The 576,716-nt window shown below is 40.7% G+C and overlaps 4 protein-coding genes across 15 annotated transcripts; 3 read left to right on the top strand and 1 right to left on the bottom strand.

Annotated features, from left to right (window-relative positions):
* Nucleotides 1-179,706: 179,706 nt before the first annotated feature.
* On the top strand, nucleotides 179,707-258,182 carry ddhd1b (DDHD domain containing 1b). 2 transcript variants are annotated; one of them, XM_073039849.1, is made up of 13 exons: nucleotides 179,707-180,753; nucleotides 194,962-195,135; nucleotides 205,770-205,871; nucleotides 206,899-207,027; nucleotides 209,042-209,189; nucleotides 227,679-227,791; nucleotides 229,287-229,393; nucleotides 238,766-239,025; nucleotides 241,864-241,939; nucleotides 244,438-244,587; nucleotides 246,128-246,401; nucleotides 252,787-252,975; nucleotides 257,339-258,182. In XM_073039849.1, the coding sequence occupies exons 1-13, from the start codon at nucleotides 180,237-180,239 to the stop codon at nucleotides 257,536-257,538; spliced, it is 2,439 nt and encodes an 812-aa protein (XP_072895950.1). In that variant the 5' UTR covers nucleotides 179,707-180,236; the 3' UTR covers nucleotides 257,539-258,182. The 2 variants fall into 2 exon arrangements, with proteins under 2 accessions (XP_072895950.1, XP_072895951.1); XM_073039850.1 differs by lacking the exon at nucleotides 205,770-205,871 and having other exon boundaries at nucleotides 179,708-180,753.
* Nucleotides 258,183-266,626: 8,444 nt separating this feature from the next.
* Nucleotides 266,627-427,160, top strand: fermt2 (FERM domain containing kindlin 2). Of its 6 annotated transcripts, none has more exons than XM_073039851.1 (17): nucleotides 266,627-266,987; nucleotides 267,736-267,901; nucleotides 332,586-332,819; nucleotides 344,133-344,273; nucleotides 365,332-365,364; nucleotides 365,560-365,785; nucleotides 365,885-365,987; nucleotides 366,818-366,925; nucleotides 393,311-393,445; nucleotides 396,680-396,729; nucleotides 399,050-399,174; nucleotides 402,833-402,939; nucleotides 404,506-404,727; nucleotides 417,041-417,061; nucleotides 417,594-417,718; nucleotides 421,971-422,112; nucleotides 425,606-427,160. In XM_073039851.1, exons 2-17 carry the CDS (start codon nucleotides 267,745-267,747, stop codon nucleotides 425,777-425,779), a joined length of 2,103 nt encoding a protein of 700 aa, XP_072895952.1. In that variant the 5' UTR covers nucleotides 266,627-266,987; nucleotides 267,736-267,744; the 3' UTR covers nucleotides 425,780-427,160. The 6 variants fall into 6 exon arrangements, with proteins under 6 accessions (XP_072895952.1, XP_072895957.1, XP_072895956.1 ...); XM_073039853.1 differs by lacking the exon at nucleotides 266,627-266,987 and adding an exon at nucleotides 267,221-267,484; XM_073039854.1 differs by lacking the exon at nucleotides 266,627-266,987 and adding an exon at nucleotides 267,221-267,547.
* A 35,795-nt stretch (nucleotides 427,161-462,955) lies between these two features.
* gnpnat1 (glucosamine-phosphate N-acetyltransferase 1) lies at nucleotides 462,956-522,170 on the top strand. 4 transcript variants are annotated; one of them, XM_073039861.1, is made up of 7 exons: nucleotides 495,195-495,385; nucleotides 496,601-496,679; nucleotides 506,235-506,415; nucleotides 510,735-510,797; nucleotides 512,370-512,497; nucleotides 512,946-513,007; nucleotides 518,593-522,170. In XM_073039861.1, exons 3-7 carry the CDS (start codon nucleotides 506,262-506,264, stop codon nucleotides 518,738-518,740), a joined length of 555 nt encoding a protein of 184 aa, XP_072895962.1. In that variant the 5' UTR covers nucleotides 495,195-495,385; nucleotides 496,601-496,679; nucleotides 506,235-506,261; the 3' UTR covers nucleotides 518,741-522,170. The 4 variants fall into 4 exon arrangements, with proteins under 4 accessions (XP_072895963.1, XP_072895962.1, XP_072895961.1 ...); XM_073039862.1 differs by lacking the exons at nucleotides 495,195-495,385; nucleotides 496,601-496,679 and adding an exon at nucleotides 462,956-462,975; XM_073039860.1 differs by lacking the exon at nucleotides 496,601-496,679 and having other exon boundaries at nucleotides 495,197-495,385.
* styx (serine/threonine/tyrosine interacting protein) lies at nucleotides 521,856-571,821 on the bottom strand. Of its 3 annotated transcripts, none has more exons than XR_012098230.1 (12): nucleotides 571,636-571,821; nucleotides 568,186-568,218; nucleotides 564,465-564,518; nucleotides 559,710-559,807; nucleotides 554,127-554,187; nucleotides 536,987-537,023; nucleotides 536,857-536,896; nucleotides 536,716-536,766; nucleotides 532,890-532,962; nucleotides 526,121-526,202; nucleotides 524,665-524,792; nucleotides 521,856-522,461 (listed from the first exon to the last, which is right to left on the bottom strand). XR_012098230.1 is itself a non-coding variant. In XM_073039858.1 (12 exons), the coding sequence occupies exons 1-12, from the start codon at nucleotides 571,690-571,692 to the stop codon at nucleotides 522,165-522,167; spliced, it is 720 nt and encodes a 239-aa protein (XP_072895959.1). In that variant the 5' UTR covers nucleotides 571,693-571,821; the 3' UTR covers nucleotides 521,856-522,164. The 3 variants fall into 3 exon arrangements, 2 of the variants coding, with proteins under 2 accessions (XP_072895959.1, XP_072895960.1); XM_073039858.1 differs by lacking the exon at nucleotides 524,665-524,792 and having other exon boundaries at nucleotides 521,856-522,248; nucleotides 522,412-522,461; XM_073039859.1 differs by lacking the exon at nucleotides 524,665-524,792.
* Nucleotides 571,822-576,716: the final 4,895 nt, after the last annotated feature.

Raw genomic sequence — 576,716 nt, 5'->3', positions numbered from 1 at the left:
AATTGCAGAAATCGGTTCAAAATCCTCCCTGCAGACTTGCACGTTACACTATTAACTATCCACAATATATACAGGTCAATCCACACTAAATGTCAATAACTAAACCATGAGGTATAAACTGCAAATACCATGCTATCATTTACATAACTTCTGAACAACTACTGCTTATGAGAAATTTAGTTATAAATATTTGTTCAAAATAGCTTCACTTGGATGTTTGCCCAAAATGTGTGTTTTACATGTAATTATGATCATTACAAACCCTCACAAGCAGTTTATTCTAAGCAGGCAGGGTTTTCTATTTGAAGTATGGATCTTTCTCCATGAAGTAAATGGATTTCAAACAAAACACTTTAATAGTTCAAGTTATGGTAGCTTAATATGTAAACACCCTTCTTTTTCAGGTATGTATGCTCACCCTAACTGCATTTATCTTCTAACAATGCTGCCAACTGCATTATCGAACAATAGAATCATAAAGTAATGCAGTTGTAGCCACAGGCCTGGTGGTCCACCAAGTCCACACCAATCATCAAGCACGCATTCAGAATAATCTTACATTTCATTTTCTTTGGAGATACAGCATTGAACGGGCCCTTCCAGCACAACCAGCTGCACTCCCAGCAGCCCCCCCTATTTAACACTAACCTAATCACAGAGCAATTTAAAATGACCGATCATCCTACTAGCAGGTTCATCATTGGTCAGCGGGAGGAAACTGGAACACCCACGGGGAGAATGTATGAACTCTGAACTCTAGAACAGCCCGAGCTGTAATAGCCTTACGCTAACCACTGTGCTACCGCCACACCACTGAACCATTTTAGAATTCTCGTGCTTTCGTTGGTCATCATATTTTAATACTCACATTCACATTTGGGGCAGCCGAGTAGCCTTTCACCCCACACATCTTTCAAATGTGACAGGAAATTGGAGCTCCTCCGTTTCAGGGAGAATGTGTAAGCTCTAGAGATCAGGATTGCAGCTGGGTCACTAGTGCTATGTGGCCTCCTTTCCCTGGGCTACAGCTTTCTTCAATACTATGATCATCAGGAATAAATGCAATAAGAGGCAGTGGGGATTGAAATTATTTTTTCCTACCTTTAATGGTATCATCTTTCTATATGTTCCTGACCTTCCTTTGCAAATTATGCCACAGACTGTTGGATTCACCATTGGCAAAGCTTTTGGATCAGAAAATTTAGGAAGTGGGAACATGCAATTCTACGCAATCCTGTTATAATGAAGTTGCACAAGTGTACTAAACAGATATCAAGGATGCCAGGCTCTAGTTAAAAGGAGACACCAGTGAAGCCAGGAAATAAAAGGCAATTTGACAGCAAGAATTAAAAATTATTAAATGAATGAGCAAACAGTTTAGCCACAGGTCATCCCAAAAGAATGGAAAAACTCAGAATTTGTCTTAACATGTCATGGGATAATGCGACCAATGGATTTGTAGAAGTAAATGCTGTTTAATCTGTGGATAACTTTCTGAACAAGGGAAGTATCTGTGCTGAAGGACCCGTTCCTGTGCTGTACACTCATGTTCGGTGTATCTCATCCTGTCTATACATTTCAGTTTACTAGCTTGAAAAGAAATCCCACCACAAAATAGTAAGTTGAGTGACAAAATAAACAAATGCCAATTTATTGTGGTGAATCTGATGATGGAGCAAACTAGTGTGAGTAGCACTATCAATGATATTAATGCCAAGAGTTCTACCTTAGACATTATGGAAGATGGAAATTGGTTTAGAACTGAGATTGGACCCGCTACCTAATGCTGTACATGATTGAAATAAACCATTTACTTATTTGGAAGCTTATAGTAATGCAATAATTATTTATGGAATTTGGTTAGAGAGAAGGCCAGTACCTTGCTTTCTTATCCCCCATTAAATTTACCAAATGTTCTCAAATTTCACTATCTTCCCTTTGCATAAAACTAATGGCAGGTCCAAGTTGAATTTACTTGTCATAGTTATAAATTTATAAGAGCCTCAAATTCTAGTTTTTTGGTCTCTTCCCTATGTATGATTTTAGCAATAAAATAGCACTGGAAATGATCTGATGCTACCTGCATTTTTTTTTAAAAGTCATTTTTGTTTGCCTGTTCATTACTAATATTTGGAATAATTCCTTCTCAATTCTCTTCCTAATTTCAGGTGCAAGGCAAATGGAAAAAATATAAAAAGATACAGGCTTAGAAAGGAATTCTAGCTTTGTTTCTAAAAAGATAGCATGGCAAGAAATTTTTAAAAAAGCAAGCAATTAACATAATGGAGGCAGGTACAAAATATGCACTAGAATGGAAGGTAATATTAATAAACCCGGACATGTGAAAAACATCATTCAGGCAGTGACTTTGATATAATGCGTTGCCTTCTATTGTTTTCAGCTTTCATTGTTTAAAATCTTACTTTTCAATTTTTGTGCTATCATGCTACTGTTACCCAAAGCAACTAAGCTTATTGAACCCATAAGATATTTTCCTCATGTTGTAATTGTATTTACACAAATCTACCAGGTTGCATCTCATCACATACTCTGAATTTTCATCATGACCTTAAATGAAAGTCACAATTTCACTTCTTCCCCACCTCCCCAACACCCTCACCACCATCCCCATAAGCTTTGCATTGGAAAGGTAGAGCGCCAGTGAAAACTGAGGAAGATTTGTTGTGCTAAAGAGATCAGAAGTGGTTCTGCAGGGTTTTTGTTGCTGCTTCACTCTAACTTCACTGTTGGGTTTGCAGAAACTATTCAAATGCAAGGATCTCAATGGCACCATCTGAAAGGTCAATGGGAAGATGGAATTTGGAGAAGCTAGGAATTGAAGCAATCCAAAAGAGTATTGTAATGAATTCAGATGGGTTTAACAATTATGAAATGCAAATAGCGTGATATACTTCCAGGTGCAATAAGTAGCAATATTCCACTCCTGCAGAAAGAACAAACATTGTACTGGAAATAAAAACATATGACTGAGGCTGTCTGAAGATGCCAGCAACAGGGTACTGCAGATTCGTTGTACAGACCCCTGGAGAGTTATATACTTAGTTTCACACCACTTCCCTTTATGGCATCCCCTTAACTCTGACCATTGTTCCTTATATGCATGAAAACTGGCTGAAGAACTTGATGCGCCTTAACTATGGCACTGAGCTGATCTAAAAGCCATCTGTTTCTCTTGGAGTCATAATCATACAGTAGAGTAACAGGCCCTTCAGCCTACCACTAGGTGAATGTCTATGTTCATCCCATGTGCCTACATTAGGTCCGTTTCATTTTATGCATTGCCTGTTCAACCACATATCTAAACACCCCCGATTAGAAAATAGTGATAGATAAGTACATGGACGTCTCATCTAGCAAGGACAGGTATTCATCTATTGATCAGACAATGCTTTCCACCACCAGCTATGAGTATATCAACTTTGGGAGCTAGCAATGTTTTCCACCACCGGGTAGGAGTATATCAGAAACACAAAGTCTGCGGATGCTGGAAATCCAGGGCAACACAAACAAAATGCTGGAGGAACTCAGCAGTTCAGGCAGCATCTGTGGAAGTTAATAAACTGTCACTGTTTTGGGCAGGACTCCAGCACTATGAGTTCATGGAAACAGTCACACTGCATAACCCAACGTTGTTGCTGCTGCAGGCCACTTTGCTCCTTGTTTGTTGATAATATGACAGCCCTAAGGACCTTTGTGTTGGTGCCTACTCCACCAAAGTATAGTCAATAGACACAGCCATGTGAGAAGAAAGAAAATATTTGAGATCTGAATATTTATTGACATGGCTGTTAACCAAATTGTCAGGCAGCTGCCAAGCCTTTTTATAATGCCTGGAAAACCTATGGATGTGGCATTGAGTTTAAATGCTGGTGAATTGATTGCTGGTGTAAACTGTCAGGTAAAAAATCTTAAGGTTACCTTACAAAGTCAACTCATCCTTTGACTAACTCTGAAATCAAAAGTTTGCTGTTTATACATACTACCCTTTACCCTCCGTGTGCACAGATTTGTAAAGCACTACACTACTGTGTTGTCCTATTTAACCAATTAATACTGCTAGATGACTTTCATTCTTCATGGGCTAAAATTCCTGGTCCTGTGGAACTTGCCTTTTTAATGGACCCGAGTCCACTGAAACTTTTATTATTTGCTTTAAGCTGCAGAGAGAAGCAGATTCTACCCAACACATCACGGGCACGTTCTTCCGCAGCATTGGTAGTATCTACAGGAGGGGCTGCCTCAAGAAAGCAAGATCCCCAATACCCAAGTCATGCCATCTTCATTGAGCAGAAAGTACAGGAGCCTGAAGTCCTGCATCACCGGGTTCAAGAGCAGCCATTTCCCCTCAGTTCTTGACCCAACCAGTTAATCACCAGAGTTTAGCAACACTGCTGCCAACACTTGCATTAAAATTGACTTATTTTTTGTTGTGATTGTCTTTAGAATCTTTTAAAAATTATGCTTAATTTATGCTCATGCAGGTGGCACTGGAACGTTGCAACTTGTTGCATTAATACTGTTTATGCCAGTGATGCAGCTGCAAGCAAGTTTTTCCCCAAATGTTGTGACTGACGAAATCTAATTACTGGTTGATCTGTTTGGCTGAGGAGCCAGTCCAATTACAGCAGGAATATATAACTTGCATCCAGCAACATTTCTGATGGCAGTGCTGGTGTCATTGGGGGTTCCAGGGAAAATACTTCTTTTAGCATATTTTTCAATTGGAGAATTTCACTTCTTTGTCTGGCACCGTCATCAAAGCTGGAACCACCGACAGCAACAGCAATGTGATGCATAGGAGACAGGAGGGGAAGTGTTTATTGAAAATGATCTCTCATTTAGCTCCCTAATGGTTCATTGCATGAAAGAACTTCCCAGTCTAGTGCAAAGCCATACAGCCAGAAGTTTAAGTCTTTTACGGAGATAACTGAGTTCACTCAGCAATATTCATCCATCGGCTCCTGTGTGTAACAGAGCTATACCATATGTGCAGAAGATCATATGTCCAGTTTGTGCCTGATTATCCAGTTGAACAATGTGTTTGGTCCTAACTACAATACTATCCATCATCAAAAATCTGCTGTCCCTCACTGATTCAACATGAATGAAATTGAGACACATTGGGTCAGATCCATGTTCATTTAAAATCATTCTTCAGGAGAGAAGTGGAGAAATTCGGAAAAATATAATAAAGTCCCCTTTTACCGAACACATTCCCAGCAAGTCAAAATGAAATGATAACTCTCTTAAACATATCAAAGTTAAATAACGGCATTCTGTACTTTCCACATAATTACTCTGAGCACATTAGAGTCATTGGGTCGATGCAAGTAGGCAGTTTAAATGGGTCAGCACAGACCAGATGGGCTGAAGAGCCTGTTTCTGTGCTGTACTTTTCTGACTATGACTAACACCATCCTGAACTTTCCACATAATTACTTTGAGCACATTAGTCCACATTTTCCAGGGAGTGGAACTGAAGCCAGCTGCTTGCCGCTCTTGAAGGTTGACTTTGAGGTGCAATCTTTCTCCAGGAAGCCAGTTGCCAGCTGAACAAAGTCACAGCACAGGGCCTTCACAATCAAAACTGACGGGCCTTCTTCCCCAAAGAGAGCTAACCCTACCCAATTCCTCGTCTAGGAGATTACATATATGCAAATATTGCTGATATTCATAACATTCAAAATTGCTAGCCCTGTTAGTCATAAATCACTGCTAGTTATAATAGAATAATCAGTACCCTTAAAAACAAAGAGGCAATTAACAAGACTTGTATATACTTATTAAGTCAGTTATATAAAACAGGAAATTAAGTTGGTCATGGGGCTATGCTGAAAAGAAATCCCATCCATGCTGACTTTCTGCCCATCTGCTTTCATTGGCCACTCCATCAGGTACCTCCTGCACCTAATGAAGTGGCCACGGTGTATGTTTATGGTCTTCTGCAGCTGTAGCTCATACACATCATTGTTCCATGTGTTCGGCGTTCAGAGGTGCTCGTCTACACACCACAGTTGTAACGTGTGATTATTTGAGTTACTGTTGCCTTCCTGACGGTTTGAACCAGTCTGCCCATTCTCCTCTGACCTCTCTCATTAACAAGATGGTTTCACCCACATATCTGCCACTCACTGGATTAAAAAAAAAATTCCACACCATCTTCTATATTATGCAGATATTATGCATGAAAACTCCAGGAGATCGGCAGTTTCTGTGATAGTCAAACCACCCAGCTGGCATCAACAATCATTCCATAGTCAAAGTCACTTAGATCTTATTTTATGCCAATTCTGATGTTTGGTCTGAAATAACAACTGATCATCTTGACGATCTCTGCACACTTATATCAAGTGCTGCCACTTGACTAGCTGATTGGATATTTGCATTAAGGATCAGGTGTACAGATGTACCTACTAAAGTGGCCACTGATGTGTACTAAATACCATTTGCCTGTATTAGGCATTTTTGCACATACTTTCCTTCATAGCCATTTCTTCCAACTGAAATCATTGGGCCTACTGGAAACCTACCAGGTTAACCTAGAGTTAGTTCAGGTTAGATGTGTGAGAAAACAGTCGATCTGTCGGTACTGTGCTGGACTCCGTGCAGAATCCAGTAAAGGAGTTTAGTTGCCTCATTGTTGTTGATGCTCAGGACGACTGCCTTTCTCCGCAGATTCCAGCTGGGGTAATGGCAGCAGTACCAGGCAGAACTATGGGCTTTTATTCAGAAGATCTGGGCCCATAATGCAAATAAGATGTGCAAATCTGTTTTGACTCAGTGGTCTATAATCTGCATAGTAGTTGAAGCTCTCCTTGCATGTTTAATAATGGTTTGACCCCACGACTTCAGGCATTATAGCACCCAACATAATTATTGTAATTCAATAAACTTCACCCACTGCCATAATTTCTAAATAGTAAACACTGGAACTGTATAAATCAAGAAAACCAGTAACAATAGGGTTATAACCAGTAACAACAAGGAACAATAGGGTTGAGAGAGCTATAAAACAGAACTAGTAAAATCTGCTATCCTCAACAAGAAAGTGCTTTTTCAATCATCTTGTCACAGACGTGTGTTCCACTGTTCTAATCTATTCCAAGAAGCTGTTAAGAAAGAAAATCTAATGACTTTATACTAGTGATATATTGTTACTTGGAATTGACAACAGACTGGGTTGGATATCTTGCATTTCTTATAGTTCAATCTATCACTAGAAAGGAATGAGGTTGCATTCAACATTATTTAGAACTCCATGGACAAATCCAAAATGTAGGGATCAGCTTGTTTAGAAGATTAGTTCATGAACACAAAATTCAATGTAAAAATCAGAAAAATATTGTCACTAAATACATACAATATAGCATTTCCTGAATCTCAAATACCTGTATAGTGTTTCAGGCAATTATTATACTAGCCTCGGACTAAAGCTGTGGTAAACTTGCAAGAATCACAGGATGGATGAGAAATCAATAATAGTTTGCCCATTACTTACCTTGCCAGACCCAGCGAGGATCATGAATATTTTACAACATTCCTTTAAAGGTTTAGGGTAAGAGAAGCACTGTTACAATTATGGGTTGTACGTGGTGCTTACAGACATGAGATGGTGCCTGCCTGGTGCATTAGATCTCCAAAGGGAATTCAAATCCAATAAAATTCTTCAATTATTGTTGGTAACAAAGCCAGTTGCATTGTTCAGTGTTATTATGTTTTGGTATGACAGAAATTGGAGGGCAACATGAAAATGCCAAGAAACATTTAGCTGAAGGATCCAATCTGACTGAGTTGCACAAGAATTCTGAGGAGGTTTAAGACCTTCCAGCTATTTGCATTGGTTTTGCAGCAGAATCATAAGAAATGTGAGAGAGCACTTGAGAGAAATCCCGGGGGGCTGAAAGAAGGCATGAGATTGCTCTGGCAGACAAAGTGAAGTCCCAAGGACTTGTATATATATATGCATACACAGAGCAAAAGAATAGGAGACACAAAATTGGGCCTCCTGAAGATCAATGTGGTCATCTATGCATGGAGCTGAAAGAGATGGTTGAGATCTTAGTGGTGGAAAAGTCCCTGGGCCTGGACTAGTACATAAATTGCAAGATTTTGGAAATCCAGAGTAACACACAAGGTGTGGGAGGATCTCAGCAAGTCAGACAGTATCTATGGAGAGGAATAAACAGGTGATTTTTCGGGCCAGGACCCTTCAGCAAGATATTTTAAATGCCTGTAACCATGGGTGAGGTGCTGGAGGATAGCTGATGTTGTTCTTTAGTTCAAGAAAGGCTCCAAGAATAAGCCAGAAAATTATAGGCCGGTGGCCTGATGTCTTTAATGGGTAAGTTACTGGAATGTATTATAAACTAGAGAATATATAAGTATTTGGAGAGATTGGGTCTGATTAGAGATAGTCAACATGGCTTTGTGTATAGTAGGTCTTGCCTAACCAACATTAAAGTTTTTTTGAGGAGGCTACCAGGAAGTTGATGAAAGAAAGGCAGTGGATCTTGTCTACATGGACATCAAGGCCTTTGACAAAGTCCCGCATATGAGGCTGCTCCAGAAGGTTTAGGCCCTTAGCATTCAGTATCAGACATCCCACCTCTCCTGGGAGTCTCCCGCAAATTGATGGCGCTGCCTCCCTGAAATGAGTTTCTGCAGGGTGGGGTGTCTGCAGTATGAAGTAGTAAATTGGCTGAGAGGGAGAAGACAAAGAGTAGTATTAAATGGTTGCCTCTATCTGGAAGCCTATGACCAGTGATATATCACAAGGATTGACAGGGTCTGTTGTTATTTACATAAATTATTTGGATGATAATGTTGTAATTGGATCAGCAAAATTAAGCTGGATATGGCAGGTGGAATTTTATACAGACAAGTGTGAGGTGTTGCATTTTGGGAGGACAAACCTGGGTAGGACATGCACTGTGAATGGTAGAGCACTGAAGAACAAATGGACCTGGGATTACAGATCCATAATTACTTAAAAAAGATGGAAACACAGGTACATAGGGTCATAAAGAGAGCTGTAGGCTCATTGGCCTTCATAAATCAGCGTACCGAATAGGGATGTTATGTTGAAGTTGTATAATATGTTGCAGAGGCCAAATTTGGTGTATTGTGGGAAGCTCTGGTCACCTACCTGCAGGAAAGATATCCACAAGAGTACAGGGCTGCAGGGAAAGGTTCGATAGGTTAGGACTTTATTCCTTGGGATACAAGAGAATGAGTGGAGATTTGACAGACGTATACAAATTATGAGGGGTACCAATAGGGTAAGTGCAAGCAGGCTTTTTCCACTGAGGTCGAGTGAAACTAGAACTGGAGGTCAGAGGATCAGGGTGAAATGTTGAAGGGGAACTTCTTCAATCGGAGAATGGTGCCAGTAGCAGTGGTGGATGCAGATTTGATTACAACCTTTAGGGAAGTCTGGGTGTATGTGGTTGGGAGGTGTATGGAGGGTTAATGGGACTAGCAGGAATAACAGGTTGACACAGACTAGATGGGCTAAAGGGCCTGTTTCGGTGCTGTATTGCTCCCTTACTATGATTTTTGAGGGGTACATGTAAATTCACAAACCTCAAATAATACTCCCTCTACAGGTCACTGGCCGATGAATCTTTGCAAAAAGAATTAACTTGAAAATACATTCCAAGAGAATTCTAGGCCATAATGATCTAATTTGACAAAAATGCTACATTCTTTCCTTTCATAAATGTATCCAAATTTATAAATGACCAGTGAAATTAGTTGATCCATCTGTAAGATAAATTTGCAAGTTCCACCGATCTGTTTACTTCAGAAACCTGTGGATTGCTGGTTAAATGTCAGTATTGTTTTAAAGACAATATTCAAACTTACAAATCACGAAAGTTAAATATAAAACAGTGCATATGTTATTTAATAAATTATGTACATTAAGGCAGAAAAAATGTTAAGCAAACAAAAAATACACAATTTTTAATGCAGCATAATTTGTGGAAATGTCAGTGGCTCATAATGCCAGCCAAGTCAATGGAACACCATGAATACAAGGTGAGAAGAGAAATTTGTGATGGGCTTTCCAGTGTTGGGCACCTTTGGACTTGCCTTCTGAGATTCAGTTACATAGAACTGTGCAGCACAAGATCAGACCCCTCTGGCCCACAATGTTGATTCAAACCAATTAAATTAACAATCAAAAGGCCAACTAAGCTAATCTCCTCTGCCTACACAATGTCTATATCCTTCCATTTTCTTCACATTACCAATGTATCTGCCTCTACCACTACACCGTGTGGGGGAAAAAAAATGCCCTTCACATTCCCTTTGAAATGATCCCTTCTCACCTTAAATACATCCCTTTGGTATTAGATATTTCAAACCTAGGAAAAGCATACTGTCTGTCTACTATGCTTCTCATCATCATATAAACCTCTATCAGATCACCCTCAGCCTCTGCCACTCTAGAGAAAACATCCCAAGTTTGTTCAGCCTCTTGTTGTAGCACATGCCCTCTAGTCCATGCAACATCCTGGTAAACCCCTTCTACACTCCCTCTAAAGCCTTGCTATCCTTCCCATAATGGGGCGACCATTTTGTATGCAATACTCCAGATGTGACCCAACTAGAGGTTTATATAGCTGCAACTTCCTGGCTTTTGAACTCAATGCTTGACTAAATAAGGCAAGCATATCATAAGCCTTCTTAACCACCCTATCAACCCGTGTAGCCACTTTCAGTGAACTATGAACTTGAACCCTCTGCTCATCAACACTGTTCAGGATCTTGCCCTCTTTACATTTGACCTACCAACATGCAACACTTCACATTTGGCCAGATTAAACTCCATCTGCCATTTCTCTGCCTATATCTGCAACTGATCTACATCCTGCTGTTTTTTTTTTAACTAATCATGTAAGCTATCCACAATGCCACCAATCTTCATATCATCTGCAAACTTACAAACCAACCCATCTACATTTTCATCCAGATCATTTATATACATGACAGGTAGCAGAGGCCCCAGTGCATAACACCACTGATCACAGATCTTCAGCTGGAATGTCCCTTTGACCACCACCCCCTATGGGCAAGCCAGTTCTGAATCCAAACAACCAATTCACTATGGATCCTATACATCGTAATCTTTTGAATGAGCCCAGCCCCCTTGAGGCACATTGTCAAATGTTACTAAAATCTATGTTAAACATATCCACAATTCTACCTTCAATAATCACCCTCATCATATTGTCAAGAAAACTCAGTCATGTTAGTAAGGCACAACTTATCCTGCACAAAGCTATGCTAACTCTCCCCAATTAGGCCATGGGTTTCCAAATGCTCATAAATCCTATGCCCAAGAAGTATCTCCAGTAACTTCCCCATCATTGACATGAGACTGACCAGTCTATAGTTTCCAGGATTATCCCTACTCACTACTTACCAGTCCTTTGGACATCACTTGTGGCTAGAGAGGACACAAAGATATTGGTCAAGGCATCAGCAGTCTCTTCTTTCCTCTCTCAATAACCTGGGGAATATCCCATCAAGGGACTTATCCACTTTAATCGTCTTTAAGAGTCCCAATACTCACCTCCTGATTTACTTCAAAATGTCATAGTATATTAATACTCTTAACATTGGCCTCTCCATCCTTTCCCTTGGTAAATACTGATGTAAAGTATTCATTAAGGACCTGACCCACATCTTCCACATCCAAGCAAATGTTGCCCCCTTATGCTTTGGTGGTTCTACCCTCACCCTAGTTATTATCTTGATGTATGCATAAAACACCTTGGGATTCTCTTTAATCCCACTTGATAAGGACTATTCATGGCCCCTCCTGGTTTTCCTAATTCCTTCCTTAGGTTCTTTTCAAGCCTCTTTACAATCCTCAGGGGTTATGATTCTAGCTTCCTACACTTCACATACTTTTCCATTTTCTGCTTGACTAAATTCATCACTTCCCTCAACATCTGAGATTCTTGCCAGCCCTATCATGTACTCTGTGCAGTTGGTCTTTAAAAACCTTCCACATGTCAGATGTGAACGTGCCCAAAAACAGCTGTCTCCAATTAACTCATCCTCGTTCCCACCTAATACTCCCTTAATTTGTGCTGCTCCAATTTACAATTCTTCCACAAAGGTATTTATCCTTATCTATAGCAATCTTAAAACTTAAGGAGTTGTGGTCACCGTTTGACCCCTGAAAGGTCAGTTACCTGGTCAGACTCATTACCTAATACTAGGTTCAGTACTACTCCTTCTCTTGTTGGACTATCTACATAGTGATTTAAGACATCCTCCAGGATACACTTAACAAATTCTGCCCCATTTAAACCACTTGCACTAAGAAGGTCCCAGTTTATATTAAGGAGGCTGACATTCCCTATGACATCAACCCTACTGTTTTTACACCTTTCCTTAACCTGTCTACATATCTGTTCCTCAATGTTGTTGTGTCCCAGCTGTCTAGGTGATGGACAAGTCAGAGCAGTATGATATGGAGAGCAAGTAGTTGCCATGGAGCTGATGAATCCAAAGGAACGGCAGAGACTGGTACAGTTTGGTACCAGTGGTGTCGTAGGAGGTAGCAGTTAGGGTTGAATTCAATGTAGATCGGCCTTAGGGACACCAACTTCAGATTTTTTGGTTTACTCCCAAAACGTTCCCCATGAGTGGATATAGCCACAAAGCTGCGGAGTTTTGAGATCCCTCTGGATGAGCTGCCAACAACGGCTGATGAGCCCCATCTGCCCGAAGCAACTGATTTTAAGGTGCCAGTAACCCCTCTGAGTGCAGCTGTGATACTGTCTGTCCCTGATTAGGAATGCAACTGCCCCCCACACCCCTTTACCTCCCGCTCTCTCTTTTCCTGGGGCATTGAACACCCATTCCTGACCCTCCCTCAACGAAGTCTCAGTTAATGGTTCATAGTTCCATGTACTGATCCATGCTTGAAGGTCATCTCCTTTCCCACACTACATCTAACATTAAAATATACATGCACACTTCAAACCATCCCTCCCATCATGTCTATTACTTCGCTCCTAGCTGATTTTACCGGCCTGACTGACCTTCCTCTCCACCTGTCCACTTTCTGGCCTTGACTGACATTCCTGTCCACTTTCTGACCTGGTGCTCTGGTTTCCATCCCCCTGCCAAACTAGTTTAAACCATTCTCATTAGCACTAGCAAACCTCCTGGCCAGGATATTGATTCCAGTTCAGGTTCAACCTGTTCCTCCTGTGCAGGTCACCCCTTTCCCAGAAGTGGTTCCCGTGATCTAAGCGCCTGAAACCCTGCCCACTCTCCCAGTATTTCTCAGCCACTCCTTCATCTGTACTATCATCCCATTCCTGCCCTGACTAGTATGTGGCATTGGGAGCAATCCAGAGATTTCTACCTTGAGTTCTTTTTCATATTTATAAAGGACATATTTATGATTTTTGTATAAGTGGAAAAATTGTAACTCTCCATTTTGCAATTATTTTATTAGCCTATTTGAGGTTTTCTTAGCTGAGGGGACCTTGAAACAATGTACATTTTGTGTGTTTCCCATTTGTTTTGTTTGTGGAACATTGCATTGTGCAAAATCTGTTATACCTGTGTTATTAATTTTAATGATCTTTCTCCTGAACCGAAACCCTCATCATTATCTAGATCTGCATGCATTCCTCTACAAATTTTAAGGAGTTTCATTGTCTTTTGAGTAAAGAGCTCTGCCCATCTGTGATTCCGACCTCCCAGCAGGTGGCAGCACTTGAGCTGTCTTAATATTTAAATTAACTTCAGCTGGACTCAGAAGTGTCCAGAGGATCCCAACACTAACTAAATCTAATTTGACCTGCACTTGAATACTATATAGTATTCAAATTAAAGGCATGTGTCTTCCTCTTTCAGCATAACAGACCAAGCTCCAGTGCTGGATTTACACTGCCATTTTACTGTTCTGCAGTGACACTGAAGGTGAAGGGAGTGAACATTGAATGTTTGAAGCAGAGATGTGCGTAGGGGAAGCCCATTAAGACAATCAAACCTATAAAACAATCTTTTATTGATGGCAGATTGTGTTTTAGCTGTATGTTGAACCTCCTTTCTGAAGCGCTCTCTTCAGCAACTCCCTCCTTCACTTTTATGTCTTTTGAAAAAAAATTCTTGAAACCTATTATTATTGTGGTTTCCCCCCCCCCCCCCCCCCGTTTTCCCTCCAGGGCTAGATACTTATTTCCCAGTCTATCTGCATGCATTTGATCTTACATTCTATTAAATTGTTGCATTATGTTCAGAGCTTAAAAGCAGATTATTCAGTCCACTTTTCTTCATCCAACCAAATATACATAGCCTATTCCTGTTTCATTCAGATACTTGTCGAACTTTCCCTAGGAAAGTATAAGTGCAGTTAACGTAGCTGGTCCTTTCAATTGCAAGAACCATATTCAAACCATCCTCGGGATTAAGATGTTTTGCCTGAATATCTAATTGAATTCATCAAGGACTATTTGAGTTTGAGTCTTGCCACTCATTTCTCCCATGTGTAGAAAAATCTTCTCTAAGTGTACACGTTTTACATTAAAGGCTCAATTTAATGAGTAGCATTATAGATAAATTGCAAAACTATGAAACTGTATTGATTACATAGTTGGATTTGGCCTGTGCAAAATAAGGGGAATTATTGCTAATGGAAAATTACATTGCCTGACACAACAACTTGGCCCTTGCAGCAGCAAGCATGTTATAATTTAAATTGAAATTTTTAACTGGCACTGACATCTTTCATCTAGAAAGATAGAAGAAATTTTTAGAGACTAAAAAGATAGTGAAAATCCTTTACAAGTGTTGACTGAAATACTGTGTATTTCTAGATTTTCTCAATTTTAGCTCAATAAGTAATTGCCTCCTCCATTCTTCTTCCACACAAAACAAATTGACAATCAAAATGCCTATCAGGGCTGTTATTACATCTCAATTCTGGAAACAACTTTTGGAGAAAGCACTTGAGGATAAACAACTTCAATCTTCCTTTCAGTAGCATAAATATTTTATAAATTCTTAGCGGTATCTTCAAAGGTTTTGTTTTGTGGTGGCCTGTATCTCATTTCTGGACATTTCACTTCCAGCTTCCCTTTCCTGCTCACACTTTACTACAAGATTCTTCATTTGGAAATGGAGGATTATTGTTCAAGAGAGGTGTCGAGAGAGGATGTGTCAGATAACCATCAAGTAACCATTTAGTAACCATCAAGTGGAGTTAATTTGAAAGTTCCAGACTTTACCCTCATTAATGATGAAGATTCTTCTCCCTCCTCTTAGAGGTAATCAAAGGTGACCAGTTTCCTCTCCAGACTTGTGGGTTCGAGTAACTGAGTGGACCACTGCGAGAACCACAGACATTTCCATAGCTGGAATAAGAGGTGTCGGGGAGTGGGGGGGTGGGGATGTTAAGACTGTGAGGTTCTCCCTCATGTTGCTGTTTATGCTGGGGTTCTGTTGGGATCCCTGTGTGGACTCAACAATCTCAATACCATCCTGAATGTTCCTTCTCACTTTTAGTGCAATAGGGCAGAGATTTGAAGTGGTCAGTGCAAATGTCGCTTTTTTTTTAGTGTGGGTGCAATCTTGAATCTTTTCCTCTGTGCTTCTGGTAAATATTGCTAACTTTATCAACTGTGGAAACACTCGGGACTTTTTAAGCTACTTAAAAATGCTACATGAATGTACATTTTTTCATTTTTGGTGGATTGCATCTAAAAAGAGGAGGGGAAAGTCAATGCTAAACATACAGTAATAAATGTATTAGTTATATTAGTACTCATTACAGACAACGCCTCTGAAATTTTCAGCCAGTCTCTTTCTGCATCATATCAATTTAGCTGTCTGAGAATTTAGTATTTATATTAATGTCATTAAAATGTAATACTGAAATTCTAGGGCTTGTATAACATAAAACTATGCAAATTGAGATAAAGATAAACAAACCTAAACAAAGTTAGGTTTGCTGATAACATGGACAACAATTTTTTTTAAGTGTTGCTTCCTCAGAATTTTAGTTTGCTTATGATAGAACCCTTGGAGCTGAACACAAATATAATTTCAGACTTCTGGTGTCACGTAGGAGTTTGGAGAAACAAGAAATTAACCTTTATTAAATATAATGTATTTAAGTGCATAACAGTGCTGACATTTTGTAATACTTTAACTAAGCGAAAAAAATTTATTTGCGTTCAGTGTCTGAGGCTTCTCGTTTAAGTGTCCAAAAATAATCAGCCAGCATTGATGGATTCCAGTTGCCCTGATACCATTTCTCCATGACTGCAATGTCCTGGTGAAACCTTTCACCATGCTCGTCACTGACAGCATCAGGATTTGCAGCTAAATCTAAATGGGTATGCAGAAAATAAATCTTTAGTGACATGCTGCACTTCATGGTTTTGTATGCTTGAAGCATGTTGTCAACCAGCTGCATGTAATTTGGTGCTCTGTAGTTGCCAAGAAAATCTTCTACATCCTTGAATGTCTTCCATGCTATTTTCTCCAGTCCAACTACGGTAGAAGTTCTTCGAACTGCCTGTCATTGATGACATGTTTGATTTGTGGACCAATAAAAAATGCCGTCCTTAATCTTGGCATCATTTATTCTGGGAAACATCTCTCTCAAATATTGAAATCCTACATGGAAATTTATAACCTTTCTAAAATCTGTCCTGCCATGCAGCATTCACCCTGCCTAAGCGTGCCCAGGCATGCCTGGACAAGATAGAAAACTTTTCAGCTTACTTGGTGGGCAACATTTTAATTGACTTTAATTTTGCATTGAAATAACAACCATTTGTGTTTTTTTAAAAAAAAGGTCCACGATAGGGAAATTTCATGGGAATTTTCATGATTAGCAGCTGAAAATAAATAAGATACTTCCAAAAGTATTCAGGAAACAAGATCTTTGCTGTTCAGTGTAATAGGGCAATGTGATGAGCACTGAGTCCATTTACTATTATTACCTTTGGGATATAACAGATGTGAAGTCAGCAAGTTACCATGCCACTCACTGAACTGCAGTCTCATTGCAGACATTTGCCAAGTGCAAGGAATTCAGGGAGTCAAATCAGAAGTCAGTAAAGAAGGTGGGATTGGGCAGTTAAGGGTATAGCCCATAGAAGCCATCAGCAAACTAGAGAAGTTTTCCAGCACGGACGCTGCAATTCTGCAATGTGGCCCTACAAAACTTCCTTCATAAAACTTCTAAAACTTTCAAGATCAATCTTTAAAAGGCATAACTAACAATAGATATCTACTTTTACAATATTTTGATATTTATCTTGAATAACAAGTATCTGAACTATTTTTAAATAATATGGATTATTTTAAATATTAAAATTATTTTACTGTTTTCGGAACAAAACTTTTTATAACAAGGTAATACACACCTAGGTTGGAATCCAATGTCGAAATGCTTGGCTTCAAACAATTTTCTTTTTTGTTCTCAACTTATTCAGGCTGGTTGTTAAGCTCTTGCATACATGGAAAGTGTTGAAAAAAATTATATACAAAAACGTGTGTTATAGCAATGCATGGTTAAAGCAAATGGGATATGAATCGAAGATATACACTTCATGGAAAAATCTTAAGATTATTATTTGTGTTGTATAATTTTAATTGAAGATGAAATCAAGAAAACTTTTTTGCAACGATTCATTGAGGTACTTGTATGTGAAGGCATTACTATAAAGGAATTTAATATACTAAATGGAAGAATCAAGGTAACTTTACAAAGAATCAATCTACCACCTCCATGCAGGTGTGTGAGATGCAAACCAGGTGGCTGAAAGGCTGCTTTGTCTGAAGCTGTCATAGGGAAAACTGATTAATCTAATGCCCCATCCCCACATTCTCTTTTAACCATGTTAAAGAGATCGCTTTACATCAGCAAGTCCAGAACGAGATGCCTGTGTAGTCAGCCCCGTTAATGTGTTCCAGGGTTTAAACAATTTAGGTTAAAAGTGGATAATTGGTCAAAGCAGATTTTTAAAGCACACACAGGTGCCTTTGAAATCGAGGTCAAAAGTCAAGTGCATCTTATGTCAGTACTAGTGAACCTTTCCGAAGATGATCAAGATTTTTTCCCAGAATTCCTTAGCAGCCTCCAGGGCTCTTATACTGATTGATTATGTATGTACCAAATGATAGGAAAATGATAACGCATGTGTGGACTTTCAGCAACCCAGGCATATTCCCAGCAAAGGGAAATCAAGTGTGTTGATCACTCATTTGGGAGCTAATTGATAAAACAAGTCTTGACCTTTAACTGATGTACAAACATATGATTGGGTGATGTAACTTAGGCCATTTCAGGGCTATTTTAAGAAATATAAACTCAAAGTAAAGCAATTGAAAAACCAGTTATGAGCTAGTGTTGCATCCTCTCTGAGACCCAGGACTGCCAACTCAATCCAAAATGCCACTAACAAGAGAAAATCTGCAGATGCTGGAAATCTGAGTGACACACACAAAATGCTGGAGGAACTCAGCAGGCCAGGCAGCATCTATGGAAAAAAGCACAGTTGACAGGACTTAAGAAAAAAAGCTGAGGAGTAGATTTGAAAGGTGGAGGGAGGGGAGAGAGAAGCACAAGGTGATAGGTGAAATCTGGAGGGGAAGGATGAAGCAAAGAGCTCGGAAGTTGATTGGTAAAAGGCCATGGAAGAAAGAAAAAGACAGGGGAGGAGCACCAGAAGGACTAATTAATTTCAGAAAAATTCAGTGTTGTTTATGGTACACATCCTCTCAAATTTGGCATAGTTCAGATCTCAATTGTCAATCATGTTCAGAGAGGCCAGAAGAAACAGGTGCATGCTAGTGCAGTAAGCATTGCTAGGAGTTTGAATTAAGATAAAATTGTTCATGTTTAGTAGTTTTTTCTTCCAGATATATCTCTCATTGATTTGTGTAGGCCATTCCCACTGCTGAGACAGAATTACACATAGCACATAAATATCTCATTCTATTTCATGTCACTGGTTAATCCTAGTTAATTGATATCTCAGCACTGAGAGAGGCATAGCAATATTTGATGGCATCCATATCCATTTATGCCTATTTTCCAGCAAGAGCCATTGGATAGTAATCGAGAACCAGATCTCCAGCTGTAACTCCTCTTTGTTGTTGTGATTGATTAGAGTAGCACACTGCTGTTTGCACTGAGATTAGTAACTCAAGACAAAACTATAATTAACTTTAGAATATCTCAGAAATGTTAGAAACTTAAGTAATTATCGTAATCGTCCATTTTACAAACTGTCAGTTCTGCTGCAATTCTGAATGAACTACTTCCAGTTTTATAATGGTAGTTTCATAAATGAGAAAGTTTTTCTTGTACAAATGTTCTAAAGTATGACGCATGCTATTGGTGTTGGTAATTCACATCCTTGGTAAATTCAGGACAAATAGAATTTGGAAGAAGAATTTTAACAAAATTGCGTATCTTCTTAATATTAAATTGCATATCAATAGTTAGCAGCTGGAGGTAACAGTAACTAGGGGCAGATGTCTAGTGAATTTTGCTCTGAGGATATAAAAAGATCTTGAGTGCCATTTGTAAGACAGATTTTCTTTTAGTAGACTATTACGTGCTTTGAGAATCTTAATTCTGCATGCAACAGCTAATTCTGCATTTGGATGCCTGTCTGCAGTAGGACCAGGTGACAACACTACCTGAAAAATGGTTCTAGGGCAGTAAAAACTATGCATGAAACTTTCTCTTTTATAGTGTATTTCATAATATCACGTAACCTTGAATTCAAGCTTAGCATTTCTTATTTGTGATTTAAATGGCAATGTTATTAAAGTGATACCACTTCAGGTTTGATCTTACAGAGAACCAACTTTCTCCAACATCTCTTCAACATTGTACAAGAATTTGTTTGTAATAGGACATCTTGTCCTGCCCACTGCCAAATATAACTTTGGACGCTACTCACTTTCACTCCAGAATGGATGAAAGCATTCTAAAGTTCAATGGGTGGATCCAACTTTGCTGAATTCCAGATGTGTTAAAAAAAAACAAAACAGATGTTTTTAGCCAGGTCTAACAGAGCTGAGTAATTGCCACAATGGATTTAAATTTTCTGTAAGAGTACTTCAGTTAACTGAATTATATAAACCCCTCTGAGTTCCATAAAATATAAGCATGAAAGATCTCTTTTTGTGTGTTTATCCATGAACCTTTGATATTAGTGGAGGCAAACATCTGGTGTATGCAGCCTTTGTTGGATTTGATGCTTTATAGCAGCCACAAACTAGGCTGTTGGGAAGGTCCACAAAGAGGTTTAAAGCATTAGTGCATGCAACATGTTACCACATTTACAAAGGAGCTTTTCCTTTTATAATTTACAATTAGAATGAACTTTGATTCAGCAACTAACAAGTACAATCTCTATTTAATCAAACCTCGTTTGGCATGCATTGGATAATATTGATTTCTTCTTTCTAAAGGAGCTCCATTTCTACTTAATCAGATTTTTATTGCCTTTGATTTCCATGCTGCTTTATTTTATAAATAAACTTTATTCATAATATATACTGTATACACAAGAAATAAAACAAACCAGTACTTGCTTTCTTTACATTCATCAGGTCTATATAATTGTAGTGTTAGCTCATTCTATGTTCAAGGCAACATTTCTACTGCTGTAGCTACTTTGATTCATGATTCAAATGTTTGACAGATTTTATATAGGCCTCAGCTCCTCTTTGTCTAGTAGGACCTTAGATTATAAACCTTACTAAACCTTCAAACTGACTTCCTTAGTACATAACCCTGCAGCCCGGAATATTCCAGTTGGTGGAATTCCCTTACATTACCATGCAAAGTCATTACTGGGCTTTGGCCCTCTCTTCCCCCCCATTCCTGATGAAGGGTCTCGGCCCGAAACGTTGGCTGCTCTTTTCTCACGGATGCTGTCTGACCTGCTGAGTTCTTCCAGCGTTGTGTACGTAATACAAATGTGCTGTTCTGATGTAGTTTCAAGGAAGAGCATATGTGGGTTCGCTGTTCATTTCCCTGAGCATGAGGAATGGGCCAGATGATTAACACATGGCAGTATATTTCTTGGTAGATGTTGGATGGAGAGGAGAGAATGAATAGGTTTCTGATATGGCACTGGTGTTCCTGATGGAGGAATCTAGAAGAGAATAATGTCCGGTACCCAGAGACGGGAAAGACTCAACTTTCCCTTCTATTGTTACCATCTTCGGTTCAACAACATGATGCTCCTTCTGCCCTTACATCCATCTTCTATTCCTCTTCCAGAAGAAAGGGGGTCCATGATGCTCCTTCTGGATCTTGACATTGAATAAAGATCACCCCACATTCTTCTGAATGCCACAGAAAGCATATGCAACTTCTTTGTCCACTTGCATTAAAACAGCACTGTTTTCACCAAGAGAATCTCTTTTGGACTGTCTCCAATGCTAGTATATCTTTAAAAAAGGAACCAAAGCTGTACACAGTATTCCAGGCATAGCCTTGTCTACCCCCTATACAATTGTGACAATATTTTACTCTTCTGCATTCTACTCTCTTTGTAATAAATGCTAATATGCCAGTTGACTGTCTAAGCCATTGCTGGAATGGCCTGACAACTTTTTGAGATGAACTGAGAAAAAGACAGGTAGGGTTTTGACAAAAGAAACTCACTCATTTGCAATTTCTCTCCAATCAAGTAATAATCTTCCTTTTAATTCTTCTTTGCAAATTTCATGACCTCAACTTTGCAGGGACTCCGGGTAGTTGCAGCAAACTGTATATATAATTTAGTCAAAATTGTAGGGAGTGGATTAGTAAATTTGCTGGAGACAAAAAAATGGCAGATTTGTGATAACATGGAAGCTTTTCAAAGGATTCTGCAGGATTTTAGCCAGTTGGAAATGTGAACAAAGAAATAGCAGATGAAGTTTAATCCAGACAAATGTAAGGTGTTGGACTTTGGGAGGTCAAAAGTTTAAAAAAAAAGTAGGAGGCCCTCAAATTGAAATTTTGAGAGTGTAGAATGCATGTACAGAATGTTTCTATGTTACTGTCACAATAAAAGGCAAAGTTAACAGGTTTGGGAAACATTGGCTTTCAAGGGCTATCGAGACCCTGGTTAAGAAGAAAAAGGAAGTGCATAGCAGGTGTAGCCAGCAAGGAACAAATTAGGTGTTTGAAGGGTATAAGAAATGCAAGAGAACTTAAAGAGGGAAATCAGGAAGGCTAAATGAGGGCATGAGATTAAACTAGTCTGGGCAGTAGATAGATAGATAGATACTTTATTCATCCCCATGGGGAAATTCAACATTTTTTCCAATGTCACATACACTTATTGTAGCAAAACTAATTACATACAATACTTAACTCAGTAAAAATATGATATGCATCTAAAATCACCCTCTCAAAAAGCGTTAATAATAACTTTTAAAAAGTTCTTAAGTAGTTTACTTAAATACATTGAGTCCTAACCCCGGCACTTTAACATATCTTACTCCTGGCGGTTGAATTGTAAAGCCGAATGGCATTGGGGAGTATTGATCTCTTCATCCTGTCTGAGGAGCATTGCATTGATAGCAACCTGTCGCTGAAAGAGATATTAAGAGCAAAAGGACAGCTATGGAACAAATTGAAGTCATCTTGTGGTCATCTAAGCATGGAACCAAAAAAGATTGGGGAGAGATCTTAAATGGATTTTTTGCATCAGTATTTACTCAAAAGATGGGCAATGAGTCTATAGAACTGAGGCAAAACAGCTGAGAGGTTTTGGGCAGTATACAGACCAGGAAGTGCCTGCTGTCTAGAGGCAAATTAGAGTGGATAAATCCCCAGAGCCTGACAAGGTGTTCCTTTGGACCTTGTGGGAGGCCAGTGCAGATATTGTAGGAGCCTTAGTAGGAGTATTTAAAATGTCTTTAGCCACATGTTAGGTGCCAGAGGATTGCAGGATAGCTAATGTTATTCCACTATTTAAGAAAGGCCTTTTAGAGCTTTCTTAAACAATGGAATAAGAATAAACTAGGAAATTATATACCATTGAGGCTGATGTCAATAGTGAGTAAGTTATTGGAAGGTATTCTAAGGGACTGGATATACAAGTATTTAGATAGACATGGACCGATTAGGGATGGTCAACATGACCTTGAGCATGGTAGGTAATGTCCAACCAATCTTAGAGTATCTGAGGAAGTTTTCAGGGAAGTTGGTAAAGGAAAGGCAGTGGAGGTTGTCTACATAGACCTTAGCAAAGCCTTTGACAAGTTCCCGCATGGGAGGGTGGCTAAGAAGTTTCAGTCACTTGACATTGGTTTCATTGGAGAAGCTAGAGAGTGGTTGCCTCACTGACTAAAGGCCTGTGACTAGTGGTGTACCTCAGAAATCAGTCCTGGGTCCTTCATTGCTTGTTATCCATATCAACAATCTGGATCAGTAAGTTCATGCATAACATCAAGAATGAGAGTGTAGGGGACAGCGAGGAAGTCTATCAAAGCTGCTAGTGGGATTTGGACCAGCTAGAAAAATGGGCTGGAAAAATGGCAGATGGAATTTAATGCAGGCAAGTGTGAAGTATTGCACTTTGGGAGGACAAACCAGGGTACAACTGAATGATAAATCACTGAGGAGTGTGGTGGAACAGAGGGATCTAGGAATACAGATCTATAATTCCTTGAAAGTGGCCTCACAGTAGATAGGCTAGATAGGTACACATCTGGGTTAGTTGTTCTCCAGAAAGCGACCACACATTTCAGTTATATTAATGATTACCTGTTCTGTTATTTGTTTGGCTGTAAGCAACCAGCAAAATTTCTTCAGAAGTAAGCACTTGCTCTTAAAGAGAAAGAGGCTTCTTTTGGCAGCTCTTTTGTTAAGTTACCTCATTAATCCCATGCCTAGATTCTTTCTCTGCACCATTATAGAAGGGGAGTAGCTTCTTCCCTTCTGCCACCCGATTTTTGATTGGACAAAGAACCAACTCATTTCACTACCTCACTATATGGTTTGCTCTTTATATGCTATGTACTTAATTTCTTATTTCTTATTGTAGCGTGTAGCTTTTATATTATTATGCATTGCAATGTACTGCTGCTGCAGAACAACACATTTCATGACATATGCCAGTGATATTAAACTTGATTCTGATTATATTTTCTCCTGTTCAAGTATTTATCTGCTTTACTTTTAAAAGTTACTCATGCAAACAGATTCAACAGCGTTCTGGCAGTCCTTCACAGATTATAACAGTTCACTGAGCAAAAAAAATGTTTTCCTCTTGACTCTTTTGGCAAATTGATTCCTTTGCTTAAAACCATGACTTGCGGTTGCTGACACTTTTGGCAATGAAAATTGATTCTCCATACTTTGTCAAAACTGCTTATGCTTTAAAACACTTTCATCAAATCTTGTTTTAACCTTTTGTACCTTAAGGAGTACAATCACAGTTTCTCCAGTATCTCCACATCTTTAACAACACTTCAGCAAATTTCTTCTAAGTCCTCTTGATGGCCTTGATATCCAAACTTACATGACATTTCAGTAAATGGTTTATAAATGTTTAATATAACTTTTTATGCCTATTTAATAAAATCAATAAACCCATTGGGGGTTTTTTAAACAGCCACGAGTTATTCTGCAACCTATCAAGCTTATTATAGAATACTCCCAGGTTCTTCAGTTTCTGTAACCTCTATAAAATTGCACTTTTTAATTCATATCACCTCTCCTCATTCATCCCGCCAACCAATTTGCACCTCCAATTACATATTAAGTCCTCCAGTTACTATAAAACCCATTGGGTAAAATGCAGACAGTAACAATCATACAACTACTAATGTAAGAGAGTTTCAATACAAAGAAGAATTACTTCTCACATCAAGGTGAGGGACTAGCATTGGCTTTCCAAATTTCATTTGCAATATTAACAATTGCATTGGTATCATAATTACTTCAAATTCCTCCTGCATCCAGAGAGATCTACCTCTCTGTAGTAGTTCTCATTCTAATTGGTAGTGCTTTGTATCTTTGCGATATTCATCAATTTAAGGTTTTGAGGTTCTAAATAAATTTGAATAAACATTAATTCAAATAAATAATTAAGAAACTATTTGGTTTGCAGGACCCTTCTTAGTAAGTATTGCAAAAGTAGTTTTAAGTGTATCTAAAATAAGACATTTTTGTGAAATCATGTGGATTACCATCACAAATAAATACGCCTACACTTTGATTGACTTTATTGAACCATGATGTTCTGTTATTATTCAGATACGAGTCATTTATTTATCACATGTACAGTGAAATGTTTAATTTATATTAACAACCAACCCAACCCAAGGAGGTGTAGGGGCAGCCAGCAAGTGTTGACACACATTCTAGTGCCAAGAGAGCTTGCCGACAATGTTCAGCATTGCATCAACATTGCCCAGGGCTGTAGTTTAGGAAATAATTGGTGTGGTAGGAGAAAATTCCTGCATGACCCATCTTCAGAGATGGGGAAGGAAAACTTCTAGGCTATAAATGAATAAAGTATGATTTAATGTTCCCTATCTTTTGCACCTTTTACATTGAAACATAGAAAAGCAGGAGCAGCAGTAAGTTTTCCAGCCTCTTTGCTCTGCTAGTAAGTATAATTGTGCATTGCTATGTCTAGAAATCCATCTAAATATTCTTAAATATATTCAGAAACTTGACCTCCACAGCCTTCTGTGATGAAGAATTTCACAGCTGCCCAGTCCTCTATGTGCAGAAGTACTTCCTCAGTAAATGAAAATCCAAAAAGCTGATGGTGCTAGAAATCCAAAATAAAAGCAGAAAATCCTGAAAATACTCAGGAAAAATCTGTGGATAGTGAGACAGGGTTAATATTTCTTGCCATAAACTGTGTTACTACTTCTCGTCTCAGAAGTAAATGGTTTACACGACTTTCAGAGTGTCCATCGGTCTGAGACCCTTATCCTTCCTACTTCCAGTCTGTTAAGCCCTGTAAGAACTGTGTATGTTTAATGAGATCTCCATTTGACACAAGACATAGGAGCAGAATTAGGCCACTTGGCCCATTGAGTTTGCTCTGCCATTTCATTAAGGCTGGTCTAGTTCCCTATTAATCACATTTTCCTGCCTTCTCCCCATAACCATTCACACCCTGACAAATCAAGAACTTAGCAAACTCTGATTTAAATGCACCCAGGGACCTGGCCTCCACAGCTGCCTATTTCAGAGAATTCCGCACATTCATCACCATCTGGCTAAAGAAATTCCTCCTCAGCTCTGATCTGAATGGACATCCCTCTATATTGAGGCTGTGCTAAGCTCCCCCACCAAAGGACATATCCTCTTCACATCCACTCTATTTAGGTCTTTCAACATGCAATAAGTTTCAATGAGAATCCCCCTCATTCTTCTAAATTCCAGCGAGTACAGGCACGAGCCTTTAATTGCTGCTCAAAAGAAAACCCTTTCATTCCCAGAATCATTCTTGTGAACCTCCTCCGAACACTCTCCAATGTCAGCACATCCCTTCTTAAATAAGGGGCCCAAAACTGCTCACAATACTCCAAGTGAGGCCTCACCAGTGTCTTATACAGCCTCAGCATTACTTCTATACTCTAGTCCTCCGGAAATGAATGCTAACATTGCATTCGCCTTCCTCACTATCCGTGCAACCTGCAAAATAGCTTTTAGGGAATCCTGCACAAGGACTCCAAATCCCTTTGCACCTCAGATTTGTGAATTGCGTCTCCGTTTAGAAAATAGTCTACACTTTTATTCCTTCTACTAAAGTGCATGACCATACACTTCCTGACACGGTATTCCATCTGCCACTTCTTTTCCCATTTTCCTAATCAAAGGGTCAAAGGTCAAATTTAATGTTAGAGGAATGTATACAATATAGATCCTGAAATGCTTTTTCTTCACAAACATCCACAAAACAGAGAAATGCCCCAAAGAATGAACGACAGTTAAACGTGAGAACCCTAATGTCCCCCGCAGATCCCCTCCTCCCGCACGTAAACAGCAGCAAGCATTGATCCCCCCACCAGCAGAAAAAAAGCATATCGATACTGTCACCGAGCTGCGCTAAGCAATAGCAAAGATACAGACCAACGTTATCCCAAAGTCTTCACATTTCATCTGACACTCGACAAACCACAGGTTCTCTCTCTCCTTGGCAAGGGAGAGGGAGGTGTCCCCCCATTTTCACAGCAAGCGGGAGACAAAACAACAACTCGCTGGTTTATGATGTTAAAAGTCCATTTCATCACTCTGTGTCTGAAGATCGCAAAGACCTTGAGTCTTCAGGCCCACAGCGAAAGATTTTCCGGCCTCCCCAATGACACACGAGTCTCCTGCCGTGACACCAACCCTCGATCCACCTGTCTCCAGAGCCCCAAGATCTTAGGCTTCCGAACACGATCAAGACTCTGAGGCCAAACCCTTACCATGTTGAATAACAGCCTGTCATGGAACCCCAAGAACGGGTCCCACTCCCACAAAGAACTGAAGCCTGCGTGTAATTCCAGGGCAGGGTCTTCAAAAGAACCCTGAAAGGGAAAAATAAAGATATTAAAGGTGGAAATAAGCTGTTTCTGAAGATGCAAGCAAAGGAGTCGCTGTTAGGTGCCATCATCACTCCCAAACTCTGCTTTCAATCTGTCTCAGTTCTTCTGAAGACTCTCTGCATCCTCAACACTAACTGACCCTCCACTTATCTTCATATTGTCTGCAAAACTGGCCACAAATCCATCAGTTTCATCATCCAAATCATTTACATACAATGTAAAAATAAGTAGTCCCAACACAGACCCCTGTGGAACACCACTAGCCACCTGCAGCCAATCAAAAAACGATCCTTGTATTCCCACTCTTTGGCCTCCTGTCAATCAGCCATTGATCTATCCAGGCTAGTATCTTTCCTGGAACATTCTGAGCTCTTCTCACGTTTAGCAGCCTCCTATGCAGCACTTCATGAAAGGACTTCTGAAAATCCCAAAACACAACATCCACTGATTTTCCTTTTCCTCTCTTACTTGTTATTTATTCAAAGAACTCCAACAGATTTGTCAGGTAAGATTCTCTCTCAAGGACCCAAGGCTGACTTTGGCCTACTTTATCATGTGCCTTCAAGTATAACCATATAACTATATAACAATTACAGCACGGAAACAGGCCATCTCGGCCCTTCTAGTCCGTGCTGAATACTTACTCTCACCTAGTCCCACTGGCCCGCACTCAACCCATAACCCTCCATTCCTTTTCTGTCTGTATACCTATCCAATTTTGCTTTAAATGACAATACTGAACCTGCCTCTTCCACTTCTACTGGAAGCTCATTCCACACAGCTGCCACTCTCTGAGTAAAGAAATTCCCCCTCATGTTACCCTTAAACTTTTGCCCCCTAAGTCTCAATTCATGTCCTCTTGTTTGAATCTCCCCTACTCTCAATGGAAAAAGCCTATCCACGTCAACTCTATCTATCCCCCTCATAAGTTTAAATACCTCTATCAAATCCCCCGTCAACCTTCTACACTCCAAAGAATAAAGACCTAACTTGTTCAATCTTTCCCTGTAACTTGGGTGCTGAAACCCAGGTAACATTCTAGTATATCTTCTCTGTACTCTCTCTATTTTGTTGACATCTTTCCTATAATTCAGTGACCAGAACTGTACACAATACTCCAAATTCTGCCTTACCAATGCCTTGTTCAATTTTAACATTACATCCCAACTCCTATACTCAATGCTCTGATTTATAAAGGCCATCATACCAAAAGCTTTCTTCACCACCCTAACCACATGAGATTCCACCTTCAGGGAACTATGCACCATTATTCCTAGATCACTCTGTTCTACTGCATTCTTCAATGCCCTACCATTTACCATGTATGTCCTATTTGGATTATTCCTACCAAAATGTAGCACCTCACACTTACCAGCATTAAACTCCATCTGCCATCGCTCAGCCCACTCTTCTAACTGGCATAAATCTCTCTGCAAACTTTGAAAACCTACTTCATTATCCACAACGCCACCTACCTTAGTATCATCTGCATACTTACTGATGCAATTTACCACCCCATCATCCAGATCATTAATGTATATGACAAACAACATTGGACCCAGTACAGATCCCTGAGGCACACCACTAGTCACCGGCCTCCAACCTGACAAACAGTTATCCACCACTACTCTCTGGCATCTCCCATCTAGCCACTGTTAAATCAATTTTACTACTTCAATATTAATACCTAATGATTGAACCTTCCTAACTAAGGTTCTGTGCGGAACCTTACTGAAGTCCATGTAGACAACATCCACTGCTTAAAGATTTCTATGTGATACCTCTCTCAATGAATTATAGGCATCTGTTAGTCTCGTGAGACCATGGATTTGCACCTCGGAAGGTTTTTCCAAGGCGCAGGCCTGGGCAGGGTTGTATGGGAGACTGGCAGTTGCCCAAGCTGCAAGCCTTCCCCTCTCCACGCCACCGATGTTGTCCAAGGGAAGGGCACTAGGACCCAAGCAGCTTGGCACCGGTGACGTCGCAGAGCAATGTGTGGTTAAGTGCCTTGCTCAAGGACACAAACACGCTGCCTCAGCTGAGGCTCAAACCAGTGACCTTCAGGTTACTAGTCCAATGCCTTATCCACACGTGCCAAACTAGTACTCTGAAACCACATCCTTAACAATCGATACAACATCTTCCCAACCACTGACATCAGGTTAAGTGGCTTATAATTTCCTTACTTCTGCCTCCTTGAAGAGTGGAGTGACATTTGCAATTTTCCAGTCCTCTGGAACCATGCCAGACTCTATTGATTCTTGAAAGATTATTAATAATGCCTCCACAATCTCTTCAGCTACCTCTTTTAGAACTCTGGGGTGTAGTCCATCAGGCCCAGGTAACTTATCTACCTTCAGATCTTTCAGTTTCCCAAGCACTTCTCCCTAGGAATAACACTTGCACACACTTCTGCCCCTTAACACTCACGAACTTTTGGCATACTATTGGTGTCTTCCACTGTGAAGAATGATGCAAAATACTTATTCAGTTTGTCTGCCATTTTCATATACCCAATAATTATCACTCCAGCGTCATTGTTTAGTGGTCCAATACCTACTCGCATCTCTCTTTTACTCTTTATATAAATCTGGAAAAAAAATTGGTATTATTTTTGATATTATCGACAACTTACCCTCTTATTTCATCTTCCTCTCCCCCATGGTTTTTTCAGTTGGCTTCTGTTGGATTTTTATAGCTTTCCAATCCTCTAACTTCCCACTAATCTTTGCTGTATCATATATCCTCTCCTTTGTATTTATGTTGGCTTTGACTTCCTTGTCAGCCAAGGTTGCATCATTCTGCCTTACTTCCTTTTCTTGGGATGTATCCATCCTGTGCTTTCTGAATTGCACCCAGAAAACCCAGCCATTGCTGCTCTGCTGTCATCCCTGCCAATGTTCCCTTCCAACCATCTTTGGCCAACTCCTCTCTCACGCCTATGCAATTCCCTTTTCTCCACTGTAATACTGACACATCTGAGGTTAGCTTCTCCCTCTCAAATTGTTGGGCGAATTCTATCATATTATGATCACTGTTATCTAAGAGTTCCATTACCTTAAGCTCCTTAATCATGTCAGTTCATTGCACAACACAGTCCAGAATTGATGATCCCCTAGAGGGTTCAAACACATGCTGCTCCAAAAAGTAATCTCACAGGCATTCAATAAATTCTTTCTCTTGGGATTCAGCATCGACTTGATTTTCCCGATCTATCTGCATATTGGAATTCCCATGCCTTTTTGACATGCTTTTCCTGTCTGCTGCTGTAATTTGTAGACCACATCCTGGCTACTGTTCAGAGGCCTGGATATAAATTACATCGAGGTCTTCTTACCCTTACAATTTCTTAACTCTACCCACAAGGATTCTACATTTGTGATCCTGTGTCAGCTCTTTCTAAACATTTGATTTAACTTTGTTACCAGCAGAATCACTTCTCTTCTTCTGCCTACCTGCTTGTCCTTTTGATAGATCAAGTATTCTTGAATATGAACCTCCCAACAACAATTATCTTTCAGCCATGACTCTGTGATGCCCACAATGTCATACCTGCCAATCTCTAACTGTGCTACATAATCACCCACCTTAATTCATATCCTGCATGTGATGAGAGTCCTTGACAAGGACGGCTTGGTCCCAAATGCTGGAGTACCCGGGGGCTATGATTGAGACACAATTTCAAACTGGATCGAGAATCTGAGCACAAACCAGACACTAGACAAAATCACGAGTAGGCTTACGATTGAGCACTGAATCACAATACAGGTCCTCCTTCAATGCTCGACCCTTGGCACCCAAAACATGACTGCCAATTAGCGGGACTGTCCTGACTTGTTAAAGTAGCTATGCCAGCTATCCATTCTCCGGGGAGTTAGAGCGTCTGAACCTCAGAAGCTGGTTGGATGGGTGCGTGTTGTAACAGGCCCCTTCCCCTAAGGCTGACTCCTAATGGCCCTGGCTGCTTGGAGAGATGATGATCATAGTCATGGATGAGAGCCAGATCCAAGATATCCTTGTCAGGCACCCAGAACTCCTCCGGTCCGAATCCTTCCCAGTCCATGAGGTATTGCTGAACACCTTGAACAGTACAGGAGTCCAAAATTTTTCACACAGTGAATACCTGTTCCCTATCAACAAACCTGGGTGGCAGCAGGACTGATGGTTGTGGGACTAACAGGCTGGTGTTCACAGGCTTTATCTTGCAAAGGTAGAAAGTGGGATTGATCTTGAGGGTCTTGGGGAACTGCAAGGTGCAGGCCATCAGGTTTACTTCCCTGAGAATTCTGAAGGGTCCAATGCACTTGGGCACCAATTTCCAGAACTCCACTTGGAGAGGCAAATCCTGAGTTGACAGCCAGACCTGTTTTCCAGGTTGCAAAACTGGGCCCTGTTTTTTCTTGCGGTTAGCCTTTACCTCAACCTTCCAGGTAGAAGCTAACACAATCTCCCTTGCCCTAGTCCATTTCTCCTTGCAGTGTTGGACAAGATCTTCAGCTGCCGGAACCCCAACTTCTCCCTCCTACTCAGGGAAGAGTGGCAGAGAATACCCAAATTGGCATTCAAAAGGAGACATCTCATGCACTGAATGTTGTAAAGAGATGCAGGCAACCTCTGCTAACATCAAATAGTCACTCCACTTGTTTGACCTCTCAGAGGCCAGGCATCTTAGGGTACATTCACCTGCTCAGTCTGGCTGTTGGACTGCGGTTGAAACCCAGAGGAAAGACTCACTGTTGCCGCAATCAGTTTGCAAAATCCCCTCCAGAAACGTGATGCAAATTGCAACCCACAATCTGACACAATGTCAGCTTTGTGAAACTATGGATCCTGAAGACCTGCTGCAGGACTATCTTGGCCATCTCCACTGCAGATGGAAGTCTGTCCAAGGCAATGAATTTGCAAGTCTTCAAAAAATGATCCACAGTTACCATGATAATGGTTTTCCCCTTGGAAGGAGGAAGACCCGTGAGAAAGTCCATGGAGATGTGAACCCATGGTCTTTCCAGAACAAACAGAGGGTGAAGGAGTTATTGAGGTAGGATATGGGTCTCCTTGTTCCAGGTGCATACCTTGCATGCCAGCACATATTGACGGATCTCCCTCACCATTCCAGGCCACCAATATCTTCTCTTATTGAACTTGAGGGGTATGGCAATCCCTGGGTGAGATGTCAATCTCAATGCAGGTCCCCTTCATAGAACTTGAGACCATTTGGGACTAGGAGTGAACAGCCCACCTGGAGGGCTATTCTGAGGAATCTCCCCTTGCACCTGAGCCTTGCAAACAAGTGTGTCAGTCCCCCAACAAATTGCTGCCATCACCTTCACTTGGGGCAAAATGGTGATAGGCTGCTTTTCTCATTTGGGTTTGTCTAACTGATGGGACAAGGCATCAGGCTTCTGGTTCTGAGATGCCAGTCGATCAGTTAGGACTAAATTAAAGGATTTAAAGAAAAGAGACCACCTGGCCTACCTGGAATTCAGTCTCTTGGTCTCCTGAATATAAGCCAGGTTCTTGCGGTCTGTCCATATGATAAACGGGTTCTTGGCCCCCTCAAGCCAGAGACATGAGCAGCTCTCTATTTCCAATGTTATTATTCACCTCTGCCCGCGATAGTCGGCTGGAAAAGAACACCCAATGGTGCCGTTTATTGTCCAAAGGTGTCAGTTGAGACACCTACTCTGACATCTGAGGTGTCCACTTCCCTGATAAAGGGAAGGTCTGGGTTAGGTGGGAGCTGCCACGAGCCACCAGTAGAGCTCTGCGAAAGCAGCCTCTGCCTTGGTAGTCCAAACGAAAGGGCTCGAGGAACTCTTGGTTAGTGCTGTCTGCAGAACCACCTCCGGGCCGAAATTTCTGATAAACCTTCAATAAGAGTTGGCAAATCCCAGGATGGACGATGGATGGTGATGGCTAATCTCCGACTGCCCTGTGTCTTACTAGGGTTCATCTTGAGATTGTCATTAGAGATGATGAACCCAAAAAAGAAATAGTTACATGAAATTCAGACTTCTCCAGTTCTACATAAACTCCATGATCCAGAAGCCTCTTCAGGACGTCTCTGACGTGAGAGACCTACTTCTCTGTGGACTTTGAGAAAATTATGATGTCATCCAAGTAAGATGAAGCGTACCTATGGAGAGCATCCCTGAGCACACTGTTTATAAAGGCCTGGAATCTGAGATAACCAAAGGACATCCTTCAGTTTATCTCTGAGTCCGTGGCAGTATCTCATGGCCAAGGCACTCTCTTGGGCCACAGTCTGAAATTCGGCCGCTGACCTTCCCCCTTGTTGAAACTTCATCAGGTGGTCTGAGGCTCAGCTGCCTCTGGCGGGATGATGAAACTCTTCCCTCATGGCGGCCATGAGGAAATCTTCGATCTGTGTTCCCAATGTGCGGTGGCCCAGTCAGATAATGAAGGCCATCTTTCCTCACCCCAAAGGGAACTGGGATGGCTGGAGCTCAAACGCTAACAAACATTGGTTGAGGAAACTGTGGCAAGAACCCGGGTCACCGTCAGATTTCCGCAGGTTTGGAAAATGTACTGGCTCCGGAGAGAGACCGACTGGTTCTCCCAAGCAACTCTGGCTTCCTCCTTGCAAAATCTCCAGGCTCTGTCAGGCAATATCTTCACTGTGTCTGGTCAGAATGGACGAAAGACTCTGATAGCACACTGTGTCCATACTGGCTCAATCGTACTGTGACAAGAGACAAGGATGGTTTGGACCCAAAGGCTGGAGTATCCGAGGCTAGGAACAAGACACAGCTTCAAACTGGATCAAGAATCTGAGCACGAAACAAATACTAGACAAAATCACAAGAAGGCTTACGATTGAGCACTGAGCCTTAGTTCAGGTACTACTTAAGTGCTTAATCCTTGAAGCTCAAAACATGATTGCCAATTAGTGGAACAGTCCTGAATCTTTAAAGGGGGCTGCAGCAGCTATCCATACTCCAGGGAATTAGAGCATCTAAACCTCAGAAGCTGTTTGGATGGGTGCATGTCGTAACATTGCGTGCATTCAATTTAACACTTTTAGTCCTGAATTTGTCACCCTTTTCAATTTTTCCCCCTTTTACACTGCAACCATCCCGCTGACTGCAATGTTGCCCTATCATTTGCCTGTCCTTTCTGACAGTCTTACTATACACTACCTCTGCTTGCAAACCAACATCTCTATCTTCAGCCCTATCACTCCGGTTCCCATCCCCCGGCCAAATTACTTTAACCCCTCCCCAACTGCTCCAGCATACCAGCCTGCAGGGATATTGGTCCCCTTTAGATTCAGGTGTAGCCCGTCCCTTTTGTAGTGGTCGTACCTTCCCCAGAAGAGATTGCAATGATCATAAATCCTGCACCAGATCCTCAGCCACATATTCATCTGTCATGTCATCCTTGGCACGTGGGACAAGCAGCAGTCCAGAGACGGTTACCCTGGAGGTCCTGTTTTCCAGCTTTCTACCAGCTCTCTAAATTCTCTCCATAGGACTTCCTCTCTTCTCTTAGTATTTTCATAACATGATAATTATTAACAGTTTTTTTTCCAATTTCTATTATCTACAACTACATTTTTTCAAATTGGACAACTTTATATCTCAGCTCGATGTTCAAAAATCAGACTTCTATTCCTATGCTGTACTCGTCCCAATAATTCCTTTTTCCCCTCTCTATTAATGGAAGGAAACAGTGTAATAGAGAACTCCAGGTGAGATATAAAATATCAGGCAGCATCTGTGAGAAGACAAACACTGTTAGCAATTCAAGCCTGAGGTATTTGATTTCCAGTTAAGTCTGTTTAGGCTTAACATGCCAGAATTGGATTTTGAAACTACATTTTTATGTATGAATCTCAGTCTGCCCAGCAACCTCACCTATCCAGATTATTTTGGATTATTGCATTTTGGTTGTTATTATCAACACTGTTGGGTGTTATCCATAAGCTAGGAGTACTTGGACTGGATTTCAATATCTCAGCTATTTATAATGATTGTAAACAAAATTATTAAAATACCACATTATGTGCATAATACATGAGTATATGCTTAACGCTTTAGTGAACAAGAGAATTGTTACTTTGATAATTTTGATTATTTGCTTTTGATTGTTTGATTTGGGTTTGATTTTTCCTACCTCACCTTTGTCAATTAGCACAACATAGTTTTCAAGTTGAATAAGCAGAGATCGACATTGTTCCTTTAAGCAAAAGAATAATTTTAGATTCCTATTTGCTGTAAAATTATGAAAATTTGGAGCTCTATTGTTCCTTCATAAAAACATTTTTGTAACTCATCTCAATATAAATAAAATTTCAAATGAAATTAATGTGCTTGAGTGGCAGGAAGCCATGGAGCACCACATAGCCAGCTGAAAGGCAAGTGCTCATTGCAGCTGGCCTCTCCAAATGGCCTTTATTTTAACACTGGCAATAATAAATAAATGGCTTACTGCCAGGCTTAAGTTCATAAAATCAAAGTTCAGATTTCTTTATTATAAATGATACTTTTTTAAAAGTTAGTATTGACAAAGATTGAAAGAATTTGCTATAGTACAATGGAAAGACTACTTAGAACTGCTTATAAGAAATACAAACACATTTTTCAAACAATTTACTTCCTTTGGAAATAGTAGTCCGTTTTCTTTCCCTTGTGAAACTGCATTTTGAAGCCAAAATTCCTGTACAATACAAATTAACTCCCACACATCACCAGAGGCTGTTACTAGAGTGCAAAGTTTATAATTCAAAGCAGCCAAACTTTTAAAACATAAATTCCTCTGACTGAAAGCTGAAGTGGAGAATATTTGGAGGATCCAGGATTACTAAATAAATACCTTTATTTGTATATGCAGCACATTGTACCTTGGCATTAAGCCTGACTAACTCCCAACTGAATCCTAAATCTGTTTCAGCAGAGTCAGCATTCAAAACTTTAAGTGGCAGGTTATTCTATAAACTATCCGATCTAAATAGCAAATTAACAAGTTGCATTTGGCTCTTTCTTTCCTTAAATCATTTTTATTTTGTGTTAGCCTCCACACTGATACACTTTTGTATATTCATATTTCTTGTAAGACTCTGTTGGGGGTGAACTGTTGTCTTCATGGTAATATTAATGAAGGACTTGAGTCTCATTCCAAACAGACCCATCATGTAGGATTGTGATGGATGGTCACCGTCCTAGGCCAGTAGGCCTCTCTCTCATGTTTGATAATCTCAGCTTTCTAAGCACAGCGTCTGTCACTTGTAGAGATAAAAACAGATGCAAGTAAACTTCCAACTAATAGTTTGTTTAGTTTCTGCTCGTAAATGGGAGTTCGTCTTCAGTGCTTAAATGTAAATGGAAAGCAGTTATGAAGTTGAAGCTGAAATATAGCTCTGTGGGAAGAAAGATGTAGGTAACTGCATCTTCTTTATTACTGCTCAAAGAATAATATTATACAATGGGTTGTTTACTTTGTGTTGTTTCAAACAGCCAAGCCGACTTTTAAGTTGCTTAGTTCAAGGAAGCTGCAGAACAGATGGAAGATATCTTGTAGCATATCAATAACTGATATATTTATAATAAGAAGGTTTTATGTACTCAAGGAAGTTAGTTTTACAACACTTACAGACTTAGCGGAGGTCTATGTCTTCATTTGTGTTAAAAGGATGTCTGAGGAAATATCATGTGCGTGTGAAGTCACCCAAGTGGTAGAGAAAGGGTGCAAATGTAGAGTGCAGCTCAGGCTTATTAGCAATGGGGTAAGGAACATCAAGAAAAAACCTGGAAGAAACACGGGGTGAACTAGAATCCATTCCTCTAGCTTTGGTTTCTGCAACGGATAACTTGTTCATCTGCATCACGGTTTGTCTTTTTAGTTTATAGGGATTGTACCTATGTTTTAGGAAATGGTTTGCAACTTGGAAATGTTTAAGATAGAAATCCTCTGTCAGTTTTAAAGGTTTTTTGTTAGAGTGCTGTTTGGATTTAATCAAGTACCATGGAAAATAAATGAACTAGGTTTTAAACCTCTGTAGTAGGGATAGAGAACCCACCATTTGAATAGTAGGTAATGGCAGCTAAACTCACCATGTAGAATAAACAGGGAAGGGAACTAGTCTTTGATGATTGGGTAGTCACAGTATAAATTCCCTTTAGTGAAAGTACTTGTGGCTATTTATATCATTTGAGTTTAGACCTTTGCAATCAGCAGACCAAATATGATCACAGTTGGTGCCTGACATGGTCACATTATATCAAATAATATCAATGTTATTTTAGAAAGAATTATTATTTAGCAGTAGTCCAACTCAGAGAGGTCTCAGCAAGTGCTACCGCACCCTACCTAGTACTATAAAATGGTCAACATCCTGGTTTCCAGCAGCTGTGCAGGCAAATGCTGGTCGATGTTATGAATGTGTTAACAAGATATCAGAAATAAGGGATAATACCCCGACTGCTTCTCATATTGAACATGATGAATATTTTATTCTTCAAGTCAGAGTCTGGAATGATGAAAGGTTAGAGCATAGAGTATGATGTAGATTACAGATCAAACACCACTGTAGAAATTACTGGATAGAGACCAATGCAATTTGTACAAGATATCAACAATATAGCAATAATTCATGCCTGGAGATTACAAATTGGCCTTTTTTTAGATAGAAACCAGCATCTGGGTGGAGACCACATGAAGAGCCCAGTGACCCATATCTTAATCCCAGTGCATGGGGATATTGTGTATTCCTTCCAAGCACACACAAGGTAGCGCCCACGCCAGTAAAGTTTAGAAGTACTAATGAAGCCTGGAAAACAGAGCTTGGGAACAGGCAAGAGAATTAATGAGAAGATTGACTTTAGCCAGTAAAAGACACATACAGGGACAGGTTCCTGTACAGGAAGCCACTGCAGCTTTCTCAGTACAAACTTCCAAACAAGTTTTTGAACTTTTGACTATTCAGAGTTTGCAGGCAGTATTCACCATGCATCTAGATGATTCTGGAAGAATGCCAGGAGATTAGTTGCCTTCTGGGCCAGTCATACTGCCCAACATATTTAGCAATTCTTATTAATGTTATTTCCAATAGCCCTGGTAACACCTCCACACAAGTGTGGAAATCCATATCAGATATATGTGTGAATTTATAAACAAATAAATATTACAGAGATACTATACTGTGCAGTTAAGTACCTATATATAGTTAGGGTGCCTCAGAATTTTTCAAAGTTCTATAGCAGTGTTTATGTATTTCACAGTACCGCTGCCACAAAAAAAAAACAAATTTCATGACATGTGAGTGATGATAAACCTCCTGTTGATATGGGTCTCTAATGTAGACTGAGAGTGGGAAGGGGGCAGGGAGAGGGGAATCCTGCTTGGGAAAAGGGGAAGGGAGTGAGAAGCACCAGAGAGGCATTCTGTAATGATAAGTAAAACAATAGTTTGGAATCAAATTACCTTGCCTGGTGTCTCAGGGCTGGGTGTGTCTGTACCCGTGCCACCAGGCACTCCTTCTCTGCCACCTGTCCCACACTCCTCCCACGCCATTCCCAGCACTCTTTGTTTCTGCCAGATTCATAAACTTCCTCTCCACTCCATGTTGACAAATGCAGTAGTGTGCAGAAGTCTCAGGCACCCTGGGGCAGGAGGGGTGTGTGTGTGTGTGTGTGTGTGTGTGTGTGTGTGTGTGTGTGTGTGTGTGTGTGTGTGTGTGTGTGTGTGTGTGTGTGTGTGTGTGTGTGTGTGTGTGTGTGTGTGTGTGTGTGTGTGTGTGAGAGAGAGAGAGAGAGAGACACACACACACCAAGGATTTGGACACAGTCATGGCATTTGACACATTATTCATGTAGAATTAGCCATGCAATATTGGCCTCTTTACATGTTGAGTGATTGTAAGCAATTTCTTGCAAATAGTAAACAATGTCTGGCCTATAATAGAGGAGCAGTCACAAGACCCCCCCCCCCCCCCATAGGACAAACAAAGCCAATTGCACCAATGCAGGTGTGGAAGTTAATTATATAGGCCTATTTCTGGCAGCCAAAGACCACCCACCTTATCGAAAACCTAATAGTGTACTTCTTGTGATAACTGATCTTTGTAAAGGATATACTTGATTAGTCTCTACGGCTTCTTGTAGAGAGATGGCAACTGTCACAGCACTCCAAAACTACATATTCCCATGTGTTGGCAACCCCACCTGCATACATGTAGACAAAGAGACTTCCTTCAGGGGTAAGAGCTTTGAAGCCATGTGTGAACAAACAGGAATGCAAGAGAAGTACAGCACTCTATTCCAGCCGCAATCGAGTGGCATGGCGGAGTGAAGGAATTGAGAGATTCAGGAGGCCTGCCGAAACTGGTCTACTCTGGAGGCAAAGGAGGCAACACTTGTCCCTGAAGTTCAACTGTCCATAATCAAAAGGGCCTATTGCAAAAATAAGAGCATACAAGAATGTTGTACACTATTGCTTAATGTAAAATGTCCACCTAAATACACCGCGATCACAAACTCAGGCCAACCATCACAACTCTCCTCAAAGAATTGAGAGAATTTATGGGAATTCAAGAAAAAAACAAAAGAATCTGACAAGACAATTTGGAAACCTCAAAAAGGAGCTGGATCCAAGAAAGGAAATTCCATACAAATAATTCCGACCCTAGTTTCCACGGTAGGTGGAAACCTTCTTGTGTTGTTGCCCAGGTCATTAACAATAGGACTGTGGTAATCGTGACCGGGAGGAGCAACAAGACCTCAGCATCAAATTTGCCCCAGCAGGATTGATTTACTCCCCCAGAATGAATGGAACTTTTATATTAGACCAGTACATGGATCCACCATGGAGTCCCTACACCCCAGTGGGGAGGGAGGATGAGATGTATTCAAAAGATAAAACACAGGTTTAGATCTAAACAGAAATGTATAAATTCCTGTTTACTTGATCTCATAGATGCATGGTCCAGGGATAATACATCCAAAATACATTGTTGTTTTCAGAGTAAGACAGACACAAACTCCAGGAAGCAATGTTGCCTTTACTGTATTTTATTTTTGATATTTGTGCTTATAATAATATTGTTCAGTGCTGCCTTACTTACAATTTGTTCTGTTGCAGACAAAGTCGCATTTACTACAGAAATTTCTCATCTGGCTCGGACACCCCTAAAACTTAATGACTGAGAGAATATTATTTGAGGGGACCTGTCAGTAATGATGGTTCTAATTTAACTACACCCTATCCTCGTTATATGCGTCTTCAGACTCTGAGGATTCACAGTTATGTGAGGAACCTATTTCTACCAACGTCTCCTTATACGTGTCCAAAACTCACAGTTATGCGAGGGGCACGGCTTTCCCGCCAATACAAGCCACATGCGCACGCCTCACAGTCTCACTGTTGGGACGAGAAGCACCGCTTTCCTGCCAATAAAGTCAGGTGTGCACGCCTGACAGTCTCACTCCCGCCAGTCTCGCATTGGTTTTGGCAAAGTGTGGATGTGCGATCTTGTGCTCTTAAACTTTTGTTGGTTTTACCTATGGTGCAGTAATTTTGTGCTTGAAATATTTAACTGTGCCTCCTAAGCGTCCGATGTCATGTCCTGGGCCATCAGTCGAGCGGCAGAGAACCACTTTAACACTTGAAAAAAAGTTGGAAATTATAAACAGCATGGCAGCAGTTGAAGGTAACACAGCTCTGGGACTCTACTGCCGGGAACAGAATCTTGCCTTTAAAGTTCTTTTATTGTTTGACAATGCGCCAGCCCATCCTAAGCACTGGGATAGCATTCATCCTAACAGTGAGTTTCCTGCCGCCTAACACAACATCGCTGATTCAGCCACTCGACCAAGGTGTGATCCACATTCAAGGCATATTTTTTTACGGTGAACTATCTCTCAGATGTTGCAAGCAACAGACAATTTTGAAAATCCCGGGAGGTTACCAACGGTGAGGGAATTGTGGAAGTCGGAACACTTGACACAAATGGCGATGGACATGGACCCAAGTTTAGAACAGAGTCAGCATTTCAGTCGTTCCCTATCATCAACCCTTCTCTACAAGCAAATTTATGCTGAAAAGCAAAATGCTGCCACGCAAACAACCCTCACCAATTTCTTCAAACCGGTGTCATCTCCTGCTGCCGGAAGTTCTAAGAGTTTTGTAAGTCTTGCTTCACCCCTTGCTGTGCTTGATATGATCCTGACACCACAACACCCACTCATCTCCTGGAGCAAACACACCTGCCACTGTTGGTGAGTACTGTAATCCCTAGTATGTTAACTTTCAACTTGACAGACAGACAGACAGACATACTTTATTGATCCCGAGGGAAATTGGGTTTCATTACAGTCGCACCAACCAAGAATAGTGTAGAAATATAGCAATGTAAAACCATAAATAATCAAATAATTATTTAATAATTAAATAATTAAACTTAGGCTGAATATTACCTTAAATTGATGAAATATAATACAAATTTTGCCTTGTGGTACTGCTTTTGTGTCGTATTGGTATGAAAATGTGCATAAATTACAGATAAAACATATTTAGGAAGCTCTCTGGAACGCATCTCTATTTTCTCCATTTAAATAATTATTCACATTATGCGTCGACTGCGAGGAACGTATCCCCTGCATATAAGAAGGATAGGGTGTATCACCAAATGGCCCTTATCTCTTGGTCATAGGTGATCTAATATACTGGAGCCTCTGACAAGGTGATTGTTTCTGCCCATGTGAACATTCACTCTGACGGCATTGCAGATGCAATGAACATAGGTACGTGGAAGGGCAAAGAGTCCTTTGCAGAAATGATTAATAAAATCCTAACAAAACTGAGATTCCAGCTGAGATTTTGAAGGTAAACTAATAGAGGAATCCCTTGAAATGGATCCCTCTACATTTGAAGGAAAGTATAGACGCCGTTGTGTCATTGAATAATCCCACACATGGGAACATGGCATTGAAGTTGTTTCTATAGATGTACCATGGTGAGCATTCTAACTGGCTTCATCACCATCTGGTATGAGGGGTGGGGGGGGGGGTGCTACTGCACAGGATCAAAATAAGCTGCAGAGAGTTCTAAACTTCGTCTGCTCCATCACAGGCACTAACTATCCAGGACATCTTCAAGGGGCAATGCCTCAAAAAGGCGGCGTCCATCATTAGGGACCCCCCTCCCCCCACCCGTCCTCCAGGACATGCTCTCTACTCACTGCTACCATCAGGAAGGAGGTACAGGGGCCTGAGAGCACTCACTCAACAATTCAGGAACAGCTGCTTCCCCTCTGCCATGTGGTTTCTGAATGGACAGTGAACCCATGAACACTACCTCACTACTTCTTTATTCTTTTTGCATTACTTACATAATTTAACTATTAACATACATATACACTTTCTGTAATTCACAGTTTTTTTTCTCTATTATCATGTATTGCTGCCACAAAGACAACAAATTTCACAACATATGCCGGTGATATTAAACCTGACTCTGATTCTGAGAATTTTTTAATGCAGACTTATTCAGTGGACAGGTATTTTATTGCACTTTCCCATTATGGTCAACAAGTAAATGAACTTACTTACTACAAAAGTTTTAGATGTTTCCTTTCATCCATTATTAAATGTCAAGGTAACACGACAATGTTCTGCATTTCTAAATGGTTCAGCAAAGCCCTTGACCCAGGTTGTTGCATGGGAATATAATTTGGAAAGATGCACTGAAGCAGAATGTGAGATAAAACAAAAATGTTTCCTTCCTGGTCAACTGAAACTGAAAAGTCCAAGAAACTTTTTAGAGATTTTTGTCCCATAGACTATTATACAGTATCTATCCAGATTTCCTATTTGCCTTTAATCAAACAGTCATGAATAGTTCGTGCTGTGGTGTGAATAATACCTTACCATGAAAATTAGTTCAGACTTATTGATATGCTCACAAATTAACTTATATTTCAGATAGACTTTGACTAAACAAGAAAACAACTCTATGACAAATTTTACTGTCAGTGACAAATTTTGGGATTACACCAATAACGTTGCTTCCCAAACAGACAATATTATATACACAGATAAGCCTTCAATTATTGTTGTGTATTCAATCACATGATGTTATCATAAACAGGAAGAGAGAGAAAAAAATGATACGGCTTTTCATGATTTAATAAAAATGTTAAGGGTAAAACTTTCTGTACAGCCATGCCTTGACAGTGCTCACTCTCATAATAGTCTGGATGGGATCCTTCAGTTCACTTGGAAGGTAGAAATTTCTGATGACCAAAGTTCAGAAATATTGCTATGAGGGATCACTCACTTTTTAAGGTTAGTAAAGGAAATGACAGAGTAATTTGATGATTTAACCTATGTTGCATACCTCTAGACAGAAATGCAACTCTAATTTTAAGGAGCAATTTGTGCTACATGTAACAAAGTGTGATCTAGAAGGACTTGATACTTGCCAGCAATTGCCAGAAGGAACTCAGTCAAGTTAAAAGAATATTTTTCTATATACAGTATTATGAGAGTAATTGAACTGACATAATCAGATGAGCGAGGCACCTCCTTTTACAAGATTCCTTTGCCAACTCGTACTAAACCTCTGATTGACTTAATGTTCTAGCTGAAGCTATAACAAAGATATTTCCAGCTGTTACACATTTAGCTTCCACAGCAACCAATACAGTTTCCAGGTGGATTAGCACTGCTTTAAATTGGGTTGAAAATTTTTTTTTTTTTTTTGCAGTTTTCCAATGGACAATTCCCTTACTGAACTTGTAGTGCTCTTTTGTTGAGGTGTTGAAGCCTGCAAAGATGGAAGTTTGGTGACTTCTGCTCTTTGTACAAAGGCTTCACTCCTAAGATTCTGTTAACTCTCATACTAACCCTGCACTACTCTGGGATGTCTCTCATGTTTGCTCTGCTATCACTTGCCTTGCATGCACCTTTTTGCCTATTCTTCTGGTTTGTCCTTAACCCTGAAAGAGTGGAAGACTGCCCTGATAATTTTATCCTTGTTCTTCTCCTTTTCCTGGTTCTGATCACTAACATTGCCTACTGGTATGTAGGTTTCTCGTCTCATCTTGAGGGAGATTGGAATGCATCTGTCACAAATAATTGGTCTACTAACAACCCAACAGAAAGATGAGTCATCAAACATGATTTTTCGATGACCTATTTGGATATTACACTTTTACTTTCTAACATGTATATGTGTTGCTTTAAAGATTTTATGTAGTGTACTTTGCAAATGTGTTGTCCATTGCCAATGATAGCATTATACCATCATGGTTTACACCTTTTATCTTTTAAAGCCATCTACCTTTCGAGCAGGAGCAAGTCTGAAAATGCTGGAAATCCAAAGGAACACATGCAAAATGCTGGAGGAACTCAGCAGGTCAGGCAGCATCTATGGAAAAGAGTAAACAGTCAAGGTTTTGGGTCGAAACTCTTCTTCAAAACTGGGTATGAGCATGTGATGAGATGGCAATCTAGATCATGCTCAACAAGGCCTGTATTTGGTCATCATGTGACACCATAACATATTCCCATTCTACATTTGATGATACTTGTACCTAAGTCTGGAGCCTTCTGCATTTTCAATGTCTCAATGCCAATGGTTCCAACAGAAAGATTTATCACTATATGACTTATCTCTATATAATTATTAACATTCCTTTCCTCCTCCATGCTTCATATGTTTCATATCACTTTTTTATTTGATTTGGACTGCACCATTGATAACTTCCTCCATTTCCCATGTTTTGCATTCATTTGTAATTCAATAACGTTTAAGAATTATGATGTAGAAGACATTTGTCCAATATGTAAACTGGGTTCAACTTTGGTCATGCTGTGTTCACATTTTTATTGTTGAAACTTTAGCTCTTTAATCTTAGTTGACATAAAGCAAAGGTCTATGAAAAGCCATTATTTTCTTCATTGGAAAAGAAATGTAATAGTTCTCTCATGTAAACAAATGGTATATATGGTATGTTGGTAGTGTTACACAGATTTCTACAATCCCACATGGTTAGGTAGTTGGTATCATGTTCCTCTTTTTTCAGTACTCTAAGGACTAGTCAGAATGTCTGGAATAATGACATAATTATTCCTTCTGCCAAAAACGCATTTCATGCTTGTTCCTTTATTTATCTAGAGAATAATATTTACATTAGCATAGGCAGGTTTTCAGGAATACAGTTTTTCAATGAAACTTGTTTTATTTTCTCCAGTGCATAACTTAAGAATTTCTCCAGCAGATTAGAAAATGTGCTGTAGCACAGAATAATACAAACTTTAAAGCAGTGTTCTCTGTGCCATTCTCCTGAATCAGGGGTTCCCAGCCTGGGGTCCATGAACCCCTCGGTTAATGGTAGGGGTCCATGGCACAAAAACGGTTGGGAACACCTGTCCTAAATGGTGTTCTACAGATTGGTTCGGAATCTCTACTCACTGCAAATATCAGTCAAGCCCAACATTATCCACACCACGCATTTTACCACATGGGCATCTTCCCAAAACAGTCATTAGAAGTGGAAAAAACAATTGATTTTTTTTCTCTTCCATAACACAGAAAGAACTCTAAGGACAATAATACTGCATTAGTTGTGGTCAAACTTAATTTGCAAAATTCCAGTATCAAAGCAGATACTCTCTGATGGGAACACATAACAAATTGAGTTTCTTAACCTCAAATGCCATGTGTTTTTCATTTGTGTCCAGCCAGTAGAGCATCAACATCATATTGCCTCCCATTTTAATGGTTTCAGCCACTACTACCCATGAACAATATCATGAGAGGTTGCTGCAGTTAAAGATAGATTGAATGGTTAAAGTTCACATATACCACACCATGAATGCAGCAGGCTCTTTCTATAAAAGTAATAGAAGGTTTAGGCCTTAGGACCCTCATGCCTGTTCATTCAGTAAGATCATGGCTGATCTTTTATCTTAGCGTCACAACCTCACACTGCTTAATATTCAAAGTTCAAAGTACAAAGTAAATTTATTATCAAAGTACATATATGTCACCATATAAAACCCTGAGATGCATTTTTTTGTGGGCATACTCAATGCAGGGGTGTCCAACTCATTTTAGGTCACGGGCCGGATTGAGCAAAATGCAGCTTCATGCGGGCCGGATCAGTCGGACGCGTGCGAACGCAGCTTTCGTTGCCTCCGTTTTTTTAGCCTGCTCTCATGTGTCTCAGTCTCTGCTATAACTACAAAGTGTTTCACTTTACAAATTCCGTTTCTTATGAAGAAGACTGCCGAGCAAGACTGCCGAATAAACACTAAAAACCCTGAAAACCTGGTACCTGAATAAACTCAGCATTAGCCATATCATACGCCATAGGCGCTTCGATTACTGGGGCCAGCTTTAATAGTAATTAGATATTATCTCGCGGGCCAAAGATAATACCACCGTGGGCCCGATTTGGCCCGCGGGCCTTGAGTTTGACATATATGATCTACAGAATAAAAACCATAACAGAAAGAACAGCCAACTAGGGTGTTCAACCAGTGTGCAAAAGACAACAAACTGTGCAAATACAAAAAGAAGAAATAATAATAATAAATAAATAAGCAATAAATATCGAAAACATGAGATGATGTGTCTTTGAAAGTTAGTCCATAGATTGTGGGACCATTTCAATGATGGGGCACGTGAAGTTGAGTGAAGTTATCCCATTTTGTTCAAGAGCCCGATGGTTGAGGTGGAGTAATTGTTCCTGAACCTGGTAGTCTGAGTCCTGAGGCTTCTGTACCTTCTTCCTGATGGCAGCTGTGAGAAGAAAGCATGACCTTGGTGGTGGGGGTCCCTGATATCGGATGCTGCTTTCCTGCGATGGCGCTCCATATAGATGTGCTCAATGGAGGGGAGGGCTTTACCTGTGATGGACTGGGGTGAATCCACTACTCTTTGTAGGATTTTATGTTCAAGGGCATTGGTGTTTCCAAACCAGGTTGTGATGCAACCAGTCAGTATACTCTCCACCACACGTCCATAGAAGTTTGTCAAAGTATTAGACGTCATGCTGAATCTTCGCCAACTCATATGGAAGTAGAGGCACTGCCATTAGAAGTTAGGGTGTTTACCCTCCACCCTGAGTTTAGGCTCACTGTGGCAGTGCATGAGACTATGGTTAGACATATCGATATGGGAATGGGAGGTCAAATTGAAATGGGTTGCCACCAAGAGATCCTGGCTTTAACTGCTTACTGTCACCTAATTGGTGATCGTTCCAGGTCTAATAATGTAAGTAGGACTCGTTGGAGGACAAAATCACATGAATTTAAGACCATAAGACGAAAAGGCATAGGAGCAGAATTGGGCCATTTGGCCCATCGAGTCTGCTCCGCCATTCAGTCATGGCTGATCCTTTTTTATCTCCTTTTCAACCCCAGTTCCTGGCCTTCTCTCCATAACCTTTGATACCATGTCCAATCAAGAACTTATCAAGCTCTGCCTTAAATACACCCAACGACCTGGCCTCCACAGCTGCCTGTGGTAATAAACTCCACAAATTCACCACCCTCTGGCTAAAGAAATTTCTCCACATCTCTGTTTTCAATGGACGCTCCTCTATTCTGAGGCTGTGCCCTCTAAATTTCCCCCACCATAGGAAACATCTTTTCCACATCTACCCTGTCTAGGCCTTTCAACATTTAAAAGGTTTCAATGAGATCCCCCTCATCCTTCTAAACTCCATCCTTCTAAGACCCAAAGCCATCCAACATTCCTTATATGATAACCCTTTCATTCCTGGAATCATCCTTGTGAACTGCCTCTGGACCCTCTCCAATGCCAGCATATCTTTTCTAAGATGAGGATCCTAATGCCTGCGAAAAATGCTATGGACCTATTTCTTTCCATTAATCCACTAGGTAAAGGTTTAATTTCAATTATCCAAGATAAGCTAGCAGCCTTACGACGGGCCCCTGTGGATAAAATTAAAATGGCCTGGGAGCAGGATTTAAATATCTCCTTATCCGAGGAGAGCTGGGACTCAGTTCTCAAATCGGTTAACTCAACCTCTCTTTGTGCTCGCCATTGTCTCTTACAGTTTAAGATTGTTCATAGAGCCCATATGTCTAAATCCAAACTATCTTGATTCTACCCTGGCATTAGTCCGCTCTGTGATAAATGCAAGAGGGGTGTGGCCTCTCTCATCCATATGTACTGGTTCTGTCCTAGCTTGGAGAAATTCTGGAAAGATGTCTTCACTACATTATCGGGTATTCTGAATCAGCACCTAGAACCTAACCCCTTAATTGCTCTGTTCGGTTTTTGGGGCGAGACAGATTTATGTCTGGGTCTGACCAAATGCCGAATACTATCCTTTGCCTCTCTCCTGGCGAGACGCTTGATCCTCCTGAGATGGAGAGATGTTGCCTCGCCCACTCATGCGCAATGGCTTAACGACATTATGGCCTGCTTGGACCTCGAAAAAATTCATTATTCAGTTCTCAATTCGGATTTAAAGTTCCATAAGGTCTGGGGGCCTTTTATCGAGTACTTTCATAACCTTCCTCTTGACTAGGGGTTTTTTTTCTTTTTGGTCCCTTGCTTTCAGCTCCCTTTTTTTTTCTGGTAGTAGGCATTATTATCCTCTGTTGCTAAGTGTATTCACAGTCTGGGAGTTTGACTGTCCGGACTTATACTCTCATCGTGTGGTGGTTGGTCTGGAGTTGTTGTTTTTTTCTTGTGTTGTGGGGTTTGGGGAGGACACTAAGCTCACTTGTCTTTAATTTAGGTGCTTTTTTGTTAAATTCTCTTCCTTTGTAGCATATTGTTATTGTATGCTTAACCTTGCTCTGTATTAATGCTCCTCATTGGGATTTGGGGTTTTTAATTTTGTAAAATGTTTTGAAAAACTAATAAAAAAATAAAAAAAGATGAGGATCCCAAAACTGTTCACAATACTCAAGGTGTAGCCTCACCAGAGCCTTATAAAGCTTCAGCATCACATCCTTCCTATAATGGTCTTGAACATGAACAGGCTATTGGAAATAGCTGATGGGATGGCACAATGAAATGCATGTTGTATTGCAAAGCTGACAGAAACACAGCATTCAGTAGCAATGAGATGATGATAGTCTTTCTCACTGTCCATTACACCCCCGGTCTTGATGCCAAAATCAAAACAGCTGATGCAGTTTACCACGTTATCATCCAAGGTCATCAATTCTCATGACCTTCTACAGATGCACAGTAGAGAGCATCCTAACATGCTGCATCACTGCACGGTGCAGAAAATACACTGCGGCAGACAGGAAGGTTCTACAGTGGGTAGTAAACACTGCCCAATGCAGCTTACCCATCATCAAAGGCATATATACAGAAAGATGCTGGAAAAAGGCCATGAACATCATGAAAGATCCCACACACCTTATTCAAGGACTGTTTGTCCCCACTCCCATGAGGGGGAAGGCTACATAGCATCAGTGCCAGAGATAGCAGCCTCAAAAGCAGTTACTTTCCTCAAGCAGTAAAGCACCCACTGATGCATCCCACCACTACGACTTTATCATTTTCTATCTGTCATCTTATGTACAGTTACTCCTGTACCTAGCATCACTTTATGTGCATACAATCAATCTATGTACGTAGGCTGTCTTATGTATTTATATTTATTGTGCTTTTTTTATTATTGTTTTCTTTATCTAATTGGGTATTTTTTTGTGCTGCATCGATTATTTCATTCTCCTTTACACCTGAGTACTGGAAGTTACATTAAACAATCTGGTAACATAGATGACAAACATCAATGGACCCAGCACTCATCTCTGAGGAACACTAGTCACAGGCCTCCAGTCAGAGAGACAACTACCATTCTCTGGCCACTCCTACTAAGCAAATGTTGAATCAAATTTACTACTTTATCCTTCATCACAGAGTCTTGCCATCTTCAGAAGTTTTCTGATGACTCTGCCATAGTTGGATGCATCAACAAGGGAGATGAGGCTGAGTACAGGGCTACGGTGGGAAGCTTTGTCACATGGTGCGAGTAGAATCATCGGCAGCTTAATGTGAAAAAGACTAAGGAGCTGGTGGTGGACCTGAGGAGGACTAAGGTACCGGTGAACCTTGTTTCCATCCAAGGGGTCAGTGTGGACATAGTGGAGGATTACAAACATCTGGGGATATGAATGGACAATAAACTAGACTGGTCAAAGAATACCGAGGCTGTCTACAAGAAGGGTCAGAGCCGTCTCTATTTCCTGAGGAGACTGAAGTCCTTTAACATCTGCCAGACGATGCTGAGGATGTTCTATGAGGCTGTGGCGGCCAGTGCTATCATGTTTTTCTGTTGTGTGCTGGGGCAGCAGGCTGAGGGTAGCAGACACCAACAGAATCAACAAACTCATTTGTTAAGGCCAGTGATGTTGTGGGGGTGGAACTGGACTCTCTGCCGGTGGTGTCTGAAAAGAGGATGCTGTCCAAGTTGCATGCCATCTTGGACAATGACTCCCATCCACTCCATAATGTACTGGTTAGGCACAGGAGTATGTTCAGCCAGAGACTCATTCCACCGAGATGTAACACTGAGCGTCATATGAAGTCATTCCTGCCTGTGGCCATCAAAGTTTACAACTCCTCCCTCGGAGTGTCAGACACCCTGAGCCAATTGGCTGGTCCTGGACTTATTTCCACGGCATGATTATCCTATTATTATTTAATTATTTATGGTTTTATATTGCTATATTTCTTCACTATTCTTGGTTGGTGTGGCTATAACGAAACCAGGTTCCCTCAGGATCAATAAAGTATGTCAGACTGTCTGTCTGAATGACAAACAACTGAACCTTTTGGACTAGCCACCCATGAGGTACTTTTCTAAACTTCACATGGACACAATCCATTGCCTTTCTTTCATCAACCTTCCTCGCTAGCTCATTGGAAAAACTCTGGAAGATTGGTTAGACATGATCTATCATGCACAAAGCAATGTTGACTACCCTCATAATATCCTGTCGATCTTATATATCCTGCCCCTTGAATAACTTCCAATAACTTACCCAATACTGGCATCAGACTTACTGGCCTTTAATTTCACAACTCACACTTGGAGCCTTTCTTGAACAACTGAACAATATGAGTTATCCTCTAATCCTTTGGTACCTCACTTGTGGCTAAGGACATTTTAAATACCTCTACCAGAGCCCCTGCAATTTCTGCACTACCTTCCCACAAGGTCAGGGGGACACCTTGTCAGGCCCTGGAAACTTAAACACCCTTATTTGCCTCAGGACAGCAAACACATCCTCTTCGGTAATCAGGATGCAGTTTATGACCTCAGTACTGTTTTGCCTGAGTTCTATAGACTCCATGTACATACCTTGAGTAATTACAGATGCAAAAACATCAATCCAAGATCTCCCATACCTCTATAGAACTCCTTGGGGTTCTCCTTTACCTCGTCTGCTAGAGCAATGTCATGGCTTCTTTTATGATTTCCCTCTTAAGTATTTTCTTGCATTTCTTATACTTAAGTACCTCAATTGTTTCTTGCTGCCAATATCTGTTATGCACCTCTTTAACGTAACCAGGCCTCAAAATCCCTTGAAAAGCAAGGTTCCCTAAATCTGTTAACCATGCCTTTTATTTTAACAGGAACATACAAACTCTGCGCTCTCAGGATTGCCCTTTTGAAGACTCCCAATAGACAATAGGTGCAGGAGTAGGCCATTCAGCCCTTCGAGCCAGCACTGCCATTCAATGTGATTCAATGTGACCATCCACAGTCAGTACCCCGTTCCTGCCTTCTCCCCATATCACTTGACTCCGCTATCCTTAAGAGCTCTATCTAACTCTTTCTTGAAAACATCCAGAGAATTGGCCTCCACTGCCTTCTGAGGCAGAGCATTCCATAGATCCACAACTCTCTGGGTGAAAAAGTTTTTCCTCAACTCTGTTCTAAATGGACTGCCGCTTATTCTTAAACTGTGGCCTCTGGTTCTGGACTCCCCCAACATCGGGAACAGTTTTCCTGCCTCTAGCATGTCTGCTTCCACTTACAAAGTATCTATTTGCCAGAAAACAGTTTTTCCCAATCCAAACTAAGCATGTTTTTTCTGATGCCATCGAAATTGGCCTTCCTTCAATTTAGAATTTCATCCCGAGGACCCAATCTATCCTACTCTATAATGATCTTGAACAATTTGAATTATAATCTTTAGATCTAAAGTACTCCCCTTCACACACTTCTGTCACCTGCCCTGACTTGTTCCTTCACTGGAGATCCAGTATCACCCTTTCTCTGGTTGGACATCTATATATTGATTAAGGAAACCTTCCTGAACACATTTGACAAATTCTATCCCACTGAGCCCTTGTACAGTATGGAAGTCACAGTCAATATGTGGAAAGTTAAGATCACCTACTATCACAACCTTATGTTTCTTGCAACTGCCTAATCTCTATAGAAATTTGCTCCTCTATATCCTCAGAACCAGAATCAGGTTTATTATCACCGGCATGTGACGTGAAATTTGTTAGCTTAGCAGCAGCAGTTCAATGCAATACACAATCTAGCAGAGAGAAAAATATAATAATAAATCAATCAATCAATCAATTAATTATGTATATTGAGCAGATTTTAAAACACGTGCAAAAACAGAAATACTGTATATTAAAAAAAAAGTGAGGTTGTGCCCAAAGATTCAATGTCCATTTAGGAATTGAATGGCAGAGGGGAAGAAGTTGTTCTTGAATTGCTGAGTGTGTGCCTTCAGGCTTCTGTACCTCCTACCTGATGGTAACAATGAGAAAAGGGCATGCCCTGGGTGCTGGACGTCTTTAATAATGGACACTGCCTTTCTGAGACACCGCTCCCTAAAGATGTCCTGGGTTCTTTGTAGGCTAGCATCCAAGATGGAGCTGACTAGATTTACAACCTTCTTCCGCTTCTGTGCAGTAGCCCATCCATACCAGACAGTGACGCAGCCTGTCAGAATGCTCTCCACGGTACAACCATAGAAGTTTTTGAGTGTATTTGTTGACATGCCAAATCTATTCAAACTCCTAATAAAGTATAGCTGCTGTCTTGTCGTCTTTACGACTACATCAATATGTTGGGACCAGGTTAGATCCTCAGAGATCTTGACACCCAGAAACTTGAACCTGCTCACTCTCTCCACTTCTGATCCCTCTATGAGGATTGGTATGTGTTCCTTTGTCTTACCCTTCTGGAAGTCCACAATCAGCTCTTTTGTCTTACTGGTGTTGAGTGCCAGGTTGTTGCTGTGGCACCACTCCACTAGTTGGCACATCTCACTCCTGAATACCCTCTCGTCTCCACCTGAGATTCTACCAACAATGGTTGCATCATCAGCAAACCCTGCTAACTATACGAGGATCTATAATATAATCCCTTTAACAAGGTAATCCTTTTCTTGTTCCTCTGTCACACCTCATTTGCCTCATTAGACAAATGCTCCTGTCTGCCCTGTCAGAGCACTGTTGTGACATTCTCCATGATGAGTAAAGTCATCCAAGATGGATGTCCCTCAATCATGTCCTGCTTCTCCCGCGAGCGAGTCTCACTAATGGCTGCAGTGTCATGCTGAACCATGCTCTCAGCTCATCCGTCTTTCCTACAATACTCCAATCAGTAGGTGTATGCACACAGCATTGAAATAGATGCAACTCAGAACATTATTCCCACCAAGGTCAACCTTTTGATTCCTGTCTTTGTATGCAGCTTTAACAAATTATTTCCTCACCACCTCTCCACTATCTTCCCTGGCACTCTATATCCCATTCCCCTGCAAGTCTAGCTTAAAACCCTCAAAGCAGCACTATCAAACTTTCCCACAAAAATATTGGATTTCCCTCCAGTTCATATGCAAAGTGTCCCAATTTTACAGGTTTCCCCTTCCCTGGAAGAGAGCCAATGACCCATAAATCTGAAGGCAAAGAATGGGAATAAAGGGGGCCTTTTCTGGTTGGCTGCCGATGACCAGTGATGTTCTGTAGTGGTTGGTACTGGGACCAGTCTTTTGTGTTATATGTCAGTGACTTGGATGATGGAATTGCTGTCTTTGTGGCCAAGTTTGTGATGTACCAAAGATAGGTGGGAGGGCAGGTATTGCTGAAGAAGCAGGGCATCTGCAGGAGGACTCAAATAGATTGGGAGAATGGGCAAAGTAGTGGCAGATAGAATATAGTGTATGGTGATGCACTTTGGTGGAAGGAATAAAAGCATAGGATATTTTCTGTACAGGGGAAAAATTCAAAAATCAAATGTGTATAGGGACTTGGAAGTCCTTGATCAGGATTTCCTTCAGGTTAACTTGCAGGTTGAGTCGGTAGTAAAGAAAGCAAATGCAATTTTAGCATTCATTTTGAGAGGATTAGAATATAAGAGCTGAGGCTTTAGAAGACATTGGTCAGACCAAACGTAAAGTATCATGAGCTGTTTTGGGACCCTATCTAAGAAAATATGTGCTGGCATTGGAAAGATTCCAGAGGAAGTTCATGAGAATGATTCAAAGAATGAAAGGGTTAATGTATAAGGAGCATTTGATGGCTCTGGGCTTGTACTTGCTGGTTTTTAGAACAATGAGGGTTGATCCCACTGAAGCCTATCAAATATTGAAAGGCCTACATAGAGTGAATATGATGAGGATGTTTCCTATAGTGGGTGAGTCAAGGACCAGAGGGCGCTACCTCAGAATGGAGAGATGTCCATTAGAACAGAGATGAGGAGAAATTTCTGTAGCCAGAGGATGGTGAATCTGTGGAATTCATTGCCATGAACGGCTGTCGATGCCAAGTCTTTGAGTATATTTAAAGTGGAAGTTGATATGTTCTTGATTAGTTCAGTCAGGGTGTCAAAGAGAGGGTGTTACAGAGAGAAGGCAAGGGAATGGGGTTGAGATAAATCAGCCATAATGGAATGCCAGAGAAGTCTTGATGGGCTGAATGGCTTAAATCTGCTCCTATGGCTTAAAGCCTTAGGAACTCCCTTGTTAGCCAAGGTTTCCTCATTCTCCCTTTAGAATACTTCTTTGAGATTTCTGTGGCTGTGCATTACTGTCCATACAAGGAAAAACAGAATCAACTGTACCACTGACACCTTCCTCCCTCTCTGATGCTCTAAACAAATTATATGCATGCTTCGAGGCATGCAACACCAGCCACAAAAGCTAACTCCTCCCATGTGTGCAGGCACCGCCTGTAATAGCAGAGAATTGAGAAGAACTCTGCAGAGTCAACTCCTGTAAGGCGGCCGGGCCAGCGAACATTTGAGGCCAAGTACTCAGGGAGTGTGGACACCAATTCACTAATATCTTCATAGATGTCTTCAATACTTCACTCATCCAGGTTTCTGTCCCCTCGTGCTTCAAATCAGCTACCATCGTCTCCATACAAAGAACTCTACACCTTCAGAACTAAATGACCAATTCCAGTAGCACTGACATCAATCATCAAGAAGTGCTTTGAGTGGCTGATAATGGCACATATCAAAAAATATGCTTACCAACAGACCCGCTCTACGATGCCATAGCACCTGGTCCAGACACACCGAGAAAACAAGGACACTTACTGTATGTCAGAATGCTGTTTCTGGCTTTCAGTTGGGCATTCAACACTATTGTCCCACAAACTTTGATGAACAAACTCCTACTCCTCGGTCTAAGTACACCACTGTGTAACTGGGTATTGGATTTACCAACCAACAGACTTCAGATAGTCGGGATGTACATCATCCTCATCACAGGTGCCCGCCAGGGCAATGTGCTGAGCCCATTGAGGTACTCTGCTCACACATGGCTGCATGACCAATCACCCAAATGGTCACATCATTAATTTTGCCAGTGACACAACAGTAGTGGAGCTCATAACCAACAATGACGAGACAGCATACAGAGAGCCAATCGAATAGTGCCAGGTCTGGTACCAGCCCTCGAGTTCTTCCAGTACTTTACCACTACTCTGTTACTTCCCGTCAGTCACCTTTATGTACAGCGTAGTGCCACTTAATGGATGGACATACAATCATTCTATGTATATAAGCTATCTTATGTATTTATATTTATTGTGTTTTTTATTATTAGTAGTATTATTGTGGTACTTATCTTTCGTGATTTTTTTATGTTGTATTGGATCCAGAATAACAATTATTTTGTTCTCCTTACACATTTTTTTTTACAGGAAATGATGTTAAACAATCTTGATCTATCCTGCATTTTCCAGATTGCTACCAGAAACTCCAGCCATTGCTGTTCTGCCATCATCCCTGCTAGTGTCCCCTTCCAATCAACTTTGGTCAGCTTCTCTCTCATGCCTCTGTAATTCCTTTTACTCTGATGTAATACTGATACATCTGATTTTAGCTTCTCCCTTCCAAACTGCAGGGTGAATTTGATCATATTATGTTACTGTTTCCCAAGGGTTCCTTTATCTTAAGCTCCCTAAACAAATCTGGTTCATTACACAACACCCAATCCAGAATTGCCTTTCCCTAACAGGTTCAACAGCAACAGCAAGCTGCTCTGCAAAATCATCTGATAAGCTTTCCTTTTGGGATCCAGCACCAATCTACCTGCATATTGAAATCCCCCATGACTATCACATCATTGCCCTTTCTCTACATGTCTTTTTATCTCCCATTGTAATTTGTACCCAACATTCTGCCTGCTCTTCAGAGGACCGTATACAATTTCTATCAGGTTCTTTTACATTTGCAATTTCTTAACTCAATCCACTAGGATTCAACATCTTTCTATCCCATGATATTTCTTTCTAAGGATTTTATTTTACTTTTTACCAATAGGGTCATCACACCACCTTTGCCTACCTGCCTGTCCTTTTGAAATTATGTGTATCCTTTGACGTAAATCTTCCAAATATGATCTTCTTTCAGCCATGACTAGGTGATGCCCACAACATCATACTCAGCAATCTCAAACTGCACTACAAGATCATCTACATTATTCTATATACTTGTTTATTCAAATATAACACCTTCAGTCCTGTAGTCATCACTCTTTTCAATTTGCCCCCATATTGGTCTTCAGCTCATCCCATTAACTACAATTTTGCCGTATCATCTGTCTGTCCTTCCTCACAGTCTCACTACACTCTGCATCTACTTGTGTATCAAATGCCCCATCCACAGCCCCACCCTCCCCACCGCCATATTAGTTTAAATCCTCTGCAACATGTCTAGCAAACCTGCTCATAAATATAGGACTTCCTCAAGTTCAGGTGTAACCTATCCTTCTTGTGCAGGTCATACCTTGTCCTGCAGAATCCCTATCACTTCTGCTTACCTCTTCTCATTCTGCATGACAGAAACAGACAAAGGTTACATAATCTGTTGACCATCGTACACACTAGTTTCTTAATGAATTACTGGAATTCCATTTCATTTTTCTTTTAGATATTTTCTATAGGCACTGTACACCTGCAAAACATGTATTTTGGAAATGGCACTCTGGGAATGCCTGAATCCAAGCAAACCTATTTCCTCTCTGCCTGGTGGATTCCAGCAAGAGAAAAATTAAAGTATTTATCTCCCATTCTATCAGACGTCAGTGGTCTCCCATACACAACACTGGCAGACTCTAGTTCCAGATGGAAACAGGTAGGCTCTTAATGTTCAGTGCAACCGTTTTGTGGTCCTTCCCTAAATACTGTGGTTCTTGCCCTCCTTTGTGTTAATGACTGCTATGGATGTTAGATTTGTGAGGACAGCTTTTTGAAAGGTTAAGAGTCTCAATTCTTGTCCCTCAATGACTTTGAGGTTACACAATTTCCTCCATAGGCATTGTGAAATGAGTGAGAGTCTTTCTCCCACTCCTTACCTTCTCTGTTCTAACAGTCTTTCTTGTTCCATACACGCTCTGTTCATTCTCTCAGCTATGCTGTAGAGGAAAGAGCTTGCTTACTAATGCATTGATGTTTGGAAGCAAATGCTTTGTGCAGAAGCCAGAATTCAGCAAGAAATCTTCCATCATCTGTTACTCAACTCCCCCTCTCAATTTTGAAAATTCTATTGAAAACGCAATTAACTTAATTAGAGCTGAGACCAGAAGAAATCAGCCAGCAACTAACCTGGAAGTAGTGGGTAACCTACTTTAACACTTAAAGTGGACTACCTACCGTTTGTGCCCTTTCTACGGCTGTATGCTTTTTCAGCCACAGTTAGTAGGGAGCATTAGCTGAATCATCTAAGTGGCACTGTTGTTGAAAAGTCACAACTACAAGCTGAATGACATAAGGTTCTACCCAGTTATATTTTAGGTGGGTTTTTCCAGTCTTTGCCACCTTTCCCTTTACTAATATTCAGTTCAACCCCTCCAAAAATGCATATAAAAGTATGGGTTGGCCATTTGGTACCCAGAGACCACTTAACAACAGGTTCTACTGATCTAAGCTTTTGTCTTTACCCACTGGGTACTTAATGATCATCATCTCAAAATATATGTGATATTGGCAAGGACATACTTGTTGCCTTTTTCTCACTGCCCAAGGACACTGGGCCTCCTTCTTTTAACCATTTAAGGTTCTGCATCGGCATAAAAGTGTTTTGGTTACCACCTAGAAGGCCTACAATCTTATGTTGTGTCTTTGCAGAGCACCAGGAGGCGGGAAGGTGTACGAAAGGCCACTGGAAGAAGAAAGAGCTGGGGATAATAATAATGAAGACCACAGGGCCTCGTGCCTACTGATACCACAAAGCATCACACCAGAAAGAGTCACCATGGGGAATGAGTTAATTAAATTAGAGGGGAGTTTGTTTCACAGGGTTACGTCAAGCCTGAGTGGAGTGCAGTCTGGCTTTATTCATCAAGAACTTGGTGCAGACATTCACCAGAGTGGATGCCCATAAAATACCCATTGCTCCATGAGCTTAGCAGGAGGACCACAACTTGGCCACTATAACAAGGCTCTTATGAACGTTAGTGAACTATCTAATTTGCACTATTGAATGCAAGAGATAGAGGCCTGGAGGAATCTACTTCCAAGATTAAGCTGTGTAGCTACAAGATCATAATCATAATCTCAACCATGGATTGGTTCTTTGCTGGATAATAGCGACAGACCCTCACGGTGCCTCTGGAGGCAGAGCTGGAGGCCACGCAAAATCTTTCTGCTTTTATGCGGTCTCACCTTGATCCAGCTGAGCAGCTGCTGTTCATTGAGTGGAGAAATGTCATTCAAGAGCACCTGATTTTTAATATTAGGCACAGAGATTCTACCCAAGAAGAGATGACACGTGTCAGCAGATAGCTATTTTGTACATGCAAAGAGATATTGCCTGGGAGAAGATTGCTGTTCTATGTGAACAGAAAAATATAACATGAAACTCATTTCCCTAATACAAATGCAGATGCATGCACCCCTTACTCAGTCTTTTCTTCATTATGAGCAGAATCTTGTTCAGGTTTATACAGAGTCTGGACATGAAGAAGAGTATAAATAACAGAGACCAGACACCTCCGATTCAAGGTCTATCAGCAGTTAAATTTCCAATCTGGAAATTGAAACAATTGTGGAACGTTCTGGAAGTCAGCCTGCACTGCACCATAGTCTACCCAATCTAACAAGAGAGTGGCTGGCATGCCGTTTCAGATCATTTACAGAGCACCAAATAACTTCCCAGCAGAACCATCCAAGCAGCATCCTCTCATCAACTGTCCCCAAGCAGTTGTCTGAAGTCAACCCATCTGCGTGGACTCTGAATGTGAGAAGCTTTCAAACAGCTCTAATGGAGCCATACAGCTGCACTGATGGAAAACTACAATTCTGAAATCATTATACATGGAATGCTGCCACAGGAATTCAGCACCCATCATTGAGGGCACCCACCTCCATCCTCTCTTCTCACTGCAGCCATAATGGAGGAGGTGCAGGGGCCTTAGGTCCCACACCATCAGGTTCAGTAACAGTTATTACCCTTCAGACATCAGCTGCCTGAACCTGCATGATAACTGTACTTACCTCAGCATTGAACTAATTCCACAACCTATGGACTCACTCTCAAGGACTCTACGTTTCATCTTCTCAGTACTATTTAATTAATTAATTTACTTGTTATTTGCTTCTTTTCAACTTGCAGTTTGTCTTCTTTTGCACTTTGGTTGTTCGTCAATCTTTGTGCGTGGTTCACTATTGATTCTATTGTATATCTTTATTCTACTGTGAATGCCTGCAAGAAAGCGAATCTCAGGGTAGCATAAATGTGCTTCAACAATAAATTTACTTCAAACTTTTGGACTTTGATCTTCGATATATAATAAAACTCTGATGATCTGCTACCTGACTACTCAGAAATCCCAGTTGCAAGGAATCTGGCACACAAGATGACGTTTGCTGAATTCCATTGAAACACAACAGAGCCCCAGTTCCAACACTGCCTCAGTGCTGTGTAGCCTTGAAACTCACAGGATCTGTGTAACAAAAATGGGGTTTTACTCACAATAACATCCAATTGACTAGAAGATTTGCCAGTCCGGCACCACCAAATTCCTGAGGGGGCTGCATGACTAGAGTTTTACCGTGTAATGCAAGTGAAATCAAAACATAACATGCTGGGATTACTCAGCAGGTCAGGCAGCATCTGTGGAAAAAGAGACAGTTAATATTTCAAGTTAGGTATTCATCTTAAGAAGTGTTTGCAGAATTTTCTATTTTTATTTCAGATTTTCAGTATCTGCAATTGATTTTGATTCTCTATAAATGCAGTGAAATGGAAAAGAGCATTAAGGTTTGTAAATTAATAGAAAAATGTTACGATTGCTGACCTTTGTGCTGCTTGATTTATGCTGAATGTTAGAAATGAGTCTGAACATAGTCGCACTGTTGAAATACATCCTGATTTGGGAAAACATTATCCGTCACTCTACTAATTGAGACTAGTGTGGCAGGTTTGCTGGAAATCCTGCTGCGCCTCAGCCAAATGGATTGTTGCTAGAGTGCTACACCACTGGGACATCCGATGAATGAGCACTACAGCAGCTAACATGAAAGTATTTTCCATTAGTTTAAGCATTCTGCTTGAAATTTGGAAGGTGCTTGAGCAATGTGCTGCAAGTTTAGAGCTATTAGATAGGTGTTCTGATGTCAACAAAATGTCCTTTTAAATAGATATAAACACAACAGAGTAGATCATTGTTCTGTGGGTAATCAACATAGGTCATAGTTTGCACCAAAAGCTCCAACAAAGGAGGAAATGGGTTACTCACAAACTGTGCTGTATTTAAATACATGACTGACATGTCTGTGCCAATATCCCTATCGGGATGCCTTCATCCAGAAGTGATCAAGTGATTGCAACCGCAATCTAGCGCCAGTTCATTAAATTTTTCTGCAATTTTCTTTGCAGAATCAAAGGATGCCAACGGATCAAATTTCTGGACTTGCATGCTCAAACTTAAAACTGTGCAAATATCTGTGATGACTGCCATGGCCTAAAATAGATTAGTTAAAAATGAATCAACTGCTTTTTGAATGCACCACTTGTGCTGGCAGCTCATTCCACACTCCAACGAACCTCTGAGTGAAGAAGTTTCCCCTCATGTTCTCCTTAAACTTTTCACCTTTCACCCTTAACCCATGACCTCAGTTGTAGTCCCACCCAACCTCAGTGGGAAAAGCCTGCTTGGATTTACCCTGTCTATACCCCCGATAATTTTAAAAACCTCTATCAAATCTCCTCTTAGTCTTTCACATTCTAAGGAATAACCTGGTGATTGACAGGTTATAAGCAGAGAAGTATTAGATGGACTGCATTCTCTACTCTAGAAGACCTTGGCCTTGCAGACGACCTCACATTAATTTCACATAATTACCAGCACCTGCAAGAGAAAACTCAGCACCAGTGGACAGTTTGGACTCAGAGTCAGCCAGAGTCATGAGACCATGGTAGAGTCTGCTCCTCCTGTGAAGGCATATGACATCGACTTATCCAGCAGCGGCAGATTCACCTTCCTGGGCAGCATCATTCAGCAGGATGGTGGGACCAAGGATGACCTCCAGTGCAGACTCAACAAAGCTAGAAACATCTTTAGATCAATGAGCAACATATGAGGATCAACCAAGTACAGCATCCACGCCAAGGTGAAGAAGCTGTACCAGAGCTGTGTTCTGTCCACACTCTTGTACGGGTCAGAATGCTGACGCATGACTGGTGCTGACCTTGCCAAGCTGTTGTCATTCCACACCATCAGCCTCTGGAAGATCCTCCGCATTTTCTCGCCAATATAGATCTTAAACCATGCCCTACTGCTTCAGTATCACCAGTTGCTGCCACCAGGCAGAAGATACAGGGGCCTCAGGGGCCTCAGGTTCAAGAAAAGTTACTACCCATCAACCATCAGGCTCTTGAACAAAAGGGATAACTGCACTCATTCTACTTCTGGTGTTCCTACAACCAATGGTCTCACTTTAAGGACTCTTTATCTTTCTTATTACTTTATGTTTATTAGTTATTGCTATTTATTTATATTTGTATTTGCACAGTCTGTTGTTCATTGCTCTTGTTTACAGTCACTCTTATTTTGATTTATTAAGTATACCTGCAGAAAAAGAATCGCAGGGTGATATGTGGTGACGTGTATAGATTCTGATAATAAATCTTACAATGAACTTTGAACTTTTGAGGATATGGCCACAATCATCATGAGGAAACATTGGAGATGGATTGGGCACGCAAGGAGAAGAGAGGCCAACTCTATCATCAAGACAGCACTTCATTCGGCTCCTGAAGGGCAGAGGAAATGCAGGAGACCAAAGACAGCTTGGCGCCATACAGTGGAGGCAGAAATTAGGACCTTGAACCACAGCTGGGGCACAATAGCAAAGATGGCCAAAGACAGACAGAGATGGAGGACTTCCATTGCTGCCCTAAACACCAGTGGCATAACAGGCAGTAACTGATCAAACAGAGCTCTAAAGAGTTACTAGGTAGCCAAGAAGGAGCTTAATATTGGCCTTAGGAGAGCCAGTCACTATCATGAGAAGGCCTTGACAAGTAGTATTAAAGAAAACCCAAGGCATTTGACACATATGTGAAGAATAAGAGAGTGCCTAGAGTGAGTGGAGGACTGATCAGTGACGAAAGAAGGATCATGCGTTTCAACTCGAGGGAGGTAGGGGAGATCCTTAATGAATACTTTGCTTCAGTATTCACTAGTGAGACGGACCATGACGAATGTGAGGTCTGCACAGAAAAATGTGCTGCAACATGTTGGTGTTAAGAAAGAGGATGTGCAGGAACTGTGTCCTCATTTCCCATAGAAATAGTGCAGAGGACTGAAAGGTAGCAAACTGCTGGTCAAACTATTAGGATTCTCAGAGACAGCATTTTTGAAGAATAGTCTGATTAGGGATAGGCTCTGTGAGGGGTAGGCTATGTTTCATGAGCCTGATTGAATTCTTTGAGGATGTGACAAAACATATTGATGAAAGCAGAGTGGTGGATGAGGTGCATATGGATTTTAGTGAGCTTTGACAAGGTTCCCCATGCTAGGCTTACTTAGAAAGTCAGGAAGCATGGGATCCAGGGAAACTTGGCTGTGTGGATTCAGAATTGGCTTGGCCACAGAAGGCAGTGGGTGGTTGTAGATGGGTTGCATACTTCCTGGAGATCAGTGACAAGCAGTGTTCCACAGGGATCTGTTCTGGGACCACTGCACTTCGTAATTCTTATAAATGACTTGAATGAGGAAGTAACAGAGTAAGTTTGCAAAGGATACAAAGTTTGCTGGTGTTGTAGATAGTGTAGAAGGTTGTCATAGGTTACAATGGGGCATTGATAGGATACAGAGCTGGGCTGAGAAATGGCAGATGGAGTTAAATATGGAAAGATGATTCACTTTGGAAGGTCAAATTGAAGGCAGTGTACTGGGTTAACGGTAAGATTCTTAACAGTTTGGAAGAACAGTGGGATCATGTCCATAGATCCCTAAGTTGCTTATCAACCCCAAGTTGACAAGGTGGTTAAAAAGGCATATGGTGTGATGGCCTTCATTACTCAAGGACTGAGTTCAAGAGCCACAACAAAATGATGGCAGTTCTATAAAACTCTGGTCAGGCCACGTTTGGAATATTGTGTTCAGTTCTGGTCACCTCTTTATAGGAAGGATTGTCCAGAGGCCTGAGCCTTTCTGCAGCTAACTCTCTGGGCACAGAGCTTGAAAAAAGCAACACCACAGACTTATTATAAATCAACGAGTTGTTTGTTATGTCCCCCCTCACTGTGAAATGGAGACATCCCTTTTTCATTTATTAGGGAGAGAGAGAGCCTGTGGTATGTCGAATACCGGATGAACAAGTTGCCTTTGTGGTATTACAAGTCTGTGTCTTTTTTGATGCTTTGCTGCATGTTTGAGTGCTCGGTGGAGAGCGCCGATGCTTTTTTGCTGGTGGGGGAGGGGGGCCGTTACCGTGCATGGGTATGGGAGGGGGAGCTGGGGGGGTGGTTTGGGGTTCTAATGTTTAACTGTCATTCATTCTTTGGGGCACTCTGTTTTCATGGATGTTTGTGAAGAAAAAGAATTTCGGGGTGTATATTGAATACATTTCTCTGACATTAAATGTACCTATTGAAGCTTTAGAGAGTGTGCAGATGTAATTTTTCGGTATTCCTCCTGGATTTGAGTGAGCTAGGACTTTCCTCTTCAGAGAGAAGGAAGATGGGAAGTGATAGGATAGAGGTGTACACGATGATAAGAGGCATAGTTGGAGTGAACAGCTAGCGCCTTTATCGCAGGGCAGATATGGCTAATATGAGGGGGCAAAGCTTTAAGCAGTTTGGAGGTAAACATAGGAAAGATGTCAGGATTTTACACAGTGTGGTAGGTGTGTAGAACATGCTTCCAGGGGTAGTGATAGAGGCAGATACATTGGGGACATTTAAGAGACTTAGATAAGCACATGGATGAAAGAAAAATGGAATGCTATGTGGTTAGTTTGATCTTAGAGTAGGTTAGAGGATTGTAAAATATCATGGGCCAAAGTGTCTGTACTATGCTCTACTATTCTATATTCTATGTTATGTTCAAGTTCAAAGTTCAAATGAAATCTATTTTCAATTTACATACTGAATATGTCATCATATACAACCCGGAGATTCGTTTTCTTGCGGGCATACTCAGTAAAACCAAGAACGGTAATAAAATCAGAGAAAGACCAACTCCAGCAGGGCAGACAAACAACCAATGACAACAAACTGTGCAAATACAAAGACAAAAATAAATAGTAAATATATAAGCAATAAATATTAAGCAGTCAACCAGTGAATATACTCTTCACCACACATCTATTGATGTTTGTCAAAGTTTTAGATGTCATGCCGAATCCTCACAAATTTCTAAGGAAGTCCAAGTGCTGCCATGCTTTGTTCATAATTGTACTTACGTGCTGGGCCCAGGGCAGATCCTCTGAAGTTTTAACACCTAGGAATTTAAAGTTGCTGACCCTCTCCACCTCTGTTCCCCCAATGAGGACTGGCTCATAAGCCTCCATTTTCCTCCTCCTGAAGTCAATAACCAGCTTCTTGTTTTGATGATGCTAAGTGAGAGGTTGTTGCTGCGGCACCAGTCGGGCAGATTTTCAGTCTCCTTCTTATATGCTGATTCGTCATCACCTTTGATTCAGGCGACGACAGTGATGTCATCAGCAAACTTGAATATGGCACTGGAGCTGTGTTTGGTCATACAGTCATAACTGTAAAGCAAGTAGAGAAGGGGCTGAGCACACTGCCTTGTGGTGCTCGTGTGCTGATGTAAATTCTGGAGGAGATATTGTTACCAAACTGAACTGACTGGGGTCTGCAGGTGTTGGAATTGAGTGTCCAATTGCACAAGGAGATATTGAAGCCAAGATGCTGAAGTTTATTAATTAGTTTTGAGGGGATGATGGTATTGAATGCCAAGCTGTAGATGACAAAGAGCATACTGATATATGTATCTTTGCTGTCCAGATGTTCCAGGGGTGAGTGAAGACCCAATGAAATATCATCTTCTGTAGATCTGTTGTGCCATTAGACAAATTGTAATGGATCCAAGTCAGTTCTTACTCAGGAGTTGACAAATCTCTCAAAACATTTCATTACAGTGGATGTACGTGCTACTGGATTATAGTCATGGAGGCAGTCTATTCTGCCTACACAATATCTATATCCTTCCATTTTCTGTACATTCAAGAATGTTGAGCTCTTTATTTTATTTGCCTCCACCACCACCCCAGGCATCCTCCACTCCACGTGTAAAAAAAACACTTGCCTCCCTTGTCTCCTTGAAACTTCTCCACTCTCTGCTTATTGCACGCCTTCAGGTATTAGACATTTCAGTCTTGGGAAAAGATACTAGCTATGAAATGAAATTTTTTTTGTTACACATTATGTAGTTGGAATCTGGACTGCACGGCCTGTAGATGTGGAGATGACATAGTTTTCACTATAGCCTTCTTGACGAAATTGGATGAATAATTTGCTAGGAAGTGTTTACTAGGCTATGGAGAAGGGACCAGTGAAGTGGAAATTTTAGGTTGTATGGAGCAGGAATGGATATGATGGGCCAAATGGCCTCTTATGTTTTAACCATTTTATAAAATCACTAAAGCTATTAATCGGAAATGCAAGATTTTCTCATTCCCATGATAAGAATACTGTACAGAAATCAAATATAGGTGCCACAATAGCTATGGCTAATGTAACACATTCAGTCTATGAACCACGGATCTGATCAGCAAATAGCAATTTTGTCCTTTTGGAAAACAACCTCTAGAATTTAAAGCAAATGCCCATTTTTTTCTTTGAGTACTTAGATTGCTGTGGTTGTGACAGCATCTAATGTAACATCATTATCCAAAAGAAATGAACTTCCTGACATCCCGTGGTGCTCCAGCCTATGATTAGTTGCTGCAGCATTTAAATTTAGGGGACTCACCAGTATTTTATATCATCCCTGGTGGTCTCTAAAACTACAGCTGTCAAAGGTACCAAAGTCTAGCCTTTTCACATGACAAAAAAACTCCAAAACTCTTTTACTATTTGGAAGAAGCAGTAAAAGTTTGCAGCGTGAACAATTTATTTGCCACAATACAAGACGACAATGGTATTTAGCAGTAAGTGACGAAGAACATCTTTAGCAACTCTCTACAGCCCTTTTAAAATAATTGTTATGACCTTAATGTGATTAGTACAACCATCATATGAGAAGTTGATATTAGCAGGCACTGGAACTGAACTGAGATGAAAGCAGAAAATACATTTTGGCAAGGTTCTTATATGTAAAATGGTGCACTCTAATAAAATCCATGTGTACAATACTACCGACCCAACATGGAGGAAACAGGAAGGACATATCATAAACAGTAATCTTATTGCTTACATGAAAAGTTTATGCATAAAGGAAAATTTATTTAGACATGGAATTTAATGGTTCATCGTACACAAGCTACTTACTTATCCTTCTCACTCTCTACATTTTGAAAATGCAAAGGAAGGTTAATAATGGCATTTTAATTTTGAGAAAGAAATTGAATTAACAGAGTGATAAATTTACATCATTAAAGGGAGAATGCTTTGATGACACTAAAATGGATGAATGAGTTAATTTACAGTGTACATAGTTTGGTTACCTCACTGTTTTTATTTTCAAAACACTGATTCAATTTTAAAACTGTTCTTTAAAATACTAACTAATGTTAAATATAAGTTTAAGCTTTTGAATATATTATGTACCAGTTAGCCTAGACAGCAACATTTACAGAAAACATAACTTAATTGATTCTGAAGTCTATCAGCCACTTCACTGACCTCCTAAATGACTACGGAAGTTCACAGGTCACAAATAAATATAACCAGAATCACACTGAAGTAACAAACAAGAGAAAGTCTGCAGATGCTGGAAATCCGAGCAACACACACAAAATGCTGGAAGAACTCAGCAGGTCAGGCAGCATCTATGGAAAAAAATACAATCAATGCTTCGGACCAAAACTAAAGTACTCTTTTTTCTATTGATAAACATTAATTTTCCCTTTTGTGAGAATTGCAGAGAATGAAACAGTGAATTGTTTCTTTTTATAGAATGTAAATAAATGGAATTAATTAACAACATCAATGTGTATGAAGATTGGAACTTTTTATAGTGTTACAGATTTTTTAAGTACCCTTAAAGAGCAGGTCAGTAACATAGACACATTGATGTTGAATGTCATGGGGCAAAATAATTTTTTCTGTAGTGCACAAATATAAGCACCACACTGTAATAGCTCATACAAGGATCTATTTATAATTAAGGGTCATGCCACAATTGATCCTGAAAGCTTCTGACTTCAATGAAAGCAAGTTAATGAAATGGGAAAATATCTTTACTTATGTTCTTTAACATTTAGTAGATTTGTGATAGAATGACTTACAGAATCATCATCTTAAATGAAGTAAAATTGATAAGGATCTCAGTATGGTATAGAATTCAGTGGTCCATCTTAAGCCAGCCTTCAACTTTAAAATTCTTACACTTGATTTCAAATCATCTCTCTTTCATGTCTGTAATTATCTCTAACCTATAATTCTCTAAAATACATCAACTCCTCAAATTCTGGCTTTTTGATCAACCACAAATTTAATTGCTTCATCATTGACAACAGTGCCTCTGAAGTTTCCAACCTAAAACTTTTTGCTTCTCTAAACTTTTAAGATGACAATTTGTATTTACCGGTATCACAAATCTATTCCTAATTAGAGGATCAATCTCATTACAAGAATAGATATGTTGTACAGGCAATTTTAAAAATTGCCTATATCACTAATGTATTCCCATAAGGAATTAACGTCTCATAGAATCATTCCAACCTTCACAAGCTTGTTTAATATAATTTCTCCCACTTTATCTTTCCAAATTATCACAATGTGATACAAGCAGTTTAAAATCTACATTATTATGAGAAGTCTTAAAAAACAAATCATCTACAATTCATCCTTGATATTCATTACTACTAATTGCAAGTAGTAATTAAAAGACAGTTGAATATTATTTTGAAATCTGTGGTATATATAACCAAATGATAATTTTACATACGATAAGTGTAGAGTGATATATCAAAATTGCAGACATTGGTATGTGTTAAAGTGTAAAATGGGACCAAAATGAAAAAGGGTGAATACAAGACTAAAGGTGCTGTATTTGAAAGCACACAGTATATGGAATAGGATAGACGATCTTACAGCACAGTTAGAGATTGGCAGATATGACGTTGTGGGAATCACTGAGTAATGACTGAAAGAAGATCATAGTTGGGAGCTTAACATCCAAGGATACACATTATACCAAAAGGACAGGCGGGTAAGCAGAGGGGGTAGTGTGGATATGATGGTACAAAATTAAATCAAATCCTTACAAAGATGTAATATAGGATCAGAAGATGTAGAATTCTTGCAGGGAGAGTTCAGAAACTGCAAGAGTAAAAAGATCCTGATGGGAGTTAAATACAGGCCTCTGAATAGTAGCCAGGAGATGGGCTACAAATTACAATGGGAGATAGAAAAGGCATGTAAAAAGAGCAATGTTGCAAGAGTCATGGGTGATTTCAGTTTGCAGGGATTTTGGTAAAATACCTGCATATTGAAAAATATGGTAAACCTGGTAAAATCAGGTTGGTGCTGGTATCCGAAGAGAGACGGGATTTGTAGAATGCTTACGAGATAGCTTTTCACAGCAGCTTGTGGTTTAGCCCACTAGGGGAACAGCAATTCTGAACTTAACTGTCTTTGTAATGACCCGGATTTGATTAGGAAGCTTAAGGTAAAGGAACCCTTGGGAAGCAGTGATCATAATATGATAGAATTCACCCTGCAGCTTGAGAGGAAGAAGCTAAAATCGGATGTATCAGTATCACAGTGGAGCAGTAAGAATTATAGAGGCAAGTACTATAGACCTGTGCTGATCAACTGGATGGAGTGTTCACTGAGATCCTTAACCTCTCACTTTGGCAGTCTGAGCTACCCATCTGCTTCAATTATATCCATGCTTAAGAAGGATGTGGTAACCTCCTTCAATGTATATTGTCCTGTAGTACTTACATCCATAGTGATGAAGCGCTTTGAGAGGTTGGTGATGAAACACATCACTCCTTCCTGAGAAGTGACTTGGATCTGCTGCAATTTGCCTACCAGCACCACAGGTCCACAGCAGATGCCATTTCATTGGCTCTTCACTCAACCCTGGAACGTCTGGACAACAGGATTCTCTTTATCAACTATAGCTCGACAGTCAATACTATCCACCTCTCACAACTAATCCATAAGCTTCAAGACCTTGGCCTCAATACCCTCTTGTGCAATTGGATCCTCGACTTCCTCACTTGCTGATCGCAACAACACCTCCTCCACAATCCACATCACCGTAGGTCCTTTTTCATTATACAGAGGATATGAGGATTATTGGCAAATCCGGTAGTGTTTTGTCCTTGACAGTGTAGCAGTGTGTCACCAATTTTCATTCATTTACAGGTGGTGGGCATCACCAGATAAGCCAGCATTTATTGCCCATCCCTAGTTGTCTTTGAGAACATGGTGATGAGCTACCTTCTTGAACGGCTGTGGTCCTTGACAGGTACACCTAACAGTGCTGTTAGGGAGGGAATTCTATGATTTTGACCCAGCGACAAAGAAGAAACAGCGATATGTTTCAAAGTCAGGATGATGAGCAACTTGGACGGGGATTTCCAAGTGGTGGTGTTCCCAGGTATCTGCTGTTCTCGTCCTTCTAGATGGTGGTGGTTGTGGGTCTGGAAAGTGCTGCCTTAGGAACTTTGGTGTGTTGTTGCAGTGCATTTTCTAGATAGTATACACTGCTACAACTGTTCATCGATGCTTGTGAAGGGATTGGATGCTTGAGGAGCAGATACTAATCAAGTAGACTGCCTTGTATTGGATGGTCCTTCAATTATTATTGTTCATATGGTGACTGTGCTATTAAGCAGGATGTTCCAATATTTTGAACAATAAAGCCAGGACAATTTATTTCCAAGTCAGCATGATGTGTGGCTTGGTGTTGGTGCAAAGGCAGCTATGAATTGTGGATTAGCTATGGACCTTGAATGGCAAATATAACAAGCAGCTAAAGACAGCAGGTTTCCTTCCTCTCCATCCTGATGTAGGGTCTCAATCTGAAACGTGAACTTACACATCCTGCCTCCACAGTTGCTGCTTGAGCCATTGAGTTTGTCTAACATTCTGTTTGCTGTTCTAGTCTTCCTTCCTTAAGAGACAATGAACTAATGATTTTGATGCCTGTGCAAGCTGTCCTGTACACCATGGTTAATTGTGAGTGTTTGACTCCAGGTTTTCAAATGAATTTAAGTTTCCCCCTGATGTCTAAGTGGGGTTTGAACCCTTATTTCCACAGAGTGGACTGATAGGTCACTAACATGTGGCTCTGGTAAGAAGAGAGAGGATAAGGTGGTAGCTTAAACCCCATATTCACTAGAATTCAGAAGAATGAGGGGTGACCTCATTGAAACCTATTAATGGTGAAAGGCCTTGATAGAGTGGATGTGGAGAGGATGTTTCCTATCGTGGGAGAGTCTAAGACCAGATGACACAGCCTCAGAATAGAGGGGCGTCCGTTTTGAACAGAGATGAGGAGGAATTTCTTTAGCCATAGAGTGGTGAATCTGTGGAATTTTTTGCCATAGACAGCTGTGGAGGCCAAGACTTTATGTATATTTAAGGCAGAGGATGATGGATTCTTGATTGGTCAGGGCATGAGGGGATATGGGGAGAAGGCAGGAGATTGGGGCTGAGAGGGAAATTGGATCAGCTATCATGAAATAGCAGAGCACACTTGATGGGCCAAATGGCCTAATTCTGCTCTTTACAGTCATGGTCATGACTGTAAATCTTATTTTTAACTAGCTTTTATCTTTTTCTGGGCTCCCCATGTTTTAGTATTTCAAACATAATACATTAATTTTGGCAGTTTCTATGGTCACTCCATTCATTTTCTTGCCTATTTACAAAAAATGAATGGCCACTCCCCATACTCACCATTACAGAAATAGAACATCAACACTGATCAAAGCAATCTCCATCTTGCAGACATTAATGACATAGAACTCTTTAAAGAACAACAGAGTAAAGAATAGTGAGCTGTAAACTGATCTCATACTTAAGATGCATTTTCTGTGGTAAGTGATGAAGAGCATAGAATGTACTCTAAGTGGGGGATATCAATGTCCATCAGTAGGGTGGCTTGTAAAGATCATCAGTGATCAAGCTGGCCAAAATCTGAAGGACATCACTGAAAGATTGCTTTTTTTTTGAGGTCATGCATCAACCAAAATGTAAGATAGTTCTATTTGTCCCTATCGATCTGCAAATCTTTAATGCTTCTCTCCACCTATCCTGTAGCCCGATGTTTGTACAATAGAGAAAGGGGGTATGTTTTGAACAAGTCTTTTGTGAGATAGTTCTGTCTAATGCCTTTTGATAGTTCATATTTATGTGTTCTCTGTTCAAAGAATTCCATCAAGGTGGTCTTGAGGAAAACCAGGTTAGTAATCCTTTATTAAATATGTCTCTAAGTGAGAATGAGTATTGTGCTTTAGTAAATTTCTCACAATCACCTTCAGACAAACAATTTTGTAGTTATTACGTTTAACTTTTACTGTTTATTTTACCTGTTTCTTTGTAGAGTATTTTTAAAGTTCTATCTGGGCATCATTGGCAAGTCCAGATTTTAGTGATTTAGTGTCCATCCATGATAGCTTTGAGGAAATAATGACAAGCTGCCTGCTTAAGGTCAGTGAAGTAGTTCTGGTGAAGGTAATTCAGATCATGTATTCGAGAATTTGGATCCAGAAACAATGAAGGATTCCATTATACGCTAATACCACCCGTCCCCCACCCACTCCCAGAACTCTGATTTGTTCTGGAGTTTTTCGTCCTCTGGTCCAAACATTCACCAAAATGTACCCCTACATGCTTAAGGTAAGATATCTGCTCAAGGCTGTGTGCTGCTTTGATAAGAATTTATCACATGCCCTTGTCATATGAAGAGCGTTTGATTTACTGAGCCTATATTCACTGGAATTTAGAAGGATGAGGGTTCACCTAATTGAAACTTATCGAATGGTGGAATGGTGAAAGGCCTTGATAGAGTGGATGTGGAGAGGATGTATCCTCTGGTGGCAGTGTCTAAGACCAGAGGATACAGCCTCAAAGTAGAGGGGCATCCTTTTAGAACAGAGTTGAGGAGGAATTTCTTTGCCCAGAGAGTGGTGAATCTGAGGAATTCATTGTCACAGGCAACTGTAGAGGCTAAGTCTTTACCTATATTTAAGGCAGAGGCTGATAGATTCTTGATTGGTCAGGGCATGAAGGGAGATGGGGGGGGGGGGAAGGCAGGAGATTGGGGCTGAGAGGAAAAATGTATCAGCCATGATTAAATGGCGGAACAGACTCAATGGGCCAAATGGCCCAATTCTGCTCCTATAGCTTGTTCTCCACTGGCTCTCCTATGGCAATGTATCGCCACAGCTCAGTGTGGTGAAATTGTCTTGCAGAGATGACATTGGGCAGATTGGGGTAAGTGATGCTGCCAGTCATCACTGAGATGCGGAGCTCACAGCTGCAACTAGGTATGTGTGGTGAGTATGCCTCATTGTTACGGACCAGTGTCCCTACAGAGAAATCCCTAGGCTAGGGAGAGATGTCCAAGAGAGAAGGAGATGCAGCAGCCTCTGTCAGTTCCAAACAGAATCTAAATAATCTGGCAATAGATGGAGCAGCCCTAGCTAGTCCCTAGCAAGGACTGCACCAGTGTGCCCCAGATCTTAGTGCAGAGTAGCCACATCAATTTCAAAGTTAGCCCTCAGAGAGAGCTTCTCTTCACTGAGACCTGGGCAATGCACTACAGCAGGAGAGCCAGTGGAAGGCAGGGACTCACAGCAGGTTCCAGGTAAAACAGCATGCAGCAAGGGCGGTGGTTCACTTTCATGGCCAAGATGTTTTAAATATTATAATAGAAAAGTCAAGATAATGGTTGATATTTGTCTTTCTGTCATTAATCAGTCTGCCTATTTGTTCTAGGTTAATTTTTCATTCATGTCACTGGGCGATAAAGAGAATCTGTCTAAGAGTAGTATCTGGGTCGGAAACTTCATGTGTATACCTATACAGGTGCCCCGCCCATTTCCTTTGAGTTCCCTCAACTGAAAAGGGAAGATCAGATAAACCCCATTAACTGCTTGCAATTTCTCCCTTGTTGTTTTTTTCCCACACAGCCAATACTTTACATCTAGGTGTTCCAGCCACAATCTGTCTCAGAAATGCCTAGTAGTACTGTCACTTCAAGTAATTCACCAGTGAAAAGGACCTTGGCAATTGTGAGGATGACTTAAAGCAGACTCAAACACTGAGTGCATCGAGATTAAGAAAGAGGATGCGCTGGAGCTTTTGAAAAACATTAAGTTAGATAAGCCACCGGGACTGGACGAAATGTACCCCAGACTACTGTGGGAAGCAAGGGAGGAGATTGCTGAGCCTCTGGCAATGATCTTTGCATCATCAATAGGGATGGGAGAGGTTCCAGAGGATTGGAAGGTTGCAAATGTTGTTCCCTTGCACAAGAAAGGGAGTAGAGATAACTCAGGAAATTATAGACCAGTGAGTCTACTTCAGTGGTGGGGAAGTTGTTGGAGAAGATCCTGAGAGGTGGGATTTATGAGCATTTGGAGAGATTTAATCTGATTAGGGATAGTCAGCATGGCTTTGTCAAGGGCAAATCGTGCCTTATGAACCTGATTGAATTCTTTGAGGATGTAACAAAACACATTGGTGAAGGTAGAGCAGTGGATATAGTGTATATGGATTTCAGCTAGGCATTTGACAAGGTTCCCCATGCGAGGCTGATTCGGAAAGTAATAAGGCGTGGGATCCAAGGAGACCTTGCTTTGTGGATCCAGAATTGGCTTGTTCACAAAAGGCAAAGGGTGGTTGTGGATGTTTCATGTTCTGAATGGAGGATGGTGACCAGTGGTGTTCTACAGGGATCTGTTCTGGAACCCTTCCTCTTTGTGATTTTTATAAATGTCCTGGATGAGGAAGTAGAAGGGTGGGTTAGTAAGTTTGCTAATGATACAAAAGTTGGAGATGTTGTAGATAGTTTGGATGGCTGTCAGAAGTTACAGCGAGGCATTGATAGTATACAGAACTGGGCTGAGAAGTGGCAGATGGAGTTCAACCCTGATAAGTGTGAAGTGGTTCATTTCACTAGGTCAAATTTGAAGACAGAATATAATATTAATGGTAAGATTCTTAGCAGTATGGAGGATCAGCGAGATCTTGGGGTCCGTGTCCATAGGACACTCAAAGCTGCTGCCCAGGTTGACAGTTTTGTTAATGAAGGCATATGGTGTGTTGGCCTTCATCAACCATCGATTGAGTTAATTCAAGAGCCGGTAGGTAATGCTACAGCTATATAAAACCTTGGTCAGACCCCGCTTGGAGTACTGTGTTCAGTTCTGGTCACCTCATTACAGGAAAATGTGGATGCTATAGAGAGAGCGCAGAGGAGAATTACAAGGATGTGGCCTAGATTGGAGTGCATGTTTTATGAGAATAGGTTGAGTGAATTTGGCTTTTTCTCCTTGGAGGGATGGAAGATGAGAGGTGACCTGACAGATGTGTATAAGATGATGAGAAGCTTTGCTCACGTTGATAGCCAGAAGCTTTCTTCCCAGGGTGGAAATGGCTAACATGAGGGGCATAGTTTTAAGATGCTTGGAAGTAGGTATAGGGGAGATATCAGGGATAAGTTTTTCACACAGAGAGTGGTGGGTGTGTGGAATGCACTGCCAGCGAAGGTGGCAGAGGCGGATACAATGGGATCTTTTAAGAGACTCTTAGATAGGTACATGGAGCTTAGGAAAATAGAGGGCTATTCAGTAGGGTAATTCTAGGCAGCTTCTAGAGTAGGTTACACTAGTCTATGTAGGCACAACATTGTAGGCTGAAGGGCCCGTAATATGCTGTAGATTTTCTATGTTTCCGTGTTTCTATTGTAAGGGGTTTCTTCTTCTATGTTACTGCTAAGGCTAATAAAATGGCTTCTTTGTTATGTTAAAAATAAAAATGCTTCTTTGTTAATGGTAACTGCTGAGAAAGTGCTTTCATCTCTCAGCTTGTTTGAGTTATAGTTACTGATAACGAGAATTGTATTCATTTGTTAACCAATTGGGATAGACGTTATTCTTTCTTGTGGGTCTGTGAGCTATTGTTTCGCAGGCTTTGAGGGGAAGGCGCGATGGGGATAGAGAGAGGAGACACGATGCTGTAAGCTGGGCGATGGAACGGACCCCGAGCGGGAGTCCGAGGCCCAGGGTCTTCGACGAGGAGAGGAGACAAGGACAGATTCGTGTGCAGCGTCTGGTCGACCACCGTTGTTGGTCCCAGGCGGCAGTTCGAGGAGGTCGGAGGGGATCGAATGGTGGCAAGAAGATTTTCTTAACTGAGCTCCAATGGTTGTGCACAAAGTGGCTGAACTTTGATAATTTTGGCGCCTTTTACTTTTCTGTTTATATTGTACGTCTGTTAAGTACATAGTTCCAGTAAGATCTATAAGGTGTAATCATTTAATTGCATATGGTGTACTGTCTGTTATTTGGCGTGGTGGGGGCATCACACAGCATCCACACAAGCTGATTACCCAGTTTGGTGGGGCCGAAGGCTGCTCCCCCTAGACGGAAGCGAGCTGAGCGAGCCTGGGGCGTGCCAGGGGACTGCACTATCTACTACTTATCTAAGTCCTCTACTTCAGAAATGTGACATTGAAGAAAACTGTTCTGACTTATTCCATTAGTTCAATAAATTTTAATCATCCTAGAATGGAACTCTTGTGGAATTCATGGCATCATTTGATGTTACAAATTAAATAGTTTTATGGCATTACTAAACAATTCATTATAAGTGCAACTATTGAACATATATATTGAGCCAATGCAAGTATCATGTGGCTTAAATTTTGATTTTATCATAAAAGTGGCAATGATTTATCAGGGATTGAATCTTTTTTATCTACAAACAGAGAGTTAGAAATATTTGCATATTATTCCTTAAATTGGCGATTTAATAGCATCAACGTCTGTGAAAATTTTGACTTGAGCTTTTTTTCTGAAGTTTTAGAAGCATTAATTGAAATTATTTCAATTTACATCTTTGGTGAACTGTAGCTTGCTAGTGCCTCAGTTTAGTGAAATGGCGGCAAATCTGTTCAGCAGCATCCACATCTCCTTCATCTTCTATGAACGAGAGAAGCTGGCTTCCAGCCACAAACTCCTGGTGACACATGGCCTTTAAAATCCCAGTGTCATCAGGAATTTCCCTTTTGCGAAACAGAAATTCCTGACTGTAAACAAAGCAATTGAGCAGCACAATCTGAGATGACAGTGGAAATACAAGTCTACCACAAAATTTCCAGCTGAGAATCTGGTCTTCAGCAGAATTTTTAAACCATCCCAGCATGAGATCACAACGATTAAGCAGACTTGAATTTGCTTTATTGCCATCTTTGGCTTAACCATTTTATCAGTAACATGTTTTGCTATTTTAGTCTTGCATGTGAACATCAATGGCAGTCAACTACATTATTATGTTCCACAGACTTGGATATATTAGAATAAATCTCAGTGAACTGGAATTCAAGTCCCAATTCTATTGGCCATTAAATCTTACACACATGCACTGCTGGACAAGAAATTTAAGTCAGTTCCAGGCCAAGGGTAATGTGATACCTGCACCCATCCATCTAGTCTTGTGGGAATAGAATTAGAGATCCCAATTGTAGTATATTTAACATTTCAGTAATATTGTAAATATATTGTTTGATTAAGCATTCTTTGTTTATTTACAAAATTCTTTACCAATTATATGTAAGAAGAACTTGAATTGCATACCTCATTAGGCCACCATGTTGTACATGAAGACCTCACTAAAGAAACTAAGCAACTTTCCATTAATTTTTGGAGTTAGAAAACATAACAGTGGTGACAAGGAAGTTTTAAAACAAACCCAAGACAACTACCTACCTGCTGAAGTGCAGCACAGTTTTAAGGTGCTTGGAAGTAGGTACAGAGGAGATGTCAGGGGTAAGTTTTTTTACATAGTGAGTGGTGAGTGTGTGGAGTGGGCTACCAGCAACAGTGGTGGAGGCAGATATGATAGGGTCTTTTAAGAGACTCCTGGACAGGTATATGGAGCTCAGAAAAATAGAGGGCTGTGGGTAGCCCTAGGTAATTTCTCAGGTAAGGACATGTTTGGCACAGCATTGTGGGCCGAAGGGCCTGTATTTTGCTGTAGGTTTTTCTATGTTTCTCAAGGGGAGAGAGATGCTTGAGTCATTAAAAAGAAGCACAGCACGTGTTTCTTCTGAAGGGAAAGAGATTATGAACAATGTTGATTACAGAATGCTTTATGTATCATAAGTGGAATCAAAAGAAAAGGGAGTCCATTTCAGCTTCTGTGGCTGAATTGATGAAATTTTCCAAGCACTGACAGTTCAGTGATGCACTGAGAGATCATTTAGTTTGTAGAATCTTACAAGAAAGCATTTAAAAATGACTCCTAACTGACATTTAAAAGAGAAGTTGAAATTGAAGTATCAATGAAAAGAGCAGCCAGAGATGTAATTGAGTTGCATTCAGGAATGAAAGTGAGCGTGAACAAAATTGCAACCTCTAAACATAAATCTGCCTGGCCAAACAAATTGTGTTACTATTGTGACAGTTGCTTACATACTCCAGACCAATGTAGATTTAAAGGCAATACTTGCAGAAAATTCAACAAAGTGGGACACATACAAAGAGCATTTTGGGTAGACTGTCAGTACCTCCAGTTGAACTCTGTCTTTTTGTGTGTTTCCCCTTAGCTATCAGTCTCTGGTTTTGTATCGCCATGTGCTCCTGTCCCCACTCCTGCTCTACTCCGACCCCTGTATCACTGAGTACTCCGTCTCTCATCCGTTTCTCATTATTACCTGTATTGCTGCCACCTGTGTCTCATTGTGCTCCACCTATCATCTGCCTCTCTGTTTATTGCTCAGTGTATTTCAGTCCTGTGTTTTTACCTGTTTGTTGCCAGATTGTGCCAGTGAGTTTTCCTGAGCCTTTCCAGCATTCGTATCTGTACTCTGTCCAAACATAGACTCTGCCTGTTTCCCAATTCTGGTTTTTGGATTTCTCTGGATGTTTTGATCTCTGCCTGATCTTTGATGCCAACTTTGTTTGCACCTCGGGATTTGTTACTCAATTAATATCACTGTGTGCACAGTACTGGGTCTGCAATTGGATCCCTGCTCCAGTGCCCTGACACAGACAGAAATAAATGGACTGCACAGGGAAGAGAAAATGATAAAAAGTCAAATTGCAGTTTCAAAAAGAGCATGAATCTGCATGGTGTTAATGAAAAATCTGATAATGATGAGAATGACACAGGACTGATTAGTCTTGAGATATACAATGTGAAAACCAACATCAAGCAATATGGCTTACACCAAAAGGGAGCAGCAACTAATTAAAATGGAATTGGACACTGGCTTGACTGTTTCAGCCATGCCACAAAATAAGTTTGAATGGAATTTCAAAGATAATGAACTGCAGATGTCCACTAAGAACTTACCCTGGAGAAAAGATAACTCCGGTGGGAATTACATTTGTAACAGTGAAATACATCAACCAACAAGCCACATTAAGCTTTTATGCGGTAAATACAGGAGGGCCAGGATTGGCTGAGATAACTACAACTTGTTTGGAGATCTATCCACAAATTGCATCCTACATTCCCTGCAACAACGTCAACTGAAAGCAAATTAAGAAAGGTACTGGATTTTACTACAATCAAAACAATCAAAATCAAATATATCAAGAGCAAAATAGTATTAAATGAAAATGTCACACCAAAGTTTTGCAAAGCCCATCCAATTCCTTATCACATCTGTGATAATGTAGCCAATGAACTAGATAGCATGGAGGCTGAAGAAATTCTTTCCAAGGTTGAATGGAGTCCATGGGCCATGCCTGTGGTGCCAGTAGACAAGAAAGATGGGTCTGTCAGGAGCTGTGGTGATTTTGAGGTCACCATCTACCCAGTACTGAAAGTAGATCAATAACCCCTGCAAACCATTCTGGGGGAAAAACACTTCAGCAAAGTGGACTTAGCTGAGGCCTACTTGCAGATGGAGATGGAAATGTTTCTCACCATAAACATTCACAAAGAGTGTTCTCACTGTATTAGGCTTATTTTCGGAGTAGCATCTGCACCTACACTCTCACAGAAAGCTGTGGGCCAGATGCTGTAAGGCTGCCCACGCACTCATTGTTACCTGGATCGCATCATTGTCACTGCTGAGGATGACAAGGAACATCTCCAAAATCTCAAAACAGTGTTAAAAAGAGTAGAAGATTATGGGCTCAGAGCCCAATGTGAAAAGGTGAATTCTTTAAACCAAGCATCACTTGTTGTGGTCCTTTTTAGGATTTGTCAGCTAATATAACAGGTTCCTGCTAAATCTGATTACTGTGCTCCATCATTACTCATTACTACAGATCAGGATGAAATGACAATGGACAAAACTGTGTGAGGTGGCTTTCCAAAAGGCAAAGGAAATGGTAACATCAGACACTGTACTCATATTATGATCCACATCATCTAGTTAAGCTTGCATGTGATGCCAGTGAATGCCCCATAGACTTTGAATCACATTCCCTTACCACTGCAGGGAAAAATTACGTGTACAAATTAACGGAGGCCTTGAATCTGGTTTGAAATGTAAAACTTTTCAACCAGTCCCTATATGAAAGAGAGTTTACCCTCATTACTGATAATCAACCGATGGTGTCCCTTTTCAGTCCACAGAAGGGTGTTCCATTAACAGTAGCAGCACAAATGCAGAGATGTTCTCTTTTTCTTGGAGAGTGCAATTGCAAGATCAAATTCAAGAGGATGACTAATCATGGAAGTGGTGAAAGATCGTCCCATTTACCCATGGAAAAGGAAAAACCTGAAAATTTTACAAAGAAGACACTTTCCTCTTGATGTATTCTCTCTAATGCAAAACAAAAGTCTCTCTATTATGTCAGAGGTGATCCAAAGGAAACCAGAAAAGACCCCACACCTCTCAGGTCTGCACAGAAACCCAAAGTGCTGGAATGTGCAGCAGTGTGTGCTTTTAGGCTTCTGTACCTCCCTTTCTGACAGAGAAGAGGGCATGTCCTGAGTGATGTGGGTCCTTAATAATGGAAGTTCACCTTTCTGAGGCACCGCTAGTATAGTGTGAGGACACACTACACTAACACTGACTCTGAAGCCTTCCAATGTCCTCCTTGATGGGAGTTATATACTTATTGTGATAATATAAATTTGTTAGTATAAATGGATAGCTAAAGTTCTTGGCCCATGTTCAAATCTGGCCCTGTAGTTGTAGCCATATTCCTTCCTAACACTCCTCACAACAAATTTCACTTCTCCATTCTGGTCTCGTGTGTAATTTCAGCTTCCTTCACTCCACCATTGGCAGCCATGCCTTCCTGGCCTTCCCTGCTACAGCATCCCTAAGGTTACAAAATCAGCCACGCCACCTCACCTTGATTTTTTTCCCCTGATACAACCCCTTTAAACACCCTTAAACTCTTTACAATGTTTAAAGAGCTAAATTGTTGCCTATGGAACTCCTGTGCAAATCTGGTACCATTAAACTTCTTTTATTTAATGTGGTGAACCTAAATTGTAGGCTTCCAGATACAATAGTAAGTTTATGGTTTGCATTTAAATGGATATAGGCAGATACAAATATAATTTAATTAGACATTACACATCCATGGCTATGTTAACTTACGTTTGTCATGATTGTAATGCACTGTACTGCAGCTGCAAAAAGCTCACTTTCAAGGCATAAGTACACTAGTCAATGGCAATAAACTTAAACTTGAAAGTTGAAAATCATTCTCCTTCAATATAAAGCTTGATACCGCATTGCTGTTTTGCGGCACATCCAGATTGCCCTTTCCTATCCCTGCTGTTGCCTTCTTTATGTAGGCCCCTTTTCTCTGCAGCTCCATACTGACATCTGTCATATTAAATTAGAATCAGAATCAGGTTTAATACCATTGTCAAATATCTTGAAATTTATTGTTTTGCAGCAGTAGTACATTGCAATACATAACAATAAAAACTATGAATTACAAAAGAAGTTCATAAAAGAAAATTTACTAAGTAGTGCAAAGAGAGAAGGAAAGAAAATTACTGAGGTCATGTTCATGGATGCATTGTCTCTCACTAGAACATAATAACAACTTAATACGTCATAGAAATATTTTTCATGACGACATTTACCTGTGCTAGCGGTTTCCTCCTTAACAAATAAATAAAATTATTCAGCTGTGCACAACTACCCCCACAACCTATGGACTCGCTTTCAAGGGCTCTTCATCACATGCTCTCGATATTTATTTCTGTTTATATTATATAATACTCCTACTTACTCACCTTAGGTGTGTAGCTGCCAATGCTTTGGAGACTTAAGTACTTGTCTGATTGCTTGAACATCTTGAAAATATCTAACTCCGTGACATCTTCAGGCTATGAATTCAAGACTCCAGCAACCCTTGTGCGGAAAAAAAATCCCTCTCATTCACTCGAAACTTCCTACATTCCATGCCCTCTTGCCTGTGACACAGACAAAAGATTTTTAATATCTACCCTATCTACTCATCTCATAATTTTATATACCAGCTCATCCCATCAGCCTCCTTTCCTCTCCTTACCCCATTAATCAAATCATAGCCAAAAAACTTTGGCAGTGGCTTCTCTTTTTAAACACTTCACCTTTACTTTTGCAGTTTTCCAAAGACCTATCGAAGGTCCCTTCCTTTCCTTTGCTGCTTCTTGGAAGTATCATCTGCTGATACGGAGTTCTCTTCCATTTGGGCTAATCTGTCCATTTTCAAGGATTAATTTTCTTCCATCAATCTTAAACTCTTTTGTTCATATTGATAATTAACTGATGAATTTCCATGTGTATTAAATAGTCACCTGGCTTAATTTATGTGAATTGATGCAGGGAATGGAGGGATATGGATCATGTGCAGGGGAAAAGAGATTTATTTTAACGTGGCATCACGTTGGGCATGCACATTGCGGGCCAAAGGGCATTTTCCTATGGTGTACTGGTCAATATTCTATTACAAAATTGCACCTCAAAGGGCCCTTTCTCACACAAACTATATATTCTGATATAACTGTTTTCTGCTGACAATATACCCTGTTTGATCTAGGATCTTAATCTTTTTTTTATCAAACTTCTAGAAAACAAACTCAAATCCAAATAAAGACAATTAAAAGTGAGACACACTAAATGCTGGGGAAACTCAGCAAGTCAGCAGCACCCTTGGAGGAGAATAAACAATCAATGTTTCTGGTTTAGTCCTTTCATCAGGACTGGAAAGGAAGGGGGCAGAAGACAGATAAGAAGATGAGGAGAGGGGAATGAGTACAAGCTGGCAGGAGATAGGTGAGTCCAAGTGAAGGGGGATTGTAGGTAGGTGAGCTGACCTGGTCTCGGTCCAAAATGTGCTTATTCCCCTCCATAGCAGAGCCTGACTTACTGAGTTCCTTTAGCATTTTGTGTGTATTGCTCGAGATTTCCGGCATCTGTAGAATCTCTTGTGTTTATTATATCACGTGGCAAGTTATTATATTGGGTTCCAATTTACTGATAATAAAATTAGCAATTTACTGCATTATATTAAATTTCATAAATATTGATGTGAAAATTGTCCAGAAATTTGTGACACGGAGGAAATGCCCATTGAGTTCTAAATTATTACAAGTTGCTGAATGATTTAAGCACTCCATCATTAACCTTATGAAAACACCCTTAACTTTCCACTGAGTTCCAATAAAATGTTACATTTGCATGTTATTCGCCAATTAACTCACCTTGGAAAGTGAAAACTGGTATTTAACAGTAGAAGATATCCCCTAAGAACATACTAGTGATTGCAGACAAACTTCCCAACCTGAAAATGAACTATTTGTGCCTCTGGAAGATTTGGAATGTAATGGCTGCATTTTTTACTTTTCCTTTCTGCTTCTTGTTTCTGTCTCATTATCCAAATCATTGTTTATTTCTATCTTCCACTTTATTATTTGACTCCAAATCATTATTTTATCTTCTGATGATGATTTTCTCTATCATTAAATCTCATTGAACCAAGGAGAGACACAATGCTTTATTACCCTGGTGTCCTTCCCAGCTCTCATCTTCAACAATGTGCTTCCTAAAACTACTCATTCTAACGGGAGAGGGTAAAATGTCTAAATCATGGTCTAGAGAGAGGGAGTAAATTCAGGACTGTCATACGTTTGGCCTGTCAAATATTCAATAGGTTCTGGGACAATATTTAGTAAGTATCATTGTAATTGAAAAATTAATTTAGGTGGGCCTTTTTCTGCTAATCAATCAACATTTATTTCCTCACCTCTGCCCCTCTGACCCTCAACACAGATGCCTCTCAGGTCTGTGTACTAAGCCCCCTCCTTTATTCTCTGTATACCCTTGGCTGTGTTGCCACCCTCAGCTCCAATCAGCTAATTAAATTTGCTGATGACACTACACTGATTGGCCTAATCTCAAATAATAATGAGGCAGCCTACAGAGAAGTCATCACCCTGACACAGTGGTGTCGAGGAAACAACCTTTCCCTCAATGTCACAAACAAAAGGAACTAGTTGTGGACTACAGGAGGAATGGAGATGGGATAACCCCTATTGATATCAATGGATCTGGGATTGAGAGAATGAACAGCTTTGAGTTCCTCGGCATTCACATCACTGAGGATCTCACGTGGTCTGTACATACTGGCCGTGTGGTTAAAAAAAAGACACAACAGCGCCCCTTTCACCTCAGATGGTTTAAGAAGCTTGGCATAGTCCCCCAAATCCTAAGAACTTTCTACAGGGGCACAACTGAGAGCATCCTGACTGGCTGCATCACTGCCTGGTACGGGAACTGTACCTCCCTCAGTCGCAGGACTCTGCAGAGAGTGGTGCGGACAGCCCAGCACATCTGTAGATGTGAACCTCCCACTATTCAAGTCATTTACAAAGATTTGTGTGTAAAAAGCGGCTGAAGGATCGTTGGAGACCTGAGTCACCCCAACCACAAACTGTTCCAGCTGCTACCATCCGGGAAATGGTACTGCAGCATAAAAGCCAGGACCAACAGGCTCTGGGACAGCTTCTTCCAACAGGCCATCAGACTGATTAATTCATGAGGATACAATTGTATTTCTATGTTATATTGACTGTCCTGTTGTATATACTATTTACTATAAAATACACATTGCACATTTAGATGGAGATGTAACGTAAAGATGTTTTCTCATGGATATGAAGGATGTAAGTATTAAAGTCAATTCAATTCAATTCTATATTGTCACAGATGGCTGTGGAGGCCAAGTCATTGGATATATTTAATGTGGAGGTTGATAGGTTCTTGATTAGTAAATATGTCAAAGATTATGGGAAGAAGGCAGGAGAATGGGGTTGAGGGATAACAAACAGTCATGATGGAATGACAGAGCACACTCGATGGGCCAATTGGCCTAATTCCTCTCGTATGCCTTTTGGTACCTTATTTCCATCCGACATACCGGATTTGCTATTTTCTTACAAAATGGCATTTCTGTGGTGGCAGCAGCTGAAAAACTTCTGTGTTCCAAATGGTATTCATTTAGGTCCATCTTTATTTACAGTCATAAAATACATTCTTATTCCATATAATGTTCTTCCAGTTCATTTCTTGCCAGAGTTAATTAACAGCAGTAACTGCTCCACATTTTACAACTGCATGGGAAAAACATTTCCTTTTAATCTCAAGTTTTGCTTGAGGCTTGTTAATTTTTAGACATGTATTGTAGTTCCGTGCTCACAGTCCAAGTAAAGTAACCTTCTGCAACAACATTTCCCAATCTTCTTTATCTACTTATTTTATCAAAGGGACATTCTCTACTTAATCTCTGATGAGAAACTAATTTTAAAGCAGGAAGGAAATCCAGTTAAGATTAAGTAAATCTCTGCAATTTATGTGACATCTTCTCACTTGCTTGTAGCTGTTGGTTTGCTATATGCATCATTATGAGTGCTCAGCACATCCAGCAAACTTGGGCTTCAAACTCTAATTGGCATTACAAAAAGACAATCGTTAAGAAAAATGTTTAACCTACTCATGACCAACTGTGCTCAATGAAGAATTATTCTATTTATGTTTGTTTCTGCTGCTTAGATGCTGAATTTAATTAAACTGTAAAATCTAATTATTGAAAATGACAGTTTACACTTACATTGAGTTGCAGACATGCCTCCAATACATTTCTTTATCAGAAGCTTTTTCTCCCTTTAGATTTCTTCTCCTTTGAAAGATCCAACACGTGTGACAATGAATTTACACAGGTGAATCATCTCTGGTAGCTCTTGCAAATTGCTTTCTTCATGCCTGTCTTCCACTCATCCATGTAATTCATGACTGAACCTTTTTGGCATCAATACATTTCTGGTGAGTCCATGCCAAAACCCCCAAACCCAATCTGCGGAGTGTTACTCAGAAATAAATATAGTACATAATCACAGCAAATTCAGTCTTCTGTCTGGTGAATTGGAGTTTATGTTCTTGTCTGCACTCACTGATAAATGTAATTCTTCCAAACTATACACAAATGGAATAAAATTCCAATCTTGCTTGAAAATGGTTTTGAGAGACATTGGCTTCTTTTCCAAGTAAAAGTTTTCCTGCACTTCTCATTGCCCTTGTTAGATCTTTGCACTTCTATTTATTTTCATTCCACTTTAGTTGGTCATTATTAATAGTTAAATCGCTCCAGCTAAAGAGGTAAAACCCAAATATGGTCAGGCGTCCAGCATGGTAGTGAGATCTGTTCCATTGCCTGAACCAGGATTTGATGCCATCCCAAATCCCCTTGAGAAGGTGGTGAATCTTTGCCTCACCAGGAAAAGATGTTTAGGTCCTGGGTAGTAATGAGAAAGCAAGTGTAAAACAATTGTTGCACATCCTACAGTTCCAGGGTAAAGTGGCAGGGGTCATTAAGGGATGAATGGGGAGGGATGTCTCCTTGGTAAAAGTGTTTTTGTCGAACTATGGTTTGATATGAATCCTTTGGGTTCAGTAGAACTAGACAGTCACACAAGTATGTGCCTTGTTCTTGTTCTTAGAGGTGATTAATATATTTTAATGGGGCAGGTACAATTTTTATTCTCTTTCTACTTGTTTGATCTGGCACTTATTATTTTATTTTACCTTGATACTATACTAATTAATATTAGTAGCTATAAAAGCACTGAAGTTTCACTTAATAATATTCTTCATGAATTAAAATGGATTGCAGCCAGATCTAGATGTAATAGAAGAACAGGTCTATATCTGTGTTTTTCTTAGTGCTGATTAATGTATTTAATTGGAGAACCATGCATGTGTACACAATGTAGATTTATGGAAGATTTCACAATTAATGCACAGGTTATTTCAGCCATATTACAACCACATTGTTGCCCAAAGTACAACCGTGATGTTCAGATGGGTTTTTTCAATGTCATACGGGGGCGTAGGTGTGCATTTGCCTTTGTCCAATAATTCGAAGGATACATTTTCTAATACACGTGGAAGTTTACAAACTCGGAAGGAATTTGCTATAACATTAATATGCCATATTAGACAAGTTCATAAGTTCAAATTTCCACTGCTGTTGCAACAATTGAAGAAGAAAGTGAACAATTAGGGAGAAAGTAGAAAAAGAATCAGATGGAATTTCTGCTGCTGATTATTTAGTTAACCCTGCAGAAAACACATGTAGAGAGAACAAGATCTTCCATTTGTACTCTAGTAGTTCATTGACACTCAGTGAGGGAGGAGGGGCATTTTACCCCAACCCCATCCTTCCCATGGAAAGTGAGAGATAAGGGGCTTAAAATTTTAAAAAACAGGAATCCTCACTCCAGCTGGCTTTTTATCTCACCTGACCATTATATCTGTTCCTACCTTACCCATCTCCCTGAATTTCTTACATAGATATCTGTCTGGATTCACTGCAGAATAATCAATTGGGTAAGATACCAATATCCATACTGTACCTCAGTCAGCTCAGCAATGTTCCATTTTCATTAAAAAGTCATGAAATTTAAAAGATTTTCTTTTATGATCAAGCCATATCTTGTGACAAAATCTTAGCTTTCTTTCTACTAAATCTTTGCTCATCAAACCATTGACCAAACCACAATGCCAAAGTACATGCCATCGGTTTCTTATTATGGAAAGAGCAATTTTACAGAGCTCTTGGTGGAATTTGCTGACCTACTTTTTTTTCTGATTGTATTCATTTGTTCCATATTGCTGCCAGATTTTTTTTCCCCATTCACCAGCATGAATTTGGTAGTCCATTGAAAAGTCTACTGCAGGAACTGTTCATTACTGAAGCAATGAACCATGCCCACTCATCTGCCTCACACCTTTTTCTAAGTAATATACTTGTACAGTTAACCTTTTAGTCATAGAACATAATGTGAAATTTCAAAGCAAAATAGCATAATAAAAAATATGTTGTGTTAAATCATTGTGGTATATACTTTTTAAAATCTTTCACCGGCAAAAATTTTGCGAAATGATCCACAAGTATCTTTAGAATTAACGGTGAACATGTATCTATGTTGGCATGAATATATTGTTTTGTGGACTGTCCAGAATTGGTCTAGGAGCTGAGAATCATTTTTCTTCATTTAGATAAAGAGCATCAAATAAAAACAATTCTTACTATGGAAGTCAGTCTTCAAGTGAAGCTGCAAACATAGTACAGCATTGTTTCAATGATTAAATATGTAACATTGTTCTTAAAGTAAAAAGTGATTTTGCCATAATTAAAGAAACTGTTACTCCTATGGTTATTAGCCATGAAAAATACACTACAGTTACTATTCCCATCATCTCTAACCATGTTTGTAAGTGCAAAAAACAAATGGATATTGCAATTAAAACAAAAAAAAAGTTTGAGAAAATGCCTAGGTCATCACAGCAACAAATCCTTCATTGCTTTTGTTATTCTGTACAGAATTTTTTTGTAATTTGTTGTATGTACAAAGCAGTCCTAAGCAAACTGATTGGTTCTTATTCCAGAAATGAGGGTGTACAGACTTACTTGTATCTATTTTAATTGTGGGAAAGTTCATTCACATTACTACTGATGAGGCACACTGATACGGGGCATTTTTCTGGTATCCATGTGTAGGGAGTACATGGCAGGGACTTCTGAGTAAAAAAGGTATAGCATTAAGTTAGGGAAGAAGTAAAAGGGAGAGGACTGGTTCTGGCTCCCTGAGATTTGCTATTATAATACATCATCTAAAACATTACAGACTTTTCATGTTTTACTGTGCATCAGAAATAGTATTTCAGGGTGTTTGTTACTGTGTACTTGTTTGAGAACCAGAATAAAAAAATGGTATTTTGAATTGAGCAATACTAACAGACCCAGATTAAAGTTATTTTAATTACTAGCATTTGCGAACTTATGAATGGTGTTTTGTGCTAGGAAGTGCATATATAATTAGAGGTGGCTTGCAGTGCATTCCACTATCAGAATTTAGTCTGAGTAGCAGTAAGGATATCATAAACTGCAGTAGCAAAACTCAAAGCAGTTTGTGAAATTGAACAGAGCTTTAAATTATGGCCTTAAGTTTATATCAAGTCTTCTTGAAGGCTGATACAGAAAAAAGGCATTTGTTTAAAAATTGTATTGATATAATACTTTGGGTTGAGTAGTTTCACTCATTCCTGTAAGAGGTAAAAGGATCTTCCCTTTACAGATAAGGATAAATTATACTCTAAATTTAACTGTACAATAGGTAGGCCAGCAATTTAGCATCAGTATTTCTCATATGACCTGACCCAGATACACTTGTCCATTTTCCTTTATCGATTGATTGATTTATTTATTTAGCGCTGCCACGCGGAACAGGCCCTTCTGGGCCAATGAGCTGCACTACCCAGAAACCCATTACATTACAGCAACCTGACAGATGTAACATGAGACTTTATCTACCTTTCATTTCCTTTTTACAGGCCAGGTGTATTGCTAACACAACATTAAATTGAGAGTCGAGCCGTCCACAGTGTTTTTATTATCAAGTTAGCACGCGCTCCCTTGGATGCTGATGAGGACAATGTCCTTCAGGTATATTGTGCCATTAAAGATATTTTAATTGCCAGTTAAGTCATTGAATGTGAGTAAAGTATTACATAGAACATAACTTTGTACATTACCATTGTTGGTAATATTTTGTTCAACCTTGAGTATATAATCGAGAAAGAATGTCACTTGACCACACCTGAACCATTACTTTCCCCACTTTGGTTTCAGGCTTGTTATTTCTTTGGCCTTGAGCCCTTTATTTTTCCCTCCTTCTTTCCTTTGCCCAGTCTGGGAAAGTATGTGTTGGTCCCGCTATCGTGCAGCAATCGCTTCAGTCGTACTTCAGTGCTGCCTTTGAGATAGGTGTCTCAAATTATAGCCATTTGGGTAATAGAGATTTGCACTTATGGAATTTGCAGATCATTATCCAAAAGTCATCTCTGGAATGCAATTTGCTCCAACAGAATTTATGTGAGGATAAAATTAAGTAAGTACAAATGCAAAGGAAACAACGTCAGCCTACTTTTATTTTGTCAACTTTCAAGATTGAAGTTTCTATAACTGTAATTTGTACTAGGTCAATTTTAAATTTCTAAATCTGAGATTTAAACCAAAGCTTTTGGGGATACATGGTGGATACATAGTCTGGAAATCACCCATGATCCTAGAGAATAATGGAGTCTCGATTGACTAAATCACCTCCTATTCCCGTGTCTCTAATTCCCTCAAAGAGTTTAAGTTTATATTATCCAAGCTTCCAAGATGATTTAGCAACTCAAGTTTTCATTTTATCTTAGGCAAAGGATCAGGCAACTGTAAGCCAGCTGTCCCTGATGGATTTGGCGGGGAGTGAGGGAACTACCAGGACTAAAGCTGAAGGCAGCAAATTGCGAGAGGCAGGTAAAGATGGATGCGCTAACAAAAATTTCTCACTGTTGGCGTAAATTTCGGCTTTTCCAATTCTCTTTGCAGTGTGTTGATGGTTGAAGTTTGTCTAGTGCAAGGAATTGATGATTCCAGAAAACGCAAGTTAAGAAATACTTAGAACTATTTTTAAAAACTGCATATTATCCAAATGTCTCTGTTGTAAGCACAAGTGTTTGAGCAACGACAGGGCAGAAAATCACAGGCTGTACGTCCTTTTGGAAAATGGTGGAGGCCACAAGAGCACTTTCTTGCTTGATATTCGGAAGGCTTCAAGCTACGAAGTTCCTTGATGGCTTTTCAAAGCCTGGGTCTACCTCTTCAGCATTACTTAATATTTGACCTAATGTGTCTGAAATGAAATGTGGGTTCATTTTTTTTTAGGTTAACTAGGTTCCCTTTATCTAGTTTTAGGACTTACATGAAGATCTGATTACATTTTAGGTCATATTTATGGAGAAATTGAGAAAATTTTACAGGGTTCACTAACTTTCTAGCAGCACTATGGCTTCATGTATTAATATAGCATTGTTTAAACAAGATAACTTCTAACTGTTTCTCCAGAATTTTTGAACACTTAGCTTTGGTGAAAGACTACATTTCTTTTCATGGACAGCAAACTAGCCATAGGACCATAAGATATAGGAGTAGAATTAGGTCATTCAGCCCACTGCATCTGATCCATCATTCTTTCATGGTGGATTTTTTTTCAACCTCATTGCTGCCTTCTCCCCATAACCCATCACCAATCAAGAATCAATCGATCTCTGCCTTTGTTATGAATGTACCACAGCTCTGAGGGGCCGAAGGGTGCGGGGGTAGCCCCCTCCTTTGTGAGAATCGCAAGATCCCTATTGAGTCAATTCAGGAGACACAGGAAATGAGAGAGAGACATGCAGAATCCACAAAAGGGTTAGAATGTGTCCTGGCCTCTGAAAGGCGGACACTTTGATACCGGCTATTGTCTCTTGGAGCCGGACTTGTGTATTGGATCCTGTACGATGCATCGACGCCCCAGGCAATGAACCAAGGAGGAGGTTGGTAGAGGGATTGCATCATCCCCAACCTGATTGACACCTGAGACCCTGTGAGTCAGGATAAAAAGAGGGTCTGTGGGAACAGCCCCTCAGACGCACCAGAAGACACGCTAGAAATCCTGTGACAGCGTTTAATAGCGACAGCCGGTGGGGGGCTCGTGTGCGTCCTTCCCTTGCCTGGGATTGGCGGCCTCACCACGGAAGAACGGCTTTAGCTAAAGGAGAGGCCACAAGTGAACAGCCACCCCCAACGAGACTCCAATGGATCGAACTCATAAAGGTTGGAAAACCCGCAGGGTAACTGTTCCCATTCTATTCTTATTTCTCTCTCTCTCCAACAAAGTGCAACACAGCGACAACCAAAAGACGGCAGCTTGTGGAACTGCAGTGAACTGTACATTTCCATCGGACAATTCATTATCCCCTAGACAACGATAGAGCTTATTTCTTATTGATTATTATTATACCCACACTTTTAGATTTAGTATTGACAACGTATATTATCTGTATGTTTGCATTGATATTATTTTTGTGTATCTTTATTAATAAATACTGTTAAAAATAGTACCATCAGACTTCAATGGACCTCTCTATCTTTGCTGGTAAGTGACCCAGCTACGGGGTACGTAACACCTTAAATACTTGGCCAATTACGTAACGGGGTACGTAACACCCAATTACTTGGCCTTTGCAGCCCACAGTTTTACCACCCTCATGCTGACGGAATTCTTTATTTCTGATGCTGGGCTCTCAGGTCCTATACTCTCCTGCTGTTGGAAACATTCTCTCTCTCTCTACTCTATCCAGGCCTTTCAGTATATGGCACGTTTCAATGCAATTCTACTCATCCTTCTGAACTGCACTGAGTACAGGTCCAGAGACATCAAATTCTCCTCATATATCAAGTCTTTCATTCCTGCCATCATGCCTGTGAACCTTTTCTGGACCCTTTCGTGGACCAGCTTATCTTTCCTTAAGATTCAAGGTTGTTTAATCTCTTTTCCTGTATACAAGTGTAAAGGAGAACAAAATAATTGTTACTGCAGATCTGATGCAGCACAAAAAAGCACCAAAAATAAAGAACACAATAATAATTTAAAAACATAATAAATACAGTATAAATGCATAAGATGGCTTATATACGTAGATTGATCGTACGTCCATAAAGTGTTGCTAGGCACAGGAGTGTCTGTACATAAGGTTACTGACAGGAAATAATAAAGTAGTGGTGTTTGGGAGCATGGAGGGGTGAGTTAGTCAGTAGAGGTGTCGATCAGTCTTACTATTTGGGAAAGTAACTGTTTTTGAGTCTGGTGGTCCCAGGCTGGATGCTACGTCCTGATGGAATTGGAGCAAACAGTGGGATTGGGGTGGGCGGGATCCTTCCTGACGTTATTGGCCCTTTTCCGGCACCTTTCTGTATATAGCGTATGGTGGTAGGCTGGTGCCAATGATGCGTTGGGAAGTTTTGACAACCCAGTGTAGAGGCTTCCTGCCCAACATAGTGCAGTTTCCGTACCATGCAGTGATGCAGCATGTTGGGATGCTCTCTACTGTACAACTGTAGAATGATGTGAGTATGGATGTGCCTAGTCCAGCTCTCTTCAGCCTCCTCAGGAAGTAGAGGCATTGCTGAGCTTTCCCGACCATGTAGGATGTGTTCTGGGACCATGAGAGGTTTTGTGTGATGTGCTGTCCCAAGGGTTTGACATTGCTCGTAGTTTCCACTGTTGTGCCATCGATGTGAGTGGTGTGAGTCCTCCTTAAGTTGATAACCGTCTCCCTTGTCTTGTTAGCATTGAGGAAGAGGTTACTTGCCTGGCAGCACGCCTCGAGCTCCTCCACCTCCTCTCTGTAGACTGTCTCATCGTTGTTGGTGATGAGCTCCCCCACTGTCATGAAATCGACGAACTTGACAATGTGATTCAATCACGAATAAAAGAAAATCTGCAGATGCTAGAAACCCAAGCAACACACACAAAATGCTGGAAGAACTCAGCAGGTCAGGCAGAATCTGTCTTCAATACTTCAGCTTTTGTGCAACATCTAGTTTCAGAAACATTCCTGTCCCGCATTTGCTGTTTTATCTCCATTAGGGCAGATCAGAAGTTTTCCAACAATATTTATGCATTTAGTGATTTCAAAGACTGATTGATGAATTACTTTTTCTTTACAGAGAAGGACAAAGTACCTAAAGCTATTTAATTTAGTTTTTAATTTCCTACTGTATCCTTTCCCCTTGTGCTCTCTTGCCTTCCTCTGATCTATCCTCCCAACTCTGCAACATTTTCTCTTTCTTCCTTTTATCTTATTCTCTCTCTCCTCTCCCTCCTCTCCTCCAAAATCTACTCCTTCTCCATTTTCCTTCAAATCTCCTAAATTTCCATCTCTCATTTTAGAAGCACAAATGGTGATTTAACAATTAACTCCTGCTAATGTAAGAAACGTATTTAATGTAAGACATTTGAATAAATCTAGAAGAGTTTTCATACTTCAGACTCTGAATTATATTATACACCTGAAACCACCCAATTAACAAACGGCCAAGAAACCACTGTTATAACCAGCACAGCAGAAGTAAAGACTGTGGATCATCATTTTCAGCAAGATAATAAAATGGAACAAGCACACAACAAGGAAACCCAGACAATAAAGTCTTCCATCAACTGATTTACTTCCCAGATGAGTCCTATTCATTCACAAAGCATCTTACTGCATCTCCCACTCAGCTTATGCACTACACACAGAATCCTCACCCAGCAAAATGCTTCCTTAATAGCTGCTCACAACTTAGCCCCCTCCTTTTGCAAAAAAGGAGAATACACAGACCCAAAGATATGATGGTAGAAAGAAACCACTGTGGCCCTCAAACAAATGGCAGAGAAATTAAGGGCTGTGAAAATAGGATATGGCAAATCTGGTCCCTCCTATCAGCATGCTTTCAGCTTAGATATTTTATGCTTTTATCTATCACAAATTATTATGCTGTCAGCTGTTCAAAAACCTCAGGAATAAGTCTTTTAATGTCCAACTGTTGAAGCTTGTATAGCTTATTCTTCTTCTTGTTCAGTCATCTTCCCAGAAACTCTTTTGAAGGCATTATGGAAAAGGAGATCGCCTTTAAGGAAAGAAAAGGGTATAGGCTTTACCCCCTCCAAAATACTAGGTCAAGGGTTGGCACCAAGATCAAGAGATAGCAGTTTTGAGGAGTCTGTGTCTGGTGAGAAGTACAGGTACAGGCAGCGATGGCAATGGAAGGCCAGCAGTTGGGATAAGAAACAGCACACGATGGCATCGTATGTGGTGTCACTATCTCAGAGCTCCGGTACTCCAGGCTTTGATCCTAACCCGAAACCCTGTGAGGAGATTTCACATTCTCCAGTAACTCTACGGTTTTCACCTGGATCCTCTGGTTTCCTCTCATCCTGAAGAAGTAATAGTTGTAAGGTTAACTGAGTGCAGGTTGTCCTAGGTGCAGGAGAGTCAGGGAAAGAGGTTGCAAATGGGTGTATAAGAGGTTAGCGTCAACTCAGTGGGTGAAAGTCATTCTACATCTTTGTGAAATATGGAAATGACATCTCTCAGGTGTGAAGAGTCTGACAAAAATGTGGACTTACAGAGATCTCACCATGTAAAGGAAAATGTTTGCAGTGCTGCAGTCATTATGTAAGGCATTAGGAGGTCTGAAGGTATAGAGAATCTACTTCCTGGACACGAGCAGTTCCATGACATGGTAATTTCATTCTGTTATCTAGAATGGAGTGATAGTCCTCCAAACTGTGGCCATATTCACTACAGAATGAGGGTGTGTCCTCCTCTTTCGCTGTTTTTGTTGAACCATCTTTCACACGCTCAAAGAGTCAAAGATATACTCACTCTACTTAAAGACCTGTGCGATAGTTGGTGCATCAGGTCGATAGATTGGGGCAGCACCCCTACCTAGCTGCGTGTCTATCCTCAAAGAGAGATGGGACATACCCCGTAGGGACTAGTTATAACTCCAATGTACAGATAAAAGATCTGCACAATTGAGGTGATGTTTAGGAAGCCATTATGTAACCATACAATATGGAAATATTCCCTCTTGTAGGATGCCAAATATTTGCTCCCACACCCTTCTCCCCCTCGCCATAGTACAAATGGTTGAGGTCTGATGGGCATGAGCAACTCAAATCACCGATAGCAATGTGACATGAAACTGTTAGAGGTTGTCATTTCTGGATTATCTCATTGCTGAACTCTTCAGTAGTTTGTGAAACGCTGCTCCAATGATCAAGGTCTGCACATATCATACTTACCATGGATTGCATTTCATGAATGGGGTTTCAAATCATACTTAGCAATGAGTTTTCATGGAAATAAACATTGTTCTAAGTTTCCAAAAATGTAAGTAAATTCATTCAAATGAATGCATGCTTGCTTAAAACTGGGCCAAAATTAAAATTTGGGCTATCTAAACTATCAATATTTATTTCTATTTGTTTACAATCTATCAATTGTATATTTTTCCACTTTCTGCAAACTTGTGTCAAAAACATTTTTGATATACTGTATATTAAACAAACCAACCAAGATGTAAGCAAAATCTAGATGTGGAGCATATGGACTTGGTGAAGTACTTGATTTCTTCCAAATATGAAGGACACTGCTCTCATTGAATGTGGGAAACAGCTTGCTGATTTAAAACCAGTAAGTTGTCTCTGTATCTCTGTGACTTCTCAGCACGACATCTTTCTCCATAATCCTAGAGCAGGAAGATGTGAGTACATGTGGCCACCACATTTATCTTTTTCAGTCTAAACAAGCTGCATCCTTTCACACTGATTACAATTTTGTAATTCCAGTCATTACTGAAATGTTGAAAAATAATTCTAGTCCTAAACACTAAACCACAAAATCTAGAAGGAAGCAAGACTATGCAATGTTCTGATTGGTGTACGAAACAGAGTTTGACTGAATTAATGAACCCCAGTATATGTTGCTTTCAATCACGCTATTTTGTATAGTTTACTGCATGTAAAACCAATTGTGAGTTTGTAAATATCTATGATTTTAATAAATTGAGGAACATTTTACATTTCATGGCATTGCAAGAGATGTACTGTTTATAAATGTTGGCACTGTTACTGACATTCATTTACAACAGAAATGTAAACCATGAAGCAAATGATTGCTGTAAGCGTGCCAAACCCCGGGGTTTATTTCCAGCAGTTGTTGTAGGCAACTGATAGACCACAGAACACATCATACATTAAATAACACAGAGTGATCAAATCCAACCAGGCCAAAATGAACTCTCCAACAGAAACTTAAATGGTCCTAGATAGGTTTCTTACTTTGGTGGCTCAGTGGCAAATGGATCAAACAGCATGGAGCTGAGACACAACGACAATAACGTACTTAGTTGATCTTAATCAGGCGGATGGCAACAGGGACAGATTGTTGGCCTCAGCACCTCAGTTAAAAAGGGGAAAGAAAACACCCAGATCTCCTGTATTAGACTTTTATTCAGAGATTCAAATAAGACTGAAGGAGTAGATAATGGATGTAGTCAGGTCATGTCTGCATGGCCACTTTCCGTTCTATAACTCAAAAAACTGAGTGCCTGAGCTTATACAAGTATAGTTGCATTAAGCAATGTACCAGACACTTCAGGACAACCTTGCAATTGTATTTGGATAAGAAAATGAGAAGAAGCATCTCAAGGAGAGGCAACAGAAGAATTGGAAATTTAAGGAACAAGGGAGAGACTTAAATTGTATTTGATCATGTGTTGACTAATTGAATTTTGGATTGTACTAAAATGATATGGGTTCAAAATGTTCATCATATTCAGCCACCGTTGGCTTAGAATTTATTTTGAGCTTTGTTCCATATTACATTATAAGTTTGGATGATTCAGTTGTGAGAATAGCCAGTATTTCTGATATATTCAGGCCTATTATGGAATCACTCATTCATAACAGGACAAAGAGGAATAAGTTTGATAACACCGGAAAACAGCACTGGCATCATGTTTGAAATGAAATATTGTATTTTGATTTCAATACAAGCGACACATCAGCTTCATTCTGCCTTTTATTATAATGCCGCCACCTGCAGCCAGCACTCAATGCGTTGGTGATAGTTTTCATGCTCCAGCAGTTGGCCAGGAACATGTAAATCACTACTGACTCTCATTACTTAAAGTTAATCTATGCTGTTGCACTTCTTAAAAGAGTGGTGCACGTTGACAGGGCAGTTGCTGGTAGTGAAGAACCCTGATCTTTAAACTCTGCATCGGATAGAAGAGATGGAGAGTTAGAGAAATATCTTACATTTGCTAGGATTCGCTCCAAAGGAACACACAATAAAAGGTCAATACCACGTCTTGTCTCCAATTTCAGGATGTAGTACTGGTGACTGTTGTGAGTAGCTTCAAATTCAAAATACACAACAGGCAATGCTCACCTACCATTAACCTATATTAACCAAAATCATTCCCAGCCTTCATATGGTTCATGTCTTTGTGACATAATTGGCACTGCTGCGTTCTTCACATTCACATCTCACAGGCTGGACACTTAGATTGAGAGCCAAATGACTCAGCCAGCCGGCCAAGCCTGCGGTCTGGAGTTATAGGAAGTCATCTCCAGAGCCAGAGTCCACCCATTAGCAGTGAGAGGAAGAAAAAACGGGAAATCTTGCACTTGCATAGCATCTTTCACACCCTTCCACAACACCTCAGAGATTCATGACCAACAATGTTGTTTCTCTGTGTACAGTCACTGCTGCAGTGTTAGAAATGGTCAATCAATATGCATATTGCAAGCTCCCACATATAACAACGTAATAGTGATCAGATGATCTATTTTGTGTGATGCTCCAAGAATAAATATGCAACAGCACACTCAGCTAACTTCCTAACCTCCTTCAAAATGGTGTCATAGTATTTTTTATTCTACCTTAAATGACTGATGAGCACTTGATTTAACATCTGTTGTTAAAGACATACTCCTGATAGAGCAACCCCAACAATGACACAACACCACAACTACGAACAAGATTCATGAATAAAATCAAGCCATATTGCCTCGGTACTAGATTGGATGTCAGCCTAGACTTTCATTCTGGAATATGGGGTGTGGAATATGAGGTTCTTCTCATTCTGTGGAAAAGTCCTATTAACTGAGCCACAGACAACATAAAAACAGTTCACGTTGCTTATAAACACAATAGAAATATATGTTTAGTAAATGGACCACATACACAAAAGAAAAATGTCAGAATGGTGGCTTTAAGTGTACATGGCAAAATGGCTCGATTTATTCATGAACCTTGTTTGTAGTGGCTATCCTTGTTGATTTTTAGTCGAGAGGATTCGGTGGTGGTCAGTGACAGAACGGAGATGAACGCTGGACTGTTTGTGAATGAGGAACTTTGGTTGCAATTTCTGGTCCTGCTCCCAAATTAGCTCATCATAATCAACCTTGGATGAAAGGAACTGGCTAGGCTGGTCCTTCACGTTCTCCTCTTCCTCCTCTTCTTTGCTATTCCACAGCTGCTGCTTTTCTTCAGATTCCTACTATCAATTACTTGCTGTACAATTGGTGATTCAGGCATTGAGGCAATGTCCTGTAGCATGTAACGGGCTACTGTCTCTTACACTGCTGTTCAGAGGTAAGGAATTGTGTTTCACCATGTCATATAAGTGAAATTTCAAGAACAAAATGCCCAGTGACAGAATGACTTTTATTCTATGCATGCAATGCCTTGGAGTCGGTGTTGCAGAACCAGAATCAGGTTTATTATCACCGGCACGTGACATGAAATTTGTTAACTTAGCAGCAGCAGTTCCATGCAATACATAATCTAGCAGAGAAAATAAATAAATGATTAAATAACAATAATACATAAGTAAATCAATTACAGTATACGTATATTGAATAGACCAAAAAAACGTGCAAAACAGGAATACTGTACAGTATATTTAAAAAAGTGCGGTAGTGTCCAAAGATGCAACGTCCATTTAGAAATCGGGTGGCAGAGGGGAAGAAGCTGTTCCTGAATCACTGAGTGTGTGTCCTCAGGCTTCTGTATCTCCTACCTGATGGTAACAGTGAGAAAAGGGCATGCCCTGGGTGCTGGAGGTCCTTAATAATGGACGCTGCCTTTCTGAGACACTGCTCCCTGAAGATGGTCTGGGTACTTTGTCGGCTAGTACCCAAGATGGAGCTGACTAGACCTATAACCTTCTGCAGCTTCTTTCGGTCCTGTGCAGTAGCCCCTCCATACCAGACAGTGATGCAGCCTGTCAGAATGTTCTCCATGGTACAACTATAGATGTTTTTGAGTGTATTTGTTGACATGCATAATCAATATCACTGAGCATCATGGGGAAGACTGCAATCTTGCCAAAGCCAAGTGCTATCTTGCTGGTCTGTCTCCCCTGCTGGTTTCTGACAAAAAGGAATGAAATGTACATAGCTATTGCTGAACTCCCTTGCATAAAGGTGGATGGCAGATTGTGTGATGTTGAAAACCATTGCAGTAATGGCAGATCAAAAAGGCAGTAGTAAGTTTATCATAGCATCTTGAATATAAAAGTTTTCTTTTTGCATCATTACAACAGATGGACATTTCATAAAAGCCATAATTGCTAATTTATTGTTATTTTAGCCATTGTATCTTTATCAAATGGTTTATATGTGTGACTATTTAAATATATTAAATCACCTGATCATAAACATATCTGGTTAAACATGCATTTAATGCCTATAATCTACGAATGCTATGTAAAGTAATTTTTTATTAAATTATCTACACAACATGGCTATTGCTGGCAGGACTAATTCTCAGTCCTGCCTGTAATTGGTGTTTTGAAGGTTTTAGTGATATTCTTGAACTAATGTCATATGATGGAAAATTCTTCCACGTTGCAATACAATTAGGTAAGGAGTTCCATGATTTTGCTCAACAACAATGAAAGATTGGCAATAAATTTACATTATATTTACATGTCAACATGGTAGGGAAAGTAATTGGTAATGCTTCAGTCTACCTGATGCCCTTGTCCTCTTTGCTGGTATAGTTTGAAGATTTGGAAGGTCCTGTGAGAGACCCTTGCTGTGAATTTAGCAAAAGGTGAAAATGGTAGCAGTATATAATAGAGCTAATAGAGTGGGTAGTAAGCTGTTCTGCCCTGGAACTGTCAAGCTTCCCAAGTGTTGCTGGAGTTGTTCACCTCCAAACAGGTGGAGAGCATGTCATCACATTTTTGGTGGTGGAAAAGCTTTGGAAATTTCAAAAACAGAATGCCCAGTCTCAAGTTATGTTTCAAAGGTGATTCCAGGGATGAGGTTTGTAGGGAACTTGGTGAGCACATTTTGGTGACATATCTAGAGAAGTGGTTAGAATCTCCCTTATTGAAAATGTGTGACATAAATATTACTTGTTATTGACCAGCCCATATCTGAATAGTATTTAGATCTTATGCCTACAGATTCCAATGTTTCAATCAACAGAGGAGTTCCAAAAGGAATTTCACATTGTGCAATCATCAGAAAATATCCCCATTTTTATTATTGGGATAGAGGATGAGTCATGCAGTTATTGCATTATTCAGGAAGCAGCTGAAGATGTTTCCAACAAGGACTAACACACCGATATTTTGGGGCTAAATGAACATTGTTGTTCAAAGATTGTATTTTTCAGTGACTACTGAATGTTGGCAAGTTATTTTATTACCCTGCTAATGATGGAATATTAAATTTCACCCTTGAGTGCTATATTGATAAAGAACTTTAGAATATTAAAAATAGAATGTGAGCACCTAGGACAATGGCCATCTGAGGTGTTCAATGCCAAATCACTATATGACAAGAAAACTACAAACTAAAAGGCTTATCTGTTCAGCTTGCTAACACACCAGTGGTGTCTTCAATACTTCATAGCTGACAAAGGGTATTTCTTGTTTTCTGGAAAGAAATGAAGGATGTCATAATCCTGATGTGTTTTTGATTTGCACAAGAAGAGAGTTGGACTCATGCCCAGGCACATTGGATCACTTGGGGGCCAATGAATATTAGAAAATTGAACATGTCAGAGGGCATGCATGTAAAGGAACCCATTCTGTTTTCCTTCCACTTAAATTAATGAAGTGAAAATTAAGCTGGCTCCTTTACAAATGGAACCACTGAACTGCCCAACTTCTCACTATCAATTTCACCCAACCCGTCCATTGCACATAAATCCACGAAAATCTCCACATGGAAGTGTGTAGCACTAGAATACACAAAGTTGATTTGTGTAGTCTGCAACAACCAACATTTCTTTCTGAATAACTTGCCTTTTGCAAACACAAAACAAGTGTCTTCATTTTTTCTGATTCAAGACATCAAAGTAGTTCACTGTGTGCGAAGTGCTTCAAGATGTTTCAGTAGGGTGCTGTATAAATGCAATCATAGTATCCATTGAGATAAATAGAAAATAATCTCTTATCTGTTTCAGTAAACAGCATAATGTCATGACTATGCCAACGGCACATTCCAGGCAGCAGGAGTTGCTCCCTGTGCAGTTCAAACAATCTTTTTGATGTTGGCTACACAAATTCAACAATTCTGTTTTCAATCAGTCTGTTCCTCATCTTCTTAATAATACACACAATTGAATATTATAATATTAAATCATTTTTTATCATTAGAAGCAACATTGGAATGGGATACCTTTCTAGACCAAGTTGAACAAAGCTAGCCATGCTTCTCTTTCATTAAAACACGCCACAATGTTCCAACTATTTACAGCCAAGATATGAAACAAGTGTAGTTTAATTTATATACAGTAGCCTGACTATGCAAATATGTCACTTTGTTTGATTTCACAATAAAAATATTTTAGTGGAGATATAATGTGGATACATGATGGCACTTTTTCAGAAGAATATTCAAGAGAAGATCACTGGAAATTACTTGAAATACAGGAAGTTAGGGTAATGTTTCCGCTAAGAATCCATCCTGTCTAATTTGTTTTTCAGACTGAAGCTGAAGATAGAGTTAAAAGACTGCAGACATCTGGAGAAGGATCATTACTAGTAATCGTGAGCCTCTCTGTTAATGCACCCCATGAGAAAGAAGCCAACAGCCTGCATATTTCTGCAAACTGTTCCCAGAAAGAACCAATTTCCTGACTTCCATGTGGTGTCAATAACGGAGGCATGAGATGGAGTTGTCCATATGAAATATTAAATCTACTCGCAGGACCAGAATGAGCAAATTCAGACCACCTGTGAGAAGAAGGTTTGTGGTAGGTATAGTATTTAAAACAGTGAAACACGTGCTACCTTGAATGATATGACCGAGTCAAAATCTCTTAGCTTAATCTACCAACGATTTGACTAAAGCAAAGAAACAAAAATCATTATGCTGCAAATTTCATTGTAGCTGCAAGGGGTGATATTTTGGGAACTTGGTGTGATATGCGGCCAAAGGTCTTGTTATTAATCAACAGAATGAATTTGTACTTCATTGCATTTGAATTAGATCATTCAAGATAATGCCAAAAAAAACGAAAGGAATTGTGTCTTAATGTTTTAAAAGATTGAATCAATTCATTTATTGATATTGGAACGAGTAAGCTTAACAATTGAGTGCATACAAGGCAAGATATTAGCAACAGTTCTGTCCCAAAATTATTAAAAACTACCCAAATGAGCATTTCATTAGTGTTATGATAGATGTTATCTGATTTACATATTTTGGCTTTGTTTATGTATACTGTTATGACATTTAACAGAATCAACTATCTGGACTGATGGTTAAAATGTGACATTAAATTATCTTGATATATTTATGTATGCATATAAATTTGAATATCACTAAAGTAAACAGACAACTATGACATTGCTGTTTGTGGGAACTCACTTTGCGTAGATTGGCCTCGGTATTTTCTACTGAACAATCACTACACATTGAAAGTAAAGTGTTTTGAGACATCTAGAGGTCATAGAGGGGACCATAAAAATATAAAGCTTCCTTTTTGAAATTATGTAGATAATAACTTGCATGGAAGTAGTTCCTTGTAATGTTGAGGTGCAGTTTAAGTTGCCTTACATGAGATATTACAACAGATAAGTAATCATCTTTACCAAGAGATTTTGAGAGGTTTCTTATTTTTTAGAATGTGGGTGCATGTGGAATTGAAAGTTTTTATTGTCTATCCCAAAATGACCCTGAGCAGAGTGTTATGCTAGGCCATTTCAGTGAATAATTAAGAATTAAACATGGTGCCAGGTACTGAGATATTTGTAGGCCTAAAGGCTGATTTATACTTGTGCGTATGGGCTACTCCATAGCGAGCATGCGTTGGTGCACGCCAAAACGCTAGTTGGCGGTGGGGTTTCTATGCCACTGTGTTGAGTTTCTTTTGTTACGTACCCCGTAACTGGGTCACTTACCAGCAAAGATAGAGAGGTCCATTGAAGTCTGATGGTACTAGTTTTAACAGTATTTAGTGATAAAAGTACACAAAATAAGGTCAATGCCAACATGCAGATAATATACGTCGTCAATACTAAATCTAAAAGCACGGGTATAATAATAATCAATAAGAAATAGCTCTATCGTTGTCTAGGGGATAATGTATTGTCCGATGGAAATATAAAAGTCACTCAGTTCATTCAAGCTGCAGCTTTTGGGTTGGAGAGAAAGACGGGTTTAAAACTTGCCCATTCCTTTTATGATGTCAATCCTTCGAGAGTCGTTGGGAGTTGGTTTCCCCGTTGTTAGCTAAAAACCTTTCGGCCGTGGAAAAGGGCCCACCGATTCCAGGGCAAATGGAACCGGACGCACGTGGCCTTTCCCCTGGTTTCTTGCTATTACGGGATCGCTGGCGTTTCTTCTGGTGCGTCTGAGGGGCTGTTCCCACAGACCCTCTTTTTATCCTGACTCACAGGGTCTCAGATGTCAATCAGGTTGGGGATGATGCAATCCCTCCACCAACCTCCCCCTCGTTTCATTGCCTGGGGCGTCGATGCATCGTACAGGATGCAATACACAAGTCCGTCTCCAAGAGACAATAGCCGGCATCAACGGGTCCGCCTCTCGGAGGCCAAGACACATTCCAACGACTTGTGGATTCTGCATGTCTTTCCCTCATTTCCTGGGTCTCCTGAATGGACTCAATAGTGATCTTGCGATTCTCACAAAGGAGGGGGCTACCCCGCACCCTTCAGCCCCTCCGAGCTGTGGTACATTCATAACACCCCCTTTCTTCAAAGCGTTTTCACCAGCGGTGAAAACGAAGTAGTACAGAGTCTTACAGGATTTTAGAATCTAACACAATACAAAAGCTTTTCTTTTCACTACAGAGTAATACAGTTAGATAGATAGATAGATAGATAGATACTTTATTCATCCCCATGGGGAAATTCAACTTTTTTTCCAATGTCCCATACACTTGTTGTAGCAAAACTAATTACATACAATACTTAACTCAGTAAAAAATATGATATGCATCTAAATCACTATCTCAAAAAGCATTAATAATAGCTTTTAAAAAGTTCTTAAGTCCTGGCGGTAGAATTGTAAAGCCTAATGGCATTGGGGAGTATTGACCTCTTCATCCTGTCTGAGGAGCATTGTATCGATAGTAACCTGTCGCTGAAACTGCTTCTCTGTCTCTGGATGGTGCTATGTAGAGGATGTTCAGAGTTATCCATAATTGACCGTAGCCTACTCAGCGCCCTTCGCTCAGCTACCAATGTTAAACTCTCCAGTACTTTGCCCACGACAGAGCCCGCCTTCCTTACCAGCTTATTAAGACGTGAGGCGTCCCTCTTCTTAATGCTTCCTCCCCAACACGCCACCACAAAGAAGAGGGCGCTCTCCACAACTGACCTATAGAACATCTTCAGCATCTCACTACAGACATTGAATGACGCCAACCTTCTTAGGAAGTACAGTCGACTCTGTGCCTTCCTGCACAAGGCATCTGTGTTGGCAGTCCAGTCTAGCTTCTCGTCTAACTGTACTCCCAGATACTTGTAGGTCTTAACCTGCTCCACACATTCTCCATTAATGATCACTGGCTCCATATGAGGCCTAGATCTCCTAAAGTCCACCACCATCTCCTTGGTCTTGGTGATATTGAGACGCAGGTAGTTTGAGTTGCACCATATCACAAAGTCCTGTATCAGTTTCCTATACTCCTCCTCCTGTCCATTCCTGACACACCCCACTATGGCCGTGTCATCAGCGAACTTCTGCACATGGCAGGACTCCATGTTATACATTCAATTCAGTATCTAGATGGTTACCGATTACAATTGTCACTTCCTTTAATATCTTAACATCTTGTACCCTACTAAAGTCTTGTAGCATCAGACTCCAATTGAATAACCATCTATTTTTAGGTCTTATTTTTCTTTAGCCAACAAAACTAAAGAGTTGTGATCTTAGCTTACGGGTATACTACAACAATTCATGCAAATACTAATCTTTATGTGGCTTTCAAACTCAACAGGCAGGCTTCCATGGGGGTTGTCTTTTATTATTCACAGGCTTTGTCGAAATCCCTTAAAACCGGTTTCTGCTATTTAAAAATGGCGTCCCCATTAACCCTCGCCTCTTTTTCGGTTAGTTCCCACGTGGGGAGCTTGGGTACCCTGGAAAAATAGGCTGTTGCCAGTTTCTTTCATAAGAGTTATTTTATCAACACTGCGTCCCAAACTTAGACCTTCTTCTGAATTTCCACCCAATTCTTTAATTTTACGCAAGTTGCTAGCTTTCTCTTCAGGACCCTTCAGGCTATTAGTTTTCAGTTTGAACTCTTTGTTCAAGCAGCATTTCAAATTCTGCCTTTTCACACCACACTCTGGAATAACAATAGCATGGGGGGCCCCATCATCTTCCAACTCAATCTGTAAGTGATCCGCAGGTTTTAAATTTTCTTCATTGGATTTGGGAACTACATATTTCCCATTTCCTTCAATGATAATATTCATCTCCCCACTTTTGATCTCCGCATTAACTTTTAACACACCTTCGAGCACAAACACCTGGGAACTCTCACTTCCCACTATTACCAAGGTTAACCCTTTCTTTGTTGAACCAAGTCTATCTGACCCACAAGGACTGCCTTCCTTGTCAACTGAATTAAATACCTCAGACTTGTTCTGAGCTTCATTACTAGGTTCAGTACCACGTGCATCCACATCTTGGACACACTCAAACGGGACATTTGCCTCTTCCAGGCTTTCAATACCTGTACCCAGTCCAAACTCTAAATTCCCCTGATTCTCCCAGCTACTCTCTGGGCAACTCCCTTCCGGAGTAAACTCAACCCCGTGGGCTGAAACAACCTCATCTGCCAACCCAGCAGACTTCTTCAAGGTAAGGGCACCCTTTTCATCTAGGACTGCCCTCAGTTCATTATCGGGAACACCTTTAGAATTTTCAACTTCTTCAAACAGTTCTGCCAAACCAGACAGATCATCCATGTCCAACTCTGGACCTTTTAACAGCTCTACCTGTTTCTCATCTTTATCTCCTGCCTCTAGAACTTTTCTCCTCGCTAAGGGTAGGTCTACCTCCTCTCCCTTACTGTCTTTCACTTTACTACTCTTCGTTTTACCACCCTCTAAACCCTTGTGGTACAGGGTCGGTAAAAACGTCTTGGCCAAATCGATACTGGCCAGATTTGAACTGCTCTCGTTCTCAGCTGCCTTTCTCAACATGCCGCGAGTAACCGCGCATGCGGGATAGATCTTGGACGCTAGGAGCGGGGCTGCAACGCTCACCGGCCGGCTCATCAGCGTCATTGCTGACCAAACCTTACCACCGGCTAAATCGTTACCCAAAAGGACGTCCGCGTCAGTTCTTGGGAATTCTGATCGCACCCCCATTTCAACTGGTCCAGAGACTAGCTCGCAATTCATAATGACCCTATGCAAAGGCACCATTTCCATCCCTTTGCCTATTCCTTTCACAGCTACCATTCCCGTTTTGCAACCAAAATCTAGTACCTTACTGCTGATCAATGATAGTTCAGCCCCCGTGTCTCTCCAGATCCGTACTGGAACTGGGGTACCTCCCTCCCTCACAGACACGGTTCCATTTGACATAGAAGTCTCAGACCCTTCTCGTACTCTGTCTACCCGGGGCTCTCTTGTCGATTTACTGATTACCACGGCACATCCGATAGGGACTGCTGCTTTCCCTTTTCCTGTCTCTTTCTTCCGAGCAAAGCACCTAGATGCAATATGCCCCCCCTTTCCACAATTAAAACAGGTCAAGCCCGGAAATCTCTGGCCATCTTGCCTTTCCCCCTCAATCTTACCACTAGCAGCCGGCGGGCTTTCTCGATCGTTCCCACGGTCTCTCGGGGAACTTTTATTCGAGGAAAACTTTGTCTTGTGGGTTAGGGCATATTCATCTGCGAACCTAGCAAATTCTGAGATGGACTTATTCAGCTTCTCATTCAAATACATCCGGATATCCTCCGAAACACAACCTTTAAATTCCTCAATCAGAATTAACTCCCTGAGACGCCAATAATCCTCGTCCACTATCTCTGTAGTGCACCAACGGTCCAAGAGCACACCCTTCTCATAGGCAAACTCAGTATACGTCTGATTCCACCCTTTCTTTAAATTTCTGAACTTTTGTCTATATGCTTCAGGTACTAGCTCATAACTCCGGAGAATGGCCGCCTTTACTTTGTCATAACTGTCCTCCTCTTCCTCCTCCATGGACAACGCCGTATATGCCCACTGTGCCTTCCCTTTTAACACACTTTGTAACAACGCCACCCACTGTTCTCTGGGCCACTTCTGATTCATTGCCACCTTTTCAAAAAGCAAGAAATAACTATCAACATCCGTCTCCTCGAACAGAGGTACTAACCTCAACTCCCGACTAACATTAAACTGCTCCTCTCGGTCTGACCCCTGAACTCGTTGCTCTTGCCTTAACTTCTCCATCTCCAAATCATGTTTCCTCTGTTTCTCTGCCTCTCTCTCCTTCTCGGCCCTTTCCTTCTCTTTCTCAGCCCTTTCCTTCTCCTTCTCAGCTGCTTCCAGCTGTTTTAACTGAAGTTCATGCTCTCTTTGCTTCTCAGCTCTGTCCTGCTCCCGTTTCACCTCTAACTCTTTTAGCTGGAGCGCATGCTCCCTTTCTTTCTCAGCCCGGTCCCACTCTAACTCCTTTAGCTGGAGCTCATGCTCCCTTTGTTTGTCGGCCCTTTCTTTCTCCCTCTCGGCTGCTTCCAGCTGCTTTAACTTAATTGCATGTTCCAACCTTAATTTCTCCAACTCTAACTGAGCCGTCCCACTAGCTGGTACTTTTTCAGGGATATTTTCCAATACCTCAGCTGTAAACACATTCTTCCCAATATAATACTGAGTTATTGCCCTTCGCACCTCCCGCTTTTTCATTGACAACCTCACCTCTGCGAGGTTGAACCCCTTCGCCAAATTTATCAAGTCTGATTTGGTGGCCGCCTCCAGCGCCTCCAGAGTCGGGTTTTCTATAAATTCCCCCACGTCCATCTTTGCTGGTTTCCCGTCTGGCTACCCACGTAACCAGATCCAAGTTTGGACTTACAAGCCCGATTCACTGGCCCCCCCAATTTGGTGTCAAATCCTGGGACGAGAACCCCAATTGTTACATACCCCGTAACTGGGTCACTTACCAGCAAAGATAGAGAGGTCCGTTGAAGTCTGATGTTACTAGTTTTAACAGTATTTATTGATAAAAATACACAAAATAAGGTCAATGCAAACATACAGATAATATACGTCGTCAATACTAAATCTAAAAGCGCGGGTATAATAATAATCAATAAGAAATAGCTCTATCGTTGTCTAGGGGATAATGTATTGTCCGATGGAAATATAAAAGTCACTCAGTTCATTCAAGCTGCAGCTTTTGGGTTGGAGAGAAAGACGGGTTAAAACTTGCCCATTCCTTTTATGATGTCAATCCTTCGAGAGTCGTTGGGAGTTGGTTTCCCCGTTGTTAGCTAAAAACCTTTCGGCCGTGGAAAAGGGCCCACCGATTCCAGGGCAAATGGAACCGGACGCACGTGGCCTTTCCCCTGGTTTCTTGCTATTATGGGATCGCTGGCATTTCTTCTGGTGCGTCTGAGGGGCTGTTCCCACAGACCCTCTTTTTATCCTCACTCACAGGGTCTCAGATGTCAATCAGGTTGGGATGATGCAATCCCTCCACCAACCTCCCCCTCATTTCATTGCCTGGGGCGTCGATGCATCGTGCAGGATGCAATACACAAGTCCGTCTCCAAGAGACAATAGCCGGCATCAACGGGTCCGCCTCTCGGAGGCCAAGACACATTCCAACGACTTGTGGATTCTGCATGTCTTTCTCTCATTTCCTGGGTCTCCTGAATGGACTCAATAGTGATCTTGCGATTCTCACAAAGGAGGGGGCTACCCCGCACCCTTCGGCCCCTCCGAGCTGTGATACATTCATAACACTTTTGTGAGACATGGACGAGGAAATGCATTTCAAACACTTCCGCCTGTCTGCAGGTAGATTTGACGATTTGGTCCATCTAATTCGCATCGGTGTACAGATATGGCGGAGAAGAAGCAACCGGAAACGCGATGCTACCAAGCGGACCAATCACAGTTGTTGCGGTCTGTGTTGCTGCAATGCGTGAGTTACTTTTTTGGGGAGGTGCACGTCACCTTAGTGTACACGGTACCTACGGCGTAGATGCGACGCAGAAGTATAAATCAGGCTTTACAGGATAAGGACAGAAGATATCTTTTCCTGCTGGAGTGAATTAGATGTGTTTTTATCACATTCCAGTCCATACCGGTTCCTTATATCTAAGGTTAGCTACTTCTCTTTTTAAATTCCAGATTCTTATTTAAATCTCTTAGACTGTTAATCTCTGGATCATTAGGCCAGAGTTTTGCAGCATTCTGAAATTTAATCACCAGGCCATTATAAAGAAAGACACAGGGATTAGGCCAGGGAGTTGTAATGATGGAGATTAGAAAGAGGTGATAATCAGAGGAGCTTGGAGATCTCAGAAGAGGACTTGAGGGTATACAGGGTAAGGAGAAGAGAGGCCCATGGTGGGATGGGGATTTTTCAGGCCAGGCAGTAATGCAATTCAACGGTGATCACTGAACAGGCACTGCAAAGGAAAGGGTTTAGTTGAAATGTATGCCAGATGAAAAAGGGAGGTTAGTAGGACAGCATTTAGTACGTTGGTTATAGAATTTTCCAAGCACAGAAGGAATCAAAATGATCATAAAAAGCAAATACTGAATATTCTCCTCCAATAGATAAAGTAGTAAGGGTAAAATGGTTTTGCTAAACAGTTAATTTCTTTATAAAACAAATGTTAGCCTCGACCTGCCCAACCACTGAGACGAAACAAGAGATACACTAGTTATTACGATCATGCTAAGTAATTGAAGAAAAGTAAGGTATATTGTCAAACCATAACAAAGGAGCATTTTTATTAGGGGAAAAAAACAGGTGCATTGCGACATGTTAACATTTTTATTTAACAGTGATTGTGCAACTGATGTAAAGTTGATGCACTTGACAGAAAGTTGGTGTTTTGTGGCAGCAATCCAGAAATAATGGCATTTTTGCTTTGAAGCTTCAATCAGCAGGAGTACAAACCTTGCCAAGTAAGAGGAACTAACTCTACTTGTATTAACACTTGTATTCTGTTGAAGGCTTAATGCCAAACTCTACAAAGCTAGATCAGAAACTACTACAGAGAATTCTTAGAACAATTAAATGATGAAACATAAGTGAAACTATAGCACAGGATGAATATAGAAGTAGTTTAAGCATAGTGAATTGTATATTGAGATATTGAAAACATTTCATTTGTCCTGTCTTTGTTCTACAGCTCAACATTCAATATTATCATCTGCTCAAAACTAATCAAGACCTTGGCCTCAATACTTCCTTGCGCAATTGGATCCACGATTTCCTCACTTGCAGGCCCCAGTCAGTTCAGATCGACAACACAATCCCCTCCACGTCACCATCAGCACAGGTGCAACATGAGGCTGTGTGCTTAGTCCCCTGCTCTACTCACTTTACACTTATGTCTGTGTGGCTAGGCACAGTTCCAATGCCACATTCAAATTTGCAGATGACCTCACAGTCATTGGCCAAATCAAAGGTGGTGATGAATCAGCATGTAGGAGGGATATTGAATATCTGGATGAGTGGTGCCACAACAACAACCCTTACTCAATAGCAGCAAGACCAAAGATGCTGATTATTGACTTCAGAAAGAGGATTCCAGGGGTCCATGAGCCAGTCCACATCAGCGGATCAGAGGTGGAGAGGGTCAGCAACTTTAAATTCCTCGGTGTTATTATTTCAGAGGACCTGTCCTGGGCCCAGCATGTAAGTGTAATTATGAAGAAAGCACAGCTGTGCCTTTACTTCCTTCGGAGTTTGTGAATATCCGGCATGACATCTAAAACTTTGGTAAACTTCTATAGATTTGTGGTGGAGGGTACATTGACTGGCTGTATCACAGCCTGGTATAGAAACACCAATGCCCTTGAACAGAGAAGTAATGGAGACAGCCTAGTATATCCTCACCATTGAGCACGTCTACATGGAATGTTGGCACAGGAAAGCGGCATCCATCATCAGGGACCCATACCACCCAGCTCATGCTCTCTTCTCACTGCTTCCATCAAGGAGCCTCAGGGCTCACACCACCAGGTTCAGGAACAGTTATTACCTCTCAACCATCAGGCCCTTGAAACAAAGGGGACAACTTCACTCAACTTCAGTTGTCCCATCAATGAACTGTTCTCACAACCTATGGATTCACTTTCAAGGACTCTTCATCTCATGTTCTCAATATTTATTTATTTGTTTGTTTGTTTGTTTATTATTTCTTTCTTTTTGTATTTGCAGTTTGTTGTCTTTTGAACACTGGTTGAACGCCCAAGTTGATGCGGTCTTTCACTGATTCTAATATGGTTATGATTCTATTATGATTTATTGAGTATGAACATAGAATAGTACAGCACATTACAGGCCCTTCAGCCCACAATGTTGTGCTGACCCCTCAAACCCTGCCTCCCATATAACCCCCCACCTTAAATTCCTCCATATACCTGTCTAGTAGTTTCTTAAATTTCACTAGTGTATCTGCCTCCACCGCTGACTCAGGCAGTGCATTCCACACACCAGCCACTCTGAGTAAAAAACCTTCCTCTAATATCCCCCTTGAACTTCCCACCCCTTACCTTAAAGCCATGTCCTCTTGTACTGAGCAGTGGTGCCCTGGGGAAGAGGTGCTGGCTATCCACTCTATCTATTCCTCCTAATATCTTGTACACCTCTATTATGTCTCCTCTCATCCTCCTTCTCTCCAAAGAGTAAAGCCCTAGCTCCCTTAATCTCTGATCATAATCTAAACCAGGCAGCATCCTGGTAAATCTCCTCTGTACCCTTTCCTATGCTTCCACATCCTTCCTATAGTGAGGCGACCAGAACTGTACACAGTACTCCAAGTGTGGCCTAACCAGAGTTTTATAGAGCTGCATCATTACATCGCAACTCTTAATCTCTATCCCTCGACTTATGAAAGCTAACACCCCATAAGCTTTCTTAACTACACTATCTACCTGTGAGGCAACTTTCAGGGATCTGTGGACACGTAGCCCCAGATCCCTCTGCTCCTCCACACTACCAAGTATCCTGCCATTTACTTTGTACTCTGCCTTGGAGTTTGTCCTTCCAAAGTGTATCACCTCACACTTCTGCAGGTTGAACTCCATCTGCCACTTCTCAGCCCACTTCTGCATCCTATCAATGTCTCTCTGCAATCTTCGACAATCCTCTACACTATCTACAACACCACCAACCTTTGTGTATGCCCTCAGAAAAATGAATCTCAAGGTTGTTCATGGAGATATGTATGTAATTTGATAATAAATTTACTTTGAACTTAATTATTTACTTTTCTACAAAGACAACTTGATGGCAGTTTTTTTTCTGTTTTTACTTTGGAAAATGGCTTTAAACTCACTTGGCATTGGTTAACTCAAATGATGAAGGTAGAAGAGCGGAAATATTACAGGAAACCTGGTCTCTGCCTAAATCCATCTGGGATTCTGGTTCAATGACTAAGAGATATTCACAGCAGACTCTGTTCATACTCTGCATTGATCCAGTTTGTATTCGATCTGACCAACAGAAACCTTTCTCTGACTGTCATAATCATTTTTTAAACATTAGCCCTTTGGAATTCATAATATAATTTCTGAAGAGTTGCAACTTTGCAAAAAATATTGTAAATCCACATTCCCTATTAGATTTTTGCTGAAGGTTTCTAACCAACTACAGTATATGTATGGTTTAATATATGGGGGAAGCTGTGTGCTTGTTTATAAATCTGAATTGGTTTAGCTAGAAAATCAATTCAGTCTATCATCTTTTTCACATTTATGTGCAAATGAAATGCAAGCATTTAAATTTCTAAACTATCTCAGATGGGTATTCTACTTAAGCATATATTTATCCTGGGCTGTAGTTTCACTTATGATTCATTGTTAAATCATCTGAATCAAAGATGATTTGCTTCCACTCTGGTTTTGTGGGCTCCATGGTGGTTGATGAGGCTGAAGTGGGAACTAGGGACTCTTCCACAGAGGTGCCTGAGGTGGGTGGCTTGTAGTTTATAAAGTGGTCCATTCCTTCTGCCACCTATGCAGGCTTTCTGTGTTCTCTTGATGTGTAGCCTCAAGGTTCTCGCTACCATCCTGAATGTTTCTTCTCTACTTGGAGATTCCCAAAAGTTGGTGGGAATGTTGCATTTCTTCTAGGAAACTTTGAACACATCAACAAAACTTTTCTTTTGTCTTCCTGGTAACCTCTTCCCATGACAAAGCTCAGAACAGAGTGGGGCCTAGTTATGATCTGCCCAGTGGAGCTGACTGAGTGTAACAAGAGCCTCAGCACCGGGTATATTGGCATGGAGGAGAACACTGAAGTTAGTTCCCTTGTCCTCCAGGTACATTTCCAAACTAATTAGGAATTCTGCTGGCAAGGCCAAAATTCACATCTCACCAAACAGCGTTAAGATAAATTAGTTAATCATTCAATTAATTGTGGGATTTTATGAATAAATTGACGATGGTGTTTACTTAGAAGAAGAGAAGAAATTGCTTTTCAACTCACGAGAGAGCATAGGCCATTAACTTGTTTGCTGTTGCTGTTTCTGTAGCAGGCAATTTCTTTTTTTACGAGGTCGAGTGCTCAACCCAGCACGGATGGAAAGCGTACACGAACGGGATTCGAACTCGGGACCTTCCTCCCCAAAGTCCAGCGCTGACGCCTCTAGGCCACCAGCCGGCTGGTATTTACTTAGCCTGAGATGTTATTTATCAGTTATGGAAGCTTCAAGGGGCATAGTGAAGTGATGATGGCACTAAACGGCGACTCCTTTGCTTGCATCTTCGGAAACAGCTCTATTTCTATTTTTGCTATCTCTTTTTTTCCCTTTTCAAGGTTCCTTTGAAGACCCTGACCTGGAGTTACACTCTGACTTTGGTTCTTTGCGGGAATAGGACCCATTCTCAGGGCCTCACGACCGGCCACTTTTTGATATCCCAGGGACGCAGCCTGAAAGACTTGGGCACCTTCAGGGTGCCAGATTTTCGTGGCCCTGGAGATGGGCTGATTCAACGCCAGTGCCCCTGACTGAGGCATCGCTGGAGAGCCCAGAACATCAGGAGCAGCGGGTTAGCTGCCGTGGGCTGTGTGTCCAGAGACCTGAGCCTTGGGGTCGACTCTCTGGGCACAGAGCTTGGAAAAAGTGACACAACAGACTTTCAGCGAGTTGTTTGTTATGTCTCCACTCTCACTGTGAAATGGGGACACCTTTTTCCCCTTATTAGGGAGAGAGGGAGTCTGTGGTATGTTAAATTACTGAGTGAACAAGTAGTCTTTGGGGTACTGCAAGTCTGTGTCTTTACTGATGCTTTGCTGCACGCTTGAGTGCTCGGTGGGGGACATCAGTGCTTTTTTCTGGTGGGGGGGTCACTGCCTTGCTGCAGCTTGTGCGTGGGGGGGAACTGGGGGGGGCTTTGGTGTTCTAACATTTAACTGTCATTCATTCTTTGGGGAACTCCTCTGTTTTTGTGGATGTTTATAAAGAAAAAGAGTTTCAGGATGTATATTGTATACATTTTTCTGACATTAAATGTGCCTGTTGAAGCCTGCCTATTGAATAGTGGAATATCCTGAGGTCATAAAATGTCCAGCAGGAATATCAACTCGTCCTCTCCTAAAATAAAACAGAAACATGTCTAATTATGATAAATTCAGATTACGCTTGAAATAACTGTCTGATTTATGTCTATGACCAATCACTCTTCGGATAATTTAACCATCCCTAAATGGTTAATTCATGTCTATGGAGTTTTCACCAGCCCTGGTTTGTTCACTGACTGGTGATATAAGGATCTACTGAAACATGAAATAATGAAATGTATTGATAATGCTTGGTGGTAGCCTGCATGGACAAGTCTCACACAGGAAGCTGACCCAAAAGGTTGGAGACCATGGGATACAAGATATTTTGGGAAAGTGGATTCAGAATTGGCTTGGTGATAGGACACAGGGTGATGGTGGGCAGTTGTTTCTTGTCATTGCAAGCTTGTGACTAATAGTGTGGCACAGAGATCTGTGTTGGAACTCTTACTGTTTGTAATATAGATTAATGATTTTGATATGAATGTAGAAGATTTAATTAGTAAGTGCACAGATGGCAGGAAACTTGGTAAATTGGTTTATTATTATCACATGTACTGAAGTACAATGAAAAACTTTGTTTTACATGCCATCCAAGCAGATAATTTAATTACATCAGTATATCAAGGCAGGAGAAGGGAAAAGCAATAACAGAAAATAGACGATAGTGTTACAGCGACAGAGAAAGTACGTGCAGGCAGACAATGAAACAAAGAAACATAGAAAATAGGTGCAGGAGTAGGCCATTCGGCCCTTCGAGCCTGCACCACCATTCAGTATGATCATGGCTGATCATCCAACTCAGAACCCTGTACCTGCTTTCTCTCCATACCCCCTGATCCCTTTAGCCACAAGGGCCATATCTAACTCCCTCTTAAATATAGCCAATGAACCGGCCTCAACCATTTCTTGTGGCAGAGAATTCCACAGATTCACCACTCTCTGTGTGAAGAAGTTTTTCCTCATTTTGGTCCTAAAAGGCTTCCTCTTTATCCTTAAACTGTGACCCCTCGTTCTGAATTTCCCCAACATCGGAAACAATCTTCCTGCATCTAGCCTGTCCAATCCCTTTAGAATTTTATACGTTTCAATAAGATCCCCCCTCAATCTTCTAAATTCCAGTGAGTATAAGCCTAGTCGACCCAGTCTTTCTTCATATGAAAGTCCTGCCATCCCAGGAATCAATCTGGTGAACCTTCTTTGTACTCCCTCTATGGCAAGAATGTCTTTCCTCAGATTAGGGGACCAAAACTGCACACAATACTCCAGGTGTGGTCTCACCAAGGCCTCGTACAACTGCAGTAGAACCTCCCTGCTCCTGTACTCGAATCCTCTTGCTCACCGCCTGCTGTACCTGCATGCCCACTTTCAATGACTGGTGTACAATGACACCCAGGTCTCTTGCATCTCCCCTTTTCCTAATCGGCCACCATTCAGATAATAATCTATTATCCTGTTCTTGCCACCAAAGTGGATAACATCACATTTATCCACATTAAATTACATCTGCCATGAATTTGCCCACTCACCTAACCTATCCAAGTCACCCTGCATCCTCTTAGAATCCTCCTCACAGCTAACACTGCCGCCCAGCTTCGTGTCATCCACAAACTTGGAGATGCTGCATTTAATTCCCTCGTCTAAATCATTAATATATATTGTAAACAACTGGAGTCCCAGCACTAAGCCTTCTGGTACCCCACTAGTCACTGCCTGCCATTCTGAAAAGGTCCCGTTTATTCCCACTCTTTGCTTCCTGTCTGCCAACCAATTCTCCATCCACATCAATACCATATCCCCAATACTGTGTGCTTTAAGTTTGCACACTAATCTCCTGTGTGAGACCTTGTCAAAAGCCTTTTGAAAATCTAAATATACCACATCCACTCGTATATATATATATATAGGTATATATAGGTATATATATATATATGTATATATACCCTATCCACTCTACTAGTTACATCCTCAAAAAATTTGATAAGATTCGTCAGACATGATTTTCCTTTCACAAATCCGTGCTGAGTTTGTCCGATGATTTCACCTCTTTCCAAATGTGCTGTTATCACATCTTTGATAACTGACTCCAGCATTTTCCCCACCACCGATGTCAGACTAACCGGTCTATAATTCCCCGGTTTTTCTCTCCCTCCTTTTTTGAAAAGTGGGGTTACATTAGCTACTCTCCAATCCTCAGGAACTAATCCAGAATCTAAAGAGTTTTGAAAAATTATCACTAATGCATCCACTATTTTTTGGGTTACTTCCTGAAGCACTCTGGGATGCAGACCATGTGGATGTGGGGATTTATCTGCCTTTAATCCCTTCAATTTACCTAACACCACTTACCTTCTAACATGTATTTCCCTCAGTTTCTCCATCTCACTAGACCCTCGGTCCCCTACTATTTCCAGAAGATTATTTATGCCTTCCTTAGTGAAGACAGAACCAAAGTAGTTATTCAATTGGTCTGCCATGACCTTGTTCCCTATGATCAATTCACCTGTTTCTGACTGTAAGGGACCTATATTTGTCTTAACCAATCTTTTTCTTTTTACATATCTATTAAAGCTTTAACAGTCAGTTTTTATGTTCCCTTTCTCTCATAATCTTTTTTCCCTTTCCTAATTAAGCCCTTTGTCCTTCTCTGCTGGACTCTGAATTTCCCCCAGTCCTCAGGTGTGCCGTCTTTTCTGGCTAATTTGTATGTTTCTTCTTTGGACTTGATACTATCCCTAATTTCCCTTGTCAGCCACAGGTGCACTACCTTCCCTGGTTTATTCTTTTGCCAAACTGGGATGAACAATTGTTGTAGTTCATCTTTAAATGCGATCTTTAAATGCTGGCCATTGCATATCCACCGTCAACCCTTTAAGTATCATCTACCAGTCTATCTTAGCTAATTCATGTCTCATACCTTCAAAATTACTCTTATTTAAGTCCAGAACCTTTGTTTCTGAATTAACTATGTTACTCTCCATCTTAATGAAGAATTCCACCATATTATGGTCACTCTTACCCAAGGGGCATCTCACAACAAGATTGCTAACTAACCCTTCCTCATTGCTCAATACCCAATCTAGAATGGCCTGCTCTCTAGTTGGTTCCTCGACATGTTGATTCAGAAAACCATCTCGCATATATTCCAAGAAATCCTCTTCCTCAGCACCCTTACCAATTTGGTTCACCCAATCTATATGTAGATTGAAGTCACCCATTATAACTGTTGTTCCTTTATTGCACGCATTTCTAATTTCCTGTCTAATGCCATCCCCAACCTCACTACTACTGTTAGGTGGCCTGTACACAACTCCCACCAGCGTTTTCTGCCCCTTAGTGTTATGCAGCTCTACCCATATCGATTCCACATCCTCCATGCTAATGTCCTTCCTTTCTATTGCATTAATCTCCTCTCTAACCAGCAACGCTACCCCACCTCCTTTTCTTTCCTGTCTATCCCTCCTGAATATTGAATATCCCTGGATGTTGAGCTCCCATCCTTAGTCACCCTGGAGCCATGTCTCTGTGATCCCAACTATATCATATTCATTACTAACTATCTGCACATTCAATTCATCCACCTTGTTACAAATGCTCCTCGCATTGACACACAAAGCCTTCAGGCTTGTTTTTACAACACTCTTTGCCCTTATACAATTATGCTGAAAAGTGGCCCTTTTTGATTTGCCTGCCTGCCACTTTTACTTTTCACCTTACTACCTTTTGCTTCTACCCTCATTTTACACCCCTCTGTCTCTCTGCACTTATTCCCATCCCCCTGCCACATTAGTTTAAATCCTCCTGAACAGCAGTGGCAAATGCCTTGAAGTGCAAGGTCATGAGTTTGTAAAAGAGGTTCATTCAATAGCCTTATAATAATGGGGTAAAGGGTGTCCTTGAACCTGGTTCATTTCAAAACACCATTTCAGATATTTGTATCTTCTGCCTGCTGGGAGGGGGAAGGAGAGGGAATGTCCCAGATGGATAGGGACTTTGATTACCAAGGAACATGGAGAGGTGGCTGGTTTTCATGATGTGGACAACCCTCTGCAGTTTATTTAAGCAGAGCTGTTGCCAGACCAAGACACGATGCATCAAGGTAGGATGCTTGCTATGGTGCAGGCCAATACGGTAGAGGTACTAGGGCACTTCCTTACCCATGGCATCTACGTTGTGGGACTAAGACGGGATATTGGTGATATCTACATCTAGAAACTTGAAGCTCTCAACCATTTCCACCTCAGCACCATTGATGTAAACAAGAGGATGTACACAGCTCCAGTTTCTGAAGTCAGTGGTTAGCTCTTTTGGGTTAGCTGACATCGAGGGAAAGGCTATTGTCATGACAACATGTTAGTCCGTTTATCCATATCCTTTCTGTATTGTAAATCATCATGATTTGAGATTTGTTATGAGATTTTTGAAATTGGATGTGTTGTTGACAATGAGAGGATTGGCATGGGCCACAGGATGAAACATAGATTTACTGAGTTTGGCCCATTCGTCCATTCCTAGAAAGATGCCTATCTTAGCTAATTGGATTTCCCTGCATTTGCCCCATATCCCTTTAATCCTTTCTTCTGTAACTACCTGACCAAATGTCTTTTAAACAATATAACTGTACCTACTTCTACCAGCTCCTCTGGTGGGTCATTTCATATTACCCACCCTCTGTGTGCTATGTCTGCCCCTTGGATTCCTCTCATTAGCACTGGACCATGTACGCTTTCCATCCATGCTGGGTTGAGTTCTCGACCTCATAAAAAAAGAAATTGCCTGCTACAGAAATATCAACAGCAAAAATGTTGATGGCCTATGCTCTCTCATGAGTTGAAAGGCAATTTCTTCCTCTCACCTTAAGCCAAATCTCTCTTGTCTTAGGCCTCTATCCTAGGAAAAAGACTGATACCTATCATAAGAAATAGGAGCATAGTATCATAACGATGCTTCTCAGCTTCATTCTCTGCAGGAATGACAGTTCCAGCTTATCAAATCTCTGCTTATAACTCACACACTCCAGTCCCAACAACATCATTGTGTATTTTCTCTGCACTCTTTATCTCAATAATACCTTTCTTCTCACGTGGGGTCTAGATATGTGCATAATACTCCATTCAACCTAAACAAAGTTATATACTACTGTAACGTGACGTTCCAGCTATGGCCAATGAAGGCAAGCACACCATAACCCTTATTTACCACCCTGTCCACATGTGTTGCCATGCTCAGAAAACTGTATTCTTTTACCATTAGGTCTTTCTATTGTACAAAACTCCCCAGTGCCCTGCCATTGACTGTGTATGTTGTGGTTTGGTTTAACTTCCCAAAATGCATTGGTTTACACTCATCTAAGGTAAATTCCATCCGTCATTTCTCTGCCCCGCCCCCCCCATTCCCAGTTGTTCAATATCCTGACGTAACTTGGAGCAACTCTATTTCACTTCACTATGCCATCGGTTTTTGATTCGTCTGTAAACTTACTGATCTTTCCACCTACATTCTCATCTCAACCATCTCAATGTTGCTAAGATGGGCCGTGACGCAGCAGAGTTTAATTCTGATTGTTTGGTGTGAGGTGATGCACTTCGGGAGATCTACTAAGAGTAGACTTTGCACGACGGCAGAGCCAAAGGGAATATTGATGATAAAAGGAACCTTGGTTTACAGGAGCAGGGATCCCATAAAATGGCATCATGAGTAGAAAATGGAATAAGGAAAACAAATAGGATACTAGCTTTCATTAGCCAAGCAGAGCAGAGCACAGAGGATATGGTACAACATCAGTCAGGCCACAGCAGGAGTCCTGCACACAGTTCTGGATGACAATTTATAGGAGGGCATGATTGGGTGCAGAGGAGATTCATTGGAATGGATTGTTTCAGCTTAACAAGAGATTGGTTGAGCCTGTTTTTATTCCCCTTGGAGCAGGTGGATTTGAAGGGAAATCTGACTGTGGTATGCAAAATTATAAAAGAAACAGATAATGTAGATAGTAGGAAACCTTCCCATAACAGGGACATTTAAAATTAGGTTAAGTGTAAAGAATTAGAGATATTGAGGGAATCTCAGGTGAAAAATTTTAGCCGGGGTGGAACCTGGACTGTACTGCCTGTTTCTGGATTTCAGTTCATCATTCAATACTATTGCCCCAGCAACTTTGGTTAACAAACTGCTACTCCTTGGTCTAAATCATATATGTCAAACTCAAGGCCCGCGGTGGAATTATCTTTGGCCCGCGAGATAATATCTAATTACGTAATCGAAGTGCTTATGGCGTATGATATGGCTAATGCTGAGTTTATTCAGGTACCAGGTTTTCAGGGTTTTTAGTGTTTATTCGGCAGTCTTCTTCATAAGAAACGGAATTTGTAAAGTAGTTATAGCAGAGACTGAGACCCATGAGAGCAGGCTGAAAAAACAGAGGCAACGAAAGCTGCGTTCGCACGCGTCCGACTGATCTGGCCCGCATGAAGCTGCATTTTGCTCAATCTGGCCCGTGACCTAAAATGAGTTTGACACCCCTGGTCTAAATACATCACTGTGCAACAGGGTGTTGGACTTCCTAATGAACAGACCTGAGATAGTCAGGATGCACAACCGGTTCTCCCTCCCCATCATCCTCAAACATGGATGCCCCCCAGGGCTGTGTGTGCTGAACCCACAGCTGAACAGTCTTCTCACACATGACTACACGGCCCAACATCCGAGTAATCATATTGTATAGTGCACTGATGTGAGGCATCACCAATAAAAGCCTACAGAAAAGAGGTGAAAGAGCTTGAGGCCTGCCACCAAGCAAGTAACCTCTTTCTCAATATTAACAAGACAAAGGAGATGGTTATTGACTTCGGGAGAACTCGTTCCACTCACACCTGCTTTCCATCGGTGGTACAGCTGTGGAAACCGCTGGCAGTTTCAAACTCTGGGTGTGTACATTTCACATAACCTCTCATGTTCGCAGAAAATATCCTGCACAGTCAGGAAAGCTCACCAACATCCCTGCTTCCTGAAGAGAACTGGACTATGCACATCTATACTCATGTCCTTCCACAAATGTGCAGTAGAGAGCATCCTATCAAGCTACATCACTGCATGATGTGGACAGGAAGGATCTATAAACGGGTAATCAAAACTGTCCAACGCATCGGCCTACACACCAGCAAGGACATACAGTGTATACAAAAAGGTGCCGGTAAAGGGTAACAGAATCAGGTAGTTCAACCACCTGGATCCCACTCACCTTGCTCATGGACTGTCTGTCCTACTCCCATCAGGGAGGAGGCTACGTAGAATCCACGCCAGGAGCACCAGAACAGTTAATTTCCTCAAGCAGTAAGGCTGAGCAAACCTCCTCCCACTAACCCACCCCTCCATGCCCCCAAACCACCACTACTTTATCATTTCCTGTCAGTCACCTTATGTACAGACACTCCTGTGCCTAGCGTCACTTTATGTACACACAGTCATTCTATGAATATATATGTTGGCGCGTGGCCAAGTGGTTAAGGTGTTCATCTAGTTATCTGAAGGTCGCTAGTTCGAGCCTTGGCTGAGGCTTGCGTGTGTGTCCTTGAGCAAGGCATTTAACCACATATTGCTCTGTGATGATATCGGTGGCGTGGAGAGGGGAGACTTGCAGCTTGGGCAACTGCCGGTCTTCCATAAAAAAAACCTTGCCCAGGCTTGCGCCCTGGAAACTTTCCAAGGTGCGAATCCATGGTCTAGCGAGATATATCTATATCTATATATATATATAATCTATCTCATGTATTGATATTTATTGTGATGTACTATTGTTGTTATTATCATTGCATTCTTTATCTTTTTGTGTTTTTTCGTGCTGCATCAGATCTGGAGTAACAATCATTTCATTCTGTTCTACACTTGTTACAGGAAATGATATTGGATCCTGAGTGTGTGGTGGTGGTACATACTCTCACAATATTTAAAAAGTTCTTAGACCAGCGTTAGAAATGCCAAGGCATAGATAGGTATAGACCAAATGTTGGTAAATAAAAAGGGCATAGATAGGTACTTGGTCAGCCTGAGGATGGAAGGCTAAACTCCGTACATGACTCTGATTCTGTGATAAATTTGATAGAGGGACTGTATGATATTGCATTTCCTTGCAAACTGGTACAAAGGAATCTTCCCAATTGCAGCAAGCATCTCTGCACTAAAATAAAGGTGAAAGAAAAATATACTGATGTTCCTTCTACAGAAAAAGGTGGGAAATGGGGTAGATACAGGTTAAAGCTCCCTCTCACTCTCCCATCATACACTCCCAGAAAAAATAGAAAAACTGGATCAGACACCAAATAGAGCTCCCCTTACAAAAAAAAAGAGAACTTCAGAAGAAAAACTGCTAGGGGATAAACAGCAGAAGAAATGCCCTCTTTTTATTATTAACATAAAACATATAGTAGATGGAAGTACAGCAGCTCACTCTGAATATTAAAACGGCCTCTGCTCACTGCATTAACTCTGCTTCTATACTCTTTTTTATTCATCTTTATTTCTCTCTTACCTGTCTTGCAAATGAGAGCAACCAGAATGTTTAGAATTTCTATATGTTGGCAAAATGCAGCTTAATCTAAAGTGAATTCTTCTGACTGAATAATGGTCAGTAACTGTGTGGAAAATTGACTATTTCAGATGATTAAGTGCATCTTTGGCTGGAGCCATTAGTATTCGATCTAAATAGCTGGTCAACCATATGATTTCCTGGCTCTGGGCAAGTGAGCCAGCATTGTTCCAGTTGTTTGCCTCTGGTAAGCCCACGTGGGTCAAGCAAATCTTTCTCCAGCACCATGATGACAGATGTTTGAGATCAGTTTGGGAAGCAGGTAAGTGGAGGACAAGGAGAACACAAGGCATTCACTAAAATGAAGAAATACGGCAGAAACTAGGACGAGATCTGGAATATTTTGATCCCAAAACTGCTGCAAGTTTTTAATCAGGAAAAATTACATCTATTGACAAATAACTAAGGCCATTAATTTCTAAACATCACAGAAAGTTATGAAATATTTTTCATATGAACAGAATCTATCATAGCCTCTACAATGGAAGAGGATAAAGAGATTCTGAATAGGCATAATTAATCACATATACTTCTACATTCTAGCATTCTATAACTGAGTAACTGAAGTTCCAAGTCAAATGATACATGAGCAAGTCCACTGATGAGACAGCTACAACTGGGAGGCAAGGAGTTTTGATGGATTCAAACTTATTAAATGAGGTGGATTTTGCTCAACTATAATTTAAAGCAGTACAGAGACAATTATTTCACCAAGGTTAATGGGAAAAAGTTATAGATGAATTATGCATAAGTATGCAAACTGATAGCAGATCTGGAGATAAATCACTCAGATGAGACTAATGAAAGGAGCTGCCAACTTTAAGATGATCATGGGGGAAATGGATGTAAGTCCATCACTGACGTGTACAAAATCCAAACATTGACTTTGCATTTATTTAATTCTGCCAGTAACAGTAACATGTTAAGTGCAGATATACAGTTAAATGTTTCAACAGAGTTATTGAATTTTTTTGGCAGAATCATTGGAATACCATATGCTTTCCATCCCTTTGTAAAGTATTTGGGCTCTGTCATCATCTTGTCATTGTAATAGTCCTATAAGATTGGTGGCTCACATCTGGCTAGTTCATAATGTATGTTGTCAATTTAGAAATTTCATATAATTGACGTAAAAAGATATGGGACTGCAGTGAAAGATCTACAGATAACTGAAACAAAAGTATAGAGCAATATGGGGTCGATCTAAAGTTCCAGATTTAACTTGCAATGGAACACATACTGCTGGCAGAATGTTGTTTCTGAAAGACTTTAATATTTTCCAGATTTAGAGGAAAATGCAACCAAAATGACTGCTCCACTCTGCAGGATGACGGCAAGAAAACTGTGGTAATAGCACTTGATGAAACAATTTGTCCATCACTTCCAGAGTGTAATCAGCAGTTAGGAAGTACGATTATAAGTATTGTACACTCTAAAAGGCACAAATCAATATGAAATTTATTGGAAAGACCAATAGAATAGTGAAAATCATGTTTGTCGCTAAATGTATTTTCGCTACATTTCAGTACATGCTATTTTCATTTAGGGATTAAAATAACATGGGAATATAGAAAAAAAGTTGAGAAATGTGTAGAAATGTGGAATATTTTAAACTGATCTGTAGAAAAAATTATTAACTTGCACAGATAGAACTAATTTGGTGAACTTACTACCCCATGATGCAATGTGTCGAGCAGAACAACCTAGAAGGGATCCCAACTTCATATTTCAGTTTGTTCTCAGTAAAAAATATCAGAGGGGGGTAGGTGAAGTTGTTGCTGTTGAGACAGCTAAAATTAGTTAAGTACCTACTATCATCAGTTGCTAGTCATCTTTATTTGATACTCCTCTGTTACGTTACACCACAAGGTTCATGGACCACCTTGGTAAGGCAGAAAGACACAAACCCCTTTTATCTACTTAGAACCACAAAACTTAGTTTGTTAGGGCAAAATAGCAAACATTAAAACAATTATTTAAGTGTGAGTGGGCCCTCTCACTAAAGCACACCTCCCACTCAATCTGCGGTGCAGTCTGCGACCAGCCCATCAGCGCGGCCTCGAGAATCTACTTCCAACCATTCTACTTTTGTACCCATTCCAACTATATGAAATGCTGCAGTGAGTGGTTCCATACATTAGCACCGGCTCAAACCACTGAATCATCACTTGTCGCCACACTTCATGAGTCACACCCCTGTGTTCACCTGACTTTCATGTTCTAGTGGTTGTATTCCCACAATAGTATTGAATTCTCACAGCCCCAGCTACAGTGGTAAAGGTATTTGACAAGGTTAACCCTTTACAATAGATTCCACCCTTTGAACGTTGCAGCCCCGTTACATCTGCCCCAGAGCTTTAATACATCCCTTGTGGATGTCCCACCTTATTACAACCAAAATGCAAAATTGCTAAACCTAAAAGCAAAATGTCTACAGTAGCACCCCAATGCACAATGGTAGCTTACCACCCTCCGGGTGTTCCAAAAGACTACCAACTCCTTCTCAGGGTGTAATAGCTATGGAATTGATATTCTACATTACACATCTTATCCACTGACCACTGGATGTGGTCAGCCAAATTTGTTATATTTGCTGATACATCAGGGATGTACATACAACACTCCTGACCTATTATGGCACAGGTACCCAGGATGTAATCTAATGCCATTGTATTCTGTCTGAGGCCATTAAAATGATCTGCCTATATAACAAGGCAATACCATATGGGGGAAAAGATAGCATCCATAATCAGTTGGCCACTGCGATTCCCTTTTTCTGATGTTTCGATTTGTGGGTTGGGTGGTCAACCGGATAATCAATGTGATACCCATAGGGCACAGCAAACCGGGCAGCAGCAGCAAGACCAACCCGTTGGGAGCCAAAGGTAAGCACCAGAGCCACACACCCAGAGCGTGCCAGACAATGTGGGAAACAAACATGTCTGAAAGCAGTATGTTCTCACAGTCGTAGTGCCACACTGCTTTGTACCATTAAGGTGCATAGAGGTACAAGAGCTAATCCCCGTCAGAACCAGCCCTTCATAATGAGAAACGCAATTATTCCTGGACTGCAGTAGTACATTCAATGTTGGTACATAGAAACATAGAAATCTACAGCACATTACCGGCCCTTCGGCCCACAATGTTGTGCCGACCATGTAACCTACTCTAGAAACTGCCTAGAATTTCCCTACCACATAGCCCTCTATTTTTCTAAGCTCCATTTACCGATCTGTGAGTCTCTTAAAAGACTCTATTGTCTCCACTTCTATCACCGTTGTTGGCAGTGCATTCCATGCACCCACCACTCTGTGTGAAAAACTTACCCCTGACATCCCCCTTGTACTCACAGTACCACCACACTCCTCTGGTTGGCGGAACTGGTACTCACACATAATAACTTCTCTTTTAGCTCTTCCCACTTTCTTCACACCAAGGGTGTAGCTATGGGCACTCGCATGGGCCCCAGCTATGCCTGCCTCTTCGTGGGTTATGTGGAACAGTCTATGCTCCAAATCTATACTGGTACTGCTCCCCAACTTTTCCTTCACTACATCGACGACTACATTGGTGCTGCTTCCTGCACCCATGCTGAGCTCATCAATTTCATTGACTTTGCCTCTAACTTTCACCCAGCCCTCAAATTCACTTGGTCCATCTCGGACATTTCTCTCCCCTTTCTCAATCTCTCGGTCTCCATCTCTGCAGACAGACTGTCCACTGAAATCTATAAACCCACTGGTTCTCATAACTACCTCGACTATACCTCTTCCCACCCTGCCACATGCAAAAATGCTATTCCCTATTCCCAGTTCCTCTGTCTCCACCGCATCTGCTCCCAGGATGAGGCTTTCCATTCCAGGACATCTCAAATGTGCTCTTTCTTTAAGGATTGTGGTTTCCCTTCTGCCATCATGAATGATGCCCTCACCCGCATCTCCTCCATTTCCCGTACTTCAGCCCTCACCCCAGCCTCCCGTCACCACAACAGGGACCGTGTTCCCCTTATCCTCACCTACCACCTCACCAGCCTCTGGAACCATCATATTATCCTCCAAAACTTCGGCCACCTTCAACAGGACCCCACCACTAAGCACATCTTTCCCTCTCAAGCCCTCTCCGCTTCCGTAGGGATCATTCCCACCGCGACTCCCTGGTCCACACATACCTCCCCACTGATCTCCCACCTGGCACTTATCCCTGCAAGCATAAGTGCTACACCTGTCCCTACACCTCCTCTCTTACCACCATTCAGGGCCCCAAACAGTCCTTCCAGGTGAGGCAACACTTCACTTGTGAGTCTGTTGGGGTAATCTATTGCATCCAGTACTCCTGTTGTGGCCTCCTCTACATTGGTGAGACCCGACGCTCAATTGGGGGACCGCTTCATCGAGCACCTCCGCTCCATCCACCACAACAGACAGGATCTCCGGGTTGCCACCCACTTCAACTCTGCTTCACATTCCCATTTGGATATGTCCATACATGGCCTCCTCTACTATCATGATGAGGCCAAACTCAGGTTGGAGGAGAAAAACCTCATATACTGTCTGGGTAGTCTCCAGCCCCTTGGTATGAACATTGAATTCTTCAACTTCCGATATTTCCCTCCCCCTTCCTACCCCCATCCCAGTTTCACTCTGCCTCCTCCTCCAGCTGCCTGTCACCTCCCTCATGGTTCCGCCTCCTTCTACTACCCATAGTGCTTTCCCCTTACTTTCCTTCTTCATCTTTCCAGCCTATCCCCTCCCTGCTTCCCCTCCCCCACCCCTTGATCTTTCCCCTTACTGGTTTTTCACCTGGCACCTACCAGCCTTCTCCTTCCCACCCTCCCCCCACCTCCTTTATAGCGCCCCTGCCCCCTCCCTCTTCAATCCTGACGAAGGGTCTTGGCCCAAAACGTTGACTGCTCATTTCTATGGATGCTGCCCGACCTGCTGAGTTCCTCCAGCGTGTTGTGCGTGTTACTTTATCCCGTTGTACTTACTTCTATGCACCTTAAAACTATGCCCCCTTGTGTTAACCATTCAGCCCTGGGAAAAAGCCTCTAGCTATCCACACGATCAATGCCTCTCATCATCTTATACATCTCTATCAGGTCACCTCTCATCCTCCATTGCTCCATAGAGAAAAGGCCAAGTTCACTCAACCTATCTTCATAAAACATGCTCCCCAATCCAGGCAACATCCTTGTAAATCTCCTCTCCACCCTTTCTAGAGTATCCACATCCTTCCTCTAGAGAGGTGACCAGAACTCAGGTGCTCCAAGCGGGGTCTAACTAAGGACTTGTATACCTGTAAAATTACCTCACGGCTCTTGAACTCAATCTCCCAGTTGATGAGGACTAACACACCATATGCCTTCTTAACAACACCTTCAATTTGTTGACACCTGTCAACACTGTTGGTACTTTGGTCTTCATCTGATCATATGCCAGAACATACCATTCCTAAAACAGACCTCCTGCTATAGTCCTGTCAACAGTCTTAGCGGACAAGTTCATGGTGGATTCATTCCATGTCCTGCAACTCTTGAGCTTTAATGCCATGGCACAAGTTTGGGTTGTGCACATAGAAGATGATAATAGGTATACTGTCTACCTTCCCATGTAAAGTAAAACTGGTCTTGCGACCAGGGACTCAGGAGAATGGAAAAGAAAATGTTGGCCAAATCCACTACAACATACCAATATCTCCCTTCCCTACCTCTTAATTCCTAGTCAATGGTCACTACATCTAGGACATCTGCTGTGAGGGGTGGGCCTGCTTATTCAATTGTCTAAAGTCTATTACCACTCACCAGTTTCCATTCCCCCTTCTGCACTGGCCACACGGGGTTATTATAGGGGGACAATGCCAGCAGAATAACCCCCTCCTTCAGCGTGTTTCTCCAATCTCCTTGATGCCATCTGGGATGGGGTTCTGCCTCATGTTCAGCACCTTGGTTAAGAGACAGATTGTGAGAGGCTCCCACTTGGCCAGTACTGTCACTCCAGCCACCCCAAAAAATTGTTCTGCAGGGACCTACCTTTCAGCACATTCATAGGCAAAATACAATCAGGAATGCCACGACCAGCACAGATATAGGTCCTGGTTGTTCTGATAGCCACCCTTATTGTAACTAACCAGGCTGAAATGAGCAACCCGCCAGTCCTTCTATCATCACCTGGCACCTTAACCCCTTTAGGACGGACAAGAGATGGAGTCCCACCTTTACCCTTGGAGGTCCAGCTTGTCTGTCCAATCCACTAGCACACCATGTTCTGTGAGCAAACTGGCCAGGCTGCCAAACCCATGGTTTGATGGCAGTCCTCCCACAGCACCCATTTCCCAGTTGGATAAGATCACTCCACCTTCTCTTGGAGCTCGTATCTTTAACAAGCACTCTGCTAATGGCTCTGAGTTATCGGTCCACCCTGGTACTCCGTATTCTTCACCAAGGGGGTCTTCCTTCTTACTCTACACAAAGTACACTGTAGATGCTGTGGTTAAATCAAGACGTACAAAAAAAGCTGGATGAACTCAGCAGGTTGGGCAGCATCCATTGAAGGAAGCAGTCAACTCAGGGTCCTGACAAAGGGCCTCAACCTGAAACGTTGACTGCTTCTTTCAACGAATGCTGCCGGACCTGCTGAGTTCATCCAACTTTTTTGTACGTCTTTCTTCTTACTCTTACTCCTAAACATTTTTGCAAACATATTTGCTTTCTCTCACACCTGCCAGATCCTTAGCTAACAAAGCCAAAATATTACGTTACACCAAAAGGTTCACAGAATGGCTTAGTAAGGCAGAAAGATGCAAACACCAATCATCTGCTCAGAGCTACAAACCTTTGTTTATTAGGACAGAATAGCAAACATTAAAACATTTATCTAGGTGTGCATGTACTCGTGTTACTGTAGCATACCTCCCACTTGATCCGCAGTGCTGTTCACAACCAGCCCATCACTGAGGCCTTGAAAACCTACCCTCAACCACTCTGCTTTTATACCCATTCCACTAATATGAAATGCTTCAGAAGTGGGCCAGTACATTAGCACCAACTCAAACCACCACACCATAACCAATCATCACTTGTCACCACAACTCGCAAATCCTGGCCCTGTGTTCACCTGACTTTCATGTTTTAGTGGTTGTAATCCCACAGTAGTATTGAACTCTCGTGGTGTATCACATTCTCATGGATTCACAATTCTCAAGGATTGTGAAGCTTTTAAAAACCAACAGATGGCAACTAAAAAAGTCATTGAGAAGGTAAAGATAGAATATGAAAATAAGCTAGCCAGTAATATTAAAGAAGAGAGCAAAAGTTTCTTCAGATACATAAAGTGTAAAAAAGAGGCAAGAATGGATATCGGACTTCTGGAAAATGGTGCTGGAAAGATAATAATGGGGGACAACAAAATGGCGGACAAACTGAGTAAGTATTTTGTATCAGTCTTCACTGTGGAAGACACTAGCAGTATGATGGATGTTCCAGGTGTCAGGTGGTATGAAGTGTGTGAAGTTACTATAACTAGAGAGAAGGTTCTTGAGAAACTGAAAGGTCCAAAGATAGATAAGTCACCTGGACCAGATGGTGTACACCACAGAGTTCTGAAAGAGGTAACTGAAGAGATAGTGGAGGTATTGGTAATGATTGTTCAAGAATCACTAGATTCTGGAATGGTTCCAGAAGACCGGAAAATTGTGAATGTCACTCCACTCTTCAAGAAGGGAGAGAGGCAGAAAAAAGGCCAGTTATTCTGACCTCAGTGGTTCGGAAGATGTTGGAGTCAATTATTAAGAATGAGGTTTCAGGGTAGTTGGAGGCACATGATAAAACAGCTGCAGAAGGCATAGTACCTCTAGAGAAAATCTTGCCTGACAAATCCGTTGGAATTCTTTGAAGAAATAACAAGCAGGATAGACAAAAGAGAATCAATTGTGTAGCTGGATTTTCAGAAGGCCATTGACAAGGTGCCACACATGAGGCTGCTTAACAAACTACAAGCCCATGGTATTACAGGAAAGATTCTAGCATGGCTGATTGGAAGGAGGCAAAGAGTGAGAATAAAGGGAGCCCTTTTAGGCTAGCTGCTGGTGACTAGTGGTGCTCCTCAGAGGTCTGTGTTAGGAATGATTCTTTTTATATTATATGTCAATGATTTGGATGATGTACCTGATGGCTTTTTTCCAAAGTTTGCAGACAATATGGAGATAGGTAGAGGGGCAGGTAGCTTTGAGGAAGTAGAGAGGCTACAGAAGGCCTTAGACAGATTAGAATAATGGGCAAAGAAATGGCAGATGGAATACAATGTTGGAAAGTGTATGGTCATGCACTTTAGTAGAAAAAATGAAATGAAACCCTTTAGCAGGACTCAAAGGGTTTTGGCCCAAAATGTCAACTGTACTCTTTTCCTAGATGTTGTCTGGCCCTTAAAAATCTTATTCTGAAGAAAATGATTTTAGAATCTGCATTTTAGCATTGCTTTTTAAATAGCATTTCCTTCTGGAAGATGCTACTGGGATGATTTCTGATGTCTTTTAGATACTAAGGATCCTCTGAAGAAGTTCAGACTTAGTCCCTGTGCCTTTCTCCCCTTTCCCTGGATCTTACTGGTTCTATATCTATTTATTTAATATATTTAACAGTTTAGGCCCATCTGCCTTCTTTAGGAGTGAATTCTACAAGTGCACTACTCTTTGGGTGAAGTTATTTGCCCTCATCTCATTGTCTTAGGCTGTGAATCTTTGTAGTGGACCTTTGTTCCCCATGATCAGGAAAATCTTTCTTGCATCTAGTCTGTCAAGTCTCATCAGAATTTTATAATTTTTAAGGACATATCTTCTTCTAAACTAAAGAGAATATAATACCAATCATCCCAATCTCTCATCTAAGTTTGTCAAATATTGTGAAAAGTTGTGGTGCAAGCACTGATCCCTGCAGTAGCCCAATAATCACCGTATGCTGTTTACTCATGTTCTTTATTTCCTGTCGGCCTCCCAATTCTCTGTCTTTGTCTGTATATTACCTCCAATTCTATGTACTGCACACTAATCTCTCATGTAGATCTTAACAGAAACCTTCTGAAAGTCCAAATACACTATATCCACTGGTTTCCCCAACCACTCTACTAGCTACAGCTTCAAATCATTCCTATAAACTTGTCAAAAAGTACTTCTCCTTCATAATTCCATGCTGATTTTGATGGATCCTACACTTTACCAGATACACATCATTACCATCATCATCATGTTTCGTGTTTTATGACGTGAGCGATGATCTTGACCAAGATTATTCTTGGCAAATTTTCCTACTGAAGTGGTTTGCCATTGCCTTCATCTGGGCAGTGTCTTTACAAAATGGGTGACCCCAGCCATTATCAATACTCTTCAGAGATTGTCTGGCATCAGTGGTCACATAACCAGGACTTGTGATATACACCAGGTACTCGTATGACCATCCACCACCTACTTCCATGGCTTCCAGTGACCCTGGACAGGAGACTAAGCAGGTGTTACATCTCGCCCAAGGTTGACCTAGAGGGAAGAGATGCATTACATCTCAGCTACACCTGCTATTACATCTTTAATAATGGACTCTAGAATTTTTCCATTACTGACATTTAGTTAATTGGTCTACTATTCCCCTTTACTTTCTATGTTTTAATAATTGTATTATATTAGCTGTGCTTCAAGCCATAAGAACTGATTCAAAGTCTAAAGAATGCTAACAATTTTTAGGACCATTTCCTTCAGGATTCTGGGATGTAATATTATTTTTTAAAAACTAGAGAATTTGTAGGAAGGATTAAACAGTACACATTTTTGTCCATGTGAAAAATATAATTATAATTTTTCACATGGACAAGATACAGCCTAAGAGCAGTACTAAATTAAAAAAAAATATAATGCTTTATATATAATCATAATGGAACATTATAATTCATCGGCATAAATCTGTTCTTTTGTTATGAAGAGAAAATTGTCATTGACAGTTATCATTTTTAAGTTCAATCTAGGGTTCTATTCTGGAAATATGGCTCAGACTCAGAAAGAATGCACTGTAGCCTGGTTAGCCAATGATACAAAACTAGGTCAGAAGCTAACCTGTGGTAGAATTAAAGAATTTGTAAAGGGAAAAGAAGTGGCAGATGAGGTATGAAGTGGACAAGAGTGAGGCTACCCTCTTCAAGGCAGAATAGAAAAACAGAATGTTTATAAATTGGTGAGAAACTGGTTAATATTGGTTTACAGTGTGACCTACATGGATCATAAAATGCAGCAAGCTAACACTCAGATACAATGATCAGTTGGAAAGAAAATAGTATGTGTATTAAATAAAGAATAAGATTCAAGATTCTAAATTGCTTAATGACGTTTCATGTACACAAGTGTAAAGAAGAACAAAATAATAACTTAAAAAACAGTACATAAAAATAAGACAGCTTATTTTTTTTTCACATAGATTGATTCTATAAAATGCCACAAGGCTGTACATAAGGTGACTAACAGGAAATAATTAAGTGGAGTTGGATTTAGTGGGTGAAGTGCTGATCAGCCTTATTGCTTGGGGAAAGAAACTGTTTCTGAGCCTGGTGGTCCTGGTGTAGATGCTTTGTAGCTGCTTCCCTGATGGGAGTGGAACAAACAGTCCATGAGCAGGATGGGTGAGATCCTTCATGATGTTACTGGACCTTCGCTGGCACATTCCTGTATATATATCCTTGATCACAGGTAGGCTAGTGCCGGTGATGCATTGGGCAGTTTGGACTACCCGTTACAGAGCCTTGTACAGTCGGTTTCTGGCAAAAACCCTTTGGCAGTCAGGAATAGATCTACTCCTCAGCATTTTTCCTCCAGTCCTGCCGAAGGGTTTTGGCCTGAAACGTCGTCTGTACTTTTTTTCATAGGTGCTGCCTGGCCTTCTGAGTTCCTCCATCATTTTGTGTGTGTTGCTCGGATTTCCAGCATCTGCAGATTTTCGCTTGTTCATTACCGAGCCAACACAGTGCAGTTTCTGTACCATGTCATGATGCTCTCGGCTGCACACCTGTAGAATGACGTGAGTATGGATGTGCCTAGTCCAGCTCTCTTCAGCCTCCTCAGGAAGTAGAGGCATTGGTGAGCTTTCCTGTCTGTGAAGGATGTATTCTGGGACCATGAAAGGTTGTGTTTGATGTGCACTCCCACTCCACTGCAGCACCACCAATGTAAAGCAGGTGTGAGTGGTGCGAGTTCTCCTGAAGTCAATAACCGTCTCCTTTCTCTTGTTGAAATTAAGCAAAAGGTTATTTATATGGCACCAGGCCTTGAGCTCTTCCATCTCCTCAATGTATGCTGCCTCATCGTTGATGGTGATGAGCCCCACCACTCTCATGACATCAGTGAACTTGACAATGTGATTACTTGGGTGTTTGGCCGTGCAGTCATGTGTGAACAGAGAGTACAGCAATGGGCTCAGCACACACCCTGAGGGTACCCGTGCTGAGGATGATGGGGAAGGAGGAGCATTTGCGCATCCTGACTATCTTAGATTCAAGGTCCAAAATTGCTCACAATATTCCAAATGACTCTGACCATTTCAGCCTCCCCAGAATGTAGGCATTGATAAGCTTTCTTGACTGTGAAGGATGTTGTCTGGGACCATGAGACACTGTGTATGATGGGCACAAAGGAGTTTGAAACTTCTTGCTGCTGTGACACTTATGTAAAGCGTAGTGTGAGTGGTGCAAGTTCTTCTGAAGTTGATGATCATCTCCATTGTCTTGTTGACATTAAGGAAGGGGTTGACGTCAGGTTGCGAGTTCTTCCATCTCCTCTCTATTGGCCATCTCACCAGTGTCATGTCATTGGCAAACCTGAAGACATGATTGCTTAGGTGTTTGACTGTGCAGTCACGTGTGAGCGGAGTACACAGCAACGATGGGCTCAGCACACGGCCCTGAGGGGCACCCGACTTGAGGATGATGCGGAGGGAGGAATGGTTGAAAATCCTGACAATCTGGGGTCTGTTTGTTGGGAGTCCAACACCCAGTTGCACAGTGGTATTTTCAGACAGAGGAATAGGAATTTGTTCACCAGGTCTGTGGGACAACAGCGTTGAATGCTGAAATGAAATCCAGAAACAGCAGTCTGACGTAAGTGACCTTGTTTTCCAGGTGCGTCAGGGCCAGGTGTGTGACAAATGCTGTTGTTCTGTTGATAATAAGGAAATTTTCCTACAATTGATCAGGATTTTGCCCCTATTTAGTACTACTCTAAGGATTTATTTCTGTCCAAAACTAAAATAAATATTAATTAAAATAGCAAATACATATTCTTAAGATCACCAACATGAATTTATAACATGCTTTGCAGTTGCAGCATGAGCTTTTATTTAGTGTTAAATCTAGTATAATTGAGTTTTTGCAAAGGATTACCATAACACCTACAGAAGTTGTCAGTAAATTTCCTTTCAGAAATACTGTAGGTGCATTGGCCATTGGATTGTAAATATATTAGATTGGAGGATGGCATAGATAGTACTTAACTCACTTTATTCATTCATATTTACTTAATCAGCTATCAAAGCATGAGAGAGAAATAATGCAGAGGGAATAATACTGGTGTTTCAGACTCACTACAGACTATAGAACTGATAACTGCAACCTGTTGTGAGAGCTGGCAAACTTCTGTCAATAATTAGCTAACACATGAAAGTCACTACTGTCCTCAATTGAACACAATAACATACTGTATAAAAACTAAAAAAGTACATAGGGCAAACTAGGATCAGACTTTGTTAGACTTGATAGACTATGGCCAAGAAAATGCACCAGTGCCTCTAGTTCCTCTCTAAAATAAGTTGCAAGACCATAACAAAGTAGATTGTAGGGTCAAGAGTACACCTCATCATACAAGGGGACTACTTAATAATCTTATAACAGTAGGATAGAAGCTGTCCCTGAGCTTCACTAATTATTGAACTTCACTAATTTTTGCAGGTGCACCATAGAAAGCATCTTTATCTGGATGTATCACAGCTCGGTATGACAACTGCTCTGCCCACGAACACAAGCAACTGCAGGGAGTTGCTGAAACATCTCAGCACATCACTTCGCTACCTAAAACTTAACTACCATCCTTAGCCTCTGTCTGCATTTCTTACTGTCTCAGTAAAGCAGTCAGCATAATCAAAACACCTCAACTTCCCCAGATACTTTTCCTTCTTCCCCCTTCCATCAGACAGAAGACACAAAAGCCTGAAAGATTGTGCCAGCAGGCTCAGGGACAGCTTCTATCCTACTGTTATAAGATTATTAAGTAGTCCCCTTGTATAATGAGGTGTACTCTTGACCCTACAATCTACTTTGTTATGGTCTTGCAACTTATTTTCTGAATGTACTGCATTTCTCTATAACTATAACACTTCATTCTGCATTGTGCTATTGTTTTCCCTTGTACTCGATGTATTGATGTCATGAAATGATCTGAATGGTATGCAAACAAAGTTTTTCACTGTGCCTCACTACATGTGACAATAATAACCAATTTACCAATCTACCAATTTTCTAACTTAGCTATTAAGATTATTGGTTTAAATGCATATTTGAAATTTGTGGTGGGACAAGTTTAATTTCCCATATAGTTTTATTACTTAGAAAACATTTTACCATGAAATTAATAGGTTACTGATTCCTACAGGAACACATACTTTGTGTGCACATTGGAGACAGAATTCACTGATTCCCAATCCTATTTGACAGAATGGGTATTATACTGTCCTGCTGGAAAATACTACATACATGATGTATCATTGTATCATTTGAAAGCATGTCCTTTGCTTCTATTAACATTTTACCATCCTACAAGCTAAGTAATAATTTCTATATTTACCATTTCTATTGACATCCTCCACCCTCATGCTTATTATAAGCACAGCCATATAAGATAAAAACTTATCATTATATCCTCCATCTTACACATTCTCTAATAGGTCATATACTGAAATTTTTTTCCTCCTCTGAATTCATTACACATAAATGAAACCGAAAACAGTTTGAACCGATTTTTCAATATTATGATGTTAAAAAGTAATCGACAATCTGTGCAGGATTTTTAAAAATTCTATTTAATAATATTTCATTTGTTTTAAGAGAAATATAGCTGGTTTTCACATAGTTCTAACTGACTAAATCAAAATTCAGTTTATTTGTTACTTTGATGATTATTTCTGATTGTGTCTTAAAAACATAGAAACATAGAAAACCTACAGCACAACACAAGCCCTTCAGCCCACAATGCTGTGCCAAACATGTACTTACTTTAGAAATTATCTAGGGTTACCCATAGCCCTCCATTTTTCTAAGCTCTATGTACCTCTCCAGGAATCTCTTAAAAGACCCTATCATATGCGCCTCCACCACTGTTGCCGGCAGCCCATTCCATGCACACACCAATCTCTGCTTAAAAAACTTACTCTTGACATCTCCTCCGTACCTACTTCCAAGCACCTTAAAACTGTGCCCTCTCGTGTTAGCCATTTCAGCCCTGGGAAAAAGCCTCAGACTATCCACATGATCAATGCCTCTCATCATCTTATACACCTCTATCAGTCACCCCTCATCCTCCGTCGCTCCAAGGAGAAAAGGCCGAGTTCACTCAACCTATTCTCATAAGGCATGCTCCCCAGTCCAGGCAACATCCTTGTCACCAACCTCCATGCAGAATCTGACCTGTCTACAACCACTGTGAGCAAGCCAATTCTGGATCCACAAAGACAGGTCCCCATGGATCCCATACTTCCTTACTTTCTCAATAAGCCTTGCATGGGGTACCTTATCAAATGCCTTGCTGAAATCCATATACACTACTTCTACTGCTCTACATTCATCAATGTGTTTAGTCACATCCTCCAAAACTTCAATCAGGCTCGTAAGGCACGACCTGCCTTTGACAAAGCCATGCTGACTATTCCTAATCATACTATGCCTCTCCAAATGTTTATAAATCCTGTCTCTCAGGATCTTCTCCATCAACTTACCAACCATTGAAGTAAGTCTCACTGGTCTATAATTTCCTGGGCTATCTCTACTCCCTTTCTTGAATATGGGAACAACATCTGCAACCCTCCAATCCTCTGGAACCTCTCCCATCCCCATTGATGATGCAAAAATCATTGCCAGAGGCTCAGCAATCTCCTCCCTCACCTCCCACAGTAGCCTGGGGTGCATCTCGTCTGGTCCCGGTGACTTATCCAACGATGCTTTCTTGTATGTAAAACCTATTGGCTTTCTAATTCTCTATCCAATGCAAATACCTCCTAATCCTCATCCTCCTCCTTCTACTTCTTCTTCCCATCATGCCTACTGGGGCATTGGCCACCAACAGTAGCTCGCCAGAGTCTTCTGTCCTGGGCCAGTCTTTCACATTATCTCCAGATGTGGCCCATCTTCTTGGTGTACCCTTCCACTCCCAGGGATGAGGTATTTGGGGCTTCTGTTGGTCTTTCAGTGGTACTGGGTTTATATGGGATGGTTTTGCTAGCCCATGCCCAATCCTCCTCCATTTACAGCCAGGCCTGGGACCATTCATGGCAGAGTTCAAATATTTTATGCTACTCGTAAATATTTTTAACATAAATATTGTTTCTTCAGCCTCTTGATATTACAACTGTTCTGCTCCTCCCTCCTAATAAAACCCAAATACAAAGGAGCAGATTAGGCCATTCAGTCCATCGAGTCTGCTCCACCATTCCATCATGGCTGATTTATTATCCCTCTCAACCCCATTCTCCTGCCCTCTCCCCAAAACCTTTGACGCCCCAATTAATCAAGAACTTATCAACCTTTGCTTTAACTATACCCATTGATGGCCTCCACAGCCATCTGTGGCAATGAATTCCACAGATCCACCAGCCTCTGGCTGAAGAAATTCCACCTCATCTCCGTTCTAATGGGACTTCTTTGTGTCATGAGGCTGTGTCCTCTGGTCCTAGATTCCTCCTCTCCAAGACCACTGTCTCTTGGCCTTTCGACGTTTATTTATCTGTTGACATACAGAGCAGAACAGACCCTTCCAGCCCTTTGAGCCTCGTCACCCAACAACCCATGAATTATTCCAATCCTAATCACAGGACAATTTACAATGACTACCATCCAGTACATCTTTGGACTGTGGAAGGAAACTGGAGCATCCGGAGGAAACCCATACGATCATGGGGAGAACGTACAAACAGAGGCAGGAATTGAACTCGAGTCGCCTGTGCTGTAAAGTGTTGTGGTAACCACTGCGCTACTGTGCTGCCCTATTTGATAGATTTCAATAAGCTCTCCCCTCATTCTTCTAAACTCCAGCAAGTACAGTCCCAGAGCCATCAAACGCTCCTTTCATTCTGGGATCATTTTCATGTACCTCCTTTGGAACCCTCTCCAATGCCAACACATCCTTTCTTAGAATAAAGAGCCTGGTAAAGCAGTTATGTGACTCATACCACACTTTTCTTCAAGTATGACCCTTTACAGTAAGTGTACAAAATAATGTTTGTTTTCACTTAGTAAGCAGGGGTAGGGGGTTGATGGTGATTGGGTGGTACAGGTTAGAGATCAGAACAATTCTTTGGTTGAATCTTCCTCATGTTGGCACTCACTGCAGACCAATCTATTCAGAACAGAGATGAGGAAGAATTTCTTTAGCCAGAGGGTGGTGAATCTGTGGAATTCAATGCCACAGACTGCTGTGGAGGCCGAGTCATTATTTAAAGTGGAGGTTGTAGATTCTTGGGTGTCAAAGGTCATGGAGAGAAAACAGGAGAATGGGTTGAGAGGGATAATAAATCAACCATGATGGAATAGTGGACCAGACACTTTGAGCTAAATGGCCTAATTCTACTCTTTTGTCTTATGGTCTTATTCAGAATGACAAAAACTGTGCTTGCTGCAGGCATATACTTACGACAGGAAGGAAGTCACAAAAACCTGCGTAGGATGCAGGAGGACACTATAAAGGGGAAAGTTTCAGGAACTAACTATCGTACCTGGAACTCACAGGGCAACAGTGTGAGTAATTGTGATTAGATGGGTTGCTGAACAGTGCAGCTTGGTGGGCCAGAGGGCCTGTTTTGTGCAGGATCTTTAAATAAAATAAAGTAAGTTTTAGTAGGAAGACTGTAATATACATGTGTCCTGTGTTACAGTAGATATCGGAATCCAGTACTGGGCATGTGCAGCTTTGCTTTGGCATTGAGATCACCATGACCGTTAACGTTCAGACTCCTAGCTCCTCCTGAAATACCAGTCACACATTACAATACACACAACCATCCAGCAGGCTTTGATGCATCATTTGTGAAACTTTATTAGACTATTACCCTCCCCGGGATGAAAGACAAGCAGATTCATTGCGACTGAGAGCATCACAGGCTACATGCTCCCGGCTACAAGTATGATCAATCCATTCACTCGTTGTAGAAATTCTGATAAGTAAACCAACTTCTTTTGTTTGAATTACCAAGCTGCAGAAACTTAGGGTTCCTCTTTGAGGAATTTTCATTCTTCTTACAGTATTTAGTTTCTACTCATAGAATTATAAAGAATGGATGGCCCCATTCAGCCTCATAAATTTGTGCCAACAACCAGCTGATCATTTACTCAAATCCTACATTAATCCCATCTTTTAACTCTCCCCACATCCCCATCATTTCCCCCAGTCCTACTACTCACCTATACATTGGCGTAATTAACCTACTGACCTGCATGTCTTTGGGACGTGGGAGGAAACACATGCAAACTCTATGCAGAGTGTACCTGAAGTCTGGATTAAACTGAGCTTTCTGACACTGAAAAGCATTGTCTCTTCTTGCTGTGTCAATGTGCTCTGATGCATGGTTCGTGAGAACTCTTAAAAGACCTATTCTAGAAATGAATGTAGAAATTCAGCCTGAATTCAATTAATTTTAAATTATTCTATGTTCATAAGGTTTAGTCCAGTTTTTCAATGTTAAATGTATATAGATAAATTTAGCTCATTTTTAACATTAACTGAATTCATTTATGACAGATTAGTGAGCCAAACTCACACACTGCACACTAGATTGTGCTTTACAGTTCTGACATAATTTATACAGTCAGTTAATCATGACAAAGGTTAAGAATGAATTTTCAAGTGTACTAAAGAACAGTACAAACCCTTTGGCCTACAATGTTGTGCTGACCCATTAACCCACTCTAAAATCAATCTAACCTCCCACATAGCCCTCCATTTTTCTTTCATTCATGTGCCAATTTGTTTGATTTGTTCTTTTGGAAAGGACGGAGGGAGAATAGCAGCTGAAATATGGGAAAGGGGGTCCTCTACTGGCTGCAAATTAAAATTACAGAACAAAAATGGATTTTGTATAGGATCAGACTCTGAAAATGCATGCAAAAGTACAAATTCTTGTTAAATGAAGCTATGATTATTGAAAGCATTGATATTTCCTTCCATTAATCCATTCTGTATAAAATGAAGGACCTTTTTAATTTAAATATTGATGTAATGTAGTGATATAATGCAGCAATACTAAGGGCATGCTATATAATCTAATTGAAAGAATACTATAATAACCTCAATTGACCTTACCAAATTATATGAATTATTTAGAGTGATATATATTAAGATACACACATGATGATGCAACAAAAGTTTGGTTGAATGTAATGTGCCATTGAATAGAAGCATGCAGTTCCCATCTTATCATGCAGTTCCCATCTTATCATGCAGTTCCCATCTTATCATGCTTCGTGCTTACTAGAGACAGAGGCATCGAATGGTGGATCATTTCCCTTCTTGCTCTAATGGATTACGAAGAAGAGGAGGATGAGGGCATCTGCCTGTTTATGTCAACATATTGAATAGTAAAAGGCAAGAGGCCCAAAAGATGGAAGTTTAAGAAATTAATCAGTTAGCAGTTTTATAGTTTGAAGTCCACAGAGGCTGAAGAACTCCCCAAATAAAGGTTTGCTGTAAAGGACATTGTGTGGGTATGTTCTCCATAACAGCCTACAGTCTGATTAAATTGCCTTGCATACTATGGATACCTCCATAACGCTGCCAAACGACACAGCTTATTGGTATACATCAAGTGGCTGAACAACTGGTCTAAAACTATTCAGTAGCATTTCTAGACAATTTTATGAAGGTGGAATGCCCAGGACCAACAACTGATTGCCTATTCAACAATTCCCCAACATGACATTTTTTTCTTTCCTTCAATGAATGCTCTATTCTTTAATTTGCTTGGTGAATCCTGCAGTAGAAATCTCTGTGCTATCACAGGAGGGTGCTCTTTCAACCTGGTTGATGTTAATCATTGTCTTAGGCATCTCTCTATCTTGTGTAAGAAGGAGATTATATTATAATGATTGCAATAAGAAAAAACTGAGCTGTGCAGGATGGGATAGTTTAATATAGTGTAGTATATTGAGACAAACGTATGTATAAGGAAGTAACAAATGTTAAAGAAAGAATCAGCCTGGCTTTGTCATACATTTTTACTGTAATATTAGCATTCATTTCGCAAGGACTAAAATACAAAAACAGGATATAATACTGAACAGATTTGGTGAATTGTGAACAGTTTTGGGTCCCATATCTAAGAACGGATGTGCTGGCATTGGAGAGGGCTCAGGGGAAATTCTTGAGAATGATTTTATTCAGAGATCCCACATGGAGTAGGCCCTTTTGGCCCTTTGAGCTGCAGCACCCAACAACCCCCACAGCCCCAATTTAACCCTAACCCAATCAAGGGACAATTAACAATGAGCCTATCCTGTAAATCTTTGAACTGTGGGAGGAAACCCTAGGACCCGGATAAAACCTATGCATTCCACAGGGAGGACATGTGGAGACTCCTTACCGGGATTGAACTCTGAATTCCAAAGCCCTGAGCTGTAATAGCGTTGCGCCTATCCACTACATTACCAGGGCCACAACTGCTCGCAATACTCCAGATGTCTGCTGCTTGGCAATAGTATCTGAAAACAAATGATACCTTTGCACTTGCATCCCGATGACATACAACACTACTTCACTACGATCTGACTTGACTCTTCCACTGCCTGTGGACTGCCTGTCTGATATTCATTCCTGGATTTGCAAATAACTTTTATCCCCAACAAAGTACTGGGAAGCTCAAAGCCATTGTCTTCCTTTGCATCACAAACCCCATTTCCATTCTGCCCTCATCCTTCACCTGGGCATTTGTATAAACTTACCCAGATTATTCGCAACATTAGTGTTCTTTCTAACCCCGGCAGAACCTGTAGACCACCTATCTATGCTGTCACTAAGGCCATCAATTAGTCTGTAACATAAGGCCCTGCTTCAGCTTGCATATACTGAAATTGATAAACCTGTCAATGTCACCAGTGGACTTACTATTCAATATACCTTTGCATGTTCTACCCTCCACCGATCAACAAATAATCATCTGAAGCTCTGCTCTGTCTGCCTTACTTTCTACCTTTCCATTCACCTTTGTGCTTACAGACCCATATTTAATCCTAGTTAAGGAATATCTCAATTCTAAAATTGTCAAGAAATAAACCCTAAAAACAAATTGTGGGAGAGTCCAGGAACAGAGGTCACAACCGCAGAGTAAAAGGATGTCCCTTTAGAACAGAAATTTCTAAAATTTATTTAACCATTGGGTGGTAAAACTGTGGAATTCCTTGCCAAAGATGACTGTGGGGGCCAGGTCCTTAGGGATATTTAAAGTGAATTACCGGGTTACCAGAAAGGCTGATGACGGAAAGGCAGTGGATATCCTCTGCATCGATAAGGTCTTCAAGGCCTTCGACAAGGTCCCATGTCAGAGATGTGTCATAAAGGTTCAGATGCTTGGCCCTCAGGATGAGGAAGTAAATCGCATTCAGCATTTGCTTTACGAGAGAAGCCAGAGAGTGATAATAGATGGTTGCCTCTCTGATTGGAGGCCTGTATCTAGTAGTGTGCCACAGGGATCAATGCCGGGTCCATTGTTGCTTGTCATCTATATCGATGATCTGGATGATAGAGCTGTTCCAGAGGGCTTAAGCTAATTTAGAAGGGAGATGGGAACTGGAGTGAAAGTGCTGAGGAATAGGTAGTTGGTTTTACAAACAAATGCAGTGTGTAGTGAGACAGGCTGATGAAAGGGAAAAATTGCAGTCAACAGGATGAATTGTAATGTAAAAGGCAGACAAAATCGAGAAGGATGAATACAGGACTGAATGCGTACAGAATAGGGAATAAGGTAGATGAACTTGCAGCACAGTTACAGATTGGCACGTATGACTCCGTGGGCATCACTGAACCGTGGCTGAAAGAAGATTATAGCTGAGAGCTTAACATCCAAGAATAAACATTGTATTGAAAGGACAGGTAAGTAGGCAGAGGGGTTTGTATGGCTCTGACGATAAAAATAAAAATCAAATTAGAAAGAAGTGACATAGGGTTAGAAGATATTGAATCATTGTGGGTAGAGATAATGAACTGCAAGGTTAAAAGATCCTGATGGAAGTTATACAGTATACAGATGCCAAACAGTAGTAAAGAAGTGGTCTACAAATTACAATGAAATTAGAACAGGAGATAGAAAACGCATGTTGAAAGGACAGTGTTATGATATTCATGGGGCAATTTCAATATGCAGGTAGATTGGGAAAATCATATTGGTGCTGGATCCCAAGAGGGGGATTTTTAGAATGACTGTGAGATGGCTTTAAAACGCAGCTCATGGTTGAGCCCGTTAGGGGATCAGCTATTCTGGATTGGGCATTGTATAAAATAAAACAGAATTGATTAGAGAGCTTGAGATAAAGAAACCCTTAGGGGCTAGTGATCATGGTATGATAGAATTCACCTTGGAATTTGAAAAGAAGAAGCTAAAGTCAACACAAAGTATACTGCAGATGCTGTGGTCAAATCAACACATACAAACAAGCTAGATGAACTCAGCAGGTCAGGCAGCATCCGTTGAAATGCGACCCAAAACGTTGACTGCTCATTTCAACAGATGCTGCCCGACCTGCTGAGTTCATCCAGCTTGTTTGTATGTGTTGATGAAGCTAAAGTCAGATGTGGTGGTAAGAAAATTATAGCTGGGAGCTTAATGTCCAAGAATAAACATTGCATCGAATGTGATGTGATAGGGATGTGATGTTGAGGCTCTATAAGGCACTCATGAGACCACACTTGGAGTATTGTGTGCAGTTTTGGGCTCCTTTTTTAGAAAGGATATACTGACATTGGAGAGAGTTCAGAGAATATTCAGAAGAATGATTCCAGGAGTCTGGCAGCTCTTGGGCTGTATTCCATGGAGTTCAGGAAGATGAGGGGGGATCTTATAGAAACATTCCGAATGTTAAGAGGCCTGAACAGACTAGATATGGCAAAAATATTTCCCATTGTAGGGGATTCTAGGACAAGAGGGCATGACTTCAGGATTGAAAGACGTCCATTTAGAACTGAGATGCAAAGAAATTACTTTAGTCAGAGGGTGGTAAATCTGTGGAATTTGTTGCCATGAGTGGCTACAGAGGCCAAGTCATTCGGTGTATTTAAGGCAGAGATAAATAGGTTCTTGATTAGCCAGGGCATCAAAGGGTATGGGGTGAAGGCAGGGGAGTGGTGATGACTGGAAGAATTGGATTTGCCCATGATTGAATGGTGGAGCAGACTCGATGGGCTGAATGGCCTACTTCTGCTCCTATATCTTAAGGTCTTGCTTATCAGTATTACAGTAGAGTAAAGGGAATTACAGAGGCATGAGAGAAGAGCTGGCCAAAGTTGATTGAAAGGGTGACTAATGGTGTTTCAAAGGGGTCTGTGTTGGGACTGCTTCTTTTTAAGTTATATGGCAATGACTTGGATGACAATGGCTATGTGGCCAAGTTTACAGATGATACAAAGATAGGTGGAGGGGCAGGCAGTTTTCAGGAAGTAGGGAGGTTACAGAAGGACTTAGATATATTTGGAGAATGAGCAAAGAAGTGGCAGATGGAATAGAGTGTCCAGAAGAGTTTAGTCATGCACTTTGTTAGAATAAATAAAAATATAGGCTGTTTTCTAAATAGAGAGAAAATCCTAAAGGAACAAAGGGACTTGGGAGTCCTCATGCAGGATTCCCTAAAGATGATTTTGCAGAATGAGGCTGTAGTGAGGACGGCAAATGCAATATTAGCATTCATTTCAAGAGGACTAGAATATACAAACAAGGATTTAATGTTGAGGCTTTATAAAGCACTGATGAGGCCTCATTTGGAGTATTGTGAGCAGTTTTGGGCCCCCTACCTAAGGAAGGATGTGCTGACATTGGAGGGAGTTCAAAGGACTTCTACAAGAATGATTTCAGGATTGAAAGGCTTGTCATATGAGCAGCATTTGATGGCTCTGGGCCACTTCTCACTGGAATTCAGAAAAATTCGGGGTGACCTTATTGAACCTTATTGAATGTTGAAAGGCCTCAATAGAGTGGATGCTTCCTATTGAGGGGAAATCTAACACCAGAGGACACAGCCTTAGAACAGGGGGGCATCCTTTTAGAACAGAGATGTGGAGGAATTTCTTCAGCCAGAGAGTGGTGCGTCTGTGGAATTCACTGCCACCGATGGCAGTGGAGGCCAGGTCTTTATGTATATTTAAGGCAGAGGTTGATGGATTCATGATTGGTCAGGGGATGAAGGGATAAGGGGAGAAGGCAGGAGATTGGGGCTGAGAGGAAAAATGGATGAGCAATGAGAGCAGAGTCAATGGGCCAAATAGTCTACTTCTGCTCCTATATCTTATGGTCTATTCAGTGTGCGATTGATTAAAATAAATAGCGGGTGATAATGGTTGACTGTGTAGTTCTGGTCATCACACTATAGAAAAGATGTGGTAGAGAACCCTACAAGATCACTTCAGTCCAGGGAAAAGAGTCCCAGCCTATCCACCCTCTGCTCATAACCCAAATCTGCCAGTTCCAACAATATCTTTTCTGCACCCTTGCTAGCTTGACACCAAAAATGGGGCATACTAGACAGCGAGAAAGGCTATCAAAGTTTACAACAGGATCAGGACCAGCAGGAAAAATGGGCTGAAGAATGACAGATGGAATTTAATGCAGATAAATGTGAGGTGTTGCACTTTGGGAAGACATACATGGTGAGCAATAGGGCACTGAGGAATGTGGTAGAACAGAGGAATCCGGGAATACAGATCCTGAAAAGTGGTGTCACAGGTTGTAAGGAAAGCTTTTGGCACACTGGCCTTCATATAACAAAGTATTGAATACAGGAGTTGGGATGTTATGTTGACATTGTATAAGACATTGGTGAAGCCTAAGTTGGCATATTGTGTACAGCTCTGGTCACTAACATACAGGAAAGATATCGATAAGATTGAAAGAATGCAGAGAAAATTTACAAGGATGTTGCAGGGTCTTGAGGACTTCAGTTATAAAGGTCAAATAGGTTAGGTCTTTATTCCCTCAAGCATAGGAGAATGAAGTGAGATTGATAAAGGTATATAAAATTATGAGAGGTATCGATGGGACAAATGCCATCAAGATTCTTCTACTGAGGTTTTGTGAGACTAGAACTGGAGGCCACGTGTAAAGTGTGAAAGATGATAGGTTTAAGGGGAATATGTGGGGGAACTTTTTCACTCAGAAGATGGTGAGAATGGGGAACAAGCTGCCAGTAGGAAGGGTGAATCAATAGATGTTTGGAATAGTACTTTAATGGGACGGGTATGGAGGATTATGGCCCAGATGCAGATCAAGAGGACTAGGCAGAATAATAGTTCGGTATGGACTGGATGGACTGAAGGCCCTGGTTCTGTGCTGCATTTATCTGCGTCTCTATGACTCTTTAACTCTGGAAATAAAAACTGGTGACTTTTCATCACATCGGCTCTCATAATTTATGTAATTCTCAGTTTGACCCAATGGTTTAGAGTACATTCACTGCATTTTTCACAGTGACGAGCTTTTGCATTGCCTGAACAGATTGAAATAATACTGTTCAGATGCCAAATTGGGTGTTTTTTTTCATTCCCATTCAATTAGGATAGTTCTGAGCTGTAAGGCCACATGCTGAATAACTGCAGGACAGCATCTCTTTCTGAGTCTCCCCAAGACCTGCCTGACACTATTCCAAGCTGCTCAGTATGACTAAGGGGCCAACAGAGGCAGTGGTGGGAGCAGGAACAGAAACATGCTATTAACTGGAGCAGTGAATATGGGAAGCCAGGGCAACAATGACAGGGAACGAGAGTGCGAGATGCTTTATCAGCCTGAATCCAGCTGGGAACACATCGTGCTTTGACTGAGTGCCCTGTCTGAAATGTCACAGGGACGGGCTGGTAGCTTGTTGCAACCTGTGCTCACAGGAACTGCCTTACCACCCCCAGGAATCTGGCTCATGCTTTGATGATGTTGAGTCTCTGACATTTGCAGTACTATGTTCAGCCTGAGTGCTAATTGGAAGATCTATTCTGACTTCCTCCTCAGGTCTTAACCAACACAGAAGCCTGTCTTTAACTAATTGTATGTATATCATGGCAACAGGAAATAGCTGAGAGTTCTGGATACAGCAAAGGACCATACAAAACATCCTGGCTATGTTACAAGACCTTTGTTCAAGAACTAGCCATACTTTTATACAAACTGTTCTAGTACAGTAACAACATCAGCCAAAATGGATTTTTTTCTGAACAATGTCCCGAACATAAAAGGTGTATTAAATCCAGTCCTAATCATCAACGTGATAATGGATGATATCATTGACAGTGCTAGAAAATGGCACTTACACTCCCATTACCTGCTCATCAAAACCCATTTTGGGTTTAGTCAGGCCTCAACTTATCCTTGGTCTAAATAAGTATGAGGTGAGGGGGACTACCCATATTGTCAAGGCAGTGTTTAACCAAGTGTGGCATCAAAGTTGCTCAGAGCATCAAATGTTAAACTCTCCCATGGTTTGCACAAAGGAAGATGGACGTGCTTGTTGGAGCTCAACCATTCCCACGCAGGACATCACTGTAGGGGTTCCTATGGACAGTGTCCTAGGCCCAACCATCTGCAGCTTCTTCATCCATTTTGAGATTAATATATCGGAAATTGGAATGTTCTCTGAAGATTGCATAATGTTCAGCTTCATTTGTAGCTTCACACCTGGACAGACTAAGACCAAGGCAACATTAAGGTGTGAGCTGACTCATTTCAAAGTACTAGAAAATAACCACCTCAATAGGAAAGGGAACCTTTAACATTATCATCATCAAGTCTCAGTCAATTGACCTCCTAGTAAATACCATTGAACACCAAATTACTGTAGCAGTCACATAAATATAACAGCAAATCTTAGGCTGGGCTTTCCATGATGAATAACTCACATCCTGACAGCCCAATCTCCTTATGCCAGCTACAAGGCACAGAGTCAAATGTGTGATGGAATATTGTCCACGTGCTTGATTGAGTACTCTCCAATAGCATTCAAGAAGCCCAATGCGGTCTAGAATAAAGCAATGCGCTTGATTGTCACCCCATCCTTCAGCCTAAAACTGTTCAATTCCCCTGTGTTGTGATGTGAGCAAAGTCACCAGAGAGACACTGAAGCTAGTGGATACGGAACTGCTTTATTCAACAAAAAAGAGCAACAGGCATCATACTGAGACACTCTTGGAAGAAGAGGCCCATTCAACCCAATATTACATGACATTTTAATATACTAAATATCAAAGGTAACCGCAGGACAATTCTATAGTTACCATATGTCTACAATGCTTCCTTTGAATTACATATAGTTTTCAAACATTTCCTTCTTCACACCCAACATGAATGTTAATTGTCACTGACTCTAGACCACATTCATGCATTTGCAGGCATCTGACGTCTAATTGGTCTGCACTGTGTTTTAAATTCAAATTCAATCTGAAGATTGTTTGCTGATGAAATTAATATTTGGCATATAGCCTAACTACAGAATACACCCTCAGACTGTCCACCATCAACAGACTCTGACTGAAACATGTGCCATCTGCCAAGTATACTGTAGCTATTTTGACTCTACCTTCCAAATTAGTCTTTACTTCCAAGGACAAGAGAAGCAGGTACATAAGAACACCACTTCTAAGACACACCTTCCCAGATTTGAAATAAATCATTATCCTTTACTGTAGCTGGTCCTAAATTCTGGAACTTGCAACCCAGCAGCAATGGTTAAGATGTTGGCACACCATCACCTTATCATGTACAATTAGGGATCAGCAGTAAACAATCTGGCCTTCCCACCAATGTCCACATTTTGAAAGAAGAATTTAAAAACTAAAAAAATTAATTTCCACACCATTCAATTTTTTCCCTATCTGCCTTTATTCACTTATGATGTTTGAACCGGCAGGTGAAAGCCTAACTCCTGTTGCAGACTGAACGAAGTGTCATTATCTGAACTGGGCTTGAATCCTGAGCCACAGTGTATGACCTACAGGATAGATTAAAGTTTTGTAGGAGGCTGGAACTGTTAAGATAAGAATTTTGATGTTTTTTTAAATGTTTATTTATAAATTTCATCAGATTATTCCCAAATTAAACTATTTTGCTCAAGATACACTCCAGGATTATGACATTATGCATGCAGTCTTTTTTGCTGACTGTAATTTTAATGGGTATTGAATGTCATGTGTCTGGGTTATATCAAAACCTGCCCTCTTCTACCCACCTCAGAAGAAACTAGCTTCCATCATGCTCCTTATCTCTGGGAACTTATTCTACAATCATCAAGTATGAAGTGACTAGAAAGCCACCTCTGGATTTCCCTCTCTTTCTGGAGTTTTGTGCCTTCTTCTGCAAAGATGAAAAGAAGGAAGCTGAGTAAGAAATATGACTTGTGCAGAATGGGTGGATGGAAAATATTTGATAATAGTTATTACAAAGGAGGCACATTGTGTAAAGTCCATGGTGAAGGTCAAAATTGACCAAACTATGTAAGAAAATACAAAGGAGAATTGGTTTGTGAACCATTTACTGAAGAAAACTTAAATTGTCATATTGAAAGGCTGGAATGACATGCATAGGAAGATTAGATAAATCACCTTCCTTTCTGAAAAGCTTATTAAAATATTTACAATCCAATTAAGGTGCTGAGGATTACTCTTCTGTTACTTAATCTGGCAACCTTCAGCTACGTTGCCTTATTGTTACCAACAGGCCAACATCTGCAAAGTACATATACAGTCAGCCCAAGCAGCAAGGATCACAGGTACTTTGGGCACATCTGCAGACTATTCTCAATATTTACTGCTTATTTATTTATTATTACTTTCTTTTTGTATTTACACAGTTTGTTATCTTTTGCATGCTGGTTGAAAGCTCAAGTTGGTGTGGTCTTACATCAATTCTATTTGGTTGTTATCCTATTATGGATTTATTAAGTATGCCCGCAAGAAATTGAATTCTGGGGTTGTATATGATCGCATATATGTACTTTGAAAATAAATTGATTTTGAACTATTTTCTCACGTCGAGCAGTCATAATCTATCAAATTTCATGCTTGCAATGTGCCTTGACATAGCAGACCTGAAAACAGAGTCATGTCCGCTGAATATTAACCTTAATTGCTTAAGAGATGTAAACTGCTGTTAAGCTTTCAAGATTTAGTTTCTTTTAAAGCGTTTAAATATATTTTTAAAATTCTAAAATGATGAGCCATATTTTATAAGCTTGAAAAGATAATCAGAAGTATTTTTGAATTAATATGCCACAAGAAATATGTTAAAGGCTGTCTTTTACTGAGAAAGTTTCTGACTGAAGTTCTCCTTCCTCTGTTCTCTGACTAACTTGACTTGGTTTGTTGTGAGCCAGGCATATATCTCTGAAAATGGCAAGATGGTGAAGAAGGTATTTGGTATGCTAGATCAGAGGTGGAAGCATTGATTATAAGAGTTGGGACATTATTTGCATCTGTACAAAACAGTAATGAGGCAAGACATGGAGTTTTGTTTACAGTTCAGTTACAATGTGCTAGGACCACTACTGTTTCTCATAGAGTCATACAGAAGTACAGCACAGAAACAGTCCCTTCAGCCCATCTATACACCAGTGTCTAAATAGAATAATGTGGGCTGCCTTAATGACCATCGCCCAGTAGCACTCACATCAACAGTGATGAAATGCTTTGAGATGTTGGTCATGATTAGACTGAACTCCTACCTCAGCAAGGACCTGGACCCATTGCAGTTTGCCTATCACCACAATAGGTCAACAGCAGATGCAATCTCAATGGCTCTCCACATGGCTTCAGACCAGCTAAACAACACAAACACCTACATCAGGATGCTGTTCATCGACTATAGCTCAGCATTTAATACCATCATTCCCACAATCCTGATCGAGAAGTTGCAGAACCTGGGCGTCTCTACCTCACTCTGCAATTGGATCCTCAGCTTCCTAACCAGAAGACCACAATCTGTGTGGATTGGTAATAACATATCCTCCCTGTTGTCAATCAACACTAGCGCACTTCAGGGATGTGTGTTTAGCCCACTGCTCTACTCTCTATATACACATGACTGTGTGGCTAGGCATAGCTCAAATATCATCTATAAATTTGCTGACTATACAACCATTATTGTTAGAATCTCAGGTGGTGACGAGAGGGCGTACAGGAGTGAGATATCCCAGCTGGTAGAGTGGTGTCACAGCAACAACCTGGCATTCAACGTCAGTAAGACGAAAGAGCTGACTGGGGACTTCAGGAAGGGTAAGACAAAGGAATACATACCAATCCTCAGAGAGCAATCAGAAGTGGAGAGAGTGAGCAGCTTCAGGTTCCTGGGTGTCAAGATATCTGAAGGATCTAACCTGGGCCCAACATATCAATGTAGTTATAAAGAAGGCAAGACAGCAGCTATACTTTATTAGGAGTTTTAAGAGATTTGGCATGACAACAAATACACTCAAAAACTTCTATAGTTGTACCATAGAGAGCATTCTGACAGGCTGCATCACTGTCTGGTATGGAGGGACCAAAAGAAGCTGCAGAAGGTTGTAAATCTAGTCAGCTCCATCTTGGGTACTCACCTACAGGACAGCATTAGGGAGCAGTGTCTCAGAAAGGCTGTGTCCATTATTAAGGACCTCCAGCACCCAGGGCATGCCCTTTTCTCACTGTTACCATCAGGAAGGAGGTACAGAAGCCTGAGGACACACACTCAGTGACTCAGGAACAGCTTCTTCCCCTCTGCCATCCAATTCCTAAATGGACATTGAATCTTTGGACACTACCTCACTTTTTTTTAAAAATATCCATTATTTCTGTTTTTGCACATTTTTTAATCTATTCAATATACATAATTAATTTACTTGTTTATTTATTATTCATATTAATTTTTTTTTATTTTGTCTCTCTGCTAGATTATGTATTGCATTGAACTGCAGCTGCTAAGCTAACAAATTCCATGTCACATGCCGGTGATAATAAACCTGATTCTGGTTCTAGTGAATGACAAAACCATTTGTAATGCCCTGGAATAGTATCTTTTATTGTATTACTACTGTTGTTCTATTAAGTGTTTATTTTCTGCAGCTTTCCTGTAAAACACAGTGTGTTCTTTAATTCATTTCACAGTTCAGTATTTTGGTTTCTGCTAAGATAAGGAGCCATTTGCTCAGGTTAGGAATGTTGTGTCAGCCGATCAAGTTTGGCTTGGTAACATTCTGTCCAGTGGGATGCCATGGAACATTTGAGAGAGCTGGGCGGGATCAGATTTCTGAGGGACGGTGGGTTGGTTTGGGTTTTTGTCAGTTGGCAGGGGTTGGAGAAGAAGGAGCTGTGAGGAGAACACAAGGGAGGATGCTCACAGAATCCACCCCCCCCCCCCGAAGGAGAGACCCCATTGTAAGAAGCACTTTGTGCAGATGAATGGTTCCAAAGATGAAGTGCCAATACTCCTGAGATAGCCAGTTCATTCGTAGTGGTCTTCAAGAGAAGTTCGAACTGTGGCTGGTGTTTTTAATGCAGAGCACGGGTTCAGTGCATGAGTAATCAAAACGAAGCACCCGACTACTCCAGAAATGAGCTCCAATGTTTATATGCACATTTAGACTGGCACTTAACAGTCCTGGGCTCTTTTTTCCCTAGCAACTGTTGGATAAAGTTGAAATAACTGTAAAAAATATATATATATATATACTTCCACTTTAATTTTTTGCCAGTGTAAGGTCTGTTATTTCCTGGGGAATGATAACTTTGCATGGAGCAGTATTGATAGAGCACTCACCACAATTTTCGTTCCCTCAATGGAACACTCCAACTTTCCTATTTGATTGAACCCGAATCATACCAACCCTAGACATGGGTTGCTTATTGAAGATGGCTTTCTCACCATTACCCATGCAATACTGACTCATGTGGTTGTTGGCCAGAGTTAGCTAACAAGCCTAGTTTGTTATGAGCCTCAGTAAGAGTGTTACAATTTTGGGGGCTCGTCTGGGATAAAATACTGCATGGGAATTGATTACGCAGTTTATTTGTGTGTTTGAGCCAGGGTTCTGTGGAAAATAAGGTACATCACTATTAAGGTTCTTTATTATGGATGTTGCAGAGACTAAGGTCTGCTGCAATACAACCACCAGTGACATGACTGAAGGCACGCTGCCCAATGGGATGGGGCATCTGGAGAGGCAGGGCCATGGCCTGTTCATATCTTTAGAGTTGATGGGAATGTAGCTAAGGGTGAAAATTTTAAAAGAAAAATTGGTCTCTTTTCTGTGGAGTGAGGGAAAGACTTTATCTGATGTGAAAGGTCTAATAGGTCCTTCAGGTTTTGATTTAAATTCTGAGATGGTCTTGGCTATTAAATCACTGGTCAATAAATGCCAAGTGTACCTGCAGAAGGCCAAGGTTATCGTAGGCTGAGAATGTTCTCTGGAGTCAAGCCCACACCCAAAGGGGAAGAAGAATATGAGGCTTTGTCTGAGCAGACAGCTCATTTACTGGATGAAAGGCAGTGCTCAGACAATATGAAAAAACAGAGACTGGTAGAGATTTTAATGGGTCCAGAGACTGATAAAGTGAGGTTCTTAAAGACAGAAAATCCTTTAGCCAAATCAGCTAACTATACGCAAGCTCTGGAAAATGCTTTTGGCACTACTGAAAGTTCAGCCGATCTTATGATGAAGTTTAGGCACACATTCCAGAAGGAAGGAGAAGAGCTTTCTGTCTGTCTTTTCAGGTTGGAGAAAGTACTACACTGTCTGCAAGGAATTGCTTGAGGGTGGAGTAAGTTGTGAAGGGCATGCTGTTACATGATGTGACTGCTGTAAGTATTCGAATGACCTGCAAGATGCGTCCTCCTCCATCTTTCACTGTGTTACTCAGAAGTTAAGAGTGGAGGAAAATATGATTGAGGAGCAGAATGTTTCCAAACGCTGAGTAATGTCTTCAGTGGTAGCCTCTGTTGCTAAAGTGACCCCTGATGCAACAGAGATAGAGCTTTTGGGGAATGAGTTCAAAAACCTTCGAGCTAAGCTGACTCATTGGATGTCTGCTTACCACTATTTTATGGTAAATTTTCTGGTTACGTTTCAGCTGAACATGAGATATCAGTTAAGAAACCAAACCCACGTACAGGACTTACTAAACAGAGGAATATTGTTGAGAAAGGTCTTTTGACTCGGGAGACGACCGGTATTCTTCCTTACAACTGTGGAGAAGATTGGCATTTCAAGCAAAACTGTGAGGGACAAGAAAATCTTCAAAAAGTAAGTCAGCAGTTTATCAAACAGAGAAAACCAGAAGCAAAACTACAGAGGGACCCAGTAATGGGACAGCCAAACATCCTGTAGCAAATACATCCCAATCTGTGTATCACCAGAAATACTCAAGTACAAAACACTATTCCTGAAAGCTTAGTGGGACCAAGCTCTGATGTATCCATACAGATTGTATTTATGCTACAGCCATATTTGACACAGGTTCTCAAATTACATTACTAGTGTTGGTCTGCCCAGATCCGGTCAAAAAAGGTGAAGCTTCCATTCTTGTGGGAACAAATTTGAGAAGGGTCGTGGAAGCATGCAAAGTGAGGAATGGAGAATATTTTTTGAAATCCTTGTCCATTCACTCACTGTTCAGAGCTGCTTTTGATAAGGTGCAAGTTGCTCCTAAGCAGGATGATGAGCAAGAAATATGTGGTACTAACAGTCTAAACCTGTCCTGTTACGTCCTGGAGGAGTAGCTAGAGTGACGGAGGGCACCTCTTTCTGAGAGAGGTCCTGCCGGTCAGCACCAGCAGAGGTTGAAGATGTTTGGCAGCTCCTGCTTAAACTGAAGGAAGCTGAGTTCTTTCAGGGGGCAGGAGGAACTGAATTTCCAGATTGTGCTGGTGATAGACAGTGTGAGGCATCCCCAAGTAAACCAGAAGAGTCACAAGAAGTGGCTGCAACTTAAGAAGCTGAAAATGAGATAAGGAGGTCTCCGAGAGTCAGGAAACCCCCAGATAAACTGGCATATGCTGTACGTGGTAAACAGTGTTGTGTCAATCCCTATGGTGAGATACGTTACTTCCATTTACAAATGGATTGGGGATCCTGAAATCATTAAATCAATTTAATACTGTTTTATTAATAATGGATTAACAAGTTCCAAAGGCTTACAAAGTCATGAGGTCATGACTATTTTTGGAGGAGGGAGAATGTAATGCCCTGTGAGAACCTGTTTTACTGTATTACTACTGTTGTGCTATTACCCAAGTGTCTGTTTTCTGCAGCTTTCCTGTAAAACACAGTGTGTTCTGTTAATTAAGTTTCACAGTTCAGTATTTTGGTTTCTGCTAAGATAAGGAGCCATTTGCTCAGCTCAGGAATGTTGTATCAGCCAATCAAGTTTGGCTTGGTAACATTCTGTCCAGTGGGATGCCATGGAACATTTGAGAGAGCTAGGCGGGATCAGATTTCTGAGGGACGGTGGGTTGGTTTGGGTTTTTTTCGGTTGGCAGGGGTTGGAGAAGAAGGAGCTGTGAGGAGAACACAAGGGAAGATGCTCACAGAATCCACCCCCCCCCAAGCAGAGACCCCATTGTAAGAAGCACTTTGTGCAGATGGATAGTTCCAAGGAGGAAATGCCAATACTCCTGAGTTAGCCAGTTTGTTCATAATGATCTTCGAGGGAAGTTCGAATTGTGACTGGTGTTTTTAACGCAGAGTGTGGGTTCAGCGCGTGAGTAATCAAAGTGAAGCACCTGACTACTTCAGAAATTAACTGCAATGTTTATGTGCACATTTAGGCTAGTTTAACTGTAATGGGCCCTTTTCTTGTTCTATTAATTGTTGTGAAAATTGAAATATCTATAAATATACTTCCACTTTTATTTTATTCCAGTGTAAGGAATGTTATTTCCTGGTGAGTGATAACTTTGCATGGGGCAGCATTTACACAGCATTCACCACAATATTTGTTCCCTCATTCGAACCTTCCAACTTTCCTATTCGGTTGAACCTGAATCAAAGTGACCCTAGATGTGCTTATTGAATTTGACTTTCTCACTGTTACCCATGGAATGCTGAGCCATGTGGCTGTTAGCCAGAGTAAGCTAACAAAACTAGATTGTCACGAGCATCGGTGGGAGGGTTACACATTTAAACTGCCTCCTCCCATTGACATGCACCAGGACCATAGCCTCCCCTATCCCTACCATCTGGGTACCTATCCAAGCTCCTCTGAAACATTGAAATTGAGCTTGCATGCATCACTTGCGCTGGTGACTCATTCCACACTCTCACAATCCTTGAAGAACCTCCCCCTCATGCTTTTCACCTTTCACCCCCAAACCATGACCTCTGCTTGTAGTCCCACCCAACCTCAGTGGAAAAAGTCTTCTTGCATTTACCCTATCTATATTCCTCATAACTTGGTATAACTCTGTCAAATCTCCTCTCAATCTTCTACATTCTAAAGTATACAGTCATACCCTATTCAATCTTTTGTTATAACTCAGGTCCTCCAGACCCAGCAAAACCCTTGTAAATTTTTCTCTGTACTCTTTTAGCCTTGTTTATATCTTTCCTGTAGGAGGGTGACTAAAACTGCACACAATACTCTAAATTAGACCTCACCAACATCTTATACAACCTTAACATAACATCCCATCTCTTGTATTTAATACATTGATTTATGAAGGCCAATGTGCCAGAAGCTTTCTTTACAAACTTATCTATTATGCCACCACTTTCAATGAATTATGGGCCTGTATCCTAGATCCCTTTGTTCTACTACACTCCTCAGTGTGCTACTGTTCACTGTATAAGACCTACCCTGTTGGTCCTCTCAAAGTGCAAAAATCTCGCTCTTGTCTGCATTAAATTCCATCTGCCATTTTTCAGCCCATTTTTCCAGCTGAAGCAGATCCCTCTGAAGATTGCCTTCCTCACTGTCCACTACACCCCAATCGTGGTGTCATCCACAAATTTGCTGATCCAGTTAACCACATTATCATCTGGATCATTGATATAGATGACAAACAACGAAGGACCCAGCATTGATCCCTGTGGCACACCACTAGTCATAGGCATTCAGTCAGAGAGGCAACCCTCTACTACTGCCCTCTGGCTTCTCCCACAAAGCCAATGTCTAATCCAATTTAGTACCTCATCCTGAATGCTGAGTGACTGAACCTTCTTAACCAGTCTCCCTTGCAGGACCTTGTCAAAAGCCTTACTAAAGTTGGTTAAACATGACCTACCATGCACAAAGCCATGTGAACTATATTTAATCAGTCCATGTCCATCCAAATACTTCCAAATCCAGTCCCTTAGAATACCTTCTAATATCTTTCCCACAACTGATATTAGACTCACTGGTCTATAATTTCCTGGTTTATGCTCAGCGCCTTTTTTTAAACAAGGGAACAATGTTGGCTATCCACCATTCTTCTGGTACCTTTTCTGTCGCCAATGATGTTTTAAGTATCACTGCTAGGGCCCATCAGCTTCTGCAATTGCTTCCCGTAGGGTCCATGGGAACATCTTGTCAGGCCCTGGTGATTTATCCACCTTGATTTGCCTCAAGGTAGCAAACACCACCTCCTCCGTAATCTGTATAGGGCCCATGAAGTTGATGTTGCTTTGCCTCACTTCTATCGACTCTGTGTCTGTCTCCTGAGCAAATACAGATGCAAAGAATTCATTTTCGATCTCCCCTAGCTCTTTTGGCTCCACACATGGATTACCATTCTGGTCTTCCAGAGGACCAATTTTGTCCCTTGCAATCCTTTTGCTCAGTATACCTGTAGAATCCCTTAGGATTCTCCTTCACCTTGTCTGCTAGAAGCAACTTCATGCCTTCTTTTAGCCTTTCTGATTTATTTCTTAAGTATTCTCTTGCATTGCTTGTACTCTATAAGCACCTCATTTGTTTCTACTTCCCTATACTTGCTATGCACCTCCCTTTTTCTCTTAACCAGGGCCTCAATATCTCTTGAAAACCAAGATTCCCTACCTTGTTATCTTTACCTTTTATTCTGACAGGCAATCTTTGTACTCTCAAAATTTTGTTTTTGAAGGCCTCCTACTTTCCAAGTACACCTTTGCCAGAAGATAGCCTGTTCCAATCCACAGTGCCAGATAATTTCTGATTTCCCCAATTTACAATCTCAACCTGCGGAGCAGACCTACCCTTTTGCATATTTTGAAACTAATAACATTGTGGTCACTGGATGCAAAGTGTTCTCCTACACTAACTTCTGTCACCCGCCCTGTCTCACTCCCTAATAGCAGATCCAGTATCACACTCTCTCATTGAGACTGCTATGTACTGATGAAGGAAGCTTTCCTGAGCACATTTGACAAACTCTATCCCATCTAGGCCTTTTACAGTGTGGGATTCCCAGTCAATATGTGGAAAGTTACAATCACCTACTACAGCAACCTTATGTTTCTTGCAACAGTCTGCAACCCTTTTACAAATTTGTTCCTCTAAATCTTTAGGAACTGTTGGGTGGTCTGTATGTTATAGTCCCAATACTGTGGTCATATCTTTCTCATTTCTCAGTTCTACCCATAATGCCTCACTCATCGAGTTTTCCTATCTGTCCTGATGGAATGCTGCCACGACATTTTCCCTGAGTAGTAACGCCGCCTCTCCTTCTTTAATCCCTTCTGCTCTGTCATGTCTAAAACAACGGAACCCCAGAATATTGAGCTGCCAGTCCTGTCCCTCCTGCAATCAAGTCTCACTAATGGCCACATCATAATTCCAGGTGTTGATCCATGCCCTGAACACATCCTCCTTCCTATGATACTTCTTGCATTGAAATATAGGCAGCTCAGGACGCTGCACCGAATCTTTGCAAGTGATTGAAGAAAGAATCAATCACAAAATTTATGCACTGTTCGAATGTTGAAAGGCATGGACAGAGTGGATGTGGCAAAGTTGTTTCCCATGGTGGGGGAGTCTAGTACGAGAGGACATGACTTGAGGATTGCAGGGCGCCCATTCAGAACAGAGATGTGAAAAAAAAATTTTAGCCAGAGGGTGGTGAATCTGTGGAATTTGTTGCCACGGGCGGCAGTGGAGGCCAAGTCATTGGGTTTATTTAAGGCAGAGATTGATAGGTATCTGAGTAGTCAGGGCATCAAAGGTTATGGTGGAAGGCGGGGGAATGGGACTAAAGGGGAGATTGGATCTACTCATGATGAAATGGCGGAGCAGACTCGATGGGCCGAATGGCCAACTTCTGCTCCTTTGTCTTATGGTCTATGGTCTAAGGCGGCAGAAATTGATGCCTTTAACAGCAGCTGTTATAGCTGCCGTTCAGGAATGATGGCAGCTGGCAGTTCATGGTGCATAAAGGAGCACACCAAGTTTTTTTATAAGTTTGGAAGATGCAAATTATAGGTTGTTGTAGAGTCTTTCATTGAATCAGGAAATGGTGGAATCCCTTAACAGATCAGGCAGCATCTGGAGAGAGAAATATAATTAATGTTTCATGACTGTGACCCCTAACTGTATCCCTCTGTATTTATACTTCTTGAGCATATGTATCTTTCAACTTCAATAACCATAGTATTTTGCTTTAATTCCTATTTTATCTTTTGCATACACAACATGTGGGAATATTCATGTATCAGAGTTATATATGTTCTCCCTTCTACACATTAGGCTAAATACATCAAACTGTAGGAACGTGATTGAATCCCCATATATATCACTGAAATGCAAGCAATTTTCTGCAGGCCTGAATATTGAATAAAGGCAAAAGGTTTACCAAAATTTCACATTATAGCATGGCTAGAAAGTTGTTTCAGTTTACATTTTGCTTGTCTTTCTTTCTTACGTTTGGTCAATGTGAACTGTTCAATACAAATGTACAAGACATTACATCATTTGATTTATGGTAACATTTATCCTTGTAAATAAGAGCATTGATTAGAAAAACAAATCAGACATTTTACAAATTGTCCTTAAACTTCAGGTTATGGATGGTGCAAAGTTCTAGATATAACATTCCAGGAATGAAACAATTGGTGTATAAATTTTATGGTAATTAATTAGAGGTATCTAAACCTTATTGATTGGAAAGTTAGTGGAGGTAGGGACACTATTACAAAAGTACTTAGATGAATCTTTGATGTGTCATAAGTTATAAGAGTATTAACTGAAAGTTAGAAAGTGGTAAGGTTAGGGCTTTTTATCTAATATGAGCACAACAGGGTGAATGACTTCTCACTGTGCTATAAATTTCTATGATTCTACGTAGATTGTCAGAGCCTTTGGTTATATTATGGATGAAGAGCTAGTTATGTGAAGTGATTGGAATAGTTGGAATTTTTGTCCTTTGAGCATAGGTTAAAGAAAGACATAAAAGGGACATTGAAAAATTGAACAAGCAGAGAGAAAAGATTTCTGCTGGTAAGTGGATTAGTATCCAGATGTCATAAACTTAAAATAATTGGCAAATGATCTAGAAGAACAAAGTGAATAACTGTTTACACAAGAGATGTTAACATCAAAGACAGTCTTCCGCATTGGTGGTGAAATTAGATTTGTGGTTTTTATAAAAGATAATTGGGCATATACTTTAAGAGAACTGACTTAGGGCTGGTGGGAGGGGGAGGTGAAGAACTAGGGTTCATTTATTCTGTCATGAGCAACTGAGGTTCAATGGTCAAATAGTCTTCTCTCTCCTGTATTCTATGACTCTAGTCATATTGTGCATGTGGTTTATTCATAATGCTCCTCACTAAAGTTTGTCACGTGACATTTTTATTAATTGCTGTCAAAATCAGTACTTACAAGATGCCAGGATGATGTACTAATTTTGCATTAGTATAGGGGTTCCCAACCTGGGGTGCGAAATGGAATTTCAGGGGGTTCAACAAAGAGTGGCTTGTGTCCTTGTGTGATGAATCACGAGTCATCACTCAGCCAGCTGCCAGTGTGCCTTGAGAAGTGGTAGTAACGTTTGTCCCAAGCACACTCCAGTCTCCCGCTGCCCGAGTCGAGAGAGACGTAAACTCACTCCAGTCTCCCGCTGCCCGAGTCGAGAGAGACGTAAACTCACTCCAGTCTCCCGCTGCCCGAGTCAGCATTGAGGATTCTCATCAGTGTTACCTGGGAAGTTACACTTCAGAGTTGAGGAGTCTCATCAATGTTAGCTAGAAGGTTACATCTTAGAGTTAAAAATCATCTCATAATGCCAAAATCTTTATACATCCCGAATCAACCATCGAGTAACGACTTTGCGTTAAAACCAAACCCGCAGACAGTAGGTAAATTATTCAATTATAAAATTTTTAAAAGCTGCATTTTGATAAAAAGCAGCTGAAGTCATTCATTTGTATTTGTCTCAATGCATTAAAGAAGTTTTTGAATTTTGAAGGAAGGTTTTTTTCTTGAATCGTTGATCCATTTTGAATTGTGTTAGTTGAGGAGGTATCATGGTTAGCACCGAAGACTTTGAATCATGTGATGGGAGTTCATATCTCCGGTAATAATCGGAAATAGGTGTCTAAATTCAGTAGAGAGTAGCCTAATAAGTCACGTCCCCATAGCATTTCCATCTGACGATTTATCTTGGCATAACCGCAGATAATATCGTAATACATTTGAAAGCGTATTTCTCGCAATACTTTGTTATTGGCGTGTCTGGTTGAGTAAAGCGGTCATCCCTGACTTAGTCAGATAGTTTTTCTCATATCAGCTCATATTTTTCTCTTTACCCTTAACCCTTCATTAACCCTTCATCATGTCAAAAAGAAGGAAATGGAATGATGACTATGTGTGCTTTGGTTTCACTTGCACAACAGGAAATGATGGCTTGCAAAAACCCCAGTGCATTCTGTTACGAACCCCGTAACTGGGTCACTTACCAGCAAAGATAGAGAGGTCCGTTGAAGTCTGATGATACTATTTTTAACCGTATTTATTAGTAAAAATACACAAAAATAATATCAATGCAAATATACAGATAATATACGTCGTCAATACTAAATCTAAAAGTGCGGGTATAATAATAATCAATAAGAAATAGCTCTATCATTGTCTAGGGGATAATGTATTGTCCGATGGAAATATAAAGTTCACTCAGTTCATGCAGGCTGCAGACTTTGGGGACCGCTGGGTTGCAATGGTTGGAGGGAGAGAGGGAGAGAGGGAGAGAGGGAGAGAGGGAGAGAGGGAGAGAGGGAGAGAGGGAGAGAGGGAGAGAGGGAGAGAGGGAGAGAGGGAGAGAGGGAGAGAGGGAGAGAGGGAGAGAGGGAGAGAGGGAGAGAGAGATAGATAGATTTGGGAGAAAAAAAACTTGCCAGCTTTCCTTTTATGATTTCAATCCGTCAGGAGTCCCGCTGGTGTGGCCGTTCACTTGTGGCCTCTCCTTTAGCTAAGCCGTTCTTCCGTGGTGAGCCCGCCAACCCAGGCAAGGGAGGACACACACGAGCCCCCCACCGGCTGTCGCTATTAAACGCTGTCACGGGATTTCTAGCGTTTCTCCTGGTGCGTCTAAAGGGGTTGTTCCCCAGACCCTCTTTTATCCTTACTCACGGGGTCTCAGATGTCAATCAAGTTGGGATGATGTAATCCCTCAACCAGCCCACTCTGGTCATTCCCTGAGGGCTTCAATAAATAGTACAGTACTCAATACACAATTCCGTCTCCAAGAGACAATGGCCATTATCAGTGGTTCCATTGAGGCCAGGACACACTCCAAACCCTGTGTATTCTGCATGTCTCTCTCTCATTTCCTGGGTCCCAGACCCGAATTAATAGTGATCTTGCGATTCTCAAAAAGGAGGGGGCGACTTTGTACCCTTCGGCCCCTCAGAGTTGTGGCACATTCGTAACAATTCTTTGTAGCATTGTGTTTTCCAACTCAAATCTGAAGCCATCCAAGCTTCAAGAGCACTTCAAGAACAAGCATGGTGGAGCTGATGTTGAAGGACATGATGTTGGGTCATTGAAAATCAAAAGAGCTCGTTTTGATTCACAAGGAACTCTTCCAAAATTAGGTTTTGTTTCTGTTGAAAAACCACTACTTCTTGCTTCATACCAAATGGCATATAAAGTGGCCACTTATATAAAGAAGCCCCATACAATTGCGGAAAATCTCATCAAGCCACGTGCACTGGAAATGGCAACAATCATCCTGGGCAAAGAAGTAAGAAAAAAAATTTGAACAGGCACCCCTATCAAATAATGTCATTCACAACCGTATCAGTGATTTGAGTGAAGATATTTTGGACCAGATGTCAAAATATCAGATGTCAGAGCTAGTCCTCTTAAAATCTCTATTCAGTTGAATGAGTCAACTGATGTCTCCAGTTGTAGTCAACTCATCACATTACTGAGGTATGTCAATGATGGTGCTGTGAAGGAAGATTTCCTGTTTTGTAAAGATCTGAAAACAAACACAACTGCAAAGGATATGATGCAGCTGGTGAAAGACTTATTTGCCAAACATAATTTAGATATCAAAGTCATTGGTTCTGTGTGCACTGATGCACACAGTGCACACCTGCAATGCTTGGAAATAAATCCGGCTTTTCTGCATTGATGAAAAAGGAGATTCCAGACTTGCAAGTTACCCATTGTTTTCTTCATCGGCATGCTTTGGCATCAAAAACATTGCCTCCAAATTTGAAGAAAGTCCTTGATACTTGTGTGAAGATCATCAACTGGATCAGGGGGCGTGCTTTGAACCATTGCATCTTCAAATCATTTTGTGAGGATCCAGGAAGTGAACACTCAGTTTTGCTTTTTCACATAGAAGTCCATTGGTTGTCACGAGGACAAGCTTTAACCCACTTCTTTGAACTGCGGGAAGAAATCAAAGTTTTTCTGGAGGAGCGTGAATGTGATCTGGTTGGGGCAATGGAATCACAGGAATTTCCCCAAATGCTGGCTTACTTAGCTGACATTTTCACTTGTATGAGTGACCTGAGTGTTCCTCTTCAAGAAAAAGGGATAAATATATTGAAGGCTTGTGAAAAGTTGAATGCCTTCAAAGAAAAGTTGCGTCTTTGGCGTCAAAGGATGGAAAGAGACAGTCTCTCAAATTTTCCTTCACTAGAAGAGATGGTTGATGATGCTGGATCCATAACTCCTACTGTGCATGAAGAAACTGTGGCTCATTTGGAAATGCTGTCAGAATCGTTTGATGGATATTTTGCTGCTAGAGACCTGAAGATTTCAGAAGAATGGATCATGAATCCATATTCCTACAATTTGGAGAAAATGTCAGATGATGAAAAGCTGAAGGAAGATCTTATTGATTTGCGGACAAATCGAGCTCTTGAAATGCAATTTGAAAGCAAGACTTTGAAGGAGTTTTGGTGTGCAGCACTAGATATATTCCCAAGACTTGGTGGAAAAGCACTCCGTGTCCTCATTCCATTTGCAACAACATACTTGTGTGAATCTGGATTCAGTTCTCTTTTGTCAATCAAGACAAAATCTAGGAATCGCCTGAATCCACAGGCAGACCTGCCGATCGCAGTGAGCAAGAAAGTTACACATTTTGACAAAATCATGAATGAGAAGCAGGAGCAAAGAAGTCATTGAATTTTATGTTCACAATTGGAATTGATCTTACTGTTTACAATTTTTTCTAAATAAATTAGAATCTAATTGCTCAATTTATATTTGCATTTTATGCACTGAGTTAAAAGCTTATTTTTTTAAGTTCAGTTTGTTCACCCACAGTATTGTATGTGGTTCAAAAATTAGAAATTAGATTTCATCTTCAAATGTGATATTACTTTTGTAGGGGGTGCAAACATTAATCAAACATTTCCTAGGGGTGTGGGGCATAGAAAAGGTTGGGAACCACTGCATTAGTATCTCCAGTGATTTTTTTCTGTACTGTCACTTAAGACAGATTCTATGCAAATACATAACTGCCAGGACCATCAGAAATTACTTCAGAATTGTTCTCATTTTCCTCCTGCAACGTGTGCACTATTGCTTGACAATCCACGGGGGTATAACAGATAGTGGGCTCTAAACAACTGGTAAAAATAGGACATTAGGATATAAAATTGTGGCAATATAGCAAGCCAGTTAACAGAAAGTTGTAACTGGGGTAAGGAATGGAGGGTAGTAGAAGTTTCATTCTAGTGCATAATACAGATAATTGATCAGGCTATAAAGACTTTGGGGCAGAGATTCTGATCTGCAACCCGGATAATGGGGAAATGTCAAAGAAGATGCAGCAATGTTTCTATTTGATTTAACAATTTCATACCATGTTTGAGATAGGAAAAGCAGCAATTTAAATCAGTATGTGGACTACAAATTCTATATAGATGCCCACTGGTGAACTCACTCTGAAATGCATTTCTTTGTGTTGAGGGTCCCTCAGCATGAACTTGCACATGTGTTGGCTTTACTTGTCTGCTGAGACCTTGACTGGTTTGGGACCTCATTGTCAGTTTCACTAAAATACATTGACAGCTGGTTTATCTATGGTCCCTGACTTAAAGAAACTGAATGATTGTGAAGTCCCTCACATAGCGGTCCTCTTCATCATGTGAATTGACCGACCGTATTAAGTAAAAGTCTTTAAGCACATGTAAAAAAATTCTATAAAGCAAAGATGTTTTCAAAAATAATGGAAAGTTTCCAAATACCAAAAAATACCACAAAGAGCAGTAAACAGTAAAAAAACTAAGTCAAATCAATATATGGCGTGACCAACCTTTGTCTTTAAAAGTGCATCAGTTGTCTTAGGTACACTGTCCTGTAGGTTTATAAGAAAATTGGCTGGTAGATTGTTCCAAGCATCTTGGAGAACTTGCCACAGTTCTTCAGCAGACTTTGGTTATCTCACTTGTTTCTGTCTCTCCATGAAATCCCAGACAGCCTCAATCATATTGAAATCAGGGCTCTGTGGAGGCATACCATCTGAACCCCTATAATAAATCTGGGGTTCCTAAGACTTTTGCACAGTACTACTGGTTTTAACTCAAGATTTCTTTTTTTGGGGATCCATCTCAAAGCTTTGGATTGTCTGCTGCCCTCTTACTCCTCACCCACAATGCTTAAATACCCATTCTGAGTAGATGGTAAATAGTTCCTGTCCATCATTCTAATTAGATCACCCCTCTATAAACCAATCACTGATCTGCAGATATCCTAATGAGCTTTTCTATGATGAGCAAATCAATCATCAGTGATTCACTTATGAATGGCCTTTCTCAGGTCTCATGTCTTAATTAGTGATTTCCCAAATTTATTATCAAGGCACTAATTAATTAGATTATTTTCCTTATAAGTTTTCTAGTTTCTCCCTTTCATTTGCAACAGGCTAAGAAGGCTTTAAAATATAATTTTTTTTGGCTAAAGTACACAAAAGGGGGCAATATTTGCTTAAGATGAAAGTATTTCCTTGGTTGTTTTCCCTCCACCCTCCCAGAATTTATATGATATTAAGCACTTTACCGCATTGCCTTCCCTAGAGGATCCTGCTGATGGTGTCAATAGTTTCGTGCTGCAGAAATGCTCATTTATTATGATTGGACTGACAAGGATTGAAAAAGTGAATGGTAGGAATGGAAAAAATGAGTGATGGTATCGTACTTACTCTGGTAATTGAAAATGCTGTATGTGGAGTGGGTAAGCTCTTTCTGTTCCATCTTTGGGCATCTAGAAGGAAAAGGGAAATGCCGCTTGCATGGTTTACCAAAAAAGCAGAATTCAAGGGCAAATTTCACTAACAACCCTGTGAGTATAGCATGCTAACAAGTAATGGGGGTGGGGGATATAGTAGAATGTGAACAAGGCAGTACAAAGCTATCCAACTCAATATCTAAAACTATAAGGGATGCAGATTCAGTTGCTCAAACCCTATTAATTTAATCTTGCTTTTAACTAACATCATTTTGTCTTTAATTTTATATTTGCACTCTACCCTACTATAAAGCACTTTGAACTACATCATTTGTATGAAAAGTGCTCTATCAATAAGTTATTATTATTATCATCATCATCCCCAGTTTTAATTTGAAGATCCACATTGTCTGAAGGGCATCTTTCTTTAAAGCGGTGTAGACCCTGGATTTGTTAAGTCTCTCTATCGCTGCCAAGGAACAATATATGTGATGATGGGTTTAGGCTGCCAAAGGTGTATCAAAACCAAATAATCAAAATGTAATGGATCTCAGCTCAGGAACAACTACTCAGACTTTTGCTGGAATTTAAGATAGTGATTGAAGAAACACATGGAATGGAGGCTGAGTGACTAAGAGATGCTGTGTGACCTGTCTATTGTTGATGGTAAGCAATTCAAACACTTATTAAGTATGCAAGGAAAACACCATTTCCTTTTAACTTCTAGATGTGCTTAAGAATCAGGAATACCTTTGCCACTGCATATCACCTTTTCAGAGCTAACAAGATAATTAAACCTTCCAACACCAAGTTTCCAATTTAGTTGACTGCCTTCTGCCATTGTTACTATGCTCTCTTCTTTTGTGTGATGGGACAACTTTGAGCTACACAATTCTCACTCAACCACAGTACATCTTAATATATTGCTTCCACAATTGCCCCCTTGAGCTTGGGACCACTGGGACTTTACCAATGACACATAGCTAGAAAGAAACATACTTTATTATTCTGCATCAATATTTTGTGTTGTGCACCTTCCAAACCATGACAAGCTTGTACATGCTTTCTTCATCTGATCCTCAAAAGGTAGCCTTCTACTGGCTGTCACTCCAGTGCTTGTGGTTGAGTGGAGGGAGGGAGTCATGGGAAAACTGCAGAAACTGGTGAGTAGGGTTAATTTCATCATGTGGACATGCATCATTGTGCAGCATTTTCCATTTGGAAATTCATTTATGTAGTAAGGAAGGATGAAATATGGCAAATCCCACTAAAAATTTAGCACAGGCAGCAATTTTGTCTGGACTTTTGTCACATCCAGGCTCAATTTTGTCAGTGGATTCATATCCTCTCAGCCTCAAAGCATGTAGTATGTAGGCCTCCGTTAGTCTCGATAGACCATGGATTCGCACCTTGGAAAGTTTCCAGGGCGCAAGCCTGGCCAAGGTTTTTTTTAATGGAAGACTGGCAGTTGCCCAAGCTGCAAGTCTCCCCTCTCCACACCACCGATGTTGTCCAAGGGAAGGGCATTAGGACCCATACAGCTTGGCACCAGTGTCGTCGCAGAGCAACGTGCGGTTAAATGCCTTGCCCAAGGACACACACGCAAGCCTCAGCCAAGGCTCGAACTAGCGACCTTCAGATAGCCACTTGGCTACGCGCCAAAACACTTCAAAGCATACAGAAAAGAAACAGGCTCTTTGGCTCACTGAGTCCATACCAGCCATCAAGCATTCACTTACACTAATCCCGTTTTATCCTCCCCATATTCCCATCAATTGAAACCCCTCCCAATGATTCTACCACTCACTGACGCATTGGTGGCTATTTAACTTAATGACTACCCCCAGACATTTTTGAGAAGTGAAAAGGAACAGGAGCATCCAGAGAAAATCCATGAGAGAACTTGCAAACTCCACACAGAATACACCTAGAAATTTGAAAAGGGATTAACAGAGGATTAGAGTAACTGGGTTGCTGATCATTCTGTGGGCCAGAAGTCCTGTTTCTGTGTTGTATCTCTCTATAAGCACCAGAGGGCAGTATTGAGCATGTGCTGCTGGCACTGTGAGAGTGACTCCACTAGTTCTGCCACTGTACTGTTCATCATTCAAAACTCTACTGCTCATGCCCAGTTCTGCAAGTGTTGTTCACCCGCCTGATCTGTCCCTGCTGATGAATACTGAGATACTTCTAATCATTGATATTTACCTCCCTTCCTCCCTCACAAGCATTTTCCTCAGACAGCGCTTTCCTGTGCCTTTGTTTGCATTGTGTCACCACTGGCACAGTGCCTCCAACTGCTCAATTCCAAGCTGTGGGATCCACTTGGTAAGCCCTTCTGCTGCTCCACGTCCCTCCTTTCCCTTTAAAATGCTCAAAACTCACCTCAATACTCACTTGTTCTCTGCCTCTATTTTAAAATCCTAAGCAAAAGTTAAAAACCTTCTGATTTTCTATGCTTACTGTCTGACTATGCATTTTCAATTTACTGTGCATCTGGTGCATCTTTTTTCTATATTAGAAGTGCTATCAATATAAATGCAAATTTTTAGTGGTGACTGTGTCCCCAAGAGCATGATTAAATAGAAAAAGAATAGACGGTGTATTGCAAAGCAATGATTAAGATAGCAGTAGGGGGGTGATAGAAATCACAATCCAATCTAATAATGGTGATGAGCTTGGTTTATATGGTTATTATAAACCAACAAGTTCATTGTAAGTACATTGGATTCAACTTAATTGGGACACATCAGGACCAGTACATTTTGGCCCAAATAAATGGCTGCCCCAATTAGCCAGCTTCATGGACATAGTTAAAAAGGTATAAAAAAGACAAAGTACTGTTTAACTGAGTAACAAATTATGAAATAAAGAATAAATCAGAAGACTACCAATGCTATTACAGTACTATAAAACTGTGTATTAGTTCCGAATAATTATCGAGAAAGGAATTCATCCGGTGTGTGCTGCTGTGTATGGGTGTCCAGGGAGGGGTAGCGCCTCTAGTGAAGTGGCCTGTCAAGTCTACTATGGGGCAGCTCACTCAGCTTTGGTCCCCACTGGACACTCACCTGTGGCTCCACGTAGCTGCTTGCATGTGACAGTGGCCACACCCTGGTCCACCAGGTGAGGGTAGCTAGCGGACCTCATACCCCGGTGAAATAGGGACATGCCTGTCCTAGCATGAGAAGTCAGCTCCAGTAAACTGGGCAGATGAGATCAACTGTGAGACCCAACAGCCGAGAAGGCTGTTCTGCAACGCTTTGTGGGGAGTGAAAAGCATGATAAGGCAAAGATGAAGACATAGTTATCCACTGCAACCAAGGAAGAACCCAGTTTGTGATGATTATTCATATCACCAGACCTGGACTTCCAAGGTCAAGAGGGTGGACCTATCCCAGTGCAGCAGCTTTTCCAGTTTAAAAGCTCTCCCAAACAGATTTCACTGTCATTGTCAGATACAATGGACAACAAACACGCTACCATGTTCTTTTCGGAGACTAAGTGAACAAAATTAGCACAGACATCTAGTGTAGATAATGGACTGCCTTTATACATTGCTATTAACAATTGCATCCTCCAAATTCTCATTTTCAGTATAACATTCAAGATGATTGTAGATACCTTCAAAATCTTCGTAGCTCCTAACTTGTTAAAGTGGTGAAATGGTTTTGTTTATACTCCTGGCCATTTCTGGCATTTCCAAGCCTGAGTACTTGAAACCATAGTGAGCAAAACTATTCTAAACTGTCTCACTGCTTATTTCTCACCAACTACCAGTGACAAATCATGCGTTTTGAACACAAACACATACAATTGACACTATTTAAAAACTGTTCACTCTAAGCATGGTGTAATGTCTAATAGCCACACATTTATGTGACTAACGCTAATTAGAAACTGTTCATAAATGGTCTCCAGTCCCAATTAAGCAGCAGTGTCCCAAATAAGCAGCTTTCCTGATTCACCGATGGACCAGTTAACTGAAATCCACTGTACTTAAAATTCCAAATTTCACAACAAGTGCCAGTAATATTAAACCTGATTCTGATTCTAAAATATTTATCTAAAGAAGAATAATTTTAAATATTGTAAAAATGAAATGTAATCCATTAATTGGCTATGGAATATTGGCTTGTTCTTGATTAAATAGATTACTAGTACTTGTAACTCCAAAACATTAAACTAATTAAAAGGAAAACACATGTTTGTGTTTTTACTTTCAGCGAGACATGCACACATCACATTAATTGCAATAAAAAGATGAGAGTCCCAACTGATGCTCTTTCCTTTAGCAAGTTGTGCACGTTTCACATGTTAGCATCATGCCGTATGCAACTCATACCTTTCTTGACCCGGGGTGAGGGGCAGGTCACTCTGCTCAGCAGGTGGGACCTGTGGCTGTAAAAACAATCTCAGGTTCTGGGCCCTCCTCTGTGGTGGTTGTAGGGAGTTGATTCTGAGACTGCAGGAAGTTCTTCTGACAGCTCTGAACACCTTTCTTCTCCTTCCTTTTCCATCTTCGAGTTGGTGCATCAAGGTCTTGGGAGGGTGCATTTAGTTCACTGGAGTATTCACTTGTTGATCCTACAATTGCACCCTTTACAATCTGATCCCCCCCCCCCCCCCCTTGGCCTGCTCATCCAAAACATCATCTGATGAATCCTCTGTTTTCACATCTTCATTGACTCCTTTCTTTTTGGCCTTCCATTCATCCAGCTGGGCTTTGGTCTTTGCAACTACTTTTACAAGCAGTTCCACTTGCAGTTCATGCAATAACCTTAATGCAAGCATGGTAGATTCTGGTTCTTTATACTCAGAAAAGATGAATGCTTGCAACTTTCCTGAAGCAATATGAGCAAAGCTCACTTTGGCTGGTTTGGTTGGAGCAGTTAAATGTCAAAGCAAACTGTATGCCTTTAAAGCTAATGCACTCAGCAAAGTTAGTACTTGTTTTATATTGCTATTCCATTTGCTTTAAAATACTGCTCAATTCGTTCAGTATTTAAAATCCAGTTATCTGGTGTGTAACAAGTCAATCTTCCCAATGTAGCCAGCTGTTGCTTTTTTTAAAAATGATTATTATCACCCAGTACAGGTACTCACAAAATGCTGGAGGAACTCAGCAGCCCAGGCAACATCTACAGAAAAGAGTAAACAGTCAACTTTTCAGGCTGACCCAAAATGTTCACTGTTTACTCTTTTCCATAGACGCTACCTGGGCTGCTGAGTTCCTCCAGCATTTTGTGTGTGTTGCTTTGGATTTCCAGAATCTACAGATTTTCTCTTGTACTCACTGTTCATAAACCTGTAAATTTTTATGTTTTTTGTCTTTTTTTTACCCGACTGATTCTGCACACAGTGCGCTGCATTTTTAAAATTCGAACATGTCATTGCGCTTTTTTTAAATTCGAACATCTCATAAGTAGGTTGTTGTCTTGGGTTCATTTTAAAAATATCTCGTTGCCACTGTTACGTTTTGTAACTCCAAAACATTAAACTAATTAAAAGGAAAAGATGGGAATCGGAAATGTGGTTCTAACTTTGTGTTTTTACAAATGGTACCACAGCATTAAAGCCAGGACCAACAGGCTACGGAACAGCTTCTTTTCACAAGTCATTAGACTTATAAAATCACATGTCTGTACATTGTGATGGAGTCATAACGAAAAGATTTTTACTCCCTCGCATTGTGGAACGGATGTAAAATTTAAATAAATTCAAATTCAATTTTACTTCACACAAGGCGCACATTTATGTCATGATGTATGCAATTCTCTTATCTTTTATATATAACCCATAATTAATTATTTAAACTAATAAATAATGTTTCATCAATAATATATTTAGAATATTACACAAATATTACTGCAGCATTAAATATTAAATATGCAACAGTATTCATTATTATTGATTATACATGAAGATTTTGGAAGAAGTACCCAAAAGCCATGAGTGCCTCAGGAGCTCTAACCTGCTCCATGACAAATTTAAAAGTTTTAAATATATCGGACATCTATAATGCTGAGAAGACTTCAAAAGCTCTGATGTTATCCAATAAAAGCTGCAAAACCTTATAAAGAAGGCAAGATTTTTATAAATAGATGATAGGAGAACTAGTTGGTTCAGCACACCATGAAAATTACCATTTCAAAATTATGGTGTCTTTGACTTCGAAGTAATTCTGAAGGAGATAGAGAAATCAGATTTATCAGAAACTAATAGCATGTAAGTATTAAATAAGTTCAGTAAACTTTTCTAAAGTAGGAAATTTGTTGTTATGGTATAGGATGAATCCCAGGGCTTTGAGGGAAGTGCAAGTGGAAATTGCAGGGACACTAACAATAGTTCAATCCTCTGAGTACAGGATGCTGCCAGAAGCCTGCAGTATGGTGAATATTACTTGTTTCCCCCTGAAAATACTGTTAAAAAAACTTAGAAACTGTGATCTGCAATACAACTGGAGAAAAAGTTTAATTAAGGCAAGCCAGCATAGGGTTATAATGGGTAAACTATGTTTAACCAATATAATTTTTTATGTATAACATAGTTGGTAAGCATAATGCAAACTCTCTATGTTGTACAGGAGGCCTCTAATAAGGTGCAACTTACTAGCAAAGTTGAAGAACTTGGGATAAAAGGGACATTGATGCATGGATTCAATGGAGACTCAAGAGAGACTGCAGATTCTGGAAATCTGGAACAACAAACAAAATTCTGGAAGAACTCAGTAGCATCTATGGAGGGAAATGGGCAGTCAATGTTTCAGGTCAAGACCCTTCTTCAGAACTCAATACAGTATCATCAATATAACATCGGCTAAGTAATAGATAGGAGAGGGTGGTCCTGAATGGTTAATTTTCCCAATGTGGAAGAAGGTGAAGAGCAGCATTTCCTCAGGTATCAGTGTAAAGTCTATTACTTTCTCTCACGTATATCCATAATCCAGCCATGGATATGATCTACAATTTCAAGTGCAAAGAATAGTGAAATTGCAGCAATATCCAAAGCAGTTTATAGAATAGGATGACATATCACAGATTAAGTTTAATGGAGAGAAATATGAAACATTGCAATTTGGTAGAATGAGATGTAATATAGATACAGGGGAAGACAGACCTGGGGTAAAAGACAGACAGGCAAAGTCGAGGAAGTGTTTAATAAGGCATTCACATTCTTGCACTTGATCAACAGTGCTATTGCATGTAAGTACAGGAAAGCAATGCTGAACCTTTATAAGGCCTAGCACAGCCTCAAGTGTTGTAATACATTTACTTCTAGTTGCCTCCCAAACCCTTTCATGGACTTCTCCATAGAAAGAATGAGGGAGCCCTTGGGGATAGTCCAGAGTAAATGAGTGACTACAATGACAAGGACAGATTGAAAGGCTGGGGCTGTTTTCTTTTGAGATGTGCTGCCAGGACTTAAGGAGCCAAGTTATAGGGAGAGGTTGGATAGGCTAGCATTTTCTTTTCACTTGGAGCATGAGGTGATCTTACAGATCATGAGGCACATAATAAGGAGAATGCACTCCGTCTTTTCCCCCATGGTTGGGGAATCAGTTCAAAGTAAATTTACTGTCAAAGTACATATACATCACCATATACAACCCTGAGATTCACTTTCTTGTGTGCATATCCAATAGCTCCATTATAGAGTAATAACCATAATAGAATCAATGCAAGACTAAACCAACTTGGGCAAAAAACCAACAAACTTTGCAAGTACAGAAAGAAAGAAATAATAATAAAAATTAATTAGTAAGCAATAAATATTGAGAACATGAGATGAAGAGTCATTGAAGGTTGTGGGAACATTTCAGTGATTGTGCAAGTTGAGTGAAGTTATCCCCTCTGCTGACTGAGGATAATAAATGTTCCTGAACCTAGTGGTGCGAGTTCTGAGGCTCTTGTACTTTTTTCCTGTTAGCAGCAGCAAGAAGAGAGCATGACATGGGTAGTGGGCATCCCTGATCATGGATGCTGCTCCGTTTTGCAGCATTTTATGTAGATGTGCTCAATGGTGGGGAGGGCTTTACCTGTGATGGACTGGACCGTATCCACTACTTTTGTAGGAACCTTCCATTTAAGGGTGTTGGTGTTTCCATACCAGGCTGAGATGCAGCCTGTCAATATTCTCTGAAGTACACATTTGTAGAGGATTGTCAAAGTTTTAATTGCTATGCTGAATCTTCGCAAACTCCTAAAGACATAGAGGTGCTGCCATGCTTTCCTTTTAATTGTGCTTAGGTGTTGGGTCCAGGTCAGGTCCTCCAAAATAGATCCCCCTTCCCTTCCCTCCACTTTTTTATTCTGACACCTTACAAGAGGGCATGGGTTTAAGCTGAAGGGGAAAGATTTATTAAGAACTTGAGGGCAACTCTTTTTTTAAAACACAATAGTGGTTTGTAAATGGAATGAACTTCAGGTGAAAGTTGAGACAGGTAAACTAACAAGGATAGGAAAGGCTTAGAGGAATACAGGAACAATACTGGCAAATAACCCCAGCTTAGATGGGCATCTTGGTCATCATGGACTAGCTGGGTAGAATGTTTATGTGCTGTAACTGAGGGGAAGATCTGACAGGTTGATAATGGGAGGCTGCCCCCATTGCAGAAGTCACAAGTGCAAAATAGAGAGGGGAATTAATAGTGACTTAAACAAAAACCTACAAGACATGGGTCTGTCAATTTAAGATTGTTAACCAGACAATTAACTGTCCAGTAATAATTTTTGCAGACTTTACTTATTTTCTGCACTTTACATGGAAATGTCTTGATCAACACTATCGTCAGCAGTTTTGCTGGTAACATCAGCAGTCAAAATGCCAAAACTGCAGCAACGTGCCAGACCCTTCCCAAAACTCGTTTTAACAGCATGTTGGTTCATAAAAACTGAAAGGATGCAACATAATCCCTTCGTAAGGTGCTTTTTAATAATAAGGAGAATGACCCAAAAAATTGACAGTCACAAAAGGATATAGGGTTGATGACCAAAAGCAAGTCAAGAGCAGAAGGGTAGAGGAATTTGAGAGATGCGATTTGCGCTATTGACAATGAAGACATCATTAAATTCCTGGATGTACATTAGGTATAGTTTCAGAGAGATGGGAGAGATAACATAGATAGAGGGTTTTGAAAACAGGATAGAAATTTTGAAACCTAGACGGTGGGGGAAACGGGAGCCAGCGGCTGGTTAAGTCAGCAGGAATTCTGGAGGTCCCTCTGCGCCCCAGCTCGTCCACTGCGGCTCCACTCGGGCCGGGCCGGGCCGGGATCGCAGCGGGATACCCGACGCTGGTCCGGCCGTTACCCGCAGCCACGGCCTGACGGCGAGCCTCGGGCCGTTTGTGGTCTCCAGGCACTGACGTTCGGCGCGTTGTGACGCCAGGAGCGGGTGTGCGGTGGAGCCTGAGCGGAGAAGCGGTGTCAGCCTCCGAGTGGGAGCGCAGCGCAGCGCGGCGCAGCGCACTCCTCCCACCCCGGGCCACTCGGCTCTGCCCCTCCCACCCCGGCACGCCGCCGCCGCCTTCATGACGGGCAGCGAGGTAGGCTAGGACTCAGCAGCCCAGCCTCCGCACCTCGCCTAGTGTCCGAGCAGCAGGATGGAGCCGCCTCTGCCGCCACCGCTGCACGGCGACAAGCTGCCGTCTCCGCGCATGTCGCCCGGCTCACCTCGGCCTCAGCAGCGCCGGCGCTCGGGTCGTCTCGGCCTGGAGATGTATCACTCGCTGAGCGGCGCCAACTTCGACCTGTTCACGTCCGACTCGACGGTGTCGCTGCCCTACCTGGACGGCGGGGAGGTGGACTTCAGCGAGAGCGACATCTCGGTCACCCACAAGCGCAGCCACTCGGGCAGTATCCGGCACCGCTACGACGTGGTGGGGGAGCTGGGCTCCGAGGAGGTGCGCTGGTTTTACAAGGAGGATCGCAAGACCTGGAAACCCTTCATCGGCTACGACTCGCTGCGCATCGAGCTCATGTACAGGGAATACAGCGAATTTGTCGCCAAGGCAGGCTCGCCACTTCTAGCCAGACCCGCGCTCGACACCGTGTGTGTCCGCGGCGGTCTGTATGAAGTCAACGTGATAGACAAGGAATGTTATCCCGTGTATTGGCTTCGTAAGTACCTTATGAACTCGACTTGCTTGTAACAGAAAAAAAATTGCCTGTCAAATATACAGTAATTGGTACATGGTCTCTTAAACCTGCCGATGCCGAACTCTGGAGCATTTTTTAAAAAACTGATTTAGGTCTATCTCTTTGCCTCCATGGGCGCTGCTTGGCCCGCTTAGTACGTATGGGTTTTTTTTGCTTAATTCGATAACTTGCCTGCTTGACTCTAAGGGTATCTGAATTACAAATGTAACATTTAAGACATTCAATCACAGTTGTTATAATTTCTAGAATGTGTTTCATCGAGGGTTTGGGACTAAACTCTCCAGTCAATCTTGAATCAATCTAACTCTCCCTGGATTCCATGAACCTAACATTACAGACCAGCCTGTCATACATGACTTTGTTAAAGGCCTTGCAAAAGTCCTACAATAGACAACGTCCACTGTAATACCCCTTAGGTTACCACCTCAAAAAAAATCTCTACAAGGTTTGTCAAGCATGATTTTCTACTCTCAAATCCATGCCAGCTCATTTTAATCACACTTCATCTATTCAAATAACGGTAGATATTGGAATTTTTTCTAGTAATTTCCCCACTACTGTTGTCAAGCTGACTGATCTGTAGTTCCCTTCTACTTTTCAGGAACTAGGCTTCAGGAGTCTAGGACCAGAGGACACAGCCTCAGAATAGAAAAACGCCTGTTTAGAACAGAGATGAAGAGGAATTTCTTTAGTCAGATGGTGGTGAATCTTGAATTCATTTGCTTAGATGGCTCTGGAGGCAAAATACTGGGCATATTGAAAGTGGAGGTTTATAGGTTATTGATTAGTAAGGATGCCAAAAGTTATGGGGAGGAGAAGGGAATGGGGATGAGAGGGGAAAATGAATCAGCCATGCTCGAATGGTGGATCAGACTTGATGGGCCAAATGGCCTACTTGTGCTCCTTATGGTCTTTCTTCCAGGAATCATCACCTTGTCGTGGTGGGGAGGCTTGAGAGATCCTGAGAGCAATGCTGTCTGGAGTTTAGCCATCTGGCACTTGGCTCCTGGTAGGGTTATCCATGAGAGCAAGTTCAAGGAGGAGGATTCAGATGGAGTGATCTAACCAAACCCTCAGCAGTGGAGCTGGCAGGTGATGATAAAGGAACAGTAGTTATAATGGGTGACTTCAATCTACATATAGATTGGGTGAACCAAATTGGTAAGGGTGCTGAGGAACAGGATTTCTTGGAATGTATGCGGGATGGTTTTCTGAACCAACATGTCGACGAACCAACTAGAGAGCAGGCCATTCTAGATTGGATATTGAGCAATGAGGAAGGGTTAGTTAGCAATCTTGTCATGCGAGGTCCCTTGGGTAAGAGTGACCATAATATGGTGGAATTCTTCATTAAGATGGAGAGTGACATAGTTAATTCAGAAACAAAGGTTCTGAACTTAAAGAAGGGTAACTTTGAAGGTATGAGACGTGAATTAGCTAAGATAAACTGGCAAATGATACTTAAAGGGTTGACAGTGGATATGCAATGGCAAGCATTTAAAGATTGCATGATGAACTATAGCAATTGTTCATCCCAGTTTGGCAAAAGAATAAACCAGGGAAGGCAGTGCACCCGTGGCTGACAAGGGAAATTAGGGATAGTATCAAGTCCAAAGAAGAAACATTAATTAGCAAAAAAAAGCGGCACTCCTGAGGACTGGGAGAAATTCAGAGACCGGCAGAGGAGGACAAAGGGCTTAATTAGGAAAGGGAAAAAAGATTATGAGAGAAAGCTGGCAGGGAACATAAAAACTGACTGTAAAAGCTTTTATAGATATGTGAAAAGAAGAAGATTGGTCAAGACAAGTGTAGGCCCCTTACAGTCAGAAACAGGTGAATTGATCATAGGGAACAAGGACATGGCAGACCAGTTGAATAACTACTTTGGTTCTGTCTTCACTAAGGAGGACATAAATAATCTTCCGGAAATAGTAGGGGACCGAGGGTCTAGTGAGATGGAGGAACTGAGGGAAATACATGTTAGTAGGGAAGTGGTGTTAGGTAAATTGAAGGGATTAAAGGCAGATAAATCCCCAGGGCCAGATGGTCTGCATCCCAGAGTGCTTAAGGAAGTAGCCCAAGAAATAGTGGATGCATTAGTAATAATTTTTCAAAACTCCTTCGATTCTAGATTAGTTCCTGAGGATTGGAGGGGGGCTAATGTAACCCCACTTTTTAAAAAAGGAGGGAGAGAAAAACCGGGGAATTATAGACCAGTTACTCTGACATCGGTGGTGGGGAAAATGCTAGAGTCGGTTATCAAAGATGTGATAACAGCACATTTGGAAAGAGATGAAATCATCGGACAAAGTCAGCATGGATTGTGAAAGGAAAATCATGTCTGATGAATCTTACAGAATTTTTTGAAGATGTAACTAGTAGAGTGGATAAGGGAGAGCCAGTGGATGTGGTATATTTAGATTTTCAAAAGGCTTTTGACAAGGTCCCACACAGGAGATTAGTGTGCAACCTTAAAGCATATGGTATTGGGGGTATGGTATTGATGTGGATAGAGAATTGGTTGGCAGACAGGAAGCAAAGAGTGGGAGTAAATGGGACCTTTTCAGAATGGCAGGCAGTGATTAGTGGGGTACCACAAGGCTCAGTGCTGGGACCCCAGTTGTTTACAATATATATTAATGATTTAGATGAGGGAATTAAATGCAGCATCTCCAAGTTTGCGGATGACACGAAGCTGGGCGGCGGTGTTAGCTGCGAGGAGGATGCTAAGAGGATGCAGGGTGACTTGGATAGGTTAGGTGAGTGGGCAAATTCATGGCAGATGCAATTTAATGTGGATAAATGTGAGGTTATCCACTTTGGTTGCAAGAACAGGAAAACAGATTATTATCTGAACGGTGGCTGATTAGGAAAAGGGGAGGTGCAATGAGACCTGGGTGTCATTGTACACCAGTCATTGAAGGTGGGCATGCAGGTACAGCAGGCGGTGAAAAAGGCAAATGGTATGTTGGCATTCATAGCAAGAGGATTCAAGTACAAGGCCTTGGTGAGACAGCACCTAGAGTATTGTGTGCAGTTTTGGTCTCCTAATCTGAGGAAAGACATTCTTGGCATAGAGGGAGTACAAAGAAGGTTCACCAGATTGATTCCTGGGATGGCAGGACTTTCATATGAAAAAAGACTGGATCGACTAGGCTTATACTCACTGGAATTTAGAAGATTGAGGGGGGATCTTATTGAAATGTACAAAATTCTAAAGGGATTGGACAGGCTAGATGCAGGAAGGTTGTTTCCGATGTTGGGGAAGTCCAGAACGAGGGATCACAGTTTAAGGATAAAGGGGAAGCCTTTTAGGACCGAGATGAGGAAAAACTTCTTTACACAGAGAGTGGTGAATCTGTGGAATTGGCTATATTTAAGAGGAAGTTAGATATAGCCCTTGTGGCTAAAGGGATAAGGGGGTATGGAGAGAAAGCAGGTACAGGGTTCTGAGTTGGATGATCAGCCATGATCATACTGAATGGCGGTGCAGGCTCGAAGGGCCAAATGACCTACTCCTACACCTATCTTCTATGTTTCTATGATGACACATCACAACGGCAGTGAGAGCAAAGGAAGGGATTGTAGCAGTGCAGAGTCCCCAGGTGTCTTGCATTCCATGCCACTGGACCCTGGCCCCAGTCTGTCAAGGACCAGGTGGTGGCATCCTGTGGATCAGCCTCTCCACATTAAAGTCACATCCAGATGTTCTCCATTAACGTCCCCATTACGTGGATCCCAGATCGACTTCCACAACCACCAATAAACAACCCGTCAGGAGAACATCATACTTGACTCCAGTAAACATGCTGCTGCTAGGTCTAAGTGCAATTAATTGCCATATTATAAAAGTATAACTTCTGTTTATTTTGGAAATACAAGACTGCAGATACTGAAATCTGGAGTAAAATACAAACTGCTGAGGGAACAGTCCTCCAGCAAGTTTTTTTTTGTTGTTGTTCATCTTTGGTGGAAAGGTTTGAATACTGCTGCATTGCATGCTTCAAACCGGAGGTAACAATCACCATGGAGATAGGGAAATTTTGCTTAATCTAAAGAAAAACAGAAACTTAAATAATGTGATTAAAGGTAACAAATAGATTGGTGATAGAAACCCAGTGATCAGCAGTTTTAGTTTGGTGCAGGTGATGTGCGAGGGCAGCAAACACCTACGTAGAGCACACTTCAGTGTGGTGTTTGTGCATCCTTAGAGGCTTTGTAGAAGATCTGCTGAATTTCACAGATGATTGGTGGACTTGTTAGATGTGAGAAGTCAATGAAAAGGGAACTGGGAAAAACAAACAATTTTGGTTGCAGTGTTCCATAGGCCACGGTGACAACAACTCAAGGGATTAACAAAATAATCTTGGGATCAACTTCTGACTGAGATACACGTGTCTTAATCTCAAAGGAATCTGGAGAATCTGATTGTAAACACATTAACAGTGGGAGGAGCCTGAAGGATTGCTTTGGCCGGAGATGCAATGAAGTGTAGTGAGACGAGCTAAAGAGTCAAAGTCCCTTGGATCCTGGTGCAGTCCCTTGGATTTGTGGCAGCAGTGATGGGCATTCAAAGTGAGACTATTAATTTCAATGGGTTTACAGACACTGGTTTTCAAGAGGAGTTTTATTTAATTTTTATTTTACTTTAACTCATCATTTCTTGATTAATTTCTAGTTTGAGTCACGTTTAAGTACATTTTTACAAAATGAGTGTATTTAAACTGCTTTTAGATCTAGTGATCAAAGATATTTAAAAACTGTTCAAAGGTCTCTGACAGGAGCCTTTTTGGCTTTCAACAGGCCACCAGGCATCCCGTGACCTGTTGCCTGTTCCTGAGCCAGTGCTCATCTTTCCTGCAGGATGGCCATGGCAGCCAGGTCTTGATTGGAGCCACACTACTGCAACTGGTAATTGTGGCCACATGAAAAGAAAAAGGATGGGCATGTTCAGGAAACAAGCCTATTAATTTTCCAACCAAAGGCATCAGGCTGTCTTTTCCTGCCATCTTTTTTCTGCTCGCAGTTTCTTAATCCAGTCTTTTCCTCTTTATTTATGTTTGAATGTTGCCATTATATTCCTTTCTAAGCCTATGATCAATTAATTCACTTTTGATTAAATGAGATGCACGCTTGCTTTTCCTGTTGAGTCAGATCCTAGATTAATTTTTCTTCTGTTACTATTCTATTCCAAATTTGCACCTTCAGCTGTTGCCATGCTTTTTTAAAACAGAATCTAAAGAAGAGCAAGTATAATTGGTCAAAGACACCATTATACATGTTAGTGTGAAATCTGACTTAAAATGAGTAAAATCTGACTTGTACACGGAGACTAAGATGACAAATGTGGATGGGAAGGGGGTAGTTTAATTGTGATTAAAGATTTTGTACAGCCATCCCAGATACTTAAACATTTGGGAATAAGAAGCCACTTACCATCTACAGGGGAAATTAAGATTTTGCCATTGTCAGGATGGGTGCATGTTAGAGATGTTTCAGATAGGTTGAAACATGGTAATGAAGGTGATTAAGGATGCATAAGATGTGTAAGAGATAAACGATAGAAAATAATGCTGGAAACCCATTAGTGAGAAATTGATGTGGGTGTGTATGGTTGTGGAAGCTTCTTATGGCTAACTTAAAGGAGGTAAATGCGACTGGCTGGAAATTGAGAAGTGATTGAGGATTTAAATGAAGGTTGAACCCACAATGGTTATTGAGTTGGGTCACAAAGAAATTGTTGTTGTAGGAGGATGGTTGAAATAGCAAAATAAAAACCTGAAGGAGCATCGAGAATGTAGTGGACAATCCAGTATAGTGGATTCTGTTTAATTGGGCCATCAGTTAATCAGGACAGCTGCTTATTTGGGACAATTCTTAAAGAACAAAAACTGATAGGAAAAAAATAACTGGAATTCCCTTCATTTATTTGGGATACTGTGCCACTTAATTGGGGCATGAGACCGTTGCCAAACAGTTCCTAATTCGCCTCAGACACATGCAGTTATGCAGCCATTAGACACTACACCATGCTTGGAGTGAACAGTTTCTAAATAACCTCCGTTACGTCCACTTGTGTTCAAAAAGCAGTGATTTTTGTCACCGATATTTAGAAAGAAATAAGCAGTAAGATGTGTCCCAATTAATCTGAAGAAAGTTATGGACCACTGTGAAGATAACCAAGAGAGTGTTGTATTTTTTAAAAAAGCATGTTGGCCTTGATGCAACTAGAATTTTTCTTTAATATGCTTGTTGTGTGACAATGGAGTAAATGTTTTTCAATGATTTTTACTTCCGACTTCAAAACCGTTTTTTGTTTTCATGATTTGTTAAATATTGCAAAATATGAATACATTATTTGTTAAGAATGTTAAGGCAATTAATTTTTAAACTTTTTTAAGTTCAACAAAATGGATTGCCTTCTGAGTGAAGGCACTCCATTCTGTTTTAATAGGGAATTAAACCGTTTCTTTCGTTTTGAGCCAGAGAACATGACAATTTTGAAAATGTCACTGTGAGCGTGTATCTATCCATTGTAATTTATACAAATGATTGTTTTTATCTGCCCCACAACAGCTGCACTGTGTAACTGGTTTTGCAATGTTCATTGTCCTGTATAACATTTGTTAAAATCAGTAAAGAGGTAGACAGAGTAATGCATCCATGAGATGGTGTCATGCTTCAATGATTATATTCAGCAGAAGAAATTTGCAACAGTTAAATAAATAATTGAAGCTTATGCATGGTAAAATTGTTGTCATCCAGTATACAGCTATTTAAACAGAATGACTTGCCCCAAACTGGTTTCTATAACATCGATGTACTTGCAAGTCAGATATTAATGGTGATTTATTTGGCACAGTAGATAACCTTTCAATGTCCTTAATATTTAAATTATCATCCCATTTTAAATGTAAATAAGCACAAACTGATTATCTGCTGCTATCACATTTTAGTAGATGTGCTGAAGACTCCTGGGGAAGCGCATCAGATTTTTGTTTGCTCTTTTGACTCATTAATCAATCCATCTATGCTGTGGTAATGCCTCTGATATAGTAACTGTTAGGAGTCTAACAGCACTGCATGTTGTTCAAAAGTACTTGTAATTCTGGCTGTAAATTCAGTGAGGCTTTTGGAAATTGCTGCTTTTGTTACAGCCTTATAATGCTTTCAAAATTACTTCATTCATTTTATTGTGCTGTACAAAATTGGTGTCAAGTGAAGGTTGCAATATTGGTGTCAGCTGAAAAATTCATTCAATGAGTCATTGTAAAATCACATTTCATAATTTTGCAGAGGCTCTTTTTTGATAACACAAGTTTGGTAGAAGCATTTCTTCTCTAGTTGGTGTTTTGGAGTAATTTTTCCCCTAATTGTGAATTTATACTGTATGTTTTAATTATAACTTGTTATTTATCATTTCAGGGTTTAGAGTTGTACAGCATAGAAATGGGCCTTTTAGCTCACTGTGGCAGTGTAGATCTGTTTGGCCATCTACCCTCATTCCATTTGTCCTACATCCTTCAATTCCTTGCCTAATCAAGTGTCTGACTAAATGCCTCAAACTTAGTAATTATTTCCAGTGGCAGCGTAATCCAGATACCAACTAGTCTATATGGGGGAGGGGGGAAATGTGGAAGAAGAGAAAGAAAATTATCCCTCATTCCATTTAAATCTCCTACCTCATGTTTAAAACTATTTTGCCTATTTATACCTCTCATAATCTTATACATTTTTTATCAGGTCACCCTTCAATCTCATTCACTGCAGGGAAAATAAGCATAGCCAATCCAATCCCTCTCCATCCTTATCAATCACCTTGGAACTTCCTGCAGTCACATTTTTCGTGTAGTGTGTTGACTACAACTGCACAGAAAACTCCAAGTACAGCGTAATCAGTGTGTTCGTAAAGTTACAGCTCTTTAAGTTCTATGCCCTGCTCTTTTAAGGTTAGTAATTCTTCATCACCCTCTCTCCCTGTGCAGCCAATTTTGGGCAAAAATGAACTTTGGACTCCTAGATCTCTCTGTACATCAACATGACTGAGTGGCTTGCCATTAATGACATGTGCCATACCCTTATTTGTCTTTCCAAAGTCAATCATCTTGTACTTGTTGGGATTAAATCACATCTACCAATATTCCATCCAGCTTTTCCAACTGTAAGGCTGTATCCTGCTGTTGCCTGAGACAACTTCCTTTCTATCCACAACTTCACCAATTTCTGTGTCATTCCTCCTACATTCACATCCAAGTCGTTAATGTTTGAAGTTGAAAGTCCAAGGTAAATTTATTAACAAAGTACCGTATATGTATGTCACGACATACTACCCTGAGATTCTTTTTCTTCCAGGAAATTCACAGTGAGTACATAGAAACACAATATAATCAATGAAATACCACACACAATAAGACAGGCAAACAACCAATGTGCAAAAGACAACAAACGGTGCAAATACAGAAGAAAATATAATAAATAAGCAGTAAATAGCACTTTCAGTCCTTGAAAGTGAGTCCATAGGTTGTGGGAACAGTTTAGTGAAGGGGTTAGTGAAGATATTCCCTCTGGTTCAAGAGCGTGATGGTTTAGGGGTAATAACTGTTCCTGAACTTTGTGGTGTGGGTCCAGACGCTCCTGTACCTTCATCCTGATGGTAGCAGTAAAAAGTGTATGTAGAGATCTTTGGGTGCTGCTTTCCTGCAACAGAGCTCCTTGTAAATGTGCTCAACAGTGGGAGGACTTTACCTATGATAGATCGAGCTGCATCACTACTTTTTGTAGGATCTTCCGTTCAAGGGCATTAGTGTTTCCATACCATGCGGTGATGCAACCAGTCAACATACTCTCCACTATAGAAGTTTGTCAGAGTTTTAGATGACATGCCAAATCTTCACAAACATCTAAGAAAATACAGATGCTTCTGCCCTTCTTTGTAATTGCACTTATGTAATGGACCCGGGACAGATCCTTTGAAATGATAAAAATGATTGCATCCCCCACCTCTGATCCCTGGATGAGGACTGCCTCACGGCCCTCTGATTTCCTCCTCCTCTGCTCAATAATGAGCTTTTTGATTTTGCTGACATTGTCACGGCATACTCGGCTAGATTTTCAATCTCACTCCTATATGCTGATTTATTACAACCTTTGAATCACCCTAAGACAGTGGTGTCATCAGTAAACTTAACTATGGCACTGGAGATGTTTCTAGCTTCACAGTCATAAGTATAAAGTGAGCAGAGCAGTGGGCTAAGCACGCAGCATTGGGTGCACCTGTACTGATGGTGATTGTGAAGGAGAAGTTGTTGCCAATTCAAACTGATTGGTATCTGCAAGTAAGGAAATCAAGGATCCAGTTACACAGGTTGGTACTGAGGCCTATAAGGTCTTGAAGCTTATTGATTCATTTTGAGGTGATGATGGTGTTGCATGCAGAGCTGTAGTCAATGATGAGCATCCTGATGTAGGCATCTTCACTGCTGAGGTGCTCCAAGGTTGAGGGAAGAGCTAATGAAATGGCATCCGCTGTGGACCTGCTGTAATCGTAGGCAAACGAGAGCGGATCAAACCCATTCCTCAGGCAGGAGTTGATGTGTTTCATCACTGTGGATGTAAGTGTAATTGGACGATAGTCATTGAGGCAGTTTACTACTTTCTTGGGAGCCAGTATAATTGAAACCTGCTTGAAGCAGGTGATACTTCAGACTGCTGAAGTGAGAGGTTGTAGATATCAGCGCACACTCCAGTTGATCAGCAGAAGTCTTTAATACTCGACCTGGTACCCTATCTGGACCAGATGTTTTCCATGCGTTCACCCTCCTGAAGGATGCTCTCACATCAGCCTCAGAGACTGAAATCATGGGGTACTCAGGAGCTGATGTGGGAGTTCATGAAGGTGCCTCCATGTTTTGTCGGGCAAAGCAAGCATAAAAGGCATTGAGCTCACCCAGGAATGAAAGCCTGTTGTCATGTATGTACTTCATATGAAGAGATAGCATTCAGCCTTGTCACAATATCAAACATCCTTCTCTGATTCCATGCCACTTTGCATGTGAAATGGCTTTCCAGAGGTTGAACCTTTGGACCTCTTGTATTTGATTTGGTCGCTAGACCTGAATGCCACTAATACGGCTCTCAGCAGATTACAGATCTCTTGGTTCATCCAAGGCTTCTGGTTGGGAAAGACTCTTAAGTAGTATTACAATGAGTAAAGGTACCAGCAATAATTCTTATGGTAACTACTGGTCATGGGCTTTTAATCAGAAAATCATCCTTCCACCACTACTCCCTGCTTCCTATCTCCAAGCCAACTTTCAATCCAATTAGCTAACTCACCTTGGATTTCTGACTTTAAGGCAAAAGAGAAAAACTGTACCAAATTTTCTTGTCCTGTGTTTTACTAAGCTTATGTGTGGAGAAAGCAGAATCTATTTTCACTGTCAGAACATAAAGAAAGATAAACATAATGACTAAGAAATAAGGGTGTATGAATGTTAATAATTCAAAGTCAAATTAGCATAGACAGAAATGCATATTCAAGGAAAGTTTATTTTATGAAATAAAGTCAGAAATGGCATTTTAAAAGTGTTCAAGAACAATACCTCAAGAGTACCCACACATATAAAGGTTAGTTTACACTGGTGCTGGGATTGGTAGTAATCTATATTTTTTGTTAAACTGGTATGCACATGAAAAGGCGAAGTTTAAAACCTTTTAATGGCAAGCAAATGTGCAGTTGTTACCAGTGTCTCAGTGTATTTCAGTCATATAGTCAGACAACAGGGAAGCGGCCTGTTTGGCCCATCTGTTCCATGCTGACCAAATGCGTATCCATTCTTGTCTCACTTGGCCCATATCATTTTAAACCAGTCCTATCTGTGTATCCAACCAACTGTCCTAGAAATTGTTATTGTAAGTAAAGAGGAAAGAAGGAAAATTTACTCTTAAATATCAAACTATATTGAAAGCTTTTCTATTTTAGCAAGGTATTTCTCAATAGTGGTTCATTTTGGTAGGTCATATTTGAAGATAGAATATAATATTAATGGTAAGACTCTTGGCAGTGTGGAGAATCAGTGAGATATTGTGGTCACCTCATTACAGAAAGGATGTGGATATTATAGAGAGAGTGCAGAGGAATTTACATGGATGTTGCCTGGATTGGAGAACATACCTTATGAGAATAGGTTGAGTGAACTCGGTCTTTTCTCCTTGGAGCATGAGAGGTGACTTATTAGAGGTATATAAGTTGATCAGAGGCATTGATCATGTGGATAGCCAGAGGCTTTTTCCCAGGGTTGAAATGGTTAACATGAGGAGGCATAGTTTCAGGGTGCTTGGAAGTAAGTACAAGGGGGATGTCAGGGGTAAGTTTTTCACACAGAGAGTGCACTGCCTGCGAAAGTGGTAGAGGCAGATACAATAGGGTCTTTTAAGAGTCTCTTAGAAAGGTAAATGGAGCTTAGAAAAATAGAGGGCTATGTGGTAGGGAAATTCTAGGCAGTTTCTAGAGTAGGTTACATGGTCAGCACAACATTGTGGGCCAAAGGGCCTGTAATGTGTTGTAGATTTCTGTGTTTCAATGTTTCACACATTTTTACATAAATATTCATTCATGGTTGATTAATTTGGAAATCTAGTTGCCTTCTCGCAGAACCCCTTTCAAAATGGGCTAAGGAGAAATTCTCATTTTGCTATAAATAACCAGATATTCAAAAGCAAAATGTACATTTATAAATATTTTGTTAAAATGTAAAGAAACTGGCACAAATCATAGCCATTAATTTGATGTACCTGGTAGGGCACTGAAAACCTGTGCTAACTAACTATCAGGAGTGTTCAAGGACAACTTCAACCTCTGACTGCTGCTGTCAAAGGTTCCCATCTGCTTCAAAAAGGGTCCAAGAAGAGCAGGATGAGCTGCCTCAATGACTGTTGCCTAGTTAAACTCACATCTACTGTGATGAAGTGATTCAAGAGGTTAGTCATGGCTGGAATCAACTCCTGCCTAAGCAAGGAACTGGACCCTCACAGTTTGCCTATCGCCTCAACAGGTCTACAGTGGATGCAATGTCACTGACTCTTCACTCTGCCTTGGATTACCTGGACAATAATAATCACAACATCAGGCTGCTGTTTTTTGGTCACAACTCAGTGTTCAATACCATCATACCCTCAGTACTAATCAACAAGTTCCAGAACTTAGTCCTCTGTACTTCCCTCTGTAACTGGATCCTTAACTTCCTCATCGGGAGACCACAATCAGTGCAAATCGGAAATAACATCTCTTGCTGACAGTCAACCTCAAGGATGTGTGCTTAGCTCACTGCTGTACGTTCTCTGCACCCATAACTGTGTGGCTTGCCACAGCTCAAATGCCATCTATAAATTTGCCAATAACACATCTATTGGTGGCGAAACTTCATTTGGTGACGAGGAAATGTATAGGAGTGAGATTGATCAGCTGGTTGAATGGTGTTGCAACAGCAACCTTGCCCTCAACATTAGTAAGACCGAGGATTTGATTGTGGACTTCAGAAAGGGGTGGTCAAGGGAACACACTCCAGTCCTCATCAAGAGATCAGCAGTGGAAAGGGTGAGCAGTTTCAAGTTCCTGAGTGTCAACATATCTGCTGATCTGTCCTAGGGCCAAAGTATTGATGGGATTACAAAGAAGGCATGACAGCAGCTATATTTCATTAGGAGTTTGAGGAGTCTTGGTATGTCACCAAAGACTCTTGCAAATTTCTACAGATGTAGCATAGAGAGCATTCTAATTGGTTGGATCACTGTCTGGCATGGAGGAACCTCTGCACAGGACTTGGAAAAGGCTGCAGGAAGTTGCACCCTCAGCCAGCTCCATCAAGGGTGCTAGCCTCCCCAGCATCAAAGATCTCTTCAAAAGGCAACACTACAAAAAGGCGGGGCCCGCATCAAGGACTTCCATCACCGAAGAGATGCCCTCTTTTCATTGCTGTGTCAAGGAGGAGGTACAGGGGCCTGAGGACACACACAATCAACATTTTAGAAACAGCTTGCTCCCCACCACAATTGGATTTCTGTATGGACAATGAACCCATGTACTTTTTTTTTTCTTTTTGCTGTCTTTTTACACTATTTACTTAATTCTCCTATTTGGAGCATTCACATCACATTGTCTTTTTTTGTTATGTTGCTCCCGCTGCTAATTTCTTTTCTGTCTTTGCCAGTAATATGTCATTCTTGCAGGTATTTCGTTAGCTTCAATTTGATTCCAAATCTAGTGATTGTTTTGTTTGCGTCTTTGTGATTTTTAATATTCACAATTTTTGAGTATTTTTATACTCCTTTAATGCACTTTATAATATTGTGAGTTCCTTTGCATTTCTCTGCTACTGGTATTTCTCCACCAAAATTCAAAATTCTTCTGTAAAAGACAATATGGGCATCGGTTTATTATTGTCACATGTACCAAGATACTGAATCTTACAGCGTACTGTTCATCACTAAGCATCTGAAAACTGAGTTCTGAAGCTCACTCTGTCAAATTTCCCCATGCTACAAGATCTGAAGATGACATTTTTTGCTTTGGTTGATGAAAGATAGCTCATCCACACATGGGATATATAGTTTAAAATCCTCTTGTCAGGAAAAAATGCTTTGGGAGATTATTCTTCAAAGGATTGCCAGTTTGCACTTTTATACATAGAAAAGTCATTTCTTACCCTTATATTTAAAATAATGACCTTGTCATAAGCATAGGACGAAATTTTAATGATAAATTGAAGTAATGCAGCTTTAGGCCTCTTAACTTGCTTTGGTTTGTGGAAATGTTATAAACACATTAAAATCAAAATGGAATGATTAAAACAGAAAGGTTATTTATACTGACTATTCTGCTTTTGTTTAAATATGCGGTGTAGTTTGGTTGGCTTTCCTTTTGTTTTACTTTTCCTTCCATTGTTCTTTTAGTATGAAAGATGCAGGAAATCAACAAAATGTCATTCAGATCAGGCAGCCATGTAAAGACATCTGTAATAATTTGCAGCTTGTTCCAGTACAACTAAGGAAAAAAAATGTTAAGTTATTTTTGTGGCACACAAAATTTGTATCTTGTTTTTCTTTGACTTTGTTGACCATGTTTCTATTGAAATTTTTGTTAACTATGTCTGTACTGTTTGATTTTTGTAGAACCAGATAAGATTTTAGTCATGCGTGGCCAATGGTTTATTGACGGAACCTGGCAGCCTTTGGAAGAGGAAGACAGTGATCTGATAGAAGCTGAACACCTAAAGCGTTTTAGGGGTCAACAGATCCAGGATGTATTTGAGCTGGATGTAGCTAAATCTATGGACGGTAAAGATGGTAAGACAAAGCCTATAATCCTATTTCCTGTTTCATAATCCACTCCGAAGGAAATAGAGAGAGAATTTTACATTTATGCTTGCTATTTGACTATATACAAATCATACAATCTTTATAATTTACTGTTTCTAAGTTGTTGTCCTGACCTTTGAATATTCCATGAGGTTAGACGTTTTCTGTAAAACTTTAAAAGCTACACAGGGCAACAAATGTGAATTGTAGCTTAATATAATCCACTAGCGAAATAGAATTTATTTTCTTTTTTTATGTGGCTTTATATAGCCTGTGTTGACTTTTAACCAAAAATTACTTTCTTGCCTTGTTTTATTAACTGACAAAATATTGTTAAGAAATAGGTAAACATCCTTTCCAGTTTGTTTCTCCCTCCACCAGTGCAAACAAATGGATTGCAGACTTGCAGACTTCATTACTGTATTGGGCCAGTAAATTGGCTGGCCTCTCTTAGTTCACTAATTTAGTTTACTAGTTTCTCCGCTAAAGCTCCCTTGCCACTCAAAGCCCTAGGACAATGGTAGGAATATAACAAGTTTGTAGTTCGATAATTTTATAAATCTGAAAGTAAAGAAAAGAAGAGATGAGAAATTCTTGAATTTCTTCAGAAACTAATATTAATCCATTGATTTACCATTTTAAAAAAAGACCAATTCACAAATCATTGCAATCTTTGTGCACTGTGCTGGATTGGGGTGAACTGAAGACATGTATGCTTAATGGTGTTAACTTCCACATTCTATGTTAAATGGCTTCCTAACCCAGCTCTCAAATTAGTTCCTCTTCTTCAACCTGAAATTGTTGTCATGAAGGCTGTTCATATGAGTTAATCCTCTGGGTCAAAAGTGCGCAGGTTACTGTATCAATTAGTAGTATTCTTGCTTTAACTGTCACTAGTAGCAATTTTGCTTTAATTATCAATTTGTGATCATAAATTAGCATAACATTAAATTCTAGATTTAGACTTGATGCAAGGAATCTTTGTTTTAGGATTTACATTGAACTGGTTGGCTCTCTATATCGAAGGAAATCAACAAAATTGAAGTGTCTGAAAGTCTGAACTTGTGTTATCTAGGCACATATGTTTATGGCAAGGCATCTTAATATATGAACATGGAACTTGGCTCACCTATCCATCCAGTGAGCTTGACGGATTTTGTGGAGACAGAACTGGTGGCATTATTCCAGTATCTTTACTTGCCTGATGTATGGTTCATGTGTCAGACATGGGGATGGGGATCACTGCTGCCAGGGAGATAGAACTGTACAGGCCCTTCAGCTCATGATGTTGTGCCGACCCTTTAGCCTACTCCTATGTGGCCTTCCATTTTTCTTACATCTTTGTGCCTATCGAGAAGTCTCTTAAACGTCCCTACCGCTTTTGCCTCTACCACCACCCCAGCAGTACATTCCATGCAATCACCTCTCTCTGCAAAAGAAAACCCTATCTCTCACATTCCCCCATACTTTCCTCCAAACACCTTAAAGTTATACCCCTTGTATTAACCATTTTGCTCTGGGAATAAGTCTTTGTGCACTCTATCTATACCTCTTATTATCTTGTACACCTCTATCAAGTTACCTCTCATTCTCCTTTGCTCCAAAGAGAAAAACCTTAGCTCACTCAGTCTTTTCTCATAAGACATGCTCTGTAGTCCAGTTGTACTTACATCTTCGGTGATGAAGTGTTTTGAGAAGTTGTTGATGAAACATATCAACTCCTGACTGAGAGGTGACTTAGATCCATTCCAATTTGCCTACCAACGCAACAGGTCCACAACAGACATCACTCAACCTTGGAACATCTGGACAGCAATGATACATACATCAGAATGTTCTTTATCAATTACAGCTCAGCATTCAATACTATCATTCCTTCAAAACTATCAATAATCTTCAAGACCTTGGCCTCAATACCTCCTTGTACAGTTGGATCCTTGATTTCCTTACTTGCAAACCTCAGTCAGTTCAGATTGGCAACAACATCTCCTCCGTAATTTCCATCAGCACAAGTGCATCTCAAGACTGTGTGCTTAACCCTTGCTTTACTCGTTTTACACTTATGACTGTATGGCTAAGCACAGCTCTAATGCCATATTCAAGTTTGTTGATGCCTTAGGCCAAATCAAAGGCGGTGACAAATCAGCATATAGAAGGAAGAGAGAAAATTTGCTTGAATGGTGCCACAACAACAACCTCTCACTCAGTATCAGCAAGACCAATAAGCTGATTATTGAGTTCAGGAGGAGGAAACCAGAAAATCGTACAAAAGGTAGTGGATGCAGCCCAGTCCATCATAGTTAAAGCTCTCCCCAGCACTGACTGTCCATGTCATATGACACGACGGTACATGATCAGAGATAGATGATGATTATTTCTTTCTTTTTGTATTTGCACAATTCATTGTCTTTTGCACACTGGTTGAATCCCCCATTTGGTGCAGTCTTTCAGTAATTCTATTATGATTATTATTTTGTGGATTTATTGAGTATGCCCACAAGAATCTCAGGGTTGTATATGTGACATATATGTACTTTGGTGATAAATTTACTTTGAACTTTGACCCATGAAAACAATCGAATTTCAGGAAGGTCAGGGAAAGAATGAGAATGAGAGCTTCAAGTTCCTTGGAGTGAATATCACCAATCGTCTGTCCTGGTCCAACCATATTAACATCAACAGGCATAAAACCTCGCCAATGATTCTACTTGATTAAGAATTTCGAGAAATTCAGCATATCTCCATCCACTCGTACTAATTTTTGTCAAAGCACCGTAGAAAGCTATCTGTGTGCCACACAGCATGGTAAGGCAACTGCTCAACTAGTCATTGCAAAAAAACCACAGAGAGTTGTGAACACAACTCAGCAGATGATGGAAACCAGCTGCCCTCTATGGGCTCTGTTTACACTTATCACTGCTTCAGTAAAGCAGCAAAGTAATCAAAAACCCCACCTATCTTGAACGTTCTTCTCCAGTCAGGCATAAGATGCAAAAGATTGACAGCATGTACCACCTGGTTTCAGAGCACCTACCCCTCTGTTATGACTATTGACTTGGCTCTTCAGTATGATAAGATAGAGTCTTTGTCTTATAATCTACTTTATTATAATCTTGTGCCTTGTGTCCCTGACTGCACTTTCTCTGTAGCTGTTGTACTTTGCTTTCTGCAATTACTACCTCAATGCACTGTGTAATGATTCTATCTGAATGAACAAAAGACAGACTTTTCACAGTATGTTAATACATGTGACAATAAAAAAGACAGTCCTAACTCCAATTAAATAGAGAATAATGACTATATTTGTGCTTCAGAATTGAAAAATATTTGTACAGTCATAGTGAATAGAAACAGCCCCTTAGGCACAGCTTGTTAATGCTGACCCAGCTACCTACCTCTGAGTTACTCCCATTTACCTGTGTTTGGTCCATATCCCTCTCAACCTCTATCCATCAGAATGAGAATAAGGTTTATTATCACTAACTTATTTAACTTGAAACTTGGTATTTTACATCAACAGAACAGTGCAAAGATATTAAAATTACTCTAAATTACAAACTAAATTGTGCAAACGAAAAGGAATAACTGGTGTTAATGAGTTTATGGACTATTCAAAATTTGATGGCAAAAGGGAAGAAGCTGTTCCTAAAATATTGAGTGTAGGTCTCAGGCTCCTGCACCTCTTCCCTGATGGTAGTAGTGAAAAGAGGGCATATCCTGGATGGTGAGAGTCCTTGGTGATGGGTGGCATCTCCTCTTGAAGATGTCCTCAATGATATGGTGTTATTCTCCTTTTCAAAATGTGCGTAAGAGTAGTTAAGCTTATTACAAAGTGAAGCATTAATACTATGTGTACTGTTAGGCTTTGCCTTGTTGGAAGTAATGGCATGCAAACCATGACACAGCTATTGTGCATTTGATTATGCCTCTAACTTCACATGGAATTACCTTTTGCTTCTCACAGTGGTCTTCCACAGGTTGTACCTGAACATCTTCTAGGATTCTGGATTACCGGTCTTGAACGCCATGCATCTTGCCCTCAGCAGATTGCGAATTTCTGGGTTCATCCAGAGCCTCTGGACTGGAAACCTTGGTGTGCTTTCAAAAGCACTCATTCATCCTCGCAGGTCTTGATGAAATTGGTGAAAGCTGTGGCATATTAATTCAGATCTGAAGATAAATTCCTGAATATGGTCCAATCTACCAATTCAAAGCAGTCTTATAAATGCTACTCTGCTTCTCAACCATGTGTTTGTGGTCCTTGCCACTGGCACTGCGGTCCGCAGTCTCTACCAGGAGTAAAATGGCAGCAAGTGATCAGACTTGGCAAAGTGTGAGTATGGGATGGCACAGTAAGCGTTCTTGGTGGTGTAAAAGGGATCTGGTTCTGCAGGTGACATGTTGATGGTAGTTGGTAAGAGAATGGGTGTATAAAATCCACCTTTCTTAGCAGTACTTTACATAATTATTGGTTTCTCTGGTTGATGAGTGATATATCATACCTCGCCTAGCACGTTTGTACAGAAGTCCTCTTTCAAAGTTCTCAAAAGTCTGAGGTCATTGAATATGAAATAAGTTGAGCAAGATATTTTGTTGTTGTGCTATGGGAGTCCATTCAGCTAGCATGCAGAACATAAACAAACCTTCCAAATAATAATCACAGTAATCCTAAGAGGCAAACCAAAACAGGAAATAAATCAAACCTAGATTCATGCATTTCAGCAGCTTTAGAAAATCTTTTTCTGCCCCTGCATTTAGTTCGTTCTGAATAATATTGTTAGCCTACAAAACCAAAATTGCATTAGAAAATTCTAATGTAATCCTGTAGAAGGGTCTCGGTGGAAAGGTCAACTGTTTATTCCTCTCCATAGATGCTGCCTGGTATACTGAGTTCCTCTAGCATTTCGTGTGCGTTACTTTGGACTTCCAGCAGCTGTAGATTTTCTTCTGTTTTAGAAATTGACAGTTATCAAAGATATAACATTAGTCTCCCTTGAAGATGGTATTCCATTTTTCAATCAGTTTCCAACAAGTGCTATAAACCTTTAAGTTGTTATATACATTCAGTGGCCACTTTATTAGGTACACCTTGTTACGTAACTGGGTGTCTTACCAGCAAAGATAGAAGTATCCGTTGGAGTCTGGTACTTTTTTCAAAACAGTGTTTATTAGTAAAATATACAAATCAATATCAACAATGCAAATATACAGATAATACACGTTAGCAATACTAAACCTAAAAGTGTGGGTATAATAATAATCAATAATAAACAATCTCTATCGTTGTCTAGGGGATAATGAATTGTCATATGTGAGTATAAAGTTCAGTTCAGTTCATGTAGGCTGAGGTAGTTGTTGGTTCTTTTGTTGTAACCGTTGGAGGGAGAGAGAGAGAGAGAGGGCGAGCAAACAGTGACAGCTGCAGTCAGTCAAACCTTCCTTTATGTTTTTGATCCATCGATGTGTTGTTGTGGCCATTCAGGTATGACCCCTCTGTCCTTTAGCTAGACCGTTCTTCTGTGGTGGACTCGTCACCCAGGCAAGGGTGGACACACACACAAGCCCCCACCGGCATCGCTATAAACACTGTGAGTTAAAATTGACCAATCCTTCGTTCGGTCTCCGATGCCCCACACCTTCTCGTGGGTTCCAACACTTAAACAGTGCTCACTAGTGTGTCTCTTGGTGTGTCTGAGGGGTGTCTCCCCAGACCTCACTTTTATCCCTACTCACGGGGTCTTAGGTGTCAATCAGTTTTGAATGGCTTAGTCCATCAAACCAGCCCGCTCCGGCTGTCCACTGAGGAATTTTAATTAACAGAATAGTACCAAGTAAACAATCCTTCTCCAAAGCCATAAGTCTTTCAGGAGTCATAATATGGTGGAACAACAAGTCCCTTCCTCCGTGTGTTATCTCTCCCTTATCTGAAGCAAATGTTCCAGTCCCAGTATGTTTTTGTTCCATCTCTTTCTCTCTCATTAGCAGCATGGCAACAGTAACAGTTTGTAATTCTCCCAGGGGAGGGGGACATGGGCAACTCTGTACCCTTCTGCCCATCAGAGTTGTTCATCCTTCGTAACAACCTTTAATGCAAATATCTAATCAGCCAATCATGTGGTAGCAACTCAATGCATAAAAGCATGCAGATATGGTTAAGAGGTTCAGTTATTGTTTAGACCAAACAACAGAATGGGGAAGAAATGTAATCTAAGTGATTTTGACCGTGGAGTGATGGTTGGTGCCAGACAGGGTGTTTCAGTATTTGAGAAAATGCAAATTTTCTGGAATTTGTGTGTACAACAATCTCTAGAGTTTATAGAGAATGGTGTGAAAACTCCAGTTAGCAGCAGTCTGTGACCAAAAATGCTTAGTTATTGAGAGAGGTCAGAGGAGAGTGGCCAGGCTGGTTGAAAATGACATGAAGGTGATAACAACTCAAGTAACAATGTGTTCTGGTAAGATGGTCACAGCAGCCTCTCTAGGTCCAAACAAAGGTGTGATAGTTCGACCTTTATGTCTTTTGTGTGATTGCAAGACACTCCCTAGATATTGAGAACATCAATTGCTGTAGTTCTGTCCCACTGGCGAGATGTTCGATGGCATTGGAGCTGGAATTGTGGTGTACCATGTTGCTTCCTGCTACAGCCACTAAAAAAGGAAGGTGTCAGAGGCAGCGTAAATCAAACAAATGGTATAAATGATCACCTTGGATGTATTTTGTAATCACGAGACACTGCTAGACATTGGTAAGGTAGAATACTGCAAGTCTGGTTCACTGTTCATTAGTGAAGACTTCTGTACAAAGTGTGCTGGGTAAAGTATGATACATTGCTCATCGATGAGAGAAACCAGTAATTCATCGCCTCGGTTGTTGCGCAGACCAGGACCTCGTGATGCGGGTCGCCTGTTGTAGCCACCCACAGAAGGAAACACCGGAGAGTGCTGCTCCGAGCTGGGTTGGGAGTTGCCCCCCACCCCCACCCCCGGGGTACAGTGGGTGGAAGATAAGGTGGATTCCATCCTTCTGTGGCTGCTGTAGTGCGTGGCGTGCCATTCAATATGTTTTGCACCTTGGCCCGTGAGGAATGCTGCTTCGTTTGGCTGTATTCATGTGAATGGTTGAACTTGTTACAGTGGCAGTGTGCAGTATAGGATCTCTGAACACGCAACATGTCCAACCTTGAAGTTGATGGCCTACAGCAGCAGATGTCCATGAATGTCCACTCAGTGGCTACTTTATTAGGTATAGGAGGTACCTAATTAAGTGGCCACTGAGTGTATAAAGGATAATTTTTGCCTGTTGGATTTGAAAAACATCATAGCTAATATAACTATAAAGCTGTATGCAGACCTAAACAGCTATCTACGGTTTTCGTAGTTTTAGGTCATCTATTTTCACGCCATTTTCAAAATAAATGTTGGTAGTCATAATCCTATTTGGCTTATTAAGTTAGCAGGAATCTTGCTCCCCATTACAGCTTCCAGCTAAATAATGATTTCAAAATCTTTCTCATCTGGTCTTCATTCCCCTTGGTGTAAATTGGAACTTGACATTTAGTTCTAAATTAGTTACTAACTAGTTTACACTTATCCATCTCATTTTCCAATTATAATTTAATTTGCCCTTGCTATAGATTTTATTTAACACATTTTACTGTCTTCTACACCTCTCTCACTTCTGTAGCTTCCTTGAGCCTGTTATGCACCTATTACAACATAATATGTAAAAATATCCTATCAGAAAGCAAGCTGATCTTGCAGCTTGTCTTTCCATAATTAATGTAGAAAGAGCATTTATCAGATGTGTTGCTTTTTCTCAATATCTGCACATCTGGACATCCTTTTTAAGGAATAAATTGAAGTATCTTCTGTAAAGGAGTATTTTTACTTGAGTGAAGAGTTCTAGGAGAACAAGACTGTGTGTTCTTGTGACTTTATTTTCATTATTTAAAAAATAGAATATTTTTTGCAAGAGAAATCATTAACATTCCCTGGGATTTCAATATGAGATGTCCCTTAAAATGGCAAATTAATCTGCTGTCCAGAGGAATTTTGTTCCTTTTAATATTGTTATCTAGCTAATGATTGAATAAATTGTGCTTCATAAATCAAAACAACTATAAAGACTAGAAATCGGAAGTTTAAAAAATAAATGCTGGAAGGACTCAGCAGGTCAGGTACCATCTGTGGGAAGAGAAATGGAGTTGATGGTTCAGGTTAGTAATGATTTTGAAACATCTTTGCGGGGTGGGGGAAAAGAGGTTTTCTTTTCTGAATCGATTTTACTGATGTTTTAGTTGCAACCACAGATTAACCATAAGTAAGAAGTAAGAGTAGGCCATATATTCCCTGAACCAACCTCACAAATCATAGCTGATTGTGAGATCTTGACTTTGGTGCATCTTCCAACACTAACCTCATGTAATTTGATTTCCATTATATCTGAAACCTATCCATCTCCCTTCTTATCTTAAGTAAACTTGTGACCAAAGCTCCCTCAAAACTCTACCTTTCAGTGAAGTTTTTGTATCATGTTGTACCTGCATGTTAATTTTCAGTGGCTCATGTATAAGGAACACAAGGTATTTCTGAACTTTATACCTTTCAAATTCTCATGTTTTGTTTACCAAGCCTCATTTTTTCAACATGATATTGCCACCTAATTTACAACTCAGCAAACCTGGACTTATTATAGTTAATTTTGTTGTCCAGATCATTGATATAGACTGCTGAAAGTCCAAACACACCACATTAAATGGTTTACCTTTATTTGTTTACCTTTACTTGCATGACTTGTCTTCATTATTTGTTTTGCTGGTTAAACTTTAAAAAAACACAAGAGATTTGTCAAATCTGATTCCCCTTTCATAACTCCATTTTTGCCCAGTCCTATCAGTATTTTCTAAGTACCCTTATAACCACTTTAGTAAATTCAAGCACTCTCCTTAATACCTCTCTATCAGACTGATTAGTCTATTGTTCCCTGTTTCCCTCTCCCTTTCTTAAATTTTATCCCACTGTTTTATTGCCTTCCAATCAATGGGAGCCGTTCTGGAATCTTTGGAATTTTGGAAGCTAATGGCTGAAGCATCCACCATCTCCATAGATGCCACCTTCAAAACCTTAGGTCATCAAATTCTAGGTATTTTTTCATCTTTCAGTCACATTAATTTCTCCAATGCTAAGCATTATTTTTAACTAATGCTAATTTCTTTGGGTTGCTCACTCATACTAGATACGTAGTTCTCTGCAGTTTCACAGGACTTTCTGATGACTGACACTAAATGGTGGTTTAATTTCTCTGCCACTTCCTTATTCTCCAGTATAATTTCTCCTGACTTAGTTTGTAAAGGAATCCATTCATCTTTTTGTTAATCTTTACCATCTACCTATCTGAAGAAACTTCAACATTGCTTGATAGACTATTTTCATAATGTGCTTTCCCTCATCGATGCCTTGGTCCTTTTGAACTGTTAAATTTTCCCAGTTTTCTATATGCCTTGGCTTTCTGCCTGCATGTTTTCACTTAACGCATCTAACCTTTAACCCGTTGGCCATGACAGGACTATTTTTATGCCTTAAAGGGATATGCATTTCCTTGAACCATCTATTATTTTGTTAAATGTTACCCATTGCTTGGCTATTGTTATGTCTTTTTAATGTTGCGTCCCTATCTATCATTGCTAACTTGCATGATTTGTCTTCATTGTTTGCTCTGTTTGATTTTAAAACCCTGTTGGTGTACATTATATTTGCAGATTTGTTTTTAATTTTATTGACAGCACTAAGTTGAAAGGCAGGAAAAAATAATGCATTGTCTTTTAGTTAAAAAAAATGAATACTTGTTCTCCTCAGGAGCTGATGTATTGAAATATTAGTTAGCTCCTAAATTTACTTTATTTCTGAGAATCTGGTGGCTGATAAAAGGGAATGGAAGGGAAGCATCAATGAACTACCATCTGGCCTTGAACACTAACTTTTTCTCCTTCGAAGCTGCTATCTACCCAGCTTAGTTTTCCAGTATCTTCTGTTTTTGCATAATGGAAGATATTGCATATTTTGTATAAAGCTACATCAAAGTATTTTTTATATTTGTACCAGATAGGTTGATATAACCTGTTGCAATTCCTTTCTTTCAGTGAGTATTATTTAGAGAAGTTGAAATCAAGATGGCTAAGGATGTGTTCGTTTGGATTATTAATGCACTGATTATATGATTTTGATCAATGTCTATTTAACCAGCTATTGCTAACATATCTTCAAGTTTATCAATATAGTTTTTCTGTGAAGCCATTACTTTGGACTGTTTCTAGTGACTTGGCAATTGTAGAATTGAAGTCATAACGTGACAACCAAAGTAAGAAAATGAAATTTCAGATATGGATCTTGAAACAAAGTCGCATCTGTATCCTGTCTTTAATTTGTATTTGTCGTTTCAGAAATAGTTCAGAATATGGTGCAAGTACTTTAGAAAATAGTGTGAATAGTTTCCTGTTCAGTATTGGAAAATTGTTTTAATTGGAGAGCCTAGAACATACTTTGATTTTGAGATCGATACATTCTAGAGATCAAGAGAGTGTTCACAATATCCATGAAGTTGATCTTTTTTTTTACTTTGTTAGTTTTCTACCAACTCCCTTCCTTCTATTTTCCCTTTCTGTTCAAACGGAGAGGATGTAAGAAAATTGCAGGCACTGCATGTTACAAAAGAAAGTGTTCCCAAGGTATAGTATGAATTGTTCTCTACACCTAGTGTTGGTTAGAAGAGTTTTTCAATTAGCACTTACTCTCTTCCTCTGCTGCTGAACTTAGACTAGTGCCCAAAGTGGAAATGTTTCTGAATCTGAAGTGTTTCCTGCTGCCTCCAGTGCTTTGTCCATATAACAAAAATTGGTCCTTGAATTCATTCTCATAGACATAAGGTACAATCTTTAGAAAATCTGTGACTGAGAGCTAGCGTCGCCTTTTATTAGTGCATGCTTTCCCCCAGTAAATTTGTAGAATTTTCTGGAAAAAGTAATTTAGTTTAGTAGATATAAGAACTCTCAAGTGAGTTTTTTTTAAATTGGTGTAAACCTTTTGCAAACAGAGCTACACGTTATGATCTGTTCAACTTGAAATCTGTAATTTGTTTGTCACCCAAGGACTTCCATCCTTTCAAGGTGGAAGTCCATTATCAATGACATTGTATATGATTGGAGAGCTAGAGATTTGTACTGCCGGAACAACTTTGGCAGCAGTGGACAAAAAGCTCTGTTGTGCACAGAAACTCATTTAACCACCACATAGATTTTCTTATAACTTTAATTTTTCAGCATTTTTTGCTCATGTATTACGAAGCTGTCTCCAATATACAAGCTTGACTTTATTCTTACTTTCTTTCTCTCTTCTGAGCATATTTATCATCTGAAGTCTTTTTTTAAAGGATATCTGTGAAAAAGATTATCTCATTCTGATGTTCTTTCAGAATTTTATCATTCTTTTTTCCCCCTCCCCCTTCCACCCCAAAACATCCCTGCTACAGCTCTGCTTCATTTCTTTTGAACAAAGTCTTTTTGTACATTACAATTGTGCAAGAAATTTCAAACTACAGTTTAGAAAGTGTGTGCTCGTTTGTATTTGCTTAACATTAACTTTCCAGAAATAGGATGTATCCTGATTACTATCGCATGCATTAACCATTTACTATTCAAATTTTATAAGTATTAAATATTATTTTTGACTAATGCTTGAAATGTCTATCGGTTGCAGCCATCCATAGCTTAAAGCTGAGCCGCAATCATGTGGACTGGTATAGCGTGGATGAAGTTTATTTGTACAGTGATGCAACCACATCAAAAATTGCAAGGACAGTTACCCAGAAATTGGGATTTTCCAAAGGTACAATATGATTAAAAATGATTGCTGAATGTCAGTATCATAATTGTGAGCAGCTTAATGTAAGATTGCATATAAAGTATAAGTTTTACAATCCTTAAATGAAGCAAATAATTCAAAGTGAAATTTTAGGATAATCCTTTACTTTCAGTAAGCACATCTGTTCTACTCCTGCCCAGTTAATTGCACGACCTCCCTGTGAACAGATAAGCAACTGATGAGTTCAGCTGTGGTAGGTCCAAAGTTGCCTTTTATTTTCCTCGTTCCTGGTCCTTTCAGTTTTCCGTGTTTTCACAAACCCAGAATGAGTGACTGGTTCACCATTGTAAAGCATCTCCCTTCTTCCCTGACCAGCAGATGAGACTGGTCAATTGCACTAAAATCTGTCTGCTCTTATTTCCTTATGGGTTAAGCGTAGGTTAATCGGTTTTTAATAAGGGTGTCAAAGGTTGCAGGAGAGGCAGGGTTGAGAGGGAAAAATAACTCCAACATATTGAATGGCAGAGCAGACCTGATGGGCTAGACGGCCTAATTCTGCTCCGATGTCTTAAGGTGTAAGCCTTGACATAGGTGGTAGTACTTTTTTAAAACTAGTTTCAGAATAAACAGATTCCTAGCATCAGTAAGACACCAGTCAAGTTTTTGTTGAAAAATTTGATCTACTGTGCATCTTTATGGTCAGAAACCTGTCATGTGATTCTGACTCGCAAATTGCTTCCAAAATTGTGCACTCAAGCTCTTTTTATCTTCCAAATCTTCAAATTTGATCAAGGTGGCTTGTGTAATACAGTCAGCATTGTTACTAATGTAATTTTTCACAAAAAAAAGTTGTAAGCCATTGTTTGATGTTAAGTTTAGAATTCTTGCATTACTTAATGTTCATTTCATTTCCCAAATTATTAAAACTGCTGAAATGCAAGTTTTTCTACTGGGGGGGAGGTGTAGGGGTAATGGAATTCTGTAATGGTTGTAAAATCAATCTGTAAGGTTAACAATCTTGTACTTCTAAAATATTATTTCTGCCTTTTCCACTGATACTGTGAACATTTATGAAAAACAGTTTGCCACACCTAGCAGCTGGGTTATAACTATAATAGGCGGCTGATGTAGCTATCACAGATGGCTGAGTCATGGTGAAGAATTTGGCATCAGAAAACTCCTCTCCAAAATAGCTTCTCCACATAACAGAAACTGACTAGAGACTGTTCTGCTTTGTCTAAAAAAGCATGATGTTAGGTCTCAACAATGCAAAGAAGCAGTGGAACAACTCACTGTTGGTTCTGTCAAATGGAATTAATGGACAGACTGGTAAATTGGAGCGATACAACTTGGAAGCTTAATCTTTTGTGGTCTCTAATGATTAAATATTAGAAATTGTGAGGAATGTGTGCACAAAGGTATCCTGATAGAGGATCCCAGACCAAAACGTCAGCTGTTTATTCCTTTCCATAGATGCTACTTGATGTGCTGAAATTGTCCAGGATTTTGTATGTACTTTTCTGGATTTCCAACATCTGTAGAATCTCTTGTGTTTAGCAATTTTAGATTTATTGGCACAACATCTAAAGCCACTTAGTTTAATAGAAATTGAAGATAATAAAATGGGAACGAAGTAACTTCCCTTTTGCCATAACCATTTAAATACAGTCAATATATATTGCCAGCTATCATAAAGCCATCTAAAGCTGCCAAGTTTGCTATTGAACCCATTTTTATTTAAGTTCTATATACGATGGTGGGGAAATGTTAGAGACATTCCAGAATTAAAAGACTGTGGGGGGGGGGGGGGGGGGGTAGGAAATTGAGTTAATACATTTTTTAAGTGATTGCTACAAATTCTTTGAGTATCGAATATTCTTGCATCTAATTTCAAAAGTAAACTTGTAGTAGCAAAGTATTAAATAGCTTTGCATTTTGTAGAATAAGCCTGCCTGAAATTTTCGTTGGCTAGCTTTTTAGTACCAAAGTAATAGGTATACCTACAATTGCATTCATACTGTTGCTTTTATTAATGCAGCGTCAAGTAGTGGGACAAGACTTCATAGAGGATATGTAGAAGAATCATCACTCGAAGACAAACCTCCAATCCCCACCCACATAGTCTTTGTTGTACATGGAATAGGGCAAAAAATGGACCAAGGTCGTATTATTAAAAACACGGGCATGTAAGTACCTTCTTCGTCATTTCACCCACAGTTTATGAAGAAATAAACTATTTCGGAGTGAATTTACTAAGCACATTATAATTTATAACATGCAAAACTGCCAAATGGCCACTTTGGAAGTTTATTGTAAATTTATTTCAGTATTGTACTTCAAAGTTTGCTCGCTGGTTGTTTATTGTATGTGAAGGGATCGGTGTTTACAAGTTTAATCTGTTTAATTCAATAGCATACCATAAGGAACCACTTCCTCTTATGGTGGCATGTATCAAAATAGAGACTCCCTAGTGTTCAGAAATCTGCTGCAAAAATTTCGTTTGTTTCATCATTTGTTTTTTTTATGGTTGATCCATCTCCCTTTTATCCATTTGATATTTTTAGTTTTTAATTTTTGTGCATTTTATGGGCTTTTTTTGTAAGCATTATGTCAAACTATGTTACTACTAATGCTAGCAGTCAGCTTCTCTACTGCCAAAACTCTAATCTATCTTTGTGTTGCCTGAATATTCTATAGTTTTAGTATTTTTCTAATGGCTTTGTATATCCATTCTGCACAATATTCGTGTTCTAAAAACAAAAAAAATGATGGCATCTATCCTTGCCATCAACAAGTCATCACATTTTTCACTCACTGGCCTCAGAAGCTTCCAAATCAACACTGTTAGAGTCATGACTCAGTGCCATCCCAATCTCTATTTCACTCTCTGTTTCTCTAATTGCCTTCAGATTTGCAATTAAGCGAGAACACTGCATTCCTGATTCTTTGGCTTTGTAACCAGTCCAAATCGGACGTTGCCTTTGAAGGATATGCTCTTGGCAACATAGGCCCCATTTTCTGAAATCCCTTTCTAAGTCACTCCACCTCTTCTTGTGCCTTAAAGCTAGGTTAAAGAATAAGATTCTGAATTGTCAATCTAATTGCATTCCTTTGTGTGAATTTTGTCTTTTTTTTTGTAATTTATTTTTTTTAATTGAAGTTCATCAAACAAACATTTCCATAAAATGTATTTCAGACATTGTACATATATATCATATAATCATATATATCACAAAATCTACACAAAGTATTTATCTGGGGTATACACTTATAGAAAAGAGTGGAAAGAAAAAACAAGCAAAAGGAAAGAACTATGTACAAGTAGGGAGTGATTTTTTACAACAGATTCATTGATTTGTGAGAATAAAATCAGGCCTCTGAGGCATTATGTAGTTAAACCATTTTACCCAGTATGAATCAAATTGTTCCAGCTTATGATTAACAGATGCTATTATCTTCTCCATTTTGTAAATGTCCATTGTAATCTCCATGTATTTAAAGTTGGGCTCTCCTGTGATAACCATTTCCTAGTAAGAGTCTTTTTACCGGCCACCAACAGTATATTCATTAAATATTTATCTCTTTTCAACCATTCTTGAGGTATATATCCAAAATATATGGTCTTACTCTCCAAGGGTATTTCACATTTAAAGATGTCTTGTAGGGCATTGTGTATCCCCCTCCAATAGTTTTTGATAACAGGGCAGTCCCAAAAAATATGATAATGATTTGCATTTTGATTTCCACAGTTTCTCCAGCAAACAGGGAGGTTGCCATCATAATGGGATTTCGGAGAGGGTGTAATAAAATATTTTATCAAGTTTTTCCATCCAAATTCCCTCCATTTCTGTGAATTGGTACACTTCCATTGATATCTCCATATTGTTGTCCATTCTTCCTCAGATATAATTATCCCTCCTTCCTTCTCCCATTTTTTAATGTATGAAGTCGAATGTGTTTTAAGATTTGACAACCCCTTATACATGCTTGAAATGATTCTACTACCATTATCTGAATTATATGCTTTTCTAAAGAGCTCTATCAAGCATGTATTTGCCTTGGTTACATTTTTAAGCGTCTTATTAACATATTGTCACATCTGTAAATACTGATTTTAAAAAATCTTGTTTTTCTAATAAGTGTGTCTCTTTAAGCATTTCAAAACTGAACAGTGTTCCTTCTTTCATTACGTTGCAAAGAACTGTTATTCCTTTAGCTGTCCAGTCCTTAAATCTAGCCTCCAATTTATTTGGTGTAAAATCAGAGTCATATGCACACCATTTAAGAATTGCAATATCTCCCTCTAGATTATATTCTTTTATAGTAGTTTTCCATATTTTAAGAGTCAATTTCACCCATGGGTTATCAATAGTATTTTTGTACCTTTGCAGGTTGTTATCAGCCAAAATTGTTTGTATGGGGATGGGAAGTACCCGCTCCTCAATGTTTTTCCATTGAGCGTCATATGACGGGTTGCACCAACATATCACAGCTCTCAACTGTGCTGCAAAATAATAATCTCTAAGAGAAGGCAAGCCCCATTCCCCCTTTTCCTTTGCTAATTGCAAAGTTTTGAGACTTTTACCCTTTTACCCTGCCAAATATACCTTGATAACATCTTGTTCCATTCATTGAACTGATTTTGATTCATCTCTATTGGTAGGGTCTGAAAGAGATATAACAGTCTGGGCAGTATATTCATTTTAATAGACTCAATCCTTGAACCGAGACTGAAAAAACGAATCAGGCTCCATCTTGCCACATCTTCCTTAAATTTTTTTATATAAAGGCTGATAATTACGTTCTGATAATTTTGCCAAATCTTTTGGCATAATGATGCCCAAATATTTGTAAGACTCTGTGTGCCATGCCCAGGGATATCTACATTCAATTTCTCTTGGTGGGCTATAGTAATATGAAAGTAATTGGGTTTTATCTATGTTGATCTTGTATCCTGATAATTGACCATATTGTTCCAAGGATTCCATCAATTTAGGTAAAGAGTATGTTGGTTGCCCTAGATAGAGCAAAATGTCATCCGCATAACAAGCCAATTTATGCTCTGTCCCTTTAATAGTAATTCCCCTGATATCTTCATTTTGTCTGATGTATTGAGCTAATGGTTCCAGATATAATGCTAAGAGTAGTGGTGACCATGCACAACCCTGTCTTGTGCCCCTTTCTCGGGTAAGGCTATTTGATAAATATCCATTGAATTTAATCCTAGCAGTAGGGTTGTCATATAGTGTCTGTATAGTTTTAATCATTGTGTCTTGGAAACCAAATCTATGTAAAATTCTGTAAAGAAAATTCCAATTAACTGAATCAAATGCTTTTTCAGCGTCCACGCTTATCACTATTGCTTCGATTTTATTTTTTTGTATATGATCCATAATGTGAAGTGTTCTTCATATATTGTCTTGAGTCTGGCATTGTCGTATAAAACCTGTCTGATCATTACGTATCAGTATGGGTAGAAACTCCTCTAATTGTTTGGCCATGATGGAGGTAAATAACCTATAATCTACATTAAGAACGGATATTGGTCTAAATGACCCGCATTCCATTTTATCCTTGCCTTCTTTCGGTATCGCTTCCTTCCAACTGGGTGGCATTTGTGCCTTTTTTAGAGCCCAGTTCAGTGTGGGGAGTAAAACAGGAATTAACTCATTTTTAAATTCTTGATACCACTCTGCCGTATACCCATCTGATCCTGGTGACTTGCTTAATTTAAGCCTACTAATTGCAGCTTTTAATTCAACTTCAGTTATGTCAGCAGTCATCCTTCTATTTTGTTCTTCGCTTAATGTGGGTAACTAGAGAATTCAAGGAGGTGTCAATTTGGGTTATGCTTCCCCCTGGAACTTTGGAATATAGCGTTTTGTAAAACACTTCAAAAGCTTCTTGAATTTCACTTAGCTTATTTTTTATCATTTTCGTTCTTGAGTCCCTAATTCTATGAATTGTATTTTCTGCTATCTTTTTTTTCAGTTTCCACGCCAGTATTTTCATAGATTTCGATCCACTTTCATAATGTCTCTGTCTCAGAAACATTGTTTTTCCTGATTTCTTGCATAGCCAAATTATTTATTTCATTCCTAATTCTTTTAATTTCCCCTAATGCAGGGGTGTCAAACTCATTTTAGGTCACGGGCCGGATTGAGCAAAATGCAGCTTCATGCGGGCCGGATCAGTCGGACGCGTGCGAACGCAGCTTTCGTTGCCTCCGTTTTTTCAGCCTGCTCTCATGTGTCTCCGTCTCTGCTATAACTACAAAGTGTTTCACTTTACAAATTCCGTTTCTTATGAAGAAGACTGCCGAATAAACACTAAAAACCCTGAAAACCTGGTACCTGAATAAACTCAGCATTAGCCATATCATACGCCATAGGTGCTTCGATTACTGGGGCCAGCTTTAATAGTAATTAGATATTATCTCGCGGGCCAAAGATAATTCCACCGTGGGCCTTGAGTTTGACATATATGCCCTAATGTATCCTGTGCCAAATTCAATTTGTGTTTTTTCTCTAGTTCCTTCAGCCTATTTTGTAATTCCTCTAATGTTTTATTCCTTATTTTTTTTCTTATATAAAGATATCGCTATAATTTTACCTCCTAAGACTGCCTTCAGAGTATCCCATGAAATGAGAGGTGAAACCTCTCCCATTATGATTAAATTCTAAGTAGAGACCACTTTCTTTTTTAATTTGTTCCTTAAAGTACAGATCATTGAGTAGACTTGAATTTAGTTTCCAAATAGTATTCTTTGGTTGTAGGTCAAAATCAACAGATAAATATATAGGTGCATGGTCACTTACATCTATTGTCCCAATTCCACAGGTGTTTATTTTATCTTTGTCTTTTCCAAATGTTATGAAATAGTCTATTCTTGTATATACAGAATGTGGAGCAGAATAATGAGTGTAATCCCTTCTGTCAGGGAAAAGGTCCCTCCATATATCAATTAGACCAACATCCTCAAAAAGTGTATTAACTTTCTTATGTAAAGATTTTGTTTCATAGGTTTTTCTATTGGAAGAGTCTAAGTTTGGTTGTAATTGTAAATTTAAGTCTCCCCCACATATCAGGAGACCTTCTGTTTCCGTTACCATAATATCAGTAATTTTCTGAGAGAAACCAATATCACTTCGCAGGGGTGCGTATATATTCAATAGAGTAACTGAATTGCCGTCTATATTCCCCCTTACCAGAATATATCTGCCTTCTTTATCTCTCATTTCGAATAATTTTTCAAAATTTAGCTTACTTGAGATAAGAATAGCAATTCCTCTCCTATGTCCTGATTTATATGAGGAGAAAAACAGATTAGTGAAGCCCACGCTCTTTAGTTTTTTATGCTCATTATCACTTAAATGAGTTTCCTGTAAATATACTACATGGGCTTGTTCTTTTTTTATTTTGGATAAAATTCTCTTGTGTTTGATTGGATTTAATAGCCCATTTACATTAAAAGAAATGAATTTTACCTTGTCCTTAGCCATCTGTATTTATCTGTCAATGTATCATTGAAATTAGAATAAAACTTACTCGATCTACTCCCTGAACAAATAAGAACCAAGAAACTCAAATAATAACAAAAAGGGCAACGAACGTGTGATTCCAAGGCTGAGGTCTCTAGTAAATGACCCTGTGTTGAGCTAGAGGAAATGTCTAGCTGTGGGGGATAACCCCTCCTACTTGTGAGTTGAGGGTCCCCATTGCAGTATTCATAAAAGTCAGTGAACAAATCCATTACACAGAAAAGATTTCCCTGTGTACTCCTATATATACATATATATTTTATATATATATATATATATATATATATATATACACACACAAATAAATATATATATAGATATATACACACATTACACACACACACACACACACACATATATATATATATACATACATATACATACATATATATTTTTTCTCATTTTGGTGAGGAGAAAGGAGTAAGTGAGCGAATAAAGAATAACAGTAATATAAAATCCACATTATAGTAAGTATTTCTCGAGATAGGTATATCACCGTGTACTTTTGCTTCTGTTTAGCTTCTCAACATTTTTAAAGTTAGCCAAACCTTATGGCTTTTCTGAAGGGGGTGAGGACTGTCTTTGGGAAACTCCCGGTCTCTTCCTGATATGTTTCTCTCGGCCTCCTCCCATCTCCTGCCTTCTCATTTCTCGCACTATTTCCCAAGCCGAGCGGGACAATTCATCAGCCAGGCTTTCTTTCGTTTTGGTCATGCTGATGGGCAACCCTCTGGCCTTCATGTCTGTAGTCGCCTCTTCCACTGTCTGGTACAACTGCGTCCCATTGTCATAAAACACTCGAAGTTTAGCAGGGAGTTTGAAATCTAATCTTATTTTGCTTTAATACTCGCTTTGAAGTATTCTTTGCGTTTCTGGAGGACCGCGGGGGGGGGGGGGGTAATCTTGGTCGAAATATATTAATTTATCCTCTAAAAACGCTCTCTTGTTACCCCAGGCCCTTCGTAGAATCTCCGCCTTGGTGCTGTACCAAATTATAATTGAGTGTGGCTTTCTATTGGGTAGGTTTCGGAACAAACGCGCAGTGCGCTCTTTCGACTTCTAGCTCCATAGCCGGGGGAAGATCCAGCGTGTCCCGCAGTAACTTTCCGACAAACTCCGTCATAGACGGGCCCTCCACTCCTTCGGGAACATTGTAGATTCTGATATTTTTCCGCCGTGATCTTCCCTCCAGGTCAAGCAGTTTACCTTCTTGGTGATGTATTATTTTTATTGTCTTGCTCAGTATCCACTCCACTTTTTGAACACGATCTTCCACCTTCTCAATGCGAGTCTCTGCCACCGCTATTTTTTGATTAACGCTGGCGAGCTCTGCCTTAATATCTCGGAGCTGCTGCTTTATATCTTTCTAGACCTCCATTATTTCTTTCAGGATTTCAAAGACATTCACCGCTTCGATTGAACGAGGCCTGGCGGCCGCCTCGCTAGCACATAGTCGGGTAGGAGAGCCGCTCGCTGAACTCCTCTCGGACGCAGGCTCTGCAGTGTCGCTTTTTTTATTTCCATTTCTTCTCCCCATTCTTGCCCCTCTTTTCAGTTCAAATATTTTTCAAAACATATCATATTTGACGGGTTAATGGGGCTTAATACGCGTTTTTCTGGAGGAGCTAGTGACTTAAGCTGCCATTCTCGACGATGACATCACCAAAAACAAATTTTGTCTATTTTTATTTCTATGTTTGTAAAGCACCTGGTAATGTAGCCCTGCATTAAATAAGGACTTTGTTAATCCTAATTTTTCTGCTAACTCTTCTCTGGCATCATATACAATATGTTACATTTCATTTCCCATTTTTTATCTACAAGAATAGATTTTTAAGCTTTTGAATAGCTTTTCATTTTCTTGTTCAAGTGTACAATGTTTTTAATCTTGGTCTAATGTACAGCACATTTTTTAACTGCAGCAATTAGCTGACATTTAAATCCTGCATGACAATTTTAAACAAACGCAAATAAATTTACTTTTCTTACATTATGTAACTTGAGAGATCACTCTCTTTCCCCTCATGAAAATAATTATTTAGCAATTCTGTTAAACTGCAGCAGTAGCACAGTCATGAAGATAGCATACCCCTTTTTGTATATAATCCAGATCCACTTGTGACCACCTTTCTCCCCACTAGTCCTTCTGCTTTGAGGATGACTTGCTTCTACTTCAGATCTTTGAATGGTTGATGAGGCCAACCTGCAGGATGCCACAGGAGGCGTAGGAGTGCTCGATGGGGTTGAAGGGTTGTTAACTTGGGGTTTGTTCTGTTCCTGCTGTTTTAGCTGTGCTTCAAGTTCAAGGTTAATTATCGTTCATCCATACATGAATGTAGCCAAACAACATAGTGTTCCTCTGGGGCCAAGGTGCAAAACACATTACCAACAGCACAGAGTACTCTGCACATAAAGCACATAATATAAATAGCACTCATGGTTGCAATTTCAGAAAAAGGTACAGTGGGGAGACGTCATGTGATGACGTAGGATCGAGACGTGGAAATCAAGCTGTCCCGTAAAAAACCAGTAAAATAATGTTTAAGTGAAGAAAAGTTAGTAAATACTTTTTTAAAATTACTTATAAACTACTCAGGATTGTCTTAAGATGTGCCTCCTAAACAGAAGCAGAAGAAAACTACTACTTTGAAGACAACACAAGTTGGAAAAGAATCAAGGCCAGCCGCTATGAAAGAGCCTCGGGCTCAAGTGTATTTTACCTCCGGCGATACAGAACAGGAAACTGCGGCAACATCAACCGTTTCCAGAAAAAAAGAGCAACAGGAATTGTGCATGCGTGAAGGAAGGGGCATGCGCAAACACAAGCAACCCAAACTACAAATCCCAGCTATGATCAGAACTGAAAGTGAAAGTGAATATGAGGTGGAATCAGATTCTCGGGATAAATCAGACGAAGATGAAGAGACAAACAAAGAAGAGCAACAGGAAGAGGTTGGAGGTGATATTGTAGACATTAAAAAATCTTTGGTGCAAATAATGTATGAATTAAAAACATTAAAAGTAATAAAAATATATTAAAAATATGAAGATAATGTTTGATAAAATGATGACAAAACAGGACAAAATGGACAAGAAAATTAAAAACTTGGAAGAAACAATGGGAAACACCATTGATAGAGTGAATAAAATGGAAGATAATATTTCTGCCTGGACATCAGAAAGAAAACGGTTGTTGGAAAAAGTGGATGTACTTGAAAATTTTAGCAGACAAAATAATATTAAGATTGTTGGACTTAAAGAAGGTATAGAGGGAGAGGATCCAATAATTTTTTTTCAAAAATGGATTCTGGAAATTTTGGAAATGGAAGAAGGAACCCAGTTAATTGAAATTGAAAGGGCTCACAGAGCCTTAAGATCAAGACCTCAAGTTGATCAAAACCCACGATCAATCTTGATAAAATGCTTAAGATATCAAGATAAAGAAAAGATCCTGAAGGCGGCTGCCCAACGTGCCAGAAAGAGAACCGGGCCATTGATGATAGAAGGGAAAACAGTTCTTTTCTATCCTGATATAAGTTATGACCTTTTGAAGAGAAAGAAGGAATTTAACCCAGCGAGAAAAGTTTTATGGGAAAAGGGTTATAAATTTATATTGCGCCACCCGGCAACCCTGATAATTTTTTTGGATGACGGAAAAAGAAGCTTTTTACTGATTATCGGGACGCAGAAGAATTTGCACAAGAACTCCCAAATATTCGCTAACCACAGCCAAAGATTTAAAAGTGAAACGGATTAAAGATGAAGACAGGGACAGTGAATGGAGTTGATGGATGTCAAGGACAGAAGAATATTTAAATATATTCTTAATTATATGATACAGGGGGAGAAAGGTAAAAATTTGAGAAATATTAATCGAGAGTAGTGATATTTTTTTCTTCTCTTATATATACATTTTTATGTTACGGGGGAGCTGGGGGAACTTCGGATCGATTGCTATGGGATTCACGTGTGTAATCATGGTGATTGCCATGACCCGTACAACGGAGGGGGGGTAATGTTGTGCTTTTTTTATTCACAACATTAGTAGGGGGTATTTTGTTATTTTTTTCTTTATAATCTATTTTTCTTTTATCTTTCTTTCTTTGCCTGGACAATCGGGGGGGAGACACATAGCAACATGGAGAATTTTATAAAGATTCCCCAAGGTACTACAAAAGTTGAAAGGTTAGGTATTATAGATTGGAGTAACCCTGTTAAAAATAATGACTACTGAATTTTTTAAGTTTTAATGTTAATGGGCTTAATGGACCGGTGAAAAGAAAAAGAATTTTAATATACATTAAGAAAATGAAATAGATATAGCTTTTTTACAAGAAACACACTTAACAGAGATAGAACATCAAAAATTAAAGAGGGATTGGGTCAGAAATGGTATTGCAGCTTCATTTAATTCAAAGATGAGGGGAGTTGCAATTTTGGTTAAAACTTTACCAATTAAAATACAGAATGTATTAATTGATTCTGTGGGGAGATATGTTATATATTGTCAAATTTTTTAAGAAATATGGACTGTTATGAATATTTATGTATCAAATGAAAATGATGTAAAATTTATACAAGAGGCCTTTTTGAATTTGGCTGACGCACATGACAAAATATTAATAGGTGGAGATTTTAATTTTTGTCGAGACCCAGTTTTAGGTAAATCAACAAAGGTTGTTACAAAATCAAAAGTAGCAAAATTAACTTTATCATTGATGAAAGATTTAAATTTGATTGATATATGGAGAAGAATTAATCCAAAAGAAAGAGATTACTCATTTTATTCAAATAGACATAAAACTTATTCAAGGATAGATTTTTTCCTATTATCAACGAATATTCAAGACAGAGTGAAAAATATGGAATATAAAGCAAGAATATTGTCAGATCATTCCCCCTTGACAATGACAATGATAATGATGGATAAAGAAAAATCGATTTATAGATGGAGATTTAATTCAATATTATTAAAACGTCAAGATTTTTGTGATTTCATGAAAAAGCAGATTCAGTTTTTTTTTAGATACAAATTTATATTCAGTTGTTGATAAATTTATAGTATGGGAAGCAATGAAGGCATATTTGAGAGGCCAGATAACAAGTTATACTTCTAAAATTAAGGAATATATGGTAGAAATAGATCAATTGGAAAAAGGGATTACAAAATTAGAAAAAGAATCTCAAAGATATATGACAGAAGAAAAACGAAGACAACTTGTTAACAAGAAGTTACAGTATAATACACTTCAGACATACTGAACAGAAAAAGCAATTATGAGAACTAAACAGAGATATTACGAACTAGGTGAAAGATCACACAAGATTCTTGCTTGGCAGTTAAAAACAGACCAGATTTCCAAAACGATAAATGCAATTAGAACAAGTGTAAATAAAATTACTTATAAACCTTTAGAAATTAATGAAACTTTTAAGAATTTTTATTCTGAACTGTATCAATCAGAATCACAATGATAATGTCGAGATAGAAAGGTTTTTATCACAAATAACTCTTCCAAAATTGAATTCGGAAGAACAGAAGGAATTAGATATGCCATTTACATTAAAAGAGGTCAAAGAAGCTCTTGGATCACTTCAGAGTAATAAATACCCAGGAGAAGATGGTTTTACGCCTGTATTTTATAAAAAGTTTAAAGATTTACTAATTCCTCCTTTTATGGAGTTAATATACCAAGCGGAAAGAATGTATAAACTTCCAGAATCTTTTTTGACAGCTATTTTAATAGTATTGCCAAAAAAAGATAGAGATCTTTTAAAGCCAACATTATATAGACCTATTTTTTTGTTGAATACTGAGTATAAAATAATAGCAAAAATCTTATCTAACATATTATCTAAAGACTTACCAAAATTAATACATATGGATCACACAGGATTTATCAAAAATATCCAATCGGCAGATAATGTAACTCGGTTACAGCATAATTCATTTGGCACAAAAGAGGGAGGAAATGAGTGTGGCAGTTGCCTTAGATGCAGAAAAAGCATTTGATAGATTGGAATGGGATTTTTTATTTAAGGTATTGGAAAAATATGGATTAGGAGTATCTTTTATAAAATGGATTAAAACCTTAAATACTAATCCCAAAGCTAAAGTAGTGACAAATGGTCAAATTTCAACATCATTTCAGTTAACAAGGTCAACTAGACAAGGTTTATTTGTGTTGGTGATAGAACCATTAGCTGAATTAATTAGAACGAACCCAGATATTATGGGTTTCAGAGTTAACCAGGAGGAATATAAGATTAATTTATTTGCTGACGATGTTTTGCTTTATTTAACAAACCCATTGTATTCGCTGCGTAAATTATCTTCTAGATTGGAAGAATATGGGAAAATATCAGGCTACAAAATAAATTGGGATAAAAGTGAAATTCTACCCCTTACAAAAGGAAATTATAGTCAATGTCGACCAATAACTCAATTTAGATGGCCGATAAATGGTATAAAATATTTAGGTATAAGAGTTGATAATGATATAAAGAATTTATATAAATTAAATTATTTACCATTATTGAAAAAAATTCAAGAAGATCTTGATAAATGGATGACGTTACCAATAACATTAGTAGGCAGAGTAAATGCTGTAAAAATGAATATATTCCCTAGATTACAATATTTATTCCAAACAATACCAATATAAATACTGCAGAAGTTTTTTCAAGAGTTAAATAAATGTGTGAGGAAGTTCCTTTGGAAAGGTAAGATGTCAAGAATATTGTTGGAAAAATTGACATGGAAATTTGACCTAGGAGGGTTACAACTTCCAAACTTTAAAAATTATTATAAAGCAAATCAACTTAGAGTTATTGCATCTTTTTTTGATGAAGATAAACCGGCATGGATTAGAATAGAACTAGATAAAATAGGAGAAAATGTACCAGAATATTTTATATATAAGTGGGAATCTAAATAGATAAGGGAAAAGAAAGAATCTCCTATATTAAAACATTTGATTGATTTATGGGATAAGGTAAATGTTGATGATGAGATAAATAAATCTTTATTAGCAAAGGGACCTTTAATTCAAAATAAACTTATTCCTTTTACAATGGATAACCAATTTTTATACAATTGGTTTCAGAAAGGGATTAGATATATAGGAGATTGTTTTGAAGGAGGTATATTAATGTCATTTGATCAATTAAAGAATAAATACAAAATATCAAACAACACTCTTTTTTGTTATTTCCAATTAAGGGCTTATTTAAGAGATAAATTGGGTCAAACAGTGTTATTGCCGAAACCTAATGAAATAGAAACTTTAATTCAAAAAGGAAAAATTTTAAAAATTATTTCTTATATGTATAGTTTGATTCAAAAACAGGCAATTAAACAAGGAATTTATAAGTCAAGACAAAAATGGGAAACTGATTTGAATATTAAAATTGAAGAAACAAGTTGGTCAAGACTATGTCTTGATAGTATGACAAATACAAGTGTCTGGTTAAGATTAGTGCAATATAATTTTTTTACATCAATTATATATTACACCACAAAAAATAAATAAATTAAACCCAAATTTATCTGATCAATGTTTCCGATGTAATCAAGAAATTGGTACTTTTTTACACTCTGCTTGGTCTTGTTTTAAAATTCAACCTTTTTGGACAAATTTAAGAGTTTTATTGGAACAAATTATTAGAACACAACTTCCACATAATCCAACATTATTTTTACTAAGCGACATTGAAGGGATAAAACCGAAATCCAAACTGAATAAATATCAGAAAGAATTCATAAAAATTGCATTGGTAGTAGCCAAAAAGGCTATTGCAGTTACTTGGAAATCAGATTCATACTTAAGTATAGACCGTTGGAAGAATGAAATTTTCAGCTGCTTTCCACTTGAAAAAATTACTTATAATTTAAGAGATAAATATGAAATATTTCTGAAAATTTGGCACCCTTATTTACAAAAGATAGGATTAAATATATAGGTGCTCCGAAGATAAAAATTATTGATTATCTGGGGAAAGAAATAAATATTTATACTGAAGCTATTATGAACTCCATGGAGCATGTGGGGATCTTCCGATATCCAGGCATTCTTTCTTTCTTTTTTCTTCTCTCTTTTTTGTCCTCTTTCTACAGGGATATGTTAGGGGGGAGGGGGGAAAGGGTTGATAATTTTTTTTTCTTTCTGTAACCTATTTGAAAATCCAATTTAAAAAAATTTATTTAAAAAAAAAGAAGAAAAGGTACAGTCACAAAGGGGGAATAAAAACAACATAGCCCAAGTCCCTAAGTGGCATGACATAGTAAGCTGTCCTGGTCCAGCTCATTCTTTCATCAGTATTCTGATAAATGGATTCTTCTCAAGTTCAGAGTAAATTTATTATCAAAGTAATATATGTTGCCTTATCCACCCCTGAGATTCATTTTCTTTTGGGCATACACTGTAAATCCAAGAAACACAATAGAATCAGTGTAAGATCACACCCAACAGGACAGACAGACAACCAAAGTGCAAAGGAGAGCAAACCCTGCAACTACAAAACAGAAAAAAATAAACAATAAATATTGAGAACATGAGATGAAGAGTCCTTGAAACTGAGTCCATAGTTTGTGGGAACATTTCAGTGATGGGGCAAGTGAAGCTGAATAATGTTATCAAGAGCCCGATGGTTGAGGGTTTTTTTTCACTGTTCCTGAACCTGGTAGTGTGTGTGAGAAAGGGAATGTACTGTAGCGTAGTGACTAACGCAGTACTGTTACAACTTGGGGCATTCCAGAGTTTGGAGTTCAGTCCCATTCCCATTCTTTAAGGAGTTTCTATACATCCTACCCGTAGTTACATGGGTTTTCTCAGAGTCCTCCAGTTTCCTTCCATAATCCAAAGACGTACGGGGTAGGTTAATTGATCATTGTAAATTGTTCTGAAATTAGGACAGGGTTCATCAGATGTGTTGGGGGTTTGCAGGGGCTATGTGGCTTGAAAGGCTGAATAGGCATTCTGTGTGCTGAATCCCTAAACAACTAATTGTGCTCAGTGGCAGGAAGGATTTTACCTGTGATGATCCTATTCTTCCCCCCCACCCCCAACATTCTTTCTTCTTCCCTCTCCCATTGGACAGACAATACAAAACCTTAAGAGCACAAACAGGATCAAGGACAGCTTCTGTCTTACTGTCATCAGACTCTTGAACAGACAGTGAAGCACACTGTTAGTCTCACAGTCTACCTTGTTATGATCATTTACCCCTTCGGTATCTTTTGCAGTTTTTTTTCTGCATTGTTATTGTTTACGTTATTCTAGCTCAATACACTGTATAATGGTTTGATCTGTGGAAGCAGTATGCAAGCCTTTTCACTGTATCTTGGTACATGTGCCCATAATAAACCAGTACCCATCTTGATTGATGAACTGAGTCTATACTTTCTTAAACAAGAGAAAGTCTGCAGATGTTGGAAATCCGAGTAACACACACAAAATGTTTGAGGAACTCAGCAGGCCAGGCAGCATCTATGGAAAAAAGTACAGTTGACGTTTTGGGTTGAAACCCTTCGTCAGGACTATACTTTCTTAAAATAGTTTTAATTCCAGATCAGTGAATAGTAGGGTTGTGACACTAAAATGAATATTTCTTAATGAAGAAGTATCATCACCCTGAAATATTAACTTTTTTCTCACACAGATGCTGTCATGCCGCTGGGAGTATCTTAATATTTTCTATTTTTATTTCTCCATTTTCTGGATACTTAAAGCATTTTTCTCACATTTCATGCTAATTTTAAGCAAGAATCTACTGAAAATTCATCTCTAGCTTTAATGACAAGCTTAAGATAATCCTCAATTTGGCTTTGGAGAATGATTTTCATAGCAATCTAAAATCGTTTTTAAAGGATACAGATAAAATGGCTGAATATATTCCTACTTGTCTTTGATCAACAATCCAGATTAATTGGTTACTCGAAGTATTTTGGTAGAAAATTGTGGTTGCATGAAAGTGGACAATCGATGCCATTAAGCAGCAAGGATTGTAGTGCTTCCAAGAAATAGTCTTTGACATTGGATATTATTTCATCTCCTTGCTTTTTTTTTCTGAGCACTGAAACTAACTTATTAGATACATGAAGCAACACATGCAAAGTGCTGAAGGAACTCAGCAGGTCAGGCAGCATCTTTGGAAGTGAATAGATAGTTGATGTTTTGGACCGAGACCCTTCTTTAGGACTGAAAAAGAAGGGGGAAGATGCAAGAATAAAAAGATGGGGAGATGGGAAGGAAGCTAGCTTGAAGGTGATAGGTGAAGCCAGGTTGGTGGGAAAGGTCAAGGGCTGGATCAATAAGAACCTGAGAGGAGAGTGGACCATAGGAGAAAGGGTAGGAGGAGGGGACTCAGGGGAAATAATAGACAGGTGTAAAGAGGTAAAAGGACAGAGTAGGGAATAGAGGAAGGTGGAGGGGAGGGAACATGTTAACCAGAAGGAGATATCATACCATCAGGTTAGAGGCTACTCAAACAGATTATAAGGTGTTGCTCCTCCATCCTGAGAGTAGCCTCATCTTGGCACAAGAGGAGGCCATAGCTTATGGCAGAGGTGCTCAACGAAGCAGTCTCCCAATTTACAAAAGGTCTCAACAATATAGAGGTGGCTCATCAGGAGCACCGGACACCATTGATGACCCCAGCAGATTTACAGGTGAAGTGTTGCCTCACCTGAAAGGATTGCCTGGGACTCTGAATGGAGAAGAGGGAGTAGGTGTGTGGGCAGGCACTTGGGCCACTTGCAGTGATAAGTTCTGAGAGGGAGATTAATGGGAAAGGATGAATGGATGGACAAGGGAATCACAGAGGGAGCGATCCCTGCGGAAAGCAGGGTGGGGGTGGTAAAGATATGTTGAGTGGTAGGATCCCTTTGGAGATGGTGGAAGTTGCGGAGGATAATGTGCTGGATGCGGAAGCTGATGAGGTGGTAGGTAAGGACAAGAAAACAGCCTTTAGGCTTCTAGACCACTACCTTCAGAAGTATTATTTTGCTTTTATTTGTCTTATTAAGAATGTGTATATTCTGCAGAAAATCATGATTAATGACAATCAGATCACATGTATTAAATAGAAAAATAAATGGGCAAAAGTTAATTTTCTTTAGATTCAACTTCAATAAAGTTCAATCAGATTTCTGGACTTGGTATGCAAATGAAACATGATTAATTCAAATATTCATTGGCATACCTCCATTACGTCCTGTTTAAGTTTAGAGAAAATAAGAAGTCGGACATTTGATACATCCTCTAAATTTGAGGAAACTTGGCAAACTTTTATTCAATATTTTCATATACTCTGATGTATGGCCCTTCCAGTTACCTTTTTAAAGTTTTGGATTTGATCAGAAAGTTTTTCCTTGTTTTTTTTTGCTTTCACTCTCAGTTTGAGCTGCCCAGTTCTCTTTTTCTTGTTTTTTTTGTGTTTTGGGTTTTTTTTTTCTGTACATGTCAATTATAAAAGTTTCTTTTTTTTTCTTCTTATGGATCAGAGGAGAATCAATTACCTTTTTATTACTTACTATTAGACTAATACTATGTTTGATCTTGATAATGTTTATTTTTCCTTTTATTCGAACTTATTGATATAGATATTTGTGATAATTTTCTCTTGTTTATATATGTACTTTTATTTAACTAATAAAAACATTAATAAACAAAGAAGATTAATTCAAGTAATGAATGCACAACCCCTATACAGTGCATGATAAAGATTTATATTGATGTCAAGTTAGTGATGAGAATATAAAGTCAAATATAAGTCAACTCACTTTTATTGTCATTTTGACCATAACTGCGATGTACAGCACAAAGTAAAAATGAGACGTTTTTCAGGACCATGGTGTTACATGACACAGTACAAAAACTAGACTGAACTATGTAAAAAAAAACAACACGGGGAAAAAAAAAACAACTACGCTAGACTACAGACCTACCCAGGATTGCATAAAGTTCACAAAACAGTGCAGGCATTACAATAAATAATAAACAGGACAATAGGGCAGTAAGAGGGCAGTAAGGTGTCAGTCCAGGCTCTGGGTATTGAGGAGTCTAATAGCTTGGGGGAAGAAACTGTTACATAGTCTGGTCCTGAGAGCTGGAATGCTTCGGTGCCTTTTCACAGACGGCAGGAGGGAGAAGAGTTTGTATGAGGGGTTTTGGGGGTCCTTCATAATGCTGTTTGCTTTGCGGATACAGCGTGTAGTGTAAATGTCCATGATGGCAGGAAGAGAGACCCCAATGATCTTCTCAGCTGACCTCACTATCCGCTGCAGGGTCTTGCGATCCGAGATGGTGCAATTTCCGAACCAGGCAGTGATGCAGCTGCTCAGGATGCTCTCAATACAACCCCTGTAGAATGTGATGAGGATGGTGGGGTGGGAGATGGACTTTCCTCAGCCTTCGCAGAAAGTAGAGACGCTGCTGGGCTTTCTTTGCTATGGAGCTGGTGTTGAGGGACCAGGTGAGATTCTCCACCAGGTGAACACCAAGAAATTTGGTGCTCTTAACGATCTCTACCGAGGAGCCGTCGATGTTCAGTGGGGAGTGGTCGTTCCATGCCCTCCTGAGGTCAACAACCTTGTTTTGTTCACATTAAGAGACAGGTTGTTGGTTCTGCACCAATCCATTAGCCGCTACACCTCCTCTCTGCAAGCTGACTCGTCATTCTTGCTGATGAGACGAGACCCACCACAGTCGTGTCATCAACGAACTTGATGATGTGGGTCGAGCTGTGTGTTGCAGCACAGTCGTGGGTCAGCAGAGTGAACAGCAGTGGACTGAGCACGCAGCCCTGGGGGGCCCCCGTGCTCAGTGTGATGGTGTTGGAGATGCTGCCTCCGATCCGGACTGACTGAGGTCTCCCAGTCAGGAAGTCTAGGATCCAGTTGCAGAGGGAGGTGTTCAGGCCCAGTAGGCTCAGCTTTCCAATCAGTTTGAGGGATGATAATGTTGAATGCTGAACTGAAGTCTATGAACAACATCTGAATAATTCAGTTATTTTTTTGCCAAACACGTCAAAGACAAAAGAAAGAAAATTATATTTTGGTGGTATGACTTGTTTCCTATATGCGTTCACTTATATAAATTCATAACAACACAGGTTTTCTATTATATTTGGTAGGATGCGCGAAGCTGCAAGGAAAGTTGAAGAGAAACACTTTCCTTATGCCAGCAATTTGGAATATGTTGAATTTCTACCTGTGGAGTGGAGATCGAAGCTCAGCCTGGATGGGGGTAATTAAAAGTAAACAAGAGTACTATTTGGTTGATGGCTTCTTGTGGATCTTGGTTGAACTAAAATTTGTATATTAAGTACTTATGTGGATAGTATTGAAAAACATTTATATTTCTGACACACATTAGAAATTAATTTAAAATGATGTAGGGAATTCAAGAATGTTCATCTACCTAAGCCACTCCCTCTGGTCTGTCACACTCACCGGATTGTTTCATTGTGACCCATTTGTCACTCCTGCAGTTTAATTTTCTGCTTCAGTCACATTCAAGTCTATGTCTCTGCATTTTGTGAAACTTTGAAAATTAAGTCTCATCTGACATTGGCAATAAACTTGGTTGAAAGAGTCAATTTCACCAGCAAGCTTCCACAAGCTGAAAGGTTATGATGACTGAAGAATAAATTTTGGCTGGAATCCAATAAAGTTTTAAATGAAAACTTCCCTGTTCCCTTTGAAATAGTATTATCATGTGATATTTTACAACTGGCTATTTAATATCTTGTCCCTAACATAAGGTCTGAGTCCTGTGCTGTTCCCACAATAATTCCAATCTGGATTGTGTGCTCATTTGAAGTCTTAATGAGATTGTAGTAACGACCTCTGAGTTGAAGCCTAAAGTGACAATACAGTTCAGAGCTTGTGGATCTTGTTTCAGATGCAGTTTGTTATTAGTAATAATTATGTAATTTATTTTACCCAATGATAATTCTCAGAGCTTAGAAGAATAATGACTGAATTATGTGAGTGGGAACATAGCTGATATGAACATTGTTTCTTATTACAAAATATGCACATTGGACAAGAAACAGAAGGTGATTATTGCTATGGGTGCTAAAGTAGAGATGTTAAAGGAGCATCTTAAGCAAAAATGTTTTGCATAAAATTGGCTACTACAAACTGTTCCGATCTACTTAAAACCAGTTGCAAGGAAATTGATACCTTGATACAAAGGGTAAATATTGATTCAATACTTGGGTAGCTCCACATAATATCAAATGGTCTGTAACTTATTGCAAAATGTTTTTCCCATAGGAAAGGAAATTACAGTCACAAGTTCAGCTCCTGATCATTTTCTGCATGTTAAGTGACAGTCAAAGTAAATTGGATTGTTGTATGTACACATACATGCATGTGCTGATTCAAAGTGCAGCAGCATCACAGACATGTAACATCATAAACAACATTCATAAGAAAAAAGCAAGTTAAGCATAAATTATACAAAAAGAACACAATTACAAAAAAAACAAATAAGGTTGTCATCACAAGACTTGATTGTTTCCTTCTCCTACCCTGTCACCCCTCATTTACTTGTACCACACATGAAAAGCAGGCGTTTGAACAGAAAACAGAAGGCGGATATTGCTATGGTGTTATACACAGTAAGAATTCCTGATTATGGATATGATATTGCAACAGGACTGTAGATTCAAATTTCCTTTGAAACATTTTGTTTAATTATTCAGATGTCTATATGTTAACTTTTGTATTTCCAGATACAGTTGAATCTATTACCCCAGATAAAGTACGTGGGCTTCGAGACATGTTAAACAGTAGTGCCATGGACATTATGTATTATACTAGCCCCCTTTACAGGGATGAGGTACGTTGGCTTTTGGTCTTTTAAGTTTGTAAGTGCCTGAATTTAAATGAGTTATCTACAAGTAATACAGTGGTTTTAAGTTAATATTAGACCATAATACTTAGGATCAGAATTAAGCCATTCAGTCCAGGAGTCTGCTCCACCATCATGACTGATTTATTAACCCTCTCAACCCTATTCTGTCTCCTCCCCATAACTTTTGGTGCCCTCACTAGTCAAGAACCTATCAACTTCCTTTTAAATATATATAATAACTTGGCTTCCACTTCTCATCTATAGCAATGAATTCCACAGATTCACTACCCTTTGGCTCAGGAAATTCCTCCTAACTCTGTTCTAACACTTTGGTCCTAGAATTCCCCATTAAAGGGAACATCCTCTGTATGTCCACTCTTAGGCCTTTCAATATTCAATAGGTTTGAATGAAATTCTTCACCCCTCCCCCCATTCTATTAAACTCTACGCCCAGAGGCATCAAATGCTCCTCAGATGTTAATCCTTTCGTTAAGCCAAAATAAATATTAAAATTATTGTACTGCGAGTTACTTCTAGGAATAAGGAAGTCAGTTACGGGCATTACGTTTGGAAGTAGACCATTCAGTGCTGGAATTTGCAGTAGGATCTGCCTCAGTCATGGGTTTAAGCTCTTTGAAGTATCAGTTTAATAGAAGAGATTATAAACAGTTGCAGATGAAATTCGATGGATATCTTAGAGGCACAATCGGTTCTGCATTTCAAGTGTAATCATGCAGCAAACCTCTTTCAAATTTGAATGCTCATTTAAGTAAAAATGCTGTATACATGCAAAAATGTTAAGAATAAACTTACTTCTACACCATATTATTTAAGAAAGTTTGTCTTTAATTCCAAGTAGGGATTAGTTTAGAGTAAAGTGAAAATTATTCTAGAAGTAATGGATCAGACATGCAAGTTTTATAATTGTACTTTTCAGTGGAAATAGTTTCTTTTCAAATGTGAAATCTGAATGATACAATCTTTTCTGCTGTAGATGACTAAACTTCTAAAACATTCAAAATATATGGTCCAAATTTTTCATTCATAAACAAGACAAAATCATTGATGTTTACAGTGCCAAATTGTATAGTGAAAGTCATGGTGATTGCCAGTAAATTAGCCACTTAAACATATCTTGTTGTTTCATGGCCCTATGCAAAAGAATCAAAGGAAATTTGTAGAATTAGCATGAATTAAAGATATTGACAAGGTAGATGGGCTGTAGTATGTGGAAGAGCAAGCTTATTCACTTGCAAAATTTTGCTGAAGTTGAATTTTGCTGAAGCTTCAGAATGCGATTGCACAAAACAACCTGTGTGTCCTTGCACACTGAACAAATTTAGGATGTGAATTTGACAGATACATGCAAAGCCAAATAGAATGTTGGAATATATTTTGAAGGGACGGGTGGTGTAAAAAGATAAATTGGGGAAATCCTGCTGCACTGCACCTGCTGACACTGCAGGTGGTATACAGCAAAGAGTTTTGCTTTCCTGTTTTGAAGAAGGATGTATTAAATTGGATGCTGTTCAGAGAAGATTCTAATGATGAACTGTTCTATAGATTGGGTATTTGTACATTCCATGAGGTCCAAATGAAACCTCAAGACACTTGAAGGATACTGTCAACTCTGTCTCCGGGAAATCCTATAATTTCACTGAAGATGAGTGAACTGACATCACTGTACTTCCTTGGGCTCCCATCTACAATATAATGTTAGCTTAGTGGGCCATGTCACTCAATTGCCCAATGATAGATTCCTGAAATAGACTCTATTCCAAGATTCATGAATGTGCTCAAAGCCTCCTCTTACTCATGTGAATCCCTGGCTCCATAATCTCTCAAAGTGAAGAAGCTTTCAGAATAGTCTGATAAACTGACCCCGTTCATCGGGAGCGTACAGAAGTCCATCATAAACAGCATCCTTCTGTGCTCACCTAACAACCTACCCCACTTATGTACCCTGTTAGGCACCATCTGTCCCATGTGTAGAGGAATCTGCTATTCCAACATTGGCCACATCAGTACTTTAGAACCTACAAAATTGGAGTGAAAGCAGATCATCCTCCATGCTAAAGAGGCTGCCTTACCAGAGAAACACTAAGACGTACTGAACAAATCTGCATTCAATTAGTACTATCCTTTTTAATGTGGATTGTAATTCCCTCACATTTAATAAAAGGTATTTTTATGATTGATATTTCATTATCTGCTCAATGTTTCAGTTTTAATTTCAGTGCTTCATTAAGTGTTTTAAAAGAAAATATTACACTTTTTTCCCTTCTAATTGCTCTCTTTAATGTGATTGATTACTCAAGCAACTTAAAGCTGGTCAGCATTGATCACATTTGACTGATACATCAGCAACCAGCATCAGAAAAGGGGATGGACAATTAAAGTAAAAGGCAGCTGGAAGATCAGGATGACCCCTACAAACTGACCATGGGTTCTCGATAAAACCATTACCCAGTTAGCATTTGGTTTCACCGTTGTTGATCTACATTAATTGGAAAAAGTGCTATTCATTACTCTTTCACCTGAAAAGACCATCTGGCAAGATTGTGGTAAAAGAGCAGCTAGTGTAGTTGGTTGGAAAGGTGCCATGGGAAGGGCAATGGCTAGAGATTGAAGATTAGAACAGGAAGTCACAAAGTGAACAGTTTTTTGAGAGTGTTGCTTTGAGCGGACGGGAGGATGTCTGGTAGTGGAATCGCATTGAAGATGGCAGAAATTGTGAAGAATATTCTATTAAATATGGTGAAAAATGAGGAACAGAGCAGCTGTCCCCTGTGCTCTGAGCAGAAAGGATGAGAACATATGTGTGGGAAATACTTTAGTTATAGTGGAAATCTCTGTGAAATATGGCAGTGGGGAAGCCATAGTTGAGGGAAAAGGAGGGTAAGTGACATTATTAGAGCAGAGACTTAAGGAAGTGGGAGAATGGAATAGTGTTCTTACTGAGAGCAAACATGAGGGCTGTACCAATACAGGAAGCAGCAAAAGGACAACCATCAATTTGGACCAAAATGAAGATTGTTTCATATTTCCTACAAATAAATGAACGTAAGTTGAGCCCATGTGAGTTCCTCAGGCTACACTTTTCATGTAAATAGAACTGAAGTAGAAGTTGCTCATTGTGAGAAAGAGTTCAGCCAGATATGTCGGTAGAGGCAATCCAGTTGGACTTCACCAAGGAAGAAGCAAAGAGCCCTAGGAGCATTGTGGAGTGGGATGGAACTGTGGAGGGATTGTAATTCCATGGTAAGGATGAACCAGTTGGGACCAAGAAATTGGAAACTGTTAAAGTATCAAAGGTGTCACAGTTGTAAGGGGGGGGGGGGGGTGGAGAAGTTAGTTTACTGAAGGAAGAGCAAGCCAGACCAATGAAACTATGTGGACAGTGCTACTTTTGGGTTGTATGAGGCTAGGAGGGTATAAGGCTGGAGCTCTGGTGGGAAATACAGGTCCATTTCGGCAAGTCACATCATTTGGCTGTACTCCTATCTGCATACAGACAGAACCTAAAGAGCAAGGCTCCAGAGATGAGGATAACCAAGAGGTGGTCATGGGAGGCTGAGGAATAGTTACAGGATTGCATTGAGTCAGTCGACCTGGGCCTTGTTCAAAACTCATCTGAGGACCTGAATGACTACACCAGGGTGGTTACAGACTTTATTAAAACAGCTGTGGATGAGTGTGTTCCACAAAATCATTCAGTGTTTCTCCAGTCAGAAGCTCTGGATGAACAATGAAATCTGAAACCTGCTGAGAGCCAGATCGGAGGCATTCAAGTCTGGAGAACAAGAATGCTACAAGAGCTGCAAAGTGGAGATTCCAGACTAGACTGGAATCAATGAGAGATGCTCAACAGCAGGGTTTGAATGACATAACCTGATACAAAGCTAAATCTTGCAACATAGGGGATAGCAGAGCTTTGCTTCTAGATGAGCTCAATATCTTCTATGCTCACTTTGATCACCAGAACAGGGAGGAACCATCACACATCTCCATGTCTCCCGATGATCCTTTGGTCTCAGTATCTGAAGATGATGTGTGGGCTGCCTTCAAGATGGTGAATCCAGGGAAAGCATCCAGTCTGCATGGAGTACCTGGCCAAGTACTGAAGACCTGTGCTGACCAACTGGCTGATGTGTTCACGGATATCTTCAATCTCTTGCTCCGGCAATATGTGGTAACCACCTGCTTCAAGCCGGATTCAATCAGACCAGTGCCCAAGAAGACTGTGGTAACTTCTGTAAATGACTATCACCCAGTCTCACTTACATACACATTGATGAAGTGTTTTGAGAGGTTGGTGCTGAAACATATCAGCTCCTATCCGAATGGTGACTTGGATCCGCTCCAATTTGCCTACCAAAACAACAGGTCTACAACAGATGCCATCTCATTGGTTCTTCACACAACTCGGGAACAAAGCTGCATATATCAGGATGTTCTTTATCGATTACAGCTTGGCATTTAACACCAGTATCCCCATAAAACTAATCAGTAAGCTCCAAGATCTGTGCCTCAATACCCCTTTGTGAAATTGGATTCTGGATTTCCTCACTTGTAGACTCCAGTCAGTTTGGATTAGCAAAAACATCTCCTCCACAATCTCCATCAGCACAGGAGCCCCACAGTGATGTGTACTTAGCCCCCTGCTCTACTCGCTTTACACCAATGAATCAGTGGCTAACTGCAGTTCCAACACCATATACAAGTTTACTGACAACACCACTGTTGTGGGCTGTATCAAAGGGGGTGATGAATCAACATACAGGAGAGAGATTGAAAATTTGGCTGAGTGGTGTAATAACAACCACCTCTCACTTAGTGTCAATAAGACTAAGACTTGTAGACTTCAGGAGAGGGAAACCAGAGGCCCATGAGCCAATAATCATCAGAGGTGGAGAGGATCAGTAACTTTAAATTCCTGGGTGTCATAATCTCAGAGGACCTGTCCTGGACCCATTATATAAATATAATTGCAAAGAAATCACGACAGCACCTCAACTTCTTCAGGAGTCTGCGGAGGTTTGGCATGTCATTGAAAACCTTGGCAAATTTCTACAGATGTGTGGTGGAAAGTGTGCTGACTGGCTGCATTACAGCCTGGTATGGGACACCAGTGACTTTGAATGGTAAATCCTACCCAAGGTAGTGAGTTTGGCCCAGTATATCACAGGTAAAACTTTCCCAACCATTGAGCACATCTACATGAAATGGTGCTGAAGAAAAGCAGCATCAATCATCAAAGATCCTCACCACATGCTCTTTTCTCGCTGCTGCCATCAGGTAGAAGGTCCAGGTGCCTCAAGACTTGCACCACCAGATTCAAGAACTGTTACTACCCCTCAACCATCAGCCTCTTGAACAAAAGGGGATAGCTACACTCATTTAAGGGCTCTGTTGTTATTTCATGCTCGTTATTTATTGCTATTTATTTATATCTGCATTTGCACAGTTTGTTTACAGTTAACAGTTCCTGATGCTTACAGTTACTGTTCTATAGATTTGCTAAGTATGCCCGCAGAGAAAAAAATCTCAGGGTTGTATGTGGTGACATGTATGTATTCTGATAATAAATTTTACTTAGAACTTTGAGCATGTCTGAGTGAGTGAGTAAGTGTGTGTGTATATGGGGGGCGGGGGGGTCCAGTTCCAAACCAAACTCAGACTTTTCTCACAGCAATGACACCTAACCTATATAAAAGCAGTGATCAAAATATGTTTGGGACTTTTAAATTAAGTATCTTTGCTTTTCTGGCAATACAATTTGGATGTTAAAAATACCTTTGAAAAATAACTGCACCTTGACATCAAATAAATCAATTATGTTAGTTTAGCTTGCATGCATTTGTGTATATTTATAATATTGGCCTTAATCATTATAAATGTTCTTTGAATCCTTTGAAACTCCGGGGGGTGGGGGGGGGAGTGTAGAGTGAGCATTAAAAAACAATGGAAACTGCAGTTGTTCAGGTTGGAAGATAGATGTCTTACAGCTATAATAACAGAACTCAAGTATAGTGACTCAAGTTTTAAGTCAGTCTTGATGTATTGAGACAACCTGCACACATGAAAAGATGGATGGAATTAAAGTTTCATTGTGCAAGGATATAAGTAGGGATAAGACCTGTTGATTAGGAAGTTAATAGGATTTGGGTTGGATTTGAGTCTGTTTGCTTTCTATGCTGTCAGTAATCCTCGACTTTAAATTGTTAATGCCATACAATTCTTCATTCTTGTAGCGCCCAAGAACGAGACAGCATGTGTATTTAAATTTCTCTAACATCAGTTGCTAAAACAAACCTATTTTGCTTGCAGTCATCATTTAATGGACTGAATTCAGCTTATTAAAACACATTAGCTAGAGGACAATAATATTCAGAATTTTGAGATGTTAACTCTGAGGATAACTATTTGAGCTCTGTCTGAACAGCAGCTAGCTATTAGGCTGCATCTTAAATCTGCTTATTGATGTAATTTGAGTCAGCTGTTAAGTGCACAAAAATATGCTGTTGTGTTGGTTCCAGTTGATCGACAGTTAACCAATATTGGTCATAGAGATATACAGTGTGGAAATGGGCCCTTTGACTCACTGTCCTTGCCAACAATGAGCCACTCACCTACACACTAGGGGCAATTACAATAACCAATTAACTTGCTAGCCATCATGACTTTGGGTGCGTTAGAAAACTGGAGCAGATGGTCAGAAGGAAACCATGCAATCTCCACACAGCATTCATGGTTTTAATTTAATTCCAGTCTCTGGCTTTGCAAGGCACCAGTTCTACAAGTTAGAAACATAGAAAACCTACAGCACAATACAGGCCCTTTGGCCCACAATGCTGTGCCGAACATGTACTTACTTTAGAAATTGCCTAGGGTTACCCATAGCCCTCTATTTGTCTAAGCTCCACATACCTATTCAAGAGTCTTTGAAAAGACCCTATCGTTCCGCCTCCACCACAGTTGCCAGCAGCCCATTCCACACACTCACCACTCTCTGCGTTTAAAAAAAACAACACAAGAACAACAACAACTTACCCCTGACATCTCCTCTGTATCTACTTCCAAGCATCTTAAAACTGTGCCCTCTCATGTAAGGCATTTCAGCCCTGGGAAAAAGCCTCTGACTATCCACACGATCAATGCCTCTTATCGTCTTATACACCTCTGTCAGATCACCTCTCATCCTCCGTCGCTCCAAGGAGAAAAGGCCAAGTTCACTCAACCTATTCTCATAAGGCACGTTGCCAAATCCAGGCAACATTCTTGTAAATCTCCTCTGTACCCTTTCTATTTTCCACGTCCTTCCTGTAGTGAGGTGACCAGAACTGAGCACAGTACTCCAAGTGGGGTCTGACCAGGGTCCTATATAGCTGTAACATTTCCTCTCAACTCCTAAACTTAATCCCACAGTTGATGAAGACCAATGCACCTTATATTCTTAACCAGAGTCAACCTGCGCAGCAGCTTTGAGTGTCCTATGGACTCAGACCCCAAGATCCTTCTGATCCTCCACACTGCCGAGAGTCTTACCATTAATGCCATATTCTGCCATCATATTTGACCTACCAAAATGAACCACCTCACATTTACCTGGGTTGAACTCCATCTGCCACTTCTCAGCCCAGTTTTGCATCCTATTGATGTCCCGCTGTAACTTCTGAGAGCCCTCCACACTATCCACAACACCCTCAACCTTTGTGCCATCAGAATATTTACTAACCCATCCTTTCACTTCCTCATCCAGGTTACTTATAAATATCACGAAGAGAAGGAGTCCCAGAACAGATACCTAGGGCACATCATTGGTCACCGACCTCCATACAGAATATGACCTGTAAACAACCACTCTTTGCTTTCTGTGAGCAAGCTAATTCTGGATCCACAAAGCAATGTCCCCTTGGATCCCATACCTCCCTACTTTCTCAATAAGCCTTGCATGGGGTACCTTGTCAAATGCTTTGCTGAAATCCATAGACATTACATCTACTGCTCTACCTTCATCAACATGTTTAGTTACATCCTCAAAAAATTCAATCAGACTTGTAAGGCACAACCTGCCTTTCACAAAGCCATGCTGACTATTCCTAATCATATTATGCATCTCCAAATGTTCATAAATCCTGCTTCTCAGGGTCTTTTCCATCAACTTACCAACCACTGAAGTAAGACTCACTGGTCTATAATTCCCTGGGTTATTTCTATTCCCTTTCTTGAATAAGGGAACAACATCCACAACCCTCCAATCCTCTGAAACCTCTCCCGACCCCATTGATGATGCAAAGATCATCACCAGAGGCTCTGTAATCTCCTCCCTCACCTCCCACAGTAGCCTGGGGTGCATCTCATCTGGCCCCAGTGGCTTATCCAACAATGCTTTCCAAAAGCTCCAGCACATCCTTTCTTAACATCTATATGCTCAAGCTTTTCAGTCTGCTGTAAGTCATCCCTACAATCGCCAAGATCCTTTTCTGTAGTGAATACTGAAGCAAAGTATTCATTAAGTACCTCTGCTATCTCCTCCGGTTCCATACACACCTTTCCACTGTCACATTTGTTTGGTCCTATTCTCTTACGTTTTAACCTCTTGCTCTTCACATACTTATATAATGTCTTTGGGGTTTTCCTTAATCCTGCCTGCCAAGGCCTTCTCATGGCCCCTTCTGGCTCTCCTAATTTCATTCTTAAGCTCCTTCCTGCTAGCCTTATAATCTTCTAGATCTCTATCATTACCTAGTTTTTTTGAACCTCTTGTGACCTTTTCTTGACTAGATTTTCAACAGCTTTTGTACACCACGGTTCCTGTACCCTACAATCCTTTCCATCTCATTGGAACATACCTATGCAGAACTCCACGCAAATATCCCCTGAACATTTGCCACATTTCTACCATATATTTCCCTGAGAACGTCTGTTCCCAATTTATGCTTCCAAGTTCCTGCCTGATAGCCTCATATTTCCCTTTACTCCAATTAAACACTTTCCTAACTTGTCTGTTCCTATCCCTCTCCAATGCTATTACAAGGTGAGTTGTACCACCCAACCTATTATTGAACTATAATATATTTTTAAATTTGTATAAGACATCTATAGGATTAGGAATATCATTTGCATTTTCAGATCCAGTTATAATTCCATATTAAATTAAATACTGCATGCCTTTTTAACATATACTACATCTGGAATTGATGAACAGCAGCATATCTTTCGGAGTTATTGTATTTACACTAGTATAGAATTAAATGAATGTTGATAATGTGGGTCTCATTGTATTTCTCAATTTGCCCAAAGTGTGATTAATGAAGAGTCGACAGATCGTTTATGTTTTTTGTCCCCTACCAGATTGTAAAAGGTCTACAGCAGGAGCTAAATCGATTATATGAGCTGTTTTGTTCTCGCAACCCAGATTTTGAAGTCCAAGGTGGGAAAGTCTCAATAGTAGCCCACTCTTTAGGTTGTGTAATCACTTATGATATTATGACTGGATGGTATCCAGTGAGGTTTTATGATAAAATGGTTCAAGAGGAAGAAGAGAGAGCAGAAAATTCCATGAGTTTTGAGGAACGTGAACTTTTGGATGATATTCTCAAGACTAAGCAACGGTAAGGACTTCTAAATCATTGAAGGTTAGAATTGTAGAAAAGTTATGATTTATCAATGTTAGGTATATTGACATTCTAGATTGGCAAATGTTATATTACTAATTAAAGTAAAAATTAATTACTGGCACTGATGGCTTTGAATATGGTTTATATTGGATAATGTAGTTGGAAAATGTGTTTTCTCATGTTTGCTTAGCCTAGATGCACATGAGATGATCAGAGTACAAAAAAAAGGTACAAATTTGCTTTTGAGAAGATCTTTATGTGCTTCTCTCAATTGCAGGAACAATTATTTTTTATTGTTTATTAAAATTGCTTTTTACCAAGTAAAGCCAAGGAAAAGTGATCATAAATTATATAGCACAAAACTGATGGCTATGTTTTCCAAAGATTGTAAATACTTTGAAAAATTGTGACAATACAATTTAGGATTTTGCTAATTTGATACGTTTAAGGTAACCTGCATGATCTTGACAACTCTGCTGTTTGCTTTCATTATTGGCATCAGTCTGGAAGTTAATGAATCAGCAGATTATTTTTCTGCCAAACAACAAAAAAAGAGGAGAACTTAATAAAGCCTGGATGTCCCAAAGGTCTTGCCAACAACTGAAGTCTTTTAGCATTGTAGTTGCCATCGCATTGATGAAAATATGGCATAAGCAGCAATAAAGTAAATACTCAGCTCATCTTTTGAGTGGTGTCACAACAACATCCTCTCACTCAATGTCAGCAAAATCAAAGAGCTGATTATCAACTACATGTGGAAAAAAGTTGAAAGTCCACAAGCCAGTCCTCATTAGGAGATTGCAGGTGCGGAGGACCAGTGACTTTAAATTATTTGCTGTTAACATATTGGAGGACCTGTTCTAAGTCTAGCACATAAGGGTCATCACTAAGAAGACACGACAAAGCCTCTATTTTCTTAGAAGTTTTGTAGATTTGGTAGTCACCAAAAACTGACAAACCTCTGTAGATGTACAGTGGAGGGTGCATTAACTGGTTGCATCATGGTCTGGCATGGAAACACCCAGGTATGGAAAAAGTAGATACAGCCCAGTCCATCACAAGCAAAGCCCTCTCCATCGTTGAGTACGTTTATATGGAACACTGCTACAGGATAGCAGCATCCATCAGCAAAGGCCCCCACCATCTAGGCTGTGCTCTCTTCTCACTGTCTGATCAGGCAGGAGTTACAGAAGTCTTAGATCTCAAAATACCAGGTTCTCAAACAGTTAAAACCCTTCAAGCGTCAGGCTCCAGAAATGCTGTGGGTAACTTCACTTACCACAACTCCGAACTGATTTTATGACCTACAGACTCACTTTCAAGGACTCTTTACAACTCCTGTTCTCAGTATTTGTTTTTGCAGTTTATCTTCTGCACATTGATTGTTTGTCAGTTTTCTGTTTATGTCTAGTTTTTTGTAGTATCTTTTTTCCTGTAAATGAATCTCAAGATAGTATTTGGTACATAGGCACTTTGATAATAATTTTACTCTGAACTTTGATCTGTTTTGGGAAGTGGTTCCTGCAAAAAATGTTAGCCGTGAATAGACCAGTGCTTGAAATACAGTCAACACACACAAAATGCTGGTGGGGAACGCAGCAAGCTAGGCAGCATCAATAGGAAGAAGTACAGTTGACGTTTCGACCCTTCGTCCTGACGAAGGGTCTCGACCTGAAACGTTGACTGTACTACTTCCTATAGATGCTGCCTGGCCTGCTGCTTTCCACCAGCATTTTGTGTGTGTTGCTTGAATTTCCAGCATCTGCAGATTTCCTCATGTTTATGCTTGAAATACAGTGATGGGAATTTAAGTTTACTAGAGATGACCTTTGATTCTTTACACATTTTGCCTCAATGGAGAGGTCATCAGTGGATAGCATTCACTCAGTGATGCACTGGTGTCAGTCTAGATTTTGTGCACAAACCTCTGGACTAGGACTTGAACCATTTGTCTCAGAAGGGAGAGTATAATTGATTTTCCAGATTCTCCTGAAATAAGAACCTCAAAGAATATATTATTTACAAAAGCAAAATAATTAGTATTTAAGAAGGGCCAACTGGAGACAAGGAATCTTTTCATGGAGGTTGCAGGAATGACTGAGATACAAAATGAGTTTATAACTGTGTTTTTCATTAGAGTGGTAGAATTTAACAGGGGAAGATGGCAAATAAATTGGGATAGTTATAGTTTAGGAAGCAGGTTTAAAATGTTAACAGAAGAACCACAGGACTCTGATAGAATGAATGTTAAGATTATTTGGGGAGATAATAAGAGATTTGGAGCAAGATTTCCACGTTTCCTTGCATAGGAAAATTACATCAAAAGATTGGTAATTTGTCACTGTAATGCTTTAATTCAAAGAGCAAGAAAATGTAAATCAGTTAACCATGAACCAGACAGCTTAACATGGGTAATGGAACAGCTTCTAGGAAATGTATTATAACATAAAGTTAAACACACTGAGAAAATTATATGTACTTTACAGTGACAAAATGAGTTTGCTGTGTGAGCAATTTTTGCAACATCTTGCCACTAATGTGATATGATTTTGCATGTATGATGCCAGGAAGACTAGGAAAGGGATCTGTAGGTTTGTATATATGCTTAACTGTTTAAATACAATAATTATTATACCACATTTGTTATGAACCTGAATATATTTCTAAGAAATGGATACAGCTGCCACTGTAGCCATATTTTATTGATATCTATTGACAGCAAAGAACAACAATTTGAGGAACTTCTAGGGAGTTTGATTTAATAGCAAAGCATAAATATTTGCAGTGCATTTCTATTTGGGCATCCATTGATATTTAAATATAATTTCACAGATTAAAACAATTAGAGCACAAATTACTGCAAGTGAAAGCTTCAGCACCACTCAAGCTACCTGCCTTGAAATTTAAGGTGAGTCTAGTGATTTATAGTTTGAATAACAGACTCTGTGAGCTGGCATGTTTTTTGTCAACTAGTTTTTTTTTTAAAGTTAAGCATGGCTATATTTTGGTGACTGGTATAAAATCTCAGCATACCATTGTTAGCTTGTTGATGGTTTGTGTTAAGACTGCAAAAATGACTTCAATCATTTATTTAGTTTTGCTGATTTGAGCTTAAGGCTGTTGTAATAAATTGCATGTCTCTGGGACGTGGGTGGAAAAACAGACCCCCATTGAGAAATTGATGCAGATGTAAATAAGCAAATTTCTAACGGGCAGCACCACAAGTCAGAATTGAACACAGATTGCCTGAGCTGTGGGACAGCAGCTATACCAGCTGTGTCAATTTGCCACAATTTGTCAATTTGAAAACAATGGCATAACAAAATTTAATTAGGAAGTCACAGTTCAGGATTCATTTCCTAGAAACTGCATCTGCAAACATTCTTGAGTTTAATTAACTGCAGCAAGTATTTTTTAACATTCCCTGGGCACCACAGTAAAACAAAAACAAGTATTTTAACACAAAACAATTAAAAGTGGACAGCTAAGCAATAATCACTATAGCTGTAGCACAATGAAGACAATTTTCCATATGTTAACAGCTGCAGACACGATTAAAACTGGAATCATTTTTAATGATTTCTCTGTTTGTCACTAAAGCTTTACATTCTTCCACTGCACTTGGTTGAAGTTACTAGTTGGCACTCACTGTTGTCTTAAGAGAGTACAGGAATAGGCATGATTGTGGTTCAGGAAAATTCCTGGAAGGTCCAACATGGTGTGCATAAGATGGAGCTGAACTGGCATTTTGCTTACCCATTAGTTACTTGCACTTCCTGAACTATACAACAAATTTTTTCAGAAGTGTTGCTTCCTCAGAATTTTTTTGGTGTGTGATAGACTGCTTGAAGATGAACGCAAATATAATTTCAGACTACTTGTATCATGTAGGAATTTAGAGAAACAACAAATTAACTTTTATTGAATATAATGTGTTTAATTGCATAATGGTGCTGATGCTTTGCAATAGTTCAACTAAGTTAAAAATATTTTGTTAATGATTTTCATTTGTACTCAGTGTCTGAGGCTTCTCACTTAAGTGTCCAACGATAATTGGCCAGCATTGATGGATTCCAGTTGCCCTGGTATCTTTTCTCCATGATCGCAATGTCCTGGTGAAACCTTTCACCATGCTCGTCACTAACAGCACCAAGATTTGCAGGGAAGAAGTCTAAGTGCGAATTCAGAAAATGAATCTTTAGTGACATGTTGCATTTCATGGTTTTATATGCTTGAAGCATGCTTTCAACCAGCTGCATGTAGTTCGGTGCTCTGTAGATGCCGAGGAAAAATTTCAGCAACTTCCTTGAACACCTTCCATGTGATTTTCTCTGGTCCCACTAGAAATGTTTAAATTGCCTGTCATTGTGTGGTTTGTGGACCAACAAAAATGCTTTCCTTAATCTTGGCATCAGTTATTATGGGAAGCATCTGTCTCAATTATCAAAATCCTTCATAGAAATTTTTGCCTGGTGATGGTAAATTCCATCCTTACAGTCCTGAACCCAATAATTATTACTAAAACCTATCCTGCCATGTAGCAGCTATGCTGCCTAAGCATGCCCAAACATGCCTGAACAAGATAGGAAACTTTCCAGCTTACATTGTACGCGACATTTTAATTGATGAATTATGAATTGAAATAATAAACATGTTTATTTAAAAAATGATGTGTGATAGGGAAATTACATGGGGATTTTCATGATCAGTAGCCCAAAATTCATAAGATACACCTAAAAATATTCAGGAAGCAACATCTTTGTTGTCCAGTGATAATTATCAGTGGTTCAGATGGAAAACTGCTTTACAGCTAACCTAATTTCAGACTGGATAATTTTCTGGGATTCTTGAGATACAGGAGGTTTGTCCTTGAAAATAACCGTCATTTTATCTTAAATGTTTAAAATTAGGTTCCAATTTCTACTCCAGTTTCTACTTCTCGTGTCGCCTCACTTGAATTGGGCAAGGTATTATTCAGTATATATTCATTAATATGTTCATTAACATAGCCATTCAAATAATGAGGAAATAAAAACACTTGTATTCTCATTTCAGTCCAGAATGCTTGCAGTTACAGTTTCCAGGAAATGAATCCTGCAAATCCAGCAACCTGTGTTCAATTCCGACTTGCAGTGCTTATTTGCACCTGCATTGGTATCTGTATGGGGGTCTGATGTTCACCCGCATTCTAAAGACAAGCCAGTGGTACACCATAACTTACTCCTATAATAAGCGACCAGTGAGAGAATTGAGTAGTGTGAGTGGGAATGTACATGAGAATATAATAATATGTGGGCATTTGGAACTAAGGCAATTGTTCAGTGTCATCTGCAAATTCAAAAATGGCTTCTTTCAGCATTATGAGGAGAGATCCTGTTTGTAACATCCAGAAAATCTTTACTGCAGGTTGAAAATTTTTTCTGCATGGGATCCCCCTTAGCTGTTTTCCTGGCACTCCGTGGCCTCCGTCCTCAAAATAGTGGTCAACAGGATCACATTCTACCAAAAAGTATATGTGGCCGGTTATACAATATATTTCACCCAACCGACCCTGTGGTGAGTTCTGATTCCATTTACATAGTATGCCTTGGCTTTGATTGTAATTTTATGTAATTATTGGAACAACACAAGAAATGGATATCCTTTTTTTCTTTCTCCTTCCTAGTCAAGAAGTAATATGCTGCCAGGCCTTCACAATAATCTTGATAGTGACACATGGTTAAATACAAGAGTTTTAGAGAGGAACAGAGAGATATAATGATCCATATGGTGAAACAAATCACTTGAACATGTGCAGAACTGCTAGTTGTACATTTGACTTTATGAATGGATCTTGTTCCTCGATTCATAGAATAGTTATAGCTCAGAAGGACACCGTTTGGCCCCATTGTATCCATGCCAATTCTCTATTTCCAACCCTTGGCCTTTTTCCGCATGGCTTTACAAATTTTTCTTCACCACATGTTCATGGATTTTTTTCCCCCTGAAGACCACAATGGAACCTGCCTCCACCACATTTACAGAGGACATTCTAGATTCCAAATATTCACTGCATTAAAATGTTTTCTCTCAAGCCACTCTTAATTCCCTTCTCTTTATTTAAAGCTTGTGATTTCTAGATCAACCTACCCACCACAGCCTCCCATTAGCCACACTGTTCAAATCCTTCATCAGTTTATATACTTCTATTAAATTTTTTATCATCCATTTCTTCCAAGAAAATTGTCCTAGCATGTGCAATCTATCTTTGTAGACCCTCATTACAAGAACCATTCACGTAAATCTTTTCTAGATGCTGTCCTAACACCTTCACATCCTTCCTAGAATGTGATCAGAAGGATCTTTCATATGAAATGTAACTGTGTTGCTCTCTCTCCAGATGCTACCTGGCTGCTGAGTACTTCTAACATTTTGTGCAATTCTCAATGACTCACAGTTATAATTCCAGATTCTTCTGCTTTTTATTTGCCATAGAGAAGGTGCAATAAAAATTCATTAGCTTGGTTCCAGGGTGGCGAATTTACTGAGTGAGGGAAGATTGAGGATACTGAAACTATTTTCTAGAGTTTAGAAGAATGAGAGTTGATCATAGTGCCAATGGATATTTGATAGACTTGGACAAGGTGAGCTTAAGAACCATTTTCTGTGCTCTATGAATCTGTGACTAAAATTTACAAAATTGATAAAAGGCTTAACAGGTAGGGATGCAGGGAGGATATTTGCACAGACTTGAGGAGTCCTAGGATCACAGGGACTGTTAGTAAATAAAGAGTAAGCAATTTAGGAATGAGGTGAGGAGAACTTCCTTCACTTAGAGGGCCATGTAGTTAAATCAGAATAGAGGTCAGTAGATTTCTGCTTGTTCAGAAAACCAAGTGATAGGCTAGAAAATGGTGCTGAGATTGAAGGCCCACCATAATCTAGATGAAAGGTGGAATGGGCTCGAAGGACCAGATACTGTCCTGCAGTTTCAATTTCTTGTGTTCTTAGATAAAGCATCTGCTTAGCCTTTTAATTTCTGAACTATTCATGCATAGACAGTTATTCTGCAATATATTGTGCTTCACAAAAATGATGAAACTTCATTTGCTTGTAGGCCTATCGACTAGAACCACTGATCCTGAAGCATTATAGTAATATTGCACCACAACAGATACATTGGTACAACACACCAGTCTTAACAAAGTACGATGACATAAAGCCAACCTTCATCAAGCCTGCCAAAGAGTCACAGAATCCCTCACCGGCTCCTTCAGTATCTACCTCAAATGCAGAAATGGAATCCATACCAAGTCCAAGTACCTCGCCGGTTATGCCTCGCCGAAACTATGGGGAATCAATAACCAGCCTAGGAAAAGCAAGTATAATGGGTGAGGTATTCAAACCATGTTTGTTTAAAGTAACTGTAGAGGATGAAATGTACAAAGTTGATCTTGAGGTGTTTACTGCAAGCACCATTTTTATTTAATTTTGCAAGATGTAAGCAATATTGGCGAGGTCTGCATTCATTATTCAGTCAGAACTGCCCTTGTGAGCCTAGTCTTTAGACCATATGACTACAAGTTATAAGAGTAGAATTAGGCCATTCAGTCCATCAAGTCGTCTCCACCATTCCATTATCCTTCTCAACCCCATTCTCCTGTCTTCTCTCCAAAACAATTGATACCCTGACTAATCAAGAACCTAGCAACCTCTGCTTTAAATATACCTAATGACATGACCTCCACAGCAGTCTGTGGCAATGGATTCCCTAGATTCACTGCCCTCCGGCTAAAGAAATTCCTTCTCATCTCTGTTCTAAGTGGAAGTCCCTCTATTCTGAGCCCCTCTGGTCCTAGACTCTCCCAGAATAGGAAGCACCCTTTCCACATCCACTCTATCTAGGCCTTTCAATTTTCAATAGGTTTCATTGAGATGCCCCCTCATTCTTCAAAACTCTAGCGATGACCGGTCCAATGCCATCAATTGCTCCTCGTATGTCAACCCTTTCATTTCTGGAATAATTTTTGTGAATCTCCTCTGGACCCTCTAGAATGCCAGCACCCCTTTCAAAAGATAAGGGGCCCAAAGCTGTTCTCAATACTCTGAGTCGTCTGACCAATGCCTTGTAAAGCTTCAGCTTTTATATTCTAGTCCTCTTGAAATGAATGTTAACATTACACCTGCCCCTCCACCTATCTTCATATCTTCTACAAACTTTGCAACAAAGCTATCAGTTCCATCATCCAAGTCATTGACATATAACTTAAAAAGAATCAATCCCAACACAGACCCTTGTAGAACACCAGTAGTCACTGGCAGTCAACCAGAAAAGGCTCCCTTTATTCCCACTTTTTGCCTCCTGCCAATCAGCCAAACCTTCTATACATGCTGCAATCATTCCTGTAATACCATGGGTTCTTATTTTGTTATGTAGCCTTGTGTGCGGCGCCTGGTCTAAGGCCTTCTGAAAATCCAAGTAAACAACATCCACTGATTCTCCTTTGTCTATCCTGCTTGTATTTTCCTCAAAGAATTCCAACAGATTTATCAGACAAAAATTTCTTTAACTAAGCCATGCTCACTACAGCCCTGTTTTATCAAATGCTCTAAGTACCCCAAAACCTCATCCTTAATAATGGACTCCAAAATCTTTCCAACCACCTAAGTCATTTAAACTTTCTTCCGCCTCTCTCCCTTCTTGAAAAATGGAGTGACATTTTGAAGTGTCCAGTCCTCCAGAATCATTCCAGAATCTTCTGACTCTTCAAAGATCATTTTTAATGCCTCCACAATCTCTTCAGTCACCTCTTTCAGAACCCTGGTGTGTGGTCCATTTGGTCCAGGTGACTAATCTACCTTCAGAGTTTTCAGCTTCCCAAGCACCTTCTCCTTAGTAATAGAAACTACACTCAATTCTGCTCCCTGACACTTGCAAATTTCTGGCAAGTGTCTTCCACAATGAATACTGACACAAAATACTTATGAAGTACACCCATAATTTCGTTGTCCCCCGTTCCTACCTCTTCACTGTCATTTTCCAATGGTCCGATATCCACACTTTCCTCTTTTACTCTTGATACATCTGAAAAAACGTTTGGTATCCTCATTTATATTATTGGTTGGCTTCTGTCTGTCTATCTGTCTAGGTACCATATCCAATGCGGCCGTTGGTGACCATGGTTTTCCATACAGATCTATCCCTTGTTCTTTGGATGACTTCTATTTCCTCGATGTGTAGCCACCTGGCTAGGCTTTTGATGTACATAAGCCAAGGTCTTCCTCTAGGTTTGCTCCCCTCGATCTTTCCAGAGAGTATGAGTTTTTCTAGTCCATCTTTCCGCATGATGTGTCCTAGGAATCTGAGTTGTCTTTCTCTTATTGTTGATATGAGTGATCTAACTGCTCGGGCTCTTCTGAAAACTTCTTTATTTGATGTGTGTGTAGTCCATGATATTTTTTAACATTCTCCTGTAGAACCATACTTCTAGTCTCTTTTCCATTGCTGGGGAAATGATCCAGCATTCACTTCCAACTTATATTCCGTCTGGGTAGCCTCCAACCTAATGGCATGAACATTGATTTCTCTAACTTCTGTTAATGCCCCTCCTCCCCTTCTTACCCCATCCCTTATTTATTATTTTTCCCCTTTTTTTCCTCTCTTTTTTCTCTCTCTGCCCCTCTCACAATAACTCCTTGCCTGCTCTCCATCTTCCTCTGGTGCTCCCCTCCCCCTTTCTTTTTCCCCATGCCTCCCGTCCCATGGCTCTCCCTCCTCCAGCTCTGTATCCCTTTCTAGCTCTTAGCTTCATCCCTCCCCTGCATCAACTGCAAGGTGAATTCTGTTATATTATGATCACTCCCTACTTTGTTGTTTCATATGGCAGGTGATTTTTCTCTTCATACTTCTAATTCATTTTTGTCAATCATCGTGATGAAGTGTGCCCCAGGAGGGACAGGCATGAGTCTGTCTGTTCAGGAGCTGGGTTGGATCAATCTTCATCTGGCATTTTGTCCACAGCCATTCCAACATCAGTGGCTCTGAGTTGGCTTTGCCTGATGGAGTTCTTGAAGCACACAAGCCTCCACATGGTACTAACATGTTGATCCAGGTCGTGGTGCAGTGGCATCGGCACCGGACTTGGAGGCGAGTGGTTCCGAGTTCAAATCCGACCAGCTCCTTACATACTTTCCATCCATGCTAGGTTGAGTGTCAAGCTAGCAACTCAGCCTCGTAAGAAATAGACAAAAATGCTAAAGAAACGGCAAGGTTGCTGCAAGATGCGCCAGCTGGTGTGGAGAGGAATAACAATAACTGTCTTCCAAGGGTTCCTTTACCTTAAGCTCCCTCATCATATGTGGTTCATTACACAATACCCAGTCCAGAATTGCCTTTCAACTAATGGGCTCAACCACAAGCTGCTCTAACAAGCCAGCTCATAAGCATTCTATTCTTGCACATGCTAGTGAGTGCAAGAATAGCATGATCAGGCATATTAATGTGTGGCTGAGAGACTGGTGTAGGGAGCAGGGATTCAAATTCCTGCATCATTGGGGCCTCTTCTGGGGGTGGTAACGACCTGTACAAAAAGGATGGGTTACACCTGAACCCAAAGGGCTCCAATATCCTAGCGGGCAGGTTTATTAGAATTGTAAGTGAGGGTTTAAACTAATTTGACAGGGGGTTGGGAACCAAAGTGATAGGGCTGAGGAAGGGAAAAACAAATAAATCAAAGATAGCATGCAACAGAGGTTATAGAAAGAACAGGCAGGAGATAAGGCTTAATCAAAGACAGAGGCATGAGTTACAGAGCAATAGAGGCACGGTGCAGTTAAAGCAGAAAGCAACAAATACTGGACTGAGAGTGTTGTATTTGAATGCACGCAACATAAGGAATAAAATGGACGATCTTGAAATTCTGTAATGCTCAATAAAACCAATGACAGAACTTGTGTAATGCTGGGTGTGTCTACGTCTGCCTCTGGCTCTCCTTCCCTGCCACCTGTCCAACACCCCTCCGGCGGTGCTCCACCCTCACTGCTCCCAACATCCTTGGCTCCCACCAGATTTATAAACTCGCTCTCCGCTTCACATTGACAAACACAGTACCGTGCAAAAGTCTTAGGCACCTTAGCCATATGCATGTGCCTAAGACTTTTGCACAGTATTGTACATGCCTGTTTCCTGTGTCCTCCTTGTGATAAAGGTGGCAAGTTTGTTGGGTGTGCTGGTCATAACTTCCTAGGTGAGTAACTGCAAGGCCCTTTGTTAGATGATGCTCCTTATAAACATGATGCACTAATAGTGAAAGGAATAAGTGTTTAGAAATGTGAATGGAGTGCTGATCAGACAGATTGCTTTGACCTGGATAAAGTTAGGATTTGCAGTTAGCCAGGCAAGTCAGTAGTGCTTTTGGTGGAAAAACTTTGAATATCAGGTTAATTGATTGCTGGAGGTTCCAACTCATAAGGTATTAGAGGCATCATCCGCAATCACTATAACTAAAATTAAATGAATAGCTTTACTCTTCCTAAAGAGGTGCAGCCTCTGATAAGACTTGAAAAATTCAAAACAGGAACTTTATATGTTAGCTTGAAATGGCATTGTGTTTTTTATGAAGATTGGCTGCTTTAATCTGTTTGACAAATTGTTTACATCTAATTTTTATAAATAAATGAGCCACAAGTTTTGCTGCATTTACCATTCTGTTACATGTTAAAGTCAGTGGCCTTGGTCTGGTGATGCTACTGCATGATATTTGTGTGTCTGCCTCATACAGAACCTCAGGTAGTTAGGATGTGCTAAGTTGCAGAATTTTGACAATTAATTGCAGGCACCATTTGAAACATGATTTGCCCATTTGCATCATACCTGCATCCTTTAAAGAGAATATGAGCATCTAATTCAAAACGTCTTTCATTTGGGCACCAGTGACAAGATGGTGGTATCTCAGACTTTGAACCAGACATCTTGCTCACAGAGTGGACTTCTGAGGAGAGTTCTTGAATGTTTGGGGGCCCAGTGAGCTATTAGAGGTAGTTTCAGAAGGAATATTTTACAAATGTTAGATGATTAGCTGGGTAAAGGAATAACCACTCAATAATAAAATAGTAATGGAGGGGTGGGGCTGGGAGTTCAGATAAGGTTGTAGGGCAGAGGTTAGGGAGAAAAGTATTGTTTTTAAAATTTTATGCCCTTTTTAAGTGATCCTACTTTTGAACCACAAGGTGGCAGCATTGATTGCTGACTGAATTCTGTTCCGAAGAATGAAACCAGAAACACAAGTACTGTAGTGTGATTATTCTGAATGATCTTGTATGATTTTAAATAGCAGTAAATCAAAATATTGTTTTATTAGAATTTTGAAATAGATTGTGCTACTTGGAGAGGAAACTTCATCAAGAGCCTACTTATTTTCTGTGGATAAATTGCAAATGAATATCTTTACAACTGCAATCCAAAATCAATATTTTCCAAGTTTTTACCAACTAGTAAAGACAGTGAGTGTCCTCTGGAAAATGCTCTAAATCAGCAAGTTTTACTGCTGCTTTACATATCCATTTGAATGTTTGTGTTGTAAAAAAAAAACTTGATCTTTCTAAGATTCAAGATTCTTTATTGTCATTCTTTAGTGTAAAGTGTAAAGGAGGGTGAAATGATTATTACTCCAGATCTAATACAGCATTTTTAAAAATCCCACTAAGCATAAGAAACACAATAAGTATGAAAGCGATCCTATAAAACAATGTGCAAGTAACTGTTTTATGCACAGACTGATTATATGTGCATAACCAACACTAGCTATGGGGATTGGTGGGCTGGGCATATTGATCAACCTTGATGACATAGGGGAAGTAACTGTTCATGAGTCTGGTGGTCCTGTTGTGGATGCTGAAGGAAAAGGGCATTCCTGCATATCCCCTGTCCTTTCAATGAGACCACCTCTCATTCTCCTAATGAGGGAGAGAGAAATAAACTTAGTCTACTCAATTTCTCCCTATGTAACCAATATTATTCCTGCCCATCTCCAAAATCTTGGGATCCAAACTGGTGAACCTTTTTTTTCATCCCTCTACTGGAAGTATATACTTCCTTAGGTAGGGATAACAGTCTACTATACAATAATACACACAGTATCAGCAGGCCCCAAAACATTGGAGCTAGAGGTCTTTATTATTGTTCTCATATCATCTTGCAGTAAAGGCCATCTTGCCTTGCAGTTGTTCACTATACCTGTATGTTGTATGTGTATGCAAATTTTTTAACAACATTCAAATAGATATGCAAAGCCGCAGTGAAACTTACTGATTAGAGTGTTTTTCAGAAGGCACTCACTGCTTTCTAAGTAAAACTTAGAAAATATGATTTTGCATTGCAGTTGTAAAGAAACACCAAATACTTTTCAATTTCTTACATTCTATATCGAAGTGCATGATCACGCTCACTCACACACACACACACACACACACACACACACACACACACACACACACACACACACACACACACACACACACACACACACACACACACACACACACACACACACACACACACACACACACACACACACACACACACCCCTCCCCACCCCCAAAAGTGTGAGGTCTTAAAATCTATATAACCCCAAATCCCTCCTTCAATTCAAACAGCTACATATTATGCAAATGTTACTATTTCCTGTTTAAAAAGGATGAGCAAAGTATCTTAAAGCCTTTCAGACATTAAGACAACGGCAATCAAGAACTAATTTTTACTTTATGTACTACTTTTAGGAGCTGCACATATAGGAAAAGGTATTGGTGGAATATTATTTGCAAGGTTCTCAAGAACTCCCTCAGTGAATACGAGTACAGTCAGTGAAGATGTGAAAGAAGTAACTGATGAAGAAAAGAAGACTCTTGAAGTTCCATTGAGTCCAAAGATACTGTCACGTAATGACTCTGGTCTTTTGTTGGGTGCAGGTTAGTAAATGAATGCACAATTTGTAAAATAAAAATAATTGCAAAGATTGTTCCTCCAAAGTTTTAAATTGTGTTTAATGAATTGGTAGATAAATTGCTTTTTTCTATAATTGTAACAAATTTGCAAACAATACATATTTTTTAAATCAGAATTCTGCATGTTATTTGGTGTTGGGTGGTTTTCATGAGTGTTGTGTAACAATAATTCCCTTGTCACTTCCAGAGGGTTTGGAAAGACAACTAGGGACTTCTGTACATGAATTACCATTTGTTCTCCGATGCAATTTGCCTGTTAGGCTTGCACAGTATGGAGCTGTTCCCCTTGCACTGCTCCTTCTCCAGCACTTGGAGAAATAGCTCTTAGAAAAATACCCCACAGAAACTGGCCCTTCAGTTCATTTATTCCATGCTGAACTATTTATCTGCCTAGCCCCATCGACCTGCACCCAGCCCGTATCCCTCCATACCCCTCTCATCCATGTACCTATCCAAATTTCTCTTCAATGTTGAAATCGAACTGGCATCCACCTATTGTGCTGGCAGCTCGTTCCACACTCTCATCACCTTCTGAGTGAAGAAGTTCCCTTTCATGTTCTCCTGAAACAGTTTACCTTTCACCCTTAAACCATAACCTCTTATTCTAGCCTCACCCAACCTCAGTGGAAAACACCTGCTTGCATTTATCCTATCTATACCTCTCAAAATGTTGTATACCTCTGTCAAATCGCCCCTCAAACTTCTACATTCCATGGAATGAAGTCTGAACCTTATCAGTACAGCCTAGAGAAAGGAACAACTTTTAACACAAAACTGAAATGAGAAACTGAATAGAGGGCGTTGCGGCAGAGATATTTTGCTCGAGTCTTGCTGTGTAAATTATATCAGTAGTAATGGACCACCTTTGTGGGTCATGCTGAAGGCTCCCAATAATATTTTATATTCTGTCACTTAAAGCATCTGGAAACATTTGCTTTTGTCTGGCATAGAATGATGAAATGCTAATTATTGGACTCTAAGAATCAGTGCTAATTACTAAATTAGATAATTTTATCTTGTATTTCAGTTACACTAAGTTGAGGTTCTGAAAGATTAAGGTTTAAAATGTCAATTTTGGCAAAATGGAAGCTAACTGACAGATGTGCAATTGCTTAGCTTGCAGATCTTTGTGTGATTTTCTGAAGTGCAGTGTTTTGCAGGAAAGGCAAGTTATAGCACCATTTAAAGCAATTGTGAATTATTGGCAGTTGATTTTTAATCACGCTGGTGGGAGTTGGTTGGTGTCCATGGATCTGGCATCTGGGATAGCCTTTCTACATGCTCTGACTGTAGGCAATTCATCACAGATAATTCTCCAAGTATAGATCCTGTCTTTAGGTGATTTCAGCAATGCACAAAACATGGCTATCTGAGGTGCCAATTAATGAAAGGTTGGGTTATCTTCAGCTCAAGAAAGATAAATAAATAAAGCATTTGATAAGGTCTTGTTAAGGAGATTGATTAGCAGCATAACAACATGTAGAATTGGAAATAAGATTGATATAACATTGAAATAACATTGATAGTGAATTAGTCATTGGTCAAAAAGGAAAAAGGAAAAAACTGCGGCTATTGGTGCCAGAGTGATGGGTGGTTGGGTATCGGTTTTCACTCTATATTTATCAAAGTCCTATATCCAAGTTTATTGATAGTAATACATTAGATGAAATTGCGAGAATTGAGGAAGATGTTTTTTAAAAAAAAGCTTCAAGGTGATATTAAGTACATGAATATAATGTGAGATCATCCACTTTGATGCATTGAACAGAAAGTAGAGTATTTGTTAAATGATGAGAGATTTGGGTCATGTGTATTTTCAAAGGACCTAGATGTACTAGTGCACAAATCACTAAAGGCCAACACACTAATTTTTTTTAAATGACTGGTATTCTGAGAGGATTTGAATAAAGTGCATTAATGGAATTGTATAGGGTCTTGGCGAGATAACACGTGGACTGTTGTGTACAATTTTGGAACTTTCTTCTCTCAAGTTTAGAAAGGAAGGGAGGCAATCTAATAAATATACACAGAAGTCTTAGAAGAGCTTGACTGGGAGTATGTTTCCTCTGGCTGAGGAGAGTCCAGGACCAAAGAGCACAGTTTCTGAATGCAATTTAGGACAGAGATGAGGAAAAGTTTCCTTACCCAGGAGATGACCTTTTGGAATATAGAGGCTCAATGGCACTGCTCATTCAAATCACAGATCAATAGATTCCTGGGTACTAAAGGAATCAAGTAATATAGGGATAGTGCTGGAAAATGGCACCAAGGCAGATCAGTTAAATAGAGAAGAAAACTTGAAAGGTTGGATGGCTTACTCCCCTGCTGCTATTTTGTTGTCCTAAAGCTGTGCTGCTGTTTCTAGTTAATTACCTGTTGATCTTTCATCAGGCCATTAACCTGAAACATTTTCTGATTTCCATTCTCCATTGTTCTACTGAATATCTCTACAATTTCCAGTTTTCATCTCCGATTTCCAGCACTTGCAGTTTTCTCTTTTGATTTTTTTTTAAACCTTCCCTTTGGCTGCCTTTCTGATCGGCTCGCCCAGGCCTCTGGGACTTCTTGGCCAGATATTAGAGGAGGTTTACAGGAGGGAAGAATGGTGAATGAAAAGGACTTGTATTATACTACCTGCAGTTTTATAACTAGATGCAGCCATGTAGTGAGGAACAAATAGGAAGACTGGATAACTGCATTCTGCCTTCTTAAATATTCTCAGTACTGCTCTTTGCCACAAACTTTGTAACTGCCTCCACTCCTTGTCCTTGATCCTGTGTCTTCCGTTTGCTTCGTTTAGAATGTGCCAGGGAGCTTTGTAGCTGCCTGGGGATAAATAATCTCTCCCCTCCCCCACTAGCTCCAGCCATGATACATCTGCTGCTGAAGTAGTAGAGACTGCCTTCGATCAGTGCTTGCAGTGGTTTTTTTTTATCTGGTACTAGCTACTCACAAGTATATTGTGAGGGATGGTTGTTGAAATCCAAGCAGCTGGACAGTTTAAATATGTTCGGCCCAAGTGAAATTCAGTTTGATTCTTAGAGATCAAATTCAACTCTTCCCAGTGAGAATAAATGTAAAATGGTTAACGATCAAACCAAACTCCTTTGTGCTAGTATTATAATATCTGCAGCTCTGAAGGCAAATGAGGTTCTTGCTGAAGATATACAATGGGCACATTGAATGTAAAGACTGTGGCATGTCATGCCTCCTTACCTTTTGAATTTGGGATGCCCAGACAACACCAACTGTGATGGGCAACTCTAATGTCTGTTTCAGCAGTTCTCACGTGAGTCAACTTGCTTGGTTTCCTGACTTGTTTTTCCTCTTTGCTGGCCTTATTAAATAATATCATCCATCTTTGTCAGACTCCTAGCTCTTTGAGATGAAACAATATCAACTACTTTGCTAAGTGAAGCCACCAGTTTTTTCACAAACACAAGAAAATCTGCAGATGCTGGGAACCCAAAGCAACACACACAAAAGGCAGCCCTGTCCTGATGAAGAGTCTCAGCCCAAAACATCGGCTGTTTACTCTTTTCTATAGATACTGTCTGGCCTGCTGAGTTCCTCCAGCATTTTGTGTGTGTTGCCACCAAGTTTTTTGTTGACTGAGAAAGAAAACACAAAGTGATTTAATATAGTGCTTCTGCAATGTGGGATAATAGTGTAATTTTGGATGGTTTGGTGAGAAAGACCCTACTGTATCATATAAATAACATCAGCTTCAGAAAGATGCGGCTGGATGTCCTTCCCCCGATAATCACCATACCCTCACAACCCTCCCTCCACACATTCCTCTCACCCATTTAGTCTTTGAAGTAATAGATTTCAGATCAACAGTTGGGGCTCTACCACTGACCTATATGAATCCTTAAGTGGAAAATAATGAGTACTCTGATTTTCGGACAGTTTATTTTTCTCTGTGTGTGCTTTTATCAGCTCATCTGGATTTGTAAGTGATATTCTACCCCATTAAAATATCTGTCCCTCCATGCCATTTAAACGTGAACACAGAGTCAGTTCTTTGGGGATTGGTTGGTACAGGGAGATATTGGAGAGAAAAAAGAAGAGAAAGGAAATTTTCAGGGAACCATCTGATGGAGTAATTGCAACCCACGATTATGGAAAAGTCTACAGGGTTGATTGTTCATTTTAAACACTTTCCTCTTGGTCCTTCAATTATAGCTCTCCTCGAGGTATAATTGAGAATGTGATGAGCATGTATTTACAACAAAGGAAATTACGTCAGCTTAATGTAAAATTTCTGTTGAATATTTTGCTTGAAAATTTTAAGATCTTGACAGTGCTTTTATTTCTCTCCCAGAGTTAGAACATCGCCTTGACTTTGAACTGCGGGAAGGCCTTGTAGAAAGTAGATACTGGTCTGCAGTGACATCACACACCTCGTATTGGTCATCGCTAGATGTTGCTCTTTTTCTCCTCTCATTTTTGTACACCCAGAGACCACCTGGAAATGAAGACCAATCAGAAACCACCGATTTTAAGGAGAAACCGTACAAATGAAAATCTGTATGGAATTAATAATAGAACTGCTATTAATGTGCAATGAAAACTAAGAATTACTTTTCTTTTTTTATTTTTGTTTTTATTTAATTATTTTTAGAATCCACATTAATACTGGAAGACCAATTTCTAAATAAAATACTTGAGCTAGATAAGTTTAAAACTTTCCAATCTGTTCAGTTTGCCCCTATTCACTGTATTTCGGATGTGTAAAATGCATAAGTTTATAATCATCTGGGTTTGAGACTAACACTATGGTGGAATTTATAATTTTAAGCTTGATTGTATTTGTTTTGAATGTGCAAACTACATATAATTGAATAATTGTTTTGTACTAAAAGCATAATCCACTATGAATGTTGAAGTTTCTACTTATAGTTCCACCCTCCAGTCCTTGTCTCACATCTAGGCAGTATAGTTAATAATGAACTGTTTACACATTTGAAGTACAAAATGTATTTTGGTGCTTATAATTTTATTAATATATCTCTAATATTTTTCACTTGTTTACTGGGTCATGTATAAATATATATGAGCTGAAACAACTACACTGTGCTATTGTATAGTACAGGAGGCACCACATTGTCATTTTCTGTGTTTCTTGTTTTATTTTACAGTCAATAAATGCCCTGGAGGTTTTACATAGCCACGTGTTTAATTGTAATCTCAAATATGTTGCAGTTAAAATTTAGTTTTTCCTTGCATTTCAAAATGCTGCTGATTGGATCAAAGGCAATCATATTAAGTTGAGATAGATAACTCAGTCTGGCAATGTGTAGCAGTTGTATTATGCTTGAGGGTGGGGGGGGATGTTTACACAGCTTACTACACTGCATCTTCCTCCAAACTTTGAATATTGGGTCAGATCAGGATCATAGTTGGATGGTAAGTGTTTTGTGGGGTGGTCATAATAGGTGAGTGGGGGTTGACATCATGATTGGACCAAGGTACAGTGCTGAAGAAACCGCAACGGAATCTACTTGTGGGACTTCCAAACTCCAGACTTCACAGCCTTAACTTTTCAGACACTATAGGTGCTTTTTTACATTCTGTTGAACACACTTTGCATTTGTTATGAGAATTTCCTGCTGTATGACTGGCCTATGCCATCTGTGGGCCATACGTGCACAATAAAATTTAATAGAAGTGGTATCCAAATGTACATCTTGTGTCACTGGATGGTACCTAGCATATCTGGGTTCCTTTATGTAAGCATTGAAAATTGGAAACATTTTAGTGATCTTTGGAAAAAGTGCATTAAATGCTATTTTTTCTCATTTAAATTATTTTGCATAGCATACAATTTTGCATGTTATGCTATAAAATTTCAAAGATTTCACATTTATAATCCTCTGGATTTCAGTGTTGATAACTTCTAGATGCAAAAGCTTTGTAATTTAGTAGTTTACATCTGTTGTTAATTTTGCAAGGACATAAAACAATTGGGTTTCAGAAAACTCAATGTCTTAAATACAGTCATGAACTGTTACAATGGCTGCTTCATAATTTCTATTTACAAATTTGCAGTATTTGGCAATTGAGAAGGAATGTTTCTCAAAATAATGGATCATTTAGCACAAGATGCTAAATGTTCTTGATTTAACTAAATCTTTATAATTTAGAGTCCTTAATTTTGCTCATCTCAATTCAAAATGTGCCTCAGACTTTAAGTAAATGTTACCTGTGCCTTCTATGAGTTTGTAACCCATCAGATTTCAAGAACTGCCTGAAAATTGCACAGGCGTTTCCTTTTATGATTAAACATGATGTTTAAGAAATCCTAGGGTATGGGTCTGTCAGAGCAAGTCATGTAATGAATTAAATTTGTTACTATCATATATATAGGAATGCCAACTGTTTTGCACAGCAATAAAAATTTTAAAAGAAAAATTCAAACAAGAACGATCAGCAATATTTCCAAACAGGTTCAATGTTGTACAAAAACATTCAAGCTACCTCAGATTCCAAACTTCCCAAGTTTCTTTGTGGGAAAAATACAAGGAAAGGAATAATCCTATCATATTCCTCAAATCTAATTTTAACATGTTGGTAAATGAGGGAAAGTCTCCTGCCATGCTTGTCCCTTGTCAGGCTCTTAAGGTCTGTAAATGAATCGGTACCTAATTCAAGAACTGAGTAGTACTTATTGGTAATTATTTAACTGTTTTAATCAGATTAGATCAAAAAATCCAAAATTGTGATCCAAATTACATGTTCAATTCTGAAATAATGACATCTGTGAGGCTAACATAATTTGGTGTGGCCAAGACTTTTCTATGTAGTAATACGCATAGCTTGTTTGGTATTGCCAGTGAGGATGTGTTGCTCTTCCCCCTTATCCTCACTCAATCTCTGAGAATTGACCCTTTTATTGGGAGTGCAGCCCATCACCTGATGGTTTTCTTTTGTCTTTTTATTTTGTTAACTATTAACTTTGATAATTGCAGTCCTGGGCCTGATTGATTACATCTCTCACTGAGATCTCCTCTGCTGCCACGATGAAGCCACTTACAGGATGGAGGAGCAACATCTCATATTCCATCTGAGTACCCTCCAACCTGACAGCATGAACATCAATTTCTGTAACTTACGGTTATTTCTTCCCTCGTCCACTTCTCTCTTTTACTATTCCCATTCTGGCTCCCATCTTACACCTTCTCCTTAACTGTCCATCATCTCCATATGGTGCCCATCTTTCTCCCATGGTCTACCTTGCTCTCCTATCAGATTCCTTCTCCAGCCTTTTACTTTTTCCACCTGTCACCTTCCAGCTTCTCACTTCATCCCACCCACCAATCCACCTTCTTCTCACCTAGTTTCATATATCACTGGCCAACTTGTACTTCTTCCCTGCCCCAACCTTATTTCGGCTTCTTCCCCCTTTTTCCTGTAATATAGAAGGGTTTTGGCTGGAAATGTTGGCTGCTTATTCCTTTCCATGGATGCTGCCTGATCTGAGTTCGTCTAGCATTTTGTGAGTATTCAATAACTATTTTAACCTCCAACTATCCATTACTCAATTGTTGAGCAAAGGCAAAAGCATGATAAAAATCTTTTTAATCGTTTTCAGTTTTGTAAAGGATCACAAGGAGACCTTAGGAAAATACTACTTTCAATTTGCAAAACTCATCAAAAAGATAGCAGAAATAGTGAGGGTAGTGTTCATGGGTTGGTGTGTTGTCCACTCAGAGATCTGATGGCAGAGGGGAAGAAACTCTTCCTAAAGCATTAAGTTTGTGTCTTCAGATTCCTTTTCCTCCTCTCTAGTAGTAATAAGAAGAGGACCAGTTCTGGGTGATGAGTGTCCTTTATGATGATGTCACCTTTTCGAGGTATCTCCATTTGAAGATATTCTCAATGTTTGGTAGGTTAATTCTCTTGATGGAGCTGATTGAGTTTCCAACCCTCTGCAGCTTTTTTTTTTATCCTATGCAGTGCCCCCTCCATAGCAAACGATGATGCAACCAATTAGAATGCTCTCATGGAACTCAAAACTCAGTTTCCGAGACAGTGGTGATTCCTAATTTCCATATGCTTCTGCGACAGGGACTACTTTAATAGGTAACTCAGCAGTCAAATATACTGTCACTCTTCCAAATTCACTGGAAGAATAAGTAAACCAACATTAATCCTCTCCCAGGACAATATCCCCAGCTTTCTGACCATGGTTATATTCTCTGTCAGCTACCTTCGCAGACCATCTCATCTGTATGCCCAACACCAGAATTCCAAAGCAGACACACTAGTCTCTCATGTGATGAGGTTACAAGGTGGGCAGAGAAAAGAACTGAAGGATATTATCAAAATCATGTAAATACATAATGCTCCAGAAGATGGCAACATTTGATCTAAAATGAATGTAGCCACTTACAATCAATTATTACGAAAGAGCTAATTACAAATTTTATTCTGTGAAATGGCACAACTGTAAATTAAACTTTTGTTCTAAAATTAAATGTCTGATGTACACCATTTAATATTTGAAAAACCATAATAATCAGTGTTCATGGGCTCCAAACAGAAGTGTAATTTCTTCTTTGTACATTATTAACCAGAATAAGGGCCATTTAATTGTTGCACCAATTTCATATTTAATCTTAAATGATGAATGAAATATTTACTCCGTGGGATCAATACCTGTTCTTGAAATAAGTCTTTAAAATGTATATAGCTTCTTAAAACATACAACTATGCTACTTTACTCTACAAGGCAATATGCACTCTATCCTTAAACACCAGAGATTCTGCAGATGTTGGAAATCCAGAGAAACACACACAAAAAGTTGCAGGAACACAGCAGGTCAGGCAGCATCTATGAAAATGAATAAACAGTCCATGTTTCAGGCCGAGACCCTTCATCAGGACTGGAAAAGAAGGGCAAAGACACCATAATAAAAAGATAGGGAGAGTGGGAGGATAAGCTAGAAGGTGATAGGTGAAGTCAGGTGGGTGGGAAAGGTAAAGGGCTGAAGAAGGAGGATTCTGACAAGAGAGTGGACCATAGGAGAAAGAGGGGCACCGGGAGTGATAATAAGCAGGTAAGGAAAAGAGGGAAGAGGTCAGAGAGGAGAACAGAAGAAGAGGGAAGTGTAGTGTATTTAATATTTCAAGAATATTGTTAATATATTTGATTAAGCATTCTTTCTTTGTTTTCATAACTTATTATGGGTTATATATAAAAAGTACATGAATGGCATATGTCATTAAGCCTCCACATCATGTGCAAGCACCTCACTGAAAAACGGGGCGAAAACCTAAATGTATTTTTCTTTCAAATAATTTCTGAAGTTACAAAACATACAGTAGTGACAGGAACATTTTAAAACAGACCTGTGACCATTACATGTTGAAAAATGTTTTTCTTTGGAAGGGGAAAGAGGTGTTTAAGTTTTTTTTAAAAAAAGGCAGAACACTAATGAAGTAACAAGCAACGAGTACAGCATAGGTTCATAATGAATAGCCAGTGAGTACCGGATGATGATAATGATAAGTAAATAAAAGCAGAAATGGCTGGCTACATTGGAAAGATAGATGTGTTCAATTGCATGACCAACAACTGGATGGTGTGTACTGAATGAATTGAGCAGTATCTTCAAGCAAATGAAATAGCAGATGAAAAATGAGTGCCAGTATTGCTGCGTGGAAAAAGTATATAGTTTGCTTAGAAGTTTAACTGCTCCAACCAAACCAGACAAAATTAGCTTTGCTGATATTGTGAATGCAATGCAGGAACATTCAGAATCAAAACCATTGTTGATTGCAGAAAGCTTAAGGTTTCATAAGTGGAATCAAAGGGGAGTCCATTTCAGCTTACATGAGCTGATGTTGGAGGCCACCTAGAAGGAATATGAGGTGCTTCTCCTCCACCCTGAGAGTAATCTCATCATGTCAGAACAGAAATAAGGATAGGAATTAAAATGGTTGGCCACTGGGAAAATACTGCTTTTGGTGGATGATGGGAGGTGCTTGACAAAGCAGTCCCACAATTTATGTGACGTCTCATCAATGCAATGGGTGAACAAAATACAATAGACAACCCCAGGAGGTATTTTCAACCCTTTATTTTGTCGGTTGTATGTCCCTAAAAAATGTTTTACAATAGATGTGATTATACTTTTGTTTTCTAATCTTCGTAATTTCATGAATGTTGTCACTAAAAAAGTGGTCTGTTTGCCAGTGTGTGAGTGGTATCCAGTCCAGTGGGAAATTAAGTTTGCCAATTGTTCACATGTTCTGTCCCTCTGGTTCATAGTAGACTATTCCCTTCCATTAGGAGATTGTCAGTTCATTTTCATTTTTCCATGCAAACTCATTAAACACATCTATGAAGAACTGATAGGCAACACAAATCATTACAAACAAAAGAAAATCTGCACATGCTGGGAATCCAAGCAACACCCACAAAATGCTGGAGGAACTCAGAAAAGCTGGGCAGCATCTATGGAAAAGAGTGAACAGTCAATGTTTCGGGCCCAGACCCTTCATTAGGTCTGGAGAAAAAAGATGAGAAGTCAGGTGAGAAGGTGGGGGGGAGGGGAGAAAGAAATACAAGGTAGTGGATGATGGGGGAGGGTGAAGTAGAGAGCTGGGGAGTCAACTGATGAAAGAGATAAAGGGCTGGAGAAAGGAGAATCTGATAGGAGAGGACTGAAGGCCATAGAAGAAAGGAAAGGGGGAGGAGCACCAGATGGAGGTGATGGGTAAGTAAAGTGAGGAAGGGAATGGGGAATGGTGATGGGCGGGTGCATTACTTGAAGTTCAAGAAATCGATGTTCATGCCATCAGATTGATGCTACCCAGAAGGAATATAAGGTGTTACTCCCCCTATCTGGGCATGGCCATAGAGGAGGCCATTAACTGATTATTGGTATTAAGACAAATTATGACTGATTAAGACATTATTACTATTATGTCTTTGTTGTTTTCAAAATAGACTTATGATACATATTAATAATTGACCCTAAGTTCCAAAAATTGATCCATGGTATCTGATGCATTGATTTCTGAAAAGCAAGCATTCTAAAATTTATAATTACTTTTAGGAAATATTTTATTTTACTAATGATTAAGCTTTTAAATGAAGTATAATTAAAACTCATAATTCTGTTTGAATAGTTTTTAAACAAGTATGTAACTCTTAAATGCTTTCAGCATAAATTACAAAGTTCTAATTCAATTTTGTAAGCTTTGTGTGAACTTTTACCTAAGTAATAGAAAAAAGGACTTGTAAGATCTAGCCAATCCATTCAGAATAAACCATTAAAATAAACAGTGTATTTTAATACACAATCTGAAAAGCTATGAAGAAAACTTTTCCCATTCAACAGAATTTGTAATATTCTTCCACATGTGTTTTTTGCTGCAATCACTTGAGTCGGGTACGATGTTTTCCCAAGGGGTTGTCAATGTGTATGTTACTACAAGTAAACTAAAGTTATAAATGTTCTCTTTGCAGTCAATAAATTAGCCCAAGTAGTTGTTCTGTGCAATCCCAGAACACTTAATCATGTTTTTAACTTAACAATACAATCAAAAAGCTTATATTTTAACTTCCATTTTATAGATGTACAGAACTTTGTAGTACTTGTGCTTTTATTAATAAGATGTAATAAAATCCATTATTGGGCAGGAAATGGTATCCAATAACTCCACATGGTAACTAAGAAAGACACAATATTGTCATCCATATTAATGTTGGCAAAAATAAAATTGTCTCAGCGATGTCTGCTTGAAATAGGTATTAAACTCTATGCTTTTTTTAATGGTTTTTAAAATAAAGCCCTGTAAATGTCTCGCCAGCATATAGTGGATGCATGATTGTAAACACAGTTTGACTGTTATACATGGTTGGTGGTTTTACCTAACACAAAGTGCACTGCAGATGCTGTGGTCAGATCAACACGTACAAACAAGCTGGATGAACTCAGCAGGTCGGGCAGCATCTGTTGACTGCTTCTTTCAATGGATGCTGCCCGACCTGCTGAGTTCATCCAGCTTGTTTGTACATGGTGGTTTTACCTGATGGCCAGGATCCTGCTCATGATTGGCAATGTCATTTTACATCCTGTGAGATTATTATTGCAGTCTACATTATTTCTCAAATATTTTCTTGGAATTGTTGGATTGGAATAGTTTCTGCTTTATGTCAAATTTCCTTTATAACCAAGCATTCACCAAAGGAGCTAATGAATGTAATATTTATTATACTGGGCATAATTACAACTCTGTAACTAGAACTCTGCTTAAGAGTGTAGGAGGAGAATGTGATGTTTGGGATTGAAGAACATAGCAGTTTTTCCAGTTTTATTTCATCACTGAACATGCGTATGATGCTTGGGTAGAGTCATGGCATGTGGACTTGGTCACTGAACCCATGCACTGTCTGGGAGTTATTTAAAAATGTCAGGAAATCAAAATGGAAATAACTGCTTGAAATTATTGGTGCTTATTTTTGCAATTGAGTGCAAAACTATCTGTTATTTGCCTAGCAATTTGTATTCCTCTAATCTTGGCCTTAGATAGATAGATAGATAGATAGATAGATACTTTATTCATCCCCATGGGGAAATTCAACTTTTTTCCCAATGTCCCATACATAAGACTTATGCATATCTATAATCTTATTTGTACTACAATGACCAACTGTACCTTTGGCTCCATCGGATTTAAACTTGGATGCCAATCATGGCTTGGTTGGCAGACTATTTAGCTTTGAGCCGGGTAAACGACTTATGTCCCTCTCCATGGACTGGAACACATTAATCCAGGTTGACGTTCGAATGTACACTTTGTAGTATTGTAGAATGTTTTAACGTTACGAATACTGTCTTTTATTAATAGCAGACCTCCCCACTCTTGTTAATGATTCAATGACATTACTTGGAAGAATAATAAAACTACCAATGACGCCTGAAACATTTATCCCTCCAGCATCTAAATGAAGGGACAGTTTGGTTTTCAACCCTCTGGTGTCTGTGGGAGCTTTCTATTGTTTTAATGTTGGAAACAACATTGGCAAAGTAATTGACTTTAATGTCGTTGACACTTCCTTCGTCAAAAAATATGCTGCATGAAGGGAACTATTTTAAGACTTCCAATCCTTTACGTTTCCTCAGATGTTAAGCCTTTTGGTCACTAGTCCCAATGTTTCCTCATGTGGTTCGATGTCAAACTTTGCCTAACATTCTTGCAAAGCCCTTTGGTATGTTTTACTCTGAGCTCCATCAGGTAATCCTAAAGGCAGTATGTTATCGCATAATTCTGTCTTTTCGCTTAAAGCTAAAATAGAGATGAAGTCATTTTTATGAGATTAATCGATCATATAATGTATAACGTAATATAGAATCTGCAAGCTTCCAATCGATCGGGTGACAATTTATGAGTTGGAAATTACACAATTTGTTCTGAAAAAATGCGACTTTGGTATATTTGGGAAAATATGTAGGGAGACTCCATTCCATTGTGCCGGATCGAAGCCGTCGCCCGCAGCGTCCGTGCACGACGGCCGATGCTAACGGGAATGCCGTCCTTGTGCATCCCTGGAGTTCAACGCCCGGATGTGCGGCGCTGCTTCTTTCCCATTTCCATAAAAGGCAGCGGAGGCTCGGCTTCATTGTTCGCGTTGGAGGGATTGTGGAGGCGCTGCATGCGATCGGGCCGGACACAGCGGAGGGACTGAGTTTGTAGGGCCGGCAGGGAATCGACCGGCTCCGGACGACGGCTGAGCGCAGCCATGGGCGGCGGATTGTGAGCTGCCCAGAGTGACGTTGAAGTCCAGCGGAGGAGAGGAGCCCAAGGAACGACTCCATTAGAGCGTCCGGCAGGGAAGCAACCAGCTGTGTGGACACTTGGGCGGCTTTCCTTTTCTTTTGAAGGCGGACACTGTGGGAAAACGGTGAATTAGTATCATTGTGGGTTACCATCAACGTTACTTCAGTGGATTCTCTGAGGTAATTTTCTTTTTCGCGGTATTTTCCCTGGAATAACTGTTGCTGCCGAGCAGCCGCCCCGCTCCATCTCTGCCCACACTCGGTTTGGGGAGCTGCAGGCGGCCGGATCCCAGGAGTCGAGCGATGGACGTTTCGTGTGTGTGTGTGTGTGTGTGTGTAGAGGGGGGGAGGGTTGGTCCTTTGACGGGCGGAAAGGGGGCTAATCCGATCCAACTCCAAAGGTCGCCTGTTCAGCGGAAAACACGTCCGAAAACAGCCAAGAGTTTTATTTGATCCAGGGCTTTTCTTCGCCGACCCTACCCAAGCGGGATCCACATTTTGCGAGCAGTGTTTTAATCAATCTCAGACTGGGAATTGCGAAGTCCGTTTGGGAAGCGCCGCTTTGTATCCCGGGTCCCCCGTGGATTTCTCACGCTACAGGAGTGGGGCAACCAGACACTTCTGAGCCCCATTTTGTTTTCAAGTGTGTTTAACGGAGGGGAAAGCCATTCTAACAGGTCAGCGGTGCTGCCGCGTCTCCTCTTTATAACGGAATAAAGAGAAAGCAAAGGCGAGCCCGTGTACGTGCAAAGATCTTTAATTCTTTGACTCGTACGAACTGCATTTAATATTGAAGTATAACACAATTTTACAACCAGATTATGTGCTCTGAGAAGATTAATAGTATTATTGGTTTATTGTACTACTCTTAACAGTTTTAAAGTTTGTTATCAAGGGGCGTAAATGTCTTGCCTTTATTTTGTCACAGTTAAACGGAATGGCTCTGGACGGTATTCGGATGCCTGATGGCTGTTACGCTGACGGGACGTGGGAGCTGAATGTTCTTGTGACCGATCTGAATCGCGATGTTCCCCTCCGAGTCACCGGGGAAGTGCACATAGGCGGAGTGATGCTTAAACTGGTGGAGAAACTTGGTGAGTTCTGATCCTGGTGGGGAGTGCCATCTCTGATTTTTGCCAAAAGACACGCTATGGATATTATCGACGGTGCGATTGCACGATGCCTTGTATGGGTTACAGTTTAGACCAGATGATGCGTTGGCTGCGCAGAGAAGGAATTTCAGAAGGTTGAGCCAAACTCCAATGTTACTTTCTGCTGAATCGCTGCCAGTCGGGAGCTGAGTGAGCCTTGTTGAAGTTCATTGAAAAATGTAAAATTAGTTATGTTTCGTTCAATCTATAATAAGCACCCCACCACATCACCTACTATCACTTTAATGTATTATGTATGTGTATACATATATGTGTGTTTATATGTAAGTTTTGCATTTTTGTGACATAGTAGGATGATACAAAGATAAAAAGGTTCAGAATTCACCCAAAATTCAAAAAATGCATATTTTAATATAAATTTTGTTCAGTAAAATTCCACAAGCAAGTTGATAATCTTGTTGCTTATATTTAGACCATAAGACATAGGAGCAGAATTAAGCCATTTGGCCCATCGAGTCTGCTCCACCATTCAATCATGGCTGATCCTTTTATTACCGCTCCTCAACCCGAGTTCCTGGTCTTCTCCCCGTAACCTTTGATACCTTGTCCAATCAAGAACCTATCAATCTCTGCCTTAAATACACCCAACGACCTTGCCTCCACAGCTGCATATAGTACCAAATTCCACAAATTAACCACCTTTGGCTAAAGAAATTTCTCACATCTCTGTTTTGAAAGGGCATCCCTCTATCCTGAGGCTGTGCCCTCTTGTCCTGGACTCTCCCACCATGGGAAGCATCCTTTCCACATCTACTCTGTCTGCACCTTTCAACATTCGAAAGGTTTCAATGAGATCCCCCCTCATCCTTCTGAATTCCAGCGAGTACAGACCCAGAGCCATCAAACCCTCTCCAATGCCAGCACAGCTTCTCTAAGATGAGGGGCCCAAAACTGTTCACAGTACTCAAGGTGAGGCCTCACCAGTGCCTTATAAAGCCTCAGCATCACACCCTTGCTCTTGTACTATACATCTCTTGAAATGAATGCTAACATGGCATTTGCCTTCCTCACCAACGACTCGACCTGCAAGTTAACCTTTAGGGTGTTCTGCACAAGGACTCCCAAGTCCCTTTGCATCCCAGATTTTTGCATTTTCTCCCTGTTTAGAAAATAGTCCACACATTTATTTCTACTACAGAAGTGCATGACCATGCATTTTCCAACATTGTATTTCATTTGCCACCTTCTTGCCCATTCTCCTAATCTAAGTCCTTCTGCATCCTACCCGTTTCCTCAACACTACCTGCCCCTCCACCAATCTTCGTATCACCTGCAAACTTGGCAACAAAGCCATCTATTCCACCATCTAAATCATTGATATACAGCACAAAAAGAAGTGGTCCCAACACCGACCCCTGGCAGAAGGCAGATAATGCATTTATAATCTGTCTTTTCACAAGCATTTTATTGTGTGCTACTTGTCCTATAAATGAAGGTTTGAAACTCTCATGAGGAGAGGAAATTCTTACCAGTTTGTCCTTGCATCAAGGTGTGCTGATAAAAGGTGATCAATTACCTTGTTTTGGTGATAATCACAATTGGTGGGTGAAGACTTACCTAAATCCCAAACATGATTTTTTAAAAATATAATTGGCAGGGAGGTGGGAAGTTGGTTACATATGATTTTGATAGTGAGATTTGGAACGAATGGCAACCCATGCATGAGATGTACAGGAGGTTTAATCTTCAAGCATAAAAGTTGCAGCATGACAGATTCAGTGTAAACTAATTCCTTTAATTTGCTCCCCCCTGACTCTGTAATATGGTAATGATTAAGAAATCACTCAGTAAAACGTCACCATGGTTAAACATTATATCCCCGAACTCAAGATCATGCAGACTAGCAGAGAGAAAATGGAGGAAAACTGGACAAGAAAAAACTAGGGTCCATTAAATCTGCCGTATGCTTTGCAAGAAAAGCCTATTTTTCAAAGATTATTACAGAGAATAATGCCTATTCAAGAATAATGTTCTCAAATATAAACCGAGTGTTGAACCCTACACAACATAAAACGTCTTCAGTCAAGGCATATAATTCCACAAAATCCAAGGAAATTGCAATCTTTTTTATTAACAAAATTGCTTCCATTAGCTACAGATACAGGTAACCTCTACAGCCAACCTCTTAAAAAGGGCAGCCATGTCAAAATTATAAGTATTTCTGATTCCAAACTCTATAAGATTGTAACAAAGAGTAAGCCATCTACTTGCTGTCTTGATCCTGTCCCTACCACACTTTTTAAAGACTCTTTTAATAGTGTTTTCAATTCTGTTTGGTAAATTATTAACACATCCCTTGAAACTGGAGTTTTTCCAGATGCCTTCAAAACTGTGGCTGTCAAACCCCTACTTAAAAAGCCAAACCTTGATAGTTAACTGCAGCCCTGTATCATCAAATCTTTCCTTCCTGGGCAAGATTCTTGAGAAAGTCACTTTCAACCAACTCAACAACTTTCTGAATGAGAGTAATATTCTAGAAAAGTTTCAGTCAGACTTTAGAGCAAACCACAGCACAGAGATAGCCCTTATCAAAATTTGTCAATGACCTTAGGCTCAGCACTGATACCAATAGACCCTGGATCTAAGAGCTGCTTTCAACACAATTGACCACAACATTCTCCTAGATTGCCTTGAAACTGGGTTAGCCTCTCTGATAGTGCCCTTAATCGGTTTTGTTCATGTATCTTGGAGAGAATTTTTTTTTGTCTGACTTGGAGACCAATTTTCTAAGAGATATGTACTTTTTGGTGTTGCTGCTTTCTCCTTGTGCATGCTCCCCTTAGGAGACATCATTAGAGAGCATAAACCACACTTCTGCAGATGACACACAGTTGTATATCTCGATTAAGCTCGATGATGATAACACCCTGTGTTCTCTGACTTCAAGTATGGCTGCAGTAAACAAATTGATGAGCAATAATTTCCTAAAATTAAATGAAGTTAAAATTGAAATACTTTTGGTTGGTCCCAAAACCAAAAGAGATTAAACTCCTTGATAAACTTGTGGATTTGACTCCTGTTGTAAAATCAGAAGTAACAAGCCTGGGTGTTATCCTTGATTTAGATTTGAATTTTAAATCCCACATATAGAAAGTGAACAGAGTAGCATTTCTACACTTGAATATTACATGATACTGTAGTGGTTTTATGTATTGCTCTGTACTGCTGCCACAAGAAAAAACAAATTTCATGACATGCGAGTGACGATAAGCCTGATTTTGTTATGGGTCTCTACTGAGGGGACAGGGATAGGAGAATCATGGTTTGGAAAGGGAGTAAGCAGAAAGCAACAGAGAAACATTCTGTAATTATCAATAAACCAATTGTTTGGACTCAGATGACCTTGCCTGGTGTGTCGGGACTGGGTGTTTCTGCACCCACACCACCCCTCGCCCTGGCACTCCTTCTCTGCCACCTGTCCCACACTCCTCCTGCTGTGCTTCACCCTCGCCATTTCCAACATCCTTTGCTCCTGCCAGATTTACAAACTCGCAGTTTGCTCCACATTGACAAATACAGTTCTGCACAAAAGTCTTTAGCACCCTAGCTGTATGAGTTGGAAGTTCTTCAGCATCAGAAATCAACATATGATTCACACCTTTATAGCAAATAGACTAGGTTGCCACAATGCACTTTTTACTGGCCTTCCAATGCAATCAACTGACAAACTTCAACTCGTTCAGACGTTGCTGCTAGACTTTTAACCAACACCAGGATAAAGAGATATATCACTCTCATTAGCTACTCTGCATTGGCCTCTCTGTTTTAGAATTGATTTTAAAGCTCTCTTACTTGTTTTTAAAGCTCTTAGTGTTCTGGGACCAGAGCACATCACAGAACCATTTTCATTTTATAATCCTGCTCGACCTTTCAGGTCTTCTTCCACTGGTCTCTTACATTTGAACAATCTCCCTCAAAACATAATTGGCAGGTCAGCTTTTTAGAACTATGCTGCTAAAGCTAGAAGGGATGCAGACTCGGCTGACACTTTTAAATGCTAATTCAAAACCTATTTATTTAACTTTTTACTAACATCATTTTGTCATTTATTTTAATTGTTTTTATTTTTTATTTTTGTTTTATTTTCATGTTTGTTCTTTTATCCCAATATAAAGCACCCTGAACTACATCTGCATGAAAAGTGCTCTAAATAAAGATAATTTTATTCATTCATACTCAGCTCAAGCTGGTAAAACCTGTGGTATGGACATAGCCAAGCACACTCATTTCTAAAATTGCTAGGAACTTTTGGACTATTATAGTAGTGTTTAGCATTTTAGCTTTCTGGAGATTTACATAAATATTGCTGTGTAGGCTTAATTGTTTAATGCTATTGTGTAGTGACTTTGGGGTGATACCAGTTGTAGATATTACTATTGGGGCAATGTATACTCTGTTCATGTTCCATAGTCTTTCAATTTCCTTTTTTAATTTGACATATTTCTGGCATTTTCCACTTATTGATTTCTGTAAGTTATTATGATTGTGATTATCAAGGGCATGCATTTACAAACGGCTGTCAGAGATAAGTTTCTGTTAAGTATGGGGCATTAATAGGTCTTGGTTGTGGAGAAACAACTATCTTTTTTAATTAAAACTATAAGATGTGAATTGTTCTCCATCATAAATGGAGCTGTCTATTGTGAAATATCTTAAGATGATTAGCACTGTAGATACTGTGTACTAATAACTGAGGGCCCAAATGATAGGCTGACATCTGATATGTCCAATCAGTGGCCGCTTTATTAGCTACCTCCTGCACCTAATAAAGTGGCCACTGAGTGTATGTTTGTGGTTTTCTGCTGCTGTAACCTCTCCATTTCAAGGTTCAATGTGTTGTGCATTCAGAGATGATGATCTGCACACCACGGTTGTAACTCATTGTTACTTGAGTTACTGTTGTCTTTCAGTCAACTTGAACCAGTCTGGCCTTTCTCCTCTGGCTTCTCTTATTTAAAAAAAACATTTTCACTCACAGAACTGCCACTCACTGGATTTTTTAAAAAAATGTTTGTATTCTCTAAAACCTAGAGACTGTTGTACGTGAAAATCCCAGGAGATCAGCAGTTTCTGAGTTTCTCAAACCATCTTGTCTGGCACCAACAATCATTCTATGGTCAAGGTCACGTAGATCACATTTCTTCGCCATTGTGATGTTTGATTTGAATAACAATTGAAGTTCTTACCCATGTCTGCTTGCTTTTACGCATTAAGTTGCTGCCACATGATTGGCTGATTAGATATTTGCATTAACGAGCACATGTACAGAATAATGTGGCCACTGAGGGTATGTTGAGCATTTTGGATGCAAAGGATATTCTAGAAGCCAGCTCTGCAAGTGCGTTTTGTATTACGTGATGTGTTAAGAGTTTCTGTTGCTTCAGATAGGTGTTAGCATTTATGATGTGGAGAAGGTGAAGAGCCAAGCATTGTGGAGAGACGTCTGAGTAACCATTTGTAAAGGAAGATGGAGATTGTGGTTATTGATGTCCTTGTGCAGCATCTCAGTACTTGCAATTGGTGGAAGATTAATTGGGAATCATAACGGAGAGGCTGTTGCCACAGGGCAGTCAGTAGTCTGTCTTGTGTTGCATCCTCCCATATCCCTTCAGCTTAGTCAGCCCTGATGAAAGGTCTTAGCCCAAATGCAACTGCTTATTCCTTTCCATAATTTCTGCCTGACCTACTGAGATCCTCCAGAATTGTGTATGTGTGTGTGTTAGATACTCTGGATTTCCAGCATCTACGCAATCTCTTGCATTAAAGAACCAGAAAGCAAGTTGGACAAGTATGGAAGTGTTTTCAGAAGTTGAATTCAAACTTCCAGCCAGCACTCTGAGTATGGGGAGCATGGGTAACTTGTTTATTAGCAGGTCAGCATTAGTGCGTTAAATGAATACAAGGCTTGGATAAATCAGTGCTCAAAGTAGTAGTGGAATGTCCTTTTTTGGGTATATTTTGTGAATCATTTGGAAGCACATGGGTTATCATAGGATTAGACTCAGTTAAATTTTGATTGATAACTGGCAAGCAGATGAGTTTAGCTTTGAGAGCACATTTTTAAAAGTAAAGGAATTCTGAATGGAAAATGTGATTTGGATTCCAATTAAATATACAGTAATAAAAGATGAATTTAATATGAAAGGGAGAAATGCATAAAATAATTCTGTTTGTTATTATGTCTGCATCAAAGAAGTATGCCTAGAAATTCACCAAACTGTAGTAAATGTCTCCATACAAAGTGTCATGCATATTCCTTGATTTCAAGTGGGCAGTTGAAATCTGATCATTATAGCTCATCATAGCTCAGTAGAATGCCTTGAAATGCATTTGTCTGCATGAGAAGAGCATGGTGCTGTTTCACAATACTTAATGTTAGGACAGTGTTTTGTCTTTGATTCCCTTTGGACTTTGCAGTGAGGTTAATTTGCATATTTAATTTGTTTTAAATACTTTATTGAATCTATGTATTCTTGAATCTCTTTACTATTGATCTTCACTTTAGTTGCAAGTTTTTATCTGGGTAACTCCAGAGTTATACAAAAGAGCTAAAAGTAATGCAAGGCACTTGGGGGGATTGTTTTGTGTTGGGAGAAGTGAGAGACTGCATGCAGAATGGTAATGCAGAAAGAGATTGTTGAAATAGTCTGATAAAGGGAAGCCAAAAACTCGGCTATCTTGGGGTTAGTATACTGGGACCATTGATACCTTGATTGTCTGGCATCTGAATTATCAGAAGTTCTAAAGGTCTATATCACCTGTGCCACTTGTTAGCTTTCAATGTGAGTCATAGGCTTCAGAGTGCAAGTTGGGTATCCAGGGTGCAACCCAGAGTGCAACCCAGGATCCAGGGTTCACTGCAGGCCAAGATTGGGGTCCAAAGTACCAGGAGTCAGGAACATTGGGTGAGTTTGTAGCTGGAGTTGGGATTCAGAGTGCTTGACTTAACTTCCCATATTCACTGGAAAATTTATTATACTGCTTTGTAATATGTAAAGATAAAAATATGCTTGGGTATGAATAGCATCCAAGCCTCCAGAAAATCGGCTAGTCCAGCTCTACCAAATTCCCAAAGGTATTGGAGAATCTATGTATTGCTGTATTGCTCAGGGAAGAAAGTGATGATGGGATTGCCGCACATTGTGCAGATGATGATGTTTAATTTTATCTTCCAAGAGAAGCTGAAGCAGGGAGATGAAGGTTTGGGCAAATTGACAGTAACTGGGAATCAAGAGAATGGATTATAGTGGAAAAGTAAATTGAATTTGGGACTGGGCTATGTATCGAGGCTGCAATGTAGACTCTGATTGATCTGAGAGAAGTTATGGGAATTTCTGGATGGTTATGAGAGGTTATGGGTGGTGCGGTAGCATATCGGTTAGCGTAACGCTATTGCAGCGCCACGAACCCAGTCCAGTTCTCGCCACCGTCTGTAAGGAGTTTGTATGTTCTGCCTGTGACTGCATGGGTTTCCTCTGGGTGCTCCAGTTTCCTCCCACAGTCCAGAATCGTGTGTTGGGAGGTTATTTGTTCACGGGAGTTTGATCGACAGCACAGCTGACTGGGCTGGAAGGGCCTGTCACCATGCTGTATCTAGAAACATAGAAAACCTACAGCACAGTACAGGCTCTTCGGCCCACAAAGTTGTGCCGAACATGTCCCTACCTTAGAAATTACCAGGCTTACCCATATAGCCCTCTATTTTTCTGAGCTCCATGTACCTATCTAAAAGTCTCTTAAAAGACTCTATTGTATCAGATTCCACCACCATTGCTGGCAGCCCATTGCACACACTCACCACTCTCTGCATAAAAAACCTACCCCTGACATCTCCTCTATACCTACTCCCAAGCACCTTAAACCTGTGCCCTCTTGTGGCAGCCATTTCAGCCCTGGAAAAAAGCCTCTGACTATCCACACAATCGGTGCCTCTCATCAGCTTATACACTGCCTCAGCATCTTATCTCTACAATATATAAAAACAAATTGAGCAAAAGTTGCTATGAGCTAATTTTCGTCTGCTACAATCGATGCATCTTTTTCCTCTATAAGATGTTTCAGTCAATAGGATATGTGGTTCTTTTTGAAGCGTGGTGGGGCAGGTAGATGAGAAGAATTGCCGCCACTTAATCATTAAATTCCCTTTGGGTCTCTTGTAGAATCAAAGCAAAATCGGGGTGTGGGAAAACACGTGTCTTCAGTAGAACATCCTTTTCAATTTTGGTTGCAGTGTTATCTTCCTGAGCTAGCTCAGTTTGAAAATCTGAATGCATCTGTCTCGATACAGACTGAAGACATCTTATGAAGCAGGGTTGTCCTTTCTCAACTTTGATTCCAAAAAAATTAATGGTTCTGCACATAGTTGTGGTCTTCTAGTACATTGATAGTCAATTGAATTGTGCAATTTATCACTGCATTTCCTGATCATAGCCATCCAAGGGAATGTGCAAATTGTCCCCTTTTAGAACTTGCTGAACCTAGAGATCTATGATTAAATTTACTATTGAATGCGTGTCCATGAGTGCATTCTATTTTTAACTTCAGTTGAAGCATGTGAACTTGGCATAGTGACCACTTAAAATGTGTTTCTACTTTTTGGACTGGGACTTGAATCTATAGTGACAGATCAAGAGGCTTATTGGAGATTAGACTTCTCTCCAGGGCTACAGGAGATGCCACTAAACCACCTGTTTGCTCTGCCTTTCCATTACCTGCAGCATATTTATTGACTCAAAAGGTCAAAGCGCTAGGTATGAGGCAGGGGTTCCCAGCCCTTTATATGCCATGGACCCTTGCCATTAACCAAGGGGTCCATGGACCCTTGCCATTAACCAAGGGGTCCATGGACCCCCAGATTGGGAACCCCTGTAGATGAACCCATTTGGTCCCATAGTGTTTCTTATATGTGGTATGGCACAATGTCAAAGTCAGTCAAATTTATACTCAAGTATATACTGTATATGTCACCATATTCTACCTTGATTTTTAATTTTTTTGCAGGCATTTACAGGAAAATAAAGAAATGCAATAGAATTTATGAAAATATAAACTTAAAGAATGGCAACCAATCAGCCTGCAAAACAAGATAAATTGTGTAAATTTAAAAAGATACTGAAAACATGAGTTGTAGAGTCCTTAAAAGTGAGTCTGTAGGTTGTGAAATCAGTTCAGAGTTGTGGTGAGTGAAGTTATCCAAACTGGTCCGGGAGCTGATGGTTGTAGTGATGGACTTTGCACCCCTTTTCTTCCCATTCCATTCCTGTTTTGAAATTGTTTCCCTTTTATAGAAGAGGTAGGAAAAGATCAGTGAAGAGCACTTTTTCAGAAAATGTTGAATATTGGGCTTTAACTTTCAGTCCAGGTTTGATCTTCGGATCACCTAGGATCTTCCTGATACTCTATTGTCTTGTCTCACAATGAATTTCACAATAAAAATATTTAAGTGGTTTGACTCTAATTTTGTTGCTAAGCTCATTAACATTCCCTGCTAAGTACATTTCCCCTTGCCTGGTGCTTCCAGTGTTCGTGGGGAAAGGCCTCCTGAACTTCTGAAGCCAGTCCTGTCCTGGTTGTCCATCACTTCAGAAGTGCTTCATTATATGTTGTTGTGAATGAGGAAACAGATTTGGTAGATCTCAAAGGCAAGGACACACAGTCTTGGGTAGTAAAGGATTTTATTTACAGAAGGCAAACGTGGGAAAATGGCAACACGCACATGCACACAATTTATAGTAGTTGGATCGGCAATAAAACACACGTGGACAATTAATAACGAACATGGGAAAACGATGTGGGAACAAAGTACATGCACACACAAACATACAACCAAGGGAAAAGTCAATACGATACCCGCCACCCCTTGGCTCTGCGGGCACGGCTCTGTGCTATTAGGGACAATAATCAACGCTCCCAACCCTATTCGATGCACAGCTCACCAGCAGTTTCTCCGGCGCCGTTCCACGGTTCAGCCTGGAGTGGAGCAGGGCAGTTCCTCGGAGATAGCAAAAGAGAGCGAGTCAAGCCCATGTGACACCCTTCATAGTGCAGCAGGGCTGATAGGTCCAACCCAGGTAATTCACAGGGAAGCCAATGGCTCGGTGCCAACCGAGTTAAGCTGATTACAAAAGCCAATTGCCCGAGGCCAAGTACAAGGCAAATTAAAGGGGCCAATGTTTAGGTGTGCATTGATGGGTGAGGAGGGGTCGAACATTGATTGGCAGGTGGCATCTCTTTCAACCAGGTAGTGGGCACATGACAGTCACGACCCCTCCAATACATGTGTGTACATATTTTATTTGAAATAAAGGTTTTGGGGCACAATTGGCATGTGGGGTTTTATTGATGTATATGAATAATGGAGTGGCCAGGGTTGTGCTACAACACTCAAGTGTCCTTTGATTGAGTTCATACCTACGCAATGTCTGAATTGTGGAAAGAGAACAATGTTGATTCAGTTAGTGGCTCAGAAATCCAGTCTGTTTAGCACACTTAATCCCATTTGTACTTGGTGATTCTTTTTGGTACATTAAATCCCATTTGTACAATGGTGTGAGGATTGATTTACCTGATATTTTTAAATTCATTGAGGAAACCAGTTTGAGATTTTTTTTGCTTTACATAATAACTACTTTAGACATGTGACATTATTATTGTGTTCTCCAGCTGGAGGCCATGCTATTAAAGGTGATTTGGTTTGTCATTGTGTGGCTTGAATGGCGTGCTTTCAACCAGAATCACCGTATGAAAGGTTAACAGCATGCAGTGAAATGGAAAAGCATTCTAAAGAAGATTATAAAGAATTGTTGAAAGTACTACCCAATATTCTATTCGAACACTGCTGTATTTCTTTGGTGAGGGCACTTTCTGTACAGAATTTTTTTCATTCACTTTGTGTATTTAAATTTCAGCCAGATGTTTTAGTTAAGATCTTGGTACAAAGAAGAGTATTGTAGTTGCCATGGAGACTTGAGTTACTCCAGTAGGCACCACGTCCCTGAGAGGCCAATCAGTTAACTTAGAGCCTGCCTGGAGGCCGGGTGTAAGCACCTGCCTCAAATGAGCTGCACTTGCATTTTGTCCGAAATATAAAACAGCTTCAGCCTTTCATTAATGTATCTGCTGGGCTATTGAACTGTTTAGGGGTGTGCGAACTGTAGGCACAGTTCAAATATTTCTGGAGATATACAAAATGGTGTGTTTTTAATATGGGTACTAAGTGAGTTGTCTCTCCAACATCTTTACTTTTAAATCTGATCCTTAAAGTACAAATTACTTCCTCTTTCCTTTACCCCTTGTACTTTTCCAGGCTGTTTTCTTTGTATTTAATACAAGAGACCATTTCAGGTGTATTAGTATGTTGCTAGTAAATTAAAGGCTCAAGTAGCAGTATATTTCAACGTGCTTGTTTCCTTGTCCTGTTTTCAGTTTGGAAAATGAGAGAATCATGCATGTGCCTTGATCCAAGTGGGAGAGGGAAACATAGGATGTTTTCTACCATCATTTAAACAGAAAATTTTAGAAGTGTTTTTTGTGCATTTTTGTAGTAAAATCGAGCCTACAATTAAGTGGTGTGGCTATTACAAAGTTATTACATTGATAGGATAATGGATACTCAGTTTTCATTCCCTTTCTTGGATAATCTCACTCAGATTTTGAGATCATAATTTCCATCTGCCTATAAACTTGGAGGTTTTTGTGGCTATCACAGCAGCATTTTGTTCATGAACGTCTAGCCAATCCCGAGATGTCTTAAAAGTTATTGCTGTTCTCAGGGAACAAAATTACCACAGCTCTCTTAAAGTGCCTTTTAAATTCATGAATAAGATATATTATGGTAGTTTTAACTTTTTAATTCATATGCTGTGTAGTTTCTAAACAAAGCTTGCTTCCTGTGCTCTGGGTCTTATTTTTAGTACATTAATTTGTAAGCATAAGCTGTCGTGATTTATTTATATTCACCATAGTCAGTCTATCTATCAAAAGCAGTTTACAAGCCACAATACATACGTACTATCGTGAGCACCGTTTACTCACTTGCTCATTGGTGAGGTTTTAATGAGTTTGAGATTTTTGATCATTTTTACCTAACTTTTAGGCAAGTCTTTATATTGACTTGCCTATACATAATTGAATGCACTGGGTTTTGATTGTGTCCTGTGAATCTCTCCCATGTACAAATTGAACCACTTGTCCTTCTGCAGTCTTTTATATACAAGCTGTTCAACAACATCCTTTTTATCTGATTTTAAAAATAGCCTTCTTGTAGCCCCTACCCCCTTCCCACAATCCATCTTTCAAGGAGGTAACAAGCTAAAAGTTCTCTGTTGCAAATTAACTACACAGCTGAATAGATATTAATGCAGTGAGGAAAAGCAGCAGCAGGTCATTGAGAGTTTTCTTTACATTTGAGAAGGTTAATCCTGAAATACCTTAGTGGTTGCTATTGGGGGATGGGAAATCTTAAAGCTATTATAGTTAGGATTGCATATTGCACAGGAAAAGCTCTGGCAGCCAAAATTGCTGCTTCCTCCAGGAATACTGCTGCTGAGGGGTAAAACATGCCTAACAGTGCAAGTCACTTCCTGTTCAGGAAAGGTTACAGATTACAGCAGCGCTGCTATTTGTCATTCTTGTGTGTGTGTAATTCCGGCAATACTTTCCAGTGTTAATGAATAGATCCTTGCCAGTTTATGAACTTGTTTTAGTGTTGAGGTCATAAAGGCATACTGCATGGACGCGAACCATTCGGGCTGACACACCCATGCTGAGCAACGGCAACATTTTGATGCTCTTCTGTCTTCCAGCACTTGCTCCACATTCTTCTATGCATAAGTGATTCAAGTTCTCATCCGGAGGTTACACAAATGCTGTCAGCAACCGTCACCCCTCTCTTAATCAAACTCTTTGGCGGTGCATACCAGCTGCATGCCAATCTCTTGGAGGAGGGGAGGAGAGTTCCCCTTGGAATCTCTTTCCCATTATCCTAAATCTTTCCTCTCCTTGTCTGCTTCCTGAAGTGAAGAAAAGTTTTAGAATAAAGAACTGTACAGCATAGAAACAGGCCCTTTGGCCCACAATGTTGTCGTCGTTAGGTTTGGAATTTCCATTTGGCAGACGATTTCCCTCCACACCTCTCTGTCCGAACACTTGTCCACAACATCCCTAGTCTTGTCCAGCTTGGTCCAATCCTTGATGTTATCCAGCCAAGTTGTTCTTTGCCTTCCTCTTCCTTTCTTTCCTTCCACCTTTCCATATAGCAAGTCCGACAAGATGTTATCTCTCCGCGTAATGTGTCCACAATAACGTTTAACTTCATTATCTTCTTCAGCAATGTCCGTGGTCTATCAACTTCGGACAAAACCCTCTCATTTGAATTTTTCTCTACCCAGCTAATCTTCAACTTCATCGATAGCACCACATTTCAAAAGCATTAATTTGTTTCATGTCATCCTTCTTCAGGGTCCATGTTTCTGATCCATACCTCAGCACTGATCATACGTAACACTCGAGGAAACAGGTTCTACTTTGGATATCTACCTTACGAATGCATAGTAGATCTTTTAAATTCATGAACTGGGTCTTAGCCATACCTATTCTCCTTCTGATCTCAACTATACATCACCCGTTATATGTCAGACAACTGCCAAGATATTCCAATTAAATTAGTAATCAAATGAATATCTAAACTAATCTTTTGAGTACACAACATCCATATTCCTCCATTGCCCTCACATTCATGTGCCCACCTAAACTTCTCTTAATAGTCTCTAATGTTTCTGCCTCTCCCAGCACCCTTCCAGGCACCCACCACTCTATGCTTAAACTTGCCCCTCACATCTCCTTTGAAACCACCCCTCTCACCTTAAATGTTTGCCTTCTGGTATTAGACATTTCAGCCGTTGGGGAAAAGATGTTGTCTGTCTACTCTATCTATGCCTGTCATAATCTCTTAAACCTCTATCAGATCTCCCCTCAGCCTCTGCCATTCCAGAGAAAACAACCCAAATTTGTCCAACCTCTCATAGTATTTGTACTCTAATCCAGACAACATCCTGGTAAACCTCTTCTGCACCCTCTCTGAAGTCTCAACATCCTTCTGATAATGGGGTGACCAAAACTGTATGCAATACACCAGATGTGGCCTAACTAGAATTTTATAAAGCTACAATATAACTTCCTGACTTTTGAACTCCGTGCCTTGGAGTAATAAAGCCCAAGCATGCCATATGCCTTCTTAACCACCATATCAACTGGTGTAGCCACTTTCAGGGAGCTATGATCAACACTGTTTGGGATCTTGCCCTGAACAGTGTACTGTCTCCTTTTGACCTACCCTCACATTTGTCTGGGTTAAACTCCATCTGCCATTCGTCCGCCCATACCCACAACTGATCTCTATCCCACTGTGTTCTTTGCCAGTCTTCTACACTATCGACAACACCAGCTATCTTCATATCATCTGCAGACTTACTAACCTAACTATCTACATTTTCATCCAGGTTTTATATATATTACAAACAGCAGAGGTCCCAGTACAGATCCCTGCAGAGCACCACTAATCACAGATCTCCAGCTCGAATAAATCCCTTTGACCACCACCCCCTGTCTCCCACGGGCAAGCCAGTTCTGAATCCAAACAGCCAATTCACCATCTACTCCCTGCATCTTAACCTCCTGGATGAAACCTCCGTGAGGAACGTTATCAGATGCCTTACTAAGATCCACGTAAGCAACATCCAGAGCTCCACCGTCATCAGTCACCCTTGTCACCTCGTCAAAAAACAAATCAAATTAGTAAGATATGTCTTGCCCTGCATGAAGCCATGCTGACTCTCCCTGATTAGACCAAGATTTTCCAAATGCACATAAATCCTGTCCCTAAGAATTCTTCCAGTAACTTCACCTCCACTGATGTGAGCCTCACCGGTCTATAGTTTACAGGACCATCCCTGGTTCTCTTCTTGAACATCATCCACTTGCCAGTCCTCTGAGACCTTGCCTGTGGCTAGAGGGGACACAAAGATGCTGTTCAAGGCCCCCACAATCTTTTCTTTTCCCCTCTCAATAACCTGGGGTGTATCCCATCAGACCCTGGGGGCTTATCCACCTTAATGCTCTTAATAGACTCAACGATCCCTCTTCCTTTATCTTGAAGAGCCCTGGCATATCAATACACTCAACACTGATATCTCTATCCTCCACATCCTTCTCCTTGGTAAATATTGATGTAAGCTACTTACTAAGCACCTCACTGACATCCTCTGCATCCAAACAAGTTTTCCCCTCTTTATCCCTGAGTGTCCAACCCTTTGCCAAGTCATCCTCTTGCTCTGATGTATGTATGGAATGCCATGGGATTCTCTTGTAACGTGGAGCTACCTCCTTCTTGCCAGCCCCTTCCTCACTCCGTGTACTCATCATCTCCTGTATTGACAGGTAGGATTAATGTTTCATATAAGTATACCAAGGACAAAAGAATAATCAGAGAAAGAGAAGGACCCCATTAGGATAACAATCTGTGTCTGGAGCTAGAAGCTATGAGGGTGATCCTAACTTTCCATGTTTCTGCAAGGGTAAAAAATCATGAGTAACAAGTTTAGGGAACCCTGGATATAAACGTTGTTGAGGGATGGATAAAGTGAAAAATGTAAAAATATCACAAGTACAGGGAATTAAAGATGAGTAAATCCCGTCATGGGTACAAAAGAATGTAAGGAGGCACTTAAAAAAGGAATTAGGTAGGTGAGAAAAGGTTGCAAGGCTCACTCGTCTATAATTCTCAGGATTATTCCTACTCCCTTTCTTGAACAAAGGAATTGCATGTGCCACCTCCCAATTGTCTGGTACTCCTCTTGTGGCCTGTAATCATAGCCAAAGATACAGCAGTCTTCGCTCACTTACCGTAGTAACCTGGAGTGTATCCCATCAAACCCCAGGGCTTGTCTGTCGTAATGTTTTTCAAAAGTTCCAGCACATCATCTTCTTATCTTTGACTTGTTCTAGCAGATGAGCATATAACACTGTTTTACTCTGCCCTCACAAACATCAAGGTCCCTCTCACTAGTGAGTATTGAAGCAAGTCATTCATTAAGGACCTTCCTATTTCCTCTGACTAGATGACCTATCTAGGATATCCTCTCTTCAGTACTGACAAAATGTAATGGCTAATAGTGCAGTCATCTTTTACTTCCCTACCTGTCTTGCCTGAATATTTTGCACCTTGGCATGTTGATCTGCCAGTGCTGCCCCTTCTCAGGGAGGACAACAAATTCATAACCCCCTGTGTTAATTAAAGCTTTAAGTTCATTTATCTTGCTAGATGGACTCCTTGCATTAAAGTAACTTTGCATTTCCCTGATGTGCGTTTACCTGCCTCTTGTGCTACTGAGCCTGATAACTAATTATTGTTATTGAGAGAGACATGAGAGGAGATTGATAGCATCATGACATACCCTTTTTGTATCTTTAGGCACAGTTGCAATCCCATAGGACTGGAGAATAGCCAGTGTTGTTCTTCTGTTTAAGGGAAAATGGAGACAAGCCAGGAAATTATTGGCCAGTGAGCCTGGCTTCAGCAGTAGAGAAATTATTGGGAAAGACTCTTGTGGATAAGATCTATTCAAGCAGGAAAAACATAGATTGATTGGGGGTGAGCTTTCCTAGTCTTACAAATTTGACTGAGTTTTTTGAGATGATGGAAGTAAAGGAGTGGCTGTTGTGTGGTCTTCTTTAATAAATCTTTTGACAAGACCCTTCATGTTAGGCTGATTCAGCAGTGGGATAAATTAAGTCAATGTAGACTGGACTCAGAATAGGCTTGGCTGTAAAAGATAGAGGGGAGTTGTGGAGTGGTGTTATCTGGCTAGTGGTCTGTGTCCTATGGTGTTCTACAAGGATTGGGCCTGGGTTCTCTATATAAACTAAAATGTAGATGGGCTGATTAGTGAGTTGTGGATAGTGAGGAATCTTGTCAAAGGGCACAACAGGATATAGACCAGTTAGAAATAATGTCACAGAAATGACAGATGTGGTTTAATCTCGATAAATGTGAGGTATTGAACTTCGGGCAGTCAGGAAGTCATGATGTGGCTGTATAACATCTTGGTCAGGCCATATTTGGAGAATTATGTGCAGATCTAATCTCTGCATTACTGAAAGGATGTGGAGGATTTGGAAAGCATGCAGGAGAGTTTCTCAAAAATATGTCGAGGATCAGAAAGTATTAACTCTAAGGGGAGGTTGGATGAACTTGGATTGTTTATTGTTGAGCATCAGAAGCTGATGGGTGACCTGATACAAGTACATGAAATCAGAAAAGGCACAGATAGGGCAGATTACCAGGACGGAAATGTCAAATTCCAGAGGGCATAAAATGGGAGAGGCTAAAGATGTTTCACGAGGCAGGTTTATTCACATAGGGAGTAGTGGGTGGGTGCCGGGGGAGTGGCGGAAGCAGATATAATAGCATTTAGGAAGCATTTTAGAGAGGCACAGAAATAGGCAAGAAATAGAAGGATGTAGCTCACATGCAGGCAGACGTGCACTTTAAATTGGGACCACCGTCAGCAGACAGTGTTCAGACCAAAGAGCTTTCCTGTGTGCTGAGCTGTCGAGTGTTCTCCATCTGGCTGTCCCCATTCTCGCCAACTCAGTTTAAAGTGCCCAGCAGCACCGGCCAACCTCTGTACAAGGAAGTTAGTCTGGTTCTGGTTAAGATGCAGCCAGTCCTGCGTGTACAGATCCCACGTTCCATGAAAATAATCCCTGTGATATAGGGACTTGCACAATTTTAATCCCAAAGTTATTTGTGCAGAAATTATAAATTTTAGGAAAAGAACAAACTTGCTATCTGTGCATATTCTTGAATATTAAAGTTTTTAATATAAAGTTAATTGAAACAGAATTCATGATTTCAGTCACTGAATTGGGGAAATTTAATACTCCTCCGGGTAGCTTTGTGGTTATGGACATCCTGCAGGGTCTTGACCAAAAACATGCACTTGTGGCGACCCACTTCCTAGCGCACTCGAACCGGCTCACAATTAGCCAGCGCGTAGGCACAAAGGCCAGGTCCGCAACAAAGGCAAAAAGCCTGCGAGGGTTTGTGAGTACGTGTCCCTTAGAGCATCCGCGCCCGGGGAGGGCGGGATGAGGGAGGCTTTAAAGCAAGGCTGTGAAGTTCAAATAAAATTATCTTTGATTGCAGTTTACTGACTCCGTGTCGTTATTTTAGCACTGCGTGTAGCACACCGCTACAATTGGTGACCCCGACGGTCCAAACAATTTTTGGACCGGAGATGACCGACGCCGCATCTGTTCATGCGGTTTCATTGAAACTGCCAAGCTTCTGGACGCTACAACCTCACCTCTGGTTCCAGCAAGCAGAAGCCCAATTCCACGTTCGGCAGCTGACCTCAGAGGACACCCGTTACTACTATGTGGTGAGCTCCCTCGACCAGGACACAGCGGTCCAGGTTGCAAAGTTCGTACAGTCTCCCCCGGTGGACGGCAAGTACATGGAATTCAAAGCCCTGCTCCTAAGGACTTTCGGACTCTCATGGTGCGAGCAGGTTTACTGCACCTGGATGGCTTGGGAGACAGACCTCCATCGGCTTTAATGAATGAGATGTTGTCTTTGGCCGGCGGACACACACCCTGCCTCATGTTTGAGCAGGCTATCTTGGAGCAGCTGCCCGAGGACATACGCTTGCTGCTGTCCGACGCGGATTTCAGCGACCCCCGGAAGGTGGCAGCCCGAGCGGACTTGCTGTGGAGCGCCAAGAAGGTGAGTCCATCGCACAGATCACCAGGCCACGCTCCCAGCAGCAGACCAGACCAGGCCCGGCAGCAGAGCCCACTAGCCCCAGAGGCAGGGGTGGGGAGCCCAACGAACACTGGTGTTTCTACCACCAGCGGTGGGGCGCAGAAGCCCGCCATTGTCACCCACCCTGCCAGTTTCCGGGAAACGCCAGGGCCAGCCGCCGCTGATGGCTACGGCGGCTGGCCATCGGGATAGCCTCCTGTATGTGTGGGACAAGTGGTCGGGACGCCGTTTTTTGGTCGACACCGGTGCCGAGATCAGCGTCTTACCTCCGACGAATTACGACACCCGCAACAGGGCACCGGGTCCCCCACTGAGGGCCGTGAACGGCAGCACGGTAAGGACCTACGGCACCCTTACGGTGCAACTACAGTTCGGTTCCAGCCGGTTCACGTGGGACTTCACACTGGCCACCGTAACCTAACCGCTTCTGGGCGCGGATTTTTTGCGGGCTCACAGCCTGCTGGTCGACCTGCCGAGGCAGAGGCTGGTCCACGCCGAGACCTTTAGACGTTCTCCCTGGGAGAAGCCCAGTTGCCAGCCCCTCACCTCGGCTCCGTCACGCTGTCTGACAACGACTTCACCAGAGTCCTGGCGGATTTCCCATCGGTTCTGGCACCGCAGTTCACGGCAGCCATGCCCCAACACGGCGTACAGCACCACATCCCGGCCCAGGGACCACCCCTCCACGCCCGTGCTCGGCGGCTTCCCCCAGACAAGCTCCGACTGGCGAAGGAGGAGTTTACGCGGATGGAGGAATTGGGGATAATTCGGCGGTCCGACAGCCCCTGGGCCTCCCCCCTGCACATGGTGCCCAAAGCGACAGGGGGCTGGAGACTGTGCGGCGACTACCGCAGGCTGAACGAGGCTACCACACCGGACCGCTATCCTGTGCCGCACATTCAGGACTTTGCAGCAAACCTGCATGGCGCATGGATCTTCTCCAAGGTAGACCTCGTCCGAGGATACCATCAAATCCCGATGCATCCGGACGACGTCCCCAAAATGGCTCTCATTACCCCGTTCGGCCTTTTTGAGTTCCTCTGCATGCCGTTCGGCCTGAAGAATGCCGCACAGACGTTCCAGCGGTTGATGGACGCGGTGGGACGTGACTTGGACTTTGCATTCATCTATTTGGACGACATCCTCATAGCCAGCAGCAGTCGTCAGGAGCATCTGTCCCACCTCCGTCAACTCTACCCTGACTGAGTGAATACGGTCTAACAATCAACCCGGCCAAATGCCAGTTCGGGCTCGACACCATTGACTTCCTGGGCCACAGGATTACTAAAGACGGGGCAACCCCTTTGCCCGCTAAGGTAGACGCAGTCCGCCATTTCCCCCGACCCACCACGATCAAAGGCCTTCAGGAGTTCATAGGTATGGTCAATTTCTACCACCGCTTCCTCCCTTCAGCTGCCTGAATCATGCGCCCCCTGTTCGCCCTGCTGTCCGGTCTGGGCAAGGACATTACCTGGGACGAGGAGTCCGCCGCCGCTTTCATTCAAACGAAGGAAGCCTTGGTGAACGCCGCGATGCTAGTGCACCCCAAAATGGACGTCCCTACCGCCCTCACAGTGGACGCATCTAACACGGCAGTCGGTGGGGTGCTGGAACAACTCATCGAGGGGCGCTGGCAACCCCTGGTGTTTTTCAGCAAACACCTGCGGCCACCCGAGCTCAAATACAGTGCTTTCGACCGGGAACTGTTGGCGCTATACCTGGCAATCCGGCATTTCAGGTACTTCTTAGAAGGTAGGCCTTTCACCGCGTTCACGGACCACAAGCCGCTTACCTTTATATTCACGAAGGTGTCCGATCCCTGGTCATCCCGCCAGCAGCGCCATCTGTCCTACATCTCTGAATACACGACGGATGTCCGGCACGTCTCGGGTAAGGACAATGTCGTGGCGGACACGCTCTCTCGCCCTAACATTCACGCCCTTTCCCAAGGGGTAGACTTTGAGGCGCTGGCAGAGGCGCAGCAGGCAGACGAGGAGATCCCGAGTTACAGAACCACAGTCTCCGGCTTGCAGCTCCAGGACCTCCCCGTAGGCCCAGGTGAGAGGACCCTACTCTGTGACGTCGCCACCAGCCAATCCCGCCCCGTTGTTCTGGCAAACTGGCGGCGCCGTGTTTTCGACTCCATTCATAACTTAGCGCACCCCTCCATCAGGACAACTGTCCGGCTGGTAGCCAACTGGTTCGTTTGGCACAGACTCCGCAAGCAGGTCAGTGAATGGGCCAGAACGTGCACGCACTGCCAGATGGCCAAGGTGCAGCGGCACACCAAAGCTCTGCCGCAGCAGTTCCACCCCACACACCGGCGTTTCGACCACATTCACGTGGATATCGTGGGCCCTCTGCCAGTGTCGCGCGGAGCGCGGCACCTCCTGACTATCATGGACCAGTTCACAAGATGGCCAGAGGCGATCCCGCTCACAGACACCACCTCCGAATCTTGTGCCCGGGCACTGATCGCCACCTGGGTGTCCCACTTTGGTGTACCGGCCCACATTACCTCCGACAGAGGCGTCCAGTTCACCTCCAGCCTGCGGTCTGCTATGGCCAGCCTTTTGGGGACACAGCTGCACCACACAACTGCCTACCACCCACAGTCCAACGGCCTGGTGGAGCGTTTCCACCGTCACCTAAAGTCGGCTCTCATGGCCCGCCTGCGAGCAGCTAACTGGGCGGACGAGCTTCCCTGGGTCCTACATGGCATCCGCACGGCGCCCAAAGACGATCTGCACGCCTCGTCGGCCGAGTTGGTGTACGGCGCACCCCTGGTCGTCCCCAGGGAGTTCATACCAGCCCCAAGGGGGCACGAGGAAGAACCCGCAGCAGTCCTGGGCAGACTACATGAGAGGCTCGGCAGCCTGGCCCCCATACCCACTTCGCAGCATGGGCAGCACCCAACCTGTGTACCCAAAGACCTGCAGAACTGTAAGTTTGTGTTTGTACGACGGGGCGGGCATCGGCCACCGCTGCAACGGCCCTACGAGGGGCAGTTCACGGTGCTCAGGAACAACGGGTCCACGTTCGTGCTGGACGTTGGGGGGAGAGAGGAGGTTTTCACGGTGGACCGACTCAAACCAGCCCATGTGTACTTGGCGCAACCGGTCGAGTTTCCAGCACCGCGGTGCAGAGGCCGACCTCCCAAACAGGGTCCGGCCCAGACTGTGGACATTGGGGGGGGGGTGTATCACCGGTTCTGGGGGGGGTTATGTGGCGACCCACTTCCTAGCGCACTCGAACCGGCTGACAATTAGCCAGCGCGCCGGCACAAAGGCCAGGTCCGCAACAAAGGCAAAAAGCCTGCGGGGGTTTGTGAGTACGTGTCCCTTAGAGCATCCGCGCCCGGGGAGGGCGGGATGAGGGAGGCTTTAAAGCAAGGCTGTGAAGTTCGAATAAAATTATCTTTGATTGCAGTTTACTGACTCCGTGTCGTTATTTTAGCGCTGCGTGTAGCACACCGCTACACACTATCCTTTGCCTCCACAAGTGTCACTTGACCTGCTGTGTTCATCCAGCAGAATTTTCTTTTCCCTCCATATGTCAGCATCTGCAAAATCTCTTCTTTCTCCAATTACTCCAGTTTTAAATCTGTGGGAGTACTTTTTTATTCTTATTCCTTGTTTCCTTGTTTAAATACACACTGTGAACATATGCAAGCCATCTGGCTTGAGCCTGTGTTCTAGTAGATCTATGAGTCAACTGTGTCTACCTTCTGGTTACAGAAAACCATTAATCCTGAAGCAGATAAGTGAATTAGCGTCAACTGCTGACTTGTGGAAGACTGCTCTAAACTTTTACTCCATTATTACTTATTTATTTATTTAGATGCATTGTGGAACTGGCCCTTCAAGCCATGCTGCGCAGCAGCCCCCAATTTAACCCTCGCCTAATCAGAATCGGGTTTATTATCACCAGCATGTGTCGTGGAATTTGTTAACTTAGCAGCAGCAGTTCCATGCAATACATAATATAGAAGAAAAAAAGTAAAATAAGTAAGTGAATCAATTACAGTATATGTATATTGAATAGAATAAAAATCATGCAAAAACAGAATAATATATATTTTAAAAAGTGAGGTAGTGTTCATGGGTTCAGTATCCCTTTAGGGATGGCAGAGGGGAAGAAGCTGTTCCTGAATCACTGAGTGTGTGCCTGTCAAGTCAAACTGGAGTTTCTAGAAAGTATTGGGACCTAGAGACAAAAGGAAATAAAATTTTAAAGTAATAGCAAGAATCCAGTGATAGACCGGATGGAACCCACTGCCTGAGTGCTGCTTCTGCCTGGAACATTGGGGGGACCCCGCAGCATCACAGCGGCAATCCGGGAGCAGCCTTGGAATCTGCGGTAAAATGCTGAACTTTATATAACTTGAGAGACTGTTTCATGGAAAAGAGCACAGCTGTCACTGCGTTTGGGTTAGCGCTAGTTTCGTCACGGGGATCATCACACGCAGGCGCTTCTCGGAAATGGCGCGTGGTTTAAGAAGAGCTCGGGAACCTTCGGGAGAATTCGCCTGGTTTGAAAACATAACAGTTTATTAGAGAAACAGAGACTGCAGGTCGAATCTGTCTACAAATTCTGGAGAGGCAGCCAGTCTAATGACTGATTACTAATGACTAATGACTGATGGAACTAATGGAACTATCAAACTGCCGCACTTGCGAAAAATAAAAGGAGAGAAAAGGAAATGTTTGAGAGAAAATGTTTGGTCATTGAGTGGAATCCTGTTAAAAAACCTTCGGGTAGGCACATTCAATCTCTCTCGTGGGGAAGCTGCACACGTTCAAAGAAGAACAAGAACTCCGACTTGACAGTACCTTCAGGCTTCTGTACCTCCTACCTGATGGTAACAATGAGAAAAGGGCATGCCCTGGGTGCTGGGGGTCCTTAATAGTGGACGTCGCTTTTCTGAAACACTGCTCCTTGAAGATGTCCTGAGTACTTTGTAGGCTAGTGCCCAAGATGAAGCCGATTGAATTTACGACCCTCTGCAGCTTCTTTTGCTGCTGTGCAGTAGCCCCTCCGTACCAGACAGTGATGCAGCCTGTCAGAATGCTCTCTACAGTACACCTATAGAAGTTTTTGAATGTATTTGTTGACATACCAATTCGCTTCAAACTCCTAATGTAGTATAGTTGCTTTCTTGCCTTCTTTATAGCTACATCAATATTTTGGGACCAGGTTAGGTCCTCAGAGATCTTGACACCCAGGAATTTGAAACTGCTCACTCTGTCCACTTCTGATCCTTATATGAGGATTGGTATGTGTTCCTTCATCTTACCCTTCCTGAAGTTCACAATCAGTTCTTTTGTCTTACTGACGTTAAGTGCCAGGTTGTTGCTGCGACACCACTCCACTATTTGGTATATCTTGCTCCTGTCACCATCTCATCACCACCTGAGATTCTACCAACAATGGTTGTATCATCAGCAAATTTATAGATGGTATTTGAGCTATGCCTAGCCACACAGTCATGGGTACAGAGAGAGTAGAGTAGTGGGCTAAGCACACACCCCTGAGGTGCACCAGTGTTGATCATCAGTGAGGAGGAGATGTTATCACCAATCTGCACAGATTGTGGTCTTTCGGTTAGGAAGTCAAGGATCCAATTGCAAAGGGAGGTACAGAGGCCCAGGTTCTGTAACTTCCATGTTCCATGGGACCATTTACAATGACCAATTAACTTATCAACTGTACGTTTTCAGACTGTAGGAGAAAGCCCGAGCACCCAGAGGAAACTCACGCAGTCACAGGGAGAACATACAAACTCTGCATGTAAAAGAGTTTTCTAATTTCATTCTGAACCTAATTGGGCAGTACCTAATTTTAGGTTAAATTCTGTGATGTAAACCTCTTGCAGCTAATGGAATTTATTTTTTTCTGTCTCTCTAAATGGTTCTGTGTCAACTCTTAAATATGAAATTAATTGCCCCTTCTGTTAAATTTTGACAGATGTACCTATTGGTTGCATTTATCCCTGTGGAGTCAATGTCAGATTCTAGCAAATCCTATATTGCTCTTGTTGGGCAATATGTACTTCTTGGGGAGTGAACAACATGCAGTAGTTTTGATTTGCATCTCAGCAGAGCCAGCGTGAGCCTTTCAGTCCTTCAGATGCAATACTTCCTATTAGCCAAAGATTATTTTCTCTCCTCATCAAAGACTCCACCCCAGCATTAGTAAATTGCTTTTGAACTTGCTACTTACTACGAGCACTTTAATCTATTTTCAGGTCCACAGAAGCTAACCTCATATTTACCTACATTGGGTCAACTAAACTTAATCACACACTTAAACAAAAATGGAATAATGTATTTTTGATGTCGTTCTACATTTCCAAAGTTAAGTTCAATCACCATATAATGCAGAATAGTATTCACTTCATTGCAATATACATTAAAAAGCTGTCAGATAATTCTAATTAATATGCACAGTTTAAGCAAATTAATGTCTTTACAGTGCACTAATTATGCTGAAGAGTTTTTCTTAAGAATTCAAGCCATCATTTTACTAGAGAAAATTTCATATATACCTTTCAGAGGCTACGCACTACTACACTGGTTTCTGTCCACGTTCCACTTGCTGTGCTGGTGTTTGCAGGTTTCAGCATCTCTGTGTAAGACACTATGTAAGTCTGAAGCCGTGAATTCACTTTCTGATATCTTCAAGCTGTAGTATTTTTTTAAAAGGAGAAGAATTACAATACTACTCCCTAACAAGACTACAAAAAGCTGCTGCTAGCTTCATCAAAAAAAATGGTATAGACATTTCCTGCAAGGTAGACAATGAATTGGTTCTGAGGAGGTGGTGTCTTGTGCAGTTGGAACAGGTGTACCTTGCCTGGCTGGGAGTGCTTCTGGGATTATTGGATTCACATTTCACTGTTGGCATGTGGCTTCATACTCCCAAAAAGTTTTTTTTAAATGGAATCTTTCTGAATTTTTCTTCAATAATTTGAGATGTTCTGGACAAGGGATTGACAGGAGCCTGTGAGGCAGTATCCCTGGAACATTTTTTCTCTTTCCTTTTCGAAGTTGCTTGCTATGAGGTCAGAGCTCAGCGTCAGGCATGCAAAGGATGCAGCCCACCCATGGAAGCTGTTTGAGCAGATTGGCACTTGATACGGTGAACGTTGGCCTGGCTGAGAGCACTGATATACTAAAGCCCTCCAGATCTACTCCCATTGTGATCAATATAGAATTTTTAATGAGTGTTGTGCTCTCCAAACTTGTTTCTGTGTGGTGGTTGAATCACTTGGATCCCAACTATTGATTCCTTTTGGTTTTGGCGCACAATTGATTACCTTTTCTACATCTTCAGTTTCCAACTTGGTACTGATTACACCATGATAAAGTTAGTGGCAGAGACCTCGGGTGTTTTTGAAGTTTTGAGTGGGTGTGGCAGTTTGAATTTAAGCATTGCTTTTGCTTACTGTAACTGCAGATAGCTAAAAGGTTGCTTGGGCCCAGAGAGTGCCTGACAGAATTGCAGGAATCCAGATGCATTATACAGATGGAAGGAATGAGGGCAACGTGGTCAAAGCAGTAGCATATGGTTCAAGCCTGTTAACTTATCAAGAGTAAATTTTGTGAACTGAACTTATTAATGGTGATTAATTGTCAGTCCTATTGTTGTTATCTCTTGTGAGCAATGGAGATGATGTACTTGAAATGACTCCTGATGCTACAGAAGAAGTGAGTCTCAAATATGTCTATAAACATGTAAATAATCGCCAAATTATTGTGTATATAGCACAGAAACAGTCTTATTGGTCCAACTTTGCTGACCATGCTGTCTACCTGAACTAGTCTCACTTGCTTGCATTTGGTCCATATCCCTCTAGGCCTGTTCTAATAATCTACCTGTTCAAAAATCTTTTAAATATTGTAATTGCGCCCACCTCTACCACTTCCTCTGGCAGATCGTTCCATCTACTCATCACTCTCTATTGAAAGTTGCCCCTGCTGTGGAGGAGAAAGACTAACCATCCATCTTATGTACTTACTTGCGACTTGTATACCTCTGTGGCTCTTTACACGGCTCCAATTGTGAGTGTTAGTTGTATCTTCTCTTTGGTTTGATGAAATTACAAAAGTCTCCAGAAATTTATCAATGCAGTCTTGAAGATGATCAAAGTAGCTTTCATTGAAATTTGGCCACCACTTCAAAGTGAAGACAGAATTGTTATGAAACCAGTAACTGGTTTCACTTACCAGCAAAGATAGATATGTCAGTTGAAGTCCAATGGTACTATTTTCAAAAGTTTTATTAATAAAGGGGCACAAAATTAAGGTTAATACAAACATTCAGATAACATGCGTCAATACTCAATCTAAAACGCAGGTACATTAATAATCACTCAGAAATAAGCTCTTTCGTTGTCTAGGGTATAATACTGAGTCCAATTGGAAATATAAAGAGTCACTCTGAAGTCTGCAGGCTTTTCCCTTTTGGTTTCACGTGTTGGAGAGAGAGAGAGATAAACGGAAAAACTTGCCCAAAACATCCGTGGAATCAGGGGAGCGATCTTCCCCGTTGTTAGTTAAAAGCGATCTTCCGTTGGTTCTAGCCACAAACTCCGCATTCGGAATTTAACGCACGTGGCTTCCTTCAAAATGGCTTCCCGTTCCCACGGGAAGCGGTATCGTGCTTCTTGGTGTCTCCTTGGTGCGTCTGAGGGTCGTCCTCTTTCAGACCCTTCTTTATACTGCCTCACGGGATCTCAGGTGTCAATCAGGTTGCAGGTGATGCAATCTCTCTCTCAACCAGCCCACTTTGCCCGAGGGCTTTACAATGTCCCTGCGAGTTGGCACGTCTGCAGTTCCCAGGTGTCTCCTGAGAACAATGCCACAGTCGCCAGCTTTTGTCCCAGTGGAATGCGGTATCCAGCACGTCGCTGTCTTTCCATTTCCTGTGTCCATTCAGCCTGTCTCTCTCTCTCTCTTGCTCTCTCTCTCGGGTCATTGACCCCCCTTTCACTAGGGCTCTTGCAATTCTCACAAAGGAGGGGGCTGGTATCATAACACCTCCCCTCTTAAAGGTTTTTTTACCAGCGGTTAAAAACACAGAGTGGTACAGAGTCTTACCGAAATTTTGAATCTAACACAATACAGAAGCTTTTCTTTTCACTACAGAGTAATACAGTTATACATTCAAGTCAGCATCTAAACAGTTAACAATTACAGTGTCCCTTTAGTTAATATCTTAACATTGCGTACCGTACTAAAGTCTTGTGACATCAGACTTCAATTCAATAACCACCTATTTATTTATTGTTTTCAGCAACAAAACTGCGGAGGTGTGATCTTAGCTTAGGTGCATCTACAAAAGTTTATGCGAATACTAATCGTTTCGGTCGGTTTACTTCGCCGGCAGGTCTCCAAAGGTCTGTCTTTATTATTCACAGGCTTTGGCGCAACCCGTAAAACCTGCTTTGCTGTTTAAAAAAAATGGCATCCCCATTAACCGTCACCTCTTTTCTGGCGAGTCCCCCCCCCCGTTGGGACTTTGAGTGATTTGGCGTGGTGAACTCCCGCCCGCCTCGTTCATCGGGGCTATTTTTTCAACACCATGCCCCAAACTGTCAAGACCCTTCAGGCTATTTGTTTTTAATTCCAACTCCTCTTTCAGGTAGCATTTCGAATGCAACCTCTTCACACCCCACCCTGGCGTAACAATAGAGTGGGGGGCCCCGCTATTTCCCGACTCACTCTGTGAGCGATCTGCCAGGTTTAAAATTTCTTCCTTCTACTTGGGAACTACAGACTTTCCGTTTCCTTCAATAACGATCCTCATTCCCCCCTTAAATTCGGCATTAACCTTGGCCCCACTCTCGAATACAAACACCGTGGAACTCACACTTCCCACGGTTACCAAGGTTAACCCTTTTCCTACTGAACCAACCCTATCTGATCCACAAAGACGGCCGCCCCGTTCCCCTGAATCAAACACCTCAGACTTCCCCTGAGCTCTGTTACCAGGTTCAGCACCACGTGCGCCCCCATCTTGGACACACTCAAACGGGACATTGGCCCCTTCCAGGCTTTCAATACCCGTACCTTTTTCAAATTCTAACGTCCCCCGATCCTTCCAGTTACTCTCTAGGCAGCCCCCCGTTGGGGAAGGCGCAACCCTGCGAGCTGAAACAACCTCCTCGGCCATTTCAGCTGACTTCTCCACAGCAAGGATACCCTTCCTCTCTAAGACTGCCCTCATTTCACTCTCGGGACCATCGAGAACACCTTTAGAACTCTGAACTTCTTCAAACAATTCTGCCAAACCAGACAGATTAACCATGTCCAACTCTGGACATTTTAACAACTTTATCCGTTTCTCAACTTTAGTTCCTACCTCTAGGACCTTTCTCTTCACTAAGGGCAGGGCTATTTCCTCTCCCTTACCCCCTTTTACTTTACTGCTTTCTGTTTTACCACCCTCGGAACCCTCGTGGTATAGGGTCGGTAAAAACATCTTGGCCAGATCACCGCTGGCTTCATTTAAACTGTCCTCTTTCTCAGCCGCTTTTTCCGACAGGCTGCGAGTGACCGCGCATGCGCGATAGCTTTGGGACTCTAGGGGCGGGGCCACCGCACTCGCCAGTCTGCGGGTTGGCATCATAGCTGCCACCGTTTCAAAAAACAAGAAATAACTATCAACATCCGTCTCTTCGAACAGAGGTACTACTCTCAGCTCCCGACTAACATTAAACCGCTCTCTCCTTAGCTCCTCCCTCTCTCTTTCTCGCCCCGCTGCTGCTCTCTCGGCTGCTGCTAACTCTCTGATCCGAATTTCATGCTGTCTTTTCCTCTCAGCTTGATCCTGCTCGTTTTCCACCTCTAACCCCTTCGCCAAATTTAACAAGTCTGATTTGGTGCTCACCTCTAGCGCCGCCACAGTCGCGTTTTTCATAAATTCACACACGTCCATCTTTGCTGGTTTTTCTGTCTGGCTACCTGCGTACCAGATCCAAATTATTTTTTTTTGACTTACAATCCCGATTGACTGACCTCCCCCTTTTTGGTGTCAAATCCCGAGACGAGAACCCCACTTGTTATGAAACCAGTAACTGGTTTCACTTACCAGCAAAGATAGATATGTCAGTTGAAGTCCAATGGTACTATTTTCAAAAGTTTTATTAATAAAGGGGCACAAAATTAAGGTTAATACAAACATTCAGATAACATGCGTCAATACTCAATCTAAAACGCAGGTACATTAATAATCACTCAGAAATAAGCTCTTTCGTTGTCTAGGGTATAATACTGAGTCCAATTGGAAATATAAAGAGTCACTCTGAAGTCTGCAGGCTTTTCCCTTTTGGTTTCACGTGTTGGAGAGAGAGAGAGATAAACGGAAAAACTTGCCCAAAACATCCGTGGAATCAGGGGAGCGATCTTCCCCGTTGTTAGTTAAAAGCGATCTTCCGTTGGTTCTAGCCACAAACTCCGCATTCGGAATTTAACGCACGTGGCTTCCTTCAAAATGGCTTCCCGTTCCCACGGGAAGCGGTATCGTGCTTCTTGGTGTCTCCTTGGTGCGTCTGAGGGTCGTCCTCTTTCAGACCCTTCTTTATACTGCCTCACGGGATCTCAGGTGTCAATCAGGTTGCAGGTGATGCAATCTCTCTCTCAACCAGCCCACTTTGCCCGAGGGCTTTACAATGTCCCTGCGAGTTGGCACGTCTGCAGTTCCCAGGTGTCTCCTGAGAACAATGCCACAGTCGCCAGCTTTTGTCCCAGTGGAATGCGGTATCCAGCACGTCGCTGTCTTTCCATTTCCTGTGTCCATTCAGCCTGTCTCTCTCTCTCTCTCTTGCTCTCTCTCTCTCGGGTCATTGACCCCCCTTTCACTAGGGCTCTTGCAATTCTCACAAAGGAGGGGGCTGGAAATATTTAGAGGTTTGCCGACACGTTTGCAGCTTCTGTGGCTAGTAATTGTTTATTCTCTGCATTTTCTAAAATATCCACAGGTTTTGCTTTGCAACAAATTCGAACAACAACCTACGTTTCTGCAATTTGTAGCTCCCTTTATGTGGAAAAGCATCCAGGTGCACATTGGCTTTAAAAATATGACTTGGTCAGTGATGCAAGTTTACAGTTTGTTGGAGGAGACTTAGTTGGAGAGGCTGGGGTGGTTGCGGATGCCATTGCCGATAGCAAGGCAAAAGCAAATGGGCATGCAAGAGACCAAAGCACCTGAGACTTGCGCTGTGGCGTCTTTGAACAACTGGATGATATACAGACTAGTTTAGCAATTTGTGATCAGGAACCAGTGCTGTAGAATAACAAGTTATAAACAAAATTACCAAAAGCTGAGAGTTTTTGATAGATGATTATACAGTCGGCCCTCCTTATCTGCGGATTCTGTATGCGCAGATTCAACCAACCGCGGATCGGGAAAACCCGGAAGTTCTCTCTCCAGCACTCGTTGCTTGAGCATGTATAGACTATTTTTTCTTGTCATTATTCCCTAAACAATACAGTATAACAACTATTTACATAACATTTACATTGTATTATGTATTATAAGTAATCTAGAAATGACTTAAAAGTACAGGCAGTCCCCGGGTTATGAATGAGTTTCATTCCTGAGTCCGTCTTTAAGTCCGATTTGAAGTCGGAACAAGTACATCCGGTATTATTTAGCGTCAGTTAGTCAAACGTTTTTCTTAGTATATAGTACATAGTTTACCTTTCTATGCATATAAAACACTTAAAGAAACATAAAGATTTCAATAATTTAACCACTGTGTTGCTTAGTAATAATTGTAGCTTTCATCAGCGCAGGGCCTTTCACATTCTCCATTAAAATTGTTCCGATTGTTGACTGACTGTAGCCTAACACTTTTCCAATGACCGATGGCGTTTCACCTCTTTCCGATTACTTTATTATTTCCACCTTATTTTCAATCGTGATTGTGATTATTTTCGTGAACAGAAACACTGTGAATTCAGAGCTGCACTGCCAGGTCCTAATGTCCACCGCACGAAGCCATGTTAAATAAAGTCCAGGGTTCCGCTGGGTCCTAAAGACCACCGCACTGATACATGTTAAATAAGGGACTTGAGCATCTGCAAATTTTGGTATTCACAGGGGGTCCTGGAACCAATCCCCCCACGGATAAGGAGGGCTGACTACATACCAACTGTGCCTGTAGTATAGTGGTCGCCAACCCGTCGATCGCAATCGACTGGTCAATCTTTGAGACTTTCCCAGAAGATCCCGAAAAAAGAAAAATAAATACACGAATACTGTTGAGAGATTGTTTCCGGGTTGCGGGGTTTTAGTTCCATTCTTTCTGCCCAGTGCACATGCGTGTAGCTTCCCCGCACTACACAGTGTACTTCAGTGGTCCCCAACCACCGGGCCGCGAGGAAACAATATAAGTGAGCTGTACTTTTCCTCATTCCCTGTTACGCCCACTGTTGAACTTGAACGCATGCAAGGTCATCAGTCACCTAAACGCAGTGGTACCCTCGCGCCAGTGTCCGCCTCGTGCGGCCGGCGGGAAGTGCCGTTGCTACTGGGCTGGAGCGTGGACAGATGGGCGCTGCCTCTAAACCTGTTCACTACACCAAATGTTTGTGGGGAACCCGGTGCTAAAATATTCGCAGACGACCTAATTCGGGCTCAAGGTTTCGTAAGTATCAGAGCAGCTACCTTGCTGCGATCTACTGAGACAAACTGTTGTCGGCAGATAGATCCTACGGGGGGGGGGGGGGCCTGTCACTCTCCTCGCTCAGTCAGTCGCTCTGTCTGGACTCTGACCGCCGCAGCCCCAGCACGGGGACCTCTCCGGCCCTGACCTTGTCCTCTCACCCCACCCGCACCTGGCCAAGGTGTCCGGCGGCGGGCGGGCGGAGGCTGCAGTTCGGGCCGGGAGGCTGTCCGAGGCAATGAAGCCCTCAAAATGGCTTTGGCACCCTGAGTCCAAGCACCCCGCACTTAAAGACAAACGCGTTGAGATTTTTCAGCAGAAAAAACGTGAGCAAGCGGGACAGAAACTAAGTGCCGAGAGCCGCGAAAAAATTGCGGAATAGATCCTGTATCGGTGTATTCTGGTCGTGTTTAACACCAACCCCACTCCCCCTTGGCCGGTCCGCAAGAATATTGTCAATATTAAACCGGTCCGCGGTGCAAAAAAGGGTGGGTAGCCCTGATGTTTATACATTATTTCTACTTCCAGGTTGCGAGGTTTTACTTCCGGTCTTTTCTGCCCCGGTGCACATGCATGTAACTAGTCGATCTCGCCTTTCACTAAGACCGAGGTAGGGGATCTGGGCTTAAAAAGGTTGGTGACCACTATTGTAGTATATCCCTTTAACTCCTTAACATCCGAAGAATCATTGAGTCTTTAATGCACTTCTGGGCAGTGTAATTTCTTCCTGTGCGAGTCCTGAAAGGCTGACCTTGTGTCTCAAGATGGTAACCCCTAATCCCAGACAAGGAAAACATTAACCCTGTAACCGCTGTGTCAAGTCGTATCAGAAATCTGTTTGTTTCATTTACCTTTGCCTTTTATACTTTATACAGAGCAGAAATATTTTCTAAAGTTTTTAATCCTTAGTTGTGCACCAGTTTTTCTGACTCGAGAATAAATTTGGAGAGCTAAATTGTACGGTTTCTGTTGCAAGTATATCCCTAAGTAGAGAGATTTTTCTGATTTTCACAGAAGGTTGACAATCATTCAAGTTCTTAAGTATTCCTCTTTCTTCCTTATCAGTGCCTAGGTCCTCTTCATTTCTGAAAATTCTCCATCTACATGATTGCTGCTTTGTTGTTTTTGGTAATATTTTAAGTCTTTTCCTTTATCAACAATAGCCCTCATCTGCCAAAGCTGGCTCTCTTTTCATTTGGGCTTATGTGCCTCAAATACAAAGTTTATATCAAACATTCCTTTAATTTTTTTTCTCTCAATCAGCCATAGCCAGTGAGTTCTTTGGACCTTTGGTCGTTTTCTTTTAGATTATAAAACACTTTCACTTTCAATCTTTTTTTTAAACTTTTTTTTATTGTTTTCAAATAGTTACAGAATAAATGTGTGTGAAAAAAAAATGTTACCCAGCCCCCCTCCCCTTAACCCCTCCCCCCTAACATCCCTATTAAAAAAATAAGAAAGAAAGAAAAAAAAAAGGGAATGCCTGGATATTGGAAGATCCGCACATGCTCCACGGAGTTCTCATTTTTTTAATATATGTTAAAATTCTTTTTCTTTTTACTGGCCCATTAACATTAAAACTTTAAAAATTTAGTAGATTAGTCATTTTTTTTAATTATATTACTCCAATCTATAATAATACCTAATCTTTCAACTTTCGTGGTATCCTGGGAAATCTTTATAAAAATCTCCATGTTGCTATGTGTGTCCCCACCTATCATCCAGGCAAAAAGATAGAAGAAAATTAAAATATAAAGAAAAAAAACAAAATACCCTACTACTAATGTTGTGGAAAAAAAACACAACATTACCCCCCTCTGCTGTACGGGTCATGGCAACCGCCATGATTACACACGTGAATCCCGCAGTAACCGATCCAAAGCTCCCCAGCCCCCCCGCAACATAAAAAAGTATATGTATAAGAAGAGAAAAAAAAATACTATTCTCATTTAGTATTTCTAAAATTTTGCTTTTCTCTTCTATAATATCCATAAATGTCCATCACCTGTTCGTTGGGTCTATCTTCATCTTTAATCCATTACGTTTGGAAGCCTCTATGTGTAATTAGCGAATAGATGGAAGTTCTTGTACAAACTCCTCCGCTTTTCGATAATCGGAAAAAAAAAATTTTCCCTCCTCCAAAAAAATTATCAGTGTTGCTGGATGACGCATTGTAAATTTATAACCCTTTTCCCATAAGGCTTTTTTCACTGGGTTAAATTCCTTCTTTCTCTTCAACAGGTTGTAACTTATATCAGGATAAAAAAGAACTGGTTTCCCTGCTATCATCAGTGGCCCGTTTCTATTTTTGGCACTTTGGGCAGCGGCCTTCAGGATCTTTTCTTTGTCTTGGTATCATAAGCATTTTATCAAAATTGATCGTGGGTTTTGATCAGCTCGAGGTCTTGACCTTAAAGATCTATGCGTCCTTTCAATCTCAATTGGAGTTTCTCTTTCCATTTCCAATTTTTTAGGGATCCATTTTTGAAAAAAAAAATTATTGGATCTTCTTCTATATCTTCTTTAAGTCCAACAATTTTAATATTATTTCGTCTACTGAGATTTTCAAGCTTATCAATTTTTTCCATAAATTGTTTTCTTTCTGATGTCCAAGCAGTATTTTCATTTTCCATTTTGTCCATTCTTTCAACCATGTCTTCCGTTGTAGTTTCCAAGTCCGTAATTCTTTTTCCCATTTTTTCCTGTCTCTTTGTCATTTTATCAAGCATAATCTCCATATTGGTCATTTTTTTTCCAAGTATTTTTTGATTATTTTTAATTACTTTTAATGTGTCTAATTTACGCATTATTTGCCTCAAAGTCTTTTCTATATTTCTAGAAGGACTTTTAACTCCTTCTTCATCTGATCTTTCCGGAAGATTTGACTCTCCCTCCGATTCGCTATCACTTTCAGTTGCAGTGGTAGCTGGGCTTTGTAGTTCTTGTTGCTCCCGTTTGCGCATGCTCCATCCTTCACGTTTGCGCAGTTCACGATGGTCTTTTCCTTTAGAAATGGCCAATGTTGCCGCAGTCTCCTGTTCCGTATCGCTGGTGGTATAATGTACCTGAGACTGCGGTTCCTCGGTAGATGTGGGCCTTGTTCTTGTTCCAACTTGCGTAGTCTTCGTGGTATTAGTTTTCTTCATCTTCCTTCCTTGAGGCATAGCTTGACACAGTCCGGAGTCGTTTATAAGTAACTTTTAGAAAGTATTGACTAACTTTTCTTCATTTAAACATTAATTTATTAACTTTTTACGGGAGAGCTGGGTTCCTGCGTCTCGATCCTACGTCATCACGTGACGTCCCCCCACTTTCAATCTTCATGTGAAGTTCTACAACATGACTACTCTTAACTAAAACAAAAAGCCTTAACTGCTAGATTATTAATTAACCCTTCTTATTACACAATGTTAGACTTTAAATGGCTATTTCTCCTACTGCTTTAACATACTTACTGCTCTTTTATGCTCCATGTAATTAATGACTGCTTTATTTTGCTTTATATAGTCTGTATGACAATGGTGTTATCTTTTTTGAAAATGCCTCTGAATTTCCCAGATTTTACTATGACCTATGTTATCACTATTGTTTATGGAGTATGTATACAATTCCAATAAAGTTTCCTGGTGCTTCTTGGTCCTACCAAAACTGATTGCTAGTTCATGACCTTGGCATTCCTTCTACTTTGGGTCAGGGTCCATCCTACCTACTTCTCATAATTTTGTATACCTTTGTAATTCCTCTCATGACCTTATACCTCTGGAGTCATAGCCTTGACAAAGCCCTCTCATCTCGCTGACCAAATTTAAGTGTTAATCTGTCTCGTGGCATACAGGTAACTGCGTGAGAAACTTCCCTTCACTTTGATGAGATTACAATTTTGCCTTGGAAAATTAATCAATGCACTCTTAAAAAATGATCAAAATATTTTCCACGGTAAGTTGTCCATCTTTTCAAATGAAGGCGAAATGAAGTAAGATTATTTAAAGTTTTGCAGTTCTGTGCTCAACAGTCTTGGAACTGTTTATTCTCTGCATTATCAAAGATGTTCTTAGATTTTACTTTGCAATGCATTTTTAACATCGACCTATTTTACTACAATTTGTTTGTTGCACTTTTAATGTGGAATAACATCCAGGTGCAGAATGCCTTAAAAAATACTTGGTCGGGAAAGGGAGTTTGCATGTGTTTGCAGGAAGGGTAATTGGAGAATCTTAGTTAAAGTCTTATCCTTGAATAGAAGCATAGAAGAAACATAGAAACGTAGAAAACCTACAGCACAATACAGGCCCTTTGGCCCACAAAGCTGTGCTGAACATGTCCTTACCTTAGAATTACCTAGGCTTACCCATAGCCCTGTATTTTTCTAAGCTTCATGTACCTATCCAGGAGTCTCTTAAAAGACCCTATCATTTCCACCTCTACCACCACTGCTGGCAGCCCATTCCATGCACTCATCATGCTCTGCGTAATAAAACTTACCCCTTACATCTTTTCTATACTTACTTCCAAGCACCTTAAAACTGTGTCCTCTCATGCTAGCCATTTCAGCCCTGGGAAAAAGCCTCTGACTACCCACACAATCAATGCCTCTCATTATCTTGTACACCTCTATTTAATACCTAACCACTGTCACTTCACTCTGACTATTAGATTATACCTACTTATTTCTATTTGTTGCATTTGATTCATCTGTCTTGCTACAGAACTGTATGCAGTCAGATAAAGATCAGTAGTTACTTTAGTTTACCATCTCTTCCCTACTTTGACTCTACTTGAAGGTGTCGCTGGTTATGTTCGTGTGCTGTCAGTCATCCTGACGGACTCTAGTTATCATAATGCATTTCACTACTGTGCACTAACTGCTTGTGCCTTTTCTCTTTTTAACTATAAGTTTGCCTTCACTGGCATCCTCTACATACCCCATTTTTTCCCTGCACCTCCACCTCCCCACCTGACTATTTAACATAAACTTATTGACAGACCTAGGCTTTGAGTTTACTAGCACACTGTTCCCTGATATTTTGATTGAAATTAACCCAATGGAAAACATCCTCTTTCCTCAGTACTGATGGCACTGCCTCTTGAGTTGAAACCTTTTCCTTTCATGCCATTCTTTGACCAGAACACAGGAAGGATTTCAGTTTTGTTTGTGGTAACTTGTTTTATCCCTCTTTAAGATTACTCTTGGAGATTTTGTAAGGTGCACTCCATGTCAAATTAGCAGTTTGTTGAGAAGATATCTTTGATGCATTGATAGTTACCTATAGGTCTCTGAGAGAAGCCAATATACTTGAGTGAGAACATTCTGTATGAATGGACTTGAGGTCTTATGGACTAGCTGCATCCAATGATTTGAAATTGTAGGCATTAAAATCATGATACCTCTTCATCTGAAATTGGTCTCCAGACTTTGCTTCCCTTTAAATTTTATTTCGTTGACCATGATAACTTGAATTGTAGCTAGTAGATTTCTCTCTTGAAGTTGTCCCAACTCAATAAAACAATCAGTTGTGATTATATTAGATAGATACTTTAGTGATCTCAAAGGAAATTAGTGTCATAGTGGCATTACAAGTGCACAGATATACAAATATTAGAAGAGAAGTAAGAAAGAATAAAAATGTTATCTCAGGCAGTCTAACAGGAGGGGGTTATCACTTCTCTGACTATAGGTTGACATTATAGAGCCTTATAGCCAAGGGTAAGAATGACCTCATATAGCACTCTTGGGAATAGAGCAGTTGTCTTTGTCTATTACTAAAAGTGCTCCACTGTTCAGCCAAGGTGGCATTGCCGAGGGTGAGAAACATTGTCCAGAATTGCCAGGATATTCCTTAGGGTCCTTTGTCCTACCACAGCCTCCAGTGTGTCCAGTTTGACTCCTATAACAGAACCAGTTTTTCAAATCACTTTATTGAGCCTGTTGGCATCGCCTGTGTTGATGCCATTGCCCCAGCAGACCACATACAGAAGATTGTACTGGGGACAGTAGACTGGTAGAACATATGAAGGAGAGGCCTGCATACTCCAAAGGACCTCAGTCTCTTCAGAAAGTAGAGGTGACACTGGCCCTTCTTGTGCACAATGTCTGTGTTGGCGCCCCACTCAAGTCTGTCATCCAAGTGCACCCTAAGTACTGGTAGGTGCTCACCATCAGTAGTAACAAGGAGCAGTGCAGGTTGGGTCTTCCTAAAGTCCATCACCATCTCCTTTGTCTTACTGATGTTGAGCTGCAGATGATTCAGCTTGCACCATTTGACAAAGCCCTCCACCAGGGCGCTGTTTTCATCCTCCTGTCCTCCCTTTATACACCCAACTATTGCTGAGTCATCAGAGACTTTCTGCAGATAACATGACTCAGTGATGTATCTGAAGTCCGGGGTATACAGGGTAAACAGGAAGGGAGCCAACACAATCCCCTGTGGGACCCCAGTGATGCTTAGAGCCATGTCTGACACACAGCTCTGAAGCAGCACGAACTGGAGGGATGTTCAGGAAGAGGTTGACACAGGTTAAGATATGGGAATTAACTATTTTAATTACTAATTCCTCTGATCAGAGATTATGTATATACACGTTTCTATGACTGCTTAAATGCCTTTACTAGATACCTACAAGGCTTGCCATCCACCTGCCTCATTGCTCCCACTCTCACCCTCTGCTATATAGTACACGAAGAAATTTGCTGAAATGTCTTGCTTGGCTTAAGCATAGCTTCATTCTTCCCAGAGTACAGGAAGCAATTTGGTCAGAATTGCAAGCTGTGCCTTGCCCAGTGGTTTCCGGCTATAATGCGTTCCACTCTGATTTTCCTTTTCCCCTGTCTTGCTGAACTATGACTGTTCAGTACTGCCTCCAGATTAACAGAAAAATAAGAAATCAAAAAAAATATTTCTCTCAAGATGCAATATGTATATTCATCGTTTCCTTGATGGAGAAAATAACAATTTTTATTCTTGTTTAAAGTTTGTGTAGAAATTAAAATTGCAAAGTACATGCACAAGCCACATTTTAGTTGTGTGCTTTGTTAATTTTGTATTAACTGCAGGAAGTTGCTTGCCAGTGTTCCATGCAGGGTGCTGGATTTGCTGTTTAGCGTGGGATTATTATGCAGTGCTATGTATTGAACAAAATATTCAGCTGCTGTAGAAAATCTGCAATGGCTTGGCAAGTTATCTTGAGCACTTTTGTTCAATTGCTGTGTCTTACTCAGTTTTTTTAGTTGCCTATTGCCTTCTACAGATTTCTGTCTTGGTAATGTTGCTTGACTTAATTTTCTTCAGGTTGTGGTGATTTTTGTTGGGGAGGTGTGGTGAAGATCACATTTTGTGTACCTTCTCTTACTTTATTTAATTTTTTAGAGAAGGAATATAAGGACTCAATTAATACAACAATTAATACGTATTGAAAAAAATAGTTCAAATACATTAATATGTCCGAGAGGAAATAAAGAACCCCTATCCCAAAACCATCTCCCTGCATTTGAAAAAAAAGGGAGGGAAAAAAACAAAAGACAGAGGAAAGAAAGAAGAAGAAAGAAATGAGAGAAAAAGAAGAGTAGGCATCCAGTTCTCAGTCAGTTTAAAATACAATTAAACAAACTAGCTTATAATAAGAGAGATATTAATTTTAAAAAATTAAAATAAATAGATTAAACAATCTGGGCATTTAAGTAATCCAAATATGGTTGCCAAATCTCAGACATAGTGTATCCATTTCTAAGGGTATAAAGAATCTTCTCAAGGGGTATATATTTGCATTTCTTTATTCCAACGATAAATATGTACAAGGGAATCGGATTTCCATGTTACTGCTATGCATTTCCTGGCCACTAACAGCGCAATTTTAATAAATTTGGATTTATTCCTGGGGAGGTTAACTTTCAAAACTGGTAAGTTCCCCAGAAGAAACAACTCTGGGTCTAGAGGGAATTCCATCCCCAGAATCTTTCCCAGTACCTCCCCCAGATCTATCCAAAAAGATCTCAGTTTTGTACATAGCCAGGTGGAATGCAAAAAGGTACCAATATCTATGTCACACCTGAAACACTTGTCAGAAATTTCTGGTTTTTATGTATTTTTTCAGGTGTGAGATACAACTGATGTAAAAAATTTAAATGTATCATTCTGTATCTAGAGTTGATAAGAGTGGTAACACTACCCAAACATAGATGTGACCAGCATTGATGATCAATTACAATGCCCAAATCCGACTCCCATCTCTCCCTCGGTCTGTATATACCAAGCTTTGGGCATTGATCCCGGAATAAAGAATACATATTAGAAATAAATGTAGTTGTATTCCTCTTTCGAATTAGAATCTCCATGTCCGAGCACCTTGGTAGGGCCAGTGATGGACCCAAGCAGTCCCTCAAAAACATTTTGTGTACCTTAGTGGTGATCGGCTTTTCGTCAGACTGCCAAGTTTGTTTTGGGGAAAGTGAATTACAGCAGGCTGTGCAGACCTTTGATTGCTGAGTAATCCAGGTAACACTTCACAATTGCCTTAAACCTGATTGTGGTCTGGAGTCAAATCGAACTCTGTCTAAAATCAGCAAGTGGCTAACTTCCAAAATGTCTTTGCTAATAATGGAGGGGGGAGGGGTGGCAGTTAGCCTGATTAGGCTTGTGTGTATAGGAACTGTCTGAGTAATTGACTCCTACAAACTGCAAACTTGTAATTTGTAACCATCAGAATTGTTATGGGTATAACATAAGGAAATTATATTTGAAGGTATTAGCTGTACATTATGAATTCTGTGATCTTTCTTCCTAGAATAGTGAGTAGACGGATGTCCCACTGGTCAGCATAACAAGACTTAAAAGTGAATCAGAACCCGAATAGGGTTTATTATCACCGACGTGTTGTAAAATTCATTAACGTTACGTCTGTATTACAATGAAATACATGATAAGTAAATATTTAGGAAAAAAACTGAATTACAATAAGTATGTATATGTCAATTAAATAATTAAGCTAAAAATAAGTAGTGCCAAAATAAAAGCAGAGGTAAATAAAGTAGTGAAGTAGTGTTCATGGGTTCAATGTCCATTTAGAATTCTGATGGCAGAGGGGAAGAAGCTGTTCCTGAATCGCTGACTGTGTGCCCTCAGGCTTCTGTACTCCTTCCCAACGGTAACAATTAGAAGAGGATATGACCTAGGTGTTGGGGATTCTTAATGATGGACACTGTCTTCCTAAGGCATTGCTCCTTGAGGATGTTATGGATACTACAGAGGCTAGTACCCACGATGGAGCTGAATAATTTTACAAGTTTCTGCAACTTACTTTGATCTTGTGCAGTAGCCTCCTCCCCACCCCACCCCGACCATTACCAGACGGTGATGCAGTCAGTCAGAATGTCTCCACGATACATTTGTAGAAGTTTTCAAGTGTTTTAGTTGACAACCAAATCTCCTCAAACTCTAAATAGTCGCTGTCTTGTCTTCTTTATAGCTGTATCAATATGTTGTATCCAGGTTAGGTCCTCAGCGATTGACACCCAGGAAATTGAAATTGCTCACTCTCTCCACTTCTGGTTCCTCTATGAGGGATTGGTTCGTGTTCCCTCGCCTTACCCTTCCTGAAGTCCACAATCAGCTCTTTCGGCTTACTGACGTTGAGTGCAAGATTGTTGCTGTGACACCACTCCACCAGCTGGTATACTGCAGTCATATTTTCCTCTGAGATTCTGTCAACAATGGTTGTATCATCATCAAATGTATAGATGGCATTTGAGCTATGCCTAGCCACACAGTCATGGGCGTAGAGAGAGTAGAGCAGTGAGCTAAGGACACACCCCAGTGGAGCGCCAGTATTAATTATCAATGAGGTGGAGTTGTTATTTCTAATATGCATAGATAGTGGTCATCTGGTTAGAAAGTTGATGATCCAATTGCAGAGGGAGATACAGAGGCCCAGTTTCTGTAGCTTTTCAATCAGGACTGTAGGAATAATTATGCTAAATGCTGAACCATAGTCAATAAACAGCATCCTGATATGAGTATTTGCATTATCTAGGTGATCCAAGGAAGATGAATCCCTGAGTACAGTCCAGTCCACCAATTCAAAGCAGTGTTTTAAGCGCTTCTTTGCTTCCCTTGTCCAAACCTTCTTGTTCCTCACTACTGGTGCTGCAGTCTCCAGTCTCTGCCTATACTCAGGGAGTAGAGGTACAGCCAAAGTGTGGGTGTGGAATGGCACCTTAATCTTAGCATGATAGTGGTCTAGTGTGTTATTTCCTCTGGTACTGCAGGTGATTACAGTGACTTTATCAAGCTGGCCTGGTTAAAATCCCCCAAAGTGATGGGGAATGCATTGGGATGTGCTGTTTTGTGCCTGTTGATTACATTGCTCAGTTCTTATTGAGCCTGTTTGACACTGGCCTGAGGTGGAATGTACATCGCTACTAAAATGATCGCTGAAATCTCCCGTGGCAGGTAAAATGGCTGGCACTTGATTGTAAGGTATTCCAGGTTGGTGACCAATGTTGGGACATCACCGACACATTAGTACAGCATGAGGATTTGATCATGAGGCATACACCTCCACCTCTACTTTTGGAAGACTTGGCCAACCTATCTGGACAGTGTATTGTGAACCTGTCTATTTGAATCGTTGCGTCCAGTACGGAAAGGGTTAACCAAGATTTCATAAATTAAAGAAGGACGCATGCAGTCCTAATGCCCCTCTGATACAGCACCCTAGCTCTGAGATTGTCAGTTTTATTTATTAGAGACGCTATGTTTGCCAGCATGATAGTTGGTTTTAGAAATTGTAATTGACAAATCCTAAAAAGGACTGCAGCTGTGACATGTCCTTTGACCTTGGGGCATCCGCCACTGTTTGAATTTTCTCAGCACACTTGTGTAATTCTTGTTCATCAATGGTGTGACTACAAAAGTGATGCTTGGTTTAAAAAAAATTCACACTTGTTGCATCATGCTCTAAGCCTATCATCTTAACTTTTTAACACAGTCTTGAGATTTTGGAAATGTTCTTGTCATCCTTACCGGTAAAGATGATGTCATCCAGGTAACACTGAGAGCCTGGGCAGCCTTGTAGCACCTGGTCTAAATCCAGTGTGCGAATGCAGTGCTACTCCAAAAATAAACCTATTATAGCAACTAAAGCCTTTTGTGGGCGTTTATGGTGAGAAACACTTTGGATCATCTCCCACCTCCATCTGTAGGTCGGCCTCAGCTGAGTCCACTTTGCTGAAGTGTTTCCCTCCAGAAAGGTTTACAAAGGGATCCTCTATCCTGGGTAGAGGGTATTGATCTACTCTCAGTACTGGGTTGATGACCTTAAAATCACCACAGGTTCTGACAGACCCATTCTTCTTGGCTACTTGGACACTGACATTGCCCACGAGTTCCACTCAACTTTGGAAATAATTCCTTCAGCCTCCATGCAACCTAGCTCACAGGATACTTTATCACAAATAAGGAACTGGACATATTTTGTAAAATTTGGCTGTTGCAGTTTCACTTAACACTGTTTTACACTTGGCATGTTTGAGTTTTCCAATGCCATCCTAGAACATTTCTGCAGCATCATCCAGTATCTGTCTTAATTCACTTTCAGTTGACTCTCTTGCAGGGGATGAGGCTTGTAGCTGGTGGATGGATCTCCTATCAAATTGTAGTTATCTCAGCCATTCATGCACCCACAATGTTAGCTTTCCAGTTTATTACCACAACATTGTGGCTTGTTGGTTATAAACACAAAGTCTGTAGATGCTGGAAATCCAAAGCAATACAAACAAAATGCTGGAGGTAGCATCTACGGAAATAAATAAACAGTTTCGGACTGAGACCCTTCATCTTTGGAGTCCAGAAGGGGGAAGGTAGGAAAGATAAAGAGCTGGAGAGGAAGGAATCTGATAGGAGAGGAGAGTGGACCATAGGAGAAAGGGAAGGAGGAGGGGACCCAGGGGAGGTGATAAGCAGGTGAGAAGAGGTTAAGAGGCCAGAGTGGGGAATAGAAGAAGGGAGGGGGAGGGAAGGAATCGATAATCATGCCATCAGGTTGGAGGCTACTGTTACGAATGAGGAGCAACTCTGATGGGCAGAAGGGTGCAAAGTCACCCCCCCCCCCTTGAGAATCGCAAAATCGCTACTATTTCGGGTCTGATACCAAGGAAATGAGAGAGAGACAACGCAGAGATACACAAAAGTGGAATGTCTCCTCCTAACAAAAGTGGAACAGAACCACTGATTACTGCTATTTTCTCTTGGAGAAGGATTGTGTATTGAGTACTGTTCTATTCATTGAAACCCCTCAGGGGGCAACCAGAGTGGTCTGGTTGATGGGTTGCATCATCCCAACCTGATTGACATCTGAGACCCTGTGAGTGGGGATAAAAGTAAGGTCTGGGGAACACCCCTCAGACGCACCAGGAGAGTCGCTACAAGACCGGTGGGGGCTTGTATGTGTGTCCACCCTTGCCTGGGTGACGAGTCCGCCACAGAAGAACGGTCTAGCTAAAGGACGGAGGGGTCATCCGTGAATGGCCACAACAACAACGCATCGACGGATCAAGATCATAAAGGAAAGTCGGCAAGTCAATAGCTGTTACTCTCTCTCTCCCTCCAACAATTGCAACACAGCGACCAACAACTACCGCAGCCTGCATGAACTGAGCTGAACTTTATATTTCCATCTGACAATTCATTATCCCCTAGACAACGATAGAGCTTATTTCTTATTGATCATTATTATTCCCGCACTTTTAGGTTTAGTATTGATGACGTATATTATCTGTATATCTGCATTGATATTATTTTTGTGTATTTTTACTAATAAATACTGTTAAAAATAGTATCACCAGACTCCAACGGATACTCCTATCTTTGCTGGTAAGATACCCAGTTACAGGGTTCGTAACACTACCCAGACAGAATGTAAGGCCGCCCTGATTCATCTTGGCACACAAGGCTGCCATGGACTGACACATCGGAAGGCAGATGGGAATAGGAATTAAAATGTTTGTCCACCGGGAAGTTCTGATTTGGTGGATAGAGCGGAGGTGCTCCACGAAGCAGTCACGCAGTTTATATCCGGCCTCAGGCTGCATCAAGAGCGCTGGGCACAATAGACGACTCCAGCAGATTACAGGTGATGTGTTGTCTCACCTGGAAGGACTGTTTTGAGCCCTGAATGGAGGTGAGGGAGGAGGTGAATGGGCTGGTGTAGCACTTGGGCCACTTGCAGGTACAAGTGCTGAGGAGGGAGTTTAGTGAGGAGGGGTAAGTGGGTAAGGAAATCGCGGAGGGCAGCATCAGTAGTGGGGAAGGGAAACCATGTTCTTTGAAGAAGGAGGGCATCTCTGATGTCCTGGAAAGGAAAGCCCCGTCCTGGCAACAGGGGCAGCAGAGGCAAAGGAAATGAGAAAAGGGAATGGCATTTTTACAGGAAACAGGGTGGGAAGAGGTATAATCAAGATAGCCGTGGGAATCGGTAGGTTTATAAAAGATCTCAGTAGACAGTTTGTCTTCAGACACAGAGACAGAGAGAGTGAGAAAGGGGAGGGAGTTGTCAGAAATGGATCAAGTGAATTTAAGGGCAGGGTGGAAGTTAGAAGCAAGGTTGATGAAATTGATAAACTCAGCATAAGTGCATGAAGCAGCACCAATGCAGTCGTCAGTGTAGCTGAGGACATTGGGGAGCATTACCAGGGAAGCCTTGGAAAATGGACTGCTCTACATAGCAAAAAAAAGAGGCAGGCATGGCTGGTGCCCATAGCTACCCCTCAAGTCTGGAGAAAGTGGAAGGAGCCGAAGGAAAAATTGTTGAGGATGAGGAGCATTTTTGGCAGACAAAGGAGGGTGGTGGTGGAGGGGAACTGGTTGGTTTTAATGAGAAACAAGCGGAGAGTTTTGAGGCCTTCTTGATAGGGAGATACAAGTGCATAGGGACTGGACATCCATGGTGAAGAGGAGGGGTTTAGGGTCAGGGAATAAGGTTAATAAGGAGGTCAAGAGCATGAGAAGTGTTGTGGATGTAGGTGGGAAGGGACTGAACCGAGGGGGCAGAATGGAGTCAGGTTTGTTAATCTAGGGTAGGAGGTAGAAGCAATTAGTGCGGGGTCAGGGAACTATGGCAATGGTTGGAAGTTCTTCAGAGATGATGAAGTCAGTGGTGTCGGAGAGAGGTTACTCAAATATTACTGAGATATTAAATACATATTACTATGTACATCTGTACTCACATCCTCCTACAGATTCACAGTTGAGAGCATCCTAACAGGAAAATTACAAACAATCTTGAATTTAAGTTTCAATTTTTAACTGCTAGGTCTTAATATCTGACGTGAGATTAAGGAAATCAAAGGAGTGAAAATAGATCATTATTATAATTGCCTAAACTAAAGAGCAGCAAATAAACAATTAAAAATTGGTGCAAGCAACAAGAGGTCATTCTCAAATGTCAGAGGTAGAGAATATAGTTTACAGCAAGGCATTCCGTAGATTAAAGGAACTTTTTTTTCCAGAAAATTTCAGAGTGGCTCCTTTTTTTATACACAATCAGGAAGGAACAGACATTACTGAGGTCAAAAATAAAATTTATAACATTTACAAATACAGGGGCAGTCTGAATTATGGAAGACCTCACTTAAGGAAATCTACTGCAAATTTGCCAATACGCTTCTAAGGAATTTTTCAATATAGTATTACTAATAAACATGTCACGCTTCAGCTTCCTTTGCGCCTTAATGAAAACGTTAAAGTATGAGGAGTGTTTGCTCTGAGCCTGTACCTACAGGAGTTTAGAAGAATGGGGGTGTTGGGGGAATATGATTGAAACTTACCAAATATTGAAAGGCCTAGTTAGAATGGATGTGGAGAGGGTGTTTCCTAAAGTAGGGGAGTCTAGGACCACAGGGCACAGCCTCAGAATAGAAGGATGCCCCTTTAGAACAGAGATGAGGAGGAATTCTTTAGCCAGAGGATGCTGAATCTGTGGAATTCATTGCCACCAATTGGCTATATTTAAAATGGAGTTTGATATGTCTCTGGTTAGTAAGGGTGTCAAAGGTTAAGGGGAGAAAACAGGAGAGTGGGGCTGGGAGGAAAAATGAATCCACCATAATGAAATGAGAAAGCCAACTCAATGGACCAAGTGACCAAATTCTACTCCTATGTCTTATGCTCTTATTTAAGAAGTATTGATATTGTTTAAAATATGATCTTCCTTTGTGAAAGAATCCAAACTTGTATACAGTACTTGAACCTTGAGGTTTAACAATTAAATCCGGAAATCATACTTTATATTTGACTTTTACAGTTGCTGTCCTGGAAGTAATAAAATTGAAGTCCAGATTTGCAAATGAAAACCATCAGCCTTGAAATCCAGGAGTGGATCTGAGACTCAGTTTGGTTCGGGATGCTGTTGGCTTGCTTCTATTCTTTACATGATGTTTTCTTTCCTCTCTTTCTCTGTGCAGTGGATTTTGGTCTTTTTTAAATTTGGGTTATTTGGGTTTCTTGTTTTGTGGTTGCTTGTAAGCAGACAAATTGCAAGTTTTGTAATTTGTACATTCTTTGATAATATGTTTTGAATCTTTTGATTTTGAATCCTTGATCTTTCTTTAGAAATCAATCCTAGCATCTGCATTTATTGCGCATTGCTGACTGCGCTTGAGACTTCACAGAAGCAGTGTTGAGGGAATGTTGATAGTTTGGGGCTTGCAAAATTTTGATCTGGCAATAAGAAGCGATCACAGTATTTCCAATCTGGATGTTGGCTTGGTGGTGATTCTGTGTACTGCCTTTGTTCTTTCTGTGATTGATTTTGTTGAATGTATTTATCTTCAGATGGAGTTTTAGTCTTGCAAGATCCTGATACTCTGCAGTGTCCAGTGGAGTTCAGAACTGAAGCAACCACAAGTTTGAGAGGGGTAATACCAGAGTGAACTTTGGAGGGTTTTGCTTGCGGGGGAAAAAGAAAGCATGAGAAGAAATGGAAGGCAGACAAGGCTGTTGGTCATAAAGATGGTTAGAAATGAGTAAAAAAAAGGGGAACCGCAAGTATAACAAGGAAATGAGAACTAATGTTTTGCAACTGGATGGGAGTCAAGTGAATAGATGGAGAATTGTACAAAGCCGATTCATCTATTCACTCAAAACAAATTTTAAAAATTATTGCAATCCCACTTGTCTATTTAACACCTTGTAAGCCATATGCATCAAATGCTAAACCATCCATAAAGTATATCTTCAAACTGGGAATGGTGAAGGAAGAAATATTCATTCAGAATGTATCTTTTAAATTTAGATACCATGAGAAATGCAACCAGTAATTCATACTTAAATAACGAGTCTATCAGTGATGCGAGGGACTCACACAGAAGAAATAGAACAGAATTGGAGAGATCGGCTCTGGAAGTTCTTGAGTTATTAGAAAAAGAGGAGTGAGAATTTTCAGGTTGTATTGGAGTAGGCTTGGATGAATGAGATTTGTTATAAACAATAGTTTTGGGATTTTTGGATAGACTCACTTTTATAAACTTCAGTTTTGAATGTTGCTTACTTATATTGTTTGCACAATTTGATTTTTTTTGCTCTGCACATTGGGTGTTTCAAGGTCTTTTTTGTGGATTCTTTTGGGTTTCTTTGTTTTGTTGCTCCCTGTAAGGAGACAAATCTCGAGTTTGTCGAAGGCATAAATACAGTACTGTACTTTGAACATTGAGGAGTTGAACTTTTCATTGAATTACAGTACTCTCAGGCTCGTGTGCTGTCAGTTACTGACTTTATTCTCCGTAAACTGACAGGACACATTGGTGTGTAATTGTCCAAATGCTATCAGGGACTCTCGGTTCTTGCACAGAGGCACACTCTATTTTTCCAGAATTGAGCTTCAGTTTACATAGTGAGTCACAATGCATTTGTACACATTCATTAACAATTGTTGTTGGATTGCTGTATCATATGAGGAAATATGACTGTGTCTATTTGGAAAGGAAAAGTAAAGGAAGCATGCAATTGAAGTGCCAAGGACTGGAGTCTCCGTCTTTGATTGACAAAGGGCGAAAATGCAGAATACATAAGTAATTGGGAAAGCTTACAGAATTTTATTTTCTACTGTGGAAGTAATCATTTGTAAGTAGAGAGATTATGTTTTGGTCATGTAGGATATTAGTGAGCCAACTTCCGGACATACATACACTACTGGACATCTTAAGGATATTAATGTACTGAAAGCAATTTGGAACAGGTTCATTTGATGAATTTCTGGTATGGGTGATTTTGACTAAGAAGTTTACGTTGGGCAGGCTAGGATTGTATCCTTTGGAGTTTAGAACTGACAAACATTTGATTGAAGCCCAACCTGAGGAATCTTGACGGGGATGTGGAGAGAATGTTTTCTCTCTTTGGAGAAGCAGTTTTAAAAATAATTTTTAAAACAGCTTTTTACAGTTTTTAAAAATAAGTTGCATGTCTAAGAAGCAGATGGTGTGCAGTTTTTTTTCTTGTGATGGTGAGTTGTAGATGTTTTCTGTCCCATCAAAGAGTCATGGAAGCAGACACTTTAAATATTTATAAGCCAAAAGTGATTTCATACATGCGTAAATTGTTACCATTTAAAAAAGAATCACACTTTGCTTGGCAAGTAAATGGCATGGGGAATGTAAAGTTATTCAATTTAGCATGTGGAATTAGCTATTCTCCATGGATTTAAATGGTGGATACAAAATCCCAGTCCATTCCTTGATAAACCCGGATGCCCATCAGACGGTTGTGAATGCTGATTTGCAAAGATTAGCGAACTGATCTTCAATCTTACAAAGCCTGCTAATGTCAAATTCCATCCTTCAAGAGAGAAATGGATAAATAAAAATCCAAAAGTGGAATCATCAAAGGGAAAGAATGGGAGTGTATGACAAATCTGAATGCTGTTTGAAAGCCAACATAGATCCAGCAGGCTAAATGACTACCATAGAATTGTACAGTACAAAGCAGCCCTGTGGCTCACTGAGTTTATGCAGATGATCATGCCCGTCTTTACTGATACTGCATTGATTCTGTATCCCCCCTCGTGCCTTGCTCATTTAATGTCTATATGATGTCTCTTACATGCTATTATTGTTCCTGCCTCTACCTCCAGATGACAATTGCTCTTTATATGGAAAACATTGCCACTTCAAATCTCTCTAAACCTCTTTCGTCTCACTTTAACTCTAGGCCTCCCAGTTTTAGACTTGCCTACTTAGAGAAACAGACCCTATCAATGCCCCTCAAATTTATATACAGGTCGACCTTCACTAATCTGGCACCATTGGGACCTGCAGAGTGCTGGATTAGAGAAAATGTCAAATTACAGAAGGATCATATAAAGCAATAGCTAACCACCTCATCATACCTTTAAAATATCATTAAATCAGTACAAGTTAGATAATAATGAAACAGAAATATTAAATGAGTAGCAAGTGAAATTTTAATGAAGTAATATACTGTGCAGTCACAGATAAAATAAAGGGTACAGGTAAATGTACAGGAATTAACTCATACAGAACCGTTGAGCACTTCCGCTTCTAAAGTGAGACGTTTAATATACCTTCAGGCAAAGTTACTTGTCTGTAAGTGTGGGGTTGTCAGGATCATCAACATCTTCATCTTGAAAAATGAGTGAAGCATCAGGAACCAGTGCTGAAACTGGCTCAACAGTTTCTTCAAAAACTGTTGATGATGATGGCAGCACATCCGGGTGAGCAGAAGCAGAAGTCGGAGAAAGGACGCCTTCTATACGCCACATTTCATGCGACTGCCAGGCGGCCGGGGATTCGGCACTGGGCGCTTCCCTCGCCACACCTGATCTGAGGTCGTAGGCAGAAGAAAACGGAGCGCCGGCTGGGCGATACCGGAGGACAGTTTGCGACTGCTGGCAGGCGGGCAAGAAGACGGACCAATCCAGCACATACCAGCTACCCCACCGCTGGCGGGTGAGACGAGCAGGTGCCAGCTGGCCACGCCTCACACAAATGATATTAATAAATGCAGGAAAACAGGCAGGAATTGCCTGTCTGTGCTTATAAGAGCGCGCCAATACGTGAACAGATCTAATGCAACCAAAACAATGCACAGCAGATTGTTACGGTGGCCCAGGAAATTTGAAATTACAGTTGTGCAGAAAATTTGAAATCAGTACCGGTTTATCGAAGGAACCGGATTACAGGTAGTCGGATTAGTGAAGGTCGACTGCACTTACCATCACTTTACCTCAACCTTGCTACTTCCTTCACTGCACGGAAAATGGAACCATCCTATCCAACCTCTCCTGACAACTCCAAATACATTCTTTTTAAATCTTTTCTGCATCTTCTCAGCTTAATCACATCCTTTCTATAGTGCAACAACCAGCTACTCAGCCTAACCAATTTGTGCAATTGCATTATAATGTCCTAACTCTTACGTTCATTATGTTGGCAGGCGTGCCAAAGGCATTTCTCACTTTTCTGTCTCCCTGTTTTGTCACTTACAGCAAACTGTCTCTCTATTCAAAAATGTTCACTGTGTATGACCTGCCCTAATTTAACTTTCCAAGTTACACCACTTCATACATCTGTGGGGTAAATTATTTTTGCCGTATCATTACCTGGTTTCCCAGATGAGCTACGTCAGTTGTAATCTTTCTTTCGTGTGGTACTCCTTCCTTGTAATGAATTAAGGGCATGATGGATATGGTGAGAAGGAAGGAGAAAGATACTGGAGGTTTAGGCAAGAATGGCAAATGGCAGGTGGAACTGCTGAATGTTCGTGTTTCTGTTTTAATGCATGTTGATTAATGAATTACTACCAATAATGGATAGTTCCAAGGAAAAAATTAGTCCTTTTACTTATTTAAGTGTAATTATTATTATTGTACCTAATATATAACATAAGAAAAGTGATGGTGAAATTATAAGTTTTGGTGTATATTCAGAAAAGATCGAGGAGAGGAAAATAAACACACTTTACGCTCAGTGAGACTTTCGTTGCTGCAGCAACAGTGACAATTTTTAAATATCCGGCTTGTATTTGGTTGTTTTGAGATCTCTACATGGAGTACCAGCTTCAGTAGTACGTCTGCTACTATAATTGACCAAGTTCATCACTGAAAACATTGACTCACATGAATATATCAATCAAAATACTGTTAATATTGCCACTATAAGGTTTTTCAGACAGTCAAACTTATCAGGAATGAAACTCTAGAGTTTCAGAACTGGCATGAAAACATCTCACTGTTCTTTGGTAGTAAAAATTAATTTGCTGCTTCACAGTAAAAATTGATCAGTATGTATCTGTATTATGGGTGGAGTTTAAAGAATCGAGGGGCATCATGCATGCCAATAAAATGTTTACATGTGCCATAGGTTCAGGTTTGCTGCCCCTGGTGAGTTGATCTTCCTCATTCATGTTACCAGTTTTTTAAGCTGATGGTCACAATCACTTCATGTGCCCGGCAGCGACGTTGTTTGGAGTAATTCTTTGATACACAGCCATGTTTATTGCTGCCTGTAATCTGTAAGTACACCAATATTTCTCTTCTGCATTTATGATCCCAAGTCACACTCCCCTCCCCAGCTCTTCTTTTCCATTGCTTGATGTATTTTCTCAAATGAAGTTTGAATGGTATCTGGTTCAGGTTCAAAGTAATTTATTAGTTTCAAAGTATGCATAAATTATACAACCATGAGATTCGTCACAAATAAGAAACCCGAAAGAACCCAATTAAAAAATAAGAGCAACACCCAATGTACACAGAGAGGGGAAAAAAGCAAATCATGCAAACAATAAAGCAAGCCTCAGCGTTCAGAACAAAACTGAGTCCATGAGCCCAAAGCCCGGACGGAGCAGGCCCATCGCCTCAGTCTCAGTTTTGTCACAGAGCAGAGCAAATCGCCACAAAGCTCACAGATGCTAAGCACTAAGCCGCCAGGTCATGACACAGCCTCCACTCTGAGAAGAGCGGAGTAAAACATTGCAAAGCAGAACTGGCCCCAACCCTCGTCTCTGGTCCCAACACTCTGCCTTATCAGTCCATCTGGACACAGCATTTAAATTGTCCAAACACTGGGTCACCCTCACACACAAACCCGGGCTCCACTGCTCGAATAGGGTCTGGGCCCCGTGTTCCGGCCTGAAATTGATCTTTCCAAATCGGCCCTGTGCCTAAATAGATCCAGGCTTGCTCCCGATTTAGGTGGACGAGCTCTGCTTCAACTTTTCTCCATTCCACTTTCTCCAACTTAGTTTCAAACATGCCTTGACCTCACTCCAGCCACTTGAACATTCCTCAACCTCACTCCAACTCCATCTCACAGCCACACGCCTCCACCCTCAGATCAGCCTTGCCTTCACTCAACTCTTCATTGTTTGCAGTGATCGTTTGCTGCAATTTCCACGTAAAAAGTGTTATTAATTATTTAGTCATATTTATTGCTTTGAAAACTGCCAGTAAGCAATTGCCCAACTTCAGTAGTGCCATCTTTAACCAGAAGTTGGAAGCCTCACTGAAGAATTTATGACAGAATGGTGCTTGATGAGTTTTGCTGTAAAACAGCAAATGTTTCTTGGTAGTGATTGGTAAATGAGAATAATGTATTTCAGTCCTGAAAGATTAATGAGGCAAATTAGTTGGTGGAAGCATAATCAAGAATTTATTTTAAAAGAGAACTTTATGAATGTATGATTCCTTTTGAAAGGAAAGGAATGAATTGCAAACTGTAGTTCTTTATAGAAAAATTGTACAATCACATTGAACTGAGTGACTGCTTGTTATTCTGTAAAACATTTGGGCTCTGTATAAATGAATAGGAAAGCAAATATTCCATGTTTAAAAGCCCGGGTCTTCCTTGAAACATACAATGAAGTCTTGATTCTTTTACTATTTAGAATCAGATTTATTATCGTGTATATAAGGTGAAATTTATTGCTTTCCTCCAACAGTACAATGCAAAGACATAAAATCACTATAAATCCCAAAATTAAATAGTATGAATAAAAAAAGAATAATGACGTAGTTTTCATGGGCTTTTCGGAAATCTGATGGTGGAGGGGAAGACATTGTTTCTGAATCATTAACACTAGATTCTGCAGATGCTAGAAATCCAAAGTAATGCATACAAAATCAATTTTATTTCTAGGTTGCATGGGAGTATTCGGCATTTTCCTATATAACATATAACATATAACAATCATATAACAATCACAGCACGGAAACAGGCCATTCCGGCCCTCCTAGTCCGTGCCGAACTCTTAATCTCACCTAGTCCCACCTACCCGCACTCAGCCCATAACCCTCCACTCCTTTCCTATCCATATACCTATCCAATTTTACCTTAAATGACACAACTGATCTTGGATTCAAAAATTTAAATTCAAAAATTTAGCAGTAGTTCAGGGATGTCACTATTTTCATTTAGTATCGTATAATCCAAATACACTTGAAAGGTTGAAGAAAATGGAAGTTGACCCTTGTTCATGTAGAAACTATTCCCACCATCATCGCCACTTTAGCCACTGTTTATGTTAGGTACACTGCCAGACACAGTTAATTCATGTTAAGAAAAAAAAGGGCAAATGTTTATCAAAACTGAACAAATATATGTTGGTTTACTTTGTTGTTTTCATGATTCCCTAGTCATTTAAACCTGAGAAGTTGTTCTTGGGGTTGGGTTTTGACCAAATCCGTTTTGACACTGATGAAGTACGCTAAAAGCAGCCAGTGTAAGCGCTCTGCTATTGATCTCAAATGAATTGCAGCAGACTGAGGGTCTGATACCCTCTTCCAGTGTTTTTTCTCCCTGCCACCTAGATAGCTGCTGCAAAAGTCCACTTCATGGCATTTAAAATAACGGTAAAGACATTTTTTAAAATGAGAGATCATATGGGAGGGGAAGGTGGAAGCTTCAGAAAGTCAGAAAGCCAATAGACTGGGAAAATTGGATCCTGAGAGAAGTAATCTGTAAAATACCTACTTAGCTGCTTGCGGTCTGTCCCACTCGGGAAAAGGCAATTGTGGGTTTGGGGTGTGTAATGAACCAGATTTTATTTAGGGGATTTAAGGTAAAGAAACCCTTGGGAGTTAGTGATCATATTATGATGGAATTCACCCTGCAGTTTGAGAGGGAGAAGCTGAAATCAGATGTATTGGTGTTACAATTGAATAAAGGCAACTACAGAGATGTGAGAGAGGAGCTGACCAAAGTTTATTGGAAACAGACCCTAGCAGGGATGACAGTAGAGCAGCAATAACAAGAATTTCTATGAATAATTCAGAATTTGCAGCAATATAAAGGGAGGATGAGGCTGACAAGGGAAGTCAAAGACAGCATAAAAGCAAAAGAGTGATCATATAATATAGCAAAAATTAGTAGGAAGGTAGAGGACGGGAAAATTTTTGAAAACTAACAGAAGGGAACTGCAACAAAAGGGGGAGAAAAGACAAAATATGAAGGTGAGCTAGCCAATAATATAAGATACCAAAAGAGTTTTCAGATATATAAAAAGTAAACGAGAGGAAAGAGTGGACATCAGACCACTGGAAAATGATGCTGGAGAAGTAGAAGAGTTAGGCACTCTGCACAAGTATTTTGAGTCAGTCTTCACGGTGGAAGATTGCAGCAATACACAAGAAATTCGAGAGACTCATGGGGTAGAAGTCAGTGTAGTTGCTATTATTAACAAGAAAGTGCTTGGGAAGCTCCAAGTCTGAAGGTGGATAAGTCATCTGGACTGGTTGGCTTACACCCCAAGGTTCTGAAAAGGGCAGCTGAGGGGGCAATGGTAGTGATCTTTCAGGAATCATTAGAATCAGGAATGGTCTGGAGAAAATTACATATTTCAGTCCACTCTTCTGAGAAGGGAGGAGGACAAAAGACAAGCAATTATAGCCCAGTTAGCCTAACTTCAGTGGTTGGTAAGGTGTTAGAGTCCGTTATTAAAGAGGAGGTCTTGGGGTATTTGGAAGCGTGTGATAAAATAGGCCAAAGTCAGCATGGTTTTCTTAAGGGGAGATCTTGCTTGACAAACCTGTTAAAATTAGTTGAGGAAATAACAAGCAGGGTAGACAAAGGAGAGTTGGTGGATGATATTTACTTGGATTTTCAGAAGGCCTTTGATAAGGTGTCGCAGTGGAGGCTGCGAAACGGTAAGAATCCATGGTATTGCAGAAAAGATGCTAGCATGGATAGAAGATTGGCTGATTGTCAGAAGACAGAGAGGGAATGTAGGGAGCTCTTTATGGTTGGTTGCTGGTGGCTAGGGGTTGGTTTTGAGTCTACTACTTTTCAAGTTGTATGTTATTGATGTGGATGATGCCTTTGATGGACTTGTGACCAAGTTTGCAGATGATACAGAGAGCAGGCAGTCTTCAGAAAGATTTGTACAGTTTATGGGACTGGGCAAAGAAGTGACAAATGGAATACAGTTTAGAGAAATGTATGGTTGTGCACTTTGGTAGAAGGAATAAAGGCAGCCTACTTTCTAATTGGGGAGCAATTTCAGAAATCAGAGGTGCAAAGGGACTTGAGAGTCTTCATGCAGGATTCCCTGGAGTCTGTAGTAAGGAAGGCAAATACGGTGTTAGCATTTATTTAAAGAGGACTAGAATATAAAAGCAAGGGTATTATGCAGAGAAGTTTTATAATGTTCAGACCATGTGGCATATAGTGAGCAGTTTTGGACTCTATGTCTTAGGAAAGATATGCTGACATTAAAGAGGGTCCTGAGAAGGCTTCCTAAAAACCTAGAATGAGAGAGTTAGTGAATGAGGAGCATTTGATGGCTCTGGGCCTGAACTCCCTGGAGCTCAGAAGAATTGGGGGGGGGGGGGGGCGGATCTTATTGAAACCTCTATTGAAAGAACATGGCAACATACACAGGATGAATTCCTCTATCGATAACTATTAGGAACTGATACACAGTTTTGCAGTACTGTAGTTGTATTGCTAGTATTCTAATTTATGTATTTTTATTAAATACCTAATTTATTAGTTAAACTGTAGTTTGTCTTTTTTATACTTAACTATTTGCATGCGAATATGGCTAATTGGAGCAGCCACTTAATTGGACCAAAACGTACTGGTCCCGATGTGTTGAACTAACCAGAATCCACTGTATTTTTGCTCAATTCAGTGAACTTTGAATCCAGGTGACCTGCAGATCTTCACAAGTATCACCTGAGTTCCAGTGCTGAGCACATTTGAGACTAGTTATGTTGTGCAGATCTTTGTTTATTCAGGTTGGCAGTCTGATTAAGATTTTATGGCTACTGGCCACCAAAACACCCATTGCTTTGAATACTTTTATCACTGTACATTCATTCATCTAAAGTGGAGAAATTATAGATTGTATTGTTTGCAAACAATGGAAAACCCAGCCTGATAACTGTACTATGGACTTGTCTATAAATCTGGAAATACTGTTATAAGATGTACAGAAATCTTTTTAACCAATTTAATGTTGGATTAAGCAAACTGAGGTGTAGTGCCAGCTTGGCCTTTCGTTTTCAAAGGTCGGTTTCGTTTAAAGAAAACTGGTTACTTAACACTAAATCAAATAAAAGTTGACATTTTAATTCGAAGTTTGAAAATAATGAAGTTATTGTTTGTTCAAATTAAAAATATTCCTACCTACTCGGAATGTAGTGTTGATGCGCTGGATCCCTGTTCTGGGAGTGTTTATTGTAATGACGACGCTAACACGGTAGAAATGAATGCCCAACAATCATTGAGCACTTGCCAATATCTAGCAGCTTCTCAACATGTTGACACTGTGTTTACAAGAGTTTTCTGTAGTGGCATAAAAATTTCAATGTACCTTCAATTTGTTACGCAGATAAAGGACCATGCAGTTTAAAATAGATTAGTGATTTCATTAGGAATGATTGTTGTGATTTAGAGGATTATGATGGGGAAGGGTTGTCTATTTACTTTTGAATGTAGCGTTCACAAAGTCAGTGAGTGTTTGAATATGCCACTACTTGATTTCCCTTCATTTCATTGGTTTCCAGGGTGTAGCGTGATACAGCATAGAACATGGTGTCCTCCAAGCTAGTTCCATTTGCCTCCATTTGGCTCATAAACTCCTCTTATCCAAACAGTCTTCTCCTGGAAAGGAAGTCGGCCACCCTCCCAACTCTAAGCACCAATATCATGACATGTAAGGTGGCATCTTCCAGCGTTAGATGCATTCCAAAGTCGCAGAGTCTGTGGTGATTTCTCAAGAATGTTAAGGATAAGCATATACAAAGGTTTGGCTTTGCAAGAAGTAGAAAATACAGTATGAAGTTCCTGCATCAATGATCGGAAGTGTGAAATGATATCCTGATGAAACGTTTTCTGAGTCTCTTCGAATATGCTGCAGCAACTTTGTGGCACTTTTACCTGGTATTCTCGTAGGTGACTCAGCCCCGCCCTTTGGAACACTGCAATGTTCTTTCCCTGCTGTCAGATGCTGCCCAGTCCCTGTTTTCTTTCCTGTCTACTATTTCACATGCCATTCCTTTTTCTTTGCCCCCCTCTTTTTGCCTTTTGGAGAAATGTGGTTGCAGTGTGAAAAAAGTGCTGTTAACTTTCTGCTTCGCACATGTTCCCATTTCCACGGTAATGATACTATAGAGCAATGTGTGCACAGCAAGGTGCATTTACTGCGTACTAACGCATCTGGTACACAGGTGTTGACAGAGGAAACTCCTTGCAAGGTTTGGTTTTGCATTTTGTTTTGGGATTTATTTTGAATTTTCTAAGCGTGTATAAAGCAAATTCACTAAAATGTGTGCTACTTTAAGTTTGTCAGTGGATAGCTGAATAAGTAGCAGCGTTATTGAACATTTCAAATGTTGAACAAGGCATTTTGGCCTTTAAACAGCTGTAGATAATAGAACGGCATAGGTTAGAACAGGGGAGGAAAATCACAGCATAAAGGGCCAGCGGCTGACTGGAAGTGCTCATAACGAGCCAAATCTTTTAAAATGTTAACCTTAAGAACAGTAATGAATTCTGCCGTAATGTCTTCCAAATATGCTAACAACAGCGCTAAATTGAACTGAACTGAACATTCCTAGACTGCTTCAATTTCTCATGTGGTTTGATGTTTTATATTCTGTGCCTTCCACTCATTTTTTGCCGTTTGTGTGATTTGTTCTTTCTTTGTGCGTTGGGTATTTAATGTTTCCTTTGATAGATAGATAGATAGATACTTTATTCATCCCCATGGGGAAATTCAACTTTTTTTCCAATGTCCCATACACTTGTTGTAGCAAAACTAATTACATACAATACTTAGTAAAAAATATGATATGCATCTAAATCACTATCTCAAAAAGCATTAATAATAGCTTTTAAAAAGTTCTTAAGTCCTGGCGGTAGAATTGTAAAGCCTAATGGCATTGGGGAGTATTGACCTCTTCATCCTGTCTGAGGAGCATTGCATCGATAGTAACCTGTCGCTGAAACTGCTTCTCTGTCTCTGGATGGTGCTATGTAGAGGATGTTCAGAGTTATCCATAATTGACCGTAGCCTACTCAGCGCCCTTCGCTCAGCTACCGATGTTAAACTCTCCAGTACTTTGCCCACGACAGAGCCCGCCTTCCTTACCAGCTTATTAAGACGTGAGGCGTCCCTCTTCTTAATGCTTCCTCCCCAACACGCCACCACAAAGAAGAGGGCGCTCTCCACAACTGACCTATAGAACATCTTCAGCATCTCACTACAGACATTGAATGACGCCAACCTTCTTAGGAAGTACAGTCGACTCTGTGCCTTCCTGCACAAGGCATCTGTGTTGGCAGTCCAGTCTAGCTTCTCGTCTAACTGTACTCCCAGATACTTGTAGGTCTTAACCTGCTCCACACATTCTCCATTAATGATCACTGGCTCCATATGAGGCCTAGATCTCCTAAAGTCCACCACCATTTCCTTGGTCTTGGTGATATTGAGACGCAGGTAGTTTGAGTTGCACCATATCACAAAGTCCTGTATCAGTTTCCTATACTCCTCCTCCTGTCCATTCCTGACACACCCCACTATGGCCGTGTCATCAGCGAACTTCTGCACATGGCAGGACTCTGAGTTATATTGGAAGTCTGATGTGTACAGGGTGAACAGGACCGGAGAGAGTACGGTTCCCTGCGGCGCCCCTGTGCTGCTGACCACCGTGTCAGACCTACAGTCTCCCAACCGCACATACTGAGGTCTATCTGTCAAGTAGTCCACTATCCAATCCACCATGCGAGAGTCTACTCCCATCTCCGTTAGTTTGTGCCTTAAGATCTTGGGCTGGATGGTGTTAAAGGCACTAGAGAAGTCAAGGAATGTAATCCTCACAGCACAACTGTGACGGGTTCTGTGGTGTTTTTTTGTTTTGTGGCTGTCTGTGGGAAGATGAATCTCAGGGTTGTGTACATACTTTGATAAAGAATGTACTTTGAATCTTTGAACATTGAGGAATCTCAAAACTCCAATTGATGCTTAATTTCACCTGGTAACAAGGACTTATAATTCCATCATGACAGCTAATGCTTGCTTAACTTTTTTATCTTCGATATTTTTAATGCTAACATAAGTGTCATAAATAATCACAATGTGAAGCAATTTAGATACCCAAGTTGACAGGCATAATGCAGGATTTTTAATGTGACCATTCGTATTACAAATAGAGAATGATTATTAGATAAAAACACAAAATGCTGGCAGAACTCAGCAGGCCAGACAGCATCTATGGGAGGAGTTAGTGACGACGTTTCGGGCCGAAACCCTTCATCAGGAGCGAAGTAACATGGGATGGTCGAGGGGGGATAAGAAGTGGGGGGAGGGATAAAGTAGAGAGCTAGGAAGTGATAGGCTGGAGGGAAATGGGCTGGGGGAAGGTGGAGAATTATGGGAAATAAAAGAGAAAGAAAGGTAGGGCTGGGGGGAGATTATAGTGAGGGGGGAAAAAAGAGAGAGAAAGAGAACCAGACTAAAATAATAGATAGGGATGGGGGTAAGGGGGGGCAGGGATAAATGATTATCAGAGTCAGCTGTTATCCAGAATGAATCCATTCATTGTAGCTGTGTTCTATACTTTGATATAAAAATTGTAGTATAATGGATTCCAGTTAATTGGGCCATTGGTTAGTCAGGACAGCTGATTTTTTTGGAGCATTCTTAAAGAACAAAAACTAATTGATTAAAATAGTTGTGTTTCCCTTTGTTTATTTGGGACACTATGCCACTTAATTGGGGCAAGAGGCTGTGGCTGAACAGATTCTAACTTGCATCAGTCACGTGCACTTGTGTGGCTATTAAACGCTACGCCGTGCTTAGAGTGAACAGTTTTTAAATTGCGTCAGATGCATGTATTTGTGTTCAAAAAAACAGTGATTTTTGTCATTCCTAGTTGGCGAGAAGTAAGCAGTAAGACTATTCAGAACAGTTTTGCTCACTGTGCCTTCAAGCGTTCAGCCTGGGAGTGAATGTGAAACTTTTTCACTACTTCAGCAAGTTAGGAACTAAGCAGAATCTGAAGATATTGACAATCATCATGGATGTTAAAATGGAAATAAAGATTTGGGGGATGCGATTGTCGATAGAACTATCTGAAGGCAGTCCATTACCTGCACTAAGTGCCTGCCAGAATTTTGTTCATTGGGTACACTGAATAAGTTCATCTTCAATAAACGTTTGGAACTAATGCACAGTTTTATAGTACTGTAGCAGTGTTTGTAATGTTCTAATTTGTTCTGTATTTCATGTAAATACATAATTTGATGCTCATTTAAATGGTAGCTTGTTTTTTTTTTCATAATGTTTTTAACTATCTCCATGTAAGTTTGGCTAACTGGGGCAGCTGCTTAATTAGGTCAAAATGTACTGGTTCTGATGTTTTCTAATTTACCGGAATCCACTATGTTATATTAGGTAAATGAATGTAGGTATAATATTTATTGAACATATTTTTCCTCTTTGGTTCCAGCTACATTTTATTGGGGGTTCTGCACTACACCCCTCTGAATAATCACAAAACAATGTTTTGAAATTTTATTACTCAGGAAGCAGTGACTGCATCTGTTTTCTCTGATTGACCCAGTTGCCTGCTGAGAGCACAACATGTGCAAAAATGCATTTTGAGGCATAGATGAAATTCCAGAAGTATGCAAGACTGTTTGAAGCCATTGAACTGTGCCAATTCGTATCCATGTAGTTGAATGTAACTTGTGCACTGTTAAATTTCAAGCTCTGGAAAAACTTGTAACCACTCTTTCCACTGCCCTGATTTTCCTCTTCTATGGACACTAAGAAAGTTATTTTTTTTTAAAAATGAGTGGTTTCCATATGGACCTCTTAAATGTCAATGACTGCATTTCAAAGAAAACCCCTTGTAGTGGCTGGTGGTTTTTCCATTCAAACAGGTGATCTGGGAATTTAAAGTTAGGTTTAACAGTTGGTCTCAAATTGAGCAGAGGAGGTGCCTAATGTAGAGAATTAAGGCAAAACTGGATAGGCATGGGAGACTTGTAGAGTCAGTGTTTTGGGAAATAAATTTTAATATAGAAAACTCGGGTCATATATTTTGGTATCAAAATCTACAAACGTGTAGGAAAGTGCAAATCTCCTTGTTAGAGGAGTTGAGGAAGTTGGTGATGTGGTCTGATGCAAATGAAAAATAGGTATTGTGAATGAATGTCAAGGTTGTTTTATAGCCATATATAAAATATCTATGGGATATCGTAATGGAGTATCGAACTTTTGAGATCACACTTGCAGTATAGTTTAGGTCTCCACATTATAAGAAGATTATAGGACTTGCAAACTATCTTAAGTATGTGAACTCAAATGATGAGTGATGGTGTTCAGCGATCAGCTGAGAATAAACATCCTGTAAGTCCAGAATGAAGACCTAATGGGATACAGGACCAATTGTGCAGAGTCAAACAAGGACCGTTAAGCATATTGTCACTTTAAAAGTTTAAAGTAAGTATGTGAACTTTGATAATACATGTCACCATATACAACCATGGGCTTCATTTTCTTGTGGGCATACTCAATAAATCCATGATAGAATAATAACCATAATAGAATCAATGAAAGACATTTCTGACTTGGGTGTTCAACCAGTGTGCAAAAGAAAATAAATTGTGCAAATACAAAAAAAAGGAAATTATAAATAAATAAACAATAAATATCAAGAGCATGAGGTGAATCCTTGAAAGGGAGTCCACAAGTTGTGGGAACATTTCAATGATGGGATGGTTATCCACCTGTTTTAAGAGCTTGATGGTTGAGGGGTAATAACTGTTCCTGAAACAGTTGGTGTGAGTCCTGAGGCTCCTGTACCTTCTTCCTGATGGCAGCATGTCCTGGGCGGTGGGGTCCCTGATGATGGATGCTACTTTCCTGCGACAGCGCTTCAAGTAGATGTGCTCAATTGTGGGAAGGACTGTACCTGTCCAAGTTCGTGTGGAATTAAAAGTGGTTAAAATTTGGAACTCACTACAATAAGTAATGGAGGTGACTAATGTGGATACATTTAATGGGAAGCTAATGAGGGAGATGTTTGAAGGGTATTGCTGGAGTTGAGGAATGATGAAAGGATGCTTGTGTACAGCATAAGCTTAGAAGTTGTCATGTGATTGAATTCTTCATACGTTTGACTTACAGCTGGATCCTATGTTAATGGGCAAAATGGGCAATCTATACAGTCGGCCCTCCTTATTTGCGGGGGATTGGTTCCGGGACTCCCCACGGATACCAAAAAAACGCGGATGCTCGTCCCTTATATAAAATGGCATAGTATTTGTAGATAACCTACGCACATCCTCCTGTATACTTTAAATCATCTCTAGATTACTTATAGTACCTAATACAATGTAAATGCTAATTAAATAGTTGTTATACTGTATTGTTTAGGGAATAATGACAAGAAAAAAAATCTGTACATGAGACGCGAGGCAAACAACGCTCGAACAATGAGTGCTGGACAGAGAACTTACGGGTTTTCCCGATCCGCGGTTAGTTGAAACCGCGCATGCAGAACCCGCGGATAAGGAGGGCCGACTGTATTAGACAAAGGACATAGGAGCAAAATTAGGCCATTCCTTGCATCAGCGTAAGTTTGAAACTCCTTTTGTTTTGCAGATATGAAAAAAGACTGGTCAGATCATGCCTTGTGGTGGGAAAAGAAGAAAACCTGGCTTCTAAAAACCCACTGGACATTGGACAAGTATGGTGTGCAAGCTGATGCTAAACTGATGTTCACACCCCAGCACAAGGTACTTCGCCTCCAGCTGCCTAACATGAAGATGGTGAAGGTCAAGGTCAATTTCTCGGACAGAGTCTTCAAAGCTGTCTCTGACATTTCCAAGACGTTCAGTGAGTACCAGAATTACACTGCCTCTTTATTCTATCCGGCTGTTTTTAATTGGTACAACTTGCAGCTAATTTTGACATTTTATTTAAAACTCCGTCATCATGTTGTTTCTGGAGTTGAATTGCTGGAGAAACTTGATCAGTTCATCCACAGTGAATCAGGTTTTCCACAAGGTTAATGGTGAGGTAATTAATACTAACTTTCATTGAATAAATAGGGCAGGAGTCTCTCAACTGTGCTCACACTGTTAAATGTAAAAATCATGAAATTGGTCTAGACCCGCTTTTCTCAATCTTTTCACCCTAGAAGAATTCTTGAAATACTTTTCAGGTCTCAGAGAACCCCTGCATAAAAATTATTAAATCTACAGCTCCTGGTACATTAGCCTGATTAGTAAGTTGTAGAATTGCCAGTGCAAACACGAGGAAATCTGCAGATGCTGGAAATTCAAACAACAACACACACAAAATGCTGGTGGAACACAGCAGGCCAGGCAGCATCTATAGGGAGAAGTGCTGTCGACGTTTCGGGCCGAGACCCTTCGTCAGGACTAACCGAAAGGAAAGATAGTAAGAGATTTGAAAGTAGAGGGGGGAGGGGGAAATGCGAAATGATAGGAGTAGACCGGAGGGGGTGGGATGAAGCTAAGAGCTAGAAAGGTGATTGGCAAAAGGGATACAGAGCTGGAGAAGGGAAAGGATCATGGGACGGGAGGCCTCAGGAGAAAGAAAGCGGGGGGGTGGGGGAGCACCAGAGGGAGATGGAGAACAGGCAAACAACTAAATATGTCAGGGATGGGGTAAGAAGGGGAGGAGGGGCATTAACAAAAGTTAGAGAAGTCAATGTTCATGCCATCAAGTTGGAGGCTACCCAGCCAATATATAAGGTGTTGTTCCTCCAACCTGAGTTTGGATTCATTTTGACAATAGAGGAGGCCATGTATAGACATATCAGAATGGGAATGGGACGTGGAATTAAAATGTGTGGCCACTGGGAGATCCTGCTTTTTCTGGCGGACCGAGCGTAGGTGTTCCACGAAACGGTCTCCCAGTCTGCGTCGGGTCTCGCCAATATATAAAAGGCCACATCGGGAGTACCAGACGCAGTATACCACACCAGCCGACTCACAGGTGTAGTGTCGCCTCACCTGGAAGGATTGTCTGGGGCCCTGAATGGTGGTGAGGGAGGAAGTGTAAGGGCAGGTATAGCACTTGTTCCGTTTACAAGGATAAGTGCCAGGAGGGAGATCGGTGGGAAGGGATGGGGGGGAATGAGTGGACAAGGGAGTCGCGTAGGGAGCGATCCCTGCGAAAAGCAGAAAGGGGGGGAGGGAAAATGTGTTTGGTAGTGGGATCCCTTTGGAGGTGGTGGAAGTTACGGAGAATTATATGTTGGACCTGGAGGCTGGTGGGGTGGTAGGTAAGGACAAGGGGAACCCTATCCCGAGTGGGGTGGATGGGGTGAGGGCAGATGTGCGGGAAATGGGAGAGATACGTTTGAGAGCAGAGTTGATGGTGGACGAAGGAAAGCCCCTTTGCTTAAAAAAGGAAGACATCTCCTTCGTCCTGGAAAGAAAAGCCTCATCCTGAGAGCAGATGCGGCGGAGATGGAGGAATTGTGAGAAGGGGATAGCCTTTTTGCAAGAGACAGGGTGGGAAGAGGAATAGTCCGGGTAGCTGTGAGAGTCTGTATGTTTATAGTAGATATCAGTAGATAGGCCGTCTCCAGAGATGGAGACAGAAAGATCAAGAAAGGGGAGGGAGGTGTCGGAAATGAACCAGGTAAATTTGAGGGCAGGGCACCCGTATGGGTCCCAGTTATGCCTGCCTTTTTGTTGGCTTTGTGGAACAGTCCATGTTCCAAGGCTATACCATTCAATTATGACTGATCCTTTTCTCTATCTCTTCCTCAGCCCTGTTCTCCCCATAACCTTTGTTACTTAGTTTCTTACCAAGTGACATGATCAAGCTCAAATATAGACCTAGCATGTGAAACCTGTGCTTGTTTTTTGCTGCACAAGTACTTAATTCTGGGTCAACCTTGAGATAAACACACACGGATTTCACCTTCAACTGAAATGAGACTATCGCTATCCTTGCTCTTGATGCTTGTTAAACAAGAAGAAGCTGGCTCACACATGTAAGAAGTTGAAAACAGCAGCAAAATGTTCATTGTTTTCCTATGAATGGCAAGATACTCTACTTTCACAGAGATCTAGAGCGTCCAGGGGCAAGTCAGTAAATCCCATCTTGAGTGACAATCAGACTGCATCTCACAAAGTTCTTCCTCTTCTCTCGAAGTCAAGTTGTCAGGCTGAGCAGAAGATTCAGAGAAAGGTCCCTCACCCAGTAATATACTTGTGTTGAAAGGAAGAAAAAATACTGTTCAATTTTTTTCTGCAGTTCTTCCAACTGGTTTTCAATAAGACTTTCTAATCCTTCCTCACTCTGAAGCCCAAGCAGTAGTGGAAACATTTCAAGATTTCCTTTTGCAACATGATTTTTCCAAAGATTCAGTTTCCTTTTAAATCCAAGAATCTTGTCACTTGAAGTCAAAGCATTTTCTCCAGGGCCTTGCAGAGACTTTTTCAACTGGTTCATTTGTTGAAAAATATCTGCAGAGTAGGCTAGTTTCTGCAGCCATTGTTCATCTTCAAAGCACTCAACAAAATCTGGCCTACTATTTTCTTGAAAGTACTCCTGCAATTCTTCTTTCAGCTAAAACACCCTGCTGAGAACTCTTCCTCTGCTAACCCACCAGATGTCTGTATGTAGCGGAAGATTGCAGTGCTCTTTGTCCAGGTTTTCACACTGTTTTTGAACATTCTCATGTGAAATGGTCTTTGTTTATTAAAGTTAACTATTTTTCTAGCATCACCCAGAACTTTATTCATTTTATCTCAAAGAGATTTTGAGATCAGCACCTCGCTGTGAAGAAAGCAGTGTGTTGTGACAATATCCGGATTTGTTTTAACAACGGAAACCTCTCATGGAACCAACCATTGATGGGGCACCATCAGTACAGATGCCAACACAGTTCCTCTAAGACAGACTTTTTGTTTCCAGATAGGAATATAAAACATTAAATATATATTGGTGTTTGCTTGTTTCGGGCAGTTTGTTGCAACAGAAAAAGTTTTCTTGAATTTCACCATCATTTACAAATCTTACAAATGCTACATATTGGTGAAATCTGTTGACTCACTAACCTGGATAGAGAAGCTGTTATTTTTCAGTTTACCTCTCAAAACCTCTTCAGCCTCGTGTGACATGTCATCAATACATCAACGTATCATACTGTTTGAGAATGGCTGCCGCCTTGCCCAAACAAAAACCATGTAAGAGCCCATTCTTGAGCTACTATATGTGGAGGACAGCGTTCTTCTCATGCACCCAGAGGACGTGCGGCAGGCTGCAGTCACAAGTTTGCCAAGACTGCAAGGGCTTTCAGGTTAACGGTCAGTCTGAAGAAAGCAATGACCCTCCATCAGAAGCCCCCTGCTGACATTTACAACCCAACTTGGATCACCATTGGTGATCGCCCTCTCACCACGGTTAAGCAGTTCACCTACATGAGCAGTGTCATCTCCAATGACACTGTGGTAGTAAGGGACATTGACAACCAGCTCGCAGTGTGTGTGTGGAAGTACCACCAGCTGTGTCCGTCCACAAAAATCCAGGTGTACAGGGCTGCTATCATTGCAACACTGCTATCAGACTCTGCAGCCTGGGTCTTGCACCACAACCAAATCCATTTGCTTGAGCTCTTCCATCAGTGCTGCCTCTGCTCCATCGTAGGTATCAGCTGGCAGGATCATGTCCTCAACAATGATGTCCTGGAGAAGGCTCAACTAACTAGCATTGAAGCCATTTTGCTGCTCAGGCAGCTCTGCTGGCCAGGTTACATGTCTCACATGGACAGCTCCAGGTTACTGAAAGCAGTACTTTATGGAGAACACTTATCAGGGCAAGAGAGATCATGGTGCCCTGCACAAGAGGTACAAAAACTAACTTGAGCAGCAGCTCTCTCAGGTAAATATCAAGGTCAATGAGTGGCAGCAGCTGGCTTGTGATAGAGATCGCTGGAAAACCCTGATCCCTGGCAGAAGAACAACTGCTGAAGAGAAGAGGAGGCACAGGAAGGATCCTACTACCCAAGCACCCACATCCCAGCAGTTCCCATGTCCCTACTACTCTGGAGTCTGCAAATCCAGAATTGGCCTCTGCAGTCACCAACGATTGTGCCATCGCTCCTGAGGACTTTTCTTCCTCCTCATCTTCGCAAGCGAAGAGCCGGCCATCATCATTACTGAGCATGAAACCTTTTCAATTTCTGGTACTGCATCTTGTCCTAGCATTTTACGTGCTTGGCATTACTAGGTTCTCACCAACTGTGTGACTTTTTCTTTTCAGGATAATGAGTTCTGCTGCTAAATAATGTGGGGTTTACTGACGGTGACTTTATTAACAAAAGCTTTACGGTTTGTTTTGATATTCCAATAGCTGTTTAAAATAACTTTGTGTTATATGGCAGTGATTTGTAGATAAGTGTTCTTTCAATTTTGCTGGAGCCATTGCTGCATCTGTAAGTTGTTTTGCCACAGACTAGACACAATGGATCACCAGTCCATGTAAAACCCATTGATAAGAAGCTTTCATTGTAAAGACGGATCTTTTTTGTGTGTCTGTTGTTGCAGTAATACAGTGAAGTGACTCACATGATTGTAATTCAAACATCGCCACATGTCTGACATGCCTGTAAAGCACGGGGACCATTTAATGCTCGGAAAATGCACTTCATGCTACACGTCAGCCTACCGGCCTCCCCTATCTCGCATCAAGAACTGAGAATGGGCTCAACCAAATAAACGCGGTCCTACTGCGCGCTGCCGTCTGGGCTGAGATTGCTCACGAGCAGCTCGGTCACTACCCACCACTGCAAGCACTAGCATCGCGAGTTGTGCATTCAAAAAAGCTACGTTTATTTTTTAAATCACGATCTCTGGTGGAACCCCGAGCGACCTCTTGTGGAAACCAGTTAAGAAACCCTGGTCCAGACCATAGACCCCTCAGCCCCACTCCTTGGCCTTCTCCCTGACTCCTTTGATGCTGTGTCCAAACGAGCCAATCAAGCTGTGCCTTAAATACACCCAACAACCTGGCCTCCACAGATACCTGTGGTAACAAATTCCACAAATTCACCACCCTCTGGCTAAAGAAATTTCTCTGCATCTCTGTTTTAAATGGATGCCCCTCTATCCTAAGGCTGTGCCCTCCTGTCCGAAACTCCCCCATCATGGGAAACAACCTTTCCACATTTACTCTGTCATTTACTAAGATGTTAACATCTTAGTCCAAGTGTATTTTCAATTCTGGCTTGGCCTTTCGACATTCGAAAGGTTTCAATGAGATTTACCCCCCCCCCCCCCCCACCCCCCGCAGTCCTTCTAAAGTCCAGCAAGTACAGACTCGGAGCCATCAAACTTTTCTCATACGATAACCCTTTCATTCCCAGAATCATCCTTGTGAACCTCCTCTGAACCCTCTCCAATGCCAGCACATCTTTTCTTGGATGAAGAGCCCAAAACTGTTCAGAATACTCAAGGAAAGACCATTCAAGTGGATCAAGTTTTAACTCTGTCTTACTACTCTTTGGAATTGATAATGACAATATCATTTTTTAAATTTTAATTATACTGAATATTTACTTTTTTTAATATATTTTAATTTTAAGCATCTTATCTTTTATTCCTTCCTCTTGCATATCATCTTTTCTCCCATTATTTCACAGCCTACGTGTAATTTTATATTGCATATAATGTAGTTTACTCTTGGTGAAATCTGATACATTCTCTGATCACAGTAGTGCAGCTGATGAAAAGCTACCTCACGGTTCAAGTGAACCATATTCAATTTTTATATCTGTGTAGATGAGGGTTAAATTCTGGGAGGAGTTGATGAGCACTACGAATAAGATGGTATTGATGTAGAATTGGAGTAATATGATTGCTCGACGGTCAGTCAGTACAAGCTCTGGGTTGAAGGGCCTGTCATTGTGTTGGATAAATCTGACTACATGACTAAGTCTCAGATTCCATGTAGTGGGCACGGAGCCACTTCACTGCTTTGGCTTGCATTGTGAAGCCCTGTCAAGTCCGTAGCCCTGTGGTCACCATAGTATCAATCCATTTAGTTCCTGCTCACTCCACACCCCTCCCATCAGACTTCCCAGGAATCTTCCAGATTGAGCATTAATCTAGGTACAATTGTCGGTACCCAAGGGAAGGGTAAAAATATCTGTAATGGATGAAGAATGTTTCTATATATTTACAGCTCCCATTCCAGAGCGTTGTAGCACATCTGTCTTTTACCATTACCAGTGTCTCTTCTTGGGGAAACAGTTTAGATTTCTTTTTCAGCTGTCTCCAGATTATTCACCTCCAACCTTTCCCATCCCAAACTCTTGCTTTAGAAGGGGAGTTAACTGTTTTCAGTAAAAATGGAGCTAAAGCTGCTTTGATGAGCTTGCTGAGCATTAACTACTAATCATCCTGTGATTGACTGTGAACAGACACTGGTGAAAACCACATGCAAGATCATGCTCCTGGCATTTGTTTCTTTTTTTTTGTTCTGTTTAAGCAGTTTGTCTTTGATTCATAATATGTTCTTCAGGCACTGAACATATCCAGGTGTACTTAGCCAGCAAAATAAAATTATGGCACTATCTCAGTCGTGTTGAGACTTACTTTCTATTTGTTTATTAAATTTTAATTGCATTTTTATTATAATATAATACTACTGCTAATATTACTAATTACTGACATTATATAACATAATATTAATGATCTAAAATTATGCAATAAGAAGAAGAATATTTGTGGTTGTGATTTCTGTTGGCAGCATTTTGGGATTCAATAAATTGCATAGAACAGAAGTAGTGATTTTTGTTTTGTGCTACACGTTTTCAAATAACACTTTAATGAAAATATTCTTCTAATCATCACTTTCATCGTACCTTGTGAGAAAATCCTTAAAGTGCAGGTGAAGTTTATGTTTAGTTCCTCTGGTCAAACAGAAAATAATTTTCAATAAGCTTAAAATAGATAAGAAATTCGATAAAATTAAAATAATCAGTATGAGCACACTTCTGTCAGGTATGCCCTGCTATTAAGCATGGAAATTGTAATTGAACTTAAATATGAAATTTCAAAGATGTTATCAAGGAAAAAGTAAAAAACAAGAACTCTTCCAGAAGCACAATTTTAGAACATAGATCATTTAAATCTTCAAATGCAATTGTTTAGAAAGCATGGTCATAATTAGTTTTTAAACTTCCTTTGTACTGCTGATTTTCTCTTTGTCCTGATGGGAAATATGGAGATGTGGACTTCACCAAATTCCTGCATCTAATTTTCATGCAAATCACTGGATAGCAAAATGAGCCCATCTGATATACAAACCCCAGAGGAGTACAGATGCCAAATGAATTGCCTTTTTTTCCCTTCCATCATTACTGTTGCAGTTTACTTTCAACAGTGAAAATTCATTCTGTAGTTTTGCTGCAATGATTCAGCTGTTCACTGTTACTTTTGAGTGTTTCACTTTATTTTAGCCACATTGGTTTACCTTTGAAGTTGTGACCTAAGTGTGTAATTGCAATCTCTGGGTCATCTGTAAATGTCCACAAATGAGCCTTGTTGGAGAAATCCATACAATGTAGGGTTGATTTGTACTTTATGTAGGGAAAAAAGCTGCAAAGTGAGCAAAAGCATCGGGGAACTTGGAATGAGATAAAAGATTGTAGAAGTAAAAGGTTTGAAACATGTAAAGGAACTTCTTATCCTTTGGTTTTCTAATCCCAGGAACTTAAAATAATTTGTGTGTTTGCCAGGAATGCAGAAGGACTTGCTCTGGCGCACGTTAAGTAGATAAATTGCAGAGGCAGTCTTCTAGTAAGGCCTAATTACTTTGTTGGATAATGGCCTTGTTGGTCAAGAGTCTCTATGCAATTACATTGTATAAGCTGTATAGGCTGTACAATTACACTGTATAGGCTGTACAATTACACTGTATAGGCTGTACAATTACACTGTATAGGCTGCTGTGGAGGATGCAGTCAAGTGCACTTGCACCAAGGATTGAGATGTTATGGAGGATTTCTTCAAAGTGCTTGTTCAGTTGGTACCTCTCTGCCCTGATAAGTTCATCTATGTTCTTGACATTCCATTGAGTGGGAGTGGTTGTTTGGGTCATAAAAGGTCTTGATAGCACAGAACACATGCTCTGCAGCTGAGCTCCAGGCAATTGTTGACTTGTTCACTGAAGCAAATGAGGGGATGGGTTTTAGACTTGACCTGTACAAGACAAAGGTCCTCTGCCAGCCTGTCCCTGCTGTACAGTATTGCCCTTTAACAAGAAACCTTCATGAGAAGACCAATAAAAATGTAGCTAGCTTCTTTTTAACATGCTTACAATGCACTAGGACACCCGTTAGTCATTTTTAATTAAAAGGGTTTTTTTTTACTATCAATGCTTCTAGATTTGGCACAAAGCTTGTGATCTACTGGGTAGCTGTGGTCCCTGCCCTCCAATATGCTCTAGGACCTGGACTGCTTAACTCCAGCACCTCAGTACATTGAAAGAGCCCACTGATGTCAAAATCCTTCAAATTCACTGGAAGAATAAGTGATTCAATGCTTGCAGCACTCAACGCAGTTATTTTCAGTTGTCTATGCTGGGCTTATGTCTATGCCAGTCATATGCCTGACGTGCTCAATATTGAGCTCTATCACAGAAAAAAAAATTACATGTAATTGAAGAGGAACAATCCAAGGATATTTTCAAAGCCACCTTGTGAAAAAATAAAGCATTCACACTCACTCAAAGAGGAGGAGGAGCATTTGTAATCCAATTGAAATTGTCTCTGATGTATTGGGAGTTCACAGAAACTACAGGAGTTCAGGGGAGTAGATCTCCTCACAATCTACCCATTCTCCTGTACTGCCCTACCCCAGGAAGAGTGCACTTCCTACTGTGCTCTCAATAGTTGTTTCCACTCCAGTTCAATAGATTTTAAAGCAAGTCAGTTGCTTTTGTGTCCCAGCCAAAAAAATGTACATACAAGATTCTAATCAAGGTTCAGTATTACATTAGTAGCCGGCCAAGATTTGGAATGACCTAAAACAATGATGCCAGCACTTTATATGGAAAAGCACATGGTACAATATCATACAAATCCTCACAGGTAACTCTGAGAATTGACAATACTTCAATAAAAGTGGAATGCATTTATCCCATAGTATCTTTTCCAGCTTCATCAGTCCAAAGTCCTCATATGTGTTGAACACTTCCAATAGCCCTCAGTTTCTTTGCTTCAAATGTTTATCTAGGTCACCTGCAAAGAGTTGAGGAATTTGCCACCTCTTTCACTACTGGCAAAATATTACATGTTTCAGGAACTGTCAAACAAGTTCTCTAATTATCTTCCTTACTTTTTTAAAATTGCTCTTTACCTTTTGTCAACAGTAGAAATGTTTACTTTTTATCATCAAAGTCTCATATAGGCTTGAAATTTTCCATGTAGCCTTTTCTGTCCTAGTGGAAATAGCGTTGTTTCATGATTACTTGTCTACTTTAAGTGGCACTTTGAAGAAATGTTAACGCAGAAACTTCATCGTGCCACATTGTGTTTTGGAACACCAGGTGGGTGTCCGAGCATCTGTATAGCTTGCTTAAAACATGATGGGGTGAATACAGAGAACCACGGACGTATCCATTAAAGACTTCTATTGAATATGGGGAAATCAGCATTGGCAACAACAGAGTTCTATTTTATTACTTTGCGGAACCTCATCCCCAGGTATATTCTTTGCACTGCACATTTGGATTGAAGATATGATTGTTGTTGTAAATGAAGAATACAGAACAGCAGACCTGGATTATCAATGGGGTGCCAACCTGCTGATACAACGTCACTCCCGTGCAGAGGAAACAGTTGGCGCACTGTGCTGTGGACTTTCCCAACTAATCCATCTGGTGACAGCTCTGCTTTTACCGCTCAGTTGTAAATATCACTTTACAATTTAGCAGCTGCAACTCCTCTATCAGTTAGTTGGAGGTGGTTCCAAAAGCTTCAGCCTAGTCCTCTGCATTGGTTTTAGGTATAGTCATCTCAAATGATAGGCATGTTCACTGAGGCACCTCCTACCTTCTTAAATTGTTGACTAGCAATGACAACTGAGTTTCCTATGATTGCAGAAGCCAGCCTTCAAGTAATTTGATCCATTCTCTGGGATACCGAGAAACTCTTGTGCATACCGGATATGAGACCTGAAAACAAACTACTTATTCTGAACATATGCTCCAGATATATACACAGCTTGCCAAGTAATTCCAGTATAAGCACAAGCACTGTCCCGATGAAGGGTCTTAGCCTGAAAAGCCGACTGTTTATTCATTTCCACACATGCTGCCTGACCTGCTGAGTTCCTCCAGCATTTTGTGTGTGCTGCTTTGGATTTCCAGCATCTGCAGATTTTTTTCATGTTTGCCAGTGGAAATTCTTCTATAATTTTTAAAAAAAGAGAGAAATCCAATCTAGCTAGTTACTACTTCCAGCGATCAAGTGCTGAGCTTTCTGCTGATGTGTCAAACCTAGCACAAAGGAGGTGGCTGAGTTTAAAGGGATGGACATTACAAGACTGATTTTGGCAGTGATATCCTTTACGTTTTGAAGAAATAAAAATATAACCAAAGTTGATGTTTATAATTCTGGATGTTTAAGCACTGGTCATTTGAAGAAACGGACTGTAAGATTAAGTGTAGTAATTTAAGGCTTTAATTAGATTTAATCAGCATTTTTTTTAACTAACAAGTTAAAAGTTATGCTCCTCATTGCCAATTGTAGGACTCCCCTAAACTTCAAACATCATTCAACTGGCAGTACTGTCCCATTTTAACTTACCGGTAACTTCCACTCAAATAGTGTTCTAATTTCTTCATTTAAACACATCTTTAATTGTACTTTATGTATAACAGTCACCACAACTTGAATAAAATGGTTTTTGAATCCCTGTGGAAGAGGTGAAAGGACATGTTCATTCTGCCATGAGAAATAATTTGAATTGGGTATCTTAGTAAAACAACAGTTCACTGACCTTCTAATGGCTAAGTGGTCGTATTTTTGGGCATCAAGCAGCACATGTTTAAGTTCTACAAATTATCATTCTCAGTAAGGTTTTTATGAGCACTGGTTTGTTGCTAATTTTTTGACTGGAGGTCTTGTCAGTTTCTAAATTTGCTTTTCTGTTCTAACAGATATAAGGCATCCTGAAGAACTCTCGCTGCTGAGAAAACCTAAAGATCCAACTAAAAAGAAAAAACGAAAGACGGACGAAAAAGACCAAGGTGAAGATGAGGCATTGGAGTTGGAGGGACCATTAATCACTCCAGGATCAGGTCTGTAACAGTGTTTCTCCGATTATTAGAGAAAAAGATGTGAAAGTGAAGAGCCGAGACATCTGAGGTTGCAATCTTCCTGATGTACGCAGTGTATCTGGGTTTCATCTGCCACCTCCTATTGTACCAAAGTCTTCAGTCAGTTTTATACATCACTGTTCATGTACAGTACTTCCAGAGAAACACCAGGTAAAAGGATGCAGCTCAGTACTTGCATTCTGAGAGCCTTTTACAAATAACTTCTTGCTCTTGCAGTTCAGTTGATATCTATATAAGAGAGAAACCAAACAGCTTTGCAATGGTTGAGAGCATAAAAGAAAAGGCAAGCATAATTGGCTTTTAAGTTAAATTCGTGCCTTTTTGCATTCTTTCAATTAAATTTTAATGCATGATGATCCATTTTTTTAACATGTAAGTTTAATGTGAAGTTTTTCAAAACAACAGTGACCAATGAAAAATGGTAAATCCTCTGGAGTAGCAATTCCTTTGCTCTTGGATCCTTGCTATGGCATAGGCAGGTGCAGAATTTTTACAAGCTTTCACTGCACTCATCATAAATCGAAAGGTCTTTATATTCAGAGTTTATCTAAGCCCAGGCATTTTTATTGAGCAAAACACCATTTTTGACTGAGTGTTCACCTGCTAATCTGATATTCTCACAACTGGCGCTTGCAGCTCTGTATGCATCAAGTTGTTAAACCAGAACTTTTGAAGGAAACCAAAAGCTAACTAAAGTTCCCCTTTTGAAATTTTTCATAAAGTATTGCTACATGCATGAGGTATTTTGCCTCAAAGATATACAAAATGATCAGTGCTCTCTTAGGCAGTTAAGGATCTACTGTCTAACTGAACATTCTTTCTTTAGCAGTACAGTATCTAGCCTGTAGTTCCTGAGGTAACGTGTATATTAGAAATATTGCAGACTATGCAAACTGGGTTTTATTTTCATTAGACAGTTATTGTCCATGCATGATCTAGGACTGCCTCTTGCTTCACAAAATACCAACATTTTTCACTGTCTTATGAAATCTACCAATTTGCCAGGTAGAATAATCCTAAAATTTAAAATCCTTTATCCTTGTGAGTTGTTGTGTGAGAGCCCTGACAGTTCTGTCCTACTCTTTGCATACCCACAATATGCGCGTTTGTGGTGTTTGATCAATTCCATCACTTGTAAGGCTTTGGACCGCCTTTGTAATTCAGGTTATCTAACTGGTCTCAAATTTTGATCTTATGGAAGTCAGGCAACCTTTCACTACACAAAGACGTCCTTTGATATTTACTGGCAACAGATATCTGCTTACTGGAATTGTTTTCAGAGCAGAAGATAATTATCATAAACCACCTTCCATCATAGGTGGGAAATGGGTATGATTGCTGAAAATTACATAGTCTTCAGTACTGTTTGCTGCAGCTTTGCAACCGAAGCAGTTTGTGGAAATAAAGCAATTAGACACTACTGATGTTCAGGTATGGGTTGATAAGGAATAATTAACAGTCGTGCAGCCAAAGTGCTAAGTAAAGATGTTCTGGTTAGGGGCATGTTACTTCTCACTGACAAAAACACATGACACAGTAAACTCTTTTTGTGTGGGGGTTTAAGTAACTAGTTCACCGACAGCTTTATTGCTGTCATTGGTAGCATGGTAAGTCAGCCATGATATCGCTGTTTTCATAACATGCACACAGCCAACAAAGAAGTTACAGCATAAAAATGGGGCCTTGCAATTATACCTTTATACTTGTATTGATTTTCCCCAGATGCTGAATATTTTACTGCAAATTCCATCTTAAAAAGAGATGTGCATTAGTATCCATAATCTCAGCAACAAATTGAAAGCATTTTTCTCCCTGCCAGTTGAAAATTAGTTTGAGGATATTGCCTAATTTTAACAGTTTAACATTAATAATAGCATTTAGTCAAAACTAGCTAGCATTTGTCAAGTACAATTTACCTATGACCGTCAGTATGTAGGTTAAGTGCCACACTTCCTGAATCGCATTCATTTTTAGAAAAATTGAATTCAAATTCTGAATAATGTTGAGCTGAGCTGAAAGCTTCTATTAAGCTAACTTGAAAACTTCCATGAACCATTAAGCTCATTCAAGTTTTACAGATGGGTGTGGCAATTTAGGGCTTGAAGCCAAGAAGCTACAATCCATCATTTATTTTATAAAGATGCAGTTTCTAATTGATGAACTGAAAGGGCATGATTGTAGTCAGCGAAATCATTTCAGCACAAAATCTTTTCCATCTAGCATGGCCTTGCTTTCACAAAATATGTTTTCATTGTTGATGATCTACTTGCATAGTCATTGACAATATATACACATGATGCAAAATTTAGTGTAGAGTAAAGACAGGGAACTTCTAAAGTTGTGAAATTTCTTGATTCTGGTAAGGCATCCTAGTGAAAAGGAAATGCAGTAGATTCCAGTTAATTTGGCTGTTGGTAAATCGGGGCAGCTGTTTATTTGGGACAACTCTTGAAGAACTAAATCTAATCGAGAAAATAGCCGGGATTCCCTGTGTTTATTTGGGACACTATGCCATTAAGTTGGGACAAGAGATTTGACGAACAGTTTCTAACTAGATCAATCGTGTGCACTTGTGTGGTTTTTAGACACTATACCATGCTTAGAGTGAACAGTTTTTTGTAAATAGCATCAGTTGTATGTGTTTGTGTTCAAAAATCTGTGATTTTTGTCATTGATAGTTCGTGAGAAATAAGCAGTAAAGACAATTCAGAACTGTTTTGCTCACTGTGGTTTCAAGCATTCAGGCTCAGAGATGCCAGAAACAGCTGGGAGTGTAAATGAAATGATTTCACTACTTGAAGTTAGGAACTACAAGGAATTTTAAAAGTGCCAACAATCAGTTTGAACGTTACACTGAAAAGATGAAAGATTTGGAGGACGCAATTGTCTGCACTGATTTTGTTCACTTAGTCAATCAAGAGAACACAGCTATGTACACTGGATTAATTCCTCTGTCAATAACTATTAGGAACTAGTAAACAGCTTTATAGTACTGTAGTAACATTAGTTGCATTATAATTTGTTCTATATGGCATTTAAATGCATAAATTTGTTTCACAGCCAAACAGTGGTTTGTCTTTTTTTATATATACCTTTTTAACTGTCTCATTGGAACTTTGGCTAATTGGAGCAGCCACTGAATTGGACCAAAATGGACATGGCCTGGTGTGTCCCAATTAACTGGAATCCACGGTATTTGATAGCCTTGTGCATTTCATGTGGAACATATTAATTTGGATTTAGATAAGGAAATCTGCTGAATTTCCAATTTGTGCTACCTACAATTTTTTAAATCCTATTGGATATCTTCTCTTTGGAAAAGGTGGTGGTTGATCAAAGTTCTTATTAGAATGCATTTTAATGAATGTGCTATTTTCCACAGAATATAACATCACTAGCAACAAGTATCTTAACTTCTGTTCTTTGAAGCGTAGCTGCTGGTGCAGCACTGGAACTAAAAGTAACTGGCCTTAGCGCCTACTAATGTTTTGCGAATGTAGTCACAGATCTGCGTTGATGAAGAGAATTTTAATTCAAAGGGATTCAAAGTACATTTATTATCAAAGTGTGTATGCAGTATACAACCCTAAGATTCTTCCCACAGACAGCCACAAAACAAAGAAACGTGGAATCCATTGAAAGAGAAAAAAATCAAACTGCCAACTTGCAAAAAAAAGAGAAAAATGGTGTGAACAGCAAAAAAGAGCAAAAATACAATATAAAGCATCAGACTACAAAGTCAGCGAAACAATCCAGGCATGTTCGTTTCTGGCTGTGTTCAATTCAGTCTAGCACTATGTTGTTCCTTGCATGCAGGCTGCAGAGCCAGTTTGCCCAGATCAGAATGGCACAAAATAGCAACAACAGAAGAAAGCAACCAGAAACACATCGTAACATGTACACCAGTCCACAAACTGCATCAATTAAACCTTTCCCAAGACCCGTGGAGTCCAGCAGCATTGAGTGAGATACCAATTGGACACAGGCACCTTCCTCCAGGCACAGCAAGTGGGAGAGAGAGAGAGACTGCTCACTCACAGGCAGTCAGCGCTGAACACCAGCTTGCCTTCTGCTCTTGGCCTCACTGATTTCAATTTTCCTCAACATTTAGATTGGAGAGATGGAGTTGATCATGGCTGCACACTCCGCTCGAAACCTTATCAAACTCCCTCAGAGACAGCAAAAAGCCGGACTGCTCATTCAGCCCCAAAAAACACCATCAAATAGTAGATCGCAGGGTTCAATAGTAGCTGAATCATATTTGAAAAAAGGAAAACAAGTAATAAAGGAAGTAAAATAAGTGGTTTCATAAATTGTCTGAAGGATGTCTATAAGTGAATCCAGAATTTTGAGTAATTCTCTAAAGGATTGTTTTCCAGCAGGAAATATTTTCCGCTCAGTATTTCCTTTATTGTTGGTGCTTACTAACTTTTGATTCTTTAGCTAACCTTGTGGAAGAGTAGATTCTCAGGGTTACTTTACCTAAGGTTCCATTACAATTGATTTTTCGCTCAACCTAAATCTACACATATCAGCTACCAGTCTCTGACCCAATCCCACCCCATGTACTACTATATACTGGCAATCTTCCCAGCTCCCTCTCAAATGTAACTTCTTACTTTTTTTCCAGATTTGTTTTTATTCTGTACTCAGCATCTGCATTCTCTGTATCTTCAAATTTTTCAGTGCTCTTAATGTTATTTGTTTTAAAAACTGAACAGGACACAGGAAACTCATCAGTGCACAAATCTGTTCTGCTGTTCAATGAAATCATAGCTAATCTCAATCTCATTTTACTTTTTAACCTTGTGTCTGGTTTTATGTTAATTAATTGAGTTTTAAGAACTTGCTCTTATCATTAGAACTAAGGCATTTTGGTGCTGCCAGTAACAATATGATTTGTCTTTCAGTACTTCAGTCCATTTCCTTTTGAGTACAACTTGTGCATGTATTTGTAATATATCTCATCTCTCAATCTCATTTAAATATATTGTCAAATTAACTTCTGTATACAATTCTTGAATTTAAATCACTTTATTTTTACAAATTAGCACCAGCGGTCCTTTGAACCCAGTGGTATCCCACTGCATGTTCTTACAATATAGCAGTTGTCTAGCCTTCAGGAAACAGGTTATTCACATGCCACAAATGTTGTCATCTATAGTCTTTTAAGGGAAACTTTTTGCTCTTAATGGAGTGGATGGGGGTTTTCCTGAAATGTTGAAATCACCAACTCAATGTACTAGTAACTAAATGCATAAAAGCATGCAGACGTGGTCAAAAGGTTCAGGTCAATATACACAAAATGTCAGGGGAACTCAGCAGGTCAGGCAGCATCGATGAAAATGAATAAACAGTCACATTTTGGGCTGAGACTCTTCATCAGACCGGAAAGAAAGGGGCAAGATGCCAGTATAAGAAGTTGAGTGGGGGAGCAGGACAAAGTAAGAAGCTGGGAAGTGATAGGTGGAAAAGGTAACCAATTATCAATATGGTGTAGAAGTGTGATCTAAGCGACTTTGATCGTGGAATAATTGTTGGTGCCAGACAGGGTGGTCTGAATATCTCAGACTGCTGATCACCTGGAATTTTCACATATAACATTCTCCAGATTTTATTTAAAAAATAGTACAATCAGTGAACAGCAGTTCTGTGGGTGAAAATGCTTTGTTAATGAGAGAGGCCCGGGGAGAATGGCCAGACTGGTTCAAGAAGACAGGAAGGCATCTAACTCGAATAACCACGCATTACAACACTGGTATGCAGAAGAGCATCTCTGAACACACAACACGTGAAACCTTGAAGTGGATGGGCTGCAGCAGCAGAAGACCACAAACATACACTCAATGGCCACTTTATTTGGTGGCCACTGAGTGTATGAAGGCAGATACTTGCAATAAAAATCAGTACAAAGACTGCAGATCTGGTTCCTACTTCTCTGCAGCACACCAACTGTGCTTTATTATTAAATAACCACTCAAGATTGTAATCTCAGTGCCATAGAATGATACACTCATAAAATTGTGTTTATTTGGCTCTGTGGATGTATCTCAAAAGGCCCTGTTCTGCAGTCTATAATTTCTGTTAAAAGGCCAAAATTAATAGTGATTAGAAGGCAACAATAGACCCATGAGAACCTGGAGCACAGAAGTAAAAATGTGTTTGTGTATCGGCTCCTGTCCAGGTCTGATAAGTGCATGCAGTGGGGGGGGGGGGGGGGAATCCTCTACAGAAATAAATAAAACGTTGTGTTTTTACAGGTATTGCCAGAGCTTTGAATTTAAATTGCATGTAGCACAGAAACAAACTCTTCAGCCCACTGTGACGATGTCAACCATCCAGGACCCATCTATGTTAGACAACGTATTGCTAAATGATGTTAATATCACTTAGCAATGTACAGCCTTCTGTGCCGTGACAAATTCAAGGGTGCTCGCCAAAATGTTTTAAAGGTTGTGAGAGTTTCTGCCTTCATCACCCACTCAGGCGGTGCATTTCAGATATTATTCTTTCCTCTGATCCCTCTGTGAATCTCTTTCCCCTTTTACCTAAAAGCCCAACCTTCGAGTCTTAGACCCGCCCCCCCCCCGTCATGGGGATATATATATCCAGAAGTCACCAAGCTGAGTGCAACATTTAAAATATAACTGAAGTTTTCTGTGAGAATTGTAATCTAGAAATTTCATTTATTTGACGGTAAATCTACGTGCTAATTGGGTGGCCTAGTTGAGTGGTCTTTCGTTGATTGTGTTGTGGTTATCCTATAGATTTTTTGAAAATGTCAGCAAGTAAAAGAAACTTAGGGTTATATGTGGTGACACATATGTACTTTGATAATAAAATTTGTCTATTGAATAATGATAATTCAGGTTATACACATCCTTTTATTTGTTGCTTCAAACTTCAATTAAAATCCATTTTCAGAGCTAACGTAAGCTTGTGAATCTTTTTGCCAAATCGGAGCATTATACCTTGTGTAATTTTGATTGAATGTTGTAAGTTGTAAAATGGAAACTTTCATTCTTGGTTTGTAATCTTTAGTCATTGGTAACTAAAGAAGTCTTATTTCAAAAGGCTGTGCTAGGAAATGGACCAAATCTCATTGCTCGTCTTGTGTTAGTTCTCGCATGGTATTTTATAATTGTTATAGACAGATGGCATGCGGATTATTTTTTTCTTCCATATATAGTATACTTAATGGGTTGGAAGGAAAATGAATATATTACTTCAGTACAGCATCAATTGTACGACTCACTTTTACAGAATGTGATGGTTTTTATATACCCCTTATCATTACTCCTTATTTTGATGAAAATAGACTAGATTTATTTAAAAACTCATAGCAGATATCTTTTAAACTTCCCTGATAGACCATTAGTGAGACTTTAAAATGTAAAGTTTGGAGGAGTTTGATAGTAAGCAGTCACCACTTTTGATTTATTTTATCTTTCTGTCATTTTAATGATTGCTAAACATTTTCATTTTTATCTACTATGATTTTCAAATTTGTGTTGTAAAGGTGTCTTGATTCTATTTTTAAAGGCTTTTTGATATTGTCATTACTGAGGGGTAATTCACTTACAAGTTACTCATTAACCTAGTCTTTGGTGTTTTAATCATAGTTCTGCAAAAATATTTAAAGATATTGTAGATTTGAAGGCTGGAGATGAAGTGTAAATTGCTAGGCAGTAACAATAATAGAACACCTGCAAGTATTTAAGGCAAGTGTGAGGATTACAGTATTGCAGATCTCCTTGGTAGCTGGCTATTGTCAGAGAACCTCCTGAGGTGGTGTAGAACAACTTGTCATCGATTGTCTTCAGTGACTGCTAAGTCTCTGCTTCACTATTGGCAATGAATTCCCAATGGAACTGCATCTCTGAGACTGATAATTACCATTTTCATTAGAGCTGCAGCTGAGGTTAAAACTCATAAGGGAGAAGATTCTTGCAAGACACAATTTATGGTACAGAGGAGGCTTTTTGCTCCATCATCCATGCTGCCCAACCATGGATTTTGAGTGAGATAATTATTCTCAACCTCCAATCGTTTATTCCACTGATTTAATGTAAATATTTGTCACCTGGGTACTGACCACTGCTAAATAATACGCTCGGCAGAGGATGGTGCTCGGAGAAGCTGTGCCGGAGGGGATGGTCGGAGGCTCGGAGGTTCGACAGACTCGGAGTCCGCTGCAGTCAGGTCGCTTTCACCATGTGCTATGTCTGCGAGGCTGGGTTCGACAGAGCTTTCATTGTGTGCTACGTCTGCGAGGCCGAGTTGGGCGGCGCCATGGAAGTCCATAGCGGGGGTATTCCCTTCTGCCGCCGGTGTGGGATGGCGAGTCTACCGGGACGCTGAGGACTTGTGGAAACTGTGTGGTGGTTTCTTTTGAACTTATAGTCCTTTAACATCTTTGGACTATTTTTACTGTGCCCATGGTCTGTTTTTTTTTTATCAATTATGCTATTGTTTGCACTGTTGTAACTGTGTGGTTTTGTGCAGGTCTTGTAGCTTTAGGTTTTGGTCTTGTTTTGTCTGGTGGACTTGGAGCTTCTTTCCGGGAATGCGCTAAGACGATAGCGCGATATTAATACGCAGCAGCCTCTCCAGACTCTGGATTGGGGTTTGCCAAATGTTATGTGGATTTTCTGGTGTAGTCTATTTTGTCATGTGCTTTTGTGACATCATTCTGGGGGAACGTTGTCTCATTTTTTTAACTGCATTGCATTTGCGGTTTCTAAATGACAGTAAACTGAATCTGAATCTGAATAAAATGGAATCATACTGAGACACTTCATAGTTTATACATTTTTAAATTTACCTTCCCCCACTGCACCTCTACTGTCGCTAAGAAAGTAACCACAGACTTGATGGTACCTTGTAATTTTTAGAATTCTCCACCATTGGCAGCATCCTCCCATCTCTCATTTGCACCTTTACTGTTGCTATTGCATCGTACTTGCAGTGTGGGCACTAGAACTGGCCGCCACTTGTCTGTAGATTAATGTTTTGTATGTTCTAGCACAACATCTCTGCCCTTGCCTGTTACTAGTAGGGGCAAAGGATAAAAGTATCCTGCACACTGCCTTAACCACAGTTATCCAGCTTTCCTGCTACCTTCAATGATTTGTGGACAAATACTCAACAATTGCCCTGGATTGTCAGCATCATTGTCAAAGTTCGAAGTAAATTTATTACATATATGTCACCATGCAGAACCCGGACATTCATTTTCTTGCGGGCATACACAGTAAACAGAATAGAATCAAAAACTACCCAAAAGGCCAATGTGCAGAAGACAACTGTGCAAATAGAAAAGATAAATTAAAATGTTGGGATATGTACGTCATGAATTCTAGAAAATCATAACATAATAAGAAAAGGTTTTGAAGCTAAAGATGCAAACCATGAAACCCCTGAGCTTAAGTTCATGGCTGATCTGAACTTGGCTTCAACACCTGTCTTGTTCCCACAACTCTTGATTTCCCCATCTTATCCGAAGTGCTATCTTTTTAGATTCAGGTATATTTAGTAACCCAACTTCCACTGCTCTGCAAAGATTAATAACCCTTAAGTAAGAAGCAATCACTTCTCATCTTGGTCTTGAAAGCTGGAACTCCTGTTCAGAAACTGTAACCGCTGTTTAAAACACTTCAGCGCACCCCTCACCCCATCACCATCACCACCACAAAAAAAGCAGCTTCTTAGCATGTTCCTAGTTGAATCTTCTCAAGATCTCATATGTAACAATAAAGCTCCCATTTCTAATCTCCAATGTCACAGGTAAATCAGCATACTCTTTTCTCATATATACAGTAACCCTTTTATAACTGAAATTATCTGATGAATCTTATCTGCTTGATAATCAAAGTGTGGTTTCACCAGTCATACAACAATGATGAAGCTTACTACTCTTGTATACCAATTGACTTGCATTTGAGGCAAGTATCCATAATTACTTGGGTAATTTAATGTATTTCTTGCACAAGAAACTACAGTGACTTTGAATGCCATTTAAATAATCTGTTTTTCTATTCTGCTTGCCAAATTAATCAACCTGTCATTTATTTGTATTTATTTTCTTACCAACTATTATAGCTTTTCCCCATTAGCTCAACTCATTATACTTCTTTGTGTTCTCATAACTTATTCCTACTTGGTATTAGCAATAAACTTGGATCCAATGAGCTAACCCTTTGTCCAAATCAGAGAGAGCTCACTGATAAAACTCAATTCGTATTCATGATCTGTTATCATTAAAAGTGAAGTTGTCATCATACCTATCCAGATTTTAATTGTATTGCAAAGTTTGTTTTAATGTTAAAGAAATTCTCAGTCTGTGCTTCCAAAGTTAAGTTTAGTAAGATTACCCTGTTGTCTGTCCTAACTCCTTCTGATGTCAGTGACATTATATGGGTGATAATACTGTTTTTGGACATGGCTGAAAACATTGCTGCATTCCTCTCCACTGTTATTTAGTTGCTGGTAGTGTAGCCTCTGCATCTATCGTAGTTTATGGATGGGTTATCTGGTAAATTAGAATTGCAATTAACAATCAGGGAGATTAAGTGTAATCTTTGGGGGGGGGCATGGTGGCAGGTAGAATTAACAACCAATTGTGGTTGTTAATCACGTCTGTGCTTGGGGGATTTAGTAGTAAAGACCTTCAACCTCTCTTTGTAGTGTATGTCTAGCCCTATATTCCATGAATCACGCCAGTGGACTTTCCCTGCAAATCTCCAATGCAAGTATATCTTTAAATGTGAAAGCTAAAAGTACACAATATCACAGGCACACCTCCATAGCAACCTGTGAAGTCTCATCAAATCATCCCTATCTTAATGTTTATATGCTTGCTGTAAAGTCTAGCCGACCATTGCCCATTCTGATCATTTGATACATCAGCCTGCCAACCTTTTGTTTTATGCACCAGGACCCTCTTGTGCTGCAATACTTGATAGTTTCACTCCCTTTAGATGAAATGCTTCTTCATCCCTCTGCAGTGGATAACCCCACATTCTCCCAGTGCACCATCTGCTGTACGCAAGACCTTTGATATGATATCCTATATGTCATCCAGGAATCCAAAGAGATCACTCCTTTCCCTTTATCCACTCTGTTTGTTACAGGAACTCCAGCTAATTTGCTGAAGGTAATTTCCCTTTTATATGAATTTCTAAATGTCCCATAATTACCATTTAAATAACGAAATCCAGTGTAAGATATCAGGCAAAGTGACCTTGCATTCCATGTTTTCTGTTTCCCATCCATCTTGACTAGTGATTTCTGGTTGGCTGCCAATGACCAGTGTCATTCCACAGGGCTCAGTTTTGGTGGGAATGCTTCTTTATCTCATTATATGTCAGTGATTTGGATGACCAAATTGATGGCTTTGTGGCCAGGGTTGCAGACAATACAAAGAAAGGTGGAAGGGCAGGCAGTGTTGAGGAAGCAGAGGCCTGCAAGAGGAACTTGGACAGATTAGGAGAATGGACAAAGAAGTGGCAGAGATGGAATATAGTATAGAGAAGTGTATGGTCATGCACTTTGCTAAAAGGAATAAAGAGGTAGACTAATTTCTAAATGGAGAGGAAAATTCAGAAATCAGAGGTGCAGTGGAATTGGGGAGGGGGAGAATCCTTGTGCAGGATTCCCTAAAGGTTACCTTGCATTTTGAGTCAGTGGTAAGGAAGGCAAATGCAATGTTAGCATTCATTTTGAGTATAATGCTTGCCCTAAATGTTCCGAATTAGCCACATGAGATTTCCTATTGCACAACCTTAGGCAAATTAAAAAGAATGCAGTCTGATTCTTAGTTACTTGCAATGTCAAATACCACTCCACCAAATACCACTTTGCGTGTTGGCGCATGGCCAAGTGGCTAAGGCGTCGGTCTAGTAATCTGAAGGTCGTGAGTTCAAGCCTCAGCTGAGGCAACTTGTTGTGTCCTTCAGCAAGGCACTTGACCACACATTGCTCTGCGACGACACTGGTGCCAAGCTGTATCGGCCTAGTGCCCTTCCCTTGGACAACATCAGTGGCGTGAAGAGGGGAGACTTGCAGCTTGGGCAATTGCCAGTCTCCCATACAACCTTGCCCAAGCCTCAGTCATCATCGAAATCGATGGACAGCCAAAGAAGAGGAAGAAATCATCCTCTTGATGATTTAGCCAGCCTCCCAAACCATTCTCATTTACAAAAACGATAGAATGCAAGCGGTGTTGACTCAAACTACCTGCGTCTCAATATCACCAAGACCAAGGAGATGGTGGTGGACTTTAGGAGATCTAGGCCTCATATGGAGCCAGTGATCATTAATGGAGAATGTGTGGAGCAGGTTAAGACCTACAAATATCTGGGAGTACAGTTAGACGAGAAGCTAGACTGGACTGCCAACACAGATGCCTTGTGCAGGAAGGCACAGAGTCGACTGTACTTCCTTAGAAGGTTGGCGTCATTCAATGTCTGTAGTGAGATGCTGAAGATGTTCTATAGGTCAGTTGTGGAGAGAGCCCTCTTCTTTGTGGTGGCGTGTTGGGGAGGAAGCATTAAGAAGAGGGACGCCTCACGTCTTAATAAGCTGGTAAGGAAGGCGGGCTCTGTCGTGGGCAAAGTACTGGAGAGTTTAACATCGGTAGCTGAGCGAAGGGCGCTGAGTAGGCTACGGTCAATTATGGAAAACTCTGAACATCCTTTACATAGCACCATCCAGAGACAGAGAAGCAGTTTCAGCGACAGGTTACTATCGATGCAATGCTCCTCAGACAGGATGAAGAGGTCAATTCTCCCCAATGCCATTAGGCTTTACAATTCAACCGCCAGGACTTAAGAACTTTTTAAAAGCTATTATTAATGCTTTTTGAGATAGTGATTTAGATGCATATCATATTTTTTTACTGAGTTAAGTATTGTATGTAATTAGTTTTGCTACAACAAGTGTATGGGACATTGGGAAAAAAGTTGAATTTCCCCATGGGGATGAATAAAGTATCTATCTATCTATCTATCTCTTAAAAGAGCCATCAATTTTGTTTCCCTGTGGTCCTCCAAATTTGGCATGTACTGTTGCTCCATTGAAATAGTAATGTGGAGGGCCTTCATCGAAAGGACAGCAGTCGATCAAGCTACTATCACCAAATCATTCTCCCAGAAATCAGAAACATGAGTAGTTATCCTTTTTTAAAAATCTACTTTAATTTTGAAAATTATAATTTATTTTACTTCCTTAAAACAATTGGACCACGCAGTTTGTGATCTCAGCTGACTGCACAAACCAAATCTCTTCCCTTCAGTGTCTTCTTGCACCAGGCACTTTTGCCAATAGAAGCATTTGCTTCTTGATGAATGTACAAGGCCATCAAACAAAAAAATGAGGGTGTGTTTGAAGAGTTGGGAACAATATATGAAGGAAAGGAAGCGGTGGAAATGAACCCATGTCTTTTCATTTAAAAGAATCCTGCAAAATAGAGCTACTGTATAATCTGATTCTCAGATAAGGTTTGGGGAATGCAGGAATTTGATATTTTAAGTCTCCTTCTTGATTACACTGGGGACGGAATTGTCGCTAGAAAAGAAACATCCAGGATTTCTTGGAGCAACACAACAAGTTGAATATTTAAAAGAAACAGGGAATGGAAATGTGAGACCGTTTTGGGCCACATATCAGCAGTGATCAACATATCCCTGATCGGCATATTTTATAAGCATTTAAGAAACAATTGCATATTCTTTAATGGAATAGAGGTATCGTGGTAGTAGATGAAATATTCCTGGATGAAGGGCTTTGGTTGGGTCAGCAACTTCTCTCATTCAAGCTGGTTTTTGCAGATCCACCTGTATTTATCTTGATGCTTGCTGATATGCTGGAGTATTATATTGAAATGGTCGTAATAGCCTTTATGTCCTCTTAATTTCTTTCTCAGCACAGCTTTCTGATGTACCATTCTGACATTTTAGCACATTAGTTTCATCAGTGGTGTGGTATATCTTGCAGCTAGCTGTTGAAAACTTGATACTAGCACCTCTTTTACTTTTAAAACAAAAGGATGTGGTGTGGTGGTGGTTGCATTGTAAATGGCTTATTTTGCAGCTAATGAAATCTGCGCATTTCTAAAAGAAATTATTTGTAGTTCGCATATTTCTAATTGTTTAAGCTAGTAATATTTTGAATCATTGTATGATTAAGTGTAAGCAAATCTGTATTTTAATTTCTAGTGAAAGGAGTTTGAATAAGTTTGAAGACTAAACTATTTTTCAATTTTCAGGCATGGGAATGATTTTAAGTTTGTTCCTTAGTCTTCAAATTGTCAGCTGGTACAGAGAATAAGATGGTCTGGATTTGGCAATTTAGAAGCTGAGAGTGCAAGTAGGGAGAGCAATGCGATGGATCTGTTCTGTTTTAAGGAATTTCATGCTTTGGCAAGTTGCCTACGTGAACATTCCATTTACATTTGTATAAGATAGATAGATATTTATTGATCCCAAAGGAAATTACAATGTCACAGTAACATTACAAGTTCACAGATGTACAATATTAGAAGAGAAGAAAGAAAATAGTTTTAAAAAAAAGGTTACATTAAACAGTCTAACAGGAAGGGGTCATCACTTCCCCAGCTATAGGTTGACTCATTATAGAGCCTTATGGTCATGAGTAAGAATGACCTCTTTGGAGCAGCACAGTTGTCTTAGTCTGTTACTGAATGTGCTCCTCCATTCAGCCAAGGTGGCATGCGGAGGGTGAGAAACATTCTCCAGAATTGCCAGGATTTTCTGGAGGGTCCTTTGTTCTACTACAACCCGCAGTGTGTCCAGTTTGACTCCTATAACAGAGCCAGCCTTTCTGATCAGTTTATTGAGCCTATTTGCATCACCCATGGTGATGCCATTGCCCTAACACACCACCACATGGAAGATTGTACGGGCGACATTAGACTGGTAGAACATGTGAAGGAGAGGCCTGCATACTCTAAAGGATCTTCGTCTCCTCAGGAAGTAGAATCTATCATCCAGGTGCTTCCCCAGGTACTGTAGGTCCTCACCATCAACAGTAACAGGGAGCAATGCAGGCTTAGTCTTCCGAAAGTCCATCACCATCTCCTTTGTCTTACTGATGTTGAGCTGCAGATGATTCAGTTTGCACTATTTGACAAAGTCCTTCGCCACAGCCCTGTATTCATCCTCCTTTCCTCCCTTTATACACCCAACTATCGCTGAGTCATCAGAGACTTTCTGCAGATAACATGACTCAGTGTTGTATCTAAAGTCTGAGGTATACAGGGTAAACAGGAATGGAGCCAATACTGTCCCCTGTGGGGGCACCAGTGTTGCTTAGAGCCATGTCTGATACACAGCTGTGAAGCCACACAAGCTGTGGTCTGACAGTCAGGTAGTCCATTATCCAGGATACAAATGAAGTGGCAACCCGCATTGAATGGGGCTTTTCCCTCAACAATGAGGGCTGTATGATACTGAAGGCACTTGAGAAAACAGAGCACATGATCCTCACAGTGTTGCCCTGCTTATCAAAATGGGAGTAGTCTCTGTTCATCAGGTAGAAGACAGCATCATCAACTCCAGTGTGCTCTTGTTAGGCAAACTGAGGGGATCGAGGCTGATCTGACCAGGTGTCTGAGCTGAGCTAGGACCAGCCTCTCTAGGGTATTCATGATGTGTGAGGTCAGGGCCACAGGACTGTAGTCATTCCCCAAGACTTTTGGTTGGCCCTTCATGGGTACTGGGACCACACATGATGTTCTCCACACAGTCGAGACCCTTTCCAGGCTGAGTCTCAGATGGAAAATGCGCTGGAGAACTCCACACAGCTGCTCGGCACACTCCTTCAGGACCTCGTGGTTCACACCATCTGGTCCCAATGCTTTGCCATGTCTGAGTTTCCCCAGAGCCCTTCTCACCTGCTCAGCAGTGAAGGTGAGTCCATGATGACGGGGGAGGTGGTGGAAGATGGGGGTTGGGAGAGGTAAAGATCGGGACGATAGCAGTTGCTATGTGGAGGTGTGGATGGTAGGTGCAGGGCAAGGAGGGGATGTATCTGGTATCCTGTGTTGTTCATCCACATGTTTAACTGAAGGAGGGAAGAGGGGAGGTGTTGGTGTTGAGGGTGTCTTGGCACCTCGGACAAGGATGTCTCCCTTGTGATTGTTTCTGTTGGGAAGATGAAAGGAGAGACATGGTAGCAACACGAGTAATGGGATATGGGTTTTGCAACAAAGCTCTCCATCAAAGGGCCAAATATCAATCTGCTGGGAAAATTCAGCAGGTCAGGCTGTATCTTTGCAGTCAGAGGGACCGTCTGTGCTTTGGGTCAAGACTCTGCATCGAGTGTAGAGGGGAAATAGACAGGGAAGGGCTGAGATAAGTATTGAAAGTAATAGGTGAAGAGGGCAGATGGAGCTGGGGTTAGGGTAGGGAAAGGAGAGTGAAGGTAGGAGGTAACAGGTTGGAATCTGAGAAGTGATGACAAAGATGCAGATTCTGGAATCCTTTGAATAAGGAACACGTGATAAATGGTTCCAGGTAAGGAGGGATGATGGATGGATCGAATCCCCATGAGTACAGAATAGGAAACTGAATATGTTGACAGTAAGGTATCCACACCTATTTATTCCTTTCTACCTTCATTTGATCTATCTCCCCCCCCCCACCTACTGGAAAGATTGTAAGAAAGGTTTAGAAGGAAATTACCCAAACACAGGCAAATGGAGTTAACAGTTGGGTGAAAGGGGCTGCTTCCATGGCGTATGACTCTGGCTCTATGACTCAATTGGTTCCATCTGCCCATCATCCCTCCAATATCTGATTCTCTGTCACCTTCCGTAACGGATTCCAGAATCCGCAGCCTTTTGTTGTCCCCATTTATCACATTCCAGCCCTTGTCAACCTCCCCTTCTTCCCCTTCCCAACCCCCCAAACTGACTCCATTTGCCCATCAACTCATCTGTGCATCATTCCATCTAATGCTGCCGCATCTTGCCTAACTTATCCCTCTCTTGAGTTCAAAGTAAATTTTATTATCAAAGTACAGTGCATATATGGCACCGTATACAGCCCTGAGATTCATTTTCCTGTGGGCATTCTCAGCAAATCAATAGAATAGTAACTATAACAGAATCAATGAAAGGTCAACCAGAGTGCAGAAGACAACAAACTGTGTAGATACAAATAAAAGTAAATAGCAATGAATAACAAGAACATGAGCTAATGAGATAAAGAGTGCTTAAAGTGAGATCATTGGTTGTGGGAAGATTTCATTGATGGGACAAGTGAGTGTCATTTTCTCCTTCTATTCGAGAGCCTGATGGGTAAGGGGTAGTAACTATTCTTGTCCCTGGTGGTGCTTATCGTGAGGCTCCTGTATCTTCTACCTGATGGCAGCAGTGAGAAGAGAGCATGACCCGGGTGGTCGGGCAATTCCATGATGGATGCTGCATTCCTGCAGCAGCGTTTCATGTCGATGTGCTCAATGGCTGGGAGGGTTTTACCATGATGTACTGGGCCAAATCCACTACCTTTTGTAAGATTTTCTATTGGTGTTTTCTTACCAGGCCATGATGCAGCCAGTCAGTATACTCCACTACACCTCTATAGAAATTTGTCAAAGTTTTTAGATATCATGCTGAACTGCAGACTGCTGAGGAAGTAGAGGCACTGCCATGTTTCTTTTTCAATTGCACTTGTGTACTGCGACCAGGACAGGCCTTTCTGAATAGTAACACCCAGGAATTTAAAGCTGCTCTCACTTTCCACCTCTGATCCTATGAGAACTTGCTCATGGACCTCTGGTTTCCCTTAACTGAAGTCTATAATAAGTTCCTTAGTCTGGCTGACTTTGAATGGAGGTTGCTGTTATGACATCACTCAGCCGAATTTTAATTAAATCGTAATTTAACTGTCTATTTTGTTTTCTGTGGGGGTGGGAGTTCTTTGTTAGTAAAAATGTAAATTATTCAGCCCTCTCCTGGGTCTTGATCCAAAATGTCGACAATTCCTTTCCCCTGTCACAGATGCTGCACAATAGACTGGGTTTCTGAAGCCAAACTGGTTCGTTTTTGGCTCTAAATTCCAGCATCTACAGCATCTCCAAGAAATCAGTCAGTTTGATCATTTCAGTTCGACACTCATCATGATGATTTGCTGTTTCACTGTTGAGAGTATTCCTGGAATGGAAGTACAGGTTTCCCCCGCTATCTGAAGGTAGAGCGTTCCTATGAAACCGTTTGTAAGCCAAAATGTCGTAAAGTGAAGAAGCAATTACCATTAATTTATATGGGAAAATTTTTTGAGCGTTCCCAAACCCAAAAAATAACCTACTGAATCATACCAAATAACACAAAAACTAAAATAACACTAACGTGTAGTAAAAGCAGGAATGATATGATAAATATACAGCCTAAATAAAGTAGAAATATTGTATGTATGGTGTAGTTTCACTTACCAAAATTGGGAAGATAGTGGGCCAAAATTGATTTGGAGAAAAAAAATTGGCACGTACACACCTACGCACGTACACTCATGTACATACATGCATATGCACACAACTGCCCACACAAGGCTTCACGGTCATTGTAGTCTTTCTCGGGGTAAACACACGTATAAGACGGGCGTCTTTTTTTCGTAAAAGCGAAAATCCTCTTTGGTTAGCGAAAACAGGTACTAATGTAGGTCTGTCGTAACAGCGAGCTGTCGTAAAGCGAACGTTCGAAAAACGGGGGCCACCTGTAGTATTCAACTTAGAAGGGATGCTAAAAATATTTAAATATCAGCTTTATTTGTCACGTTCATCAAAGCATACATTGAGAAACATCATTTGCTTCACTTTTTGCAATGTGCTGGGGGCAACCGCAAGTGTCTTCACGCTTCCAGAGCACTTTAAACAGCATGCTCACAACTTACTAACCTTAACTGCATGTGTTTGGAATGTGGGAGGAAACCGGAGCACACAGAGGAAACCCATGCTGTCACATGGGAATTGAATGCTATCGCTGATTGCTGGCACCGTAAAGCATTAATGCTAACCGGTACACTGCCATGCCAACTACCTACACAACCGTGTCACCTAAGGTTATTGACCTTGTCCAAGGTAATGGAAGTTGCATTTGGGAGAAGTTGTCAAACAAGGCTTGCCATGTTTCTGCATTGCAATTTGTCAATGGTTTGCACTGCTAGGCAGTGCCAAAAGGGGAAATATTCAAGGTGATGGATGGGCTATCAGTTAAGTGGATGTTGACCTGGGTAAAATTGAGCCTGTGATGTTGCAGCTATACTTGTCAAGTTATTTGTAGTATTTTTTTTCAAGTTTCTGGTTTCTGTTTTGTAGATGTAAAGTATCTTGGGGAAGCCAGGTGATCAGCCATTGCCGTAGAATCCTCTGACATGTTGCGGCAGTCACTGAGTTTACCAAGAACTTGCTGTTAAGCGTCTGGTCATTGATGTGGTTTCAGATGTTGGAGTAGGCTGGGATGGGTTGGTGGGGGAGGAGGTCAAATTCACGGCTGATGATGGCAATGTCATTTGAGTGTCCAGGAAAATGGTTGAAAGATTTCTCCAAATGGATCCTTGTTTCGCAGTTGTGTGAAGAGAGCACTACTTGCCACTCAAGAACACTTGCTAATGAGCCACTTGTGTTACAGTCAGTACAATCGGTGAATTAAAGTTGAATTCATTCATATTTGTAACAGTGGATATTAAAAATGTAATTTAATTTTAGGAAATGACAGCAGCATTGGAAAGGTGTCATAGAGCTATCAATTTTAAAAATTCCTATTCAGTAGTTCTTTGGAGAATGTGATCCCATTGACTTTAACTGGAAATAGTACCTTGGATGATTCCACTAAAGTGAATTCAGTCAAAACCTGTGTCTGAGTGACTGGAGTCCCTAAAGTCTTAAAACTCAGTCTTAAATACTGACCAGGCCATTTGTGGCAAAGACGGCAACAGAAAATGTCCAGAACCCAGCTGGTGGGAACCTCACAAAAGTCTACGTATCTGCTTTGAAATGGTTGCTTGCCTTTGTGCACTATAATGATCAAGAGCAATGCAAAATCTTAGACCAGTGAATGAGAAATTACTGTAATATTTCAACCAAGAGGATTGCAGTTTCTGGAAATAGGTTGATTGGAAGCCCAGCTATCTTCTCAAAGAGGTAGGTAAAGAGTTCCTTATCAGCATCTATTTAATCTGGACCCTACCCTCTCCTGTGAGATCGATGCACCAGTAGTGACTTTCTAAGCTATTTCTGGAATATAAAATTCTTGGTCATATTAGGAATTAAGGAATCCCCAGAAAGAGTGAACTGAAATATAATTTTGGTAGAAAAACTGGAATAGGAATCTTTACAGAACATAATTTAGAAAAATTATGGCAAAACATCAACAAAATGGTGAGAAGATTGTAATTGGGCTACTGAGTAATTTGATGATACAAGAAAGGAAACTTGTTGCATTGATATTGCAGCCATAATTGTCTTAAAAGAACATTATCTCTTTTTGGATTTTTTAGGCATAAAACTGCAAAGTCATAGCAAATATAAAAATCACTTTATCTGTTGTAATTTACCCGCAGTTTGTAAATCAATCTCTCCCTTCTCACTTAACAAAAATATTTAGTAGGTGGAAAATGTTAAAGGTATTATAGTTATATGGAAGAATGTTATATCTAGAGCCATCTTAAGATGAATGAAATATGCCTAAGAAGAATAAAAGTAAATATTTGAATTTCAAATGCTTTTGACGTATTGAGTTTCTTTTTCATCAGTTGCTTCATTCGCTTGCTTGAAATGTGTAGCACCCATGCTGATACTAGTAGTACTAAAATTCAGCTAGCTCCATGACGGGTCACAATAAATGTTTTTATGTGATTGTTGCTGTCACTGATTTCTTTAAGCATGTCATCATACTCTGCTGCTCACTCTTCGCTCTGCCTAATCACTCCACGCTATGCCCTGCCTTTTCCTGTGCTCTGTCCTGTCCTTCTCATTTCCTCTTTTCCTCCTCTTCCTGTAGGCTCTGATGTTCTTTATATTGGTCCGTCAAAAGGTAAGCTTTCAATTTATCATTGATTTTTATAATAAAATGCAGTGTTGTATCATGCTCAGATATTCATACTATATTTATTCTTTTGATTTTTGATATTCCTGTTCTGAGTATGTAACTCCAATTCTGCAGTTACCCATCTTGCTAACATAAAGTGACATGTAGTTGAAGAAAGTTATATTATACTGTTTCTATCAGGGAGTATTTACTCAAGTCCAGGATTGTACAGCAAAACAATGACACCAACTTATGACTCAAGAGATGGTAGTCCACTTTCTCCGACCTCCGCCTGGTTTGGTGACAGCCCTCTCTCAGAAGGCAATCCCAGTGTTCTTGCTGTGAGCCAGCCAATCACCTCTCCAGATATTTTGGCACAGCTATTCAAGCCACAGTCACTACTCGATAAAGCAAAGATTAATAAAGGGTAAGCATCAGTATTTCCTTCTGTATTTTTTCTGTTCTCTTTCAAGTATGAAATTCATACCAGCATCAATTTATTTCAACTTGGTATATTTTCTTGTAGATGGCTAGATTCATCAAGGTCTCTGATGGAGCAAGACGTAAAAGATAATGAAGTATTATTGCTCAGGTTCAAATATTACAGCTTCTTTGATTTAAATCCAAAAGTAAGTTGTTTTAATGTATTGAGGGGCCATTTATTATGTATTTCAGAAATATTTTAAAGCTTCATATAGGGCAGTGACATGTGATGTACATTTTCAATGTAACTGAAAGTCTGATCGAAACTAGATTTGTGCTAACTTCACTTGTTTCAATGAAATGTATAATTAACTCTTCATCACTGTTAAAACCCATGACAGGCATCTGGCTACGTAGCACAAAAACCAATTAAACCAATACTGTTGCAGATTAATTTTCTATTACTAATCAAACCACTCTATCTTTCTGTTGTGACAAACATAAAATGTTGGCAGAGCTCAACAGATTGAAAAGCACCTGTGGGCGAGGGAGAGAGAATTTGAGTAATTGTCATCAGACCTACTTTTGTGTTTTAGTTAGTTGTCTTCCAAGCATGTTACTGTTTTCATGAAATATTTAATCATGGCGGAATAGAAAGCAAGAATACATTTCTGTCATATGCAGGGCATGCAGATTACAGATTCATTACAGAGATGAATTTGTTTTATCTAAACCCTTGTAGTTTTCTCAATTTTTTTGCTATAACCTTTCACGGGTTATAACAGAAATAGAGAATTTGAATATAAATCCTCAAAATTACAGGGCAATGTTTGACTTGAGTTATTTTACTGAATAATCAATTCCCATACAAAACACAACTTGGATTGCCATGTTCGTAACTGAAGTAGTATGAATATTTTAACCACAGAAACCTTAATAATAAAGAAGTTACAGAGTTATTTAGCTGGCACGCAAGAGTACACATTTGGGCAAGATATGCTAATTGTTAAAGTTTTGTTTTTCTTTGAAATTGCAGTATGATGCAGTGAGAATCAATCAGCTTTTTGAACAAGCTAAATGGTCAATCCTTCTAGAAGAAATCGAGTGCACAGAGGAGGAAATGATGATGTTTGCAGCTTTGCAAGTAAGTAAATACCAGAACTTTTGATTAAATTTTACGTCTAATAATGCAATTTCAGATAGTTTGAGGGAACAGTTTTAAATATTTTGGTAGAGATGTGCTTGTTAAAATCCTCATCCTCATTTCAACAGCTATAAACAGCCTCTGAGCATTTAAGCTGCATGATGTCATGTGGCTGCTCGGGGGTGGGGGAGGTGGGCATTGTGCCCAGAATGCCTATGGACAATTTCACATGTTCCATAAAGGTATTTTTGAGCAAACACATCGCAGCATGACATAAGTTTACTATTTTAATGTGTGTGAGAGAGAGTGGGTGTCTGGGGCACCGTGTGTTGTGAATCTGCCTTATTAAGCTTTCAGATAAGAAACTGATCGATGGGATTCCCTAGCTATGTTTCTAAGTATATGCGGGAATACACTTATGACACAATTTCTAGGCTGGCAATATCCATTTAACTATCAAATTGTTTACCATTTAAGGTCTGATCCAAAGACTATATTCATAATTCCAGGGCAAGCTGCCATTACCACACCATTGGTGACTGTGTTTATCTCCTCAATTAATCTCTGCAGAAATAAAAATAAACAGCGTTTTCTGCTTATTGCTAATAAATTTGATGCTCCAATCATCGTAACCACGCCTTGTATTTATGATTTAGTTTTCTTTCAATTTTGGGAGGGGGAAGTAAATGAGGAAAGGGTCACCAATATAGCCCCAACTATATCTGTAACCTAAACAGAGACCATGGCCGGAACTTGGGAACGGTGAAGTGCTCAGGCTCCTGACTGAAGGTGTTTCTATTTTGTTGCTGTCTCCTTGCTGTTGTCATACCCAGTTCAAAACTGTGAGGCTTGGTAGAAGCTCTGCCCATGAGAGAGCTGAGAAACGCACTTGGCCAACAAAATTATGCCCTCAGACTTCTGTAGTCATCAAGGGCATTCATAGACATTCAAATCCAATAAATAGGGTTTTTTTAAATTCTCTCTTTTTTTTAATTAAAAGTAGTAAATAAATTAAACACAAACTTCTTCTATTGCTTAAGGGTGCTTTAAAAATTAATTTGAACCTATATTAGTTGTGATATCCTTCGCAATTGCAGCCATTCACCGGCCGCCCCCCTCCCCCACCGGCCCCATTCAAATGAATAGTGTCCCTGTTTCTTGGTGAGCAGATTTCCCAGCATAATACTATGATTGTGCTCTGCCGTTGGGCTCTCAAGTTAAATCCCGACTCAGAACACAGCCAGTGATATATGGTAGTGGGTTTCTGCCAGTTTGTCAGAAGCCTTGAATTTCTTGTACTGATTGGGACTAAATGCTGGTGGCCTTTACACTGCGCTGCTGGCACTTGCCTACCAGCTGCGGCCTTACTTTCCAGCATCAGTGAGTTATGGCTGATAATGTTCCAAATCCAAGTATCTGCCTTTTGCCTGTATCCTAAGCTCCTGTTGGAAAGTAGCATTAGATCAGTCGCAGATTTAACATGGGGGCACATATTGATATGGTGTTATTGCTGTTGAAACCTCACTTAGAACTGTGCCCCTCGTAGGCTGAAGAACAGAACCTCAGCAAGAGTAGTTTGTGGTTCCAGACTGGAAACTTCATAACCATTGATTCCCTTTACATTGTCTGGAAAGATGGATCTAGAGATCCAAAATTGTGTGAGGTGTTGGGGGGTATTACTGGAACTGAATGTCAGGCACCCTGGGGAAATAAATACAGTTGGCCCTCCTTATCCGCGAATTCCGCGTGCACGAATTCAACCAACCACAAATCGCGAAAACCCGGAAGTGCTCTTCCAGCACTTGTTATTCAAGCATGTACAGACTTTATTTTCTTGTCATTATTCCCTAAACAATGCAGTATAACAACTATTTTACATAGCATTCACATTGTATTAGGTATTATAAGTAATCTAGAGATGATTTAAAGTACACGGGAGGATGTGCGTGGTTATCGTGGATCGGGATTGAAAACAATCGGAAGTTCTCTTACTCAGTAAGTCGGAACAGGTACATCCAGTATTATTTAGCGTCAGTTAGTCAAACGTTTGTCTTAGGCTAGGTCCACACTATGCCGGATAAATCCATAACAGAAGCTTTCTCTCTTCGTTTTTACCTTCCATCCACACTACAACGGTGTTTTTGTCCCCCAAAACCGGAGCTTTTCAGAAACACTTTCCAGGGTGGGTACTTTTGAAAACGCTACTCAAGCAGATCAGTGTGGACGGGGTAACCGGAGACTTCTGAAAACGCTGTCAGACGGCAGCGCGCTATTTCATTGTTTTCTTGAACGCAACCTGACAATTTCAAAACAGTCGGCAACGAGACTGAAGCCAGAAGAGTTAGAAGTGTACTCACCAGATACTTTGACCCATAACTTACTGAATAAATAAGTATCAACACACACAAAATGCTGGTGGAACACAGCAGGCCAGGCAGCATCTATGGGGAGAAGCACTGTCGACGTTTCGGGCCGAGACCCTTCATTGTTGTTTGAATTTCCAGCATCTGCAGATTTCCTCGTGTTTGCTGAATAAATTAGTATACTCACTTTGCCCTGTTTTCTGTCCTTGCTCGTATGAAGGTGGTTTACCTATTTATGCAAGTACTTCACTGACAATAGATGTGTAACAGCCTAATGTAACATTGTATAAAAATACAAGATAATACTGATGCAGACATGTTTTATACATTTAACAAGGTGCTTTATTAATGCAACAGAGTTAGTCAGTTTTTCAATGTTCGTTATCAGCCAGGTCATACAGTCCGTGAACTCCCTGTCGGTTGCCTCCATACGCTTCAGTATTTGTTTCTTTTTACTTTTAAATCTTCCTGCGCGAGAGCCAACAGCTGCCCGTCGTTTAAGTTTTTCTAGTCTGTAACTGCACAAACATACACCATCTTTCACAGTGAGATTCAACACCAAACATGCTGCTTGTTTTTGGTAGATGTGTCCTGCACATGCGCAGTAGGACGAAATTCGACGAGATCTCTGTTTCAGTGTGGACAGAGATATTTTTAAAAACGCATAGTGCAGACGCCTATCGTTTTTACGCAAAACCGGCGTTTTCAAAATTATCCGGTCTAGTGTGGATGTAGCCTTAGTATATAGTATATATTTGCTGCACGTATTTGCTGCACAAATCACTCTCTCACCTAGATGGGGTCAGTTGTGCTGTGAGGATTACATTCCTTGACTTCTCTAGTGCCTTTAACACCATCCAGCCCAAGATCTTAAGGCACAAACTAACGGAGATGGGAGTAGACTCTCACATGGTGGATTGGATAGTGGACTACTGGACAGATAGACCTCAGTATGTGCGGTTGGGAGACTGTAGGTCTGACATGGTGGTCAGCAGCACAGGAGCGCCGCAGGGAACCGTACTCTCTCCGGTCCTGTTCACCCTGTACACATCAGACTTCCAATATAACTCAGAGTCCTGCCATGTGCAGAAGTTCGCTGACGACACGGCCATAGTGGGGTGTGTCAGGAATGGACAGGAGGAGGAGTATAGGAAACTGATACAGGACTTTGTGATATGGTGCAACTCAAACTACCTGCGTCTCAATATCACCAAGACCAAGGAGATGGTGGTGGACTTTAGGAGATCTAGGCCTCATATGGAGCTAGTGATCATTAATGGAGAATGTGTGGAGCAGGTTAAGACCTACAAGTATCTGGGAGTACAGTTAGACGAGAAGCTAGACTGGACTGCCAACACAGATGCCTTGTGCAGGAAGGCACAGAGTCGACTGTACTTCCTTAGAAGGTTGGCGTCATTCAATGTCTGTAGTGAGATGCTGAAGATGTTCTATAGGTCAGTTGTGGAGAGCGCCCTCTTCTTTGTGGTGGCGTGTTGGGGAGGAAGCATTAAGAAGAGGGACGCCTCACGTCTTAATAAGCTGGTAAGGAAGGCGGGCTCTGTCGTGGGCAAAGTACTGGAGAGTTTAACATCGGTAGCTGAGCGAAGGGCGCTGAGTAGGCTACGGTCAATTATGGAAAAATCTGAACATCCTCTACATAGCACCATCCAGAGACAGAGAAGCAGTTTCAGCGACAGGTTACTATCGATGCAATGCTCCTCAGACAGGATGAAGAGGTCAATACTCCCCAATGCCATTAGGCTTTACAATTCTACCGCCAGGACTTAAGAACTTTTTAAAAGCTATTATTAATGCTTTTTGAGATAGTGATTTAGATGCATATCATATTTTTTTACTGAGTTAAGTATTGTATGTAATTAGTTTTGCTACAACAAGTGTATGGGACATTGGAAAAAAAGTTGAATTTCCCCATGGGGATGAATAAAGTATCTATCTATCTATCTATCTTTTACCTTTCTATGCATATAAAACACTTAAGAACGTATGTTTCAGCGCCGGGCTCGGGATCTTCTTCCCGAGTTTGATCTAGTGACAGACTGCTACCGAGTGCGCTCTCCACCGTGCCGGGTTGATGTGGAGGATCAAAAACCCAAAACCCCAAAACCCAATAATTAAACCACTGCGTTGCTTAGTAATAATTGTAGCTTTCATTGGGGCAGAGCCTTTCTCACTTTATCCTTTAAAATTGTTCCGATCATTGACCGACTGTAGCCTAACGCTTTTCCAATTCCACCTCTTACCGATCGCTTTATTATTTCCACTTTATTTTCAATCGCGATCGTGATTATTTTCGTGAACAGAAACACTGTGGATTCAGAGTTCTGCCGCTGGGTCCTAATGTCCACCGCACTGAGACACGTTAAATAAGGTCTAGGGTTCTGCTGGGTCCTCAGGTCCACCGGATTGAGACAGGTTGAATAAGGGACTTGAGCATCTACAAATTTTCGTATCCACGGGGGTCCTGGAACCAATCCCCCGCGGATAAGGAGGGCCGACCGTACTGGTTTCTTTTCTTTCTTTTCAGCCACAACACAATTTCTGTTTTCCCTGTCTTAAAATCTTTGGAAGAAGGTTGTGAAGGGGAGGGTTTGGTTAGGGGGTGGTGGAGGGGGGCATGATTTCAACTTAGTTTCAACATCCTACTTAAGCTGCTGAATGGCTGGAAGATTGGAATGCTTTGGATTCAGGGAACTATTGTACTCTGAAGCCTTGTTGTGTTAACCACAATTCAATATTTTTAAGTGTATGCAAAGCACACAGCTAGAGGCTCTCTCTAGTCCATATTGGCCTTGTCATTCCTTTGCTATTAAATTTTGGCTGTATACATTTTCATGTGAATTTCCAAAAAAAACAGTCATTTATTCCTCCCAGTTAACTTTTAGTGTGAATGAAGCTTGTTTGTTATTACTCCTTTATGCAATGAAGGAATTGCAGGCAAAGCTCATACTTAATTACTTTAAATTGCCAGTGAGCTGCTGTCCTGAATTGCTGTTCCCACAGAGCTCCTGAGAATGAGTTCCAGGACCTGACCACAGCGGTGGTGAAGAAATGAGGGCATATTTGCAAGACATGGGCCACCGTGGGGGGGGGGGGAGGAGGTGGGGGGCAGATGCCTTGACACCTGACAATTAAAAGTAGACCATTATGTTTCACTTTGAAGGCCGTGCGATCCACAGCTACTGTGTGCCATTCAAGTGGACTCCTGTGTCCTGAGTCTTGTTGGAGAAGCTCTTATTATGCTAAGCAGAGAGCATTCGGTCATAGTATAGTTGTCCTTTTTGAGATTAGAAATATTTTGGTGAGTTGGAAGATGAGCCACTTGTTGCAGGAATCACATTTTCTTGCATGGTCACTATTTATACCGGTGTAGTCTGGCTTTTGGTCAGCAGTAATCCCCTGGTGATTCACGTACTGCTATTGAATGTTTGAAGATTTTTGGCAGGAGGTTGGGGGGTTGCTGGTTGGGATCCCTTTTGGAGAAGGTAATCTCCAGCACCTTGTGTGCTTTGCTTGGGTTTCCATTCTTAGAGGATGTGAGGACAATTACACAGAATGGAAGTGTAAGCCAGTCAATCCCTGGACTTGCATAGCAATTAAGAGTCACTCTCATACCCTCCAACCACTGCATTGCTTCTTCCTTAACTTCTCTATCATCCTGAAGCTTACCTTTTCCTCCAGTGCCAGTCCAATTCTTTTTCAAATGCCATCAGGTAGGAGGTACAGAAGCCTGAAGGCACACACTCAGTGATTCAGGAACAGCTTCTTCCCCTCTGCCATCAGGGAGGAGGTACAGGAGCCTGAAGACACACACTGAGCGATTCAGGAACAGCTTCTTCCCCTCTGCCATCAGGGAGGAGGTACAGGAGCCTGAAGGCACACACTCAGTGATTCAGGAACAGCTTCTTCCCCTCTGCCATCCAATTCCTAAATGGACATTGAACCCGTGAACACTACCTCACTTCTTTAATATAAATAATTTCTGTTTAGGAATGGTTTTTAATCTATTCAATATGTAAGTTACTGACTTATTTTCTTTTACACTATGTATTGCATTGAACTGCTGCTGCTAAGTTAACAAATTTCACGACACCTGCTGGTGATAATAAACCTGATTCTGATTGTGCTTTGTGTTTCCACCACCACTGCATGCAGCCAGATCCAGTCATTTCCAGTCTATGCTTTGCTAAGCAATGAAAATTTGTCTTCCTTGCATGATGCCCATCACTTTGAATCTGCATCCATTGTTTTTTCTCCATTTACCATTTTGAAATTTGGTTCAGGAGCAGTAGTTACCCATCTCCAGGAATCCACGAGGATCATCTCTGAAACTCTGGAACACTGGGACCACCACAGCTCAGGTTCGAATACACTGAAGGGAAAATAGTTCCCTTCAAAAACAGCACTGGCTGTGCATTTCTACTGACAAAGTAGGTTTCTCCCTCCATCCTTGCCATATCTTTCTAAAGTCTTTCAGCCTCGTATGAAACTAATGTACCACCTCATGGCATCCACCACTCCATCCATGACCAAGGAGGTCCTGTCTTCATACTTTGTTTTGAAGCAGGTAACTGAACAGAGTGAGCAGTGGAAATGACTCCCTTCCTCTGGCTCCCTTGAGGAGCAGGGGGGTGGATGATGCATATTTTCCTGCTTGGTAGCTCTTTGCAAAACTGCTGCTCCTGTCAGAATCACAGCCACAAATGTTTGGCAGTTGCTTCTCTTTCCCATGGTCCACACCATTGCTGTCATCTTTTGTAGGATAGGGGTGGGGAGAACTTAAAATGAGGAGCAGTGAATTGTTTCTGGAGGGTGCAGTGATGGTTTTGTCTGGGAAGAGGTGGCCAGTTCACAGCAATGGAGACATTGGCCAGAAATGGTCAAAGTCACATTGTAAGACAACGTTGAAGACATTCAATGCTGAGAGCCACTCTGAGTCTCGTGCTGCTGCTGCAACTTACTCTGCTGGACCTGAACTGGTTGTATACTGCAGTAACTTAGCTTTGTGTTTTCAGAGGAAATATAAAATGAACAATTCATTTTGTCTGAGCAAACTGGAGAAAGAAAGGAACTTCTCCAGATCTGTTTTTCTTGGTAGATTTTCAAGTACGCATGCTTGCCATTGAGTCACTGAATATAAATAGTTCACTGCAGTGATTTTATTTGGCTTGAACGTTTAATCCATTACATTTTCAATTTCCATTTAAAGATTTGTACTTTAAAATATAAGCTACCTACTGCTTAATCTCTACAAATTGTGATGTTTAATATCACCATCTTTTGTAGAACATTTTAGCAAATAATTCAGAACATTTAAATTATTTTCCCAGTGTTGTGTGAATATTAAGTTATTCTTGCATTGTTAGGGTCTTAATTTTCCAAAGGATACAAAGTTATAGTTGCTGGTTAAATTTGTCTCCTGGTGATCCAGTAACACATTCTATTTTGATGAAGGGATAAAATTGGAAAGTGGACTAGAACTGAAAGTTCATAGTAAATTTGAAAGAGAAATTCAATATCTTGCCCCCGTGACTCCATAAAATTTATCCAGTTTTTAAAATTACAAACGTATTTTTTTCTCTTCCATTTTTAGGCATTGATTCATGGTGTCAGCCTAATGCATATTCAGTTCAGTTCAAACAAATAGAATTTGGTTTTAGTTTATACAGCAGTTTTAAAGCCACGTGCAGCACTCTTAAAACAAAATAAATTCAGGTGTTAATCCTGCATGGTTGAGGTTTATTGCTGGTGTGATGTTTATTGGTGGGTGGGAGCAATATTCTTTCCCTAGGTAAGCAATTAGAGTTTTTTTCTATTTGCTATCAGGTGCAGCAGACACAATAAGCCATAAATCTTTGTGGTTAGGAGCAAGAGGAAAGATGCATGCCAGCCTCAAAGGTTTAAGAAAATCACAGCATTGAGGACAAAGGCATCCTGCCCAATATCTGATTTTTGAGACTAGGAAATTGCTAAGTGTGGCAGTCAGTCAGGTGTAAAATTAAACCAATACTATACTAGTTAATCTGAATGCAGTCTAAATCTGTGTACTTTTATATACTGCACTGGACCTGAGCCTTCTTTCCAGTCAAACTCTTGTCAGGCTCCACTGAACCTGTACTTTGGAACAACTTCTTGTGTTTCCTGCAATTTCCCAGTTACTTACTTATTATTATTATTCCCTTTTTTGTATGTGCACACTGGTTGAATGCCCAAGTTGGTGCAGTCTTTTGTTGATTCTATTGTTATTATTCTGTTCTTGATTTATTGAGTATGCCCGCAAGAAAATGGATTTCAGGGTTGTATATGGTGACGTATATGTACTTTGATAATAAATTCACTTTGAACTTTGGACATGTATACAGGCAGCCCATTCATCTCCAAAGTTGAACACTAGTGCTTATATTCAGGAGCAATCCTCCATCCCTAGCCCACTGTTAATTCCTTTTAACCCAACCTCAGTCATAACTTGGTTCTTTTGGGCTTGCCTAGGTAGTCAGGTTCAGTTACAATGCGGCAGCAGTACATTTCAAATGTATATACCGTAGATTTCGCACTACAGAGCGCACCTGATTAAAAGCCGCTGGCTCTAATTTTAGAAAGAAAATCAATTTTGTACTTGTACAAACCGCACCGGATTTTAGGCCGCAGGTGTCCCACGTTGTAATATGAGATATTTACACAGAAAGATATTACACGTGAGGATTTTTTAACTTTTAATTAAATCCGTATGGTAACATAAACAAATACATATTGCGAATGCTTTTTTTCGAACCGTGCCTCTAACACGGCTACTTTTAAATATACATATGTATCGGTAACACACAAATTACGTTGCATATACTTTTTTACTGAACAGTGCACGAACAACATTCCAATATCTCCTAACGACGTAAAAAAATATATACTGCAGCCTACCAGGAAAAGTTATTGATCGCCTTTAACTTAAAAGCAGCGTTTTCGCTCGGGTAATGTGCTCGGCTAATGTGCTCCCCCCCACCTTCCCATTTATCGCAAACCGGTATTTCCCACAAGACGCAGCGAAACCGGATGTGATGTCATAGTATCCCGGGATGTACAGAAAACAAATAGATAGATAGATACTTTATTCAACTAGAAAATACTAACAAATGAATTACTAAGCGAAAATATTATAAACTAAATAACTGCCATAAAGGCAGCACAATGCTTTTCTTCGAGTGTTTTCCATGTTGATGAGGGTGAGTACAAATGACTGATTTACAATAATTTAATTGTGAAAGTGCGCTTGATTTATCGTACAATTTCATTGGACCTCTGTGAACTACTCATCAATTTTATTGGTCTACTGTTACGAGGCAAAATGTTTTTGGCGGCATGAAAAAAAACCATGCATTAGCCGCACTGTAGTAAAGGCCACAGTGTTCAAAGCTGTTCAAAGCGTGGGAAAAAAGTAGCGGCTTATAATCCGACATCTACGGTAGTTACTCTAAGGTACAAATGAGTGGGGGAGAAAAGAGGTAGTGTTCATGGACTATTCAGAAATCCGATGAAAGAGGGAAAGAAGCGGCACACACACTAAGTACTGCAGGAACTCAGCAGATCAGACAGCCTCAATGGAGAAGAGTACCGTAGATTCCGGACTACAGAGCGCACCTGATTAAAAGCCGCTGGCTCTAATTTTAGAAATAAAATCAATTTTTTAATTGTAAAGGCCGCACCGGATTTTCGGCCGCAGGTGTCCCACGTTGTAATATGAGATATTTACACAGAAACATATTACACGTGAGGATTTTTTAACTTTTAATTAAATCCATATGGTAACAAAAACAAATACATATTGCAAATGCTTTTTTTCGAACCGTGCCCGTAACGCGGCTACTTTTAAATATACGTTGCGTATACTTCTTTACTGAACAACATTCCAATATCTCCTAACGACTGGTAAAAAATATATATACTGCAGCCTACCAGGAAAAGTTATTGATCGCCTTTAACTTAAAAGCAGCGTTTTGGCTCCGCCGCTCGACCCCCTCCTTTCCGTTTATTCGCAAACGGCGTTTTCCCACAAGACACCGCGAAACCGGGTGTGACGTCATAGCATCCCGCGATGTAGTACAGAAAACAAATATGGTTAAAACTCTTCTAACTTTAACTAGAAAATGAATTACTAAGCGAAAATATTATTATCTAAATAACTGCCATAAGGCAGCACAATGCTTCGAGTGTTTTCCATGTTGATGAGGGTGAGTACAAATGACTGATTTACAATAATTTAATTGTGAAAGTGCGCTTGATTTATCGTACAATTTCATTGGACCTCTGTGAACTACTCATCAATTTTATTGGTCTACTGTTATGAGGCAAAATGTTTACGAGGCGGCATGAAAAAAATCATGTATTAGCCGCTCCGTATTAAAGGCCGCAAAGTTCAAAGCTGTTCAAAATGTGGGAAAAAAGTAGCGGCTTAAAATCCGGAATCTACGGTAATCAATTGACATTTCAGTCTGAGACCCTTTGTTAGGACTGGAAAGGTAGGGGAAAGCAACCAGAATAATAAGGCGGTGAGGGAAAGGAGTACAAGCTGGCAGGTAATGGGTGAAACCAGACGATGGGCGGGGTGGGTGGGGGAGGGAAGGTGAATTGAGAAGCTGGGAGGTGATAGGTAGAAGGGGTAAAGGGCTGAAAAGAAGGTATCCATTAAGAGCGGAGAGTGGATCACGGGAAAAAGGAGGAGAGGCACCAGAGAGAGGTGATGGGCAGGTGAGGAGAAGAGAAGGCTTAAAGGGGAACTGGTATGGGGAATGGAAAGTAAGAGAAAGGGGAGGGGAAAGAAATTGCCAAAAGCTGGAGAAATTGATGTTCATGCCATCAGGGTGGAAGCTGCCCAAACAGAGTTGCTCCTCCAACCTGAGAATGGCCTTACTGTGGCAGTAGAGGAGACCGTGAACCAACATGTCAAAATGGGAAATCAAGTTGAAATAGGTGGCTACCAGGAAATCGTCCTTTTGTGGCAGATGGAGAGAAGGTGCTTGTTGAAGTGGTCCCCCAATCTACGTCAGGTCTCGCTGATGTAGAGGAGGCTACAGTAGGAGCGCCAGATACAGAAGATGATCCTAACAGATCACAGGTAAAGTGTCTTCTCATTTGGGAAGGACTATTTTGGGCTCTGAATGGTGGTATAGGGGCAAGTACAGTACTTGTCCCACTTGTGTTCAGTACTAGGATATGGAGGCTAGTAAGTAAAGACAAGAGGAACTCTATTTCCTGTTATGGAGACAGGAAGCTGTTCCTAAATCATTGAATGTAGGGTTCGGTTTCCCCTCCCTGGTGGTAATAATGAGAAGACACCGTCATGAATGTAAAGAGAGTCGAACAGTGCAGTAATCATGCACCCTTGAGGTGCCCCTGTGCGATCCTTAGTGAGGAGGAGATGTTATTACAGATCAATACTAACTGGTCTGCCGCTGAGTACGTAATGGGTGCAGTTGCAGAGTGAGGGACAGAGGTACAGGCTTTGAAGCTTATTGACTGGTACTGAGGGGATGATGGTGCAGAATGCTGAGCTGTAATCAGTACACAGCAGCCTGGCAGGTTTTGCTGAAAACTAGGTGCTCCATGGATAGTGGAGAGCCAGTGAGCTTGTGTCCTCTGTAGAGCTGTTGCGGTGATTGGTTCCAGGTCCTTGTTCAAGCTAAAGTTAATTCTAGCCATGACCAACATCTCCAACCACGTCATTATGGTAGATGTAAGTGCTACCAGTCAGCTTGGAAGCTTCACCCAGTTCAGTAGATCAAAGTAGTCAGGGGGTACTGTGGTTATTCAACTAAATGAATGTAGTTCTCTGTTTATGACATGAAGATCCACTGGTTGTTTTAAAATGCAGTCAATTAGTTCTGTTAACATTGTAGCCACTATTGAAGACAATTGAATTGGCTAGTTGGGCAACACAGAGAGAATGTTTTTTGATAAATATTGAATGGTAGTGGAGTGAACTCAGAACAGTGGGAGAGCTTGGCTTCCCTTCGCTTGGTTTTATACATCAGGACAGGTAAACAGATTCTTCGTTTAACTCTGTATCCAAGAGGGTGCTTCACTCACTGCGCTTGCTTTGTTTTGCAAAACAGTGAAGCACCCTGGGAGGGGAAAAGAAAGTGACCAAACCTAGATCAGATTTTGGTTTTGTTTTGTTTGTGTGTGTGTGTGCCATCTATGTTGTTTAAATTTAATTGTTCTGTGCTCGTTGTTGGTTCAGACCCAGAATGCCAACTTTAATGAAGTGAGTTTCTTTTTAACCAATGTATCCTTCACCATGGTTCTCTGCCATTGAATATGATGATGCAGTAGTTTATTGCCAACCATGGAGAACAATAAGCACATGTTATAGTAACTAGGCACTTAGTAGAACTTAAATAAAACCATTCTCTTTGCAGTTCAGTCCAAATGATAATTTTAATGATTTTTAAAGATGCTGCAATTTTGTTTCCCTCATTTGACTTTGTATTCGGCCATTCAGTATTAGAAATGCAAACGATTGTTTCTATGCCTATTAAAGCACTTTTTGTCATTTTTGTGTGTCTCAGCATTCTGAGAAAATATGATGCCAATTTACAGGCTGCTTCTATGCATTTATTGACAAGTAAATAGCATTTTGTAGCTGTGTTTTCCACATCAATGGTTGCAAATCCTGTCCCGCCACCACTCCCCTCACCTTGCATTCTTCCTTCTACCGATGTTCTCAGTTGTCAAAAGCTTTAATTATCGACAAATGTTGAAACAAATGTTAAGCGCTGAGTGCATCTACTATTAAGGGTTTTATCGACCAAAAGAGAAATCTGGATTTTTTTTGTCCTTGTGTTTTTTTACCTCCCACAGGTGCCCTTCTTCCTTCCCTTTTGCCCATGGTCCACTCTCCTCTTCTATCAGAGTCCTTATTCTCCAGCCCCTGATCTTTTCCACCTATGATATCTCAGCTTCTTACCCTTCACCCCTCCCCCAGCCACCTGACTTCATCTATCACTGAGCTTGTATTCTATCCCTCCCCTCCCCACCATCTTATTCTGCCTTCTTCCCCTTTCCTTACTAGTCCTGATGAAGAGTCTCTGCCCGAATCATCAACAGTTTATTCATTTCCCTATTTGCTGCGTGATTTGTATGTGTGACACTTGTTTTTTTTCCCTTGGTGACAAAAGATTTGAGGTCCCAAGCATCTTATTTTACAGAAATGAGCAGATTTCAACATTTGGCACAGTATTTTATTGAGGGTATCGGTTTAGACCAGAAGACATTAAGGCAGAATTAGGCCATTCAGCCCATCGAAGTATTCGGGCATTGAATATTGGTGTTCAGTTCATCTTAGAAACCCAATGTATTTTGTGATGCATAATCTTGACACTTTAGGAAAAATTTGGATATGGAATGTGAAATACCAAACATCAGAACGGGGAAGAAATGGGATCTGAGTGACTTTGACCATGGAATGATAATTGGTGCTGGATGGGGTGGGGGGGGGGGGGCAGGTGGTTTGAGAATCTCACAAACTGCTGTCCTAGTATTTTTACACACAACGGTCTCTAGAGTTTGCAGAGAATGGTGTGAGAAACAAAAAAAAAACATCCATTGAGCAACTGTTCTGTGGGCAAATATGCCTTATTAATACGAGAGGTCAGAGGAGAATGGCTGATTCAAGGTGACAGGAAGGCGACAGTGGTGTGCCGAGAAGAATCTGCGAATGCACAGTACAGCAAAACTCAAAGTGGATGGACTACCGCAGCAGAAGACCACCAACATAACTCAGCAGCCACCTAATAAATTAGTCACTGAGTAAATATGCAGTAAATGCACTTTTTATATGACATTTTTTGATCAGAGGAGTCATTGGAGTTCAAAATGGAGATTTGATAGTATAGGAGGATGAAATAGATGACCGTAAATTCCACTTCTTTCATTACTAGAATAAAAATATTGCAAACCCAATTTGAATAAGATCTTATATGCATAACTCTCAACATACTTTAATTTAAGGAAAAGATGATCCATCCTGGACAAACTGAAGCGTAATTTCAATTGAAAGGAAACATATGTAATGATAAAAAGATTATTGGTAAGATGAGAGATTGGGAAAATGCTAAAATCAAGCATTGGATAACTAGCTAGTTAATAGAGATGTACTGTATATGAAAGGAATTGTTAAGACAAAAATGATGAGACAACTGAGCCATTGAGAAGTGAGCAAAAGGCAAAGACATTGAACAAATATTTTCTATTTTTCTTCACAGCAGATGATGAAATGGTCTCAATAACTAGATGATCACGACAAAATGGAATGAGGAACTTAAAACAACCATTATCATTAAATAACTTATAAACAAATGGGATTAAAAACTGGCCAATCCAATGTCTTATATCCTAGAATCTAAGAGCAGAAATGGTGGATGCTTTGGTGATGATTTTCTAAAATTCACATGTTACTACAAAGTTCCCCACAGAATATAAAGTTGCAAATGAAGTGCAAGACAGGCGGGAAACCAAAAGCACTTCTATGAGCTGGCTAACCTATCATCTGATCATGGCAATCCATTCTTAGGAAATAATAACAGGACATTTAGAAAATCATAAGATAATTCAACAAAATTGTCATGGGCTTTATGCAAGGGTAATATAGTTTGACAGATTTATTCTTATCAGGATGTTACTAGTGTGGTGAATAAGGGTAACTTGCAGATATGTTCAATTTGGATTTCCAAACAGGATTTGACAAGGTGCCATGTAAAAGGTTATTGCAAGAAGAAAGAAGCTTATTGAGGGGAAGCTTGATACATTGGTAGAGTAATATCTAACGAACACAACTCCATATACAGTGGCATGCAAAAGTTTGGGGTGTCAAAATTTCCTGTTACTGTGAATAGTTAAGTGAGTAGAAGATGAACTGATCTCCAAAAGTCATAAAGTTGAAGATGAAACATTCTTTTCAACATTTTAAGCAAGATTAGTGTATTATTTTTGTTTTCTACAATTTTAGAGTGAGGAAAAAAAGGAAAGGAACACCATGCAAAAGTTTGGGCACCCCAAGAGATTTGAGCTCTCAGATAACTTTTACCAAGGTCTCAGACCTTAATTAGTTTGTTAGGGCTATGGCTTGTTCATAGTCATCGTTAGGAAAGGCCAGGTGATGCAAATTTCAAAGCTTTATAAATACCCTGACTCCTCAAACCTTGTCCCAACAATTAGCAGCCATGGGCTCCTCTAAGCAGCTGCCTAGCACTCTGAAAATTAAAATAAATGACGCCCACAAAGCAGGAGAAGGCTAAAAGAAGATAGCAAAGCATTTTCAGGTAGCCGTTTCCTAAGTTCGTAATGTAATTAAGAAATGGTAGTTAACAGGAACGGTGGAGGTCAAGTTGAGGTCTGGAAGACCAAGAAAACTTTCCGAGAGAACTGCTCGTAGGATTGCTAGAAAGGCAAATCAGAACCCCCTTTTGACTGCAAAAGACCTTCAGGTAGATTTAGCAGACTCTGGAGTGGTGGTGCACTGTTCTACTGTGCAACGGCACCTGCACAAATATGACCTTTGTGGAAGAGTCATCAGAAGAAAACCTTTCCTGCGTCCTCACCACAAAATTCAGCGTCAGAAGTTTGCAAAGGAAAATCTAAGCAAGCCTGATGCATTTTGGAAACAAGTCCTGTGGACTAATGAAGTTAAAATAGAACTTTTTGGCCACAATGAGCAAAGGTATGTTTGGAGAAAAAAGGGTGCAGAATTTCATGAAAAGAACACCTCTCCAACTGTTAAGCATGGGGGTGGATCGATCATGCTTTGGGCTTGTGTTGCAGCCAGTAGCACAGGGAACATTTCACTGGTAGAGGGAAGAATGAATTCAATTAAATACCAGCAAATTCTGGAAGCAAGCATCATACCGTCTGTTTTTTTTTAAAAAAGCTGAAGATGAAAAGAGGATGGCTTCTACAACAGGATAATGATCCTAAACACACCTCAAAATCCACAATGGACTACCTCAAGAGGCACAAGCTGAAGACTTTGCCATGGCCCTCACAGTCCCCCGACCTAAACATCATCGAAAATCTGTGAATAGACCTCAAAAGAGCAGTGCATACAAGACGGCCCAAGAATCTCACAGAACTTGAAGCCTTTTGCAAGGAAGAATGGGTGAAAATCCCCCAAACAAGAATTGAAAGACTCTTAGCTGGCTACAGAAAGTGTTTACAAGCTGTGTAACTTGCCAAAGGGGGTGTTACAACCTTCTGACCATGCAGGGTGCCCAAACTTTTGCTTCAAGCCCTTTTCCTTTTTTGTTAATTTGAAACTGTAAAAGATGGAAATAAAAAAAATTAATCTTGCTTAAAATATTAAAGAAATGTGTCATCTTTAACTTTATGCCTTTTGGAAATCAGGTCATCTTTTACTCACTTAGCTATTCATAGTAACAGAAATTTTGACCAGGGGTGCCAAAATTTTTGCATGCCACTGTAAATGGGTCATTTTTGACATAAAAGGCTGGGGTCTGTTTTTGGCCTATATCTAGAACTAGGAGGCATGGTTTCAGAACAAGAGGATGCCCATTTAAAACAGGGATGAGAAATTTCTACTTTGAGGTTGGAAACCTTCTGAAATATTCCAGTCTAGTATCTGTGGAATCATTGAATATATTTACAGCCAATGAGTAAACTCTTCAACTACCCAGGAACCTTGGACTTTGGAGTGGATTATTCAGGAATTGTGAAGTAGACTTGATAATTGTAATTCCAGGTTACTACTGAAAATCTAAACTTACATTAGATCCCTCATTTTCTGGCTCTTGCAATCTTCACTGCACACTACCATTTGTCAATGCAGAATTTCTGTGTATAAACTTATGCTGTTGTACTGCTTAGCTGTAATGCTTAAGGGAGAAAATGCCCCCAAGCAGATCAACTGAAGTTAAGTGATCATAGCAAGTTGGTTGAAACCTTTGAGTGAGCTTTAATCTGACATACTGGTGGGATCCAGTGGAGCTTTATTGTATAGTGTTAATCCAGTTCATAGACTGCACTAGAGTTGTGTTCTGCTCTGTAGCATCTCTGGTTACAAGAAATAGTGTTCAACTTCTGGAGCAAGTCTGTCAGCATCTACAAAGAGAAAGAAGTGATTTAAAATTACTTGAAAGGATTATAAGGAATCTTAATAAAGCAAGATCACCGGACAAGAGCATAGTTCAGTGCATGCAGACTTTGTTGATAGCAAACTGGTACACGATGGAAATAAATGACAGAATAATTTTGAGGTTTTTTTTTTAATATGTAGAAGGACATGGGAGAAGTGCTGGGGGAAAGTGAGCTTAACTATCAGCATTATTGTATCCTTACTGGACAATATGGAATGTGTTCCAGTTCCCACAGAACTGCATTCTGCATTGGAATGCATTTGTTGAATATCAATATATTCATCTGAATTAATTTCAGTGTGTATATTTCATTGCAAGGAGTACTGTAGGAAATGGGGGTGAGCTGAGGGCATGGATCAGCATGTGGCATTATGACATTGTAGGCATTAGTCAAACGTGGAGGAAGAGCTGGACTGGCAGCTCCGTGTTCCAGGTTTCTGTTGTTTTAGATGTGATAGAGTGGGAGGGATTAAAGGAGGAGGGGTTGCACTACTTGTTAGAGAAAAGGTCACGGCAGTGCTCAGACAGTACGGACTGAAGAGCTCACCTACTGAGGGTATATGGATGGAAATGAGAAATAAGAAAGGGATGACCACATTAAGGGGTTTTATTATGGTCCACGGGATTTAGCGGAGCAAATTTGTAGAGAGATCGCAGGCTATAGCATGAAACATGCGGTTGTGATAGGTGATTTTAACTTTCCACATATTGACTGGGAATCCAATTCCGTAAAAGGGCTGGATGGGATAGATTTGTCAGTTATGGTGAGCAAAGTTTCCATTATCAGTATATAGAAGTTCCAACTAGAGAAAGTGCAATACTAGATTTCCTTAGAGGGTGAGACAGGGCAGGTGACAAAACATTGCGTAGGGGAACAATTTGCATCTAATGATTATAATTCCATTAGTTTTGAGACAATTATGGAGAAGGATAGGTTTGGTGCTTGGGTTGAAGTTCTAAATTGGAGAAAAGCTTATTTTAATGGTATCAGAAAGGATCTGGCAAGTGTGGATTGGGACAGGTTGTTTTCTGGCAAAGGTGTATTTGGTAAGTGAGAGGCCTTCAAAACTGACATTTTGAGAGTACAGAGTTTATATGTACCTGTCAGAATAAAAGGCAAGGATAACAGGTTTAGGAAACTTTGATTTATGAGAGATATTGAAGCCCTGGTTAAGAAAAAGGAGGAGGTGCATAGTAGTACAGGCAGGTAGGAACAGATGAGGTGCTGCTGAAGTATAAGAAATGTAAGAGAACACATAAAGAAGGAAATCAGGAGGGCTGAAAGAAGGCATGAGGTTGCTCTAGCAGACAAGGTGAAGGAGAATCCTCTTGTGTTCTCCAGATATGTTAAGAGCAAAAGGATAGCAAGGGACAAAAATGGTCATCTGGAAGATCAGAGTAGTCATCTAGCATGGAGTCGAAAGAGCTGGGGGAGATCTTAAATGGATTTTTTTGCATCTGTACTCTGGTGTTGGACACAGACTATACATGTGAGTCAGAGCAGGAATGAGGTCATGGATCATATACAGACTATAGAGAAGGAGGTGTTTGCTGCCTTGAGGAAAGTCAGGGTTGGTAAATCTTCAGGGCCTGACATGCTGTTCCCTTGGACCCTGTGGGAGGCAAGTGCAAAATAGCACAGGTACTAGCAGAAATATTTAAAACTTCCTTAGTCACAGGTGAGGTGCCGGAGGAGTGGAGGGTAGCTAATGTTCTGTTTAAGGAAAGTATGTGGTAGGTAGTGCCTAATCAATTTTAAGAGTCTTTGAGGAAGTTACCAGGAAAGTTAATGGAGGTCAGGTAGTGAATGTTATCTACATGGACTTTAGCAAGGCCTTTGACAAGGTTCCACATGAGAAGTTGGTCAAGACGGTCCAGTCGCTTGAGTTGGTAAATGGCAGATGGAAGTTAGCACAGATAATTGTGAGGTAGTAAACTGGATTAGAGTCGGCTTTGTGGGAGAAGCCAGAGAACCGGACCAGCTGGAAAAATGGGTTGGTAAATGGCAGATGGAATTTAATGCATATAATTGTGAGGTAGTAAACTGGATTAGAGTCGGCTTTGTGGGAGAAGCCAGAGAACTGGACCAGCTGGAAAAATGGGTTGGTAAATGGCAGATGGAATTTAATGCATATAATTGTGAGGTAGTAAACTGGATTAGAGTCGGCTTTGTGGGAGAAGCCAGAGGACTGGACCAGCTGGAAAAATGGGTTGGTAAATGGCAGATGGAAGTTAGCACAGATAATTGTGAGGTGTTGCACTTTGGAAGGACTAACTAAGGTAGGACTTACACGGTGAGCAGTAAGACACTGAGAAGCATGGTAGAACAGCGGGATCTGGGAATAGAGATCATAATTCCTTGAAGGTGGCATCACCGAGAGATAGGGTCATAAAGAAAGCTTTTGTTACATTGGCCTTCATAAATCAAAGTACCGAGTACAGGAGTTGGGATGTTATGTTGAAGTTGTAAAAGATGTTGGTGAGGCCTAATTAGGAATATTGTGTAAACACGAGGAAATCTGCAGATGCTGGAAATTCAAACAACAACACACACAAAATGCTGGTGGAACACAGTCAGGACGAAGGGTCTCGGCCCGAAACGTCGACAGCACTTCTCCCTATAGATGCTGCCTGGCCTGCTGTGTTCCACCAGCATTTTGTGTGTGTTGTAGGAATATTGTGTGCAGTTTTGTCACTACCTACAGAAAAGATTTCAATAAAATTGAAAGAGTGCAGCAAGAATGTACAAGGATGGTGCCAGGACTTGAGGTCTTGAGTTACAGGGATAGGTTCAATAGGTTTGAAACTATGACAATTAAAGAGGAGGAAGTACTGGTGCTTTTAAGGACTATAAAAGTGGATAAATCTTCAGGTCCTGACAGGATATTCCCTAGGACCTTGAAGGAGGTTAGTGTAGAAATAGCAGGGGCTCTGACAGAAATATTTCAAATGTCATTAGAAACGGGGATGGTGCCGGAGGACTGGCGTATTGCTCATGTGGTTCCATTGTTTAAAAAGGGTTCTAAGAGTAAACCTAGCAATTATGGGCCTATCAGTTTGACGTCAGTGGTGGGTAAATTAATGGAAAGTATTCTTAGAGATGGTATATATAATTATCTGGATGAACAGGGTCTGATTAGGAACAGTCAACATGGATTTGTACGCGGAAGGTCATGTTTGACAAATCTTATTGAATTTTTTGAAGAGGTTATGAGAAAAGTTGACAAGGGTAAAGCAGTGGATGTTGTCTATATGGACTTCAGTAAGGCATTTGACAAGGTTCCACACGGAAGGTTAGTTAGGAAGGTTCAATCATTAGGTATTAATATTGAAGTAGTAAAATAGATTCAACAGTGGCTGGATGGGAGATGCCAGAGAGTAGTGGTGGATAACTGTTTGTCACGTTGGAGGCCGGTGACTAGTGGTATGCCTCAGGGGTCTGTACTGGGTCCAATGTTGTTTTTCATATACATTAATGATCTGGATGATGGGGTGGCAAATTGGATTAGTAAGTATGCAGATGATACTAAGGTAGCTGGCGTTGTGGATAATGAAGTAGGCTTTCAAAGTTTGCAGAGAGATTTAGGCCAGTTAGAAGAGTGGGCTGAACGATGGCAGATGGAGTTTAATGCTGATGAGTGTGAGGTGCTACATTTTCGTAGGAATAATCCAAGTAGGACATACATGGTAAATGGTAGTGCATTGAAGAATGAAGTAGAACAGAGTGATCTAGGAATAATGGTGCATAGTTCCCTGAAGGTGGAATCTCATGTGGATAGGGTGGTGAAGAAAGCTTTTGGTATGTTGGCCTTTATAAATCAGAGCATTGAGTATAGGTGTTGGGATGTAATGTTAAAATTGTACAAGGCATTGGTAAGGCCGAATTTGGAGTATTGTGTACAGTTCTGGTCACCGAATTATAGGAAAGATGTCAATAAAATAGAGAGAGTACAGAGGAGATTTACTAGAATGTTACGTGGGTTTCAGCACCTAAGTTTCAGGGAAAGATTGAACAAGTTAGGTCTTTATTCTTTGGAGCGTAGAAGGTTGAGGGGGGACTTGATAGAGGTATTTAAAATTATGAGGGGGATAGATAGAGTTGACATGGATAGGCTTTTTCCATTGAGAGTAGGGGAGATTCAAACAAGAGGACATGAGTTGAGACTTAGGGGGCAAAAGTTTAAGGGTAACACAAGGGGGAATTTATTTACTCAGAGAGTGGTAGTTGTGTAGAACAAGCTTCCAGTAGAAGTGGTAGAGGCAGGTTCAGTATTGTCATTTAAAGTAAAATTGGATAGGTATATGGACAGGAAAGGAATGGAGGGTTATGGGCTGAGTGCAGGTCAGTGGGACTAGGTGAGAGTAAGCATTCGGCACGGACTAGAAGGGCCGAGATGGCCTGTTTCCGTGCTGTAATTGTTATATGGTTATGGTTTAGACTTCATTCCCTAGAGTGTAAAAGAATGAGGGGAGATTTGATAGGTTTACAAAATTAAGAAGGATATAGATAGGGTAAGTGTGAGCAGGCTTTTCCCACTGAAGTTGGGTAAGACTAGAGCTAGAGGTTATGGGTTAAGGGTGAAAAGTTAAATATTTAAGGGGAACATGAGGGAGAACTTCTTCACTCAGAGTGTAGAACGAGCTGCCAGTGGAAGTACTGGATGCATAGTCGGTTTCAACATGTCAGTGAAATTTGGATGAGTACATAGATGGGAGGGGTTTTTAGGGCTATGGTCTAGGTGCAGATCGTTGGGACTAGGCCGGCTAATAGTTTGGCACAGACTGGCTGGGCCAAAGGGTCTGTTTCTGTGCTGTAGTGTTCTATGACTTTATAACACTTGAGTATATACACTTCCAAGCCAGTGCCAATGATCTGGGATGTTAACAAACTAACATTCCTTTGATGTCATGGTGCACTTCTCTGGGGATTTGTAGAATGTGAACAATCTATATATAACTATAGTCTGATTTAATGTGCTGTACTACTTTAAAATTGCTTCTGAACCAGTGCTTGCACTGAATGGTTAAAAGTTCAACCAAATTTATTGACTTTGATATGTGAGGCGAGTGAATGGGTTCAGATTATGAAACTTTGCTGATTTTTTTTAATGTGGCAACAATAAAACACTGCAAAAAAGACATAACTTTTTTGTTAAGTCTATCTCAGTCGCTCCAGTTCATTTTTCATTGTTGAAACTGAAAAATGTTTCACACCTTTTAAAATTGAAGCAGGAGCATATATTTTATGAATTGCGAACACTTCCTTTCCTTTGTTAAGTGCTGAATGATGATGCTTGTTGCTATTCAGAGGAACAGATGAAATTGTACACGACGCACTGAAAGTCCATGTGCAGATCTAGGAATTAATGAGGAAGAATGATAGTCTGTTTACCTTTATTGCAAGAGAACTTCAGTACAATAGTAAGGCCCTGTGGCTGCAATTATGTCGGGCCCTGGTGAGACTACATCTGGAAAACTCTACACAGTACTGATCTCTCTCTACCCAAAGAAAGAAGTAATTGCAATTGAGGGAGTGCAGTAGAGGTTCACCAAATTAATTCCTAGGACAGCAGTTTGACTTATGAGATGTTAAGCAGACTGAAACAATACTCTTGAGTTTAGAAGAATGAGAGGTGTGCAAAAATGCGATATATAACATTCTTAATTTCCAACAGGGTGTACGTGGAGTTGATTCTTACCCTGGCTTGGTTGTTTTGTGCCAAAAGTCAACGATTCTCATTAAAGGCTGATTTATACTTGTGTGTCGCATCTACGCTGTAGGGTACCTACGCCATAGGGTGACGTGCACCTCTCCAGAAAAATTACTCTCGCGTTGCAGCGACGCAGACTGCAACAACTGTGATTGGTCCACTTGGTAGCATCGCGTTTCCTCCTACACATTTCCAGTTGCTTCTTCTCTGCCACGTCTGGAGGCTGTGCGTACACCGATGCGAAATAGATGATCCAAATTGTCAAATCTACCTGCCAACATGTGAAAATGTTTGAAATGCATTTCCTCATCCATGTCTCTCATGAAGAAACTCAACACAGTGGCATAGAAACCCCACCGCCAACTAGCATTTTGGCGCACACCAACGCATGGGAAGCAGAAGTGAAAATCAGGGTTACGGCGTAGGCTGCGGCATAGCCCATACGCACAAGTATAAATCAGCCTTTATTAACAGTCATTTAGAACTGAAATTAACAGATATTTCTTCATCTGGTAGATCATTTTTTGAAATTCATTAACCCTATTCCCTGTACCAAAAATATTTTCAGGAACTCAATAGATTTTCTTTTGTATATTAAGACAATCTGTGGTTTGGGCAGGAAAAAAAATGGTAATGAAGCAAAAGATCAGGTCATGGTGTTATTAAATGGTTTAACGATCACAGGAGACCAAATGCCCTACTCCTTTCATTTCTTAGCATCATAGATTTGTCAATGATTGAAGAAGTCTGCAGTCAAAAAGTTATGGGTTTTGAGCATGATGTGTTAGCATAAGGACTGGTGTAGGCTTTAGAATGAACAGTGTGAGCAGGATGAGGGTGTATCCCATCAGATAGTGTAGGGAAAATGCTGGAATCTAATAAGGAAGTGTTGGTATAGGAAACCTGGGAAATAAGATTGGGCTGAGACAACATGCATGTATAAAAGAAAAAATTATTGTAAAGCATGGTGCAATCTTTTGGTTTTGTAACTGGCAGAAAAGAGTTGAGACAGTTTATGCAACATATTGGGATTTTAGGAATCCTTCGATAAGGTGCCATATGAGATGACAATAAATTCGAAAATGCAATGAGTTGAGGATCGTGCTAAAGTGTAGACAGAGAATTGATTTGCAATAGAAAACAGTGGGTACAAATGCTGAATCAATGAGTCCATCAACTTTGCCTCCAACTTCCATTCTGCCCTCAAATTTATCTGATCCATTTCCAACACCTCCCTCCCCTTTCTCTATCTCACTGTCTCTGTCTCTGGAGACAGCTTATCTACTGATGTCTATTACAAACCTAGAGCCTCTCACAATTACCCGGATTATACCATTTCATACCCTGTTACTTAAAAAAGTACCACCCCCTTCTCTCAATTCCTCCGTCTCCACCACATCTGCTCTCAGGATGAGGCTTTTCATTCTGGAACAAAGAAGATGCCCTCCTTTTTCAAAGACAGGGGCTTCCTTTCCTCGACCATCAACTCTGCCCTCAACTGCATTTTGTCCATTTCACACATGTCTGCTCTTACCCCATCCTCCCATCACTGTACCAGAGATAGAGTTCCTCTTGTCCTCACCTACCCTCCCACCAGCCTCTGCGTCCAGCACTTAACTGTCCGGAACTTCCGCCATCTCCAATGGGATCCCACCACCAAGCACATCTTTCCCTTCCCCGCCCCCCACTTTCTGCTTTCCGCAGGGATTACTCCCTGGTCCACCTGTCCTTCCCTACTGATCTCCCTCCTGGCACTTTATCCGTGCAAGTGGAACAAGTGGAACCTGCCCCTACATCTCCTCCCTCACGACCATCCAGGGTCCTAAACAGTCCTTCCAGGTGAGACAACACTTCACCTGTGAGTCTGTTGGCCATATACTCTGTCCAGTGCTCCCAGTGTGGCCTCCTGTATATCGGTGAGACCCGACGCAGATTGGGAGACCGTTTTGCCAAACACCTACGCTCTGTCCGCCAGAAGAAGCAGGATCTCCCAGTGGCCACACATTTTAATTCCACGTCCCATTCCCATTTCAACATGTCAGTCCATGGCCTCCTCTACTGTTGCGATGAGGCCACACTCATGTTGGAGGAACAACGCCTTATGTTCCGTCTGGGTAACCTCCAACCTGATGGCATGAACATTGATTTCTCGAACTTCCAGTAATGCCTCCCCACTCTCACCCTCTCCTTCACCATTCCCCATCCTCTTTTCCCTCTCTCACCTTATCTCCTTGCCTGCCCATCGCCTCCCTCTGGGGCTCCTCCCCCCTTTCTTTCTTCCATGGCTTATCCCAACCTATCAGACTCCCCTTTCTCCAACCCTGTATCTCTTTCACCAATCAACATCCCAGCTATTTACCATCCCTTCCCCTCCCAGTTTAACTTATCACCTTGTGTTTCTCTCTCCCCCCCCCATCTTTTAAAGCTACTTTCCATCTTTTTTTCTGCAGTCCTGCCGAAGGGCCTTGGCACAAAATGTCAACTGTACTCTCTTCCATAGATGCTGCCTGGCCTGCTGAGTTCCTCCAGCATTTTGTGCATGTTGCTTGGATTTCCAGCATCTGCAGATTTTCTCTTGTTTGACAAATGAGTTATGCTTTGATTGGGAGGCCAAAGATAATGGGATCGCCAGAGACTGATACTGGATTCCAGCTGTTCACAATCAGTAATTTAATTAAGAATATCAAATGTAATGTAACTATTTGCTGATGATACAAAGCTGTGTTGCAATATGTGGGGAGGCTTCGATGAAAACACAAGTTGACCGAACAGACTGGACATGAAACATAATGTAGAAAAAAATGTGAGGTCTTCTGTTCTCTGCTGCCTACCTGAAAAGGAAGATGAGGACTGAATCTTGGAGCTTTCAGTCAGTCCTCTGCTGGCCCCAGCCTGGTATATGTTCTCCAGCCTCAAGTTGAGCTTCAACCACAAACTTTTTTGGTTGAGAATGTCATACCTAAGCCAAAACTGACATCTAACAACCTAGTAAAAGGGCCAGCCTTTAAAATAGACAATGTCATCTCGAGTTCAGTTTAATATAGTACTATAGATTTTTTTCCCCTCAGATTCTGTACTATGTGCCATAATGTTTATGGGAAGAATGAAACTGCTTGTTTAAAATACTCAAATCAAGTGGCATTTTGTTTCCCCCAGTACCACATCAATAAATTATCTATTATGTCATCTGAGAATCACATGAACAACAGTGAAAAAGAAGTAGATGAAGTCGATGCGGCCCTTTCTGACTTGGAGATTACTTTGGAAGGTGGCAAAACGTCAACCATTCTGGTATGTTACATCTCAGCTGTATTTTTATTACCTTGTGGTTAAAAAGAAACAGAGTTTGAGTGAAAAAACATCATCAAGATTGTCTGATTCAAGATAGTCTGATAGTTAGCGTGTTTCTACAAATACAGCATCTGGTAGCGAGATCAATCCAAGATACTGACAGCCAGTTGAGTCACTTTGTCAGAAACATCTACGCTAAATTTGCGATTGCGTACAAATAGAATGTAGAAGTAAACTAGTCAATTTGCTGATAACACAAGTATTGGTGGAGGAGTGGAGAGCAAAGGTTGTAGAAAGATGCAGTGAGACAGGGACCAATTGGAAAGTTGGGCAGAGTAGCGGTAATGGAATTGAGTCCATTCAAATGTGAGGTAATACATTTGGAGACATCAAGTGCTAACAGGACTTACACAGTAAATGACATGGACAACTACAGTGTTGATGTACGGACGAACCTGGGTTGCAGGTTTGTGGTTCCCTGAAAATGCTGAGCCAGATAGATTGAGTAAGGAAGAAGGTATTCAGCATGCTTGCCCTCGTAGGTCAAGGCATTAAGTCAGATTGCAAATGTACACAGTTTTCACTTTGTGTATTGTGTACAGCCTAGGTTGCTATGCCACACGAAGGATGTGGTAGCATTTAGGAAAAGTGAAGTGGTTCAGCAGGTATTGTCTGGCATGGAGGGCTGCAGTTATAAGAAGAGTTTGGATATGCTGGGATTATACTGTTTAAAGATTATCTGTCACGTGTACGTCGAAACATCAAAACATGCAGTGAAATACATCATTCGCGTCAACCAACACAGTCCAAATATATGCTAGTTATACGGTTTAAAGATTATCTGTCACGTGTTCATCGAAACATCAAAACATACAGTGAAATACATCATTTGCGTCAACCAACACAGTCCAAATATATGCTAGGGGCATCCTGCAAGCATCGACATGCTTCCGGTGGCAACATAGATAAGTCCATGATATACCTTTACTAATCCGCATGTCTTTCGAATGTGGGAGGAAATCAGAGCAATCACACAATCATGGGGGGGGGGGGGGGGAGGATCATTAAAACTCCTTTCAGGCTGCGGTGGGAATTGAACCCCGATCACTGGTGCTGTAAAGCATGACTCTAGCCACTGAATTGTGAGGAGCATAGATATGGAAGATAGTTGGAGTCTTTTTTCTGAAGGTGAGGAAGCCCAAAACCAGAGGGCATAAGTTTAACGTAAGGGGGAGAAATTTAAGAGAGATGTGAAGGGCGAGTTGTGCTTATATGGAATTAGCTGCCTGAGAAAATGGTGCAACCAAATAGATCTGCAGTGTTTAATGGAATTTGGTCATGCACTGGGATAAGAAAGGAACATAGGTGTAATAGAGTTTTGGAAAGCATCAAGTTGGTTAAGTCACTGGGACCAGAGGAGATGTACCCCAGGCTACTGTGGGAAGTGAGAGAGGAGATTGCTGAGTCTCTCAAGAACAGGAGAGGTTCGGGAGGATTGGAGGATTGCGAATGTTGTTCCTTTATTCAAGAAAGGGAGAAGGGATAGCCCAGGAAATTTTTGACCGGTGAGTCTTACTTCAGTGGTTGGTAAGTTGATGGAGAAGATCCTGAGAGGCAGGATTTATGAAAATTTGGAGAGGCATAATATGATTAGGAATAATCAACATGACTTTTTCAAAGGCAGTTCATGCCTTACGAGCCTGATCGAATTTTTTGAGGATGTGACTAAACACATTGATGAAGAAAGAACAGTAGATGTAGTGTATATGGATTTCAGCAAGGCATTTGATAAGGTACCCCATGCAAGGCTTATTGAGAAAGTAAGGAGACATGGGATCCAAGGGGACATTGCTTTGTGGATCCAGAACCCGCTTGCCCAAAGAAGGCAAAGAGTTGTTGTAGACAGGTTATATTCTGCATGGAGGCCGGTGACCAGTGGTGTGCCTCAGGGATCTGTTCTGGGACCCCTGCTGTTTGTGATTTTTATAAATGACCTGGATGAGGAAGTGGAAGGATGGTTTAGTAAATTTGCTGACGACACAAAGGTTGGGGTTGTGGGTAGTGTGGAGGGCTGTCAGAGGGACATTGATAGGATGCAAAACTGGGCTGAGAAGTGGCAGATGGAGTTCAACCCAGATAAGTGAGAGGTGGTTCATTTTGGTAGGTCAAATATGATGGCAGAATATAACATTAATGGCAAGATTCTTGGCAGTGTGGAGGATCAGAGGGATCTTGGGGTCCCAGTCCATAGGATGCTCAAAGCAGCTACGCAGGTTGACTCTGTGGTTAAGAAGGCATACGGTACATTGGCCTTCATCAATCATGGAATTGAGTTTAAAAGCCAAGAGGTAATGTTACAGCTATATAGGACTCTGGTCAGACCCCACTTGGAGTACTGTGCTCAATTCTGGTTGCCTCACTACAGGAAGGGCGTGGGTGCAGAGAAGATTTACAAGGATGTTGCCTGGATTAGGGAGCATGCCCTATGAGAATAGGTTGAGTGAACTCAGCCTTTTCTCCTTGGAGCAACGGAGGATGAGAGGTGACCTGATAGAGATGTACAAGATAATGAGAGGCATTGATCATGTAGATATTCAGAGACTTTTTCCCAGGGCTGAAATGGCTAGCACTAGAGGGCACAGTTTTAAGGTGCTTGGCAGTAGGTACAGAGTAGATGTCAGGGGTAAGCTTTTTACGCCGAGAGTGGTGAGTGCGTGGAATGGGCTGCCAGCGGCGGCAGTGGAGGCGGATACAATAGGGTCTTTTAAGAGACTTTTGGATAGGTACATGGAGCTTAGAAAAATAGAGGGCTATGGGTAAGCCTAGGTAATTCTAAGGTAAGGACATGTTTGGCACAGCTTTGTGGGCTGAAGGGCCTGTATTGTGCTGCAGGTTTTCTATGTTTCTATGTAATGTGGGAAAACAGGATCAAGTATTGATGGTGTTCAGAGTAGACATGAATGATTGGGGTTGAAAGGCCTCTTTGTGTGTAGTACAACTCTGACGCTGAATATCATACTTAAAATATCCTGCTAAAATATCCCAACCTATGTTGTCTTCCAAGTGCAAAAAACACGATAATAATTTTTCTTTGCTAAAACCTGTACCTGCCACTTTCATACTAGAAAATATTTGAAATATGCAGTTCATTAACCTTCAAGTAGTTCACTAACCAAAAATAGGTTTTATCTTTTCAAAATTAGCTTGTTAACTCAGAACTTATTCTTGTTTCAGGGTGATATCACTTCTATTCCTGAACTGGCTGACCATTTAAAAGTGTTCAAGTAAGATTTTCATTTTCCATTGGCATATTTTGCTCCCTTTTGGGGCCTTTTAATTTCTTTTCCTCACTGACAGAAAGAGTGTTTGTTCAAAATGAGCAGATTGCTGTATTATCCACTAGTCCTCTCGTGCTTTGCTGTCTTCATTACCAATGGTCCTCTCTTTTTATGAGAAATAGAGAACAGATTGAACTTATAAAAGCTTTGCTTGTTCAATGTCATTTGCTCCTATGAAATGAGCATTGTACTGGGTAAGTCTTAACACAGTCCAGCTTTTTAAAGTTGATATTTGCTTTGCTCTGCATTTTACTGATGTACCTGATATCTTTTCATCTGTTTAAATAACCACATCTGAATGGCACAAAGACACAGAATACTGTGTATCATGTGCAACCACCTGTGATGGGAGGGGAGGGAACCAAAGGCTAACTGTGTAAAGTAAGCTGATACCTTGCACAATGCACCCTTTGAGCCTGCTGCAAACTACAGTGATAGGGCATATTTTAATGAACCTCTATCTATACCAGTTATCATAATCATCGAATAACATGGTCGGTAATGTTCCCTGTGTCCAAATCTCATGAGTTTTCTCCAGGGATGAGCATTTCTACGTGTGTAAAGGCACAATTATTGGTCACGAATAGGGAGTAAACGTCACCTCCTCTTATATTCTTGGGAGAAAGGGAGGGAAAACTAGGAAATGGATGAGACTTGTAGGATAAAGATGTCATGACAGCTGTCTTTAAAACTTCAAATTATTTGACAATTCTAAGATCTGCATTCCCCAGTTGGACATTAATTGGCTTTTCCTGATGGGTGAAAGCTGTTGGTGTCTTGTTGACTCCAAGAGTATAATCTGGGATCCAAGAAATGGTGATGTAGTGGTAGGCATTAGTAAATGGGCTATTGGACTGTGGCTGTGCTGGGAGATGGGTAATGCTGGTTGTGACTGCCTGCTAAACAAGTTAGGATAGTCAGCAGTTTTGACAATAACTGAGAAAGAATTGCCATTGCTCCACTAGGCAATAGGCTGAGTATGAAGTTCACACATCCTTGCAGGTTGTAGCTAAACCTTTTAACTTAATTCCCAATGGCATGAACATTGAATTCTACAGTTCTGGGTAATCTACTCCCCCTCTCTCCACACCCTCTCTCCTCATAATTTAAGCAGGCCGTCTCACGCATACCCAACACCAGACTCCCCACCCCTTGCTCCATATCATCCAGTTTCTTCCTTCTCTTTCTCTTCCACCACTGCTTCTGCCCGTCACCCACATGGTCACCTTCTCCCACTGTTCCCATCTCCACCCTTTTGGTGAAGATTATTTGGTTCCATGCTGCAGCCTTCTTTTCCTATCAGATTCCACCTTCTGCCCCCTTTGCCATTGTTGCATTACCACCTCTATTGGACTCTATCAGACAATCACCCCTCCTCACTCTGATTCACTTGCCAGCTTCTGCCCCACCTCACCCCTCCCCCTCACATCCATCTCCCCTACAAACTTTCAGTCCAGGTGCAGGGTCTTGATCCAAAACTCAGCCCCTTTCCCTCTGCAAATGCTGCCTGGCCTGAGTTCCTCCAGCAGTTTGTTGTGTTTTGCTATTTTAAATCTTTTCCTCAGTTTTCCCTACTGCTTGATGCTTGTCTTCATTGATCGATTCCAATCTTCACAGTGGTGAAAAAAATACCTTACCTCACCCTTCTACCCCCGCCCCACTTTCAGTTTTAATATTCTACCCAGGTGCAGAAGTACATGTACAATGTAATTATCCGATCATTTGCCAACAAGTTGATGAGTTTTTTTTTCCCTTCTTGACATTTATAGATGATCTAAGAGTAAACTCTTGGCTCAGTACCCAAAAGGGCAATCTCTCAATTGACAGTTGCAGTATTTGACCCCTGGAAGCTAAGGGTTTTCCATGGACTTTAACAACAGTAAAACTTTTTGCAAAGATCTGTAAAGTATGACAGCAATGCTCATGGTAGTCTTATTTGTTTTCAAAGGATTTTCTTCTCTGTGGCCACCAAAATAGTACGTTTAAAATTTGAGAGAGTGTGGTAGTAGTGATATATTTCTTTTGGCAGAGAAAATCCCATTAGTTATACAATTGTGTTATATATATGTGTGGTAAATATTCTGTCATTTTCATGATTTGATACTAAAATTATTTGTTAAAGTATGACTTCAGTGACTGCAGACAATAAATCTAGTTGATAGCTCGGGTGGAAGTTACATTGTTGGAATTGTTAAACTCGTGTTGACCCGCAAGTGGTTTATATGCTAATAGATATTTTTCTTTGAAAATATCCTTCTGCCTGCAGACCAAAGAAATTAACATTGAAAGGTTACAAGCCATACTGGTGTACATTTAAAGACACATCCATTTCCTGCTACAAAAGTAAAGATGAATCCCACGGACCTCCAGCTCATCAGATGAACTTGCGAGGTGAGGGTTATGTTTTTGATGCATCAGAATGCCATGGTTCCCAATGTCCAACAAAGGCTCAACGGCTTTAAGGGAAAGCAATGCAACTTGCATAGTAAAATGGGGGGGGGGGGGGGGGGGAGTGAAATGGATATTGAGTAACATAGATCCCATGAATTAGAACTAATAAATTCTTCTACAGATGAAATTAATGAACTCTGATATTTTCCAGTGGAATCTGGAGTCAATGCTCCTATGATAAAAGCAGCTAAGAACTTGCTTTCTGCAATTCTGTTTTAGAAAATCAGATGGAATCCGGCCATAACTGTGATAATGCTTCAATTCAAATACTATCTGCAGGTCATGGTTAGAAATATTGTAATAGAAGCATTATGTTCCTTGAACTGCTGGAGAAACCCAGCAGGCCAAAGATCATCAGTGGAAAGCGAAACAGCTTCAGGCCCCAGAACCTTTCTCAGAAATCTGCTGAAGTGTCATTGTCCTGAAACATTGACTTTGTTACTCTTTTCCACAGATGTTGCTGGACTTCCTGGGTGTTTCCGGCATTTTTTTGTTTTTATTTCCAATTTTCTCCATCTGTATTTTGTTCTTTTTATATTCCTTGTTAAGACAGCCCAACAAAAACAAAATCAGTGAGGCAACCACCTACTACCCCTCCAACATCTTCCCTCTGGGAAGGCAGGGAGATCTCCGGTGTCCCTGACTACTACACCTGCAAGAAGTGCGTTCAGCTATAATCTCTTTCAGACCGTGTTAAGGAATTGGATCTGGATGAACTCCGGATCATTCAGGGACTGAGGGGTGGATCAACAGGCCATGCAGGGAGGTAGTTACACCCAAGGTACAGGACGTGGGTAACTGGGTCACTGTCAGTAGAGAGAAAGGGGAGAGGAAGCCAGTGCAGACTACCTCTGTGGCTAATTCCCTCAACAACGGGTATACCACTTTGGATACTGTTTGCTGGGGGTTGATTTAGCAGAGGAAAGCCACAGAGATTGGGTCTCTGGCTCTGTGGCTCAAGGGGAGGGGAGCAAGAGGAGTGTCTTTGTACAGGGGATTCCATAGAGGGGCAGGCAGGAAGTTCTGTGGATGTCAAAGAGACACTGAATGGTATGTTGCCTCCCACGTGCCAGGGTCAGGAATGTCTCAGATCAGGTCCATAGCATTCTAAAGAGAGAAGGTGAGCAGCCGGAAGTTGTGGTACATATTGGTACCGGTGGCATACAGTAGGTAGGAAAACGGATGAGGTCATGAAGAGAGAATATGGGGAGTTGGGTAGAAGGCTGAAAAGTGGGACCTCCAAGGTAGTAATCTCTGGATTGCTACCTGTGCCACATGCAATTAGGGGTAAGAATAGGACGTTTTGGCAGATGAATGTGTGTCGGAGGGATTGGTGCAAGGGGCAGGATTTCAGATTTCTGGATCATTGGGATCTCTTCCAGGGACGGTATGACCTGTACAAAAAGGACATGTTGCACTTGAACCAATATCCTTGCAGATAAATTTGCTAGAGCTGTTGGAGAGGGTTTAAATTAATTTGGCAAGGGAAGGGGACTGGGGTGATAGGGCTGAAGATGGAGCAGTTGGTATACAAGTAGATGCCTTGTGTAATGAAACTGTGATGGTAGTAATGGGGAACAAGGATTGGCAGATGAACTTAAAAAGCATTTTGCGTCAGTCTTCACTGCTGAAGACACCAGCAGTATACCAAAAATTTGAGAGTGTCAGGGGGCAGAAGTGAGTGTACTTACTATTACTAAGGAGAAGGTACTTGGGAAGCTGAAAGGACCAGATGGACTGCACCCCAGTATTCTGAAGAAGGTAACTGAAAAGATTGTAGAGCCATTAGTAACGATCTTTCAAGAATCACTTGATTTTGGCATGATTCCAGAGGACTGAAAAATTGTAAATATCACTCCACTCTTTAAGAAGAGAGGGGGGACAGAACAAAAGGAACAAAAGGAAATCGGTTGGTCTGACTTCAGTGGTTGGGAAGATGTTGGAGTGCATTATTAAGGATGCAATTTCGGGGTACTTGGAAGCACATGATAAAATAGGCAAACTCAGTATGGTTTCCTTAAGGGGATATCTTGCCTGACAAATCTGTTGGAATTCTTTGAGGAAATAATAAGCAGGGTAAACAAAGGAGAATCGGTGTATGTATACTTGGATTTTCAGTGGGCCTTTGACAAGGTGCCACACATGAGGCTGCTTAACAAGATAACAATCCGCGGTATTAGAGGAAAGATACTAGCTTGAATAGAAGATTGGCTGACTGGCAGGAGGGAATGAATGGACATAAAGGTGGCCTTTTCTAGTTGGCTTCCAATGACTAATGGTGTTCCACAAAGATCAGTGTTGTGATCACTTTTTTCACATTATACGTATGTCGGTGATTTGGATGATGGAATTGATGGTTTTGTGGCCAAGTTTATGGGTGATATGAAGATCAGTGGAGGGGCAGGTAGTGTTGATAAGCAGGTGGCCTGTGGAAGGACTTAGAAGGATTGGGAGAATGAGCAAAGAAGTGGCAGATGGAATAGAGTGTCGGGATGTGTATGGCGATGCACTTTGGTGGAAGGAATAAGGGCATAGAATAGTTTCTAAATAGGGAAAAAATTCAAAAATCAGAAGTGCAATGGGACTTGGGAGTCCTCGTGCACGATTCCCCAAAGGTTAACTGGCAGGTTGAATTGGTGGTAATGAAGGCAAATGTAATGTTAGCACTTATTTCAAGAGGACTAAAATCTAAAAGCAAGACTGTAATGATGCTTTATAAGGCAATGTTCAGACAGCACTTGGAGTATTGTGAGCAGTTTTGGGCTCCTTATCTAAGAAAGGATGTGTTGGCATTGGAGAGGGTCCAGAGGAGGTTCATGAGAATGGTTCCGGGAATGAAAGAGTTAATGTATTAGCAGAGTTTAATGATTCTGGGCCTGTACTGGCTAGAGTTAGACGAATGGGGGGGGGGGGGGGGGGGATCTCATTGAAACTCATCGAATAATGATATGCTTAGGTTGAGTGGATGTGAGAAGGATGTTTCTATAGTGAAGCAGTCTAGCACCAGAGGGCACAGCCTCAGAATAGAGAGGTGTCCTCTTAGAGTGGATACGAGGAGGAATTTCTTTAACCAGAATGATGAATCTGTGGAATTCATTGCCACAGATGGCTGTGGAGGCCAAGTCACTGGGTATATTTAAAGCGGAGGTTGGCCGGTTCTTGATTAGCCAGGGCGTCAAAGGTTGCAGGGAGAATTCGGGAGAATAGGGTAAGAAATCCCCTATGATGGAATGGCAGAGCAGACTCAATGGACTGAGTGGCCTATCTCTGCTCCTATGTCTTATGGAACTATTTTGGGGTGTGCTTCTACACAAGTTCCAGCAGTAGCACATGTGATACCCTCATTTTGTTTCTGCAGGAACAGAACTAATAGTCCTCTAACCATCTGATAAGGAATTGCAATAGTTGCTGTACACACTGGAAGAAGCCAACTTACCACTCTGCATCAGATATTAATCGGCCAATTATCATTCCAATATTCTGTATGCAATATGATTTTTTTTAACTGATTTGATTTGTTGCTATCTAGAAAAGCAATAAGGAATGTTTCAAAAGCACAGCTGTGGTGAATAATCTGAGCAATGATTTTATGTGATAGGTTGTGAGGTGACCCCTGATGTAAACATATCCAGCCAAAAATTCAATATCAAGTTGCTGATACCGGTGGCAGAGGGGATGAATGAAATCTGGCTCCGTTGTGATAATGTAAGTATTTACCTTGAATTTAATAACTTTTTAGACCCCTGGATAATCTTGCTGCTGTAATAATAATTTCATTGATGGCCTGTACACTCAGACCTCGCAAAATGCTGGGGATGCGTTCCTTGGAGGTGCAATGCTATGTAAATCAGTGCTATGCGGGGTCACTGTAGCATTACATAAAGGGACATGTGTGTCCGATTTATTTTTAAATCAAACCCGAGATGTATGATATATTATTTTTAATGTATACAGAGTAATTCATGGAGTAACGAACACACAAATAGGCCTAACCTGTCCATCGGTGGAGCAGCAACAGCAGAGGAAATCGTATGGTGGTTACACCTTAGGGGCGGGCCCAGGCTGTGGGTTCTCCTCTACCTTTGGCTTCTTCAAATATCACTTGCAGTTTACATCCATGCTAGGGCTTTTCCCAGACATCTTGGATGTACTCCCATCACTGGAAGTTGCAGGCCATTTTTCAGACATTATAATTGGAAAAAAAAGGAATAAATTGGCGAGGAAGCAAGCTGTTTACACACGCAGGGGAGGCAGAGTGTAAACTAATACGTGATTGGCTGTGAATGGGCTCAGAGCGTAGGTAAAACACTCTCACTGACTGAGTGTTTACTGTAGTGGCAACCACTCTTGAGAAGTTTTAAGTGTTGTTTAGAACGAACTTTTGTCATTTTAAAAAATTTCAATAAGTAATTGAATTATCTCGTGGTAACAAGTCAGTGCTATGTGGGGTCTGAGTATTTACAAGAAATGAAAATGAAAATCCAATTCAAAAGCTAACATGCATTTTTTTTCCTTTTGCTTGTACAATATGCTGTATAATTGCTGTGTTGAAAGTAATCTAGTTTTTAAATTGGTTTCCTCAAAGAGTATATGGTGACATCACGGCACTTCACCTGAGACCTTAGTTCCCCGTGGAGCACTGGCCGTCGATGAGCTCCCGTCTCCATCGTCTTCTGAAGTCGATGGCATGGTTGGAGTTCAATGTTTCTGCAATCATTGCATCCTCTGTACAGGAGATTGGCCTATACAGCTTCACCAGAGCCCTGTTGGCCGGTCGTACCCGTTTCCACATCCCGCAACAGGGACACAGTGTTGGACTTTGAGAGGCATATGATATATATGTACTTTAATAATAAGTTTGACTACATTCCTTTGTGTTAGTTTTCTTTCAAAAAATATTGAGCAAATACAATTACATAATTTGTATACTACATTGATATGTTATAATTTTAAATATTTGTTTGAATTTTGTGAGCAATAGTATAATTTAAAGGATGAATGTGACCCCAGTAAAGTAGTTCTTGGTAAATAATTTACTTTTCCTCAATTTATTATTCCTTTGTCTCTGTTGCTCCCCTTTTGAAAGTTAAATGCAATGCAGGATGAAGCATTATCTATAGTTAAACAGTAATTTTGACCTTGAATGCTTCCTCCCTCCCAAACATTGAAGGCCAAGAATAATTTGTGAAGTGAACAGTTCCAGTTAGTGTTTTTTTTAAGAGTAAGAATAGTTTTCATTTGAATCTAATATTTTTTTCCCCGTTTTGTTAGGAGAAGCAGTATGCACAGTGGATGGCAGCCTGTAGGCTGGCATCAAAAGGCAAGACGATGGCAGACAGCTCATACAGCCTTGAGGTGCAGAATATCTTGTCATTTTTGAAGATGCAGCATTTAAACCCTGACCCACAAGTTATTCCTGACCAGAATTCGACAGACATCAATCCAGAGTGTCTCGTGTCCCCTCGCTATTTAAAGAAGTATAAAAACAAACAGGTATTTTTCCTAGAAATCTTTTTTGACAGCTTGTGGAGTGGCAGGGTGCTTGTTTCAATTCTGACATGTTTTGTAGATGAAATAATATGAGCAATTTTGGGCCTGCTCATTGAAGGTTAAACAAATAATTCATTTGAAGTGTGTTCATGATGAAGTATTTCCATAGAATATGCCAAATTTTCTGATGAACCTAAAAAATTGGTGGGGAAATGATAATCCCATTACTCTTCCATCAGAGATGATAATATGGATTGCAAAAGTCTTGTTATTGCAGTCGCTGTTTTGTAACCTTGACACAAGCTGCTATTTTGTATTAAAGTAATTCACTGTTATGTATTTTAGCTTGTAGATAGTTGTGCTTCATTTGCAGTCAAGAATATGATCAAAATATCTTTTTCCTTTTTGGTGAAGAACTATATATTCTCCTGCTTTGTTGTTTCCATGTATGCTGAAGTTAGTTGCAGAGGAAATTTTGCAAATTCTCCAGATTCAACAGAATCTTGGAAGCCTCTGTTCTTGGAGTTGAAATTCAAGGCAAGTCCTTGAATCATATGACATTTCAGCTCCTAAAATAAATGGCAAAATCATTGTTGCCAAGTTCTTGAACATTTTGTTTCCAAGTTTTTTTTTTAACTTGAGCTCTCTACTGATAAATAAAGAAAAGTTTTCATGGTAAGTGCTTTCATAAAATCTTGAGCAGATTGATATAAAGTCCTTAAATTTTATTTTGTTTGAAATTAGGGAGGCAGCTTAACAGTGTGGTCACGCAAACAGCAGCAATCAAGAAAGTTGTTTTCTGTTATGTTGGTGAAGGGGTAATTAATAACTAGAATCCTGGAGAGCATTTCTGTTCTTCAAAATATTGCCTTAAGGATTTTATTTGTCTGCCTGAGCAAGCAATCAGGTCTTCCGTTTAATGATCCAAAAGAAAGAACCTTTGACCATGCGGCTTTCTCAGAAGTATTGTGTGCATGTCAGCATAATCCGCTCAGTCTGGGACTATAACCTATAATCTCTTGACAGTTTGATGAGTGTTGCCAATTGGTGACTTCTTAATCGACGAGCATTCTTTATGTCTAATAAAGATCGATAATTCCACATGTAATGATTTTTGGGTTCAATATATATAAATATAATTTATAACCTTGCTTTAGAAAGTTGGATTTTGTGGATTTAGTTAATCAATTTGAATTCTTTTAAATCTGACATTGATTTTCAAACTTGTTTTTGCAACCAATCCATTTTTAGATAAATCTTTTAAAGAGATTGGCATTTCCATAATTGAAGGAAAGAAGAGAAGTTTGTTTAGTTAAATTATTGCATTGCTTGTGCCGTTCACTTTGCCTTTACCTGAAATTGCTACATGACTATTAATATGAAAAATATATATCATTTAGCAGCAAATACTTGTTCCTGCCCCACTGAACTCATATCTGCATACCTCGACTCTGTTGTATTCCCCCTCCCACCCAGTTCAGTCCCTTCCTACGTACTTCCATGACACTTCACACACTCCAGATCTTTTCAATTATTTCATGTTCCTTGGCCCCCATCATCTTATTTTCACTATGGATCTCCAGTCCCTGTACACCTCCAATCCCCACCAGGAAGGCCTTAAAGTTCTCAGTTTCTTTCTGGACACCAGACCCAACCAGTTCCCCTCTGCCACCACTCTCCTCCGTCTAGCAGAACTTGTCCTCACTCTCAATAATCTCTCCTTTGGCTCCTCTCATTTCCTTCAAATAAAAGGTGTAGCCATGGGCACTCGCAGGGGCCCCAGCTATGCCTGCCTTTTTGCCAGCTTGTGGAACAGTCCATGTTCCAAGCCTACACTGGCAACCATTCCGATGCTTTTCCTATGCTACATTGATGACTGCATTGGTGCTGCTTCCTGCACCCATGTGGAGCTTGTCGACTTCATCAATTTTGCCTCCAGCTGCCCCCCTGCCCTCATATTTATCTAGTCCATTTCCAACGCCTCCCTCCCCTTTCTCGATCTCACAGTCTCTATCTCTGGAGGCAGCTTATCTACTGATGCCTATTACAACCCCACAAACTCACAGCTACCTAGCCTATACCTTTTTCCATCCTGTGTCTTGTAAAAGGCGCCATCCCCTTCTCTCAATTCCTCCGTCTCCACTGCATCTGCTCTCAAGATGAGGCTTTTCATTCCAGAATGAAGGAGATGTCCTTCCACCACCTCTAACGGGATCCCACCACCAAGCACATCTTTCCCTCCCCCAGCTCTCTTTTTGCTTTCCACAGAGATCGCTCCCTACCCAACTCACTTGCCCATTTGCTCCTCCCCACTGATCTCCCTCCTGGCACTTATTCTTGCAAGCAGAGCAAGTGCTACACCTGTCCCTACACCTCCTCCCTCACTACCATTCAGGGCCCCAAACAGTTCTTCCAGGTGAGGCGATACTTCACCTGTGAGTCTGTTGGGGTCATTTACTGTGTCTGATGCTCCCACTGTGGTTTCCTGTATATCGGTGAGGCCCAACGTAGTTTGGGAGAGCACTTCAACAAACACCTGTGCTCTGTCCGCCAGAAAAAGCAGGATCTCCAAGTGGCCGCCCATTTTAATTCCACTTCCTATTCCCATTCTCCTATGTCAATGCATGGCCTCCTCTACTGTCACGATGAGGCTACATTTGAGTTGGAGGAACAACACCTTATATTCTATCTGGGTAACCTCCAACCTGATGGCATGTGCATCGATTTCTCGAACTTTTGGTAATGCTCCCCCCTCACCCCCACAAACTGTTTCACCGTACTCTCACCTTATCTCCTTGCCTGCGCTTCTCCTCCCTCTGGTGCTTCTCCCCCCTTTTCTTTCTTCTATGGCCTGTCTCTTTCACCAACCAACTTCCCAGCTCTTTACTTCATCCTTCCCCCTCCAGGTTTCACCTATCACCTTGTGTATCTCTCTTCCCCCCCCCCCCCCCCACCTTTTAAATCTACACCTCACCTTTTTTTTTTCTCCAGTCCTGCCAAAGGGTCTGGGCTCGAAACGTCAACTGTACTTTTTTCCATAGATGCTGCCTGGCCTGCTGAGTTCCTCCAGCATTTCATGTGTGTGGCAAATATTTTTAGGTTCCTGCATTCTAAATTAATCCCGAGCTTCAAAGTGGAACTCTCTTATGTTCTCTCTACCACTTTGAACATTTTGGTACAGACCAAAATTCCACTATGGTCACACTTATCGGGAGAAATTAACCCTAATATTTTTTCCTCATTGCCATAGAGCGATACTGGATGGAAACGGGTAATTTGGCCTAACTGGATCAAGCTGGCCATAGCATCCTCCTGCTAGTCCCAGTTGCTTGGACTCAGCTCTTCCCCTCCTTATACTCATCCAAATGCCTCATAAATGATGCAATTATATCTACCTTGACCACTTCCTCTGGCAGCTCATTCCAGGTACTCTTTTCCCTCTGTGTAACTATCTCAGGTCACTTTCAAATTGCTCCCATCTTTTCTTGTGTCTGTCCATTCTAGTTCTGAATTTCCCAATCCTGGGGAGAAGACTATGACAGCCGCCCCGCATGCCTCCTGCATATCAGGGAATAAAGATACAGTGTGGCCAACCTTTGCCTATAATTCAGGCCCTCTAGTCAAGGCGGCATCATCTGCATTCTCTCCAACTTGATCATGTTTTTTCTTGTAACAGGGTGGCTGAAGCTATATACAATACTTCCAAGTGTGCTTTTACAATGACTTGCATACCTGCAACATTATGTCCCTACTCCTAAACTCAATGCTCTGACTGATAAGGCCAGCATGCTAAATGCTGAACCAACCTCCCTATGTACTTGCACAGCTGTTTCCAGCCAACTGAGCACTTCTACTCCCAAATCTCTGTGTTCTGCAACACTCGTTATGCCCTGCCATAAGACATAGGAGCAGAATTAAGCCATTGGGCTCATTGAGTCTGTTCTGCCATTTTATCATGGCTGATTAATTATCCCTGTCAACCCCATTCTCCTTCCCTTCTCCCTGTAACCTTTGATTCCCTCACTAATCAAGAACCTATCCACCTCTGCTTTAAATATACTCAATGACTTGGCCACTACAGCCGTGTGGGGTAATGAATTCCGCAGATTCACCCTCTGGCTAAAGAAATTCTTCCTCCTCTCTGTTCTAAATGGACATCCTTCCATTCTGAGGCTGTGCCCTCTGGACCTAGACTCCCCCACTGTTGGAAACATGTCCTTCTCACCCACTATAACTAGGCCTATCAGTATCTGATCGGTTTCAATGAGAACCCCCCCCCCCCCCCACCCCCACCCCCAGTTTCTCTAAATTCTAAAGAGTACAGTCCCAGAGTCATCAAATACTCCTCGAATGTTAACCCTTTCATTCCTGGAATCGTTCTCATGAACCTCTTCTGGACCCCCTCCAATGCCAACACATCAATTGTCCTGACGAAGGGTCTCAGCCCAAAACGTCGACAGCGCTTCTCCTTGTAGATGCTGCCTGGCCTGCTGTGTTCCACCAGCACTTTGTGTGTGCTGTTTGAATTTCCAGCATCTGCAGATTTCGTCGTGTTTGCACATCAATTCTTAGATAAGGGGCCCAAAGCTGCTCTCAATACTCCATGTGGTCTGACCAATGCCTTTTGAAGCATTATACCCTTTTATATTGTCATCCTCTCGAAATGAATGCTGAAGTTGCATTTGCCTTCCTTACCACCAACTCAACCTGTAAATTAACCTTAAGAGAATTCTACACAAGGACTCCCAAGTTCCATTGCACTTCTGAATTTTTTCCCCATTTAAAAAAAAATAACCATACATTTTCCTTCATTTTATTACATGTGCCACTTCTTTTCCCATTCTCCTAATCTGTCTAAGTTCTTCTGCAGACTCGATACTTCCTCAACTCTTCCTGCCCCTCCATCAATCTTTGTATCATCTGCAAACCTGGCCACAAAGCCATCAATTCCATCATCCAAGTCATTGACATATAACATGAAAAGAAGCTGTCCCAACACAGAACCCTGTGGAACCAACCAGGCACAGGCAACCAACCAGGCCCATTTTATTCCTACGTTTTGCCTCCTGCCAGTCAGCCTATGTTCTATCCACGCCGGTATCAGTTCTGTAATACCATGGGCTCGTATTGTGTTAAGCAGCCTTATGTGAGGCACTTTGTCAACTGCCTTCTGAAAATCTGTGTAAACAAAATCCACTGACTCATCATCCTCCTGATGAAGGGTTTTGGCCCGAAATGTTGTCACTACCTCCTCCCATAGATGCTGTCTGGCCTGCTGAGTTCTACCAGCATTTTGTGTTTTTATTTATTTCCAGCATCTGCAGATTCACTCGTGTTTCCACTGACTCTCCTCTGTCTAACATACCTGTTATTTCCTCAAAAGCTTCCAAGAGATTTGTCAGGCAAAATTTTCCCTTAAAGAAATCATGTTGAGTTTGCCCTATTTTATCATGTGCTCCCAAATACCCAGAAGCTTCATCATTAACAATCAACTCCCAACGTTTTCCCAACCACTGAGGTCAGTGACTTATAGTTTCCTCTCTTCTGCCTTGCTCCCTCCTTAGAGTGGAGTGATAGCTGCAGTTTTCCAGTCCTCCAGAACCATTCCAGAATCTAGTGATTCTAGAAAGATCATTACTAATGCTCCACAATCTCTGCAGCTACCTCTTTCAGAAACTTGGAGTGTAGTCCATCTGGTCTAGCTGACTTATCCACCATCAGACCTTTTTCCAAGCGCCTTCTGCTTAGTAATAGCAACCATATTTGCTCCTGCCCTGACATACTACTAGTGTCTTCCATAGTGAAGGCTGACACAATATACTTATTAAATTCATCCACCATTTCTTTGTCCCCCTTACTACCTCTCTGGTGTCATTTTCCTGTGCTCGGATATCCACTTTCACCTCTCTTTTAAATTCTTTATATATCTGGGGGGGGGGGGGAAGGTTTTGTATCCTCTTATATCATTGGCTAGCTTACCTTCAGATTTCATCTTTTCTCTCCTTATGGCTTTTTTAGTTACCTTCTGTTGGTTTTTAAAAGTTTCCCAATCCCCTAACTTACCACTAATTTTTGCAGTATTTTATGCCCTCTCTTTTGTGTTTATGCTGTCTTGACTTCCCTTGTCAGCCATGGTTGCATTATGCTCCTTTTAGAATTCTTCTTTGGGGTGTATCTATTCCACACTTTCTGCATTATTCCCAGAAATCCCTGCCACTGCTGTTCTGCCATCATAGCTGCTAGTGTCCCCTTTCAATCAACTTTGGCCAGCTCCTCTTTCATGCCTCTCTAATTGCCTTTACTCCACTGTAAAACTAGATACCTTAGGCCAACTTTCATAATGAACATTTTAAAAGAAATCTTGTCCTGCTGAAGGGTTTCGACCTGAAACATCAAGTGTACTCTTTTGCTAGATGCTGCCTAGCCTGCTGAGTTCCTCCAGCATCTTGGGTGTGGTGCTCAGATTTCCAGCATCTGCAGATTTTCTCTTGTTTATTAAAAGAAACCTTGATGAATTCAACAGTATTGAATTCTGTTTTGCTTTATCCTTCTGCATTTCATGATTCCTGCCAACGGAACTGATTATTGAAACTGTTCATTAGATTGTCAGATAAGCTTGATTGAAGTAGATGCATAATTTGTTAGTGATTGGTCATGATGTAGATTATAATGAATATGGATACTGGGAACTCTGGCAGGGTGTGGCCGGTACTGTCCCACATTGATTTCTTGTGGGGCCACCATCTTTCATAATATATTCAAGTACACAGATGGCATCTAAGTTTGGAGACATTATAAACTGGGTAGTTCAGAACATAATTTTTCCAAGTGGTACAAACAATGTCAAGCATTACATATTAGCTTTTTAAAGACTGAATACAACATTGCAAGCAAGACTGCACAGTTAGTTTCATGCTGTCAGTAATTGACAGATGCAAAGTATAAAAGACTGAAGGGACCAGTGAGGGCAGTCTCTTGTCATTATATACATTAGCATAGAATTCTTAATCATTGAGATTTTTTAATTGATTTTTCCCCACTTAATGGTAAAATTATTTCACTTCAATATGCTGTTGCTCATTTCAAAATTCTGCTTAAATTGGTTTACCTGTAAAACCCAAACAGTGAAGTGTTCCAAGTACAAGCACATGCATGGAGAACTCTTGTAGGGATTTTCTGGTTTGGCTCTGAAAAAATGTTTCACTGTGCTGGCATTTTTTGAACTGGGAAGAATGATTCATTTTTGAAGGCTGTTTCTACTGTCCATATAACAATGCTTCCTGTTGGCCAAGTCTTTCTGCTTAGCAAAAAATAGCTAAAGGGAACATCCGTTTAACACTAAACCTACTTTGATGCAATTTTAAACTAGCTTTGTTATTCAATAGCTTGAGTCACTACAATTGCACAGCAGTATATGTGATATCCGTTTAGACTTTGTACTGAAATGCTTAAGTCCAAGGCTAGATGGTCTGCAACTGTAATCATTTATGTCATATAAACACCTGTTGTCTAACTCTTAAAGCTAGACCTTCCGTGAGTTAATGTTAGAAAGTACTTCATTGTACAAAGTGTGCTAAAGGTTTAGACCTCTTCTACAGGTGACACATTTATTTTGATATTTGTGCACATCAAAGTGCATGAAATTTGAGGGGAAAAGATCTCATTAGTTGGCAGAACAATTTCAAGAAACTAGTCTAATTATGTTACTGTGTTTACAGAGCTACATAAATGGTGTGGGGGTGACATAGCTGGCATTGCTTTGTCTACCATAGGGCAGACTTTACATAGATTTGTGTAGGCAAAGTCTTTTCCTCTGCAAGCTCACTCAGAATAAGTTGGGAAGATAATGCATTGCAACAGCTGGGTGGATAATTCAAAAGAGAATGAGAAAAGTTTAGGAGTGGGTAGAGTAGTTTAATGGGGATAGGTGGTGCTAAAAGCTAGAAGCGTGTGACTAGTAATGGAACGTGGTTGCATTGTGCAGGCAGACAGCTGGCCCAGGTCGTGATCCAGTCAGTCACTCGGGTGATGGCTGCAGGGGTAGGACTGGAAATTTTGGACACCCTTGCAGCAGAGTGGGTGAGATTGAACCCCCTTCTGAAAAAGACTTCAACTGTGTGGTTAGGCTTGTTTCAGGTCAGGATTTTGTGGCCCTTTAGTGGCCTTGAAAGCACTCCGGAATTATGAATTAATCTTGTAAAGATGTACAGTATGTTAGGCCTGTGAACAGGTCCAGAAGTCTCCAAGCAGATAGTCAATATAAACATGGAGACACTGAAGGTATTAGCAATGAACCTTTAAATAACAGCCATTTGGCTAGCATGCAGAGCAATTTCTAATAACCAGTCTTTCCTGATGATTTCTTCCTCAACTCTCTCTATCTCTTGGGACAAGTTGCTGTTTGGTATTATTCTTTATGATAGTGTGAACTGATTTGTTAAGAAAGGTTTGAAGGCCCATTTAGAGAATTTCTGGAACACTTATTGCTGGTGAGAAATGGAGCCAATTAAATGCTGTCCTTGTGCTAGAGTCAAATCTCAGCATTGCTTCTTAAGGCTTCCATGGAATTTTAATGCAATTTTGCTGACTGTTTTACAGTAAGGTCTGTTTTACTTGCTATTTAGGCTGAGTAGATGATTAGAAATCAGGGGATTAAATGGTAGCAAATGAGAGCAAGTTTGGTTGTCAGTATTGGCAGAGGCACATAAAGGGAGAGCAGAAAACATTGATTTAAACCTATTTATTTGGATGCAAGAGGCAGATGAACTAAGGCCTTGGATTGGCTCTAGGGATGGGGATATTTTAGATAGTCAAGATGAAGAATGAAGCATGCTTAAGGTTTAAGAAGCAAGGATCAGACTGAATTCTAGAGTGTTATAAGGTAACCAGGAAGGAGCTGAAGAATTGAGTTAGCGGACGGAGCGAGTGGTGGGGGGTGGTGTGTGAGAAGGCCTTGCAAGTAAGAATAGGAAAAGCCCCAAGGCGTTAAACACATACATGAAGAACAGGAGGATGAGAATAGTGAGAGTAGGACCAATCAGAGATAAAAGAGGAAGCATGAGCCTGGAGTTGGAGGAGATGGGGGGCCTTAATGAATACATTGCCTCAATATTCACCAGTGAGTGGGAAATTGACGAACGTGAAATCAGCATAGAACATGCTGATGTGCTAGAACATGTCGATGTTAAGAAAGAGGATGAGATGGAACTAGGGCTGGATGGGATATTTGAAGAAGCAGGGTCTTATTCGGGACATTCAGCACAGTTTTGCATGGGAACTTGTGTCTGACAAATCTCTTGGAGTTCTTCAAAGAAATAACCAAGAGAGTATATAATTGTAGGATAATGGATGTTGTCTATATGGACTTTAGGAAGACCAGTGACAAGTTCCCTCATGAGAGTCTAGACTTGAAGGTCAGATTGCATGGAATCCAGGGGGAGATCATTATTTGGATTAGTAATTAGCTCTGTGGTAGAAAGTGGAGTGGGGGAGAGGGGTTGCTGGGTGTTGGTTGAGGGTTGTTCCTCAGTCTAGAGGCCTGTGTCTGGTGGTGCACCTTGAGGGTCAGTGCTGAGACCCTTGTTCGTGAATTTAGATTCATGATTTAGATGTGAATGTACAGGCAAAATTAATGAGTTTGTAGACGATAGTCAAATAGATAGTATTGCAGACAGTGTAGAAGGCTATGTAAAATTACTAATTTTAATCAGCTTGGTAAATGGGCTGATGATTGACGAATGGCTTCCCAGAGAGGAGGTACGGAAAACAAGAGGCATAGGTTTAAGGTCAGAGGCGAGAGATTTAATAGGGACTAATGGGGCAGATTCTTCTCACAAATTGTGGTGCATATGTACTGCCAGAAATTAGATCAGCAGTGGGCACGTTAACCATGTTTAAAGGCCATCTAGATACTCACACAGATGGAAGTGGTTTAGAGGATTATGTGCCAGACGCGGGCAGATGGGAATAAATCGTGGGTGACACAATTGGCATGGACAAGTTGGACCAGAGGGCGTTTCCATGTTGGAAGACACTATGACTGTATGTTTAATATTTTCACATTTGCTCCAGTTTACAACATTCTCCTTGGCCCCTGCAGAGTTCCTCCTGTTGTGAAAAATGACCTTCAGTTGCTGTACTTGGTCTTGGAGTTTTTTGGCCTAATTGTGAACTAATAAAAGTATTGTTAAATATTATGTGTGAGGTATTTTTTAACTTTTGTATTAAATTATTGGAAATAAGGTTGCCTACATGTTGAACAGAAAATACTGCATTTTCTGAATTTAAAATTAGTTTCCGTGTACTAAATTGGCAACTAGATTAATACATAAGAGTGCAGGTATGATACATAATACATTGACCCAAGGTGTGCGTGCCCACTATTTCATAGAGTACTTGTCCCATTCAGGAACTTGAATTTATAAAGTAGCTTTGCCAGTGCAGAAATATTCTATTGAGATAGGAGGATTATCAAACAAAATCAAGTACCAAAACACATAGAGAGAAATTATAAATGTTAATCAGAAGCTGGTCAAAGAAGCAGATATCAGGAAAAGTTTTATGGAAGAACTTCCAACTGAAAGCATGGTTGTAAGTTGAAGCCCAATGCATTTTGTGGACAGGGAGTAAGGCAGAGATATAAAGAGAAGAGAATGGGATATAAAGTTGAAAGAAGGGTGGGGTCATTGAAGGATTTGTTCATCAGTGTTGAATATTTTAAAATTAAGGCATTAAGGTCTATGTGAGTCAGTGAGCATGTAATCAGTGAGTCACCAGAGATCAGTGCAGTATCAGATTGACAGCTGGGTTTTGGGTTTGCTTCACTATTGCAGGAAGTGCATGGACAGTGTGAGGCTGTTTAGGCGGTTAGTATCTAAATGAGCTGATTGTCATCTGTTAACAAGACATGGAGGAGGGTTCCAGCAAAGTATGTGTTGAAGTGATCTTGCTGTCATCTTCTGCTTCAAGTATTTATCCAATTTTTCTCTGAAGTACTGGCTCTGGCTCTTCCTCTCTCTGGAGGAAATCTTTCCAAAGCTTTGTGACTTCAGCACAATGGAGCTTTTCTTGTCGCTTTAACTGACTGTTGAACATGCGACCTTCAGAACTGGCACACCAAAGAGAAGAAATGATCTGTCCAAGTTCATAGTGGAAAAACACTTCATAAATTAAACATTCCACTTATTAAATCTTTTTATCTCACCTTAGAGGAAAACCTGTAGAAATAGCCCCAATATCTTAAGGATCTGCTGGATATTAAACTTGCTATTTTTGGATTAATCGTGAAAACCCTATGTTAAGTGCTTTCTAATTTAAATCTTGTTGATTAAGGTATCCAGAACCCATAGTACTCTTAACAAAAGTTGTGCCAATGTTTCCATTTATATTTATAGCTAGATTGACTTTTTCAAACTGTTGTACATATTTCTAATGCTTATTACCTTTTGTAAATAGTTCCCATAACTAGTATTTCTGATTTTCTCAATCTCTTCCTCTTGAAAAGGGAACATTATTGGCTATTCTAGTGCAAATCCAGTTTGCTTATTGAAGGAAAAGTTGGATATATCAAGTAAAGTCTCAGCCTTCTCTTCCAAAAGATATAACGTGTACACCCCCACCCCAGATAACTGTTGACCTGCTTTCTGTTTTAGTTCATTTCTGACCTTCATTCACCTTTTGTACCTTTCCTTAAATACCCCATGTTATCACTTCTGACATAAATTGTAACATTATTATTATTGAATGTCTGTCATATCTTTTACAATTTTGGCTCCCTCTATTTTTTGAGCTAACTCATCAGGCTCATCTTGACGTGTGCTATTCATTGACAGGCATTTATAATTGCAATGTTGGTTTCTATAACGTAGAATTTAACTTGTACTGAGGAGAACCAATCATAACAGTAATAATCTCAACACGGAATGGTAATCAGGTACTGTTTCCATAGGGTTGTACACATCTTAGACAGCATTATTTTCCTCACTTACTTACCATCCGGGAAATGCAAATGCTATAGAAACCCTTTAGCAAACTTCTAGCAAGTTGTGAGTTTATGACAGTTCCTCAAAAACAGGTGTCAGCCCCATGCCAGTTAGTAATAATGAGATTTTGATGGTAAGATAACATGTCAATGTATCACATGCATTTTTAATGACTTCACTTGTATGAGTAATTCATTTAGTTGCTTTAGGGGATCTTTTTGAGTGGTGGGAGGCAGATGGATGGGTGTGACAAACTGTTTGTGTGATGCTTTTAACCTTATTCTTACTGCATTTTCTTTCAACTTCCTTTGCCCTCTTCATGCTGCCCTCTTCAGCCAGGCTATGTAAGGGACTTGGTAAGTGGTCAGTTTGGTCTCTGTGATGGGAAGAATGTTTTGTTGTGTATTCTGTATGTGTGGGCTGCCTTGTATGTCAGAATTGTTAAGTGTTAATGCTGAAGTGAAAACCTCCACTCGATCCAAACTTGGAAACAAAGAACAATCAGTAAATGAGAATAATGCAGATTGAATTTGACACTGGAGAATTCAGATCAAGATGTATTCCCATTTTTAACATTGAGGCCTAAGAAATAAATCTTTAGGTTAAAGGCCATCAACATAAATGGAAGACTGTTTACGGGAATGTACAACTGCCTGTTTGTTGACCTATTTGATCACATGACAGTGGAAGGTTTTCCTGAGCTAAATGTTTTTTAACAAAAGAAAACTAACTTTGCAGTCCTGAATATGTCTCCGTTGTTAACCTTTACTCAGGTTTTTGCCATTCTCTTATTTTAGTTTTTGTTACTGTTCAGTGCTCTTCTGATAACTATTCCTTGGAACAACTATGAAAAATGTTTTTTTAAATATAAATTTTATTCCTTTTCAGATCTCTGCCAGAATCCTTGAGGCCCATCAAAATGTAGCTCAGATGAGTCTCATTGAGGCAAAGATGAGGTTTATTCAGGCCTGGCAATCATTACCTGAGTTTGGCATCACTCATTTCATTGCAAGGTAACAACAAAACTTCCACAAATTATTAACAACTGTATAGGTAGAGATGTTGTATGCTTGTTGCCCATCCTTTAGAAAGGTACAGTATGTACCAACTTATGATTTTATTTATTCCACAGCAGCTGCATAAACTTACCATCTAACTGGTTTCCAAAGATGGAACAAGGGTCTGTGCTTGTTTCCATGTGTTGTTTTAAAATCAAAAATTGACTAGACAACCCAAAAGTAATCATGGCCTTTCTCTAAAATATATCACAGTAGCATGAGCAAGTTGATATTTATTGGTTTACTCAAAAAATATATTAAAGTGGAGCTTTGAGTATAATTAATTATTTTCTGTCAAAGGAAATTAGGACATGCCATTCCTCAAACAGTTGGCTGAGTTGAAGCATCAAAATGAAAAAGAAATCCTATTTTATTAGCATTGAACATTTTCTATATTTCCTTACTTTCTTCTTGTTCCTTATTGACACCACACAGCAACAGTTCTCCGTTCTCCTGTTTGCAGCATCCTGACTTATGGCTACTGATGGCATCTGTCTGTCTCAAAGGACAATGGAAATTTAGTTGAATAGTAACACTGGAATGACCCTTGCAGGGCACAAGCTTCGGCAGAAGGTGTGGAGATCTTGGGATGCCCAGTCGTCAAGATCCCCCGCGCTGCCTCACTGGTATAGTCCAAAGGAAAGCAAAGCAATACTTTTGGCACCAGCTTGGCCGCAGGAGCTGCTGGAAGGATGTTCAGTGACGTCCAGCCGTCTTAGGGAGTCCACTCCGGATTTTCTGTCTGGGTTTACTCCCACAGCCTTCCGCTGTCCTGGGGCTGCCCACAAGACAGCTATTTAACCATATTTGGGGATCTGGTTCACAAGCACCAGGACGTGTCCTCACACCAGTGGGCCTGTGTGCTCCGTGTGCATTGCCCTGACCTCCTCCCTGTCTTCTATAATTCAGCCTAAGTCCGAAAGGTGTCAGTTTCCATGTGACACCGCTGAGGAGGGACGACGTGAGGCTTGCTGTTGGAGAGGCCATGTACTGGCAGGGAAAGACTTACACATTCAGCTCTTCTTTTCATGAAACTGATAGCAAGTGGTGGAAACTGAAAGTAAGCGTGGTAAGCACTACCAACTACATGACCACGCTAGATGCATCACAACAATCATTTGACACACAATGAAACTAAGTTTTCGCTAGTTCCATCCGAAGTCATTTGATTGTTGTCTCTCATCTTGAGTGCATCCCTTGACGCTTTGACTAATTGGCGGAAATTGCAGCAAATGAACAGTGTTATTTATCACAGAGTCGCGATAAACATGGTGTGTGACAAAGGTGTTCTTATATTTAGATAAAGCAAGCAACTTCAAATACTGGAAGTCTTAAATAAAGGGCAAAAATACTGTTAGTGTTTGGTAGGATTGGCAAACCTGTGGAAAGAGAAAAGAATGATGTTTGCCAGTAGATTTTTAATCGGTATTGGCTAGACACTGGGTGTACTGTCTGCCTTGCAGTAATTACCTAATAACTAGCAAGTCAACTACTTTTTAACCTGTCAAGGAAAAGGAAGAATAGAAATCTGACCTTAGGATGAGTGATCTTTCTCCTAGTGACTAGTTTGAACTGCATTTCCAATACTTGGAAGTATTTGCATCTGACTATTTGTTGACGCATGCATAATTCTGCTTCATCAGCTTAGGCCATCAATAAACTGACATTGATCTTTGCTTTAAATATGAATGCAAGTAATTTTCCTTTTTGTTTGATGAGACACACAACCTTGAAATGCCTGCAAGAAAATGAATCACAAGGTTGTAAATGGTAGTCTGTACATACTTCGAAAATAAATTTACTTTGACTTTGATCCTAATATAGCGTCTCCTTTTTTGAAAGTACTTAAGCAGGGGATGATTTGTGCAGTTTCAGTAGGAAGGTCAGAAGGAAAAAGTACATTTTTGAGGGATGCATCCTTCGGAAACTCCCTGGAAAACTACAGTCCAGTTTTAATGCAGCAATTACAGTAACTCATTATTTTACAGTAATCATCCATGGGGAATTTTCTTTTGAGATATTGTAGCATTCCATCCTGGAAGTTATTATTGACCCCAGTCCTATATAGACATGATGACGAGAGCATCATCATTCATAGCCGACTACTGGAAGTCTTTGAAATAACACTGAATGTCAAAAAAGTCTATACTTAGAATTGTCTAGAAATTTAACAGAAAATAATACTACAAAATCATGATTGTGATAGTTATTTGTCCCAGCTGTTGATCAGCTTTCTGAAGAGAAATTTTTGTTTCTGTCAAAAAATTTAAAGTAATGCAGTCTTCCAGTTTATAAGGCTATTTGTGTTAACTTTTAGTTTGGAATAATGAATACCAATGTATTTATTCTATTAATAATCAATCAAATCAAGTCAAATCAGAGTAGATAAATCCCCAGGACCTGACAAGGACCTTGAAGGAGACTAGTGTTGAAATTGCAAGGGCCCTGTCAGATATATTTAAAATGTCAGTATCTATGGGTGAGGTGCTGGAGGGTTGGAGGATAGCTCATGTTGTTCCATTGTTTAAAAAAGGCTCTAAAGGTAATCCAGGAAATTATAGGCCGGTATGTTTGACGTCGGTAGTAGGTAAATTATTGGAAGGAGTACTAAGAGGTAGGATCTACAAGTATTTGGATAGACAGGGACTTATTAGGGAGAGTCAACACGGCTTTGTGTGTGGTAGGTCATGTTTAACTAATCTATTAGAGTTTTTCGAGGAGGTTACCAGGAAAGTGGATGAAGGGAAGGCAGTGGATGTTGTCTACATGGACTTCAGTAAGGCCTTTGACAAGGTCCCGCATGGGAGATTAGTTAGGAAGATTCAGTCACTAAGTATACATGGTGAGGTAGTAAATTGGATTAGACATTGGCTCAATGGGAGAAGCTAGAGAGTGGTAGTGCAGGACGGCTTCTCTGAGTGGAGGCCTGTGTCTAGTGGTGTGCCACAGGGATCAGTACTGGGTCCATTGTTATTTGTCATCTATATCAATGATCTGGATGATAATGTGGTTAATTGGATCAGCAAATTTGCTGATGATACAAAGATTGGAGGTGTAGTGGACAGTGAGGAAGGTTTTCAAAGCTTGCAGAGGGATTTGGACCAGCTGGAAAAATGGGCTGACAAATGGCAGGTGTAGTTTAATACAGACGTGTGTGAGGAATTACCCTTTGGAAGGACAAACCAAGGTAGAACATACAAGGTAAATGGTAGGGCACTAAGGAGTGCAGTGGAACAGAGGGATCTGGGAATACAGATACAAAATTCCCTAAAAGTGGCGTCACAGGTAGATAGGGTCGTAAAGAGAGCTTTTGGTACATTGGCCTTTATAAATCAAAGTATTGAGTATAAGAGTTGGAATGTTATGGTGAGGTTGTATAAGGCATTGGTGAGGCCAAGTTTGGAGTACTGTGTGCAGTCTTGGTCACTGAGTTACAGTGAAAGGTTGAATAGGTTATGACTTTATTCAATGGAGCATAGAAGAATGAGGGGAGATTTGATAAAGGTATATAAAATTATGATGGGTCTAGATAGAGTGAATGCAAGCAGGTTTTTTCCACTGAGGCTAGGGGAGAAAAAAAAACAGAGGACATTGGTTAATGGTGAAGGGGGAAAAGTTTAAAGGGAACATTGGGGGGGGCTTCTTCACAAAAAACAGTGGTGGGAGTGTGGAATGAGCTGCCAGATGAAGTGGTAAATGCAGGCTCACTTTTAACATTTAAGAAAAACTTGGACAGGTACATGGATGAGAGGTGTATGGAGGGATATGGTCCAGGTGCAGGTCAGTGGGACTAGGCAGTAAAATGGTTCGGCACAGCCAAGAAGGGCCAAAAGGCCTGTTTCTGTGCTGTAATGTTCTATGGTTCTAATACTTATGGTAACTTAAACTGTAAATTTGCTGCTTTCTTGAATGTCAGGTAGTTAATAATTGCTTGAGGCTTTGGTGCTCGAGAGTACCAACGTAATTCAATCCTCTGCAGTTCAGTTCTTCGTGCTAGCCCCAGTGTCTTGCTGCTTTATTTAATGCAGATAAATATATTATTTTCTGGGTAATTAATTCTTGATAATAAACCTAATATCTGTTAAGTGGTTGCTTGTTGGTGGTTTCCAAGAGTATTGTTTTCCTATTGTTCAGATACTTTTTATAATGTTTGCTGCCATCAAGCTGCCCTTTACTTTAAAATGTTATGCAATATGTTGCAATTTAGGTTTCAAGGAAGCAAGAAAGATGATCTGATTGGCATAGCCTATAATAGGTTGATCAGGATGGATTCAAGCACAGGAGATGCAATCAAGACATGGAGGTTCAGCAACATGAAACAGTGGAATGTAAACTGGGAGATCAAAATGGTATAATTAATTAGAAATGTCCTGAATCATTATTTTAAATGCTATGTTTGTTTATATTTGAACGTTAACTTTTGTTCATGGTCTGTAATGTGAGATGTCATATGAGTAAATCAGAATTAGTATAGTACGTGCAAATAGCAAAATTTAAGTTGAAACATTTTAGTGTATAAGATTTTTATATTGACTTTTTTCACGAGAGAAACAATGCAAATGCTGTAATTAAGGACAAAGTTAGTGCAGTGTTGGACTAACCAGGAAAATCAACAAACTTACTCACTCAAGCTATTGAGAAAATCCAAGGAAAGAATAGTGAACATGCTGATCATCTTTTTTTCTATATACACTCTCTCCACAAGCTAATAATGCACCATTTAAAACAAGGAACAAGTGGCCAAGTTATTAGAAGGAATTGAGTGACGGCACTAGGCAACATTTAGAGAGTTTCCTGATTAACCAAGGACTTGTTAAGTCCTTGGTTAATCAGAGAAGGCCATGTCTGAGTAACTGGATTTGTGAGCAGATAAGAATGAACATGAGAAAATCTGCGGATGCTGGAAATCTGAACTGACACACTCAAAATGCTGGAACAACTCAGCAGGTCAGCCAACATCCACGGAAATGAATAAACAGCTGACATTTCAGGCCAAGACAGGACAGGACAGGACAGGAAGGGGGAAGATGCCAGAATAAATGAGGGAAGGAGGATAGATAGAAGATGATAGGTGAAGCCAACTGAGTTGGAAAGGCAAAGGGCTGGAGAGAAAGGAATCCGATAGGAGAAGAGAGTGGACCATAGGAGAAAGTGAAGGAGAAGGGGACGCAGGGGGAGGTGAGAAGAGGTAAGAGGCCAGAAGTGGGGGGGGGGAATGCTTTCACCAGAAGAAGAAACCAATATTAATGCCTTCAGGTTGGAGGCTACCCAGACAGAATTTAAGGTGTTGTTCCTCCATCAAGAAGGTGGCCTCGTTGTGGCACAAGAGGAGACCGTGGACCAACATGTCAGAATGAATATTGGAGTTAAAATATTAGGCCATTGGGAGGTTCCACTTTAGGCGGATGGAGCTGAGGTGCTTGAAGAAGTATTCCCCCAATTTATAATAGATCTCACTAATGTTGAGGAGGCTGCATAGGAAGCATCAGGCACAAAGGTAACCCCAGCAGATTCACAGGTGACGTGTTGCCTCACCTGGAAGGACTGTTTGGGACCCTGAATGGAGGTGAGAGAGGACATGACAGGGGCAGGTGTCTCACTTAGGCTGCTTGCAGGGATAAGTAGAATATTTGAGAGGCATATGTTAATAAGGTACGTAGAAGCTGGTATATTAATAAAGGCAGAACAGTCGGTGTACTCTATTTGGACTGTAGTAAGGCATTCAACAAGTTTTCCTATGGTGAGCTCGTCAGAAAGTTAGGAGGCATGGGATTTTGGGAACTTGGCTGCACGAATTCAGCTGCCCACAAAAGTCAGAGGATCATTGTAGATGGAGCATATTCTGCCTGGAGGTCCATGACTGAAAGTGTTCGTCAGGGATCTGTTCTGAGGCACCAGCTTTTTGTGTTTTTATAAATGCCTTGGATAAGGGACTGGAAGAGTATGTTAGTAAGTATGCAGATGACACAAAGGTTAGTCCTGTTTTGGGTAGTATAGAAGGTTATCATAGCTTACAATGACACATTGACAGGATGCAGATTGGGCTGATAAACAGCAGATGGAGGTCACTCCAGAGAAGTGTGAAGTGATACACTTTGGAAGGTTGAACACGAGGACAGGGTACAGGGTTAATGGCAGGATTCTAGGACGCTGCCTAGATTAGACAATATGTCTCTGAAAAAAGGTTAAGCAAACTAGGGCTTTTCTTTTTTGGATCAAAGGAGGATTTGAGGAGACCTGATAGAGGGGTATAAGATGATAGGAGGCACGGATGGAGTGGAAGTGGCTAATACAAAGGTCATAGGGGCACATGGTGTTGTGGAAGCAGTAAGTTTACAGAAGGACAGACAGATTAGGAGAAGGGGCAAAATGACAGATGGAATACAGTGTTGCAAGTTATGCACTTTGGTAGAAAGAATGTAAGTGTAGACTGTTTTCTAAATGGGCAGAAAATAAAGAAAATCAGAGGTGCAAAGGGACTTGGGAGCCCTCGTGCAGGATTCCCTAAAGGTTAACTTGCGGGTTGAGTCAGAGGTAAGGAAGGGAAGAGCAATGTTTGCATTCATTTCATGTGGACTAGAATATTAAAGCAAGGATGTAATCAATACTGAGGCATTGGTTAAATTGCACTTGGAATACTGTTGAAACCTATCAAATATTGAATGGTCCAGATAGAGTGCATGTGGAGAGGATGTTCCCAAAAGTGGGGAAGTCGAGGACCAGAGGACACAGCCTCAGAATAGAGGGATATTCCTTTAGAACAGAGCTGAGAAATTGAGACTTCCTTTACCCAGAAATCGGTGAATCCAGAATTCATTGCCACAGAAGGCTGGGGAGGCCAAATCAATGAATATATATAAAGCAGAGACTAATAGGTTTTTGATTAGTAAGGGTATCAATGGTTACGGAGAGAAGGTAGGAGGATGGGGTTGAGAGGGATGATAGATCAGCCATGATGGAATGGCAAAGCAGATACAATGGGCCAAATGGCCTCATTCTGCTCCTGTGTCTTACTGTCTAATGGCTGGGCACTGACGAGTGTTGAGGAACAGAGGGAGATGAAGGTCTCATAATTTTAAGTGATTGGAGGACAGTACAGGAGGGGTGTTAGATGTGGAATTCCTTTTTGTATGGAGTGGTGGGTGCATGGAGTGCATTGCGGGTTGGTGGTAGAGACAGGTACATTAGGAACGTTTAATAAACTCTTAGATAGGCACATGAGTGAAAGAAAACTGGAGGGCTCTGTGGGAGGGAAGGGTTAGATTGATCTTGGATTAGGTTAAAAGGTCAGCACATCATTGTGGGCCAAAGAGCCTGTACTGTGCAGTAGTGTTGCCAAAATAATGTAGTGGTCCAACAGCGGAAAAGTGAGATTATGCTGCTGTGTTATTAGATCTTGTCTCTACCTTTAAAACATTCATTTGCAAAATTCATAACTAATATAGCTTCCTTTTAGGGGAGGGTGTGTAGAAGATGGAAGGCGATTTGTGTGAGAACAAAATAATGATTGTTCTGTGTACAAAATCTGTCTGCTTTCTGTCATTTCCCATGACCTTTCAGATAATGTTCCAAAATGCAGTGTACACAATGAATGTTCTGCGACAAACAATTTTAATTAGATTTTCTTACTTGTTGCATTAGGAAAAAAATTGAAAAAGCCATTAGCATTAATGTTCTATAAGAGTTGTTACTGCATGTTTCCCATTCAACTTGATCAAAAGCCAACAACAAAAGGAACTGTAAAGTAAATATTTTTAATTTGGTAGAACTACTTGAAATCTTGGTGAGAATATAATACCTGTAATGCTAAAAATGTATTGCACTCTCCCAATCTATGTTTAGGTAACTGTTGAGTTTGCCGATGAAGTTCGGCTTTCTTTTATCTGTGGAGATATCGACTGCAAGGTAGTTCATGAGTTCATTGGTGGTTACATCTTCCTGTCGACGCGGGCTAAGGATCAGAATGAAAGCTTGGATGAAGATATGTTCTTTAAGCTTACCAGCGGCTGGATGTGACAGCAAATGCCTTATAAGATTTGTTCAGGCCATTGAAGGTCTTTTTTAATGAGTGCTGTTACTCGACATAAGCTGCTTATTCCAGTAAGCGCCTCGTACTGTAATCCTTTACCATGTTTTTGTTGTTTTACTTATCAGATCAGTTAACACTGTATGTGCACTAACAGGAGCACCTCTTAGTATCTAGCTACCAAACAAAGCTACCGTGTTTTGGGCCTGGCACATTCTCCTCATCTGGCAAGTGGCCTTGAAAGATCCCCCATCAGCAATCTGTTTCATGACAGCCTTGGAATCAGCCGTACAGTTTATTAAGTAAGTTATCAATGAAGTGTATGCCTAGGAGAAGAAAAACTGAATATTTATCAAACTTTGCATGCGGTTGTGCCTTTAAGACCTTTACAAAACAAATCATAATCCCCTACATAAATCAGGACTACTATAGTGACGTAGAAAAGGAGGGTAGTTTTTTGGAAATCAATGAACACAGCTCATTGTTTTAGCTTGCATACCAAAACGTCTGGTTATTAGTTGAATTTACATTCTGTACTTTGCCATTGTTTTTACACCTTATAGTATTATGTGAAGCTGTTTTAATCACCAGCATTAGTTACCTTTTTCACTTCAATTATGAAATATTTCCAATACATTATGAAGTAATGCTATATGAAGTATGGTTTTTCATGTAACTAATGTAAAAACAAGTTTTATATAATTGTACAGTTTTTGAACTATAGCATCACATCAGTTAATGTGCTTACAATGTATTATGTTTGGTTGTGCTTTTACCAGCATAGCTAATAGTAAAAAAATTATTTCAATGGAAGAATTAATTTTTGAACCTTGCTTAATTTTATCATGTTTAATTGTAGCTGACGTTGTGCCATGGACGTTCTAAACAGTGAAGCCTAACGTTTGTTTTTTTGAAACTTATGTACAAATGCATTTATTTTAAATAAAAGTTAAATCTTTTATTTAACCTGTCCCTTTCACTATTTATTTACATTGAAATTTGGCTTGAGGTTGTTGCTGTTAGATAAGCAGCAGCTCCTAAAGTACTGCACAGCAATCCCGCTGTGAAAATAAAACCAGGTTGCGCCTCAGCCTTGTGCAGGTTACCAAATATTGCCGGAAGAAATGTTCGCACTAATGGCAACTAACTGAACAGTGTGACTGCTTGATACATCGAAGCTTTTTGGATAGAAATAGGAAGAATCAAGAATCGTGATAGCAGGAGATATTTCAAATAATTAGTTCCAAAAATCCTGAATGTAACTAGAATAAATATTTGTAATCCAAATGAGAATATAAAAACTGTTATTATCTCCAACATGTAACAAGCCTTTTTTGTTGAATCTAGTAAAAGTTGAGATTTAAGCACTCACATATTGTTACGAGATTTTTTTTGCGGCGTTTCGATGTTTAATTAACACTGTTTTGCAAATAATGTTTTCAAAGAATCAGATTGGTTTATTAATACTTTGATGTACTTTGCTGGGATGTAGTCCGGGTTTGCACTTACGACACTACTGTATCTGGCATAGCAAGAAAAGTGCTGGGTCCTAGATAATTCAGGCTCACTTCACACAGAAACTCCAGAAATTTGCACTTTAGCAGAAGTCTCACTTGGGAATGAGATTTTGGTTGAAAATTTGCAGTACAAATTAAAATCTATTGGAAGTAATTGACTAAATCAACAGTGGCACTCTTTGCTATAGGACATAATGGAGAGGGCAGTCACTGGTAAGGGAGTGCTGATATATGGGCTGAAATGTATGATCCTGGAAGTGATTACATTAAGCTGTCATTTTCATAGACTTTGTGAGAACTTGTCTAGCTTTGAGTTTTCTGACTAACGTCTATAATAAGAACTTGTTATTTGGCTTCTGGTTTAAGATGGCGCTGGTGAACCTCAGCAATTACTAGCTGGGAGCCAATGAAACAAAGAAAACAACTAAATCCTTTGTTAATCACACTTTTTCTGTTAAACGATCACCACCAACAATAGCCTGTAACCTCCCTTTGGACTTGAGGCAATACAATGCAACGGAACCAAGGTGAGGCAGCAGAATCTGATGTTTGGATGACAATTTAAGCACCAGACTGAACTGGAAAGGTTGCATACAGCCCGAATTGAGGTGGCGGGGTCCAGGCCCCAGAGCGTATCCAAGCAACAAAACCCGATGTTTGGATGCCGATTTTAGCACCGGGCCAGATTGGAAAGGACAGGGTGTCAGAGCCTGAGGCGAGGGATGGGCTGGTTTAGCTCGCTGCTCCGTGAAGCTGACTCGGCTCTGCGTTGAACCCGGGGTCTGTGGCTTCGTGTCAGTGGATGAACCTCAGTTCAGAACACCATTCCAAACATGAGAAAATCTGAAGATGCTGGAAATCCAAAGCACCAAACACAAAATGCTGGAGGAACTCTGATTCTACGGAATTCCCAGACAGATAAATGCATTTATTGTCAGTGTTTGGACTAATAACAATGGTAATCTGCCAGTTACCTTCTGTTGATGTACTATGACTCCCAGGGAGAATGAAACTATTCTAATGAACTTATAGCTTTAAATTGCAAAGAATCAGGATCGAGACTATAATACAAAATTCTATAAAATTGAGAATGGGAAACCATTTAACAGGTGCTGTTCAAAACTGCTCGTAGGTGTTTATATGGAACATGTATAAGGCAAGGAGAAAACCACATTTCTCTTTTGTGCATCAGGATCCTAATTCCAGCGTATTTTAGCTTGGAAAAAGAGTAAAACCTCTTTATTGACTGGATATTGATTATTCATTTGAGGATTATATGAGCAAAATTCAAGTCAAAGTTTTACTGCTAAGCTGTTTGCAGAGTGGCCCTTTCTGGAGTGGTTCCTAACCACATGTTGTACCAGACCCATTTGCAAGTCTCAATGGCCACCCGCAACCAAACAGTTTAAACACGTTTTATAATTTTCACAAGTTAAAGTAACTTGGGCAGAACTCAACAACAGGAAATCAATATAACATTTACAGTGTGTTGCTCTGCACTCCCATGCTCCCCAACGATCAATCATATTGACACCACTCACAAAATACCACTGTCTAGCCAAAGGTCAAATCACATTTTGGTGTAATTGCATATTTGGGTTTTTATCACTTCAGACTTGAGAAATTACAAACTACTAAAACTAATACTTAGGCTGTGAAGAATCATGTACAGAACAACTGATAAATAACAATGGGCAGCTCCTTGACCATCCCACCCCATAAGAGTGACAGAGCTCAATACTTGTGTGCAGACGTTAAGACTGCAATGTGCATTTTGCCCTGAGTGGATAATTCATCTCTGAGCTTCACGGTAACACAAGCCAATTTGATTTAAAGTAAATAGCATCAAGAAATGCGTAACTATACTGGCGCCAGGCTACGGCACTGAAGAATCAAGGAGACTTCAGTTCATCTATTCACAACTCTGGCATCCGCCAGGCAAGTGGTAATCTGTACAATCGTATGCAAAGTCTTAAATTGAGTTTGTCATATACTCAAGTACATGAATGCACAGGTGGAATGAAAAGCTTACTTTCAGCAGCATTCACAAGAAAGATAGAAAGTATATGTCGTTTTGACAAGAAAGAACCCAGTGCACCCATTTACTAGTCATTGATCAACCACATATGATTACCGTCCTTCATGTCAGAAGGGGAACAATGAACTATTCAGTTCCCTTGGCAACGCATCATATGACAAAGAGATTCATAACTGTAAGCACCGTGGCCATTTGGACTTGTGCTGGTTAATGACCAGCTTTGGAAAGAGGGGACCTAGCACTTCTGCTTTACCATCACCAATTTCCACACCGTCAATATCACAAGGGCATCATTAGCATGAGAGATAGCTGGACTAAACGAACAGGTTTGAGGCTAGGTTCTCCGAAGTAAATGACTCTCTACCTCGATCATGTGCGCAGAACCATTTGGGAAGGCAGTGTGCCATGGGGGGGGGGGGGGGGGGCACATTGGGAGAAAAATAGAAAGCTGGTTCTAAAAATAGAATGCAGATTCAACAACACTGTGACACCAGACAAAGTAACCCATCTTTCAGTGTTCACCCTGTTATCCACAGTGGTTGCTGTGTGTATTACCTATAGGATGCATTTCTGTGGCCTTCCCAAACCTTTGTCCCCTGGAGAAACCAGGCAGAAAGGACAGCTTTGAGTACTTTCTAAATGATGGGAAGATGGAAGCATAACCACTCCATAGAATTTTGGATCCATATACATGGGCCTGAAACAGTCCTTCACCTGAAATGTTAACTCTGCCCTCCCCACAGATGATGCCTGACCTGTTTGAGAACTGCCAGAATTTTCTGTTTTTATTCCATAGATCATTAAATTGTCATTGGTGTAAAAATCAAATGAGTAATGAAATACAGGTTTATACTGTACTTCTGAAGGAAGGGAACGTGAGTAGACTGGAACCGGTGTTACAGCTGCATGAAAACCCCAGGTTTGATATCTCTCTTTGGATAGAGTGATCAGATATACACACACCATAAAAAGGGTGGTTTCCCTTTGTGGAGAGTGCAGTGTTGATTCTGACATCAAGGAGTTAAAATTATGAGTTGAAATTACAGAAAGTAAAGTTGGAATTGCTAGAATTTTATAAACTGAGGTAGTATGTTTTGAAAATTTCAAAATATTTAGTGGAGTTGGTGATCTAACACTGGAAGATTTTTTTTTTAATTCATTTACAGGATATGGGTGTCGCCAGTTAAGCTAGTATTTATTACCCATCCCTTCTTGCCCTTGAGAAGGTGGTGATGAGCTGCCTTGAACTGCTGAAGTTCCTGAGGTGTAGGTACACCCACAGTGCTGTTAGGGAGGGAATTCCATGATTTTGACCCAGTGACAATGAAGGAACAGCGATATGTTTCCAGGTCAGGGTGGTGAGTGACTCGGAGGGGGATTTCCAAGTGGTGGTGTTCCCAGGTATCTGCTGTCCTCGTCTTTCTAGGTGGTAGTGGGTCGTGGGTCTGGAAGGTGTTGCCTTAGGAGCTTAGTGTTGTTGCCGTGCATTGTAGATAGTACACACTGCTGCAACTCTTTGTCGATGTTTTAAAAATTTAAAGGTGATGATTTAAAAATTAAAAGCCTTCCAGAATTAATGGGAAGCTTATACACTGATAATGTACATGGTAATAATTTCATTTATGGCCATTAATGTATTTTTCTGCATAATGTTAAGTTGATTATTTCAGAAAAAGATTTTACTGCATTTTGTAAATTAACTTGAAAATGATTTTGATCATAACTTTAGACTTTGTGTTTAGTTCATTCTGTTACTCCAGAACACAGAATACATTCTGCTTAAGCAGAGTTAAGTCATTTCACTCTTCAACAGCTGGTATAAATTACAATTGAGGTTTGGCAACTTTCCTCCACTACCCATAGGATGAAATTCCACAATACAAAATAGGTCCCAAATTTGGTATTCATATGATAGGTTGTTCATGTATCTATAGCAACATTATGGAAACATACAAATCAGAAATGTTATGTTGCATGCTGTAAGTCTATTCAAAATTTCTTTGATTGGGGTTGAGTCATTTTTTCTAGATAATTTCAGAACGATTGGGTGGTGTAACTGTTTCAAATGTCATCTGTGGCATCTGGGTTCTTCTGTTTAAATTGATCTCAGACTGATGAGATCAAAATTGTTCTTTCTGTAACTTAAGATTTATTTGAACAGCTAACACATGCAGTGTATCGTGGCACTGGGGTCCGGGTCCTAGAACGAGGCACTGTCCAGTGCTTGAACAATTTAAATGCCGGCACAGATTGTCTGGAAGCCCGAGTGTTGGAAATGGAGGTGAGAGTTGGGCTAATTCCTGCGAACGTTCACTCCTTTCCCTGTGGCACCAAGGCTTTGAACTGATCCAGCTGCTGTATGCTTTCGTCCTGCTGGTGTGATGAACTGGGGACTGAGGCTTGGGCCTACTTCAACTGTTCCAGGAATGGATCTGGGACTCGGTTTGGTTCGGGATGCTGCTGGTTTGTTTTGATGGCTTGCATGATGTGTATGTTTCTTCTCTCTCTCTTTCTCTGCACAGTGGTTTTTGGCCTTTTTTTTAAAAAAAATGGGTTATTCAGGTTTCTTGCTTTGTGGCTACCTGTAAGCAGGCAAATTTCAAGGTGTATAATTTATACATTTTTTGAAAATAAATGTGCTTTGAATCTTTGTAACAATATCAGGTTAGAATTGTGAATTCAATAAATTATCAATAAAAATATTTGAATATTGTTCACCTTGGGAACCATGACAATTCAAAATTTCCATGCTAATTCAGCAAGAACTGTTTACATGATTTCTGAGCTGTTATTTTTGTGGTATATATTGTAATTCTAGTGTGAGACTTACAAAAAGAAAAGGATGTGAATTAAGGTTGAATAACTGCATCACGTGAAGTTCTAATCAGGCACAGGACACAGGCTATCAGGTTATCAGAACATCACAATTAATTTTGAGCTTCAGTGCACTTGGACATTACAATAGAAAGTAACCACTAACTTTGAATTCCTTGTTAGCATTAAAAGTCAAGTGTGGGAGTCAATGGGTTTGTGCTACATTCCAAGCAGTCAAACAGAGGTGCATCAGGCTCACCATAAGGTACCAGTTCACAAGGTAAATTTAATCTCATGATTAAATTCATGCATCCTAAGAACACCTAGAGTTTAATTGCAAAATTGATTCTAGTGTTTACTGTGATGTTACTGTTGATATTCTTAATATTTTATGAATTTTCTGTAGATGGGTATATGGGTCTCAGCCCAAAACATCGACTTGTTATTTCTGCAGCCTGACCTACTGAGTCTTCCAGCATTTTGTCTGTTACTCTGGATTTACATCTTCTGCAGAAGCTCTTGGGCTAATGAACTATTCATTGTGTTTTGTTTTATTTAAAACAGGAGGTTTAGTTTCAGTTCTGAAGCACAACATTATTTTTCTTCATCTTCTTTGGAAAATAAGAGGGGAAAAAAATTGCTCATACTGAAAACGGACTAAAGCAGTAGTGTTGGTAATGTTCTGATTGCTGTAGTGCTCACCAGGAATCCAACTCAGGATACACATACAATACTGGATTCATTCTGACAGTAATGATATGTAGTCATTGACAGGAAGGCCATATAAAACATGTGAGAACTATCCCAACAATGTACAGCTTTGTGAGCTGCTGTGGTATTTTAAATTTTCAAAATTGCATTTGCCTTATTTAATGCAAATATCACCGTATAAATGAACTTTATTTGAATGCGTTTCTAATCAGTGTACAGTTAGAGATGTGCATCAGCTTATCCACGAGTCGAAGTGAAGAGCATTATGTTGAACTTGCGACACATTGACCGATGGATGTTTATGTTTCAAATCATACAGAGAGCCCAACCACACTAGTCATTATCCCCAGGACATTGTCTTCTACTTAGTTTCTCCTCATCTACCCTCCCTTGATGCATCACACAGGACTGATCATCATCTCCTTGTGGTGTTGACGTCCAGCATCTCATCACTCTAAAAAGAAAAGCTCCTTTACTTCCTTTTTTTTGATCCATTAATGATTATTTTGGATTCATGGCCCTAATTCCAGTCTGTATTGCAAGAGAAACCTATTCCCTATAGCTATGCCATCAAACCTTCTCATAATCTTTCCAAAGTCCTCAGGCAGACACTCCAGTAGCAGGTTGAGGCCCAGGGTAAATGAGTAATGCAGACCACATAAAAAGCTGCAGTGCCATTTTTTATTAAACTGATTTATTCATACCTTCCTCCCGCCCGGCTCGGAGGCCAAATATCTCCCACTTCCCCTGTTTCAGGAAGTTGCTCACCCACACCGTACGTCACTGCCATCTTTGTCTCTGTCAGCCCGCCAATCTCTGCATGTCTGTCTCTAATAAGTGAAATCTGGAAGTGAGAAAATCCTTGGACTGTAATTCAAATAATCTTACAGCCTTTGTGCCTGGAACAGTTCTGTGATTTCTCAGAGTGCTTTTTGAACCAATACTAGCTGGCAAATGGTGATGGGGCTGTGGTGTGAGTGTGCCGGACAGTGTCAGCCGTGGTGTGAGTGTGCCGGACAGTGTCAGCCGTGGTGTGAGCGTGCCGGACAGTGTCACGCCGTGGTGTGAGCATGGCCGACAGTGTTACACCTCAGTCTAAACTGGATTTGGACGTGGAACACAGAAGGTTGGACTGTAGTCACCATGGGCTTTGCCGCCCACATCTGGTCGACAGCCACAGCCCTCATGCCCCTCCTGCTGCTCCCGAAGAGTCTAATGATGTCACTAGCCATTCCTTTTAAGGGGCTTTAGGCCTAAAGATCTAACACCGCACCCCCCCCCCCCCCCAACCTGCCATTGCATGGTTTTGTGGGAAATTATCATGTTTGCTGATGGTGTAAGGCCACAAGATCACACACTTCCTGCACCAACTCCCATCGCTCACACACACCGGCCTCCATCCCAAATAAAAAAGCAGTATTGGTACAGTAGTCCGTTAGATGCTAAATATGCCCATAAGCAGCCTTTGTTTATTTTAGCGGTGCGAGTGAGAGGTGGTGAAGGATTGCAGGTGGCTGAAACAGCACATCAGCTTCAGAGAAGCAAAGGCACATGTTGAAATGTCAGTGGAATGTACACACAACTCTACAAGTGACAGCAGATGGGAAGGAAGGGGGGCACAGGACTAAGAGTTGGAGACTGAAAAATCTGATTGGCTTTGATCCTGAAGACACCTCATCCTTATAACAGTGATTCAGGTTATAAAAGAGAGAGGAAAATGTGGTCTCAATTCATACTTAAGGTATATTTGTTTACAGGCCAGGGACTAACCTCTCTATATGCAGCCATTCCTGTCTCTGGTGCTCCCAGAGCCTTATAATTTCTACCAGCCTGGATGAATTGTATGATACCTTCCATTTTAATAAATGCTTGACTTGAATTAGCACAGTAGTTTCAGCTAGTGAATGCACTCCTGAAATCAGAATGTTACAGCACAGTACAGACCCTTCAGCCCATAATGCTGTGCCAAACTTTTAACCTACTTTAAGATCAAGCTTAGCACTCCCTCCCACATGGCCCTCCATTTTTCTAATATCTGTGTGCCTTTTCAAGAGTTTCTTAAGTGTCCGTAAGGCCTCACTTGGAGTATTGTGAGCAGTTTTGGGCACCTTATCTAAGAAAGGATGCACTGACGTTGGAGAGGGTTCAAAGGAGGTTCACAAAATTGATTCTGGGATTGAAAGGCTTGTCATATAAAGAGCATATGATGGCTCTGGGCCTTCTCTCACTGGAATTCAGAAGAATTCAATAAAACCTGTCAAATGTTGAAAGGCTTAGTTCAAGTGGATGTGGAGAAGATGCTTCCTATGGTGGGGGAGCCTAAGAGCAGAGGACACAACCTCAGAATAGAGGGATGTGCTTTTAGAAAGGAGACAAGGAAGAACTACTTTAGCCAGAAAGTGCTGAGTCTGGAATTTGTTGCCACAGGTGGCTGTGGAGGCCAAGTCTTTGAATTTATCTAAGGCAGTGGTTAATATATTCTTAATTAGTCAGGGCATGAAGAGAGACGGGAGAAGGCAGGAGATTGTGGCTGAGACAGGAAATGGATACAAGTCTTGTTGAAATGGCGGAGCAGACCTGATGGGCCGAATAGCCTAATGCTGCTCCTATATCTTCCGGTCTTATGGTCTTCATTCTGATCTTGCAGCTGAATTCTTTCAATCCTTGACCATTCTGTACCGGAAAACAATGATAATCTGCTATTCTGTTGTTTGGAAATCCAAATGATTCAGCATGTGGGTCACCAACCAACCCCACCCCACTCCCCACTGGTTCAGTTATCAGAACCCCATTTCCATTTTCCCTATTAACACACCAGAGCTCTTCCCTTCTGCAAAAGCATTAACATGTATCAAAAAAGCAATGTAACTTGCACTTGTAAGCCACTCTCTTATATTGCTATTGATCATTTATTGCAACTTGTCTATTATGTGGGGCTTTGAAACTTATTCCCTTACACGTGCCCACTCATTTTCCTTTGGTTCATTTGGAAAATTCAAATAAACAACCTCCTACTACATCCACTTAATTGATCTCTGTTGCTTCATAAAGTTCAGTCAGCTTAGTCCAAAACCATTTGCTTTTAATAAATCCATGCTGGGTCCCTAGATTTACAAAATGGCTAAAGCTAACTCCTTTTACATAGAACATTACAACACAGTACAGACACTACAGCCCATGATGTTGTGAAAACCTTTTAACCTATTCTAGGATCAAACTAAACCTTCCCTCCCAAATAGCCCAACATTTTTCAATTATCTATGTGCCTACCTCTAACAGTCTTAATGTATCAGCCTCTACCACCATGCCTGGCAGTGAATTCCATACACACACCACTCTCTGTATATATAAAAAAACTTGCCTCTGATATTTCTCCCTATACTTTCATCCAATCACCTTAAAAGTATGGTTCCTCATATTAGCAATCTTCATCCTCGAGAAATCTCTGGCTGCCCACTCAATCTATCTTCGGAATCCGAATCAGATCATTATCACCAGCATGAGATGAGAAATTTGTTAACTTAGTAGCAGCAGTTCAATGCAATACATAATATAGAAGAAAAAGAATAAAATAATAATAAATAAATAGATTAAAAATTGTGCAAAAATCAGAAATACTATATATTTTTTAAAAAGTGAGGGTTCAATGTCCATTTAGGAATCGGCTGGCAGAAGGGGAGAAGCTGTTCCTGAATTGCTGAGTGTGTGCCTTCAGGCTTCTGTATCTCCTACCTGATGGTAACAGTGAGAAAAGGGCATGCCCTGGGTGCTGGAGGTCTGGACACTGCCTTTCTGAGACACCACTCATTGAAGATGTTCTGGGTACTTTGTAGGCTAGTACCTGTACCCAAGATGGAGCTAACTAGATTTACAACCTTCCGCAGCTTCTTTTGGTCCTATACAGCAGCCCTCCCCCATACCAGACAGTGATGCAGCCTGGAATGTTCTCCCCAGTACATCTATAAAAGTTTTTGAGTGTATTTGTTGACATGCCAAATCTCTCCAAACTCCTAATAAAGTATAGCCGCTGTCTTGCCTTCTTTATAACTACATCGATATGTTGGGACCAGGTTAGATCCTCAGAGATCTTGACACCCAGGAACTTGAAACTGCTCACTCTCTCCACTTCTGATCCCTCTGTGAGGATTGATATATGTTCCTTTGTCTTACCCTTCATGAAGTCCACAATCAGCTTTTTTATCTTACTGACATAGAGTGCCAGTTTGTGCTGTGGCACCACTCCACTAGTTGGCATATCTCACTCCTGTAGGCCCTCTCGTTACCACCTGAGATTCTACCAACCATGGTTGTGTCGTCAGCAAATTTTTAGATGGTATTTGAGCTTCACTTAGCCACACAGTCAAGGGTATATAGAGCGTAGAGCAGTGGGCTAATCCCTGATTGTCAGCAAAGAGGAGATGTTATCACCAATCCGGACAGATTGTGGTCTTCCGGTTAGGAAGTCAAGGACCAATTGCAGAGGGAGGTACAGAGGCCCAGGTTCTGCAACTTCTCAATCAGGATTGTGGGAATAATGGTATTAAATGCTGAGCTATAGTCGATGAACAGCATCGTGACATAGGTGTATGTGGTGTCTGGGTGGTCTAGAGCCATTGAGACTGCATCTACCATTGACCTATTGTGGCGATAGGCAAATTGCAATGGGTCCAGGTCCTTGCTGAGGCAGGAGTTCAGTCTAGCCATGACCAACCTCTTAAAACATCTCATCACTGTCGATGTGAGTGCTACTGGGTAATGGTCATTAAGGCAGCTCACATTATTCTTCTTAGGCACTGGTATAATTGTTGCCTTTTTGAAACTCGTGGGAACATCCACCTGTAGCAGTGAGAGGTTAAAAATGTCCTTGAATGCTCCCGCCGGTTGTTTGGCACAGGTTTTCAGAGCCATACCAGGTACTCCATCAGGACCTTCCGCCTTGCAAGGGTTCACTCTCTATAAAGACAACCTAACACCAGCCTCTGAGACAGAGATCACAGGGTCATCAGGTGCAGCAGGGATCTTCACAGCTGTAGTTGTGTTCTGCCTTTCAAAGCGGGCATAGAATGTGTTGAGTTCATCTGGTTGAGTTTCACTTTGTAGGAAGTAGGATCTTATCATCTTGTACACTTCTATCAAGTCACCTCTTTTGTACTGTACAATACTTTTTGTATGCCCTATTATAAACCAAAAAATAGTCCCAGCTTCTTGCATTCAAACCTGTAATTTATCTGGTTGCATCCACTCCAAAATCTTTTGTAAAATGAATCACTGCTCTTTTGTCTTGTCCATACTGCACCAACCTCCGCCGCTGGACTATAAACGTGCAATCCCTCATGCATGCGGTTGTAATTTAAATTACAGTGTTTAAGAGCAGCGACTTGAAAATTTTACTATCAGCAGCAGATTTAATGTGTGGCAGCAGGGAGTTCCAAACTGGAATGGTCCTAGGGTACAGTGAGTAGCGGTAGCAGTCCTTGTTGGTCTGGATGGTCTTGTAGTTCAGGGATTGGTTTTGTCGGGTTGCTGGTCTATTACTCTGTTTGCACAAAAGGTGACTAATGTTGGATGGAGTTAATGAATGTGCTTCCTTGTAAATTGTAGTAAGCCTGGCTGTTGTGCGGCGTCTATGGAGGGTATCCTATATGAGGTTGAGAAGCATATCTGTAACACTACTGGTCTTTATATAATCACTGGTTACAAACCTAGCAGCTCTTCTCTGGACTTTCTCAAGGTTATTGATGTGAATGGTTTGGTAGGGATCCCAAATGGCACTACAGTATTCAAGTCTTGGACAGACGAGAGTTTTATAAGCAATTTCTTTTGTGGTTTTTGAGCAATTCCAAAAGTTATGCCGTAGAAGGCCAAGGATTTTGTTGGAACTTCAAATGGTTTGGTTAATGTGTTTTGCCCAGCTAAGGTTATCTGACAGCTCAATGCCCAAGTAGGGGTGATGTTTTACTTCCTGGAGTGCAGCGTTTCCCATGAAGTACTGATGATGGAAAAATTCTCATAATGTAGCACTTTTGAGATGTTAAATTTCATCTGCCAGGAGGACTTGCACTTGCACAGCAAGTTAATGTCTTGTTGAAGGGTATTGCAGTCATTTGGAGAATTTATGGGTCTGTACAGAATCAGGTCATCTGCAAACAGTCTAACTTCAGATGTAACACAAGTTGGAAGGTCATTTATATAGGTTAAAAAAAGTAGTGGGCCCAAGACAATGACCTTGTGCTGTATGTCAATGAAAAGATTGGGAATGGATAATTTGGTTTATAGATAGAAATAGCTGGAGCATGTGTCATGACAGATATAATTAGAATTTTATAGGTTCAACTGTAAACAATTTGAATATAATTCCTTTTGAAATTGCAGTTTTGAGTTTGTAAGGAACAGTGGCATACAAGGTTAATCTTAGTGATGGCTTTAAAAATGAAATTATGTTAGAGTAATGCCAACAATTTCTGTTTTGGTTTTTGACACTTTACATTCTGGAGGGACCTAAATTTTATTATATAGCAATTGAGATATACATCCTATTCACATTTGCACATGATTAAATGTAATTTTAAATTATGGGCTCTCTACATGCTGGCTCACAGGGATTGATACAATTTTCTCCTCTTATTGCTCTGTACTCTGAAACTTATTCTTTCTTACTTGTGCCTATTAATTTCCCTTTGATTCTTTTTGCCTCTTAACCTACACTGAAGAGTAGACTGGATCACCAGAACTGTGAGGCAGTAGCACTCTCTGAGGCAAGACCATGCCCTCTAGTACTGCAGTGCCCTCCCTACAATCACTTCACTGTCTCTTTTGAGCAGAATGTATATTGTGACATTTTACTCATTTGTAAACCATAAGGTGCAATAACTTTTCAATAACTATTAAACCTAATTAGTGTTGGCACGTATCCAAGTGGTTAAGGCGTTCATCTAGTTATCTGAAGGTCTCTAGTTCGAGCCTTGGCTGAGGCTTGCGTGTGTGTCCTTGAGCAAGGCACTTAACCACACATTGCTCTGCGACGACACCCGTGCCAAGATGTATGGGTCCTAATGCCCTTCTCTTGAACAACATCGGTGGCGTGGAGAGGGGAGACTTGCAGCTCGGGCAACTGCCAGTCTCCCATAAAAAAATCTTGCCAGGCTTATGCCCTGGAAACTTTCCAAGGTGCAAATCCATGGTCTATCGAGACGAACGGAGGCCTACACTACACAAACCCTAATTATCAAAACAAATCAATGTTTAAATTTGACTTTTGAATGACCTTGTGCTGTATGTCAATGAAAAGACTGGGAATGAGTAATTTGGTTTATGGATAGAAATAGCTGGAGCATGTGTCATAACAGACATAACTAGCATTTTATAGGTTCAACTGTAAACAATTTGAATATAATTCCTCCTTATTTCTCACTTGGAACTCAGTGCTGTAGCAGGAACCTCTGCGTGAACCATAGAACACTACAGCACAGTACAGGCCCTTCAGCCCTCGATGTTGTGCCAACCCATATAATCCTAAAAGTACTAAACCCTGTACTGAAGGTGCTGAACCATAAGAAACAGGGAAAGAAATACATACCGTACCTGCCTAAAATGCTGGTTGGGAGTCAGCAAAATAAAATAGTAAAATAGACCCGACATATACACAAGGATCCACTTGAGTGGCATTACTTTCATGTTCTGCTCATTTGTGTTGAGCCAAAAGCCGAATACATGGGCTCATAATGTCTCAAGAAGTCCGACACCGTCTCCTCCATTAGCTGCAGTTCGATGTACGGTTCACCGTCACCCGATGATCATCGTCATCTATTAAGTTTTCGTGATGTTATTTTGTGCACACATATAAAGTAAACAAACTGATCAATAATTTTCTTGAAAATTGCTGGAAGTTACAAACGACCTAAATGGTGATTGTCCGAAGTTGGAAATGGTTTGGGCACGGATGGGAGAAGGCTCACGTCTAGCGTGCTCTGTTGTTAATGCAATATGGGTGTTTTTTTTTAATTGAATATTCTTCCAGTTTGTAAAACATTATTCAAAGCTATTTCAGTCAGTCTGGGCTTTGAGTGCACAGAGCACATCTATAACATGTGAGCACATGACTCGAACCTGAGATCACAAGGCAGGCGCCTTGGGACTCCGGGAATCTTTCTGGACGCCAAATGAGAAGCACCATTGAGGTACTTGAAAGAAGAGCAAATTCAGCTCAATTAAACATTAAATAGGCTCCTTTATGCAGGATTTCCTAATGTTAAAGACGTTGCTGGTAAAAGCCAACATGACACGTCGACAAATTGCCAATGGAATACATTTGTTGAAATTTTAATTCAATGATAAGAGTATTTTTCAGTGTTTTCCTTAGCTTGGCCAGATTGTTTTGTTTGTATTTTTTCTCTCCTAGCAGTTCCATGGTGACTGGTGGGTGGGGATCATTGAGGGTTATTTTGCTGAGTTGCAGCCCAACTAAATGCTTCACGCTGCATAACGCAGTTAATCTATTTCTGTGGTTCTGGACATTGCATACAAAAATATCCCTTCTCCTCCGAGCTTCATTCAACATGTTGCATGACAACGAAAAGCATTTTTTGAGTATATTATAGATTTCAACCTAAGTAGATTAAGGTAAACTTTGAAATCCCTCTCAAGTAACCAAACCTCTTTGAGTGGAGAGAGCAGATAGTTGATGTGTTGCGTGATTAATTTAAAACATTCTTGTCAGAAAGTTATAGGTTTAAATCCCAAAGATCCAAGCAGAAAAACAGTCTAGGCCATTATTCCCATGCAATATTAAGGGAGTCTTAAAGCGGAGGTGAAAATTTGAAAAAAAAGAAAATGCGAGAAATTCCCAGCAGATCCAGAGGATCCGTGGAGTGAGAAACAGTTAACGTCACTTGTGCACGATGTTTTTGAAAAATCTCCAGTATAAAGCACTGTTTTTCTTCCCCATACAATGACTGATCTGCTGTATATTTCTAGTATTTTCTTTCTATTTCAATACTGGGGAAATGTTGCATTATCAGAGTTGCCATTTTTCTGATGAAAGGTTAAACCAAGCTTACAATTTATGTCTTATGTTTCAGACAAAATTATCCCAAGGGAAGATTTTAAAGAGGAACCATATTGGCTCCGACACCAATGAGACTGTGTTTACCCTCAATTAACAGCGCAAACAGATTATCTCATCATTATCACGTTGCGGTTCGTGGGTGCTTGCGCTTCATGCATTACAGCACGGACTGCTCTTCAGAAACATTTCGCTCTGTAGTATTCTGGGAAGCCCGTGACTGTGTGTAACTGTGAAGAGAGAAACTGTCAACATTTCCGATTGATGATCTTTCATCGGGACTGAGGAAAGTTGAAGAATTGAAAGAAAAGTTTAGGTTGAGGAACGGAGAGATCAGAAAGGGATGTCAGTGGAAGGTTAAGAGACCGGAAAAGGCTCCTTGGCACAAGTGGTGGTAGGGCTGGCTGAGATGGATCAGTAAAGGGAGTGAAAGTGAATAGTGAACTATGTCAAAAGGAGATTCAAAAAAATTAAAAATTTCCCAGAGGAAAATAATAGTAAATGCTGGTAATATGCAGATGCAAGCCTACTCAATACTGTAATTGCCCGCAAGAAAATGACTCTCGGTTGTTGAGGTCCTCCATTGGTCAGGGTCGAAGATGGCTGTTGCTTCCCAGCTGTCTACTTGTTAGGAGTCGGGGAAGGGCGATATGGAGAGCAAGCGGCCCCTCCCCACGCACCGGGTGAAAGCCAGGGAACGGAGAAATCGATACAGTTTTGCACCAGCGACGTTGCAGGGGTCGCCGTTCGGTGTTGAACTCAGCGCAGGACTGTCTTAGGGACTCCATCTGCGGATTTTACCCCGAAGCCATCGGAGGTTTTTTTCCCCCTTTCCTCGTTGAGCTGACAGGCCCCACCCGCCCGATGCAACTGGTTTTAAGGTGCCAGTAACCTGCCTTTGACCCTTCCCCTGTCATGAAAAATGGTGCAGCCGAGCTTAGTAGCCCAGGAGATGGACAGAGGCTATTTGAGACCCGCGCCTTCGGGAGCATTTAATAGGTAGTGGGACCCTGCCTATAACAACCTTAAGGAACCAGTGTTTTATATGGTGGCAAACAGTATATGTACTTTGATAATAAATTTACTTTGAATTTCGAACTTTGTCAGTAATGTGCCCACCCAGAAAATGTGTTCCTCGTCTACTTTGAGCTTCATTGGTACATTTTCCATGTTTCCATGTTAAGATGCCAAAGACTAAGCGGGTTGGAATGAAATGAAGGACTTAAAGTGACAGAAGACAGAACGCTTACTGGCTGAAGGATTTCCTTCAGATTTCCAACTCTGGGATATAGATGCAAGCCTTTGTTTCCTCGGCACTCATACTGAACAAATCTGAATACAGAGGAGCTGATGAGGAAAACAGAAAACTACTGAAAATATCAATGGATGATTATTGATGGAAAGAGAATCTAATCAAATTAATTTTTAAAAAGATACTGGAAACTTTGCCAGTCTAAATACTAATGGAGAAAACAAACCAATTAAAGGTTAGAGGTCCTCTTCCTCCTCCCATCCTAACAGATCCTGTTAATCTGTTTTCTATTGAGTTTTCTGGTATTTCCTGTCCTTTGTTGCTGATAATGGAAATGTGGTCTTTTTTATATTTTGCCTGGTTCGTAAATAATGAAAGGGCTGTGAGTATTTACAGCAGGGTACAAAGACAAGCCTAGAAAGCAGAAAACCTGTGAATCAGGTAAGAAATTACAATGGAAGTGATTGTAATTGGCAATAGATGGAGTAGCTCAAAATGGGTGGGGAGGGAGAGACAGACAGAGACCTCCGGAGAAGGGAAGGGAAGATTCACCCCACAACCTGAAGAATAACAGTGATGACACTCTAGGCTTCCTGATATTTGTCTACACCACATCTGCAAAACCTGATGTGAAGGTCTAAAGAAACCATGAGAACAAAGAAAAATTATGCGGTGCACTGGGTGAGGATGATCAGATCTAAATTTTTGGAGAGATCATTGAAGGAACCAGGATGCTAATTTGGGTAGGTAGATCTACAAATGTTGCGGAGACCTTTAGATGGTTAGGAATGGAGGGAAAAGCCAACTAGGTCTGATGGTCTGGAGGAAGTGACCAGGGGGAGAATTTTCCTTTAAGCTCTCCTAGAATGGAATTTGCCTTTGTCTGCCTCTAACTAACAGGTCATCTGCTCCTCATCGCCTCACCCACATCTTGCACCCCAGAGGTTTACTTAGTTCCAAGCTTATGTTAAGTCACAAAAGCTAGAGCATCCTTAAATCCTTTTGGGGTTGTATTCCATCCAAACATTAGCAATCCAAGTTAACAAATAGTGTGCATTTATAAAAAGTGGCCACCCATTTTAATTCCACTTCCCATTCCCATTCCGATATGTTCATCCATAGCCTCCTCCATTTTCGGGATAAGGCCACACTTAGGTTGGAGGAACAACACCTCATATTCCATTTGGGTAGCCTCCAACCTGATGACATAAGCATCGATTTCCCCCCCTTCACCATTTTCCATCCCCTTTTCCCTCTCTCACTTTATCCTCTTGCCCACCCATCACCTCCTTCTGGTGCTCTCCCCCCCCCCTTTTCTTTCTTCCTTGACTTTCTACCTCTTTCGCCAATCAACTTCCCAGCTCTTTACTTCAAAACTCCCACTCCAGGTTTCACCTATCATCTGGTGTTTCTCTCTCCCCTCCCTCCCATCTTTTAAATCTACTCCTCTGCTTTTCTTCTCCAGTCCTGCTGAAGGGTTTTGGCCCAAAACGTCGACTGTGCTCTTTTCCATAGATGCTGCCTGGCCTGCTGAGTTCCTCCAGCATTTTGTGTGTGTTGTTTGGATTTCCAGCATCTTACAATAATACAGTGTAATAAGTTTTTTTTATATTTAAGATGTGCATTAAAGGTCTGTTGAGTTAATAGGAGCAGTATCCAACAGTCCATAGCATCTGTCATTCTGACACTAATGTTAGTCTGAGGGTTCCAGGTTATCAAAATTTTACTGTATTACGACTTTACTATGCTTCGGACCACATATCTGCATCATTACAAAAACTGCCTATTTCCACCTCCAAAACCAACCCTACCTGAACGTATCCACTGTTGTAAACCTTGTCCATGTTTTATTTGTACCTATTGTGACCCCCACTGGTTGACCCCATCATTCCACTCTCTGTCAACTTGAGGCTATAATGGACTATAGTGTCCATGCCCTAAACTCACACTAAGTACCATCACTCCAGTCACCTACTGTGGCAATGCCTCAGTGTCAAAAATTTCACCCGAGTTTGCAAACACCTCTGGATAACTGCCTCATATTCTCCATCCCTGTAACCCTCCAAGCAGTCTGCTTTCTACCATTTCTAGCCTACAGAATGGATTCCCCAGCAGATTTGCCTTCAGTTTACAAGCTCCTACCTAAGCCCCCTTCCTTCTCTTCTATTTTCTTTCCGTAAGACATTCCACAAAACTACCACTCTGGCCAAGCTGGTGCTTATCTGTACTGATACTTTCACCTTGTTATCTAATTCCATTTGGCAGCTGTGATGCTCCTTAAAATGGTAAGTTCATTTATTACTGTTGCATGCACCAGGTACAGTGAAAAGCTTGTTTTGCATACTGTACAGATAATTTCATTACAACAGTGCCCTGAGATAGTTCAAGATAACAACAATAACAGAGTGCAGTATAAAGTGTTACAATTTCAGGAAAAGTGCAGAACACACAGACTGAAATTTCCGGTTTAAGATGGCACAACTGAAGGTGACTAGTCAGAAAGGCAAGAAATTTGACTAAAAACATTATTAATAATACCTTTTCTGAAGTAAATTGTGCTAAACTATCATGCAAATAATGAAGAGGTGAGCGAAGGCGGAGCGAGTTCAGGGGATGAGCCGTGCTGGTGCGTGGCGTATCAACACAGATGGAGTTGGAGCGAGTGATTTGGAGAGGAGGAGTCAAGGCAGAGGAGTTTCAATGCCCATCAAAGTAATCCGGGCAACAACAACACACAAAATGCTGGTGGAACACAGCAGGCCAGGCAGCATCTATAAGGAGAAGCACTGTCGACGTTTTGGGCCGAGACCCTTCGTCAGAAAGTAATCTGGGTGTGAGGCTGGATTGGTCTAACCACCAAGCCAATTTGGAGAGGTGATGAACGGCTTCAAGCTGGGTGGCGAGATCTAGGCCCGGAGCATTTTGCTGTGGTGGGACCCGGGTCCTAATACAAGGCACAATCTGCCTCTTGGGCTGGACAATTTGAATGCTAGCCCAGATAGACTGGAAAGACAGGGTACTTGGACCAGAGGCTAGAGTCAGGTCGATTTCACTCGCTCTCCCGCAATGTTCATGCCTCTCTGTGAGGCTGCCCAGATGCTATGCTTTGGGTCTGTGAGCTTTGTGGCGATCTACCCCGCTAATATGATGAGCTGAGACCAAGGCTTGGGCGTACTTTGGGCTGCTCTGTGGATTCAGATCTAAGGACTAAGTTTGGTCTGGAATGCTGTTGCTCGCTTCTATTGCTTGCATGACTTGTGTTTTTTTTCTCATTCTCAGCGCATTGGGTGTTGGTCTTTATTTTTTTAATTGGGTTCCTCGCTTTGTGGCTGCCTGTAAGCAGACAAATCTCAAGGTTGTATAATTTATACATTTTTTTGCTAATAAATGTACTTAGAATCTTTGAATCACTAATGAGCAAAGTTTTAATGAGGTAGATTGTGAGCTCAAGAATCCATCTTATTGTAATACGGATTGTATTATAACGGAGGAGAGTCCTTACGCCTGGTGGTATGTGCTGTCTTCTGCCTAATGAGAGGAGGGGATAAGAGAGAATGGCTTGGGGACTTTGATTACGCTGGCTACTTTATCAAGGAGTGTAGATAAAATCCATGAAGGGGAGGCTGGTTTCTGTGATTTGCTGAGTTGTGTCCACAACTTTCTGTAGTTTTCTTACAGTCACAGGCAGAACAGTTGCTTGACCCCAGCACCAGGAGAACGTTCACCCCCCCCCCCCCCACCCAAAGTCGACGATAAGCTCTTTTACTGACATTGAGGAAAGGTTGTCATGACATCATCCCATGAGGCTCCATCTTTTCGCATTCTGACTCAGTCATTTAAGATTCAGCCCACTACACAGTTTGCAAATTGGGGTTAGAGCTGAATCTGTCCACACAGTCGTGAGTGAACAGGGAATAGAGTAAGGAACTGAGGATGCAGCCTTATGGGGCGCCGATGTGGAGAATAATCTTGGCAGAGGTGTTGCTGGCTTAAAGAAATTACGAATCTGCAAAACAGCTGGCTGGAACAACTCAAGGACAGTGAACAACAAATAGATGCAACAAATGTCTTTATTTTTGTCATTTGGTGAAAGAAGTGGAGACTGTCGTTTTGTGAGACTATTCTTGTGACCACCATTTTGTGAAATGGTTTTCTGAATTAACTTTTTCTGGATTGGTGTAATCAAACATGGACATACTAAAGGCCCTGCTGATAATCTGCTAAATCAGAGATAACTTCCAAATAAGTAGTATTGTGTGGCATGCTCTTTGATAAGGTGGGAGAATCAATGCAAGTTCATTAGAAAAGTTGTGTGTGTGTGTGTGTGTGTGGGTGTGGGCCAGTGAACTGAAATAACCTGGGTCCAGAGTCTGATTTGAACTGGATGTAAATGGTTTGAAATAGCCTGATTCAGGGGAAAAAGAAACAACATCAGAGGCATTTCCTTACTTGGGAGAAGACGAAAGAGCTAATGGTACCTGTAGTTTTGGGCTCGAACCAATGAAAAGTGGATACAGGCTAGCCCAATAAATCAGAACCATAGGTGAAAAACTGATAATGAAAGGAACTAGTATTGAGCAGTCTCAGACAGAAAGCAGTGAGAACTGTGGAGACTAACTGCTGCAAGGACATCCAAGCCTGGGGCTGGGTGAAGGATCAGTCATTTGACCAACGGAAGAACTTTAAATCCCTATTTCAGTGTTGTAAGTAGGAGAAGTAGTTTGGTGAGTACCGGTAATACAGGAAAAATAGCACTGAGGATTGTTGACCTGTGGTCAACATAACTTGCATGGATATCTAAAGTAAAGTTAATACAGTCCAATAAAGTTGTGAGTAGTTGGAATCAATTAGGAGTTGTTAGGTCTTACATCATTTACCTAACCCAAGTTAGCTAGGCAAAGTAAGGGTCAACAGACTGATTGAAGTCTCCCATAAACACAGGGTTCTGCAGATGATTAAGGAACTCAGCAGGCCATGCTCTATGGAGGGAAATAAACAGCTGATGTTTCAGGTCGAGTACTGATGAAGGGTCTCCTCCCGAAACAGTGGCTGTTTATTCCTCTCCATAGATGCTGCCTGACCTGCTGAGTACCTCCAGTATTTTGTGTGATTGCAGTCTGTTGGTCAGGAAATCAAGGATTACCTTAAAGACATTACATAAATGGAAGCTATTTTGAAATTGTTTAAAGCAACTTTCATGTGAAATACAGAAGAAAAGTGAGCCTACCATCCTGAGTCATGGAACCAGCACCAAAGAAAGCCTTTCAGTGCACTAAGTTTGTGTTGACCATTAGTGCTTAACCATTTATGCTAATTCTACATTAATCCTATTTTTTATTCTCCCCACATTCTCATCAATCCCTCCATGTGCTCATTAAGGGCAATTTAGAATGGCCAATTCACCTATCAATCTGCACGTCTTTGGATTATGGGAGGAAACCAGAGGATACCAACCAAGACACAAAGATACATTCAGACTCCAAATACACAGAAAGGGTTCAGAGTTGAACCTATGTCTTTAGCACAGCGAGGCTGCCACTTTGACAGCTCCAGTACTATGTCCACTATCATCCTAACACTGTAGAAACTCTACTGTGTGATTGTTCAAGGTACAAACGCTGTTCTAAATGATCATGGCAACAAAATCATGGTGGAAACGGAGACCCATAAAATGGCACGCTGCTCTCAGTTACAACAGCAGCTGTTCTGGGAGCAGTCAGCTAGGATGAAAGGAAATCAGCCAATTCAATTTCCTCCAGAAAAAAAAGGAAAAGAAAACCAAGAACAGTGCGACAGGTTTCAATCTGCTAAACCGCGGGGGTATAAATGTGTTAGATTTCTGCATAACCAGCTTTTTTCACCAAGCAACTCAAGACAGTGCCCACATAAACAGATAAAGCTTGTGGAAACCTATCTTTGTTTATATAATTCTGTGCAATAATCTGGTTGAGTTTATTTATAAACCTTGAACCAGTCAAAGCTGTCATCAGACTTAATGCTTAACATTATGCAATGGTCCTAGTGCAGTTATGGGGAAAAAATCAATATCATTGGGTGAATGAACAATGCTGATTAAATATTTTTTAAACTTTCATGAGGTAGCACAGGGTCACATAACTTTCTTGTGAAATGTTAATTTCTTCTCACAAAATACTAAGTTATTGAGGGAGGCCCGATGGATTCTAGGCTTGTTTTTGTACTTTGTTAAGTTTTGTGGGTGCTTCTGAAAAGTATTCAAACCAGGAAATACTTTACAGCTTTCACTCCAATCTTACCACAAGGATACAGTTTTTTGTAAGTTGTGTTCATTAGTTACTCCAGGAAGGCCTAGTTGTTTTTTTTAGAACAGATTTAAATGCATTGTTTGTTAATTAATGCCCTTTTTGATTTTGTATTGCAGTTTACTGTAGCAGTTACTTCTGCAACCACGATTCATTGCATTTGTGGGCAATTTCTCGCAGTGATTCAGTCCTGTTACTTATTAAAACGAGGAAAGGTTGGTAAACATTTCTCCTGTCCTTGCTATCTTGATGTAACTCATTTGCAACCAGGGCACCACAGCTTTCTCTAGCTGACAGTTTCCCCAATCCTACCATGAGGATACAGTCTTTTGAACGTTGTGTTCATTATCTCCCATGAATTGTGTGTGTCCCACAAGATTCAGCTGTCAGTCTCACTTTTCACTCTGGTCTCTCACTTGATGAGCTTGTTTCGTTTTTTGACACCATTCTCAACATCTAGCTTCTTTCTGGAATGTTCCCTTGGCACTATCTTTCAATATCAGAGGTTTCCTAATTCAAGGGGAAGCCTAAGGGATTGAAAACAGATCTTTGATCTAATAAATCAAAATAGTTGATTCTGCTTGCTTCTAATTGTCAAGCAATATAATGAAAATGCAAGTGTAATAATGAGAGAAAGAGACCCATTATAACACCAAGTAAAATGATCACTGTTTGAATAATGAATGGTCTCTGCTATTGTGGAATAAAGTCACCTTGTGTGTGAAGGCTTCTGTATTGGTATGCAATGTTGTGAAAAGACCAACAGGAGGAGGAGATCATGTGCAAAGATTACAGTGTGGTCTATGAAAGCCTAACATAAATTCCTTAAAATAAATCCATATTTAACTCACACCCTATAGTTTATAGAATGTCTGAATTTGAAAATCTTAACAAGGTATCAAAGATATTATTTGCTTCATAATTTTTTCTGTTAGCTAGATGCTTCAAAATGGTTACACAATTAAAATGGAAAGATCACAGAAATTATCCTAAGCTATTGTTATTATGGTCTTTGTCTGTTGCCCACTTGTACTTTTTTTGGTTTCGCCTCATCTTCCTGTTCAAGGTGGCTACCTTGTAGCCAAGCTGCCCTAATTCCACGTTTTCCCGAGCTATCTTCTTCAATTCACTATCCCTGGAATGAATTCCCAGTTCCAAACTTGACAAAAAATATCACTTCTCCTCATTTCCTCACCCTTTGTGCAAGTTCCTCCTTTCCTGATGAACGGCAAAAGATACTGTATCAAGAACCAAAATGCTGGAAAATCTCAGCACGCAAGGCAGCACCTGTGTGAAGAGAAAGTCTCCAACCTTCTGTGAGAACTTTGAAAAGGAGAAGTGCAAGGTTTTCAGTAGGAAGCAAGCATGACGACTTCTAAGTCACTTTGCACCTATGATTTCTGATTATTTTCTGTTTAGAAACACCTTTAGTCCTTCAATCAAGGTGCATGACCATACACTTCCCTACATCATATTCCATTTGCCATTTCTTTGCACATTCTTCTCTCCTTCTGCAGACTCCCAGCTTCCTCAATAATACCGGCCACTCCACCTATCTTTGTATCATCTGCAAACTTGGCCACAAAAACGTCAAATCACTGACGTATAGTATAACCTGAAAAGAAGTGGTCCCAACACCAAGTCTTGCAGAACACCACTGGTTGGCAGCTGCCTACCAGTAAAGGCTCTCTTTATTCCCACCCCTTGCCTCCTGTCAGTCAGCCAATCCTCAATCCATGCTAGTACCTTTCCTGTAATACTATAGCTCTTATCTTGTTTAGCAGCCTTGTGTGGCACCTTGTCAAAGGCCTTCTGAAAATCCAAGTAAACAACATCCAGTGACTATCCTTTATCTATCCTGCCTGTTATTTCCTCAAGAAATGCAAACTGATTTGTCAGGCAAGATTCCCCTGTAAGGAAACCATGCTGACTTCCCCCTATTTAATCGTGCCTCCAGGAACCCCAAAACCTCATCGTTAACGGTGACATCTTCTCAACCATTGAAGTATTTTCCTGCTTATTGCTCCCCTCACTTCTTAAAGAGTGGAGTGACATTTGCATTTTTCCAGTCCCCCAGAATGACTCCACAATCTCATCAGCTACCTCTTTCAGAATGCTGGGCTATAGTCAAGTGACTTATCTACCTTCAAACTCTGCAGCTTCCCAAGCCGCTTCTCCTAAGTAATAGCAACTGCACTTACTTCTGTCCCCTGACACTCTCAAATTGTTTGCATTCTGCTGGTATTTTCCACAGTGAAGACCAATGCAATTCATTTATTTAGTTCATCTGCCATTTCTTTGTCCCCCATTATTACCTATCCAAAGTTCAATGTTCAAAGTAAATTTATTATCAAAGTGCATACATATATGTCACCATATACAAACCTGAGGGCATTCACAGTAGTGTAAATACAAAAAAAACAATCAAGATAATAATAAATAAATTATCAATAAATATCAAGAAAATGAGATGAAGAGTCCTTGAAAATGAATCCATAGGTTGCAGGAACAGTTAAGTGATGGTTCAGGAGCCTGATGGTTGAGGGGTAATAACTATTCCTGAACCTGGTAGTGTGGTAGTGTGGCTCCTGTACCTCCTTCCTGATGGCAATAGCAAGAAGAGAGCATGCCCCGGATTGTGGAGATCCCTGAGGGATGCTGCTTTCCTGTAACAGTGCTTCGTGTAGATGTGCTCAGTGGTGGGGACGGCTTTACCCATGATGGACCGGGCTGTATCCTCTACTTTTTGTAGGCTTTTCCGTCCAAGGGCACTGGTGTTTACTTAACAGACTGCATTGCAACCAGTCAGTATACTCTCCACCATGCATCTATAGAAGTTTGTCAAAGTTTTAGATGACATGCCAAATCTGCACAAACTTCTAAGACAGTGGAGGAGTTGCTGTGCTTTTTTAGTAATGGCAGTTATGTGCTGGGCCCGAGACAGATTCTCTGAAATGATAACACCGAGGAATTTAAAGTTGCTGACCCTCTCCATCTCTGATCCCTTGATGAAGACTGGCTCTTGGAGCTCTGGTTTCCTCCTCTTGTAGTCAATAATCAGCTCGTTGGTCTTGCTGACATTGAATGAGAGGTTGTTGTTGTGGCACCACTCAGCCTGATTTTCAATCTCGCTGCTATATGCTGTTTCGTCACCACCTTTGATTCGGCCTACAACAATGGCGTTGTCAGCAAACCTGAATGTGGCATTGGAGCTGTGCTTAGCTTCACAGTCTTACATACAAAGCAGGAAGAGCAGGGGGCTAAGCACACAGCTTTGTGATGAACCTGTACTGATGGAGGAGATGTTGTTCTCAATCCAGGGTCAGAGCCGTCTCTATTTCCTGAGGAGACTGAGGTCCTTTAACATCTGCCGGACGATGCTGAGGATGTTCTACGAGGCTGTGGTGGCCAGTGCTATCATGTTTGCTGTTGTGTGCTGGGGCAGCAGGCTGAGGGTAGCAGACACCAACAGAATCAACAGACTCATTCGTAAGGCCAGTGATGTTGTGGGGGTGGAACTGGACTCTCTGACGGTGGTGTCTGAAAAGAGGATTCTGTCCAAGTTGCATGCCATCTTGGACAATGACTCCCATCCACTCCATATTGTACTGGTTAGGCACAGGAGTACATTCAGCCAGAGTCTCATTCCACCGAGATGCAACACTGAGCGTCATAGGAAGTCATTCCTGCCTGTGGCCATCAAACTTTACAACTCCTCCCTCGGAGTGTCAGACACCCTGAGCCAATAGGCTGGTCCTGGACTTATTTCCACTTGGCATGATTAACTTATTATTTAATTATTTATGGTTTTATATTGCTATATTTCTACTCTATTCTTGGTTGGTGCAGCTGTAACGAAACCCAATTTCCCTCGGGATCAATAAAGTATGTCTGTCTGTCTGTCTGTAAATTGTCTGGTGTCTGCAAGTGAGGAAATCTAGGATCCACTTGCACAAGGGGGTATTAAGTCCAAGGTCTTGGCGCTTATTGATTAGTTTCGAGGGGATAATAGTATTGAATGCTGAGCTGTAGTCAATGCAGAGCATCCTGATGTTTGTACCTTCACTGTCCAGGTGTTTCAGGATTGAGTGAAAAGCCAATGAAATGGTATCTGACGTTGACCTGTTGTGGCGATAGGCAAGTTGGAGCAGATCGAAGAGATTTCTTAGGCAGGAGTCATCACCAACCTCTCAAAGCACTTCAACACAGTGCTAATGGATGATAGTCACTGAGGCAGGTTACAATTTCTTACCCACTGGTATAATTAAAGCCTTCTTGAAGCAAATGGGTACCTCAGACCACGGAAGAGAGAGGTTAAATACATCAGTATACTCTCCGGCCAGCTGATCAGCATGGTCTTTAATACTTGGCCAACTACCCCATCTGGGCGATGATTTCCATGGGTTCACCCTCTTGAAGGATGCATCCAAGTCCTGCCACAGCTGTTGAATATCCTTCAGTGATTCAACTTTGATCTGTAATTGCCACTTTGCGTGTGAAATGGCTTTCTGGAGAGTGTACCTTGACCTCTTGTATTTTTTATTGTATTGTATTGACCTCTATCTTGACAGATAGACCTCAGTATGTGCGGTTGGGAGACTGTAGGCCTGACACGGTGGTCAGCAGCACAAGAGCGCCGCAGGGGACCGTGCTCTCTCCGGTCCTGTTCACCCTGTACACATCAGACTTCCAATATAACTCGGAGTCCTGCCATGTGCAGAAGTTCGCTGACGACACGGCCATAGTGGGGTGTGTCAGGAATGGACAGGAGGAGGAGTATAGGAAACTGATACAGGACTTTGTGATATGGTGCAACTCAAACTACCTGCGTCTCAATATCACCAAGACCAAGGAGATGGTGGTGGACTTTAGGAGATCTAGGCCTCATATGGAGCCAGTGATCATTAATGGAGAATGTGTGGAGCAGGTTAAGACCTACAAGTATCTGGGAGTACAGTTAGACGAGAAGCTAGACTGGACTGCCAACACAGATGCCTTGTGCAGGAAGGCACAGAGTCGACTGTACTTCCTTAGAAGGTTGGCGTCATTCAATGTCTGCAGTGAGATGCTGAAGATGTTCTATAGGTCAGTTGTGGAGAGCGCCCTCTTCTTTGTGATGGCGTGTTGGGGAGGCAGCATTAAGAAGAGGGACGCCTCACGTCTTAATAAGCTGGTAAGGAAGGCGGGCTCTGTCGTGGGCAAAGTACTGGAGAGTATAACATCGGTAGCTGAGCGAAGGGTGCTGAGTAGGCTACGGTCAATTATGGAGAACCCTGAACATCCTCTACATAGCACCATCCAGAGACAGAGAAGCAGTTTCAGCGACAGGCTGCTATCGATGCAATGCTCCTCAGACAGGATGAAGAGGTCAATACTCCCCAATGCCATTAGGCTTTACAATTCAACCGCCAGGAGTAAGATATGTTAAAGTGCCGGGGTTGATTGTATTTAATGTATTTAAGTAAACTACTTAAGAACTTTTTAAAAGCTATTAGTAATGCTTTTGGAGAGAGTGATTTAGATGCATATCATATTTTTACTGAGTTAAGTATTGTATGTAATTAGTTTTGCTACAACAAGTGTATGGGACATTGGAAAAAATGTTGAATTTCCCCATGGGGATGAATAAAGTATCTATCTATCTATCTATCTATCTTTTACTTTGTCACCATATTTATTCTTCCAGGGCTTCTGTTTGGGAAAGACTTTATAACTTTGTGGGGACACACTCATCTATGACTGTTTTCATAACGTCTGTGACAACCATGGTGTATTCATTCAGATCCACTGATGAGTCCTTGATCACGGCCCAGTCCACTAGCCTGAAGCTATTCCGTAGCTGTTCCTCTGCCTCCTGAAACCAGCTCTTTGTTACCCCAGTCTCTGGAGTCTTGTTCTTTAGCCTCTGCAGGTAGGAGGAGGACAGCCGTATGATCTGATTTCCTGAAATGCCGTCCAGGGATGGAACAGTATAACAGTGGTTGAGTGTGTTGGTGCTGCAGGTGATTTGCTGATGGTAACTGGCCAGAATCTTCTTTAAACAAGACTGACTGAATTCCCTGATAATGAGTTGAAAGGCATCAGGGGTTGGTTGTTTCCTGTTTGCTAATTGCTGCACTCAATACATCAAGTGCTTGCTTAATATTGGCCTTCGGTGGTATGTAAACTGTGGTCAGCACTGCGGAGGAGAACTCTCTTGGTAAGTGGAATGATCAACACTTAATCATTACATGTTCCATGTCAGGGGAGCAAGAGTGCAACAAGACCACTATGTCCGAGCACCATGAAGACTTTATCATGCAACACAGACCCCAACATTTTGCTCTGTTCAAATCAGCAGTCTGATCCACCCAATGTATCAAAAAGCCCTCGGGTCTTACCAATGTACCCAGTTACTCAGAGTGAGCCACATCTCCGTGAAACAGAGAATGCAGTAATCCCTCATTTCGCTCTGATCAGTAATCTTGCCCTTAGTCCTCAACTTTGTTCTCCAGTGACTGTACATTTGCTAACAAAATGCTGGGTGGAGGAAGTTTTACAGCCTGGCTTGGAGTCTTCCCCTCCTCCCTCTCTTAAGGTGCCGTGCCTGTACTCCGGGCCTTGTCCACACTAGGCCAGATAAATCCGTAACCGAAGCTTTTTCTCTTCGTTTTGACCCTCCACCCACACTGAAATGGCATTTTCCTCCCGTGAAAACGGAACTTTTCTAAGACGCTCTCCAGAGTGTGTAAATCTGATAATGCCAGCTGGGTGGTGTAGTGTGGATGGGGTAACCGGAGCTTTTTAAAAACGCTGTCATGATGTGCCGGAACAGCTGGTGGCAGCAGCGCGGCATTTCATTGTTTTCTTGAACTAAGAGGAGGAAATGGAAATAGTATACCGTTTCTTCTTCGCTTGTTTTCTGTAGCTGTGTCCTGCGTGCGTGCCCAGTAGGAGGAGATACACCCAAATACCTGTTTTAATGTGGACGGAGGTATTTTCAGAAACACCTGGTGTGGACGCCTATCGTTTTTTCCCGACACCGGCATTTCCAAAATTCACCGGCTCAGTGTGGATGTAGCCTGAGTGTTAAGTCTGCCAAGTCCTTCAGAAGGTTACTATGGTGAACTACATATACCTGTCTGGACACACCCCCTGCTGACTGCTCCTGTGGCTCCTCCCACAGACCCTGGTATAAAGGCGATTGAGGCCTGAGCCCTGCCCTCAGTCTCCAGGATGTTGTGTGATGGTCTCTTGCTGCTGACGCTGCTTTCTTCCAGCTAATAAAAGCCTATCTCGACTGACGTCTCCGAGTTATTGATGGTGCATCAGTTACAAAATCACTAGTTTGTTAAAGCTGTTCAAAGATAATTACTTGAAGGGAAATTACAGGCTGCAGATGGCAGTGAGAGTAGTTCAGAAGAAGAATATTTAGATGTTTTGTAAGCTGCCTGCAAAATGTTGCCGTGTTTCACCAGCATTATTTACCAGCGGTTTGATGTTCACACTCCCCTCTCTATATCTGAAAAATCTTTTGGTATCCTCTTTTATATTATTGGCTAGCTTAGCTTCATATTTCACCTTTTCTCGTCTTATTGCTTTATTTTGGTTGCCTTTGTTGTTTTTTTTAAAAACTTCCCAATCCTCCAGTTTCTCACTAATGAAGAGCTATGATAACAGTGACAAACATTCATGTCAAAATTGACTTGGCTACTACCTATGACAGTATAAGGTAGCAATTCTTCTAAGAAGTTACGCTGTAGGCACTGTTCCTTTTGTCTTACAAATAAATGCAGCTTTTATCTAAGACGGTGTTTGTTGGTGAATCACCTCTGGGCAGAGATCAAGAAAGATGGGTACATCTGTAACCATTGCTGATTGAAACAGATTAAGAAGGACTGACCGAAACTAGAATTGTTTCCTGTCTACGAAAGCTGTGAAAATGCAGGGCATTGACTTGTTTTGGCCATGCATCAAAAGATGGTTGAGGGGATTATTCAGGCAGTTCTCAGTTAAGAACAACAAATGATCCTTTGAATCCCTATTGTCTTTGAGTTTACCTGTTGAAGTCAAGTACATGTTTGGGCTCTGTATGAGCTTGTTAAGAACTAATATTATCTATTTTACAGAGTCCTCTAACATCATTGAGAAATTTAGTACAAAGGATGAACTGTGACAGTGATGTAATGTTTCAAACTGAGAGACAGTTTGGTCTTGTGTATCTTATAAATTAGCATTTCTATTTCATTATATTTCAGAGATGGGGAAGCCAACCTCTGCCATTGGCAATGACTGAAAGACATAATACAGCCTGATTAAAATTAACCAATTGATGGGTCTTGAAATTTTTTGACGTTGCCATACTAGATTGGGACTGATTCTTATCTTATTTATACAGAGAATCTACGAATATTTTTAAAACAATTTCAGCTCACACAAACGCACATTCCCCATGGATTCATAACTATGTTAAATAGCTATCCCATAGCACAATTGTATTTTATAATGCTGTGTACATAATGATACAATCATCATAATTATACAATCATTGACATATTTTGCTTTCCATGACCTGTTTGTTTACTAATGGTTCAATCTACTGGTTCTTTTCTGGTCGTCCAAAGAAAATATTGCGCTTAAAGGGAAAAAAAAATAATTTGTAACTGAATCACCATGCTCTCTAAGAAGCTTCAGAAGCCACTTTCTATTTATTTTGTGAATCATTGTATTCTTAATAGAAGCATAATAAGAGTTGTTAATTTTGACCTATCTTTCTTCATTTCGAGTAAGTATAAACAATCACAAAGATGGACATTAGAGATGAGCACCAGGAATGACAGAAACCTTCAATAAAACTGGAACTTGCTTTCAATACTTAAGTATTTGAGAAACAAAGTCAGATCCAGGTGACTCTATGTTATGGCCATTCAGGTAATTCACTCTCACAGAGTCCACTACTGTCTTCTCACAGATTTGTGATACAGAATAAAAATTGCTGCCATGGAATTTATGTGGAAGAAGTAAATAAATCAGCACAATATTTTATCTTTTTTATAATTTATGTTTACTGACACATTTGCAGATAAGGTGCTTTGCATTATGGATAATAGCAATATCCAGAATCAGGTTTAATATCACCAGCATATGTCATGAAATTTGTTAACCTTGTAGCAGAAGTAAAATGCAATACATAATAATAGAAAAAATGTGAATTACAGTATGTATATTATATGAGCCATGTTCTAGAAATGCAGTACACCTCTGCCATGGAAGTCAGAGGTCATCTGTATATTTTAAGCATAACGTAATGCCTTTTTCATGCACGTTCAGACTTTATCCATGTGGTCTGTTTTCCTGAATATTCTATTCCATAAAATCAACTGTTAACTCTTCTGTTTTATTTATTTGTTTGTTTGTTTGTTTATTTAGCTACGGAGCAGAATAGGTCCTTCCAGCCCTTCAAGTCTCTCCATCCAGCAACCCCTGATTTAACCATAGCCTAATCACGAGACACTTTACAATGACTAATTAGCCTACTAACCAGTGCAGCTTTGGACTGTGGGAGGAAACTGGAGCACCTGGAGGAAACTCACACATTCAACGCACAGACTCCTTACAGAATTGAACTCCAAACTCCAATGCCCCGAGCAGTAATAGTGTTGTGCTAATCACTATGCTACTGTGGCACCTTGTTTACTAATACCTCTTTATGCCTTGAGTGAAATTAACTACTCAGACTTTTTTGAATAGCTGCTTTGATAAACCCCCTGTAATAATAGTTCAGCACAACTGCTCCAGGATCATCACCTGTTTTCTTCCTACCTGATTTTTGGTCATGTCCAAGAAAGGAATTCTTGCAACGTGTTTCAATTCTGATAAAGGTTTTCCACCTTTATCACATTGATACTCCTATTATCACAGGATTTAAAGACTCCCCTTATCTTCCTATTTCCCAATGACACCCAACAGTGGCTGTCCAGCTGATCACATAACTGCTGTTCCCTGTCCCTGACAGCCCACTATAAATATGTCAGCGTATTGGCTGACTCTGTGCTTTTGAGGCAGAGCAATGATAAGGAGCATAGAGTAAGGGAAAGTTGGAGAGCGATGATGAAATAATTGGGGGAAATCAGCAACAAAGAGAAGAAGGAACATGTATGATAGGGTAGTGGTAAAGTTACTAGACTAGCATCCAAAATGGCCAGGATGATTAATCCAAAGACAAGAATTCAGTACTCACCAATGCAGTTTAGGAATTTAAAGTAAATAATTTTAGAATTAATGAGCCATTTTCAGCAATAGTAACTATGAATTTGCTCCACTAACATCTTTCAGAAAAGGAAAATGACCCCTGGCCTGGCCCAGAGGGGACTCCAGACTAAAATATGCAATTGACACTTAACTATAGTATGTCCTCAGCTCAGGTGATTGTGGAAAGACAATACATGCAAGCTTGTCAAAGATCTTTACTTTTCATGAAACTATATTAATTATTTTTAAATATTGTATTTGGTACAGCTGCAGCCAAAGTACAAATTGGAAACTTTATTGTTGCAATTGACCCAGAAGTGCTATCTGGGGAAGAAAAAAGGGAACAGGTCCTCAATAATTATTTTACTTTATAAATAAAAATAAAGTAATGACTACACATGCCCATCTTGCCACTTGAATTTAAGCGCATATGCATGCATCTCCCCAAACATTACCAGCTTTGAATTTCTGAGCACAACCTTCAGCAGCATTGATCAGTGCTACAACAAAGCTGGATTTATGTCACATCCATTTATTTGAGTGCATTTTGTCACTATTTTCCTTTTCTTCTTTCTTCCATTTCAGCGAATATAATTCCCTCCATCTCCCGTTGTTTGTATCTCACATCCAAAATATGACAGTTGTTCCTTGAACATCATAGTTTCAATTTGACAACTAGGTTTTCATGGTCCAGGAGTAAGAGTTTGATTGTCCATGGTATCTGTGGGATTTTGCACAATCATCTCCGGCACCATCTCCGGAAGCTGATCTTCCTCATAGCCCATCTTTCACATTTATACAATGATACTAAGAAACCCAATGTCCTTACTGTTCTTGTATTAGATGACAGAGGAATATCTCTAAATTTCATTGTTTTTATCAACCCTAAAGTACATGTTCTTTGCAATGTAAATTGCAGCTTTACCCACCAGCCAAGCAAAGAGACAAATCCTCCTCAGTATGGTTTTTGCAGATCAATGTACGAGAAATGCTTGGCCACTGTGAGTGCCGCGATGCCAAAGACTATCTGCAGTTCCTTAATAAGTAGCTGATGTTGGTTGGGTAGCTTAAATGTCCCGAGATGACTCATTGAAGATAATACTTAATCTTGAAAATATTTCTAACCATAATTCTATAAACTTTAATCACTCCAGTTTATGTATGCTTTGGGAATAATAACAGTAACTCATGCTAGACATGGTGAATAGATCACAGGTTCTTTCATACTCCACTTCTTAAAATAGTCCAAATTCAAATGTGTGAAGTAGTTACAAATTATGGAATCAAAGTAAATTTATTATCAAAGCACATAGACTATATGTCACCATACACAACCCTGAGATTCATTTTCTTGTGGACAAACTCAATAATTCTATAGAAAAATAACCATAACAGAGTCAATGAAAGACTGCCCAACTAAAACTTCCAACCAGAGTACAGACAACAAAGAACTGCAAATACAAAATGAAGAAATAATAATAATAAGTAAATAAGCAATAAATATCGGGAACATGAGATGAAGAGTCCTTGAAAGTAACTCCATCTGTTGTGGGAACTGTGCTGGAGCAAGTGAAGTTATCCCCTTTGGTTCAAGACCCTGATGGTTGAGGGGTAATAATTGCTCCCAAATAAGTAATTATGTGGCAAGCAATTGTAGTAATTATTTTTTTATGTCTTCCACCAGACAAGTTTTGTTGTTTAAAATGAGATGTATCAGTGAACTATTCTCTGACTGTTGGACAGTCAACTACAACTGCACTGTTTATGATGCATGTAAACATGCTTTTTTTGGAAGTATCAGCTAATTGGGATATATTAAATGTTGTCCTCATTCACTTCCCAAAGTACTAGCAGAAGGGTTTAGTGAAGGAATGCAGACACTCTTAAAGGTCTCCTGCACCTAACGGGCTCTTCAGGGGGTAGCAGTAACAGGTGACACCACGGTATTAAATGTCTTGATCACCCTCGAGATGGGTCCATACGTGGATCCAAAGCAATGGCAATGTAATTCACTGCTCTCTAAAACTTCGTAGCAAGTCACTCAGATCAGGGCTGCTTCGGGTTGACTGAAGAAATGCTAGCTTTGTCAGCAATGTCATTGAATGATTAGAAGAAGTGAGGAACTCTGCACCCTGGTCCTCCTTACAGCTGACAATAGGTTTGCTTCAGAAGCTGTGTAACTTCAGATGTCTCCCTTGTCTCAAAAACTGCAAACCTTGATGGTGGGCTTCCTTCGTCTCATAAAGCAATCATCACCAGGACCCTTGACTGACCATATTTACATGAATATTTTTTCTTGAATTGTAACAGTACTTGCACTTTAGAATGTACTGACTTTGAAGCAAATTTCTTTAGAGATTCCTGACATTCTGGAAGTGGCTATGGAAAGGCAATACTTTCTCCCTCTGCTGTCAGACTTGTCCCCTGCTTAAATACTGGGAGAACAGACGCCAGTGCTATTCACCAACTCCTGGCAGCTACAGGAAGCAGAATTTAGAACCGGTCTGTTCACAATGTTGGTGTTGTATTTGAGCAAAGGTTAGGTTTTGGACCTCATGTTATTTCAGACAGTACACAGACTATTCCTCATCTGTACATTGACTTGCTTTAGCTCATTCTCATTCATGCTTTTCTTTCCTCCACCAGTACATGTTCCAACGTACTGGCCGTGTACTAACTGCCTGTCTCACTTCCCTCTCTATTAAGTTAAATAACAAGGTCATTCAATCAAAACAAAAGGAAGAAATTGCCTCTTCCGAACTGATAATGTAACAAAAATAACAAAAAAGGCTGCAAGTTATTGACAGCATGTGCACTGATTTCTCTAGTTTCCAGTAATTCCTACCCCTTCCCCATTCTCTCTTTTTCCATTCACCACTCTGACTCCCCTCTTACCCCTTCTCTTTTCATCACCTGCCTATCACTTTCCTCCCGTGCCCTTCCCCTTCCCATTTCTGCATCGTCCACTTCCCTCTCCTATCGGATCCCTTCTTCTTCAGCTCTTTATCTTTTCCATCTATCACCTCCCAACATCTCAGTTCTTATCCCCTCCCCTACCCACCTACCTTCCCCTTCACCCAGCTTCACCCATCATTTTCTAGCTGGTTCTCCTTCCCCTCTTATTCTGGCTTCTTCCCCCTTCCTTTCCAATGCTGATGAGGGGTCTTGGCCTGAAACATTGACTGCTTGTTCCTCTCCATAGATGCTGCCTGACCTGCTGAGTTCCTCCAGCATTTTGTGCGTGTTACTCTGGATTTACAGCATCTGCAGAATCTCTCGTGTGTAAGTTATTGTTCCTTTTTTTAAGCTTGCAGATGTAGTAGTGAAGTTTTCAAAGTCAAGAATCTTAGCAAACTTTCATTGCAGTATGTTAAAGTAGGAAGTCTTCATTGTATTGATGAGTGCAAGTAGTCAATAATTCATGATAATAGCTGAATGAGAGCTGCTGAAAGGTATTATCAGATATAATGGGTTGCCCCATTACAGGCAGGATGTCAAGGCTTTGGATAGGGTACAGAAGAGGTTTACTAGGATGTTGCCTGGATTAGAGGGCACGTGCTATAACGAGAGGCTGGACAAACTTGATTATTTTCTCTGGAGCAGTGGAGGCTGAGGGGAGATCTGATAGAAGTTTATAAGATTATGAGAAGCATAGATAGAGTAGATATATTTTTCAAGGGCTTTAAGTGTCTAATTATCAAAGGATATGCATTTAAGTTGAGAGGGGGTAAGTTCAAAGGAGATTTTTTAGACAGAGTATAGTGAGTGCCTGGAATGCACATAGAGGCAGAAACATGAGAGACCTTTAGGAGACGTTTAGATCGGCACATGAATGTGAAGAAGATGGAAGGATATGGATGTTGTGTAGGCAGAAGAGATTAGTTTAGATAACTATTTGATTACTAATTTAATTGGTTCAGCAGGGCATTGTGAGCTGAAGCTGTATTGTTCTATATCCTATATATTTGAAACAGCTTGTACAGGTCAAGAAATGCATATTGCATATTATTAGAAATGACGAAAAGATGTGATTGCTGGAAATACTCTGTTTACACTGACCTGTAGAGAAAGTGGAAATTTGCAAAGATATCCTTGCTGAATACTAAAAAAATATATACATCAGCTACATTATCAGCTATCAAATCATCACAGTAAAATTGTATTCCCTTTGCCAAATATGCATTAAGTCAATAAATAGCTTTGGCTTAAGCACCAAAATGCACGACTAAGAGGTCAAAGCCAGAATTTTCCTCAAATGGCTACTCAACCTCATTATTCCTTGATTTGCACTATTTATTCAAGATTCAAAAAATATTTTTTAATCATTCTTCAGTACACAAATGTAAAGGGAAAAAAATGATTGTTTCTCCAGATCCAAAGCAGCTTTATAAAACACAATAAGCATAAAGAACACAATAAACATAAATATAAAAGCAATCCTATAAAACACACTATTACATACCTCAATAAAAAACACAAAATGCTGGCAGAACTCAGCAGGCCAGACAACATCTATGGGAGGTGGTAATGATGACATTTCGGGCCGAAACCCTTCATCAGGAGTGAAGTAACATGGGATGGTCGAGGGGGGATAAGAAGTGGGGGGAGGGATAAAGTAGAGAGCTGGGAAGTGATAGGCTGGAGGGAAATGGGCTAGGGGGAAGGTGGAGAATTATGGGAAATAAAAGAGAAAGAAAGGTAGGGCTGGAGGGAGATTATAGTGAGGGGGAAAAAGAGAGAGAAAGAGAACCAGACTAAAATAATAGATAGGGATGGGGGTAAGGGTGGGGGGCAGGGGTATCAACGGAGGTCAGTGAGTTGGACGTTCATGCCGGCAGGAAGGAGGCTACCTAGGCGGGAGATAAGGTATTGCTCCATCGACCTGCGTGTGGCCTCATCTTGACGGTAGAGGAGGCCATGGACAGACATGTCGGAGTGGGAGTGGTCTGTGTAATTGAAGTGTGTGGCCACAGGGAGATCCCTGGCCTCCTGTCCAGCCCTACCTTTCTTTCTCTTTTATTTCCCATAATTCTCCACCTTCCCCCTAGCCCATTTCCCTCCAGCCTATCACTTCCCAGCTCTCTACTTTATCCCTCCCCCCACTTCTTATGCCCCCTCGACCATCCCATGTTACTTCACTCCTGATGAAGGGTTTCGGCCCGAAACATCGTCACTACCTCCTCCCATAGATGCTGTCTGGCCTGCTGAGTTCTGCCAGCATTTTGTGTTTTTATTTATTTCCAGCATCTGCAGATTCACTCGTGTTGCCTATTACATACCTCGACTGATTGTATGTACATACATCCCACATAAATATGTAGGGTCTGATAACATACCAGCCCAGGCGCCAAGTGACTGTGCAACTCAAATTAACACAGGTTCAAACAGACAATTTCAATGACTCTCTGGAACAGTCCACTGCTCCTGCCACTTTCAAGAAAACTACTATCATCCCAGTGAACATGAGGCAAGAGGATCCTGCCTTAATAACTACCATCCAGTGGCACTGACCTCAACAAAAGGAAGTGCTTTGAGAGGCTGGTTATGGATCGCATTAAATCCTGCCATCCTGCTACATTGAACCCATATCAGTTTGCTTATCACTCAGATTGGTCCTCTGATGACATCATAACACCTGCCCTCCGCTTTGTCCTGTACCGCCTGGAAAATACTGCCTGGTATGCCAGCATGCTGCTTATTGACTTCAGCTCGGCATTTAATACGATCATACCTCAAAAGCGGTGTCAACACCTCTCTCCGTAACTGGATCTTCAACTTCTTGACAGAAAGACCGCAGTCAGTCCCTGTTGGCAACAACATCTCCAATTCCATCACAATGAGCACTAGCCCCAGGGCTGCATGCTCAGCCCGTTGCTGTTCATGCAACAGATCCATGACTGTACTGATAGATTCAACTCAAACCGGATCATCAAGTTGCAGATTGCACAACAGTGGTTGCCCTCATCAACAAAGACAATGAGATGGTGAGCAGAGAGGAAGTAGAGTGGCTTGCAGAAATTGTGCAAACACAACTTGAGTATCAATGCGGATAAGACTAAAGAGATGATTTCTCTCCTCCATAGACGGCTCCTCCGTGGAGAGCGCCACCAAGTTTCTGGGAGTGCACATAATGGACGACATTACTTGATCCTTCAACACCACCTCCTAAGTCAAGAAAGGACAGCAGCATCTCCACTTCCTGAACACAGTGAGGCCTCGCCCCAACATTCCCTCTAATTTTTTCCACAGCTGCGTGGACTAACCATTGACCTGAGCAGGAATTTTTTTACACAGCCTGGAAACTGTGCGGCACTTCAATATATTTTTTGGGAATATACATACTATGAATAATTAGAATGAAAATTGAAAAATCACATACTTTTGATCTTATTTGTTAATTGAAGGGTATAAGGAAATACAATACAACAAAGAAAATCTTTCATGTTTTGCGAGTTTTCCCCCATCTGTCTTTACATAAATCCATTTAAACACTGTCCAGATTAATTTTGCATTCAAATGAAAGATATGTCTTAGTCCTCTTTAGATCATCCAAAGGTTCTATTTCGAGTCTGCTCCTGGATTGAATTCATAAGACAGAATACACATTTTCAGTCAGCACTAGAAGCTTGAAATGTTCCAATGATGTCAGCAAGAATTGACAGTTTTTCAAATTCTTCATTTCTAAGCAGGGAGTTCAACATATCAGTGAAAGTCTTAATTGAACCAATCTTAACTTTATTGCACGCACATTGAATGAATTGAATAATAGGGGCAATATTGACATCAGAACCTATGGATACAAATAGAGCTTTCTCTTTGTCACTCCAATAAGAGATATTGCCAAGCTCACTGTTTGTGTTGTGTTGGCGTGTGGCCAAGTGGTTAAGGTTGGTCTAGTGATCTGAAGGTCACTAGTTCAAGCCTCAGCTAAGGCAGTGTGTTGTGTCCTTGAGCAAGGCATTTAACCACACGTTTAACCACACCACACATTGCTCTGCAACGACACCAGTGCCAAGCTGTATTGGCCCTTGCCCTTCCCTTGGACAACATCATTGGCGTGGAGAGGGGAGACTTGCAGCATGGGCAACTGCCGGTCTCCCATCCAACTTGGAAACTTCCCAGGGCACAAATCCATGGTCTCTCGAGACTAACGGATGCCTATTGCCAAGCCCGACTGACTTCTGTTCTGTGTTTATTGTTACAATTTGTTACAAATTTGTAACAGTGTTGTAACTTGAAACACTGACAATATAAGTATGTTTAATCTGTAAAAGCCTCCCAGCATGGTGGCACAATAATATCAGCAAAGGAGCGAAGGTTCCCGAGTTCGAATCCAAGTCGGGTTGAGCGTCGAGCTAGCAACCTCGGCCTCGTAAAAACAAGAATAGCTTGCTGCGGAAACACCGCCACGACGGTGCCCCGATAACTCCACTGCCGAGTTAAGGGCTAGTCTTCTTCTACTAATCTCTAAAATGTTTCAAAGTAAAGGTTGCGGTACATTTTTTATTTAGAACAGGGATTCGTAATCAGGGATCGATCCATGGACTCCTCAGTTAATAGTAGGGGTCCATGGCAAAAAAAAGTTGGGAAACCCTGATTTATAAAATTTATCGATTATATTCATTAATACATAGTGAATTTCAGGGTGTTTCATAATTTTTCATACACATTTACATTCTCCTTCCCACTCCCATTCCAACATGTCAATCCATGGCCTTCTGTACTGCTGCAACGAGGCCACACTCACGTTGTATATTTTCAATATACAACTTGAAAACGTACACACTCAAATGTATATTTTCATTAACGTTTTCATTTTGTTTCATTCACAAACAAAATGCTAGAGGAACTCAGAAGGCCAGGCATTATCTGTGGAAAAGAGTAAACAGTCGATGTTTCAGGCTGAGATCCTTCATCGGTACTGGAAAAAAAATTGAGAAGTCATAGCAAGAAGGTGGAGGGAGTAGAGGAAGAGGTACAAGGTGGTAGGTGTTAGGTGAAACTGGGAGGGGGGAGGGGTGAAGTAAAGAGCAAGAAAGTTGGTGAAAGAGATAAAGGGCTTGAGAAGGTGGAATCTGATAAAAGAGGGTAGAAGACTAGGGAAGAAAGAGAAGGGGGAAGAGCACCAGTTGGAGGTGATGGGCAGGTAAGGCGAGAGGGAAACGGGAATGGGGAATGGTGAAAGGGGGTGAAGTTACTGGAAGTTTGAGAAATCAAATCTACAGAGTAGAAGTCTTCACCCAGACACACTGGTGTCAAGAAAACAACTTCTCCCTCAACATCGCAAAAACAAAGGAACTGGTTGTGGACTACAGGAGGAATGGAGATGGGATAACCCCTGTTGACATCAATGGATATGGGGTTGAGAGAATGAACAGCTTTAAGTTCCTCGGCATAAACATCACCAAGGATCTCACTGTGTCTGTACATACCGGATGTGTGGTGAAAAAGGCACAACAGTGCCTCTTTCACCTCAGACAGTTGAAGAAATTTGGTATGGCTCCCCAAATCCTAAGAACTTTCTACAGGGGCACAATTGAGAGCATCCTGACTGGCTGCATCACTGCCTGGCATGAGAATTGTACTTCCCTCAATCGCAGGACTCTGCAGAGAGTGGTGCGGACAGCCCAGCGCATCTGTAGATGTGAACTTCCTGCTATTCAGGACATTTACAAAGGCAGGTGTGTAAAAAGGACCTGAAGGATCATTGGAGACCAGAGTCACCCCAATTACAAACTAGTCCAGCTGCTACCATCCGGGAAGCGGTACCGCAGCATAAAAGCCAGGACCAACAGGCTCTGGAACAGCTTCTCCCACCAGGCCATCAGACTGATTAGTTCATGCTGACACAACTGTATTTCTATGTTATACTGACTATCCTGTTGTACATAATATGTATTATAAATTACTAAATTGCACATTGCACATTTTAATGGAGACATTACATAAAGATTTTTACTCCTCATGTATTTGAAGGATGTAAGTAATAAAGTCAATTCAATTGAGGCCATTCAGACGGAACATAAGGTGTTGCTTCTCCAACGTGAGTGTGGCCTCGTCACAACAGTAGAGAAGGCCATGGATTGACATGCTGGAATGGGGGTGGGAAGGAGAATTGAAATGGGTGGCCAGTGAAAGATCCCACTTTTTCTGGCGGATGGAGCATAGGGTTTTGGTGAAGCAATCTCCCAATCCTCTTCCCACCCTCTCTCATTTGTATCCTCTTCCCATCTTTTCACTTGTAAAACTGCCATCCCCTTCTCTCAGTTCCTGGGAGAACTGAGGCTTTTCATTCCAGAACTAATGAGATGTCCTCCTCCTTCAAAGAAAGAGGCTTTCCTTCCTCCACCATCAACGTTGCCTTCACCCGCATTTTGTCCATTTCACGTATGTCTGCCCTCACCCCATCCTCTCGCCATCCCACCAGGGATAGGGTTCCTCTTGACCTCTCCTACCACCCCACCAGCCTCCGTGTCCAGCACATAATTCTCCATAACATTCACCATCTCCAACAGGATTCCAGCACCAAGCACATCTTTCCCTCCCCTCCTCTTTCCACTTTCTGCAACGATCCGACTCCCTTGTCCGTTTGTCCCTCCCCACCGATCTCCCTCCTGGTACTTGTGCTTGCAAGCGGAACAAGTGCTACACCTGCCCCTGCACTTCCTCCCTCCCCACCGATCTCCCTCCTGGTACTTGTGCTTGCAAGCAGAACAAGTGCCATACCTGCCCCTGCACTTCCTCCCTCCCCACCGATCTCCCTCCTGGTACTTGTGCTTGCAAGCAGAACAAGTGCCATACCTGCCCCTGCACTTCCTCCCTCCCCACCGATCTCCCTCCTGGTACTTGTGCTTGCAAGCAGAACAAGTGCCATACCTGCCCCTGCACTTCCTCCCTCACCATCGTTCAGGGCCCCGAACAGTCCTTTCAGGTGAGGTGACACTTCACCTGCGAGTTTGTTGGGGTCACCTACTGTATCCGGTGCGGCCTCCTGTATATCAGTGAGACCCGATGTCAGTCCATGCTCTTCTCTATTGCTGCGGTAAGGCCACACTCGGGTTGGAGGAACAACACCTTATATTCTGTCTGGGTAGCCTCCAACCTGATGGCATGAACATTGATTTCTCAAAATTCTGGTAATGCCACCCCCTTCACCATTCCCACAGAACCATAGAACATTACAGCACAGAAACAGGCCTTTTGGCCCATCTTGGCTGTGCCAAACCATTTTTCTGCCTAGTCCCATTAACCTGCACCTGGGCCATATCCCATTCCTTTTTTCCTCTCTCACCTTACCTCCTTACCTGCCCATCACCTCCTTCTGGTGCTCTTCCCCCTTTTCTTTCTTCCATGGCCTTCTGGCCTCTCCTATCAGATTCCTCCTTCTCCAGCTCTGTATCTCTTTCATCAATCAACTTCCCAGATATTTACTTAAGCCCTGCCTCCCTTCCCAGTTTCACCTGTCACCTTGTGTTTCTTCCTCCCCTCCCCCCCACCTTCTAACTCTAACTCCTCACCACCTTTTCTCCAGTTCTGATGAAGTGCTTTGGCCCAGAACATCGCCTGTACTCTTTAACATGGATGCTGCCTGGCCTGCTGAGTTCCTTCAGCATTTTGTGTGTGTTGCTTAAATTAACATACAATAGGATTCAAAATTATATCAGCATAACTTCAAAATTGTATTAACATTATACAAATGAAAACTCAGTCTGTGTACATTTTCCTGTTCAGTGCAATAGTTGTGAAGAAATATTAGAGAGAATGTTAGGGGGGGGGGGGGTAGGCCTCGCTTGCCTCAGTCTCCTCAGGAAGTGGAGATGCTGCTGTGCTTTCTTGAAGGACCAAGTGATGTTGTCCGTTATATGCGCTCCCAAAATGCGCAGCAACAAAGGTTGTGCGCATGGGAGTATTTCAGTTACTGTGTGGCCACGCAGTTTAGAGGGAATAATGCCCCACCCCCATTCAATTTTTAAACAGGCACCACTGAGCATGTCCTGACCAGCTGCGTCGCCATCTGGAACGGGAATGCAAAGAACCTGACCATAAGGCCCGATCAGGGATTGCGAGGACCCGACCATAAGGCCCGATCAGGGATTGCGAGGACCTGACCATAAGGCCCGATCAGGGCTTGCGAGGACCTGACCATAAGGCCCGATCAGGGATTGCGAGGACCTGACCATAAGGCCCGATCAGGGATTGCGAGGACCTGACCATAAGGCCCGATCAGGGATTGCGAGGACCCGACCATAAGGCCCGATCAGGGATTGCGAGGACCCGACCATAAGGCCCGATCAGGGATTGCGAGGACTGCTGAGAGGATCTCTTCCACCCTCCCAGAGATGTTGTGTGTCAGTTACATCTATTGTGTTGTACACCTTGATCTGGAGGAATGTTGTATCACTTGGCGGTATACATGCATCCTATTGAATGACAACAAACTTGAACTTGGAATGGCGGTAGGTGATGTGTATGTAGTGATAGAGAAGGGTGGGGGGGGGGTTAATGGGTGGAGATGTTGTTCAGGCTGGCAGCTTGTGGGAAGTAGCTGTTATTTTCGTAATTTTATGTCTGCATTAAACTGCTGCTACAAAACAACAAATTTCACTTCATATGTTAGTGATGATAAACCTAATTTTGATACCTAAACACTTTGAAAATATCCATAAGCTGGCTCTCCACAGTTCTCTTTGCAGTAATTTCCATAGATTCACAACCCTCTAGAGGAAAGAATTTCTTTTCACCTTGGTCCTGAATGATCCATCCCTTATTTTTGAGGTTGTGACTCATGGTCACGATTTTCAAGATAATTTTGGAACTATTTTTGAGTCATCCCTTGCAGGGAAAATATCAATTTTTCATCCACCCTGTTTAACTCCTTAAGAAATAGTTTGTTTTCTTGACATCTACTTTATATCCAAGAGCTTTTTGAGCATTACGTTTGTACTATTTAATATCTTGTGTTGTTGCTTTTTCTAAAATTGGAAGACTTGATGCCAGCAAGATGAGAACTGTTGCAATCTTAAACCAAAACTTGGCTCTGGTGGCTACATTAGTGAGAACACAATTTAGGCCGTGCTCTCAGCAGCAAAGCCACAGTGTTTGAGTTATAGTCATCATTAACTTGGAGTTCTGAAGGGTGGTGTGTGTGTGTGTGTGTGTGTGTGTGTGTGTGTGTGTGTGTGTGTGTGTGTGTGTGTGTGTGTGTGTGTGTGTGTGTGTGTGTGTGTGTGTGTGTGTGTGTGTGTGTGTGTGTGTGTGTGTGTGTGTGTGTGTGTGTGTGTGAGAGAAAAAATCATAAAATGCCACAATTCTTTTGTTTGTCAACTCATCAGATTTCCCAGTGTTCAGCATTTAAAGCCCGTCTTCATAATGTACCTCAGTGATAAGAAAACACTGTCAATCTGGAGACTCAAGGTTTTAATGGAGGAAATAGTTTAGAAACATAGAAAACCTACAGCACAATACAGGCCCTTCAGCCCACAATGTTGTGCCGAACATGTCCCTACCTTAGAAATTACCTAGGGCTACCCACAGTCTTCTATTTTTCTGAGCTCTATATACCTGTCCAGGAGTCCCTTAAAAGACCCTATCGTATCTGCCTCCACCACCGTCACCAACAGCCCATTCCACGCACTCACCACTCTCTGTGTAAAAAAAAACTTACCCTTGACATCTCCTCTGTACCTATAGTTTTGACTTTTGGAGTTCATGTCAAAATAAAACTCTAGACAAGTTCTTGAATAATTCTTACTCAAATATTCCTAAACACCGCAAACAGGTGATATTGCTTGTGCAAGAAACTCCAAGTGTAATAATTCAAAATATCAATCTCCTGAGAGTTTCTGACTGTCTGCCCTACCTGTGCCTCAAATAATTTTATAAATTTCTATTAGGTCTCACCTCAGCTTCCACTCCAGGGAGCGTTTGTCCAACCTCTGCTTATAGCACACACCCTCTGATTCATCAGCGTCCTGATAAAACTCTTCTGAGCCTTCTCCAAAGCCTCCTGTTCCTTCTTGTAATAGTGCAACAAGAACTGCATACTATACTCCAAGGGCAGCCTAACCAAAGTTTTATACAACTTATTCCTGAGTACAAACGTGTATTATAGCCCGTACATAGTGATGAAGACAAGCTTGTTAATATGCCTTCTTTTCCGATCTATCTACTTGCACTGCCATTTTTAGGAAGCTGTTAACTTGTACTTCTAGATCCGTCTGTATATTATTGTTGTTACGTGTCCTGCCATGGGTTTGGATATACAGGACATCTGTGGGTATAACCATATAACAATTACAGCACGGAAACAGGCCATCTTGGCCCTTCTAGTCCGTGCCGAACGCTTACTCTCACCTAGTCCCACCGACCTGCACTCAGCCCATAACCCTCCATTCCTTCCCTGTCCAATTTTACTTTAAATGACAATACCGAACCTGCCTCTACCGCTTCTACTGAAAGTTCGTTCCACACAGCTACCACTCTCTGAGTAAAGAGATGCCCCCTCATGTTACCCTTAAACTTTTGCCCCCTAACTCTCAACTCATGTCCTCTTATGGCCTGCCATAAGACCAAACGTCCCTCAGGAGGAATGTGGCATGTAGTGTGACATTGTTGACTTTGATAAATTAGTCTGTGGGACTTCTAGTCTGATTTAGACATCAGCCACTGCATTACCAAAAGTTAGCACCTTGGTCAATGCTGAACCTCCTCCGAACTATTTCTGTGGTTTGTTACCAGAGAGTGACTTGCTTTAGGCATTTTAGAATCAACCACACTGGCGGGTCTGAGGTCAGACTTTGTCAAGATGGCAAATTTCTTCTTTAAAAGGCACCAGTGAACCAAGTGACTTGCTCGTTTTGTTATCATTTCAATTTCACAGTTTTTCGCTTACACACTGGCTGGACATCTTGTGACATAATACCGAAATAAGTGTTTTATCTGGTTTTAAAGGAGGAAGCGGTCTATGACTACTGAACGAGAAAAGCTCCTCAGCTTCAGTGGTTGCCGGTCTGTCAACCTACATCAGCTCAATTTGCTTGTGATACTGTGATTGGGTGACCATCTGCCAATGTCTGGCCATTCAGTTCCTTTGATCTAACGTTAATATGTTTTAGATAATAACAGACTTCAGACATGTCAAAGAGCTATTGTCTGGCACTCTGACAGTGTCATGGGTACTGTTGATAAGTATCAGTGATTTTAAACAAGCCAGCCATTGGGTAGTCTGGTGTAATGTTGTCTTCAGCTGTTACTTTGACACCAGAGGTAGGATTAAAAACTTCAGGAGTTTTCGCTTAGTCCAAATTCTCTCCACATTCACAAATGTGATTGTTTTAAATTATCTCTCCCCCTCCCTCTCCCCTCCCTCTCACCCTCCCTCTCCCCTCCCCCTCCCTCTCTTCCCCTCCCTCTCACCCTCCCTTTTCCCCTCCCTCTCCCCTTCCCCTCTTTGTCATTCCCCCCCCCCCCCCCATGATAGGTGTCCCATTGCTTTCATCGTCCATCCCAACTGGACAATGAATTTGACTCAATTTATATTTGCATATCTTTCACAGTTCCTAGTGTATTTATTTTAAGATGCGGTTTCAATTTTAACATTACAAAGTACGTTTAAATAGTTTTTTAACTGCTAAGCATTCTTAGTGCAATGAAGCAGAAATGTAGTCTACGGTATGCAGTAACTGTCTATAGTTGCAAGTGCATCTGCTCTTATATTTAGCACATGCTACGTTTTCCTGGCATGTTGAAAATAGGTGGAATTATTTATTGTTGATATTTATGTTGGTTTAGTGATGGAAAGGTGTAAAAGCACTGAAGCAAGAAGGCAAAGTGCTTCAAGAACTCCTCTGCAGAGACAGAGGGATGATGTATGTTCTTGAAACAAAATGTTGATCAACGCGTACAACAGCATCTGCATTGTACTTTGTGTTTCCTAAAACGTTGACCATTCCTCTGCCTCTGCAGATCCTGTACAGTTGCTCCAGCAGCTTCTTCTTTGCAGAATCTTGAATCGCTGATGTGGAATAACTGATTGATTGAAAACTTTGATTGCTTTCAAATTGTATCACTTCTTCCCCTCCGCCTCCCCTTTTTTTTTTGTATATTACTCTTTTTGTGTTTTTTACTCTGTTTTGGATACATCTCTGTTCTTCTTTCAGGACACTCCCAAAAACTAACACCTCAGGCCAAAGATTTGCTCATGTAGCCTGACATCTTGTATTGTAGCTTGACGTTGGATTTTGTCTGATATTATCCCTGTGCCATGCTTTGAGTTGGTTAACTTTGTGAAAAGCAGAGTATAAATGCAGAAATTTGCTATTTGTTTTCTCTCTGCCTACCTCCCGCTGTGCTGAGCAGTGATCTTTAATTTTCAGCACAATGCATTGTTTTGGCTTTTGAACAATATTGCCAATACTTGCCAGAAATCAGCAGCGTGTTCTGTTGTAAAACCATCTCAATAGGGAACTAAATTGAATTTGCTTCATACTGACTTGTGCAGCATCCAAAAATTAATCAAAGGGATTAGTCTCGCATCCCATCCAGTAAGAGTCTGGTTTAACCTTAGTCCCCTGAGCAATGGTGTTCCTAAGGTCATCTTCATGAATTAAACTTTGAATTAAAGAGTAGTTATTTGAATATAACTAATTGTGTTTTCAGTTTTGTCAAATTCTTGCATATTACTCACTCAACTGACTCCTGCTGTAATTATGTTTCACTAGACATTGGTTCCAATGACGTCCACAGCCAAATAATTTGGAAGTGCCCCACCTACTGGGCGATCTGAGTTCTTTTTTCCATAGTCACAGTGGGAAGGAGTAGATCAGTAGAAAATAGCAGATGTTGCGGAATACTTGGCAGACGGAGGACAATGCTGAGAAGTAATCAATCGAAATCAAACATTTTGAACAATTGCAGGGTATCCTTTTAACTTTAACATATTAGATGTTTGACTCATTCTGAACTAATGCTCTAAGCAATTAAAGAAGAGGATCGCTATTCGTAACCATTTAAATGACCTATTAGTCACTCCATCCCACCCCCGTTCTCCTTGACATGCAGTTTCTAGTCATTTTTCTGTGGTCTGTCATGGTCTACCTACCTGTTGCCTGTAATTATAAAAAACATCGTTTTGCCTGAAGCCATTTTTAAACTCATAGGCTAAGATAAAAGCTCAGAAGTGAAAAATGAGCCTGAAATGTGTCAAACTAAAACAAGAAGAAATGTCCCACAGTACTTGTTTTATTCCTATAGTTTACTTTGCCTTTACTACAAATTGCACAGAACATGCAAAACCTTCACTCATGCAAAACCCGTTTACAGAATTAATACAGCAGTCAGCTCCAGCCAGCCATTCCCTCCAGCAAGTGAGCTTCAGCAACTTACAGAGGGCCATTCATAATTTGTTTCTGGAACTGATGTTAAAAATATTTAAGCAGATACTTGGAACTAAATGTTGAAAGGGCAGTTCATCTTTGCACAACCATTCCATTGAATTTTATTTGTGGAATAAGTATCTAAGGCATCATTCAACTTTTCTAAGAGCTAAATGCAAAAACAAATTGCATGTAACTTGCTGATATGTGAGAAGAGGGAAGTTGTCACCTTTCCACCAATTGTTTCCATGTTTCCTGAAGGCATTGAATTACAAGCAGAGTTCTTGAAGGCCTCAGATACTTTCTACTGCTGTATCCAAATGGGCATTCTTCAGAAATGAGTGTAGACTAGGGCATGGATCGGTGGGATATCTAATTGTCCTGTGCCAAACACTGACAATGCAGGAGGTTTATTGGTGTTTCCTCTGCCCCACCTGTCCCCAACCCAGAGATGCCACGGCAACTTAGCTCTGAACTTTTGAGGACAATTCTTAGGCAGGCTGCTTGCTGTCTTTGTTAACTAACTCTTTTGAGATATATTTTCTTACCTCACTAGTTACAGATTATGCTGGGAAATGCAGATGAATAGAAAAGCCTTTACAGGATAAGGAATTGTTCAAGAAGTTTAGACTGCTTTTACTGTTGGCAATTCAGTGCACCAGGACATCTGTATCTGTCCAATGTGCAATGGACCAGCACAAAGAACCTCTGGATCCCCTCTCATTACAGATCAATACAGAAACCTGTTCAACAGGGAGCTGCGTTACATGAGAACAGCCCCTGCTGTGCCGCAGGGTACGAGCGGCAGCTGCAAAAGGAGAGATTGAACAGCCAGCCGCTAACCACAGCCAGCGCTTATTCTCACCCACACTGCTCCAGAGTTTGTGGATCCCAGGCTGGCCTCTACAGCCACCTGAAGTCCCACCAACAGACAACCCCTCAGAGAAACAACACGCTCGACTTGAGTGATCGCACAATCTATCGATAGACCCCACTGGTACTGCTTCACCACTCTGTGTTTCACCATCCACGCTGTGCAGTGATTTGAAACTTTAACAGCAGATGCTGTAAACACACAAAGCCCGTACACACATTAATACAATTCGCATTTATATAGTGCTATTAATATGTCAAAAAACATTGTTTTACTCAAAGACTTTCACACCAAAATTAATCAAAGAGCAGATTAAAAAAGGAAAAAAAAAAGAGAGGTTTTGGGAGAAAACTGCCAAACTTAGGGCACTGGCACAAAATGCACCCAGCAAATCACGGTCCAGAGTTCAAGAAGCAGAGACATTTCAGATAATATCCACATATTATCACATAGCAGATGAGGTGTTGTCTGTGATCTACAGTGACTCTTCTCAAAGTTCAAAGTAAATTTACTGTATTATCAAAGTACATATATGTCCCAATGTACAATCCTAAGATTCATTTTTTTCCGGGCAATCACAATAAATCCAAGAAACCCCAGTGCAATCAATGAAAGACCAGACCTAACAGGGACAAGCAACCAATGTGTAAAAGACAATGAACTGTGCGAAAGAGAATAACAATAAACAAATAAGCAATAAATCTCGAGAGTGTGAGAAGAAATGTCCTTGAAAGTGAGTCCATGTGTTGTGGGAACAGTTCAGTGATGGGGCAACTGAAGTTGAGTGAAGTTATCCCCTCTCATTCAAGAGCCTGTTGAGGGGTAATAACTGTTCCTGAACCTGGTGGTGTGGGTTCTGAGCGTCCTGTATCTTCTTCCTGATGGTAGCAGTGAGAAGAGAGCATGGGCTGGACGGTAGGGATGATGTTTTCCTGCGACAGCACTCCATATTGATGTGCTCAGTGGTGGGGAGGGCTTTACCCATGATGGACTGGGCTGTAACCACTACTAACACTGTAATGTTTCAATTAATTAGGCATGAAAAATATTATGTTTTCCCACTTTTTTAGTCATTGGATCCTGGGTGGGCTAGCTCACTCATACTTAAATACTTTTTTCTCAAATCACAAAAGCAAATCTTGCAACATTGTTACAATTTCAAGTTGTAACTGTTCCTATACTGTAATATTATTACATACTGCCACCTTGTGGTGTATTTCAGAATATCTCCCCAAATAAAAAAAATCTGTATTTCACAAGTTGATGCTGTTAAAAAATTAAGTGAAACTCAAAGACGACACGATTTTAATTTTCATCTGGCGTCCAGCTGATAGATTTTCAAAGAGGATAATGACAACTATGTATAAAGCATGCTTACTGCAGTGACACACTCAAAAGTGTTCCAGAGGCTCAATACATGAAAGAACAGTTAGACACTGAACCACACAAAGGTTTAGGGACTGAAGACCAAATGAAAGAACAAGTGAATGAGTGTGAGGGGAGGTGAGGGATAAGGATACTGAGAATAAGTCAGCAAGTGTTGAAGTGATGGAATTCAAACACTCAAAGTAGATTTATATCAAAATATGTAAGCTGCACACAACCCTGAAACTTGTCTTCCCACAGACAGCCACGAAACAAAGAAAGAAAACCATGGAATCAATTCAAAGAAAAACATCAAAACCCCAATGTGCAAAAAAAATGAACAAATCACACAAACGGCAAAATACTAGCAAAAAAGCACGGAATATAAAACACCACAAATCATCAAAACAGTCTAGGCAAATTCAGTTCAGCTCTGTGTCGTTTGTTAACTTTAGGCCGCAGAGCCAGTCCACCTCGATCAAAAATCACACAAAACAGCAACAGAAAATGTTTTAAAAACCATTATTTCAATGAACAGAGAGGTAGATCTAAAAGAGAAAATTATGAAGAATTCTTTGCCAAGAGCTGTCAGTTCTGTAGTAAGATCCATGGCTGTAGAATTATCAGAAGGATAAATTTCAAAGAAAATTTCACAAAGCCTTTTTGTAATTTAGAATGCCTGACCCAATGTGCTGATCGTTCTGAAGATCAGTCTTGTTGAAATAGTGCAAGCTACACACCTTGGATAAGTGTGCCACAGAAACCTGCAGAGCAACAGTGCAAAAGTAAATTCGCAGTTTACAATTTATTTACTTCCCTTTTAAGGACACATCCCTCCTCCAAATGCGAGGTTCATTGTATTAGGTGATATTTGATCAAAGGAAAACCTTTATTAAAGGTTGTAACAATCCAGAGGATTGAGAATAATTCAAAATCCTGCAAAGGAGGACTAAGGTATTGATAAGGGGTAGGAAAGCAGGACAGGATCTGTATAATCCAAAACATTGCGGGAAATAAGGGGGGAAATCGCTGAGGCCCGGTTGGAGATTTTTGTGCCATCCTTAGAACAGGTGAAGTATCAGAAGGCTGGAGGGTAGCTCATGCTGTGCCTTTATTTTAAAAGGGCTGCAAGGATAAACCAGGGAACAACAGGCTGGTGAGACTAACACCAATGGTGGGAAAGTTGGTGGTGAGGTAGGATCTATCTGCATTTCAAAAGACAAGAACTGAGTAGGAATAGCCAACATGACTTTATGTATGAGAATCTTTTCTCACAAAACAAGCCTAACACTAGGTGATGGGAAAGTTAATAGTGAGACAGGATCTACCTGCATTTGGAAGGACAGTGTGTTATTACAAATAGTCAGCATGGCGTTAAACATGGGAAATATTTTATCACAAAATTGATTGACAAGGACAGGGCTGTAGAAATCATTTACACAGACTTCAGCAAGGCTTTTACAGTGTAACTTTCTGACTCAAATTCCCAGAGGAATCAGTGGACTGCTTAACAGTTAGCCTGAAATTAATGGTAGGGAAACTGCAGAAATCCGTTATTAAGGAAATTGCAGCAGGACGCTTAGAAAACAGGAAGAGTCAAAACGAATTTATGAAATTTAAGAGTTAGTATGAATTTAGGAATCATGGTTAGCAAATTTGTTGGAATCTAGCAGAATAAATGGTGGCTGTCCATCACGCCCAACGATGACAGGAAACCTGTGCGGGAGAGTTTTTAAAGTGGAAAAGCTGTTGTAGTGGGGCAGTTCCACTCTCTCGACCTCAAAAGTCAGAATCCAGTGAAAGAAACAAGTGTCACGAACTGGGGTTTTCCTTGGTTGCAGTGGATGGCCGTGACATTATTCCTGCCTTGTTGTGCCCTTCGCTCTCCACAGAGCATAGCAGTGCTACCTTCCTGACCATGGGATCTCACTGTATATCTCATCCGCCCAGACCGCTAGAGTTGGCTTCTCATGCTAGGACAGGCATGTCCCTACCCCACCAGGGTATGAGGCCACTGGCTACCCTCAACTGGTTTAGCCTCCCTGTCGAAGCAGTGTTCCGGGCTGTGGCGGCTGTCAGGTGCAAACAACTATTTGGAGCCACAGGTGAGAGCTGAGTGTCCAGTAGGGACAAAAGGTGAGTGAGCTGCCCAGAGTGGACAGGACGTGCCCCTTCACCAGAGGTGCTAACCCTCCCTAGATACCCTATACACACCAGCAGAATAAATAAAGCTGAATCAATTATTGTGATGTATTTGGACTTTATTTAGTAAACGAAATTAGAATGCACAGAATTCAGGATATTATATAGGTATGAATTGAAAATTGGTCATCGGGTAGAAAGAATTAGTATTCTTTTGTGTTGGATAGCTGCAACAAGAGGGCCCCCATGGGTACCTGTGCTTGGGCCCCTGTTGTTCACCATCTAAATGAATAATTTGCATTAGACAATCAAGTGAATTATATCCAAGTTTGCAAATTATGCAAACATGGGTTGTAGTATGGGCTGGGAAAGGTTTGGGAAGCTGGGGCTGGGTTAACCATATGGATAGAGATACAGGCGATGGAATGTCATGTGGAAAAATATCAGGGTCATACATTTTGTTAAGGAAAATAGAAAGGCAGATAATTTTTTAGAAGATGAGAAACTGAAGCTATTACTGTATGGAGGGACTTGGATGTCCTTCTACATCAATCACCAAAAGTTGAACATAGAACGTAAAACAGTAGAACATAGTACAAGTCCTTTGGCTCACAATGTTGTGCCGACCCTTTAACCTACCCTAAGATCAATCTAACCCTTCCCTCACACTTCACCCTCCACTTTTCTTTCATCGATGTGCCTTTCTAAGGGTCCCTTAAATGTCCCTAATGTATCTACCTCCACCACCAACTCTGGCAGTGTGTTCCATGAACCTACCACATTCTGTGTAAAGAAAACCTACCTCTGGCATCCTCCTGTACTTTCCTCCAAACACCGTAAAGTTATGCCCTCCTTATATTAGCCATTTCCACCCTGAGAAACAGTGCCTGGCTGTTTATTTATTCCTCTTATGATCTTATACACCTGTATCAAGTCACTCTAAATCTCCTTCATTTCAAAGAGAAAAACCTTAGCTCACTCAACCTATCCTCATCAGACATATACTCTCTAATCCGGGCAGCATCCTGGTAAACTTTCTCTGCACCCTCTCTAAAGCTTCCACATCTTTCTTATAATGATCTAAACTGAACACAATATTCCAAGTGTGGTCTAACCAGTCTTCTATAGAGCTGTAACATTTCCTCCTGGCTCTTGAATTCAATCCCCCAATTTATCAAGGTCAATACCCATGCACTTTCCTAACCACTCTATTAACTTATACGCTACAACTTTGTAGGATCTATGGACGTGGACCCCCAAGAAACTTCTGTTCCTCCATGCTGTTAAGGATGAACCCTGTATTCTCCTTACGTTTGATCTTCCAAAGTGGATCACTTTACAGTTTTCTGGATTGAACTCCGTCTGTCACTTCTCTGCCCAGCTCTGCGTCTTATCAATATCCAGGTGTAACCTGGATATTGCTGTTCTGTAAGCAAGCCAAGTCTGAATTCATGCAGCCAAGTTTCCCTGGATCTCATACCTCCTGATTTCCTGAAATGATTCAGTCAGGCCTGCGAGGCATGACCTGCCCCTCACAAAGCCCTAATCAGGGCTTCTCCAAATGCTCGTAATTCCTATCACTAAGACTCTTCTCCAAAAGTTTGCCCATCACTGACATAACTGGTCTATAATTTCCAGGGTTAATCCTACTCCCTCTCTTGAACAAAGGAATTAACGTTTGCCACCCTCCAATCTTCTGATACTGCTCTTGTAGGCAGTGATCATTGCCAAAGGCACTCCAATCTCTTCCTTCTTTCCCATAGTAACCTGGGGTATATCCTGTATGGCCCATCAACTAAGATATCCTAATGTTTTTCAAATTTTCCTGCAGATCCTCTTTCCTAACATCAACACGTCACAGCACATCAGCCTGTTGTGTGTAGACTTCACATTCGGCATGGTCCCTTTCACTAGTGAATACTGAAGCAAAGGCCTTCCCTGCCTCCTCCAACACCAGTCAAGTATTTCCTCTTTTATTCCTGGTCGGTCCTACTCTCTCTCTAGTCACCCTCCTGTTCTCCATGTACACCCAGTGGCCATTTTATTAGGTATGCCAGTGCACCTTCACCAACTTGCTCCAGCCTTTGAGTGAACACTAGTTCCCATCCCCCTGCCAAACAAGTTTAATCCCTTACCAACAGCTCTAGTAAACCTGCCTGCAAGAATATTGGTCTCCCTCATGTTCTGGTATAATCCAACCTTTTTGTACAGGTCATACCTTCCCCAGAAGAAATCCCAATGATCAACAAGTCTGAAATGTTGCCCCCTGTACCAATCCTGCAGCCACACATTCACCTGCCACATCATCCTATTCTTACCCTCACTAGTGTGTGGTACAAGCAGCACTCCAGAGATTACTATCTTTGAGGTCCTGCTTTTCAGCTTTCTACCTAGCTCCCTCAATTCTCTCTTCAGGACATCATCCCTTTTCCTGCCCATGTCATTGGTACCAATATATACCACGTCTTCCTTTCTCTTTTCTTTCTTTTCTTCCTTTCTTCTCTTTCTTCCTTTCTCCTTTCTCTGTACCATGCTCACCTTTCTCTTAAGAGTGCTGTGGACCTGAACTGAGACATCTCTAACCCTGGCACCTGGCTTACTATCTGGGAGTATTTTTCACATCCACAAAATGCTCCCCTAACTATTGAATCCCCTGGTTCCTCACTTTTCCCCCTTTCCTCTGAGCCGTGGAGTCTGACTCCGTTCTAGAGAAATGTGTACTGCAGCTTTCCCCTGCTAGGCCATCCTCCCAAGAGTATCTAAAGTGTTAGACGTGTTATTGAGGGGAAATGGGATAGCATTCTAAAAGGGGAGGGTGAGCAGACAGAGTCATGGTACGTATTGGTACCAACAACACACCACACCGACAAACTGTTAGTTTGGAACATGCGAGGAAATCAGCACCCAGAGGAGACCCACGTGGTCACAGTGAGAACGTACAAACTCCTTACAGAAAGCTGCAGAGATCAAATCCCTGTCTTACAGATGGCACAAGCATTATGCTAACCACAGCATTAGTGCGCCACGCAGTGCCTTACAGTGCTGCACCCACAATACCATGCATGCCTACACTACCATGCCGCGCCAGGATTACCCCATGTGCCATGCCCGCACTGTCGTGCCACCCTCTACAAATCTGGCTTCATTGGCTTTCCCTGTCGGATCCGTGTTGTGCCATCATTTGCCCAGAACTCTACCTCTCACCCCTGCCCCCTCCCTGTTCTCTCACCCAATTAAAATGTACCTCGTTGCAAACACTTTGAACACACTGTGAATTACTCCTCCTTTGGTTTGGTGCTTATTTTCTGTAAAAAAAAGCCTTGGATTGCTTTTTCCACCTGAAAGGTGTTCTCATAATTGCAATTTGTTTAAGCAAATGAAAATAATGGATTCTGATTTTAATGCATTTTGAAGATGACAAGCTCATATTTCATGATTCCAGTTTATGATTAGTAATGCCAGATCTACGTTACTTTACACACAAATAGCAGTTATTGTGGAAATAAAATAGAGCAATGTATTAGCTGCATTTGCTCAGTTACGGTTATTAAAGATCCAACTGATTGTAGGGCTCACTACAGTAAACAGAAATTGCTGCACAGGAAGTAGTTCAAGAATTATATTTTGTTATGAACAAAGGAGACCATATGACTCATAAAGTGAAATCAATCATAATTGATTAGATAAATGCCTCTGTGAGTAGGGTATAGTGCTCAACAATTTCCTCTGTCACATCCTATGTATATTTTCTGGATGTGGAAAGGATAGATAGTATGTTTTAACAAGTTGGCCCCACTGCAGATAATGTAAGAATGGAGATGGTGACTGCCAGAAAAGGCAGTAAGTGCATGGAGAAAGTGCAGGAGACACTCTCAAACAGGTATATCGTATTAAATACTGTTTGGTTACCTGTGGTGGTTGGGGGTGGGGGGGGGGTGGGGTGTTGCAGGAGACACTCTCAAACAGGTATATCGTATTAAATACTGTTTGGTTACCTGTGGTGGTTGGGGGTGGTGGGGGGGTGGGGTGTTGCAGGAGACACTCTCAAACAGGTATATCGTATTAAATACTGTTTGGTTACCTGTGGTGGTTGGGGGTGGTGGGGGGGTGGGGTGTTGCAGGAGACACTCTCAAACAGGTATATCGTATTAAATACTGTTTGGTTACCTGTGGTGGGGTGTGAATCAGCAGCAGTAGCCAAGTTCGTGGAGTATGTGGCACCACAGTTGGCTCTGATTCACAACGGGGGAAGGAAAGTCTAGAAGAACAGTAGTTATGGGGGATTCATTAGTGAGGGGAGCAGACAGATGCTTCTGTGGCTGAGAGCACGATTCCACAATCGCGTTGCTCTGGGCTGAGGAATGTCTCCGATAAGGTAGATGGTGCACGAGAGACGTCTTTAGGTAACTCGGATCATTGGGTTTGCTTCTGGGGTAGGTGGGACCAGATCAAGGATGAGGAGTACAGCTGATCTGCAGGAGGACCAATATCCTTGTGGGGAGGTTTGCTCATGCTACTTGGGAGGGTTTAAACTAACTTGGCAGGGGGTTGGGCAGCATAGTAGCAATACAGTCAGTGGGAAGAAAAATGTAGTTGTTAATTTTAGCAAATCTAGTGGGCAGACGGAGAGAGGCAGGTTAGGGAGCATCAGAGGACTGGCAGGCTCGAATACTTTAATGCAAGGAGCTTTATGATGAAGTAAGATGAAAATGAAGACTGGATCAGTAATCATGGAAACTGAGCTGAGGGAGGGACCGGTTCCAAAGGAGAAGGGCATGGAGGTAGTGAATTAGGGAGGGGCACACTGATCATCTGGATTAGATCACTGTTAAGGAGGAGATGTTGGATGTCTTGTGCCACACATGGATTGATAAATCCCTATAGATGCTTGAGATCTATTCCGGGTAGCTATGAGAAGCAAAGGAAAAGAAAACTAAGGCCCTGCCAAAAATTATTGCATCTTTGTTAGCCACTGGTAAGGAATCCGATGCCTGGAGAATTGGCTATTTTTTTTCCTTAATTTAAAAAGGGAATCAGGAATAAGTCAGGTAACTATAGGGTGGTGAACCTTACATCAGTGATAGGGAAATCATTGGCAAAACTCCTAAAGGGGTGGATTTATAGGCATTTGGAAAGGCAAGGGCTGAACGGGGGTAGCCAGTATGGAGAAAATCTTGTCTCACTAATTTGACAGAGTTTTATTTTGCATTGGTAAGTGGGTGATATTATTGATATGGTCTTTAGTAAAGTAGTTGATAAGGTCACACTTAATAAGCTGGTTCAAAAGACAGAGGTACAAGGAGTTCCATGGGAGCTGATTTTGATCCAAAATTGCTTTAGTGATAGGAGGTGACAGTAGTGGTGGAGGAAGTTTTCTGATTGGAGGACTGTGACCAGTGATATACCACAGGGATTGGTGATCTCCTTGTTTGTAATGTATATTAGTGACTTGCACGTGATTGTAGATGTAATGTTTAGTAAGCTTGAGGATGACTTGTGAATGCTTTTGTGAATATGAACTGTTATGTCCTTTGACATAGAAAGTTGGTAATATTGTGGATATCAAGGAAGGTTATCTGCAGTTATAGTAGGATATAGATCAGATGGAAAGGTAGGGGAAGCTTTAGCGGATAGAATTTAATCCCAACAATGCAATTTGATACATTTTAGAAAGACAAATGGATCTAGGTGCAATATTGTTGATGGTTAGGTGCTAGGGCATGTTGATGAACAGAGGAGCTTTGGAATTGGAGTCCATAGTTCCAACATAGCAAAGTAGATTGGTGAAAAAACACCCCACATTGTACAGTAGACCTCAACAGGCAACATCATTGACAATAGCACAGCCATTCCCAACGAGTTTAATGCATTCTATGTACATTTGAACAGAAGGGGATTGAAATGTCACCACCCAATTGGACAGCCACCAGTGCACCCGAACCCACAGTCACCCATTTTGGGCATAATTTCAGACTTCGGAAGAGTGAATTCAGAATATGTCATTCTTGTCTTGATAGCTGGGGATATAAATTACAAAATACTGGTTAAGCCACACTTGGGGTATTGTGCAACACACACAAAATGCTGGTGGAACACAGCAGGCCAGGCAGCATCTATAGGAAGAAGCACTGTCGACGTTCTGGGCCGAGACGCTTCATCAGGACTAACTGAAAGAAAAGATAGTAAGACATTTGAAAGTAGGAGGGGGAGGGGGAAATGCGAAATGATAGGAGAAGACCGGAGGGGATGGAGTGAAGCTGCAAGCTGGAAAGGTGATTGGCAAAAGGGATACAGAGCTGGAGAAGGGAAAGGATCATGGGACAGGAAGCCTAGGGAGAAAGAAAGAGGGAGGGGAGCACCAGAGGGAGATGGAGAACAGGATGAGTGCTGGACACAGAGAGAGAAAAAAAGGGGAGGGGGGACAAAAGATAAATATATCAGGGATGGGGTAAGAAGGGGAGGAGGGGCATTAACGGAAGTTAGAGAAGTCAATGTTCATGCCATCAGGTTAGAGGCTACCCAGACAGTATATAAGGTGTTGTTCTTCCAACCTGAGTGTGGTTTCATCTTGACAGTAGAGGAGGCCATGGATAGACATATCAGAATGGGAATGGGACGTGGAATTAAAATGTGTGGCCACTGGGAGATACTGCTTTCTCTGGCGGACAGAGTATTGTGTGCAGTATTGGACACCACACTGTAGGAAGGTAAGGGTTGTGCTCGAAAGAGTACCGAGGAGATTCACCAGGATGTCACCTGGGATAGAGACTTCAGTTATGAGGAGAGATAAGATAGGTGGGTTTGTTTTCCCTGGGGGTGAAGGAGGCTTTGGGATGATCTGAGAGAGCTATGTATGATTTATAGAGGCAAAGAAAGGATAAATAGTTAGAATCTCTTACCTATAGCAGGGGTATCAAAAGTAAGAGTGCATAAGTTTGAGAGGAAAAAGATTCAAAGGGGACTTGAGGAGAAAGACTTTTGCACAGTGTGGTTAATATCTGGGAATGCATCCAGAGGAGATGATGGAATTAAAAGACATAGAGATAAACACTTTAATAGGCTGCAGACAAATGGGATTATTGTAGATAGATAAAAAGGTCAGCGTGCACATGATGGGTCAAGGAGCCCGCTTTGGTGTGAAGACTGCATGCATCTGGCTTATTTTATTTTATGTAAGAATTTATGAAAGATCATTTAGGATTGTGGTAGAGTGCTACATTCAATTCCTGTGCAAAAAGCTAGTCTTGGTATAATTTTCATTATCAATTTGGCATGATATTAATGCTCAGTCTTGAGAATGTCCTTTAATATGCTGCCATGCTTCAATGTTTCATGTATGAGAGTAGCATATCTTTCTACCTTTTACAGTCGAGTGAGTGAATCGGCCTTGGGTCAGTGAGGAGTACAGGAAGTAGTGTTAGGAGCAAGGGAATACTTGTCCAATAATGAAATGCCAACTTGGTAAAAGACTAGATATGTACTAAATAGCATGCAACAATGTTAAGCAATCTCACAACCAAGAGGAAGAGGTTCCAAGAACATCCCTGTCCTTTAGAAAGCAGGAGCTAGCACGTTGGTACTAAATGTAGGATGAAGAATTCGACACTGCAATTAACTACTTCCTGAGGTCCCAGCCACCAAAGAAGCCAATGTTCAGCAACGTCAATAGACTCCGCATCATATCAGGAAAACGCTAAGAAAACACTGTATATTGCGAAGGTTGCAGGACTAGTCAATGTCTCATCTTTGTTTCAGTTCTAGCTTGTAGCCAAGCTGTTCTGGTACATTATCACACAGCCATCTATGGTTACTTGTGTGCCACTTACAAAATGAACTGCAACCATAGATGCTGAGGGAGCTTAGCTGGTCAAGCAGCATCTCTGAAAATGAATAAAACAGTCAATGTTTTAGGCCAAGACCAAGGGCCCGAATTCTATTTCTCTTTTCATTGCCATGGATGCTGCCTGACCTGCTGAGTTCCTCCATCATTTAACGTGAGTTACTTTGGAGTTCCAGTATCTGCAGACTCTCTGGTGTTTACGATTTGCTGCAACCACAGATACTGGAGGGAACGAAAGTATAGGGTGGTGCCAGTCCACTGAGTTGGTCTGTTCAAGATTGTATCAATCTTCTTATTCAACTGGGTGGGTGGGGACTATTCCATCATGCTCTCGCTTGTGCATTAGAAATAGTTGAACCATTCTGAGGATTCAGGAGCAACATACACAAGATACTGGAGGAACTCAGCCAGGCCAGGCAGCGTCTAGGAAAAGAGTACCGTCGACGTCTCGGGCCGAAACACTTTATAGCAGGACTGGAGAAGAAAGCTGAGGAGTAGATTTAAAAGGTGGGGGGAGGAGAGAGAGAAACACAAGGTGATGGGTAAAAATTGGGGAGGGATGAAGTAAAGAGCTGGGAAGTTGATTGGTGAAAGAGACAGAAGGCCATGTAAGGAAGAAAAAGGGGAAGGAGCACCAGAGAGAGGTGATGGGTGGGCAATGAGAGGGAAAAGGGGATGGGGAATGGCGAAAGGGGGGGGGGGGGGGTTGGGGAGTATTACCGGAAGTTTGAGAAATTGATGTTCATGCCATCAGGTTGGAGGCTACCCAAACGGAATATAAGGTGTTGTTCTTCCAACCTAAGTGTGGTCTCATCACAGCAGTGAAGAAGGCCATGGACGGACATATCGGAACCAGAATGAGAAGTGGAATTAATTTGGGTGGCCACTGGGAGATCCCAATTTTTCTGGCGGACAGAGCGTAGGTGCTCAGCGAAGTGGTCTCCCAATCTACTTCGGGTCTCACCCATGTACAGGAGGCCACACCGGGAGCACCAGACACAGTATATGACCCCAACAGACTCACAGGTGAAGTGTTGCCTCCCCTGGAAGGACTGTTCGGGGCCCTGAATGGTAGCGAGGGAGCAGGTGTAGGGAAACATGTAGCGCTTGTTCTGCTTGCAAGGATAAGTGTCAGAAGGGAGATCAGTGGGGAGGGATGAAAGGACAAGGAAGTCGCGTAGGGAGTGATCGCTACGGAAAGCAGAAAGTGGTGGGATCCTGTTGGAGGTGGTGGAAGTTTTGTAGAATTATGTGCTGGTGGGGTAGTAGGTGAGGGCAAGAGGAATCCAACCCCTGGTGGTGTGGCAGGATGATGGGGTAAGTGCAGACATACATGAAATGGAAGAGATGCACTTGAGGGCTTCCAGGTGGGGCGACACTTCACCTCTGAGTCTGTTGGGGTCATATACTGTAACTGGTGCTCCCGATGTGGTCTCCTGTACATGGGTGAGACGCGACATAGATTGGGAGACCACTTCAACAAACACCTATGCTCCATCTGCTGGGAAAAGCGTGATCTCCCAGCAGCCATCCATATTAATTCCACTTCCCAGTCCCATTCTGATATGTTGATCCTTGGCCTCCTCCACTGTCGTGATGAGGCCACACTTAGGTTGAAGGAACAACACCTTATATTCTGTTTGGGTAGCCTGCAACCTGATGGCATGAACACTGATTTTTTAAACTTCCAGTAATTCCCCCCACCCCTCCCTCCTTTACCATTCCCCATCCCCTTTTCCCTCTCTCACCTTATCTCCCTGCCTGCCCATTGCCTCCTTCTGGTGCTTCTCCCCAATTTTCTTTCTTTCAAGGCCTTCTGTCTCTTTCACCAATCAACTTCCCAGCTCTTTACTTCATCTTTCCCCCTCCAGGTTTCACCTATCACCTTGTGCTTCTCTCTCCCCTTCCCCCACCTTTTAAGTCTATTCCTCAGCACTTTTCTCCAGTCCTGCCGAAGGGTTTTGATCTGAAACGTTGACTGTACTCTTTCCCCGGCCTGCTTGAGTTCCCCCAGCATTGTGTGTGTGTGTTGCTTGGGTTTCCAGCATCTGCAGATTTTCTCTTGTTTTTGTTGAAGATTCAGGAGTTGAATTACTTGCCACAGGATCTATGTGGATGGTCAATGGGGACCTCAAGCTGTTGAGAAGAAGGTTCTCAGTCATGGTGAGAACCTTATTTCTGACTTCTTTAGAACCTCCAGAACATCAGCTCCAAGTCTAACCAAGCCAAGGAACTGGTTCCTTGAGCAGAAGAACTAAGAAGCATTGGAAAGAGTCAGCTACTGAGAACTGCAATGTGAAGAAACACCATTTTCCAGGGTGTTTTAAACGCAAAGATTTCAGAGAAGTTTGACTGCAACACCTAGCAAGTCTGAGGTTATGGCAATTTGCTTAAACAAATTTGTTAGAGCACACAGAAATAAACCAAATCTGCCATGATGTGACAAAATGAGGAAGTAGACTTGACCTACTTCTGGAACGCAGTGTTCTGTGGAAAATGTACAGTCGACGTTTTGGGTCGAGACCCTTCATCAGGTTGGAGAAAAAAGATGAGAAGTCAGAATAAAAAGGTGGTGGAGGGAAGGAAGAAATACAGGGTAGTAGGTGATAAGTGAAACTGGGATGGGGAGGAGTGAAGTAAAGAGCTGGGAATTTGGTTGAGCTGGAAAAGGAGGAATCTGATGGGAGAGAACAGAAGGCCATGGAAGAAAGGGAAGAAGGGGGAGATGGATAGGTAAGAAGATAAGGTGAGAGAGGGAAATGGAAATGGGGAATGGTGAAGGGGATGGGGGGAAGACAAGCTTGAGAAATCGATATTCCGGTCCTAATACCGTAAATGGTCTCAGCCTGAAACATTGGCTGTTTACTCTTTTCCACAGATGCTGCCTGGCCTGCTGAGTTCCAAGAGCATTTTGTGTGTGTTGCTTCGATTTCCAGCATCAAGAAAGATTTTCTCTTGTTTCTGGTTAACCGGCTTCTGTTTATTTTTGTGTGTTCTAATATGATAAGGATGGGAATTGTGCCACTCTACGTTTTTTACTCTTCCTACCTGTAATGTCTATCACACCAATAACCCCGTGAATTGAAGAGGTAACAGTAGATTAGACAAAGGACAATTAGTGGATAGTATTTATTTAGATTATCAGACAAGGTATCCCACAAAAGGCTGCTAAACAAGATAAGAGCCTATCGTGTTAGAGGCGTGATAAAGGATTGGCTGACTGACAATAGGTTGAGAATGGGTATAAAAGGGATGTTCCTATTAGTAGAAACTCTGAGCTAAGCGTACAGCTTCAGAATAAGGGGTTATTCCTTTCGAACTGAGATGAGGGATCTGTGGAATTTGATACCATGGAGGGTTGTGGAGACCAAGTCATTGGGTAAAGGGATTAAAGGTTACAAAGGGATGGCAGTTACAAAGGTTACAAACAGAAAGTGGTTCAGAAATACAAATAGCCATGATTTAATGGTGGTTCAGACTTGGGCTGAATGGCCTTATCTTGCTCTTATTTGTATGGCTTTTTTGTAAATTGACCAGCGTCCTCCAACTCTGGCCCCTTAGATATACTAAAATATATTTGTTATGCTGTGGGTGTCATGCCTCATATACATACATAAAATCCAGAATTGCATTTTGTCCCTCTCTTTCCTCCTTCTAAGGTGCTCCTGGAAACCCAATTCACTTAGCGATTGATCAATTGTCCAAATGACTCCTTGTAGGTTTGGAGGCAAAATTTGATTGTCATTGATCTCTTGTACGTTGGGCTCTCATTTTTATTGAAGGTGCTATCGGTACTACAGAGTGTTGTTGATATAGTCATTAGCAGTGGTCCTGCTAATATGATCTCCAGGTAAGATTTAAATTTTTAGGAATGGATTTGACAGAAGTAGTTCAGCAAATGGTGCTGGTGAAGAAATGTATTTGATAAGGAAATGGAGTAATATATTCTATCCAGTGCTCACGGTGTGACCTCCTGTTTGTCGGCGAGACCTGATGTAGATTGGGAGGGTGCTTCACTGAGCACCTACACTCTGTTTGCCAAAACAGCAGCCACCCACTTCAACCCCACTTTCTATTCCCAGTCCGACATGCCAATCCACGGCCTCCTCTACTGCCACGATGAGGCCACACTCAGGTTGCAGGAGCAACACCTTATATTCTGTCTGGGTAACCTCCAACCTGATGACATGAACATCAATTTCTCGAACTTCTGATAATTGCCTCCCTCCCTCTCCTTCACCATTCCCGATTCCCATTTCCCTCTCTCATCTCATCTCCTTACCTGCCTATCTGGTGCTCCTCCCCCTTCCCTTTCTTCCATGGCCTTCTGCCCTCTCCTATCAGGTTCCCCCTTCTCCAGCCCTTTATCTCTTTCATCAATTGATTTCCCACCTTCAGCCTCCCCCTCTCCTGGTTTCACCTATCACCTACCACCTTGTACTTCTTCCTCCCTTCCCTCCACCTTATTGTGGCTGCACATCTCATTTTTCCAGTCCTGATGAAGGGTCTCAGCCCCAAACATTGACTGTTTATACTTTTCCTGGCCTGCTGAATTCCTACAACATCCTGTGTGTGTTGTTTTGATTTCCAGCATTGCAGTTTTTCTTTTCTTTGTAATTGAATGGGAAGCCTTGTACCTGCTTCAGGTTAAAAGGCTGGAATATTGTAAAATGAATCTGAGATAACTCATAATAGATATTTGTCAGCAAACTGAAGTAAGTTTCTTACCTTTTATAAAGGAGGTAGCAATCTAAAAAATAGGGATACATCAAAGAATTTGTTGAGGTTAACAAATAAAATGATTTAAAGTTTTTATTGTAATTATGTAATTTGAAGTATTTTTAACCTTAACATTAAAATATTTTGAATGTCTTTTTTCATTCCGTTTTGATAATGTTTTATTGTTTCTTATTTTTTCAAAAGAAGATAAAGGTGTACGCAGCAATTTCTTGAGCTATTGAATTCCTAAGCATCTATCAATGCCTCATCAGCCTGGTCTGTCGACTCTACATGAGTGAATTTGGTCTTGTGGATCCGAACCGGCTTCTATCGGGCATTGGAGAATTGGAAGAGTGACTGCCAATGACAGTACTCTGTAAAGATTCAGGCCAATAAATTCAACTGTTTTATACAGTGGTATCAATGACCTGGATGATAATGTGGAAAACAGATCAGTAAATTTGCAGATGACACCAAGATTGGGGGTGTAGTGGTCAGTGAGGAAGACAACCAGAGCTTGCCATGGGATCTGGATCAGCTGGAAAAATAGCCTGAAAAATGGCAGGTGGAATTTAATGCAGACAAGTGTGAGGTTTTGTACTGCGGCAGGACAAACCACAGTAGGACTTACAAAGTGAACGGTAGAGCATTAAGAAATGCAGTAGAACAGAGGGCTCTGGGAAAAGGGATCCATGATTCCTTGAAGGTAGCATCACAGGTAGATAGGATTGTAGAGAAAGCTTTTGGCATGTTGGCCTTCATAAATCATAGTATTGAATAGAGGAGTTAGGGTGTTATGTTGAAGTTGTGTAAGATGTTGGTGAGGTGTAATTTGGAGTATCGAGTGCAGTTTTGGTCACTACTTACAGAAAAGATGTCAATAAGATTGAAAGAATGCAGAGAAAATTAACAAGGCTGTTGCCAGGACTTGGGGACCTGAGTGATAGGGGAAGGTTGATTAGGCTAGGACTTTATTCCCTAGAGCATAGAAGAATGGGGGGGGGGGTGTTGTTAGAGGTATAGGATAAATGTAAACAGGCTTTTTCCACTGAGATAGGGTGAAATCAGAACTAGAGGTCATGGGTTAAGAGTTAAAGGTGAAATATTCAAAGGGAACTTCTTCACTTAGAGAGTGACAGGAGTGTGGAACAAGATACTAGCGGAAGTGATGGATGCAGGTTTGATTTCAACGTTTAAGAGAAATTTGGATAGATACATCGATGGGAGGGGTATGGAGGCCTATGGTCCAGATGTACGTCAATGGGACTAGGTAGAATAATAGTTTGTCATGGACTAGATGGGCTGAAGGGCCTGTTTCTGTACTGAAGTGATCCTTGACTCTATGGTTCCACCACTCCAAGCTAACAACCATAGTTTTTAAAATTTTCTTGATCACCCCTTTACCATTACTCCAGCATGCCTTTTGACGTATAATCTTTTCAGCCTTCTACCCTAATATCTCATAGCCTTAACATTTTAAAAAAGAAAATCTATGTCTGAACTTTGCCTAATTCCGATGAAAGCTTATTACACCTGCTTCTCTTTCCCTAGTAGGTATTTTCATTTCAGATTTCAAGTATATGCAGTACTGAGATTTTGTATTAAAACCCGCTCTTTCAGCAGCAGCAGCAGGGGGATTTAAAAGGCTCAGGGAAGCCGTTACGGTGCTGCCCCGTTTTGTAATGTCATACGCTGTGAAACAATAGCATCCTCACATTGGTGCAGTTCCCTACTGGCATAAAATCAAGTCTTCTGCTGCATTTTATGCCTAATACCAGAGGGCATGCGTTGAAAACGAGAGGGGGTAGGTTCAAGGGGGATGTGTGGGGTAAGTTTTTTTACTCAGAGCCCTGGATGTCTGGTATGGTGGTAGAGGCGAATACATTAGAGGCTTTTAAGGGACATTTGGATAGGCACATGGATGTAAGAAAGGTGGACGGATATGGACATGGTGTACGTAGGCGGGATTAATGTTTGGTGTTTTTTTTAAGCTGGTTCGGTGCAATATTGTGGGCCGAATGGCCTGTTCCTGCGCTGTACTGTTCTACGTCAGCCTGCCTGATATATACTTAATGGCTAGAATTACCAGTCACCTAGGTATTTATTTGCAAAGTTGCACTCCAAGTTTCGTGACGCAAACATTACACACACCAGCTTGCTCAGCTGCATCAGTATGTGCATGTTACCATCGCCCCCGGCAAAGCGGAACAATTCCGGTCGCACCGCGGCCGCCCCGGGCTCGCCTCACGTTCCGCACTGCGTCATCACGTCGCTGCCCGTTCCCGCCTTCCGCCACGTCAGCGAAGGACGGTTAAAACTCCTCCCGTGGGCCGTTCGTCCGCATCGGGAACCGGCGGCAGAGCAGTCAGCCTCGGGAGGGTGAGTGTGCTGCCTCGGCAGAGGTCCCGGTGCTTCGTACAGTCTCAGCAGCCTGCCGCTGCGGGTCTGCCGCTCCTTCCCCGGTTGGGCCGCGGCCCCGGGAGCTCCCCCCCATCGTTTCGAGTCGGGCTGATAGAAAGTTGCGCCAAAGTTGGCCTGTCGGTGGTGTCCCGCCCATTAGAACCAGGCCTCTACAAACCATAGCCAGAAATAGTGAGGCTGTCCTGGCTCCCCCTTGCCGCTAAGCCGCCGGGCTGTCACCGCGTCCCTGGCCTGCCTGGTGATGCCTAATATCACCGTTTCACTAGCCCTGGGGTGTCACCGTGCCCCTTGTCCTCCTGACCCGTTTAGTGCTTTTGCCCTGCCATGTGTCACCATGTCCCTTGCCACTCCCCCCCTCCCCCGGTACTCCTGACCAGCTGTGCTGTTGTGCCCTTTGACTTAGCAAGTGATCTTGGCTGTCTATGCCCCCCTGGCCTGCCGGATGCCAGGGTATCACTGATGTTAGCTGGGCTTCGACTGCTGGGTGGCACTGTGTCCTTGCCCCTGACCTGCTGGTAACTTCACAACATTCCTCAGCCTTGACACCGCTGTGTTGGTGTGGCGACTATCCCAGCGGGGCAGAGCTAACACAGAACCTAACTAGTGGAGTGTGGCTGTCTTGGCATAGCAACTTGACCAGGCTGTCTTGGCCTGGTGTGCTGTGACCCATGGTAATGGAATGTGAATTGCATGTTCTCAGGTAACCTACTAGGTGACTACTTTTAACATGTGTAAAAGGATATTATTGTATGTTTACTGTAGGCAGTCGTGTAAAATATGCTTGAATATAGCTTTCATTGTTTTCCCAATGGTGGTGATCCTTAGAATTAGTCAAAGGCTGCTCTTTAGAATAGCTGCACTTATGAATTAAAATCACATTAAAGGGTTTTTCTTAGTGTAATGAGCATATTTATCTTGTAACTTATCAATAACAGTTTGGGGGACCCAACATTTTTTGTAGTGTTTGTCACAGCTGGTTAAACCTGTTGGTTAACCCAAGGGATGTTTCAAAGTCAAGAATGAAGTAAAAATGTCATTTTTGGCTTTTTATTATGTGTAATAAGAATGAAGCAAAGAAAATAGAACAAAGAAATCATAGATGTCGTGTACAAAAACTAGCTAACTAGAAAGACAAAAAGGTATTCCGATAGTAACAATTACCTTATGAAATAGCCAGGTTCAATTGGTGTGATACCTGCTACAGGAAAAACTAAGAAGCTTCTAGAAAAATACAGAATTGGCTATACTGCAGGTACTGGAAATTTTTCTGAATAATTATACACACATAGGTAATTATATAAAAATACAAACCAGCAAAAGTGAAATTAAACTATGAGAAAAAATAACACTCTTACTGTTTAATCTAACAAATTCAAATGTGGGGTCAATATTTTATTTCCATGATTCCTGGAATGAGTCTAAATTGACATAATGACAAAGTGTATGAGCACAATCCTCAGACTTTTTTGGTTGTTGACAGTAACAGTGCATTTCTCCCTGATTCAATGTACATGTGACAAACAAAGCTGATCTTTCTTTTAAAAATGTTATGGTGTGTTGGCCTTTAGTTGGGGATTGTTCAAAAACCATGAGGTAAATTTGCAGCTCTATAAAACTCAAGTTAGGCCACAGTATTCAGTTTAGATCAACTCATTATAGAAGAATGGAAGTTTTAGAGAGGGTTCAGTTGAACTTGCTACCTGCATTAGAGGACGTGCCTACAAGAAAAGATTTGAATGAGCTAGGATTTTTTTTTAAGCAGACAGGAAAAGAGGTGTATAAGACTGTGATGGGTATAATTACAGTGTACAACCAACACCCTTTTTCCCAAGGCAGCAGTGACTAATATTAGAGGGCATCTGTTTCAGGTGAATGGGCGAAACTTAAGGGTAGATATCAGAGTAAGTTTTTTACATAGAGAATGTGCTGCCATGGATGATGGTAGAAGCTGATACAGTAGGGACATTTAAGAGACTAAGGCACTTGCATGTAACATGGAAGGTTATGGGCTATTTAGGAGGGAAGGGTTAGATTGATCAGGGACTAGGTTTATAATTTGTTTTCTTTTTGTATTTGCACAATGACTATTTGTCAGTCTTTGTGTATAGTTTTTCATTGATTCTGTTTTTTTTTTGCTCTGCTGTGAGTGTCTGCAAGGAAATGAGTCTCAGGGTAGTTTGGTGTCCTATTGTGGAAGAGTCTGAGGGCACAACCTCAGAATAGAGTGGCATCCATTCAGAATGGTGATGAGGAATTTCTTTAGCCAGAGGGTGCTGAATCTGTGGCATCCATAACTACAGATGGTGGTGGAGGCCAAGTCATTGAGTATATTCAAAGTGGAGGTTAATGGGTTCTCAATGAAGGGTTATGGGGAGAAGGCAGGAAATGGATCAGCCATGATGAAATGGTGGAGCAAACTTGATGGACCAAGTGGCCTCATCCTCCAATATCTTATGTCTACATACATTGATGATAAATGTACTTTGAATTTTGAATTTGTGAAGAGAACTTAGGAGGCTTCAAAGAGAGAGAAATAGGTTAATTGAGTGGGCAAAAATTTGACAAGCAGAAGTTAACATGGAGGGGAATGTGTAACTATCAATGTGGATAGGAAAAATAAAATAAATGTAGGCAGGGGTCTCCCCCTCTCCCCCTCTCCCCCCTCTCCCCCTCTCCCCCTCTCCCCCTCTCCCCCCTCTCCCCCTCTCCCCCTCTCCCCCTCTCCCCCTCTCCCCCTCTCCCCCTCTCCCCCTCTCCCCCTCTCCCCCTCTCCCCCTCTCCCCCTCTCCCCCTCTCCCCACATGGGGCCTCGGGTCTGGGTAGTGTTGTGGAATAGAGTTCAAAGTGGCCCTTAGAGATACCATCGAAGTGGAGTCATAGGTAGATATGTGGTAAAGAAGGCTTTTGGCTCGCTGGCCTTCAAACTGAGTTTGGAGTATAACTGAGGTTTTGAAATTAATTGATACTGGTTTATTATTATCACGTATGCCAAGACACAATGGAAAGCCTGTCGCAGTTTTTATAGTTGTTTAGTTTTACAGGTCACTGGTGAGGCTGCATTCAGTTGTGTTCAGTTTTGGTCGCTTGCTGTAGGAAATACAGGAAGTCCTTGAGTTACGAACGTCTGACTTAATGACAACTCGTACTTACGAACTGCGGAAGGAGAATGCTGTCCGCCATTTTAAGTTGTTGCCGTTGACATTGTGTTGAGTGTTTAACTTTGTAACTTTGTATTTGGCTTAAATTTTTCTTAGTTAGATTCACCCTGAACCCCCCCCCCAGTTCCGGTTGGCTGGTGGCACAGTGAGATCGGCGCTGGGCTGGAGAACGGAGGTTTCCAAGTTCAATTTAGTGACAGACCGCTTCCGTGCTGGGTTGATGTTGATCCAATGACTCCCATACCAGCCGTGCCGGGTTGATGTCGAACTCGCAACTCGACCTCATTAAAAAATAAACACTGCCACCTCCAGTTTAAATTCCCATGCAGAATATTGTGGAGGATCAAGTACCCAAACCCAGCACAGCCCCCACTTGTCCCATTCAGCCTGTCTCAGTGCAGTGGTCCTTAGGACCCAGCGGACCTCAGGAGCCGGCGGAGCTCGGAACCCGCCGCCCACAGTGTTTCTGTTCCATTGACGGGAAGCGATCGCGATTGAAAATAAAGTGGAAATAATAGTGTTTGGAAAGAGGTGAAATGCCATCAGTCATTGGAAAAGCGTTAGGCTACAGTCTGTTAACGATCAGAACAATTTTAAAGGATAACGGATAAAGTGAGAATAATGGAGCATTTGAAAGGCCCTGCCCCGATGAAAGCTACAATTATTACTAAGCAACGCAGTGGTTTGATTATTGGAATACATACGTTTCTTAAGTGTTATATTCATAGAAAGGTAAAATATATACTATACACTAAGACAAACGTTTGACTAACTGATGCTAAATAATACCAGATGTACTTGTTCTGACTTACGTACAAATCCGACTTAAAGACGGACTCGGGAGTGGAACTCATACGTAACCCGGGGACTGCTTGTATATTAGTGAACTAGAAATGGTGCAGAAAAGATGTCCAAGGATGCTGCCAGGACTTGAGGTACTGACTTGTAGGGAGGGGTTGGACAGGATAAGACTTCATTCTTTGAAGCGTAGAAGACTGAGATGTGCAGGGGTCCTAACCTTTCTTTATCCCATGGACCCTACCATTATTGAGGTATGTAAAATAATGAGGGGCATAAATAAGATGAATGCACTGAGTCTTGGGGTTGCAGAATCTTGAACCAGAGGGTCTAAATATAAAGTGAAAGATTTAAAAGGAACTTGATGGGCAATTTTTCTACACAAATGTGGAAAATGGAATAGGCTACAATACAACTTCTAGAAGATATTTGGACAGGTACATGAATAGGGAAGTTTTAGAGCTGGGATTCCCAACCTTTTTCATGCCATTGACCATTATCGTTAAGAAAAGGACCCTAGGTTCAGAACCACTGGTTTAGAGATATATGGTCCGATCCTGGAAAATGGGACTAGCTTAGGGTACCAAGTGAAAGGCAATTAAATGATCACATCCCTTGAATGAGTTTTTGGAAATTGTATAACATTCATAAAATGATATTTTTCATTTGCATAATTCCTTTTTTCCTTTTCTGCCTTCATATTTCTTGCCTTCTACTGGCCCAGTAGCTGTCATTGCAGCAGGAGAAAGACAGCAAGTATTCCTCGTAGGAAATCATTCACATGTGGGTACACTACCGTCGTCCTTGTGCTATATTTGCTGTTCAGCAGCCTTAGTATTTGTAGTGTCACTTGGTGAATCAAGTTACTTGAGAATGCGAGCAAGCAATTATTTAATATGGGATAGCAATGGAAATCATGCTTTGGATTGGTACAGATCTAGCATTTGGAGTTGAGTGAGTTTGAGTTGGAGAAGGAAGGCTGCACTTCTGAAGCAATTAATGTCAAATGTGGTAATAGATGTTTCAGAAAGATTGAGCACTCTTGCAGAGAGTTTGGAGGCAGTTCTGTGGAGTTTGTTCCTTGCCTTTGAAATTATGTCCTGGAAAAAGTGACCAGCTATGTAGCTAATAAAAAGAGTAATCCCATGAGTGCATTCATGTTCTTCCTGAGTACTTTCACACAATACAGACCACTTTTTTAGTAGAATAGTAGGATTGTTAGTCTCGACCAAATAACAAAAAGCTTACAAAGTGGAGGACAGTTATAGGGTTGATGGTAATAGACTTTTGTCTTCTCACTAATGTCTTTATAATTTCCTCTCGTGCTACCTAGTATCCTAGTGGTTAAACCTGTCTCTGCAAAGGTAGAAGTGAAGGTGGATTACCTAAATGAACCAAAGCCTGCATAGAGAGTTCTGGAAACCAAAATAAATGGCCTTAGCTGAAGGGAGCCACCTTTATTCTGAAAATCCAGATGAAGGGTCTTGACCTGAAATGTAAGCTGTCTGTTTCTTTTAGTGGATGCTGCCTAATTCCTGACTTCCTTTAGCTTTTTGTGTGTTGCTCCATTATTCTTAAAATCCTGGTTCAGGAAACAAAGCAGGAACTAAGATACAGAATACTGTAGTTGTCTGAAATTAGAAATAAAGACAATGTTGTGTATCTCATGGTATTAATATTTATTTATTTTCCTCGATATCAATTCCACAATACTTGGGCAATCTGGTTATTTCCCATAACACATTGGATGTAGATTAAATGTAACAAATGTAATCAGTTCAGCTGCATATGATTTGTGACTTGCTTAAAACCTTTTATGTACCTTTGCAGACATAAGAAGCCAACAGATCTTTACACCTTAGACACAATTTCCACTTGTACCACAGGAATTGGTTTATATCACCAACGCCAGCCATCAGAGTTGCAAATAATTGCATATTTCGTATAACCATCTAGAGTCATACAATAACTCTGTAAATGTTGTCACTGATAGTTACACTGCTACAGATTTCAAATGTTCGTACACGAGTTCTGATGAAGGGTGTTGGCCTGGAATATCGAGTGTTTATTCATTTTTGGTCCAGATGACACCAGCATACAATGCTTCCTTGGTTGCCATCTTCCAGATAGCTCACAAAATTGTCTTATTTTACTACTTTTACATCTATTTTTCATATTAAATGTGTTTCTGGGCCTGTTGGTGCTTGCAGTTTGCAGATTATTTGAGTGATCCAGCACTTTGCATTCTCCAAGAAGATTCTGGGAAGCGAGCTCGTACTCAGACGACTTCGATATTTGACTCCATTTGCCAGTTAAAGCATCCATTAATTGCTGATTAAAATGTTGGAAGATTGATACATCAAGGCAAATCCAGAAGGCGAGCGAAGGTTCAGCACTTCCTTTTGATCGCTGCTGGAGAAGGAGTCTGTGAGCAGCCTGTCACTATGTGGCTCACTGTGGCAGGCGGGTAGGCCTCTCTGCCTCGTGTGATGTCAGTGATATTGGAGGATGGTATCGCAGTTTTGCATTTATGGATTGGACTATTGCGTTCATGGACTGTGGACATTTATAGACTTGTGGTTTTATATTATGTTTTTTATCACCCATTCCTTTTTTGTTTTATTGTGCGAGGGAAAGGTGCTTGGAGTTGATGTTCCATTAGCTTTTTTGTACAGGGGAAGGATTGTTTTTGGGGGGGGGGAGGTGGTTCGAGGTTCCTGTTCTGTTTTGTGTGGGGGGGGAGGGTGTCTTGGGGGTTGACAATCAGGATGTCGTTCTGTAAGTGGTGGGTTTAGTGTTTTTCTCTGATGGCTGTCATATTTTTGTTTTGTGGCTATCTGGAGAGGACAAATTTCAGAGTTGTATATGGATACATGCTTGGATAATAAATGAACCTTTGAATCTTTGATGCTTGACCTGCTGAGTTTCTCCAGCATTTTGTGTTGCTTTTGATTTCCAACATCTGCATAATTTCTTGTGTTCATATTTATACACTTGATTTTGAATGCCAGTGAATAATGGGAGAGTAAATTACGTCAGAAGATTCCGGATTTGAATTCCCCAGATCTCCAGTGTGTGTGTTACATGTACATTTGGACTATGGATGATGATTGTTAGAAATGTTTAACTGTGGTGTTTTTATGTTCCTTGAAGGATAAGGGAAAAATTATGAAAACAAATTAAACTTCTAAGAAACTTTTACTTATTAGTCTCATTCATACTCCTAATACTTTATTAAGTTTGATTTTTGCTCAATTAATTTATTATAGCACTCTAGTAAAAAGAAACTATTACAACTGTCAGTCACAAACTTGTCTTTTTGTGCATTATATTACTCCATTATTCTGGAAATCCTGGTAAATGAAACAAAGCAGGAGCTGTGAGATATGAAACACTATAGTTGCCTGACATTAGAAATTAAAGAGAATTCTTTGTGTGTCTCTCAGTATCCTGATAAAGTTTCTAAATACAAGTTGCCAATCACTATGATTCTGCTTAAACCACTCACAACCAAGTGCTGGAAGTTCAAGCATAGTTTGTTTAGAAGTGTCCTAAGTAAATCACTCATCATGAAAATTCTGTTATATTTGATATTATCAACTCTGAAATGTTCCCTCACGATTGGCACTGATTCACCCTAATCTATTTTTGTAGAATTACAGCTTTCTTCACAATTGTAAGTTTTACGTGCTTTCTCTCCATATCACTTTGAACAACACTATCTTTGATCTTTTCTCCTGGGATATAAAGTGTGAGTGTATTAAATTCATAATAATAGTGCATAGAAGTATGTGATCACACCCATGATTCATTTCAATAGAAGTATAGAAAAAGTAAAGGTTTTGATTATCCATAACTGGGAGAAATTGAGAGTTATGATAAACTGGCACAAGAGGAGTGAAAGCCAGTATTGCTTAGCTTGACTTGCTGAGTTCTGGCAGAACAGACTCAAGGGGCTGAGTTGTTTGTATGGAAATTTCATTCAGGGTGAAGTCCATATTGACTTAAACTTGGAAACATTTTAATTAAATTCAGTTGTTTTAAAATTGGCAAAAGGTGTTTATAGAAAATATTTTTAGTGCAACCGGTAACTGAAATGAACTGTTAATTTTTACGTTAAAATACACATTACAATAGGAGAATAATTGAATTGTGTTGAACTCAGTCAGTGTATTTTGCATTTGCAGTATGTCAATATATTGCCATGTTCCAATAAGTGTGGAAAAGCAAAAACGACAAGATTAAGGAACTTTGGTTGTCAATTTAATGAGGACAAAGGACTTGTACAGGGCAGGTATAGACAAATGGGATCAAAGGATTCTCTTGAAGAACAGTATTTTATAACTCAACTATAATATGCAACTGTAATATTCTGTATGCAGTAAATAGCAGGGATCCAAGAGATGTCCATCTGTATACCAACCTTGAGTCCAAATTCCCAGCTCATAGTGAAGAAGACATTTGGAATGATTGTATTCATTGGCTGAGGTGTTCATTGGCTAAAAGAGTTAAGCTGTCATATTGTAGCTGTGAAAACACTGGTCGGGCTGTATTTGGAATATTGTGTACAGTTCTGGTTGCCACATCACAGAAAGATGGTTAGTGTGCAGTATAGATCATTATAGAGATTTATAAAATTGGGCATAAAAAGGGTAGATGGAGTATTTTTCCTAGGATGGAGGGTCTGAAGTTAGAAGGCATTGTTTTAAAGGTGAATGGGAGGGTTTTTACACAATGCTGGATGAGTATGAAGCATAATGCCAGAGGAGATGATAAGACAGATACGGTACAATGGAATACATAAGGGACATTTGGATAGCAACTTGAATTGGAGGGATGTGGTTGAATGAGATTAGCATAGATGGATATCATGGTGGTCCCTTTCTGCTCTGTGCAGCTTTATAGCTCTATTGTAAGAGAAAGGAGAATCCTAAAACATTCTATAATAAGGAAAGAGGGGAATTTCCTTGAAAATCAAATTGGTAATCTTTGTAAGGCCAGGTGGCAAGTGAAAGGTCCTATGTGAATATTTGACAGTGGATTTACAAAGGAGGAGGGCAAGGAAGGAGGTGAGTTCATGGAGGGGTAAATGGATAATCTGGAACAGGTGCATATTGAGAAGTGTCTTTTAGATGTTACAGACAGATTAGAGTTGATGAGATGTATCCCATGTTTCTTCGGGAAGCAAGGGAGGAAATAGTTGCAGCTCTGAAGGAAATGTTACCATCTTCAGCAGCCACTGGTGAGGTGCTAAAAGACTAGAGGCTGCAAAGTCAAACCACGGAACAGCCTTGTGTTGGTAGCAGAGAAATTATTGAAGAAAGTCCAGCAGATAGGGTTGGCTAAGATTTCTGTACACTTGCAAAGGCAGGGATAATTAGTGTGGATCTGGGCAGGTGAAATCCTGCCTCATTAGTTTGGCTGAGTTTCCTCGAGGTAACAAATGAGACTGAAGATATGCCAATAGATGTTGTATATATGGACTTTAAGGCATTTGAGGAAGTCGTGTTTGGTAGGCTGACCCTGAAGATTAAAGTACACAAGATTGGATCCAAAATTGCCTTTATGGTGGTAGGTAGAAGACAATAGTGGAAGGATGCTTTTCTGATTGAAGGTCTGAACAATGGTGTTTCATAGAAATTAGTTAATGATAAATTGGACTTTAATGCCAGAGGTGTGATAGGTAAATATATTTAGAATATAATGCAGAAAAAGGTCGTTCTGGCCTAATGAGCTGCACTGCCCAGCAACCCTCTTATTTGACTCTATCCTAATCGCAGGGCAATGTTCAATGACCAATTAACTTACTAACTGGTACGTCTTTGGACTGTAGGTGGAAACTGAAACACCTGGACAAAAACCACATGGTCACAGGGAATGTAATACTCTTTGCAGGCAGCAGTGCCAGAGTTGAACTCCCGAGCTGTAATATTATTGCAGTAACTGATACACTACTGTGGTGTCCAGTTTGCAGATGGCTTAAAAGTTGGTGGTGTTTTGACTGGTAAGGAAGGATGTCTGAGGCTTCAGCAGGATAGAGATATAATGGAGAGTTCAGCTTAGTGTTGGCAAATGGAATTAAATCTCAGCAACTGTGATATAATGTGCTTTGGGAAATCAAATAGGGGTAGGATATATACAGTAAGGGGCACTAAGGAATGTTTGGTAACCTGAAAGTCCAGCCCAGCTAGATAGGGTGGTGGTGAAAAGGGCATATGGTATGCTTGTCTTCAAAACTTGGGATAAAGGAAATAATAAAAAATGTTAGATTACAACTTTACAAAATACTGTTTAAGTAGTAGTATGCAGTTCTGCTTGCCACAGAATTGGAAGGATGTAATTGGCAGTGTAGAGTACATGGAAAGTTCACCAGGATGTTGGCTAGATTGGAGAACTTTGGCATGGATGTGATGAGCCAAAGGGCCCATTTCTGTTGTACAATTCTGTGACTCCATAGTATGCACACCATTTGTAGAAGTTGTATCTGTTGTATTTATTACACAACGTAAGTGTTCCAAAGTAGACTGTAAAAACACGGCATACTGTACTATTTTTTCAAAGACGTTGCCTGGCCTACTGAGTTCCTCCAGCATTTTGTGTATCTTGTTCGGCTTTCCAGCGTCTGCAGATTTTCTCTTCTTTGTGATTTTGACTATAAAAATTTTTACTTCTCACTTCTCAAATTTAATTACCAAGCAAATTTATTATTTTAGAACTCAGCCTGTTTTGCATTTATCAATAATCATAACAAAAATAACATTTTAAAATCACAATTTCTTTTTACTTGACTGCATGTGGATATATCCGTAAAGTCTTAATTGTTTTCAGTTTTGTGTGTTTCTTTTGAACAGTGTATTGATTTATGTGCTGCTTGGGCCATGATTCTTGACGATACACCCTTGTTTGATCCCACCTTGTTGAGTGAGCTGGACTGGAATCAAAATATGGTAAAATTCTCGCCTGAAATTTCCCCAGTGAGCCCAGGGGATGGACTCATTCTGAGGCCTCTCTGTACTGCAGACTTCAACAGAGGTACTATTTAAGCTGTAATCTATCGGTTACCAACAGATGTTTATTAATATGATTGCTTGTGAATGTGATTTTGACTAGTGTTCTACTTTTAGTCAAAGAATCCATTGAACTAGTTTTTTAAAAAAATGGAGTTGGCCATTTAAGTGCTTTCTTACAGTCCAATTTTTTTGAAATTATTTTGAACAGCAGATATTTTCTTAAATATGTTTATGCAAATAAGAGTTTTTCCTGTCAGTTTATTTTTATCTCCTTTTCCTATTCATATATTTAGCTCCTACCTGAATCATGATACATATTGTAATCAGAAAATTTACTTGCAATCTTTCTTTGCTATTCCCATTAGCTACTTTCAATGCCAGATCCACATAGTTCTACTGAATTTTATTTCATCTGTGGAATAGCGCATGTATTAAGTTGTAGTTCAGTTTCAGTCCAAGGTATGTACAATTTTTCTTGAACACTCCTTTTGAAAAGAGTATTCTAGGGCTACGGAGATGGGAGTAGACTCTCACATGGTGGATTGGATAGTGGACTACTTGACAGATAGACCTCAGTATGTGCGGTTGGGAGACTGTAGGTCTGACACGGTGGTCAGCAGCACAGGGGCGCCGCAGGGAACTGTACTCTCTCTGGTCCTGTTCACCCTGTACACATCAGACTTCCAATATAACTCAGAGTCCTGCCATGTGCAGAAGTTCGCTGATGACACGGCCATAGTGGGGTGTGTCAGGAATGGACAGGAGGAGGAGTATAGGAAACTGATACAGGACTTTGTGATATGGTGCAACTCAAACTACCTGCGTCTCAATATCACCAAGACCAAGGAGATGGTGGTGGACTTTAGGAGATTTAGGCCCCATATGGAGCCAGTGATCATTAATGGAGAACGTGTGGAGCAGGTTAAGACCTACAAGTATCTGGGAGTACAGTTAGACGAGAAGCTTGACTGGACTGCCAACACAGATGCCTTGTGCAGGAAGGCACAGAGTCGAATGTACTTCCTAAGAAGGTTGGCGTCATTCAATGTCTGTAGTGAGATGCTGAAGATGTTCTATAGGTCAGTTGTGGAGAGCGCCCTCTTCTTTGTGGTGGCGTGTTGGGGAGGAAGCATTAAGAAGAGGGACGCCTCACGTCTTAATAAGCTGGTAAGGAAGGCTGGCTCTGTCGTGGGCAAGGTACTGGAGAGTTTAACATCGGTAGCTGAGCGAAGGGCGCTGAGTAGGCTACGGTCAATTATGGATAACTCTGAACATCCTCTACATAGCACCATCCAGAGACAGAGAAGCAGTTTCAGTGACAGGTTACTATCGATGCAATGCTCCTCAGACAGGATGAAGAGGTCAATACTCCCCAATGCCATTAGGCTTTACAATTCTACCGCCAGGACTTAAGAACTTTTTAAAAGCTATTATTAATGCTTTTTGAGACGGTGATTTAGATGCATATCATATTTTTTTTTACTGAGTTAAGTATTGTATGTAATTAGTTTTGCTACAACAAGTGTATGGGACATTGGAAAAAAAAAGTTGAATTTCCCCATGGGGATGAATAAAGTATCTATCTATCTACTGTTGCCTACCCAACTAGTCACCTTGTATGTTCACAAATATAGGCAATAGCATGTCAGACAGATGTGATGCTTATTACAGATTATATATACAGATGTGATGTAATTTTATTAGCAGCAATTTTAAAACATGGAGAGCATTTTACGACCAGACCAATTGGATCTCGACCCTCAATCTCAGGGACCCGGCGACGCTTTTGAACTCTGGCTAGCATGCTTCGAATTGTACCTGGAGGAGATTCATGTGACCGAACCTGCCACAAAGCGCAAGGTTCTCCTCTCCAGAGAAAGTGCAAGGGTCTACTCCATGATCAGAGACCAAACGGACTACCAGGCTGCGATGGATGCCCTCAAAAGACAATACCGGTGGCTGGTGAACACCGTCCACGCAAGACATCGCTTAGCGACACAGCGGCAGCAGGCCGGAGAGTCAAGCGCTGAGTTTGTCCGGGCCCTACAGACACTCCTGTGGGCCTGCGACTGCAGGGGACTGACGGCGGAACAGCATGCGGAGCTGCTAGTAAGAGACGCCTTCGTTATGGGGATCAGGAAGTCTGCCACTGGGACCACCCAGTGATGCTCCGGAAACATGCGAGGAGCAATAAATACTCCCCGATGGTCGAGAGTGTTCACCTACTTCATGTGAACCCCCGGTATGCCTATGTGGTCTTACCTGATGGACAGGAGGACAGTCTCCGTACGCGACCTGGTGCCCGCAGGAGCACCAGACCCCTACCCCGCACACTCCACGGTGACTATGAACCCTGTAACCCCCGATGTATATACCCACGAGACACCGCGCACACCAAGCCCTACACAGACTCCTCACGACACTCTCATAACGGGCACCACGCACATGCATGAGGGATTACTGACGCCTAACGGGCTGACACCTCCAGTCAGGCCGGAGCCAGCACAACCACCGTCACCGGTGCAATCAGCACTGGTGCAGTCACCACCGGTGCTACGTAGGTCGCAGTGACAGACTCGACTGCCTGATAGACTTAACCTGTTAATGTACTTGTAAGAAACTTTGCCCAGTGGGGACTCTCTTTCAAAACAAAGGGAGGGTGAATGTGGTAAACTATGTATACCTGTCTGAACATGCCCCTCTGCTAGATAGATAGATAGATACTTTATTCATCCCCATGGGGAAATTCAACTTTTTTTTCCAATGTCCCATACACTTGTTGTAGCAAAACTAATTACATACAATACTTAACTCAGTAAAAAAAAAATATGATATGCATCTAAATCACCGTCTCAAAAAGCATTAATAGCTTTTAAAAAGTTCTTAAGTCCTGGCGGTAGAATTGTAAAGCCTAATGGCATTGGGGAGTATTGACCTCTTCATCCTGTCTGAGGAGCATTGCATCGATAGTAACCTGTCACTGAAACTGCTTCTCTGTCTCTGGATGGTGCTATGTAGAGGATGTTCAGAGTTATCCATAATTGACCGTAGCCTACTCAGCGCCCTTCGCTCAGCTACCGATGTTAAACTCTCCAGTACTTTGCCCACGACAGAGCCCGCCTTCCTTACCAGCTTATTAAGACGTGAGGCGTCCCTCTTCTTAATGACTGCTCCTGTGGCTCCTCCCACAGACCCCTGTATAAAGGCGATTGGAGGCAATGCTCCTCCCTCAGTCTAAAATGTTGTGGTCTCTTTTGCTGCTAATAAAAGCCTATCGTTCGCCTCCTGTCTCCGAGAGTTATTGATGGTGCATCAGATGCCCCCCCCTTCACCATTCCCCATCCCCTTTCCCTCACCTCACCTTGTCTTCTTGCCTGCTTATTGCCTCCCTGTGGTGCTGCTTCCCCTTTTCTTTCTTTCATGCCTTCTGTTCTCTCCTATTAGATTCCCCTTCTCCAGCCCAGTATCTCTTTCACCAATCAACTTCTCAGCTCTTTCTTCACCCTCCTCCTGGTTTCACCTATTACCTTGTGTTTCTCCCTCCCATTCCCACCCCCCCCCTTAACTCTATTCATCTTTTTTTTACTCTCTCCAGTCCTGCTTGCTGAAGGGTCTCGGCCCGAAACGTTGACTGCTCTTTTCCATAGGTGCTGCCTGGCCTGCTGAATTTCTCCAGGATTTTGTTTGTGTTGCTGGGATTTCCAGCATCTGCAGATTTTCTCTTGTTTGTGATTGTCTTTCCATCAACCGTGTTGGGATTGTAACTTGAACATTACCATTGAAGTTTCAAAGATTATAGAAATTTATGACTGAGGAGGAAACCATTTGGTCCATTGTGTCCATACCAAATGAAGACCTATTCTGACTCATCCAGTTTTCCAGTTGTTAACTTGTTGACTTACAATTTGAAGTTCATCAACTGCTTGTTCACGTGGTTTCGAAATATGAGTACTTTTTCCATGCATCAGACCTTTAAACTATAAGCTCCAGACCCCACTGAGCTTGTATCCAAGAACATCTTTCTCCAATCCCCTCTGATCTTTATAACAATGACAAATCTATGCCTCCTATTATTCACTCCAGTGCTAAGGAAAAACTGTTGGTACTTCCTGTTTACTTTATTTAAGCCTCTCATAATTTTGTGTTTCAGCTTGTTTTCTGCTGCCTTCTTTCTAGAGAAAGGAACCCTAGCCTTGTAACCTCTCATTGTAACTAAATTTCTCTGGACTGGGCAATATTCTCATAAATCTCCCCTGTAATGGCAATGTTTCCTTTAACGTGATAATGAACTTAATAGAAACTTGTGCAGTAATGTAATTCAATTAATTTTAATTTTTACAGGCTTTTTCAAGGTACTTGCACAGTTAACGAAAGTAGGTGATGTTGAAGCTGAACAATTTATAAGTAAGCAAGCTGGCACTTTAATATATTGTCATATGTTTTACTTCAGTCCTCCAGTACTGTTAACCTATGTTTTAAATTGTCTGTAAACTGTTTTTGTTTCAAAGTATGAGGACAATTTGTTTTCAGCTTTCTGTCATGTAGTTGTTTCAAAAAAAGTTGGTGCTATAGACCTGTAAGATTTGATGTTATTGACTTGTTAGATTTTGTCACCTTAAGTTTGATGGGGAGTTGGTTTTGGTAGTTGTGTGGACATTAACAGTAGCACGATTATAAAATAAATAGTAGGAATGACCATTCTTCAAACTAATGTAACTGTGCACCATCTCGCACAGATAGTAGTCTACAGATTGTTCGAGGACCTAAGAGACTTAATTTCAGAGAGAGCAAAGGTGTATTTTAGTTAATAATGAGCAGCAGACCAGGAAGATGCAAGCTGATTGGCAGGAGGCAAAGAGTGGGAATAAAGCAGGCCACTTCTGGTTGGCTGCCAGTGACTAATGGTGTTCCACAGGGGTCAGTGTTGGGACAGCTTCTTTTCACGTTTTATGTCAATTTTGATGACAGAATCTATGGCTTTGTGGCCAAGTTTGCAGACAATATGAAGATGAGGCATTGGTCAGACAGCACTTTGAGAATGTGCTGGCATTGGAGAGGGTCCAGAGGAATGATTTCAGAAGTGAAAGGGTTAATGCATGAGAAGCATTTGACTGAGCCTGTACTTGCTGGTGTTTAGAAGAATGAGGGGGGGATCTCATTGATATCTATCAAATATTGAAAGGCCTAGATAGAATGGATGTGGAGAAAATGTTCCCTATCATGGGGGAGTTTAGGACCAGAGGGCACAGCCTCAGATAGGGACCTTTTGTTAAAATATAGAGAAATTTCTGTAGCCAGAGGGTGGTGGATCTGTGGAATTCATTGCCACAGACAGCAATGGAGGCCAAGTCAGTGAGTATATTTAAAGCAGAGGACAGGTTCTTGATTGATCAGGGCATGAGGAGAAGGTAGGAGAATGGAGTTGAGAGGGATAATAAATCAGCCATGATGGAATGACCGAGCATTATTGAAGGGCTGAATGACCTGAATCTGTCCTTGGGCATTATAGTCTTACAAGCAATTGTATGATAGATAAATAATGTATTGTGCTCTTCGGCTTTCTTTTTGTGCCACCCTGTCCTTTTTATCACTCACCCCATTATTCATGTAGCTTAGAAATTTTTTTGATATTTGAAATTTCAGAAGATTGCTTTCTGCTATGATTATGGAGTTGAGAAAATTTCCCTTGCCATTCCTCTCTGGAAAATGATGGAAATTCACAAAATATATGTAATCTCAACTAGTTTTTTTCCCTGTACTTCCTAGTCACTAATTTTAGGAAGTTACCTTTGTTTGCCTGAAGTGGGTAAAATTAGCTAAGAAGTTGTTTAAAATACAATTCTTTGATGGGTGTTTTAATGTTCTGCGCCCAAGTATATAGTACTTATGATAACCAAATGTTGATTGAAGGTAAAATGGCTTGGAATGTAGATCTATGGCCATTATTTTTACTGCCTTTCTCCTAAAACTTTATAGAAAAGTTTGAACACATGAAGCAAACTGGAGATTACTATAATATTGTTGTTGAAGACACTCATGTCGGACAGGTCATTGCTACAGCAACATTAATAATTGAACATAAATTTATACATACCTGTGCAAAGGTAAGCCTTCAACTAGTATATTACAGTATTGTTTTGTTAAGAGCTAGAATTTGCTAATTACTGTTAATAAAATATTCAGTGTATATTTGTTCTGTTGCCCCAATTGAATAGAATGAAGTTTGGGCATTTTAGCTAAAAGTGAGGAATCTGATAGCCTACCAGAAGATATTGTATTGATGAAATGACACAAATGTTTAAATTCCTTTTCCTTGCCCTACTTTCCTCCTAAACTTCCCCAATTGAAATGCAATGTAAATGTTTCTTGATAGTTCCATTTTTTTCCCCAGAGGTTAATGCAAAGTCTTTTATGTTTAGCTACTCAAGTAATGTTTAAAATGACTCTTTTCTTTATGTATATAGTTAATCTTAACTCTAGGCTACATCTAATGTGAAACCTTTTAAGAACTCAAGCCTTTTTTCTCCCCCCCCCCCCCCTCCATTTATTTAGCGAGGGAGAATAGAAGAAGTTGTTGTTAGTGATGAACACAGAGGAAAGCAACTTGGAAAATTGTAAGTATTTAAACCTAGTATGTAGTTTGATATTAATGTTATTTTGGCTGAATCTATAAAATTATCTAGGTGATCAGTTATTGTCAATTTTTGCCTTCCATAAGATGGCATGTAGCTTTATTTTCAGCTCCCATCATTGTCCTTTGCTTTGACTTGCTCTTGATAAACTGTTGACTAAAGCTTATGCCGTCCCCAATGCATTTTGGTTATCCTGTAGAAGCTGCTATGTTTATTCCTACTCTTTTGAAAAGTGTTTCAGAAAGTACAGCAGTCTGATTTCTCATTTGCTAGAGTGATACTGTAGTTGCAAAGATCTCAGGGTTGAATGGCAGAATTACAAGGAGTGAATTCTGGGTTACAAATCACCTGGATGATGGAAATCTGACACAATATAAATTCTCCTATACATTCTTAAAACATTTGTCAAGTTAATAATAGTCATAAAATATTTCATGGCATTCATTAATGGATCATATTAGGGTGAAAGAATTATAGAAACTATATGCCCAGTGATAGTAGTTATAGCTATAGAAAATGGATGTTTCTGACGTGTAGAATTTGGCTTGTGGACAGTTGGAATATAACCCTTTGACAATCTGGAGACTGCCTGTATATGGAATTAGTTTGTAGTTCAGGCAAAGATGCTTCAACTTGGGAGCTTTTGGGCCAGATTTTATATTTGCATATTTTAATAAATTGATACACAAATAATAAAGGTTCTCAGGACAGTGATAGATATTTTAATCCACAGAAATTGGTGTCACAGTAACATTACATGTGCACTGCCATATAACTGTTAGAAGAGAAGAAAGATTAAAAAAGTTACCTTGAAAATTAATGTCCAGATTTACAAATCAAAGATTCCAAGATTTCCAAGTTCACTCTGATAAGATGCTAGTGCAAGAATTACTGTAATATTATATGGTAATGCATGCACATTCACACCATCCAGATGAGAGGTGGTGGTAGTATTGTACAGGGTGTCCATGATTTTAGGGTGTGGTAAACAGAGCTAAGTAGAGCTTAAATAGAGCTCTGGTAAATAGAAGTTAATAACAGTGTAATGCGGGGGTGGGGGGGGGGGGTATCACTTCCCTGGCTGTAGGTTAACTCATCATAGAGCCTGATGGGTGAGGGTGAGAATGACCTCATAGTGCTCTTCAGTTGTCTTAGTCTGTAACTGAAAGTGCTCCTCTGTTCAGCTAAGGTGGTATGCAGAGGGTGAGAAACATTGTCCAGGATTTTCTGGAGGGTCCTTTGTTTTACCACAACCTCCAGTATGTCTGGTTTGACTCCTCTAACAGAGCCAGCCTAATTGGTTTATTGAGCCTATTGGCATCACCTGAGTTGATGCCATTGCCCCAGAACACCACCACATAGAAGACTGTACTGGCGACAGCTGACTGTCTGATACAATTGAGATACCTGTATACTCTATAGAACTCAGTCTCCTCAGGAAGTAGAGGTGACTCTGGCCTTTCTTGTATACAACCTGTGTGTTGGTGCTCCACTCAAGTATGTCATCCAGGTGCACCTCCAGGTACTTGTAGGTCCTCACCATCAATAGTAACAGAGTAGTACAGTTTAGATCTTCCTATAGTTCATCACCATCTTTTGTCTTACTGATGTTGAGCTACAGATGATTCAGCTTGCACCATTCAACAGACCAGGGCCCTGTATTCATCCTCCTGTCCTCGCTATTGTTGAGTCATCAGAGAATTAATGCAGAATGCGTGACTCAGTTTTACCCAAAGTCCAAGGTGCACAGAATAAACAACAATGGAGCCAGTACAGTCCCCTTTGGGGCTCCAGTGCTGCTTAGAGCCATGTCTGACATACAGCTCTGAATTTGCACAAACTGGTCTGCCAGTCAGGTAGTCCATTATCCAGGATACAATGGAAGTGCCAGCTTGCACTGAAAAGAGCTTTCCTTTCTTCTCCCCCCCCCCCCCACCTCCCCACCCCTCCAGCAATGAGAGAGCTGTATGGTATTGAAGGCACTTGAGGAATCAAAAAAAATACTGAAATTCTTTACAAACAAGTGCTTTTTAAATCCAGACTTCCTATTTATCTTGTCTTTCCTTTTTTTCCTGTTTTCAAGCTTCATTGACGCCACACATTTTGATTTCTCAATTTAAGTTGTTGTAATTCTTCGCAAGTGAATTCCTAAAACTAATATCACCTAAAGGTAGAAGTCACCTTCCCCTTCAGCTTCAGCTTCTTGTTCATTGTGTCTCTATTAATTCCATTGCTTCTGATAGTAAATCTTACTTGGTGTGTTAGCATACCACTTGCTGCACAACTGTTCAATACAAGTTAGTCTTAAACACAGTAATTTGCAGGCACCAATTATTATGGAGCCTCAGGCTTAGTTATCTGAGGGTGTGAAATGGAATTTTGTTTTCTCTCTCCATGAAAGTAAGCATGCAGGTACAGCAGGCAGTGAAGAAGGCTAATGGCATGCTGGCTTTTATAACAAGAGGAATTGAGTATAGGAGTAAAGAGGTCCTTCTGCAGCTGTACAGGGCCCTGGTGAGACCCCACCTGGAGTATTGTGTGCAGTTTTGGTCTCCAAATTTGAAGAAGGACATTCTTGCTATTGAGGGAGTGCAGCGTAGGTTCACAAGGTTAATTCCCGGAACGGCGGGACTGTCATATGTTGAAAGATTGGAGCGACTGGGCTTGTATACACTGGAATTTAGAAGGATGAGAGGGGATCTGATTGAAACATATAAGATTATTAAGGGATTGGACACACTGGAGGCAGGAAGCATGTTCCCGCTGATGGGTGAGTCCAGAACTAGAGGCCACAGTTTAAGAATAAGGGGTAGGCCATTTAGAACGGAGATGCGGAAAAACTTTTTCACCCAGAGAGTGGTGGATATGTGGAATGCTCTGCCCCAGAAGGCAGTGGAGGCCAAGTCTCTGGATGCATTCAAGAGAGAGTTAGAGCTCTTATAGATAGTGGGGTCAAGGGATATGGGGAGAGGGCAGGAACGGGGTACTGATTGTGTATGATCAGCCATGATCACAGTGAATGGTGGTGCTGGCTAGAAGGGCCGAATGGCCTACTCCTGCATCTGTCTATTGTCATTGTAATCTGTTTCAGACCTTACTCCATATTCCTCACTGGATCATGTGACTCTGGAAAAAGGAGGAACGGATAGTTTGTATGCACAATTCATGCCATGTTAGATTGGGATAATTCGGAAGGGCCTACTGAGCTTTTCATTTCTCCCTGTAGTAGGTTGATGTCCCATTAAATCCTTGGAACTATTCTGCATTTATTGTATCTAACAGTGATACAAAAATGACTTGATTGTTGCATCATTTATTCTGTGCATTTGTGAATGTTAGGCATATCAAGCGGCAGTACTTTCAGATCTACTTCATGTTTTTTCTCTTCCCCAGGCTTGTATCATCTATTCTCTTTTGATTTATATATTCTCTCAATATTACCAAGATTAATAAAATGTAATCATATTTGAATGACTAATCTTTATCACGAGACTTCAGGATTGTGAAAAGCAGTAATTTGAGGTTTAGGTGTTCTGTTTAATGTTTGGCTGCCACCATGTCATTATCCATCAATGCCTACTATTTTACTTCTGTAGCTTATTAATACAGAGCTATGGAACAAAATCTAGGTTTAATATACTATTGGCTCATTTTGGCTAAATGTGTTCACAACTTAATTGACCTCTGCACCATTCAACAGACCAGGGCCCTGTATTCATTTAAGTTTAAGTCTGGGGAATCATTTAACATTGACTTTGACATTCTGTATGTACAGTTGTAAGAAAAAGTTTGTGAACACTTTGCAATTAACTGGTTTTCTGCATTAATTATAAAATGTGGTCTGATCTTTAAGTCACAATAGACCAGCAAAATCTGCCTAATGACATGCAAACAATTGTACTACTTGTCAATACTGAGTACACCATTTAAGTGATCAGTCTAGGTTCAAAACAGTATGTGAACCTCCAGGGTAACGCCTTCTACAAAAGCTATTTGGAGTCAGGTGTTCCAATCAGTGAGATGAGATTAGAGGTGGGAATTGTAGAGGTGCCTTGCTATAAATTGTCTACAAATGGAGGAATTTCAGTACTGTGGCTACTTTCCATAGGATAAGACGTCCTGCAAAGATCACACGAGAACTGTGTACAATGCTGAAGAAGGTGAAAAGGGTAACAACAAAAGACCTGCAGAAATCTGTAAACTTGCTAAAGTTTTTGTTCATGTGTCCACTATAAGAAAATGTTCGTGGAAGACACCACTGAGGAAACCACAGCTCTCAAAAAAAAAACATTGCTCCATGTCTTAAGATTGCAAAAGATCACCTGGATGTCTCTCAATGCCTCGGGGACAATGTTTTGTGGACAGATGAGACAAAAGTTGAACTTTTTGGCAGAAATAAACATTGCTTTGTTTGGAGGGGAAAAAAGAATACTGCATACCAACAGCAAAACTTCATTTCAACTGTGAAACATGGTGGAAGAAGCATCATGGTTTGGGGCCTGGACAGCTTCCAATTGTTGAGGGAACAATGAATCCAAAATTGTATCAAGCATCACCTGAAGCTTAAAAGTCGGATGATGCAACAAGACAATGATCAGAAACACAAAAGTAAATCAACAACTGAATGGTTTAAAAAGAAAATTTGTGTTTTGGAATGGCCAAACCTTAACCTAGTTGAGATGCTGTGGCATAACCTGTTCATGCAAGGATCGGAGAAATACTGATGAACTTGGAACAGTTTTGTATGGAGGAATGGCCTAAAATTTATCCTTGCTGTTCAAGTTTAATCAGCAGCTACAGGAAACATTTGGAGGCTATTTCTGTTAAAGGAGGTACAACTAGTTATTAACTGGACTGTGAATGATTAAACAATGTATTTAATAAAGGTGTGAAAAGTACAATTTGAGCGTTTCATTTAGGCAGATTGTGTTTATCTATTATTGTCATCTTAGATGGTTCAGACCACATTTTATGAGTTATTAATGCAGAAAACCAGGTAATTGCAAAGTGTTCACAAACTTTTTCTTGCAACTGTATGTGGATAGGATTATATTTGAATTCCAGCAGACCACTTTCATCTTTTAAGGACTCGTTAGTTCAGGTGATAAGGTGATTGTTAATACTTGAGGAATGGCAACCCAGTAAAGAATGAAATATGACAGTGGCAGCACCTGAACTAAATATATTGAAGTATTATAATGTTATTACAATTTGCTTGTTTTTGTGGTATTATCACAGTCCTATTGCATTTGACTTGCTAAATGATCTTCTTGTATTCCAAAATTATCCCTCCTTAGTATTTAGTTTAATGAAGAAATTATTCTTGTCGAAGTACCTCAGATTAAAGGTATGATTTTAATGAAGATTTAAAGAGTAAAGTTAATTATGGAGTTACCTTAAATATTTGCCTTGAAATTGAATTATTTATGAAATTGTAAGTACATATTTCATGTTAATTTACCTCCATATTTCCTAGAGTAATTCCTTAATTTAAGGAATGACCCTTTTATGTACAATTGAAGATGATTCATGTTTCTAAGCTCCGGATTTTTGTTCCATTGCTCTAGGTTAGTTGCAGCCCTTACACTTCTCAGCAAGAAACTCAACTGCTACAAAATTACTTTAGAATGTCTACCAAAGAACAAAGCCTTCTATCAAAAATTCGGTTATAAAGTTACAGAAGAGCTTTACATGCAATGCAGATTTTTTGACTGATATTTGCTGAATGAGATTTGTATTTCTAGAAGGTTTTTTTTTTGGGGGGGGGGGGTCTAATTATAAAGTTTATTTAGTACTGGCAAGATGTGTAGTATATTCCAATACAATTAGCAATGTTTACCTGTTTCGTGGTACCAAGAATGTAGATGAAATTTAATGGTCTTTTTCTTAAACTAAGCAGTCTTATAGGTGATGGGAAAAACTGCAGCATGGTTCACTTGGCATGGTAAACTTTAGCTCAAAGGAATATGAAAAGCACTAGTTTTGTGAAAGAACTTAGTTTCTTAGAACTAGCAATGGAAATAATTGTACCAAAGGACTTTTTTGTTCAGAACAGGGCACTTCTATGCATCTATTTCTGTTCTTTAAGAGACTTAACTTATAATTGTACCTGTTACACTGCTCTGGGGTCCAGGTTTAAATGAAGATGCAGCTATATCTCTTGGAATCAATTCTACTTTAAGTTAATGTGAAAATTATAGAAAACTTTGAATGCAATTCTGTTCAGTCCCAGGGTGTCAGAGAATCTTGTGACACTACATGGATCTTGTGGGCACTTTACAAGCTGGTGGAGATTTTAAGTGCTTTGTGTGGGTGTTTTCAAATTTCTTTTATATTGATGAGATTTTTCATTAGCATGTCAAGCCATGCCTTCATGGAGCTTTGTATACTGACCTGAATGTGTATCAGTAACTATAGGCAGGCCACAAAGTAACTTGCTGCTGATCCGATCATAAGGTGCAGGGTAACGAAATCTAGGCATTAAAATTGTACATCGATGTAATTTATGAATCAGGTCAGATTTTAATTCGTCTTGTAGTTAAAATTGATTAATCCAAAGCACACATTTTATATTGTTTACAGAAGAATATCTTGTTTGCATATGTAAATGCTATATTTGTATGAACTTCATGAGTATCACCTCATGGAGCAGGTGATAATTAATTTTACCCATGTTTTCTCAATGTAATCTCAAATTACATTGATTCAATAGCTAATTCCTCCCTAATTTTTATGGGATTAGCATTATAGTTCTACACGTATTTGGAACTGCTTGATGACTTTTTAAATCCATGTTTAACAATATTTTTAGTTAAAATGGAGCCAATGACTTAAATTTGATATCCCTACTGAATTTGAGATTACATGAGGAAAATGTATTTGCCCTAAAGTTTGTACAGATTTCAATAATGAGTTTTGTAAGTTAATGCTGTTAATTTTTCCTGTTTTATAAATTCAGCATGAAATGGAAATGCTTAATTTAATCCCCATAATGTACAGTTACAGAAAATATGCAATAGTCTTTGAAATGCTGAAATAACAATTGGCCTTTGAAAGTGCATAAATGTATGTAGTTTATAGCTTGTCAAAGCACTATTTCCAATAGGAAAATAAGATTTAAGAGTAAAAGCTGTTATGGTGAAAATAAACAAGTTTAATTTTGAGTTATTTTGGCTAAATAGTTAAGCTATACTTTTGTACTACTGTGTCTGTTAAGTTATAGAAACCTGGTACTATTAATGTGGGCATGCTTTATGTACTAATGGTTGGTGAAAAATGCTGTAAAAGTCTATGTATGCTGAATTTCTCAGTTATTTTGGGCACTATTTAACAGGACCAAGAAAGGGCATATTTCAGCCTTATTTTGTTCAATGATCCTTTAATGGAGCCAAAACAAAATCTTGTAATCTTGAACAAGAGAAAATCTGCAGATGATGTAAATTCAAGCAACGCACACAAAATGCTGGGGATCTCAGGAATTCCTCCAGCATTTTGTATGTGTTTATCATTAATTTTTTTTAAAGTATCTGTTAAATGAAACAAACAAAATGTGTGCTTTTTGGAATTTATGGCTGCTCTTAAGGACAGTTTTAATTTAGAGATGGTTATTTAATTTAATTTTTTTCAATAACTTTATTTAGTATTGGGTAAATACATTTTTATTGTATTTATTTAATTGTACCATTGCGCAAAGGGCAAATAAAATATCTTAATATTGGTATAATTATAAATATAATACTCATTTGAACTTGAGCATTAATCCATTTTAGGTCAACTTTTGCAGATTGTTGTAATTTGTGTATACAGGCAGTCCCCGGGTTACTTTCGAGTTCTGTTCCTGAGTGTCTTTAAGTCGGATACATCCGGTATTATTTAGCGTCAGTTAGTCAAACATTTGTCTTGGTATATAGTACATATTTTACCTTTCTATGAATATAACACTTCAGAAACTTATGTATTCCAATAATTAAACCTCTGCATTGCTTAATAATAATTGTAGCTTTCATTGGGGTAGGGCCTTTCACATGCTCCATTCTCACTTTATCTGTTATCCTTTAAAATTGTTCCAATTGTTGACCGACTGCAGTCTAACGATTTTCCAATGATGTTTCACCTCTTTCCAAACACTTATTTCCACTTAATTTTCAATTGCGATTGATTCCCGTCAATGGAACAGAAACGCGGTGGGTCCCGAGCACAGCCGGGTCCTAAACTTCTCTGCAGTGAGACAGGTTAAATGGGACAAGTGGGGGCTGTGCTGGGTTTGGGTATTTGATCCTCTGCTATATTCTGCGTGGGAATTTAAACGAAGTGGCAGTGTTTTTACTAAGGTCGAGTTGCGCGCTTGACATCAACCCTGCACGGGAGCAGTCTGTCACTAAATCAAACTCGGAAACCTCACTGTGCCACCAACGGACCGGAACCTGGGGGGTGGGGATCAGGGTGAATCTTACTAAGAAAAATTTAAGCCAAATAGAAAGTTTAAACAATCAACACAGTGTTAACAGCAACGACTTAAAATCGCGAACGGCATTCTCCTTCCTCGGTTCGTAAGTCGGACGTTCATAACTCTGGGACTACCTGTATAAACAAATATTGAAGATGATTTCCTAAAATGTTTGGTACTGGAAATTTAAGCACATTTTAAGTATGACTGAAGATAGATTAGTCAGACCTACCTTAATTGAGAGAAATTGAAGTTTTACAGTTGGTGACATAAGTGGAAAAGAAAATGCAAGGTACAGGATACACCATTAAACTGTTAACCATTCCTCAAGATGGGTTAGTAAAGGATTTATTAGAAATAGGATGCAGTTATCGTACTAACAAATTAATCAGAAAAAAACTTTATTGAAAGTTTTAATAAATTACACAAAAAGATTAACACTTTGTAACATAAATTGCATGTATGGGTCTGACATCAAGCACACAGTGCATTATTTCCCTATCAAACTTACATACAATCAAAATTCAAGTATCAAAAGTGCATCAATGTATTAGCACATGCGTACTTATTAACTGTCAAAATGGCAGTCTTGGTAAAAAAAAAATGTAAAATTAGCGTATGAAGACTTGTAAATCCATCAAAAAATCATTTTGCTCCTCTTCCTGGTCAGAATTAAATCACTATTATACAATTTCACAGGCATACGTTGCTCCAGGTTGTTCTCAAAGGGCAAGTTTTCTGTTCCAGCATCACTTCCTCAGAAGTAGCCAGACAAAGCTGAGAAATGGAAATAAAGTAAATGTGCTGTGTAATATCAACTTCTAGTATTCATTATCTTCAATAACACTTCATCCTTCTATTCACTTATATTTAATACAGCAATCATGTCCAGTACAAGCAATTCTGTAGTTACAGGTTACCCATCATGAGCTACAGCCACCTGCATATTTGGAAAATCATCATCATCTTCCAGTGTTCTTTTCAATGTTCCTAAGTAAAACAAAATGGATGTCATTATTACACAAGTCACATTCTTCAATGACAATTTAATATATACATTAAAACTTAAGAATTTGTGAGTGATATTCCCATAATTGACATGATTCCACCCATTTGCAACCATCATTTGCATTTTTAATGAAAAAGTTAACTAGTTGTTAAATGGTTATTTTGAAATAAACTTTACTAGTAAAATGACATTCAATTATAAACCAAAAATAATCCAACATATGCTGTCAGAATGATCACAATGGACAGGAGCAAAAATAAATTTTTTGAAGGCTCAAGGTGAATTCCATCTTGATTAACAGGATAATATATACTGTCACAAGTCAAAATTAGACATTCATTGAGGGTTGTCCCACAGGAAGGTACAAATACTATAATTTCCAAAAAGAGGCACATAATTCTTAAGTTTTCTGCCCTGGAGTCTGAATGGGCACCTTAGATAGCCAACCAATGTTCTTGAAGGAAATGTACAGCAATTAAGAGTGTATTGGAATATGCTCCATCTACTAAAAGTGCTGTTCCCACAACATTTAATACCTGATAAAATCCAGAATAAAGCAGTGACAGATTGGCCCTCCAGAAACTATCAATACCAACCAGTACAGCACTGCTGCCACGAATACCACTAAAAATTCAATGTATCAACTTGCAAGATTTCCATGACGACATATCATAATCTCTAGCATCTAGAGCTAATGCAGGAAGAATATCCAAACAGTACCAACTTCCAAGTTGGACAACATTTTAACTTTTAAAATACACTACTACCTTTCCAATAATCACTATTCACCTAACAACAAGGAAGTAACATCTTGTCACGTTGATTGCAGCAATACAGAACACCACCCTTATCAGAGAATTTAGGATTGGGCAATAAATAATGTTGAACTTTGATGCAAGCATGAGAAGAAGGGTTTAGTACTTTTCAGAATGTATTTTTATAGAGGAAGACCTTCTTAGCTTGTGACTTGGTATAGAATTTTTGTCATGGTTGTTGATCAACTGGATAACTGATTTGATTGTTGGTACTGTTCTGACTTGAAGACGTCATTTAAGCCAACGACAGATTTAAGCCAAAGTGATAGGCATACAGAATCATTTCTCAGTTGATCAACTTCAATTACATAGCTTATTCAGTAATGAACCTGGGAGTGACACACTTTTTTCCATGTCTAACCTACTGCAACAGAAGCTCAAGAATGCTTTGCACATTAACATTACCATAACTGGCATTGTTTTTGCATATGTGAAGGATCCAGTTGAAATCTCTAAACTTCTTTTAAGGAAAACATTAAATAAAACCAGAAACAAACTTGAAAATTTAACACATTATTAACTGCAGACAAAAAGGGAAGCAAGATGTGTCCTTGTAGCAATGACAACAAAGGTGGCCATTCATGGCTCAGCCAAGTTGTTAATTCTATTAGTTTACTGTATAGATAGAATGAGGATAAAACATTTTTCAGCTTACAAGCCTGGTTAGATTCTTGATAGGAAATATGTCATAACACGTTTTTGATGTTAATTATCTCCAGATTTACTAAATTGACATTTTTTTCAATGTGTGTTTAAAAACTTCCTGTAGACTGCCAAATCAGCTTTTTTTTAAAAAAAAGAGGAAGCAAGTTATTTATCATTGAGGAAAGTGTTATCGATTCTTGATCTGATGAAGGGTGTACACATTGAAAGAAAGACTATCCTACAAGTAAATCCACTTCATTATAGCATCGTCCACAGCCATCGAACTCAGTGGTGTCTTAGAGAAGGAAAATGAAAGCTTTTACAGGTCTAAACAGGAATCTCTGGATCATCCACCATTAATCTGGGATTTTGATTGATGTAAACCGAGAAAGAATCAACAGAAATTCTAAGTTAAAAAGTTTAATCAAATGCTTACAGCCATAAACAAGCACCATGTAAACAGTTGACTGAATAACAAAGCACTATTGCATGGGTCTAAGTGCAGAAATTACTGCCAGTAAGAGCCTTGCAGGTACTGTTGAGTATGGCATAACGGATGCAATATCAGTAGAGCAACTGACATTACTCAAAAATATATTTTCACACAAATGAATCAATTCTATAAATTCAAGCAAACATCTTGCTAATCTTTGTGTTGAGATGGCCACACCAGATATATGGTCTGCAGAAGTCAACAGCCATTGAGAACTAGGAAATTCCCTACCTAACACTTTTGTGTGAATACCATCAGCAGAAGGATTGCCAGCAGTTAAAAGGAGAAGGCCTTCTCAGGGCAATTAAGGATGGGTGATAAATGCTGCATTTCCAGTAGCGCTCACATCCTGAGAACAACTAAAAAAGGAAAAGATTGTGTTGCATTTACACATAGATTATATATCTATTACCAACCATACAACAGAACAAGAATATTTCCAAAATCAACTCAGAGATCGTATCACTGGAAGACTAGACGCTTAAGCCAGCAGCAATTGAAATAATGGACAACTCCTTATGAAATCAGAACTGCCAGGTCAAAGTTTACAATGACAATCTTTAGAAAGATTGTAATCAAAGGCTTGGTATGCAGCTTCAGAATTAAATCCTAAGGAGGAAATGAAGCAAATTATGCAAAACCTTTCATATCCCTTTCATAACTGATGATACATGAGGATTTTCATCAAGAGCCCTTCTATGAAGAAACAGGAACAATGCAGTATAGGTAGATAATTTTACTGTCCAGTACAAAACCAAGTTCAGCACACTGGTTCCATTACGAATTTTCATCGATTTACAATTTCTACTTTGCATTATACAGTACATGCTTTAATCATGAGAGGCTTCCTGGAAAACAAAGGCGTCCAATTTTTAAAAAGAGGCCCTTTGGCCAAAAGAAGGAAATAATGAAAACCAAACCATAAAACAGAAACTTGAAGATTTTGAACAAAGGAGCTAATTTAATAATAGGATAACATGGCCCTCCCAAGGAACAAGAAGGGATTGCCACTATTCAATACAAGAACACTTCAGTACTAATAATTTCACCTTCAGACTGAGAGGATTAAATTCTCATCTTCATGCTTAATTCTGATTAGAGAAGCTGTCTCTCAAGTACAGTAAACGGTCCTGTTCTTTTCACTCAAGGCACAGAATCAGAACTGGTTGTGGCTCACCAAAAGACTGCTGATGACGCCAACAAGAAAAGTTCTTTTGATAACATTCAGGAAGGAAAGAAATGAGCATATTGCCAACAAAGTATTAAACGAGTAAATTATCTCCAAATTTCCCAGTTGTCAGCTTGTGATGTTCTGCAATACATCGAAAATACTGAAAAGAATAACTACTAAGAATTTTTCATGAGTGTGTTGCTTTTTTTCTTTCCCAGGTTGTTCTCTGATTTGAGTTGTTGCAACATTGATCCTTTATAGCAAATGTAATTAAACAGACCATTTGTTAGTTGTATTTCGGTTATTTCCCAAGTCCTAGCTACTTTCACATTTTTGGCATTCCAATTACTATATTTTAATGGTCTTAAAAACCCCTACTATGAAAGAAAGTCTTTATTCAAAGTGTCGTTTGCACAATTTTAAAATGGTATTTTATATAAATGTAACATTTACCAACAGCTTTAAATTCCATAACATAAATTTCAGTGAACATAATCATTTTTATCAATTACTAACCTTGTGCAGAAACAGATCTGCCCAGTTGGAGTGGTGACATCATCTTTATTGTCAATTTTGCTAAATAAATGGCTTCATATTCCTATTTATAGAACAGTTTTTGAGTCAGTTTTTTAAGCTTTCAAATAAATTTAAAACATTTAGTTAGTACATCTTAATATATCTTGCTTATATTCTCCAGAATTCTCAAAAAAATAACATGCATCAACAATGCAAAATATTACTGTCCAGTCAGTTATCAACTTCTGGTGAGCAAGAGAAATGATGTAAATTATGTTACTAGATTATTTGTTACTACACAAAAAGTAGCTTCACACAATCTATCCTGCTTTTAATTTTGCACGACCTTCATAAAGTTGCCCTATTTGCATATTAATACCTATTAAATATAACAGAAACACAATTCATCGTGCAAAAACCCTTTCAATAAAAGTCACTATTAGTGACTTCATTTAGTGCCTCTTCCCCAGAAAGTGAATTAAAAATGGAAACTCAAGTCTTCAAGTTGTGAATCATCAAATTTCACTCTACCTTTGTGTGAGAGAGAGCCTGTTGAAATATCAAAGTGTTGGGATGGACAGTAGTTTTTGATGGGACTCTAGATCATGGTCTCTGGGGGCTTGCGTGATGAGCGGTGGGAAAGGGCACCGGATGGTTTTTTTTGCTGGAACAAATGGGGGAGGGAGGACTGCTTTGCTGCTGCTTTTGTGTGGAAAGGGGAGAGGGGCTTTGGGGTTCTAACTTTTTTTGTCATTCAATCTTTGTTTTTTTTAAATCCTGACATTAAATTGAATCATTAAACATTTCCTCTCTTATATTCCCATTATTTTCCTTTGACCTAATTATAGACTCAAGAATTTCAGATTGTATTTCCTCTCTGTACCTTGTTTGACATTTAAGTCATCCAGTTTAATTTACCAGCCATTTCAGTGCTTTCAGTTTTGTCTTTCTCATAATTAAAAGATTTTTTTTGCTCTGAAAACTTACAGAACTGCAGACACTGCGTTTGTTTCAAATATGAAACTAACACAGAAAATGCTGGAAACACTCACCAGGTCAGACAGCATCTGTAGAAAGGAAATCAGTTAACATTTCAGATCAGGACCCTTCATTTGAACTGGGAAATGGCAAAAATAAAGTTCATTGCAGGCTTGAGGAATAGGACCTCATTTTCTATCTAGGCACATCTTCCCAAATTCAATATTGAATCCTCCAATCTCCAATAACTTGTTTTCTCTGTTTATATAAGTTACCTTTGTTGCAAGTCATCATTTTTGATATGTACTCTGTTTCTGCCTTTGCCCACCCTGACATGCTATAATTCAACACTTAACATTTTCTCCCTCCAACTTCCCCATGAACAACTCATTTATACATAAATAATGGGGGGGGGGGGGGGCTCAGCCAAAAATGTCGGCTATTTATTCATTTACATAGATTCTGCCTGACCTGCTGAGTTCCTTCAGCATTTTGTGTGTGCCATTCATATAATAACCCTGGTCTTAAATAGTCACAGGTACACCCTTAGTTCTATCTATCCCTACCCCTTCTGCCACTTTAATTTTTTCTTTCTCTTCCCCAGTTCTGAGTGAGGTCTTCAACCCAAAATGTTAACTGCTTCTCACTATATAATGTTTCGTACACCAAGGTCAGATGTATGGTTCCTTAAGCAGACTGTCAGCAGCTTGCATTTCCAGTAATGTTGTGGGCAAATATATTTTTGGGTGGAAGTGGGACAAAGATAACAAACAGCACATGCATCAAAATGGCTTGACCAGTGAATTAGTGCCTCATCTACATTGAAGAAATCAAAGACAATTTGAGAGACTTTTTGTTTAGTATCTGTTCATTCAATCTGTGGGGTGACCCTGGTCTTGCAGTTACCTGTCATTTCTCTGAACTACTTACTTCCTCTCAGTGATCTCCTGCACTTCTCTACCTAGGCCCAACTTAAGCTCTCAACACAGTACTTCATCTTCCATTTCAGCATGTTGTAGCCTTCAGCACAATTTAAAGTTAAGTACTTTTCTCTGTTGCTATCAGAACTGGCCAATTCTGCTGCGTTTATCTGTAATATTAACTCAGTTTGCTTCTCTTAATAGACCCATTAAATTTGCTGATATATCCAATATTCTTCATTTGACTTCAGTTTCAATATCTCCGACTTGCAGTTCACAACTTAATAAATTCCTTGGTTTTCTCTCTCTTAATCTATTAACCAGATGACTCTATCAACACCTAAACTGCTTGAGTCACACCCTATCAGAGATATTCTATTTGTTCTATTCAAGCCATCCTACCCCAGCAATGCAAATTTTCCTTCATTGGAACCAAGAAATTGAGAAAGTTCTTGGCTGTTAACAGTTTCTCGTTCTATAAATGCTGCTTCACCTGATGAGTATTTCTAGCATTTTTTTGTTTTTATTTTAGATTTTCAGCAGCTGCAGTTTTTGATTTTCAACTATGGACTCTACCGTTTTGTGCAATTTCATATAATGAAGATAAATCATTTAATTTAGTTATTTTATGTACAACTCCCCACTTTAGAAATTACTTAGTCTGATTACAAAATAAATTTATTTTAAAGGAAATAAACCAAACACACAAAAGATAACTGATTACATAGAACATAAAACATCACAGTACAGGCCTTCTGGCCCATGATGTTGTGCTGACCTTTTAACCTATTTCAAGATCAATCTTATGCTTCCTTCCCATATTGCCCTCCATTTTTCTTCCATCCATTTCCCTGAGAATCTCTTAAATGTCCCTAAAGTACATGCCTCTACCAACACCCCTGGCAGTGCATTACATACACTATAAAAAACCTACTTCTGATATCTCCCCAGACCTCCCTGCAATTAATTTTAAATTAATTACTCTCACGTTAGCCATTTCCACCCTGGGAAAGGGTCTTTGGCTGTCCACTCTATTTATGTCTCTTATCATCCTATCTATCTCTCATCCTCCTTAGCCCTACAGAAACCCAAACTTGCTCAACCTTTCCTCATAAGTCATGCTCTCTTATTCTAGTAAATCTCTGCATCTTCTCTAAAGCCCCCACATCCTTCCTACAGTGAGGTGACCATAACTGAACATAATAATCCAAGTGTGAGCCATGAATCTTAAAGACCTGCAACATTACCTCATGACTCTTGAACTTAATCTCCTGACTTAAGCTCAACACATCATATGCCTTCTTAACCACTCTATCAACTTACACAGTATTTGAAGAATCTCTGGACCTGGACCCTTAGATCCCTCTGTTCCTCCACGCTACTAAGAATCCTTCCTTTAACCCTGAACTCTGCCCTCATTTCAATTTTCCAAAGTGTATCACTTCACACTCCTCCGGATTAAACCCCATCTGCTACCTCTCAGCCCAGCTCAAGTCAGTCAAGTCACTTTTATTGGTGTTACATGACACAGTACAAAAACTAGACTGAACTACGTAAAAAAAAAAAACAACTACCGTAGATGTCAGATTATAAGCCGCTACTTTTTTCCCACATTTTGAACAGCTTTGAACACTGCGGCCTTTACTACGGTGCGGCTAATGCATGATTTTTTTTCATGCCGCCAAAAACATTTTGCCTCGTAACAGTAGACCAATAAAATTGATGAGTAGTTCACAGAGGTCCAATGAAATTGTACGATAAATCAAGCGCACTTTCACAATTAAATTATTGTAAATCAGTCATTTGTACTCACCCTCATCAACATGGAAAACACTCGAAGAAAAGCATTGTGCTGCCTTTATGGCAGTTATTTAGTTTATAATATTTTCGCTTAGTAATTCATTTGTTAGTATTTTCTAGTTAAAGTTAGAAGTGTTAAGTATATTTGTTTTCTGTACATCCCGGGATACTATGACGTTACATCCGGTTTCGCCGCGTCTTGTGGGAAATACCGGTTTGCGATAAACGGGAAGGTGGGGGCATTAGGCCAGCGCGAAACGCTGCTTTTAAGTTAAAGGTGATCAATAACTTTTCCTGGTAGGCTGCAGTATATATTTTTTTACCAGTCGTTAGGAGATATTGGAATGTATACGCAACGTAATTTGTGTGTTACCGATACGTATGTATATTTAAAAGTAGCCGTGTTACAGGCACGGTTCGAAAAAAAGCATTTGCAATATGTATTTGTTTATGTTACCATATGGATTTAATTAAAAGTTAAAAAATCCTCACGTGTAATATCTTTCTGTGTAAATATCTCATATTACAACGTGGGACACCTGCGGCCTAAAATCCGGTGCGGCTTGTACAAGTACAAAATTGATTTTCTTTCTAAAATTAGAGCCAGCGGCTTTTAATCAGGTGCGCTCTATAGTGCGAAATCTACGGTACACTAGACTACAGACCTACCCAGGACTGCATAAAGTGCACAAAACAGTGCAGGCATTACAATAAATAATAAACAGGACAATAGGGCAGTAAGGTGTCAGTCCAGACTCTAGGTATTGAGGATTCTGATAGCTTGAGGGAAGAAACTGTTACATAGTCTGGTCATGAGAGCCCGAATGTTTCGGTGCCTTTTCCCAGACGGCAGGAGGGAGAAGAGATTGTATGAGGGGTGCATGGGGTCCTTCATAATGCTGTTTGCTTTGCGGATGCAGCGTGTAGTGTAAATGTCCGTAATGGCGGGAAGAGAGACCCCGATGGTCTTCTCAGCTGACCTCACCATACGCTGCAGGGTCTTGCGATCCGAGATGGTGCAATTTCCGAACCAGGCAGTGATGCAGCTGCTCAGGATGCTCTCAATACAACCCCTGTAGAATGTGATGAGGATGGGGGGGTGGGTGAGGGACTAGGTGAGATTCTCTGCCAGGCGAACACCAAGAAATTTGGTGCTCTTAATGATCTCTACCGAGGAGCTCTGCATCCTGTCAATGTTCCATTTTAACCTATAACAATCTTCTACAACATCCACTACATCACCTATCTTTGTGTCATCTGCAAACTTACTAACCCAGACTCGACTTCCTCATCCATTTATAAAAATCACAAAGAGAATATATCCCAGTCACTGACCACCAGGCAGAATACACTCCATCTACTATAACCCTCTACATTCTTTCGGCAAGTCAATTCCAAATCCATGCAGCCAAGATTTTCTAGATCCCATTGCTCCCGTCTTTCTGAATGAGCCTACTATGGGAAATTTTGTTAAACGCCTTACTGAAATTCACAGACGCTACATTTGACTACTCTAGCTTCAACTTGTTCTGTCACTTCGAAGAATTCAAACAGACTTGTGAAGCACAACCTGCTCCTCTCAAAGCCATGCTAACTATCCCTAATCAGATTTCTCCAAATGTCTGTACAATAGCTCAAAGAATCCTCTCCAAAAGTTTGTAAACCATTGATGTAAGAGTAGCTGGTCTATAATCCTCAGGATTATTCCTATTACTTTTCTTTAAGAAAGGAACGACATTTGCCACCCTCCAATTTCCTGGAGCTACTTTTGGTATTTATTTGTTCAATTTGCCTACCAAAGCCATAAGTCTACAGCAGATGCCACCTTACTAACTCTTCATACAACCCTGGAACATCTGGACAGCAAAAATGCCTACATCAGGATGTTCTTTATCGATTACGCCTCAGCACTTAACACTATTGTCCTCTCAAAACTAATCGGTAAACTCCAAGACCCTGGCCTCAATAGCCCCTTGTGCAATTGGATCCTAGATTTCCCACTTGTAGACCCCAGTCAGTTTGGATTAGCAAAAATATCTCCTCCACAATATCCATCAGCACGGGAGCACTGCAGGGATGTGTACTCAGACCCCTGCTGTACTCGCTTTACACCTAAAACTATGCGGCTAAGTATAACTCCAATACCATGTACAAGTTTGCTGATGACATCAATTGTTATGGGCTGTATCATAGGGAATCATGAATCAGCATACAGGGGGGATGTCTGAAAATCTGGCTGAGTGGTGTAATAACAAAAAATACTCACTAAATGTAAGTAAGACCAAGAAAATGATTGTAGACTTCAGGAGAGGGGAACCAGAGGTCCATGAACCAGTAATCATCGGAGGATCAGAAGTGGAGAGGGCCAGTAACTTTACATTTCAGAGAATCTGTCCTGGACCCATCATTAAATATTAACATGAAGAAAGCATGACAGTGCCTTTACTTCCTCAGGAGTCTGCAGAGGTTTGGCATGTCACCGAAAACCTTGGCAAACCTCTACAGATATATGCTGACTGCTTGCAGTATGGGCTGGTATGGGAACACCAATGCCTTTGAGTGCAAAATCCTATAAAAAGTAGTGGATTCAGCCGAATACATCACAGGTAAAATCCTCCCAACCAGTGAGCACATCTACATGAAACACCACTGTAGAAAAGCAATATTTATCATCAAAAATCCTCACCACCCAAGCCACACTCTTTTCTCACTGCTGCCATTAGGTAGAAGGTCCAGGTGCCTCAGGACTCACACCACCAGGTTCAAGAACAGTTACCACCCCTCACCCATCAGGCTCTTGAACAAAAGGGGATAGCTCATTTAAGGATTCTGTTATATTGTTATTTCATGCTCATTATTTATACTGTATCTGCATTTGCATAGTTTGCTTACAGTTATAGTTCTATAGATTTGCTAAGTATGCCCACAGGAAAAGAATCTCAGAGTTATATGTGGTGACATGTATGTACTCTGAAAATAAATTTTACTGTGAACTTTATAAGCATAATACTAAAATAAATTGTACATTTGTTACAAACTATTAATTCTGATAAAATGTTAAGGCCAAATACCTGTAACTGATGGACAAATCCAGCATTTGGATTAATACAAAATCTCCTTTCCTGAACATAGGTAAAGGCATCCCTAAAGAAATGAATATATCCATGAAGATCTCTCAAACATATACTTTCTCACCATTCAAACATATACATAACATATTTACTTTTGAACTTTTTCCCACTACTCCCTGGTCAGTGCTTTTAAGCCGTTTTGTTTTGTTACGTAAATTCTTTGTGGGAAAAGTTCGATTTGGGAACCGAAGCAACACGACGTGAAAGAGAATTTAAATCGTCTTAAAAAGTCTCTCCCTTAAATGGACTGTGAGCATTCTGAACTTTTGGCAATACTACTTTGAAGAACTGTTTTTGCAACATCGCTTTAAGAACTGTTTAAGCTTCATTGCTTTAAGAACTGTTTAAGCTGCCGCACAGCAGTTGATTTCCGGTTACGTTAGTGATTTGTTTACTTTTGGGGGGTTTGTTTTCAGTGTTTAATAAACGTGTTATTTGTTATAAAAACCCCTGCCTAACTCATATATTTATTGTTGCCTGAATCCGTAACAGTAGGTTTGCTAGAGAGGCTCCAGTGGATCTAAACTAGATACGGGGGGGGGGGGGAAGTGGAACCAGAATGGAGGAACAGATGTATGGGAAAAGGAAGAAAAAGAAGATAGTAAAGTTGTTTGCACCGTCAATGATAAACAGAGCGTAAGAGGTGGAGAGTTTCTTAAATGCATTTATTTTAATGCTAAGAGCATTGTAAGAAAGGTGGATGAGCTTAGAGCATGGATTGATACCTGGAAATATGATGTTGTAGCTATTAGTGAAACATGGTTGCAGGAGGGGTGTGATTAGCAACTAAATATTCCTCGATTTTGTTGCTTCAGGTGTGATAGAATCGGAGGGACAAGAGGGGGAGGTGTTACATTGCTTGTCAGAGAAAATATTACAGCGGTGCTCTGGCAGGATAGACTAGAGGGCTCGTCTAGGGAGACTATTTGGGTGGAATTGAGGAATGGGAAAGGTGTAGGAACACTTATAGGGGTGTATTATAGACCACCTAATGGGGAGCGAGAACTAGAGGAGCAAATTTGTAAGGAGATAGCAGATATTTGTAGTAAGCACAGGGTTATGATTGTGGGAGATCTTAATTTTCCACACATAGACTGGAAAGCCCATACTGTAAAAGGGCTGGATGGTTTGGAGTTTGTAAGATGTGTGCAGGATAGTTTTTTGCAGCAATATATAGAGGTACCAACTAGAGAAGGGGCAGTGTTGGATCTCCTGTTAGGGAATGAGATACGTCAGGTGACGGAGGTATGTGTTGGGGAGCACTTCGGGTCCAGTGATCACAATGCCATTAGTTTCAATATAATTACGGAGAAGGACAGGACTGGACCCAGGGCTGAGATTTTTGATTGGAGAAAGGCTAACTTTGAGAAGATGCGAAAGGATTTAGAAGGAGTGGATTGGGACAATTTGTTTTATGGGAAGGATGTAATAGAGAAATGGAGGTCATTTAAAGGAGAAATTTTGAGGGTACAGAATCTTTATGTTCCTGTTAGGTTGAAAGGAAAGGTTAAAAGTTTGAGAGAGCCATGGTTTTCAAGGGATATTGGAAACTTGGTTCCGAAAAAGAGAGATATCTACAATAAATATAGGCAGCATGGAGTAAATGAGGTGCTCGAGGAATATAAAGAATCTTAGGAAAGAAATTAGAAAAGCTAAAAGATACTAGGTTGCTTTGGCAAATAAGGTGAAAATAAATTCAAAGGGTTTCTACTGTTATATTAATAGCAAAAGAATAGTGAGGGATAAAATTGGTCCTTTAGAGAATCAGAGTGGACAGCTATGTGCGGAGCCAAAAGAGATGGGGGGAGATTTTGAACAATTTCTTTTCTTCGGTATTCACTAAGGAGAAGGATATTGAATTGTGTAAGGTAAGGGAAACAAGTAGGGATGTTATGGAAACTATGATGATTAAAGAAGAGGAATTCCTGGCGCTTTTAAGGAATATAAAACTGGATAAGTCTCTGGGTCCTGACAGGAAACTACCTAGGAACTTGAGGGAAGCTAGTGTAGAAATAGCAGGGGCTCTGACAGAAATATTTCAAATGTCATTAGAAACAGGGATGGTGCCAGAGGATTGGCGTATTGCTCATGTTGTTCTATTGTTTAAAAAGGGTTCTAAGAGTAAACCTAGCAATTGTAGGCCTGTAAGTTCGACGTCAGCGGTGGGTAAATTAATGGAAAGTATTCTTAGAGATGGTATATATAATAATCTGGATAGACAGGGTCTGATTAGGAACAGTCAACATGGATATGTGCACGGAAGGTCGTGTTTGACAAATCTTATTGAATTTTTTGAAGAGGTTACTAGGAAAGTTGAGGTTACTAGTAAAACAGTGGATGCTGTCTATATGGACTTCAGTAAGGCCTCTGACAAGGTTCCACACAGAAGGTTAAGTTAGGAAGGTTCAATCGTTAGGTATTAATACTGAAGTAGTAAAATGGATTCAACAGTGGCTGGATGGGAGATGCCAGAGAGTAGTGGTAGATAACTGTTTGTCAGGTTGGAGGCCAGTGACCAGTGGTGTGCTTCAGGGATCTGTACTGGGTTCAATGTTATTTGTCATATATATTAATGATCTGGATGATAGGGTGGTAAATTGGATTAGTAAGTATGCAGATGATACTAAGATAGGTGGCGCTGTGGATAATGAAGCAGGTTTCAAAGCTTGCAGAGAGATTTAGGACAGTTAGAAGAGTGGGCTGAAAGATGGCAGATGGAGTTTAATGCTGATAAGTGTGAGGTGCTACATTTTGGTAGGAATAATCCAAATAGGACATACATGGTAAATGGTAGGGCATTGAAGAATGAAGTAGAACAGAGTGATCTAGGAATAACTGTGCATAATTCCCTGAATGTGGAATCTCGTGGATAGGGTGGTGAAGAAAGCTTTTGGTATGCAGGCCTTTATAAATCAGAGCATTGAGTATAGGAGTTGGGATGTAATGTTAAAATTGTGCAAGGCATTGGTAAGGCCAAATTTGGAGTATTGTGCATAGTTCTGGTCACCGAAATATAGGAAAGATGTCAACAAAATAGAGAGAGTACAGAGAAGATTTACTGGAACATTACCTGGGTTTCAGAGAGAAAAGTTAGGTCTTTATTCTTTGGAGCATAGAAGGTTGAGGGGGGACTTGATAGAGGTATTTAAAATTATGAGGGGGATAGGTAGAGTTGACATGGATAGGCTTTTTCCATTGAGAGTAGAGGAAATTCAAACAAGAGGACATGGGTTCAGAGTTAGGGGGCAAAAGTTTAGGAGCAACACGAGGGGGAACTTCTTTATTCAGAGAGTGGTAGCTGTGTGGAACGAGCTTCCAGTAGAAGTGGTAGCAGCAGGTTCAATATTGTCATTTAAAGTAAAATTGGATAGGTATATGGACAGGAAAGGAATGGAGGGTTATGGGCTGAGTGCAGGTCGGTGGGACTAGGTGAGAGTAAGCGTTCGGCATGGACTAGAAGGGCCGAGATGGCCTGTTTCCATACTGTAATTGTTATATGGTTATATCCACAATTAAGGACCCTCTTCATCCATGACATGCCTTCTTCTCATGACTACTATTGGGGAGGAGGTAGAACACTACTTTGTTATTTTTCTTTGCATCATTTATTTTTTAATTTATAGTAATTTTTATGTCTATACTGCATTGCTGCTGCATAAGAGTTGCTCAAAATTTCATGGCTTCTAAGTCAGTGGAATAAAACCGAATCTGATCATCATTGACATTACTATCCAGATTTTTTTTTTTACACTCATTCACTTCTTACCTATACTTAACTCCAAATGTTTCCATAACATATGCTATCACCAAGGCTGCACTGGAGAACAGAAAAAAATGTCAGTAGATTACCTTTTAAGATAGGATAAGAAAATTAGATTTTAACTCCAAAAGCTAATCATGTTCCTACCTTCGAGAAATACCTGCATTTCCATGTAGAAGAACTTTTCCTGAAAAATAATAAAGCAGCCAAGTACATTATCATGTTCCACATTTCTTCAGAATACATTAAAGGTAATCTAAATAAATTGAATCTTTACCTCCATTTTTCAAGCATCCATCAATGAATTCTTTAGTCTAAAGAGATAAAATAAAAATAAGGTTAGAATACACTCGAGTAATCTCCGACTGCATTCTTCCAAAGTGAAGGCAATGAATAAACAAAACTTATACGTTGTTCTGTGACTGAAGTTGATTTCATTCTAAGGTGCAAACAGGTAAGAATTCATTTATGACAATGTATAAAGATTAAATTACTGTACATTGAAGAGTAATACTGACATTTTTCCAAATCAATAAAGTGCAAAGATGAATTAATTGTGAAAAGTGTCAAGCACTATTTATAATGCACTGTTTCCACCTCTGTAGGTAATAATGTCTTCAGCCATATTGAGATACTGGCTTTAATCCTAAATAGATTTCAAATGCATGCAGATCATAAGGGCAAAAATGAAGGCAAAGATTTTCTGGCCCACGTAGAAGGCCTAGAATAATTTAACTAGAGACTGCTCTGCCTGGCTGGAAAGCAACGAATGCCCAGTAGACAGGAGTGGAAGTTTGGCCAAGTGGGATCAAGGGAGGCTTGTTGAAAAGTTTAGTAGTATTGAAGATTTTATGTAAAGTAGGAACAATAATTTCCACTAAGCTGAGGCCATACTGTCCTCTTAACGACTAGAAACATAGAAAATTTTCAAAATAAAGAGGTTGTTATTTAGCTCACTGATTACAAAAAAATTCATTCCACCTTCTACCACCAAGTTATAGCTCCTCAGGTATTCATACAAGAACATTTCAAATCAGATGACAGTTTCTGCTTCTAGCACCCTTTCAGACAGCAAGTTCCAGGTTCCTACATCTACAGATTTTTTATTATTATTATTGGTTAATGTTATTGTGTTAATATCATTTAATGTGCTGTATGTGATATATGTACTGTGTTTTCCATCTTGGTCCCAGAGGAATGTTGCATACAAATGTACAGTTGAATGACAATAAACTTGAACCTACTACTTAACATGAAAAAAATTCCAAAATCTTCTATCAATTGAATCGAATTGACTTTATTTCTTAACATCCTTTACATGCAAGAGTAAAAATCTTTACGTTACATCTTCGTCTGAATGTGCAATGTGCAAATTATAGTAATTTGTAATAAATAGTATGTACAGTAAGATATACAACAGAATAGTCAATATAGCTTAGAAATACAATTGCGTCAGTGTGAATTAATCAGTGGAAGAAGCTGTCCCGGAGCCTGGTGGTCCTGGCTTTAATGCTATAGTACCACTTCCTGAATGGCAGCAGATGGAACAGTTTGTGGTCAGGGTGACTCGGGGCACCAGTGATCCTTATGCACTTGTCACTGTAAATGTCCTGAATAGTGGGAATTTCACATCCACAGATGCGCTGGGCTGTCCCTACCACTTTCTACAGCCCTGCAATTAAGGTAGGTACAGTTCCCATACCAGGCAGTGATAATCAGGATCCTCTCGATAGTGCCCCTGTAGAAAGTCTTTAGGGTTTAGGGACTCATGTCGAACTTCTTCAACTGTCTGAGGTGAAATAGGCAATTTTGTGCTTTTTTCACCACACAGCCAGTGTGTACAGACCAAGTGAGATCCTCTGTGATGCGCACACCGAGGAACTTGAAGCTGTTCACCCTCTCAACCCCAGATCCATTGATGTCAATAGGGATAAGCCTGTCTCCATTCCTCCTGTAATCTATAACCAGCTCCTTTGTTTCTGCAACATTGAGGGAGAGGTTGTTTTCTTGAAACCAAGGTGTCAAGCTGATGACTTCTTCTCTGTAGGTGAGGAATTATATGCAGAATTAAAAGAGCTAAAACCTAAGGTTACATCCACACTACACCGGATAAATCCGTAACTGAAGCTTTTTCTGTTTGTTTTTACCCTTTATTCACACTAAAACGGCGTTTTCGTCCCCCGAAACCAGAGCTTTTCAGAAACGCTTTCCAGGGTGGGTATTTCTGAAAACACCACTTGGGCAGATCAGTGTGGATGGGGTAACCAGAGAAATCTGAAAATGCTGTCAGACAGCAGCGCGCTATTTCATTGTTTTCTTGAACGCAACCTAACAATTTCAGAACAGACGGCAATGAGACTGAAGCCAGAAGAGTCAGAAATGTACTCACCAAATACTTTGACCCATAACTTACTTAATAAGTATACTATACTCACTTTGCCGTTTTCTGTCCTTGCTCGTATGAAGGTGGTTTTACCTATTTATGCAAGTACTTCACTGACAATAGACGTGTAACGGCTTAATGTAATATTGTATGGAAATACAAGATAACACTGATGCAGACATGTTTTATACATTTAAAAAGGTACTTTATTAATGCAACAGAGTTAGTCAATTTTTCAACGTTCATCGTCAGCCGGGTCAATCTGTCCGTGAACTCCTGTCGGTTGCCTCCGTACACTCCAGTATTTGTTTTATTTTACTTTTAAGTTCTCCTGCGCAAGAGCCAACAGCTGTCCGTCATTTTAAGTTTTTTTAGTCTGTAACTACACAAACGCGCACTTTCACGGCGAGATTCAACACCAAACATGTTGCTTGTTTTCAGTAGATGTGCCCTGCGCATGCGTAGTAGGAGGAGATTTGCCGAAATCTCCATTTCAATATGGACAGAGATATTTTAAAAAACGCATAGTGTGGACGCCTATCATTTTTACGTGAAACTGGCGTTTTCAAAGTTATCCGGTCTAGTGTGGACGTAGCCTAACTGACTTATTGGTGGCTTGACAAGTTGTGTGTAAGAATAATGTATAAACAATGAAGTGTTTGTTGCATGAAAAAGCTTCTATGTCTACCCTTATGTATGTGATAATGGACCTATAACAGCAGTCCAGACCGTACTCGGAGGCTCACTTGATTGCAGATTTTCCCAGGTTCTGTGAGCAGGGACTCTGTTTTGTCAACTGAGCGACGCAAGCTTGCTAATAAACAGTATGTAATTTTAAGTAAACTATGTTTGACAATTATTCCTTGGGTCTGAACCTAAAGTCCTCTGGTAAAGAAGCAGATCAACATAGGCTGCCTCATTATTTAAGACAAAGCCAATCAGTGTAGTATCATCTGCAAATTTAATTAGCTTTGTTCAGACATGTTGAAGCTGTGGGTGGAGACACAGTCATGAGTGTGCAGAGAGTAAAGGAGGAGGCTTAGGACACAGCCCGGGGGTGAGGGGGAGGGAGAGAGCTCCTGTGTTGAGGGTCAGAGTTGAGGGATTCCACTCTTACCACCTGCAGGCATTCTGACAGGAAGTCCAGGATCCAGCTGCACAGACAGGGTGAAGGCTGAGGTCCCTGAGCTTCTTGTCAAGCCTGGAGGGAATTATGGTGTTGAATGTAGTCCAAGAACAGCATTCTTATATAAACATCCCTCCTCTCTAGGTGTGTAGAGCTGTGGTTATTGTGTCATCTGTCAATCGGTTGTGATGGCAGGCGAATTGTAGGGGGTCCAGTGTGGGTTTGCAGCAAGCTGCAGATGTAGTCGTTGACCAGCCTCTCAAAGCATTTGCTTTGAGGTGAGTGCGACAGGACACCAGTTGTTCAGACATGTTACCTTGGTCTTTTTAGGTACAGGGACAATGGTGGATGTTTTGAAGCAGGAGGGCACACTGCATTGAGATAGGGAGAGATTAAAAATGTCTGCAAACATGCCAGCCAATTGTGCCACGCATACTGTGAGTACCCGCCCTGGGATGCCGTCTGGTCCCACAGCCTTGTGGTTGTTCACTCATTGGGAACACTTGCATACTTCAGCCTCAAAGATGACCAAGGTGCAGGCAGCTCTCCTCAGTGGTTCAGATTTAGCTCATCTGGGAGAGAGGCAGCGATGTTGGCAGCCATACATTACTTTAAATGTATGCTCCTTGCCATTCAACTCATCGGCTAAGGGAACAAAATTCTTCCTACTTATTCCATCTAAGAATTAATCCACCAGCTGATAACTGGTAGGAGGGCTGCTGAAGATATGCTGTTAAAGTTGTAATTACAAATTAATTGGGAATCATTTTAGTAGGTTCTACTGAACAAAGTTTTGGCTCATCATTTATGAGCCATTATTTTTGACAAATACAAAATCTAGTTAAATCCAAGCCTTGCTAAGGCACAGTACAGCACTTCAAATCCAAAGGTGAGGTCAGACAGTTAACTGGTCTCATGGACAAGTTATTGAAATTAAAAACAGACACTATTACATAACAGAGAAATCTGAACTGATAATGGATATCTAAATTGGATTTGCGCAAAACAGATCATGTTTAACAAACTTTATCAATGTCACCATTTAGCTAAAGCATTCAGAGGAATCGTTATGTATCAAAACTATGTGAATACCCAGAAAATGATAAGTGACTTAATTTAAGGCAAAATAAATTGTTTGGTCACAGTGGTCAAAAGCCAGAGAGAAAAGACAATCAATTATACACTCAAATTCAAAAGAAGGCTTTCAATCTAAATAAATGTGAGGTATTGTACTTTGGGAGATTAAACCAGGGTAGGACTTGTACAGTAAATGGTAGGGCCATAGAAGGTGTTATGGGAACAGAAGGAATTAGGAATGCAAGTGCATATAGTTTGCTAAAAGTGGCATCACAGGAAGATATAGGGTGGTGGTGAAGGTGCTTGGCACACTGGCAGTCAAGGCAGAATATAAAAATTGGTGAGTTATGCTGCAGCTATAGGATGTCACAGAGGCTGCGCTTGGAGTATCGTGTAGTTTGAGCCAGCCTGCTGTAAGAAAGATGTTATTACACTAAAAAGAACACAGAAAAAAATTACTGGGATATTGCTTAGACTGAGGTGTGAATTACAAGGTCAACTGGTATAGATTACAAATTTATTCCCTGGAACATAGGACATTAAGAAGTGACATATTAGAGTTAAATAAGATCACGAGGGACATAGACAATATGAAAATGCAATCTTTTAATCTTTTTCCTGGGGGGGGGGGGGAGTTGCTAAAATCAACAGGACATAGATTTAAGAACAGAGATGAGATATTTAAAAGGGCAGCTTCTTCATGCAAACAGTGGTGCCTATTTGAAATGAGCTGGCAGAAATAGTGATTGGCACAAGCACATTATCAACGTTTAAAAACCATTTAGATAAATAAATGAATAGGAGAGGTTTAGAAGGCTATGGGCCAAAGGATCTGTTTACATGCTATATAACTCTATGACTATGTGGCAGGTAATGAACCACATAGACCAATGCTGAAGTTTCAAATTCTTTGCCATATTTACAACCTACAACAAAGTGGCATGTCATGTAATAAAAACAGAAATAGCTGGAAGTATTCAGCAAGTAATTAATGCTTTAGGTGTGAATATAAATGTAATTACCAAGTCCGCAGATGTCACAAAAATTGGTGTTGTTGATAATGACCATGATATTGATTACTGGGTAGATTGGCAGTGTAAATTTAATCCTGGTATGAGTGAAGTGATGCAAGTTGGGAGGACTAATTGGGGAAAAGACATATACAATGAATGGTAGGGTGCAGAAGAGTATCTAATGACAGAGGAACCATGATGTACAAGTCAAAGGATATCTGAAAGTGGCAGCACAGTTAGATAATGAGGTGATGGCAGCAAATTGGAAAGTTGATTTCATTAGCCAGCATACAGAATGTTATGGCAACAAGGTTATGGGTCAACCACAGTGTTGTGTACAAGTTCTAGTTGCCACACTATAGGAAAGACAAGATTGGACTTAAGAGGTGTTATGAATGTGAAGCAACTCTGAGGGGCCGAAGGGTACAAAGTCGCCCCCTCCTTTTTGAGAATCGCAAGATCGCTATTAATTCGGGTCTGAGACCCAGGAAATGAGAGAGAGACGTCCAGAATACACAAGGTTTGGAATGTGTCCTGACCTCAGCGAAACAGAACCACTGATAATGGCTATTGTCACTTGGAGATGGAATTGTGTATTGAGTACTGTACTATTCATTGAAACCCCTCAGGAGACAACCAGAGTGGTCTGGTTGAGGGATTGCATCATCCCAACCTGATTGACATCTGAGACCCCGTGAGTAAGGATAAAAGAGGGGTCTGGGGAACAACCCCTTTAGACGCACCAGGAGAAACGCTGGAAATCCAGTGACAGCGTTTTATAGCAAAAACCAGTGGGGGCTCCTGTGCGTCCTCCCTTGCCAGGGTGGCGGGCTCATCACGGAAGAATGGTTTAGCTAAAGGAGAGGCCACAAGTGAAAGGCCACGACAACGAGACTCCTGACGGATCGAAATCACAAAAGGAAAGTCGGCGTTTTTCTCCAAATCTCTCTCTCTCTCTCTCTCTCCAACCATTGCAACACAGCAGTCCCCAACGGCTGCAGCCTGCATGAACTGAGTGAACTTTATACTTCCATCGGACAATACATTATCCCCTAGACAACGATAGAGCTTATTTCTTATTGATTATTATTATACCCGCACCTTTAGATTTAGTATTGACGACGTATATTATCTGTATATTTGCATTGATATTATTTTTGTGTATTTTTACTAATAAATACTGTTAAAAATAGTATCATCAGACTTCAACGGACATCTCCATCTTTGCTGGTAAGTGACCTAGTTATGGGGTTCGTAACAACGTGGGGCCTCGTCTCGAGATTTGATATCAAATTGGAGGGCCAGTAAATCGGGCTTTTAAGTCCAAACTTGGATCTGGTTGCGCGGGTAACCAGACGGGAAACCAGCAAAGATGGACGTAGACAAATTTATAGAAAATCCGACTCTGGAGGCGCTTGAGGCTGCCACAAAGTCGGACTTGATAAATATTGCGAAAGGACTAAATCTCGCAGAGGTGAGGTTGTCAATGAAAAAGCGGGAGGTGCGGAGGGCCATAACTCAGTATTATATTGTGGAGAATGTGTTTTCGGCTGAGGTATTGGAAAATATCCCTGAAAAGGTACCAGCTAGTGGGACGGCTCAGTTAGAGTTGGAGAAATTAAGGTTGGAACATGAAATTAAGTTAAAACAGCTGGAAGCAGCTGAAAAGGAGAAGGAAAGAGCTGAAAAGGAAAAAGAAAGAGCCGAAGAGGAAAAAGAGCAGGAAAGCGCTGAGAAGCAGAGGGAGCATGAAATTAAGTTAAAACAGCTGGAAGCAGCTGAAAAAGAGAAGGAGAGAGCCGAAAAGGAGAGGGAGTATGAGGAGAAGGAGAAACAGAGGCAACATGAGTTGGACCTGGAGATGTTAAGGAAAGAGCGAAGAGCTCAAGGGCCAGACCAAGAGGAGAGATTTAATGTTAGTAGGGAGTTTAGGTTAGTACCTCCATTTGAGGAGACGGATGTTGATAGTTATTTCTTGCATTTTGAAAAGGTGGCAGTGAGTCAGAAGTGGCCCAGAGATCAGTGGGTGGCGTTGTTACAAAGTGTGTTAAAAGGGAAGGTACAACGGGCATATGTAGCGTTGTCCATGGAGGAGGAGGAGTATGAGAATTATGAGAAAGTAAAGGAGGCCATTCTTCGGACCTATGAATTGGTACCTGAGGCCTATAGACAAAAGTTCAGAAATTTAAAGAAAGGGTGGAATCAGACGTATGCAGAGTTTGCCTATGAGAAGGGTGTGCTCTTGGATCACTGGTGTGCAGCAGAAATGGTAGAAGAGGATTTTTGGTGTCTCAGGGAGTTAATTCTGATTGAGGAATTTAAAGGTTGTGTTTCGGATGATATCCGGATGTATTTGAACGAGAAGCCGAATAAGTCCATATCCGAATTTGCTAGGTTCGCAGATGAATATGCCCTAACCCACAAGACAAAGTTCTCCTCGAATAAAAGTTAAAAGAAAGACCGTGGGAATGGTAGAGAAAGCCCGCCGGCTAAGGGAGAAACTAAGCGGGGAGCTAGTGGTAAAAATAAGGAGGAGGAAAGGCAAGACGGCAGGAGGGGTCCTGGCTTGACCTGTTTTAGTTGTGGAAAGGTGGGTCATATTGCATCTAAGTGCTTTGCTCCGAGGAAGGAGACAGGAAAAGGGAGAGCAGCAGTACCTACAGGCTGTATTGCGTCGATCAGCAAATCAAGGAGAGAGCCCCAGGTAGATAGAGTACAAGAGGGGCGTGAGAAATTTCTTTCAGAAGGAACCGTGTCTGTGAAAGAGGGAGACACACCAGTTCCAGTGCGGATCTGGAGAGACACTGGAGTCGAGCAGTCATTGATACTAGATACTAGGTACTAGCAGTAAGGTACTAGATTTTGGTCCCGAGACTGGAGAGGTAGCTTTGAGAGGCATAGGAAAAGGGACAGAAGCTGTGCCTTTGCATAGGATCATTCTAAATTGTGATCTGGTATCTGGACCAGTTGAACTAGGGTTACTGTTGGAATTACCGGGAGAAGGCGTGGACGTCCTTCTTGGTAACGACTTAGCGGGTGGTGACGTGGGTGAAGCAGTGAAGCTGACGAGCAAGCCTGTGAGTGTTGAGGACCCACCCCTAGATTCCAAGATCTATCCCGCATGCGCGATCACTCGCAGCATGTCGAGAAAGACAGCCGAGAACAAGACCAGTTTAAATCCGGCCAGTATCGATTTGGCCGAGACATTTTTACCGACCCTGTACCAAGAGGAGTTAGAGGGTGGTAAAACGGAGAATAGGGAGGTGAAAGAGAGTAAAGGGGAGGAGGTAGGCCTACCCTTAGCAAGAAGAGAATTTGTACGAGACCAGGGACATGACGAGGAGCTGGTAGCATTGAGAGAGTCAGTTCTTTCTGAGACAGAGCCAGAGGGTTACTACCTGAAAGAGGGTGTGTTGATGAGAAAATGGAGGCCCCCCCGCGGTGCCGGTCGATGAGGATTGGGCGGTGGTACATCAGGTAGTAGTTCCGAAAGTGTATCGGGATGAAATTTTGAACTTAGCTCATAAGGGACCCTTAGGTGGGCATTTGGGAGTAAAGAAGACAGTGGATTGGGTTATGAAAGATTTCTATTGGCCAAACCTGAGAAAAGATATTGCTGATTATTGTAAAAGGTGCCATACATGTCAGGTGGTAGGAAAGCCGAACCAAGTTATCCCTAAGGTACCCCTCCGACCCATCCCCGCGTGTGAGGAGCCTTTCTCCCGAGTCATTGTGGATTTTGTGGGTCCTGTACCTAAAACTGCGAGTGGGCGGCAGTACGTCATGACCCTGATGTGTGCCGTTACACGATTTCCAGAGGCTGTGCCTCTGGGAAATATTAGGACCCCTGCGGTGGTAAAGGCCCTCATTAAATTCTTTACCACAGTGGGGCTGCTTAAGGAAATACAGTCGGATTAGGGGAGTACATTTACATCCAGAGCATTTCAGCAGATGATGACCCAGATGGCAGTCAAACAAATCTTAGCTTCTGCATATCATCCGGAATCCCAAGGAGCGTAGGAAAGATTCCACGCTACACTAAAGACCATGATTAAAACTTATTGTCAGGAAAACGTTCGAGACTGGGATGATGCTTTACCACTTCTGTTATTTGCAGTAAGGGATACAGTTCAGGGATCTCTGGGGTTCAGTCTGTTTGTGCTCGTTTTTGGTCACAGGCCCAGGGGACCTTTAACCCTACTTAAAGAGAAGTGGTCTAGTCCGAACGTTCAAGTCAGTGTGATTGACTATGTTTTAAAATTCCGGGAAAGGCTGCATAAGGTATGTGCCTTGGCAAGAGAAAACCTTAAAGACTCCCAGATCAAAATGAGCCAATGGTATAACAAACGAACGAGAGAACAAGAGTTTCACGTGGGCGATAAAGTTTTGGTCCTATTTCCTGTAGTTACCAGCCCCCTACAGGCAAGATTTCAAGGACCGTATAAAGTGCTTAAGAAAATAGACTCGCTGAATTATGTGATTGAAACACCTGATAGGCGAAAGCCAAACCAGTTAGTTCACGTGAACATGATGAAAGGTTACCATGAAACGACCCCCACGGTGGTCGGTGCGGTCCTGAAAACTGATGAGGCAGTGGGGAGTGGTAAGGAGGAACCAGAGCGGTTTGAAAAGATAAGTATAGTACCCACCAGATTAGAGAACTCTGTTATTTTAGCAAGCCTTGCTGATAAAGTTAGTCACTTAGAGCCTGAACAGCAGGAGCAGGTAACACAGCTCATTAACCGGCATACAGATTTATGTCCAGATGTCCCAAGAAGGTGTAGAGGAACAAAACATGATGTGATTGTTACCTCGACACCGCCTATTAAACAAGCCCCTTATCGGATGAATTCAGAAAAGAGCCAGCTAGTAGGAAAGGAGATTGAACATATGCTAGCTGCTGGGATAATCCGCGAATCCTCTTCTGCGTGGGCCTCTCCTTGCGTGGTTGTCCCAAAACCGGACGGTACCATAAGATTCTGTACCGATTACAGAAAGGTAAATGCTGTCACTCAGACAGATGCTTACCCTATCCCCAGGGTGGATGATTGCATTGATAAAATGGGGAAGGCGAGGTACATCACTAAAATTGACTTGTTAAAGGGGTACTGGTGCGTTCCTTTAACGGACAGGGCTCGGGAAATTTCAGCCTTTGTCACCCCATCCGGGTTGTACAAGTACAATGTTATGCCGTTCGGAATGAAAAATGCACCAGGGACATTCCAGAGGATGACAGACACAGTGATAAAGGGGTTAACCCACACCAAGGCTTATCTTGACAATGTGGTAGTTTGGAGTGACACCTGGGGGGAGCACATGGAGGCTGTAGAAAATCTGTTTAAAAGGATGTCGGCAGCCCAACTTACAGTAAACCTCGCAAAGAGTGAATTTGGTCATGCCACAATCACATACTTGGGGTATGTGGTTGACTCCTGTGCAAGCAAAGGTACAGGCTATTTCTGAGGTTCCTGTACCCTCCAATAAAAGGGCACTGAGAAGGTTTTTGGACATGGTGGGATACTATCGGAAATTCTGTAAAAATTTTGCGAATATTGCTCTCCCACTTACAAAACTCCTACGGAAGGAGGAAAAATTTGAATGGAGCAATTCTTGTCAGAATGCTTTTGAAAAGTTAAAAACCATGTTGTGCCATCACCCTGTGTTAAAAGCACCTGATTTGTTAGCACCCTTCTCCCTGGCGACTGATGCGAGTGATGAGGCTGCAGGAGCAGTCCTATTGCAGCAAGCAGGGGATGGAGTGGTACACCCGGTAGCATATTTCTCTCGGAAGTTCAATGTGCACCAGAGGAATTACTCTACCGTGGAAAAGGAATTGTTGGCACTTGTTTTGGCAATACAACATTTTGAAGTGTACATTTGTCCAGCGCAAAAACCCTTAGTTGTTTATACAGATCACAACCCGTTGGTATTCCTGGCTAGCATGAAAAATAAAAACAGGAGGTTATTAAGTTGGAGTTTGATGCTGCAAGAATTCGATATTAAGATACAGCATATTAAAGGAAGTGATAATGTGCTCGCTGTTTATCTAGATGCTGAATTGAATGTATAACTGTATTACTCTGTAGTGAAAAAAAACCTCTTTTGTATTGTGTTAGATTCTGAAATCCTATAAGACTCTCTATTAATTAATTTTTACCTGTGGCAAAAATCTTAGAAGGAAGGGGGTGTTATGAATGTGAAGCAACTCTGAGGGGCCGAAGGGTACAAAGTCACCCCCTCCTTTTTGAGAATCGCAAGATCACTATTAATTCGGGTCTGAGACCCAGGAAATGAGAGAGAGACGTCCAGAATACACAAGGTTTGGAATGTGTCCTGACCTCAGCGAAACAGAACCACTGATAATGGCTATTGTCTCTTGGAGATGGAATTGTGTATTGAGTACTGTACTATTCATTGAAACCCCTCAGGAGACAACCAGAGTGGTCTGGTTGAGGGATTGCATCATCCCAACCTGATTGACATCTGAGTAAGGATAAAAGAGGGGTCTGGGGAACAACCCCTTTAGACGCACCAGGAGAAACGCTGGAAATCCAGTGACAGCGTTTTATAGCAAAAACCAGTGGGGGCTCCTGTGCGTCCTCCCTTGCCTGGGTGGCGGGCTCATCACGGAAGAATGGTTTAGCTAAAGGAGAGGCCACAAGTGAAAGGCCACGACAACGAGACTCCTGACGGATCGAAATCATAAAAGGAAAGTCAGCAAGTTTTTCTCCAAATCTCTCTCTCTCCAACCATTGCAACACAGCCGTCCCCAACGGCTGCAGCCTGCATGAACTGAGTGAACTTTATATTTCCATCAGACAGTACATTATCCCCTAGACAACGATAGAGCTTATTTCTTATTATTATACCCGCACCTTTAGATTTAGTATTGACGACGTATATTATCTGTATATTTGCATTGATATTATTTTTGTGTATTTTTACTAATAAATACTGTTAAAAATAGTATCATCAGACTTCAACGGACATCTCCATCTTTGCTGGTAAGTGATCCAGTTATGGGGTTCGTAACAGAGGGTACAGAGGAAATTTACCATAACATTGTGTGGGCTGAAGTGTTTCAGTTAAAAGGAAAGACCAAATATGTTGGATCTGTTTTTCTTGGAATGGAGACGGCTGAGTGGGGACCTTATATATGGATAGAAAATCATAAGAGACATAAATAGACAGTAGGAGACTTTAAGAGGTAGCAAAAAATAGCAGAAGAGGTAGCTAAGTAGAGGTAGCCCAGGAAATTATAGACCAGTGAGTCTTACTTCAGTGGTTGGTAAGTTGATGGAAAAGATCCTGAGTGGCAGGATTTATTCTGCCTCTCCAAATGTTCATATGATTAGTAATAGTCATCATGGCTTTGTCAAAGGCAGGTTGTGCCTTACGAGCCCGATTGAATTTTTTGAGGATGTGACTAAACACATTGATGAAGGTAGAGCATTAGATGTAGTGAATATGGATTTCAGCAAGGCATTGATAAGGTACCCCAAACAAGGCTTATTGAGAAAGTAAGGAGGCGTGGGATCCAAGGGGACCTTGCTTTGTGGATCCAGAATTGGCTTGCTCACAGAAGGCAAAGACTGGTTGTAGATGGGTCATATTCTTCATGGAGGCTGGTGACCAGTGGAGTGCCTCAGGGATCTGTTCTGGGACCCCTTTTCGTGATTTTTATAAATGATCTGGATGAGGAAGTGGAGGGATGGGTTAGTAAATTTGCTGATGACACAAAGGTTGGGGGTGTTGTGGATAGTGTGCAGGGATGTCAGAGGTTACAATTGTCAACTGGACATTGATAGGATGCAAAACTGGGCTGAGAAGTGGCAGACGGAGTTCAACCCAGATAAGTGTGAGGTGGTTCATTTTGGTAGGTCAAATATGATAGCAGAATATAGCATTAATGGTAAGACTCTTGGCAGTGTGGAGGATCAGATGGATCTTGGGGTCCAAGTCCAGAGGACACTCAAAGCTGTTACACAGGTTGACTCTGTGGTTAAAAAGGCATACGGTGCATTGGCCTTCATCAATCATGGGATTGAGTTCAAGAGCCGAGAGGTAATGTTGCAGCTATATAGGACCCTGGTCAGACCCCACTTGGAGTACTGTGCTCAATTCTGGTCTTCTCACTACAGGAAGGATGTGGAAGCCATTGGAAGGGTGTAGAGGAGATTTACAAGGATGTTGCCTAGATTGGGGAGCATGCCTTATGAGAAAAGACTGAGTGAACTCAGCCTTTTCTCCTTGCAGCCACAGAGGATGAGAGGTGACCTGATAGAAGTGTACAAGATAATGAGAGGCATCGATCGTGTGGATAGTCAGAGGCTTTTCTCCAAGGCTGAAATGGCTAGCATGAGAGGGCATAGTTTTAAGGTGCTTGGAAGTAGGTACAGAGATGTCAAGGGTAAGTTTTTTTTTTAAACGCAGAGATTGGTGAGTGCGTGGAATGGGCTGCCGGCAGCAGTGGTGGAGGTGGAAACGATAGGATCTTTTAAGAGGCTTCTGGATAGGTACATGGAGCTTAGAAAAATAGAGGGCTATGTGTGAGCCTAAGTAGTTCTAAGGTAAGGACATGTTCAGCACAGCTTTGTAGGCCAAAAGGCCTGTATTGTGCTGTAGGTTTTCTATGTTTCTATGTAATGTGGGAAAACAGGATCAAGTATTAAGGTGGAAGTTGATAGTTTCCTGATTGGTCAGTGCATCAAAGGATATGGCGAAAAGACAGATGTATGGGGTTGAGTGGGACCTGGGTCAGCCATGAAGGAATTGCAGAGCAGACTCAACGGGCTGAAAGGCCTAATTCTGCTCCAACATCTTATGGTCTTATGTACCTTCTGCAATGCAAGCAAATCTTTTCATATATAAGGGGCCCAGAACTGCACACACTATCCAGGTCTGACCAATACCTTATTAAGCCTCAACATTACATTTTCGCTCTTATATTTTGTCCTCTGGAAATGAATGCCAATATTGCATTTGCCTTATTTACCACCGACTCAACCTGCAAGTTAAACTTAAGGGAATTCTGCACGAGGACTCCCTAGTCCCTTTGCAACTCTGATTAGAAAATGGTCCTGATTTAGAAAATGGTCTATGCCTTTATTTTTTCAACCAAAGTTCATGGCCATACACTTCTCTACTCTTTATTCCATCTTCTACTTCTTTGTCAATTCTCCCAACCTATCAAAGTCCTTCTGCAAACTCCCTGCTTCCATCACACTACCTGCCCCTCCACCTATTTTCGTATTGTCACAAACTTGGCCACAAAGCCATCAATTTCATCATCCAAATCACTGACATATAATGTGAAAAGAAGCAGTCCCAATACTGATCCCTGCAGAACACCACAAATCACCAGCAGTAAACCAAGCCCCCTTTATTCCCTCGCTACCTCCCACCAGTCAGCCAATCTTCTCTCCATGCTAGTATCTTTCCTGTAATATCATGGGCTCTTATCTTGTTATGCAGCCTCATGTGGGGCACCTTGTCAAAGGTCTTCTGAAAATCCAAGAAAACAATATCCATTAACTCTCCTTTGTCTAACATGCCTGTTATTTCCTCAAAGAATTCCAACAGAGATGTCAGACAAGATTTCTCCTTAAGGAAACCATGCTGACTTTGGCCTGTTTTATCATGTGCCTCCACGTATCCCAAAAGCTCATCCTTAATAATGGACTCCAATATCTTCCCAACCACTGAAGTCAGGCTAACTGGCCTATAATTTCCTTTCTTCAGCTTCCCTCCCTTCAAAAGAGTGGAGTGACATTTGTAATTTTCCAATCCTCCGGAACCATACAGGAATCTAGTGATTACAGCAACAACACTCATTCTACCCTAAAATTCTCTAATTTCTGGCATACTACTAGTGTATTCCACAGAGAAGACTGAAACAAATACTTATCAAGTTCACCTGCCATTTCTTTGCTCTCCTTTACTACCTCTCCAGCATAATTTTCCAGTGGTCCAATATTCACTCTGCAAATCTTTTACTCTTTATATATTTGAAGCAACTTTTTGTATCCTCTCTTATATTACTGGCTAGCTTACCTTCATATTTCATTTTTCCTTTTCTTTTGGCTTATTTTAGTTGCCTTCTGTTGGTTTTTAAAAGCTTCTCAATCCTCTAACTTTCCACTAATTTTTGCTATTATATGCCCTCTTTTCTTTTTGTGCATTCTTTGACTTCCCTTGTCAGCCACGCTGCCTCATCCTCCCTACTACATCTTTGGGATGTAACTATCCTGCGCCATCCGAACAGCTCCTACAAATTCCAGCCTTTGCTGTTCTGCTAGTCTCCTTTTCCAATCAGCTCTGGCCAGCTCCTTGTCATGCTTCCATACTTCCCTTTACTCCACTATAATACTGACTTTAGCTTCTCCCTCTCAAACTGCAGGATGAATTCTATCATATTATGTTCACCTTCTCCTACGGGTTCCTTTACCTTAAGCTCCCTCATCAAATCTGGGTCATTACATAAAACCAAATCCAGAATTGCCTTTCCCTTAGTGGGCTCAACAATGAGTTGCTCTAAAAAGCCATCTCATAGGTCTTCTACAAATTCCCTCTCTTGGGATCCAATGCCAACCATTTCCCCAGCCCATGACGATCGCAATATTGCCCTTTTTACATGCTTTTTCTACCTCCCATTGTAATCCCACAACAACACGCACAAAATGCTGGTAGAACACAGCAGGCCAGGCAGCATCCATAGGGAGAAGCACTGTCGACGTTTCAGGCCGAGACACTTCATCAGGACTAACCGAAAGGAAAGATAGTAAGAAGAGGCCTCCATATAACTCCCGTCAGGTTTTTTTTTAACCTTTGCAGTTTCTTAACTCTGGTTCCTTAAGGTTGTCATAGTTGGGAGTGGGGATAAGTTCCCACTACCTTTTAAATGCTCCAATGGCGTGCGTCTCAAGTAGCTCGTGTACCAGATCCCTGGCTATGGGTAAATAGCCCCTCTGCTTGTGGGCAGCCTCAGGATAGATGAAGGCTATGGGTGTAAACCCAGACAAAAAATCCAGAGATGAGCCCCTAATGCAGCTGGATGTCACTGAACATCCTTCCAGTAGCTTCTTGGGCCAAACATACTGCTTTCCTTTCCTTTGGACTACACCAATGAGGCCGAGAGGGGGGATCTTGACAACTGAGCACCCCAGAACCTCCATACCATCTGCCCAGTCTTGTGCCCTGGAGAGGTCACTCCAGTGCCGCTGCTTGCAGCAACTGGACCAACACAAGAGGCAGTAGCTACGAGTGATAAGCCCTCACCAACTGGCTGAGGTAACAGGCACTGCAGGCTGTCTTTGACGGTAGGAGGAATCTTTGCATCACCTCTACAGCCTGGCACAACATTAACTTGTGGAAACTACAGCAAAACCTGCCACTCCAAAATTGGACTGTACAGCCATAGCAGGGGTGCTGCAGCTCTACAAAAGACTGAACTATAGTGCACACTCCATTGTCCTTTGAGACAGACAGATGCCATCAATTCTGGGTGGTATTTTTAAAACTGCCATACAAGACATACGGCATCTCAACTCCACCATTCTATACATAAGGCACATTCAGTAATTAAGTTAAACACTTGGTTATTGTTAGCTTAAAGGTTAACTAAACTTTTGGAAAACAAATAAGAAAACAATATATAGTCACAAAATCAACATATCAAACTATGACAAAAAAGTACTTTAAAACTACAACTCTTGGATTGCCGATTATTCTAGGATAACTCTGCTGATACATTTTCCTGCTGAAATACCATTTCAAGAGAAATTGTGCAGAGCTTATTTATTTGTGAAAAATTACCTACCACAGGGAAATATCGTATTATATTTTCCACTGGATTATCAGCAATATCCAAAATTAAATACCTACAAAACAGAACAGAGAATATTTCAAACTCAAGACATGTTACCTTTTCACCACACAATCTCCAAAATTCAGAGTGCTTTCAAATAAAAGTACAGGACAAGTTTGACAAACTTTTTTAAAAAAGTCTGACTGACAAGAACAGCAAGTTTGTTAAGGTAACCTCCTCATCCTTCTTGCACTTCCTCAGTTGACTCCACTTGAAGACTAAGAAAAAGTTGCCTGTTGGGAAGATATGTTTGTTAAAACCAGAATGGAGGACAACATTTGGTATGCATATCTGCTTCTGCCTCATCTGTTAAACATTAAACAGCTGTACCCCCAAGGAGCATTAGAAGAAAGAATTGAATAGTAATGACAATAGTAAGGAAAGTCATTACTTCTGTTGCAATGCTATTGATTCTCACAAGTGAAAAAAAATGACTTGATTTTGCAGTTAAAAAGAGACAGGTAAGTAGTTAAATTTAGTTAAGTACCAGCTAAGACTTAAATCATGAAATAAAAACAATTCAAATCTGTTAAAATATTCCTGCAAATGCATTCTTTCTAAATAGATAATCCGAGTTCAATGTTTCCCTGCGGACGTTTAGATTGTACTTGTGCAATCTATTGTATTCTTGTATAACTTTATCTATAGAGATCTACAATTGACTTTAACTTGTTTTGGAGGTTGGGAGTTTCTATTGAAGGCCTCCCTGTTGGTTGATTCATAGTTTAAGTTTTGCTCTTTTTTTCTGTAAATGGTTGATAAGTACTCTTTTCGAATCTATAATTTTCCTCTTTTCTCCCTCCCTTTTTTTTCTTTTAATCTTCTATAATTTTTCGCGGGTAAGTTAGTTTTGGTTTTCTCTTGATTTTCTTTGTATTAAGTCTCACACTTCTGCTGAAGCTGTTCCTATTTGTTATGTTTTCTAGTGCATAAACTAGTTACCATATGCTATAGTATTTATTCGGAACTGTTGTTAATGACACAGAACTGGAAGTCATATTTGGGTTAATTTTTTTGGTAGAGCTAGCTGCTTTTTTTGGTAGCCGTCTAGTTTTTGGGTTGGGGGGTGGGGTGGATTCTCCAGTTCCAACACCACTCACTGTTTCCTTTGCTTTCCTCTGTTACTCAGGACATGTTTCTGTTTTGATTCTACGAATCTATGTTTACATTTTTGCTCCCAGACTGTTATTGTACTGCTTGACTTTTTATATGCTTGCTGCCTTCTACGCACTAACAATTGATAGTGGTTAATACACTTAAATTTGTGAGCTGGAATGTAAAGGGATTGAATCACCCTGTTAAAAGAAGGAAGGTCTTCTCACATATTAAACAACTCAAAGCGGACATTGCTTTCCTTCAAGAAACTCATATTCGTTGTTCTGATAACTCCCGGCTTTTGTCAAAGTGGGCGGGTCAGCATTTTCATTCATCCTTTGCTGCCAAAGCTTTGGGGGGGGGGGGGGGGGTCTCCATCCTTATTAACTCAAATATTCCTTTTGAACTCCATAATAAGATATCTGATACAAATGGCCGCTTTGTCATTGTTTCTGGTAAACTATATAATACTAAAGTTGTACTAGCAAACCTGTATGCCCCCAATTTTGATGATGTTAATTTCTTTGAACGTTTTTTCTCCTCACTACCAGACTTAAACTCATACTCTCTTATACTGGGTGGTGATTTCAATTGTTGGTTAGATCCTAGTTTGGATCGATCGTCCTCTGTTACTAGACCACCTACTAAATCTGCCTCAGCTATTCAATCGTTTCTCTCTAATTATGGTATCTCTGATATATGGCGTTTCCTTCATCCTACTGAGAGAGATTATTCTTTTTTTTCACATGTTCACCATACCTTTACTAGAATTGACTACTTCTTACTCGACAATCAACTCATTCCATTTGTCTATTCTTGTGATTATCAGAGTATACTGATTTCTGACCATGCCCCAATTACTCTGTCCTTAAATTTTCCTGGCCTTCCTCAGAGGAATAAACACTGGCAGTTTGATTCGACTTTACTATCGGATGATGATTTTCTAAAATTTATCAAGGATCAGAAAACCTTTTATTTTAACAGCAATACATCGCCTGAAGTGTCATCCCAGTTTGTCTGGGATGCCATGAAAGCATATCTGAGGGGCCAAATAATCTCCTATACAGCAAATCTTAATAGAAAGTCCTGTGCAGATCAATTAGACCTCATTAATCAGATTAAAGAATTGGATCAACTGTATGCTCAAACTAGGAATCTTGAACTATACAAGAAACGTGTAGAACTTCAAACTAAATTTAATCTTCTGTCCACTCAACCTGTCGAACGCCAACTTCTTGAAAGTAAGAGTCGTTTTTATATTCATGGTGACAAATCTGGTAAATTTCTAGCCAATCAGCTGAGGCGTTCCAAAGCCAAACAACATATTACAAAGATCCGGAAGGAGAATGGAGACCTTACATCGGATCACTTAGAAATCAATGACGCATTTAAAAATTTCTATTCTCGACTTTATTCCTCTGAATCTTTGAATGACAATATCTCTATCGATCATTTTTTAAATAATCTGAATATTCTTTCGCTTTCATCTGATTTTAAGGCCAAACTTAATGCGCCTATATCATCAGAAGAAATATCTTCTGCAATTTCTGCATTGTCCTCAGGGAAATCTCCTGGACCTGATGGGTTCCCCGTAGAATTTTATAAATCATTCTCTTCACTTCTCTCCCCTCAGTTACTTTCAGTATTATCTGACTTGTTTAACTACGGCAAATTGCCACCCTCTTTCAATGAGGCTTCTATTATTCTTTTACTAAAAAAGGGTAAAGACCCAACAGAGTGTTCCTCGTATAGGCCGATTTCATTGCTTAATGTTGATGTTAAAATCTTGGCCAAAGTTTTGGCTTATAGATTAGAAACTGTTATCCCCTCTATTATTTCTGATGATCAAACTGGTTTTATTAAAAACCATCTTCCTTTTTTTAACATTCGGCATTTATTTAACATTTTATATTCACCTCCGACTGGGATTCCTAAATGTGTTATTTCCCTTGATGCGGAGAAAGCATTTGATCATATAGAGTGGAACTACCTTTTTGCAGTTTTAGAAAAATTTGACTTCGGTCAAAGTTTTATCTCTTGGATCAAACTGCTGTATTTGTGTCCTACTGCCTCTGTTTTAACTAATTCTCAGAAATCCCAGTTATTTAACCTCAAACGTGGCACCCGTCAGGGATGCCCTTTAAATCCCTTTCTCTTTGATTTGGCTATAGAACCTTTGGCGATAGCTTTTCGAAATTGTCCTGAACTGACCGGGATTTGGAGAGGGGGTGTTGAGCATAAAGTTTCTCTTTATGCCGATGACTTATTACTTTTTCTTTCAAATCCGTCTACATCCTTACCTCCAATGTTTTCACTTCTTGACCAGTTTAGCCAGTTTTCTGGATATAAACTTAATTTACATAAGAGCGAACTTTTCCCAATTAATAAAGAAGCACAAGAATTAACACTTCGTGATCTCCCTTTTAAAGTAGTCCACAATCAATTTACTTATCTTGGGATTATAGTCACAAGGAAGTTTAAAGATCTCTTTCGTGAAAATTTTGCCAATCTTTCATATATTATTAAACAGAGTCTGTTACAATGGTCACCTCTATCTATGTCTTTGGTAGGTCGTATTAATGTTGTTAAAATGTATGTTCTCCCTAAACTTTTATATCTATTTCAATCAATCCCAATTTTTATTCCTAAATCTTTTTTTGATTCCTTAGACTCTATTATTTTGTCATATCTGTGGAAGAATAAGCGCTCTAGAATTAATAAAATCCACCTCCAGAAATCTAAAAAAGAGGGTGGCATGGCTTTACCTAACTTTCGTTTATATTATTGGGCAGCCAATATACGTTGTGCTACCTTTTGGTCTTTTTTCCATGGCCAACCCGAGTGCCCTAACTGGGTGGCAATGGAGTTGAGCTCCACTAAAGAATTATCTATCTCTGCACTTCTCGGCTCTGTACTCCCTAGTAGTTTGTCCAGATTAATAGTTAATCCTCTTGTCAGACACACTTTGCGTATATGGGCTCAGTTTAGGAAATTTTATGGGTTCCATGGTTTTTCCTTTTCTAGCCCTATCTTACATAATCACCTTTTTTTACCTACTACGTATGACTCAGCCTTCCATGGTTGGTATAGGAAGGGCATTAGACATTTTGAAGATCTTTTTATTGATAATCGCTTCGCCTCTTTTCAACAGCTCTCTGCTAAATTCAATCTGCCTAATGCTAATTTTTTTTAGATATCTCCAAATTAGACACTTTATTACTCCTTTAATCCCTAACTTCCCTGAAATGCCTGAGAAAAATGTTATAGACTTATTTCTTTCTATTAATCCACTAGGTAAAGGTTTAATATCATTTATTCGTGATAAATTAGCAGCCCTACGACGTGCCCCTGTGGATAAAATTAAAATGGCATGGGAGCATGATTTAAATACCTCCTTATCTGATGAGACTTGGGACTCGATTCTCAAATCAGTTAATTCAGCCTCTCTTTGTGCTCGCCATTGCCTTTTACAGTTTAAGATTGTTCATAGAGCCCATATGTCTAAATCCAAATTATCTCGGTTTTACCCTAACATCAGTCCGCTTTGTGATAAATGCAAAAGGGGCGAGGCCTCTCTCATTCATATGTACTGGCTTTGTCCTAGCTTGGAGAAATTTTGGAAAGATGTCTTCATAACGTTATCGTATATTCTGAATCACCACCTAGAACCTAACCCTTTAATTGCTTTGTTCGGTTTCTGGGGTGAGACAGATTTACGTCTGAGTTTGACTAAGTGTCGAATATTATCTTTTGCCTCTCTCCTGGCTAGACGTTTAATCCTCCTTAGATGGAGAGATGATGCCCCGCCCACACATGCTCAATGGCTTAACGATATTATGGCCTGCTTAGACCTTGAAAAATTCATTACTCAGTCCTTAATTCGGATTTAAAGTTCCATAAGGTCTGGGGACCTTTTATTGAGTACTTTCATAACCTTCCTCTTAACTAAGGTTTTTTTTTCGGTCCCTTGCTTTCAGCTCCTTTTTTTTTGTAGTAGGCATTAATATCTTCTGTTGCCAAGTGTATTTACAGTTTTGGGGGTTTGATTGTCCTGATTTATATTCTCTATATTGTGTTGTGGTTGGTCTGGAGCTTTTTTTTGTTGCGGGGCTTGGGGAGGATACTAATTTTACATGTCTTCAATTTGGGTGCTTTCTCAATTATCTTTCTTGGTATCATTTTATTATTGTATGTTTATTTTTGCACTGTATCAATGTTCTTCATTTTGATCCGGGTTTTTTTTTAATCTGTAGCTATGTAGAAAATGTATCAAAAAACTAATTAAAAAAAATTCCTGCAAATAATATTTGGTTCACCAATTCTATAAAAGCCACTGCAGAAACACATCACCCCAAGTAGAACAGAAACAAACATTTCAATTGCAACTATTTAATAATCAACAACAAAAAAATGAACACAAAATCTTTAAATAGAAGTTACCTAAATTTCTCTTGGAAATTTGCCTTGATGAAGTTTGCTTCAATATCTTGCCGTACACATATAATGTGAGTTATTCCATTTTCTTCAAGAATGGGAAGCTACCAAACAAAAAGTTTTGTTTTAGACCTTTCATCCACAAACACAAATGGAATGATTTTCAAACAGCAAGAAGCCCAAGTTCAAGTCATCTTCAAATTTGCCAACAACACTACTGTTATTGAACTACTGGTGGTGATGAGTGAGCTTACCAGAGTGAGATGGGACACCTGGTTGAGTGCTGCTGTGACAAAAACCTCTTGTTCAGCATTAGCAAAACAAAATAGCTGATCGTTGACTTCAGAAAGGGGAAGGACGACAAGCAACACTCAAAGGTCAAAGTAAATTTATTAGCAAAGTACACGTATGTCACTATATACTACTGAGATTCATTTTCTTGTGGGTGTTCACAGTAAACACGGAGAAACACAGTATAATCAATGAAAAATTAACAAAGATAATCAAACAACCAATCTGCAAAAGACAACAAATTGCGCAAATACAAGAAGTAAAACAAAATAATAATAAACAGGGAGGGCCATTTCCATCATCAATTGCCCCAAAATAAACTAACAAATACCGGTTTACACTTTGTAAAATTTGGTGGTGCAGCAGCTTTAAATTCCTGGGCATTAACAAATCAGATAACCTGTCCTGGGCCCAGCACATAGATGCAATCATAAGGAAAGCATGCCAGCATCTACCAATGGACAAGTACAGAAGCCTGAAGACCCACACTACCAGGTTCATGTTCAGCTACTTCACTTAACACTTCCTTTCAACTATTCAGTCCTTGAAGTAACCAGCTAAACCCTAATCACTACATTTAATGTGACCACGTTCCACTATGACCACAAGGCTGTGGGCTTAGTCCCCTGCTCGACTCACTTTATACTTATGACTTGAGGCTTATGCCATATTTAAGTTTTCTGATGACACCACTGTTGATGGCCAAATCAAACATGATGACTAATCAGCATATAGGAGTGGGATTGAAAATCTGGCTGAGTGGTGTCACAACAACCACCTCTCACTCAGTGTCTGCAAGACCAAGAAGATTATTGTTTCATGAGAAGGAAACTGAAAATCCATGAGAAAGGTGCACCAGAAAGGTGGTACAGAAGACTCGGGACTCACAATACCCAATTCAGGAAGTTATTACCCCACAACCATCAGGCTCTTGAACCAGTAGGGATAGCTTGACTCAGCTTCACTTGCCTCATCACTAAGCTGTTCCTACAATCAATGGACTTACTTTCAAGGATTCTTCATCTCATGTTCTTGATACTTATTGTTTAATTATTTATTTTTTCTTTTGTATTTGCAATTCATTGTCTTTTGCACATTGATTGTTTGTCTGCCCTGTTGGTGCAATGTTTCTTTGAATTATTGAGTATGCCACAAGGAAATGAACCTCAGGGTTGTATATGGTGACATACATGTACTTTGGTAATAAATTAACTTGGGACTTTGAAATTTTTGTTCTAATTATGGTTTCTTATAAAAATTGTGTGTAACTTATGTAAAATTAGAATTTTCCTTGTGAATGCTCCTATATGATGCTATGTGCCTGTACAGCCACTGCAAGCATGTTTTTCATTGCACCTGTGCATATATGTACTTGTGTATCTGACAATACATTCAACTTTGACAAGATTAGTATATTAAGGAGGTTCAGCTTGTCACCAAAACCTTCTACAGATGTATTTTTGAAAGCATCCTGTTGGCTTCATGGTCTAGTACAACAATCTGAATGCACAGGAATGCAAGAAGCTGCAGAGGGTAGTGAACTTTATCCAATACATCACAGATAGGTCCCTTTCCACAACTGGTAGTATCTACACGTGGCAGTGTCTCAAGGCGGCAGTATCTATCAAAGATCCTCACCATCTGGGCTATGCCACCTTTTTGTAGCTAACAGGCAAAAGGTACAGAAATCTGAAGTCCAATACCATCAGGCTCAAGAACAGTTACTTCCATAAGACGCAAGAGCAGAATTAAACCATTTGGCTAATTGAGTCTGCTTTGCTATTCCATCATGGCTGATGTATTATCCTTCACAACCGCATTCTCCTGCCTTCTCTCCATAATCTTTAACAACCTCACTAATCAAGAACATATCAACCTCTGCTTTAAATACATTTGGTCTGCACAGCCATCTGAGGCAATGAATTCCACAGAATCACCACTCTGTGGCTAAAGGAATTTCTCATCTGTTTTAGAGGGACAATCTTCTACTCTGAGGCTGTGCCCTCTGGCCTAGACTCCTCCACTATAGAAAACATTTTCTTCACATCCACTATATCTAGGCCTTTCAATATTTGATAGGTTTCAATGAAAATCCCATCCATTCTTCTAAACTACATCGAGTACAGGCCCAGAGCTATCAAATGTTCTCCATATGTCAACCCATTCATTCCCAGAATCATTCTTGTGAACCTTCTCTGAATGCTGATCTTTGCATTTGCCTTCCTTACCACCGACTGAATATGCAAGTTAACTATACAGTCTTGAACCGTATGGTTAAGACAATATTAACATAGTATTGCTAAACTGTTGGTATTATTAAACTGTAATTTAGATTTTGCACTATGACCAGTTTGCACTAAAATGGACTTAATTTTAAATTTAAATTATTTTTAAATTGTCTTCCTGTAAAAAATTGTGTACATTTAAATTTATGTTTTTCTTGAGAAATGCTGTTTGTATGATACTATGGAGGTTTTTCATTGCCCTTGCGCTTTCATATACTTGTGAATATGATAATAAACAATTTCAGCATAAAGATCGGAAGCACAGAGAGGCATTCGGCCAAATTAGTCCTGTCTGATTTATCTGATGTGACATGACAAGCTTCAATTGGTCAGATTCTTCTCAAAACAACAATTCTGCAACATTATTTAGGCATTACATTGTCTAATCAATCACTCAAATTTGCATTTATAGTGTAGTTGTAATGCCACAAAACTTCCCTGGAGTAATTATTGAACAAAACATTTGGACAGGTAATCAACAGCTTGATCAAAGTGATAAGTTTCAAGTAGAATCTTAAAGAGAATAAGACTAATGGGAAGGTTCAGGAAAGAAGTTCAGCGTCAGACTTTACGAAGGTGATAGCACAATGATACTGCAATTAAATTGGGAAATCCCAAATTCTAGAGCTAGTAAAGCTTTAGAGGTAGGAAAGGTGAACACAGAGGCCATTTCAAAACAAAAATTGACTATAATTTTGAAATCAAGTTATTGCTAGACAAGCAATCAATATAAGTCATCAGATACATGTTGACACTCAAAACAGTGCAAACTAGGGCATGTCCAGCTGTTTCAAAATGTCAATATAATAACCCTAATGTTTGTGCTACAAGTGACACATGAAAAGATCAAGATTTCATCACAGTACTACTATGGAGTTCTTTTGAATGTACATTCTACTAATATTGAAGTAGTATTTACATTTTGTCTGTGAAGCAGCAGACAAGGACTAAGCTTACTTAGATAGTGGCAACTACATTCATTTCAGAAATCAAAGCTTTGGAGTAATTTTGAAGTTGAAGGGTGCTTCCACTATTTACTAAAAAGAGATCAAAGTACTAGTAGACTCAAATAGTCTTTTAACAACCACTACTTTCTTCAGGTGATGTTTTCCCTTCCAGCATAGTGGGTTATCAACACTTCATAAACTCACACTATAGGTACAGCATCATGCTTTATTTAAAGATAAAGAAGCTCAGCAGCCAAGAGCTCCATGTTTGTTGATGCTACAATAGGAATAGAGATTTAATTTATCAAGGTATAAATATGCAACCAGTGTTCAGGTCTCTGTTAAAGAACTTCATCTCCTTTCAATTCCCTGAGCTTCAGTTTAAGCACCACATTAACCAAACATAAGTAACAAGACCCCTTTCAAACAGGAGAAAATCTGCAGATGCTGGAAACCCGAGCAACACACACAAAATGCTGGAGGATGCTGCCTAGCCTGCTGAGTTCCTCCAGGATTTTGTATGTGTTGAACAAGACTACCTTGTTTTCTTACTCCAGGCATATGAAGTAGTTTTTACAAATGAATTATATATCTTTAAGCTCACTCTTTTATTCAAAACAGCTTCATCTTGGGTACTAGCCTACAAAGTACCCAGGACATCTTCAGGGAGCGGTTTCTCAGAAAGGCAGCGTCCATTATCCCCAAGGACCTCCAGCACCCAGGGCATGCCCATTTCTCACTGTTACCATCAGGTAGGAGGTACAGAAGCCTGAAGGCACATACTCAGTGGTTCAGGAACAGCTTCTTCCCTTCTGCCATCCGATTCTTAAATGGACATTGAACCCATGAACACTACCTCACTTTTTTAAATACAGTATTTCTGTTTTTTGCAAAAAAAATCTATTCAATATACATGTACTGTAATTGATTTACTTGTTTATTTATTATTTTTTTCTCTTCTATATTATGTATTACATTGAACTGCTGCTGCTAAGTTAACAAATTTCACATCACATGCCAGTGATAATAAACCTGATTCTGATTTTTAAAATCAATTACTGATTGATTTTTACTGATCGATTGATTCTGAATAAAAAGTCAAAATATTCAATTTTGTTTAGGTTTCAACCGACGATGAATGCTAATTTGTATAATCCTGTAATTGTAAAACAACATAGCTGCTCTTGGCAACTTTCAATGTGTTCAATGCTTTTTCTTTTAGTTATTAAAGTTCATACCTTACTTTTCATAGCAGCAGAATATGGGCCCAAGTACAAGCCAGGCAGTATCTCCTGTGAAATAAAGTTAAGAATGGCACAATAGATACAAAATAAATAACACACACAGCAGATTCTTACTGGCAAGTGGAATGGTAAAAGCTATTTGACTGAAAATATCAAGTTTTAAATGAATTAGTAAAACCCAACATTCATTTAAAATGTTTTTATGATTAAAGTTTCTCTTTTCTTTCTTTTTCAATCTTTTTATTATTGTTATTAATATCAACAAAATAAAATTGATACATAGATAATGGGATTACAAATATACACATTTCAACTGAACATGAAAGAATACATAAGCAATGATTACAGTATAAATGAGTATTCCCAAATCATGGACGATACAATATACAAATATTCAAGGCAAACCTAGGTATATCATAATATATATTAAAAAAAACAGAAAAAAGAAAAAGAAAAAAAATTATGCAAAAAAAAACTAATCTAATAATCTAATAACTAATAAGGGAAAAAAACAAAAAAGAAAAAAGAGAAAAAGAAAAAATGGAAAAAAAGGGCTGTTTATAATATCTCACAAAAATACAAAATCATCAGTGTCATCAACTCCGATCCTCTCAACATATATAAAATCGAAACTGGAAAAACAAATAGGCTTGGAACAGGGTCATATTACATCATATGAAAATATTGAATAAATGGTCTCCATATCTTTTCAAATTTAATAGAAGTATCAAATACAACACTTCTAATTTTTTCTAAATTTAGACATAACATAGTTTGAGAAAACCAATGAAATACGGTAGGAGGATTAATTTCTTTCCAATTCAACAAAATAGATCTTCTAGCCATTAATGTAAGAAATGCAATCATTCGACAAGTGGAAGAGGATAAATGGAGTGAGTCCATCATTGGTAAACCAAAAATTGCAGTAATAGGATGAGGTTGTAAATCAATGTTCAATACCGCAGAAATAATATCAAAAATATCTTTCCAATATTTTTTCAAAAGTGGACACGACCAGAACATATGAGTTAAAGACGCTATCTCAGAATGACATCTGTCACAAATAGGATTTATATAGGAATAAAAACGAGCCAATTTATCCTTGGACATATGAGCCCTGTGCACAACTTTAAACTGTATTAATGAATGTTTAGCACATATAGATGATGTATTAACTAATTGAAGAACTTTATCCCAATTCTCAATAGGGATAGTAAGGTTAAGTTCTCTTTCCCAATCATTTTTAGTCTTATAAAAGGGCTCTGAACATATCTTCATAATTATATTGTAAAGTTTTGATATTAGCCCTTTCTGAAAAGGATTTATTTCAAACAAATTCTCCAAAATACCTGAAGACGCAAAATTTGGAAAAGTAGGAAGTACAGTATTTAAGAAATTCCTAATCTGTAAATATCTAAAAAAAAATGAAATCTAGGCAAATTATATTTATTAGATAATTGCTCAAAAGACATAAAACAATTATCCAAAAATAAATCGGAAAATTGTAGTAATCCTTTAGTCTTCCAAGCTGAATAAGCTTGGTCTATAATAGAAGGATAAAAAAAGCAATTGGATACAATAGGAATATTTAAAACAAACTGAGTCAACCCAAAAAATTTCCGAAATTGAAACCATATACGTAAAGTATGTTTAACTATCGGGTTGTCAATTCGTTTCGGCAATTTAGAAAGAGCAAAGGAAAGAGAAGTCCCTAAAATAGAACCCAATGCAAATCCTTGTACAGATTTAATTTCCAGGTTCACCCAATGAGGGCTAAAAGATAAATCCCAATCCTTTAACCAACATATCAAATATCAGATATTAACTGCCCAATAATAAAATCTAAAATTAGGCAATGCCAATCCACCTTCCTTCCTTGCCTTCTGTAAATATATTTTACCTCACCTAGGATTTTTATTCTGCCATATATATGAGGAAATTTTTGAATCAACATTAGCAAAAAAAGATTTCGGAATAAAAATTGGTACCGCTTGAAATATATATAAAAACTTAGGTAAAATAACCATCTTAATAGCATTAATCCGACCTATCAGAGATAAAGATAGCAGTGACCACTTAGTAAACAAACATTTAATCTGATCGATTAAGGATAAAAAATTAACATTAAATAAGTCTTTATAGTTTTTTGTGATTTTAATCCCTAAGTAAATAAAAGAGTCATTAACTAATTTAAAAGGTAAATTTCCATAAATTGGAACCTGTCTATTTAAAGGAAACAATTCACTCTTATTAAGATTTAATTTATACCTGGAAAAATCACTAAATTGAGCCAACAATGATAAAACTGCAGGAATGGATTTCTCAGGATCAGAAATAAATAATAATAAATCATCTGCATATAATGATAACTTATGTATATCTGTTCCACGATTAATGCCAAAAATGTTCTGTGATTCTCTGATAGCAATTGCCAAGGGTTCTAAAGCAATATTAAATAATAATGGACTAAGAGGACAGCCTTGTCTAGTACCCCGAAATAAACGAAAAAAGGGAGATCTTTGATTGTTAGTAAGCACCGAGGCTACTGGAGTATGATATATCAGTTTAATCCAGGAAATGAATGTTGGACTAAAATTAAACTTCTCAAGCACATTAAATAAGTATGGCCATTCAACTCTATCAAATGCTTTCTCCGCATCTAATGAAATAACACATTCTGAAGTGCTATGTGAAGGAGTATAAACAATATTCAATAATCTCCTAACATTGCAAAAAGAATAGCGATTTTTAATAAAACCGGTTTGATCTTCCGAAATAATTTGGGGTAATACCTAAAGTTTCTCTTTTCTTTATCACCAAATGCAATAATACTATGTATTCTTTATTGAAGGATTGAATTCCTGTATTTTTTTGTATTTTGCACCTTAATTCACTGCACAAAGCATTAACTCAAAACTCTACTCAGTCATAACTACAATCCACGTATTCCATTCAACAACACCCAAGCAAGAAAACTGCTGACAGATAATAACCACAGTAAGTCTTCCCACATGGTGTATAACAATTCTTGTCCTCACAATATTCTTCTCTCATCAGCTTCCCATCAATTTTAAACAGAAATCTGTCTACTTATTTCTAATCCAATCCTGGCAAAAGGTATTACTACACCCAGGAGCAATCCAAAACAAACCTACTGAATTTATACCATGGAAGGACATTCAAGCACCATAACAGATTATCCTGGTCACTTTACAGTTTAATATAACATAGTCAATGGTATTGTTATTGGGTAGGCCAGCCAAATCTCATCTTCCATCATTGACTATGCGTTAATTGCAAGAAGTGGTGGGGGCGGGGGGAATTGTAGAGAATTTAAAAAAATGAAGAGGGGCCATAAAAACATTGCATGTTAATGTAAAGTAAGTAATGTAATGACAAATTAATAATCTTCTACTTGAAATGATTTTGCCAAAGGAGCTGAGAGAATGGCCAGACTGACATGGAGGATAGCAAGTAGGGACACGCAGTTATTCTGGTTACTTCTAGTTATCCCTATTCTAGCAAGTACAATGCATTTTAATTAGATCCATGACACACACATAATTCATTTATAAAATATTTCATTTATAAAGATATACAACTTTTTAAAAAAATCACTCAGACTATACTTTTATCTTACATTTTATAAACAACATACATTCCATCAACATTAATTCATCTCCTCTTGCAAATACAAAATGTTTAAGAAGAATACCTGCATTGCTCGTCTCATTGGATACATCCAATCCTAAAATAGTAAACAACAGTTGTAAGATAATACAGCTGTGAAGTTTTGCTGATAAATGAGCATTCATTTCCTCTCTCTGACTTGAAATTGCTTTACCGTCCTTTCAAATTCTACAAACCTCATTTCAGATTGTGAATTTCATCATTAAGTATCTAGGGAAAAGCTTGTGGTTCATTTGTAAAAGAATATTTAAGCCATACATAACTAGTCTGAATTCCTTATGAAATAATTTTGCATTAACAGGCTCCAAAGTAATTCCAACTTTATTATTCAATTTGTTCTCCTTTAAAAAGTGTTACCGAACTTCTATTTGTAAACAAGATGAATTCTGATGATGGCAGATGATAACTTCATCATTTAAAGTATATCAGAACAATGAAGATTCTAGTCAAGGAATAAGAGAAAACTCTCTTTCATATCACCATTTCACTGCTACTAATGTTCAAGTCTGACACTTGGGAAAATGGCAGGTACATCTAAATAGGTAATGAAAATCCAAAGGCAAAGAACGATATAGAAAAGAGATAAAACAGAAAGGAAGAAAGATGATAGCAAGTTGTTGATTAGCTTGATCATGATCTATGTAATAAGAGGAAACTGCTATTTCTGATTAATTCAAGAATAAAAAGCAGGCACCTGCAGAAGATTTTTAAAAAAATATAACTACAGGATAAAAATCTTAACTGCAGTTCTTAAGTACATTCATGAAATGTTGACAGTCACCTCTCCATACTTTATGGCTAATAGAAATTGAATAATTGAATAAATTGAATAATGCCTGCACTGTTTTTGTGCACTTTATGCAGTCCAGTGTAGGTCTATAGTCTAGTGTAGCTTTCTCAGTTTTTTTTAAATTATGTAATTCAGTCTAGTTTTTTGTACTGTGTCATGTAATACCATGGTCCTGAAAAACATTGTCTCATTTTTACTATGCAGTTATGGTCGAAATGACAATAAAAGTTGACTTGACTTGAATACCTTAAAAATGATCAAGACCTTTCTTGCTGTCATAATGAAATATTAAATGCCATTATGTATATGAAATATGTTAACTTTTACAAAAATTCTATCTTCAATAGTACTTTTTAAAAACCATAACCAGTAAACTTTAATCAATTGTTTACCTCACTCAATTCTTCAAAATATAATTTTTAATCTTTTTGCAATCAACTGGTATTTGAGAAGCAGCCAATCATGGATAAAAAAATCATGGCACTGAAGCACCGCACTGGATTTAAACTTTTGGAAAATTACATAGTGCAGGGAATTAGAAGTACATAAGCAGGCTACTTAACCACTCAAACCTGAAACCAATATAGGCCTCTTTTGATAAAGGTTAACAGCAACATGTGACTGATAGTCCATTAGATATTTGAATGAAATTCTTTCACATCAGTTCTAAAATGTACAATTTGACAAATCTATGCTCTTAATGGATCCATGTTACCTTTAACTGCTTAATTATCCAATGCAATACTAATTTTGGGGAGAGTTTTCAGCCATTTTTATTTAGTGTTTTTAAAAACCCTAAATTCAATCTGAAGAGTGTGTGTGTATGTACACACTCACATATATTATTACACATATACATGCACACTTGTTTTACTTATGTGCAATGGGTCACACTATGCAAGTAAAATATTAACAGTAATAAAAATAGGAATAAATGTTATTTTCATAAAAAATGCAATGAATCCAAAAAGTAGAGTAATACAGCAGCAGGAAAAAAGTGCTCTCCAGTTAGGATACTGCCAGCCATTTCTCTAGTACCTTAGCTTTGCTAGCCAACTGTAATTTGAAAGCCTTGTTTATGGTCATATCATCATAAATATTTTGTAAAATAATATTCAGCATCAGTTAAAAGTAACATGCTCTCTCTGGGCCCACTTTACCTTTAACCTTATCCTTTATATACTGATTAAGTAATTGTGTCTAGACTTCAGAATCAAGATTACTTAAAACCTTTTTAGATCTAGAGGTTCTGTTACCCTCTTTTACACCATCAATACAAACCTTTATAAAACAATTTAAATTACCCAAGTGTTATTTAACTCATAAAATCTATGTTAAAGGAAATAACAGTAATAACTGTGAAAAATTATAGATGCTTCTACAATAAACAGCACTGACAAGTTACAGAAATTGTAAAATATTTGACATCCCTGTAGATTACTCAGCTATATCCCCTCAAAATAAACAAACCCACAAACACTATACCCACAGATCATACAGTACAGTATCATATAGCACAATATGCCATCCACTGCTTGCTGATATTTTTAAGCTTTACATTTTTTCATATTCAATTCAAAATCAAAAAGTTTGATGTTTTCTATTTCCACAACTATGAATAATGAGGATCTTGCTCACGATCAGGTTTCCTTACAGGAAATAAGTTAAAAGGTTAAGAGCTGTTACATCAGCACTAGCATTCACAGAATGATGAAAGAACAGGAAACCAGTTTCATTCCTCCATCCTCTCCACATGGGCCCATCCCAGAGTCATTAAGTTATTTTCATTTTAATATTTATCCAGTTCCCATATGAATTCTAGCATTGAATCTGCCTCCACTAGATACCTCTGGCAGTACAACTGGACTCTAATCATTCACTGCATTTTTAATACTTTTACCAGCACTTTGATTCAGCGTCCTCGAGTTCTTGATCAATTGGTCATTAGAGCATGTGCATAGCAAATAATTCCAGTACAATCTGACAGGTAACACATTCAAGAATAAAATACATGAATAAAGGGTTTTTTAAAAAAACATACTTTAAATATATAATATCTGGCTCTCTAGACAACCCAACTGCCTACATGTCCTTGCCATGGCTTCAACCAAGAAACAGATTATAAATTGGATAAACACCAAACTTCTCTTAGCACAAGTGGTCAATTCAGCTGTCTGGCACTTTAAAAATAATACAGCTATCAAATATATTAATTATTATAGCCCTTTTAATAATTCTCAAGGTTCTCCTGATCTGCCTGAATTAGTAACGGAATTTTAAATTTAGGTTAAATATACTATTTTTGATTTTGTTTTGGCCCCAAGTCTTGGGTGCTGTGATTTGCCAATTAGCAGTGGAACAAAACGGGGCAACTGAAGAAAAAGGCGCCACAAACTGACAGGCACCAAACCACATTCCCCAAATAGTTTCCTTGGTGCAGCAAAGTTCAACCGTTTCCCCGAGGCGTAGCCGTCAGTACGGACACCAAACATGCAGAAATTCAGTGAAGCCCGGCCCGTGACAGTGACAACAGGACGAGCAGTAGCCAGTCTGCACCGGAATGGGGCAGCTGTGGCTCGGCGACGAGGGGCCTCTCCCGACTCGGCCCGCAACTACTCCCTGACCCCGCGGAGCCGGCTTTGTTCACAACTTGAGGCCGAACTCGCCGCCGGATCGGTTACCTACCCCCGCATCCTCCCTGGAAGAGGGCAAGGCCGGGAACTCCAGGTGTACCCCATCCATCTCACGGCCTGCCCGGGACTGTAAACGTTTCTTATCCCGGCGACAAAATTATTCGCGGTTCTGTTACGTGCAGTGAACCACACAAACCGCCATGCTGCTGGGGAGCAACATCAACAGTACGTCATCACGTTGCACGAACTCAACGTCGCGCGCTCCGGAAGCTCCATCGAGAGACCTGGACCGTGGACATCCCCCTCAGCGCCCCGATGCCACCTCCCCAGTCAGAAACCCAATCCGTCCCCATCCCCATTTCCCAGTCAGAAACCCAATCCGTCCCCATTACCCCAGTCAGAAACCCAATCCGTCCCCATCCCCATTTCCCAGTCAGAAACCCAATCCGTCCCCATCCCCATTACCCCAGTCAGAAACCCAATCCGTCCCCATCCCCATTTCCCAGTCAGAAACCCAATCCGTCCCCATTACCCCAGTCAGAAACCCAATCCGTCCCCATCCCCATTTCCCAGTCAGAAACCCAATCCGTCCCCATTACCCCAGTCAGAAACCCAATCCGTCCCCATCCCCATTTCCCAGTCAGAAACCCAATCCGTCCCCATTACCCCAGTCAGAAACCCAATCCGTCCCCATCCCCATTTCCCAGTCAGAAACCCAATCCGTCCCCATCCCCATTTCCCAGTCAGAAACCCAATCCGTCCCCATCCCCATTTCCCAGTCAGAAACCCAATCCGTCCCCATTACCCCAGTCAGAAACCCAATCCGTCCCCATCCCCATTTCCCAGTCAGAAACCCAATCCGTCCCCATTACCCCAGTCAGAAACCCAATCCGTCCCCATCCCCATTTCCCAGTCAGAAACCCAATCCGTCCCCATCCCCATTTCCCAGTCAGAAACCCAATCCGTCCCCATTACCCCAGTCAGAAACCCAATCCGTCCCCATCCCCATTTCCCAGTCAGAAACCCAATCCCGTCCCCAACCCCATCACCCCAGTCAGAAACCCAATCCCGTCCCCAACCCCATCACCCCAGTCAGAAACCCAATCCCGTCCCCAACCCCATCACCCCAGTCAGAAACCCAATCCGTCCCCATTACCCCAGTCAGAAACCCAACCCCATCACCCCAGTCAGAAACCCAATCCATCCCCATTACCCCAGTCAGAAACCCAATCCGTCCCCATTACCCCAGTCAGAAACCCAACCCCATCACCCCAGTCAGAAACCCAATCCGTCCCCATTACCCCAGTCAGAAACCCAACCCCATCACCCCAGTCAGAAACCCAATCCGTCCCCATTACCCCAGTCAGAAACCCAATCCGTCCCCATTACCCCAGTCAGAAACCCAACCCCATCACCCAAGTCAGAAACCCAATCCGTCCCCATTACCCCAGTCAGAAACCCAACCCCATCACCCCAGTCAGAAACCCAATCCGTCCCCATCCCCATTTCCCAGTCAGAAACCCAATCTGTCCCCATCCCCATTTCCCCAGTCAGAAACCCAATCCCGTCCCCAACACCATCCCCCTTACCCCAGTCAGAAACCCAATCCGTCCCCATTACCCCAGTCAGAAACCCAATCCGTCCCCATCCCCATTTCCCCAGTCAGAAACCCAATCCCGTCCCCAACCCCATTTCCCCAGTCAGAAACCCAACCCCATCACCCCAGTCAGAAATCCAATCCCGTCCCCAACCCCTTCCCCAGTCAGAAACCCAACCCCATCACCACAGTCAGAAACCCAATCCCGTCCCCAACCCCATCCCCATTACCCCAGTCAGAAACCCAATCCGTCCCCATTACCCCAGTCAGAAACCCAACCCCATCACCCCAGTCAGAAACCCAATCCATCCCCATCCCCATTTCCCCAGTCAGAAACCCAACCCCATCCCCATTACATCTGTCAGAAACCCAACCTCATCCCCATTATCTCTGTCAGAAACCCAACCCCATCCCCATTACCCCAGTGAGAAACCCAAACCCATCCACATTGCCCCAGTCAGAAATCCAACCCCATCCCCATTAGCCCAGTCAGAAACCCAACCCCATCCCCATTTCCCAGTCAGAAGCCCAACCACATTGCCCCAGTCAGAAACCCAACCCCAGCCCCTTCCCCATCGCCCCAGTCAGAAACCCAACCCCAGCCCTATCCCCATTGCCCCAGTCAGAAACCCAACCCCATCCCCATTGCCCCAGTCAGAAACCCAACCCCATCCCCATCACCCCGATCAGAAAACCAACCCCATCCCTATTACCCGTCAGAAACCCAATCCGATCCCCATTAATCAGAATCTCAACGCCATCCACACCGACTCTGTCTGAAACCCAGCTGCATCCCCATTGCCCCAGTCAGAATCCTAAACCCATCCCTATCCCCATCACCCCGATCAGAAACCCAACCCCATCCCTATTACCCCAGTCAGAAACCCAAACCCATCCCCATTAATCAGAAACTCAACCCATTCCACACCACCCCAGTCAGAAACCCAACCCCATCCCCATTTCCCAGTCAGAAACCCAACACCATCCCCATTTTCCCAGTCAGAAACCCAATCCCTTCCCCAACCCCTAGTCAGAAACCCAACCACATCCCCATTACCCCAGTCAGAAACCCAACCCCAGCCCTATCCCCATTGCCCCAGTCAGAAACCCAACCCCATCCCCATTGCCCCAGTCAGAAACCCAACACGATCCCCATTGCCCCATCAGAAACACATCCCCATTCCACCGGTCAGAAAACCAACCCCATCCCCATTTTCCCAGTCAGAAACCCAACCCCTTCCCCACCGCCCCAGTCAGAAACCCAACCACATCCCCACAGCCCCAGTCAGAAAACCAACACCATCCCCACCGCCCCAGTCAGAAACCCAACCCCATCCACATTACCCCCGTCAGAAACCCAACCCCATTCCCATTACGCCAGCCAGAAACCCAACCCCATCCCCACCGCCCCAGTCAGAAACCCTACCCCATCCACATTACTCCAGTCAGAAACCCAAAACCATCCCCATTACCCCGGTCAGAAACCCAACACCAACATCCACATCAGAACCCCAACCACATCCCCATCCCCCCACTCAGAAACCCAGCCCCATCCACACTTCCATCGTCCCAATCAGAAACTCATCCCCCAGTCAGAAACCCCACCCCATCCCAATTACCCCAGACAGAAACCCAAACCGATCCTTACCGCCCCATTCAGAAACCGAACCCCATCCCCATTACCCCAGTCAGAAACCCAACCCCTTCCCCATCATCCGAATCAGAAACCCATCTCCCCAGTCAGAAACCCAACCCCATCCCCATTACCCCAGTCAGAAACCCAACCCCATTCTCATCGTCCCAATCAGAAACCCATCTCCATCCCCCCGGTCAGAATCCCAACTCCATCCCCATTTTCCCAGTCAGAAACCCAACCCCATCCCCACCGCCCCAGTCAGAAACCCAAACCCATCCCCATTAATCAGAAACTCAACTCCATCCACACCACGCCAGTCTGAAATGCAACCCCATCCCCATTGCCCCAGTCAGAAACCCAACCCCATCCCAATTACCCAGTCAAAAACCCAATTCCATCCCCATTTCCCAGTCAGAAGCCCATCCCCATTGCCACAAAAAGAAAATCAAACACATCCCCACCACCCTAGTAAGAAACCCAACCCCATCCACATTACTCCATTCAGAAACCCAACCACATCCCCATTACCCCAGTCAGAAACCCAACCCCATCCCCATTGCCCCAGTCAGAAACCCAACACCATCCCCATTGCCCCAGTCAGAAACCCAACCCCATCCCCATCACCCCGATCAGAAACCCAACCCCATCCCTATTACCCCAGTCAGAAACCCAAACCCATCCCCATTAATCAGAAACTCAACGCCGTCCACACTGCCCCAGTCTGAAACCCACCCTATCCCCATTTCGCAGTCAGAAGCCCAACCCCATTGCACCAGTCAGAAACCCAACCCCATCCCCATTTCCCAGTCAGAAGCTCAACCCCATTGCCGCAGTCAGAAACCCAAACCCATCCCCATTACCTCTGTCAGAAACCCAACCCCATCCCCATAACCTTTCTCAGAAACCCAACCCCAGCCCTATCCAGGTTGCCTCAGTCAGAAACCCAAACCAATCACCATTAATCAGAAACTCAACGCCATCCACACCACCCCAGTCAGAAACCCAAACCCATCCCCATCACCCCGATCAGAACACCAACCCCATCCCTATTACCCCAGTCAGAAACCTGGACCCATCCCCATTAATCAGAAACACAACCCCATCCCCACCGCCCCAGTCCGAAATGCAGCCCCTTCACAACTGCCCCAGTCAGAAATGCAACCCCATCCCCATTGCCCCAGTCAGAAAGCCAGCCCCTTCCCCACTGCCCCAGTCAGAAACCCAACCCCAGCCACATCCCCATTGCCCCAGTCAGAAACCCAACCCCATCCCCATTACCTCTGTCAGAAACCCAACCCCATCCCCATAACCTCTGTCAGAAACCCAACCCAATCCCCATTACCCCAGTCAGAAACCCAACCCCAGCCCTATCCACGTTGCCTCAGTCAGAAACCCAAACCAATCACCATTAATCAGAAACTCAACGCCATCCACACCACCCCAGTCTGAAACCCAACCCCATCCCTATTACCCCAGTCAGAAACCTAGACCCATCCCCATTAATAAGAAACACAACCCCATCCCCACCGCCCCAGTCAGAAATCCAGCCCCTTCACCACTGCCCCAGTCAGAAACGCAACCCCATCCCCATTGCCTCAGACAGAAAGCCAGCCCCTTCCCCACTGCCCCAGTCAGAAACCCAACCCAGAGCCACATCCCCATTGCCCCAGTCAGAAACCCAACCCCATCCCCATTGCCCCGATCAGAAACACAACCCCATCCCAATTACCCCAGTCAGAAACCCAACCCCATCCCCAAATCCTTAGTCATAAACCCAAGCCCATCCCCATCACCCCGATCAGTACACAACCCCATCCCTATTACCCCAGTCAGAAACCCAAACCCATCCCCATTAATCAGAAACCCAACCCCATCATCACTCCATAGTCAGAAACCCAAC

Source organism: Hemitrygon akajei, chromosome 3 (assembly GCF_048418815.1).
Source record: "Hemitrygon akajei chromosome 3, sHemAka1.3, whole genome shotgun sequence".
In the NCBI taxonomy this organism is placed as follows: Eukaryota; Metazoa; Chordata; class Chondrichthyes; order Myliobatiformes; family Dasyatidae; genus Hemitrygon; species Hemitrygon akajei.
The sequence above is the reverse complement of the archived record's forward strand: the minus strand, read 5'-3'. Positions and strand labels throughout refer to the sequence as shown.

What these genes read in the sequence shown, in the direction of transcription:
- styx (XM_073039858.1), bottom strand. Translation starts at nt 571,692, where the DNA reads ATGGATGGGGTACACCTGGAGTTCCCGGCCTTGCCCTCTTCCAGGGAG. An exon ending in CTGCTGCTATGAAAAGTAAG is followed by an intron (nt 559,808 to 564,464) that starts GTATGAACTTTA and finishes TTTGTTTGGTAG; the next exon opens with CTTCCCATTCTTGAAGAAAA. An exon ending in TAATACGATATTTCCCTGTG is followed by an intron (nt 537,024 to 554,126) that starts GTAGGTAATTTT and finishes TTATCTCTTTAG; the next exon opens with ACTAAAGAATTCATTGATGG.
- fermt2 (XM_073039851.1), top strand. Translation starts at nt 267,745, where the DNA reads ATGGCTCTGGACGGTATTCGGATGCCTGATGGCTGTTACGCTGACGGG. An exon ending in TGATGTTTGCAGCTTTGCAA is followed by an intron (nt 366,926 to 393,310) that starts GTAAGTAAATAC and finishes TGTTTCCCCCAG; the next exon opens with TACCACATCAATAAATTATC. An exon ending in TAAACTGGGAGATCAAAATG is followed by an intron (nt 422,113 to 425,605) that starts GTATAATTAATT and finishes ATCTATGTTTAG; the next exon opens with GTAACTGTTGAGTTTGCCGA.
- ddhd1b (XM_073039849.1), top strand. Translation starts at nt 180,237, where the DNA reads ATGGAGCCGCCTCTGCCGCCACCGCTGCACGGCGACAAGCTGCCGTCT. An exon ending in GAAATTGGGATTTTCCAAAG is followed by an intron (nt 207,028 to 209,041) that starts GTACAATATGAT and finishes TTATTAATGCAG; the next exon opens with CGTCAAGTAGTGGGACAAGA. An exon ending in GCCCCCTTTACAGGGATGAG is followed by an intron (nt 229,394 to 238,765) that starts GTACGTTGGCTT and finishes GTCCCCTACCAG; the next exon opens with ATTGTAAAAGGTCTACAGCA.
- gnpnat1 (XM_073039862.1), top strand. Translation starts at nt 506,262, where the DNA reads ATGATTCTTGACGATACACCCTTGTTTGATCCCACCTTGTTGAGTGAG. An exon ending in TACTGCAGACTTCAACAGAG is followed by an intron (nt 506,416 to 510,734) that starts GTACTATTTAAG and finishes TAATTTTTACAG; the next exon opens with GCTTTTTCAAGGTACTTGCA. An exon ending in GGAAAGCAACTTGGAAAATT is followed by an intron (nt 513,008 to 518,592) that starts GTAAGTATTTAA and finishes CCATTGCTCTAG; the next exon opens with GTTAGTTGCAGCCCTTACAC.